This window comes from Patiria miniata, unplaced genomic scaffold (genome assembly GCF_015706575.1).
Source record: "Patiria miniata isolate m_02_andy unplaced genomic scaffold, ASM1570657v1 HiC_scaffold_7, whole genome shotgun sequence".
Classification (NCBI taxonomy): domain Eukaryota; kingdom Metazoa; phylum Echinodermata; class Asteroidea; order Valvatida; family Asterinidae; genus Patiria; species Patiria miniata.
This window is the reverse complement of record NW_024037074.1, coordinates 40,818,141-41,394,856: the sequence shown is the minus strand read 5'-3', so window position 1 is coordinate 41,394,856 and position 576,716 is coordinate 40,818,141. Positions and strand designations below refer to the sequence as shown.

General features: G+C 40.4%; 31 protein-coding genes and 1 long non-coding RNA gene across 46 annotated transcripts; 13 read left to right on the top strand and 19 right to left on the bottom strand.

Moving 5' to 3' along the window:
- The first annotated feature begins 12,040 nt into the window (after positions 1–12,040).
- On the top strand, positions 12,041–15,976 carry LOC119744660 (transmembrane protein 26-like). Its single transcript, XM_038220720.1, has 3 exons — positions 12,041–12,343; positions 13,917–14,112; positions 15,041–15,976. The coding sequence occupies exons 1-3, from the start codon at positions 12,150–12,152 to the stop codon at positions 15,974–15,976; spliced, it is 1,326 nt and encodes a 441-aa protein (XP_038076648.1). The 5' UTR covers positions 12,041–12,149.
- Positions 15,977–19,912: 3,936 nt separating this feature from the next.
- Positions 19,913–35,346, top strand: LOC119745971 (3-hydroxyanthranilate 3,4-dioxygenase-like). Of its 2 annotated transcripts, none has more exons than XM_038222696.1 (9): positions 19,913–20,150; positions 24,047–24,128; positions 27,762–27,845; positions 29,072–29,178; positions 29,933–30,066; positions 31,608–31,756; positions 33,161–33,229; positions 33,885–33,976; positions 34,487–35,346. In XM_038222696.1, exons 1-9 carry the CDS (start codon positions 20,059–20,061, stop codon positions 34,569–34,571), a joined length of 894 nt encoding a protein of 297 aa, XP_038078624.1. In that variant the 5' UTR covers positions 19,913–20,058; the 3' UTR covers positions 34,572–35,346. The 2 variants fall into 2 exon arrangements, with proteins under 2 accessions (XP_038078624.1, XP_038078626.1); XM_038222698.1 differs by lacking the exon at positions 19,913–20,150 and adding an exon at positions 21,297–21,307.
- Positions 35,347–37,895: 2,549 nt separating this feature from the next.
- LOC119745403 (thyroid adenoma-associated protein homolog) lies at positions 37,896–80,482 on the top strand. The gene is given in 37 exon segments (XM_038221725.1): positions 37,896–38,156; positions 38,886–38,992; positions 40,751–40,881; positions 41,448–41,596; positions 41,599–41,637; positions 42,842–42,890; positions 43,947–44,125; positions 45,491–45,588; positions 45,763–45,983; positions 47,797–47,977; positions 48,160–48,232; positions 49,319–49,515; positions 50,650–50,817; positions 51,415–51,693; positions 52,327–52,482; positions 53,056–53,172; positions 53,663–53,789; positions 55,604–55,755; positions 56,639–56,940; positions 57,950–58,086; positions 58,561–58,772; positions 60,216–60,325; positions 60,823–60,949; positions 61,292–61,408; positions 62,848–62,970; positions 63,772–63,863; positions 64,497–64,586; positions 65,840–65,968; positions 67,087–67,255; positions 68,421–68,530; positions 70,010–70,637; positions 71,397–71,521; positions 72,662–72,740; positions 73,387–73,546; positions 75,600–75,722; positions 76,350–76,516; positions 79,449–80,482. Coding segments are annotated over 37 exon segments (6,255 nt in total). The 5' UTR covers positions 37,896–38,125; the 3' UTR covers positions 80,250–80,482.
- A 2,693-nt stretch (positions 80,483–83,175) lies between these two features.
- LOC119745184 lies at positions 83,176–84,413 on the bottom strand. Its single transcript, XM_038221408.1, has 2 exons — positions 83,892–84,413; positions 83,176–83,348 (listed from the first exon to the last, which is right to left on the bottom strand). The coding sequence occupies exons 1-2, from the start codon at positions 84,325–84,327 to the stop codon at positions 83,176–83,178; spliced, it is 609 nt and encodes a 202-aa protein (XP_038077336.1). The 5' UTR covers positions 84,328–84,413.
- Positions 84,414–86,712: 2,299 nt separating this feature from the next.
- Positions 86,713–99,010, bottom strand: LOC119746415 (selenoprotein W-like). The gene is made up of 6 exons (XM_038223338.1): positions 98,718–99,010; positions 93,425–93,449; positions 90,751–90,807; positions 90,099–90,173; positions 89,331–89,427; positions 86,713–87,577 (listed from the first exon to the last, which is right to left on the bottom strand). The coding sequence occupies exons 1-5, from the start codon at positions 98,897–98,899 to the stop codon at positions 89,353–89,355; spliced, it is 414 nt and encodes a 137-aa protein (XP_038079266.1). The 5' UTR covers positions 98,900–99,010; the 3' UTR covers positions 86,713–87,577; positions 89,331–89,352.
- Positions 99,011–107,794: 8,784 nt separating this feature from the next.
- On the bottom strand, positions 107,795–121,196 carry LOC119746416. The gene is made up of 6 exons (XR_005273740.1): positions 120,936–121,196; positions 114,229–114,253; positions 113,503–113,559; positions 112,352–112,426; positions 111,070–111,169; positions 107,795–109,397 (listed from the first exon to the last, which is right to left on the bottom strand). It is a non-coding gene; the product is annotated as an uncharacterized LOC119746416 (long non-coding RNA).
- Positions 121,197–123,062: 1,866 nt separating this feature from the next.
- On the top strand, positions 123,063–130,454 carry LOC119746414. 2 transcript variants are annotated; one of them, XM_038223336.1, is made up of 2 exons: positions 123,063–124,503; positions 128,781–130,454. In XM_038223336.1, exon 1 carries the CDS (start codon positions 123,141–123,143, stop codon positions 124,479–124,481), a length of 1,341 nt encoding a protein of 446 aa, XP_038079264.1. In that variant the 5' UTR covers positions 123,063–123,140; the 3' UTR covers positions 124,482–124,503; positions 128,781–130,454. The 2 variants fall into 2 exon arrangements, with proteins under 2 accessions (XP_038079264.1, XP_038079265.1); XM_038223337.1 differs by having other exon boundaries at positions 123,063–124,507.
- Positions 130,455–132,417: 1,963 nt separating this feature from the next.
- On the top strand, positions 132,418–153,859 carry LOC119746413 (rab9 effector protein with kelch motifs-like). Of its 3 annotated transcripts, none has more exons than XM_038223335.1 (14): positions 132,418–132,617; positions 136,815–136,924; positions 138,037–138,204; positions 139,178–139,329; positions 140,008–140,255; positions 140,919–141,111; positions 142,391–142,510; positions 143,682–143,872; positions 145,787–145,925; positions 146,359–146,416; positions 147,740–147,834; positions 148,434–148,488; positions 150,217–150,314; positions 152,688–153,858. In XM_038223335.1, the coding sequence occupies exons 2-14, from the start codon at positions 136,824–136,826 to the stop codon at positions 152,918–152,920; spliced, it is 1,851 nt and encodes a 616-aa protein (XP_038079263.1). In that variant the 5' UTR covers positions 132,418–132,617; positions 136,815–136,823; the 3' UTR covers positions 152,921–153,858. The 3 variants fall into 3 exon arrangements, with proteins under 3 accessions (XP_038079263.1, XP_038079262.1, XP_038079261.1); XM_038223334.1 differs by having other exon boundaries at positions 132,418–132,627; XM_038223333.1 differs by lacking the exon at positions 132,418–132,617 and having other exon boundaries at positions 140,008–140,243; positions 152,688–153,859.
- A 4,388-nt stretch (positions 153,860–158,247) lies between these two features.
- On the top strand, positions 158,248–186,718 carry LOC119746005 (menin-like). Its single transcript, XM_038222756.1, has 6 exons — positions 158,248–159,002; positions 173,127–173,321; positions 176,234–176,376; positions 183,086–183,126; positions 183,401–183,625; positions 184,029–186,718. The coding sequence occupies exons 1-6, from the start codon at positions 158,510–158,512 to the stop codon at positions 185,050–185,052; spliced, it is 2,121 nt and encodes a 706-aa protein (XP_038078684.1). The 5' UTR covers positions 158,248–158,509; the 3' UTR covers positions 185,053–186,718.
- Positions 186,719–201,796: 15,078 nt separating this feature from the next.
- Positions 201,797–210,355, bottom strand: LOC119745856 (ankyrin repeat and EF-hand domain-containing protein 1-like). Its single transcript, XM_038222490.1, has 8 exons — positions 210,224–210,355; positions 209,136–209,600; positions 208,376–208,575; positions 207,248–207,521; positions 205,968–206,787; positions 205,267–205,493; positions 204,181–204,389; positions 201,797–202,406 (listed from the first exon to the last, which is right to left on the bottom strand). The coding sequence occupies exons 2-8, from the start codon at positions 209,479–209,481 to the stop codon at positions 202,122–202,124; spliced, it is 2,361 nt and encodes a 786-aa protein (XP_038078418.1). The 5' UTR covers positions 209,482–209,600; positions 210,224–210,355; the 3' UTR covers positions 201,797–202,121.
- Positions 210,356–213,732: 3,377 nt separating this feature from the next.
- Positions 213,733–222,424, bottom strand: LOC119745309 (DNA repair protein XRCC3-like). The gene is made up of 6 exons (XM_038221587.1): positions 222,327–222,424; positions 221,486–221,623; positions 218,998–219,210; positions 217,331–217,476; positions 215,898–216,110; positions 213,733–214,185 (listed from the first exon to the last, which is right to left on the bottom strand). The coding sequence occupies exons 1-6, from the start codon at positions 222,406–222,408 to the stop codon at positions 213,892–213,894; spliced, it is 1,086 nt and encodes a 361-aa protein (XP_038077515.1). The 5' UTR covers positions 222,409–222,424; the 3' UTR covers positions 213,733–213,891.
- A 230-nt stretch (positions 222,425–222,654) lies between these two features.
- LOC119745306 (rab3 GTPase-activating protein non-catalytic subunit-like) lies at positions 222,655–279,523 on the top strand. Of its 2 annotated transcripts, none has more exons than XM_038221583.1 (30): positions 222,655–222,884; positions 225,398–225,444; positions 226,562–226,688; positions 240,849–240,930; positions 241,707–241,830; positions 243,333–243,534; positions 244,458–244,556; positions 245,488–245,636; positions 246,464–246,543; positions 247,133–247,234; positions 259,188–259,327; positions 260,986–261,208; positions 262,226–262,455; positions 263,835–263,899; positions 264,349–264,582; positions 265,830–266,142; positions 267,135–267,232; positions 268,164–268,406; positions 268,982–269,182; positions 269,963–270,089; positions 270,403–270,549; positions 271,004–271,110; positions 271,836–271,902; positions 272,180–272,286; positions 273,359–273,433; positions 273,811–273,970; positions 275,199–275,344; positions 275,882–276,157; positions 277,491–277,649; positions 278,548–279,523. In XM_038221583.1, exons 1-30 carry the CDS (start codon positions 222,785–222,787, stop codon positions 278,692–278,694), a joined length of 4,377 nt encoding a protein of 1,458 aa, XP_038077511.1. In that variant the 5' UTR covers positions 222,655–222,784; the 3' UTR covers positions 278,695–279,523. The 2 variants fall into 2 exon arrangements, with proteins under 2 accessions (XP_038077511.1, XP_038077510.1); XM_038221582.1 differs by having other exon boundaries at positions 240,846–240,930.
- LOC119745308 (inactive carboxypeptidase-like protein X2) lies at positions 229,980–233,829 on the bottom strand. The gene is made up of 3 exons (XM_038221586.1): positions 233,697–233,829; positions 231,457–231,650; positions 229,980–230,244 (listed from the first exon to the last, which is right to left on the bottom strand). Exons 1-3 carry the CDS (start codon positions 233,791–233,793, stop codon positions 230,086–230,088), a joined length of 450 nt encoding a protein of 149 aa, XP_038077514.1. The 5' UTR covers positions 233,794–233,829; the 3' UTR covers positions 229,980–230,085.
- On the bottom strand, positions 251,966–257,089 carry LOC119745307 (tripartite motif-containing protein 2-like). Its single transcript, XM_038221584.1, has 2 exons — positions 256,442–257,089; positions 251,966–254,057 (listed from the first exon to the last, which is right to left on the bottom strand). The coding sequence occupies exon 2, from the start codon at positions 254,036–254,038 to the stop codon at positions 252,077–252,079; it is 1,962 nt and encodes a 653-aa protein (XP_038077512.1). The 5' UTR covers positions 254,039–254,057; positions 256,442–257,089; the 3' UTR covers positions 251,966–252,076.
- Positions 279,524–285,637: 6,114 nt separating the features above from the next.
- On the bottom strand, positions 285,638–304,294 carry LOC119746185 (integral membrane protein GPR137B-like). The gene is made up of 6 exons (XM_038222997.1): positions 303,732–304,294; positions 296,453–296,728; positions 295,581–295,718; positions 293,875–294,003; positions 292,275–292,402; positions 285,638–287,337 (listed from the first exon to the last, which is right to left on the bottom strand). Exons 1-6 carry the CDS (start codon positions 304,107–304,109, stop codon positions 287,139–287,141), a joined length of 1,248 nt encoding a protein of 415 aa, XP_038078925.1. The 5' UTR covers positions 304,110–304,294; the 3' UTR covers positions 285,638–287,138.
- Positions 304,295–311,665: 7,371 nt separating this feature from the next.
- LOC119744457 (monocarboxylate transporter 3-like) lies at positions 311,666–315,878 on the bottom strand. Its single transcript, XM_038220389.1, has 4 exons — positions 315,475–315,878; positions 314,952–315,095; positions 313,362–314,237; positions 311,666–312,132 (listed from the first exon to the last, which is right to left on the bottom strand). Exons 1-4 carry the CDS (start codon positions 315,683–315,685, stop codon positions 312,008–312,010), a joined length of 1,356 nt encoding a protein of 451 aa, XP_038076317.1. The 5' UTR covers positions 315,686–315,878; the 3' UTR covers positions 311,666–312,007.
- Positions 315,879–321,049: 5,171 nt separating this feature from the next.
- Positions 321,050–381,096, top strand: LOC119744456 (tight junction-associated protein 1-like). The gene is made up of 7 exons (XM_038220388.1): positions 321,050–321,288; positions 331,499–331,565; positions 363,241–363,410; positions 372,133–372,199; positions 374,468–374,575; positions 378,317–378,403; positions 379,343–381,096. Exons 2-7 carry the CDS (start codon positions 331,524–331,526, stop codon positions 380,822–380,824), a joined length of 1,956 nt encoding a protein of 651 aa, XP_038076316.1. The 5' UTR covers positions 321,050–321,288; positions 331,499–331,523; the 3' UTR covers positions 380,825–381,096.
- A 6,394-nt stretch (positions 381,097–387,490) lies between these two features.
- LOC119745848 (WD repeat-containing protein 25-like) lies at positions 387,491–402,167 on the bottom strand. Of its 4 annotated transcripts, none has more exons than XM_038222479.1 (7): positions 401,093–402,167; positions 399,131–399,152; positions 395,129–396,042; positions 393,808–393,938; positions 392,360–392,530; positions 390,093–390,233; positions 387,491–389,480 (listed from the first exon to the last, which is right to left on the bottom strand). In XM_038222479.1, coding segments are annotated over exons 1-7 (1,602 nt in total). In that variant the 5' UTR covers positions 401,094–402,167; the 3' UTR covers positions 387,491–389,258. The 4 variants fall into 4 exon arrangements, with proteins under 4 accessions (XP_038078407.1, XP_038078408.1, XP_038078409.1 ...); XM_038222480.1 differs by lacking the exons at positions 399,131–399,152; positions 401,093–402,167 and adding exons at positions 396,977–397,031; positions 398,941–399,123 and having other exon boundaries at positions 395,129–396,040; XM_038222481.1 differs by lacking the exons at positions 399,131–399,152; positions 401,093–402,167 and adding exons at positions 396,977–397,017; positions 398,956–399,123 and having other exon boundaries at positions 395,129–396,040.
- Positions 402,168–403,009: 842 nt separating this feature from the next.
- LOC119745879 (methyltransferase-like protein 27) lies at positions 403,010–410,081 on the bottom strand. 2 transcript variants are annotated; one of them, XM_038222534.1, is made up of 6 exons: positions 409,471–410,081; positions 408,314–408,448; positions 405,834–405,956; positions 405,387–405,525; positions 404,813–404,905; positions 403,010–404,530 (listed from the first exon to the last, which is right to left on the bottom strand). In XM_038222534.1, exons 2-6 carry the CDS (start codon positions 408,437–408,439, stop codon positions 404,331–404,333), a joined length of 681 nt encoding a protein of 226 aa, XP_038078462.1. In that variant the 5' UTR covers positions 408,440–408,448; positions 409,471–410,081; the 3' UTR covers positions 403,010–404,330. The 2 variants fall into 2 exon arrangements, with proteins under 2 accessions (XP_038078462.1, XP_038078461.1); XM_038222533.1 differs by lacking the exon at positions 409,471–410,081 and adding an exon at positions 408,844–409,027 and having other exon boundaries at positions 408,314–408,469.
- A 3,814-nt stretch (positions 410,082–413,895) lies between these two features.
- On the bottom strand, positions 413,896–420,811 carry LOC119745881 (methyltransferase-like protein 27). Its single transcript, XM_038222535.1, has 5 exons — positions 420,518–420,811; positions 417,154–417,276; positions 415,674–415,812; positions 415,205–415,297; positions 413,896–414,934 (listed from the first exon to the last, which is right to left on the bottom strand). The coding sequence occupies exons 1-5, from the start codon at positions 420,641–420,643 to the stop codon at positions 414,735–414,737; spliced, it is 681 nt and encodes a 226-aa protein (XP_038078463.1). The 5' UTR covers positions 420,644–420,811; the 3' UTR covers positions 413,896–414,734.
- Positions 420,812–422,426: 1,615 nt separating this feature from the next.
- LOC119745878 (methyltransferase-like protein 27) lies at positions 422,427–426,168 on the bottom strand. 2 transcript variants are annotated; one of them, XM_038222531.1, is made up of 5 exons: positions 425,905–426,166; positions 424,981–425,103; positions 424,576–424,714; positions 423,847–423,939; positions 422,427–422,835 (listed from the first exon to the last, which is right to left on the bottom strand). In XM_038222531.1, exons 1-5 carry the CDS (start codon positions 426,001–426,003, stop codon positions 422,636–422,638), a joined length of 654 nt encoding a protein of 217 aa, XP_038078459.1. In that variant the 5' UTR covers positions 426,004–426,166; the 3' UTR covers positions 422,427–422,635. The 2 variants fall into 2 exon arrangements, with proteins under 2 accessions (XP_038078459.1, XP_038078460.1); XM_038222532.1 differs by lacking the exon at positions 424,981–425,103 and having other exon boundaries at positions 425,905–426,168.
- A 1,295-nt stretch (positions 426,169–427,463) lies between these two features.
- LOC119745183 (methyltransferase-like protein 27) lies at positions 427,464–431,452 on the bottom strand. Its single transcript, XM_038221407.1, has 5 exons — positions 431,420–431,452; positions 430,062–430,238; positions 429,662–429,800; positions 428,930–429,022; positions 427,464–427,990 (listed from the first exon to the last, which is right to left on the bottom strand). Exons 1-5 carry the CDS (start codon positions 431,450–431,452, stop codon positions 427,791–427,793), a joined length of 642 nt encoding a protein of 213 aa, XP_038077335.1. The 3' UTR covers positions 427,464–427,790.
- A 6,713-nt stretch (positions 431,453–438,165) lies between these two features.
- On the bottom strand, positions 438,166–440,966 carry LOC119745182. The gene is made up of 2 exons (XM_038221406.1): positions 440,463–440,966; positions 438,166–440,307 (listed from the first exon to the last, which is right to left on the bottom strand). The coding sequence occupies exons 1-2, from the start codon at positions 440,964–440,966 to the stop codon at positions 438,166–438,168; spliced, it is 2,646 nt and encodes an 881-aa protein (XP_038077334.1).
- A 4,500-nt stretch (positions 440,967–445,466) lies between these two features.
- Positions 445,467–451,290, bottom strand: LOC119746022 (methyltransferase-like protein 27). Its single transcript, XM_038222778.1, has 5 exons — positions 451,065–451,290; positions 450,232–450,354; positions 449,827–449,965; positions 447,679–447,771; positions 445,467–447,040 (listed from the first exon to the last, which is right to left on the bottom strand). Exons 1-5 carry the CDS (start codon positions 451,161–451,163, stop codon positions 446,829–446,831), a joined length of 666 nt encoding a protein of 221 aa, XP_038078706.1. The 5' UTR covers positions 451,164–451,290; the 3' UTR covers positions 445,467–446,828.
- A 5,429-nt stretch (positions 451,291–456,719) lies between these two features.
- Positions 456,720–458,183, top strand: LOC119745181. The gene has a single exon (XM_038221404.1). The coding sequence runs from the start codon at positions 456,720–456,722 to the stop codon at positions 458,181–458,183; it is 1,464 nt and encodes a 487-aa protein (XP_038077332.1).
- Positions 458,184–464,282: 6,099 nt separating this feature from the next.
- On the top strand, positions 464,283–471,552 carry LOC119745624 (zinc finger protein 595-like). 2 transcript variants are annotated; one of them, XM_038222121.1, is made up of 2 exons: positions 464,283–465,159; positions 468,016–471,552. In XM_038222121.1, the coding sequence occupies exon 2, from the start codon at positions 468,404–468,406 to the stop codon at positions 469,706–469,708; it is 1,305 nt and encodes a 434-aa protein (XP_038078049.1). In that variant the 5' UTR covers positions 464,283–465,159; positions 468,016–468,403; the 3' UTR covers positions 469,709–471,552. The 2 variants fall into 2 exon arrangements, with proteins under 2 accessions (XP_038078049.1, XP_038078050.1); XM_038222122.1 differs by lacking the exon at positions 464,283–465,159 and adding an exon at positions 467,346–467,610.
- A 5,114-nt stretch (positions 471,553–476,666) lies between these two features.
- Positions 476,667–483,159, top strand: LOC119745623 (gastrula zinc finger protein XlCGF26.1-like). Its single transcript, XM_038222119.1, has 3 exons — positions 476,667–476,708; positions 480,687–480,780; positions 481,449–483,159. The coding sequence occupies exons 2-3, from the start codon at positions 480,738–480,740 to the stop codon at positions 483,050–483,052; spliced, it is 1,647 nt and encodes a 548-aa protein (XP_038078047.1). The 5' UTR covers positions 476,667–476,708; positions 480,687–480,737; the 3' UTR covers positions 483,053–483,159.
- Positions 483,160–486,284: 3,125 nt separating this feature from the next.
- On the bottom strand, positions 486,285–510,870 carry LOC119745180. The gene is made up of 16 exons (XM_038221403.1): positions 510,690–510,870; positions 508,572–508,658; positions 507,056–507,134; positions 505,113–506,490; positions 503,228–503,385; positions 501,744–501,823; positions 501,007–501,140; positions 500,118–500,211; positions 498,117–498,253; positions 496,373–496,569; positions 493,486–495,593; positions 492,529–492,596; positions 491,745–491,881; positions 490,771–490,949; positions 489,404–489,488; positions 486,285–488,021 (listed from the first exon to the last, which is right to left on the bottom strand). The coding sequence occupies exons 2-16, from the start codon at positions 508,613–508,615 to the stop codon at positions 487,866–487,868; spliced, it is 5,034 nt and encodes a 1,677-aa protein (XP_038077331.1). The 5' UTR covers positions 508,616–508,658; positions 510,690–510,870; the 3' UTR covers positions 486,285–487,865.
- Positions 510,871–511,151: 281 nt separating this feature from the next.
- Positions 511,152–517,582, top strand: LOC119744408 (lactoylglutathione lyase-like). The gene is made up of 6 exons (XM_038220331.1): positions 511,152–511,358; positions 512,535–512,617; positions 513,091–513,231; positions 513,981–514,051; positions 514,791–514,880; positions 515,992–517,582. The coding sequence occupies exons 1-6, from the start codon at positions 511,293–511,295 to the stop codon at positions 516,081–516,083; spliced, it is 543 nt and encodes a 180-aa protein (XP_038076259.1). The 5' UTR covers positions 511,152–511,292; the 3' UTR covers positions 516,084–517,582.
- Positions 517,583–518,753: 1,171 nt separating this feature from the next.
- LOC119745179 (monocarboxylate transporter 12-like) lies at positions 518,754–525,925 on the top strand. Its single transcript, XM_038221402.1, has 4 exons — positions 518,754–519,232; positions 520,929–521,072; positions 523,146–523,955; positions 524,408–525,925. The coding sequence occupies exons 1-4, from the start codon at positions 519,034–519,036 to the stop codon at positions 524,521–524,523; spliced, it is 1,269 nt and encodes a 422-aa protein (XP_038077330.1). The 5' UTR covers positions 518,754–519,033; the 3' UTR covers positions 524,524–525,925.
- A 4,780-nt stretch (positions 525,926–530,705) lies between these two features.
- LOC119744872 lies at positions 530,706–554,660 on the bottom strand. Of its 2 annotated transcripts, XM_038221057.1 has the most exons (12): positions 554,139–554,659; positions 545,685–545,832; positions 545,397–545,533; positions 544,751–544,886; positions 543,582–543,677; positions 542,998–543,131; positions 541,697–541,806; positions 540,302–540,455; positions 539,525–539,629; positions 538,510–538,668; positions 538,130–538,225; positions 530,706–534,094 (listed from the first exon to the last, which is right to left on the bottom strand). In XM_038221057.1, the coding sequence occupies exons 1-12, from the start codon at positions 554,370–554,372 to the stop codon at positions 534,023–534,025; spliced, it is 1,581 nt and encodes a 526-aa protein (XP_038076985.1). In that variant the 5' UTR covers positions 554,373–554,659; the 3' UTR covers positions 530,706–534,022. The 2 variants fall into 2 exon arrangements, with proteins under 2 accessions (XP_038076985.1, XP_038076986.1); XM_038221058.1 differs by lacking the exons at positions 542,998–543,131; positions 543,582–543,677; positions 544,751–544,886 and having other exon boundaries at positions 554,139–554,660.
- Positions 554,661–560,280: 5,620 nt separating this feature from the next.
- LOC119744869 (uncharacterized protein YqhO-like) lies at positions 560,281–576,498 on the bottom strand. 3 transcript variants are annotated; one of them, XM_038221052.1, is made up of 12 exons: positions 576,122–576,498; positions 568,540–568,687; positions 568,222–568,358; positions 567,652–567,787; positions 566,598–566,693; positions 566,005–566,135; positions 565,466–565,572; positions 564,234–564,390; positions 563,705–563,809; positions 562,681–562,839; positions 562,334–562,429; positions 560,281–561,739 (listed from the first exon to the last, which is right to left on the bottom strand). In XM_038221052.1, exons 1-12 carry the CDS (start codon positions 576,350–576,352, stop codon positions 561,668–561,670), a joined length of 1,575 nt encoding a protein of 524 aa, XP_038076980.1. In that variant the 5' UTR covers positions 576,353–576,498; the 3' UTR covers positions 560,281–561,667. The 3 variants fall into 3 exon arrangements, with proteins under 3 accessions (XP_038076980.1, XP_038076981.1, XP_038076979.1); XM_038221053.1 differs by lacking the exon at positions 576,122–576,498 and adding an exon at positions 572,069–572,113; XM_038221051.1 differs by lacking the exon at positions 576,122–576,498 and adding an exon at positions 571,663–572,062.
- Positions 576,499–576,716: the final 218 nt, after the last annotated feature.

The following is a 576,716-nucleotide window of genomic DNA, read 5'->3' as shown; positions in this document are numbered from 1 at the left end:
ATATAACTGGTCGTCATTGTGATCAGAAATTTGTCTATCCACAAATCCTTTACAGTATAAATGTTCATTCCTAATCCTTGTAATAGTTCCAAACTTTAGAAGCGACTGACATGTATATATTGTTTGATCATTTCTGGCTTTCAATAAGCCTATTTTACTAGTCTAACACTAGTACATGTACATGTACTTTCTGCTTCCTCACTTTCAGATACGGGATTCACTAATTAGCTGATTCCTACTCATACTCATAGCAATCGACAAACATGTCGGGCTATTCTGATAGCCATGGCTAGCCCGACATGTTTTTTGGTGGCCCATGGATAACCAGTTAAATGTGGAGAAACTGTTGCACTTACAAGAGCATGATATGAGTCAGCTCATGATTGATACGTTTTACATGTTTGGTACAACAGTTTTCAGGGCAAAGAATGTTTTGACCCACACAAATCACCCACATAAGTGGTGGGGCAGCACAGGGAGGGCAAACAGCTTACAGCAAACAGCTTTTTCGTTCGAACGCAGATTTTTTTCGTTCGAACGCAGATTTTTTGTGTTCGCACGCAGATTTTTTGCGTTCGCACGCAGATTTTTTTGCGTTCGCACGCAGATTTTTTGCGTTCGCACGCAGATTTTTTGCGTTCGCACGCAGATTTTTTGCGTTCGCACGCAGATTTTTTGCGTTCGCACGCAGATTTTTTGCGTTCGCACGCAGATTTTTTGCGTTCGAACGCAGATTTTTTGCGTTCGAACGCAGATTTGTTTTCATTCTTACAATGGATTTTTTCAATTTTTTTTTCACCTATGTCCCTTTAAAAGCTCCGTACCTTTCCCCAAAATACGGACAGAACCTGCTGGGTTAGGGGGTATTTGTACATCCCGTAACATTATTGTTAATAATCGTCGGATTTGAACAGCGACCGCTTTGAAAGTATGGTACGAGCCCCCCCCCCCCATTGATTTTAAGGAGCCAAGTATCCGGACAAAAAAAACCTGTCTACATTTCAGCATTGATTTGCTGATGAACCCCCCCTACACAAAAAGTCCTCGTTCCGCCCCCGATTGTTGTTGCGCATATACGGCAATTATTATCGTCTACAAGGTGATTCAAAATGCAATCAAATTTGATACACAAATTTGATACAATGAAGTATGTCTCATAAGAGCATGTCTTCTACTCATCTAAAAAAAACAGTTACTGATATTGATCTATGCCAACAGAAGTTATGCATGTTTTACTTAAAGAAACCATTTTTATAGCTGTCCTTGTAGTGCCATTGAGCGTAGTGATAATACACACAAGCATTCATTAAAATGGGATATTAATAATTGAAATCAAGACCATTATTTTACTGTCAGTTGTAATGGTTTGCATATGAGGAACAAGTCAACTCTTTTTCTTCTGAAATGTTGTTAGCGATATAAAAATCCTTTGCAAGTTCTCGTTCATTCATTGAGGTGGGAAAACGTCCATGTTTCATAATACTCAATGTGTATTAACCAGTTCGTAGAATTATCAGAGGTGGACAGCCGAGCTTTTGTCATCTTTGTATTCAAATAGACATAACGTAAGATTTGAAGGTTTGCATGGTGGAAAGATACTAAGACAAGAAAAGTTTGCGGTAGCACCATGTATATAACATTCTCCTGACGACGGGCAGAGCATACTGTTCGAAACGTTGAGTCCCTCGGTTCTTTTCAGAACCACACATACTCACAAAAGAGATTTATTCACATGGTGCTACCGCAAACTTATCTTGTTTTAGACATAACGCGGGAATAGAGTATGCAAATGACGTGAATTTTCACCGTTAAAAGTCAGTAAGATGTACTTTATCATTTTTTTCATAATGAAATTGAGCAAGCCGAATATTTTTAAATATTTTCAAATTCAGTCATTTTCTTTTTTGACTCCCCTGCAAGGAGAAGCCGGTAGAAAGCCTTGCGAATCGGTATCGGCTGAGCACCGCACGTATGGTTGTATACACGGTAGCCTCATCAGTAACCTGTACTCTGAAACCGACCACTCGCATGGCGGTTTGCATCATGTCCTATTAGCCAATATATTCGGCTTTTCCAAAAAGAGAGACTGACAACAACATTCCAAAGGGAAAAAATTCCTTTCGCGCAACTCACAGGCAGATGTGATAAAAGTATAATATTGTCGAATTAGCCGGTTATGCTGTAAAATATGGCCGGCATTTGCATGGTGATAAAGGACATACTGGTACTATCAGTGGCGTAACTGGGCTGTCCCCCCCCCCCCCCACACAACGAATGCCCGTGCCATACCCCCCCCCCCCCCCGTCCGGCGCTCCCCGTTTGAAATCTTGAAATGAACAAAACTTTGTCATTTGCCTTCAGTGCCCCATTACAAATTGTGTGCACCCATGTGCCCCCCCCCCACCCACCCACCGGAATTAAACCTCACGCCACTGACTGTTAATACCTATGAACAAAAAAGTTCTCTCTTTTAACGTCTTCCACCTGGTGTCTTTCGTCGAGGAGGAAAGTATCATTAACTTATTAATAGGGAAATTGTTTAGGTTCTTGGGAATTTGAATAACATGTTTAACAAAATGTCATTCTTCCCGAGGGATTTTCTCAGCCTTAACGATTTAGGTCGATTTGTGATCTAAAATCGCTTGTAATTTCATACTTCATGACATCAGAATAACGTCACAGCAATATTGAGGCCGATGTCTCATTCAAAAGTGAACAACTTCTTTATTGCTAGGAACGGAACTTCATCATAATTTGATGATCACAGTGTGATTTTAGTGTGCTAAGGCTAATCATAAGCGAATGTCCTTTATAAAACATTGATTTAGTGTTGACAATAAGAGTTTTTATAGTGATATCTTTATCAAATCATTTCTCGTAATATATCAGACAAGAGTTTTGCTAAATTTCCGATATTCCAATTTAAGCCATGAGAGTCGTTTTATCTTAAATATGATCTCAATATGATTAAAAACAAATCTTGAATTTGTTAGTGTCATTTAAGAAAGCAACAAGTTTTATGCAACCTGTCAATAAAGACATTTTTGGGAATTTATGATTGTTAATGTTTAACGTGAAGTGAATTACTTTTCAACGGGATAAATAGGGGAAAATAAGGCAGAGGTGTGATTTCCTACGAAGCTTGGGGGAGTAATTTAAAACAAAATGAAAATTTAAAAAACACACAAATTAACTTCGACCCAGATCAAATCAATACCCTACAGTTTATCTCTTGTTCCTCTGCCAGTTTATTGTTCATATAAAAACGGGTGGGAAAAACCTCAAATGCACCGACGAACAAGAAAGAATCCACGACAGTGCTTCAAAAACGGGATATCCATGCAGAACGAGATTTTTGCATGTCATCATCTCCACATCGTAAGTCGACTTGGCGAGATAATTTATCTCGACAAGTTGTCATCTCGACTTCAGAAAGTCGACTTAGCGAGATATTTCCTCTGGACAAGTCGTCATCCTGACTTCGAGAAGTCAACTTGGCGAGATAATACATCTGGACAAGTCGTCATCTCAACTTCGGAAAGTCGACTTGACGAGATAATACATCTGGACAAGTCGTCATGTCGACTTATGGAAGACGAGTTGGAGAGATAATGCATCTGGACAAGTCACCAAGTCGACTTCGGTAAGTCGACTGGGCGATACAATTATGTGATTAAGTCGCCTTACTCTCGGCGATATGTCAACATGACGTGATAAATTATCGGAGTAAATAAAGAAGTGGATGGCACTCATGGAGCGCCGTACGAATCATACGCTTACGAAACTACTAACCGGAGAAAAACGAACAATTTCAAATGTCCCGCGCTGCGAATTTGTCGACCATCTCCCACAATGCACTGGAAAAAATGAACTCTCCGTGGCAAACTCTTGGTGGCGCACTGCATTGTGAACATTGATCTCCATATACACAGACTGGATAGGACATCGCGTACGAACGTGCGTCCGCGCGCGCGTTTTTTGAAAAGGGTAAAGAACACAATTTCGCATTCGAGATGTGTACACTTTCGAACGGAGGATTAAAAAATGAAGTTGGGTTTTCTTCGGTTTCTTTGTCATTTTTGAAAGAATAAAAGAAAAAGAGATCAAATTGATCAAAATCGATGAGGAGTATAGTCAAGGTGTGCGCAGCATTAGATTGCTGGAGTCGGGAAGTAAGGAGCGTTGAAGAATAGGACAATTATTCGCAAGTAAGTTGTTTTTTAACGAGGCCTAGGATATACAACATGGCATGGAGGAATATGAACATAGCAAATTATAATATCGTTAGTGTTGTCGCTCTAAATTTGAGGGGATGGAGGCCTGTGTGGTAGCTAGCGAGATATTCTGTTCAAATTCCATGCGATCTAGACCTGTCATGCTGGTCGCCGTCCATGTTTTTTTAAGACATAGGCCTAAACGTGCATGACTGACCCGGCAATGGCAATGAACAAAAGTTGACTTGTTTAAAATAGTTTATTCGAATAACCTTTATAACTTTTATATGCAAAATCTGATTGAATTATATCTGCCTTGGCTTTAGCTCTACTCAGTGGAGCGCTGGAACTTCGGTACCCTCCTAGCCCTGGTGGACTCCCTTTCCTCCCTACGTTACGGAGTCGTATTGCAATGAAGACGTCGTCCAACCTGGGCTAGGTACCCTCCGTACAAGCTTACGGAGGGTACCGAAGTTCCAGCGCTCCACTCAGTAGAGCTACCTTGGCTTAACGCCTACCGAAATGTTTCTATTATTTTTCTTTATAAAGAGAAACCGAGGAGATGGTTAATGCTAACTTACTGCACAACTGGCCGATTGACCTTCATATCAAACAAAGAACTTCAACAAAGCCATATAGCAAAAACCACCAGCTGCAGGACCGAGCCGGACGAAAATGGAGAACTTCACGGAGGGATGGAATCGACTGTATCATCCACTGAATGGAACATGCGATGTGATAGGCATCTGAGCGTTTGACCTAATCAATTTTTACGATGTGGAACTGTTAACATTGATTGATTTTGGTTTTGGAAAGAAGTTGTGGAGTTAAACGCAAGTATTTTTATGAGCTCCCAAGATGACTGTCACATTATTGACAGTTTGTATGGTGAAGAAAGCAATGAGTACTTTTGCGGTTTGAAATTATGTTGTGTACGCCGTTATATAAGATTACTAGCTATAGCCATATACACCGTCATATTCGCTCACAAAAACGATTCCCATTACACTTACAAGTAATTATATTTATTTTCAGAAGTATAGCTAAACATTTAATTATAAACATGACCGTGCGTAGCTTGAATTATTCTTTGACAAAATTAGTATAGTACTATTTTGGTTTGTGATTCATTTCCTTTCACACAATATCACAAGAGGTGAACGATGTCATTCCCTGATCAATCTAGGGACGGGAAGAAGTTTTTACTGATTACTTTGTAACATTAAGGTTTGTTTACCTTTTAGATTGTAATTGGTGTATGTTCAGGTTTTTTAAATAAATATATCAATCATTTGAATGAATCTCCATACAATTTCTCGTGTGAGTGTTCAGTTAAAAAAATATGATGTCATTTCAGCATATTATTAATACAATTATTCATTTCGTTGATGGAGTAATTCAGTGTGCTCTAATGACCAATGTGCCAAAAATGAAATAGCAATTTACTTACAATCATTTTTGGGAGGAGGAGGGATTAAAAAAAATAATAAGGGAAAAGGAAAGGGGGGGTTCTTGAATTTCGAAAATGCATAATAAGAAAGTGTATATCAAGAAAGTGTGGAAAAGCTGTTTGGAGGGATTGAGAGTAACTCTTCATCATTCAGTTGATTTTTTTTTAAAGATTTTTTTGGAGGAGCGCTTGAACTCCCTCCTGTAAGAAAAATTTCACTCAATAATCCATTTTCCAAAGTAAACAAAGTGAAAGCACAATGCGCGTTTACCCGTCTGACAGTAAACGCGCCGCCATTGTTCGGCCGCGCATTCGTGCACAAACACGGCGCGATGTCCTATCCAGTCTGTGTATATGGAGATCAATGATTGTGAATCGCCCGAATTAAACACTTTGGACAGTAACTGTGTGAGTATTGTTCCTGATTTATAGAAGTGGGAGATTTATCTCAGTAGTCTATGGCAGTTTATTTACTGGTCTGCACCTCAATCCCTGGCAAGCAAGATCAGGCAGCCCCAGCGGTGGAGGGCGTTATCAACCACATGAATCAACCCCAGTCTTGGGAACTTTGGCACACGGACCCGCGTATGGTGGCTTTGAAGGGACATCGCACAATTCACGATTCACTATAGGGCCTACATGTACCTTGGAAATTTGCGGTTTTCGTGTGATTATCGCGGGAAGTGATTTCAGACTACAAATTTAATTTGGTCATCGAAAATATAACCGTTGTGCGCAGACCGCGCGCAATTTTTTTTTTTATGCAACCAAGTATAGGCATTACCATAATGGGCATGCGTGATACATACCACGTAAACTAATAAATATGTCACCTGATTCGGAATAAGCTCTTATAGCTTCTATATCACGACGTTCAGCGTGGTTTCGCTGTGGCGTGTGAGTTAAATCGCTGATCTGAATGCTGCTGGAGGTTCCAGGTTCAATTAATTAAGAGAAATTTATATTTTTTCCCAAAGGCGTATTTTGTTCCCTAAAGTGTGTTTAATCAACTCCTGATGATCGTGAAAATGAAATTCAGCGTCATTGACTATGCTTGGTTGCATAAAAAAATAATTACAGACCGCACATGTTTCTGTTTAAAATGTCTCTTTAAACACATGCACTTCCATAATCTTATGTAACATGTAATTGCCACTTTCCACATTAATATAGCTTAAATGCGGCGCTAGTCTGAGCTCATAACTTAATTTTAGGCAAAATAAAAAAAAAACATGTTTAGCGTCTTTGACAAAAAGGAAGGAGGAGGCCCTTTTTTTTTTTTTTTTCTTTTCAAAATGGCCGCCCGACACATTTTTCAAGACAACGCGGCCGGGCTATTTTTCAAGATGGTTACCAGCTTTTTTCAAAATGGCCGCCACTTGGACTCATTGACTATTTCCACAGCTTTATACATGGTATAAAAGTATATAAATACGAGTTCTTTCGTCAGAGATCGTTAAAATTTATCAATTTTTGTCTGTTAAAAAAAAAAAAAAAAAAAAAAAAAAAAGGAGGCGGCCTCTAAAAAGGAAGCGGGCGGGGACGCTAAACATGTGTTTTTTTTTTACTTCGCCTTATACGTTGATGGCTTTAGGCCTAATCGCAGCTATGATATGGCAGATGTTAACAAACAGGGTTTTCAACGTTTTCTCCATATAAGTTTAGGACAATGTAGATTTCTTATGACGCAGGCATTGACTTTTGCTTGTAAACAAAAGCACTAAGTGTTGCGATCTCACGAGGAAATGTTTTGCTTTAACGAAGAGGCACCGATCACCACTTGGCCGATATTGTTCACATAGCTCATTTTAAAATTGCAAATATCTCATTTTGTTGAAGGTTTGTACATGGATTATAAATTAGCCTATACATTTCACCATCTGTCAATGGAATATGAGAGCATTCAACCATAACTAGAGAACCGTTGTGCGTCCTTTGGATGACGATCAGACTTAATTACCCAAACTCGTCAATTCTTTAGCAGCGCAGCAAAATGCGCGGGGTATAATTTATGCGAGACGGCTCATCATTACAATTAAATTCTTTGAGTCTCCTAAAGACAGTGGCATCAGAACGACATGAAAGGGGGGGGGGGGGCGGAGAGCGTCTGTTTCCATCCCTGTCTGTGTTCCGGGGACGGGCATGATTGCCCCTCTTTATAAAGGAGATTTCCCGCTTTCGCCATGACAACCGTTTTGTTTTGTTACCGGAATGCAGAGAATTTAATTTGATAACTTAATAATTCAACGCGTTATAGCGTTTGTGTTTATCACTCAACATGAAAAAGGACATTAATTGAGGCACGTTGATGTTAAATTCATTATGAGTGAAACAGAATTTTCAATACTTTTAATAAATAGCTGCCATCTTAAAACGCGCTCTTAGACCAATCTCTGGTGTATACCCATTGTAAAAGAGCACACGTCAGGTTTCAGAGGACATCGGAGGCAAATTTGATAACGTGTTTGAGGAGGGTTCGTTTGTATAAACAGTAATAAAGGTGTGCCACCATGTACTTTACAACTGAGCATTCAAATTGTAGAAGGCCCAATATAGTACGGCAGATATGTGATTGCATGGCATTTGGCACAAAGTCAGAGTATATCTTAAGAAAGATATTCGGCTGTAGGGCCATCGCAGATTTGTCCTTTGAAAAAATATAGGTAGAATAACAAGTAATGGCAGCCATTTTGAAAGTTGCTTGTTATTTTACCTATGATATATTTAAAGGAGAAATCTGCGTTGGCCCTATAGCCGAATATCTTTCTTAAGACATACTCCGACTGTGTGCCAAATGCCATGCTTGTATCATCAAAGGCACAATTCCCCCAAATATTTCCCCTATCTGCCCCACTAATTGTAATGGAACTACGCCATTTCGGCCCAACGCTCTGCAAGGCTGTTGTTAGTATATAGCGTATCCAGGTTTTGGTTCGGGAATGGGTAATCTTCGAAAAAAAATGGACCATGTTTACGTTCAGTGAAAATGGTAAAGAGCGGGGGCTGATATGACAACCAAGGTGGCACTTTCTCAATAGTCACATGTTTAAAGGGAATTTCCAAATAATTACCAAGTTTCTGAAAATCCTCAACTTTGTTTGCTCTCCCCAATTAGTGTGTTCGCTTTATCAGCTGAAGAGATTCACATCGACGGGAATTTAAAGACGCTCCTCATAGTGTCTTTAATTTCACTGTTTTTGCTGCTAATGGATGTTATATCTTTGAATTAGAAACTAAATATTTCTTCATTTTGGTGAGATTAGAGGCGTTGGGTGCACTTCAGGAATACATACATTAGATATTGACTTTCTCTTAAAAAAAATCAAAGTGTGCTATTTAGGCCACTGTATTGATGGCAATCATGTACTCCTAAATCCGTATCTATATTTTAATTTTTAAAAGGGACTTAAAGCGTATATTTGATAGAGTTCTTGGTTTTTAGGAGTTCCAATTAAATGTCAAATTTCCCCAACTGACCAACCACAGCCAGACATTACAAAATTCTACTAACAACATCGCAATCGAGTATGTTTTCCTAAAAATAAACACACTTTCCCCACACATTATTAGTTTCTTCCTTTTGTTGGGGGGGGGGGGGGGAAGTTACGTTAAGTGGTCTATATGAAGCAAATGGCTTGTTTTGTAATGGCCGCTTCCCGAATCCTTGAGAGGTGGCCGTGCATGTCATTTTACCGAAGGTGCGAAAGGTCTGGGGCGTAGCGTAGCGCCCATCCTCGGCCGTGATTCACGGCGTTTGTTCAGCTGCAGCCCGGCGCCAACGCCCATGACGACTTATATTTCCCGTAAGATAATGAGCGGCAACCGAAACGCACGTACTGTTGCTTGCAAACTAACCATACAGATGCCAGACTTACCTTTTGCAATGGAACCTGAAAGTTCACCCTTGGTGGCGCGCTTCCAGAACCCTTGTATAGGACAATTAACGTAATATAATAAAGTTTGCACTTTGCACTTATTTTGGCTACACTGATTTCTTAAGAAAATCACCCTCAAAAGAAAGCCTTTGTAAAATTATTTATGGAAACTGCAAATCGCCTGACGTGAAAGAGAAATATCGCGTCAAGACTCTCTTCCGAAAATCAAAAATATAGGGCCTATGTGGACTAGTGGAACTCGGTGTACTCGTACAAAGATGAACATTTATGAAATAACTTTGTGGCGGTTATCGGGTAAAAACTGAAAATTAAATAGGAGACTGTCTTTTATGATATAGGCCTACATTTTTTTGGAATAACTTGAAGAACTCATTATAGCATTTGCATTTTTTTAATGACCGCTGATGAAGGCTGTATTCAAGCCAGCACGACTAAATCTAGAACCCATCAGCTGTAGGTAGGTAAGTCTCCGCGTCGTTATACCGTTATACGCTGTGAAAACAAACGTGAACAAACAAGGAGACCTGGGAACGAAAATGCCGGATGTGAATGGTCGTTAGAAAAAAAATGGCTTTTGCTCATCTCTATGTGATTTCTCATCATTTTTCTCATCATCAATCCCAACATGAATGTTTCTTGGGGTGATTGCGTTTAGAAATCATTCTGTCAATAATAAGAGCAAGAAAAGGGAATCCCAGTGTAAAATGCCCATAGAAGGGTTGCGGACGGATCCGGAAGCTCAAAGACAAAATGGCGTACTCCAATGTTTATATTTCAATTGAAAAAAAAAAACAACCCAAATCTATTTTTCTAGGTTTAACTCGAAAATAGCAATGGGGATGAGTCTTTAAAATAGTTATGTAGGCCTACTTACGATTTCCATTCATCAATCCATAATCTATAATAATTGGCATGAAATGTATTAACCAGGATGATCTACTTATCCATTGGAATTTATGTTACAAGGGTTAGCCAAATAATGTGGTGTCCCCAATTCGAAATTAATTCACTCAGCACAAAACTCACCTCCCCCCACACCCCCCGGAAAACGGTAGCCGTTTAATAACTTTTTATTTTAATAGTTCCCTCATGCTCCGCATAATATACGAAACAGAAATCACGTGGGTGGATGCTAACGGAAGGCAACTACAAACGCCTATGTATTTTATATAAAAAAAATGTATGCCATCACAAGATAATCTAAACATCTCATAATGAATTTCACACCTCTTTCTATCGATCACCGGGGCGGTTATTGCTAGTTGCGCTGGCCGTGATGAGGCGTCAGATTCCCCGCCGGTCTCTTCCGAGTAAAGACGACTTGTTGCTGTGCACGGCAGGCGCCGAAGTCACTTACAATGCAGAACGCCGAGAAGTAAACATGACCAGTATCTTCCGTCTAACCATCGACGGTAAGTAGAATAGTTTATAAATTTATTCCTAAATAATGTTTTGTCTTTAACGCGAGGGAAGTACTTAAAGAAAGGTCAGGATGGGTTTTGTTTCTCCTATGAGATCATTGTCTTTGAATATTTCAAAACTCGGACAAATGATAAAGGAAAAATGATTTGTTTACTATGTCAGAATGGCGCTGCAAAACGGATGGTTCTGATACTAAATTTAACATTAAATCATGCGAGCTCACTCGAGCACCACTCAACATTTATTTTTAAAGTGAAAATGGAAACTTTGGAATACCAGTGCAGCAAATTCCAATTTTCATGGTTTTTGTTGTATATTTTTTTTAGGGGGAGGGTAGTTTTCTATTGGAGATGCTGATCAGTGCAGTGAATGTATTTTTGTGATACATTTTTGCTTAACAGGGAATAAAATTGCTCCCTGACTGACTGACAAATTGAATTTCACGAAGACTAAGCTAAAACTGCACAGAGGAATTGTGATCGAATAGAAAAATGTCTTCTAAAACTTTAGCGCAATGATGTTATCTTCGGCAAAATGTTTAGGAATGCTAATATCGGTACATTTTTTTACGCAATCGTGCAAATGCTGCATCGCAGCGTATTACGCGAAGGAAAACTCAATTCAACGAGAAAATGTTAATGACTATAAACGTTTTTTCTCTCTCATATGTTTATCATAGTCAGCAGTAAATCAACTTAGCCCGCGGGGACAGCTCCGTGAATCGACGAGATTGAGAATACAGGCTGGATGGTATAATGAAATTGACATAAGACTGGTGAGGCACTCAACGCAAGGACGCTGAAAAAAACATACCCAAGGCAAGGCAGAAAAACAGATACAATGCTCCATGTTGTGATCTCCAAGAGAAGATACGAAGAGACGTGATACTGGAAAATCCCTTTTGACCGAGCAGTGAATTTAGATTTTTTTAAAAACAGTCCCCACTTTTCCGAGCCATTATATGCTCTTGAGATATCAACTCGCTGCTCTACGACAGAAAGATTGCTCTACCGCTAAACCGCGAGAACAATTCGCCTTCTTGTTTTAATTAAAAAGTGACGGGCTGGGATGACGCAGCCTTGACCTACGCCTGATTGCTGGGACAACAATCTTCGAGGAATCATCACCAATTCACCTCAGTTGAAAGGCAAACCTAGCTTTACCAAGATGATGAATCGACGCAAGGCCTTTAAGGCCTCTATGGTCCGTCTGGCGTTCCTTTTCCACGGCCTGATCAGCATCTTTGCCGCCATCTACTCCACACAGGTCTCCGAGTATTGGTTCATTGCGGTGGCCGCTGTGCTATCTATGCTGGAGATGATACTTACCTACAAACTCAACGAAAACGGCGAGTGGAAATGGTATACAGTTTTCCAAAATCTATTTCTAATATAAATGTCTTTGTTAGTTTGTCGTGTTTTATTTCCAGTCGGGCTATTGGGTTTTTACTGAGGTATTTTTGTGAACACTGTATACTCAGTGTTGTCCCGAGTGATTGTGAGAAATAATCACAAAATACTCGGGTGGGACACAAACCCACGACCTCCTGCTTACTAGTGCAGACGTCTTACCGCTCGACCACCGAGCTGGCCGGGGTCGGCTGGCTGGATAATGAATGTAACCTACACAGACGCAAACTACATCTAATGAATAATGTGTTTTCTTTTCTTTCATTTTCATTTTGACAGTACAAAGTTTTGCACTATATTGATATCCACTTTATGTTAAAATAATAAATGCGAAAACTAAAAAGTGGCACTCGACGTGTAACAAAATGGAGGTTTAAACCCTTCCCGTAAAAACCTCTCTGGGAAACAACAGCATTATTAGAAAATCCCCCAAGTTGTTCGTTTCCTCTAAACCATTCGGCTTGAGATACTGAATTATGGCTACCGTCATTTTGACTATTTTGAGTATCTAGACGAATCAATTAACCATTTAGGGTCACCAGCGCCCTTGGAGGGCGGTGGGGACAAGCGAAGTCACCCTTCCCTTCCGAACACAAAAACATGTGAAGGAAACACTGGGACCGCAAAGCATTTTGGGTAGGTCGATTGCCATTATCAACGCAATGGGAGACTTTTCAAATGCTTGGTGGCAGCAAACACACCAGTCATTTTCCATCGTTGTCATCAAGTTTGAACATGCACACATTAGCCTAAACATGACGCAAACAATTATTAAAAAGGACCGGGGGTATTTGCTGCTACAAAGCGTCTCAAAAATCTCCCATTACATTCCTGCGTACTACACGTGCGCACGGCCCCGGGGACGTTCAGTCAGGGTGACCGTTTTTAGAAAATGTTCTGCTAGAACTGACAGAATATCTATAGGGCCTAGTATAGCAGAATGAAAATTGTAGCAAATTTCTAGAAAAATTCTGTATAATTGGTGATCATAATTTTTTTTTTTCAACAAGCTTCAATTATTAGGTCCACAAACAAACCCTGGAACTCAAATTGCTTAGATATACGCCCGTAGGGAATGTGGTGTAACATGAAAAAAAAATTATATATCGCAACCAGGCTAGACACGCGCTTATTTGCTTTTATTTATGTTTTTTTTTTGAAATGTTATTAAAAAAATTGTTATTGGGAAATTTTGTATTATTTTCATGTAATTATAAGTTTTTATATTGTATCTAGACGAATTTTGCGGTTTTCATCTTGTTACCCTGGGCTCAGCTAGAACTCAATGAAGTCAAATCAAGTTATATTATATCCTTGAGTAGGGCGGTAACGCCCGAACTACATAGTGGGGACAGTCTAAGCTATTGTTGAGACGATGGTGGACCTATAGTTTGGGCGTAACAGACACAAGCGATTGCTGGAATGTTCATAAAATTATTGGTAACCCGTAAACTTTTAAAAAGCTGTTGAGTCATTATAAAGCAATAATGTAGCCGTATATTTGTATCGTTTTCCCCGTCTGCAGGTTTGTACCATCGGCTTTCATCTATCTGATCATGGTCATACCAGTTGTCTGGATCCTGGAGATTGCCATGCTGGATTTCAGGCTGAAATTACGTAACCAGCTGGGGACGGTGCGGTGTGTTACCAGACTTGAAGACTACGCCTGCTTCGATGAAGCCAATACTACTACAGCCGTGGTACTCAATCAAAACGACGTGGTAGGTATTCACATCATGCGGGAAAATATCAACCAACTTTTAAATGGGCTAGAAAACGTGGCTCAATATCGTTGAGATAATTTTCCCCAACAGTTGCCGAACGTGAACTTCAAGTTCAGAAATTGACAATTTGGTAACTAGTAAGAACATAAGCGTCTAGCGTCTTGTAATGTTGATTCTGAAGGTTTTTCCATCCTTCAAACAACGAAAACAAGAACAGAAATTGAAATATGCGACCAAACTTTTCATGAGCCAATGCATTACATTGCACTGCCTTTCGCTCAGTGTATGGCAGAGTTGTAATGACTCGAGTTACAATTTTTGGTGACTCGACTCGACTCCCTAAGGGTAAATGACTCGACTCGACTCGAGTCACTGCGAGCAAATGACTCGCCTCGAGTCCCTCACCAGAAGACTCGACTCGACTCGAGGGAAGGCCCTCCTTTTAAAAATTCAATAGATAGGCCTACATGCCCATTTTACAATAATCTGTTTTGTATAGGCCTAATGCAATTTGGTTTTGATGTTGTCGGCGATCAGCGAAAACAATCTAGACCCAAAGCCAAACCAGATAGTTTATATAAGATCGAAGTTTCGCTTCTTGTTAACTGTTATAGACACAAATAACTTTTGCTCTTGTCTTTATTTATTTAATGTTCAAAATTATATTCGTGACTCGAATTGACTCGAGCTAAATATTTGACTCGACTCGACTCGACCTTCTTGACCTAGTGACTCGACTCGACTCGAGTCACTTCTTTAAAATGACTCGACTCAACTAAAGTCACAAAAATCATTGACTCGTTACAACTCTGGTGTGCGGTATGCGCATGCGTGCATAAATTATGGTGTAAAATATGCGTATGGACGTTAGTGTGAATCGAAAGGGATAATGATGACAATTTCATCTTTTCCTTATTCTTTACAGGACATTTACAACCAGCGATCCAATTTCTCGACGACCATACAACAAACATTGATGCTTGTCTTAATCCTAGGCCGTTGGCTGCTTCCTAAAGGTCAGCTGACGCGAGACCAGCTATCCCAACTCCTGCTGGTCTACATTGGCATGGCGGCCGACATGCTGGAATTCTCCTCGGAGACGCTCCGGCTTGAGAAGATCGCCTGCAGTCTCGACATCTTCTACGCCATCTTGGCCGTGTGGACCTGGAGCCTGATGCAGTTCACCCTGGGTCTGACGGCCACCAAGGCCCGTAAGCGACGGGTGGCAGCCAAAGTCTACAAATCCGAGGAGGAAGAGTTGAACAAACGGCGGTACAAACACTCCAAGAGGGTCTCGGTGTTTCTGTGTGGTACGGAGCTGTGGGCATTAATGACCTCCGTAGTCATCCAGGACGGACCTTATCTCGTCGTTCGCCTCTATCTTATCTTTGGTCTCGGCATCTTCGATCAGTCGACGATTTTCTTCACCTGTAAGAATGGATTGTTGCTCTTCCTGCAGTTTTATCGTCTGTACGTGGTCATATCGGAATCCAACAAGACGCATGAGAAGAGCTTGCGGATCCGACGTCGGCGTGAGTCCCTGGCCGTCGACGGGGACGAGAAGGCCGCGGAAGGTGGCGAGTTGCACTCTGTCGGTGACGTGGCAATGGCAGTCATATCCGGTAACATCGTGCCCAATGGCACAGTGCTGTCCAATCACGGCAGCGGTGATGACGTCACACCACTTCCACCCAATGGCGTAGTGACAACGCAGGCAGAGTTGACCGATCCGGGAGAAGAAACTGGCTCCCCCGTAGGAACGATGAGGAATCGTAGGATGAACGGGGGACCCAGACTGGACGCAAACGGCGGGGATACGCATGCGCATCACACGGTGACCTTTGCCCTTGATGATGACTGATACGCGTTGATGTTCACCAGTGATTGTTTACTAAAATCTTCAATGCACTCAGTCGCCTTGTACGATGACATTTTACAACTGGACATATTAAAAAAAATTGTAAAATATAGTCTACTGTCTCCCTGAATTGCGTACAGAACAGTGGTTGGATTCACCGATTGTGTCCTTTGATTTGGATGAATACCGCGAGTTTATGGAATTCAGCCGTGTGCCTCTCTGATTAAAGATTTGGAAAGTATATAAAGCCATTATGGTTGCGAGGGTGAAGCTTGGCCGGTTGTCAAGTAAAGCTAATCCGATGACGTACTTAGACGCTATAACAGAGCAGTGAAATTCGTGAACCCCCCAAAAACATGACCTTTTGAACGTTGTGTTTCTCAGAAAATATGCTCAGTATGATTGAAATGTTAAATGATAACGGAAGAAGGAATTCTAAACTTCATGTCAGTGAAAAAAATCGCTGTCATCGATGCCGAAACCTCAATACTGGTTACTGGTAAAGCAGACCTTCAAGTCTGGAAGAAATCGGTCGAAAACGTCCCCAAATCTATGTGCTTATATTAATTTCTAGGAATTTACGAAAGTTGTTATTGCACGAGCAGTTGAACACTTATATCATCTAAGTATATTCCGAATTTCAGCTTAATCCGTTGGTGCTAACGCTTGTGTTACAGCTCAAAATATCTCTAAGGAAAATGTGGATGAGGTTTTTTTTCGACCCAACCCACTTGCATGGTTTTCATAGCGCCGTAGGCGCTACGGTTGACCATTTCTGCCTGGCACAGCACAATAACGGCGGGTATATTAGCATATTCATTAGCGTCACCTTGCGTGACTTGGAGTGGGTCTCGGTATCGACCAATGGAAGCCGGCAAAAAGGGTGATATTTGTTAATTAATAACTCGTGTAGGAGGCTTTTATGCAAATTTTTACTGCACCCCATAATGGGTAGAAACTTTATTAATATTCTTGAGACTTGGAAAGATTAAAAGACATTGCTAACGCCAGTGTTACAGCTTTCAAATATGCACGTAGCCAGGCCTATTTTTCCAATTTCAACGAAAAGTAAAGAACATGCTCACGGGGAAGAAATGGATGGGAAGAAATGCTCACGTGATTTTTTTTTTAGATAAAGCCTGCTGGCAGAGCTTACTATTGTCTTCATGCTTTCTTAAATTTAAAAAACCGTTTTAAAATTCAAACTTCTGGCGTTGTCGATGTCGGCCATAAGTAAAACCCTGCTTCACACATTTTGAAGATACGTGTTGGAAAATAGGAATGCAGAAATATTGTATTACTCTTTAGAAGTGTTTTAGTATTTTCTCATGAAGGGTACATACCAAATCTAATTACAGTACTTCTGTTTACAAGTAACTTTATTATAGTAGGAAAGACTCTCAAAAAGGGCGATAATATGGTATATATATAAATTATAATCAATGCACGTAATAGCTTCGAGTAGGAAAACAGTGGACAAGTGTACAAAAACTAGCTGCCTAGTGCAAATTTGGGCGCAATGGGTGCTAAAATATTCAGAGGAAATTGATAACTAGGGCACGATAAGGATGGCTTCGTACATTTGCTGAGATAACATTTTTGTAAACATTATAAATAGTGTATAGACAAAAATATATAATTCCTAAGACAGTGAATTATACACCTGCGGTATTTCACACTGAGTGGACCTCAGTGAAGTTAAAAACCATTAGGCCTACTTGCATTATTTAGCATGAATATTAATTTGGGTTTATAATTAATCGTTTTGAGGAAGTAAAAGGTAGCAAAATTAAGCACAATAACAAAGGAACACTTTCGACCGCAATGCGCACTTTGGGCTCTATAAATGTTTTTTTTTTCGAGATGACAATACGTGTAGTTGGCAAGGTAGCAAAAGAAGAAAACTGAAACCTGCACACAAAAATTAGCAACTAAGGTGCACAATTTCGGTCCTCGAAAATCCTGTCATTTAGTGCCAGTCTTGCTTCAAGTCACACGTATAACTTCGAAGATTTTGCTTCAAACACACAAGCTGCCATTGTTTTTGAGAACCTGCTGGTGTTGACATCTTTTGCTCATAAATACGTATAATGTAGGCCAACAATACGCATTAATTAAAAAAAAATGCTGCTGCGCCAGATGCAATAAAGGACATTCTTTTTTTCATTATTATATGGATTTTTCGTAACTCACTCAGACATTTCGAAATATGGCTAACGAAAGCCACGTATAGGAACATTTGCAATTACCCGGAAACTACTGAACGAGAAAATCCTTGCTCGAAATGGAAATAGGACTGCAAAATACCCTGCAAAATCAATCCGATATCGTTCCATAGAAAAACAATCATAGAGGGTAGTTTGATCATTTTTTTTGGAAAATCTGGACAGATGTTGACAGCTTTTGCTCCTAATTCGATGGCTTAAGCTGACGGAAATACGTATCAGATTTGATTTAACATTTGTTTTACCCGCGTTAGTAACGGAAACCGGTTATGAGAGTCAAAATATTGTGCATACGTTTTCTGTTTTCTCAAAATGTACAGTATCCACTGAGTTGTCAGTTGCTGTTGTGCATCCTCCTTAAGATTTTGAGCTTCAAACGAAAAATAAAAATAATAATATAAAAATAAAAATAATATGAACGATATTACCGTGTTCCTCAAAAGACCCCAAAGGCCTGTACCATACTTTAAAGGTTTTTAGATCAATTGCAAAGTACTTGTAGTACCCGGTAATACGTAGACAATAGATAGGCTAGTAGATTAACATTCTAGAGCTAATTATATACATTTTCTCACCATTCCGCCTATACACTGTAAAAAAGTTGGGCAAAATGGGATGATAATTCGACCAGTGCTGGTCGAATTATCAACTGCCTACACTCTTGGACAAATTCTTTCCCAATAGTTTGATAATTTTTACCCAATTCAACCCAATATGAGGTCATTTCATACCAATGCTGGGTAAATTACTTTGCCCAACAATGTTTTTATCTAACCTTTTTACAGTGTACTGTGGGCTAAATTTCCCAAGAGACTTGGCTGTATATAACATCGATATCCTCATTTCAAATTATTTTGCACTTACACAATGTCATGAATTTTCCTATGTGTATTAATGCATGCTTATTGTCAGGCCTTAGCCACTGTACATAACAACAGCAAGCTCGGACAATAACATTTATTTTATAATGGGAAAATGACTATTCGCTGTGTGCTCCGTTTTCATTTATTCATTCCCAGTGGCGTCATTGTGGTCCATTACAGAGGGGCACTTAGAGGGCTTGTTTTCGGGAGGCAGGGTTGGCGAATTGTTTTGATTAAAAAACAAATAAAAATCAATTTGTTAAACAATTGAAATCGGTGTTTTAAAATTTAAATCGGATTAAAATTTTGTTTTTTTCCCAACGCGCTGTGACGTCCCGGGTTCGAATCTCGCCTGTGCCAGGTGGATTGGGTTTTCAGTCCATATCCCTGCCTGATTCCGTGGGTTTCCCCCTAGAATATCATTCTTGGCTTTTCCTCTCACCACTAAAACTGTAATTTCCTTCCACATCTTCTACCAAGGGATCCCACTGGTAAAAAGTCGAAAGACTTTCGGGGGTCACAAACAAATAACAAACTCGACATTTTTCTGAGCATTCAGTCAACATTACTAACACATTGTCGTAAAAGTAGGTAGGCCCCTATCTGAAAATGTCTATGCAAAATCCCCTACACCGGGGGTTTGTGTAGAACATATCAGACGGTTATTTTTTTACTACCCATCTCGTTCAATTAACTTCGGCAGCGACCGCAAGCCCCTTTAAAAAAAAAAAGTTACGACAGGATCAAGGTACCAACTTTTACGACAACGGAAAAAAGTGTACGTGCGCCCTCTACAGTTATCACAAAAACGGCGGCACGGAAATTTGCGACACCGGCCAGGCCATGCGCCAGGGACTGCTAACCAGTCTAAATAAACTCAGGCACCGATTGTTTTGGTGAAGTATAGCGCGCTTTTCGTGTCTAAAAACAGGCAAATCCGATGCCAATTGCTTGATGTTCAACAACCAATAACTCGAGTAACCCCGTGAGACACATCATGCCCGCCCCAGAGGTACAGGTCGATCATGTGGATGAGTGGTTGGAGGAAAACAAGAAGTGGTTTCTCCCCCCTGTGTGCAACAAAATGATGTGAGTCGTTAGAGATCCAGTTGATCATGTTGATGTTGTTACGCATGGGTGAATCTTCGCTCGTACCCCCCCCCCCCCCCCCGCCCTGAACAGGGCGCTGGGAATACGCTGATGAGCTTCACAGAATCTTGTGAAGGAAGTGGCCTATGACCTGTGTATAATAAAGCATCTGACTGCATCAAAATAGTCTGAAAACTCACCGCTCAACATGCTCAATGTGTTTGCCGTGTTGCTCAGTCCCCTGCACCGAGTTGACGAATGAGGGTGCTAAATGCTTGATGTGACGTGACCGTCGTCGCTCGATCGAAGAAAAACAAGTCGCGCTTTATCAACGATTGTTTCGTGTAATGATACGTGCTATATTCAAACGCCGTATTCAAAGCACATACCATAGTACGGCACGGATCGGAGCCACGTATTATTACACGAAACAGTCGTTAATAAAGCGTGACTTGTTTTTCTTCGATCGAGCGACGACGACAGTACCACGTCACGTCAAGCGCCCTCATTCGTCAACTCAGTGCAAGGGACTGAGCAACATGGCAAACACATAGAGCGGTGAGTTTTCAGACTATTTTGCTGTTTTTTTCAAAATTGTCGCTGTTTGGGAACAATTATTTATAAGGGGCTGGAATGTCATGAATGTGTATATCTATCCAGGGTAGCCGTCTCTCTCTTTTGTATTCTCTTTACCGTTTTTTTGGGGGTCTTTTGTCCTCGCGTGGCTATGTACAATTCGCTACCGTGAATCCGTCACCAAAGTATGGCAAATCGGTGGAGCGTTAGTACGGAGGGTGACCGTAGTTCAACGCTCCACTCAGTAGAGCTAGGGTGAATCCAGACTGGGCCCTAAAGGCTTGAGTGCAGAAAACATGCAAAAATTCACACCAACTTTACTCTCTCTTCAGCCAACAAAATTCTCTAAAGCGTTCATGATTGACGTAAAGACATGGTCCTCATATTTCGTAATTCAATTTAGTTTTTAAATTATAGGAGACTTTGGAAAAAATATGGCAGTGACGCCACTGTCTTATCATCATTTTTGCAATGACTGACCTTCAATTCATTGAGATGATATATGAAGAAAAAAGTGGCGTCAGGTTGCAACATTTTTTTCTCAGACTTTTCTTCAAGTTCTGAGTGTGCAACAAAATGATGTGAGTTGTTACTGGTTGATCATGTTGATGTTGTTACGCATCAAGACTGGGACCTAAAGGCTTGAGTGCAGAAAACATGCAAAATTCACACCAACTTTACTCGCTCTTTAGAAGAAGAAGAAGTGACATTATTTTGCACCTGAAACTTAGGCCAAATAAAAAAACATGTTAAGCATCCCCCCCCCTGCCTTTTTGGAGGCCGCCTCCTTTTTCTTTTTTTTAGCCATAAAATATGCCATACACAAGGGCTCACTGACGATATGCAGACCTGGAAAATGGCAAACGGGGATTTACTCAGAGAGGATATAAGAAATATCCTTGAAATCTAATAACTTTTAACCCTAACCGCCCTGAATCCTCCAAAATCCTTTTTGCAAATTGGAGGAATTTGCAGGATTGAGGTTACATGGCAAAAGTGGGTTGCTGATTTCGGAGTACGCACTGTGTCAAGGTCTTGGGCCGGACCTTGTGTTGTTTATGCTCAGCTGTGCATAAATTTAGTCCTTGATTATACTTGACATCCTCCGCACTGCTCCAGGATGTCATTGCCTCTGCCTCAGCCTATTGACAGACATAGCCAGAGGATTTTGCAGGGTTCAGGCAGTGGTCATACCTCCATGGACCATATTCAAGAAATAACGGAGCAATTTGCAGGATTGAGGCTATATGCTATTTTTCCATGAGGCCAATTGGAGGATTTTGCAGGATTGAGGCTACATCCTAGCAAAAAGGCCTAGGGAGTTAGGGTTAAAGTAATTTCAGTAGGTGATTTTGCACAAGCCCAATGTCCTGATTATCAGAGCAATTTCATTATTGGTGTCGGGGCTACATCTGGACATAAGATTAGAAACTTTGCGGGTTTTTGCGGTAAAGAATGGAATGTGGAAGAATTTCTTTTGAGAAGGTGTGTGGTTCTGAAAAGAACCGGTTGCTTGTGAAACTCGACGTTCCAATCATGCTTTGGTTGTCTCCAGGAGAATACCTGTAGGGAACCTATGTTTCAGTTCAATGAGATTGATCTGATGCCAGTTTAATATCAAAATTCTGTAAACGCTCTCAATTCTGTATGCCAATAACTTTACCGGCTTACTTTCAATTGGCGCTGGTCATGCATGATTTTTTACTTCAATGTGGAGGCCTTAAAATAGCCAGATAGCCTGGGGGCAATCGGTGCAGGTTTGCTGGTGTAATTGATGGAGCTGAACAAATATAGGTCATTTATTATGTACTGGTACAATGAGTAAAAGGAAGTAATGGAAATGCTTCAGTTTTGATATTTGTTTCTGGCAGAACTTTTGCATGACCCTAGATTTTCAGGGGCCATTCTTCGGACATGTGTGTGACATAAAATTGGGCTCGTCTGATTTTTGAAGCTTTACCCCTTGTTAACTACATCTGACATTACTTTCACAGATTCATCAGGGTAGTACCACCTTTTACTCCCTACCTCGGGGTGTAGTTTCTACTTTCACAAATTCTGTCAAAATATTAGGTGTGGTCATCAAAGTTTGATGACGTGTGTGACATCAGACGTAAATATGTTGTCAGGCCCATATCAGAAATTCAAAGTTTTAGCTAAGGACACAAAACACCCATACTAAATTTGGATTAAGACAAGTCTTTTGTGATTTACAGTAATGCATATATGAAATATGTACACTTTGTACAGTGTACACCGTTTGCTTTGAAATAGGAATTGTTCTGTGGTCACGTGTGTGACATTTTGTAATTAAATTTATGCTAATTTTGCATGGAAAGACCAACTTACGAATCATAATGTGGTCTTTGCCTTCTCGCAACACTGTATTGAGCCATACTCATTTGTATTACGTACGTCACATAAAAAAGCTTATTTTTTTTCCAAAAAAATAATTTAATTTCAATTTCTGAAGAATCTTCCTCAAATTTTTTGGTTAACAGCTTGCAAAACATCTTTATAAAGAGTCCATTGTCCCTAGATGTGAACTTCCTAAAAGCATCTTACCCAACATAGCTGTGTTGGACCCGGGTCTAACGCTAAGATTTTGGGGAACCCCTTTCACAAGTTTTTAGCAAGAATCCAAACCAGCTTCTGTATGCGTCAAGTGCTTCATATCAATCCTGGTCAGTACCACGGGTGAAAGTCCCTACCTGGGTAGAAATCTTGTTGGGTGGTGCCAACGGGTACCCGGATCTACCCGGTTCCAGCATGGGAACCGGAACAGTGAGACCAATCCTTTCGCTCGGATCCGGCTCTAAAAGAATCGGTCCCAGAACGAATTACCCTTTCTCTGTGCACAAACCCCAGAGCCGAGAACTGGCTCCATGAATGAGAATTCAATCGTGTGAATTGTTGAATACGATCTCTATAGTTTCACTGGAAATGGACACCCATTTGAAAGCGGCTTTTGTAGTGGAATAACATGTACCGGCATTGCACATCGACAATACCACATGATTGAGGAGCAATTGAGCATGAACTTCAAAAGGTGACACCGTTTACGTTTAACATGCAATTATAAACGCGCACATTTTTCAATTAATTTTCCAACAGCTGGTTCTGGCTCGGATTTTTTTAATGGATAGGTGAGATGATAGTGCCGTGCTAGGGAAACAGGCAGATTTTTTTGTCATAAGCTATACATGGCTTACTTTTCGCTGCAATCAAAGATAGAATGTTTCAAATGTATACAAAAAATATTATATCGGTATTGTCTTCTTTTGCCAGGTGTCACTGATGGTATATTTTTTCTATTGTAGGCATAATGCAGGCCAGATGAAGTCATTCTTTGTCGGGGGACCAAACCAACGTAAGGATTACCATATTGAAGAAGGGGAGGAGGTAAATATTTATATTGATTGAAAATTTCTCAATTATGCATTCTCTTCTAACCGACTGTGAAGCACAAAATTTGATTAATTTTTGTGGGTAAGAAGTGTACACATGGTAATCCTTTTCAATCATCAGTGTTTATTTTATTTTCGTACACCGCCACATAATAAAATATGCAGTATGAAATTGAAATCATGAGTTGCAGCTGTTGAAACGCACAGTACTGTAAAGGTGAGTGAAGATACATGTAGCACTATAGTGCGCAGAATGGTTTGTGTAATTAATCCCATTTTGTACCAGAGGCACATGTACATGTAGCTTGGTTAAAAAGTAGCTTCAAAACCCTTCAGTGCACAGTGCACAGTACAGAGTTGTAATGACTCGAGTCAATGACTCGACTCGAGTCCGACTCGAGTCACATTTTTTGGTGACTCGACTCGACTCGAGTCCCGACGGGTAAATGACTCGACTCGACTCGAGTCACTGCGAGCAAATGACTCGACTCGACTCGAGTCCCTCATCAGAATGACTCGACTCGACTCGAGGAAGGCTAATAAGACTCGAGTCCCAAAAATAAAAGTAAAACTTACTTGCGAAAAATATTTGCAATGACTTACGCCGCGCCGTTTGCGTTGCCAGTTTTTGTTCACGTCACGTTATGTTCGCGAATAATGTACGTTCATATACAGCGGCCGTCTGTTTTCCTTCCTCCATAATAATACAACAAACATACACCGTGTCTCGGACTCCCACCTTGTGGTTCTATAGCATTTAATGCTAAACCCGGAACCAGACTTAAAACGCATTTCTCAATCCGTGGTTTCATCATTGGTTTCGGGCGATTTCTTATAAAGCTCTTGGTGGAACGTTGGCTAAATTTATGTCCCGATTTCACACAAAAAAATGGATACGGACGGGACCACCTTTAAATAATCAGAAACACTTTTGTATAATGTAATTAGGTTTTGACGTTGTCAGCGATCAGCAACATCTATACCCAAAGCCAAACCAGTTATAAGACCGAAGTTTCACATCTTCTTATCTGTGACGTGAGCTAGCAATGGAAACTTATGTCTAATTTGGATTTTCGTAATAGACTGGTGCCTTGTATTCTTCAGGGGTTTTCCTTAACTTTTTCCTTTACTGGCCGGCCTGGCCAGTAAACCAGAGTTTTCACTGGCCCGCAACCTTTTTCACTAGCCCACATGTCTTAATAGTAACTTTCAATCAAATCACCATAAGCTTTTTTGATAACATTTTTGATAATAAATTTTGCAATATGAATACAATCGGCAATTATCTTAATCATGTACATAATATTGCATGTAGTTCCTTTTTAAGTGATGTCAATGTTTCTTTAATCGTCCATGCTTTAACATAGAGCAAGGCTTTAATTAAGAGGAATCAAAAAGGGGGAGAAGTTATAATCAAAATTTATGCAGTGTGCTTCGTTCCGAACTTAAGGCTTTAGGTGTTCTATTTCCGACATGTTTTGATAAAACACAAACTAAAAAAGCGTTATCTTGAGGAACAAGAAAACATTGCACACATTCGTGGTATTAATAGGAGTTTACCAAGTTAGTAACTGAACTGTTTTAACTTGTTTGAAAATGAGTGAGAAGGCCAGTATTTTCAAAAAAAATCTCTCGCGCGCGCCATGCATTTCTAGCGAAGAATGGTGCAATCAGCGTGCCTAGCCAAGAAGCGCTGCGGGCGGGCGACCCACGAACTTACGCTGGTCACGTCAATCCATAACGTTTTCCGGAGCACGGTCCACTTTACATTCACTAGTCTTTACATTCAAAATAGGCCCCTCGAATCTCATATTGTCCTCATCTTTTCGGTACATTTGTTTGATAGTGTTCAAGAAATCATCCCAAGAATCCGTTCGGGCACAAGTTTTGGCAGTGAAACCATGGAGTTATAGCTCCATGGTGAAACTGTCATGAAAGTTTTCTCCTCACCACGTTGTATGATACGAATACGATGTTAACGTATATCCGTACCGTGTGGAATGCAGACAAGTAAATCACGTGCGCTGCATGTGTGCACAATGTGTAATGGCAAATACACGTTGATTCGCCTCATGTTCGTCGTTGGGATTTCAATGCACAGCGCACTGCGAATATACATGGAGTGATACGAATTCGAACTACCGATGTTTTTATTTCGGTCGGCGTGGCAAAAGTATTCATGTGTTGTATCACCCTTAACTTTTTATTTTGATTGATTGAAAAATACTGTAGGGAAAACTTCGTTATTTTTATTTTTTTTAACAGTTTTTTGACTCGCCCGTCGGACTTCTGAGAGGAGGGTTTTGACTCGCCCGCCGCTGTTTTCACTCGCATTTGGCGAGCGGGCGACCGCTAAGGAAAACCCCTGAATTCTTTCTCTCTTGTGTTTGTTGCTTTTCATTGTGATTTATTATATGGTGTTCAAATATTTGTGACTCGAATTGACTCGAGCTAAATACTTGACTCGACTCGACTCGACTCGACCACACACTGTGACTCGACTCGACTCGACTCGACCTTGTTGACCTAATGACTCGACTCGACTCGAGTCATTTCTTTAAAATGACTCGACTCGACTCGAGTCACAAAAAACAGTGACTCGTTACAACTCTGGCACAGTACAGTACTCTCATCGTGGGCACTTACACGGTCTATGACATGAATTGTGTGCAAATATTCATTCTTCTGAAATGTACTAAGACTATGAGACATCCAAGATATTTGTAAAGTGCACTCTTTGAAAAATAGAAAATGTTTCATGCTCGTCCTGACAACAGTTGTACTTTACATAATTCTCAAGGACAAGGCATTGTCGTTCCCTTTGTCCCTATAATGTAACACTCTCCCATAGACTAAGCACACAAGCTCATGATCAAGGACCGCTTTCAACAAAAGATGAACTTTCAAGGACAACAATGAATCAGGAAAGAAATTCTGCATTGAATGACAGTGTTGCTCATGAATATGGAAATTGGCATTAGCATAAAAAACCCAAAAGGCAACAAAAACCCCTTTGAAAACGAATATGAAAAATAAAGTAAAATGGGACACGGAAGTATTTCAAGGATTGCATTAAAAAAAACCACTATGACATGGGCCCTTTAAGCAGCTTTAAGCTACTGCACACTTATGATTCAGAATTACCTCAAAAATAACTCATGCTTTGAAGTGTTGCGATAATATTTTCTGTGATCTACACAAACCTGATGAGTTTTGAGTGGGTTTTCATGTAAAATAACATTTAATTGAAAGATGGCTTAATTTAAAAACAGGACTTTGTTTGGCTTTGCAATGAAATTGGATATCTATATCTGCAATTCTTCATCATTCTCATGATTATGTATTGGACAGCAATGATGTATGCTCCATACGTGTAGTTTGAGATCTCCAATCAATTCCATTGAACTGAGTGAGCAATTGTGAGACAAACCTAACAAATGTGTGTTTATCAAGATATTTGATGACATTTTAAAGGAATGTTTTTGTAAACAAATGTGATCATTTATTGGTGTTATCAATGAGGTTATTGTTAATGTCTAAAGCATTTTCATATGTTTTTAAAGTAAAACAAATATTTGCATGAGAATTTAAATGGCCTTTACATTATTTTTTACATTTTCATTTACAGTTTTTCTACATGGAGAAGGGAGACATGTGCCTAAAGATTGTAGAAAAAGGAAAACACAAAGACATTCACATCAAGGAAGGAGAGGTGAGTGTACTATTTTACAAGGGCACTCTCAATTTTTTGCGTTATGAGTGGTAAGAATGACTTTATTTCCTTTACGCATCATTTGTGTTGTTCAGGATTTCCCCTGGGTTTTGGGGAGTATGTGGTGGCACCCCAATCAGTGGCAGACCTGAAAGTGCGCCCTCACTTTCACATTATAGCTTACTTATACATGCTTGCAAGATATACGTTCACATGAACACTGGATGAATTCGTATCAAAAATATCCGATGAAGTTATTTTTTTCCGAAGTTGAAAAACTGGTGACTTTGTTAAAGAAACGAGTACAAAATGACAAAAATCCATGCTTTACACACAATACAATGATTTTTTTGGTATTTATTACCTTTTATTGCAATCATCTTTCGGACGTATGTACGGCGAAAACAGCCCAGGGTCGCAGCTAAAACCAGAGGGGTGGGCCACCTCGCAATTAAATGGGAAGGGGAAACTCTGGTGCTGTTTCTGATGATGAGTTGTTGAGGTTTTGCTCACCATAATTGACGACGTTGGTGTATTTTTGTACCTTTTTGCTGAGTTACCTACTCTCGTTCGTCACAAGTCAAGTCATAAGTAAGGCAACAGGATAAACAATGATGAAGTAATGTCTTTGTCTAGATTCATTAGAGTAGCTTATTTATAATGTTTCCCACTTGAGTTTCCCACTTTAAAATTGGCATAAACTCTAACTCCCTAGGCCTTTTTGCTAGGATGCAACCTCCATCCTGCAAAATCCTCCAACTGCCTCCATGTAAAAATTGCATACAGTCTCAATCCTGCAAAATGCTCTGTTATTTCTTGAATATTGTCCTTGAGGGGTGAACACTGCCTCAATCCTGCAAAATCTTCTAGCAATCAGTGTCAATACATGTATGTTTAGGCAGAGCCAGTGACATCCTGAAGCAGTGCGGAGGATTTAAGTGTAAAATAGGCCTAAATTTATGCACGGCTGAGCATAAACAACACAAGGTCCGACCCAAGACCTTGACACAGTGCATTCTCCAAAATCAGCCACACATTTTTGCCATATAGCCTCAATCCTGCAAAATCCTCAATTTGGCAAAGAGGATTTTGGAGGATTTGGGAAGGCTATGATTCAAAAAAGAAAGGAAAAGAAGAAGATATTTCAAAAAGATTTGCACAGAGATTTACAAAATAAAGCAAGAAAATAAAAAAGCTGTTATTTCACTGTTTCTTGCTTACTGCAGTGTTTCCTGTTGCCGGCCCGCATTCCACACTCCCCTCAGAGGCAAGAAAACACCATTGGTCTGGTGCTGGAACGAGAACGCAGCGAAGACGAAAAGGACGGCCTGAGGTAACATTAATTTTTTGTTGACACTGTATCTGCGCACTTGGTATCTTGTCAACCCCTATAATCCATAGTGCCTCATATATCACAGGGAAGCCAGTTTTCTGGTTATAGCTGGAACAGCGTTTTTTTCATAATTTGGGGAAAAACACCAGCATTCCATTCAAGGCCATAAGGCTTGAGAATTCTGCACCCACTTACGATCTCGACCGACACGAACATTCTTCGGGAAATTTGGATAGTCAAGACAAAAATCACAAAAAACGGTAACGTCAGCTTTCACACACACGTCTGGCTTCCACACACACAATCTTAAAAATACAACACCATCTGCAAATGGTGCCCGACTATTCTGTGCAAAATATATGGTAGCCCAGAAAGGCCACATAAAGCTTATACTCGATCGTAACCCCATCTGAAAACACATTAAAATTGTGCAGCAGCAGGATTCCAGTTGAACCAGTGAGTTTGGCGGTTTTGAGACATCATCTTACATTGAAAAAAAAACCTTTTTGATTTTGCCGATGCGCATGGCTATGGCGACGCACGTGCACACTGGAAACCGGAGCCTTTTTTTTTTTTGGCCTAATGAACATGTATGTGTATTTATAAATGATGAACTGTGCGCATGAAATGATGAACTGTGCGCATGAACCAGTGAGGTATAAAAGAATACTTTAGATAGTGGAATAGCTTACCTGGGTTCCATCTCTTGACAGTTTGACCAATGAAATCAGCCCTATTTTTGTGTGTGTGTCAGGTATTACATTGACGGCACCACGGAGTCCCTGTTTGAAGTCTGGTTTCAGTGTGTGGACCTTGGCACTCAGCTTGGCCCAATTATCAAGGAGTTCTTTGCCTCAGAGCAGTACAAAACAGGAAAACCTATCCCAGGTGCGTGGACCTGGCTAGCTCAATATTTAGGAGAGACAGTGAGCATTGATCTTGGCCTGTTATTGTGTTAGGAATTTGGGCAATTCACAATGCAGTGCGCCACCAAGAGTTTGCCATGGAGAGTCAACTTTTCAAGTTTACGGTCGACAAAAAATGGCCATTTGAATGAGTGTCAGTAGACAACTTGAGCTAGTATGTTAATATAGATAGGGGCATAGCGTTCTGCCGTCTTACAAAAAATCACCATATTGATACAAAGAAAAGAAAAGGGCAAACATATACTCGAATCATATGCTTACAAAACTACTGACCGGAAAAAATGAACAATTTCAAATGTCCCGCACTGCGAATTTGTCGACCATCTCCCACAATCCACTGGGAAAAATGAACTCTCCGTGGCAAACTATTGGTGGCGCTCTGCTTTGTGAATCGCCCGAATTGTCAAACACACTTGATTCTGTACAAAGTATAAGGTATAAGGTTGACTCAAAAGTCATTGAAAAGTTCATGAATTAATCTTGCTGATATCTGATCAGGAATGCTAACAAGTCAATCACAAGTAAATCACAAGTCCAGTCACAAGTATCAGTGGATGAACAATAACAAAGGAATGCCTTTGCCAAAGCTGATTTGAATAGCTTGTGAGTTGAATTGGGACTGGAGGACTTGTGACGGACTTGACTAAATCCCTTGATGTGATCAATATTAAGGCACTTATAATACTTTGTGAAATTGTTTACCAGCATCCTTGATTCTGTGTTAAAGGAAGAGCAGATGATTTGCAGCTATCCAAAAAGAAACTGACAAAATTATGGTGAAAAAAGCTTTCTTGGTTTAAAGATAGTAATGGCACTAATTTGAAAATCCCTGTGTCTGCATGCTGTCATTTTGAAGAAAACAATAAAAAAAAAAAGGTCATTTCCAAAGATTAGTCAAGTGACTCATTTTTGGAAAGTTCCGTTAGTAGTTAGTTTATAATTCACGCAAGTGTTGACACGACACACACGAGCATGCGCGGTTGCTATTATTCATCGGTTCAGTGCGTGACATTGCGTAGCCAGTACAATTAGCTGAATGAGAATGTGTTCCGGATGCTGATTTTGGACTCAATCTAAAATATGACTCGGCAATTTTTGAATAAAAATCGGGATCCTAGAATATTGTTTGCTCAAAATATACACAATTCACCGAGCTAAAACTTCATCAGGTTAGTTGTAAAGCACTCGTCTTTCGATTTTGAGCACTCTTGCTGCTTCAAACGAAACAAATGACAAATGACTACTCTACCTTTAAATAAAACTTAAAGGCAGATTGCGTATTAAAATACAATTCAAAAACTTTGCTTAAAATTTGGGAAAATTTGTAATCCCTGAATGTTTGAACATGTACACCACATCACATTGATGTACATTTATACTGCCAAGTCAACAAGGGTGTTTTACATGTAAGCTGATCAGTGAACTTCCCATCACAATATGAAGTTTTTGTCCGTGGATAAGTCCAAAGGGTCTGATCCGGTTTTTTTGGTGTGTGTTGACCAGGAACCATCCCTGAAAACCCGCCAGTGATCATAGACACTGAGACAGAGGTGGAAGCACCGTTCAGTCTCCTTAGTTGGATGGACAAACACCAGGAAGAGATCCAGGAGAAAGGCTTCAAGAAGCTCTTTGGAGACAAGTATCAGTTTGAGGTGTGGTGCTTTTCACGTGACGATTGTATTTGGTGACCTGTTCTGCAACGCTGAATCCATTACAACTTCAGTATTTCTATGAAAACTGCACAAGTACCCCCTCAGTGGTTGGTTCAAATGCGTGTGTGCTAGGATCGCCATGTGTGTAAAGCCGGCCTCGGGCTGACATGCGTTTTTCTTGCACCATGACGGAACCATCGGCATCAAGCAGAAAAGTAATGCTCAAGTCACAAAACTGCGAAATTGTATGATTGTCGTGGAACACGTGGCATCTCGACACAAAATAATCGCAACCGTGCTTATGTCACCCATGGCGCAACGAAGATTCCACGGCATAGACAGTCATGTGACTTTTTAAAAGCGCGTTGTTAACAATAAAACGACCTTCCATGGCCACACACGTTCATTCTACCATTTTTGCCGCATGCTTTTTGCCTACATGACTGCGATTGATTCCTGCCTGTCAGGAACACGTTGTAGAAGTTGAAATTGTTCTACTCTTGCGACTGTTGATTTATTTTTAGAACTGACTGATGCCGATCGTCTCAATATCGTCGCAGTTGCACTCAGTTCGCAACAAATCGACATCTAATTTGTAACCGACGGTCAAAGCCCAGGCGCAGCTTGATCATAAAAGTCAGTCGCCGACTGTTCTGTCTTGCCACAAGGTCGACCTGAGGGCGGCTTAAGGCCACATCCAACATACTTGGCTTAAGCTGATATTATACACAGGTCTATGGGAAGTGGCTGCGGCTGCCTCCATAGGCCCGTGTGTAATTTCAAGCCGTAGGCAAGTAATTCGGACGAAGCCTAAGTCTAAAACTAACATGGGACCTGATATCACTCAGTGAATTGTCACTGATGCGATATTCATTGAATGTGACGCCAGTCTTGTTTTGACACTTTGGCTCAATATTTGACACTTTGGCTCAATATTTGATGGCTTTATTCACTGTTGGAAATATGTAAAGGCAAGGCAAGTTTTCCTTGTAGAATATATTAAATATTAAAATATTTTGTGCATTTAGTGTGGCCTAGACCGTTGAAATATGGATTGTAAATGTTCTGGAACAAAAATTCTCAGGACAAAAGTGCAACTGGGAGATTAATTCCCAACAAATATGCTGGGGGGGGGGGGGGGGGGAGAGAGAGGGGGAGGAACCGGTGGAACCAGAGTGAGGAGGGGGTGGGGGGCAAGGGGAACCGGGGAGAGGGGAAAGAGGAACCGGGCAAATCAGGAAGGGGGATGGGGAGGGGATTTGACCGGAAATACTGACTGCACTCCAATATAATGCATACCATATCTTTGCTTCCCCGTTAACAATACACATGAATGTATGTTTTGTTTTGAATTTCAAAGTGTGATACAAGAAGGGTTCATTTTGCTGTTGTTTTATTTGCTAGGTTGCTGTGTATGGCCCTGGGGATCATGTCGGAGGCAGTGAAGCGGCTGAGACCTGGACCTGGCAATTGGTTAGTGTCTGCTAAACATGTGGCTTTTTTAGCTTTGGACCCAATTCTATGCCTTGGCTATAACCACACAATTCTTCACACAGTGGCACAGTTATGTGCTAACCTTGTAACTACAGAATCCTCACTTATGGGATGTAAGCATAGAATCCTCAGTTATGGGATGTACATTCCTAGCTCACCTGTGAAATGCGCTACACGATACGATGTTGTAGTACATGTACTTGAACTCGCACTTGTACTTGTACTTGTACTCGAGTACATTTTTTTGTACTTGCACTCGTACTCATGAGAATGTACTCGTACTCATACTCGCAAGAAAAAAAGTTGCCTGTACTCATACTCATGAAAAGGTACTTGTAGTCGTTCTCCTGCATATGTTCTCCCACAAGAATTTAAGAAAAAATTAAGGGGTACCTCCAGGAAAAGAACCAACTTTTGACTGCTTGGGAGGCTTCTGCATATATGCCTATTGAAATTTGCTCCGACTTGTGGAAAGTACTTGTACTTGTACTCGTGGAACAAAATTGCCTTGTACTCGTACTCATTGTTCTTGTAGCTGCACATAGTTCTTGCTGTTTCAGGCTATCAATTTCTTAACATCATTAGCTGTGCAGTGGTTACCATGTAACCGGTTTTCAACGCCTTATTACTGCAGAAAGGGACGTCTGAGATCACTGTTGGAGAAGAGAAGGTCAAAAAGATTGAGCTGACTGAGCGACAGTGCATGCTGATTCCCCAGGACACCAAGTGAGTAAAGAAGGCAAAAATATTGAATTTTAGGCCGTGTCCCAATCTTGTGTCTAGAGCTAGGCCTAGGTCTTCGCCAGTTCCAAATAAGTGGGAACATGCTGATAATAGACACAGCCGTACCTCTGGAAGTCCGTTGCGGACACGGCGGCCTTAACAAAATTTCTGTATTGAGAACTTTCAAATAAACCTCAGGTTTACTTTTGAAGATTTGAATAAGACCAGTAATGCGAACTCTTCCTGCAGTTTTAGGATTTCCTGCCCGTTTAAATTGCGGATAACACATCAAGCTGTTTGACCGACCCGGGCTCCATTGAAGAAAAAAAACCTATTCTACTTTGTTTAGAGTCAACTTGATTTATTCCAAAAGAATATAAAACAAGTCACAAAGCGGTTATTCTATGCTTCCGCACTTCAGACACGCCAACTATTAAACTGGGGTCAATGGCGTCTGACTATGAAGAAGTTAAAAAATTTCTTCCCCGTTTAACTTTGTGTCTTTCTTGGAAGGTACACTGCCAAGCAAGGAAAGGACTCCCTGCGTCTGTCGTGCTTCCAAGACCCACGGAAGAAGACACCAGCCAAAAAAGACTGAAGAATCGGTCATCTTTTCAATGAACATTGCTGCATCTAAAAATGACTCAACCCTACCAGTAGTTAAGTAGTCAAAGCTAGAATTTGCAAGTCACTTGATATGAGAAGTCTGCTTTTAAAAAAGTTGTTTTTTTTTATTGTCAGATGAATGACAAGGGGAAACTGATAAGGTGCTCTGTTAAATTTTTAGCAACCAAAGCAGCCAGAAATGTCCATATTACCAAAATGTCCGGCACGGCCATTGACGGCCGGCATTTCGTTTCAACTAATTTTGACAACACTTGAAAATGGTGAAGGTTTTTAAAATCTGATCAATGAGTTGAGGTGTAGAGCTTAAAAAGAGAAAAGATACCAGGTTATTGTTGTTTCTGAATTATATTTTTTTAGTTTAAAAAAGGCATATAATTTGCCTTATTTTTTAAAATGATCTGGTTGTACAGCATCTTATATTCAGAAAGAATGTCACTGTATGGTCAATCAACTGGAAAAAAAGCAAAAAGAAAGGAGCAAAAAAGAAAGGTTAAAAAAAATTTCACTGAGAACAGAGTAGCAGATTGGTTGTATTGTTCTGAATAGGAAAAACAAGTTACTACTGCATCTAGACTGAAATAAAGATTTGCATACTTTTGTTTCTTATTTTTTTGTTTTAAAGAATTTGCTTTTGGAGCTTGACATTTTAAGTTACGTTTTTCGATTTTCAGCTGAATTATATAATACTGAAATGCGTTTGCTTTGCTAAAATATTGCTTGTTATTAAAAGTCAAAGCTTTTAAAAATCATGGTTTCTATTTTTGTATTGGATGTCATGTGTAGATGCGCTGATCAGGTATGCAACTTTTCCTCGGATCAGCTGAATTCCTTGTGTTTTTGTTATGCTTTTCTAAAATAAAAAAAACACCGTATAAAGTCTTTTACTTCCGAGGTGCATGCCTGGTGGATGCATTTGCATGGGATAGGATCCTGCAATTGCTTATTTTTAATACTAGCATACTGCATTCATACTATGTTCATGCTAGCTTTAAATGTTATTGGTATATGTGCTAGACTACAATCATGAATTGTAGATAAAAGTTGAAGGTTTGCACGATGAGCAATAAGTGAAAATTTGCTGTGACGTGTTGGGATTGCAAATCTCTGGTGTGAGCTTGTGTGGTTCTAAGATGAATTTGAGGAAACTCAACATCTTGGACAGTAGGCTTTGCTTGTCCTCAGGAGACTAAGCAACAAAACGATTTATACAATATCTCAATAAATCCCAGTCGTCTGATTGGTGGGTCGTTTATCACATGTCATTGAATTATTCCTCCCAATGCAGGGCGTGGCCTTGCCACAAAAATAGCGTTGGGAGTAAAAGTATGCATTTCAGGCAGAAACCTCAATTTTACAGCTATTTCAGCGCCAAAAGTTGCCAGAATATTGAGATTTTGCCGTCATAAATTCTCTTTTATTTGGTGATTTGTTGTGTCAGTACATTGCATGCAGTAAGCCAGTGAACAAACTTTTTCCGCAAATGTTTTCAATGAGCATATTTCGGGGTTCACAATTTGAACAGAAAACCCTCAACTTGAATTATGTCTTCCTGAAACGACATCACAGCAACTGCGCCCTCTTTTGTCCACAAAATCATGGAAAATTTTAATTGTTTAAAGAAGTGCACTTTTGAATAAAATTAACCCAAAAGGGATGCCAAATAGTTTTCATACATTTTAAGAAGAGTAGAAAGTTGCACAAACTTTGCTCCTAAGAAACATTTATGCCATGGACCCTCTCATATGAATTGGTCTATTTGCTCAGCATGCTACAATGTGAATCCCTCAGTCTCCCAAAGGCAGGCAGAACATACATTGAGTTTCGACTGTTTCTTTTCAAAACCACACAAACTCATGAAAGAGATGTACTCTCCTAATGTCACCACAAATTTAACACTTACTCGTTGTTAGTATGGCAGATAGGTGATGGGATTGTGCCTTTGATGATACAAGCATGGCATTTAGCACACAGTCGGAGTATGTCATGAGAAAGATATTTGGCTATAGAGCCATCACAGATTTGTCCTTTGAAAAAAAATATTGGTAGAATAACAAGCAATGGCAGCCATTTTGAAAATTAAAAAAATTGCTTGTTATTCTACCTATATTTTTCCAAAGGACAAATCTGCGATGGCCCTATAGCCAATTATTGTTTTTACACTATTTTATGTGCTTTATATGTTATTTCATGTGCTAACTGTTGCTCAGTTAAAAACAATCTTTATATCAAATTCCTGGCTTAATAGCAGCAGTATAAAAACAATTGCAACAAAACCGGAAATAGAAAGTAGTTGATAAGCGAAAATTATTGGTGGTAAAAGCTGGTGAGAAGCTTGTAGGAAAAAAAGGAAAGTTGCCATTGGAAGAAGCCAAAGTTTAAGTGCTGAGGCTGTCAAAAGTGCCACTTGAGTGTTTTCTTTTAAACAATGACAAAGATGGAAGTGTTTTTGCCAGAAAATTGGCACGAGTCCTCACATTATTTGTACTTTGAAAGTATTTTCATTAGTAGGGTAGGCAAAGGTAACATGTAATTGTAAATGATAAAAAAATGAATCTAAAAGTGTGTTAAAGTTTACTAGTTTTCAGGGTAAAAACGAGGTAGTAGTGTAATGTAATATATACAAATGCACGTCAATACTATCATGTTATGATCTTTTATATATCCTTGAATTCATAATCGTTTTCAAAATAAAGTACAGATCATTTTTGCATTTGAATCACCCGTTTTCAGTTTATATACCAGCCCCTTGAACGTCTTAATCCTAAGGGGGGGGGGGGGGTGCAATCACAGATTTTATTCAAACTTTGTATATGTGTGTTGCACCATCATATATCCATCCAACCAGTTCTTTGCTGGGTTTTGACATCGGTGCTGCTAAGTTTTGATTTGGTTTTCTTCAAATACCAATCAATTCAGATTTGACAGGCAATTATGTATAATAGTGACAGTATATTCCTGCAAACACCATTTTAATTCAAATCATTTATAGCAACCACTTGATTGCATATTCAGTATAGAGGCATTTCCACAAGGGTTTACACAAGGGTTTCATCCCCCCCCCCCAAAGGAAACAAACATTTTTTTGTTATCCAATATTCTTGCCAAATTATACTTCACATTTCCTTTCCCCAACAAATAAATGGATGGTTATTAATATTTATTATCAATTCAAGCAAATTGACTTTGGCTTTTTGTTTAATTTGAATTGTACAAAACTTCTATGGCATTTTCTTAAACTCCGGCTTAACTTCAGCGGCGGCCTCGGGTACGAAACCGGCGTTTAGGAAACGGCCATGTTTTTTCTTCATCCGACGGCTGTTGTAAGCTAGGATTCGTATCAAGACTCCATCTTATCCATAGAGTTATACATCCGGCCGGTCCGGTAGATGCAAACACTAAATAGCGCACTATAAGATTAAAAGCGTACATTCTCATTCACACGTGAAATACTTAGACGTTATGATTAGAAATGTAACGTTGTATTCTTAAGATTACTGGTAAAACTTTCACACCTGGAGACAGAGGATGAATAAAGCATATGAAAAGACGATTGACGGTAAAGTTTTGTCTTGAAATTATCATGTTTCTGATGTTTTTGTAGCGTGCAGTGATGCTTGCCCAAATTTCGGACAATACATAATATTACATTTGTACACGTTCAGTTACTGACTGCGCAAATCGGACCACGGAGAATGTCTTTAATTGGCGCACTAGATTGACACTGACATGTAACTGGTGCAACCAATTAATAGATGCATAGGCACAGCTAGTTAACGAACTTTAAAAAGGCGATCGTGTAGTGTAGGGCCCCTGTAAATTCGATGAAATTAGAATCAAGAATGTTTTTTTATTCCTAAAAAATGACATTGCCAACCTAAAGGCTAAAGCAGACTTCTCCCAAATTACTCAGTGTTCTCCAACCTGTAAATATAACCTGGTGCCCTGCCAAGCTTTCTGAGGCACCCGCCAAGCTTCAAAAGTTGCCGCCAAGCTTAATAAAAAGTTGTCTGCCATGCTTAAAAAAAGGAAAATATCAAATCACATTGTTTTGCTAAAATTATTCTGTTCAAAATCACAAAAATAAAGTCATTATTATTAATATTAAATTAAAACTTAAGCAGACTGCTTAAGGTTGCAGAAGTCAACTGATAAAAGATTGATGAAACAATGTAACTTAGGACTAAAATGTACTAAAATACAGAGGGTCCCGTAGCTTTGCAATTGCCTGGGTTTTTATATTCATTTCATTTCTTGCAAAATGACCTCTTAATAACTTAATTTACAGGTTTTCTGAGCAGTGGTCAAATCTCCTGCCTACCTTGGGATCAACTGAAAGAATGTCTGCGTGGAACTGGAACCAAAAACCTGCAACAAGTAACATCTCTGAAAAAGGTGCTACAAATCAACACGAGTCATGAGTAAATGATCACATGCAGCGGGCATGATTGTGTCTCATGAGATGGAAAGAATGTGATATTCAAACTCTATGAGGAGTCCTAAAATTTAATTTTTTTTTAACTGTTTCTGAATCCAAAGTTTGTGCTTATTTCTTAAATTATGCGGGACCAGGAATCTATTTTGTGGGCCCTACTAACACTCAGTGGGTCCCACTAAATTCCTCGTTTAGAACCCTAAGGCCAAAAAAAAAAAAAAGTTCTGCTTCCGGTTTCCCTACCTACCCTATTCTGACAGGCCCTTCCCTAATTTTTTATGGGAAAAATGAGAAAAAACACCTAAAACCATCAATTTCTACCTTTTACCCTTGACAACACGCAGACGCCTCCATATGATCGTACACAAAAAAAATTGGCAAAAACAAATTATTTCCCTACCTACCCTATTTTCAAATGCCATGTAATCGGAAGCAGAACTATTTTTTTTTTTGGGCCTAACCCCCTAGTAGTTTACCAGGACTACCCTGCTAAATCCAACAGAGTCCGACTGTTGTTCATATGAGTTTGCGGCTCAATCCAACACAGTCAAACACAACCCAATTTGTCAAGTTGTTGGGTACCTGAAAATATCACATGACTGACATGCTCAATCCAACAGAATCCAACTGCGCCTGCCTTATTTTTCTGTTTGTTGCTGGATCCAACAGAGTCCAACTTGGCATTACTTACCACTACCCAACAGAATCCGACTCTGAATATTTCCAGTTGCCTTCTGAATCCAACAGATTTCAACAGGTCTAGATACAAGGGGTTTACTGCTCAATCCAACAGGACCAGCGGGTATGTCAAATAGTTGGATCCTGTTGGATTGAGCAGGGTTAGGGCTAATTAGAAAGCGAATCAAATCATGTACCCAATGGTACATCATGGGAATAAATGGATGAAAGCGTTAGGTACCAGACTATTACACTGGTCTCTCAAATTTGCTCACCGAGCACTCGGACCAGACTTGAATTTTGTAGGACTCAAATACGAGTCTGGCATCAGGTACTTGTGTTTTATATATTTGTGTTGAGTAAGGGAATAAATGTGTGCTCCGGAGGTTTTTATCACTCTGTTTAAGACCACTTAGAGTCTGGGTGCTGATAATTACCCGAGCCGGAGGCGAGGGTAATTATCAGCACCCAGACTCTAAGTGGTCTTAAACAGAGTGATAAATACCGACGGAGCACATATTTATTCCCATTCATAAATAACTTTTCGGTAAAAAAAAATCATATAATTCGTTCAAAACATCCCGATTTTGTTCAACAAATTCACTTTATGCTTTTTGAAACATCCCTCTTGCAAAATAATGGAGTGTTCAGCTGGCGAGTCAGATGTAAACAACCCTTTTATGGAGATTGACGCGCGCGTATCATGTTCTGCGCGATGTCGCGCAGAACGCACCTGGGGCGTTGCATTTTGAATTTAGAACTACAAAATTCTGACTCCCTGGTAGTGTTGCGCATGCCTGCGTGAGGATTGTGAACGTTCAACTAATGAAACGATAAGAGGCACTGGATTTTTAGGAGTCCACATTTTATTGTGACACTGGAAAAGGGTTTAAGACCAGCTAGCCATGTCTAGCCATATCATCCGTTTAAGACCGGCCACGTGACGGGCTCTCGACCAATAGGAATAGCTAAACTGTCTGAGGTATTTATGAATTTGTGTTTAATCTTTTTATGCTTTTTATTATTTTGTGTGTGAAAAGTTTGGAGCAGTTTTGAAGAAGCAAACCGTTGGATCCATCTCGGACACAGAAAAGGAGCTGTGCTGTGATATACTGACGCAGTTATGCGTAACAGTGGATCCCAAGGGGGCATTGCATCGAGGTATCGTGAGGTAAGTAGATACGTTAGTTGTGTAAAATGCATTCTCCTGACATATATTTAATGTGAATACCGAGGTATGATTTTTAAACTGTTAATGGACTCTGTGCACAAGTTCTTTCTGAACAGTTACATTTGAATGCACTGCCGATGATGCCTGGCGCTCACACGAAGACGCTTCGGATTTGCTACACCCTTGCTCAGAATTAGTGGGATAAAAAGTGCTTTTCGGAGTTATTTTACCAGAGATTATTATTATTATTATTATTATTATTAACCATTTCTGGTAATGAAACCAAGGATTCCTCAAAAGCGCCCTAGGCACTGTAGCTCGCAAGCCTGAAGAAACCCGTGGAGAATAGACAATGAGAAGAAGCTACAGTTTTAGAGGTGGGAGGAAAAGCCCAGAAGAATATTCTGGGGGAAATCCACGGAATCAGGCAGGGACTGAAAACCCAATCCACATATTGGCCCAGGAGGGATTCGAACCCGGGTCACAGTGGTGGAAGGCGAGGAAAGTACCGCTACGCAAACCTGATAGATGTTCTATTTCTTTTTTTTTTTCATACAATGTTACAGCATCCTTCAAGGTTTTCCCACTGGCGACCATGAGTTGGTTTCCAGGAAGCTTAGTAATGCCATCAGTAATCAAGTAGCGTCATGCTCCTTGACGGATACCAGCGAGTGTCGGAAGTGTGTGGATGGGGTGTGCGGACTGCTTGACAACTTCCCCTGGGAGAACGCAGCTTGGCAGCAGTGTTTGGTCAAGGTAAAACAAAATCCTTATATCAAAGATAATAGGTACCAGGTAGCGTTTAAAGGGAATATACATCATTGGATTTTGCTGTATTTTTTTGAAATGAACTATTTGAGGGGTTAGTGTAATAGATCAAGTACTGTTACGCTGACATGTTTGAAGTTTTGTGTTCAAAAATGCTGGAAAAAAACAAGAAAAACAAAAATGTTCAAGTAGTCTGGTTCCCTGACTCCACTAACTATAAAATGGATCAATTTACAGATGCCGGAAAATTGTAAGGTAAGGGAACCCAGTCTAGCTGGCCTGCACCCGTTCGTGAACGTGTAACCAATAGCAAACAAAATTTGGACTGAACAAAATGGTAAATTTGGAGCAGTAGTTGAAAAATAGTTAGGTTTTTCCAACGGTGGTCGGCCGATCACCGTTGGAAATTTTTACAAAAATACAATTTTCTTGAAAATGACTTCACACCAGGTGCCATAATTTTACAGGATGCTTTAGACTGTCATTTACCAACATCCTAGTAAGGTATTTCGTAAAAACTTGGTAGTTCCCTGCCTACATTATTGACTGGCTGTGAGTGTCTATGTATCTTGATACAGCTTTGCCTTGACTGTAGGAGATTGATAAGCCAGCTGTACCTACCAGTTACCTGCTTTTGTCTGTTGATGGAGTTTGACTAGTCACGGTGCTTACTAGAAATGTGATCTGACTGTTGGTGACTAGCTTGTGTATAAAGCTTGGCAGGGGAACAGGATGTATTTTTGTTTTGACTGCCTGTGACTGTTCAGACAGCAGGAGGGATTTTAAGTAGTGCAAACTACCTTTATTATAAAATAGACTTCAGTCACTCACCTATAGGAGAAATGAAGTAAAACTCTCTTACACTTACCTTTTTAAAGTTATAGCAGCAGTTGGCTCCTTACACCTGCGAGATCCTGCCCACCAGTAGAGTAGTAGACGTGACTTTCGTCTGCTGCATATAATTATCCCCTAATTGTTCCTAGATCTCAAACACTGATTACCGCTTACTTCGAAAATCTTCAAAAGCCAACATTTAGTTTGCTTTTATTTTGATGCACTGGTAGTGATGGAAATTGGATGATTCAGGATTTTGCCGTGCAAAAATTGCCCGTTGGGTTAGGGTTGATTATCAGGAAACAAGCTGGTAAATGTTTTTTGTGGTAATTTTGACTGGATGTTTTCATCACTGCAGTTGTCACATTTCTGAGTGAGGTCCTGCATATCTTCATGGGATCTACAAGGTAAGGTGTATGCTCAAAATCAGGCATTCTGCATGTTAGGTTGGAAACTGCGGTTTTTTAAAAGTACGTAGGAACATTGGTAATTACTCAAGAAAGTACCTCCCAATTCAACAAGAAAAAAACTTTCTCAAAGTGAAGACAGGTCTTGTCCCAAATACCATGTGAGATTTTTCCGCCAGAAATGGTTTCAGTCAAAAAAAAATCCATTGAAGGTGATTTTTAAAAAGTGTGTCCGCAGACACACTTTTTTTTAGTGTGATTCAAAAACGGAATCCAGTAACGAGACCCAAACAATAGCTCTAAGACATAATGATGCCACGCTTTGTTTACCTGATCTACCAAGCTTCCATAGGGAAGTGAACATGTAAACAAAGCGTGACGTCATTAAATTTCTTAGGTCTATTGTGCATATGTTTTATCTGTTCTCTCAAAATATATTGTAGCCACTGTCCACTGAGCTAAAACTCCAACAGGTTAGTTATGCACCCTTCTTTGAATTTTGCACAATTTTATCGCTTCAAACAAAGAAGTACACTAAAGCAAATGATCCTATGTACCTTTAATCGCAATTATTTCAGGGCATGGCTTATAGAGGTATATACATGAGTGCTGTGTTACACCTGAATAAAAAGGAGTTACATATATTTAGAGCCCTGATCTTAGTTTGTGTAAAACAGGATTATTATTTCTAATGACGACGCCTGTTGGATGTAAATCTATCTAAATACGTGTCACCTTTGTATAACCCATTAGTCCATACGCTGCTCAAACTACTCTGCCTGTAACTCTTGATACCGCCTCAGTGCACTATGATATCATAGATTTATGAAAGAGTTCATACAGTGTAGTTCAATGCTAAACTTTGACAGAACTACATATTATTGCTTTGTTAACCAAATGTCCATCAAACTTTGTGCTAGAATTCTTTCTGAACCCTCCATAATCCTCCATCTCACGGCTCCCAATCCTACAAAATCCTCTAAAAAAATGGAAAAAAAACTTCTGATGTATTTTGAAGTGTCTGGAAAGGTAAGAGGTTTGCATATTTTTTTTCAGGTGTTTTATGGACACAGTCGGTCAAAACGAAGCCATGTACAACTGTATGGCAGCCATCAAGGCTATCATTGCAGTGGTTCAGAGATGTTACTCGCTGGAGAGTCATGCTTGTGATGTGAGGATTGTACAGAGAACAATGGAAACAATGGTGCAGACAATGTGGGACATTTTATCGGACGGTAAGTCATTTCAAAGGAATACATGAATGTGTTCATGTGGATGGACCTGTTATTCAGGATGTAGCCTCAATCCCGCAATATCTTCCAATTGGCCTCATGGAAAAATAGCATATAGCCTCAATTCTGCAAATTCCTCCATTATTTCTTGAATATGGTCCGTGGAGGGGTGACCACTGCCTGAATCCTGCAAAATCCTGTGGCAGTGACTGTCAATATGTTGAGGCTTGGCCAGTGACATCCTGGAGCAGTACGGAGGATTTCAAGCATAATCCAGGCCTATATTTATGCATGGCTGAGCAAAAACAACACAAGGTCAGGCCCAAGACCTTGACAAAGTGCATCCTACGAAATCAGTAACGCACTTTTGCCATGTAACCTCAATTCTCCAAATTCCTCCACTTTGGCAAAGAGAATTTTGAAGGATTCAGGGTGGTTAGGGTTAAAGGAATTTGACAATTGGAACAGTTGGAGGTACAACTCATTTATCACATATTGATACATTGTATGGAGTGCTGTGGCCTTGTGGTCTGGAGCATTGAATTCGTGGTCTGCAGGTTAATTCTGCAGGTTGTGGGTTCGAGTCCAGCCTGGGTTATGGTGCGTGTGCCCTTGGGCAAGGTACTTTGTCACTCATTGGTTCTCTCCATCCAGGAGTAAATGGGTACCTGTGAGGGCAGAGATGGTTATTGTGGTTGATTTTAGCTGCTTTGCGTCAAAATGGCAGCATCAAGCTGCATACTCTTGAGGCAGCTGAGATTGACTTGGAATGTTTCATTGGCCCAATGAGCAGGATAATAATGATGTAGTGCCTTGAGCACCAATGCTGGTGGATATGTGCACTTTATAAATACACATTACATTACATTACATTACATTACATTACATTACGACATTTGTTAATTGTAACAAAGAAATGTTCCATCAATTCGGAATTTTTTATTGCTGTGAGAGAGTCACAAATGTGTTAAAGGTAGAGTATATCATTTGCAGCTATCTAAAAAGTAACTGACAAAATTAATGTTGAAAAACTTACTTGGTTTGAAGATAGTAATGGCAATAAACTCCCTGTGCAATTATTCTTTCTGGCATGGTGTCATTTTGAAGAAAACAACAAAAAAAGGTTAATTCCAAAGTTGCGTCTAAAGACGCATTTTTGGAAATTTCAGTTAGTAGTTCGCTTTGAACCGGCCTTTAGGCTTTAGAGAAAGTCACTGTGACATCAACTGTCAAGGATAGTCAACTTTCCATAATAAAAATTTTCCAATTTTTTTTCTTGAGCTTTCATTCAGTGATACTCAATGTTAACAGAAGGTGGCTGGAAAAAACAAATCTTATAATGCAGGAAGTTTTTTGTTGTTTTTGCAGCCTCATATCTTGCTGATTGTCGGAGCGCTGCTGGCATGGCATTGGTGCTCCTCCAGCGTTCACTGGTTACCAGTGACGAGAACCAGCTCTGTCGTGTGGTAAGTGAACAGATTAATTGTACAACAGCCCGGTGGTTGATTGGTAAGACGTCTGCACTAGTAAGCAAGGGGTTGTAGGTTCGAGTCCCACCCAAGTAAGCTTGTACATTTTTTCTCAGGATCCCTAGGACGACACCGAGTGTTTATAATCACCTTGTTATATCTCCCTTTCAGATATATTCATCTCTTTTTGGTCATCTGTCTGCATCTACCTGCTTGTGTGCACCGTCGCGGTTTGACACCACAATTCTCCCAGCTCAGTCCTACCTGTTTGTCTGCCACGGAGTCCTGGCCATGCTAGACCCCAGGGATCTCATGGCCAAGGGCCTTCCTCTTGAAGGACAGTGCCTGCTGCTCAACGTGCTCTTTCCTGAGATACTGGGGCTGACGGAAAGGTAGTCCTAACTGTACCTCAAAGGGTGAATTTGATTAGCTCACCTGGGTCGACTTGGGTTAGCCCATTGCTGTTTGATAAGGTCTGATGTCATACTTGGGTCAACCTCCACAGACCCTGCTCACGGGATCTGTTGTGGAATTACGTTGCACGCATGCGTTGTTCGTTCCAAGAAGCTGACAGTTATGGTGGCTGTAGAAATTGGGAAAGATCAAGTGGACCCACAAATCAACATGATTATTTATTAACCCTAACTCCCCAGGCCTTTTTGCTAGGATTTAGCCTCAATCCTGCAAAATCCTCCAATTGGCCTCATGGAAAAATAGCACATAGCCTCAATTCTGCAAATTTCTCCATTATTTTTTGAATGTGGTCCGTGGAGGGGTGACCACTACCTGAATCCTGCGGCAGTGACTGTCTATATGTTGAGGCTTGGCCAGCGACGACATCCTGGAGCAGTACGGAGGATTTCAAGCATAATCCAGGCCTATATTTATGCATGGCTGAGCAAAAGCAACACAAAGTCCGGCCCAAGACCTTGACAAAGTGCATCCTACAAAATCAGTAACGCACTTTTGCCATGTAACCTCAATTCTCCAAATTTCTCCACTTTGGAAAGAGGATTTTTAAGGATTCAGGACGGTTAGGGTTTATCTCATTGCAACTTTAGAGACTATTATTCCAGTCCAACATTGTCACTTTTAAAGTAGAAAGAGTGGTTCTGAAAAGCACCAGTTGGTTGAGGACGGACAGAGCACACTGTCCGAAACCTCGAGTTCTACACTCAACCAACCGGTTCTTTTCAGAACCACACTTCTTCCAAGAAGAGATTACTTTCCACATGGTGTTACCCGCAATCTTTCTACTTTATTTCATCCGCCGTGCAAAGCTTAAAGTCATATATGTTGTCACTTTTTGCGATTGACGTGAAGTAGTAGATCTCAAAGTAAGAAAAGGGCGTTTTGTCAATGGCTACTGCCACGGCTACGGACCTCGCGTGAGGATCATGATGGTCCGCAATTTCAGGGTTCAATAAGCACGGCTCTTGTGGCTAACCCGACTGCTTTTACCTTAGTCAACCCAGGTGAGCTAATCTAATGCACCAATATGTCACTCAGATATAGACTCCGTGCACAAGTACCCCCTCAACGGTTACAAAGGGAGAGTTGGGGGAGACCACAGGGAGGGACATTCAAAGGCATTGTCACTGGCGTGGTGGTCAAGTGATAAGACATGTGCACTAGGAAGCAGGAAGTCGTGGGTTCGAGTCCCACCCAAGTAAGCTTGCGAATTTTCCTCACAAGCCCTCGGATAGAACTGGACAAGCATTACATTCACTGTGTGGACTTCCGAACAAAAGATGTCCACATAAACCAGTTTTCAGATACGTTGTGTGGACTTGCACACGTCCACACAAGGTTTCGCCCTCTCTGGAAAACAGGTTTAGAGGCATTTTTGGGTTAGGATAATTTGTCACAAAATGAAGAGAAACATTTAAGAGAATCATAGAAAAAAGGTTGGTTGAAAGAGTTTTCACAGTTTGAGTAAAATGAGTTTTTCTCACAGGTTTTTCTTAACTACACGAAAACGAAGGAATGTCCACACTAGGTATGTAACGTAAACATGTCTGAGTTTACAGTGTTAATAAGAACAATACGTCTGTGAAGGGTAAAACCAAATATTGAAATGCATATATTCAAGGTAAAAACCGCCACCTTACCAAAAACAAGCAATGGGCTTTTTACTCACAAAACATGTGGACCCAACTAGGACTCAACTTCAACATTAAAATGGACCAAGTTTGCTCTTGACAGACTGACAGAGCCTGGTTCGGCCCTGATAGCTGCCAGAACGCTCACACTCTGGACCACTACAGCTGTGGTTGCCATGACGTCAGGTTGCCATGACTACAGCGAGGCCAACTTTGTGGGGTCGGCCGAGATGTCCCAGAAACTGATTCATTATGTGTGGACCAACTGGGACCATCCAATAGACGTAAGGAAAATTAGCTTGTTTTGGGCATTCATTGTTGAGATTACTTCAAAAATTATTTGCGTTTTGAAAAAGGAAGATTAGTATGAATCATTTAGCGTTTAAAAAAAAATTGTGTGCAGTAAAACTGATGTTAAATGCACAAATGTGAGCAATCATTCAAGCGTACAATTTTATTTTTCCAGGGTATCCGATACCAGACTAAAAGTATTTTTGAGAATGTTCTGCAGCTTCATGTGATCACTAAACAGAAAGCAGGTAAATTTGTGCACAAGCTTTATGTTGATTTAAACAGAATCCAACCGTTCGATTCGGCGAACAAAATTAAAAGCCATGTTTTGGTGGAACCACGATTGTGGTCAGGCATACGCACACACTCCGGGCTCCTTCAACCAATAGGGTTAACAAAATCGTCTTTAAGAAAATATGGTTCTTTAAGCAAAATACATGTAGCTGCTAATTTTGTTCGCAGAATTGATCGGTTGGATTCTGATTGGATTCAGTAGGTTGTTGGCTCTACTGTGTTTGGAGGCCTTTGGATTTTGTTAAGTGCCAAGAAAAACCTTAGCGGCAATTCCATGGTAACTCACATTACATTTAGAAGGGGTTTTCCGTCAACTTTGTACTGTTATTCTATAAAGTCCAAGTGGATTTTTTTTCTAAGAATATTCCTTGAAGTTAAGCAACTAAAGGGAAAAAAGGTCAAAAAAAATCTTTTGGTTTGGCAATAAGTTTTTTATCGGTAACTCACGTTCAAGAAAAGGACATGGCAAAAATGTCAACATCCTGCATTTGAAAGTTCCTCATACTGTGCACTGATGGCAAATCCCTTTAATGCCCTTACATCATTATGGTGTCAGCCATATGGTACCATTTCAATTATTAAAATATAATCAATCATAAACTCTCTAGAGGGGTATATTTTGATAACTCACGTTACGGTAACACATGTTATAGTTTGTCTACCCATCTTTGGTACAAGTTTAAACATTTAAGAAACTGACAATAAAAACAAAATCTGTTCACATAAAATATGAACCTTTCTCTCTGCCTCAAAAACAAAACTCGCAATTTTCTTGCATTTTGCATGTAAAAACAAGATTCCAAAATGACTACGTAAAATCCCAATTTTTAGCCAAAAAACAGTTTTCTTGACAAAAAATACACTTAACAATATTCAATCTAACTGCCTCATCACTCAAATGAAAGGTTTTGTTGTCCCCTTTAATTTGACACCACATTTGAGGTTGTGATGCTTGCAGTTTTTAAGATTTCATAAATTCGCCATTTTTCTCCATCACACTTATAATCCCCTTATTTATATATTATTCATCCTTTCCTCAGATTACAAGCCATATGAGGATCCCTTCTTACTCGACCTTCTAGACTCGCTGGTCGCTGTGAACTGGCATGTGAGGGGCAAGTACATGCCACTCGGTTGCCTAGTAACACACGTCGGAGCCGAGCAGATTCTCGCATCCTATCCCACAATGCCCCTGGAACTTCTCCGCGTCTTTGGGGACCAAACGCTGGCACCCTATGTGAGTAGAAATGTCTAGATCCATGTGGAATGGAACATGTAAAACCTGATGAGCACAAATTCTAAAAAAAAGAATGATTTGGTTGATGCGAACTTCCTCAATGGTTACAAAGGGAGAGTTGGTGGCGACCACTGGGAGGGACATTGGAATGCATTGTTTATGACGCCTGATGCTCAGTCAAAGATGTGTGCGCGTTCAGAAGAGAATAAGGCCTGCGTACTTTGTGCGCCATATGCGCCTGATGCAGTCTGCGCGCGCGGTGTGTCCTTCATTCTTGGGCCTTTCAAAAGTGGCCTCAAAGCACCATCCATGGAGTCCATTGTAGGAGTAGCTTTGCCTTTCTTATACAGGGTGAGTAAAAAAAAACGAAACCCAAATGTCGGGACCATTGTTTTAGTGAAGTTCTGCATGTAGCACTTTCATAATCTAGGATATGAAAGCCCAATTCATAAGCTTTCTTTTAGCACAAGAATCATTCAAATCACTCATGTACTTTTCAAGTTTTTTGATAAACACAACCGCCGTTTTAAAGTTCTTTCCACGAATCACAAAAAAGGTGTGTGTTCTTTCAGCGAAGCGAAAACAATTCACACACATCCTTATGTGATTTGTTTTTATCGGAATTGTTTGTGATCCATGGACAGAACCTTAAAACGGTGGTTGTGTTTAAAATTCCGTAACTGAAGGTACACGAGTGATTTGAATGATTCTTGTACTAAAAGAAAGCTTATAAATTGGGCTTTCATATCCTAGATTTTGAAAGTGCTACATGCAGCACTTCACTAAAACAATGGTCCCAACATTTGGGTTTCGTTTTTTTTTACTCACCCTGTAGAATGTGTCTGCTCACCCATCTAGCAATTTTTGTAATATTTAGGCATTTTAGAAAGGTGTAGTAGAGCATGAGTTTAAAGCTTGGTGGTGTGCAAGAGCTTTCATATCCAGGTTGCATTATTACTCAGTAGTAGTGAACTTTCGGTTTACTTACTTCATGTGCAAATTGATTAAAGAATGTTGCTTTCATTTTATTCAGAGCCAGTTGAAGAGGTTGTTTACTTTTGCAGAGTGGGCCCACTGTCAGCCAGTCTGAATTATATTCCTTTTTGAATCATTTTGAACTGTCATTGCTTGCAGGCCTGTGATCTTCTGGAGAGATTATTCACCGATCACAAGTCTTCCCTGACGCAGGACGGCCAGGAAACCGATGGCGTAGGCCGATGGCAGGAGACTTGGATTGTGCCCTTTCTGGAGTTCCTCTGCAGTCCAGCCACATCCAAGGATCAGAAAACCTACCTGATAGAGGTCAGTATCCAAAAACATGTGGACAACTATTGAATTTTCATTACAAGTAGAGTTGTATACAAATCCATCACTTCCCAGATCTAGTACCGTTTCCCAATTTTGGGTACAGAGGGGGTAAAATCACGGGCGTCGCCAGACCAATTTGAATGTGGGATGTGAGAACACATTTTCCTTACCATATCACTCATAAACATTATTATTTGTATATTAACCAACATCAAATAATCCACCAATAAAAAAAGACTAAATAATGGAGAATGTATGGAGGAATAATTTATGGTAAACTAGTGATAATTTGCGGTAACACCATGTGCAAATTTCTTTTGAAAAAATGTGTGGTTTTGAAAAGAACTGGTTGGTTGTGAAACGGAAGACTCATTTTAGGCCATGATTTTACTCAGTCGGTAACGCAGTCGGTCAGTCAGTGACTCAGTCAGTTGGAGGGCAATACGCTGGCCTTTTGAGTCTAGCAAAAAAATACAAAAGGAGTTATAAAAAATTTGACTTAGATAGCAGTAACTTAAATATTATCAACAGATTCAAAAAGATTCTACTATGAAGTCATTATTTTTAAATTTCTCTTCTTTTTTCTTACAGTATTGTGTTCCCAGGCTGCTGAAATGCAGCCCAGAAAGTCTAGGATTCATCGTCACTCACCTACACAGAGCCAATGGCAGCTCATCTCCGTCCATGGCCAAATCTGGACTACTGGGGGCGCTAGTCACGTGCCTCAAGACCGCCCGGTCCATGGGCCTCATCAGAGAGCCGGACGGGAAAGGTGAAGCCGATCGCGATGGCCAATCAGAGGCCAGCCTGTGGAAGGGTCTGGTACCCTATGGCAAACTGAAGGAAGCTTTGTGTCACAAGGAGAGTCAGGTACCCAACTAGTCACCTTCTCAGTAAGGCTGTTGTCTGGAGCTACTGTCAAGGTTTTTGACAATTGCTAATACATGGGATGGGATCATGATGACAATAGACAAAGCCCAAGCTCTGGACACCATTTTAGGTTGATATAATATATTTAACCCTAACATACCTGAATCCATCAAAATCCATACCCAATTTGGAGGATTTCGGCAGAATCAGGATACCTCCATATTGAAAAAGTTGGGGGATTTTGATGGATTCAGGACAGTAAGCCTAGCGGTTCTGCAGGATTCTGATGGATTCAGGATACCTCCATATTGAGCAGTTGGGGGACTTTGATGGATTCAGGATCTCAGCAGATTCACTCCCGGCTAACTGGTGGATTCAGATGGACTCACTGCCAACCAACATTTTATTGCATGGTCAAATTGATGGATTTTGGCGGATTCAGGATACTTTCTAGTAAAAATACCCAAGGGGTTAGGGTCAATATAAATATTTACATAATTGAAAAAAACTAAAAATTTGGTCTCTTTATATGCTGACTGCAACACCCTAGCCACCCCCCCCCTTTTAGAAAGCCCTTGACCCACCTCTGGTATAAACACTGATAATATTACCAGCTGATGGCTTTCTTGGCAGGTCAGAATCGACGGCCTAGGTCTTCTCTGCGACTGCAACAAAACCACGGAGGCTGTCTCATCCAAGGAACTGGCTCTACTACAGTTCTTCCTGATGTTGAACATTTGTAGTACCTCACCATCATTCAGACAGACAATGGGTGCTCATCTTAAAAAGGTAAAGGCTTTAAGGGGGAAACAATGGAGCTTGATTGGGAGCATGGCCTAGTAGTAATAGGTTTTCAACTCTTGATCAGAGCGTCAGGGGTTCGAATCCAGCTGCTGGCCATTTGTTGTGTCCTTGGGCAAGCCACTTCACTCCCACTTGCCTCTTTCTACCTAGGAGTTTAAATTTTGTAGCGCTGCTAATAGGATCCCAGTCTATTTCATTGAGACCGTAAGCAGTAAGTGCAGCAAAAACACACTTAACCCCGGAGGAAAAAGCTGCTGAACAATTGAAATCTCCATGCATGCGCAACCGCTAGCACGTCCACGCCATGAAATAGTGCTTAATGGTTTTCTGCTTTATAGTAAGCAAACTTAGCCTATTTGAGATATGGCGAACACAATAGGAGGGCATTTTTTGGGTTGGGTAAATACAAAAGACTTGACCCAACTTAAACAGCGCCCTCTATTGTGTCTGCCATATGTCAAATGGGCTGGTGAAATTGGGCCCTGACTATAAGATGTTTTAGGGGACAAGGCACATGACAAGCACAATCATGAAAGTCTGTGTTTTTCTTATTGTTAGCTCTTCATTAGAATTCGAGAAAATGGCCGAGTGTGTCTGAAACAGTTGACCAAGCAACGAAAGCAGGACAACTTGGATAGCAGTTCCTCTGCTGAAGTCCAGATCAAGATATACAAGGTAGGATTCACGAGTCTGACCTTTTTTGCACATGCAACTTTATTCCATCTGGCTTGTCGTCATTTAGAAGAAATCAAGAAATGTAGGTGATTTCCAACGATCGCTCAATTGATTGATTTTTGGAAATAAACAGTGCTATTGACAAAATTATGTTTCACGATCAAAAGGTTGTACATGGTTTTTCACTGTTTTCTTAAATAGTGTAATATCCACCGAGCTGAAACTTGAACAGGTTAGGTTCTGAACATTCTTCTTTGGATTTTAAGTGGTGTTTTTATTGGAAATGAACAAAAGGCATGAATAGCAAATATCCGATGTGCTATTAATATTGGGTTTTGCCCTTAACTGATGTATGTCATAAGCATACAGTGCTGTCGAAGAGCTTGTGAGAAGAAACTTCATAATTGTTTCCCCCGACACTTAAAACACATTGGGGTTGTTTAATTTTTAAGCTGATCATACTTTCTGCATATCTTTGCTTTGTTTACAGGATTTCATGTCTTGGTTGATAGGCTTTCTGTTTGAAGCGCTTAAACCGGGCAGCTCTTATCCAAAGAGGGCAGTAGCGCTACACACTCTCAAGACAGTAGCTCAGATTTATGACTGCAAATCCAAAGGTAGGTTGAGAATTGTTGCCTTGTCACTAACCCTAACTCTCTAGTGATTCTTTTTTTTTTCCCTTCTCAAATGGTTCCAGCAGGATCAAAAGAGAGCCCTCTCTGCGAGAATGCATATTCATAGATGTCCAACGCTTTTGAGAATTAGCAACATAATGAAAAATAAAGGTGTATAAATCAAGGTGTATACACGTAAAGGTTTCGCGGTATTCGGAACGGATGACGGATAAACATGCAGCGAGAGACCAGAAATATCTGTCTGCGACCTGCTCGCAGCGAGCAAGGCCGGAAATATCAGGGTGTGTTACCCGCAGATGACGGCCTGAACCTGTGTGGCATTGAGGTTTCGTGAAAAAAAAAATCCCGTGCCTGGGTCCGGTCAATGTCAAAATATTCCCGGCGCGAACGGGTTAAATGACAAAAGCGAGGAAGGAACTTTTCGTACAACACTTAAAGCTTATGCTGGGTTTGTATTGGCGAAAACAAGGCATAAGACATGGGTGTTACGGACCAATCAGAAGATGGGAAACCCAATCCGTTTGGGAACATAAAATTTGCAAACCTCTAGGGTAGTTGGGCTAGATACCCTGCTGAAAGCACCAACATAACAGTTGGCAAAGTAAGAAGCTTGCTCAGTCTAATAAAATCTGACGGGTCAGCTATACCAAGGCCATACAGCCTCATTGCCTGGGGCTGTCGGCCACCACGAGATGCAACAGTGACTAGCTCCTATTGGTAGTTTATGTTGTTGACTGCCTAATGCAACAAGCTGCCACTGAACTTAACACTTGAAACTCTTGGTTGCGTCTGGCAGGTTTACACTTACACTTATACTTACGGTTTTATGGGTAATTTGTTTAAGCACGAGCCTTTGTGACCCCATATCCTATTTTTTTTCTCTTCTAAAGTGAGTCAATCTCTTTCTTAAATGCTGGCACAGTTCTGCCTCAGATTTGTAAAAGTGTGAACGGTATGCCTTGCCTATGGTTGCAGGCCAGTAAATAGGCCAGGGGTGTGAAATCTCACCTTTAAAGCTGATTTCACCTTTTTTTTGTTTTGGATTTCAGCTTTTTTCCCTCACTTGCTGTATACTAAAGTATAGGAGATTTCCAAAGTTCAGCTTTTGATCCACCTTTTTCAGCTGTTTTCAGCTATTTTTATCAGTGGTCACTTACACCCCTGTAAAAAGGCCTGAATTGCCTACTCCAAATCTCGATTTGCATCCCCTCAATTTCTATGCTATTAGAGCATTTTGTGGGTCTTGAACTTGAGGGTTCGTAAAATGAAGGGTGGAAGCCGTGCACAGGACTGCAAGCTCGTATTTCTGTGAAATTCGGATGAAATTCGGTCCTACAATTGCTCTATTTTGCAATGGAGCACAGACATCATTATTCAAAACGGCGATGGGCTACATGACTTCTTTTATGGGTGATCATCTTTAGATGGAATTTTCTCCCAAAAGCCATTGGTTAACTCCAACAAAATTTGAACAGAAATTGAAATATGATGATTTAATTTGATGTGTGTCTCAAACACCTTGGAGAGTTGTGAGTATTTTTCCTGAATTTTGGAAGGAGATGTCTTAATGACTAGGGTGGTATGCAGCCTACCTGGTTTCGTTGGAAAATAGTTCTGCCCACAGTAGGCCTGTGTCGATTTCAACATTGTATAGGTGAGATGATAGTGTAAAAAGGCCTATAGAGGGCTCACTTTCTTGAAAAATATTCTCCTTTCTAAGGATTTGCATCCTACATAGGATATTTCATCTGGTTTTTTTTTAAATTGAAACCATTTATGTTACTGTGCTTTTACAGGTAGTAAGTCTGCATTTTTTGACTTGAAAGAAGTCTGGACTCCAGACCACATCCAGCTACTATTGCACAGGCTGACCGACCCCTATGAGAGTAACAAGGTCATGGCTTTTGACCTCTTGAGTGACCTTTCACAAGAGACATTAGAATTAATAGTAAGTTTGTCCTTTTTCTGGCCTTGCCTTTCTAAATAGTTTAATGTCTCTCTGTGCTTGAAGGGATAAATATTAACTCACTGCCTTTTGAAGATGGTGTTTGTAGTTGTTTTTTGCATGTTGGGTGTCTTTGTGGCAATAATACATTTGGAGAAATAGTTTTAAAGGGTTCCTGAGATGACTTTGTCTTTGGAACACATTTTGTGCAACATTCTGCTCCTCTTAAATGTATGAAAACTATTTGACATCCCTTTTTGGCTAATTTTATTGAAAAGTGCACTTCTTTAAACTTTAAAAATTGTCCATGCTTTTCCCGACAACTGAGGGCGCTGTCGCTGTGATGTCATTTCAGAAAGACATTGTTCAGTTTTTCTATTAAAGTTGTCAACCCAAAAATTTGCTCAATTTAAAACATTTGTTAGAAAAGTTTGCTCATTGGCTTACTGTCATGCAATGACACAACAAATAACACAAAGAAAAAAATTCACGTCAGCAAAATATCCTAAATTCTGGCAACTTTTGGTGCTGAAATATCTGTAACATTGAGGTTTCTGCCTGAAATGACATCACACTTACTCATGAATATGGAAATTTTTGCATCAGCATAAAAACCAAAAGAGCACCAAATATTCTTGAAAATGGCTATAAACGAAAATTGAAAAAAAGATAAAATTTATAGGACACAAAGGTCCATTTTCAAGGATTGCATTAAAATATTACAAAGCATGGCCCTTCGAGTGTTTTTGAGTCTTTGTTTTATTTGCTTAGTTTTGCAGGCCAAGAACTTGTGAATTTTCAGTGCATAATGAGCACTACTTTCTTAGTTAGTAGATGGTAACTGGTTACTGGAAGGCCCTGAAATTTTTTTTTTTTCCCTTCATAGGACCAGAAGTATCGCCAACAGCTGTACACAGATGCTATGCAGCTTGCATCTAGTAACAAACCCCACAACTGCGAGACGGCTTCGTATGTGCTTCGTTTCTCGGCCCACGGGCCAGCCCAATCTCCGAGAGGGACTGGTATCGACCTGTCCCAGAGCATCATGGGAATTCTCACCGATCTGTGCAGGAATTTGACGGAGGAGGTGGGCGTGGCTAAGGGCAGTTTATTGGAGGCGGCTGTTCAGGGTCCCATGTATGGAACGCTGCACTGTATCAGGGAGTTGCTAGCCGATGTTGACCTTAGGTACATGTTCATCTTATTCTCAGTTCAATCATTGTCTTGTTTTTTCTTTCCTTGCTGTAGATCAAGGGCGATTTTGGTAAAGGTTTTAAAAACTAATGGAAAATGTGTAAAGGGTCTAATTTAAAGGTAGAAAATGGACCATTTCTCAAATGTGCATTTTTTCGTTTGAAGCAACAAAAGTGCTCAAAATCTACAGACGGGTACCTTACAACTAACCCGATGAAGTTTTAGCTCTGTGAATGCTGTATATTTCGAGAAAACACAATATTCTGGATCTTGATTTCAGTTCAAAAGTTGCCATATGTCATATTTTGAATTGCGCCCTCTCGTGACACAATCCCAAAATCAGCATTCGGGACATGATTTCTCATTCAGCCTTTATAGCTAAGTGATATCACACACTGAACCGACGAATAATAGCAGCCGCACGCGTGTGTGCGTCGTGTCAACACTTGCACCCAATCATGGATTCGCCCAATTACAAACTAACTACAATCGGAAATTTCCAAAAATGTGTCACTTGACACATCTTTCAAAATGACAGCATGGCAGCAGGAATAATTTCACAGGAAGTTTAGTGTCATTACTATCTTTAAACCAAGTAAGTTTTGAACAATAATTGGTCAGTTACTTTCTGGATAGCTGCCAATGGTCCACTGTACACATCGTGTAGCTGCAATCGGCTTAAAATGAGAACGTGTTCCAGATGCTGTTTTCGGGCACAATTCAAAATATGACTCTGCAACTTTTGAATTGAAATCGAGATCCTAGAAATTTGTTGTCTCGGAATATACAGCAATCACAGAGCTAAAATTAACCAGGTTAGTTGTTAAGCACTCGTCTTTAGATTTTGAGCTTCAAACGAAACAAATGCACAAATGACAAATGGTCTAATCTACCTTTAATTACAAAATAATGCTCCATTGACAAGCAATGACAGCACTTGTGACTCTCTGATGGAGGCCTCTAATGACCGCAGTTACTCGTGACTCTTAATGTCTTTCTACAGGACCGTATCCCATTCTGAAGGCTGGCTGTCTATGATACCCAAGCTGATCAAGCTGTGCCTGCAAGTTGCTGAGGCAGCCTCCGTAGTCGTGTGTAACTCCTCCCCAGAAGGATACATACCAGAGGAATCTAATGCTGGTAAGCTTTACTCTGTCCGGTAGCATCCAGATGCGAGCATGATTCGCTGTCCAAATATTTTTGAAAATTATAATTTCAAGCCAGTATATTAGCTTGCCAAAAGCAAAGAGTTAATCCGAGAAGAACTACGATTTCATTCTCTATCTTAAAGGAAAGATGAGTTGCCCCTTTGAAGAGGCAAGAGTAGTGTAAGGTAGAGTCAGTGTAAGTATTCAGACACCACAATTCACTACAGCTGAGGCGTTTTGGGATGACACACAGGTCTAGTCCAAAACCATCTCTAGTATTAAATTTGAAGGATGAAATGAGCAGCTTTATTTCTTATCGAATGAGTTGATCTGCAATAGGTAAATCAAAAAAAGAATTGATGATCTGACGTTTCAATCCCAGCAGGATTATTCTCAAAATATCCTGCCAGAAGCAACTAAGTTTTCAAAGGTTTCTTATAACCAGAACACAACCTTTTGCTTTTAGCGCTTGAAAATCCAGACCCAGGATCTGAAGACGAGAGCTCATCAATTCCCCCAGAAGTTGCTGCCAGCAAGGCCCATAAGGTCACTCCTCAGATGGTACTGGTGTGTTGCTGGCGTAGCATGAAGGAAGTCTCCCTGCTGATGGGTCACCTCGCCCTGTCAGCACCGCTGAGTTTGGATGACTCCTCCCCTGGTCTCATCTCGCAACACCAGGTAGAAACCAGGCGATAAATTCTTGATGGGTGGGGTGGCTGGTGAGCTTCTCTTTTAAGACCTGGGGCCAATTTCACGGCGCTGCTAAGCACACAAATTTGCTAAGCACAAAAAAGTCTGGCTTATAAAAGCAGGTTACCAGCCAAAACTCCACGTGATGTGTATTGCTCGTGATTAGTATTCAGCTGTTGTTTGCTTAGCATGAAAATCACATGGAGTTTTGGCTGATAACCTGCTTTTATAAGCCAGACTTTTTTTGTGCTAAGCTAATTTTTGTGCTTGGCAACGCCGTGATATTGGGCCCTGGACCCAATTGTAAGGCTCTGCTAACCACAGAATTCCCTGCTTATGATCTCATTCTGTGCTAACAGCATTAGCAATAAATATTTGTGCTAACCCTAAGCGCAGAATACTTAGTCACTGGATGTGTACATAGGCATAAGCCAAAATTCCTCGCTTTGCTGTGAAATATGCTAACTGTAAGCACAGACTTTTTCTGCTACATGAACCATTGACGTGAAAATGGGCCCTTATATTGTTGAAAACTTCATGAACATTTGAACAAGTTTTGTGAAAAGTTTCAAGAAAGTTATTTTTCTTTTGTCAGGGAGAGGAAAGCAATACAGAATTTGTTTTATTCCCTGAGTCTAGTGAAGAAAAAAATAAGATCTAGAAAAACAGGTTCATATTTAAAGGGAGTCTATCTTTTTTCCCTTTTATTGTACACCAACCTGATGAAAATACATTACATTTGTAATTGTTCCTGAGAAGTGGTGGGATTCAATAGATATTTTATCATTCGGTTTGAATTCCACTTTTTAGTTTGGATTTTGGAAACTAGATATTCAAAACCAATCTTAAACAAAATTAAGCCTTCTGTTTTTTGTGTGACACAAGCAAAAGAAAACAATTGGAACAGCCCCCAAATTTGCTCCATGGTCTCTGATTGTGACTGCATTCACTCGCTAGTGGTCTTCTTGGTTAATAGCCTGCCCATTCGACTGATCAGAGAGTTCCCACCCATTTTTTTCAACATCAAGTTTGATTATAAAGGCCCAGTGGTTATTGAATCATGCAAATTACACCCACTTATCGTGGAGGGCATTGCATATGGCACCTCACTCGTCACATTTTGTTAGCATTGCTGAGCTTAATGGGAGATTCCAGTGAAAATGGATAACTGTTGTTCGGTTTGAAAAAAATTAGGTTAACTGGATTCGTAAATCTCCAATTTCTCCCTCCATTATTCTTTAGTTTCACTGTCAAAGAATCGTTCATCCCTTTTCTTACTTGTCATGTTTTACTGATGAAATTTGTAAATTCATGTCACCTAAGTATTTGATTAATTTGCCATTTTCAACTCCATATGTTATTAAAAAAATAACTATCACTGGAATGAAATGAGAACAGATTGTGTATTTTTCTTGTTATGCCTGTCATCAGCTGGAAGAGATCGGCCATTTCTTCCTGCGGTTGTTGAGGGAATCCAAGCACAGAGGAGCCTTTGAACTGGCCTATGAAGGATTCATCATGCTGACAACACGGCTTTGGAAGTAAGCATTCTCTTGACCAAATGAGCACAGTCAGGGGCGTCGCCAGACAAATTTGAATGGTGGAGGGGGGCCTGACAATAAAGTTGCTGACAGACTATCTGTACTGGAGGGTAACTGGGAAATTGTTTTCTTTTGGGGGGGGGGGAGGGGTGGGGATGGACACCATCTGATTGTTGGGGGTGAGGTATAAAACAGACAATCTTGGACACTATTGGACAAGTGTGTAATCAAATGCCATTCCAAGTGGTCTCTTCCAAGTCCCCTTTCCTTACCATTGAGAGTGTACTTTTGCACAGAGAGGATACCATCAGTTTTACATTGAATTTACATAATGTTTACAATATTGGAATTAATATCGGGAGGCAACACACTGAGTATACAGTGTATATACGTTGATGAAGGGCAAAACCTAAGTTGATTTATATCACCCCAACGCAAAAATTCCATCTTATGAATATTGGAATTGTTTTCCCTTTTCTTTATTCCTTCTCCTACAGGAGTGAGTTGGCCTCGTTACACCAGCTTCCCAAGCAATGGTTACAGGACCTTCTATCTGACATCACTGCTAGCCAGTCAATGCTGTGTGCTACACGACGCAGTGCTGGTATACCTTTTGCCATACAGGTACATGTCAAATGATATCCTGCCTTTGTTTAAAGTATGGCAAGCCAAGTTTACAATGTATATAAACAGCTTTTTTGTTCTTTGGGTTTTACCCTTTACTGCATAAACCATTCCAAGCATGCTACCACGGTACATTCATGTACACCCCCTTTAATGGCGAAAACATTGTGCAGGCTATTGTACAAAGTAAATGCCCCCGTTACGAATTATCTGGACAATAGCTAGCACAATGCTTTCGCCATTGATGGGGGCCCCGTGAGTGTACTGTGATAGGGTACTCTGATTGGTCTATAAGTTAATTTTTGTTTGCTGTTGTTTTTTTGTATTGGATCTTTCTTCTAGGCCCTAGTTGGCTCGGAGCCCAGCACTCAAGGGAAGGCTTGCTTCAAGCATGCTATGGAGACTCTGCTCAATCTTGCCCTACCTGACTCTGTAGAAACCGATGCCATCACTTCACAGGTAATGGGCAATGTCTTGAGTTCAAGAAAGGTCCGACTCCATCGTTTAGGCTTACATGATTTAGAACCTGATGAATTCTAATTTGTGAGGTGTTCTGGCAAAATGAGACGGAACTCGGCACAGGCCATAGTGGAGAAATTTGAAGAAGAAAAAAAACCGACAAAATATAACGAGTTGGAGTTATTTTTTCTTTTGATTTTCAGATTTATTGATGTTTGTTATCTTTGATATGTCTGATACATATTTTAAAGAAATAGTATAATAATCATGGAATAAAAGTGTTTATAAGGAAAAACAATTGGCATCTTTCATTTTCACGAATACAGAACTCGAAAGTTTATAGGCCTTTTTCTCAGTATTTTACTTTTTTTACATACATGTCAAAAAGTAAAATACTGATAAATGTTGATAAATACGAACTTGAAAAGAGCCATCACTTGTCAACGGAATATCTGATTGAAGTGCGACAAACAGTGCTAAAAGGAGAATTTATATATTATAATACTCAAAACACTGTCTCATTTTGCAAGAACTGCTCACAAATATCAATGTAGAACCAAAGAAAGATTCTGTGGCAGGAACCATTATGAGGTGGTAACCATGCTTACTTGCGCCACTTTTCATGGTGAAATCTCTTTTTTCTCCCACCTGCCTTGATTGGCAACCATAGCCTTTCACTCTGTGACAATTGACACAACAAAAACCACAATTGAAGAGTGGCATGATTCTCTAAACAGACCCTTTCATAAATTGGTCACTGCTCAGTCAACCGTGCATGTAATGACATGACCAGGGTGTCATTTCACATGTGCCCTATACTTCTGTTCCCATTAGCAAAATATTTGGGTTTCGTTTTTTTTTTATTACCCTGTATAATAGAGCTCCATAGCCCCTCCCGTTCTGGAGATATGACGTATTTGCATATTAATTACTTCCTTGGAGTTCGAATTACACAACTGAGAAAACAGGCCAAAAACGAAATAATGGACCTGTCCGTTTCAGGGCCATATACTGTGCACACAGTGCAAGTGACAGGCCGTGTATGTTAAACTCATTATATACTACGACACTGGTCCCCCTAGAGTAGAGACCTCGTGGCTATGTTTTATGCCCTTAATTGTAAACAGTGACCCTATGGAAACGGCTTAATTCTGCTACATGCACTTGATAATTCAACAAGTGAACAATACATATTCATACAGAGTGTTTCTGCTCTTTGATTTCAGAACATGATTGATCAATCTAAAAGTTCCTCGTGTTGGATGTACTGACAATATGGCGTGGAATTGTTTAGCCTTGGCGGAGGTTGCGCTCTCCGAGTGCTTTCTAGTTGTTTCTTGAATCAGCAAAAACACAATTTTTGCAGATGGTGTCCACTACCTTTAATTATGGTCACTGGATAGGTCTTTATGTTGCTTGTCTTTATTCCCCACTCGCAGATTCATGCCTTGAACATTCTACGAGTCCTCTTCAAGGATGCCCGTCTCGGTGAGGATGTGATACCGTACATAGCTGATGGAGTCAAGGCAGCCATTCTTGGCTTCGCTGCTCAACTCTGGGCTGTAAGTTTCTCTCTGATCTTTTCAAGTGTAGGTTGACTTGACTTGCAGCAGTTCAGTAAGATGTAAATTCACACTTTGTGAGATATTAAATAGATGTCTCTCCAGTTCTCCTAAGGTAGTATTGTCTGTCTTCTGTGAGGTGACCAAGAGACCAAAGACAAGTTCTTTTAGAACTTAAAGCAGGACTGATCTTATCAGACCTAAAACTACTTAGCGAAAGTTGATAATAAGCAGGACAAGTTCTTAATATCTACTAAATATCTACTGAGCGACAGTAGTTATTACCACATGGTGTTACCGCAAACCGAAACGATTCTGTGAGGTGGTCGTTCACCTGAGTGAGACATGGTGATGCAGTGCCCAGTTTGATATGGGATTCTCTGCAAGCTACTTATTGTTTATTGGTTATTTTTTATTTAACTTAGGGAAACCTTTCAGTTTCGGATCCGAGTAAAAGTAAACCACGCACATACTATCACAAACAGTTAAACAAACACAACTTTACATCAATACATTGAAATTAATTTTTTTTGAAACATTCATGTCTTAAAACACACACCCAGAATCATTAACTAAATTAAACATGAATAACCATTTTTAAAAATTTGAAAATTGCACAAATTGACAGTATGAACAGCACCATAATGAAATCAGTAAAAATCAAATGAAACAGAATATAAAAAATACAAGAGTATAAAAATAAACACAAACTCTAAGGAATGAGTCTTTTGTGAAGTAGCTTAAAAAGAAGCCAAGATGTCTGCAGACAGCTGTCAATTTTTTTTTAACATGTAACTCCAGGTGAGGAATTCATCCACTCTCTTGTTCAGTGCTCTGGTGACAAGGATCTTTGGCGTTCAGCGGGCTAAACAGGACCATGACCGCAGGAACTGGTGAGTTATTATTATTATTAATCATTTCTGGTAATTAAACCAAGGATTCCTCAAAAGCGCCCTAGGCACTGTAGCTCGCAAGCCTGAAGAAACCAGTGGAGAGAAGACAATGAGAAGAAGTTACAGTTTTAGAGGTGGGAGGAAAAGCCCAGAAGAATATTCTGGGGAAAACCCACGGAATCAGGCAGGGGCTGAAAACCCAATCCACATATTGGCCCAGGTGGGATTCGAACCCGGGTCACAGCGGTGGAAGGCGAGGAAAGTACCGCTACACCAACCTGACTCCCCATGTATGGAATGAAACTGAATGGTGGGTGGCTCTTTATGGGTGCTTTCGAGAACCCTAGTGCAAGGAAGCACTGCATGCACTGGTTCGGGTGCATGTGGCGCAAAGTACGCATGACTAGTTTTATGCGTAATCAATCTGTATTTGGCCATGGAAACATTACTGCAGCACATCTTGTGCATGCTGCGTATCGAATGCTGTGTACTCCACGCACAGTTTTCAGGAAACTTGGTTAACGCAGAATTTTACAAGAATGGTGAATGGTTTTGGTTGGAATCAGTTACTTTCTAAATATTTGCCCTGACAGATTATTTTTAGAAAATTCTATCATGTTTTTTTTTTGGCAGCATGACTGGGAAGGAGTTCTTTGCCCGGTTCCCTTCCCTCCACCCATTCTTATTACAGCAGTTACAGGAGGCAACCAGTGTGAACACAAGGTCGGCGGCATTGGATGCTCTTTAAATTTTGAAATCTGTTGGTTTTAATGAGAATCATACAAATTGTGAGATTCACCTTGACATTATTTGTGACTGACTTATTATTTGACCGGTGATGGCCTGAACTACACATATAACGCTGAGGTTATTTGTAGCATTATCGGGTTGGGTACAGACTTTGCAGAATAGCCTTATTTACTGTCTGGATTGGACTTGAAACTTTGCACATATAAAGACAATGGAAGAGAGGTTTCTCCCAATGATGACATAATGGGGAATTCATCGTGTGATTTTGTTTGCAACTTTTTAATATATCTCCAAAGTTCGGTAGATAATGTATGTACTGGCAGCCATTGTGCTCGCAAAGCAAATCTGTTTGAGTCGAAAACTAAAACTGTTTTTCAGGGGGTTGCAAACATCTCTCCCCCCCTAAAAAAAAAGTCATGTTGAAAATTTATTATGCGAAAACTTTGTTGAAGAGCACAAGGAATTCAACTTTAAGGCATAATTACTTTGACAATTGAAAAGGCGGAAAAGCCCTGTTTTCGGTTGATGAACTGACATAGCTCTAGTTGAACTTAATCCCTGTGGAACTTGTACCCATGTTTGGTTTAGCTGCCAACAAGCACACATATTTGCTGGCTACAGAATATATTCGCTTCGCAAAAATTAATTATCAGCCAAAACCTTGGGTGATTGATATGCTCACATATGGTTGCTTTGAGTATGTCAAGTTTCACTTAAAGGTACAGTCCATCATTTGTAATTTGTGCATTTTGTTCGTTTGAAGCATCGAACGTGCTCAAAATCTAAAGAAGGATGCTGAACAACTAACTTGATAAAGTTTCAGCTCAGCTTCAGCTGTATATTCCGAGAAAAACAGCATTCCAGGATCTCCATTTCAAATCAAAAGTCTTTAGATGCAAGTCTTTGGAAAGGCCTTCTTTCGTTGATTTCTTCAAAATGACAGCTTGCCAGAGATAATAATTTCACAGGGAGTTTAGTCCCCTCGCTATCTTTCAACCAAGTATGTTTTTCAACAATAATTACGCTTTTTATTTTTTCGATAGCTGCAAATGATGGACTGTAGCTTTAAACTAAAAACATGAGTATTTTGAAATCAAGTTCATGATGTGAATCACTTGAAGTAAAAAATTTAATGAATTTTCATCCTGATGAAATCAAGCGAAGTTGAATCATGTAGAATATTTTAATTTTTTCAGTAAATCTCTGTGCCTATTTCTGTACTCTAGGTCTGGAACTGCCCGTCTGCACCCAAGTCTGTTCCCAGTCTTACTGCTCCTCTCTAGGCTGTACCCATCGCCTATGGATGGCTCTCACACCAGACTCAGTATGGACCATTTTGTACCCCACGTTCTCAGGTAACATTGACCTCAAGCTCATGGAGTGTGTGGTCCTGGGACTTGTCTTGTGCTGCTGAAATATTTTGGCCTTGAAGGCATTTTTGTGTCCTCTAAACAAATGTTTTGGGGGACACTTACCAGTCCTCAATTCTGTATGACCATATCCCCATATCCCCATATGTATGTTAAAGTTTAGGTTCAGTGTTTGAAAAAAAAAAAGTATAACTTCTACATGCTTACATGGATTTAGGGCTGCTGATGTGTTGATTTGACGATGTAATGTCAAAGGTCATCCAGGGGTCAATTGAGGTCATAACTCATGATGGAAAAAATGTAAAAATGCTATTGTTTCATAGAAACAAATACATTCCAGGAGCCAATCATTTCTTCAACTGAAAATGATCAGCTTCTACATGAATATGAACACAAAACATGTAGGGATCGACCCCCCATGAAAGGCAACATGTGTGATCCATGGATCACATTGTCTATTAAAATGAACATGACAGACACTTTCCCACTCTAGGTCTGTTGGTACCCCCAACAGACTAGCTCCACTAGTCTATCCAACCTGGTTCCTCCAATCAGAGTGTTTGAGTGAGAAACCCGACTTTCCGCCTGTTCTCATCCATAAACTGTTGCAATACCTAGATGTAGAACAAAAGGATATTTCAATAGCTTTTTTGCCACGTGCTGCATCTCTGTGGAATTACTTGCCTGGTGCTTGTTTCCCTCCAACCTATGATCTGTCCTGTTTCAAGAGCAATGCCAACTCCTACCTTCAGTTTTCCTGAGTACATGTCTGTCTATATCTCTTGTAGCTCTGTACTTTGAGTGGCTTTTAGCCCTGTTACGGCTGAATATGCATAACAAACAAACAAAGCATTTGGGGAAAATGTTGCAACCCGACACCACTTTTTTCTTGTATCATCTCAATAAAGGTCAGTCATTGCAAAAGTGATAAGACATGAATCTGGGACTGAGAAACATTTCCAATTTTGTGAGGAAAATTTTCTTGACTCTCCATAGACTTTGTACGGAAGTGGCGTCAGGTTGCAACAGTTTTCAGCATTTGTTTCACATAATAGATATATAAACTCATCTTCATTTTCCTCTTTTGACTTCTCATTTCTTAGCTGTGCAAGAAGTGCTGTCTACAAGACCCGAGCCATTGCGGCCAGGGCCCTTGTACCGCTAGTCCCTGCCCATCACCAGCTGGATATGCTGAAATATCTCCTGGGTCTACTGCCCAAGACTTTAGACCAACCAACTCATCACAACCACATCCATGGAGTGCTTCTACAGGTTAGTCAAGCACTCTTTGGATCACTTAGATCTCTCTAAACGCCGATTCATACCGGTTCATACCGGTTCATACCGGTATGGTGATAAGAAGTCAGGTTGGCGTAGTGGTACTTTCCTCGCCTTCCACCGCTGTGACCCGGGTTCGAATCCTGCCTGGGCCAATATGTGGATTGGGTTTTCAGTCCCTACCTGATTCCGTGGGTTTTCCCCGGAATATTCTTCTGGGGTTTTCCTCCCACCTCTAAAACTAATTTCTTCTCATTGTCTTCTCTCCACAGGTTTTTTTTTCAGGCTTGCGAGCTACAGTGCCTAGGGCGCTTTTGAGGAATCCTTGGTTTCATTACCAGAAATGATTAATAATAATAATAATAATAACAATAATACCTGTGCGAAAGCGAACATGAATTTGGGAAGTCACAGCAAGTGCTGCTAATTCCCAAAACTTTAATACATCTCAACTCCGGCAGAATTTGCAGCAAAAGTTTCATGACATCAAATTCGCTTCGCAATCACAGGCAGCTCCACAGTGTCGGATGTACATTACGAACAATTCAACAGTGTGCTAAAGTGGATTTTACTCTGATAAAATGTATCAGTTAGTTACTACATTGATTTTAAAAGAAATTATTCCATCAACTGTTTGCTGCTATAGAAATGAGCTTGAAACACCATGGTGTCGGACGTACTCAGACAAATAGAATTTTTTGTGTGCTTATTAACCCTAACAGAACTCAACCCATCAAACCCCAAAGGCATGTTTTGTTGGAATCTGTCAGGATGGGTACAGTACCCCTAAACTGACAGTCTTTTACATTGGGTTGGCACACCTCCAAAATCAAAGTAAGAAATGTGTGAGTGCAGTTTCCCATATGGTGTTGGAATTTGCCAGGATGGGTATGGTTCCTAGTAAATCATGCTAGGGAGTTAGGATTAAAGAATTTTCAGTTAAAAGTAACAGCTGAAGTGTTAAACATTGTTGATGATAAGCTATATTTCAATAAAATGTAGATGTTTCATCTTGAGTTTAGATATTTTAAAGTTTAATCATTGAGGTTTATATAGTTCCATGGAATTGCCCATACATGAAGTATGCACTGGCCTTAATGATGTCAATTCTGTGCCTTTGCTTATAAGACTCCAACTCTTCTCTTTTTGTTTTTTTAAGATTCGTGAGGTTCTTGAATGCTCAATTCAAGTGTCAAGCAGTCAGGAGACTTGCTCGTCTCTGCTAGATGTCATGTCATCAAGTGCTGATTATGTCTGGCTAGCCTCCGAGTAAGTACAAAGGTCAATGGGCTCCGTGCACGAACAAGAGAGGGCGCTTTTGACCACTTGCGAGAGCCCCCCGAGGGACACACTGTGTGCGCGTACTGGTTCACGCGCGTATTGCGCGAAGTTCGCACAACTAATGTCATTCTAAATGCGCACAAAGCCAAAGCATCTTCGCATGAGCATCAGGCGTCGTTGGTAATACGTTCAAATGTTTCTCCCAGTGGTCTCCCCCAACTCTCCCTTTCTTACCGTTGAGGGGGTACTTGTGCACGTAGCCCATAGAGAATCCAGACTCAGCGTGGATGTGAACCGTATACCACTGGTGTAGCATTCCAAGGCTCGGTCCAGGCTTGTAATATTCACTTGACCGATGATCATGCTTTATGTGACTAACCTAGGACTAATTAACCCATTATCACACTGTACTATAATTAAAACTTGTTGACTTCTGTGATGTGGGATAGGACGTTTTGAACACCGAAGGTGCGCCCCGAGTGTGTTAAAAATGTCATATCCCACATCACACCAACAAATGTTTTGTTATACCTCTGTCTTGTATTCTTTGGATTTTGATGTAAACATCACGAAAACAAACTGCAGTAAACACAACAATCATGACAATCGAACGTCAACTCACATGCATGTCGCGTGCTCGAAACGGCTGATCGTCTGCTAGTTCGCTGCTCCCACTCATGTGTGAAATCATGGTGAAAATAGCCTGGGTACCAACGATACAAGCGTTTCACACCATTTGTGCCGTACGTACTGTACGTACAAAGTCATAGCACACTCCCTGTGGGATATCACGTACGTGATATCCCACAGGGAGTGTGCCATGACTTTTTTATAAACTGAATGTGATCGTTCTAGGCCAATGAAAATACAGTATTCAAGAAAGAGGTATAACAATACTCCTTGATAAATCCTGATGATAATAATACAGTGCTGGGGCAGTTTTTGGCAGTATAAGGTGTAATTGTTTTTCTGCAATTTTTAAATTGGGCTTTTTGGGCGGTACAGGAACTTATGGTGAATCTGGTACACAGAATCCTCTAAAGACATTACCTCAGTAAAAGAGTTCAGAATTCTGTGCTAATTAGCACGCTAAATAACGTTAAAACAGGGATGCCAGTTTTCTGGCTACCGCCTGAATTCAGGCTTTGTCATGTTTTGGAAAAACAAACTCAGGCATTCCATCCCTTCACAGGCCGGAAAAAATAAATCCTTGTGTAGCATGCACAGGGAAATAAAATTGTGCATGCATGCCCCATAGCAATTGCCATGCTAGCTCGATACACGAATGCATATATTGTAGTTCAAAGTAGACATGTACAGGTACACGTGTGTGATATGGCAACATGTTTATGGTGTATTGCAATTGTTTGTGCATTTTGCCAATTTTCGCATATCAAATTTTTCAGGGCCTGGGGCAAAAACCCACTTGCATCCCTGGTTAAAACAAGTTGTTTTATTTACGTACAGTGACAACAAGTGTTGTGTGACCCGGGCTGCGTTCCTGGACATCCTAGAAACTTTCCTTTTCAAGGCCTCTTCTTTATCAAGTGCCGTCATCCCCAAAGAGAAGTCCCTAGAGCAACTTAAAACAGCGACAGCTTCGATCGCTTCGGGGTTGATCCGAAATCACGCCATCCAGACCGGATCCTTGCACCAGCCAGGGTGGGTCACTCTGCAGAAGACGTGTGCCTCCATCTGCCTGAGTCAGAGATACGTTCAAGAATCTTCTCAAGATGCTTCTTCCTCTCCGGAGGTTCCTGATGCTGGCATGAGACCTGACAATCCACTGAACACTGATGGAACAGACATGCTCTTTCAATCTCCCAATAATTCACTGGAACTTGACCCAGATTCAGCAGTTGGATACAAGCAGGCTGAATTCAGTGACGGGTACCAGTCAGAGCAGCCGCCTGGCGCCATTCTGATCAGTCTTCTCTGTTCGTCGTTGTACGAGGTCAGGCATCTGACCTTGAGTCACATGATCGAGAGCAGCAGCGGCCACCCCTCGGAGTCGATCATAACATCATCGGGTAAACTGTTTCAGAAGCTGGTTGCTATGGTAACAGAGGAGGAGCACGAAGATTGCCTCAGTAAGGTGAGCCATAGAACACATATTAGAACACAACAGTGAAATCTTACAGTTAGCTTGCAAAAGACTTTTGTTGAAGTCGCTTTTTTTGTTGCTGTCACAATTAATGTGCAACCATACCAGAGTATTGCATGCAAAACGTACACAGATATATAGATTTGAATTATGCAAGGGCATCATGGAATTATATTCTAAATAAATGTTCTCCATGGAATGATATTCTTAAAAGAACATCTAGTTGTTTCTAGAAGGTGATACAAAAATCAATACAAAAATATACAATTTGAGAACTGCAAATGTATGATTCACACTTCAAACATTTGAGTACATAATGCATGTCTGGCCTCCTGTTAAAACTCCCCTATTTAGGAGAAGAACCAACAAAGTACCAAGTACATATTGGGCAAGCCAAAGTATTTTTGCGTTTATGCTAATAAGTAGGTATCTGAGTATTCGCCTTTTTCTGTGTCTGCCTGTGTTTTTTTTCTCTCTCTCTTTCAATCCGATGGTGCAATTTGCGCTGCGGTGGTCATCACTAGTCCCGGCCAACAATCTCGATGCGCTGCTGAACTTGATGCAGCTGCAAGTCCCTGTCCGGTCCACTGTGTTTTTTTCATTGGAACTTAAAATTGTCAATGTCGCATGTCTCCTATCCTTGTCTGTAATACTATGAGATCATTTTGGAAAATAGAAATATTATGTAATTTTGTGATAGTCAGTTCAAGTTGTTAATGGTATGTGTCGTGCCCTGCATTTTCCACACAGGTTTATGAGCTTCTAAGCTACCACCCCATGACTTCCCAGTTTCCATGGCAACAACCTGAACGTCACATGACCTGCACGGAGTGTTTCCAAGCAGCGATGGATGTGGCCACTTTGCCCCAGCAGAGGTATTAACGTGGTGTTTGATGATGAGTTCTCTCTATTTGAAGCTTTTCCTTGTTGTCATAGAGTTGCTCAAACCAGAAGTGTCTAAAAAAATAATTATCGACTCTAAAAGTTTCCAGTCAAAAGATGTTCATTGCCATGAGCAATTTTTAGTTTGTTACAAAAATATGAATGAAATCCTTTGGGCAAGCTTTTCTAAAAAGTTTTTCATGTCAGATTTAGTTGTTGAAAAAAAAACATTCAGTATTACAAAATTGTGTACCCGGACCAAGCAACTGAGTGAATGTGGACAATTAATGTTATGTGCTCACTAACAGATTTGAGATTTTCTAATTACATAATGTAAATAAATCAGTAAAAATAAAATTGGGAAAAAAACAACAAAAGGTCTTCTAAAAGGCTAATGCTACCTGTATGAATGAGTGTTGAGACTCTTGCATTCATGGTATCTAGACAAAAATGAAAAGTTGAGCTAGACATGTAACCAATACTTTTTGCTTTCTAGTCATCTAGCAGGGCCTTTGAAATTCTGCCAATGTCGCCTGTTTGCAGTTTCCCCATCAGAACATGGCTAACTTTAGTTTGATGATGTAATAGTCCGCCCAGAAGTGATCTTGAAATAGGTAATACCACATTATTATGATGATATACCATGGAGTCTCAAAATTCAATACCGCGCAAGCCTTCAACTTAGAGAGGGAAGGTGAAGATATTTCATCGAGTCCATGCAACAAGGTTGTATCTCCTAAAATGGGCTGTACGTGAAACGCGAGTCTCAGAATGTCAAAGGTCGTATCTCACTTAAAATAACCCGGATGTACACACAAAGTCAATGAATGTCAATATACGGCCTTGTTGCATGAAGCGTATTCGCGCGAGATACGAATTTGTTGCCGAATGGAGTTATGACCTTGTTGCATTGACGAACGATTTTCAGTATTAGAGGTTGGCAGAAAATTCTATGGAAAACCTACCAAATCAGGAAGGGACCAAAAACCCAATCTACTCTTTGGCGTGGTTAAGATTCGAACCCCGTTCGGCAAAGTGGAGAGCAAAGGAAAGTACTCTGTCAACCCAACTACCTGAAGATGTTTTCATGCCAAGGACGTTTCAAGTTTTGTTCTTTTTCTTTGTTTTGGCAGAGGAGACGTGATGAGCTCTGTTATACAATTCATGACCTGCTTGGTGCCAACAATCCACTCCGAATTACATTCAGCAGAGGTACGCTAAGGATCATGTAATGACCTCACAATGATAAATCTCTTGTGAATATCTCAGGGATGTAGTCAAGTCCATCACAAGTCCCTGCAAGTCCATCACAAGTCCTCCAGTCCCAATTCAACTCACAAGCTATTCAAATGAGCTTTGACAAAAGGCATTCCTTTTGTTATTGTTCATCCATTGTTTCTTGCAACTGGACTTGTGAATAGACTCGCGAATTACTTGTGTCTGGACTTGTGATGGACTTGACAACATCCCTGAAATATCTTATTATAGTTTGCATTGATATAAACATTTAATGTTGTTTTTTTTATTCAGTGTTCTTGTAAATATGTTTTGCCACTTTGTGAACTCAGAAATAAGTATTATCTTGTTAATTTTATACAAGTTCTTCGATCAAGAGTTATTACCATCCGGCTCGTTAGTAAAAACGTCATACACGCGCACGCACCACTGATTACTAGCGCCCATTGGCTGCAAACTCTCGAACTGCGTTAACTTCCAGTTCCAATCGTGCAGAGAGTGCTGGAGGTGACGTCACACTAACGAACCGGATAGAAAGAATTGAATGTAAAGCCGGATGGATTAAATGACAGAAATGATCTCTATAAGTGACTGATATACATTTTTTTTTTTTTCAATTTAGCCTGGCAATGTGGAGTTGGAATACAAACTGCTCTGTGATTGGTCACTTCTTCTGGATCAGTGTAGTCAGGCTGATCAAACTGTCCAATCACGTCTCACTGTAGTGAAAGCCATTGGCACGCTGGCCACGGTAACTCTGGTAGACTCCTCTGCATGTTTAGGTAGGTTTTGTTCAGAAAAAAATAAAGTTTTTGCCTCAGTTTGTCTCTAATTAAACAAATTAAACACCTTTAATTAAGGTACTGTTTTCTTTTACTGGTGTCCCCCTTCAGATTGGAGCGCTTATGTTTGTGCATTTGTAGCTGGATAACATGGAGAAATGTTTCATTCAAAAAAAAGTATTTGCAAATGGCTTGAAGTATAGACAGATTTTGCCAAAACTTGCATATTAACACCCTCATAGTGTAAGGAACAGGCGTTTTTATTTTGTCATTAGTAGCATTTTGTTTTTTCTTTTATTTTCAACAATCTAGTGATATGTTTGGAAACATTAATAACTGTTATTGTATTTTGCAACATTGGCCCACCATAGTTTGCCAGCCACGGGTTGCCTAAGAAAGGTCCTAGACCTTTATCATGCTGCCACCATTTCAGTCATGTTCCCTATATCCAATAAAAGTACTGAATGATAATGTGTTTTTTGTGCCAAAAGGAACCAGACTATTTTTCCTTCCAATTTAGCTTTTGTTTTGTTGATTTGAATGGGAAAAATCCAATTGGCTGCAACATGATAATTGTCTATATAGGAACTCCATTTTAACGCAACTCTATCAAATGTTGGTTATGTTATATTTTTAATCTCATATTTAAAAAAACCCACTTTACACGATGGTTCAAAATAGAGGAAATCCACTTTTGACAGCAATTTTTATCTACTTTGTTTACTTATTTCACTTGTTCCTTCGCGTAGTAAAGTAATAGGCCTTTAACCATGCATGGTGAAAAAAACGTAGTAAAAGTCGCAAGAATAGTGATATTATGCTAATTTGAATACAAGTCACCTAAATCAGTCTTGTCCAAGTATTATTCGATTGGACACTTTTGTAGTTCACAAATAATAGAAACCTTGCCAACAAAATGTTTTGACCTGGTAACTTTTATTGAGGCTGTCCGATTATCATGTCAGTGTTAAGATCATCTACCCAAGGAGCTGTAGGCTTAAGTTCATTGTTGCATAACATTACATAACAATCAAATGTAACGGTGGTTACCCTTTCAAATGTTAAAATGGGTTTCATTGTTAGCACGTTCTTTTCAAATGGTAATGTTCAAACATTCATTGGTGCATTTCGTGTTGAGAGTATATCTCTGAGTCCATGGACAAACATGTTTTTCACATGAAATGTTGAAACTACCATAGCTCAGAAACAACAAGCGGCAATTTTTTCGTCACTCATGCATTAAAGAGGTTGTGGAATGCTTGAAGACATTTCCGTCATTTTTCGGGTATGTCTAGCCTAAGGTGTGATGAATAAAAACGACTATTGAGTCTGTCATGAAATGAGTACAAAAGGTACTTTTGAGAGCTGTTTTTCAGGTCCTGTTTCGACCCGAATGTGCAATTTGTGTAAAAGTCGTCGTTGGGGGCAGCAAACAAAACATAGTAAATCGTGACGTAATAAACAGGACTCCCGATGCAGCGTAGTATAAACGAGTCCTGTTTATTACGTCACAATTTTTCTCATTTTACGAAGAACCCGACGACTGTTGATTTCAATTATGCGCTCGCCGACCAACAAATTACTTGATGAATTTCAGTTTATAAACATTTTGATATATATGGGTCTACTCTACAATAAAAAAAGTATAAAAAACAAAACGACTTTCAGCATTCCACAACCTCTTTAAAGGCCAGTACTTTAATAGCTCTACTAATCAAAAGTTTAGGTAAAAATAGGTGAAATAGGTGAAAACTGCTGTCAAAAGTGGATTTCCTTTATTTTGAAGCACCCTGTATTATTTGATGTTATTGATGACCAAGTATAATGCTTTCAGTTGGAAAGTTACAGTGCTGCATGTTTCTAATCCCTATTGTTATATATCCATCAAGTAAAAAGTTCATATCTGTAAAAAAAATTACGTTTTTGCAATGTGTAATATTTTTGAAGAAGTTATTAAATTGCTTCACTCATTGTGATATATTACTATGTCCCAGAAATATTGGGTCTTTATAGCACCCCAGTTCACTACTTGATTGATTTTATTTTGTTTTAGGGAGTATTCCATTTACGCTTTGGGGGGTTGTGATGAGACTGATACAGGATGATGATCTTCAGGTTCAGCAAGGAGCGATGTCTTGCATTAAAAAAGTGGCAGCTATCGTCAACCAGTCCAGTGGTAAGGGCTCATAAATAAGCCACAATGTTGTCTTCAAGACATATCCGATCATTTACATTTATCCCCAAAATGACCTCCTGAATTATAATTAAAAAAACTTGGATTAAAGAACGTACTGAACGTATTTCTATTCTGGTGGAATGGAGCTGTCTAATAGAAGTTCAAGTTATTATGTTTGTCTGGCCATCTGTTCTCGTCGTGGTCTGCGGGTAATTCTGCAGGTGGTGGGTTCGAGTCCAGCCTGGGGTTATGGTGTGTGTGCCCTTGGGCAAGGCACTTTGTCACTCATTGCTTCTCCCCACCCAGGAGTAAATGGGTACCTGTGAGGGCAGAGATGGTTATTGTGTTGATTTTAGCTGCTTTGTGCCGAAATGGCAACATCGAGCTGTATACTCCCCAGGGAGCTGAGATGGTATTTGGAATGTTTCATTGGCCCAATGAGCAGGGTAATATTGATGTAGCGGCTTGAGCACCAATGCTGGTGGATACATGCACTTTATAAGTACTTATTATTATGATTATTATTATTGAAATCTCTTAAACATAAATTGATAAATAAGTAAAGAATATAACAAACCAAACCAAATTACATTAGTTCTCATCTGTTCTTGTTTTCTTTGACATCAGACCTGTATTACATGGACGCCCAGCCATCCCTAGGCCTATATCTGGGTGTACAGCTCCTCACATCCGTATTCGTTGACAGATGCCCAACAAAGTGCCTACAGACTCTCATGGAGTGGGGCGTCGGTGGTCTGGAAGAAACTAGCTCTGATCTCAACGAGGAGGCACTGGTAAGCTATAGGATCTCTGCAAGAACTATAGATAGCTTTATAACACCTCACCCACAGATTCTGTGTCTTGATTGGCCGAGAGCGAGTCACATGTTACTTTCTAATTTTGCTATCTTTCTGTGCACGGCCAAAAGTACTATACCCGTAGCAACCAAAGTACTATACCATTAGCAACCAAAGTACTATTTCCACGGCGTGGTATTTGTGTGCAAATGGATGCTGGTGTGCACGTTGTGCGTAGCGCGTATTGTTCCAAAGAGAGCGCGCCGCAGACTTGGGTTCAAACATTTCGTGAAGGGGTAGTTTGGAAGAGAGAAATACATTTTCCACCAATTTTGTATTGAAATTGAAGTTTTTTTCAACAGTGTTCAGATTTAAATAATTTAAAATGTTAAAATCAAGCAGAATCTGTGGGTGAAGTGTTATAAAACAAATATTGAATGCTTTATCTCGTGGTGAAGTAAAACTAGCCTCCCTCGGTGATCCATGGAGCATTCTATTTTCCCTCGGCTTCGCCTCGGGAAAATAGAATGTCCATGGATCACCTCGGGAGGCTAGTTTTACTACACCACTCGAAGCATTCAATATTTGTATACTATGCAGATGATGTCCAATTATGCATGCTAATATGGCACGGTGTATAGTGGTGTCCCGTAACGTTGTGCACGTCAACGTTTCCCCCCAACTTTCCTCACGCAGTGTTGCCAAACTTCTTTGCTGTCAAGCTTCAAATTCATTCAGTTTATAAATACTGGTACTATTACCAATAAGAATGCTTGCTGTTGAACCCTCATGAACAATTTTATTGTCATGAAATTTAGTCCAAAATTAACAAACTATAGCATCCAGAAATTGGGCACAAAATTGGTTGAGTGTTCCCTAACGTGGCGCACTTGAACAAATCTCAGAAATTCCCAAGCGAACATCTACAAATTTCTTTAAAGTTGACAAATTCTGATAAACATTATTTAAAACATTATTTAGAAAGATTATTTTCTTATTTTTGAGCACATTTTAAAAGGGTTTACTGCACACTTCAAACTTAAATGGGAAATGCGTGCATTGGTACAATTTCTCTCTGAACTGTGTAACACATAGATAAATTAAAAGGTTTACGAACAGGAATGTTTCCAGCTTGCTGAAATTTCCCTTAATGTGAAATTTGAGGTAAATTTTCTACGCTAGCAAGGCACTAGAGGCAAAAATCAAACTGCGCCATGTTAGGGGTGCGCCACATTAGGGGACATCAATAATATGCAGGACCAATTTATATCTCCGTGCGGACAAATCTGTTGTGCCTTTGAAGTGATATGCACTTGAGCATGCCACATGCCGGCAGTGGCACTCAGCTGTACATGGGCAATTTCCAGCATTATGAAGGGAAGTGTAATGTCCATGAACGGAGCCAGTGAACAATGATATTTAATTAATGATTCAGAGAAATGATCCAAACACCTTATCTATAATCACCTGGGCATTTACTAGATGATGGATGTACATGAATAAGATTATAAAATACATTTTTAGATTATTCACTGTGCTCTGAAAAGCTGTCACAGACATTACATAGCACTGGAATTGCCCGCTTCTATCTTTTTTTAGGATGCTATACATAGTTGTCTTTGTAGGGTACGGTAGATCATTTGTCAATTTGTGATTTTTTTTGTTTGATGCAAAAAAGGGCTCAAAATCTAAAGACGAGTGCTTAATAAATAATCTGAGGAAGTTTTGGCTCTGTGAATGCTGTATATTCTGAGAAAACAATATTCTAGGATCTCGGTTTTAATTCAAAAGTCGCAAAGTCATGTTTGGAATTGCGCCCCAAATCAGCGTCCAGAAAACGTTCTCATTTAGCCGATTGCAGCTACAGGATGTCACACACTGAACTGACAAATAATAGCAACTGCACGCGCGTGTGCGTCGTGTCAACGTTTTTGCACACCCATTCACGGATTTGACAAATTACAAACCAACTACTAGCGGAAATTTCCAAAAAATGCGTCACTTGACACATCTTTGAAAATTGTATTCTTTTATTATTTTCTTCAAAATGATAGCATGCCAGAAAGAATAATTTCACAGGGAGTTTAGTCCCCTTACTATCTTTAAACCTAGTAAACTTTTTAACAATAATTTGGTCAGTTACTTTTTGGATAGCTGCAAATTATCTACTCTAGCTTTAAAGCCCGAGTCCATCATTTGCAGCTATCCAAAAAAGTAACTGGCGTAATTATTGTTGAAAAACATACTGGTTGAAAGATAGTAAGGGGACTAAACTCCCTGTGAAATTATCCTTTCTGGCAAGCTCTCATTTTGAAGAAATCAACGAAAGAAGGCATTTCCAACGGTGCTTCTTAAGAAGCACTGTAGGAAAATTTAAATTAGTTGTTCGTTTTGTTATTCGGCGCAGCGCGCACAAGGATTGGAACGACGCACAGGCGCGCGCGGTTGCTATAATTCGTCGGATCAGTGCGCGACATCGCGTAAAGCTGCAATTCAAAACAATTCGAAACATGATTTAGCAACTTTTGATTTTAAATTGAGATCCTAGAATGCTGTTTTTCTCGGAATATGAAGCTGAAGCTGAGCTGAAACTTCATCAAGTAAGTTGTTCAGTATCCTTCATTAGATTTTGAACACTTTTGTTGCTTCAAACGAACAAAATGCACTAATTACAAATGATGGACTATAGCTTTAAGTATCAGCGGCACATTTTTGAAAAGTTCGCATATATGCATCTGTACATAACTGTATGTACAAAGCTATGTATAATTGATAATGTTGAGAAATTTGGCGAATCAGTGCTAAGAACTTACTTGCATTCTTTTGGTGTTACTTTATAAAGTTACAGTTTGAGGTTCACCAATGCTTACACTTGACCAATTTCTCTTGTAAAAGTCGCTCAAAAAATCCTGCCACTCTTTTTCCTCAGGACGAGAGACTGTTTGACCAAGGAGAGGCCAACACAACCTTTGAGGGCGTTCACCTGGCCAAGATCATCAGGAATCAACTCGATGCTGTAGCGCAGGTAGTCAACAAACCACAGCCCTGTTCTGGAGACACTTCCAATCAGAGCATCGCAATGAAACAGTCAGGGAAAGATTCTTGCTCTGAGATCTCAAAAACAGAGCAGGAACATTCTCTACAAGGAGAGGCTGGTTGGTCTGAGACCAACCCAGCACATGTTGGAGTTTGTGACGAAAAGAAGACCTCTGGTTTAGGAGACGGATCTCAGCTGCATGCAATTCAAGATGGCGGGCAGGGCAGGGGCGGGGTCCCCACTTCAGATTGGAACCAGGATGCTAGCCAGGGAACCAGTTTAAACGAACCCACTCTTCTCATAGGAGAGGATTTCCTTTCCCCATCCATCCCACTGAGACTGTCTCCTAGCACTGTGCATCAGCTCCGGCAATCTGCGCAGGACGGGATACTAGACCTAGCATCAAGACTAGAGGAACGCCTTCAGGTCTGTTTGCCAGCCTCCCCGTACCTGAGTGCAGGGGAGTGGGAGGCACAGTGCACAGACTGCTGCAGGATTCTGCTCTTCGCAGAAGCCCTAACGAGTCTCGTGCCCAAAACTGTGGAAGCCAGTCTGGTAAAGAGATGGGCGGAGTTACTGGAGGCAGTCCGGAGGAGGTTCCTTACAGATGGATGGGGTTCCTCTTGTTCGTTGGTGTCCGAACCTTTAGAGAAGCTTAAACTATGGTGTTACTCAATTGAAGAAAATAACTGATGCAAGAAGTGCACTTCATTGAGTGTGAGTTTTTAATTTTTTAAATTGTCCCGTGTAGGTTCTGTGTTCTTCTTGATGTTTGGACTTCCAGTTCTCAGGAAAATTGAAGTGAAGAGCACTGTATATATTTTTGCCTTTCCTGCTCTTAAAACCTTGTCATATTTTTCCCACGGCCATGTGAAACAACTGTGAGCTTGAGCTGCTTAGGTTGGTTGGTGGGTGGGTGGGTGGGTGGGTGGGTGGGTTGGTGGACACTTTACTTGGCCATATATTGTATTCATACAACTCAAGTATTACAGCTTTGCATTCGAAGACCGGTTTTCAAAACCCTGATGCGCATGTGTCTAATTTGCATATTTTGGCATATTAGATCACGCTCCATTCGGGTGCACGGACGGTGCCATATTAAAGTCGTCTTCACACGTTACCCGGCCGCCGTAGGTTGTGCCGCTTGGTACTTGTTAACTTGAAAGTAGACATACAGGTAGAAACTCCATGGCATCAATAAGAGGGTGCAAACTTGAAATTGAACCGAAAAATTGCAACATGTCAGAGTCAACATGTAGTAATTACAATAAAAAAAGGTGTTGCAAAGTACCCACTGGAAAGACACTGGTATTGACCGACTGTGCAATAATGGCTATTTTTAATCAAGAAATTGTTTAGTATTTTAATAGCATCTCTGTATTAAATGTATTTAGTCAAGCTCAGCATAAGTTTTAAATTTGTATCCACTCACAGAAACATTTTGTGTATGTAGCAATCAGAAAGGGCCACGGCCAAATTTGACGGTGTGTTGTGCAGAATTTTAGTTTTTGTTTACAAATTTACACACTACACAGAAAATTGGCTAAATTAAATCAATCCAAGCTGTATTATGGTTCTTCTTGCCAGATGTAGTTTGTGTGAGGAGCAGATATCTTTCACAAGCAGCTTTGTAATTTAGGCACTTCACAAAATGTAACGAGTAAATCTTCTGTCACCGTGGCAGGAGATAAAGTAGCGTTTTATTTAAACACGAATGGCACTGCTGTACAATTTGGGGACAACCATGATGGTGAGAAAAAGTAAAACAGGAGGTAAAGTACAAGGAAAGGGAAAACCAGTATTAAAAAGAAAAACAAATCTACAACTCTTATAGCATCAAGAATGGAACAACTTTTATTATACAACAGCTGAATAAATTCCCAATCGTCTGATTGGTGGGTCGTTGATCACATGTCATTGAATTATTCGTCCCAACGCATGGCGCGGCTTCACAGCAAAAAGAAAAGTTCCATTCCACAGTAAATAGAACTTCCACTGCACGGTTACACTATAGTTTGCACTGTCACCCGGCTCGGATAACTCCGATTACCTTGATGAATTCATGGTATCAGTTTACAGAGTAACCGATCAGAATATGATAACTTATTCAGGCGTTGTAAAAAAAAACAGAGAATGTTTCACATTCGTGCAATGCAAAGAATATTTTCATGCGGTGACACATGGAATGTTCCATTCCACTCGGCTTCGCCTCATGGAATGGAACATTCCATCTGCCACCTCATGAAATTATTCTTACCATTGCACTCATAAACCATTCATTATTTACATATTAATTAAAACCTCGATCTGTTTATGTTCCAAATGGAAATCTTTGGAGTTGATTGGGCCTGGCTCTAGAATTTCAGTCTAAAATGGGTGTCACATTTTATTTTAATTTGTAAATACCATAGCAATAATTTATTTTTATATAACCTTTTTTCCCCTCAGAAATCCCATATTTTGTTTTCGAATCATGAAATTGAACCCTTGTATTAATGATTTGTATTACGAAATTATTAATATCAGTATGCTGTTACTGAAAATGTGCTTCTCAGGATCTTGTTTTTTGTTTAAAAGAAGCAAAAACAAATTCATTTTGATATAAAATCTGAATTAGAATCACCAATAAACATTTTTTAATTGTCTTTGTCTTTGTTGTGTTCAGAAAGAATTGAAAATTGAACTCATTTTGACATTGTTAGTTTTCAAAACTGAACAGACCAATAAGAACACAGAGTATTTACATACATATCTTGCACCGGTAAACAAGACAATGTCCATTGTTAAAAATAAAGATGGTGATAGCAATTTTTTTCCATTTTCCTTTCATTCATATCATGGCATCAATGATTATAGTGTTGTCAGTGTCGTTTTAGTCATTATTAATGGAAGTGCAAGTTATCAAGCTATAATTTTTGTTTAGTAGTCAGTACTGAGACACATTACCAAAATTGTTAAGTAGTCAATCGCAAGCTTAACTCAAGTCAATCACAAGTTGAAGTAAGGTTATGAGAAATACCTTTGTTACAATTCATTTGACTAGTTTGTCACTCGATCAACTTGTGATTGACTCGACTGTGATATTTTGTGATTGACTTGTGATTGACTTGTGATTGACTTGTGATTGACTTGGAATTGACTTGGAATTGACTTGTGATTGACTGGTGATTGACTGGTGATTGACCGGTGATGGATTGACTTGTGATTGACTTGGGATTTACTTGTGATTGACTTGTGATTGACTTGGGATTTACTTGTGATTGACTTGTGATTGACTTGGGATTGACTTGTGATTGACTTGTGCTTGACTTGGGATTGACTTGGGATTCACGTGTGATTGACTTGTGATTGACTTGGGATTGACTTGGAATTGACTTGTAATTGACTGGTAACGGACGTGTGATTGACTTGTGATTGACTTGTGATTGTGATTGATTTGTGATGAAACTTTGACTGACCTGATGGAAATCTGATTGACTTTGTGATGTTATCTGATGACTTGTGATTGACTTGTGGCGACTTGACTACAACTCTTCCTAATTTCTCGGAGCTCCAAATTACCCTTGATCGAAACAGACAGGAAAGCTGCCTCCGTGCTTTTACCCCCAACAGCATCCCCTTACCATCTTTGGAGGTGGCAACCATGAACCCGAAACCGTGATCTGCGCGGTTTCCTGACGGGTGTCTTCTTCTTTGGTCTGTGGCTGTCGATCAAGAGCTTTGGAAGGTCTGTCTTTGCTTGGGTTCGGTGGCAAGTTGCAGCCTGTGGCCGAAGGTGACCGTCTACAGCATCTGTTTGGAAGCAATGTTGGTATAGTTGTTACACCCCAATCATGGCATCATCCCAGCTATATTTGGGACGATGCAAACTACAGTTAGCATCACTTACAGTAACAGGGATCACTTACACCATAGCAACATATACAGAGTGCAGGTTTTGTTAATATTGAAGACGAAAACCTTTTACCGAAACCTTTTACCAAAAGCAGTGATTTGGTTTTAACCTTAATTTCCTTTCAAAAAGATAGGCCTATTCAGAGCCTTTTTGTCTGAATTCGCTGCATAATACAGTTCTAAGTTTTAAACCTCTGAAACATTTGAGAAAAGAGAAAACAGATGTACAGATTGTTAATGATTTATTTTGAATTAAACAGATATTCTATGCCTAGAAGTAGCCCAGGTTGGACGCCTTCTTCATTGGATTGCAAATAGGGCCTAATTGCATTACGACTTTTTTTTTAGTGCGTTTAGCGAGTTCACAGGGGCTAGGCTAGGAGTATTATTGTCTTTGATTTGGAGGTGAAGAAAACACCTTTACGACATGTCTTTAGCTACCTTTCCCACGTTCCAGTCCATCCTGCCCATCCTGCACCCTCACAGCCAAACATCCACCGTACAGGTACTCGCTGTGTGTCACAGCCGGTAGACAGGCCCACACTTTCCGTCCTTTTGCCTCATTCAACTCATGGAGATGCCGGGCCGCTTTCCTTTCCTCCCTTTCGCACTGCGCTAGATGCCATCGCCTGCCCCTCTCGATACGGTGCTCTAGCTGCTGTAGACGGCGTTCCTCAGCCAAGACGGCCGCTGGTACCGCCCCGTACTGGTCGATCCGCTTCGTGTAGCCGCCAACGGGGTACAAATGCTTGGGCAGCTTTTGGGTCTTATTTCTGCGATGGTTCATCATCATTGACTTAGTTATTTGGCATCCATCACGGTTTTTTCCCGAACGATCAAGGTTTTTTTTTTTATCGCGCTCTGAAATTAAGAACATGAGTTCGAACAGACGCGCGCAAAGGGTGCGCACACTGGTGCCGCCCTCTAGACTGCAACTCCTAAAGTTGCTCTACCGAGAGTTTCACCTCGAAAACTATATGAAATTGTGTTGATATTGCTAGTTTATGTGGCAACGGAAAAAAAATACTCACCTTTGAATGACACATCTACTGAGAAATATCGACCCACGTATTCAACTATTCGTGTGGATGTTTTGGTAAGTTAGAGGCGCGAATGTTGCCCAAAATATTTTTTTTTCGAAGGGTTGCAGGCGTAACTCGTAACCACGGGGAGGGGGAGGGGGAGGGGGGGGGGCAAGGGGGGCTCGTGCCCCCCCCCCCCCCAGCGGAGGTCTGTTCCTCTCCCCCACGTGAAATCTCGAATTGCATACAAACAATATAGATGCATGTCCTCAGTGCCCCCCCCCGAAAAATTGGTGCACCCACAGAGCCCCCCCCCCCCCCCCCCCCAGCAGCTTAACTCCAGTTACACCGCTGTCCCAAAATAGAAAAAAAGTAGGTTATTAAATATTAAACATTCGGAGAGAGAAAAATACCCGTCGAATTTATAGAAAGGGCATGGTGAGATCACAGACCTATACTGTGGGGACAGTGAGACAGAAAATCTCACAGATAAGCCCAACAAAAGTGGTAGGGGCCGAGTCTGATTGAAATGACGGTTTCGTCATCACAGTCAAAATCAAGCGGGAAAAAAAACTGTTTAATTCAAGGCCAACAACGTTTATTTTCCCCGTTTCTTTGTAGGAAACCCACATAATGACGTCACTATTACAGCTGATTGCATTCTAATATCAATGCCGATTCAATACAAACAATGGGCGCAGTTCATTTGACGTTTTCCCTGGTGGTTGTGATGTCACGAACTGTGATTGGCGGAGAGTTCAGAACAACAAGGCAAAAGTGAACTGAAAAAAAAACCCCACCAAGTTTCTGACGTCTTCTCTTGCCGCTTTAGAAAACGGATGCGTCATTGACAAAAATCATTTTGTTCAAAGGAAAGTGAAGATCTAAGTAAAAATATCTACGAGCCCGTAATTTCTCATAATCCCCACCCGTACCCACAAACTCAGGCACGTTTTTTATATGTCACTGACAAAAGCGTTAATAACTTGTATTGTGGTTAAATACAATGTAATTGTTTCACCTTTAAAATTGCGCTCTCCTTGCTCTTCAGCTATTTTTTTACTTTTTTTTGACGTCTGCAATCCTTTGAAAAAAAGAAGAAGTTTGTTTTGGGGCACGAACACATCCGCTTTGCGAACACACTGGTCCGAGGCGGGAATCAGCCTACCTCACGAGAACGCATTGTCTGCCAGCAAATAGTTCGAAACTGTAAAGTAAAAGGAACATTTTTTTCGGTCGATGTCGCGTTCAAAACTAAATAACTCTTACATTGCTAGAAAGATAGCAAAATTTGAGAAAAGTAATGTATTTTCGGGATGAAACTCTAAAATAGCACGTGCAGCTTTGATAATTATACCATTGTAATAAACTTGTAACTAAGTGGACCGTTCTTTTCACCACACCCATTTATTTTATTGATCAGATAAGAAACAAAATCGAATGCATTATTTTTTCATACAATTCATCTGTGAATCTTCTCAAGTGCCGATTTCCACCTGTAAAATAAGTTCACATTTTAAAGGCAAACATCTGAACTCGGAGTCACAGCTGAACATTTTCAAATTGTTAGCTGATGGATGTTTTAGCAACATGGATCACCATATCACAACAAAATTGCCATAACCGGGTATAACCCACTGATCTCTATTATACTGACTGGACTGGATAGCGCTTCGACCTATGCGTGTACAGAAGACCGTGACGCCCTCGCACACACGCGGCGGCCATTTTGAAACTCCCTCAGGGTGCACGCCTGTAAATAGGCCAAAAATCCGTCCGCCGAGCCCATGAATAAAAGTTATACCCTCAAAATATTCTATATATAGAGAGAGTTTTGAGAGCCATTAAATTAGGGAATTGAAGAGATAATGAACCTCTGGCCCGCCGGACTTGGGGCTTCCAATTCTGAGCATTTTGCTATAAAGTGGCGCTGTTCCGTGTGGAGGGATCGTTTTTCAAGATGGCTACTTTCCCGCTTTGGGGAAAATAGGGGGCGTCTTCTTTGGATGAGAATATCTCGAAAAGTCAATGGTCAACCCACCAAAACATGAAAAGAAAATGAAAGATGACACATTGATCATCAATTTTCTGTGAGGTTGAATACCTGTGAGAGTTCTGAGTATTTTTAAAAGAATTTTGTAGTATGTGCATTTAGCACTAGTGTCTATGGGATTTTTTTTGCACCCCTCAAAACCCCACAACGCACGGATCCGTGTATAAAAAGCACAGAATTATAACAGTTTAAGCAATTTTGGATCATCAAACACGTATTATTTATTCATTTTGCCCACAGTGTCATTTTACTCATGTTAATATTTGTTCAAAAATATAATTTTATTTCGTGACTTTGAATGTATTTTTACGTGGTCAAAGGGAGTGTCAAAATGGCGTCCAGTGACTTCACCCCCATGGCCCGAAGCGCTATCCAGTCTGTATAATGGTATTACCCTGTAATCTTGGTTTAAATGCTGCTAGACTCTTAAAGTCCTTTTTAAGTTCATTTCCCGGATGATACGATATGAGATCACAACAGAGGAAGTTGTATCCGACTTTTACCCAACTGTGACTAGTCTTTCACATTAATATTCTTGGAAGCAATGATAACTTTAAGACGCTATACGAGAAATTAAGCTTGGAATGAAATCTGAACTAGGCAACAATCGCTACTTTTTATGATTCAATGAATGGAAAAAGAAAAACTTCCAATTTGATACAAAGGCTCGTGATGACATTCAAAACTTTAACCAAACATTAGTATCAAGGAATATCTCAATATATTTACTTTTTTGCCTTACAAAAATGATGAAATAGATTGTTCTAGACTGTCAATTCTTAAGATGGGAGACTTTGGGGTACATTAAGACACCTAGTTGGGAGTAATAACGAAGAGAAATCCTGGTGCACATTACAAAACTTTAAATGCTTTGAACTTTCTAAACTACTCAAAGTAAAATCAAAACTTAATTCCGGAACCAAACTCTAGTCCACATGTCCCAGCGGATGTTCCTAGTACAGCATCAAGAACGAGCCTTGTGAGGGTAGTCACGTTTAAGCTTGTCCCGTCATAAACAGGCCCATCCACTTTGAAATGTCGAGTCCATTTGACTGAGAACAACAAACAAGATGGAGAAAACAAAGAAATGAATGAAATTAAACTCAATAGTAAAATACAGGGTGGTTCAAAATAAAGGAAATCCACTCTTGACGGCAATTTTCACCTGCTTAGCTAATTTCAATTGTTCTTCACGTTGTAGTAAAGTTTAGGCCTTTTACCATGCATGGTGAAAAAAAGCTTAGTAAAAGTCGCAAGAAGAGTGATATTACGCTAATTTGAATACAAGTCACCAAAATCAGTCTTGTCCACTTTTATTCTATGCAAATTGGATCTTTTTGTGTAGTTCACAAAAGTAGCAACCTTGCCAACAAAACTTTTTGACCTGGTATAACCTTTTATTGAGGCTGTCCGGTTGTTCATGTCAGTATTCAGATCATCTACCCAAGGAGCTGTAGGCTTAAGTTCATTGTTGCATACCATTACATAACAATCAAATGTCACGATTGTTACCCTTTCAAATGTTACAATGGGCTTCATTGTTAGCGCGGTCTTTTCAAATGGTAATCGGTAGGTGCATTTTGTGTTGAGAGTATACCTCTGTGGACAACAGGTTTCGCATTATGAAAATGTTCGAATTACCATATCTCAGGGTCAAAATGTGCCATTGCAACGATTTATTTGTTCACCACTTGTGCTTAAAGGCAAGTACTTAAATAGCTACTAATAAAAAGTTTCAAAGAATTTAAGAAAGAAGGTGAACATTGCTGTGAACAGTGGATTTCCTTTGGTTTGAACCCAGGCACACTCTTTTGCCAAGGCAACATTTCAGTAGGGAAATGAAGGCCCATGGAAAGTAGTAGGATGTAGTACAGTCCCGACAACAAAAACTGGGTGTTGGATATGGAACATTTAGGTACCGGGTACAAGCATTACATTCACTGTGTGGACTTCCGAACAAAAGAGGTCCACACAAATCAGGTAGCAGCGACGTTGTGTGGACTTGCCAGCGTCCTCTCTGGAAAACAGGTTTAGAGGCAATTTTGGGTTAGGTTTATCTGTGGCAAAATGACGAGAAACACTAAAAGAATCGTAGAAAACAAAATTGGGTTTGAAAAAGTTTTCATAGTGTGAGTAAAATATTTTTTTTCACAGATTCTTTTATTAACTACACGAAAACAAAGGAATGTCCACACTATACGTATATAACGTAAACGTGCGTGGGTATACCGGTGTGTACAGGCATTACATTCACTGTGTGGACTTCCAAGCAAACGTGGTCCACATAAACCAAGTAGCAGCGACGTTGTGTGGACTTGCCCACGTCCACACAGTGTTTCCCCCTTTCTGGAAAACGGGTTTAGAAGCGTTTTGGGGTAAGGTTAATCCGTAGCATGAAGAGAAACACGAAAGGGAATTATAGAAAAAAATAGGTTTGCAAGAGTTTTCACAGTGTGAGTAAAATGAGGTTTTTTTCGCAGGTTTTATTAACTACACGAAAACGAAGGAATGTCCACACTAACGTACTTACCGGGGTGTGGGTACCGGGGTGTGGGTACCGGGGTGTGGGTACCAGGGTGTGGGTACCGGGGAGTAGGTACCGGGGTGTCCGTACGGGGGTTGGGGTATACTGGGGTGTACGGCACCAGGGTGTCTGTACGGGGGTGTGGGAAAACCGGGGTGTACAGTACGGGCCCGGGTGTGGTTACCGGGGTGAAGGTACCGGGGTGTAGGTACCAGGGGTAGGTACCGGAGTGTAGGTACCGGGGTGTAGCAACGGGGTGTACCGGGGATGAGTTTACTTACTTCTGGCGTAGCATCTGCCATCTTAACCCATGGACGCACGCACAGCATCAAATATCTTCTTTTTCTTGGCGTCACTGTCAACGAAGGCATCTCCACCCTACAACAGCAAATATGAAAACTGCTGTGATTTTCTCTGAGGGGTGGTTTTATATTAATTCAAATTATTTCATTCTTGTTCACAAATTGTGTTTCTTGGTTGGGGTGAGGGCATGGGCTAACGATTTGATTGGGCGCCACTGAAAAAAGGCACTTCGCCCGGGAGTGTAAAAACTCCGAGGGAGGATGGCAGTGGCACTCCGAAACGACAGTCGGCCCCGCGTACGTTGAGCCCCCCCCCCCCCCCCCCAAAAAAAGAGGTTGCCATTTAAAAACAAAATTGGGGGGGTAAATTTTTTTTTTAGTCCCACGATTTGACTGTAGTGATGTGGCCTATGTTCGAGTAGTATAATAGGGGTGTAAATGGCCCAACCAACGTCAAAATAGTCCGCCCCCCCCCCCCCCCACCCAAAACAATATTTTTCTGCGGCCAAAAATGTTGGCCAACAGTTTTTGAAAAACTTCTAAAAAAATTCAGGGAAACAAAAATTGTGATCCCCCAAGCCAAATCATGGGTGCGCAACTGGGAGAAGACGGATGCCAATGCGGGGACAACAGTGGGAGTGATCTCCCAGGTTGAGGCCAGTTCAATTCATGATGAGTTGGACGTGGTGACAAATACATAATGTGGAACGACTCTTAAGTCTGACTATCAAAATGACCGCTACTGACCTTCTTGGAGTGGATAAGGTTACCATTGACAGATACCTCAAAATAACCAGTTATACCAGGAGTGGACTCGCCAACCTATTGACAAAACAGACAAAAGTTACTGAAGTTTATGATGAACCGTTACATTTTCAACTTTTCATCCGGTAAGCTGATACATGTACATGTCACTGAAAACAGTGAGCCAATATTTCAACTCAAATGTCATACTTAACCATTTAGTCTGAACCCTGTAATAAGCCACAATGCAGATGGGGTCACGCCCAAAGACACAATGCAGACCTGGGAAATAGCAAAGTCAAGCGACGTGACGTACGCGTGCATTAATTTTGATGGCACGAAGCACTGACCATGCATGCAGTCGCCCGTACGGATTGGTCAAATCGCGGCCACATTCCAATGATGAAGAGCGGCTGATTTGATGATTTGTTTTTAATTTCCACTGCCCAGTTTCTGTGTTGCAAAATTGATGGCTTCGTCCACGCGGTCCGACATTTTTTTTGTTATCCAACGGCACTTACAGGCTTATATAAAGCTGTACACGACTGGCTCGGAAAACTGCAATATATAGAAACTAGAAATAACCTTTTTTTTGGAGAGTAGAAAATTGTAAAGTTCGATAGAATTATTTGGTTGTCTTTTACTTTCTACTTACAATGGCTATCTCGTCATCCCCAAACTCATCACTTAGCTCCGTCTCCAACCTACGATACTGATCACAGAAAATGAAAAACATGATATTGGCACGGGTACTGCAATCTTTTCAGTGTCAATATTATAGTGTAAAGCGGCCAACTCAATAAACCAAAGAAAACAAGTTAACAACTGTCCATGCAAAAAAATTATAAATCTAAACTTGGGGTGGGGGGAGGGGAGTGAAACGGAATGACAATCCCTTTGTTCAAGTTGACTCGAAGATGACATCTGCAAAGGAGTACTGCACCCAAATAATCTGCATATTGCTTCTTCGTAAAATTTGTTAATCAAGAATTATGGGGAAAAAATTAACAAAAACTGCACGCTAAAGGAATGTGGTTAATCTGTGTTCAATGTAAAACCTATCTAGCAGTAATTGGTTGTGGAATACAAACCACATGCATAATTGAAATATAAGATAGAAACTGACTCTATGGGTGTAGACCTGTAAATAGGCCCAGAATTCCCTAAGCGGGCAAAATCACTATATGCCCTCAAATTCTTCACTATAGGTTTTCCCGGCTATTTTAACACTTGTATCTCACGAATTCCCTATATCGATACTTTAATTTCGTCCTCGAACATCGCCAAGCTCAGTTCTCAATTTGAATTTCAAAAAAGCCACCACTAGATTTCATTTAAGGTTCAGTATAATTCAAACTGTAAGCATTCCGATTCGCCCAAAACTTTTGAAATTCGTCTCGTGAAGCAATCGGCGTTGGATTGAAAAAGCAAATTCGTTTTTTGTCATTCGTTTTAATGTTCTTGTCGTTACATTTCGTCTCTGGTGACTTAAAACGTTACGATTAAAAATGTGCCCAATCTTTAGACTTATTTGAAGAATTATGCGTATTAAAACAACGACATTTCACAATATGCACTTATGACGTGGGCCATGAACTTGAATGTTTTAAAAAAAAAGATGGGTGGAAGCAAAAGGAGAAAACAATGAAAATAAAAGAAAGAAAAAGAAGCGCAAAGTTGTACTGCTGTTAATTTAATGGGTGGGGGGGGGGGGGGGGGGCAATGTCCCTGTCCACCCTCGAAAAATGATAAATCGAGAATATGCTGGAAAAAGAGCAGGGATTTCGGAAGAAGGTGCTTTGCCCCCCCTGGCGATGGATGGAAGGCGTGCACAGGAGTGTGAGCTCATTTCTGAGCAATTGGCATGAAATTGGGCCCCTGAAATTTCAAACATCTGTGACTTGTGGTTTCCAATTCGGGGTGCTTCGTTCACAAAAAAAACCCGTCAGCTTTTGTTTGCGGGCCTATTTCGCATAATGGTGTGGGGCTATATTTAGATCTGGGCCCATATAGATTGGCAACCATTTTAGGGGTGGTTTGAGGGGAGGGGAATATACCAAAAAATTGACTTGGCCATCTCTGGTAACACTGAAAGGAAAATTTAGCGGTCGCAACAAAAACATCGCCACCTTTCTCCTGAGCGTCACCAGGCGGCGCTTTTCTGTCCGATTTTGTGTTGTTTTCTATTGCATGATTGTACAGATATGATCTGGAGCAGTAAAGAAACTTTGGATATATACATGACTTTGAATGATGCAGACTCGCGCTTACATCAAAACGGCGCATTTTAAAAGCTTTTGTACTTTGTTTCTCCACTTTTCAGTGCTTTTGAGTACGTTTTGGTGGTTGGGATGTTCGAAAAATACCTCGAAATCCACATATTTTTTTTTCTCATCACAAAAAATTGGGGGATGATTCAATATACACCATCAACCCCCCCCCCCCCCCCCCCCCCCCAGATTTACGCCCCTGTCTTCTGTGCATCTGCAAACATTTGAAATTGAGGTCAGAAACAATACGGGAGCTCAGAGCTGACAAAAACAACTATACTTCCAAATCGTCTGCTCTAAAACAATGGCGGCAGCCATATTCTCAGCATTTATGCATTGAGGTCAGCTGACGGCTATCTACCAAACAATCCCTCGTGTCATTTCTCAAGAAGACTGTCACGTAGTCTGGTTCCCAGACCAAAGGATTCTGACTCTTCCTGATGAAAATTAGGTGAGGCCGTGTCCGAAACGGTCTTCCAGAGCTACGGCTACGTCTATTGTCAGCGCATCCCCGCGTGGTCTCCAAATTTGGCTTCGCCAGCTAAGTGCTATTTGGGTCCGTACCTTTTAAGATTTCAGGTCACAATTAGTCAAGGTTTTCCTACAGAAATATTAAACTGTATATTATGTTATGGAGCAAGTGATTGTTTAAAATTAAAATAAAATTTGATCGGAACATAATGAAGCCAAATCGGAAACGAAGCCGAGCTTTGAAAAAGGACTGTCAATGTCGTCATGTTTATTTTTAGCCACGGTTACTGCCTGACCTACAATTTAGACGTGAGCGTCGGGAATAATTATCAGGTCTGGGAACCAGACTAACTGTCACGCATTAACACAAAAATGTGCAAGCTGGTAAACAGACGTTTATAAGGAGTTAGCCCGTCACCAATTCCATCGTGGCTTAACTTGCCCGCATTAGACAAAGCGGCTAATAAGGAGTGGGCTCTGCGTGTGTATTAACGTCACTGCATGTGTATTATGCTCTTTGGACAGTAAATCAAAGCCACCGGACTATTTCATGTTCAGTTCTCTGTCGTAACAAGACAGATTTCTTACCCTGGAGCCGTACCCACATCCACCACTGAAAAATAAAAGAGAGAGACAGAGAAAAAAAATTGCATCAATTTTACAAAAAATAGAGATTCCAAGAACAATAAAATGGTCACGATTAATCATGCGTTAAAAAAAAATGCAGATTTAACATTTTTTTGAACATCATGTACACCAAAGCATTTTCATTTTAAAAACAAATTTGTCAAGTACTGGTAAATGAAAAAAAAGATGTATTGTGAATTTAAGATTATAAAACTCTCGGAAATATTCATCCCGACTGTCTTGCAAATTGAAAATAAATTACATTGTGAGTGGTGTATAAATATGATTAATACACTTGTATCATCAAATAATTCCAACTATGCCATTTTTTTTTCTTAAAAATCAAAACCATGTTTGCAGAATTTTGCTGGATACAGGATTTTACAGACTGTTTATTTGTTTTGGCCTAAATTTCGTCCAAGAGACACAACATGTGTGTCATAGGTAATAATGCATTTTGCTAGATATTTTGAGAATTCAGGAAGATGCCGGACGTTAACACACAGGGTTGAGGATAAGTCACACCGAAGTTTACTTTCCCTTTTCTTTGTAAAACATCTGAAAATCCTCCCATCTTTTTATTAAACTGCTCACTTTTGTTTTTGTTTTACTGTTAAAGACATAAATAACAGTGGAAATATGCTGCCTTTTAATTTAAACATGTTTAAGAGTTGTGTTGCGTCCTAACTACGCAACCTTACGGTTGACAAGGCTTTGCCTCGTGCGTTGATAAGCGAAATTAATCCGATATACATACATAATAACGCTACAGACAGAGCACTGAACTGATTGCGCCCCCCCCCCCCCAAAAAAAAACATCGCTTTTGAACGTTCTGTTTTTTTTTCAAGAAATATGCTCAGTATGATTGAAAAGTTAAATTGAAATAGGATAGAAGAAATCTTAAACTTCATGTCAGTGAAAAAAAACCCGCCGTTATTGATGCAGAAACGTCAATACTGGTCACTGGTAAAGCTGACCTAAAAGTCGTAAACAAATTGTTCGAAATAGTCCCCAAATATATAATCTCAATTTCTAGGAATCCTTACAAGGTTTTATTTCACGAGTATAGTTGTCAATTGAACACTAATATCATATATTTGAAGTGTATTCCGAATTTCAGTTTAATCAGTCTGTTGTAGCAAACGCTTGTATTACACCTTGTATATCACCAAGGTAAATTTCGACTCGGTTTTCCTGCCGAGCAAAACAACACGTGGCCTTTAGCTATACCACGACCGAATTTGGACGCAACGGTGATTGGCGCGTTATTAGCTATTCGCGTGGGTCTCGGTATCGACCAATGAGGCCCGCCAAAAAGGTTGACATTTAGGGGCATTACGGCCTGAAATCCCCGAACATTTCATGTTTTTGATCAAAAATAATTGTAGGGCCTAACTCTCGAAATTCGTTCTCGCATGGTTCCCGCAGAAATAAAACAAAAACGCCAAGTTTTTAAAGGATTGTTGTGTGGACGTTTATATTCTACTTTTAAATGCTCTTTCCATTTAATATCATTTCGTTCAAAACGCGTTTTGTTAGCCAATTGGGCGTGTTCCAGGCCGTAATATACCTTTAATTAATAACACGTGTAGGAGGGAGTCGTACAATTTTCTTTTACTGCACACCATAAGGATAGGAACCTTATTAATATAACAATATTCGTGGGGTTTGAAAAGATAGACAGATATTGCAAACACCATTTGTTACAGCTTTGAAAAATTGACGTTCCAAAGCCCATTTTTCCAATTTGAATAAAAAATACTGAACATATCGAAACGAGTTTTAGCTCATTATAGTTGGATCATTTTAAGTGAAACAAACTTCGAAAATGTCATGGAGATTACATGTCAGCTATCCAAAAAGTAACTGGCGTAATTATTGTTGAAAAACATACTTGGTTGAAAGATAGTAAGTGGACTAAACTACCTGTGGAATTATTCTTTTTGGCAAGCTGTCATTTTGAAGAAATCAACGAAAGAAGGCCTTTCCAACGCCGGTGCGTCTTAAGGCTATAGTCCATCATTTGTAATTAGTGCATTTTTTTCGTTTGAAGCAACAAAAGTGTTCAAAATCTAATGAAGGATACTGAGCAACTAACCTGATGAAGTTTCAGCTAAGCTTCAGCTGTACATTCCGAGAAAAGCAGCATTCTAAGATCTCAATTTCAAATCAAAAGTTACTGAATCATGTTTTGAATTGTTTTGAATTGCAGCTATACGCGGCGTCGCGCACTGATCCGACGAATTATAACAACCGCGCGCGCGTGTGCGTCGTCCCAATACTTGTGCGCGCTGCGCTGAATAACAAAACGAGCTACTAATTTAAATTTTCCTACGGTGCTTCTTAAGAATCACCGTTGGAAATGCCTTCTTTCGTTGATTTCTTCAAAATGACAGCTTCCCAGAAAGAATAATTTCACAGGGAGTTTAGTCCCCTTACTATCTTTCAACCAAGTTTGTTTTTCAACAGTAATTACGCCAGTTACTTTTCGGATGGCTGCAAATGATGGACTATAGCTTTAAGAAGCACCCTTGGAAATTTCCGTTAGTAGTTCGTTTTTTTATTCGGCGAAGCGCGCGCAAGCGTTGACACGACGCACACGCGCGCGCAGTTGCTATAATTCGTTGGATCGGTGCGCGACATCGCGTGGCTGCAATCGGCTCACTTGAGAACGTGTCTCGGACCGTGAGTTCAGGCCCAATTCAAAACATGATTCAGCAACTTTTGATTTAAAATCGAGATCCTAGAATGCTGTTTTTTTCTCGCAATATACAGCTGAAGCCGAGCTGAAGCTTCATCAGGTTATAGTTGTTCAGCACCCCTCTTCAGATTTTGAGCACTCTTGTTGCTTGAAACGAACAAAATGCACAAATTACAAATGATGGACTATACCTTTAATACACCATTCTGTAGTTTGATACATTTCTAATTCATTAAAAACGACTGCACCTCTAAGTTGCTCTAGTGGCTTTTCCCCCAGATCATTGACAATGCGCGCGCGCGCGCGTACACAGACTTGAGATTTTTGTTCACCCCCCCCCCCCAATTATTTCCTTTCCCCAATTGCCCCTAGTCTGAGTATCACCCGTTCTATACGGAGCGAGCCGTGTGCTCCGTACGAACGTCTGATACATGCGTGCATGCAAATATTATGCAACGCAGCACATCAGCCAATCACAGCCGTTTACCGTCATTTTCCGTCCAGATTGTGACGGAGGATGTTGATTAGTCAACAGCTGTCAGCTGACTCAGCAGACATGGCGGCCTCCATGAAACCAACTTTTGTCAACAGAGACATGCTTGTACGATATAGTAGACGCCTGTTGATTGGTCAAAACTTGGTGGTCAGTACGCGGCCGTCTTGCATAATTAATCGTGGAATCTGCACGCATGTGATAGACGCTCGTCTTCAACGAGCGTCTATTACATAGACTAAATTGCCCCCCCCCCCAAAAAAATTGAGGCTGGCGCCGCCACTGATGTCAACACAACAATTTTAGGAGTCGCTCTTTTATTCAGTATTCAACTTCTGCATTCCACGGGTATGCATAAATTTGCCCATCCCTATACCATTCTCACTGCATATACCATGCATGATCTACACTATTATAGGACACATGTAAAAAAAAAAATTAACTGTCATGGGACCATAATTATACCACCGTGGCTTAACTTGCCGGCATTAGACAAAGCGGCGAAAAAGCGAAGCGATTGGAGCGGGAGACCACGCGCGCGAGTGGCGAAGCCACGAGGGCCTTTTCCAACTTGTCAAGAATTTCTTATGTTTTTCGTTATAATCTCGATTTTTGCTACCCCAAAAGGGTAGCCAAATTCCAACCAATCATCAGCCTTTTAGTGCGCGCATGGCTGCTACCCGGACGCGTCGACGCGCCCGGATGCTTGCACAAAATTAAAAAAAAAAAAAAAAATCATCTGAACGTACAGTTATTTGCTCTTACGTTTTCCTTACTCACCCTTCTTTCGCAAATGGAAGCCACTAGGCAAAGTCCGCGTTGTGATTGGTTAACCTTTCAGCACTCTTCTTATTTGCATAAAAACTATGAATAATTCAACAAAATCAAGTTGGACAAGGCCTCGAGGCTTCGCCACTCGTTCGTGCTGATTTAATCTTTGCTCCAGCTCCGCCGCTCTAAGCCACGATGGCCTTGGCGAAAGGCTATAGAGACTGTTGTGCCGTACCAATCCGCTGCATTTTGCCATGGCCTCGGTGCCTCAGGTGACTACTGTTACGGTGTCTGGATCACAATATGACCACTGCTCAGGCTCATTAGCATATAAAGGAGATCGGGTATAAAAAAAATAAAACATATAGGCCCCTATATACAGATTATTGTTAGGGTCTATGTCGCAAGAAAACAACAAGAGAGTCAGCGTTTCTACTGTGGATCTGATAGGAAAATAAAAACACTTCATGCAACAGTGAGTCAATGCGTACCAAATACAAGACACAGGGGAACAGTTGTGTTTTTTCAAACACTTTCTCCGGATTTTTTCCCCCACTTCATGGAAGATACTTAAATGGTTAATGGTACAGTCTATACAATCCCAGAGATTTTTATGTTTTGGATTGTTGACTTATCCTATTTCAAACTATGAAACCATGAATTTCAAACCATAAATTTCATGATCCTTTTTCTGTTCTGCATGGGCAGCTACATCAGTGTTAGTTGGTGAAATCGAAAAAAATTCTGATCAGAGAGAGAGAGAGGCTAAAACTTTTTAGGACCGAGTTGTGGGGACTTTCTGCATCTGCTGTTCTATTCCATACCACGGCTTGTTCATGGGTGTGTGTGTGTGTTTTATGGCACATGCACTGTGGTATTTTCGTAGGCCCTCAATTTTTTCGTAGGCCCCCATTTTCTTCGTAGGCCCCCATTTTCTTCGTGGGCCATAATCTGGGCCTGACTATATGGGGCTCCACGAACAAAGTAGTTCCAGGGAAAGAATGTTGCATCCTGCCGCCACTTTTTCATAACATATTATCTCAGTGAAGAGCAGTCATTGCAAATATGTTGAAAAGACATGAATTCGGGACTGAGAAACATTTCCAATTTTGTTAGAAAATAGTTTGAAAATAAACTCAACTCTCTACAGACTGCACACAGAAGTGGCGTCAGGATACTATAGTACATTCTTACCAAAACAAGTTTGGGGAGAAAGGGCTAAACAACTGCTGCTGGCAACGGCGTTATTTTGGAATTGAAACATTAGCTCGCCCTGAAAAGTACTCACCAATAAACAACCTTGATTGTAACTTCCGGCCCACTCCTGGCGACTGGTCCTAAAATGTCGTCCAACAATCGCTGGATTTCTTTGCTCTTGTCAAAACTCGAATCCACTTCCACCATCAACACAAGGGCGATAGCAAGATAGAGAGAAGCAGCTCGCGCCGCGCCCTGCATGATGCGCACCATTATTTTCGGACGGCGGCCGATTCGTTGTGACGAACGTGCTATAATAATGCTGCACTAGCTTCAGCTCGGGCTCGGTGCGTCCACACCGAACAATTTCGATTATATAATATCGAGAATGGCCAGGTGACGACTTTAATAAGCCTCTGCACTAATGACGTCACACTTTGCTCACGTGTGTGCTTTCCTATGGTGCTTAGTGGACCATGGGCCCCCATGCTCCATAGGGAAGTGCATAGATTATGGGATTATGGGATTATCAGTTTATCCTTTCCTAAGCCCGGTATGAAATATGTTTCCGCAAAAAAATACAAAAATATCAAACTTTATGCTCACGAAATGTGCATAAAGTTTAAACGCGCGCTGACAAAAGGTCATTATTAATCTTCTGTAAGGCAGGCATATAATTATCATGTAGAAATATGCAGATAAGCTGTAATAATTAGTTTAAATGCAGTGTTTACTATATATCTTGATCTAGAAGACACACAATTAGCCTGCACTACAAATTAGACATTTTATTTACACGTATACACAGAGTTCGAAAGTTTACAAACAAAAATATCAAAAAAAAATTAAACATAATTAGAGTTTCGCGTTTGTTGAGTTACAAACGCAGAGTAGTGAGCGGACAGCCTTTTCATAATTATACACTGCCCAGTTAAGTTAAGAGTATATGTTTATGTAGAAAAAAAGGATCACGAAATTAAATCCCTTCAAGCACAATCAATGTTTCAGAAAGATATCTTTAACGGTGTGATAAATTTCAGTAAACATTCTATGTGCACAAAAAGTTATTTCTGGTTTGATGACGTCATCAGTCAAAAATGGTGAGTGAATACTGATGAAGTTCGGAGAGGATAATTTCTCATTGTAAAGTTAAAATAACGTATGAAAATATGGGAAATATAATTGTTTGTATTAATAACACCTAACTTCCGGTTTGATGACGTATTGATAACACCTAACTTCCGGTTTGATGACGTCACAGCATTAGAGATCCAAAGGTGAACATTGGAATGGATATCATTATTTGGACTTCGAAGACATGACAGGGATCAAATGATAGAATTAAATTAAAACTATGATCTTTTTCAAATTCTCCTTAAGGCAACTTCCGGTTCGATGACGTCATGAATTTGAAACCTTGCCAAGTTATCTGTGGTTAATCAGAGAATGTCAAGGGGCGATTTGGTAAAATTTGGACGGATGGTTTTAAAATTAAAGAAGGGAAACTCTATTTTATGTGCCGATAGGGGGCGCCGTTTCGGATGATGACGTCATCACACTGTTTTTTGCATCTTGCATTCCTCACTAAACACTTTCATAATATATATGTCTGTAGTAAAATGCTTCCGATTTTGAGTTATATTCAGTTTTTATTGCACTTCCGGTAACACCGGAAGTAAAGGTCAAGCGGTTTTGCGTCCGGGAACACGAAATGTTTCTCACGGCATAGTCTACAACCTCACGAAAAAACAAACACGATACTCTATTTAGTTCAAAAGATATAAAGCAAACTATTTTGTCAAAATTTGCCCTTAAATCGCTTGTAATTTGATACCTGATGACGTCATGATGACGTAACAAAATTTATAACATCTTCGTAACACGGTACAAGTTCACCCAAGGTTTTGTGATCATACCGTGAACCGTTCGGAAGAAATTCTACTTTGTTTTGATGTCAGGCTAACGTCTTCATTTTGAATTCACCTAACTTTGACCTTCCAGTAGACCCGGAAGTAAAGGTCAAGCGAGTTCACGTACGCGACAAGAAAATGTTTATCAATTCATGGTCTATCTGATTACGGAATACAAACATCATTGATTATTTTGTTCAAGAGTTATAGGTGAAAGTAATTGATCACTGTTTCAGCTGAAATCGCTTGTAATTTGATACCCAATGACGTCATCATGACGTCAGAGTAATATGCACCACTAGGGATGAGGGTCGATATATATTGAACGTTACAAGTTCATAACATTTACCGTTTAGTATGGTGTTCTATATCTGCCATCTTGCGTCGCGGATCTCGCCTCGCGGATCTCGCCTCGCGGATCTCGCCTCGCGGATCTCGCCTCGCGGATCTCGCCTCGCGGATCTCGCCTCGCGGATCTCGCCTCGCGGATCTCGCCTCGCGCCTCGCGGATCTCGCCTCGCGCCTCGCGGATCTCGCGTCGCGCCTCCCGGATCTCGCCTCGCGCCTCGCGGATCTCGCCTCGCGCCTCGCGGATCTCGCCTCGCGCCTCGCGGATCTCGCCTCTCGCCTCGCGGATCTCGCCTCGCGGATCTCGCCTCGCGGATCTCGCCTCGCGGATCTCGCCTCGCGGATCTCGCCTCGCGGATCTCGCCTCGCGGATCTCGCCTCGCGGATCTCGCCTCGCGGATCTCGCCTCGCGGATCTCGCCTCGCGGATCTCGCCTCGCGGATCTCGCCTCGCGGATCTCGCCTCGCGGATCTCGCCTCTTGTTTTTTTTTTCTGGGTGTTTTTTTTCGAGGCGAGATCCGCGAGGCGAGATCCGCGAGGCGAGATCCGCGAGGCGAGATCCGCGAGGCGAGATCCGCGAGGCGAGATCCGCGAGGCGAGATCCGCGAGGCGAGATCCGCGAGGCGAGATCCGCGAGGCGAGATCCGCGAGGCGAGATCCGCGAGGCGAGATCCGCGAGGCGAGATCCGCGAGGCGAGATCCGCGAGGCGAGATCCGCGAGGCGAGATCCGCGAGGCGAGATCCGCGAGGCGAGATCCGCGAGGCGAGATCCGCGAGGCGAGATCCGCGAGGCGAGATCCGCGAGGCGAGATCCGCGAGGCGAGATCCGCGAGGCGAGATCCGCGAGGCGAGATCCGCGAGGCGAGATCCGCGAGGCGAGATCCGCGAGGCGAGATCCGCGAGGCGAGATCCGCGAGGCGAGATCCGCGAGGCGAGATCCGCGAGGCGAGATCCGCGAGGCGAGATCCGCGAGGCGAGATCCGCGAGGCGAGATCCGCGAGGCGAGATCCGCGAGGCGAGATCCGCGAGGCGAGATCCGCGAGGCGAGATCCGCGAGGCGAGATCCGCGAGGCGAGATCCGCGAGGCGAGATCCGCGAGGCGAGATCCGCGAGGCGAGATCCGCGAGGCGAGATCCGCGAGGCGAGATCCGCGAGGCGAGATCCGCGAGGCGAGATCCGCGAGGCGAGATCCGCGAGGCGAGATCCGCGAGGCGAGATCCGCGAGGCGAGATCCGCGAGGCGAGATCCGCGAGGCGAGATCCGCGAGGCGAGATCCGCGAGGCGAGATCCGCGAGGCGAGATCCGCGAGGCGAGATCCGCGAGGCGAGATCCGCGAGGCGAGATCCGCGAGGCGAGATCCGCGAGGCGAGATCCGCGAGGCGAGATCCGCGAGGCGAGATCCGCGAGGCGAGATCCGCGAGGCGAGATCCGCGAGGCGAGATCCGCGAGGCGAGATCCGCGAGGCGAGATCCGCGAGGCGAGATCCGCGAGGCGAGATGGCAGATATAGAACACCATAGTTTAGGAGAAAACCTGCGGAGAAGTATTGACCGGAAAAAAACCTAGAGGTTCACGTTTGTTGTTACAAACGCAGAGTGGACGGGTAGACAACCATTTTATTAGAGATTGTCCAATTAAGTTATGATATGTTTATGTCAGAAGGACCAAGAACTTCAACATTTCCAGTACCAGTTATTTTGTACAAAAATAATGCACCTTTTAAGGTATGATAAATTTCAGTAAACAGTTAGGTACACGTACAAGTTATTTCCGGTTTGATGGCGTCATCAGTCAAAAAAGAGAAGGTAGGACACTTGTTTATTATTTAGTAAAAATAACGCGTGGAAATATGGCAATTTAGTGTATGTAATAATAACAGATAACTTCCAGTTTGATGACGTCACAGTATTTGGAAGCAAAAGGTCAATATTAAGTGTAACAGATGTCATTTTCTTTTTGGGGTGCAAAAAACAAAGTCATGAGACAGGGATCAAATGATGGATTTAAATTCAAAATAAAATGATCATTGTTGAATTCTCCCTACTGTAATTTCTGAAACCTTGCAAATTCATTTGTAGTTGCATAAGGGGATATATAGGGGCAATTAATATATCATAAAAATTTGATTTAGGGCTGTAACATTTTAAAAGATTAAACGGATTTCGATGTGCCGCTAGAGGGCGCCTTTAGTGGACAATACAGAATCTGTCAGTCACTCCCCCATTCTTAGTTCTGAAACCAACGCTGATGAGGGATTAAACTGTGTCAGTTAATTCGATAAGACGCGCCATGGGCGTCAATCGGTGGGGCACGGGGGACCAAGCCAAGTCTCCTCCCCCACTTTTTAAAGTGTGTGGGGATATCATATCGTTTGCCCCCCCCCCCCCCCCCACTTTTATATCCCCGAATAAAAATGATTAATCATAATGATTATATAGCTCAGAATAGCTGATGCACTGACTTCCAACTCGAAAGTGACGTTTAAAGGATGATCTTTTGCTAAAAAAAGTGGCAATAAGTGGTCAGAAATTGCCTCAGATCACACCAAAGAGCGTCTAGAATCCATATTTTTTTCGGGGTGCGCCCTTATAATTACAGCGGGCCCCGCACCCCACACCGTTAGGGCTTCGCGTTCATATGCCTTGATCCCCCCCCCCCCACACACACACACTTTTGAGAATCGATTGACGCTCTGCTAAACGTATCAGTCCACCAAACGGGATGAACATTGAACATCCCAGATCAAAGCAATGACATATTGAGTAGCTTAACTGAATAGACCAATGAAGTTGCTAACAATTTGAGAGATACACTTTTGAGCTTTTTGTTATTAGAGCCAAACTTCTGGGGTGCATGGGGTGCATCATTTTTTTTAAGGGCCAAGGCAAATAAAATGTACCGTTTGATCATGCATTTTCAAGGCGGATGGAGGGCTAGGGACGGATATCCGCTGGGGTTACCACTGAGTGTATCAACTGGAAGAGGACACATTGAATTCCTTGGGATGGAAAAGTGAAACTGCAGTTCCCTCAGTTTTCTGCAGATCTGTGGACATGTAACCTTGTTGTCGCCACTGGCTAATAAGGATAGCCTCGATAGCTTGCAATTATTATCGCTCGACCGATTTAAAGTCGATAGACTGTTAAATGTCTGAACTATAAAATGATATATACTATTCTCCACTGATCCTGTCTTAGATACAAACCCTAACATCCGAACTGGCAAGTTTTCCTAAGCCGAGGTCAACACATCCATGAAACTAATGAAGCTTGGCAAGGCTACTGGTCTGGACAATACCTATTGAAGTTTGGAGGCTTCCTAAACTAAAGAAACATCTCACAAGGTTGTGTAATGCAACCCTTGAAGGTAACCGCCCTCCAGAATGGGGCTTCTCCGGCATTGTCCCCGAGTTCCAAAAAAGGGGACTTCACCATCCCAGACAACTTCCGGGAAACAGCCTCTCTCAAACAGCTACCAAGATCTACAATCTTAAAATTAATGTGGCCTGACGTTGCGAACTTAGCAAGTTCTTCTTCCTAGGCTAAAACAGAAATGACAGAGGTACATACATTAACATGGGGGTGCACCCCCATGTTAATGTATCTACCTCTGTAATGTATCTACCTCTGTCATTTCTGTTTTAGCCTAGGAAGTAGAACTTGCTAAGTTCGCAACGTCAGGCCACATTAATTTTAAGATTTATATATTTCAGGTCCATCCAGTCAGTAAGCAGTTTGCAGCAGTTTTACTTTTTTTTCAAGATCTACAATCGGCTACTTCTAAATCGCATTCGTCCAGAAGTTTAGAAGTTACTCCGTCCCAATCAAAGTGTCTTTCGGCCTCTATGTTTAACCTCTTCTCAAATCCTTGCCCTCAGACGCCTTATTAAGGAAATTCGTAACCACCAGATGGAAGCCGCCATCATTTTCATCGATTCCGTAAAGCATTTGACTCTGTTGACAGACCAACAATGTTTAAGATCCTGCATGCTTACGGTATCCTGGAGGAGACCATTCATGCCATCAAAATTATGTATAAAGATACAAGTGCTGTTGTTCTCACTCCCGAAGGTGAATCTGATTCGTTCTCCGTCAACACTGGAGTTCTTCAGGGTGATCCTCTTGCCCCCTACCTATTCATCATAGTTCTGGATTATGCCTTGCGGAGAGCATTAAATGTCACAGGGGCGGATCCAGGAATTTTCGCAGGGGGGGGGGGGGGGTCATCAGCCAAAAAATCTGAAAATGTACACACGTTTTTTTCTCCGGACACTTGGCCTCTGTAAAATCAAAATCAAAAACTGCTTTCGCAGCTCCGCTTCTTTAAGCCACGATGGCCTTGGCGAAAGGCTATAGAGACTGTTGTGCGGTACCAATCCGCTGCATTATGCCATGGCCTCGGTGCCTCAGGTGAAAGTTACGGTGTCTGGATCACAATAATGACCACTGCCCAGGCTCATTAGCATATAAAGGAGATCGGGTATAAAAAAAATAAAACATATATATATACATATACAGATTATTGTTAGGGCCTATGTCACAAGAAAACAACAAGAGAGTCAGCGTTTCTACTGTGGATCTGATAGGAAAATAAAAACACTTCATGCAACAGTGAGTCAATGCGCACCAAATACAAGACACAGAGGAAAAGTTGTGTTTTTTAAACACTTTCTCCGCATTGTGAGCCACGCGGGCAAATGCTATGTGTGGGGAAAAGGTGATTATTGAGGAAATTAAAATCGGATTTTTTTCCCACTTCATGGAATATACTTAAATGGTTAATGGTACAGTCTAAAATCCCCCAGATTTTTATGTTTTGGATTATTTACTTATCATATATTTCAAACCATGAAACCATGAATTTCCAGGGGCGGATCCAGCAATTTTCGCCCAATTTTTTTGGGGGTGTCACAGCAGGGGGGGGGGGGGGGGTTCGACTTATTATTTAGGAATTTGTATGAGTATTTTGTGGGGGGGACAGAGCTGGTTTTTTTTTTTACCCCCCCCCCTCCCTCTGGATCCGCGCCTGTTACAGTCACTGATGGCTTCACTCTCTCAAACTGTAGGAGTACTAGACACCCTGCCCAATACCCGACCTAGATTATGCAGATGACATTAGTCTGCTTGCTGACACCCTCCTTGCTGACGAATCTCTCCTCCATAAAGTACAAGTTTGCTGCAAGTCCGTTGGTCTCTCTCTTAATGCAAAGAAGACGAAGTACATGGTCATCAACCTATCTACCTTGCTGCTTCTAAAGCATTAGCATAACTTCGTCAACCCCACAATCATGGGCGTCGCCAGGATGGGGCAAGTGGGGGGGGGGGGGGGCGGGGCGCTTTCCCCAACCCCTTGGAAAGCCACCAGAAAAGGACTAGAAAAAAAAAGAATAAAAAAAAGAGATGTGAGGTCATATTTGCTATTAATTCAACACACATTGAACAAATGAGCGTCTGCATGGGTGGCAATGGAGGTGGGGTGGGCAAATTTACCCCGCCCACCCTAACAAAAAAGAAAAGAAAAAAAAAGATAAACTGAGAATATGCAAGAGAAAGTACAAGGATTATGTGAGAAATGTGTTTTGCCCAACCCCCCCCCCCCTGAAAAATTCTGGCGACGCCCAAACCCACAGGGGAGTTAAAGGGAATATACAACATTTGCAAACATCAAAAAATAAAATTACCACGTTTTTACGAAATACCCTACTAGGATGTTGGTAAATGACAGTCTAAAGCATCCTGTAACATTATGGCACCTGGTGTCAAGTCATTTTCAAGAAAATTGTATTTTTGTATACATTTCCAACGGTGGTCGGCCGACCACCGTTGGAAAAACCTAACTATTTTCAACTACTGCTCCAAATTTACAATTTTTTTCCGTCCAAATTTTGTTTGCTATTGGTTACATGTTCATGAATGGGTGCAGGCCAGCTAGGCTGGTTCCCTTACCTTACAATTTTCCGACATCTATAAATTGATCCATTTTATCTTTAGTGGAGTCAGGGAACCAGACTACTTAAAAATTTTAGTTTTTCTTGGTTTTTCAAGCAATTTTTAAACACAAAACTTCAAACATGTCACTTAAACAATATTTGATCTATTATATCTATTATACTAACCCCTCAAATAGTTCATTTCTGAAAATTACAGCAAAAGCCAATGATGTACATTCCCTTTAAGTTGGTCAATACCCCAACTCAAAAGGGACGGCAACGCTTTCGAGATGTTTGATGGCGGATGACACCTCACGCAATATTCAGGTTGATGGCAGTGCAGGTGTCCAAATTGTCAACCAAGTTACACAAACGAGTTTCGCATAATCACTGACAAAACTCACAGTCGGCAAATCGAACAACACAGGAAATTTCTCTATAAAATTCAGGCAACTCTCTGAAAAAAGGGCTTTTGTTTTTTGGAACAACCAGAGCCGCATTGCGAGCAGACTGCTCCCGGCCCGTACATTATCGATGTAGGGCAGGAACCAGCACAGCCTACCCAGCAAAAATAGAATTGTTCGGCAGGCAATAATTCGAAACTGCAAATCAATAATTCAGTAACATAACATGGGCCGATTGTTCTTCGGTCAATATCTCATTCAAAAGTGAATAACTTTTGTATTGCTAGAAAAAAAAAGCAATTTAGAAAAGGAATCTATTTTTCAGGAAAATAGCATTGGGAACGCAAATTTAATTAAAAAAGACAATCATTTTGCCCGTCCCCAGATATTGATGAGCGGAAGGGCGTGCCCCCATGTTCCCCCCCCCCCCTTAAGCCACTGCACTTTCGAGGGTACGCCATGTTTGTTTCATGTCTTTGCAGGATGCCCCAGGCCCCAGCTGGTGCCTTACTTCTTCTCCTTTAATCGTTATAATGCCACTACAATACACATGTAAATAAGTGGACCAATCACCATGCTTTTCACCACACCGAGTCCTTTTTATTGGTCAACGAAAGTAAGAAATAGATTGCATAATTTCTCATAGTACAGCTGCTTCAATTGCGGTTTGAATAATAAATTGCAAATATAATTTATCTGTGAATCTTCTAAAAGTGATGATTTCCTCCTGTAACATAAGTTCAAATTTTACTAGGCAAACATCTCAACTTGGAAGCACAACTGAACAGTTGCAAATTGATAGACCGTTGATATTTTAGCAACATGAAAAGTCACATTTTTAGTCTCATTTTTTTAGTCGCACATTTTAAGATCAGAACGTTTCATTTCTCATATGATATGAGAGCAAGATAGAAGAAGTCATATCTGAGTTCCCCAACTGGAAATTTTGCATTAATGTTCTTTGAAGAAAGGGTAACTTCAAGACGCTTGACAAGAAAATTATGCTTGGAATGAGATTTGAATAACTAGGGGAAAAACTACTTTTTTATGATTCAAAGAAAGGAAAAAGAAAACCTTCCAATTTGCTACAAAGGCTTGTGATAACATTGATAAACTTGACCAAACATTAGCATCAAGAAATATCTAAAATACGTTTATTTGTTCTTACAAAAATGATGTCAATATATATTAAATATATCCAATACTGGATATGTTTAAAAACTGCAGTTCGCCCGAGTGGTAAAGCTTATATGGCACTCGGCTGAAGCCGAATACCTTGAACAAAAAAATAGTTGGTGTAGTTGCCTAAATAAAATGTACCAAACCATTTACAGTTGAATCTCGTTAGTACAAACTCTGTTAATACAAAATTCTGGTTATAGCAAACATAAAGTCTTAGTCCCGACTGTGCATTTATGTGCACAATGAATGGGACTGATGTTCCTCTTGATACAAAATTCTGATATAACAAACAATTTGGCTAGGTCCGAACGAGTTTGTATTAACGAGACTCGACTGTAAATGAAAAGTGTAATAACCAAGCTAAACACCTGCACAAAAAATTAAAATAAACCATGTTCCCACTGGACTTTTAATACCTTGACTTCCCTGAAGAGTGACAATGGGGACGAATGGTAAACTAACCTCCCTGTCAACTTACCGCGACAGCGATGTAAAACTACCAGGCCGAAAGTGGTCATAGAAGATTACCCCTGCAGCCACGGTAAGTTATCAGGGGCATTCTGCCAGATTGAGTAAACGTTCCATCGGCTTTAAAAAATAAAAAGTCTGAGTCGGAACACACGGTAGACTTACGCAAAGAAATGCCGCGTTAAGTCTCCGCATGGCCGTGGAAAAAAAGTCCAATGGGAATGTGGCTTTGGTGAAAAATATCACTTTTCACGGTTTATCATTTAGATGGTGGTCCCTGGTACAGAGGACACCATGTTGGAAGTAGGCAGTTAAACTGAAGAAATAATTTGTGCATATTACAAAAGTGTCTTAGTGCTGAACATCTTATAGTAAATTCATTTGTTTTGGTACCAGAACCAAACTCTAGTCCACATGTCCCAGCGGATGCTCCTAGTACAGCATCAAGAACAAGCCTTGTGAGGGTAGTCACGTTTAAGCTTGTCCCGTCATAAACAGGCCCATCCACTTTGAAATGTCGAGTCCATTTGACTGAGAACAACAAACAAGATGGAGAAAACAAAGAAATGAACGAGGAGAGTTTCTATGAAATGAAATGAAGCATGGGCTCTGGACAAAACTACTTGCATTCGCTGTATCAATTTCAAATAATCCTAAATTTACTTTAAAAAACAAAACTACTTGCATTTACTGGACAAAACTACTTGCATTCGCTGTATCAATTTCAAATAATCCTAAATTTACTTTAACCTAAGGCCAAAAAAAAAAAGTCTCCGGTTTCTGGTATGCGCGCGCGTCGCCGTAGCCATGCGCGTCGGCAAAATGAAAAAGTTTTTTTTTCAATAAAAGATGCTGTCTCAAAACCGCCAAACTCACTGGTTTGACTGGAATTCTGCTGCTGCACAATTTTAACGTGTTTTTAGATGGGATTATGATCGAGAATAAGCTTTATGTGGCGTCGCCGCACCACTTTTGGGGCAAGCTCCATACCAGAAACCGGAGACTTTTTTTTTTTGGCCTAAACTGCCCTGAATCTTTGCCAAAGTGGAGGAATTTGGAGGATCGAGGTTACATGTCAAAAGTGTGTTGCTGATTTTGTAGGATGCACTTTGTCAAGGACTGGCAAGCAAAAGCTGTTTCATAATGAAAATGATGATGATGATAATCGGCATTTAAGAACGTTCTTATTAGTAAACTAAATCACAGCACTTACAGTATTATTATTACCCCTGATCATTGGGCCAATTAAATATTGCAAATACCATCTCAGCTCCCTGGGGAGTATACAGCAGCTCAATGCTGCCTGTTAGGCGCAAGCAAGCTAATTCAATCACAATAACCATCACTGCCTTTACAGGTACCCATTTACTCCTGGGTGGGGAGAAGCAATGAGTGACAAAGTGCCTTGCCCAAGGACACAGGCACCATAACCCCAGGCTGGACTCGAACCCACAACCTGCAGAATTACCCGCAGACCACAAATTCAATGTGTGGATGTCATCTGAAAGTGGCTTTACACAGCACATGTTTCTGTCAAACAATTCTGCTGTGGTTTAGGCTTCAACCCTGTTACACGATTTACATCTGACATATATGATTTTATAATTCTGAGTGCACTCCTTAATCAGTTTGCGCTGGATGACTTGTTTACAAGCAAATGTTTTGCAGTATTCAAAACGGATGACCGATAAAAATGCTGCGAGCGAGGCCGGAAATACGAGTGTGCTGCCCGAGGGTGATTGCTTCAACCCGCCAGGCTTGAGGTCGAGTGAAAAGTAATCCTGTGCCTTGTTCCGTTCTTGTCAAAATATTCCCAGCATGAACAGGTTAATGCAATTGTCCTCCAAGAGTGCAGCCCTGTGGTCCAGTGTTCGACTCACGTGCCGTGGTACATGGGTTCGAACTCCGACAGGGAACACGGTGCTTGTGTTCTTGGGCAAGACACGTTACCACAATTGCCTTTCTCCACCCAGGAGCATAAATGGGTACCTGTGAGGGTAGAGACCAGACTGTGCTGATCTCGAGCTACTGCAGGAAAGTGGACTCGTGGCCTGATGAACAGGGGTAATAATTGTGAAGCGCTTTGCAAGACTTTGGTGCAAAGTGCCAAATAAGCCCCAGACCATTATCCATAAGTAATCCCAAGGACGAACCTAGTGCATGTTCTATCGACCCATGTCGGCATGGGGATGAAATAACTTACTTCTGGCGTAGCTGTGGCCATCTTATGCCTTCATGGCAGCACCCACAGCATCAAATATCTTCTTCATCTTGGCGTCACTGCCAATGTAGCCATCTCCATTCTACAACAGCAAATAGGAAAACTGCTATATTTTTTTCTAAGTGGTGTTTTTATATTCATCCAAAATCATGGGTGTCGCGAGGGGGGCGCTTGCGCCCCCCCCCCAGAAAAGAAGGAAAAAAAGAAAGAAAAAAAACAGGAAGAAAAAAAGAAAAAGAGGCGCGAAGTCATAGTGGTGTAAATTTAATGAGTGGGAGGGGAGGCCAAAATGTCCCTGCCCCCCTCTAAAACTGAGAAATTGAGAATATGTTGAGAAATACAGGAATTTATTTGGAAAAAAAAATGTTTTGCCCCCCTCTAGAAAAAATCCTGGCGACGCCCATGTCCAAAATATTTAAGTCCTGGTAACCAGTACATTTAGGGGGGGGGGGGGGGGGGGGAGGGTAAGGGCTGACGATGTAAAAGGAAGTTCTAGGGTTTTATTTTTAAATCTCTTTTGCACTGCCCAAATAAACTCAAAATTGGTGGTCAACTGAAAAAAAAAATCAATGTATGACTTGAAATTGGATGAACTGTGTACTGCTTGTAAACATTGACCTAATTATTGTATGCACTTTTTTTCTTCTTTCAATTCATTAACAAGCCACCTCCTGGAAAGGAAATGAACAAGGTTAGTTCCTTTTTCCTAAACAGGCGCACGGTCATTATGTGAAGTACTGCCATGGCCAGCGTCTATGAACAGGAAATATAGTACAAAGACATACTTTGTCCTGATCTCTCTTAAAACAATCCAGTCCCAAGTACATCAAGTGTTTCTTTTACATGTATCCCATCAAGGCCAATACGCCAATATGCACCAATTTGTAAGTTGCCACTGGCTTTGTGTTAACATGTCACATATTGTTTCATGTGAAGATTATTTGGGGTCAAAGGTTACACACACAAAAAGGGGAGGGGTGAAACAAGTTATCAAAATCTGACACAGCATGTCAAAATTTTGGTTGATTTTTTTTCTATATTCAAATGCAAATGTGAAGCGATTTTGATGTCCTTAAACTCTCTCAGTAACATGTACAGGTGCAGAGATGTGTTCAACTTTTGCAAATTCTCAGCGTGAATACTTGCAGTGAAGTAACAAATTCAAAGGTTTGATTGAGTTTGAGTATGAATCAGCCGGTCCTGGTCTTTCTGAAATAAATGCGGAACGACCCCTCGACTGACCATCAAAATGACCGATACTGACCTTCTTGGAGTGGACCAGCTGACCATTGACAGAGACCTCCAGGTAACCACTTATATTAGGAGTGGACTCGCCAACCTACGTGTTAAAAAAAAACGACAAAAGTTACTACAGTTTGTGATGATCTGTGAAAATCTTCAACTTTTCATCCGGTAACTGATAGTGATATATCGGCACAAAAGGTGATTGCTTGAGACAGCAAACCAATCTATCACCTGGAATGTCATAAATACCACACTGTTTTAGTCTTAATTCCATATAATTTGGGCAATTAATTCCATACTCTCTCAGTTTATCCATAAGGCCAAAACAAAAAAAGTCTCCAGTCTATGGCATGTGCGCGCGTCGCCGTAGCCATGCGCGTCGGCAAAATGAAAAAGTTTTTTTTTCAATGAAAGATGATGTCTCAAAACCGCCAAACTCACTGGTTTGACTGGAATCCTGCTGCTGCACAATTTTAACGTGTTTTTGGATGGGTTACGATAAAAAATAAGCTTTATGTGGCCTCTCTGGACTCCCATATATTTGCACTTAGTTTAGCCGGTCACCATTTGCAGTCATCAGCCAACATTTGAAGAAAAAAAATATGGTTAAAAAAAAAAAAAAAAAACGCCTCGCCGGACCACTTTTTGGGCAAGCTCCATACCAGAAACCTGAGACTTTTTTTGGGCCTAAGATATTGAAGTACAATGTTTGTGCTCCACAGTTTGTTTGTAAAAAAAAAGTGCAACAATTCAGGGTTTGAGTTTGGAGGAAAAAACCCTTCACATTATGGCCTTAGAAGTGAAGCCTTTTCTTTACGTGAATCCTTTTTTTTCAAATGAGATGAAATTATACTAGCTGATTTTCTGCTGAAAAATGACAAGCATTGCTAGAGCAAGGCACATACACACACGAATGGCCTAGAATGGACATCTTTCTGACTAACTTTATGGTCGAGCAGAAAAAGAACCAGTTTATGCATGCTTAGAAGTTGTTGGAACATTTGTATAAATCCACGGGGCAGTGAATACATTTGATATGATCATTTTGTGGGCAGACAAGAATTGAAAACATAAAATTTCTATAAGAAACTTTGATCTAATTTGAGAAATGAGAATTTTACAGGTAAGTTCAATAGACTAAATTGGTTCTCTTTGACTGTTGCAACTTACAATGTCCATCTGGTCCGCCTCAAACTCGTCGTTTAATGCCATCTTCAGGTTAATAAACTGATAAAAGAAAATGAAAAACATGGGTATTGCAATCTGTTCAGTGTCAATGTACAGAAGTCAAACAAAAAACCAAACAAAAACAGAAGAAGTACTGTAAATGCAAATATAATTTTTTTTGTGGAAAATTGAAACAGAGTGACAATGTGTAAATTGTTTAAGTTGATTCGATGTTGACATTAGGGTTGTCTATTCTCAGTTGTTTGCGTACCTTCCACTTTTTTTCTTCACGGAATATTCAAACTGGGAAAAAGCTCCTCGAATATTCGGTTGATGATCCATATTCGAGTATTTGGTATATTTGAGACAGCCCTACGTGTAGTTGACATCAGCAAAGGCACAATGTACTGACATGTATAAGTAATATGCATACTGTTTACATAAATCACTCAACAATGGCGGCAGCCATTTTCTCAGCATTCATGCATTGAGGTCATCTGACGGCCATCGACCAATCAACAGCCCTCATGCCATTTCTCAAGAAGACTGTCATATGTAAAATTTGCATGCTTGCATGAATTATATCAGACCTTGTTAGAAGTGGACTCTGCAGTGTACGAAATGACACTTGTAATAAAATTCAAAGTCACTGCATGTCTTTGGACAGCAAACATAACATCCGGACTATTTTATTTTCAGTTCTCTGTTGCAAAAAGGTAGACGTCTTACCTTGGAGCGGTACCCTCATCCACCGCTGCAAAATAAAAGAGACACAATTTGCATCAAAAATTACTGTATAATAAACATTCCAATACCAAGATGGTTAAGATTATGCATGCTTAAAAAAAATGCAGGTTTAATTTGTTTTTGAACAGCATGTTCACAATGTACATGTACATTACAGCATTTAGGGGTGTAACAAGGTTTTTTGTTTGTGTTCCAAATTCCATAACTGGAAAAGTACATGAGCGATTAGAATGCTTCTTTCACTAAAAGAAAGCTCGTTAATTGGACTTTCATATCCTATATTTGGAAAAAGCTACATGCAGAAATTCTTTACAAAATAGGAGGCACCATTTGGGTTTCTTTTTTTTTTGGCTTGCCCTGTATTTTGCTACATGTAGGATTAGGCAAAACAAAAATAGTTGGTCTCTGGTCAGCGTGCGCGTCGATTTTAATCATGCGCGTCAATCTTTTTTTCCCCCAAAATGTTCCGCGGTAGCTCCAACAGCGCCCTCCATTGCTGCACCTCCTCAAATTGTTGTACCAAATAGCACCAAGGAATGGGAAATTGCACCAAGGCAAATTATGGAGGACACCAATGTACATGAGGACACAAAAAAAAGCAAAAGAGTACCCAACCTTGTCTGAACAATCCAAGCTTGAAAAAAAAAAAAAAAAAAAAAAAAAAAGGGCGTCGCCACATCAATTCCAGAACTTTGGTCTGACCAGAGACATTTTTTTGTTTTTGCCTTATACAAACTCTTTATTTGTACAGGCCTAAATTCACGTTTGAGAATACGAAATGTGTCATTTTTTGTTTTACTCAATTGGGTTGGAACTAGGACTGTTCTTTAAAATAAAAGAGGGCATATGCTTTTTTTAAGAGTTGTGTTGCATCCAAGCTACAGCTTTGTCTAACTTTATAGTTCAGCTATGGTCTTACATGCCAACACAAGATACTTCAACGAAAATTATTGATTTTGGGGGTCAGGGTGGCAGAACATACATTCAGTACCCTCTCACTTTGAGTTCAAACCCTAGCCAAGGCCGCGTCCCAATTACTTGGCTACGGCTTGAAATTACACACGGGTCTATGAGAAGTGGCTGCAGCCGTTGCCATAGGCCTGTGTGTAAATCAAGCCGTAGTCAAGTTAATCGGACACGGCCTAACATATGGATAGATTTTCCCATACCCACTTATTCCTATTCCCAGCTTACCTAAGGGGCCATTCAGAATTTTCAATGTTTTAAAATTTCGACTTTTTTTCCAAACTATTTTGACCCACCCACCCACCCCTATAATTTCGATTAATAAAAAACTGAACATGTACATGTACATGCACTTACATGTACATGTACTTGAACACCATGTACATGTGTGTCTAGTTCAGTGACGGCGTGAAGTTGTCGGTCTTCCTCTTTTATGTGATAAAATTATGTGATACCTCACCAACAAGTATCTTTTAACGAAATTCAATCAGAATATTTATCTTTTTTTAAAAAAATGTTTAGTTGTTGGTGTCCCTGCCACACTGTACGACGGTGTAGCCGTGCGTTATGCACGTGGATTGATTACTTTCGTTTTGACGGGGACTTTACTGAATAGAGTCTGGTGACTGTACATAGAAATTTCTTTGAATAAAAGTCGAATCGTTCATTCATGTGCACTTGTTATGCAAAGCAGGGGCAGTGGTTCAAGGATATCTATGTCGACTTGCAAAAAGTGTGCAAGAACGCGACTTGAATGCTTTTATGTGTTCACATAATTATTCATTATTCAACCTTACAAATATAAAGATTTGAAGTCTCTGAATTTTTTTTTCTGTACCCACCAGAGTAACTGCTGGTCGTTTGGCCGGTTCCCCAAACGCATTCATACTGCCTATACAATACACTGGCCATGGTGTGCACTGTATTAACCGGTGCTGCTATTGACAAGTATTGTTGATGACGGCCCCCTAGCGCGGCGCACTTTATTTATTTTGGCATGAATCTTTTTTTTTTTTTTACAACTTACAAAGAAATTGAGAATTTCTATTAATCCTTGTTTAAAAATGTCGAATTTGATGATCATTTCTGGGTGTTCAGTGCAAAATTGAAAACAAAATTGAAACAAAATGATTTTGCTTCTGTCCAGCTTCCGGACAGCACTGTAGGTTTTGGATAAAAACAATTCGGACTTCAAAATTTAAAATACAAAAATCTTTCTTAGTGAGCAAATTTCCCACTAAACGTTTTTCCTTTGCTCAAAACAAATTCACCCCATACTTGTTGTTGAAGCGGTTGTGCCTCAGGGGTTTGGATTCATTTTAGAGTTACAACTCTCCACATCCAGGGTGCATGAGTCAGCCCAGGCTAGGAGGTGAGCTTTGTGGGGAACAATTAAAAATAGTGCATAATAATATGGAAAATAAAACGCAGGTGTGTTTCTAACCCAAAGGACATTTCCAGTAATTTAGTAAATTTAAAATTATCCTTTTTCGGTGGGTTCTAACCTTACTCTTTACCCTTTTAAACAAAAAGAAAAATAGGTCCCCTAATATTTCATAATGAAGACCAGTCTCTCGTCAGTACAGAGACACAAAGTTTGATTGTTTTCTTGGAGCACAACATTTGTCAAATACTATAAACCATTTCTCATATTTGTCTCAACTTGGTCATAAACTAAAAGATGTATGTAAAATTTCTGTTTCATACAGACAATGCCAAAGACAAAGAAGAAGATTACGCCAGCCTCCTGATAGGCCATAAGAGGCCATCAGCACATCTTTTTTCAGTTTTACCTGTGAAGGTCAAGAAGAAGTTGAATATTATAGTGAAAGTACATGTAGCTGTGTGTCTTCATCACCATTCCTTTGAATTAATTTATTTATGTGACAAGTTCTTTTTTTTTGTATAGTGCTACATGTAGCTTCTGGAGTGCTTAAATTATTTGTGTATAACAATTAAACAGACATGCAGGTGTAATAAAGGCAAGAAATTTAAAGGCGTTACATACATTTTTATTAACCAGTACATGTGAAAGAGAAGTAAGGTGTTTGAAAAACTATGCTACTTTGCATGAAAAAACCCACAGAACATGTCTATTTCTGTGATTCATCACCATTTATTTATATGACAGGTATATTTTTGGATTTAAAAGGGGTAGCTTCTTGAGTGCTTTAGTTTTGTATTACATTTACATTTTACACATGCAGGTACCACATGTCAATATATTGAAAGGGTTATCGGGATGTACATGATGAATGTGTTGACATTTTCTTTTATGTTGCCCAAGCATGATACACGTACAGAGTTAATATGTGCAACAACGTATGAGGAGTAACTGAACCCTCTCTTTAACTTTCCAACGACATTATAATTAGAAATTGCCATTGCTATGAAACAGCCATAGGATTTATGACATTTTTAACAATTTGTTTTAATTTATTTGTGAAATTTAATTTGAATGTGAAACAATATGTATGTGGTCTGTATGTTTCTGGCCTGCTGAGGCCTGTTCCCCTCCCCTCCCGGCCCCCAGGTTCCCCCTACTGGATGTTGGTGCACACAAAATTAAGCATATTGTGTTTTTACCCTGAACATATTGAAACACTCCCCCCCCCCCCACAAAAAAAAAGTAAAATGAAAAAAAGGGGGAGGGAATAAACAAAAGTAAATAAATAATAATAATTAAATAAACAAATAATATTAATAAACAGTGCTTCCCTACAGACAATGATTCAGTTCCAATTCATCCAGCCATGCAGTCACTTCCTTAAGTGTCATAGGAATTAAAAATGATCCTGGAGAAAATATTAATTCAAATTCATAAATAACTGGTCTGTGCATATGTGAGGAAAAAAAACAACCAACTGGAGCAATTCGGTACAAGGTTTGCGTCTGGTTTTATCCAAAGTCAGAGTGTGTCTAAATACAAATGAAATAAGAATAAGACAACAACAAAAAAGAAAAATATTAGTGATTGCAACTTGCAAGATGATTGACAGAATGCACAAAAAGCAAGAAAGTCATTTAATTGAATTAAAGCAAGTCAAATAATTATAACGTAAAAAAAGATCCAACGAACCATAACAACTTTATGGAGTTACATTTTGTAAATTTGGACGCATATTAATGTGCAGACCTTGGCTCATGCACTAGTCCGAGTAACTTGGACCCAACTTATCGCCTTTTTTAACATTTGGACATGGTCTGGCGATAGGACCCAACTTATCGCCTTTTTTAACATTTGGACATGGTCTGGCAATAGTGGGGTCCAAGCTAATACCGCGACCTGGACAACATCATCCTGTCACTGTCCCAAAAACCAACATTTTCCAACAAAAAACATCAGATTTCACCTTCAAAACGGCCTCCAAATGACTAGATATGCCACCTGAGGTACAAGTAGACATCGATAATTAAGATGGTTGTACTGAAGTTTACTTACGATCCGGAAAAAAAGTGAAATTTTTCGTTCATTTCGGAGAGCTCCCCTCGCGATCTTGAACACGTTAAATTTCCGATCGTGTTTAATGTTTGAACGACGCGATTTCTTCTACATGCCCAGCGTACATTCGATGGTCCCCGTATCCCGAGTGCGATTCCGTTACCGAGCGCGCGCGATGCATCGATTATGATAATGAGTAGACTGGACCACGTTTGTAAACACATGTGCATTTCAAACTATAATAGGGAGTCGGGAACTAGCGCAGCTTTTATGGCGGATACCAGTTCAAGCTGGTTCCCGATTCCCTTTTACAGTTCGAAATGCACATGTATGTGTTTACAAACGTGATCTTTATCATAATCGATGCATCGCGCGCGCTTGGTAACGGAATCGCACTCGGGATACGGGGACCATCGAATGTACGCTGGGCATGTACAAGAAATCGCGTCGTTCAAACATTAAACACGATCGGAAATTTAACGTGTTCAAGATCGCGAGGGGAGCTCTCCGAAATGAACGAAAAATTTCACTTTTTTTCCGGATCGTAAGTAAACTTCAGTACAACCATCTTAATTATCGATGTCTACTTGTACCTCAGGTGGCATATCTAGTCATTTGGAGGCCGTTTTGAAGGTGAAATCTGATGTTTTTTGTTGGAAAATGTTGGTTTTTGGGACAGTGACAGGATGATGTTGTCCAGGTCGCGGTATTAGCTTGGACCCCACTATCGCCAGACCATGTCCAAATGTTAAAAGAGGCGATAAGTTGGGTCCAAGTTACTCGGACTACTCTAGCCCCATAAATGTGGCCTATTTACTGGACTGCCTCCGTAAACATAGGCCACACATCCACATGTACAAAAATCGTGTCGACGGAGCCAAATTTTGATTTTCACATTTAGGCTTAGTTTGTAGGGTTTTTTTGCTTTAGAAGCATACTCACCCTCTTTATAGGCTAATCAGAAAGTGCTGCCTTTTTCAGATGTCTAATTTTTGTGAAATTTCATGTTGAAATTTTGATACGCAAACGTGTAAAAATGAATCTGGAAATTTCACGAAAAATATACATCTGAAAAAGGCAGCACTTTCTGATTAGCCTATATAGAGGGTGAGAATGCTTCTAAAGCAAAAAAAACCTACAAACTAAGCCTAAATGTGAAAATCAAAATTTGGCTCCGTCGACACGATTTTTGTACATGTGGATGTGTGGCCTATGTTTACGGAGGCAGTCCAGTAAATAGGCCAAATTTATGGGGCTAGGACTACTCATGCACAGGGAAATATAATCCACATCTTTTCTTGGCTGGTTTGGGGACAAAAACGATCTAGATTTGGCCAGTAAACAAGGAATATTTTCAGTCCAGTCTCGCAGAGGGCGCTGTTTGCGAAACTGGAAAACGTTTGCGGAACCGGTCAAAGCACTAGCACTGACCTCTACAAAATGTCCTGGCAAATTTCTCTTTCAAACGATCGCAGAAAACTATTCATATCATGAAGTAGGTGAGTAATTTGCGCATATTTATAGATAGCCCCATAAATGTGGCCTATTTACTGGACTGCCTCCGTAAACATATGCCACACATCCACATGTACAAAAATCGTGTCGACGGAGCCAAATTTTGATTTTCACATTTAGGCTTAGTTTGTAGGGTTTTTTTGCTTTAGAAGCATACTCACCCTCTTTATAGGCTAATCAGAAAGTGCTGCCTTTTTCAGATGTATATTTTTCGTGAAATTTCCAGATTCATTTTTACACGTTTGCGTATCAAAATTTCAACATGAAATTTCACAAAAATTAGACATCTGAAAAAGGCAGCACTTTCTGATTAGCCTGTAAAGAGGGTGAGTATGCTTCTAAAGCAAAAAAAACCTACAAACTAAGCCTAAATGTGAAAATCAAAATTTGGCTCCGTCGACACGATTTTTGTACATGTGGATGTGTGGCCTATGTTTACGGAGGCAGTCCAGTAAATAGGCCACATTTATGGGGCTAATTTATAGATAGGTAGCTTCCTGTGAAAGCACGTTTTTTCGCCACAAGACGCTTCAGACGATTTGCGATTGCGGAACCGGTCAAACGACTGTACTTTAAAAAAAAAATTTTTTCTTGACTTTCCATAGACTTTGTACACAATCGCGGAAGTGGCGTCAGGTGTTGCGCGTCAGGTCGTGCAGGTTGCAACATTTTTTTCCAAAATGACCTTGCAACGCCCTGTACTGTAGAGCATGAAGAGTGCGTTCTTTTGGAATTGAAACAACAACTTGCCCTGAAAAGCACTCACCAATACAAAACGCTGATTTTAACTTTCGGCATGCTGACAAATGGTTCTGAATCGTCGACAAGAAATCGCAGGTCCCTTTCGCTCCACTATAAACTCAACTCAAAGTCAGTCAAACTTTACCGGCGCGGCACTGCACATCGGGTAGACCGTAAGGTCATGGCCAAATTCTGCTAAATGCACTTTAAAAATCTGTCAGATTTATCCAAAAATCTGCAAAATTCCCCAAAATTCGAATAACACTATAAACACCTAAAATCACATGCAGATGTTGCAGTTTTGCCTTAATTAAGGTTCAAATCACATTATAAACAATCTATAGTCATAAAAATATTATGGAATTGGGTAAATTTCAGGCGAAACGCGGTTGCATCACGACGAAGTCCGGTACTCAGCAACCTCGTCCCCAGGGTGTCGAGCAGTACGCGCCCATCACTACCTGCTCTCTCACCCTGGTATTGGATCATTTGCAGGGTAGCATAAAATGGCACGACAGTAGAGCGCGTAATGAATATGCATGACTATGACGTCACTGGAAGCTCATGAGTAATATATCACGCACGATACTGATATACATGTAGATGCACACTGTATGTGCTGCATCCCACTTACCGATGATATCACATATTTAACAAGTCCTCTTTCTCTACTGTCGCGCCGCCACCCTCTAGTGTCGTCCCACTTACCGATGATATCACATTTAACAAGTCCTCTTTCTACTGTCGCGCCGCCACCCTCTAGTGTCTAGTAAACCCTGGATAGGAAACTTTCTTCCTGTATCCTGATTGGATACCGCAATTGGCTAGTAATGGATTTTTATCGTGTACTTGGTGCTATTATTCACAACGTGCAGTACGTGTTTTCGCGATCATTCGTCCACGCCTTCTCGAAAATACTAAATTCCTTTCCAATTTGCTCATATTAATTTGAAATATGATACTGCATGTTGTCTCGATAAGATCGTAACAGTTTGATTTCAAAAATCGTGTTTTCGTAACTCACGCCGTGCTCGCGCTGCTACGAATTGACTCTGTTTTTACCCCAGACACCGCATAAAAAAACAAACGCTAATGTGTAACGCATATCCAGGCACCAGACTGTTCCTCATTTGCATACGTGTGCAAAAATCTTTGCACCTGCATAAAATGGCACGACAGTAGAGCGCGTAATGAATATGCATGACTATGACGTCACTAGAAGCTCATGAGTAATATATCACGCACGGTACTGATAGATATACATGTACATGTAGATGCACACTGTATATGCTGCCTCCCACTTACCGATGATATCACATTTAACAAGTCCTCTTTCTACTGTCGCGCCGCCACCCTCTAGTGTCGTCCCACTTACGTACCGATGATATCACATTTAACAAGTCCTCTTTCTACTGTCGCGCCGCTACCCTCTAGTGTCGTCCCACTTACCGATGATATCACATTTAACAAGTCCTCTTTCTACTGTCGCGCCGCCCCCCTCTAGTGTCGTCCCACTTGATGATCATCGGTAAGTGGGACGACACTAGAGGGTTGCGGCGCGACAGTAGAAAGAGGACTTGTTAAATGTGATGATCATCGGTAAGTGGGACGACACTAGAGGGTAGCGGCGCGACAGTAGAAAGAGGACTTGTTAAAATGTGATGATCATCGGTAAGTGGGACGACACTAGAGGGTAGCGGCGCGACAGTAGAAAGAGGACTTGTTAAATGTGATGATCATCGGTAAGTGGGACGACACTAGAGGGTAGCGGCGCGACAGTAGAAAGAGGACTTGTTAAATGTGATATCATCGGTACGTAAGTGGGACGACACTAGAGGGTGGCGGCGCGACAGTAGAAAGAGGACTTGTTAAATGTGATGATCATCGGTAAGTGGGACGATACTAGAGGGTGGCGGCGCGACAGTAGAAAGAGGACATGTTAAATGTGATATCATCGGTAAGTGGGAGGCAGCATATACAGTGTGCTTCTACCTCACCATTACCTCCATTCCGACTCACGTGAGATTGTATTGTTTAGTAGCTAAAGGTATGCCACAATTGAAAGAAAAGAATGCAATTCCTGCCTGCGTGCCCCTATAAAAGGCCCAACCACAGGCATGCTCACCAGTGTATTTTTAGTGGCTACCGCGTGTACATCGGTGCGTTTTCACGCAGCGCTCTAGCCAGTCACATTGAAAGTTGGACCACGAGCGTGGCCAGTAGTGTAGCAATGGCAGATGAAGCCATATTGCATATTAACCCCTCGGAAGACGAGGGCCTAATGGGTCAACTGGATGACGAGTTGTCATTTCTCACGCAGCTACCAATAGCGGAGACTGCATGCTCATCTTTAAGCAAACCAACGCCACCGGCGCCAGCAGCTAAAGCCAAGAAGCGAACTGCTAAACGTAAGAATATAGATCAAGCAAATTCATGTACGCTGAACGAGCCGCCTAGTGCCGCGAAAACTAGCAGCGACAATTCGGACTTGCACAAAGCAGTTTCTAGCTTGCAGCAAACAGTTGCTACTTTGACAAATGCGTTTTTGCACCGCAGCGATTCCGGTTCTAGCCATTACGCTAACCGCTTTCCAACTGAGGAAATATTAAGCGAGGGTGAAATTCCTGATGATAATTTAGTGGCATTAAACCTTGCACCGGAAACGGGCAATGACAACGCAATTGTTGGCAATAGTTATGTACATGTACCTGAAAAGGGCATAGACACTTTCACTGAAGGTGATTTAGATAACCTGTTGTGCGATACTGGCAACCAGGATGACTTGCTGACCGAAATGGCGGCCTTAATTGAGAGTGACGAAAAAGAAAGTTCAGCCCTAAATGACCAATTGGCTAAAACAGTAAATGCACTTGCTCAAGGCAAGATAAAGCCAGAAAAACTAGAAGAAAAATTGGGCAAATACAACAAACCAAGCAACTGCGGTAATCTTTGCCTAACTAGAGTGAACCCTGAGATATGGTCAATCCTAAAACCCACAACACGTGCAAGGGATGTTAAATTCCAAAAGGTGCAAAGCTCTTTTGTACGGGCATCAATAGCCATCGCAATGGCCACTGATCAAATGCTAAAAGCCAGAAATAACAATGAGACTATTGATACAGCTCAGCTTATTAGAATGCTGGTTGACGCAATTGCCATACTTGGCTCGGGCAACGCCCAACTCAACTTGCGCAGAAGAGACAGTATCCGACCTGATCTCAACCAAAAATATGCGGCCTTGTGCTCATCGCAAGTCCCGTGCACTAGTCTCCTTTTCGGGGATGACTTAGTTCAGTCATGCAAAACTATAGTGGAGACAAACAAAATAAGTTCACAGATGTTTGTAAATGACCCCAAACGTCGTAATACTAGACAGTTTTCAGGCCGTGGATCATCCCACCGTGCGGGGCACCTTATTACCCGAGAGGCCGAGGCTACTATCGTCGAGCACAGAGTCAGGGCCAGGGTTATTACCGTTCCGGCGGCAGCAGCGGTCATGGCAGTGGCAATTACCACCAAACCCCAAGCCAATCCACCAGCACCGGGGCCTCGACAGCCAAGAAAACGGTGACCTAGCGGCACCATTACAGTTGGTAAGTGAGTATACATCACCTATTGCTGGAAGATTGCAACAGTTTATCCCTGCTTGGGAAAACATAACCTCTGATGAATGGGTGCTAGATACAGTTGCACATTGCCATATCGAATTTAATCGCACTCCGGTCCAGGCACATGAACCTAAGCTTATTCAATACTCTGACCCGGAGGCGCAACTGATTGACGAAGAAATTCAAAAATTACAAGAAAAAGGAGCGATTATCAGGGTCAACCCCTGTCACGGACAATTTGTGTCCAACATTTTTCTTCGACCAAAGAAAGACGGCTCAATGAGACTCATTATCAATCTAAAAGCTCTAAACAAATTTGTCAAATATCACCATTTTAAAATGGAGACCTTTGAATTTGCACTGACATTGATTCGGACAAATTGCTATTTAGCATCAATAGATTTGAAGGATGCATATTTTACGATACCCATGGCCCAGGAACATCAGAAGTTCTTACGGTTTCAATGGCGAGATAAACTGTGGCAATTTAAATGCTTATGCTTTGGGCTTGCTAGTGCACCTCGTATCTTTACAAAGGTCATGAAACTACTCACATCAACATTACGTAATGCTGGCCAAATTTCGGCAAATTATATTGATGATTCATTACTTATTGGTGACACATTACAGGAATGCACCAGTAACATTGCAGCTCGTTGTGCACTGACAAATGAACTTGGGTTTGTGATTAATCAATCAAAGTCACACTTTACCCCAGTCCAAGAATTGGAGTTTTTGGGATTCACCATTAATTCAGTAGAAATGACAGTGCGTTTACCGCCTTGCAAATTATCAACCGCGGTTGAGGCATGCCATGAACTCATAGGACAGTCGAACCCGACGATTCATCGGGTGTCACAGGTCATAGGAAAACTTGTGTCATGTTTTCCAGCGGTCCCACTTGGGCCTTTATATTACCGAAGTTTGGAAGTGAGCAAAAACATCGCTCTGAAAAAATGTCATGGAAATTACAAGGCCAAAATGGCTCTCACTGCAAGCAGTAAGTCCGATTTGCAATGGTGGATACAAAATTTACCATATAATTTTCGACCAATATTACCCCGTGTAACAGACATCGAAGTGTTTACTGATGCTTCCCTCATGGGTTGGGGAGCCTCTTGTCCAAAGGCTAACATTCAAACTAATGGCCGTTGGAATTTGCATGAAGTAAGGTTTCATATTAACTATCTAGAACTCCTTGCGGTTTTTTATGCTCTAAAGTCATTTCAAACTGACATTCAGAACAGAACTGTGTCCATTGCAATGGACAATGTCACAGGAGTTTCATATATAAACCACATGGGAGGTTGTCATTCAGCTGAACTGAATGACTTGGCCAGACAAATTTGGTTTTGGTGCATCCAACATGACATTTGGTTGATTGCACGCCATATACCTGGTGTACAAAACACTTGTGCAGACACCTTGTCACGATCCTTTAAGGATAATCTGGAATGGAAACTAGATGCCAATATTTTTAACAAAATCATATCAACATTGGGTGTCACACCAAGTATTGATTTATTTGCGTCCAAAGCCAATTATCAATTTAAGCCATTTGTGTCATGGCTGCCTGACCCAGAGGCTACGGTGGCCCACAACTGTCACGGCAAAAGCAAAAGCGCCACGGCAAGCGCAAAAGCGCCGCGGCAAGCGCAAAAGCGCCGCGGCAAGCGCAAAAGCGCCGCGGCAAGCGCAACAGCGCCACGGCAAGCGCAAAAGCGCCACGGCAAAAGAAAAAGCGCCACGGCAAAACAAAAAGCGCCGCGGCAAAAGAAAAAGCGCCACGGCAAAACAAAAAGCGCCGCGGCAAAAGAAAAAGGGCCACGGCAAAACAAAAAGCGCCGCGGCAAGCGCAAAAGCGCCACGGCGAGCGCAAAAGCGCCACGGCAAGCGCAAAAGCGCCACGGCGAAAGCAAAAGCGCCACGGCGAAAGCAAACGCGCCACGGGTTTATTGGGAAGGGGCGTAATCATACATGCCGCTACTACATCAAAATATAAAATGGGAAGGAGAATGGCCGCCACCAGGAATTCTTATTAAGCACAGAATTTAATTCTTTGAGAAGTGATTTTATGGCTGAGAAAATAGCAAGGACTGATAAATCGTCGATATTAATTTGTTGTAGGATGATTCCAAGATTATTCCAAGAGAGTTCCTGCCGTGAATCAGAGTTTATAAAGGAGAGGGAAAGTGGGACTCGCTATATCAGCACCATCAGGGCCGTTCCTCATTTCTTTACATTTCGTGGGATGCAAACAATTACGAGGACGGGAGGCTCTGTGAGCTGATGCATTTTTGAAGACATTTTTCCCCCTTCCGACTAGCATGCAGAGAAGAGTTCCGTTAATTTGAGCCTTTTTTCACAGGTGTGTATACCAGTGTAGGCACGCTAGTGAGCTGCCCAGAGTGTATGAGTTAATTTTTTTTTCCCCAGAGAGCGGGAATTTCAAAACTCTTCGCTGAACGTTGCTTGCACTGACCGGTTTTCCTTGCTATTTTCTCGGCCATAAAATCACTTCTCAATTCATGGTGGCGGCCATACTCCTTTCCATTTAATTTTAGATGTAGTGGCGGCATGTATGATTACGCCCCTTCCCAATAAACACGACTGAGTTGAAGATAACTCACAAATCGAGAAAGGGATCGTTCTATTAGACAGTTGCAACGCTTTCGACAGAGGAGGTTAGGTCGTGGATTTCATGTAAGGAACGTAACACAGGCGAAGACTTTGGATATAGAATAAGAAATAAATAAATTAACTTTAAAAAATGGGGGGGGGGTAAGGGAGAGACACTAAACAAAGGAGAAGTGTTATCGTTGAGATACACAGTTCTAAGCTCTTCTATGAAAATTTGGTGGCTCTGAAAAGAGCCGTTTGCTTTGTTTCGAGTGAATACGGAACTCTTTGATGCCGGAAACAAGCCCTCTTTCTGCCCTGCAGGCTGATTCTGCGAGGATGTGAAAGACTGTCCACAGGGCAACTCATCATCGCTATCGCTAAGCATCATGAGGTCTTGTTCGGCTTCTTGGTTTCTTGAGCCGGGGTGGGTGGGCCAGTGAGTTCTAGGTTCTGAGTTAATTTCTTTCTTTCTTATTCTATATCCAAACTCTGGGCAGCTCAATTGTGTGCCTACACTGGTATACACACCGGTGAACTCATGGGCGTCGCCAGGATTTTTTTCTAGAGGGGGCAAAACATATTTTTCCCAAAAAAATCTTGTATTTCTGAACACATTCTCGATTTCTCAGTTTTAGACGGGGGCAGGGACATTTTGCCCCCCCCCCCCAACTCATTCAATTTACACCACTATGACTTCGCGCCTCTTTTTCTTTTCTTTTTTTTCTCTTTTTTCCCCTTCCTTTTTTGTGTTTTATTCCGGGGGGGAGCGCCCCCTTGCCCCCCTCGCGACGCCCATGGGTGAACTAAGTCTCAAATTAACGGAACTCTTCTCTGCATGCTAGTCGGAAGGAAAAAAACTCTTCAAAAAAATGCATCAGCTCACAGAGCCTCCCGTCCTCGTCATTGTTTGCATCCCACGAAATGTAAAGAAATGAACGGCCCTGATGGTGCTGATAGTGAGTCCCACTCCTTTATAAACTCTGATTCACGGCAGCAACTCTCTTGGAATAATAATTATCCTACAACAAATTAATATCGACGATTTATTTCCTGACCGGTTTTCCTTGGCCTTGCTATTTTCTCAGCCATAAAATAACTTCTCAAAGAATTAAATTCTGTGCTTAATAAGAATTCCTGGTGGCGGCCATTCTCCTTCCCATTTTATTGTTGATGTAGTAGCGGCATGTATGATTACGCCCCTTCCCAATAAACCCGTGGCGCTTTTGCTTTCGCCGTGGCGCTTTTGCTTTCGCCGTGGCGCTTTTGCGCTCGCCGTGGCGCTTTTGCGCTCGCCGTGGCGCTTTTGCGCTCGCCGTGGCGCTTTTGCGCTCGCCGTGGCGCTTTTGCGCTTGCCGCGGCGCTTTTTGTTTTGCCGTGGCGCTTTTTCTTTTGCCGCGGCGCTTTTTGTTTTGCCGTGGCGCTTTTTCTTTTGCCGTGGCTCTTTTGCGCTTGCCGTGGCGCTGTTGCGCTTGCCGCGGCGCTTTTGCGCTTGCCGCGGCGCTTTTGCGCTTGCCGTGGCGCTTTTGCTTTTGCCGTGACAGTTGTGGGCCACCGTAAGAGGCAGTTGCATGTGATGCGTTTACAATGTCTTGGGCGAACGAAATATTTTACGCATTTCCTCCTTTTGCTGTCATTGACAGGGTATTGCAGAAAATCGAGGTAGACGGAGCCATGGGAATACTTATATTCCCATTATGGCAAACCCAACATTGGTTTCCCAGAATGCTGCGCCTGTTGATAGCTATGCCAGTAACACTACCAAAGACATACGGGTTGTTGAGACTACCACACGATCCACACAGTCGCCATCCACTAGAGGGCCGAATGACAATGTGTGCTTCACTCTTATCCAGCAGTCGCTCCGATCAAGAGGATTTTCGAAGGAAACTATTGACATTATCCTCCAATCATGGAGACCGAGTACCAAGAAGCAATATGCATCATCCATCGAAAAATGGCTACGTTTCTGCACTAAACGGGCTGTCGATCCAGTTCGTGCGACTGTAACCGTGGCAATGGAGTTTCTCACCAAGTTAGTTCACTCTGGGGCAAAATACAGCACTGTTAATACAGCACGGTGTGCATTGTCATCACTGCTTTGGTCAACGTCTGACAATAAAACAAAGTTTGGTAGCCATCCTTTGGTTATTCGTTTTATGCGAGGACTATTTAATTTAAAACCTCAGTACCCTCGTTATTCACATACATGGGATGTTGGTATTTTACTTCGATATGTTAGTAAGATGGAACCATTACAGTCTATTGCATTGAAACAATTGACTTACAAACTGATTTGCTTATGTGCACTTACCACTGCACAGCGGGCTCAGACATTGAGCCTATTCGACATATCTAACATGAAGGTTAGAAACAAACAAGTTTGTATTAAAATAACTGATTTGATTAAAACATCTAAACCGGGCAAACCTCAACCACAAGTTATATTGTCAGCATACCCGCATGATAAAAGTGTATGTGTTATGCGAACCCTCTTAGAGTATCTGAAAAGGACAAGAAGTTTTAGGGGCTCCAAGTCAAAATTATTTTTAAGTTATACAGTGCCGCATAAGGAGATAGGCACTGCCACTGTTTCCCGTTGGTTAAAACAGTCATTAACTGAGGCGGGCGTAGATGTGTCCGAGTTCAAAGCACATAGTTTTAGAACTGCCTCAACCTCGGCAGCCGCCAATAAAGGTGTACCAATTAACTTAATTTTGCAGACGGCAGGTTGGGCAAGTTCAACAACCTTCGCCAAGTTTTATAACAGAAGTGACAGTATTTTATGCTCAGAAGGAGCACAAAGTCAGTTTTCTCAGGCAATCTTAAGTCAAAAATGATTAGCCGAGCATATGTTGTGTAATAAAAATGAAATGGGTCAAGGAAAGTTTTATTCCATTAAATAGCACGGTAAAGTGCTGATTCGACTCATGAAACAAGTGCCAGTTTAAATATGGATTTATACTGAACATCGTCAAGAGACAAAGATAGTCTTGATTTGTTTATAATGAAGTGAATACTACTTTTTGTCAAAAGACAAATTAGTCTTGATTTTGTTTAAAATGAGAATTATACTGTGTTCGGTTGTCAGAGGACAGACTAAAATTTAACTTTGTTTATTATACCGTGTATTGCCAAGAGACAATTTAGTCTTGGCGTAAAAGTGTGTATAATGAGATTTATACTGTATGCAAAGTCATGTACTTTTGTCAAGAGACAAATTGTTTCGAAGTTATTAATAATGATGAGCTAGAATTAGCTCTAGAAGTAGAATGCAAAAATAAAATCTAATATATCCGATAAGGAGTACTGCAAAATTTCTCTGTGCAGTTTCTTGTTTTAAGGGACTTGATTAACATTACACTGTCCCGCTTTAAAGTCTCACGTGAGTCGGAATGGAGGTAATGGTGAGGTAGAATCTCCCAATTAAACGAGTAAAGTGATGTTTAATTAGGATTCTACCGATACATTACCGTAATGAGGAGTCACGTGACTCCCACCCAATGTGCCCAAGCACAAGTTTTGACTCCGTCTCTTTGCTCAACCCGCCCTAGTATACGGGACCAGTGTAATTTGTTATAATTACTTTAAATCACTGGTGAGCATGCCTGTGGTTGGGCCTTTTATAGGGGCACGCAGGCAGGAATTGCATTCTTTTCTTTCAATTGTGGCATACCTTTAGCTACTAAACAATACAATCTCACGTGACTCCTCATTACGGTAATGTATCGGTAGAATCCTAATTAAACATCACTTTACTCGTTTAATTGGGAGAATCTACATGTACATGTATATCTATCAGTACCGTGCGTGATATATTACTCATGAGCTTCTAGTGACGTCATAGTCATGCATATTCATTACGCGCTCTACTGTCGTGCCATTTTATGCAGGTGCAAAGATTTTTGCACACGTATGCAAATGAGGAACAGTCTGGTGCCTGGATATGCGTTACACATTAGCGTTTGTTTTTGTATGCGGTGTCTGGGGTAAAAACAGAGTCAATTCGTAGCAGCGCGAGCACGGCGTGAGTTACGAAAACACGATTTTTGAAATCAAACTGTTACGATCTTATCGAGACAACATGCAGTATCATATTTCAAATTAATATGAGCAAATTGGAAAGGAATTTAGTATTTTCGAGAAGGCGTGGACGAATGATCGCGAAAACACGTACTGCACGTTGTGAATAATAGCACCAAGTACACGATAAAAATCCATTACTAGCCAATTGCGGTATCCAATCAGGATACAGGAAGAAAGTTTCCTATCCAGGGTTTACTATTGGAAACGCGGTTGGAAATAAAGTAAGCACTGGGGACGAGGTTGGGTACTCAGTGAACCTCAGCACCTAGACTAGCCAACCTGTCCCATTTATGCAAGGGTTTGTTTCAAGCTTTTTCACACAAATGTACCATTTTGTTCAAATTTGCTATGTTTTTCTGTCAAATTTTGCATAATTCTGCCAGAAATCTGCCAAAAAAAATCCATTCTGTCAAATTTTCTGTCAAACTCGTTCTTTTAATCCAAAATCTGTCAAAGTTAGCCGAAAATCGGCTAAAACGGTCACCGTGCTGCACATGTACACTCTCCGCGGTGCGGCGCGTCAACACCGATTCATTCGATTATTTCGAGAATGATTTGGTGGTGTCGACCCCATAGTATGGGGGGGGGGGGGGGGGGGGTAGATTTTCAGCACTTCTGGGGCCGGCGAATTTAGGACCTTTTGTCTAATAAAAGTAATTTTGAAACAATCGATTAAGTTCCTACGGGCGTACTAGTCCAGCGAAGCATATTTGTTCAAATATTTTGTTTTATATTTGATGCTTTGAAAAAAAACCTTAAAAATGATTCTTATACCCAAGAAATGCACGGCTTACAAAAGAAGATTTGTATTAATTTACCTATATTTTGTTTACCATTTTTTACCATTAAGGTGATATATAAAAAAATTTACATTTAAATTTTCTATATTAAAACAATACAAACAATTTATTGCCTGTCAGTGTGATCTGAGATTATCATGAATGAACTCAAAATACTAGTCCAGGTGGCCCCCAAATTACTAATGTTTAGCTTTGCAAAAGTACTTATTTTGAAATTGATTATAAAGTGTTTGGGTAAATTTATAAAACGACAGTTCGCGCAAAACGCATTACTCGATTCTCAAAAATCGACAAGTTATCAAGTTTAACAACCGTATCGATTCCAACGCGTCCCTAAGCGCCTTTCTATTCTGCATGGTACCTGATCTTGTATCACCTAAGAATTAGTTATTTAAAAATAGGGCACCAGTAAGCATAACTTTTGCGCGCGCCAGACTTGATTTTAGCATGGACTGTACTGATCAGCTGATGGAGGAATAAGAACACAATTTGCATGTTTTTGTTTGCCTCGTACATTATACATGTTTTGTCGTACAAACTGCGATTGATAGGCCTAGCTACGAATTAAATCAGGATCATGTTCATTGGCAAAAGGTAAATTAAGGTATGTCACTGGCCAATCATTTCTGCCGACACATACGAAGGTTGGAAAAATTAGGCCTAGTACTAGTAGTAGTGTCGAGCGCAATTTTGAGTCCCCCACGCAAGTTTAAACTTGCGCGCGCAAGTTTAAACTTGCGCGAGGGACTCCTGAAGCACGCAAATTACACCGCGCCATTTTAATTTGCGCGCGCAAGTTTAAACTTGCGCAAAGGCGATCGCAACCTTCTTTTGCGGGCGGGATTTTCATTGATGAAGAAAAAATTTTTCAAAACACGAGTAGGCCTACATGGAGAAATTATGGAATATATGAATGAATTAGCTGGAGTTACCAACATGACCAAGCCCTGAGTTTATCATTGGGTTGTCTAGCTGGAGTTACCTACTCCTAGAACTATGAGGCTCCACGTAGTGGAGCTGAGCCTCATAGGTTCAGAACCCCGCAAAATTGTTGTCGGCACAAAACACTAATTAAGTACAAAAACGTCCATCCCAACCAAGCTGTTTCCCACAGAACCGCTGCACAGTTTGCCCCTTAACTCCGTACAATACCTCATGACATACTCACGTTATGTGCACCCAACAAACATCGGTGGATTCTGTCGGTTTTTCGGCAAAATGATGAAAAATATGCCTTTTCTGCACTGAGCCAACCTGACACTTGAAATTTGCACGCGCGCAAAATGATCGCAGTCATTTTCGGGTTCGATAGCTCGGAGCGCGCCGCGGGGGGTACGTACTCGCACTTGTACGGATGCGCATACTATCGTTCCGCTCCTGCACCATACCCCCCGCGGCGCGCTCCGAGCGATCGGACCGAAAATGAGGGCGATCATTCTGCGCGCGTGCAAATTTCAAGTGTCAGGTTGGCTCAGTGCGGAAAGGGCATATTTTCCATCATTTTTGCAAAAAAAACGACAGAATCCACCGATGTTTGTTGGGTGCACATAGCGTGAGTATGTCATGAGGTATTGTACGGAGTTTAGGGGCAAACTGTGCAGCGGTTCTGTGGGAAACGGCTTGGTTGGGATGGACGTTTTTGTACTTAATTAGTGTTTTGTGCTGACAACAATTTTGTGGGGTTCTGAACCTATGAGGCTCCACTACGTGGAGCCTCATAGTTCTAGGAGTAGGAGTTACCCAGCCCTGAGTTTTATCATTGGGTTGTCATCTAGGGCTGCAGCGAGTTTTTCTCGTAAACGATAGTATAGGCAAAAATATTTTGAATGAATAAAGAAATAAATAAAAAGGGGAATTCAATTAGCGTCAATGAAAAGAAACATTGAGATTTAGCAGTGCTTATCAGAGAAGTAGTTTAACTGGTTACGTGGGGGCGGGCGGAGCCGGGGAGGGGACCGGGCAAGCAATAAACTTAAGCACACTAGCGGCGATTGCTTGGAAAGTGTACTGAAGTTGTTCAATAATGGAGACCAGCTTCAAGTTTTTTGCTTTGTAAACCTAATTGGCATTTTATTTATATTCTTGAATGTAAATAAATCATAATTTCCTAGGTGTAACCCGCTGTTAACGTAAAAAGAATGATTATGATCCCTTCAATTGTTCAAGTTTTGACATTATAGTAATCATTTACATTATTTTTAAAATGCTTATGTATTCTACAATTAAAAAAGTACTTATTCTTAAAAAAAATACTAATTAATTTAACAATTAATAAATTGGACGGTACAATAATTCATATTGTTTTTAGAAATACTTGCATAACATTTCGCCGGAGCGCTGTCACACTTCAAAAATGCATAATTTGAAAAAAATTCATGAATGCATTACTTATTTAATTAATTAATTAAATTTATTACTTTAACAAATATTTTTTTATTGCAGGCTCAATCATTCATATTAAAAAATGTTTACAACTTAAAAACGCTATGCATATAAAATGATAATTATTTTAAAGGGAAAATACAACATTTGCAAACATCAAAAAATAAAAATACCAAATCATTTTGAAATACCTTGCTGGACTGTTAGTGAATGACAGTGTAAAGCATCTTGTAAAATCATGGCACCTGGTATACTGTCATTTTCAAGAAAAGTGGTATATTTGTGTCAATTTCCAACGCTGATCGGCCGATCAGCGTTGGAAAAAACTGGCTTTTTTTCAAATACTGGCCCCAATTGACCATCGCACTTGTATGCAATCAATTACAAACCTATGAACGGGTACGAGCCAGCTAGACTGGTTCCCTGACCTTACAATTCCCCAATGTATGTAAACTGCTCTGTTTCTTCTTATATGGAGTCAGGGAACCAGACTACAGGAAAATGATTGTTTTTCTTGGTTTTTATAGCTTTTTCGAACCCAAAACCTCAAAAAAGTCAGTGTAACTACATTTGCTATATATTTCCAACCCCGCAATTCCATCCATTTCTGAAAATTACAGCAAAAGCAAATGATGTATATTCCCTTTAAAATAAATAAATTTGCAAATGATTTAATTAATGAATTTAATAAAATGTTTCAAAAAAAGGCATTAAGGCATTGTCTCCCGAAGCTCAGTGATGCTATTAAATCGGAGAAAAAAAATCTGCTTTAAAAATAATGTTACATATCTGCATGACTATTGAGTATACCCGGGGGAAAAAATAGTTTAGCGGCTCTGTATGCGTGGCCGGGAAAATCTATGCAGTGCGCAAGTTTAAACTTGCGTGCGCAATTTGTAGCAAGGAAATGAATGAGCGCGCAAGTTTAAACTTGCGTGCACGCAGGTTTAAACTTGCGCGGGGGACTCACTTTGCACTCGACAGTAGTAGTAGTATAAGCTATGGTCTGGATATCGGCAACCGCACATTCTGAAAATAGGCCTAGGATTCCTCCATACATGGAGGAATCCTAGGCCTATTTTCAGAAGAAATTCAGCGCCGGTGTCATATGAAAATCGGACTCGTATGAAAATCGGACTCTTTTCCCGTTTTATTGGTTAAACCCTCCCATGAAGAGTACGCCACTTCTTTGCTTGTGTACAAAGTCTATCATGTCTATGGAGAGTCAAGTATATTTTCTAACAAAATTGGAAAGGTTTCTCAGTCCCAGATCATTCATATCGTTTCAACATTTTTGCAATAACTGGCCTTTTACTGAGAAAATATGTTACGAAAAAAGTGGCGTCAGACACGTTACGTCACGTCAGGATAATGGGACGCAACATTCTAGGAAAGAATGTTGCATAGAATGTTGCATCCTGACACCATTATTTAAAACACATATCTCAATGAAGGTCAGTCATTGCAAAAATGTTGAAAAGACATGAATCTGGGACTGAGAAACTGAGAAATTTCCAATTTGTTAGAAAATACTTTTAAAATACACTAAACTCTCCACCATAAACTTTGTAAATGTACACTGGCATCAGGATACTGCATTCTTTCCGTTTTCATCAGCTGACGTAATCCTGCCTACAGTCTATTTCTTCCTCCATGCCCATAATCACTTTGTCCTGTTCCTTATTCGTATTGGCTGCGTCGGCTTTCCTTTGGTAACAATTAGTTTGTCGGATCGAGTCTTCTTTGATTTCTCTGGCAAATTTGTGGGAAAAAATGTTGCAACCTTACGCCACTTTTTTCTTCATACAATGTATATCACCTCAATAAAGGTAATTCATTGGAAACATGATGATAAGACATGAATCTGGGACTGAGAAACATTTCCAATTTTGTTAGGAAATACTTAGAAGAATTTCTCGACTCTCAATAGACTTTGTACACAATCGCAGAAGTGGCGTCAGGTCGCAACATTTTTTCCAATTTGTGTTTACTAAAACTAAGATGGCCGGCGCAGCCAATATGATGTAATTTATATGAGCCAATCCGAGAAAGTTTCTGTGAAAATTACGTTTACTAACAGGAAACTGGCTCTGGCCAAACGCCCACTGCCTTTAGGGAATATTAGCCTTATCGCAAATGCTGCTTGAGTGAATTTGCACAAAGGATGACAATTGTACATGTATTGTTGGAAGAGAACAGCACGGACATTGCCCCTTTTGCCTTCCTACAGTGCTTAAGTTGTAGCTGTTGTATGTTCAAAATCAACTGATTGCAGCAGGGTCTATCTGTGGGGAAATTTTGATTTGTTTTGTTTTGTATGTATGTTCTATGAATCATGTGTGAATGTATAACAAGGTTTTCTTTCTCAAAATTGTTTCTGCATTGGTAATTTTCAATCACAATGTACAGATTGCAAAGATGGAGAATCTGAAATTCTATGTGCTGTTGTCAACAGTTGACAAACCGCAAGAAATCCCACTTGCAAGCGACACTGAGGCTGGTGAGCCCATAAACAGCAGGTAAAAGCTGACTTTTCAACAACAAAAAATTGTTGCTGCTGTTTGGAAATCTAGGCCAAGTAAAAAGTTTCCTCTTTTAAAAAAAAAAAGGATTGAGGAGGCCTTTTTCCGCCAAGATGGCAGACCGATTCTTCCATTTTCTTGACGCTTTTGCTGATGATTTGGTGTCCAAAGGAGCCGTCACCCTTTCTACAAGATTGTGAACTTTTTTTCAAATAAACCTCAAATAAACAAGCCATATCCTCTCTGAATGATCCTCGTTCGCCATTTCCCAGGTTTGCAGCATTGCTAATCTTGCTAGCATTGTGACTTTGGGCGTGATCCCTGGCTGCATGACATATATGGGTTCATGGCTTCTGACTAGCGCCCCTTGAACAAAGACATTGGCAAAATGGGGAACCACCAACATAGGGCTGGATAGCTCAGTTTGTAGAGCACCGAAATGGTAATCCGGAGGTCACAAAACCCGCACCAATCAATTTCTTTGTTCAACTTTGAAAATTAAAGATTGTGAACTTAAATACATAGCTACAATTTTGCAGGAAACAAATAAAAAATGTTGATATATATTGCAAATGTTTGATTAAAAAAAAAAAAAGAAAAAAAGGAGGCAAAAAAAAGAAAGCGGTGGATGGGGACGATAAACTGGTTTAGTTTTTTGTTTTGCCTAATAGGATTCCGATGGTAGGCACTCTTCATTTTAATTTTTTTCGTGTTTTTTTATTTTAATTTTTTTTTTATTAATCTTCTGATGCCACATGAAAGGTTTTTTTTTTGGGGGGGGCAAATTTTGGAAAGAATGTTGCAACCTGATGCTGCTTTTTTCTTCATATATCATCTCAATGAAGGTCAGTAGTTGCAAAAATGATTATAAGACATGAATCTTGGACTGAGAAACATTTCCAATTTTATTAGGAAACACTTAGAAAATCTTCTTGACTCTCCATCTAGACTTCGTACACAACCGCTGAAGTAGCATCGGGTTGCAACATTCTTTCCCAAATTTCTGAATGATGTTGCATTGATTTCTATTTTACCTTATGAATAAATTTACTATTATGAATAAATTTACCCGATCCTGAGAAAAGACGTTTATGTTTTTCTGTTGACAGAGGACAGCAAGATTTTGAAGGCATTCTGCCTCTCCCCCTGCCCAACTTTCTTATGATCTTTGCTCTTGGAGAATGGCCAGACGATCGCTTTCAGCAAATGTCTGCTGAAGTTCACCTGGGCAAAGACCTAGATCCATTTCAGATTGGGACACTATCTAAAGACAACAGGTAATGTAACACTATAGACCATCATCATGTTGCGGCCATCTTGATTTTTTCCCATTCAAATCAACGTAACCAAAGCGAGGCTGGAAGGAAAAATAGTCTGGTTCCTTTTTGCTGTTGTTGCACTTGGAAACAGAATCATTCAACAATTCTGATACATGCACAACCAAGCTATTTCTTCAAAGAATTCACTCTCAAATTCACAATCAACGTCTATCCTGCAAGTTAGTCATTTGCCCTTAAAGATTTATCTGCATTTCTACACCAACACTTGTGGATTGGAGGCCTTGTACACTGTACATAAAAACCAATTTATTTGCAGAAACAAATTCCATCCTAAAAGCTAATTTCACTTTGTGTAAAATGTGTACAATTTGGCAACAATCGGTATTCATGAATGCCATGAGGTAATCTGGCCCAATGAGACAGAACTGGGCAGAGGTCCAAATGAGGCTTTGCAGGTATTAGGAAAGAGAATAAAATTCTCCTTGAAATACTGTTTGTTGCACTTTAATCAGATATTCCGTTGACAAATAATGGCTGTTTGCATTTTTTGACATGTCAAAAAAGTAAAATACCGAGAAAAAGGCCTTTAAAGTTTCAACTGTTTTGTAGTCCTGAAAATGAAAGATGCCAATTGTTTTTCCTTAAAAACTTTTATTCCACAATTTCTTTAAAATATGTGGTTCAAGAAAAAAAAGCCCATGCGTTTTTGTTTCTTTTTCCCCCATTTTTCTTCACCACGACCTGTGCCCAATTTCTTCTCATTTTGCCAGAACGCCTTACATGTAAAATGAGTGACTACCATTTGTGCAAAATGAATACGGTTCGGAACATCTGCAGACGTTCTTTTCCATATGATGCACAGCAAGAATGGCATCTCCATAGTTTCATTTATCTTTCCTGATAATAAAAATCAGGAGGCTGAATGGAACACAGACAGTTTGTATTTTATGGGTGTTTGTTTTGATCTTAGATCTGTGTGTTGGCAAGGTACTTGGAGGGACGATCTTTATGTCCGAGGGACCCTAATGTCTGATGAAGGACAGCCTGGCCTTCTAGTTATTACTCCATCGAGCTCTGATCAAAATGCCGCCGCTCAGAGTCACAGTAAAAACAATAGTCAAGGTAAATAGAACTTGGAAAAAACAAAACAAGAGCATTGGAGATGCTCTTGGAGAAAGCTTGTGTGTCTGCTTTTAAAGTAAGGATGGGACTTTACATTTAATTTTGTAGGCGTTTAACAAAATAGTTAAGCACCGTTTAAACGTTAAACCACTTTACAAAGGCTGACGCCTGCTGCAGTATTTAAAAAGAAATCAGGGCATGTTTAAAAAAAATTCAAAAATTTATTCATAACAGCACAGTGAGCGTTGATGTTGAGCCAGCGGCATGTTTAAAACATGAAATAATACATTGTATACATTGTATATAACTGACACAATAGACAGCCAGGAGTCATTGAAGACATGTAAGCTTAACTTACTGCCCGGAATGTGATTAAGTTCTGCAGTGCTTCAATGCTTTGTAAATCAAATTGGTTTAAATGGAATCTTTGAGTCTTTTTGAAGTGCAAGTGAAACTTCGAGGGCAGTTCGAGTAAACATAATGTCAATCTTGCATAATGCAGGTTTCGCTTGAACATTTCTGCTGCTGTTTTTTCCTGCATGAAAGACTTTTGTATTTCAAAGCACTTTACATCCAACTGTGCCGAGTTGTTTTCTTTGAAATCTAACAATTTAGCAAACACGATTCTAAGAATTATCCCTTAGAATGAAGTGACTCCATATTTTTCCTTTCCGATAGAGCTGAAGACTTCTCCAATAAAAAGCACAGCTATGCGCACCGGCGATTCATCCAATGACATGGAGATTCTGGAGAGCTCACAGACAGAGTCCCAGTTGGCGAACTCTGTCATGGAGCCTGGGTTTGACCAGGAGAACGTTGCACCTGAAGACGAGAACACGAGACCAAGTGGTTACGGTGCGGTGACGAACAAAGAGACACCGTCTAAAATCGCTGCCGTGAGACTAAAGACTGAGGTGACTCCTGAGGTAGAGTTTCTCCGAACGAAATAATTCCAAAGATTTGAATGAAAGGCATATAGGATCATTTGCATTTTTATCCCAAAAGTAACCAACGGAATTATTATCAAAAAGCTTACTTGGACTAAAGATTGTACTGGTACTAAACACCCTGTGAAATTATTTGGTCTGGCTTGCTGTCATTTAGAAGAAATCAAGAAATGTAGGTGATTTCCAACGATGTGCTGGGATATGTCGTTTGTAACTGCGTCGGAGGGCATAGCACCCCAGGCTTCGCCTGAGGTGCTATGTGCACTTCATGTGTTAAAAATGCCATATCCCACACCATAGCAGTCAACACTTGTTAAATATTACCCAACCAGTGACACCTTTAAGCAGGGTTTGACCTTAGCGGAAGTCCCTTCGCCAAATGCGAGTGAAACAGCGGCGGAATAGTCCAAACCATTCCCTTAGTAGTCCGCCTGGCGAGTCAAACTCATTGTAAATAACATTGTTGTTTATGACATTCTCGTACAAAAACTAAAAAAATTCTATTGCTGACTAGTGAAAAAGCCCGTGGACTAGATAAGAGTCTGTTTCGATCACTAGTCAGGCTGGCTAGTGAAAAAAAAGTTAAGGACAAACCCTGCTATAAGTATTCCCCTTTACCACATGTCTTTGTTGTAAAACCAGGTGGCATTGGAGCGTTCTGAACCCCCTTCGTTGACAACCTCCAGCAGGAAGAGGCGCAAGTCGGCCGCAGAGGAATCCTCAACACCAGGGAGGCAGATCCGGGTGAAACGATTACAGATGCAGCAGAACTCGCGGAGTGTCGGGAAGGGAAGCACCGCCGGGCGCGGGACAAATAGCACAGCTGATGGTGCAGGTGAGGATAGGAAGGAATTATTTGGATCATATCTGTCTCATGAACAGTAGATGACTTTTTTTTTTACCACTGTTGAGAGATTCGTGGGTCGAAGGGACACATTTGTTGCGCGTACTGGTCTGTGTGTGTTTAGGGTGAAGTATGCGTGACTCATTTTGTTGTGAATCTGCACAAACCTGCATCTTCTCAATAGCGCCAGGCGTGGTGTTCAGTGCATTCAAATGTCCTTCCAGTGGTCTACCCCTACTCTTTTTATGTAACTGGGGTCACTTGTTCACGGAGTCCATATGATTATGTAGTCCTGGAATTGCCTGATTTCAGGCTTTTTTTTTTTAATTTTAATTAATTTTTTTTTTTATTTTATGGAAAATCGCCCCAAGCAAGGCTATAAAAGCCTCTTGGCAAAGGGCTACAGAAAAAAGAAAAATATGATGAAAAGAGAGAAGAAATGAATCAGGAAAGCTGAAGGTAGGAGTTGATATTCCTCTTAAAAGAGGTTAGATCATAGAATGGAGGGAAACACGCACTAGGCAAGGAGTTCCAATGAGATACAGAACGTGGGAGAAAAGCTGGTAGAGTAGCCCTTTGTTCTACATCTCGGCACAGCTAGAGTGTATGGGTGAGAGGAAGCAGAGAGCCTGGTTGCACGCTCAAACACCCTGACAGGAGGAACCATATTGGCATCAGACGTGTATACTTTTCCTTTATACCTTAACATTTCAGGCAAAAATGTTAAAGTCCACTAACATCCCTGCGTAATGCAGGCTCTCAAGTTTTCCTACTTTTTCCTATTTTTTTTGTCAATTGTTCCTACCTTTTCTTCTTTTAGTTGTTAAAATTTCTGTTTTTCCCCTACTTTTTAGCCCCACAACTTCGAAAAATGAAATCTCATTGAATATTTTTCATAACAGTGTTGCACACTGTCGTATGTAAATCACACAAGTGTTTGGGCACAGGAAGGGTTTTGGGCGCAGGAGTACTGCAGCTGCACTTCCAAGAGCTTAGTTGAGGATGGAGCACAAGTGTTGTGAGTGCAGAATATGCCAAATGAGGCTTATGATGGTGTGGACATGGCTGAGTATCAACAAAAACTACTCCTGAAAGCCTGCAAAAGTCCTACTTTTATCCTGATTTTGTCCTCTAAAGTCCCGCTTTTGTCCTTTTATTTTTAAAATTTTGATCCTACTGTTTAACTTTTTACCTGGGTCTGCTTGAAAGCCTATAACAGCTTTTTTATGTATTTTCTGAGACTTTCTGTATTTATTTATTGCGTACCCAGAGCCCAGTGCCAGATGGGGGCATACCATGTGTGCCATCAGCAAGAAGCAAGCTGTCCTCATCGGTGGTCAGGGAGAACATCAGCATCTCAGTAAAGATAGCGTCTGGCTGCTTGATATTGGTAAGCAACCCCTGTAAACAGTGGATTCTACTGTACGTGTATTATATTTTGCCATCTCTTATCATTGTTTCTCTGGCAGTATAGTCGTGGCCCATTGCTTAAAGAGAAAAAAAATCTTCCTTTAGGTTATTGGACTCACCCAAGTCCCAAGTAGTTAGCGATGTTTAAAACCAACAGGATTGTCTTAGGTAGGGCAGGGTTTTAACATGTTGGGGTTAAATTGACAACAGAGACGACAATTATAGATGGCAGTCGCCACGATGCACTGTGAATGCGCATAACCGCGTTGATTCACATAACTCAACTGCAAAATGCATCAACATTTTATTTCTACGTTTCCAAATGAGGCTTATGATCCCGCGACCATGGGTGAGCATCAACGAAAACTACTGATGAAAGCCTGCAAAAGTCCCACTTTTATCCCGATTTTGTCCTCTAAACTCCTACGTTTGTCCTTTTTTGTGGTGAAAATTTTGATCCTACTGTTCTCCTACTTTTTCACCTGGGTCTGCTTGAAAGCCAGTTGTTGATTGTGCTAACATGATGTACACCTCTGGTAAAACCCAAGTCACACATTTACGGTTGGAGCTATGAATATTCACGGTTTACCAAGAACCAATCAATCCCGACGAACCGTTCTAAGAATACACTACAATTTCAGGATGGATAGCCACAACTGTCCTACGGTTTCTCCACGAATACACCACGGTTTGTCAAGAATATGGACGGATTGGTGAAGAATATCGACAGTATTACTAAGAGTAATGACGTTAACGCCATGGTTGTCTGCGATTTGGCCACGGATGACCAAGATTCTCCTACAAATAAAGCATCGATATTCGTAGTACAACCTTAGCAGAACCCTTGCACATCGGGGCATATCCGTAGGACATTCGTAACGAATTCGCAAATATTTCTACCACGAATGAGCTACAAATCTCCAAGAGTATGTTTCACCATGGATGTTTTGAACAGTTTAAAACGTCTGTAGCCCCTCCACGAATACCCAAGGAAGATGACGGATAACCACGGAGGTACTAAGGATGAATACGGTACTCCCACGGTTTATCACAAATTTCAAACCGTGGAGATCCGTAGCTCCACACCGTAAACGTATGAGTGGGGCTTAACAGTTTTCAGCAAACTGTAGTTCATTTTGTTAACTTGGCAGACACAAAGAGTTGGTGCGTACCAGGAATCAGCCACGCAGAGTCCACCAAGCCACAGTACAGGATGGGCCACACGGCAGTCTATGATCCAAACGTCAAATGTGTGTATGTGTACGGAGGCTCCAAGAACATACGCTGGTACAACGACGTCCACGTGTTGGACATAGAGTCCTGGAGATGGTCTCTAGTTAAGGTGAGTTGTTTTTTTGGAGAAGGAGGTTGGGTGAGGTGTTGGACTTTGACCGTCTCGCAAGCTCTCAAAAGTCAGTCACAAGTTGTCTGATTGTGAATCAATTGACTAACTACAGAGTGAGTTAAAAAAAACGAAACCCAAATGTTGGGACCATTGTTTTAGAGAAGTTCTGCATGTAGCATTTTCAAAATCTAGGATATGAAACCCCAATTCATAAGCTTTTTTTTAGTACAAGATTCATTCAAATCACTCATGTACTTTGCAAGTTATGGAATTTTTAACACATTCACCGTTTTAAGGTTCTGTCCACAGATCGTAAAATAGTTCAGTGTTCCTTCAGCAAAACGAAAACAAATCACATAGGGATGTGTGTGAATTGTTTTCGTTTTGCTGAAAGAACGCACACCTTTTTGGTGATCCGTGGACTGAACCTTAAAACGGTGGTTGTGTTTAATATTCGGTAACTTGAAAAGTACATAAGTGATTTGAATGATTCTTCTACTAAAACAAAGCTTATGAATTGGGCTTTCATATCCTACATTTTGAAAGTGCTACATGCAGAACTTCAATAATACAATAGTCCTGACATTTGGGTTTCGTTTTTTTTTTTACTCACCCTGTATAGACCTTATGCGTTAAGGCAGAGCCAGAGGGCAGTGGCTTTGTGTTGCTTGGATGGGCATGAGTGAACCTTATGTGTATTCATTGTGAATAAATTAAAATAACAAAGAACAGCCTCTGAGGTATCTGCAATGCATAAGGTCTATACAAATGAAAAAGAATTATTGTTCATCACCTGTCTTAATTCAGGCAGTTCACAATGTAGTGCGCCACCAAGAGTTTGTCGTGGAGAGTCCATATTTCAAATTTATATACGTTTGACAGAAAATGGCCCATTTGAACGAGTGTAGAAGACAACTTGAGCTAATTTGTTATAGATTGGGCACAGTGTTCTGCCGCCTTACAAAAAACACCATATTGATAAAAGAAAAAGGGCAAACAGATACTCGAATCATATGCTTACGAAACTACTGACCGGAAAAACTAACAATTTCAAATGTCTCGTGCTGCAAATTTAAAGACCAACTCCCACAATGCACTGGGGAAATGAACTCTCCGTGGCAAACTCTTGGTGGCGCATTCATTGTGAATCGCCCGAATTGATTCATGACTTGATTTATGATTCGATTTGTGACTTGCGTGACTTCAGCTGTGATAGTGACCAGTTACACTTTCCATAGCCAAGAAGTATGCCATTTGTCGGGCTCTTGACTGCTTCCCTCACCCCCACAGGTCACATTTTTAAACCACTTTTTGAGCCTTTTTCTTTATTAATAACTGCGTCTTAGCTGGTCCGACATTTGTAAAAAGAAACTTCATCATTACTGATCCCTATTTAATCTGATGCCACCATCGAAATGCCATCTGTACGAATGCGTCCACCCATGCGAACGTGTATATGTTTGTTAGCTATTCCCTGCAAACGTGCTAACCTCAAACGGAACGATGTTGTCATAAAGAAAACTGTTGTCAAAATGGCAACACCCTTTTGCCATTCCAACAAATGTCAATGTGTTGAAAATGGCTTCAGAAATCCTCGACAGAACTTAATTTTGACTTGAAGTGAAATGTTACCTGTAATATAAAATCTTACTGTGAATGTAGAAAACTCAAAACTTTGACTGGATCGTTACGTTCAAAGTGTGTGGGTCAGCCATTTTGGAAAACATAGCAAATAATTTGCTTAAACTATTGGACCAATTGTTGCTAATGTTCGCCAACATTGGTGGCAAACAGTCCGAGTCAGCCCCACTAGCGCAAGTGCTGCCAACTTTGGCAGACGTTAGCATTGTTGGCATCAGTATTCAAAGGCATCCTGGTAACCACCCTGTTCCTCCTATTGAATCTGTACAGGCCAATGGCAGGGCACCAACCAGAGCCTACCACACAAGCACCCTGTTTAATAAGGAGATGTATGTCTTTGGGGGAGTTTACCCCAACCCTGACCCTGAACCTGACGGTTGCAGCGCCCAACTACATGTCTTCACCCCAGGTAAGAATAACGGAGAGCAACAAGCCACTGCAAAACGATTCATATTGTTATACCACGTGGTAATAGATCGTGAAATTTCATTGGTTGATACCATGTGGTATTATTTTGTGAAATTTCATTGGTTGAGAACCATTCTTGTGTAGTACTGAAAAAGTTCACGTATGAAGAACGGATGGACTTTGCGGAGTGCATCACCTTTTACAACTTCAACGTTACTGTAGAAGATACCGACGGCGGCGGAAGTGCTACAAATAATTTGGTCACAAACATCACACGGCGGGTGATAACTTGGTGACCAAATTATTTGTAGCACAGCCGCCGCTGTCGGTATCTTCTACAGTTACAGTCATGAATTTAGAAGACCTGATAGTTGATTATTATTCTGTTTCTGAAATTACGATTGAAACCTCATACTAGGGTTTTCTATTTTCAGAAACTGAGAGTTGGTATGAGCCTCTTGTAATGGGAACGAAGCCTCAAGCACGATCAGGGTATGTACAAAATAAAAGCCAATGCGATGTTATACAACCATCCTCAATGCTACAAAATCCTCCAATTGCTACTGTAACCTGCACAAATGACACACTTGGGCAAACTCGCAAAAACTTAAGACTCAGTGGGGATTTACTAACAAAACTAAACTAAACTCAGGATCTTTGAAGGGAAAATCGTGAGGAAATTGAATTAATAGAGACACGGACACAAATTCTAGATTTCAAACCAAACAGGACAAAAATAATTAATTTACGAGAATTTCAAAAGAAAACCAAAATGACAAAATAATTATCCACTAAAATTAAGACTAAAAGTAAAGACTAAAATCGACCTAAAAAAAAACAAGTTAAAACCTAAAATCAAAAGCTTAGACTTAAATCAAAACCAACAACTTAAAAGACTAAAACCTGAAACCAACACAGTGAGAATTAATGGACCTTAAAAGTGCACTTTGACTGAAATCAATGACTCGACAACAGACTTGAACCCAAGCAGGACAGGCACTCCAGTTAGGAGGAAAACATGTATATGTATGACTATGTCTCTGCTGGTCTGCTGGCTGAACTGCTGGCTTCACCATATGGCACCTTATATAGGGGGAACATGTGGGCTAAAGTAAACAAACAGGGGGACACACTACCTACAAAGAGGGGGGGGGGGGGGGCATCTAATAAACTTCAACTAAAATGATTTTCTTTTTGCTAAGGGGCAGCTATTCCTATTCAATACACTATAAATACATTAACATTCACAAGATGAACTTGGCCCTGCCACACTACCATGGAAAAAATTGATTCAGCCTCAATCCTACCAAAATCATATTATTTTTAAAATTTGTTCAGTGGAGGGGTAACCCGTGTCTCAATCCTTCAAACTCCTAGCTCCAACAATCACTGTTAACGGGTTGAGGCAGTGTCGGTGATATTCAGAAGCAGTGCGGATGACATCTAGCAGGGCTCAATCATGCATGAATGATCATAAACAATGCAGAGTACAGCCTACGAAAATCATCACAATGTGCCTCCAAAACCAACTGACACTTTTTTTGCCATTCAGCCTTGCAATCCTCCAAATTGGAGTCCTTCAAAACCCCAAAGAGGATTTTGGAGGGTTGAGGAGGGTACAGGTTAAAGATGTTGCTATGAAGAGAAACACCTCAAATAATATGTTGAAATCTTGATTTTCCCGACAGAAAATGAAGTTAGCATGTACCACATTTTCAAAGTGTTCCTTTCATCATAACCTCAACAAGATGGCTTTTCTGTCAAGTTTGCATCCTAAAGGAATTCTTGTATTTTTATCCCTCGTTTCTATCTTAGGCATTCAGCCACACTTCTTGAGAACAAACTGATCATTTTCGGGGGCTGGGATGCTCCAAAATGCTTCAATGATGTCTATTGCCTTGACCTCGGTGGTATGTACCTTTAAACTCGGGGTTTTTTGTCTCCAAGAATTTCCTAAAATTTTCCCAAATTCTCCAAGGTGTCTGAAACCTACAACATGTTATTTTTTAAGGCATATAGGATCATTTGCATTCATCCACAAAGTAACCTACCAAATTATTATCAAAAAGCTTACTTAGATGAAAGATCACACTGGTACTGATTATCCCGTGAAATTATTCCGTCTGGCTTGCTGTCATATTAAAGAAATCAAAAAAATTCGGTGATTTCCAACGATCAGTTTAATAGACTGATTTTTTGGGAATAAAGGGTGCAATTGAGGAAATCGTTTCATGATAAAAAAGGTTGGGTTTTTCACTGTTTTCTCGAAAGGTGTAGTATCCAATGAGCTAAACCTTCAACAGGTTAAATTTAAACATTCTTCTTTGGATTTTTGATTGGTGTTATTATTGGAAATGAACAAAATGCATAATTTTTTTTATCCCATATGCCTTTTAAACGGTATCTTTCCCCATGTAAAGTGATAGTATGTGGGCTCTACCTTCCTCTATCTTGCAAAAGTACTTGTGAATTAACCCCAAACCTCATTTTGTTTTTGTTTTTCCCCCAGGCCTGATGGAATACACCAGCATTGATGTAAGAGGAACTCCACCTTCGCCACGGAGGTAGGCCAAGTTATGACATAATGTGAAATAGCTGTAAAACGTTTGAATGTCTTGGATCCATATATGTGACATTTCAGTGGGGAATTGCCCTTTTCATCAAATTGTAATTTTGTATAAGATGAACTTTGCGTCAGAGTGATGTAAAGTCAGTTTTGGCTTTTGCCCTTCACCGACAAGTTTTCATGTTACAGGGTGAGTAAAACAAAAGCGGAACCCAAACCCCTCAAATTATTTTTCATATTTTAAAAAAATATGTAGCTCCAAAAATACTAATGACTGGAAAGCCAATTTCATAAGCTACTTTTAGATGAAATAAATACTGAAATTGCTCAATCCATTCAAAGAATATCACCATTTAAACAAAATGACCCTTTGAACAATTGTCTTCAAACATCACCAGCGATAAAAACCTCAGTTTAAAAGTTAAAAATATTCAACAAAGTCCTTTTGAAGGCCCGTCTTTCAAAAAAGTGGACTTTATCAGTCATGTTGTTTGCCTAACCAGGGTTGTTGATAAAGATATTGTGCACTACAGTTGTTGACAGTTGTTGAAACAAGTATTCTGTGTCATTTTCGTTGTTGTTCCAAACAGTCAGAATACACATTAAATTGCTTTTATATTTGGACGAAACAGTGTTAGTGTCAATGCATTTCAATGGTGATTTTTTTAAAACGGGTTGAGTAATTTCAGTAATTTTTCATTTTTCAGCTTGTGAAATTGGCTTTTCAGTCATTATTATGTTTGGTGCTACATATTTTTCTAAATATGAAATACATTTTTGGGGCTTGGGTTCCGCTTTTTTTGACTCGCCCTGTATGAATAGTTTGGTTGCGGTAACCTCCTCCCCTCCACTACATCAGACTCCAACCAGCCAGCCAACTCCAGCACTACTACAGGACAATTGTCCTAACAAGACCCATTTCTTGTGTGGCACTTCAAAACAGTGGCGGGTGATACAATTTATTCTTCCACTATTTTAAGACAATTTTAGATACAATTGAACAAACCTTTAAGGCAGGGTAGATCAATTGTCATTTGTGCATTTTTGTTGTTGAAGCAGTAAAAGTGCTCAAAATCTAAAGACGGGTGCTTAACAACTAACCTGATGAAGTTTGAGCTCCGTGAATGCTGTATATTCCGAGAAAACAATATTGTAGCATCTGGATTTCAATTCAAAAGTTGCCAAATCTTGTTTTAAATTGCACCTAAATTCAGTGTCTGGGACACGTTCTCATTCAGCTGATGGCAGCTACCCGATATCATGCACTGAACTGACGAATAACAGAAACCACGCGGATTCACGGATTTGCCAAATTACAAACCAACTACTAACGTAAATTTCCAAATAATGCGTCAGTTGACGCTTCTTTGGCAATGACTTTTTTTTTTTATTGTTTTCTTCAAAATGACAGCATGCCAGAAAGAATAATTTTTACAGGGAGCTTATTGCCCTTACTATCTTTTAGCAAGTAAGCTTTTCAACAATAATTTGGTCCGTTACTTTTTGGTTAGCTGCAACTGATCTACTCTACCTTTAACGCATACATGTAGTTCCCATACCACCCCAAACCGCCTTGCCCATTACTCCTCATACCGCCCCAAATTGCCCGAGCACTCAATGGTTTTCTGGATTCGTCAAAGAGTAAATGCAATGTTATACAGTGTAATACAATCAGTTAATAGTGAAGGTTAGCTACAATTCCTTTGTTTCTTTTCCATGACAACAGTTGGCATGCCTCGGCAGCGTTGCCTGGCAACAGGATCCTTATCCAGGGAGGCTTTGACGGAGAGAATGCCATGACAGATGCCTTTGTCTTTAGACTTGGTGAGTAAAAGAACTTATAAGAAAAGTTTTACTGACAACAAATGGTGCATTTATGTAAAAGACAAACCAAATTGAACAATGTTTTCCTCCAACTACAGGGTGATAGTAAAAAACCCTGAAACCCAAATGTCGGGACTATTGTTTTAGTGAAGTTCTGCATGTAGTACTTTCAAAATCCAGAATATGAAAGCCCAATTAATGAGATTTCTTTTAGTACAAGAATCATTCAAATCACTCATGTACTTTTCAAGCTACGGAATTTTAAACACAACCACCGTTTTAAAGTTCTGTCCACAGATCACAAAAAAGGTGTGCGTTCTTTTAGCCAAACAAAAACAATTCACACTTCCTTATGTGATTTGTTTTCACTTTGCTGAAAGAACACTTATCCTAGATTTTGAAAGTGCTACATGAAGAAGTTCACTTAAACAATGGTCCTGACATTTAGGTTTTGTTTTTTTGACTCGCCCTGTACAGAACACAGTATTTTTAAATCCCTCTCCCTAAAATTCACACTTAAAATATAATCTTTCAACCTTTAGTGACAAAGAAAGATTAGAAGAATTTCAAACTCTTACTACCATGTCTCAAAAATGCTGCTCTTGTTTTTAGAGCTCCTGAAGAGGCTTGTCATTTCGCCTTTTGACATGGGAATACAAAAAGTCACACAATTTCTTACTCATTGGATACATAAACAAGTCACACCAATGTCGAGCGCCATGGTCGATTGTGCCGCGGAACAGGGAACAGTGCTTGTATTCATGGGCACGACACTTTACTACACTTGCCTCTCTCCACCCAGAAGTATAGACAAGAATGCGCTGATCTCGAGCTGTTGCACAAAAAATGGTCTCATGGCCTGATGAACAGGGGTAATAATTGTGCAGCGCTTTTAAAGGGAATATACATCATTTGCTTTTGCTGTAATTTTCAGAAATGGATGGAATTGGGGGGTTGGAAATATATAGCAAATATAGTTACACTGACTTTTTGAGGTTTTGGGTTCAAAAATGCTATAAAAACCAAGAAAAACAATCATTTTCCTGTAGTCTGGCTCCCTGACTCCATTTAAGAAGAAATAGAGCAGTTTACATACATTGGGGAATTGTGAGGTCAGGGAACCAGTCTAGCTGGCTTGTACCCGTTCATAGGTGTGTAATCGATTGCAAACAAGTGCGATGGTCAATTGGGGCCAGTATTTGAAAAAAAGCCAGTTTTTTCCAACGCTGATCGGCTGATCAGCGTTGGAAATTGATACAAAAATACCACTTTTCTTGAAAATGACAGTATACCAGGTGCCATGATTTTACAGGATGCTTTACTCTGTCATTCACTGACAGTCCAGCAAGGTATTTCAAAATGATTTGGTAGTTTTATTTTTTGATGTTTGCAAATGTTGTATTTTCCCTTTAACCTTTGGTATAAAATGCTATATCAGCACCAAATTGTTATAATTATTATTATAAACATCTTCCTGAAATTATTATACATTTTTGAAAACTTTTGTTGGTTGTGTTAATGTTGCCAAGTCAGCATCAATCTCTCGATAAGTTGTAGAGTTCAAATTAGCCCAGGTTGGACTCCTCCCCGTTATGTACATGCGTCAGTCACAATGCAGTATGAAGACATTGTCCAACCTGGGCTAAGTTTAAATGTGACCAACTCTTTTAACAGAGTTTACAAATTTGGTCTGGTTCCAGAGGGCCAGGGCCAGCCTAACTGACTGACTCCCCCACTCACACACACATTGTCACTTGTGAATTAAACTTGCACAAGTCTCAGCTTCCTCTTTGCCCTTATCTCACTGACTGAATCACCGACTGTATCACTGACTTTCACTTGTGAGTTAGACTTGCTTAAGTCTGACCTGGCCAAACAAAATTGACACGGATGACGACCTGGACCCCGGCCGTAGACGAAATAAGCCATTTGCGGATGACCTATGTCCTATGGGATTTAAATTTGAAACACATCTGGTACACTGACTTGCTCATAATGCTTGGCACATTATAACTTTGAATTCTCCAGACCAAATTTGTTGCTACCGGTATATCACATGATTTGGGGCAAGCTCTTGCATAGTTACGTAAGAGACGCTCAGCATCAATACATTGCTCAAAATGGTTGAGAATGGCACAAAGACACCAGACCATGCCGGAGCTGGAGGTTGCTAGCGTAAGGCTTGCCCCGAATCACGTGATATAGTAACAGTCTCTTTGGTCGGGAGAATGCAAAGTAAACACGTGCAAAGCATTGGATTAAGTCAGCGTTCCAGATTTTATTCCAAATTAACTCGCAAATGGCTTAATATATTGCGACTGGCTTTATAAGACTTGCCTCGTGCTGTGTGTAATTTCCCTTCTTTCACCACAGACTCCGAGTGTTGGACACAGTTAGTCTGGCCAATCCCAACCACCCCTACGGCTGGCCACACTATCCTGACCATCAACCCACGACACAGCCTGTTCGGCGACGACAATGAGGACAAAGAAAACGACGACGCTAACGGCCAACAGAAGCTATTCATATTCGGCGGGGGAAATAATGAGGGAGCGTTCTCCAGCAAGCTGATTGACATGAAGCTCCAAATGCCTTCAGACTCATGAACATGGATGCTGATTGTAGGGAGGTGTATGCCCTATCTGTCCAGTCGCTACACGCTGGGCCAGGGATGTAGTCGAGTCAGTGTTGTAGACAATTTCCAGGACGCTGCAAAAAATGAAAGTATTGCTCAGAAAACTTATCTGTTTAGCAAAAAGCAGTGGGGACCAGTCAATTGTAGTATGTGTCACATTACGTTTTGACTGGTATCCCTTAATGAAACTGGTAACTGCTCAATGAAATTCGACCCAACATCCTTTTAAGCAGTGTTCCCTACTCTATGAATGCAAACTTATGTAAGCGAAACAGAACTTTTGTTTTGTCCATGTCTTAACTTTTGTACGACTAGTCTGTCTAATCATGGCCAAAGGTAATGGCCAATTGAGTAATCAAAACTGCCACTCTGCGATGATTGGACACATTTTGATGGACCTGCACTTTTTCATGCCTAATTCATTTCGTTATACAACAAACAGTTGAGGGTGTGAACACATGTTCTTATACATACATAAAAAAGGGAAAAAAAAGGCTATTGTTTTCCCTTGAAACTCAGAGTGTACAAATACATTAATTTTATTTAGCACGGAAAAAGAAATCAGTAAAGTTTCTCATCTAAAGTTTTCCAACCAAAGTCTTCCAACCATTATGATTTCGAAAAATAGCACTGTAACAAGATATGCATGGATTGAATTGTTTCATGCAAAATTGTGAGGCGTGCTGGCAAAAGGGACGGAACATGGGCCCATGCTGCAGAGCAGAAAAAAGTCAAAAACCGAATGGGGGTGATTTTTTTTTCAATTTTCAGATTCAGTGATAGTTGTATTCTTTGATATATGTCTACTACACATATTTTAAAGAAAGGGTATAAAAATCGTGGAATAAAAGTGTTTATAAGGTAAAACAATAGGCATCTTTCATTTTCAATTACAAAATTTGGTAGTTTGAAGGCCTTTTTCTCAGTATTTTATTTTTTTGTCATGTTGATGAATGCAAACTTTAAACAGCCATAACTTGTCAATGGCTTTTCTGATTGAATTGCAACAAACAGTATTGTAAGGAGAATTTTATTCTCTTTCCTAATGCCCGCAAACCCTCATTTCGACCTCTGCCCAGTTCTGTCTCATTTTTGCCAAAACGCCTCACTATTATGTAACCAGTTTTGTAGAACATGTACATGTAGAATTAGGAAGGTGATGTATATATTTCTTTTCAAGATAAAAATTTCAGGTGTATATGATTTTTAATGATTTATGTATAGATTCTATTCGTTTAAAGTCTTTTTCTATAATATTTGTTTTCCAAAAACACGTTGATGAGAAGTATGTAAAACTCGTTTTCAAAACAGTAAACCCCCCCCCAAGTTAAAAAAACACTTTAATTTGATCAGAAAACTTTAAATTAATCCAAAAAGGAAAACTGAACGGATTTTTCTTCCAATTTTCAAAAAAAAAGAAAATTAACTAACCTTTTGGTGCACAGATTAACAAGGTTATAATTTTTGGTGCACAGAGTATATCGTTTCTCGAGCAGTCGCTAGTGACAACCTTGTACACCAAATGGTTAACTACGAGAATAGCACTGGAGCCTGAACCCTCTAAAACACTCAATACCAGTCAATTTGTTTTTTTTATTTGGCCCCCCCCCCCAACAAAAAACCCAAAACAAAACAGAACAAAAATGTTCACCAAGTTCAGGTGATACAGAATATTTTTTTGTAATGCCAAATAGCATTCCTTGTTTTAAAATGACGTTAGGACATTGTTTTCCCAACTTAAAAACTTAAAATCAAATGATATCATGGATACTAATTAATTGCTTTATTATACAACACCTGGATAAATCCCTGTCATCTGATTGTTGGGTCGTTGATCACATGTTATTGAATTATTCGTCCCAACCCATGGCGCGGCCGCACCACAAAAATAGAAGTTCTATTTTCCAGTAAATAGAAGTTCCATTGCACGGTTACACAATTGGTGGCTCGTCTGACCAATCAGATGACGAGGATTTATTCAGGTGTTGTATAACACAAATCATGAATGTTTCACATTCACACAATGGAAAGAATAATTTCATTCGGTGACAGAAGGAATATTCCATTTTTTGCCTCTTGGAATGGAACATTCCATCTGTCACCTCATGAAATTATTCTTACCATTGCACTCGTAAACATTCATTATTTGTATACTAACAGCCAGCTGGTAAATCATGTCCAACTTCTGGCCCCTATTCCCTTTGATACTGCGTTCCCTTACCCAATATATCCTATTGTTTAACAGTAGGTGTGAATTGACCTATCGCCGTTTGCGAGTTAGCCACGCCCCTTAGACAACCCTATGGAGTTTTTGTACACTAAGTTTTGTTTGTCTCAGATTTTGCGCGTTCCGCGTCCATTTGTATATATGTAAATGGACAATATTTCACAAGCTGCGTTGACGCGATTCTAACGTGATTCTACTGCGATAGGTCGATTGTTATTCACAAAACTACTTTTGTATTTCCAATTTGAATTGATAATGAACAAAATCTGAGAATGTTCCCTTGGAAGTAGGTATTAGTATGAATAATCATGGAACCTGGCAAAAAAAGTTTAGTCAACATCATGTGTATGTGAACATATGTGACTGCCATCACAAAATGAGCTTAAAGTCTGACATTTTAAGAACTAGGATATTTTAAATATCTGGATATTTAATTAAATAATCATCTATCACAATCCACAGTGTTTGATACATCTCTGGATATTCATATATCTGGATTATGCAGAACAAGAGCTTTCCAATGGTATACAACATTAAGTGGTGCTTAATGCTTTCTTGAGAAAAAACTTTAATCTTGCAGTTGTGTTACAGTGAAATTAGTGAATGCAGAGTCAACTCATGGAAACCGGATGAAATAGGTTTTTAAAGATGTTTGACAGAATGAACTCAATAGGAGAGATTACAGATTAAGCTTCACCTGAAAACCAGAAATGGACCATCCCTTCAAAATTTTGGCTTTGCACCACGTACTGCAAAATGACAATTTCCAACTTTTAGCTCATTTCGTGATGACTAGGTTACATATGAAGTCTCTTCTTCTCGGTTGGTTCTTCTCCTAAGGACTCCACAGTGGAGTAATAACAGGAGGCCAGAAACACCGGGGCAAAGCCCTTCTCTTAGCAACAAGTGTTACTGGGTTCTTTAACGTGCATTGCATTTAACACACAGGACATACGGCTTTAGGTCCCATCCAAAGGATGAAGCAATAATGGTTAAGTGCCTTGCTTAAGGACACAAGTGTCCACCGACGGGCTCAAACCCACGTCACTGTTGCCTCTGAAACACCACAGCAGGAGTTCGGTGCTCTTAACCGCTAGGCCATGACACTCTTATATGAACAATAACTGCCCACTTTCAAAAGCTCTAGTGGGAAGGACATACCGCATATGCGCACTAGTACATGGTGTGAAGTACGCACAACTAATTTTATTATCATGTACACTAATCCGTGGTTTCTTCAAATGAACTTCAGGCGCCATCAGCAATGTGTTTGAAAGTCCCTCCCAGTGGTCCCCAAACTCTCCCTTTTGTAACCGTTGAGGGGGTACTTGTGCAAGGAGTCCATACTGAACTTATGATAGATCTTCTATGCTTTTTGATACCTCAGTAAAAACAAAAATCTCAGAGAAGCCCTTTTATTTATGAATCAAGCAGTGTTTTCATTTTGGTGATTTCCCTTGTAAAGGAATTTTTATAAAGAAATAAGTTGTATATTTGGCTTGATCGGTTGTGGTTTTGTATCATTTTCTCTTTTAATAAAAAAGTAAGTTTATTACAATCCATACTTTCAGTTATAAACAACTGACTTTTTTGGGTGACTCTGTTTTTTGGATATCAACGACTGACCAAGAAATGAAGTTATGAAATGAGGATGTTGAAGTGGGAGGGAAAGTTTGTGAAAATATTTACTTTTGTGAGCAAGAACAATGGTGAAGATTGTAGATGACAGATGTGGCGACGTTGGAGCCAGACTTTAGTTGTTATGATCAGTGTGGTGACGGTGATTGTGGTGATGCTGATGATGCAGTACTACATTTTAGTTTATTTGCCTGAATATTCAAAACAAAAGCTTAGGTGTCTTCACTCTCCAAACAAAAGATGTATTTTGAGCATCACCCCCCATGCCCCCTCTCTGTTAATGCCCCCCCCCCCCCCCCCCCCGGTCCACCAATGCACTGATGCTTATCATGATGGAGGTTGTGGTGGTGATACTGCTGATGGTTGCAATGCTGGTGCAACAGTGAAGGTTGACCATTGTGGTGACTGGTGGTACTGGCGATGGTGGTGGTGGTGAGAGTGGTGTTAATGGAAGTGCGCTGCTGGAGGTTGTGGTGGTGATCTGCTCACCTGAGGTTACAGTGGTGGTAATGGTCATATACTACTGTGGAGGTTATGTGGCACTGAGGTGGTGGGTGTGCTAGTGTTGATAGACTGAGGTTAATGTGGTGATGATGGTGACGACAGAGGCTACATAATGGTGCTTATGCTATTGCTAGAGGTTATGGTGGTGAAACTGATGGCGCCTAAGGTAGGTGGTGGGAATGAGTGGTGCTGATTGATGTTATTTTGGTGATGCATTGGCGGAAAGAGGTTACAGTGGTGGTCTTATGGTTCTATAAATGCCGATGATGTGAGCGATGCTGGAGGTTACAGTGGTGATACTAATGTTAGTTCGTTATTGTGGTGATGCTGGTGAAAGATCTTTGAGAGTTGATAATAAATGCTGGTGATGGTCACGGTGTTGGTGGGGGGTGGTGTAGCATATGATGAAAATTACTGAGATAGTCCAACAGGGCGTTGCGTACAGTATTGAAGCAGAAGCAGAATGTGACTGAATGTGATTGAATGTGTTGGGTTGGGTAAGATACGAGTGTGCTCATCTAATGAGAGTGGCAATGCATGATGTGGTGGGCTAATTATGAAGTTATGGTAATTATGATAATTGGGATATTGATGCCAATAATTGTGACAAAAGAAATGAAAGCGATGTAGTAAAAAAAAACCCTGATAATTATTTTGTTAAGCGAGTGACTAAATTAATGAAGTGAACTTTATGGTTAGAAGTTACTTGTTTGATGAATATGAGGTGTTGGGTGATTAACTTTTTAGATTTACAGATATGGAATTGTGATGACTCATGATAATTGTGCCACGGGACCGTGCATCGAAATCCCCTAGCAGTAAAAAAAACCCGACATAAAACCATCATCTGTAGACGAGCGAACTGATGACAAATGAATCACTGTGCCAAGAATTGCATGATGAGCAATTGTTACTCGTCCACAACACGTGCGCGCATGCTCCTTGGAGGTGTTTTTCCATGACGGCTAGTCTGTACACCCAAACAACAATTAGCTTCCACTTGCAAACAACACTGCAATGAGACCAGGTACCGCGCAACACCAGCACGATGACATCTTTTCCACATCGAAAACGTACGTGGAGCACATGTGCACACACGTAATGCACGTAATGTAGGCCTAAACCAATTTTCAAGAAATTCAACCTGTCGTTAATAAGTGCCGCGAAAACCCACGTTGTGCTGTTGACACGATGGCGGGCATTCGCGACTCCTCCAAACAATGTTTCCCGCTGCAGGACATCAAATCGGTGGTGTCACTCTTCCGGACAGAACTGACCGAGACCACGGAGCCCAACCTGGCCATGCTGTCCATCGCAACTGGCATCATCGAGAACGTATTCACCAGTAACCGCGGTGGCGGGCCCGGGTCGTCCTCCTCAGATCCCGAGGCAATCGTAGGCCGTGCTGCTGTCAACAACAGCGGTATAGTTGCGGCAGTGGCCGTGGCCGCGGCCCCGGTGGGTATCGAACCCATCTTTCCCGTGGTGGAGTTGCCCAGCGTGGAGGCTCTGTATTGCAAGTTCGAGACGCAGATCAAAGGCTCCGTCGATCTCAGCGACTACAAACCTGGTTACGCCACAAGAGGGTTGATCAAGAAGGTCTCAGACATCATCTGGAGTTCACTTACAAGGTCGTATTACAAGGAGAAGGCACATCTACAGTCACTCTTCAGTTATCTTACAGGTGAGTCATCACCATGTTCATGTCGAAAAGAATGATGAAGAAGATGATGCATCGTCTTCTTCGTGATGAAGCCTTGTTGTATCAGTTCTAGAACTACTTTATCATCATCTTCAGCATCCTCATCATCCTCATCATCCTCATCGTCGCATCTATATCTCTCCCATGTGTTTGGCATTTGAAATGTTAAATCAGGTGATGATTCATTGTTCCCTGGACCCTGTTTTCATTTTTTTTTTTAGAGTTGGCTGCCAGTAGCCTATGTACACTTGCAGGATGTTGTTTCTAATTGGATTATCTAACGTACTATCGTTACGACATTTACGAAAGCCGTAATACTGTGATTTTCAACTGCTATAATAATAATAAGTTTCATTTTGGCATTGCAAAAATGCCTGATTGTGATCTGTCCTTTCCAGAATGCTTTGGTACCGGTAGCTTGAGTGGTATCTAAATGCTCAACCACCATACCGAAAGTCCTGGGATTTTTTTTCTAGCTTTTCTAGTTTCATTTACTTTTATGTTTTTAATCAAACCCTACTTTTTATTGAAGGGGCGGGGGGGGGGGGGGGGGGTGCACACTACAACACCCCACATCTAGCGACACCCTTCCCGGATCATTTGCAGATTGAAACTCTAAATAGTACGCCACTGCGTATAGGAAGTTATTTTACGGGAAATTATTTTAGAGGACTACCAAACTCACAAGTAGTTGTGGGGGTTTAGTGTTTTGCTTTCAGTTTCAGTATGGGCTCCTTGCACAAGTATTCCCCATCAACGGCCAGAATAGGAGAATTGGGGCAGACAGGGCTCTGGAGTGCTCTGAAACGTGCAAAACTAAATCAGGCCCACTTTACTCACAGTTTAGCCAGCAAAATTCTCAAAAAATTCCACTGGAGCAAAAAAAATGTCCTCAGTATTTCACCAACCAAGTTTGCAGACTGAATTCAATTTTTAAAGGAGACTTTTCTTCAATATTTTGCACATGAGAGGGAAGTCAAGTGATTTCAAAATGGGGCTAAATACTACACTGGTACAAGTCCAACCATGGTCCAACTATTGGAAAAGACTGACCTCTTCATTCAGTGTCAATAGTCTGGTGGCTTGACTATGGAGAAATGTGTAGTAAATTGAGAAGAGTGCCCGCTTCATGCCACATGTTTCTTAAATTCTTTTGGCATGGTTGATTGATGCAGTACTGAAGCTGTGTTGGACTGGTTGTTTTAGGTGCCAGTCTATTTTCTTGTTTTGCATGTTTTCAATACCTTAAGTTGTGGGACTCTCATACACAGTATTGAGAGTCCCAAATTTTCGGACTAGAATTGGGGGTGACCTAGACTGGTTCCCGATCCATCCACTGCTTATTTCGAAAGTATCCAAGGTTATTGGAGGTGGGGATTAGTCTCGGAGACCATCGCAAGTTGCATTTGCGCGCTGACGACGCCTGACGCTCGCGCAAAGACGTGGACACGCGGTGGCTATAGCTTTTGCACATTCAGGAAGTCGTGCGTACTTCGCGCTTGAACCAGTACAGTACAGTACACACACGCTGTGTGTCCCGTCTACGTAGCTCTCAAATGAGGTAAAAACACGCCGTCGTTTGATGGCACATGGAGCCCATGTACATGTAGATGTCCTGAATCGATTTTTGATAGGAAAAATGGAACTGTCTTGTAGCGAGGATGGGGAGGTAATTGTTCTCATATTTTAATTGTTATAAATTCAATGATGATTGACAGTGAGCAAATTGTTTCCATAAAATTTACGTATGATAATCAGGAGGGGGGATTTTCTTGGATTCAGCAGGCATCTACATGAATTCACCCACGACTCTAACATGGATTCCACTGGATCTGTTGTCACGTATTGGAACAAGATCAAGATCTGTTGTTGGCTCCTGTTGGGTCTAGTTGGGTTTTGTGAGAAAACTTGTATGGAAATCAAAAGTGGAAGTGGACATTCCGATTTGTCGACGTATTAATTCTTGTCTGGAATGAATACAATCAGTGCGACTGAATAAAAGGGAAAGAGAGAAAAAAAGTGATGTAAAGCGGGACACAGTTTGTGGTTTTTCTCAAAAATTATAACCATTATTATGTGATTATACCGGTAGGCCTATGTCCAGTGGTGCTACTTGGTGAAATTCTGCAATAGGATGTAGTGCACAATGAAATTCCTGGAAAATTTTTCCATTTAAACACATCGTTCAATATCAATGCCTTTTTGGGGGGTTTCTTTCTTAACTCAAAACAATTTCAAAACAATTTGTACAGTATAGACATAGCATTCATGTTTAAGAAGGTAACAGGTCAGCCTCTACTAGTAGCATTCAAGTGTTTGTGGATGACTTGATTTCGGTATCTGTTTTTCTTTTAATTCAGAAACTTTTGTACATCCATGGTTTTTTTTTTTAAGTATCATACTGTAATTTGTCAAGGGATACCTGTTACAAAATATCCAGCTTTTTAAAGGTACAGTCCATCATTTGTAATTTGTGCATTTTGTTTGTTTGAAGCAACAAACGTGCTCAAAATCCAAAGAAGGGTGCTGAACAACTAACCTGATGAAGTTTCAGAGCTCTCAGCTTTAGCTGTATATTTTGAGAAAAACAGCATTCTAGGATCTCGATTTCAAAACCAAAAGTTGCTGAATCATGTTTTGAATTGGGCCTGAGTTCAGCATCCGAGACATGTTCTCACTGAGCTGATTGCAGCTATGTCGCGCACCGATCCGACGAATTATAGCAACCGCGAACTATCGTACTAAAGGAAAATTCCAACGGTACGTCTTTAGACGCACCGTTAGAAAGGCTTCTTTCGTTGATTTCTTCCAAATGACAGCATGCCAGAAAGAATAATTTCACAGGGAGTTTAGTCCCCTTACTATCTTTCAACCAAGTATGTTTTTCAACAATAATTATGTCAGTTACTTTTTGGATAGCTGCAAATGGTGGACTGTAGCTTTAAAGATTTGTTTAGACACTGGTCAGTGGTCGTTCAATGCCTTACTATGAGATTAGTCACAGTGATTTTTTTTTTGTCGGGTAGGTGGGCGGTGAAATTGTGTGGGAGGAGAAAACATCACGGGCAGATCAACTGATTTCAGCAACATAATGGTCAAAAAAATTTATGATTAGTAAATTTGCAAATTTGATTAGTCAAAAATGGAAAAGGGAGACTGCACTGGTGTGTGTGCTGGTAGTAATTTCATGTTTTTGCCAACATTTTTAAATCGTTGAGAATTTTGTTTCTCAATTTCGTCCCAGGTTGCCGTCTGGCTGTGATGAGCATAAAAATATCCAAACTTAAAAAGTGGTTCCTAAAAAAAATGATTCGTAGGGATAAGTAAGAAATAGGCCTACATGTACTCTTTAAAGGTTTATGAAACTTACTCAAAGCAACTCAAACTTTGTATAAAAATTCTGTTCTTTTGGAGTCCTCAACTGACAAGAGGGGAGAAGCCATTTGCCTTTCATTGACAAATGTTCCCATGGCCCTCCCATTGACAAATGTTCCCATGGCCCTCCCATTGAAAAATATTCCCATGGCATTCCCATTGAAAAATGTTCTTCTGGCCCTCCCATTGACAAATGTTCCCATGGCCCTCCCATTGACAAATGTTCCCATGGCCCTCCCATTGACAAATGTTCCCATGGCCCTCCCCTTGACAAATGTTCCCATGTCCCTCCCATTGATAAATGTTCCCACGACCCTCACATTGACAAATGTTCCCATGGCCCTCCCATTGTCAAATGTTCCCACGGCCCTCCCATTGTCAAATGTTCCCACGGCCCACCCATTGACAAATGTTCCCACGGCCCACCCATTGACAAATGTTCCCACGGCCTTTCCATTGACAAATGTTCCCACAGCCCTCCCATTGACAAATGTTCCCATGTCCCTCCCATTGACAAATGTTCCCATGGCCCTCCCCTTGACAAATGTTCCCATGTCCCTCCCATTGATAAATGTTCCCATGACCCTCACATTGATAAATGTTCCCATGGCCCTCCCATTGTCAAATGTTCCCACGGCCCACCCATTGTCAAATGTTCCCATGGCCCACCCATTGACAAATGTTCCCATGGCCCACCCATTGACAAATGTTCCCACGGCCCTTCCATTAGCCTTGACCAAGGCATTGGGCTTATCGATTCGCCGATAAAAAAAAATCGCCTATAAGAAAATCCATAATCAACTTGGCAAGGCATAATTGCGTGGTCAGATCGATGTCCGTACGCTGCTAGTGAGAAAGTAACTTTTACAGCGAGAGGCTATGCTTGTACGTACGCACGTACACACACGTACTCGTACAACAGCCATTCACACACAGTACATGTACATGCATGAGCTAGTCCGCGTAACCCAACGCCTTGATGGTTTTGAGTTGACCCAGCAAAACCTATTACGGTAATGAGGTACCACCCCCGCGTATATACTGAATTCTCATTGGTCAGCCCGCGATAGGCTAACAAACACGTCGCATCCGTGAAGAAACGCTGCAATGGCGGCCCGTTGCTGTGGGTGAAAGTCGTTCAGTCCCAGTCTGTCCGAAGCAGTATTGAAGGCACCAACGAATTCTGCAGGTAATGCTGTCATTAGACGATCGTTGCCCACTCAAATGGATTCATTACACGAGCCGAAAAACTCGAATCAATGTCAAATTGTTGAAAAAGTGACGAACATTTCGCTCTCGCTAAAAAGACATGGAAGACGCCATGATGGCTAATGCATTATGCATGCCGCGCGACATCACATGATTTTTGTGAAGCTTACGATTGGTCAGCTTAAAAATGAATTAATCATACTATTGGGAAGGTTGTTTCATGTGATTGGTCCAAGACGAACCTACATAATAATCACGGCATATCCGCATATCCTGAAGCCCGCCCATTTTTTTCCAAAACTGGACGAAAAGGTAAAGAAAGACATTAAACCCGGAAGTTGCAGACCCAACAAGGCGGTCGTTCGACAGGCCACGCGGCGCGTACCTCACACGTACGTACGTACATGTACACCCACACGCAGAACACAGTAGGCCTACATTTACTGCCTTACACCATGCGTACAGTCCGTACTCACGTGTGTGTGCTTGCTGGTTGTGTTAGTACTGAACCGTTCGTACGGACAAGGGTCGGCGGTACACGTACACGCAAGTAGCCGCGTTGATTGTGGGTGCAGGGCCCGATTATCTCCCTTCGACAAAAAGCCGAGAGACCGCATTGAACAAGGCTACCCTTCCATTGACAAATGTTCCCACGGCCCTCCCATTGACAAATGTTCCCATGTCCCTCCCATTGACAAATGTTCCCATGGCCCTCCCCTTGACAAATGTTCCCATGTCCCTCCCATTGATAAATGTTCCCATGGCCCTCACATTGACAAATGTCCCCATGGCCCTCCCATTGTCAAATGTTCCCACGGCCCTCCCATTGTCAAATGTTCCCACGGCCCACCCATTGACAAATGTTCCCACGGCCCTTCCATTGACAAATGTTCCCACGGCCCTCCCATTGACAAATGTTCCCATGTCCCTCCCATTGACAAATGTTCCCATGGCCCTCCCATTGACAAATGTTCCCATGGCCCTCCCATTGACAAATGTTCCCATGTCCCTCCCATTGACAAATGTTCCCATGGCCCTCCCATTGACAAATGTTCCCAAGGCCCTCCCATTGACAAAATGTTCCCATGGCCCTCCCATTGACAAATGTTCCCACGCCCTCCCATTGACAAATGTTCCCACGGCCCTCCCATTGACAAAATGTTCCCATGTCCCTCCCATTGACAAATGTTCCCACGGCCCTCCCATTGACAAATGTTCCCACGGCCCTCCCATTGACAAAATGTTCCCATGGCCCTCCCATTGTCAAATGTTCCCACGGCCCTCCCATTGACAAATGTTCCCATGGCCCTCCCATTGACAAATGTTCCAATGGCCCTCCCATTGTCTAATGTTCCCACGGCCCTCCCATTGACAAATGTTCCCACGGCCCTCCCTTTGACAAAATGTTCCCATGGCCCACCCATTGACAAATGTTCCCACGGCCCTCCCATTGACAAAAGTTTCCATGGCCCTCCCATAGTCAAATGCTCCCATGTCCCTCCCATTGACAAAATGTTCCTGTTGCCCTCCCGTTGTCAAATGTTCCCATGGCCCACCCATTGACAAATATTTCCACGGCCCTCCCATTGACAAATGTTCCCATGGCCCTCCCATTAACAAATGTTACCACGGCCCTCCCATTGACAAATGTTCCCATGGCCCTCCCATTGACAAATTTATGTTCCCATGTCCCTCCCGTTGACAAATGTACCCACAGACCTCTCATTGACAAATGTTCCCACTAAGCTTAGTTCCCACGGCCCACCCATTGACAAATGTTCCCACGGCCCTCCCACTGACAAATGTTCCCATGTCCCTCCCATTGAAAAATGTTCCCATGGCCCTCCCCTTGACAAATGTTCCCATGGCCCTCCCATTGACAAATCTGCCCACGACCCTCCCATTGACAAAAGTTCCCATGGCCTTTCCAGCGACAAATATTCCCACAGTAACTTTAACATTAATCAAATAGCAGTTTCATTCATATGAGAAACGAGAAAACCAAATCAATTTGTCTGACAGAACATGAATTAAATACATTTTATTTTACATAGGCCCCTATCTCGGTACCCAGAAAGATCTGCTAAAACAGAAAGGGCATTGAAATAAAGACGTTTTTAATAAGCTGGTAGGTCATTCGCCAAAAGAACAGTAACTGTTTGTTGGAATCTTGGAATCTGTCAGGATGGGTGCAGTACCCCTAAACTGACAACATTGGGTTGGCACACCTCCAGAAACAAAGTCAGAAATATGTGTGTGCAGTTTCCCATATGGTGTCGGAATTTGCCAGGATGGTTCCTAGTAAATCATTCTAGGGAGTTTTAATGTGATCTATAGTTTTTAGGCATGCACACTGCTTCAAAACATGTACCACACAACATGAGGATGCACTTTTAAGACTCATAAAACCATCAACATCCTTTACTACATGATGTAAGGACCATCATTCATGCCCCCAAATGAGGTCAATCCTTCACCCCAATTGAACTGAAAACCACAAAACCACAGGGTAATCCCCTTAGCTGTACAAGTGTTATGTGATTAGTGTAACTGACCACAGTTATGCTGTGTACACACTTGGCTAAAGAATGGGCCCAATTTCTTGGCTCTGCTAATAATGTTAGTGAAAAATCCCTGCTTACTGTAGCGGAAAATTCTGTGCTTACAGTAAGCGTATTTCACGGGTTAGCGAGGAATTTTGGGTTCTGCGCATGCGTGCGTACATACAGGGTAAGCGCCAATTTTTCTCAGCTAGCGCTGTTAGCGCAAATTGGTGAGCATAAGAGCGGAATTCTGTGGTTAGCAGTGTCATGAAATAAGCCATTTGCGAGTAACCTATACCCTTTGGGATTTACATTTGAAAAACGTCTGGTACAATGACTTGCTCAGAATGCTTGGTACATTTTAACTTTGAATTCTCCAGACCAAATACACTGTTGCTAATCACAAGATTCGGGGCAAGCTCTTGCATAGTTACGTAAGAGACGCTCAGCACCAATACATCGTTCACAATGGGTGAGAATGGCACAAAGACACCAGACCATGCCGGAGCTGGGGGTTGCTAGCATAAGGCTTGCCCCGAATCACGTGATATAGTAACAGTCTCTTTGTTCGGGAGAATGCTAGGTTAAAACGTGCAAAGCATTGTATTAAGTCAGCGTTCCAGATTTTATTCAAATTTAACTCGCAAATGGCTTATTGGGCCCAGACCACCAGTTTTTAGGACAAGAAAAACAAGACAAGCTCAAAACCATTGCACCTTAGTTTTCTTTCTTTCTTATAAATGTAAATTTGTCAGATTCCATTAATGATCAATTGAACACCTACCAGCAATTTTATTTAAAATTGATAAACAATGTAGACAAATGAAACTTTAAATTTAAATTTCTCATCACCTGATAGGCACCGGCTTATATTTGTATAGTGTGATTAAATGTGTTTGGTGTAATGGGGTACTTTTCACCATTTATGAATAATCATCTGCCATGTTTGCTACATGATGTGCTACAAAATGAGTTGCCATTCAGGCATTGTTTATTGACTTGCTGTATAGTTTCCAACAACAATTTTAGAGCCCCTATTTCGGCTTGGGAGAAACCAGTGTTAACAAACAGCCTCTCCCTTCCCCAAAGCCCCCAGAAAGTCATAATAGCATACCCTTCCCCAGGCCCCCAAAAATCGATGCAAAACAAAATAACAAAAAGTAATACCCGAACTACATTGTAAGAAACCCCATGCTAATTGAACAAAATGCTATTATCTAAACATTTGGGGCGCTGTGGTCCAATGGTTACAGTGTTAGACTCGTGTGCCGTGGTGCATGGGTTCGAATCCTGGGAACATGGTGCTTGTGCTCTTGAGCAAGGCACTTTACCATTATTGCTTCGTCCTTCGGATGGGACGTAAAGCTGTAGGTCCTGTGTGTTGTGTAATGCACGCTAAAGAACCCAGTAACACTTATCGCTAAGAGAAGGGGTTTGCCCCGGTGTTTCTGGCATGGCTGCAATGTGCGCCGCAGCACCTTGTAAACCATTATAAGGTGCTACATAATGGGTCTCATATTTCTCATAAACTTTATTTACCTTTCTTTAATAATTGACATAATTTCCAGCGCCTTGAGTACCTAATTGTTGGTAGATACGTGCGCTATATACGTGTAAGACTCCGTTATTATTATTATGTATTGCCTCATTATGTGGGTCCATTTTTATTTAGCTCTGTTAACCATTTAAGTAAAGATTCCGTGCATATTATCAATCATGTTTCAATAGCAGAAAAATTCCCGTTAACCATGTTTATAGTGCTTGGCATTTTGGCTTCTACGCATGCGTGCATGAATGTATGGACCGGTACATACACTTGTACATCCCATTTTTATTAACCGGTACAGGTATATGATGTACGTGTATGTAATACTGTAAGCACAGAGTGGGTGGCCATTAAGAAGTACATGTACCCATGGTTACTGGAACGGCAACCATCCTTCTGATTCAATATAGGGTGATTCCATGGTAACTCTTGTTACAGTTAGAAGGGGTCTTCGATCAACTTTGTGCTGTTATTCTATAAAGTCAAATTTATAAAAATGTAGAGTGGGTTTTTCTCACAGAAGCTCCCTTGAAAGTAAGTGACTAAATCACCCCCAAGAAGGCAAATAAAATAAGCTTCTGTTGGTTTGTCAGTAACTAGTTTCTTCATACTGTGAACCTTTGGAAAAATCTTCTTAACTTCATAAAAAAAACCTGTTATGGCATAAAATATGAACCTTTCTTTCTGCCTCAAAACCAAAAACTCACATTAGCACTCAAAACAAAGTGCCAAGATGACTACCTAAAATCCATAATTTTAGCCCCAAAATTTTTTTGGGACAAAAAAACTTAACCACCTCTCACTGGCACACAACTCAAATGAAAGTTCTTGTTGTTACCCTTAATTTGATACCACATTTGAAGTTGTGATGTTTTTCAGCCATGTCCAATTTCTCAGGAAATTACCCTTAGGGTTTGCCTTTCCAACTTATTTATTTATTTATTTTACTTACTACATTTATTTACCCAGGGTATGCCCAAACAGTTTAAAACTGGTTTCCATTGGGGCCCTGCATACAATAAATGATGAAACATTGACTACAAACATGTATAATACATTACAAATACAATACAACTCAATACAATGGGATAAAACATTATTTGATTAATGCATAGTTGTTAAGCAAATATTGTAAATACAATATATTTTAAAACTATTATAACTACGTGAACAGTGTGAAGGATAAGGTGGATTCATTGAACACGAAAAATGTGGATCTATCTTGTAACATCAAGAATAAGATATGGCTGTAGGCCTACATGTAATTATATTCGCTGACTAGGGGAGAGGTGAAAACCCCGCGAAAAACCCCTTTTGGGAGAAAACACGGGGAAATTCCCATCCGGCTCCAGGGTCCATGCAATGAATTTCTCTTAGGAACATATTTTGTGAAAGTTTCTACTCCTCTTACATGTGAAAACTATTTGACATCCCTTCTTGGTTGATTTTATTGAAAATTGCACGTCTTTTGACATTTAAAATTTGCCATGCTTTTCCGGACAACTGAGGGTGCTGTTGCTGTGATGGAAGACACTGTTCAGTTTATGTGTTTTCTGTTAAAATTGTGAATCCAGAAATCTGCTCCCAACGGGGCCATGCTCCCCCCCCCCCAAAAAATAAAGAACCCCCCCCTTTTTTTTTAAGCGACGTCGCAATGTAGGGAGGTACTGCGTACACCACCATCTTTCCTAAAAAAGATTTGGTCCAGGTTACAACATTTTTTTCTAATGCATATGAATGTCCTTACATTTTGATAGTATTCCCATCTATTTTTATTTGGAAAAGTAAATTTTCTGTTTTATTTTCTGCAGTCTTTGATACTTTGTTCATAGTTATATTTCACAGGACGTACTGTAATTGGCTATATAATATGTACGTAGATGATGATACATGTATCTTTTAAAAGCAAACTAAAGAATGATTATTTAGTTTTATCCAAAATATAAAACAGATCTCATCTTTACCCAAGATAATTAGAATTATGATTTTGAAATGACAACTAGTCCAAAAAGCCCATCGTTTTGTCAGTTTTATACATGTACCCTCCAAAATTTCCCTCTAAACCTCCCTCCATTGTATCAACTCACGTCGGAGATCTTCAAATTCATGTTATTTGGAATGTGGTATCCCAATCCCTGACGTGTAATGTATACTAGCGCACATGTGGTGACATTCACTCATATGTTCCGTCTTGCAGTGTAGTAAAACCTATACACTTTTTCACATAAGAATGTACTACAGCGTACCAGAAAAGCAACACAGTATATCCTATGGCGGTGTCATTAAGCAATGTGGTGTATGCTTGGAGGTGTTTTGAAATCGTGTGAATTCAATTAGGCTTCAAACTGTTTACGCGTGGACCCTGTGCATTGTTTGTGATTACGACACTTGTAGAAACGCACATGGGAACTTCCCTATTAGAGTCCATGCAATGCATCATTATGCTCAATATGCTTAAGGGGAGATTAGGGCTTTTTATTGATATGGTTCTCATATTTTTTTTATATTCTCATAAAAAATATTGCAGTTGCACATATGTAGATGGTAAGTTACATTGTAAATGATACCAAGTACATGTACATACTGTTTCTAAGTTTGTTTGTGCAATGAAATTATTATTAGTTGATACCACTGAATAAAATAATAAAACCATATTTGGCAAGATGTAGTTGAATACATTATATCTGCACATACATGTACATCTCTCTAATTTTTGCTGTATTGGCAGCCATGACATACCAGTAATAGACATGAGCGGCAACATCCTCTCATCTTCTGGGATTCCACTGGTTGCTATACACCGTACTTCGCGTATAAATCTGGTATTCATTTTCAATAGCTTTTCAAATAACACAGAGCCTGATTGACTGAATTTTGTTTGTTTTGTTTTGTTTTGTTTGTATTTTTGTTAATTAATTAATGGGGTTCCAGACAGGGTTGGCGGTGATGAAAAAAAAAGTTTTTTCTTGGGTCAGGAGCCCAAAATACCGGTAGGGTTGGTCGGTAATGAGAATAACCAAAAAAATAGAAAGGGATGCCATTTAACCCTCCTATGCAAAACATACATTCTGTGCCAAGTTGTCCTTTGAGTCAAAATCAATCAAGTGACTGTTTTCAAAAATTCAGAATTCCCAGCCTACACCAAGCAGAATTGAGTGGCTGGGGCTGTTTAAGTACCGGTAACTTGGAGCAGCTATGCTTTGACTCCGGGTGAGTGACAAAACAGCTGTGACCACAACTTGCCTGCTTTGTCTGTTCATGGTCTGTTGACTGAGTTTGACTAGTCACAGTGCTTGCTTGACATATGATCTGACTGCTGGTGACTAGCCTGTGTAAAAAGTACAGCAGGGGAAGTGGATTGAAATTTTGACTGTCTGTGACTGTTTAAATAGCAGGAGGGTTGAGCGAATTGAACAGTCAGAAGGTCTTCAATTGTTGTACGTACTGTACCAAAAGTCATAGATGAATAAACAAGTACGGTGTATTTTCCCGGGAGCACATGTCCCTGAATTGTACAAATAAATGTTTGAAACGCCTTTTGCAGTGCATGGTGTATTTTGGAATATGTTGAAACTTTGAGGTTGGTGACATCAGTGTCAAGAACATGCTGAGGTTCCTCAACCGCTCTCGTTGGAACCTCAACCCGGCAACCAAATAGACAGGTTTAAGTTTGACCTTCCCTTGAGCACTTCTTTGGAGTTTTTTCTCCGTCTGCTAATACCGTCTGTAAATACAATTTACACATAGTACATGGCAAGAATGCCGTTGAAAGAGTACCGTGGGAAAATCCCTTTTTGCAGTATCCTGTAAATTGTTAATGGGTTTAAGGATAGTACAGTTGAATAAAGTGGCTTTTCTGAGAAACTATTGCAAAATACCTAAATGTTGACATAAAACTGTTCTACACGTATAGTACCGGGTATACATGTACATGTGCACGTACCCGGTACATGTACATGTACATGTATGCATTACCTATTCACAATTGGAGACCTTTATGCACCTGCTGAATGGTACACCTGATTGATACATTTAGTAAACATAATGACAAATTTGTGATCATTGCATGAATGCATTCAGCACACAATCAACTGCGATTCTGCTGGGAGAATTTGCTACATGATGATTTCTCATTTATCAACTTGGCTCTTTGTAACCTATCGGGCATCGGCCCTTTTTGGAAAAGTAGGAACATTTTCAAGAGTTCAATGCTATGAAAGACAAGACAGACCAAAAACCAGTTCCTTTTGCCCTCTGTTGGTTTCATAAGTTCTGCTCCTGAAAATAAAGCTACAATGTACATCTACTGGTACATGGATTGAAAAAGCTGTACTTTGAGGGAGGACTGATGCAAGGGACCTTGTAAAATTGTTCTGGCTGGCATGACGTCATTTATTAAAGACAAAGCTAAACTTTAACCTTCCAAATGTTCTGCACTTCACAATACTTCGATTTTTTTTTTCAAAACCGCTTTGCTTATTTTTTAAAGGGAACTTTAAGCCCACACCTTTCCAATTTTACTGGATCACCACATCACATGCCTGATTCAGTTCTATAATCGGTCACATGACGATCGGTCACATGATGACCAAACACACGATGAGAAAATGGCAGCTGTCAATTTTGAATCATGTGACTGCCTTCTTGAATCTGATTGGTTAACATAAATATCGTGTCCGATGAAATCGTTGTGCTGCCCGCACACCTTTCGGGTGACATCAGATCTGGTGAAAATGGATGCCAAAAAATCAGACATGTTTGATTTCATCCGGTCACCCGGTGTACGGTCAGATCGGTCAGAATGTTCAGCGCACACCTCTGTATGATGGCCAGATGATCCAGTAAACCAGTAAAATCGGAAAGGTGTGCGGCGGGCTTTACCCCCCACACTTCAATTTCCTTTGAGGTAATCTTGTGTGAATTATGGATAGCACTTTAAATCCCTTTTTTTGTAGTTAAGCTCGGGGCAAGCAGGCAGATTCAGCCACACTTCACTGCTCTCCACAGTACTGTATTTGTGTGCAGTGACTCTCTATATGACACAGTTACTTTAACACTTCATATCCCTTCACCTGAAACTGACCTGAAGGGTTTTAAAGGGTTTTATATGTTGCTCTGAATATTGACTTCCCACTAGGAGGGATAATATACTGTTTTTAAAACCAAACTGTTATGTTGCTCTCTTTGCAAAATTTGTTCCCCCAATATTGTAGGGAAACATTTACGACAATATGCATACATGCGACTGTTATTACTGAAAATGGTTATTTTAAAGATTGAAAATTCTGAATTTTGTTTGTAGCATTTGTGTCGTGATCATTATTTCGAGCCATTGTGGATAATGTACAACGATGTACCGTATCTTCTTGATATTTTCCAGATGTTTGATAAAATACCATTCCGTCTTTCTCCATGTGTCTTCCCCATTGCCAGGAAACAAGTTGGACTGTTTCGGTGTAGCTGTTGCCGTGGTAGCAGCATGTCAGATTCTTGGCTACGAGGATGTTCATCTGGCGCTGTCGGAGGACCACGCGTGGGTGGTGTTCGGAGAGGATGGCACGGACACGGCTGAGGTCACATGGCACGGCAAGGGAAATGAGGACAAGAGGGGACAGTCAATAAAGCTGGGTATGACAATCATGGGGACTTTTTTTTAATGGGTTTGACATCAAATGTCAAATAATAAAGGGATGATAATAATGCGTATTTATAAACTGCATGTATCTACCAGTATTGGTGCTCAAGGCACTACATCATTATTACCCTGCTTATTGGCCAATGAAACATTCCAAATACCATCTCAGCTCCCTGGGGAGTATACAGCTCGATGCTGCCATTTCGGCTTAATTAAAGCAGATAAAAATATGCCGTTATAGATGTAATTTAAAACCGGTCAGGGGTTAGCTGCCAATTATGGCCCGAGCCGAAGGCAAGGATAACTATCGGCAACCAGGTCCCTACGGGTTTGAAACATCACATTTAAACATCACTTCCAACGATTTTGTTGTACCATTGTAACTAATGTATTTTTACCGCTGTTCATGGATACATGAACGGGCATTTCTAGTCTGTGGTGCACGCAGCACATGTGGTGTACTTAACACTAATCTTCTTATAACGGAGTTTATACTAGTGGTTCTCAACCACTGGGTTGTAGGCAGTGACAGTGTGGTGGGACTCAAGTCCACTGAGTCCACCGGACTCGAGTCTAAGTCACAATTTTGATCACTCAGACTCGACTCAAGTCTCATCAGCAAAAGACTCGGACTGGGTCTTGGGCTCCTCCATTGTTACTCAGACTTGACGCTAGTGACTTGGGAGTCATGTATATTCCCCCCCCCCCCCCCAAAAAAAAACCCACCTCCTTTAAAAACGTTCTGATTGTGCAAACAGGAACGTTTAAGCAACCATTATTGTACTGCACCACGCTCAAAGTGGTGTTGCAAATAATGTTTCTTACTAAATGCGCCCCTCCCTATTTCCCACGACTGTGCATCAAATATCGCCTACATGCGTGGGCGTGTTCATCTATTCAAACCGTGGACGAAAAATTCCAGAGTCCACGATTCCCAGCATACATCTGCGACTGGGGTCGTGTACAAAACCTATGGGAGTCTTCCTAAAAAGTTAGAGTACAAACAAAAGAGGGACAATAGGTGTGTGTGTGCTTGTCCATGCACTCGTGACTGGGACTCAGACTTGACCCAACTGACTCGACTAAAAAATCAAGTGACTCTCAAGACTCGGACTGGGTCTCAACCCAAGTGACTGGAGACTCGAACTAGGACTCGACTGAAGTGACCGGACTACAACAGTGGCCAGCGCCATCTTCCTCAATTCTGCAAAATCCACCAAAACCACTTGGAAAGAAGGACAAAAGCAAATAATGTGCCATTGGATTAGTGCAGTGTTGGGTTTTGGTAGGTCCAGGTACCGGTATGTTCCTAGCAATATGATGACAGGGTTTAGAGTTTACTTTATCATACATGTCAGAAAACACAAGGTTTTTTTTCCCATACCACTGCTCTTATGTCACTGGGTACTAGTAGCAGTAGTTCAACTTCCTTGGACCTTCAGGCCATACCTGGGGTGCGTTCCACTCGCGCAAACAAATTAGCCAACTTGGAAATGTGTACGCAAGTGGACCGACAGTTTGCCACCAACATTGGCCATAACAAAGGCGAACGGTCTTTCTAAGTTTTTTGCTATGTTTCCAAAAATGGCCAACACACAATGACTGTATAATGATCCCATCGGGCTGACATTTTCCGTTTTTCTACATCTGCAGTAAGTTCATAAATTACAGGCAGCATTTCACATCCAGTCGCGACTGATTTTAATTAAGAGGATTTTATAGTTTCCTTCCAAACAGTAACCATTTTAACAACATTTTTTGATGACCTTTCTGTTCCATTTAGGGTTTGGCACGTTCAGAGGGCCTAGCTAGTGAATGTAAACATGTTTGTGTGACTGCATTATATTTCCTCAAGGATTTTGGACTGTTGCATTCTTGACAACGCATACTGTGTTTCCTAGTCCTCAGCTGCATACGTACCGGTACATGCATCGTGAGCCATAACAACATGAACAGTACATGTATAATTGCTCGTCTGTCAGAGAAAATGTTTCATATTACAGGCACATCGTGTCTGAATTGATATGTACACATGGGCCGCATATAATTTAAGTCATGGATACTGACATGAGTTGTCAGGCGTTAACCCTAACCCTCCACAATCCTCCGAAATCCTCCAGGCGGTTTTGGAGGTTTGAGGCTCAATGGCAAAAAAATTTGTGGGTTGATTTTGGAGGAACCATTGTGTCGAGTTCGTAGGGGTGCAACCCTGAATTAAAATTCCCATAGACACTAGTGCTAAATGCCCATACTTCAAAATTCTTTAAAAATACTCAGAACTCTCACAGGTATTTTTAAGCTGCACAGAAAAATGATGATCAACATGTCATCTTTCATTTTCTTTTCATTTTTTGGTGGGTTGACTATTGACTTTTCGAGATATATATTCTCACCCAAAGAAGACGATCCCTATTTTCCCCAAAGCGGAAAAGTAGCCATCGTGAAAAATGATCCCTCCACAACATGGCAAAATAGCGCCACTTTCGAGAAATCCCTGCTTACTGTAGCAGAAATTTCCATGCTTACTGTAAGCGTATTTCACTGCTTAGCGAGGAATTTTGGCTTCTGCGCATACGTACATCCCGCAACTAAGGACTCTGTACTTACAGGGTTAGCATCGAATTTTTCTGCAAGCGCTGTTTGCAAAAAATCATAAGCGCGGAATTCTGTGGTTAGCAGGGCCATGAAATTGGGCCCTGAACCAGTGCCTGCACGTGGTGCGTCCCTCCAATTAGGGCTCTGCAGAGCGCCCTCTGCTGTTCATTTACGGAGTCAGTTCTTGATTGAAGTCAGTGAACTTGGTCCATGAATGCATATTACATACCAGTACATATATGTTTGAAAGTCGGGCAATCAGGCTAATGGCTTTCGGGTGACAAGTGTCCAATGTGGTTGGTTCCTACAGGTGTAGCAGAAGGAAGTTGGTTGTATCTCAATGATCACCCGGTAGTCTGCGATAGAAGGATGGAGGTGGCTGCTCTAGTCTCTGCTGTCAACCCCTCTGTGAGCTCTTCACTGGACAGCATAGAGCTTGCGTCGCTTCAGCAGGTAATAAAAGGGGACATGTCCAAATAATATGCACTGTGCAGTAAGTATCAGTGAGAGTTTACAGATACAGATTGTTAAAGGGAAAATACAACATTTGCAAACATCAAAAAATAAAACTACCATATCATTTTGAAATACCTTGCTGGACTGTTAGTGAATGACAGTGTAAAGCATCCTGTAAAATCATGGCACCTGGTATGCTGTCATTTTCAAGAAAAGTGGTATTTTTGTATCAATTTCCAATTTTTTCAAATACTGGCCCCAATTGACCATCACACTTGTTTGCAATCGATTACACACCTATGAACGGGTACAAGCCAGCTAGACTGGTTCCCTGGCCTTACAATTCCCCAATGTATGTAAACTGCTCTGTTTCTTCTTAAATGGAGTCAGGGAACCAGACTACAGGAAAATGATTGTTTTTCTTGGTTTTTATAGCATTTTTGAACCCAAAACCTCAAAAAAGTCAGTGTAACTATATTTGCTATATATTTCCAACCCCCCAATTCCATCCATTTCTGAAAATTACAGCAAAAGCAAATGATGTACATGTATATTCCCTTTAATGCGTGCTATTAGTGGACGGCAAGCTGGGCCCAATTTCATAGCTCTGCTAACATGTGCCTGTAGCAAAAAAAAATCCCCTGTTACTTTTAGCAGAAGATTTCTGTGCTTACAGTAAGCACATTTCTCAAGCTAGCTAGCATTTTTGGCTAATGTGCATGCGTACACCCTATAACTAAGGATTCTGTGCTTACCGGTAGGCCAAAAAAAAAATAAGTCGGTCTCTGGTCAGCGCGCACGTCGATTTTAATCATGCGTGTCAACCTTTTTTTTTCTTCAAATTGTCCGCGGTAGCTACAGCAGTGCCCTCTATTGCCGCACCTCCTCAAATTTTTGTACCAAGGAATGGGGAAATTGCACCAAGGCAAATGATGGAGGGCACCAAGGCAAATTATGGAGGTTCCCAATGTAATGTATATGAGGACACAACAAAAGCAAATTAGTACCCACCTTGTCTGGACAATCCTTTAAAAAAAGAAAAAGAAAAAAAGAAGCCGCGTCGCCGCATCAATTCCGGAACTTTGGTCTGACCAGAGACCGAATATTTTTTTTTTGGCCTTAGCGCAGAGGTTTTTTTTGGCTAGTGTTGTTAGTACAGCATGGTTATAGTAAGCACGGAATTCTGTGGTCAGCAGAGCCATAGAATTGGGCACCGGTCTATCTTGATGCTTGCTTCACTGCACACAGAAAAACTTGACCTCAATTTAACAAATTAATTTTTGGGAAGGTGAAAAAAGCGGAGTAATTGGCGGTTCCGGAATGTCTGTTTCCTCGCAGTACAGAGAATGCATTGTGACCAGTGTATCTGACCAATTCTGGGAATGACAATTATTTCACATCATTTAATACTATGGCAACCACAGAAATGGTTGAGGGCTGATACATGTAAAGTGACAATGTGCAGTATGCTATGCATTTTTCGATTAAAGGAAATTCACCAGAACTTAACTAAACTGGCACAGGTCTGTTATTGTGGATCAGAAACAGAAGATAGAATTTAAAAGTAATATACCGGTACCGGTACAACAGTTGCTTGTGCTGCAATTTTCAGAAATTGATGGATTTGGGGAGTAGTATTTTATAGCAAATATTGTAACACTGACCTGTTTAAAGTTTTGTGTTCACACCACGGATGCTGGAAACACCAAACAATGCTGCTTGTAGTCTGGTGCCCTGTCCCTACTTCAAACAAAACGGAGCAATTTATAGACTGTCAGGTCAGGGAACCAGGGTAGCTGGCTTGCACCCGTTCATGGATGTGTTACGGATTGCAAACAAACGTGGACTAACTAAATTTGATGAATTGGAGGCACTATTTGAAGAAAAGTCAGTTTTTTCCAAAAATGGTTAGCCAACCATCGTTGGAAATTGATACAAAAAAATCCACTTCTCTTGAAAATGACAGCGCACCAGGTGCCATGATTTCACAGGATGCTTGAGACTTTTATTTACTTACAGTCAAGTAAGGTATTTCACAATAATTTTGGTACACGTAGTTTTGTTTTTTGATGTTTGCAAATGTTGGACATTACCTTTATAAAGCATCCCATGAATTGTGTCTTATGGAAGAATGAGGGTAAGGATTGATAAGAAATTATGTATTTATGCAGTGGCATGCAACGTGTGTGTCATACACATATGGACCTTAATCTGATTGCACATACATGTTGAACATTATCAACTGTTTGTTAATGTCATCACTAAAATATATGACTAAGGAAGTGAAAGTGATGTCAGCCGAACAGCTCGGGATGTAGTCTTCTAAACAGCTTCTGAGCAATTCCACGGTAACTCACGTAACGTTACTCTATAAAGTCCAAGAATTTCGGGTAGATTTTCTCATCAAAGATCCCTTGAAATTAAGTGATTAAACTACAGAAAAAAAGGGCAACAAAATGAACTTCAGTGTGGGTTAGGCAATAACGTTTTAATCGGTAACTTTCTTTACAAAAAAAGAACATCAATCCATAATTTTAACCAAATACATGTATCCCTCTCCCTCCCTCTTTTTTTTGACAAAAAAATACACTTAACCATATTCCATCTCACTGCCACATCACTCAAATGAAAGGTTTTACAATCCCCTTTAATTTGATACTACATTTGAGGTAGTGATGCTTGCAGTTCTGAAGATTTCATAAATTTCCCACTCCTCAGCCACGTCCACTTTCTCATGGAATTGCCCGCCTAGTTCTACTCTGGAATGTACCGTAGGATCTCATTATTGTCATTACCTCTGCCAAGGAGGTTATGTTTTCATCGGATTTGGTTAGTTTATTGGTTGGTTAACAAGATAGCTCAAAGAGTTGTGGACGGATTTGCATGAAATTTTTTTGAGGGGTGGTCCTTGGTACAAGTACAAATCGATTAGATTTTGGATGTGATATGGATCTGGTTCTGGATCCGGGATTTTTTTTTTGTTGATTCTTCACCATTTATGCGAGTATTTCTTATGGGTGTACTGACAATATGGCGGGGAATTGTTTAGCCTTGGCGGAGGTTGCGTTCTCTGAGTGCTTTCTAGTTTTTCTTGCATTCGGCAAGGGTAGTTCAGAACAAAAACATTGCAATCACCAGAAGGTGAAAGTGCTAAATAAAAAGTGCTCCAAAAAAGAAAAGAAAAAAAAAAGGAACTAGTACAATCAATTTTGAGCTGTCATTAACAAAGATAAAGAACAGTTGTACAAAATTTGACAGAGAGCATCTGTGTTTGCTCAGACTAATACCGGTATGGTACATTGTAAATCATCAGACCATACTTGTAATTTTATCCTCTGAGGATACCACAGCATAGCTGAAAACCCAGAACTTGGCAGGAAAACAGGAAAAGTATTACTGCGCGAGTTCCCTCCCCTTGTAATTTTTTCCTAATATGGCTGCAAGTCCTATTAGTTTGTAGACTGATATCTTGCAGATGTTTTACACCAGTGTCATTGTTTCTACAAAACATACAAATATACAATTTTTCCTTGTGGGTTCCTTACAAATCTTCTCTTTTGTCATCAACGTGTGTACGGGAAACCACAAGCATTTTCTGAGGGAAGTGTGGAATATTAATCCTAACCACCCCAACCCTTCAAACTCCAACTGCATGTTTATTTTGTTGGAATATGTTGGAGTGAGTACTGCACTAGTAAACTGATTATGCGTTACATGGTGTCAGGCATACCACATTAATTAGAGTCCAACAGTTTGGGTGTAAGTTTACTATATGGTGTTGGATTTTGCAAGATTGGGTTGAAATCACTCAAAGGGGTGATTAAATTAATGAAAAATTAGGGTTAATTAATGAAATACAATGTACATGTAGACCTGTACATGTTTTGTTTGATTTAGTAAGAACAAGAGCTAACACTTTTTACATACCGGTACATTCTAATCATAAATGTCTTCACTAATTTTAAATGTTGAAACATTGATCCTCACATTTTAAAGCTCCAAACTCTTCCCCCTCCCCCTTCCCAGTTGTAAGATGCAGAAAAAAACAAACTAAAAATCAACAAAAAAACCTATTTTGTATTGTAATGGTTGCCATGGTGAGATTTAAAGAACCAGATGTGCCAAGTGTGAACATCCTGGAAGTTACCACTCAGACAATCCGAACATTAATTTGTGTTTACACTTAAGATAAATGGGAGTTTCTATTTTATTGTATTCAAATGCACAATCAGCCTACAGTTCACGGGCCGTCCCAATGTGTTGTGAACTAACACCCACCTCGGCTCTGGAATAGGAATCAAATGCGGAAAGGTCACAAACATGTACATGTACAGTGCTGACCACCGTCATTGTCACTGGAGAATAGAAACTGAATCGATTCTTGGTGTAAGATCTGACTCATGTTGCAGAATAAGTAACGAGTAAGTGCAGATGATGTGGGGGCGGCGCTGCCTCATTTGTCGGCCAATATTTGGAATTGAAAGGAAGAAAACTGCTCGACAAAAATGTACCCTAGCTGTGGACAAATTGAAAGACCGTTTCGTAATGAGTCAGAGAGCCCAGTGGATTAATTAGCTAGCAATAGTCTGTGCGGCCCTGTGTACATGGTTCCCCATATATTAACCTTTGCCAACACAATGCCAACCGAAGCCCGCTCGGCAGTATTTGTCATTCCTGTTACTGAGTCAAGCTGAGTCATGATTCTGTTTAAAAATTGATGGAGAATTTGGACGGAAAAGGAAATGTTTGGCACAACGAGTGTATTTTTGTTTAACTAGAAACTTTGTCTGATAATTTGTGTTATATGGGTGCATTTATTGTGATAGTAACTGATATACTGAGTCATATTTTTTTCACTCTACTTTTTAATTTTTGTTTATTTATTTTAAGATATTACCAGACATTTAAAAAGTCTATTAAAAATTATCTATTTGCTATGATGTAAGTGATTCCCTACACAACACCGAAAAATACTGATGGTCTGTTGATGGATTGTGGATAAAGTGGAGACATTATTGTGGACAATACTGATCAAAAAGCAGGTGTCCTGCTTCAGTTTCAATTAAACCTAAAGGGTAAGAGTGGGATGGGTTTGGGTGGAGGCGGGATTGGGTCATCTGAGGCAGGATTGGGTGGCATTCAGTTACATTCAGGATAGAGAAGGGGTGGGGTGGAGGTGGGGTAAGGGTGGGATGGGTCTGGGTGGAGGCGGGTTGGGTCATCTGAGGCAGGATTGGGTGGAATTCAGTTACATTCAGGATAGGGGAGGGGTGGGGTGGAGGTGGGATAAGGGTGGGATGGGTTTGGGTGGAGGCGGGTTGGGTCATTTGAGGCAGGATTGGGTGGAATTCAGTTACATTCAGGATAGGGGAGGGGTGGGGTGGAGGTGGGGTAAGAGTGGGATGGGTTTGGGTGGAGGCGGGTTGGGTCATCTGAGGCAGGATTGGGTGGAATTCAGTTACATTCAGGATAGGGGAGGGGTGGGGTGGAGGTGGGGTAAGGGTGGGATGGGTTTGGGTGGAGGCGGGTTGGGTCATTTGAGGCAGGATTGGGTGGAATTTTATTACATGTAGAATAGGGTGGGGTGGAGGTGGGGTAAGGTTGGGATGAAAGTGGTATGAGATCTGAGGTGCGGTGGGATGGGTTTGGGTGGAGTGGGGTATAGGTGGAGTTAGAATCAAGGTGGGGCTAGGTGGAGGTGGGGTAGGGTAGGGATGGCGTGGGGTAATTGGTGTTTGAGTTGTGGGGATGGGCTTGGGTAAAGTGGGGCAAAGGTGGGTGGGGATGAGATCTGGTGGGATTGGTTGGGATAAGATTCAAAGTATGTGGATGGATGAGTTGTGATAGGAATGGATTTGGGTGGTGTGGGGTGATGTAGCCGGGAACTGGATGGGGAGGGGGTTGGGAAAAGCTGGATGTTGATGGGATTTGGTGGGATGGGATGGGGTGGGGAAGGGTTCACAGTAGAGCAGGGATGGGATGGGTGAAGGTGTAGTGGGTATGGTTTTGAGTGGTGTTTAAGGGAGGGTGGGGATGGGATTGGTTAAGGGCATGGGGAGATGGAGTGGGTTAAAATGGGGCAAAATGGGTTGGGGATGGGGTTGATGGTAGGGTAGGGTGAAGTCAGGGTGGAGATTGTATAAGTTGGAGTGGGGAGCTGGGTCGGATTGGGTTGAAATAGGGTAAGGTGGGATGAGATGGGATGTGAATTGTGAGGGGATGGGTGGAGGTGGTTAAGGACGGGCACGTCAGGGTTTGTGTGTACCTCGAGGAAGGTGCAGCGCACAGATTACTGTACATAATGTACATGTACTGTACAAAAACTGTACTATGTACATGTACAATGTACAGTGCGAGTAAAAAAAAACTATACACTTTTAAGATTGGCCATAGTTTTATTCTGTAGCAATATACACGTAGATAAGATATTTTCATATGTACTCTTGCTGCTTCTTTTGGTGACATTTTCACTGGATTAGTTTTCATGCATGACTGCACAGAAAAACTAATCCAGTGAAAATGTCCTCAAAAGAAGCAGCAAGAGTTACTCTAAAAGTACATTTATTGCTACAGAATAAAACTGTGGCAAATGTTAAAAGTGTATAGTTGTTTGGACTCACACTGTATACCTGATCAAGTGAACCAATGTGTCTAAAGTGATTTTGATTGGAATCAGAATTGAGTCTGGATTTGTTCTCTTTTTTAGGACCTGATGTGGTTACTTTATGACCTTGGCCATCTCAAAAAGTGAGTTGTAAACATTTCTTCTAGATGGCATTTATTGTCTTATAAATATATGTAAGTTGAAAATTTTCCTCATTCCCCAAAAGACTGGTAAATGGCCAATTACTTTGAAGAACATTTTGAGGAGATGCAGAGCATGCATGGTTAGGGCCATCTTACCATTTCGTTTGGTCACCTTGAATTCCAGTCAAAACCTGACTCATTACAAAATCTTTTAATATTTTTTTCTGATCAAGATCCCTCTATGTGACTGAGTTTTCGTATTGGTCACTTTCAGGTATCCGATGGCCCTCGGTAACCTTGGCGATTTGGAGAGTATAGACCCAACTCCTGGTCGGCCGTCAACTATCGAGTTGTTCGAAGAAGCGATAGCGGTAGCCGAGAATGATTACGATAACCACCACGTGTACCCCTACACGTACCTAGGAGGTCACCTATACCGCAACTATGAGTATAAGAAGGCTATGGAGCAGTGGGCTGAAGCCTCAGGAGTCATCAGTCGGTAAGTGCCACAGTTTGTATTGTTAGTCCTTTCTCCACCAAATGCAAATGCCTTGGGGAAAAAAGTCAAGAAAAGGTTTTGACAGCAAAAAAATACTAAATCAAGATGTGTTCAGCTACTGTACATGACTGCAATTTTGTTTTTCTGTGCGGTGAAGGTAACTTAGGGGATTTATATTTTTTGATTCAGAATCTGCTCAAAGAGAGATGAGAAGGTTTTGAGATGGTTGTGTCTTGAAAATGTGTAATTTCAGCAGAAAAGTACCAGTAGGAGACTGGCTAGAGCAGGAGAGGCTAGGTGTCGAGAAAAAGCACGAAGACCCCATTGTGAAGTCACCAACAGTTCTTGTGTTTGTAAGTTCATTCTGTATTGAAAATGCACCATGTTCCCTTTTCTTTCCTAGGTATAACTACAACAGGGAGGATGAGGAAGTCTACAAAGAGTTCATGGAGATTGCCAATGATTTGATTCCTTACATCGTCAAGACTGGCTCTGCTGGCGGTGCCGAGGCACCTATGAAAGTCATCAATGATCCCGAATGCTACGGCGACTTTCTGCGTTTCTACGATGGCATCTGTCTGTGGGAGGAGGGAAGCACCACTCCGGTCCTACACATCACCTGGGCCAAGCGCTTCATTGCCTCATTGACCCGATTCTCAGCCGACATCCGGGAATTGGTTGAAGTGGAATCAGGTAGGTCTTGTAGGTTTCACTTGGAGGAGGAAGGGCAGGGGGAAAACGGAAACGATGAGGATGGGAGGGAGGCCAAGAATGAAGTCAAGGAGGAAGAGACGGAAGTCAAGAAAGAGGCCAAAGAAGAAGAAGCTGGTGTTAAGAAAAGGGAGGACTTCAACCAGAATATCGTCGTCAAAGGCAGCAGACAAAAGAAGACTGGACTGTCCTTGGGCACAGATGGCCAGGGAAGAACTGACGCCAAGGGCGTAGACACGGCGAGTGCTGCCACACCGTTTGTGGATGCGTCTTGCAGCGACACCATGCTGAACTCGGAGACGGACTTCAACGACTTCTTGAGCACGAGGAGCAACGGCAGCGCTTTCCCCGGCATGACCATGGAGTCGGTCATGAAGGCTGAGAGTCCCGCAGAGATGGCCTTCAGCCGGCGGTGGAAATCGCAGATGTCGGAAGACGAGGAAGGCAAGGAATTGGAAGACGATCCGGACAGTCTGAACTCTAGCAGCGACAGTTTGGGTTTGCCGGTCTGCCGGCCACCTGTGGCTCACATTATGCTGTACAGTGCCAAGATGTTGGCGCTGAGGGAGATCCTGACCAGCTCGGGGAAACTCAACATGGCCGCCATCCAACTACAGCTGACTGCTCAGTCGCAGGTACACGTCAGTAAGCGGCCACGCTCTATCAGCGAGTATGAGGACTATGGCAGTCTAAGGAGGCGGCCAAGACGAGAGTAATGCAGGATTACTGTCAAGATACAAAAAGAAAAAAAAAATGATGAAAATGAAAAACGGGTTTGTATTGATACTGAAATGTTGCATTTGTGACCAGATCTGAACAAAGCAAGCATACACGTACGCTCTGATTGTTACACGCTTGCCCTTACTTGCGGCTTGCACAAAAGTTCAAATTTTTTCAAAGCCTGACGCTGAGATAATGGATTTCAGTTTTAAAATATTTAGATATTCTTTTTTGAAGTTGTAAACAAAAAAAAAGGTGTTTTGTAAGATTTGGTCACATCTGGTCACGTTTTGAGATGTACAGGCGTCAATCCATAGTATGCTTGTGTATGACTTGATCAGCGCACTGCAATAGTGTGTTTTATTTTTTCGCCCTGTTATTGCCATCCTCACGAGATATGTTTACCAAAGAGTCGATTTATTTGGCCAAGTTGAAAGCGACCGAAATGTTGAGTCATTCAGATAAAAAAAAAGTGCAGGGGTGTACATGTATGTAGTATTTTCCTTACTGATGTAAAATAATGCTTTCAAAAAATTTGAATTTTTAAGATGAATTTTTTTGTCTGTGCATTTATGCAGTGTGCTCCTGCCTGGCTTAAATTAATTTTTTTGTCAAAATCTGATATATAAAAAGGTATTATAAAAATGTCCCCCTTTTTTTTCCTGCTTAGACATTTAATGTAACTTTCAGGAAAAATATCCTGAAATGAATTTTCTAGTTGTACATCTGTGGATATTACTATGTCGTAAACATTCCATTTTAAAATGGCTGTTTATAGCTAATAATTTGCTGAGTTTTTCGATGCTACCAAAAACGTTTCATAAAAATTCATTATGATACATGTATATTTTGTAAGTTGAATTTTAATGGTTCAATAGAATTGTGCGTAGGATGGCCATTAGTAAAACATGAAATTGCACCTTCTGTGGGAAGGCCTGGCAAATTTTAATTTTAGTTCCCTGTATTTTCTCTTTTTAAAATTTTTCCCACCGTTTTTAATTATTGATAAATTCTGAGAAGGAAAAAGCAGTCATTTTTTTAAAAGCATGAAATGCATTTCAATCAAATCAGAGAAATTAAATACAATTTTTTTTTTTTATCTCTTGTTTTTGTATTGACCAATCTAACGTGAGACATAAACCCAAAAAGGGGTTTGAATTCTGTCAGAATGTTTGACCTTTCAAATGAATATTTTCCATGTGAACTACACCCAAAAAAATGATGTCATTCTTGTGAAGACTTGCTGGTATTGGATAAATTCTTGGTGAACTCATCGTGTTACTTATTTTTTTTTTTTTTAGATGTTTACAGAAATATGCAGTAGTAGGCAGCTGATACATTTTAGTCAATAGTTTTCTGCATGCAGCTGAAGAGTGTATAAACGTTTTTCCTTTTTTAAAGAGATTAGCCTGTTCTTTTTTAAGTGGAACCTTCTAACATTTTTCTGTCTGTTTCGGGTTTTCGGCCTGATATTCTGCCAAAGACAAGCAACGGGTTGAGAAAAATCAATTAACAAATTTTGATAGCAGTTAAAATGCTTAATACAAATCTCCATCAAAGTTCCAGTGCTTTTTGACAAACTTCAGGCTTTCAACTATTCCTACTTTTCCTACTTTTTTCTTGAAATTCATACTTTTTCCTACTTTTTGTCCCACAACTCCGAAAAATGAAATCTCATTGAATATTTTTCATGACAGTGTTACACACTCGTATGTAAATCACACAATGAAGGGCTTGGGCACAGGAAGGGTTTTGGGTGCAGGAGTACTGCAACTGTACTTCCAAGAGCTTAGTTGAGGATGGAGCACAAATGTTGTGAGTACAGAGCATGCCAAATGAGACTTATGATGCTGTGGACGTGGGTGAGTATCAATGAAAACTACTCCTGAAAACCCACAAAAGTCCTACGTCTTTCCTGATTTTGTCATCCACAGTCCTAGTTTTGTCCTGTTTTTGTTGTTGTTGAAAATGTTGATCCTACTGTTCTACATTTTGATCTGGGTCTGCTTGAAATCCTGCAGAGTTTCAATTTGTACATAACATTAAAACAGAAAAGGCTAATCTCTGAAAGGAGCTTTTATTTTTTGGATGCGTTTGCGACCATAACATACCAAAAGAGGCACCTGAATTAATTTCGAAATTTGTGAATTAACTATTTCATTAAAAAAGTTGATGGATTTTTTTGTTGGATGTCTCATTCAAAAGTGAATAATGTCTATTGCTAGAAAAATGGCAGTCTAAAAATATTACATGAGAGCAACTTCAAGTAAGAAAAAACTTTATAAATATCTTGAAAATATTTTTTTGAGAAGCAACGTAACTTAAAGTTAGTGATAGTCATTAATGAAGATGTCCATTACTTTAAAATGGAACAATGTAAGCAGCTTTAACAATGTTTGACCTTGCCATACTTATACTTTTCATTGGCCGTCATTTTTCTTATGATTTGAATACCAGGGTTTTTAGGTGCAGTAATTCTTTGTACAAGATTAACTTGACTTCCCACAATGAAGCAAGTAAATATTTCAGGAATTTTCTTTTGGAAGGTTGGAAAAGTTATTTTACTTAAAACATCTGCGAGTGTGTAGTCAATCTGACAAATCGTTAAGCAAACAGAAGATTGTCATTTTCATTAAGAGCCACAAATCCCAAATTTGTCATGGAGACACATCATTTTAAGTCTTTGATTTGGCACATCAAGATTGTGTAGCGAAAAAGGTTATAAAATAATAAATAAAGGTTTTCATAAATTAATGTAAACAATGCTAAAGGCAGACATTTCAGGTCTAAAATATGGTTTATACATGTATTTTAATTTTAATTTAAAAAAAAAAGAAGGAATTGGGTTCGATCAGCCACCAAATACAGTGATGCGAAGATAAAAATGACAGACAAAAGCAGACCAGATGACTAATAAACTGTCTATATTTAGCTGCTTTGACCGGAAAGCCAACGACATTTTATTGTCCAAGCATCCCACTCTGAGTCAGTTACTTCTGAAATAAAAAAGTTGACCTTTCCAAAACACTAAAAAAAAAGGGAATTTTTTTAAAGGTTTGGAACAATGAATATTCTATGTACATGCAGGTGTACACAGCAATACAAGTCACGCTTTTCAAAACCCAGCCAAAGATTGCATGTACTGTACAAGTAGACTAACATGGCTTAAAAGTAAACTCTTTTTTATGTCATTGAAATGTAATTAACAGGCATGCAACTTTTTCTCAGATCAGCTGATTTCCTCTTTTTTTTACTTCCCATGTGAGCCATTCAAAATAGAAAAACACTGTACAAAGTCTTGGAAAGACTTCAATTTCCTCTTTTTTGTGTGACTTCCCAGTTGCATGCCTGAATTAAGACAATCTTGATTGAGAAAAAAATGACAGTGGAGGAACTCGTAAACTGAATGTACTTCCTAAATTCAGGAATGTTGAATTGTATCTTCAGTTTTCTTGAGTACCTACTCTTTTCATTTGTCTTGTAGCCCTGTACCTAGTGGCATTTAGCCTCATTCAGGGCAAATATGCGTTAAAAAAAGAAGAGGAGAAATGCAATAATAAGTTTGTTGAAAGGTCTGCTCATTCTTAATGTATCTTGATGCATGAATTCAGACTGCAATGGTCTTTGATTTATCCTACCTTGAAAGTTAAAGGTAGATCATTTGCAGCTGTCCAAAAGTAACTGACCAGAATTTTGTTAAAAAGCTTACTTGGTTTAAAGATAGTAATGGCACTAAACTCCCTGTGAAATTATTCCTTCTGGCATGCTGTCATTTTGAAGAAAACAATAAAAGAAGGTCATTTCCAAAGATGTGTCAAGTGACACATTTTTGGAAATTCCTGTTAGTAATTGGTTTGTAAATCCGTGAATGGGTGCGCGCAAGCGTTGACATGATGCACACATGCGCGCGGTTGCAATTGGCTAAATGAGAACGTGTCCTGGATGCTGGTTTCAGGCGCAATTCAAAATACGACTCGGCAACTTTTGAATTGAAATCGAGATCCAAGAATACTTTTTCTCGGAATAAACAGCCTTCACAGAGCTAAAATTTCAAAGATCTACTCTACCTTTGAAGGAACATTGCTGTAGTGTAGTGAATTGAACAGTCTTACTTACTGGCTTTTGTGTGCTAATCGCAAAGCTGTAGAGAATATGTTCATTTGATGAACTAGCCTTACCCAAGACCTTGAACCGGTCCATTTAAAGTACATGTACATTGTAGGTCTGGTTGTTTCCTATTCGTTAGAACTGAATGAATATCCCAGCCACAGTCGTTATAAACAACAAACAGGCTAATCTAGGAAATGAAAGAATAGCTTCATAGAATGTTTAACTCATTTGAAAATATTTGTGTTGTGCAATCTTGTCTTTTGAGCCTTGCAAGAAGTATGTTTAGACTGCAAGCTTTTGGGCTAAAAAACGTCTATTTTTTTAAGCAACTGACCACTCCAGATGTGTTGTATATCAGAGGTGAAAATACAGAATTTTTGTGGGAGTTATAATGAATCCAATATTAAATTGAAAACTAAAATTCTGAGTGTTTTAAACACGTGGATTTTAAAGCATCAATTGTGAGAGAAACTATAGATTTAAAATCCTCCCTCTTCCTTTAAAATTTCAAAGTTGTCTCTAAAACTCATGAGTTAAAATTCACAGCTTATTGTATCCAATAAGAGTATCAAATGTCATGTAATTTATTTCGTGTACAGAAATTTCTCTTTTCTGAGCCTAAATTGTATTACTAAATCTAAATTTGAGTTTACTTGATAATGTTGTTTAATTCTGAGTCAGTATATATATACAGAAATTGTATTATTCATGTCCTCAAAATCAGTGAATATTTAATGCTATGTGAAGTAGTGATGTTCTATCAACATCTCGTTAACTTCTAAGTTCAGAACTTTTACCTCTGTGGAACTTTGACTTAGAAAAGAAACTGTACCAAATGTTTCTGATTTTTACGTGAACTGTTAGTGAATGTCAACATTCAGAAGAATAGATATCTGTTGCTCTGTCATTGTCGTAGTTTGGAACAAGAAATGGCGATTTATACAATATTTACTGTGGGAGTGTCCCCTGGAAAGTTGAAGATGTTCAAGATAGTTCTTGAAAGTTTGTAAAAATGGTTTGGAAAAGTCCAAGGTAAAATGATGCGCTTCTTATGATTCTGGGAGGAATCAAGAAAAAAATTTAAGAAAAGTCCTTGAAAATACTTTGGGAAAGGTGTAGGAAAACTGTGAGATTGTGTAGGAATCGTGCATGTACCATGTGTGGTACGTTGTAAAGAATAATGCAAATAATTAGTAATAAAACACATAAATGTGTGTTTAGTGATTGCGCGAAGAGGGCTTCCGAAGCATTGCGGCCACATTTTGTGAAACTTCACAACATTGCGCAAGACTTGAATCGCACGCAGTTCTTTCGTCGTGTTTGTCAGAATTTGTTTTGTGTGTTCGGAAGTTTCACCAAATTGGCCACAGGAATGAGATTGTAAAAAAACCACAATAAAAGTGTTCAAATTGTGCCTGACGTTGAGGATTGAAAGATGTTTACAAAAAAAAAAAAAGGTTGTATATCGGTAAATATATTACAGAATGTTTTATTTTAGATACGTGAATTTTTTATGAGAGCGTTGGCGGATGATTTTTGTAAAGCAACGTTTTTTCTGTCTTGAAACGATGTATTATAAATTCAGTAGAAAGCTTCCTTTATTAACGATTGAAAAGCAGAATTGGACAGATTTGTGTGCAGGTTTTGAAGCGCCGAGTGTATTCTTGTTTGTGACAATTAGCCGATATTTTGTGTCTGTCATTTTTTATAAGATCAATGTGTTCGTTAAGGTCGTGTGATTTTTAAAGCGGTCACGGTTGTAATTTTAATCATGTCTGGGGTCACGCTATTCACTTTACATGTAGGTTGTAATGTGGCCGGTCGTTTAGCATCAAGTGTTGGACTGATGCAACATTCAGTAGTCATACAGGAACAGTTTACAATCTGAACAACCAGTCATGTAAATTTATGCTTTCAAACGCCAATTCGTTGAATTTGAATCCAGTTGCATAGAAGCCCCCGTAGAGTGTTCGGGTGGTTTTGGGCAGAACAGTTACTAAATTGTTCATTAAGTGTTGTTGTTCATACCTCTCTTGAACTTTAAGTGATTACTGGTGAATATGTGCATCATACATGTACATGTACCTTTTCCCACTACAAATTCTCTGGGGTATCTTAGTGGAGTTTCAATACCGCAATGTTCTGGGTACCCTAAAGCTAAGAACATAGTGCTATTCCTTCCTCTTAATATATTTGGGGGGGGGGGGGGGGGGCTGGGGGTTCAAGGTTAAGGTTTATTGGGATTACCAAAAAATGCCTGCTTTACCAGCAAATGTTATGCAGCCTTTTGTATTTGTGTTTAAAAAAAATAAAATAAAAAACAATAAAAAACAACAACTAGGCTGTTATAGAGGACAATAGACCATTTGCCTGGCAGCCATCTTGGATGTGTGCTTTTGTTCAACAGGGGCACGCATGAGTATACACGTACCTTGTGCATTCATTGTTTTAAATTTACATAACAGAACTCACCTCTAAAATAACTGCTGAAAGCAATCAATCTCAAGGAAAAATGCCCCCAAAATCCAAAAAGACACACAATCTAACCCACCAGATATACCACAACGTTAATATTACATCTATGTACATGTAGTGGGAAAAAGGTACATACATGCACACCTGTACTGTACGTGCATGTTTTCTGTCGTTAGAAGTAATACATCATCGTGAGCTTTAATTTCTGTCCGTGCATACGGCCGTGCAAAAACTTGTTTGTGACCAGTTAACCTGATCAAGGAGGATGTTTTCTTTTGATAATGCCCAAACTAATAAAATAAGTACACCTTCAAGTGGTTTTTATGGTCAACTCTAGTTGAATAATTGTTTGAAAAGGAAAATTAAGGTGGTTTCGGATGTTTTTTGAAGTGGAATGATTTAGGACTTTTAGAACTTACTTGTATGACTGCATCGTGTACAAAAATGAAAAAATTTAGTACCTTTAAAAAAATGTGACCCCAATCAAATCTTATTTAATTGACTTCCCGGATGTTTTTTTTTAACGGCCTAATTAAGCTTTCATCTGTGCCTAGAACATTTCTGCAGCTGCCACTAAGTACAGATATATGATGTAAATTTACAGGAGAAAATAATGAGCATTTAAAAAGAAAAAAAAAATTTGTGTGTTGTATTACTTGTGTCATCATGCTCAAAGCGTGTTTCTTTTTTCTTTTTTTTCCCCCTCGTTTTTCGGGGGTTTCTTCAAGTTTGGTTTGTATTGTCAAGTTCCTCCTAGAGGAAGTAGTTATAAAAATGTATAAATAAGAAAGTGTATAAATGAGAGCTGTCTTCTTTTGGGGGGGGGGGGGGGGCCGTGGTTTTACCGTTGGAGCTTTGAGAGTTTGTACAGTGACAAGCATGTGCCAACAGTTTGTGTTCAAAGGAATATTGTTGGCGTTGGAGTTTTGTGCGATGGGGGCTGTTATGACGTAGATTTTCACTTTTTTGCTTGACAATGGAGGGCTGACTTAATCAGCAACTTTGCCATTCCGTGAAAATCGGGGGCGTCTTAAATTTGGCCAAAGCGCCCTCTACTGAACCTGAGGCGATAACATCAAGCGACATATGGCAGTGTGTACTTCACTGAAAAAAAAATACCCAAAATAAGAATGTGATTCCCTTTTTTTTATTTCATGTGTGATTTGACACACTTATTCTGGTTCAGACATCACAGTTACTTAACAGAATAAAAACAAAATAAGAGATAAAAATTGAAGGCATGTATTTCGAAGGGTGTGCTAGGGTAAAACGAGCTGATTTTGTGAGCTTTCTATTTGTCAGTTACATAGCCTACTACATTAACATCCCCTACCCCCAGATACAAATTGACAAAAATGTCATTGCAACTTCTGTATGGTCAATGCAGCTTACGTATGCTGTAACCTTCCACTCCCCCCCCCCACCTTATGAAACGTGCTTAAATAATCAACTTGTCCCAAATTGAGAAAGGTTGCCTTCAGTCACAGAACACATTAAGAAAAGCTTTTACATTACATGTTGCTAAAAAAAAAGACAAAAAAATTGCAAACTTGCCCCAGCTTTGCGAATATCATCTCAATTATAGAATGCTTGAGAAAAGCTGCCCTAACCTAAGCTTACAAAACTGCTGAAATTGCGAACTTATCCTGGCTAAAGACAAGTGATTTTTGATCGTGGAAAATGTACAAAAATGTACACGAAAAGGGATACGCATTTGAAGCAACATATAATTCTAATTTAAACAGTGTATTGAACTCTTAGACACACAAATTGTGCATAGCGCCCTCATTATGAAAGTGGAATAATGTGCATCCTTCACATCCCAACTGCTGAAAAAAAGTGGAAATGTAGTTTTTTTGCCCAAAATTTTTAAGAGAAACGAATGAAAAATGAATATTGTCTCAATAACACCAGGAACATTATATACTTGATATTTATCTTACATGTTTATCCATGTTGCCCAAAACTGTTGTATGCACATGCCTACTTTGAGTTCTAGTATTGAAAGCAGCGGCATTCAGGTTGTGGTTTATGGCTTGTGAAAAAAAACTGTTGTGTAATAGCCAAAAAAGAGTATTAACAGTATTTTCTTTTTTAACATATTTCATCATTTCTCAGAACAGTTGCCAAGCAGTTGCCTCAGACTTAAACTTGTTTTCTTCTTTCTGCGTGTGTTTGCATAATTAGTTAAAATAAAGATCATCAGGCCTTAGAGCCTGTTATATTGTGAAAAAGATAAATAAGTTTTAAAACACTGTATTACATGTAAAATTGGATGTCAAAGTAATTTTTTTTGGTCGTTGTCCGTATAGATTTCTAATCCGGGTGAATTTAACTCGATTACAAATATAACGTCAAAATCAAATTCGTTTTTTTTCTTCAGCCGTTCATTTCAGTCCAGAAGAGTTAATTGTAAATTTCCCACAAATGCTCTTTAGTAGTATTCTTTAAATACCCCCAAACATTGTGTCAGTAAATGTTTAGGTTGGGCAAGCATAAAATGTTTGCTTGTTTGAAAACATGTACCCTTTGTCCTCATAGCACCTTTGTCCTGCTAAGTTGCAAATACAGCCTTCAATAGATTTGTATTAACAATTTTCTTTTCTCTATATTGTCATTTCAGAGACTTTTAATATGTAAAGATAATTTCTGGTTTTAAGCAACCAACATTATTATCTGGTCTTTATGTGACATAAGGTACTTCTGTGTTGTGAGACTTGATCAGGCAGTTGAGCTCTTTAGCCACGAAAACAATTACTAAAAAAGTTCCAAAATGAAATAGTTACAATTAGGCCTACTGACATAAAAAAATAAATATTTATAACAAAAATTGCTGTAATGAAATTCAAAGTAATAAAAAAATCCATCTAGTAGGGGATATTGCAACATATATGTACTGTAGCAAAATTAATTAATAATAAAAAGAACTGCCTTTTCGAAAAGTTGTTATCCATTAGTAGAATGAATTGGTTGTTTATTGAGGATTAAGCATAATTGTAATTCATATAAATGGTGCGCTCGTAAGTTAACCTTTGATATGCCCATTTGTGTTGTGGGGGTATTTTTTTTTCACTTCAAGTTGCTGTTGTTATTAAGAGAAATCTTATCCAGGTTTGAAAGCATTTGCTTGTAGCTGTCCGTGCAATTCAGAGAAAACACAAACTTAATTTGTAATTTACATTGTGTATTGTGCGACAGAGCTTTGAAGAATAAAACAGTATCTACAATTCCAAAAGTGGAACTATCTTGCACTTTTTTCCAATTTCTTTCTGCAGGCTCAGTAGACTTCCGTTTAAAGGCATATAGAATCGTTTGCTTTTCATGCATGTTGTTTGTTTAAAAAAAATAATTACACTCAAAATCCAAAGAATGTTCAGAACCAAACCTGTTGAAATTTCAGCTCAGTTGAGACAACAGTGAAAACTATGCACAACCTCTTGATTACAAAATATGATTTCGTCAGTACAGTAGCACCCTTCGTCACATGACTGATCGTTGGAAATCCCCTTGATGTCTTCTTCAGAGCGTCCTGAAAAAATGGTGCATGTAAACCCCTCCATTTTTGCTAATTTACAACCAAAATTTTACACCATCTTCAAGGTAATAGATTTAGCTTGAGAATACCGTTTGTTTCATTGAGATTGCTTTTGTAAATCCAAAGATATGTTTGAATAACGGCAAAGCCAAGAAACCCATTTTGGGCCACTTTCTGTGAAGCAGTTAAAATCAGTATAGTCCTAGTCTAAAACCAAATCACTTTACTGTCAGTGATTTTAACATTTTAAGCAGAGTGTGCAATATTTATTTAATATATTTAATTGAACTCTTTCATTGAAGTTTTAAAGAAGTGAACCTGTCTGTACTATTAAAGTGTTTCAACATAAGAACAAAACCCTATATTGTCGTGTGAATGAAATATTTGTTTTACACTTAAGGGATAATCTTATCAAAAGAGACATACTGGCATTGTCTGATCTTTGAAGCACTCGCTTCCTAAAAGTGGCACAAAATGGTTTTTTTGGCTTTGCGGTTATTCGAAAATATCTCTGGATTAACAAAAGCAATCTTAAAACATGAAAAAAAGTAAAACTGCTGCAAACTGCTTACTGACTGGGTGGACCTGAAATATATAAATCTTAAAATTAATGTGGCCTGACGTTGCGAACTTAGCAAGTTCTTCAGAGGCTAAAACAGAAATGACAGAGGTACATACATTAACATGGGGGTGCACACAAACATGCAGGGCTGAAAGAAGAAACACAAAAGGAGGATTAGGTGTGAAAGGTGTGGAAAGATGCAGGGGAGGGTGGATGAGAGAACAAAGAAACAAAGGGAGATGGCAAACCACAAGGGGTCTTGTGTAAACAGGGGAGGGACCAGAAAAGGGAAGGATCAAAGGTCACAGGGAGTGGGAACGGACAATAGAGTGTGAGAGTGAAGGGATGATGTGGGGGGGGGGGGACAGTATTGAGGTGGAAAGGGATGAAAGATGGGGGAAGATGGGTAAACACAAACAAGGAAGACCAGGTGGATTATCTGTAACAGAAGACAATGGAGGAAGAAAAGGATTAATCATTTCCAAGTTGGATGTTGAGACCATGTGGTTGAATAGTTCGAAGACGATTCATCCACACTTTCTCTCTGCTGAGGCGAACTGAGTCCTTGCGATGGCCAAGAGATTCAATGCCCTGCAAAATCATATCAGAAATGGAGTGGTTAGGCAGGTTGAAGTGATGACCAACAGGGGTGTCTAGTTTCTTGGTGTTGACCGTTGACCGGTGGGCATAGAAACGCTTCTTGAGCGTATTCTTAGTCTCACCTACATACTGCACTCCACAGACCCTGCAAGAAATGAGATATATGACATTAGAGGTGTTACAAGTGATGTTACCAATGGTTCTGTGGGTAGTGACAGAAGAGTGGCCAGAAAAGGAGTCAGACTCCTGGATATGAATCTGGCAGACAACACATCTGGAACTGCACTTGAAAGTACCATGCTGGGTGGGAGGGGATGCATCTAAGGAAGGGACTTCAGCTCGAACAATCAAGTCCTGTAGATTTCGAGGACGCCTGTAAGCCAATGTGGGGCCGTTGGGGATGGCGCGGGCAAGGCGATCTGAAGTATGGAGGATATGATGATTGTCATTAGTGATTTTGCGAAGGGGAGGGAGATTGGGGTGAAACGTGGTAACCAAGGGAATCATGGGTTTGGCCATGGCATCAGGGGCCTTTCCCGTGAGAGCTAGATTTCTGGGGATAGCTTTAGCTCTGGCAATGGCACGATGAACTTGGCGAGAGCTGTGACCCCTGGCCACCAAGTTGTTCCTCAGTATCTGTGTATGGCGGGAGAAATCGGAATCATTAGAACAAATTCTTCTGAGTCTGAGTGCCTGGCTAAATGCTATGCCAGTTTTGCAGTGCCTGGGGTGACAGCTGGAGGAGTGGAGGTACTGGTGGGTGTCTGTGGGTTTGGAATACAGGTCAGTGGTTAGTGAGTTGCCTTGCTTGCGGACGGTGACATCCAGAAAGTGGGTTTGGTGAGCCGAGAACTCCGATGTGAATTTGATGGTTCTGTGGAAGGAATTGATGTGGTTAGTGAAGGTCAAGAGACTGTCCTCATCACTGGTCCAGATGAAAAAACATCATCAATATATCTCCACCAGATCCAAGGGCGACATGGGGCCGAGGCAAGAATGCGTTCTTCGAGGTCGCCCATGAAGAGGCAAGCCATCGACGGGGCCATGCGAGTGCCCATTGCAGTGCCGTGTACCTGTAGATAGTGTTCACCAAGGAAGGAAAAATGTTCTTCGTTAGTATAAGTCTCATGAGGGTGCCAACATCACTGTGGGAGGAGTCGTGTGTCCTGCCTTGGCCAGAGCCAAGGAGCAAGCACGAACACCCTCCTCATGTGGGATGTTGGTGTACAGAGATGAGACGTCGAAAGTCCCAATGATGGCTGTGCTGGGAATCTGGTCCTTGATTCCTTCAAGCTTGCGTAGGAAGTCTGGGGTGTCGTGAATGTATGACGAAATCTGTGGGAAAGCAATCTTAATTAAACAAACAGTATTCTCAAGCTAAATCTGTAACCTTGAAGATCGTGTAGACATTTGCTGTAAATTCCGGTTGTAAATTGGCGAAAATGGCGGGGTTTACATGCACCGTTATTTTCAGGACACCCTGTACATGTTAAATGACAGCAAGCCAGAGGCAATAATTTCACGGGGTACTTAGTGCAGCAATTCTCCTATTCTCTCACATGATAAGTTTCTTGGATTGTTTTATCGTGAAGTTGTTGGGCACAATCAGTGGGTCTGTGCTATTGCCGACCATAATTCATACCCCCCACACACACACAGAAAAAGGAATAGAAAAAAATCTATTGTCAGGAAGTTTTGAACCCAAATTAATGTCAAGTACAAGGTTTAAAGTAGTAGTATTGTTATTAATTGGTCTTGTTATTATATACTTTGGATATATAAATGATGATTTTTTTGGGGGGGGGGGATCTAGAAAGATACATGTATTGATGAGAAAAACGAAGCATTCAAAGGCTTTCACTTTATTTTATTTTTCACATTTTGGATCAGTTAAAATGTACAAACTCAATTTTGGATATTCAAACATGATTCATAAATGTACAATGCAAAAATACTGCATAATTTCCAGATCCTTTTACACTCTGTACCCATGATAAAGAAGCAATGCAATAAATAAATATGTACACGAAGTGACAAAACTAATAAAAAGTGCAAAGATCATTGCCTGTGATAACATAGACTAGTACATGGCTAATTCATGTACATGTACATGTATTAAGTACACGTAGTCAGAAGTTGGGAGCATTATACATGATTCACTGCAGATTGCTTTCCCTTTCAGCCACACTTGCCCTAGACTTATATAAACTACAGTGTTTTCTATAATAACAAGAAATGACCACAGCCTGCAGTTTTCAATATAAAATGTCTTAAGTTTCCATATGCCATGATCCTGAATTGCATTACAAAGTTAAAGAGTGTATGAACAAAAATCACTTGGTCTGCACCGTGTGTACCATTTCTTTGCTGTGTCCACAAAGGGACAAATGTGATGCGATCAAGCTAAATGAGTCGTTTGCTGACCCTGGTCAATTTAAAAATTTTTTTTTTACAGTTTTGAAAAGAGCACAATCTCAGCATTACTGATGTGAAAACTGCATGCTGATACCATCTTTAGTTCAAAAATTATGGAATTCGGAACACCAAGAGATGTGATGAAGTGATGTGATGAAGTGGCCCTATTTTGGCCTGAATCTCCAAATGAAAGTTCCCGACAACAAACAACTCATTTAGCTTGATCGCATCACAAATTTAGAATGAGGTGTGGACATGGGCGTCGCCAGGATTTTTCCTAAAGGGGGGCAAAACATATTTTTCCCAAAAAATTCTTGTATTTCTGAACAAATTCTCGATTTCTCAATTTTAGACGGGGGCAGGGACATTTTGCCCCCCCCCCAACTCATTAAATTTACACCACTATGACTTCGCGCGTCTTTTTCTTTTCTTTTTTTTTTCCTTTTTTTTGTGGCTTTTCCGGGGGGGGGGGGGGGGGGCAAGCGCCCCCCCCCCCCCCCCCTTGCGACGCCCATGGGTGAGGAATGTATTTATCTTTTTTGTGAAATTTTTAAAGTTTTGTGAACTACATGTAGGGCATTACAGGAATTTGAGAGTGAGTGAAAACATTATACTTGACCAAATTGAATGTAGTTTGATTTGCAGCATCAAATTTAGGCTATTCAAATTGCTCAAGATACTCATACACACAGCTACATCTAAAAATGAAAGCATATATTCTACTTGCAGAAAGATCACTGTAACTGTTTAAATATTTTATATCAACACTTCCTGATGATTTCAACTTGAGATACATTGTGATTCCAAGAACTGTCAATGTTTTCTTCGCAAGTTCCAGAAACACCCCCTCCCTCCCCCCCTCCCCAAAAAAATATAATGGTGTCATTAATTCAGTTTTTTGTTAATCTGGCTAAAGAGTAGACTTGTAACATAATGACGTCACGCTTTGTTTACATGTGCGCTTTCTTTGGGGAGTTTGGTGGATCTCGTCCACACCTGGCTCCCATAGGAAAGCGCACATGTAAACAAAGTGTGACATCATTACGATTCAGGGCTATTCATCAATTTACTTGTTTACTTAACGCATGGACGTCTTACTTGACAAAATGAAAACTTCTTAGATTCAGTAACTATTTTGTGGTAAAGAAAGTTTTGTGGTAATAGCATGCATAGTTGTACGGTAGTCAAATCCTCTCAAGTCATCCGGTCTTAAGTCACAAGCTAATCCCCCCCCCCCCCCCCCACAAAGTCTATATCCATCTGGGCAATTCCACGGTTACATTTTCGTAACGTGAGTAACCGATTTTGTGCGTCTTGTTTATCATACACAACACATTTTTCTGGATGTCATCTTTGGTGCTTAGGTAGGTCTAGGTCTAATCTATCTACCATGGGGATAACAGTTACACATGTATTAAACCTTTTCAGTAAGGTAATTACAGCCCAAGGAAACTCAAAAGTACATCAAAAATGTAACATGAGTAACTGTGGAATTGCCCATCTGATGAATAGTTTAATTGCGGTACACGGTGCTCTTAAACCAGCCAGCCGACTCCGGCAAGCCCGGTGGTTGAATGGTAAGATTGCTGCGCTAGTAAGCAGGAGGTCGTGGGTTCGAGTCCCACCCGAGTGATTTTTCTCACAGTCACTCGGGGGGCACTGAGTATACAGTGTTTATAAAATACGTCGGTGATGGCCAAAACTGCCAATATTGAATTTACATCACCCTGACGCAAAAAAAAATAAAAAAAAATCCATGTATGAGCACTGTAGTTTCATTGTGGTACCCGCTGGTATATCTGCTATATTTGAACCAGCCAGCCGACTCCGGCAAGCTCGGTGGTCGAGTGGTAAGTCATCTGAGTATACATGTACAGTGTTTATAAAATACATCGGTGAAGGGCAACACCCAATATTGAATTGTATTTTAATGAACTTTGACTATGACAAGTATAGTCTTCTGTGTGTAACATGATTTACTTGAAAAACCCAACACCTTTTCCTTTGTTCTGTTCTAGTTCATATGTACAATATAAGGACAAAACATTGGTTATTATTGCCTTTTTTAACACACACACATCTGTTGAGATTGTTTTTAACCATGATAGTCGTCTTTTACTACCATGGTTAGCTCTGGTCATGTGATTGTTCATGTACATGTACTGATGTGCATATACATTGTGTAGACATTTTTATCTCATCAGTTCACCCTACGAAACAATTTGTCAGGTGCACCATGAAGTGACGTAACATCTATGGACTTTGTGCACATGATACCTCACTCCGTGGTGCGACAGACAAATTCTACCTACCATAATACAATGTAGTACTTTCCTGCACACTGAAGTTCTCATGTGTACATAACCACAGGACTGTCATGATCACAGATCATTGTCAACTATTCCAGTAGATTGGAATTTCGATCAACAGTGATACTTCTGCCCATACATGAGCTTTTAAAGTTGACGCCTCTATAGAGCCTGAAAGTTGACCCCTGGTGGCACGCTTGCGGACCCCGCAAATAGGAAAGTTAGCGTGTAAAAGTTAGAGTTTTTAAAATTATTTTTGGTACATTGATTTCTTAGGAGAATCACCCTTAAATAAGGTATTGTAAAATTGTTACTTGCATCTCAATTTATGGAAATTTAAAAATCGCATGACGTGAAAGAGAAATATCGTGCCAAAAATTGACCTCTCACTTCGAAAATCTAAAATACGTGTGGACTAGTGGAACTCGGAGCACTGGGACAAAGATGACAATTTATGAAATGATTTTGTGGCTGTCAGTGGGTGAAAACTGAATCTTAAATAGGAGACTAAAATGTCTTTTGGGACATACCATTTTTTTGAATAAACTTAAAGGAATCATTATCATTTACAAACAAATCTAAAATGACCGTTGATAAGAACTGTATTCAAGCAAGTCCGACTAAATCTAGAATCCATCAGATGTAGGTAGGTAACTCTTCGCGTCGTTATAATTTTCGTTCTCACGCAAGTACGCAATGTGAAAACAAACGTGATCGAACAAGGAGACCTAGGTACGAAAATGCCGGATGTAAAAGGTCGTAAGTAAAATTTGTTTTTATCAATCTCCAACTGATTTCTCATAATTCTTTCCTGTGGAATGCCAAGATAAAATGCCAACATGAATGTTTCTCAGGGTTGATTAACGATTAGAAATCATTCTGTCAAAAATTAGAGCAAGAAAGTGCATCTCAGTGTAAAATGCTCCTAGAAGGGTCACGGAGGGGTCCGGAAGCTCAAAGACAAAATGGCGTACTTGATCAGTCTCTATTATTGGCACATTAGTGGCTCCTAACAAAAATCAGTCACTGCCACTGGTTGTCCTCACCCTAGTGTGTCGTTCAATCATCGTCGTCGGAATCAACTCCACCCAGCGCCTCAGACTTCTTCATGAAGTTATCCTTGAAGGGCATCTTGAAGTCTGGAAAGTCGATGCCGTCGCCGAATCGCATTCTCCTCTGTTCCTTCTTGACGATGAGCTCCCTGGTGTTGGGCATGTTGCTCCAGGCAACGAATGGTATGTAGGTGATGTCTTCATGATGCTCGATGCCGCCGGCCATAGCTGATGCCGCCCGGAGGACTGAACCCTTTCTCTCCCGTGGGCTGATGGTGGGCGAGTCAGTTATCTGCAGGTAACAACGACAATCTATCGGTCAAATGTTTGTAGGATAATTTGCTTGTTGTACATTTTTCTGTTTGTTTGGACTTTGGAGCATCGAAATTGCTGAAGACCTTATTGCATAACAACGAACCTGTGAAAGTTTTGACTCAGTGGATACTATACAATTTGAGAATACAGACAAAACCATATGCACAATTTGTTCGGAGTCTCATAACATGTACATGTATAGCTTCGGTTTGTGGTAACACCATGTGGTTCTGCGTACTTACGCTCAATAGAATAGTTCTGATAAGAACTGTCCTGCTAGTTCAAAAAGGAACTTGTCCTGCTTATTATCTACTTTCACTAAAGTCTCCTGATGATGAGTAGAGCACGCTAGTCGAAACATTGAGACCAAACTCATCTCACTCGGCCTCAGTGAAGAAAATTGTGAAAAGTCCCACCGCCTTCCAATGTACTTAGCGAAAGGAGATAATAAGCAGCACAAGTTCCTTTTTTGAACTAGCAGGACAGTTCTTATTGGAACTAAATCTACTGAGCAAAAGTAAACACAACCACATGGTGTTACTGCAAACCAAAGCTATATCGATACTCCACCATGAAAAGCCTAAAATCTTATACATGCTGCATTCATATATAGACCGAATGCTTGTTTTGAATCGTCATCTCTCTTCATAAGCTGACACAGTTTAGGTGACTGATTGACTCAACTTCAAAAATCTTTTACCTGAACTTTTTCACAAAAAAGTTACCCAAGTTTTTAAAAAAGTAAGAAGACTTCTCTGATAAAAACGGTTTTAAACTGCTGAAAGTGCTGTATTCCCTGAGGCATTCGTTTAGATGCTTAGAATAATGTAAACAACAGAAAAGAAGAATATCCTGCCTTCATCGACTGATGCTAAAAAAGTCCCCATTTTACACTTACAGCTTGCTTTGTAGCTAATTGTGCTACAGCTGATTTCACGAAAAAGTGCGTAGCTTACGCCATGCGTAAGACTTACGCAGCAAATTTGTTGCACAGCTGCGCAATAAACTTACAATCGATTTCACAAATTTTGGCGTAGCTGCGCAACGTTTCAAACAATCTAAACATTTTGGACGAGAATAATAACAGCATTTACGACAGCTGCATGTTTGTGTATGAATTTGTTCGTTCACAAAATGTACAGTCGCTGAATCACCTCAGCCCGCCATTTGAAAACTATTTTGTCCAACTTTCTCCGGAATCGTGTGGCAACTCTAAAAATTCTGTGACTAGTAAAATAGCAATTCATTTACTTCAAACAAGAAGCTGTGGTTGTCTTGTATCAACCTTGTTAAGTTGTGCAATAGCAGGCTTTACAAAGATCACAATTTGCTGGTAAAATGTGTCATTTTCAGTCGCTATGCCACAACGTACGCCACCTAAAATGATTGCGCAAGTTATGCCATAATTTATTGAGTAAGTCGCGGTCTTGCGCACTATGAGACTTTTGTGAAATATGTCATTTTTATAAGTGAAATGTTGCACAGCGTGAAATGATGCGCAGGTAACGCAATAAATTGTGACTCAAGCGGAGTTGTGCCACTGCAAAAAAATTCGTGAAATCGGCTACTGTGTATGTACTGTGACTGTTAGACCAAAGGAACTATGATGTTGGCCCCACAAACATGTTTTCTGTTTTCTTCACCCTGCATATGGGGCCCAGCAGAGCAATGTTAACTTTCTTAAAATATTTTGAAATCTCATTTTGTTTTGGGGTATAACAATAACTATGGTTACAGTGCATGGTACCTACCGCCTGTGTTGTCATACCACCCTGGGGTATTGGCGGTACGGAGTGTGACCTTGGAGGAGCCTTCTTCTGCCCACCGCTCTTTCCTCGTCCCTTCTTGCCTTTGCCCTTCTTTCCCTCCTTGGGCTGAGGAATGGTCTCGAATTTGGCCTGGACAATCTCCAGTACCCTGGGGTCGGCCCACCACTTGGCAACATCTAGAGCATTGTCGCCTAAAAAAAGAAAAAGAAAATCATGGCTTATTTCGGGTATTTTTCTTTAAAATTTACACCTTGGTTCTTCAACTATGAACTCTGTGCACAAACATGAGGCATTCTGGCATATTGAGACAGAACTGGGGACACAGGCCATAGTGGACAAAAATGAGACAAAACTGAATGGGGGTGATTTTTTTGGTTTTCAGATTGATCAATATATTTACAACCTTTGAAATGTCTACTACACATGTTTTAAAGAAATAGAATAAAATCATGGAATAAAAGTCTTTATAAAACTGTTTGCAAGGTTCCCAAATGACATTAGATTGACACTGTGCTTTTATCGTTTTGAACAGGACTTAGGGAGACGTGACATTCTCACAAGTTTTGGCACAAACCTGCGAACTACGTTCGCTGCTTGTCAGCCCAAGGTTTTGGCTGTTCTCTCTAGTAACCCTACACCCCCATCATTCTCAAGCAATCAGAGATCATGTTACAAAAAACACCAGCCAATGGGCGACGTGCTTTTAAACTTGTTCGGCACTGTCGCCATTTTTGTTTTTGAGTCTTGTATTTTGTCATCGTTGTTGTGTTTTACCCTCATAAATCAAATTTGATATTCACCATGTTGTCCAGATGAGTCCGACAACATAAGCGTGGCATTTAGCCAGCTTTTCAGGTGAGTTCGAAACATTAGAATAGGTTTTCGTTCTCTCATACAGGTACAAGAAGTAACTATTACCGTTCAATAGGATAGCTTTTTACCTGACTTGAGGCCGGAAGACTTATGATTGACTTGTGAGAACTTGACTAAGACTTTGAAAAATATCTCAAACAGAGCGGGGCTTGTGTCATCACAAAGGACCTACAGGAGATTCCCATTCACACTGACCTTTTCTATTCTCCAGGGTGACGTCGCAGCCCTTCTCGATGAGATACTTCACGATATCTGGGGAGGAGGTCTGGATGGCTCTCATTAACGGCGTGCCACCGTTCATGGCCTGGGCGTTGAGGTTGGCTTGGTGAGCCACCAAGTGTTCAACCACGTCCAGCTGGCCTGACAGGCAAGCGTGGTGCAGCGGCGTCCACTTGAAATTATCTTGGCAGTTGACGTCAGATCTGCAAAGGTTACGACAAAAAGAAGAAGCATGGATGCTTATTCTATCATTGTTTGAAGCACAACTCCGAGCACGATTTAACACTCTCAATCAGAAGCATGATCAAGCCAAACGAGTTGACATATATTTCCTTCCAAACAGAAATTTGTTTTGTGTTGCAATTTAATAGAATACTACTTATTTGTAGATAAGCTGGAAATCTCTATAAAAAGTTCACAAATTTGTGTCGCTGTAACAAAACAGAAAACGTCATTTTTGTTATCATTCGTGACAAGCAATTTCACTTAAAAAAAAAAGTTAACAACAGTTAGGTTGACCTAACGGCATTGTTTGCCATGATACAAAAACTTTAGAAATAAAAAAGAGTGGAAGAAACTTGAAACAACCATTAATGATGGAACAATAATTGCTATCATTTTTTTAAACTGAAGAAAATGAGTTATCCTTTAAAAAGACTCTGAGAAGTCCAACTTACCCATTTTCCAAAAGGAATTTTGTCATCTCCAAGTTGCCATGTGCGCATGCGACCATCAGCGCTGTCTTGTAGTATTTGTCCTGCGTGTTTACCGATCGGCCACGTGAGTAAGCCTGACGCATCGAGTCCAAGTCTGTCATCTTGGCAGCATCGGTGACATTGATATATGTCTTCTCTGGGAAGTGGAGGTACCACGCTGAGTCGTCTTGAATCGGGTGGTCGGGGGGATGGTCGCGGTCAAAGCGTCCGGTGTCTGTAAATGGCACATGTCTGTGAATAAGATGTTCAGGTGGCTCACCGTATTCAGTTCTAGCCCCCTCAACGCCGACACAAATCGGCATGGGAACCTTCGTCTTGCCTTTCTTCTTCTTGCCCTTCTTGCCCTTTTTCTTTTTCTCCTTCTTCTCAAAAGCTGACATGAGGTAGGTCTTGTGGACGAATTTCTTCCCCGCCAAGAACTCATGGTAGTTTATGACCCCTTCTTTGGTCTTGTCATGGAGTAAAAACAGGGCCTTGAAACTGTCCTCATCGATTGGTGCCTCGAGGGTGACCAAGACATCATAGAAGTCGTCTCTTGATATCACCTCGTTACCGTCAGGGTCCAAGCCCTGGAACCTCTCCAAGAGTTTGGTCTGGTTCTCGTGGGCCCAGTCGTACATTTTCACGGCCCAGGCCTCGGTTGGGGCTTTCCCGCCACCTTGGAGCTTCTTGGACAGACGCTCGGCTTTCCGACACTCCTTCATGACATCTTTGAAACCCTTGTTCTTGGCAATCACTTTCGGAAGCAGCCCGTCGTCATTCTTAGTGTGTGCTTTGCATCCTTAAAAAAAAAATAAAAAATTTATAACATGATGTTAGTGCTGACATTGGTTAGGTTTCAATTGACTGATTTCAACCAAAATACAAAACACAAAACCTGACGTTTAAGAAAAGGGAAAGCAAGATCTTGAAGTAAATCTTTACTTAGGGCCGTCTCAATTCATATCCAGGATGAGTTCCCAACAAGTTCCGGGTAGAATCGTTCACTTTGTCCGGAAGAAGCTCTGCCTTTGTCCCGGACGTGTTCCGGGGAAATTTTCATTAGCAACTGCTTGACTCACCAATACTGATTACTTTGCGGGCCAATTGCGGGGAAGTTATTGAGAATCCTGCAACTTATACCCGATACAATGTTCGCAACTTGTCCAGAAGTCGTCCCTGATATGAATTGAGAAGGGCCCTAAGAAAGGGTAAAGCACAATTTGTTGATTCACTCTTCATTAAGTCACTGACAAACTAACCTCTTTGAGACAGATACTTCAAGCAGTTTGCAAAGCCTCCCTCACATGTGTAGTGGATCATGGTGTTCCCGATGGTGTCTACTAAGCTCAGGTCGGCGCTGTAGCTGCACAGTAGACGCAGCACGTCAAAGTGGCCGTTCTTGGCCGCCATGTGGGCCGCGGTTCTCTTGTTCTTGTCCATGGCGTTGACCGCTCCGCCTTTGGCCAGGATTGCTCGGCAAACTGCCACGCTGCCGCTGCGGGCTGCTTCAATCAAGGGGGTCTTATTGGTGGACTGGGGGAAAGGAAATGGAGAAAAGAAATCAATAAATAAACCAGAAGTCAGTAAAACCTAGTTTCCATATCGACGTTAAGCTTATGCAGACTGCGCAGACAGTGCTCAGAACAGTCGGCAAAGTTGAACCGGGTTCAACTTTTCCAATTATCTGCGAGGTAGTTTGCATTTGTCTGGGTTGTCGTTAAAATTGCGGATGAAACTTTTCTGTCTGCGTTGCAGATTGGGTCTTGTTTGCGTTGCTCTGTGTGATTCTTACCTCGATATGGAAACTACGCTTAAGTAATAAGGTTAGTTCTGTCACCCTTTTCAATAATTACTTAGTTCACTGACGACTCCTTCATTCTCAGAATTGTTTTGGAATCCATCAAGGAGTCAACGTTCTTGTTGAAATTGACTCTAACTTTACCAAGGAACGAGCGTTTTAAAGACCCCTGTTAAATTAATAAATGAGCTACATATTAACATATAAATTAGAGGAACACCAAGTCCACCTTATAAGGGGTAATCCCTCTCTGAAATTTACACTTCAATGCAAAATTTGTTTTGAACTGCCTGAAATCCAATCTTGGAGGAAACTTGAATCAGCTACAACACGGACTCGGTTCCGGAGCAGATTCAAATTTTGAGATCATGGTATTTGATTCAAGCAAAGAGTACCTCAAGCGTAAAATACCGAAAAATTTAGTGAAGACAGAGGTATGTTCCTCTTCCCTTTTTTAAAATGAAAGCATTTAAAAATTTCAAATTGCCATCCAATTTAAACTCTTTTGAGACAACTCCATCAGTTGGTGACAGCTCCCCCTCCCTCCCCCTCCCCAAGAACCCAGTTCCCATCTCTGTAATTCACTTACAGGCTGGGCACTGTTTGCATCGGCAGCATTGTCAAGAAACTGGATGCAGATTTTCTCGTTCTCTACAGAGTCCATGCAAGCCAGGACCAGCAGCGGCATGCCATCGTTGGCGATGTTGTTACACTCAGCTCCGCACTCTAGGACGATCTGGGTGCACTTTGCATGGCGACTCGTTGGCAGAATGCAGTAGAATAGAATACCTGGGAAGGACAGAAAATTGCAGGATGAAAAATTAAGTTGTAAGATGACAATTGAAATTTCATGAAAATGTAAGGACTGACAGATATTATTTTTATTTAATAAAACAGCTTCTTTTTTTTGTTCTTCAAAAAAAGTTTTCTTATTTCAATTTGACAATAGTGGTAGAAAGTCTTATTCAATATTATTTTACACTTTTATTACAAAAATAATAAGTTCAACAAAAAACTTAAAATGTTCATTTAGATATCTGCAAGATACTGTTTACATAAATATTTCACATCAGTGACTTAATACATGCATTTTATATAAATTTCAGTAAAACATGGTCCAAACTAAATGCAAATTATAATGAATGTTTAACACAAATTTATTTACAAACATAAAATGAGATCATTAATTTCATTGTCAAGAAAATGGTTCTGAAAAAAAGTGAAGCACCAATTTAGTTGTAATGAAGAAAAGTTTTGAACAATCAAATTCAGAAAACAAACAAACAAACAAACACCCCAGCAAACAAAGAAAGAAACAAACAAACACTGATTTAATTCATTAAGCCCACCTTTCCCCTCTGCATCCTTGATCTTCATATCTGAGCCAGCGTTAGCAAGCACCTCCAGCGTCTGTACGTGACCGTACTCGGCCGCTCTCATGGCCGCCGTCCGGCCCTTCAAGTCCACCACGTTGGGATGAGCCCCCAACTCCAGCAAGAACTTGACCATGTCATCGTCGTTGACTCGGGCGGCAAGGTGCAGCCCCGTCTCCCCCTCGTTGGGCTCACTGTAGTTGATGAGGTGAGGCACGCCATGGGAGCAGAGTTTCTCAATCTGTGGCTTGTCCTGGTTGCGAACACACTGCAGGAACTTGTGGACCTGCAGGATCTCCAAACGCGTCTGAGCAATCGGCATCTTTTGTCGGATTTGTTCAAGTTTCGCCGCTCAAATGAAGACTTTATCACCAATGTCGGTCCTCAGAGAAGCACATTGTTTGCACCAATACTCAATAGTTCCTCCATGTTTGGACATACCTGTTGTCATGTACACAAATTAATGCTGATTGAATTATCTTAATTGGCTGTGGAAAAAAAATCTAAACCTAAAGTAATTTTCTTGTCAAACCTCGTATTCGTAGCCAGAGAATTTAGGGGTGTATTTCCGACTGGCGGGGTATTCTGCAATTACTCCTTTATCTCGGCTTTGGAATAAACTTCTGACGTTGTAAACTAAAGGATTATTATTTACGACCAGTTGTGCATGTGAACTGATATGGGGCACTGTGATTGTGTGTGTGTCGTATCGCAGCAACACGCCGCCCACCGTGACGATGTCGATGAGCGAAGTTCATGCAACCAGGAACTAACATAAATTTCGCCCTTTTAATAATTCCAATGTTCGCTGTTTTTGCTATCCAAACAATGTCTAAACATTCGATGGGGGATATCGGAATGTTCAGTGACAGTCAAGCCGAAAACTTATCGACAAAACAAAGCAAAGGTCGAACTTCTCTGTTCACTTCAATGATGGCCTGCCTATGCCGTGTAAACAACGCGAGTAGCATACAACTTCAACACCTGTCTCCTAATTGATTACGACACAAAAATTGGGGCAAATCATCAGTGGGCAATATGTGGCAAAGTCTTTCAAAATTTACCTTTGGAAGACTCACCACTGAATCCAAAAATACAGAAAACATCCCTCCAAGAATGACGGTATTTTCAATCCATGCCATGCGCTGTCGTCGAATGTGCATAGTCGACCGGCGTATGGTCTGTTGCTATGGTTGCAGTCCCGCCGAGTTATTTCCATATCAATGGCAGGCAGACTGCGGTCAGATAAGAACCGTCAACCGCAGATATGAATAATTCATTACCAAATCGGAAAAGGGTTAACTTTCAGGGGGGGGGGGGGGGGGGGGGGGGGACTGAACACAAATGAAAGGGGGAATTTGTTGATTTGTAAATATTTATCAGAGGCTTGCCCTTAATTTTCAACTGAAACAGATCAAAACAAGTTTAGGCCTATCCTCCTGGTTTTCCTTTTAACTTTAGGGAATACGGAAGGTATTGTGTTATAGGATTGGCAGTTGTACAATCATTCATTGTCTGTTAAATCAAGCTACTTCCAAACTTGATTTAAAAAAAAATACATGTACTAAAATGAAAATGGCATATGACACATGCAATAGACTGCAGATTACAAAAAAAGAGCTACATATGGACCTTTTAAAATTGATTTCTCAATTGATCTGTTATATGACGCGTGTGTGAAATGTCATTTAGGTGAACATTTGTTGAAAATGTTCACTGTATATGCTCAACAAATTCGATTTTGTTTTTGTTTTTTTGTCCTTACTGAATTTTCAACTTGTATTATTTTTGAATGAGAAATACTATTTATAATAATAATTATTATTATAATTTTTTTTTTTTGGTGGGGGCATCTGCAACCAATGAAAAGTTTTTATTTTGTGTTGCCTATTGCTTTTGCTTCACAAGCAGATCAGCCCTGGAGCAGACTGGTTCCTGATTCCTAATTTATCTATTTTGATAGGAGGTGGTAACTAGTCTACACACATTTGTAAAGAAGTTTCATAACTTAAGTTTGGCCAATTTTCTTGTTCGATGTCTCATTCGAGTCAATTTTGTGTTGCTTGGAAAGTAGCAATGTAAAAATAATGTATATTTTCGGGGTAATATTCGAAAATTTCATGGACAGTATATACATCTTTAATAACAACCATCTTAGCCTGTAGGGTGGGTGGGTAGGGAGGGTCAAATCGCACTATAATCAATTACAATTGGCACACACATGTCATTGTTGTTACATTTGTATAAATTATTATTATTGCAACAACCACTGGAGCACACACACTTGGTGCCTTTTTCCAAATTGCGGAAGTTGACATTGAGAAAAAAATCTTTATCTCAAAAGATTGTTCTAAATGGGCTTAGGATTGAACACAGATGGTCACACGTTTCTTTTAAGGCCAATTGAGGATAGTGATAAGAGTTTCAATAAGTCTTCCAGCAGATTTCCATAACACCAGAGAAACAACGTAAACTTTTTGGACTTATTGTATTCAACTTTTTATTGGCCCAAATAATATACAAATGTACACCTCCTAGAAAATCAGGAAATATTTAAACAGGCAAGAAAAAGCAATTCCTCAGGTTTAATTTTTAAGCTGTTCAACAAGGTATTAAATATTTAATGCATAAATATACAAATTCTGGTTGAACAAAAACAATTGGTATAGGTGGGATATACATTTGTCACCTTAATTAGAAAACAGCATAAAGCAAACATTTACATACATAGAAGAGTAATTTCAAACCTTCAAAAAGATTCAGTCAGTATGGCATATTTTACAGTTCAATCATTTCTCAAGAGCACTGGTTTACTTACATATAAATGAAAACTACAGCTGAACTGAACTGAAAAAAATTCTGTCTGAAAGTGTCCTTTAAGATTTGTTAACAGTTTGTGTGATTCAGAATGATTGTATTTCCAAATCAATAATCTTAGAAACAAAAGACAACATAAATTGTACAAGTAAGAGGAAGATGCCCTTTATTCATCCCCAAAATAATAAATAAATAAATAAAAATTGTACGATATTGAAAATTTGAAACAAACATTGATTCATTTCCTCTCCGATGGAGGGGCATTTAAAATTTTGCCACTAACATTTAAATGAAAGTTGTCAATGAACTTGAAGCAGATGAAATAGAAAACAATTATTTTTGTTTTATTTATTTTGACAACATCCAACACTGCAAGCACCAGAACAGAATGGATAAGACTCAATAGAAGATGTGGAAGGAAATTACACTTTTAGTCATGTTAGTGGTGCGAAGAAAACCCCAGAATGATATTCTAAGGGACAACCCACAGACTCGGGCAGGGGCTGAAAACCCAATCCACATATTGGCCCAGGCGGGATTCAAACCCGGGTCACAGCGGTGGAAGGCGAAGGCGAGGAAAGTACCGCTACGCCAACCCGATCCCCTGTGATTTAAAAAATGTTGAAAGTGGTAATTTGGAGGAAACTTGACCCAATCACAGTTGTGAAAATGCATTGCTTGTGTGCTATAATTTATCTAGTAATAGTTGATAACTGGGAGACTTTTCTGGAGACTAATTTTTCGGAAGGTGGGTCAAATGTACAAATTATCCAGGCGATCAAACAGGGAACTACATATCCAACCATGATGGGATTGGATGTGGGGAAATTATAGACTTTGTGCATAAGTACCCCTTCAATGGGGAGAGTTGGAGGAGACCATTGAGAGGGGCATTTGAAAACGTTGCCGATGACGCCTGAGGCGCACGCGAAGACGTCACAGGGTCGTGCACATGCAGATTAAAAGCTTTTTGTTCATTTCCAATAATAGCACCACTCAAAATCCAAAGGAGAACTTTCAATACCTAACCTGTTGAAGTTTCAGCTCAGTGGATAGTACACTTTTTGTGAGTGAAAAACCATGCACGATCTTTTGATCACGAAATATGATTTCGTTACAGTAACTCTTTATTTCCAATGATCAGTCAATTGACTGATCATTGGAAACCACTACATTTTTAAATTTCGCCTAAATGAGAGCAATAATGAATAATGAATAATTTCACAGTGGTATAGTAACAGTAGCACCTTTAATCCAAATATGTTTTTGTTAAAAATTCTTTAGGTTACTTTTGGGATACATGCAAATGATCCTATGTGCCTTTAAAGGTTATGTACAACATTTGCTTTTGCTGCAATTTTCAGAAATGGACGGATATAGAGTATTTTATAGCAAATATTGTTACACTGACCTGTTTAAAGTTTTGTGTTCATAGACGCTGGAAAAACCAAGAAGACAAATGCTGCTTTTGTAGTATGGTTCCCTAACCCTACTTCAGACGAAATGGAGCAGTTTATAGATTGTCAGGTCAGGGAATTAGCTGGCTTACACCCATTCATGGATGTTTAACCGATTGCAAACAAAATGTGGACTAACTAAATTTGGTAAATTGGGGGCAATAAATAAAAAAAAAGTAAATTTGTTTCCAACAATGATTGGCCGACCATCGTTGGAAATTCATACAAAAATTCCACCTTTCTTGAAAATGACAGCACACCAGGTGCCATGATTTCACAGGATGCTTGAGACTATTATTCTCTTACAGTCAAGTAAGGTAGTTTATAAAAATTTGGTATTTTTTTTTATGTTTGCAAATGTTGTCTGCTACCTTTAAGTAAGTCGAGTGTAGCAAACAAGTACGTGTACGCAAAGTGATTACAACGCGCCATCTACTGTTCATGGACGGCATGCCTTGTCACCTCAAGCCTCGGACACCAGCTGCCTCCACCACAAAATAACAGGTGTCGTTTGGCAGGTGTGGAGCAAAGACCACCTCCATGGACCTGACTGGTACTTCATCCGTCCCTGCCTGGGTCTGCGTTGCGTCTTCTGGCCGAGGCGGGCACACTGCATCACCGGAAGAGAGTTTGTAAGCAGTCCGGCCGAGCATGAGACGGGTTTGGATCAGGTTGGACCAGGCCAGGCCCAGAGCCGGGATGAGTTGTCGCTGGTTGGGGTTGAGGCTGCCGCTACTCATGTTAGCAGTGACCTGCATCAAGCAAGTAAGAATCATTGTATTTTAAGAATCATTGAATTTTACAAGCTGTAGTGGTAACGTGATGAAAATGAAAAATCAGTTTCACCGTTCGCGTGGAGACTTGACTTGTTGCCTACACACATATCATGGAAGTACTTGAAACAAGCAGCGCCAGACTAATGCACATGTGACAGCGAGTCGGTTAGTCAGTCAGTCAGGTATAAAGATGACTATCCGCTCTGTTCACAAGTACCCCCTCACCGGCAAAGAAAGTACAGTTGGGGGTGACCGACCGATGCCATCTTGCCTGACTACAATTCGTTTGCCGCGAAGTGCGGCCACTGCGTGTACATAGTACAAATCCCCTGGTGTACGTGCATCACACACAAGGAACGGTGTGCGTCAACCAGCGAAATGTCCCGCCCATGGGACGTTGTTGCTAGGTAAAAGGGCGCCCTCTTTCGTTGGCGCACGGAGCCCATGGGCTGGCCCCTCTGGAACCAGAGTCTCTCACGAGCCAGTGCTCAAACCGGCATTTATTGCTTGTTTCCTATCCCTCAATACGAAACAACTGGGAACATGTTTTTTCCATCTTGGGTGGGATACAACCGAATGCTGGTCCCCATTTGTACTCCCGGCAGGAGAGAGGCAAGTGGGGTTAGAGTGGCTTGCCCAAGGACACAACACATTGCCAGATGTGTCACTTCATTCGTGCACCCAAAATGCCAGATGAGTCAGATTGCGGTGCGACCAACGATATGCAATGGCTGTTTTGCCACGAGTTGTTTTTGTCAACTGATGTGACTTGTCAACATGAACTTACTGAGACTCCGTAAGTGGTTTGCTCCAGTTGCAGAGGTTATTAAATACAATGGTTGTGGAATTATGAAGCAGACTGATGTATAATGTCTAGTTTAACTGACAAGAATACGCGGATGTAGGCTATATTAAGCCGTTAATCAAGTAATGGTTGATTTGTGACTGACTTGTGCCTGCATGCTAATATCACAATACAAACAATACAAAATTGAGCTTAGGTAGAACGTCATAAAAAAAACTCACGGTGCTAGCTTCCTACAGTACACTGCAATACAGGGTGAGTAAAAAAAAATGAACCCCAAATGTTGGGACCATTGTTTCAATGAAGTTCTGCATGTTACACTTTCAAAATCTAGGATATTAAAGCCCAATTCATAAGCCTTCTTTAAGTACAAGAATCATTCAAATCACTCATGTACTTAAGTTACGGAATTTTAAACACAACTACCGTTTTAAGGTTCTGTCCACGGATCACAAAAAAGTTCAGTGTTCTTTCGCAAAACGAAAACAAATCAAATAGGGCTGTGTGTGAATTGTTTTCGTTTTGCTGAAGGAACGCACACCATTTTTGTGATCCATGGGCAGAACTTTAAAACGATGGTTGTCTTTAAAATTCCGTAACTTGAAAAGTACATGAGTGATTTGAATGATTCTTGTACTAAAAGAAAGCTTATGAATTGGGCTTTCATGTCCTAGATTGTGAAAGTGCTACATGTAGAACTTCAATACAATAATAGTCCTGACATTTGGGTTTCGTTTTTTTTACTCACCATGTATGCTCGGCAGTCGATAACTGGCGATGCGACCAACCTTGAAAGGACAGTCCCAAACAGTTGACTAATCCAACCATTGTCAGGAAGCATCCGCTAATCATAGTCTTGAACCAACATTGCTGTCAGCCTTACCTGATTGACACAGATCACTGGCACATGATGGAGCCTGCTCAGTCGGTGCAGCTGGGCACCCAGACTCTGCAGGCGCTTGGCTCTCTTGGCAGCCTCCCCTGGGCTGAACTCACAGCGGAAGAGGGCAGCTACGGAGTCCACGACGATCAGTTTGACTTGACTCTGCTTCAGGAGGAGGGGGATGCGGTACTGGATACAGTGAACAAGCTGATCCTGTCAAAGTAGGAAAGCAAAACAATGTGAGAGGATTTTCACTCACCCTAGGCAGTTAGGATGAACAGGAACAATCCACCTCAAAGTTTCATACGAGTGTTCCAAGAGACTCAGCTTTTGGAATCTACATGCTATCTACATGTACATCGATTTTTTGCTTGTTATATATTGTCTTCTGATCAAGTCAGCCTTGCCCCTCAGTTACATGTACTTTACGGGTGAATGCACAAATAGACAGGGGGTAGCTCAAGGTTCACCTAAATGTTTTACAGGTTTTTTCGGGCACCTCGGGCTTACTGCTTGTTTAATTTTGCATTCTTCCTTCATGCAATATTTAATCAGGTCAGGATGGGACACATTAGGTCAGGACAGGTCAGGTTGGGTCAAGTCAGCTCAGGTTATGTCAGCTCGGGGCAGGTCAGGTCAGGTCAAATGGATTGGGTTGGGTTAGATCAGATTATATTGGTACAGGTCAGGTCAGTTCAGGCCAGGCCAGATCAGATTGGTACAGGTCAGGCCAGGTCAGGTCAGGTTGGTCAGGGCAGGTCAGATCAGGTCAGGTCGGATTGGTACAGGTCAGGTCAGGTCAGTTCAGGTGAGTTCAGGTTGGTCAGGGCAGGTCAGATCAGCTCAGGTCAGGTCATGTCGGATTGGTACAGGTCAGGTCAGGTCAGGTCAGGTCAGGTGAGTTCAGGTTGGTCAGGGCAGGTCAGATCAGCTCAGGTCAGGTCATGTCGGATTGGTACAGGTCAGGTCAGTTCAGGTGAGTTCAGGTTGGTCAGGGCAGGTCAGATCAGCTCAGGTCGGATTGGTACAGGTCAGGTCAGGTCAGTTCAGGTGAGTTCAGGTTGGTCAGGGCAGGTCAGATCAGCTCAGGTCAGGTCATGTCGGATTGGTACAGGTCAGGTGAGTTCAGGTGAGTTCAGGTTGGTCAGGGCAGGTCAGATCAGCTCAGGTCAGGTCATGTCGGATTGGTACAGGTCAGGTCAGGTCAGGTGAGTTCAGGTGAATTCAGGTTGGTCAGGGCAGGTCAGATCAGCTCAGGTCAGGTCATGTCGGATTGGTACAGGTCAGGTCAGTTCAGGTGAGTTCAGGTTTGTCAGGGCAGGGCAGATCAGATCAGCTCAGGTCAGGTTAGGTCAGATTGGTACAGGTCAGGTCAAGTCAGATTGGCCATGGTTGGTCAGGTAAGTGAAAAGCGCCTGAAATTCCTGGCTTACTATTTCTGAAAGGTGCTCAATGAAGATGTTGTCGCCAAGTTTCAGTTGTCGACATTCTGTGGCGTCTAATTTTTTCTGGAAGTTCTGAATGAGCTGATGCAATCTCTTACTTGGGAAAACATCCTCGGTACAAATATACACAGCCCCTGAAAAAAAGAAAAAGACATATGTCATATGTGAGATTTGGTACATAATATTTTTTATTGCATTAAAATTTTACAATATGACTCTCTGGCTCCATCAAATTCATATTTCTGAAGGATTGACCAACCTGACCTTATCAAACCCCGCTCCAGTCAATTTCATTGTTCAACTTTTCAAAAAGTGTTATAATTCACCTAGTCAGTTTCCTTTTGTGGTTCATTGGAGAATTTGTAATAAAAAGCAGTATCCTCTCTGAGTGATCCCCATTTGTCATTTCCCAGCTCTGCATCGTGACTTTGTGAAGAAGCGTCCGGGATAGGACGTGAAACCGTCACAAGTTTAAATAGTAAGTCCAGTTGACTAGATTATATTATTTCAGTGTAATATTCAACTACCTGGATGATTGAAAACATTCATCAATATATCGTGACTTTGGGTGTGTTCCCTGGCTGCATGGCATATACGGGTTTATGGCTTCTGACTAGCACAGCTCTAACAAAAATAGTGACAAATTGGGGAACCGCCAACATAGGGCTGGATAGCTCAGTTGGTAGAACACCGGAACGGTAATCCGGAGGTTGCAGGTTCAAACCCCGCTCCAGTCAATTTCTTTGTTCAACTTTTCAAAAATTGTTATAATTCACCTAGTCAGTTTCCCATTGCAGTTGAGGGTTGAGAAAGTGAGAGCCCAGGCTTTACATAGGCTTGAAGAATGTTTCTTGAAAATAATGTACTAGATCTGAGTCATTGGCTTCCTGCAAAGTGGTGATTCTAGAAGACTAAGGAAGATCTCCAGAAAAAATACCCGTTGATGTAGGGTTAATCAATGTTTAATTCAGCAAATTCTGTTTCAGGAAAAGCACCCACGTGTGGCAGTAAACTACAGGCATGCAACTGGAAAGTCACAAAAAAGAGGAAGTTCAAAGCTTTCCAATACTTTGTACAGTGTTTTTCTATTTCAATGGCACACATTGGAAGTGAAAAAAGAGGAAATCAGCTGATCTGAGGAAAAGTTGCATGCCTGAAACTAGCCTCAGGTCGACCTGCGATTTACTTGTGCCGTGAAAGAACCGTCGGCATCAAGCACAAAAGAAAAGCTCAGGTCACAAAACTGAGAAATCGTGTGTTTGTGGAACAAGCGGCATCTCGACAAAAGAATAATTGCAAACATGCTCACGTCACCCACGACGATTCACAATAACATTAGATGATCCGAACACGTGCACGATGTCGTAACTTTACACCAGTTGACTGCGTTTGATTCCTGCCCATTGGGAACACGTTCCATCATGGCGCAGAAGTTGAAATTTTTCTACTCTTGCAACATGATTATTTTGGGGGTGCTAACTGATGTCGATCGTCTTAATATTGTCGCAGTTACACTCAGGTGGCAAAAAAATTGGCGGCTGAAATGTTCACAATGGTTGAAGCTCAGGCGCAGCTTGATGCTGAAAAGGCAGTTGCCGAATGTTCTGCGTTATCACAAGGTTGACCTGAGGGTGACTAAAGGATGCTTTACTGACCTCCAGCTAGGCCTCCATTTTCGGTTGATCTCTGTACGCTCAGACACAGCTGCATGCATAGTTGGGTCTTTCCAGCGGCACTCTCGCCAGCAATCTCCGTGATGCCAGGCGTCAGGATCCCTCCTCTCAGGAAGCCATCCAGTACCTCACAGCCTGTACGAAGGCACGACACTCGCAGGGATTGGTGGCAGGTGCCATGGTACAACTCAAGAGCTGCAGAGGGTGAGAAACATGATTAAGGAATGGGACATATTATGGACATATTACGTATTTATGAAAACAAAAATGATATTATAATAGTTTATGCGGTACCCGCTGCTATATACATCAGATTCGAACCAGCCAACCAATCCCGTTAGCTCGGTGGTCGAGTGGTAAGACATCTGCACTAGAAAGCAGGAGGTCGTGGGTTCGAGTCCCACCCAAGTGATTTTTTCCAACTTTCACTCAGGAGGTAACACACCGAGTACACAGTGTTTAAACGTCGGTGAAGGGCAAAACCTAATTTGATTTACATCACGCCGGCGTAAAATTTCATCTTGTAACTGATATTTTTCATGTCAAATGTCATACTGAAAGTGCTTGCTAAGTTAGTGACTTAGTTTGGCAATGTGCATGTGACAGTTTAAAATTGTGCTAATTCTTTTGTCTGAGCAGATTTTTGTCATGTTTTCACCCTTTTGTAAAGTGTTCCATACAATTCAACTATATGGGCCCCAGTTTTCACTGAGCTAGTGAAAGTGAATTCATTGAATCAGAAAGAAAGTATTCATTTGCAGGTATCACTTCAACAAAACACACTGGGGAGTGTGGCCTAGTGGTTAGGGTTTGTGACTCGTGATCAGAGGGTCAGGGATTCGAATCCAGCCGCTGGCCATATGTTGTGTCCTTGGGCAAGCCACTTCACCACCACTTGCCTCTCTCCACCCAGGAGTATAAATGGGTGCCAGCATTAGGTGGGGAGTAACCTGAGATGGACTGGCATCCCATCCAGGGGGAGTAGAAATATTCTCAGTCGTTTCATGATACTGAAGATAAACAGGAGATAAACACCGGCCTGATGGGCCACATTGGCTCGTGACAGACTGTATTATTTCTTTTACTTATTTCTACAAAAAGATTCCTTTGGCAGTAAAAAAAAACTTTACCAAGGAGTACCCATGGGGTACTTTATTGGTTAAAGGGAATGTACATCATTGGCTTTTGCTGTAATTTTCAGAAATGAACCATTTGAGGGGTAAGTATAATAGATCAAATATTTTTACACTGACAAGTTTGAAGTTTTGTGTTCGAAAATGCTGGAAAGACCAAGAAAAACAAAACTGTTCAAGTAGTCTGGTTCCCTGACTCCACTAAAGATAAAATGGATCCATTTATAGATGCCAGAAAATTGTAAGGTAAGGAAACCAGTCTAGCTGGCCTGCACCCGTTCATGAACATGTAACCAACAGCAAACAAAATTTGGACTGAACAAAATGGTAAATTTGGTGCAGTAGTTGAAAAATAGTTTTTCCAACGGTGGTCGGCCGACCACCGTTGGAAATGTAGACAAAAATACCATTTTCTTGGAAAATGACCTCACACCAGGTGCCATAATTTTACAGGATGCTTTAGACTGTCATTTACCAACATCCTAGTAAGGTATTTTGTAAAAACTTGGTAGTTTTATTTTTAGATTTTTGCAAATGTTGTATATTGTAACTTTTCTAAAGTTGTTTTATCCAAGACAACTTAGGAAAAATACAGGATTTTTGAAAGAAAGAAGTTTACTTCAAACCCCACAGCACTATAAGACACTAATGCATCACTACTATTTCACGGAGGTCCCAAGTGTTCAAGTAACAAAGAATGTATAACTACTGTGGGGTTTTTTTGGTAAGCACCAGTTTTTTTGTAACTAAATTGTGAGACAACCTGTAATGTGATATTTGGGATCAGACAGAGATCTGGAGTGCTCTGAAACGTGCAAAACTAAATCAGGCCCACTTTACTCACAGTTTAGTCAGCAAATTTCTCAAAAAATGCCACTGGGGCAAAGAAAATGTCCTCAGTATTTTACCAACCAAGTTTGCAGACTCAATTCAATTTTTAAAGGAGACTTTTCTTCAATATTTTGCACATGAGAGGGAAGTCAAGTGATTTCAAAATGGGGCTAAATACTACACTGGTACATGTCCAACCATGGTCCAAATGTTTTAAAGACTGACCTCTTCATTCAGTGTCAATAGTCTGGTGGCTTGACTATAAAGAAATGTGTAGTAAATTGAGATTAGTTCCCGCTTCATGCCACATGTTTCTTAAATTCTTTTGGCATGGTTGATTGATGCAGTACTGAAGCTGTGTTGGACTGGTTGTTTTAGGTGCCAGTCTATTTTCTTGTATTACATGTTTTCAATACCTTAAGTTTTGGGACTCTCATACACAGTATTGAGAGTCCCAAATTTTTGGACTAATATCACAATATCCAGGACAACAGCAGGAAGTATACCAGTGGCAGATGGGTTGGTGTAGACTTTCTCAGAGACAGTGTGCAGCAGTGTTCTGACGTCGTTAGCAGGCAGCTTCGTACGTCGTCCCAGGTCAGCTGAAGACAAGCTCAGAATGGTAGAGAAGGATGCAAAGTTGACTGGGATAGTCAAGAAAAAACAAAGTATTAATGGTTTCCAAATTTCAAAAACAAAAAGCTTCTTACATGTCTTGCAAGTACTTTGTTAAATTTGATTACTTAATCTTCGTTAAAACATAATTGTCGTATCATAACTAATTTTTAAATTAGGTATAAATTTCACACTTTATATATTTTAAGTTTTAAAAGGGAAGTATGAACAATGATGCTTTTTAATGAATTGGAAATGTAACGTTAGGCCTATTTTATTTATAAAGTGTGAGATGATGCAAAAAAATCCCCCAAAACTGTTTCCTTAATATCCTACCTAGCCCCATTGCCAAGTTGGTAGAGCACTGGCACGGTGTTCCGGAGGTCGCAGGTTCAAACCCTGTTAATTCTTTGTTCGGAAAGAATGTTGCAACCTGACGCTGCTTTTTTCTTCATATATTATATCAATGAAGGTCAGTAAGTGCAAAATGAATCTGGGACTGAGAAATATTTCCAATTTTGTTAGGAAATTATCTTGACTCTCCATAGACTTTGTACACAACCGCTGAAGTAGCGTCAGATTGCAACATTCTTTCCCTTTGTTCAATTAATATTATAATTAAGTTGTACCGGGATCCTAAGCTAACTAAGGCAAGGCTTAATTAATAATGCAAATTAGTTCCTAAAATGAATTTATCAACAATTCCGGCCCCCACTTCCACTATTTACAAACCTTTTTTACAAGCTGCTAAAATTCTTGGATTCAATTCTAGATCGTCCATTTCTGCGTCATAATTTCTCCTGTCTGTAATCATGAACAAATTTATGGCTAATTAACTGATTAAGTTAGCAGCTGCAGCTAACTTTTATAGAACTTAGTTCTGTCACTAAATTCACCAGTGTTCACTGTTCATGTTTGCCTCCCTCCGAAACGAATGATCAATATAGCGCCCTCTATAAATCTCCGGGACTACATTAAGTTAGATGTGTTTCAAGTCGTATTCGTCGAAGTGCTTCTCAGATTTCATATATACGTGGCGGTGTACTAAAAGATTCAGAATGGAACAAAGGTTAGCATAACTGCAGCTCATGAAGTCAAGATGGCCGCCTCCATGACAGCTGGCAAAAAGACAGATCCTTAATTGTTGAGAAAACGAATAAACGATAGACCGCATACTTTCTGGAAACATCATGTCGTGTGTGCTAAGTAATATCGGTTGCTTTGAGGATATTTCTACAGTGCGTAAATTTCTTTTCCCCAATAATAAGCCAGCGGACACAGCTGATCTAGGTGAGTATTTCGTGTGAAGAAACTGTGCGCCCAATTTCCGGACGATAGGGCTTCTGGACATCGTTTTTTTTTCGTGGCATGCAATATGATACATACAGGGACTTGTAACTTGTCTAGCCTAAACAAAACACTTCCCAGACTAGTTCCCAGTCCTCCGTTATTACAAAACTTCCCATAGTGGGCAAAAAAAAGCAATAATAACAGGTTTAATTTGATTCAAATTATCGTAGTTATACGAGTACAGAAGCATAGAACATTTTCTTTCCTCTTTATATGAATTGTTTCCCTTTTAACCGCTATACATTTCATTTAACATAATTCATGTAATTATGTCGTGCAATGTTTGTTAAGATTGCGCAAAATTCATAAATTGTGCACGTGATATTCCCACGCAATCTTAAGAATGAGCGCTCATTCTTAAGAACGCGCGCTCATTCTTAAGAATGCGCGCTCATTCTTAAGAATGCGCGCGCATTCTTAAGATTGCGTGATTTTCAAGAATGGGCACAACATCACCACTTACCTGCCGCCAAACATCCAAATTTTCACCTCACCTTGTGATTTCAACCAAGAGGAATCCAGGAAACAGCGGACATGCGAAATTTTTTTAGTAAAAATATGTTTTTAGAGCACATGTTGCATGCACATGTAGTGCAGATCTGAGTTGAAGCAGCCGGTCAAAACTGATTGAAGAAGTGTCTGGAACAGAGGTACGTAATACGCATGACATCGATAACCATGACGTCGCATGAGCCGGCCAATGATAGTGCAATACGTCATTATGAATATTTATTTTCTCATGAATATTTAGTTTATTTCAATGGACACTTCAAATACGTCCAAAGATTGATCATTGCAACAGCGATCGTGCGCGGCCTAGCAGTTAAGAGTCTCGTGTATCAAGCAAGCGTCCGAGGTTCGAATCTCGATGAAGTAAGTGACTGATTGATAAATAGAAATTAAGGAAAGGAGAGGGTGAGAGTAGAGGAGGGAAAGTGGAGGGAATAACCACAAAAGATGTAACTTTTGGCGCTAGAAAATTAATTGAAAAAAGTGGTGAACGGGTAGCCGAATTTTTCCGGCTTTTTTTTCATTTTTCATTATTTTAGTGATAAATCGATCTCTTATTTGAAACATCTTCTAAAATGTGGCGGTAGTGGATGCCGCCGCGCGCAGCGCCACGAGTCTAAAACATGACAGCGGGTCAGACACGACAACGGCATGGATAGCATGCAGACCACTTCGAATCCAATTCAGTTGTTGAAAAATCGGACACATATCGGCTCAACTCATCCATTTCGTCGTAAACAAAAACAAACATGCTAAGAAATGTTCTTGAAAAATGTTGCAACCTGACGCCACTTCCGTGATTGTGTACAAAGTCTATGGAGAGTAAAGAAAACTTTCTGAGTATTTCCTAACAAAATTGGAAATGTTTCTTAGTCCCAGATTCATGTCTTATCATTATTTTTACAATGAATGACCTTCATTGACATGATATATGAAGAAAAAAGTGGCGGCAGGTTGCAACATTTTTTCCAATGTTCTTATTGTGATCCATCCAACAGTTTCAGGCAAATCAGTAACAGATGAAGTGAGAATATCAATTGGAAATACTCAACTCGATCATGAAAAAAAGCATGCAGAAATGCTTGCAGAAATGCATACTTAACTTGAGATAAAGTTTCCATTGGTTGACTCAGTGAGTGCCACAATCAAGGGACCAATCAGATTAAGCGATATAAGCAGTGCTTGGTAAATGCCGAATGAAATGGGGGCCGGGGAAACCCGAGGAAAAAACATCGCCGCGTACACAGAATGTATGCACAGGTTGTGTACTGCGCTATGCAGACGGAATATACGATCGCGAAGTTGCGGTTTGGCCTGGGCTAGGTCTCTAGAGTGGTGTCAAATATGCACACCATACACCATGTGGAAATGTGCCTTAGTATTTTATTTTCATGCAACTAAATTAATTTTTTGTGTGTCATTTGTTATTGAGAATAGTATTTTTTGAAATAATGAAAGTCTTGCAAAATAATGAAATTTTCGTGCGGCTGCCTCGGGGAGGTGCGGGCGGTGGACGCAAATCTAAAACTTTCATTCTCATGGCCTGGGACTGAGATTGAGAAACATTTCCAATTCATAGTTGACCGACGTAGCAGAAAAAGTGGAAAAGGGGGTGCAAGAATATTTTTCAGGTGTCATATCTCACCAACAACTTGGATTTGGCGTCTAAAATTTCACGTGTGTTCGTAAGAACCACATTCCACAGAGGTATTTTTTTAAAAGTTCCATCCGAATCTGAGGCGGTCCTCTGACAACTTCTCAAAATTTAAGACAGTTGGCGTGGAGTGACCCGACTGTAAGATGGGGCCCTTTATTCCCCCTTCCCCACCCCCGGAGTTGTGCATGATGGATCAGTCACATCCGTCATGGCTGTGATGCTAGGGGTTTGGGTGGGAGGGGGCTACAATTGATCGTTGCATTAAACTGAGAGTTGTGTCTTGCAGATGGATGGGATGATGCCGACTGGAGCTGGAACCAAGATGATGAAGAGGTCAGTAACTTGCAAAGATGTTACACCCCAACTATAACATCATCCCAACTACAGTTGGGACTGTCCCAACTATGGTCTGGACTGGCTTTGAATGTCCTAACTACAGGTTGGACTGTCCCAACTATAGTTGGCGCCATTGTTGTAATTGGGGCGTGACAAGGACATCACTTCATCATTGCCTGCTTTAATACATTGTGATGCGCATTTGAATTTGCGCAATATAAATGTATAAAAAATGTCCCGAGGACGGACAGAGCACACTGTCCGAAACGTCGAGTTCTACACTCAACCAACCGGTTCTTTTCCGAACCACACTTCTTCCAAGGAGAGATTACTTTCCACATGGTGTTACCCGCAATCTTTAAATTTATTATTATTAATTTAAAATACAAGTTTTGCAGGCTAGGCCAATATCTGCCCTTCCCATCCTAGTAACATAAATGTTAAATATAGATGAACACATTTAATAATATCGCCCCCCCCCCAAAAAAGTTCTGCTTCCGATTACATATCATTTGAAAATAGGGTAGGTAGGTAGGGAAGTTTTTTTGGGGCAATTGTTTGTGTGCACGATCATATGGAGGCGTCTGCATGTAGTCAAGGGTAAAAGGTAGTAATTGATGATTTTCCTCACTTTTCCTTAAAAATAATTAGTGTAGGGGCTGTCAAAATAGGGTATGTAGGGTAACCTGAAGCAGCACTATTATTTTTTTTGGCCTAATCACTTTTATTTGCAACACCACCTGGAGCGTGGTGCGGTACGATCATGTGCCTAATGTTCTCTTGCACTGCTTTAACATTACTTTCGGAAAATAAATATCGGAATTATGTTTTTAAAAAGTAATTTTTGGTAAACAAAATACGTGACTTAAGTCCAAGTCATGATGGTCCAGTCCAAGCCGAGTCTGAGTCTTTTGCCGATGCGACTCAAGTCGAGACAGAAATTGTTACTCCAGACGGAATCGAGTCCGAGTCCTGGACTGGAGTCCTACAACACTGCTGAACATTGACAATGCCTCTCTTTGTCCCCTTATTTTTCTGACTTTAATTTTACTCGAAGTAGCATTAAGGAGTTCCTCTCAGACTCTTGACACATTTTTGATCCCTTTTTTGGCAGGAGGGAGAGACGTCAGAAGGCAAGAAGGACGAACAGGAAGCATGGTTGCAGGAATGTAGCATGTCGTTGTCTCCCACCGGCGATCTGATGGTCTTGGCTTTTGAGGAGAAAGTGGTGTTCTTACAACGTAAGCACATTTCCTCACATTAACCCTAACTCCCTACTGTCTTTCACTAAGTTCTGGACCAAGTCCGCCAAAATCCATCAATCTGACTGCTTCCAATGCATGCTTTGCTTTAGGCCTCCAGGCCCAAGTCCATCATACTCCATCAATATTTAGTCAAACCAAGCTTGTAGGACCAATTCCCCAAAATCCACCAAAATTGGAGGATGGATTTTGATGGAGTTGGGGAGGTAAGGGTTAAGCACACCTTGGCAAGCATTACTAGAAAGTGTGCCTGCCATAGTGCCTGGTGGAGACTTGATAGGTATGGGCTTGAGATAGCGCTATTTATTCAGTTCTTACTTGTGAGTTTGTGTGGTTCTGAAAGAACCGTTTCTGAATGCACTGGTTCTTTTCAGACGCACAAATTCTCAAAAGATATTCATATACACAAGTGCTACCGCAAACTCTATACCTATTTTACACCAGAGCAGAATATAAAGTGTAACCTACAATCTCATTTGAATTCTTGGTTTTGCCCTTTGCCAGTTTGTAATGACCACCGTATATTCAGTGCTGTTTAAAGCTTGTGAGGAAAAATTCACTTTCAGTGTGTGAATCGGAACTGGGTACCTGAGTACCCGAGTACCCGACAACTGATGTCAGGAACCGGTTCCAGATTATGGGATTGGGTACCAGTAACCAACTTTTACAAATTGAGTAGTAAATTCACAGACAATGAAAATACAGGTTTTGAATGCCATTTGAGGGGAATTTCTAAACTGAAAACCAGGCTACATGAAAAAAACAAAACATAACATTGATGTGCATTTTGAGGCACGACAGATGACGCTCGCTAAAGTTGCAGTTTACAGCCTTCACCTATAGAGCCCGGAAGACAACTTCTGTGATTTGGGGTTGGGTTCCTTTTAAGGGTGTTGTACTTCGTTAGGGTACCCAGTGCCTGTACTGCCTGTACATGCACACCGCTACTTCACTTGAACATTGACCGTCACTTGTGCAGATGTCTCGCCACTCGATCACTGAGCCAGCTGGCTGATTTTGACTGAAATATGGCAGAGGGTTCTGTAATCAATACTTACATGTAGATGCATCCTCCTTTCCCTCAACCCCCCCCCCCCCCCCAAAAAAAAGCAGTGCGCAATTATAAAATCAAATGCCCATTTTGCTCAGTTCTTGTGCTACCGTACACATGAGGTCAACACAAGTTGCAATCAATGTGTTTCATATAAAAAAAAAACCCTGGATTTTGCTCACAACCCCGTATATTTCTATCTCTATTTATTGTAAGACACATTTAGCGTGCAAAAGCATTGACTCAAAATGTAAAGTAATTCGGTGTACTTTGTGTTTAAAGATGTCCCTTTATTCTTGGTCACATATTCAACCTTGCTTTTCTCATGAATTACATGTAGTCTGCATATTGTACGTAATTTAACAATGCATAAGATGGAATTTTGCATTGGGGCGATGTAAATCAAGTTAGGTTTTGCCCATCACCGACGTATAAACACTGTGTACTCAGTGTGTTAGTTAATGCGGTACCCGCAGCTATGTACATCAGATTCGAACCAGCCAACCGATCCGTTAGCTCGATGGTCGAGTGGTAAGACATCTGCACTAGAAAGCAGGAGGTCGTGGGTTCAAGTCCCACCCGAGTGATTTTTCCAACTTTCACTCAGGAGGTACCGGTAACACACTGAGTATACAGTGTTTGTACGTCGGTGAAGGGCAAAACCTAACTTAATTCAACAATGTTTGTGTGAAAAAAATCAATGAAAACCTGGTTATAAACAAACTCTGTACGCCAGTGTTGTAGGTCTCGAGACCAGTCTCGGTCTCGGTCTCGGTCTCGGTCTCGGTTTATATGCATTTATATGTCTGTGGTTGTGACAGGCTATAAACGCCCCCATTGTTCAAATTGGCATCAACTTCCGGCTGTAAACATTATTTTAAAAATATCAGAGGTAACGGGGTCAGTCAAGCTTAGTAGTCGCCTCAGGTCTGCTTCGATTCCACCACCAGTTTCCATGACATCGAGGAAAATAAATATCTTTCGGAGGTGAGTGGGCGACCTTTCACTGTTTTCATATCAAGTCTGTTAGATTGCCACTCGTAATATTCGGTATCTTCAGTTCATCTTTAAAAACAAAAATGATATTGTTTTTTTTCTTAACCCACACTTTGTACCACACGATTTAATACAACTAATAATGCAAATTTAAATTGAAGGTGCAATACTTAATATTTTCTGATAATTTTACCATGCTATGAAACTACCAACAGTGTAAAAAGTATCCTTCCTAACTTCAAAGATACACACTGTTTTTCTACTACATCAGAAAGAAAAATTAAATCTTGTTTTTGTTCAGACTTCAGAAGCTTAACTGATTCTATTACTCTGATTCTATTACTCTGATTCTAGAAGTTTAACATGAAATGAGTTTGAGGATAAAAAGATCCCACACTTAAACCAAAACAAATCAGCGACATGCAAATTTTGCTGTGCAGCTGAAGCCATGTGGGTTGAATTACATTTTTTTTATAAACCTTGATCGTTTAGAGAAAACTGATTTCTAATATACATGTTTACTTGGACACAATATGAATGTTTAATTAAAAAGTCACATGTTTAAACTTCTTTCTTTGACGATGATAAATTATTCATAAATACCTAAGACAGTTTACGCATTCCTATTGGTCGAGAGCCCGTCACGTGGCTGGTCTTAAACGGATGATAAAGACATGGCTAGCTGGTCTTAAACACTTTTCCAGTGTCACAATAAAATGTGGACTCCTAAAAATCCAGTGCCTCTTATCGTTTCATTGGTTGAACGTTCACAATCCTCACGTAGGCATGCGCAACACTACCAGGGAGTCAGAATTTTAAAGTTCTAAATTCAAAACGCAACGCGCCAGGTGCGTTCTGCGCGACATCGCGCAGAACATGATACGCGCGCGTTAATCTCCATAAAAGAGTTGTTTACATCTTACTTGCCAGCTGAACACTCCATTATTTTGCAAGAGGGATGTTTCAAAAAGCATAAAGTGAATTTGTTGAACAAAATCGGGATGTTTTGAACGAATTATATGATTTTTTCTTACCGAAAAGGTATTTATGAATGGCAATAAATATGTGCTCCGTCGTTATTTATCACTCTGTTTAAGACCACTTAGAGTCTGGGTGCTGATAATTACCCTCGCCTCCGGCTCGGGTAATTATCAGCACCCAGACTCTAAGTGGTCTTAAACAGAGTGATAAAAACCTCCGAAGCACACATTTATTCCCTTATTAACAACCATAGAGCTATATTAAATTTAATTTAATATAGATGTAGCTTTGTGTTTGCAACATTGTTGCCAGACGATACTGTGTCGTTTCCATCGCTTGGGGGCGCATTTAGCGGCAACCAAGCAGCTCAAATCGCAAGCAAAAAGGGTTGCCGTTCTTGTATTCAACATTCCAATCCCACGTAGGGGGTTTCAGCCTGATGTATCTTGCGTAAACAGCCGTCGGGAATCTCGCAGTTACCACAACATCTCGGGTGGTCCCATCGAACTGTAGAAAAAAAAAATACTTTCAAATGCTAATTACATGTACCGTATAATACCAAAACAAAGTTACAAAATGCATGTATTGTGTCGCGGGATCGGTGTTATCAAGGCTACCTGAATACGCGATAAAATGAACTGGGCAAAATTATTCAAACCATTATTTTCAACGGTTACAAAGGGAGAGTTTGGAGACATTCGAACGTTTGCATTGCTGAGTGCTGAAGATGCCGACAATTACGCGAAGACATCTTTTTCTTGTGCACGGAGCCCATATGCTTTATTTACGAGTTGGCCATATTAAATTGGAAGCGAGGTCAAATCTTCATTTTTGGAGCTTGCGAATATAGAAATATAAGTAATGAAATAAAGTTAATTACAAATTAATACCAGTCTGCTCTGATGAATAATTAAAAATTGGTGAATAAACATATATACATGTACCCTAATTTTTTAAGCCACATTTAAAAAACACAACGAAATTGCGGCTTGGAACGCATAGTCTGGCACAATCCTACTCAACAGCTACAATTTATAAAATACATGTACATTCAGGGAACACTACCGAAATGGTTTCGTCGTGAGTAAGGTCCATTGTGTCCAACATAATCCCGAAAATGCTACTTTATTTGGCACTGCAAGCGACACCACTTCAAAATAGACCGGGAGCTAGGTGGAGTTTAATAACAATTTGAGCACAAAAAGTGTGATGGTACCAAGCCGTTGTCCATCAGGGGGTAGAAGATTTTTAGGTAGACTTTTTTTCCGATCTTAAGTAGCATTTTTGGCATCATGGGGTCAATCTCAATGTTGTAATCCAAAAACGGCACTTGTGTGCGACATGTTAATTAAACTTGAAATTTTGGACATTACCTAAGTCCCCTGACCCCCATCGGACCTAGGGCAACTTAAGAATGACCATTTCTGAACACCCCCCCCCCGACGGACAATGGCCTGGTACCATCAAACCTTTTGTGCTCAAATTGTTGATTAAACTCCACCTAGCAGGCATGCAACTTTTCCTCGGATCAGTTGATTTCCTCTTTTTTTTCACTTCCCATGTGTGCCATTGAAAATAGAAAAACACTGTACAAAGTCTGGGAAAAATTTGAATTTCCTCTTTTTTGTGATTTCTCAGTGATTTCACCTAGCTCCCGGTCTAACAAGCTAACTGGCTCTTTCAGAAGCAGACATGTCGTTTTTTTACCGGGCGACTTACCACAGCGTCACCAGTTTGCTCCTCGTTCTTGACATTCTGCAGTTGGTCGATAGTATTAGCGCTGTACATCACAATGAACCTGTCTGGTGTTCCATCATCAGGCCCACCGGCGTATTGTATGCCAGTCACATTGCATGCCTGCTCCAAGTCGGCCTGTACCCACGGGTTTCCAGTCTTGCGGCGAGCACACCAACCTGCCATCAAAATAATTGAGCCAAATTTGGGTTCAGTCTGTCGATTATTGATGAATTTAGTAAAACACCATACTTTTGATGTTTTTGGGGGAGGAAATGGCGGCCATATTGGATTTTGACCTAAAAATGCGTTTTCGCCGGGTCTAATTTTAATCCACCGTCCAGATTCTGAATCAGCAGGTCTTACTGCATACAAAATTGTAAAAATATTGTGGGGAGGAAATTGTGTAGGGTTAACTCATTTTGGGGGGTCTGGAGCCCGTACTAAATAATGTCAAATCAATATAATTAGTCCTTCAATCAAGTGCCCTCTCAACTTAAAAAAAAAAAAATCCTGAGAGTTAAATGACTTTATCATAGGCATCCTTGCCGCCACATACACTACACGCGAATATACCTTTATCAGGGTACGCATTTTGAAAATCAAAGCAAGGCAAATAACAAACATGGCAGCGTAAATAGTGTGCGGGTGAACGAGTGACTCTCGCAAAGTTACAGCGGATTGACAATCTTATAAATGGATGGAGAGCTCAAATTCCCCGAAATATCAACGTGTATTCCAGGTAGGTCTTGTCTCATTGCATGTTGAGGAAGGATCTTAGAATATAAAGCCTAAAACAGTCACCGAACTGAAGTTTCCGAGTAGGCCTAGTACTCACTAGTAATTAACGTCGCAGCACCGCCATCATATCAACGCCAGACTTTTTTTTTTTTTTTTGTCCATCCGTGGCATTTTCTTAGCTGAAATTGCATTTATTTGGTAGGAACTATCTACATTATAAGGCTATCCGGCCGTGAATTGTCATTCGCACAGGACCTGTCATCTCCCAGAAATAAGAGGAACCAGAGCCCGATACGAACATGAAAAATGTCTCTTTATACCTGAAGAAATTCCTCAACAGTCGTGCACTGTACCTCGACTCATTTACGTGCAAAACAATATATTCCAACTTAAGTTGACCCTTTTTACCATGATGGCATTGAAATGGAAAGCAGATAACGATCGATCGTTTTCTTTAATAACGTCGAATTTAAATCACAAAAAATGGTGAATAAAATAAAAATATAGGTATTTGTTTCATCCGATGGCAGGTATTTAACTTAAAAAATGTAGAAAATGTAGAAAAATTGGTGAGTCTTTCCTCTCCCAGGCGCTACCATCCCACTGGAATTAGCGAGATTTTGGCGTATGCGCACAAACTACACGGTGAGTAAAAAAAAGTGGAACCCAAACCCAAAAAATTATATTTCATATTTAAAACAATATTAGCACAAAAAACAATAATGACTGGAGATCCAATTTCCTAAGCTTCTTTTAGGTGGAAAAAAGCTACAGAAATTGCTCAATCTGTTCAAAGAATATCACCATTTAAACGCAATGACCCTAAAACATATTTCGTCCAAATAAAACAGTTTATTGCAATATAAAACTGTTTTATTTGGATGAAACATATTGTATATTCTGATTGTTTGGAACAACAAAGAAAATGACACAGAATACTTGTTTCAAGTACTTTCAACAATTGTAGTGCACAATATCTTTATTAACAACCCTGGTTAGGCACACAATATGATTTATAAAATCCACTTTTTTTTAAAAGACGGGCCTTCAACAGGTCTTTGTTTAATATTTTAAACTTTAAAACTGAGGTTATATCGCTGGTGATGTTTGTAGTCAATTGTGACGACGATTCTTGAAATCACATTTTTGGACAAAAGAGGTTTTAGGGTCATTGCGTTTAAATGGTGATATTCTTTGAGCAATTTCAGTATATTTTTCATCTAAAAGTAGTTTATGAAATTGTCTTTCCAGTCATTATTAGGTTTGGTGCAACATAGTTTTTAAATATGAAATATAATTTTGGGGGTTTGGGTTCCGCTTTTTTTACTCACCCTGTAGTTAACGTGCGCCTGCCATATCCCGAGCGGCTCAGAAGCTGGCCTCACGCTACATTTTGTAAACACCTTTCATTGCGGGGGCTGAAAACGCCTTTCATACATCATCTTGTTTTACCGATCTCCTTTTCGACTTAAGCGAATACATACCTCCGCCAGTTATTCGAATATCAGCCTTGCTGATACTATCACCATATGCCGAGGCTGACAGTCTACTGTCTGGTATTAAACCACTGGCCATGCCCATAGGACCATCGTTGGCAGAACTACAGCCTGCATTGAAAACGATAGTAACCAAAATACAGTGTTTAAATGAACAGTTTAGTTATTCCTTTGAAGGATGATGGGTGTTAAAGATATAGTCCATCATTTGTAATTTGTGCATTTTGTTTGTTTGAAGCAACAAAAGTGTTCAAAATCTAATGAAGGATACTGAACAACTAACCTGATGAAGTTTCAGCTAAGCTTCAGCTGTATATTCCGAGAAAAACAGCATTCTAGGATCTCAATTTCAAATCAAAAGTTACTGAATCATGTTTTGAATTGTTTTGAATTGCAGCTGTACGCGACGTCGTGCACTGATCCGATGAATTATAGCAACCGCGCGTGCGTGTGTGTCGTGCCAATGCTTGCGCGCGCTTCGCCCAATTACAAAACGAACTACTTATTTAAATTTTCCTACGGTGCGTCTTTAGACACACCGTTGGAAAGGCCTTCTTTCGTTGATTACTTCAAAATGACAGCTTCCCAGAAAGAATAATTTCACAGGGAGTTTAGTTCACTTACTATCTTTCAACCAAGTTTGTTTCCATTGAGCAGCTATGTGTTAGGTACAACGTTATTAATGTACAGGTATTTTCATGCTTATCCCTCAAAGACTGCTGCACGCAAAAGTATACAGGTCTTACCATGCACAGGCGCATGCGTCGTAGCTCCGAGCCGTTGCGGTTCATGCTGAAAATGAAAGGTTTTTGGATTTAAGACTTCTTAACAGTGTTTAGGAAAATTGGCGATAAAGCTCAAGAAAACGTGAATTAATTATGATCCTCAACTTGTTTCGAATTTCGATCGTTTCAGGCGTGGACGTAGAGTTCTGAAACGTTCACCGGGAGAGAGTAAATTTTGATGTTGGTCAAATGATAGTCGGCCACAAAATTCCCAATTTAACGGCCGGAAAAATATTACCTGAAAATATCTCCTTTTTTTGGTACTGTTTTATTTTGTGGAGAAAGCAACCTATAGCTTCCTAAAAATTATAATTAAAGTCAGTCGGTGCTGAATCGAGTATCATCGAGAGAAAACTCAATGGTTTTTGCTGAAGGAATTCATTGGCGGTTGTTTTGCCTGGTGCATTTTCACTTAATAATACCAAATTATTCCCCTAACCATGTCGTGATGACTCTTTCAATGCAGCTGCTAATGCAGTCATAAAGCGACAGTTGAGCTCATTACCATACAGTGAATGGCAGCCTAAATTGTAATAACAATTTCGTTAATGGGGCTAAGGCACTGTTCAAGGTTGCATTGAATCCAAGGGTTAATTTAGTGGGATTGAAACACATTGGGTTGTATTACACAGTGACAACATAACAAGGTATCTCTTCTATTTCACTTCGAAGTTGAAGTTGATTAACAACTGATTTGTTCACAAATTCTGTTCCAAGGTAAAAAAAAATATACTCTAATAAACCTTGAAATGGCACCCATTATAAGAGTACACTCATTCTCTTTTTGCAAAAGCATTTTTCAAAGGTATAGTCCATCATTTGTAATTTGTGCATTTTGTTCGTTTGAAGCAACAAAAGTGCTCAAGATCTAAAGACAGGTGCTGAAGAACTAACCTGATGAAGTTTCAGCTCAGCTTCAGCTGTATATTACAAGAAAAACAACATTCTAGGATCTCGACTTCAAATCAAAAGTTGCATAGATCATGTTTTGAATTGGGCCTGAATTCAGCGTCCGAGACATGTTCTCATTAGCCGATTGCAGCTACGTGATGTCACGCACCGATCTGACGAATTATAGCAACCACGTGCGCGTGTGCGTCGTGTCAACGCTTGCGCAAGCTTCGCCGAATGAAAAAAAAAAATTCCAACGGTGCTTCTTAAGACGCACTGTTGGAAAGGCCTTCTTTCATTGATTACTTCAAAATGACAGCTTGCCAGAAAGAATAATGTAACAGGGAGTTTAGTCCCCTTACTGTCTTTCAACCAAGTATGTTTTTCAACAATAATTACGCCAGTTACTTTTTGGATGGCTGCAAATGATGGACTCTGGCTTTAAGGGACAGAATTTTATGTGGGTGACAAATAGACACTAAATCCTTTCTTCTCCTGGGTCAAACTCTGTGGTAATCATGAATTCATTCAATTATTTGCATTCTGTTTAAAGTGCAAAACGATGTATCTATAGTTTTCCTATTTTGACAAGTCCTTATAATATGACTGTAATGACTCAACAAATAATCCATAAATATTTATATAATGACCTCCACATGGTAATTATTTAATCCCAGTTATTTAAAATGAAAACGGGTCTGTCCACACTAACGGTTACAACTTATAACTTTATGAGTGAGACATGGGAGGTGGATTTCAAAGCAGGTTTTTTGCTAATTTTTGTTTTTTAAACATTCCTGTATTATCCATGCTTGCACTGATAAATAATTAGGCTGATTCACTGGATATGTAGGAAATTGCTCGGCCATCTTTAAGATGAAATGAAGGATAATGTTCATAACATGGACGGACACTCTTGATTCATACTACATTGTATAGGTTCTTGTTATAATATATCCTGGCCATGTTCCATTTATATTACATATTCAATGAAAAATTAGTATCATTCAACATTAATTGATTTTATCTCTGAAAGATAAAATGCTTTATACTTGGTGCACTTTAAGTTTTTATGTCGTTTTGGAGTTGCGCAACAAACAACGTTCAGCCTTTGTCTCGAGTTGGTTGCGAAATCTGAAGAAGTTGCGTTGACCAATTGCGCAAGAAACTGAAGGAAACAAATTCCTTACCAAATATGGTCTTGTTTTGCTGATATGCAGATTGTGAGGTTTAGATTGACCAATTGGATTCATGATATCCTACCCTGACCAATCAGATGAAAGCTCTGTCCAATGGCCTGGGTATTTAGCCAAGACCACGAGGCTTGGCGGCCGTCATTGCGTTGCAGCTTTTCAGCAAGAAACTTGACCAAAACTTCTATTTTTCGTCATTAAAGCAATCTGTTAAGTATAATGAAATTATGATGCGACTTGATACATGTTCATAACATGGAAAGAAATCTGTGACACAATTTCTGTCCCTGTTATGAACATGAAGTCTTGCAGATGTGCCCACCCTGTAGTTAAAAGTACCTACAGGTTTAACTTGAGATTGGCCAGTGGCAATCTCTTAATGGGTAGCTTTACATTTAGGAACAAATTTGGGATAATTCATGTATTTTATTTACTGCTTCCTACCACTTAAAAATGAAATGTCTGTCCATGTTATGAATGTTGAATCTTGAAGATAATCCTCTGTAATTTCTGGAAACCTGAGAAATTGATCAAACTTGTTGGTGGGCAATGTTCTTACCTAGATATTGAATGAAGAATGACGGAAAACTTAACATATTACTTCATGTATCGACTCCTGTCCGTGGTTCCCTCTAAATGTTACACTTTTGTAACTGTTAGTGTGGACAGACCCAAACGTAAAATAGGTTAGACAACCCATGGAGAGAAATCTGTCAGAGTGAACTAAAAATATCCTAGGGCGAACAAAGATGGAAGAAGTGGTTATCTTAAAATGTGGTTGTTAAATTGGTGGCCGCAAAGCTAAAGATAATCCCGCCTTGCTTGTTAGTGATGGGATTTGTAAGAATCGAAGACAATAAAGCTTGTGCGCCAGGTTTTTAAAAAATTAACATCTTAAGAGTGAAAGTTTCGGATGTTTACCTGATGGCACCGATCGTCTTGCCCGATCGCGAAGTAGGAGAAGTTATGACTGCCATGAAAGTCGCCCATGAATTCCTCCTTACTGGCGTCGTTTATCTGACACACGCGGTTGATGTGATCGTAGTTGATGGAGCCGCACTGGCCGCGGTAACTCAGACACAGAGCCAGGCACATGGCGGCACTTGTGCCTTGCACCTCCTGAAGGGTGTGGCCAAAAAGGGCGTGGTCAGCCGCCGCCCTGTACGCAATGGCAGCCAATGCACGAGGGCAGCACATACCAGCCATGGCTGCTGATAACTTAACCAGCAACCAGAAGAGAAAGGCGATCAAACGTTGACTTGACATTGTAAAAAGCAGAAAAACATCTAGTACTGCCGCTTACGGTCGATAACTTGTAATGAAAAGATAACTGCAAGGTTATGGTGTGACGTTCGACATCAGGCGCACGATTAAATGAAACCTGTTGCAGTTCAGAATCATAGAGCAAATTTAATATAGCTCTATGTTCAGAATGCAAACCCAACAATAGCACAGTATTATTGCAGCGATTAGTTGTCGTCGCTAACTTGGCACTTATAACAATACAGTGATGTACATGTATTTCGCATGACGTATCTTGACGTCACAGGTATTTGCTGAGCCAAAGAAGTCTTACTGAATAATGTATTGATTTGCCACCCGCCCGACGGTTCTACCCGAAGTCTGATTGGACAAGTTGTGCTCCCTGTTCTCTGACTGTTTTCACCTGCGATAATGAAGCATTTAGTGTATGTAACGACGTATTGTTTGTCAGAACATGTCCTTGGCCAATGTGTCGGACGAGACCTTGCCTCACTCTGATGGTACATTCAACTGAGACATCTCATTTGCCTATACATTTTTCGAACGAGTCTGTACCGTTTTTATATTGGTAGTCGACTACCTTACTTTGCCCGTTCATTTTGCAATAATCCTGTCTATCAAAGGTGGTTGTCTAGTCCGCGTTAGTAAAAACAAACAAACAAACAAGGAATTACTTGCCTGATGAAGGCACTGGGGTTATTAAAAAGTAAGATGTTCCCTCGGTTAGAACCCAAATAATGTTATTTCATTGAACAATTTCATCACACAATTACCGTATAATTTGAATTTACAACGTCTAGTTTTACACATACGAGTAATAAAACGTAGTATGACTACAAGCAAATACTTACAAAAGAAACAAAACGGAAATAACTCCAAATTTCTCAAATGTGGTGTAGGAAACGATTTCCACCAAGGTTACTCGCACGAGTAAATGAAAAAAGACAATCGAATTTGGCAACGTCATTGGAAATTACGATAGAATAATTGAAATGTGTTGGTTTCTATAGGTAATTGTATACTTTTTGGTTCGTGGCGTTTTTTGCAAATGGAGTAAATAATGTGATGCATGATATTGGCAAACTGCCAAAGTGGCGACTAGCGAATATCCCCGTGCACAGCAAGGGTCTATGATATGTGTGCAGATTGGGCGGTTAATTATTCGAACCAAGACGACGTCTTGACCTGGAGATTCTGACCATTCAGCGGGCGCCTTCTATTAGGTCTTCCGTCACTCGTTGTTGTATTACAAAAACATCCAAATGGACCAATCCACAGCTTAGTCCACATTTCTGATCGAATTGACGTCACAGTCGCTAAAGACCATCCGATTGGCTGGTGTGCAGCGTCACATAAACTCTACATGGTATGATATATCAGACGCTCAACCATGGCTTTTGCCAACGTGAATGTCTGATCCTCAGACTAACTGGCGCCGTGGAATCTACGACTGAGTGTCATCCTACATGTCTGTATAATTATGAACACGCGTGAGCGTCTAGAAAAAAACAACGTACGTGATATTGTTCTGCAAACAATCGTTGCTTTGCCAAAGTATGACATTGCGATGATACTTTATGGCCATTATCGTGCAGTGGAGACAATGTCTCTGGCTATGTCTGTAAATTGAACTGACTTTCAAAGCGGTTGCCTTTTGGTAATTACTGCATCTAGGTACTTAAGTCGCTGATGTATGCATGCTAGGAAACATACATGTAAGTTACTAAAGTATTGATACGTGACGGTAAGGCACTTGGTAATTGGTGCCACGGACGCTATAAAAACACAAAACAGTAAATAATTTATACAGTAAATGTTAAGTAATTATTAACGGGTAAAAGAACTCGATACGAAAACTGGCAAATATAAGTGCCTCGTCTATTTTTTACTACAATCCTGATGAAGTACCTTCGACTTGCACCTTTATTTGCAAAATTCTCACAATATTCTCAAGAAACTTGATCACTGTTGCACATCCTAGTTGTTTTTGCAAATGAAACTATTGAATGTAGCCATTGTGGGAAAATATCCTACGTTTTACTAAAAAATAATATATTTTTTGTGTGACTCGGTCTTTGCTATTATGTGCGTGTGGTTGCCGTCTGCCAAATTTGGGTATCTCTATGCACATAAGAGCCGCATGAGGGCGCTCTTCAGTTGCGATAGCCGTACAGTTCGAATTTCATGCAGTTGTCATTTTTAGGATTGTTTACGTCATTGTTGACAATCTGCAAACGAATAAACCTTCCGTAAACAGCTGCCGGGAGGGTTGCCATCGCCCAACTCCTTGCGTTGCTTGGCCCGTCAAACTGTGAACAAAGATGTCAATAATAAATATTGTCGCTTACTAATAAGTGCTGCTATGTGACTATAGCCTACCGGTACAGGTATTAAACAGTGTTGTAGGTCTCGAGACCGGTCTCGGTCTCGGCAATATGTAGCATTTACAGCTCGATCGATTACTTTGTGTTCACTTCGTTCAGTACCGTTGATGGTTAAAACATTTGCTACCCATAGATCATGTTGTCAACTTTGTTAGTGAATCTTTATAATATCGTGATTGGTTCAGACGGCCTGTGTATTACTTCTTGCTCAAGCGAGATGTCATCAATTTGTGAACTTTGCCACTGGCCAAAATTTTGTCCGTAATCTTCGTGAACAAAAAAGTTTACAACTTACAACTGTAATTATGTGTTTTGTTTTGTATTTAGATTATTGTTGTCTATTTTCTAAGGTCTCGGTCTCGGTCTTGGACCATATCGGTCTCGGTCTCGGTCCGCCAGGGAGGGGCTGGTCTCGGTCTCAATACTTTAGGTCTCCGTCTTGGTCTCGGTCTCGGACTATCCGGTCTCGACTACAACACTGCTGTACGCCCAGTAGAGAGAAAGTGACTAGCTGGGTTGAAAACAGTACGGTCAAAATGCTAATGAAGAGCCCAATAATAACGCATATGTTGAGTTATTGTTGCAAAAAATTGAGGGTTTTTTTGGTTTTGTTTGGCCAAGCAGAGAAGTGGGATCCTCGTGATGAGGATGGGATTGACTATCGCTACCACGTCATATACAAGGGCGCTCTCAACCAAGACGATGGGTAAGGAATTCACGGACAGTCCATGACAAATTCAGAAGCTCACCAAATTTGATCAGAAAAATGGAACTTCTTTATAGCTGGTATACCTGTGCAGAGCAATTCAATTGAATGGGTTTCATCTTGTTATTAGACCCTGGAAGAAAGCTCCATGTTTGAATTGAAAAAAGTGCTTGTTTCACTTTGCATTTGATTTTGTCTTCTAAAGACTGATATTTATTAGCACTTTTGGAATTAGCACCGGGAACACTCCTAATCCAAAATAAGTTTGGAGGCCTTTTTCCTCTTTTAATTTCTCATTAGAAAGCTCATAACTTAGGTAATGCAACCAAATATGTAAATACAATTTGATTTTTTTTTTGGGGGGGGGAAGCACACTAATTGTGACTCATGATCAGATGGTCAGGGGTTTGAATCCAGCTGCTGGCCATACGTGTGTCCTTGGGCAAGCCACTTCACCTCCACTTGCCTCTCTTTGCCCAGGAATATAAATGGTACCGGCATTACCGGTAGCTGGGGCGTAACCTGTGATGGACTGGCATCCCATTCAAGGGATAGAAATATCCCGGGTCGTTTCATGCCTTTGAAACCTGAGATAAACACCGGCCTGATGAGCGATATTGGCTTGCGACAGACTTTACTTTTACTTTTACTCGTAATAAGTATGGAAGGTGGGGGGAGGGGCTAATTGGGGAGAATCTTTATTTTCCTAATGAATATCCATGTTTTATATTGAGGGTTTTTAAATGTGCCGACTATTTCTTGACTGCTTCCTGCAGAGAGTGTGTTACCAGTGTTCTCTGCATCCCCTTGGCGTCTCAAAAGCGTAGTTCACAGGGGGCGCCAGACTGGACGTGCGTGGTGGTGGGCTTTACGACAGGCTACGTGCGTATGTACACAGAGGTGAGTGCCTGCCAAACGACTTCCCTACAATTCAGGAAAAAGGGGCAAACTCATGGGCTGGTATTGCCTTGTGCAGCAAATAGTTGTGTTCAGGTTTTTAGTAAATTGCGCAGTGGTAATGTGTTGCTGTGATAGTAGACCATTTTGTTTGAGTTCAGAAATTGCTTTCGTACGAGTTTTCATTGCATTTTATTGAGTTAGGGCCTGGCTACTGTTACTTAGTAAGGGCCTGATGGCCATTGAAACTTCCAAGCGCAAAGAACATTCCTTCACAGGACTGAAGGATTGATGAAAGTTTCTATGATTTTCCCTTAAAGGTACAGTCCATCATTTTCAGCTATCCAAAAAGTAACTGACGTAATTATTTTTGAAAAGCATACTTGGTTTAAAGATAGTAATGGGACTAAACTCCCTGTGAAATTCTTTCTGGCAAGCTGTCATTTTGAAGAAATCAGTGATAGAAGGCCATTACCAACGATGCGTTTAAAGACGCATCGTTGGAAATTTCCGTTAGTTGTTCTTTTTTTTTTCGGCGAAGCGCGCACAAGCATTGACATGACGCACACGCCCGTACAGTTACTATAATTCGTCAGTTCAGTGTGCGACATCGCGTAGCTGCAAACGGCTCAGTCAGAACGTGTCTCGGACGCTGAATTCAGGTCAATTCAATACAGGACTCAGCAACTTTTGATTTGAAATTGAGATCCTAGAATACTCAAAATATACAGCAGTCATAGAGCTAATTCATCAGGTTAGTTGTTCAGCACCCTTCTTTAGATTTTAAGCACTTTTATTGCTTCAAACGAACATAATGCACAAATTACGAATGATGGATGCTACCTTTAACAGTTAGGCTTAGCCATTCAACTCAAACCTCACATCTTCCCCAAATATCCAGTGTTCTTTTACTTTTTGTTATCCAGTACACAAAATCGCTGAGAAATCTTCAAATGTGTCCTAAGAAAGAGAGAATCATCTCTAAGTCCTCCAGTGGTGTGTGAAGTAACTAGGCTGGCGTTTACCTTCCTCAATCGTACATAATCCTTTAAAGGCATATAGGATCATTTGCTTTTCATGCATTTTGTTCGTTTCCTATATTATAGTAACACCACTCAAAATACACAGAAAAAGGTTCAAACCGAATCTGTTGAATTTTCAGCTAAGTGGATAGTACATTTCACAACTTTTTGATCACGAAATATGATTTTGTCAATAGCACTCTTTATTCCAAAAATCAGGCAATTGCCCAACTGTTATATGTCACGTACATTTCTTGATTTCTTGTAAATGACAGCAAACCAGAAGGAGTAATTTTCGTGGGGTATTTAGTACAATATGATCTGTAATCCAAGTAAGCTTTTTGATAATAATTCAGTAGTTTCTTTTTGGGATAAATTGCAAATGATCCTATATGCCTTTAAAACCTTCCAGCAAAATTGGAAGGATCTTGAAAGGTTGAGCTTAAGGCTTGAATTTTGTATTGAATTTGTGTTTGTTTCTAGACTGGTGCCCTGCTCCTGTCGCAGCTTCTCCACGAGGATCCCATACTGAAACTGAAGTGTCGCACGTACGAGATTCCCCGGTACCCCGGCATAGCCGAGCAGCAGGAAGAGCTAACAATCCTGTATCCCAATTCTTTGGTTACCATTGATGGGTTCAGCTTGTTCCAGTCGCTCAGGGCGTGCCGAAATCAACTTGCGAGAGGTAAATCAGGGTTGGCTTTGTTTTGTTTGATCATGGTTGCATTAGTCAGACTTGCTCGGTGGTGCTGTGTCTTATGGTCTCCGTGCGCAAGTACCCCCCTCAACGGTTACAAATGGAGAGTTGGGGTAGACCACTAGGAGGGACATTCGAGTGCATTATCCATTGCGCCTGATGCTGATGCGAAGACGTACAGGTTTGTGCAGTTTCAGAATGATTGTGCGTTCTTCGCACCATACGCGCCTGAACCAATACGCGCACGCAGCTTGTCCCTCCCACTGGGGCTGTCGTAAGTGACCACAAAGCGCAATCTAATGTTCGTGAACAGAGTCCATAGAATAGATGGCCCAGATTCAGATCCCAGTAAGGCTACTCATCGGACATTCAGTCGTGAATACATCACGCCATTCGTAAGCGCAGTAGCCACTCACGCAGTGTGTCCCTTCCACTGAGGTTTTTGAATGTGGTCTCAAAGTACCATCTACTGTTTGTGCACGGAGTCCTTATGCTGGCCTTTCTGTGCACAGTGAAAACAAGTCATTGGTATCATTAACCATTCAGTTACTTGACTGTTACACAAGAATCCATTCAGCCTTTCTTTCTGCATCTGTTGAACACTGTTCAAAACTTCTGACTAGGATATCCCATACACGGCACAACCAAACCACACAGATGGCCCATATTGGTTGTATTGGTTTTTGCTCTTCTGGGGTGGGAGGGGGGGGGGAGGGGAAGAGGGGTGGAGGGGGACAGCCAAGTACCCTTCTTGGACCTGACAGGCTGACTGGTACTCACCTCTTCACTGTCACTTGTGATTTGGAGTGGTTACCTTAAAATTAAAGAATGGTTTCCTATCTCACTTGCTGTCTTATGCGGCATGCACATTTGTGTATGTGACGGACTTTGTTTCTTTGTTTATTTTGCAGCTGCAGCCAGTGGGACTGACCAGATCCAGCCCCCTCCTCTAGCTTACAAGAAGTGGGGACTCGTCCGGCAAGATGCTACCACTGATCACGTCAGCTGTGGTACGATCTACAAATCTCAAATAACAAATTTCTGTTCAAGTGACGTTTTTTATCATGTCCTGTTGTCACATTTCCTCCAATTTTCTCAGAACAAAGATGTCATAAATTTCTTGCTGCCACCAAGTATTGGCAAATTTCGATGACATACATTTTTTGTTTATAAACACTGTACACTCAGAGTTGTTTCAACCATCGACCTTGCCGGGGTTAGCTGGCCGGTTCGAGTCTGATGTAGCAGCGGGCAGTGCAACCAAACGTTTTATAAGATAGAATCGTGTGAACTTTTTTCTCGCAAGCCCTTGGAAAACACGGAATATACAGTTATATTGAGTTATAAACCCAATATTTAATTTACATCTTCCCCGGCGCAAAATCCATATTACAAAAAGGCAAGTTGATTATTTAGAAGAGCAATTATTTCTCATTCATAAATACCTAGACAATTTACCCATTCCAATTGGTCGAGAGCCAGTCACATGGCCGATATTAAACGGATGATAAAGACCGGCTGGCTGGTCTTAAACACTTTTCCAGTGTCATACGCACAACGCGCGCGCCAATCTCCATATAAGGAGTTGTTTATGACTACTCGTGAGAGGGCCATACCATAACATAGCTAGTGGGGTGTTTCTCAAAACGTGTAATTCAATTGTTAGAAATCGTTAGAAATGTGTAATTTTGACTTGTTTCGACTTTTGGACCCAAAAGTTTTGAATTTTTTTTTACCGAAAAGGTATTTATGAATGGGAATAAATGTGTGCTTGGCCGATATAAAACACTATGTTTAAGACCGGTTGGAGTCTGGATGCTGATAATGACCCAAGCCGAATACAGTATCCCTAATAATTTTGTGTGAAACTTTCAGACTAGTGTAGCACCTTGAACAATAGACATGTGTACTTTATAAATACAATCCTGTTTTTTTTTTTAGGAATGGTGACACCTTGTGCCTTTGACCAGCTGAACGCAGACTCAGTCGTCAATGGTTACACAGCCAGCATCAAGGCCACGCCCCCTGCTGCCTCGCGTTACGTAACCACAGGAGTTGGCCCATACGTGGGTTTCTTCTATGCACTAGAGGTGAGAGGAGACCATGCTCATTTGTAATTATTCTACATTTGGATTTAGATTTTGTACATAGAATTTAATTTACTCCTATTGTTTGATCAGTCACAGACAGTCAAAAAGTTCTTCCACTTCCCCTGCCATGCATTAATATACAGACTAGTGGTAAAAACAGATCACATTCGAGCAAACACCATGACTAGTCAAATTCCATCAACAGACAAAAGAGGTAACTGGTAGGTACAGCTGGCATATCAATCACCTCCAGTCAAACATGGCTATATCAAATTAACAAGGGAATTCTTAACTGTTAAAAACAGTGACTTGATTGATTTTGACTGCTGTGTTGGCATAGCTTAATTTGCCAGCCAGAGAGGGGGGGGGGGATAATTTAATCAAAGTGAAGAATTTGACAAATATTACAACCCAAACTTCATGAAAAAAAGGCAAAAGGTCGTAAATTTTGCTCAGTTTTGATAAATTTGATTTGAAAGAGGATAAGTGTAATTGAGAAGTTGAGTTAGAAAGTAAGCACGCGCTATTTGTGCCAAAGCATACTAGATGTTTACCTTAAAATTGCTCTCTCTCTACTATTTCCGAGTTTCACCCTGAAAAATAGATTATTATTTTTTTTTAAATTGCTACATTTCCAGCAATACAAAAGTTATTCACTTTTGAATGAGACATCAAACAAAAATGTCTGCTCACGTTTAGTTATTGAATAATTACTTTACAAATTTGATTTTTTTTTTGCAGCCTAACGATAATGCAGGCGTATCCATTTGTGCATTATGGGCACAAAAGAAACCTAAAATAATAATAAATTTTTGTTAATATCGCAGGGAAGCAGTCAGCCATTGCTATCAGATGTTGCCATGGCAATGGCTAGTAAGCTGAAGTCGGCATTTTTGTCAGCAGCAAGGTACTTAGGTTTCCTTCTTAACATCAGGGTTTTCACATCAGGTTTTATGTTGGCATTTAATAATACTGACCCCCTACGCCTTGGCACATCATCCTGAATCCTGATCCCCTTCCATCATGCCCATCCCCAACCCTACCTTCAGCCTCCCTTCCTGCCTTGGACAGCGAGCCATGGCGGCTTCGCCGTTCTAGTTTGGTTGAATGTTAGTGTTATCAAGTACAAATAACCTATATGGCAGCCCACTTGTAAATTTTGTAAAGAAAAATTCAATGGTGTCCAGTGCCAAGTAGCATAGCACATTGTGTGAAAGTACCAGTTAGTATCGTCGGCCTTGACTCCAACTCATTTTTTTTGACTTGTGACTTTGACTCAAACTAAAAAAAAAATTACACATGTTTAAAGGACATGAGAAGAATGCAGCCAGGGCCGTGTCTGAATCTGGTATTTAATGGCTGTGGCTTTCATTTTTTCCCATTGACGCCCTAGGGTGAATAGCCGCAGCCAAGTCAACAATCTCCGTTTCGGCCACAGCCAAAGTCTTAATTTCTTCTCTGTTAATCACTCATCTTTTTCATATTGACTGTTACAGTGGTTGGTTTGGCATCGGCAGTGGTAGGCAGAGTACCGATGAACAACCGGGTGTAAGCAGACACAGGCCCAAAGTGGAACCAGCTACGTCCCTGCCAATCAGGTAAGTGAAGTGGGTGCTAGGCTAACTCCGATCCGTGGCAGCGCAATTTGTTGAAAGTTTTTGTTTTTTTTGTGGAATGCATCTCTGTTTTAGTTTTTGGATTGAACTTAATGCTGACTAGTCTGAGTGTCATCCACTGTTCTACGGAGTCGGCAAGCTTTGCAACAATGTCTGATATATATGTGTGCATTGTAGATTTTATGCGACCCCGTGCCCTAGCAGGTCAGAGAAATTGTGATGTATTTCAAGCAGAAATTTGGCGCAAGCTGTTGATTGGCCAATTGGCTTGCATGTTTGTTTTATACAACAACGGGTTACCAAAGATTCCATATAGAAGGCGCCCGCTGAATGGTCAGATTCTGGAGTTTAAGACGCAGTCTTGTGTTGCATAATTCATCTCCAAATCTGCACACATATGATAGACGCATACTCTTCAATCAGCTATTCAATTCGCTCTTTTCACACTCCGCCATTGGGCATGCAGAGCCTCGATCTGGCAACTTTACACAATAAAAATAGCCGGTCCAGTGATCTGAACCCCGACACGGGAATCACTGAACCGGCTATATTTATTGTTTAAATTTGCCAGATCGAGGCTCTGCATGCCCATGGCGGAAGTACCCCCTCAACGGTTACAAAGAGAGAGTTGAGAGGGACCATAGACACCACATTGGGAGAAACACTTGTACGCATTGGCGTTGTATGCCTAGCGCTCACGCGCCGTCACTGCACTTTCAGTTAAGAAATTATTCGTGTGCACTTCACTTCTTCGCGCACGAACCAGTGGTCTTGAGTACACACACACAAACGTGTGTTCACCGTCGATCGTGGACGTCCTATTGTCCCTCTTTTGTTTGTACTTGAACTTTTTAGGAAGACTCCCATAGGTTTTGTACACGACCCCAATCGCGGACGTATGCTGGGAATCGTGGACGATATTGTTCTCTTTTGTTCTCTGGTATTTTTCGTCCACGGTTTGAAAAGATGAACACGTACACCTGGTTTGTTCCCACCACTGGGGCTCTCAAAAGTGGTCAAAAAATTCCCATCAATCGTTTGTGCACAAAGTCAATAAGAAGTGATGTGAAGTTTTTGGAAAATAATTCCAAGTGTGGTTTGTTGCAAAAATACCAACTGAAAATATGACCCATTTACCACAAAGCTTGAGAGTCACAATTGTTCGTAATTTTTGGGTGGCATCGGTGGCTAGTGCGTAAGGTGCTCGCCTCTCACCACTGTGGCCCTAGTTCGATTCCCAGCTCGGACCATATCTGAGTAGAGTTGCGCATTGGTTCTCTCCTGTGCCACGAGGGTTTTTCTCCGGGCTCTCCAGTTTTCCTCCCTCCGCATAAATCAAACACTACCGATCTCTGGCTGAGCTCCGTGGTCAGACATGGGTCGTATGGCGGCAGCCTAAGGCGCCTTTACATGCCTTCGCCTCGACCACGTTGTAGCCGCGTCCTTCGCAATTCAGCTTCTCAGCTGCGAGTAAGGATGATTAGCCCCCCAAATGATTATTTCAATGGCACCTGTATCATTAAGTTAATCTAGAGATCCTTAAACAATACCTGCAAGATATTCACATTTATTCTGAATTCTATTCAAAACTTACAAGCTCGTTACAATCCATAAACAGTTATGAAAGTATCAGAAACTGACATCTCGAATATTTCTATGCATTGTTGCTTTTGCAAGCAAACATTTTGTGACCATCGCAGCGTATCTCCCTTTGGTGTTTTTCAGTACCCATTGATAATCATGTGGTGCGTCGAACTATTGCGTCCATGCTATTATCTGACTCATTTCAGTTGATACGCTACATCTAATTTATTATCTAATCTAGTATTAAAGATTTCAAATCTATTATTAAAGATTTACTACAATGATACACATAATTTGATACATTGGGTTTCTAATACTCAACTAAATATCTACAGAAAATTGGATAAATAAACAACAACAACAGCAGGATATTAGTATAATATTAAATTCGTCACAGCATGTATGTTATTTCCGAACATTTTTTTGAATCCTTCTTTACCCCTATCCTTAAAAATTCTATTTCTGATTTTGATGTTTTTCTCATATCATTACATAGGCCTACTTCCCAAAGCACTGTGTCATATGAGTAATGACATTAAATATGGACCAGACCCATAAACATGGTGGTATACCGGCATGTTTACAGGTCTACATATAGACAGATTGTTCTGACAATTCAATAAAAGACTTCTCACAGCTACGATACACAGCATCCAAACTACAGAAATTACAACAGATTTTTAGAAGCCGTCACAAAAGTGCTTTACCGGTAGTTATACAGTGTAATTCAAAGTGAATGATTTAACAAATATTAAATCCGATTTTCTTTTCATGGTACTTCCGTGGACTTTGTCATCCTAAAAGCAGTAACTGTAATATACACGTAATGAAATTTTTTATTAGCCAAGGTCAAACAAATAAACTTGATTTCAGCAGACATGCAAAAGCTTGGCGGTTACTCGCAGTTATTCGTTACTCAACATTACTCTGTACAACTTTTTATTATTATGCATACGTGTGTAACTTGTTCGTTGATTCTCTTAAAGGTTCCACAAATGAATACCAACTTCATACACCTCTTTTCTGTATTTATAACTTATATTCATATGCACAGCAGAAAGGTCTGATATATCATAATATAACATATTTTTTATTGATGAATGTGATTATATGAAAAATATAATATGTGTTTGGCCAGTTTTAAACTAGTAAATGTACGTTTAAAACCGGCTAAGGGCCTCGTTGCGGATAATGGCTCGAGCCGAATCCCATTTATAAATACCTTTTCAGTCAAAAAGTCACAATTAGTCAAAAATTGACAAAATTCCAACAATTTTGTTCAACAATTTTACTTCATGTTTTGTATAACACCCCTCTGGCCATGTCTATAGTATGTGCTTTGTGCATGTAGTGCTAAAAATCTCATATATGGAGATTGTGTGCTCGCAACGCGTACTGCTCGATGTGACGCAGAATGCAGCGGTGTTTTACTCACGTTTTAAAATTAAATACGAGACGGGCTCTCATCCAATAGGAATGGGTAAACTGTCTCAGCTATTTATGAATGCTGATTGAATATGTGATCTTTAATGTTAAAAACAAAGAGTCATCTATTATAGTGTGAGTCAAATAGAAAGTACCGGTAAGCGAGTGATAAAAAATATTAAATAGATATTTGGCCCGCTCCATTTTATAAAAATAACAGTCAAATAGAAAGTACCGGTAAGCGAGTGATAAAAAATATTAAATAGATATTTGGCCCGCTCCATTTTATAAAAATAACAAATAGGAAAACGTGTACAAATGCTATGGGCAAAATGACTGAAAAAGAAAAAGAAAAAAAAGGAAAAAAAGAAAGAAAAAAAGTCTTAACGATAACAAAGGCTGTTTCGGCTGGATGTCGAAACAGCCAATGAAGTACATGGGTCAGTCCATAAATTGGGGTCTAATATTTTTCGCGTCCCACGTATGATTTTTTTAATTCAGGACACATTCTTTCTATCTCCAAGAGTGATTATGTCAAGCAAAGTACCTGCCAAACAAATACAAAATAGTTTGAAGTCAATATTTATGGTATATTGCATGGCAAATTACACAGGTCAGGATGTAACAAGGACCCAAAAATATGACACCTTTGGACCTCTTATTTATGGACTGACCCACGTGCTATTGACTGCCCACCGCTGATCAGTTACTGATAGGCTACCTATTAATGAATATCCTTTAAATACAATGAATGAAATTTGCAAAGGAAAACAGACAAAATATACCATTCTCATTTAAGACACTGACTTGATTTGTTCCTCATATACAAACCACAAAATCTGACAGTATAACCCTCCTATGCAAACATACATTCTGTTCCAAGTTGTCCTTTCAGTCAAAATCAATCAAGTGACTGTTTTCAACAGTTAAGAATTCCCAGCCTACATAAAACAGGATTGACTGGCTGTGACTGTTTATGTTACTTGATACAGCTATTTTCTTGACTCTGGGTGAGCGATGAAACAGCTGTGACCACAACTTGCCTGCTTTGTCTGTTCATGGTCTGTTGACTGACTTTGACTAGTCACAGTGCTTGCTAGATATGATCTGACTGCTGGTGACTAGCCTGTGTTAAAACAAAAAGTAGGCCTATAGCAGTGGAAGTGGATGGAAATTGTGACTGTCTGTGACTGTAAATAGCAGGAGGGATAATAATGTTTCAGTCTTAACTCAAATGAAATGTCATTTGTGTCTGAATGCCTGTGTGTAATCTCTGGTTCTTACTCAGCTGGATAGCTTCACAGCATGTAGCATTCCATGGACAGCTGTAAAATTGGGTAGTAAAACATGCATAACTTCTGATAGCAAGATCAGATTCAGTAGTTCTGTTTTTTTCAGATGAGTGGTAGAACATGCTCATATAATACGTGCTTCAATGGTGTATCAAGTTAAACTTTTTTAAGAGGGAAAAATAATTGCAGGTCACTTTCTTTTGGACTCGCACTGTATTGCCTATGTCTCAGCGAGTATATATCTATATGAAAACCTGTCTTTTAAAATGTTTAGTTTTTTTAAGGGGAAAAATCATTAATCCCGGGCACTTTCTTTTTGACTCACACTGTATTGTCTATATGTCTCAGCAAGTATATCTACCAGTATATGCAAACCTATCTTTTAAAATCAGTGTTTATACTAAGATGTACATTGTAAACGCATTCATTTACATTTATGTATTATGAGAAATTTAACATGACTAACACAACTTGTCCTGTACACTTACATTAACATGTGCTGTACTTGATGCAGCAATGCATTTTACACACGCTGGTAAATCTTGACATTGTGTACGTCAGCCACTGCCAGGTCTCCTTCGGGAGTGAACGTGATGCCATAAGGGGAGTTCAAGCCTCTTGCTACACAAGCAATGTGCTCCCCCTTGGGACTAAAGTGGTGAATCTCACCCTTCTGACCCTTGACAGTGGCCTGGATGGCCACGTAGATATCCCCCGAATTGTCGCAGCAGACCCCCGTTGGTTCATAGGCCGGGTTCTCCGGGGTCAGAGTATGGAAGGAAAAGATCTCCTGGCCCTTGAAGTCGGATGCCATCAGCAGACGTGTCTGGAGGTTGGTGTAGATGATCCTCTCCATGCTTCCGATGGCCAGGTGTTTGCCAATCAGCTCTGCTGGGATGGTCTTGATCAGAGAGCCATCCACCTGATGAAGAGAGACAATCTTCTTCCCCTTGTCTCCGATGGCTATCTGGTTCTTGTAGTCCACGGCAATGCATCTGAGGTCGCTCTCTGGTTCCTCCTCTGTGTTGTCCTTGATGGGTGAGGTCGTGACCTTCCCGGGGACGAACTGGAGCGTTAACTTCCTTTGCTTGTTGAAGACCTTCACAGCGGGTGTGTCTATCACCATCAGTTGGTTGTCTGTGCTGATGGCGATGTCAGAGGGTTTCTGGAGCTGTCCATCGGGGTTGTTCTCTGTGGGGCCACTGATGCTGCTCTTGTATGTTCCATCAGAGCTGAAGATAGTGACCCTCCCATTTGCTGGATCTGCTACAGCAAGGTCATTGTTGGAGAAGGCTGCGATGCCTCTTGCTTCCATGAACTGTCCATCTCCTATACCTCGCTTGCCAAACTCGTCCTTCATCTCCCATTTTTCTTCCAGCAGGAGTTTTCCAAAGGTGCCATCTTGGGCAACAACACTGTCTTTGAAGTCAACAAAGGACAGGCCATGCTGGAGGAGAGGAACTTGCTTCTTTTTGACATCCTTCACAATGAACTTGATCTTCGGCTTCAGCTCGAGGACTTCAAATGGACTTCCCTGGGTCAAGAAATCTTCTGCAATGTCCAAAGTGTGCTTGGACCACTTGAGGGTGACAATTAAGCCAGCTTGGAAGGCTTCAATCTCAGATGACCTGTCTTGTTCGATCTTTTTCACCTGCTGCTTCAGGTCTAGCTCTCTTTGCCTGATCTTGGCAACCTCCTCCTCTGCCTTCCTGGAAATCTTGTTGGTGGCATTTGCCACCATGGCTGCCAGCCGCTTGCGGGCATGATCGGTGGAAATCTTGGCAGCTTCAAACTCATCCTTGTGATCTTTTGCCTGGGTCAGGTGCTCTCCGAGGTCTTGTTGGCAGGTCACCATGGCAGCATGAGCATCAATGAGCTCATGGTCGGGGGCCCTGTGGTCCCCAGCAGCACAGGCAGAGCAGACCAGCTTCTGGCAGGTGATGCAGAAGTCACAGATGTCTTGGTTGGGGTGCTTCTCACACTTTGGTATAGTGTCCCTGACCTTGCTCCTGAAGGAGACACCCCCTGTGCGGAGGTCAGCCAGCGTGGCAATCTTGTGATTCTTCATCTTGGACAGCCGCTTGTGGGCCCACTGACAGTCCTTGCAGAGGTAATCGTCACAGTCCATGCATCGAGATATGGCCTCCTGCTCCTCCTCACAGGCCTCACACTTGATCTTGGACAGCTGAGTGGCCACGAGCTGCTCCTGAAGACCAGCCTCCTCTACCAGTGAGGTCAGGGTCAGGTTATCCCGGAGGCCCTCGATCCCCGTCTCCGTCAGAGATGTCTCCCGCTTGCACAGCGAGCAGATGATTCTCAGGCCGTTGATCTGCTGGACCTGCCTCTGCTCCTCCAGGCATTTGCGGCAGAAGCTGTGCAAGCAGTCCAGGAGCTTGGGTTCGGTGAAGCGCTTGCAGCAGATGGTACACTTGAGATGACCCAAACTGATCCTCTCAAGAGTTGTCTTTCCTGAAATTCCAGCCATTTCGACAAAATCTGTGTCCCTAAGAGAGAAAAAAGAGAGAGAGAGAGAAAAAAATTGAGAAAAAAATTAAGATTTTTCAAGCATTGCAATATTTCAGATTTTAAGAAGAATTTGTAAGTGAAATAACAGTGCACATTAGTAAAGGTTATTGGTCTGTCCAGTGCAGTAATGCTGGCAAGATTATATGGGAGTGAAATCATGGGTGGACTGGAGACAATGCCTCAGCCCGTGTAAGAATTTTCCTATCAGAGTGAAATGGGAGGAATATTATCGCAAGGTAAAATCTGGACTTTTCGCCAAGTGAACCGGAAAAGTCCAGATTTTACCACCCCTTGGCGAAAATGTTCGAACCCAACTCTGTAGCATTGGCTTTTTGGAACAATACGCGCTACGCGCAACGCTGAACGCGCACACCAGCATGCATTTGCACACATATACCGCGTCATGGAACAAGCATCGATCCTTACTGTTCAATAGTATTTCTCATTCCCCATGGGCGAATGGGACTTTTTGAGCCCCGGCGTGAATGGGAGTAATAATGAATGTCAGGTGATGTGAGTTCCACCAATCAAATGACAAGGATCTGTATGTCGTTTATATAATGCTAGATATTACTTATTGCACTTGCACTCAGCTTGCACAGATTTATTGAAATTTCTACTGTCTTTAACTTCCTTAATCTCCTGTTGAGTGTGTCTTGCTTGTATGGAAATTGAATGAAGGAGTTGAAAAACTCGTATTAAACATGCACTATCCATGCTCTTAAACCTTGACAATTTTTCTCAACTTGTATGTTTTATTTCAATAAAAAAAACCTACTGTTTTTTTTTCTATTTCAGGAGACCACAATCACGATCACCTGAAAAAAATCTTTAATTTTAGGTTGCTTTTGCGCACAAATCTAGACTGGTTCCGGGTCCCTACATTATCAATTCTGATACATGTAGGGGGCCAGAACCAGTTTACCTAGAACCATTTTTTGCCTGATGTTCATTCAAAAGTGAACAACTTTCATATTGTTATTTCTAGGGTTGAAACTTAGCGATAGGATTTGTTTGAATCGAGTACAATGAATATTCATAGCTGTAGACAACAGTACAATGCTAACAGATACAGTTACCACCAATTATTCAAATAAATAATAATAATAATGAATTAATAATAATTATGTTATCCAAATTCATACAAGTAAGTAAAAAATAGCAAAAAGATAAAGGTTTATGTGTGAAATCTTCAGAAACAAACTGCCATCTAGCCGAAACCTATGACAATTTTAAACCTTTTGGCTATTAAGAGCAACCTAAATCTGAAAAACAAAATTACACATTTCAACACAAAAATCATGACTTGTTTCTGTTTATGAATGAACATGGTTGGCAATATGCAGACACAATACTGCAGTGGTTTAATAGTTTATCCTTTACAGGCATATGGGATCATTTGCATTTATCCCAAAACTAACCTACTAGATAATTATCAAAAAGCTTTCTTGGATTAAAGATCATAATGGTACTAAACACCCTGTGAAATTATTCTGTCTTACTTGCTTTCATTTAGAACATAACAAGAAATGTTAGTGATTAACGTGATTTCCAACGATCAGTCAGTAGATTGATTTTTTAAATAAATACTGAGTGCTATGGACAAAATCAAGTTTCTTGATCAAAGGCTGTGAATGGTTTTTCACTGTTTTCTAGAAAAGTGCAATATCCACTGAGCTGAAAATTCAACAGGTTTGGTTTTGAACATTCTTCTTTGGATTTTGAGTGGTGTTATTATTGGAAACAAACAAAATGCATGAAAAGCAAATGATCCTACATGCCTTTAAAGTAAAACAATATAATTGTGCAATACATGTATTTGTACATGTATTTCCTCCTGTGTGCCACATGTCATAGTGTCGTGCTGGGAAGTTGAAAGTCGGGGAATTGAGGCTGAAAAACTGTGAATGTATATGTTTCTCCGTGGTAAAACAATATATCGAACTGCAGACCTGGGACCAATTTCATAGAGCTGTTTAAGCACACAATTTGCTTTAGCACCAAAAAAAAAAACTTGCTTAGTAAAATCAGGATACCGGCCAAAACTTCATGTGATTGTTATGCCAAGTAAACAACAGCTAAATACCAGTCACAAGCAATGTACATGTACATCGCATGGAGTTTTCGCCGGTAACCTGATTAAATTGAGCAAGATTTTTTGTGCTTAAGCAAATTTTGTGCTTAAGCAGCTCTATGAAATTGGCCCTGTACCTTTGTGTAAAAAAAAAGAACATGAAACTTAAACCTTTGCAAGTACCGCAATGGTGAAAGAGAAATTACAGTATGTACACTGTGCCATAGCTTCGGTCACAGAGCCTTTACTCGCTACCTCATGGTAAGGTAAAAGTGAAAATAACCTTACCTGGTGTGACAAGATCTCCTGATTGGCAATTTCAACCAGCTGGTTAAAAGGAGCTTTTTTGTGTTTGAAGAGCTCCACAAATTTCTTTTACAAGCAGAATTCACTACAAGAGTTGGTCCTTGACAGTATTAAATCCAATATGTGTGTAGTGTAGTCAAATAGCGCCACGTAACCACGCGTGTCAATTCACGCCCAGAATTTCAAGCCCACTGTTAACCGGTGGTCGATGTAAAAGTGGCCCAGGCATAAAAGTGCATGCCACAAAGTCCGGTCATAGGGCCTTGTGAGGTGACAATCAAAAATATGCCATAATACCCGTGCCCACATTGTGATCAGCCCACCCGGTACCCGCTCACTCAGCCAGTGATTATACCTGACCTGCATTCCACATCCACCACAAACTGAACTTTTATTATCCAGTGAATAAAAAAAATAATAAAGTGGGGAAACGAAATGATTGATGTCTGGAATTTGTATAATAATACCTCCCTAGATGGTTTATTACTCCCTGTAATGTCCCCATGACAATGCTGGCTGGAGGCTTAGCAGTCTGGCAAACACAACATTTCAATGCGGGTTCCTGCTTTGGAAAGTTTAGGTGGTAAATTTGTATAAAAGATGACAAGTTCAGCAGTGCGTGTACCAGGGCTGTCTATGCGTAGTACATGTACTTAGCAGACTGGGTTGTAATACCTGTGTGACCTCTGAGTGACTTTACTTTATCATGCTGTGCATAATGGAATTGTGTCTTTTGCCTACCAGCATTTTTCAAGCCGCCACTAAATTGAATATGTTTTTGTTACGCGCATTTTAATGCAATATCAATTTGCATTTTTCTCTCTAGTTTGTATTGGCATATGATCACTTAAAGTATTATAAATAAACTGTAGGTCTGGAAATAGTGGTGATTGGCAGTGCTAAACTTACATTTTTGCACTAGCAGTATTCATCTGTATGCCCACATATGTAGTACGGCAGATAGGTGATGGGATTGTGTCTTTGATGATTACAAGCATGGAATATGGCACGCAGTCAGAGTATGTCATGAGAAAGATATTTGGCTACAGGGCCATCGCAGATTTGTCCTTGAAAAAATAAAGGTAGAATAACAAGCAATTCGCTCTTTTCACACTTCCGCCATGGGTATGCACAGCCTCGATCTGGCAACTTTACACAATGAGAAAAGCCGGTTCAGTGATTCCCGTGTCGGGGTTCAGATCACTGAACCGGCTATTTTTATTGAGTAAAGTTGCCAGATCGAGGCTCTGCATGCCCAATGGCGGAGCGTGAAAGGAGCGAATGGCAGCCATTTTAAAATGTTTGAAACTTGCTTGTTATTCTACCTATATTTTTTCAAAGGACAAATCTGTGATGGCCCTATAGCCACATATCTTTCTCATGACATACTCTGACTGTGTGCCAAATGCCATGCTTGTAATCATCAAAGTCACAATTCCCCGGCCCGAATATTTCCCCTATCTGCCCAAAGTAATGAAATATCAAACAATATTGAAAAAGTCAACTATTAAAAGAAAAACAACAAAACAAAATTTAGGCACATAAATCTCAGTAGAATACAATTGCGAAAAAATCCTTACAGCAAATATAATAACACTTGTCTAGCTCGGAAGTAAACAGTAGTACATTTCATATACAGTGTATCATGAAGACTGGAAATTGTAAAATGAAACCAAAACAGACTGCATGACTGTATGCCGAAGTGTTTCATATGAAATAGTTAACACATCTGCTTTGTTGTACTTGTTTTATTTATCACTGTATTTGAAAAAAAAATAAGGAAGTTGTACAATTAATCCACTTGAAATTGTTGAGGGACTGGCAGGGTTTTTTTTGGGGGGGGGGAGGGGAAGGGGCACAGAATATGCTCAACTGTATCCAATTGTTATGCTAGAGATGCTTATTCAGTGCCCCAAACTGTTGTGCAGTAACAAAAAATATTTTCTGTAAGCAGAAACTTGTTAGGTTCAAGGTTGAAAAAATAAGGCATTGTATCTTTTACAAATTGCTTCATTTATGTGCAGTTCAGGTTAACAACATTCCTTTACCTCACAACCTTAAAAAAAAGTTAAGAACAATTTTCTACCTTCTGTTTTCAGCTGCTTTTCACAACTACAGCCACATTTTCATTTAACTTACACACATAAATGTATGTCGCCAATATTGCACGCCTTTCAAAAGGTTAACAATAATTTTTGCTGAACTTATCAAAATCCATCTAACCAACTTTTGTTGCAGTAGATTGTCAGGTTTGCTGTAGCACCATGTAGTCAAATCCCTTTGTGACATCATGTGGTCCCGAAAAGGATGCTTGACTGCGTGTACATGGTGCTACTGCAAATCTAACATCTTTGACTTTCAGCCATGCAAACATTCAAGTTCTACCTACTTTTGTGACCACCACATGTTTAAAATAGGCTTATTTAAAAAAAAAAACCAAAACACTTGTTTGAACCTTGAGTGGAATTCTAATTGTCTGGGTGCAATCATTGGGAAGATCCTGTACGTTTATCCAAGCAAATTAGTAGTTGTACTCAACTCTAAAAATTAAGGTTGTTTAAATGTAACTTTTGAGCTGTGACAATGTGTAAACTGACATCAAAAACCATGTATTCCCGTCTGATTTAAAGTACCCAAAGTGAGGACACTTTATAATCTAAAATAATGGCCTATTATTTTCGACCACATGTGACCTCTTTTGACCTCGTTTTTTTTTTCCGCTTCATAGGTTTGGTTTGCCTGATCTGAGACGTAGCGGAGATTCCTTACTTCTCTCTCCGGGCACACACCTTGCTGTCAGCACCGACAGCTTTGGTCGGGTCGTTCTGATCGACCTGGCACGAGGCATTGCTGTCAGGATGTGGAAAGGTATGTACGGTAGTCTGCGTCCTCAGGCAACAGAGCTGTTGCAGTTCCTAATATATGGAGTTGCCTGGCTCAGAAATTTGATAAGTACAGAATTACTTACTCCAAAAAAGTGTGACGTCACCTCCTCCCCACGTCAGGCTCACTTCCTAGACAATGGTTCACGTGCATTCCATAACGACAAATTGCGTTTAATGCACACAATCACAGACAGCAATTTCCATCCTTCTTTTATAGAACATGTTCACAAATTAGTACCTGGAAATGGTTCACTGCCTTTCAGCAGATTATCACCAAACCAGTTACAACCACAGCTGTGCTTATTTCTGCTTCAAAGAGGAGAATCAAGCCAATTATGAAATGGATTTATGACAGCCATAGCGAAACCACGGTGTTCACTGGGCCGTTGCAGTGCCCATGAACCATTAACCATGGTTGCACTGAGTTGACCTCTGAGTGACGTCACATTTATTCCAGCGAATAGCAGAAAGATGTAACCAAAATTTCATGCAGTGTACATGTGCTTGTAACTGGGTCTCGGCTGATTTAAAGGGAATATACATCATTTGCTTTTGCTGTAATTTTCAGAAATGGATGGAATTGGGGGGTTGGAAATATAAAGCAAATATAGTTACACTGACTTTTTGGAGGTTTTGGGTTCGAAAATGCTATAAAAACCAAGAAAAACGATCATTTTCCTGTAGTCTGGCTCCCTGACTCCATATAAGAAGAAACAGAGCAGTTTACATACATTGGGGAATTGTAAGGTCAGGGAACCAGTCTAGCTGGCTCGTACCCGTTCATAGGTTTGTAATCGATTGCAAACAAGTGCAATGGTCAATTGGGGCCAGTATTTGAAAAAAAGCCAGTTGTTTCCAACGCTGATCGGCCGATCAGCGTTGGAAATTGATACAAAATTACCACTTTTCTTGAAAATGACAGTATACCAGGTGCCATAATTTTACAGGATGCTTTAGACTGTCATTTACCAACATCCTATTAAGGTATTTCGCAAAAACTTGGTAGTTTTATTTTTCGATGTTTGCAAATGTTGTATATTCCCTTTAAGCTATTATTATACCTCATACATATGCATGAGCGAGAGCTGAATTCTTACTGGCCCATTTACCATAACGTGTCAACCACAAGTTTTGCTATTTACCAAGCATGCACGCAAGGATTCACGCACAGGGCATACATAGTTGATAGTCTACTAAATATGCCATTTACTAAGCAATAGGTCTCTCTCAAAAATGGTCATCTCTGTAGGAGAACTGCAACTGCATATGTTACGTAATCAGGCACGCATTGTGCAGTGTTGAAAATGTTCCAAATACGCACGCTTGTTGCTCGAAATGTGTTCGAAATACGACACAGCCGATGCGCGTTACGCAAGTCGACGCTCAAAATGTCGATGCATGTGGCTGGTCTGTAGGAAATGACGTCATTTGAGAGAGACCTATGTGGAACTATCACAAGGAGGTAGTGCGCTTTGCCTCGGGAAATAGTTTGTCAACTTCTAATACCTCGAGGAGCTAATATCGAATATCCACCCTCAAACCATGTTATATTTTTATATTCCCTGCTTTAGCATCTCAGTGAATTTATGTCATTTTTACCTGTTGAACCAATTGTTTCAGTCGAACATGTTAATTTTGTAGGTTATCGTGATGCGCAGTGCGGATGGGTATCGGTCACCGAGGATCTCCTACGCGACAAATCAGACCCGGCAGCGTCCAAAGCCCAACGGCAGCGGACGCGGCAGTTTGGTGCCAGGGTGGCACTATTTCTGGTCATCTACGCTCCGCGACGGGGGATCTTGGAGATATGGAACACGCAGCAAGGGCCCAGGGTAGCGGCATTCAATGTTCCTAAATCATGCCAGTAAGTATTTACTTTGTATATTTCCTGTGAAATTGAAAAATAATACTTTTACAGATAACGGCAAGGTTCCTTTGCAGTACTTCGTACTGTCAGTGTTTGTCTTGCATTTGTATATTTGTTCATATTTAAAGTTTTGTTAAGAGATTTTGCATTTGTAAATAAGGCACTTAGCTTATTTTCGTGTTCATTCTTATCTTATTTACTGTAATCACGTAATTTGTGCTGGTTTAAATTATTTCAGGTATAATATGAATGATTGTAAATGTTTCGAAGTATTTTTACTTAGTTTTAAAATTTGTAAACCGCAACTTGATTGATTGATTGATTGATTGATTTTAGTTATTGTCACACATATATAAAAACACAGTGAAATGCTCCGTGATTTTGCGAGCCTAAAAACAACTTATTTATCCTTGTGGTACCGGTAGTAAACAAACCAAAAACCAATATTGCAATTCATATGCAATGCAGTGTATATGAAGTCAATTATATGCAACGCAGTGTATATGAGGTGAACGGTTAAGTTCTGGACACGTGGCTGTTGAAGACAAATGAAATTACCATATTAATAACTCTCCTGTGGTTTGACCATTCAAAACACCTCAAAATCTGGGTTCTGGCAAATTGGAGGACAAAAAATGCAGGACCTTTTAAAATCCTCCAGAATTTATTGTTACTGCACTACCACACCTTTCAATTCCTTTCGAAAGGCACTGAAAGGCAACTTACTGAATTTGCCCACAGAGTTGCTTCACCTTCCGAAACCTTTCGAAAAGTTTCAAAGTTCCAGCACTATTTCACCTTTCAAAACCCTTTTAGTCAGGCAAATTTAAAATGTTTTGAAAGGTCTGATAATTCTCTGCCAACTGCACTGGGCATAGCAGGGTTAACAATTTACGATATATCCCACAAGGAAAGGTTTATGATGTGGATCTAAAAACAAAATGTAACCATGATTGTGGTCGTTATCTTTTCAGAGTCGTTTTAACATCTCAAATTTCAATTTCAATTTCCCAGGCTTCTGTGTCCAGGCTACAGCACCATGGGTCTCAACAGCCTCTCCCTCCAGGACTCCCGGGCCCGGCCCCACACCCTCCAATGTTGCCTGGTCCAATCAGATGGCTTGGTGAGGACCATCAGTGTCCCCTTCCACCTGGCGCTGAGCGACAGGAACAGCAAGAGGGCGCATGACCTACACCTGGTCAAGAAACTGTCTGGTCTGCTGCATCACAGGGCTACGCTCAAAGGTACGCTTGGAGTCTTCGGATTTTTGTGGTTATGGCCGCGTCGTTGAACTTGAAGGCCTATTAGTGAGACCATCACAGCTCTTTCAAACTGGTGTTCCAGGGTCACGTCAAGCCAAATAGTATGAGAAATGACTCTGGGTTAACATTTTGGATTCAGTCAGGCAAATTGGTCTTCATTTCTCATTTACTACACTGTTGAGTCATTCTGAATGCCTGCAACAGTTGATTTTCTACAAAGATGCTCCGAACTGTTTCAAACAACAAACTTTTCCCGTATTTAACAGGCTGATTCCCTTGTTTTTCACTTGAAAAACACTGTATTAAATCTTGTATATTGCTTGAGATTTCCTCTTTTTTGTGTGTGCTTACTTCCCAGTTGCATGCCTGACTCAATTCAAATCTTCAGAATAATTTGGAATGCCACACTGAAACGAGTGCTAGTCTTAAAAAAAAAACCACGTTTTAGTAAACCTGTAGTTGAATGCTGTCAATCTGTAGCTTTATTGATGGGATGTATTTGTCTAAAATTTCAATTATTGATTGAAAAGGAGGTCTCTAAAGGTCTTGATTATGTAGATATTGACTCAAACAGTGCAAATGTATTCTTCTTCAGTTGCTTTTATTTGTGGTCAGTTCAAATCCAGATTGTGAACCTGTTTTATATACGTGGCCCAAGCATTTTGTTTACTCTGAAGGCATTAAAAAGAGTGCCACAAACATTTTGCTGGGAAGCTGGAGTTTTCAGTAAGGAAAACCCAGATCTAGAGGAGTGATTCAAACAAGGAAGGGGATTGGGATATAAATCCCAAGTCAACCATCAGTATTTCACTTCAAACAATCTTGTTCTCTCTTTGCTGTCCTTCAATAGACCAGTCCTGTAAGCCCCGCCCCATGATGCATGGACCAATCACAGCCTTGATTTAATGTCCGACATGCGTGCACATGAGGGTATGACACCAATGGCTGGCACATTTAGCTTGACATTAAAGAGGTGCATGTGCTGTTGCCTATGTATGGTGGGCTGGACTCCATGGATTTATCTATTCAAGATGCATCTGTATCTGGGTCATTCCAAATATTTGAGGTCCTAAAGTGTGATTTTTGTGTGTCCTTGTTGCACCTGACCTGTGTAATTTCCCCTGCAAGAATCATTAAGATTGACGTCAAACTATTTTTTTGTGGCAGGTACTTTGCTTTACATAATCACTGTTGGAGATAGAAGGCATTAAGAAAGAATGTGTCCTGAATTTACAAAATCTGATATCAGATGTGACAGAGACACAAAAAAGTGGACCCCAAATTTATGGAATGACCCATTTGTCTATTGCACTGAGGACTTTAATCTCAGCTTATGGAATGTTTCTCTCCTTGCCTCTTAGAGCCCCTTGATGAGGCAATCACAGCCGTTCTAGTGGACATCAAGATATCATCCTACAAGCAACAGGTATGTCATATTCAATCCACGTGGTCACCACCTCTGGCAATGAAAAGCTTGGCAAAGTTGATGAAAGCTGGAAATTCACTTTTACTGGAGAAAGTTCTGCAGTTAAACTGCTCTGCAGTTAAAACAATACAGCAAAAATGCAAGATGTGAAGTATGATTTAGCCTCTGAATATCTCGGTATGACTACAAAAAATAGAACTGTCAAAGAATTGTAATTGAGTCTAGTACCAGTAAACTATAAGTCAATCAAAGTTGATTGGCTAGAAAGGTCACAATAACAATACCTTCATCTCATTTGAAGAGCTTGATACCTGACTTGAAACTGTTTTGATTTGTGACAGATCTGCAATTGACCTGTGATAACTTGTGATGTATTCAATTACAACTCTGCCAGTGTCCAACTTTGATTTTGAAAATTCCATTTTGTGTTGTTTTCACTTCCTGAACAGGCCCTCGAGAAAGTCCTCCTTGCGCGAGGCATGAGCCCTCTGGTTCTCCTTCGCATCGTCCGATCCCTCTCCACCCATCTCAGGGCTCACGGAGCAGACTGCTTGGACTATGAGGGGCAGTGCCTGCTGCGCTACTGCAGCCTACAGGAGGAGCTGTTACAGGTCTACACCAAGCTGCAAGGCATGCACAGCATACAGGAGAAATCTGGCCCGAGCGACGAAACATCTACCAAAGTAAGAGGGGAAGATGTTATGGGGTTTACAAAAACTTTGGATTTGTCGTCAAGAAATTTTAGGCCCCTGGTAATGGACGAATCCGTGCCGTGATTACTGTACATGCACAAGGTCCCCTACAATGGAGAAACCATTGTGTATGCTATTGTACAAAGCAAGTGTGCCGTTACAGATTATCTGAACAATAGCTAGCGCAGTGCTTTCGCCATTGAAGGGGGCCTTCGTGGTAGAATTGATAGCATGCCCGGATTGATCTATAGGTCCGTGTTATTATTCTGGGCATCCAATTCCATATTATGAGGACAAATTCCAGACTGAAAATGTGTTTCATTATTCTGAAGCCAGAGACAAATTCAAAGACAAAGCCACGATTTCAAAATGCTCATCATGTCCTGTCACTGCATCCTGTATGCAGTTTGTGCTTGCTTTAGAAAAGCTTGCCCCAAATATGATTTATGTCATATTAAAATATGAAAAAGCACAGGGGGTGTATAACCATTAAGATTGAACTAGTAATTTTGCGAATGCAGCTTTTATCTTAAGTTTGTTTCTTTATCAACAAGTCTTTGCATGTACAATTTATGAAGTTCAGACTCAGAATACTTCACACAGATTATATACATTTTCCTTTTGTCATGCATGCCGTTTGCCAACTTTTTAAAATTCAAATTGATGACCAGGATGGCTTAAAAGATATCCAATATTTGGAATATAGTACATCTCTTACTGCTAGTGGCGGATCCAGGGGGTACAAAGGGGGTGCCCGCCCCCCTACCCTCCAACCCCCCCCCCCCCCCTCCCTGGCAGTGACCGAATTTTTCTCAAATAAGGCCATTCGTCACTTGTGAGAGCCCTTCCCCCCCCCCCCCCCACCGGCACAGCCTCAGCCTCCCTCCCCCCCCCCCAGCAGTAGCCTCTCCAGATCCGCCCTTGACTGCTGCAAGTCAACCCTAAGATTAGGTTCAGGTTTTGTTAGGATTCGATACTTAATTTTTTTTGAACAATTGTTCGGTTTGGGTTAGGCAGCAAATTGGAACATTCAAGAGAGTTGCTATGATTGTGCGCTTGTAAATTGAGTAAATTGAGTTTGGTTCGGTTTGTAAACATGGTAAATGCCATTTTAGTTCAGTATGGCTGTAGATATTCACTGTACATGTCTGTATAATGGCAAAGGCTGTTGCCACAAACTACCCGATTTAAACATAGCATTGCCATTAACCCTATCCCAAAACTGTCGTCTCTTTTAGGAGTTAGCGACAGCATTAGACATCCCGTCCGAAGACATCAGCACATGGCATCGTCAGATCCTAACATACCTGGACGTGGCCCACCACACCAAGGTCCACTTTGCCTCAGACTACCAGATGGAAGCCTCGGCATTCGTGGGCTGCTTCCAGTCCTTCGTGGAGCACCAAGGGAGCAAGAGGGCGGGGCAAGATGGAGGAGGAGGCGGGGAAATTGAGGAAGGAGAGGAGGAGGACGGGGCATCGCGGGGAGATGAGCTCAGGATGAGGCTGAAGCTCAAGGCAAGCCTGACAGAGGAATACTCAGTCAAACTAGGTCTGTACTCCTTTTAGTTTCATCTTTGAAGGTTTACAACAAATTTTGGAACAATGATGAAACAATGATGAATACCTGAGAAAAATGTTTGGGAATTATGTGGTTTTTTTTGCTTAGTTATGGAGGCCAAGGATAGAAAAATTATTCTTCTTGCTTTCCCCCACCCCTTTCTGGGTATGACTTTTTAGACAGAATTCAAGATGCTATTTTCCAGTTTCAACCCAAAAAATAGATTCCTTTTCTAAATTGTTATTTTTTTAGCAACACAAAAGTTATTCACTTTTGAATGAGACATCGACCACAGAAATTAACCAATGTTTAGTTATTGAATAATTACTTTACAACTTTGAATTTTTGGCTGCCAGACGGCTATTCCGTACACGTGGGTTAGGCTGGTTCCCGCCCAACAATCAGTATTGATAATGTATGGACAGAGAGCCAGTCTGCTCAGACAGTGGATTTTTCAGAGGGTTGCAGATGTCCAAAAAAAGGAAAAAAAGAGGTGTTTTTTGGTTGGAATAAAACATTTAAGATGAAAAGTCATTAATATAAAAAAAGGGGCATGCAACTTTTAACATTGTTTGCAACACTTGTAATGTCTGTGGCAATGTGAAAAGCTCATCAATACATCTGCTTGAGACTTCCTTGCCATAAATCTTAACAGAATCTCTCGTGAATTCTTGGGTTTTTGGGGGTTGTTCTTGTTGCTTTTCACTAGAACATGACAACTTTTCAATAGGTATTGATGGCATTATTGGCACAGATGTGTACAGACAGGAAAAAGTCCAGTTGTTGTCATGGACGACATTTCATTGGTTGTCATTCAAATTACTCGTGCATGCATGTACAAACCTGTGCCCGCACGCAGTGTGACCCTCCCACCGGGGCTCTCAAAACTGGTCACAAAGCGTCATTTACTGTTCATGCACGGAGTCTATTCACCAATGCAAACTTCCAGGATCATTACTGTGTTGCCGTGTTCATCTCTGCAGGTTTGTTTCTGTATGGTGCTTGCCTCAGAGGGGACTGCCCTGCCGGTGACTTATGTGCAATCATCAAGAAGATGGAGATCCCGTCTGAAGAACTCACAGTGAGTACAATCAGATGTTGGGCCAGATACTTTTACTTGGTTGGCTCAAAAATGGACAAGGGTGATTGGGAACTGTCAGAAGGCATTGCACCTGAAATTGTGACTTCCTGTGAGTGTGAAACGGCCATTGACTGAATTGATCGAGCAAACCAAGTAGAATTAATACTTTGAGGACCACCTCTTTCAGTGTGGAGTGCTTTCTAATTTGAGCATTTCCTTAACGAGGCAAAGTCTGTGACTTATTTCAAGAAGAAATGTTAGACAAAATTGTTTGCATGAAATGATGTCTTTTTTATAAACCTCTGTACCTGGATTGTGTGGACAAATTTATCAAAGTTTCTTTTTTTTTCATGTAGTTCACTATTCTTAAAGGGAATATACAACAAATATCAAAAAACAAAATTACCAAATTATTATGAAATACCTTACTGGACTGTTAGTGAATGACAGTCTAAGCATCCTGTAAAATCGTGACACCTGGTGTGCTGTCATTTTCAAGAAAAGTGGTATTTTTGTATCGATTTCCAACGCTGGTCGGCTGACCAGCATTGGAAAAACTGGCCAAATACTGCCCTCAATTTACCATATTTAGTGAGTCTGCATTTAGTTTGCAATCGATTGCACACCTATGAATGGGTACAAGCCAGCTAGACTGGTTCCCTGACCTTACAATTCCCCTAAGTCCATAAATTGCTCTGTTTCATCTTAAGTGGGGTCAGGGAACCAGACGATATGAATATGATTGCTTTTCTTTGTTTTTCCAGCATCTACAGACACAAAACTTCAAACAAGTCTAATAATATTTGTTATAAAATACTGAACCCCCAAATCCATCCATTTCTGAAAATTATAGCATAAGTAAATGTATGTTCCCTTTAAACAGAAAAAAAGCACCCGGGTTTAAGGTTTGCCTGTCTCTCTTTCTTTGTAGATTTTACTGTTCAAAGTCTGGCTCCAGAATGAGCAAGATTTGCTCAGGCCCGTCTCCCATACGGTAAACTTACACCGGCTCCTGGTGGCGCTCTTTGAACACAACGGCCAGAATAGAGAGAGGACGTGCTGGAAGGAAGTACAGAGTCTCCTCAGCCAATCAGAGAGGGTTGGAGCCGGGCTGATGGCAGCTGTGGTTGCCAGGCAGGTTGCCATGGATACAAGCAGCCAATCAGAAAAGGAGGTGAATACACTTGTTAAATGTTGTACTTGAAGCTTAAGTTTTAGGTTGTGTTCATGATAGGATAGTTCATCTCATAGTTTTCCTAACAGTAAAAAGTATTTGTACATTTATATTGGCAAATTTCCGTACAGAGCATTTGAAAATTTGGCGTCCACTTATTATCGGTGAGCACTGTCATTTCTATATTTTTTTCTGTTAATGCATTCATATACACATATAAATCTGAATGATTTAAACCTGTGTTTGTAAATTTGCTGGCCAAACTTCCAGTTCAATTCAATTTTTAGCCGTATTTCTTAAATCACAAAGTCCTTTTTTTATAGTTAATGTTAAACATATTAAGGTTATTGTTTCATATGATTGCTTGTTTTGTTGGTTTTAATATTTTCAATATGTAGATATTTTAATGTTGTGAAGGTAATTGTATGCATGTCTGTCGATACCATGTTAATTTCCCAATGTGGGATAAGAAAGTTTTTATCTATCTATCTAAATCATATTTCTTTTAAAATTTGGATCCAAAATATGCATCCTCCTCATGCGTAATCCCTCAACATTTTTTTATCAATATCTAGAGCTTGGAAACCATGGAAACCAACAAGGCTGACCCTCAGGGGATGACAAGCCAAGACCCAGGGGACAGCCCCATGGATGTGGACACACCCAGCGCCGAATGGGTGGACGTTACCCTGGACAGACAGGTTTGGGATCAGCTAGCCCGACGCTTGGAAGACGTGGTGTCTCTCAGCTGTCTTGTGCATGCTAAACCAAGCAAGGTAAGGCTTGAAATTGATACCCATACGCACAAAGATTTCAAACAATAGAGAAACAACAGATCACTAAGGTGTAGGAAGGTACAATAATAACATCTTTAGCAAGTTTGGAGCGAAGACTGTGGTTAATTGTTGTTCGACTAACTCCACTCAAACGCAGGATGGTTGCATGATTCCATCGCTGGTTTATACCAATATCCTCACACATCATAATACACAGCAGAGAGCCAGGATCAAGAAGATTATGTTTTGACAAGCCTTTGACAGGAGCCATCCATGCGCAGATCTAGAGGGTTTTTTGGGGGTCAAACCCTCCCCCCACCCCCCTCCCCCCAGCTGTGACTCATTTTTTTTCATAGAAATATATTAAAAATATTGTTAACCCCCCCCCCCCCTGCTCTGACACCCCCCAAAAATTATGACAATTATACTGGTAATATTGTCCGCCTGTGCACAGCATTTGGACAGATCCAGCTGAGGTATAGGGGTATTTGTACACTATTCTGTAATATAGTGCTCATGATCGTGGGATTGGAACATCGCCCCCATTGAAAGCATGGTACATACTAATTGAAAATTTACTAAGGGAAGAAAAAAATTGAAGTTGTTGAAAAGCATGGGGAATGCATTTTTAAAGAACTTTTAAGGGGCATCAAGCCTCATGTTAAAGAAGCTTCCTCGATCCTGCAAAATCCTGCAAAACAATTGTTGGAGTTAGAAAGATTCAAGAGGGTTGGGGTTAAGTGGTTAAGTGAAGCCTGTATGTCACGTTCGATTCCGCAGGGATCTTTCACCAATTCCGAGAAGGCTCACAGCAAGGCCTGGTCTGCTACTCAGGACAGCGGGGTGATATTCAGTGATGCACAACCCACCCAGGTCTCCATCACCAAGATCCTAGAGGGAGGAAAAGGTCAGTCGTGGAGGTCATAGTTCGAAGGTCATCACTTGCTTCTGTGAAAACCATTACAACTTCCACGTAATATCAAATTTAACAGACATGTCTATTGCATGCTTTGATGTCAAATTGCTTCAAAACATAATGTGTCTACTTTAAAGTAGAAATTATAAAATGGGTATACATAACAAGAGTACAATGATTTTGTGATATTAGATATGAAAGATAATGCTTTATCTTATTTTTTTCAGTACCAATCTTTGAGTCGCTTATGAATCTCATTGAAGTTGTGTTTTACTCATCTTTTTGTCTGTGGATATATCTGTAGGTATCATTGCAGAATATGTAGCAAGATGGGTGGCCCAGAACGGTGTACCCCCTAGCTTCTTGTCAAACTGCTCAGGAAGCAACCATGCAATTGCGGGGGTGTCGTCTGAGGGGCTGTCTCTAGGCGACGACGCTCAACAAGTTCAAGGTATGAACAATTTTGTACTTCACTTTAGATTTCAAATACGGGAGTCAGGTAGGGGCAGTGGTTCTTTTCTCGCCTTCCACCTCTGCAGCCCGGGTTCAATTCCTGCCCGGACCACATGTGGATTGGGTTTTCAGTCCCTACCTGATTCCGTGGGTTCCCCCAGAATATTCTTCTGGGCTTTTCCTCCCACCTCTAAAACTGTTATTTCTTCACATTGTCTTCTCTTTACAGGTTTCTTCAGGCTTGCGAGCTACAGTGCCTTGGGCGCTTTTGAGGAATCCTTGGTTTTATTACCAGAAATAAACAGTAATAATATAATATCTTTAAAAATAAAAATGAGGAGTATGCAAGGAAGCAAGAAGATCTAATTATAAGAAAAATAATAGGAATCATAGAGCATGCATGCCAACGTCATCCATCAATTTACCGTTGCTTTTATTTCTTCTTGTCACAGAATTGCTTCAGGCGTTATGTCTACGGTTCCCTCGTAGTTTGGCCCATGATATCATGCAGGCTCATTGCACATGGGAGTACATAGTCCGCTGGAACAAGAATCCTGAGGTAAGGAAGCATAGGAACCTGGGCTTAAAAGATCTAAGCAGGAAACTGAGAAGTTGGGAAATAATAAAATAATAATAATACGGGTTCTTATATAGCGCTTTTAACTATGATCAAAGCGCTTTGCATTATTATTACCCCTGATTATTGGGCCAATTAAACATTCCAAATACCATCTCAGCTCCCTGGGGAGTATACAGCTCGATGCAGCCTGTTAGGCGCAAGGAAGCTAATTCAATCACAATAACCATCTCTGCCCTCACAGGTACCCATTTACTCCTGGGTGGAGAGAAGCAATGAGTGACAAAGTGCCTTGCCCAAGGGCACACACACCATAGCCGCAGTCTGGACTCGAACCCACAACCAGCAGAATTACCCACAGACCACGAATCCAATGCCTTTAACCACAAGGGTACAGCACTCCACAAAATGTTTTGTCGTGAACAGGATTCATATTTGAAGATTGTCAGTTTTTTTAGATGAAAGTTTGTGTCATTTGGTAGTTTTCAGATACTTATGCTATCATTGAAATAGTTTTACGATTACATGATCGGTTTTGAAATGTATATCAGTGCTTGTGTGACGTTAACACATGTGTTGAAAAATCATGAATACTGTAATGCAAATTTGGCATTTCTAAGTTAAAACATTTTAAGAATAAGGGGTGGGGTTGCTAATCACCATGGAATCATTGACGTAATGTGTACATCAAATTTGTTTGTTGCCAGGTAACAGACTTATTCAAATCAGCCCTGGGTCATTTGCAGACGATACGTAATCCTCTGCTGCAACATGGTGAGTATGCAGAGAATCAAAATCCAAATCCACTAGGATATGCCCGGCCCATTTACAAGTGATAAGCCCACAAGTCAAAAAAAATAATCGGTCACATGTAATAGAGTGATCCTTTTGTTCTAAGACATTTGAAAAGCTTGTGGCAAGATCTGAACAACTTGTGATTGGCTTGCGATTCGCTTATGAAACCCGAAAATGCTTCATATTACAGTAATTTGATACGCATGATAAGGCTGTATATGAGTCTTTTCTGTGTCTTCTTGCATCCACATTCTAGGCATAGCCAGCATGATGTGGCATACATTCTCCGTCAAGAAGGTGTCTGCGACAGCTTTTCTCATCGACAAAATCGGCAAGGCGCCAAAGGATAGGCTGTGTCGGAAGGTAGGGTGTTAATGTCTCTTTGTTCTTCCAACTTCTTTCTTTATATACTTCTGGATTTTTATATTGCCCTGGTATGGATTCTATACACAAACAGTTGCAACCGCTTTCGAAGAGCGCCCTAGGGAGGGGCACACAGTATGGGGTACTTGTTGGCGCGTGTATGGCCTAAAGTATGCCTAATTTTATTGTGAATGTGCACATAACCATAGCATCTGCTCGTGAGCGCCAGGCGCCGTTGGCAATGCATTCGAATGTCCCACCCAGTGGTCTCCCCCAACTCTCCCTTTCTTACCGTTGAGGGGGTACTTCTGCATGCAGGCCACAAGTAACCAATGAAGAAATCAATTATATGTGTTTACAAACCGGAACTGTCAACTGCTTCCTGCAACTTTGAGTTTTCAGCCTCCAGTATCAAAATGTTCATAAACAATTTGGACGATTCACAATGCAGTGCGCCACCAAGAGTTTGCTGTGGAGAGTCCATTTTTCAAGTTTACGGTCGACAAAACATGGCCCATTTGAATGAGTGTCAGTAAACAACTTGAGCTAATTTGTTATAGATTGGGGCATAGCGTTCTGCCGCCTTACAAAAAACACCATATTGATCAAAAGAAAAGAAAATGGCAAACATATACTCGAATCATACGCTTACGAAACTAGTGACTGGAAAAAACTTACAATTACAAATGTCCCGCGCTGCAAATTTGTCGACCATCTCCCACAATGCACTGGGAAAAATGAACTCTCCATTGCAAACTCTTGGTGGCGCAATGCATTGTGAATCGCCCAAATTCCTCATCTCTTTCCTGAACTTTCTTTACCGATAAGTAATTAGTGGTTTTTGTGACCCTTTACATCATCGCTATTCCTATTTTTTTATTGAGAAGAATGAAAAAAAAAGGAAGTTAAAATATCGATCAAGCAAAACAGACAAACAAATGCAATTTCAAAACAAGTCAAAATTTCTAATAGTGGTAGTGCAAACCTAATTAGAAACTGTTGCCATTGAACTACATTGTATTCAACAAGAAACATTACTTATCTATATTTTACTGGTTTTTTTTTGTCCCAGGATGTTGGCATGAGCGACGTATCATTAGAGTCTTTCATCGGACTGTGCTGCGAACTCCTGGACATGATTTATGTGGTAAGTGCCGGATTCATGTTTGTGCTAGCAGTAAGCAGAGTTCTGGAATTGGGCCACGGTTGTTGTCATGAGTCATGCCATGTATGGATTTGGGATCAGTTTGTAACTATTGGAATGTAGTGTTTGTGTCCTCGGGCAAGACAATTTGTATCAATTGCCTGTCTGAGCTGGGAGCAGATGGGTTCCTGAAATGGCAGCACCGTCTTAAATTGATCCGATGAACAGGAGTTACAAAGACATATCACCTAGAATGCCATTTGGATGGAATTGGAACCAGATCAAAAATCTCTTTTGATTTTTCCTCTGTGTAAGAGCCCATTTGAGAATCATTGCCCAAATAGGAATAATCCAATCCTCGACGTGGTTTCTCCCCGTAGGTGGAGACTGAGTCTTCCTTGGTACCTTCTCTTGAGATGGAGGAGCTTTGGCAAGACGTTCAGGGTCCAACACCGTTGGCTGAGCTAGCTATCAGCCAGCCACTACCAAACCACTACATGGTGGATCTACACAAGCAACTGACAACGTCATTACATGCAAGTGAGTATGGTCATGCTGCTTACCCTCCTGTACAGGGTGAGTAAAAACAGTTACAGAATTTTAAACACAACCACCGTTTTAAGGTTCTGTCTATGGATCACAAAAAAGGTGTACGTTCTTTTAGCAAAACGAAAACAATTCACACACATCCTTATGTGATTTGTTTACGTTTTGCTGAAAGAACACTGAACTTTTTTGTGATCCGTGGACAGAATGGTGGTTGTGTTTAAAATTCCGTAACTTGAAAAGTACATGAGTGATTTGAATGATTCTCATACTAAAAGCAAGCTTATGAATTGGGCTTTCCTATCCTAGATTTTGAAAATGCTACATGCAGAACTTCCCTAAAACAATGGTCTCAACATGTGGGTTTCGTTTTTTTTACTCTTACTGTATTAATAAAAAATAAGTACAACTTCACCCTCTTATCAGTGAAAATGCCATCTAAAGTTTGTTGACTGCTGTGATGTAGGATATGTCTATGGATCGTCGAAGATAAAAAAAAACACGTCCCATATTAAGTGTTATGTGAGTAACTCACTGTACAAGAAATAGATTCAATCACTGTAGCACAACCTTTTGATTACTGTGAGTTTTCCTGCCAGATATGAGACTGAGAGGTTGCAGTTCTCTGTTGGTAGGCGTGCAGGCTCTACACTTATATAATGTATATACGCAACAGTGTATATTGTGGAAATTTATATTCAATGCAGTGTGTATGATATATAACAGTCAGGATTATAGACTGGACACATGACCATTCTAGACTAATGAAATTACAGTATCCAAGACTCGATATAACCAAAATATTATATATTTAAAAAAAAAAATTTGTTATTGGTGTTTTACCCCCAAACTGTACTCAGCAGTTTTGTGCACACTAACTTGGAATTTTGTTGCTGCATGCATGCTACGTTGTTCACACCTAGGGCATGCATGATATCACCATCAGTGTCGAGAAATTTTTCCTTCATAACTTAAAGCACCTTCATCTGGGGCTAAACTCTCAGCTGAGCTCATAAATATACTAAGTACAGAAAATACATACTTAGCAGAAACATGTCACCAGCCAAATTGTCATGTGATTTATGTTGCTGAATTTATTTTTGCATGAAGGAAGTTAAGCCATTGTGCAACGTTTCATGAAATCGGCTACTGTTATGTTTCAACAATTTTCATTGTCTAAAATGCTCTGAGATGAATCAAGGTTTCTTATTTTTCTCGTCAGTTTTGGTATTCAACACCAAATCCATCAAACCACTCAAGGTCTTGTTTGACTACAAAGCGAGGAATGCCTTCTTCAGGGACCTGGATGCGCCAGTCATGCAACCCACGGGGGAGGTCGACCAGGGTCTGCAGAGGAACAGGGATCAGGTCAGCCTGGAGCATTTTATTGTCAAACACTTCTTAATAATCCATTTATTTTTGTCTCGCCTGAAATTTGTTCAGGAAAGAGACTATGCAATCACTATGTCTGTATGTATGTAGTATGTGTGTAGTATGTATGTATGTGGTATTTTGGTTAAAGTTTTGTAACATTAGTCTCATTTCAAAAGTTGAAGTCCAATTGGAACCAAACTTGGGTCATAGATGCAACATGGCAACCTTCATATGATAATGTAGTCAAAGGTCACATACCAAGGTCAAAGGTCATCTGAGTTCAAGTTGTAGAATAGGCTGAACATGTAAAATTGATCTCATTTGAAAAGTTGGAACCAAACTTGGGTCATAGATGCAATTTGGCAATCTTCATACTGATTAGTCACTCTTTAAAGATAATCACGAAAGCAGGCGAGACGCATGATTCGAGAACCATCTTGTTTATTCAGCCCCATTCTGTAAACTATGCGTCTCAAACTCCATTCTCCCACCATGTAATTCTTGAAGTTGTCTCCAACTCTCCATTTCCAGTTCATGATGAGGATCATCACGGATGCCGTGGAGAGTCTACCTCCGAATCACTCCATGGACCCCAAGCAAGCCGAGCCCATCTGCCACTCGCCACCGGTCATGCCCTCCAGCCCCGGCCCGCTGGACGTGCGCAGGATACGCAGGAGTCACCCAGCCCACACCTGGCCGGGAACCGTGGTCCAGCTAGCCATAGCCTTCGGTGGCGACGTTGACAGGCTGAAGAGACATCATGTCTGTGAGCTGTTCAAGAGTGGCTATGATGCCATTGCTCAAGAGGTACAGTTAGTAGCCGTAGGCCCTTGGCACCAGTATTCCGTAGGCTGTACTCCGCACTAAGCACCAGTACCAATTTCATGTTAATGCTAAGCTGTACTAAGCAAGCCAGGCCACACTGGTAGCTCTAAAAGCCTGTTGGCATACTGTGGTATTTTTCGTAGCCTCTCAAATTTGTGTAGGCCCCCGAATTTTTTGTAGGCACTTTGCCTGCTGTGTCTATTAGATAATCCGGGCCTGAATTGTAGGTTTGGATCAACTCCAGTGATTGACGCAGCTTGAGACCCGTTTCAGATTGTCACTCAAGAGTTATGTGGAACCAAATAGTATGACGATCGACTTTAGTCCACCAAAATAGATTTTCTTTTTTTTACATGAAACCTTTTTAAAAATTAATTTTCCATTGACTAGTCTTTTTCAGAAAAACACGGCTACCCACCAATTTTTTTAGTCTTTTTCAATCATTCTAAACACCTTAAACAGTCAATCTTTTGATGTAGTCAATCCTAGCTGTTTGAAACATCAAAGTTTTTTCTTTGGCATAGTCTGCAACTGTTACATCTTTACGTGGTTGATTAGCTCATGAACCTGATTGTTCTGTTTTGCATATTCAGCCTGTTATTTGGCAATAGACGGCACCTGGATGATGAATATTAATGTTGTGTTTTCCATATTCAATATGAATATGAACGTTTTGTTTTGCATATTCAACTGGTCATTGTGCCAACAGGCAACGCCCAGAGTGTTAAAGCCAGAGTCCATCATTTGCAGCTGTCCAAAAAGTAGCTGGCGTAATTATTGTTGGAAAACATGCTTGGTTGAAAGATAGTAAGGGGACTAAACTCCCTGTGAAATTATTCTTTCTGGCAAGCTGTCATTTTGAAGAAATCAACAAAAGAAGGCCTTTCCAACGGTGCTTCTTAAGAAGCACCGTAGGAAATTCAAATTAGTATTTGTTTTGTTATTCGGCGAAGCGCGCGCAAGCATTGGCACGACGCACACGCGCACGCGGTTGCTATAATTCGTCGGATCAGTGTGCGACATCGCGTAGCTGCAATCGCTCAGTGATAACGTGTCTCTGACGCTGAATTCAGGCCCAATTCAAAACATGATTCAGCAACTTTTGATTTGAAATTGAGATCCTAGAATGCTGTTTTTCTCGAAATATACAGCTAAAGCTGAGCTGAAACTTCATCAGGTTAGTTGTTCAGCATCCTTCGATAGATCTTAAGCACTTTTGTTGCTTCAAACGAACATAATGCACAAATTACAAAACATGGACTATACCTTCAAGTCAGCTGATGAATATTAACAACCCGTTTTTCATATTCATCAGGTTTTGGTGACTGTAACAGACCACACCCAGATGGCGGTTCAGCTGATCAACGTGATAGGTCTGCGCCTAGCTCAGGTGTTCATTGTAGATGCAAACGCAGCCAGCGTCGCCCGCCAGTCTTCCCTTCCTGCTTCGCTGATAACGTGGCTCAAAGTCTTAGTAAGAACTTTTAGTATTTGTCATCACTTAGAACAGCATGAGCTGCTGTTATAATTTGTGACCTGTCTGAGAAAATGACAAGTCAATTTGCCAAAACAAATTGTTTGATTTCAGAGATGTTAATGCTATCAACATAAACAGAACAAGAGTTGCAGAGGAGTCCAACAATTTTATAGATTTTGCCAGCATAATTGCTGGCAAACCCTCATAGGTTCTTCAAAATCCACCTGTTTTACAAAATTGAGTAAGGTAGAATCGAGCCGCTATTTCAAGACTGGCAAAATTATTTGTTGAGAGCAGACTCTATATGTGATGCGATCAAGCTACATGAGTCGTTTGTCAGGAATTTTTATTTGGAGATAAAGGCCAAAACAGGGCCACTTCATCACATCACTTCATCACATCTCGTGGTGTTCCGACTTCCATATTTTTTGAACTAAAGATGGTATCAGCATACAATCTTCACATGAGTAATGCTGAGATTGTGTTCTTTTCAAATCTGTAATATTTTTTTTTTTGATCGGGGTCGACAAACGACTCATTTAGCTTGATCACATCACATTTATGTTAAGCATGTGTAACAATACTAAGTTTCAGAGTCGCATATTGGGTAGGAAAATTTAGCTTAGGGTTCAAAATCAGTGGGCAACACTGAACACTTTACTTTTACAACGATCTGAATTTTTTCCTTTACCGAAAAGTCTGCAAAACATTAGAAGGTTATTGAGGACTGTGTTGAAAGTTTTCTTAGGAGTGAAAACGCAAGGCCGGCATTTACTTTCTTTGTTTGTCATCCAGATTGTTTGTAATAAATAGAGTTATTTTAGACATTGGCTGATCACTTTTTAAGAAACAAAGCCGAATCAGAGTTTAATCGATTTTTGTTCTTGAAACACAGGCTAAAGAGTCAAGTCTGCGATGTCCACATCCCCCGATTCCAGACACTGCCCATCTGGTCAGCAAAGCCGTCGGTCTACTCCCAGAGAGACACCCCCAGTATGCTCTGGGATTGCAGCTCGTAGAGGCTGTGGGATCCCTCACTTGAAGGGAACAAACACATTGAAGTTTCAAAACCAACTGAGCTAGTTCATCCAACTTTTTATGCATTATGAACAGGGGCAAGGCCAGACCAATTTGATTGGGACAGTATTACCACAAATTGCCGACAGATGCTCTGTGCTGGGGTGTAGCCAGGAATTTTTGTTATTGTCATACGCAAAATCGATAAGTGGGGGGAGGGTGGAGGGCTGGACACCATCAGACTATTGGAGGCGCTGTTCAAAGGCAATGATCTTCGAGACTATTGGACAATAGGTGGCGTCCTTCAACAGACTGGTACATAATTTTTCAGACAGGACAACAAGTTTGCTGTCAAAACTGAAACAATTTAAGTGGGGGGGGGGGGGGACAACTCCACACCCCTTGTCTAGCGAAGCTTATGGTGGTTCATTTGCGGACTTGGGGCTCTAAATGCTGTCTGAGAGAAGTTATGGGGACCCCCCCCCCCCCTTTCGCTACGTCCCTGTGATATAATAAAAAGTATTATCTGAAAAGTCTGAAGATCAAATTTAAATTTTAGCAGAGTCAGGCTTTCACGCCAATACCAACGGGAGTTTTGGTCTGTCACTCAAATCAAAATAAAAATCTGGAACTTTCATAAGTTGAGCTACAAGTTAGTGTACCAGATCAAGTAATTTCATATTTATTTGATTCTTATCCATGTTAGATGTGGGAATCTGTGGCAAACAGAGGGAATATTAATTTTGTATTGGCCCCATCCTCAATTATCTTCGGCACCACTCACGCTTTACATTTCGCATCCATGCTGAATTCAGTATCCGTAATAAGCCTTTTCGGAGTTCCAACTGCGCATTCATAACCTGTGACAACGCGCATTTTTTTGTCTCAAATGGCCTTTGACACCATCGCGCCACTGACTTTACAAAAAGGCTGTTTGTGCATTGTGGGTACTGTCAAAGGGCATTTGAGACAAACAATGTGCATTGTCACAGGTTACGAATGCGCGCAGTTGGAACTCCGAAAAGGCTTATTCAATGCTGTTGTCTAGCTCTCATTTTACGTTTGGAAAAAAAAGGTTCTAAAAAATAAATTGTGAATTTTCGTATGATAAACTGAATGTCACTAGGGCCATCAATCAGGGGAAGTCATTATCTGTGTTAGAACCTTGAATTCGGTTTGTTTTGAAAAAAATTTCTTTAATAAAACGTTTTCATTTCCATATTTGTTGCAAGAAAATTGTCAAGATGTTCTACAATGGGAAATCACAACATCAACATGTTGCTCTGACCTTAAATATCGTGACAATTTGTGGTTTATCAGCTATGATCCCCACTGATATGAAATCAACGACTATCAAAAAATAAATATGCTTCCACTATAGATATTCAAATTCAGCTTACTATACTATTCAAGTGAATATAAATGAACATATATTTAATTGATGTAAATATCAATTTCTTTTTAATATATTGGTCTTTGACCATAGATTTAGATTGAAAACAAAACTGCTTCAGGGAATTGTTTTCTTTTCTATTCCTTTGGTAAAGTGGCTTTTAAATACAAATATTTCTTTGGGCCGAAATTTTATTTTGTCTAAAAACGCGTCACTGTTGTGATTTATGTTAGTGCCTTTTATTTTGTTTAAATTATACTTGCCAAATGAAATGTAAAACAAGTGAACATATTAAGTTTTTCAATTTGATTTCAAACATTGAAAACCCAATCTTGTAGGATTGCGACATTATTCTTTAGTATTAAATATAAGTGCATCTCTTGCGCAATGCATCGTGAATAACTTCTGTACAGTTGTCATTTTGTCCATATTAACTTGGAGAAAAGGAACATTAAATATCAGCTAATAAAAGAAATTGTTTTGTCAACATCCTTTTGTCAAACAGAAGTCAGGTGTGATTTTTAATTGGTTTTATTTTTCATGCTTGCGATTATTTTTCCAGACTTTTGTCTGAAATCAGACCTTTTGAATCTGAGGGAAAGACATTATAGAAAGAAATACATCTTTCAGACCTTCCATTCAGTTTTCGAACCTTTTTTTATTGACAGTCTCATTCATTTTGTTTGAATTTCTCTTTTCGGTACAAAATCCACCAATTTCAGTCAATGAGATCAACAAATTGTTGACGTTTTTAGACAGAAATTCTTACCCCAAGATGTTCAATCTCCTGCAAAGCTTATCCGTCTGGAGCTTGCCTCTTTCAATCACATCGCACAAATCATGAATAATTCAAAGTTGTGAAAAACAAATATTTAAATAAAAATGGAAAAAATTTCGGTGTAACAATGCTGTCAATTCTTTGGGCTAAAACTTTCCCCTCCCTCCAAAACAAAACGAGACAAGGCAAGCAATAAAGCTGGTCTTACAACACACAATTGACCTATCGCATTTAGAATCACGTTAGAATCGCGTCAACACAACTTAGTGAAATATTATCCAATTACATGATATACAAATGGACGCGCAGCGCGCAACATCTGAGACAAAACTTAGCGTACAACAATTCCATAGGATTGTCTAAGGGGCGTGGCCAACTCGCAAACAGCTCGCTCGATGACGGCCATCTCTGTAGAACTGCAACTGCGTATTTTACGCAATCAAGCAGGCACTGCTCAGTGTTGACATGTGTTTGAAATACGACGCAGCCGATGCGCATTATGCATGCAAGTTGACGCTCAAAATGCTGATGCACGTGGATGGTCTGTAGGAAATGACGTCATTTGAACGAGACCTAGGCTGTGTCCAAACGTACTGCTTCCAGAGCTACGGCTACGTCTTTTGTCAGTGCGTCCCACGTATTTTCAATGGGCGTGGACCTAGACATAGCTCTACACAGCTAATTGGGATGTAGCCTGATGACTTTTCACTAGAGATCTTCTTAAATACAATTTAAAGCTACAGTCCATCACTATTTGCAGCTATCCAAAAAGTAACTGACGTAATTAGTGTTGAAAAACATACTTGGTTGAAAGATAGTAAAGGGGACTAAACTCCCTGTGAAATGATTCTTTCTGGCATGCTGTCATATTGAAGAAATCAACGAAAGAAGGCCTTTCCAATGGTGCGTCTTACGGTTAACCGTACCTTTAAACTGTACGGGTTAGCCACACAAGGGGTTTGTACAGAAGCAAACAGCTGCAGATTGGCCAGATTTAGCCCATTCATTGGCGCGGAAGTAGAGGTTATCCCATTTGAAACTTTGGGCCTGATGAGATTTTGGAAAGCCTAATTCACAGACAGTGAGTGATCAGTGGGGGGGGGGGGGGGGGGGCAACTAAAAGCTTAACCTCTGGTCCAAGTAAAATGTGTAGGACCTTATGCCCATAGAAACAATGCAATGCTACATTAGCTTTGTAATTGAAGTCAATTAATTTATTGCAGCAATCACTTTACATTTCTTAATGTTATGTCTTTACAATTCACAGGAGTTCAGGATTTATAGTCATTAATGCGTAATAACGACTTTATGCATTTACAACAATACCATCAAGCAGCCTGGCCACAAATTTCAAGTATAAATTAAACGAGGCCAATCAAGTATAACAGCCACAGTATAATTTTTTATCATATAGATAGATTCATTAAAATAAAGCTTTGAGTTATTAATATTTCAATTAATTCCACATTGAAAAGTATTCAGCTTACATTTAGTACAGAAATATACCATGTGTGTGTCTGTTATACAGCTATGTACAATCTGTTATGTTACAACATTGCGACAGTAGCATATACACTTAATACTGATCACAATTTTGAACAGATAATTTAGTTTTTTATCTTTTTTTAAAGCCACATAGGAACGACTGAAATCTTGCTCAAAATCAAGATAGGACTGGTGTCAAGTTAGTCATTTATTGTCTGGAAGAAAATAAACACTGAATGAGGTTTCAAAATAAGGAACCTGCACGCACACTCTTCAGTGTGTTAGCAATGAAATGGAGTTAGAGAACAAAAAAGAATTTCATGCATTTTCTCTGTTTTGTAAAAATGAATTGTATCCACTGAGATTAGGCTTTAGCAAGTTAGTTACTAATGCACCCTACTACAGATTGTGAGCATTTTTGTTGCTTCGAACGAAAAAGCAAATGATCAAACGTACCTTTAATGGTCCTATTGTTAAAGAGGTTCAGCCATATTCTCAATGAACTAACTTTCTTAAAATTTCACCATGCTCAGCTACATTGTAAACCCTAATTTTTCAATGACTTGAACAGAAATATTTTCTGTGACTTTTGACTCATTATTATGTTGTAACTGAGAAACCAAAAACAGTGGTCAAAATCAAAATCGTTTGAAAATCGTGCACAAAATGACGTCATGGGCTTAAAGCTGAAACGACACTTCGTAAAATATTCAGTGACTGTATGATTGAGTTTTTGTGGTACCCAATGCTATAGATGATTTAGACCAGCCATCTTTGACTAGCCAACAGCAAGAACAGTTGCTTGAGAGGTTGAAACAACAGGAAGCTACCGGTCGAGTTCCACCTAAGCAGTCCTATGAAATACGATTCCGTCGCCACTACCTATAGCTATTAAGCAAATTTCTAATGCTCCCAGATGCATGAATGTAGCATGCATTTCACATAGCCCATTATCCTTTTGGCAGCCAATAAATATCACTCTCTTTTTTTTTAGATTTTCAAATACTGGATGTCTGAGTAGTACTGACAAGTAATAAAGGTACTGCAGTTACACGTAAACAAGTTCGACATTGTACAAATATAGTGTCGTATCAGACAGTGAAAAATTGAAAGCTCCCGAAAAAGCCTTAGCTTCAAAGCTAAGAATTTTCAAATATCTTTTTGAGTGAAATAATACAGGTACATAAATGTAGGACAGAAAAAAACAAAAGGATACTGGTATTTATAATACTTTTTCTAAATACAAAATAAGGAAGGCAGGTGATATAAACTGATTAATGTGATTTCATTTGGTTATTATTTTTTTTTTCAATTAACCCTAAATCCCTAGCATCTTTTACTAGGAACTGGACCAAGTCCATCAAAATCCATCAATCACTGTGCGTCCAATACAAAACTGTACATGACATAATGGAATCCACCACTGATGCACTGGTTGACATTCATGGACTTGCTACACATGGCTTTTATCCCAATAGCAGTACAGGAAGCTAGGCAAAATGCAATCGGACACCCCTAGTAGTCAGGTGGCTTAGATCTAATTTTCATTAAGATCGTGACCGACTGGTCCAAAGCACCAAACTTGGCAGATAGATTCTTATAGACCTAGAGAAGATATTTAGAAGGGGTGACACCCGAAATTCTTTTGGGAAGGGTGCCTAATTTGCATAAATCGTTATTCCCTGCCGTGTAATATATTTATTCCCATATTTGGGTATATTTTTATTTTATTATTTTTTTGACAAGTGTATTTTGGGGATTCTACTTACATATCTTTACTTAAATAACATTTTCCAAAGCATATAAGTGACTGAATAATTATGAGGACATAGTAACGATCCAAAATGGCTACTATTATGCCCTAAATTGCGCGCATTTACCTTGTCCCAAAATATCATCAATTAGTCTTGCCAAACATCAGCATTGATGAACTTCAAATTCACCACGTAGCTTACTGGTACAGTTACCCTATTGAAACCTTATGCAAAATCATGGGAACAATGAGAACATTGTGATATTTAGCCCAGAAGACAACAACTGGGGAAAAAACGTGGTGTCCATAAATTGGGCTAACAAGTAAGGTGAAGGGTTGCCTAACATGGAAGACTGGAACAAGTTCAAGGAAATTCCCAAAATTATTGTTGAGAAAGCGTTTTGGCGTAGACAAAATTATTGTAAACAACAATAATCTCTTATTAGGGGGGATTTTCTTGAACTTGTTTAAGTCCCCACGTTACCCTTCCCGTAGTAGCCCAATTTACGGACACCACATTTTCTCCTCTTTTTTGGTCTTTTGGTCCAAACATCAAGATGATATCAATTTTCACATGATTTCCCACTTATTTTTGTTAGATTAACTATGTCAGTAAGTACCTTTGTGAATTTGAAGCTCATCAATACCCACGTTTGGCGAGACTTGTTGACGATATCTGAGGAAAAGGTAAATGCGCGTAACTTTAGGGTAAAATAGTAGCCATTTTGGTGATTTACTATGTCCTCGTAATTATTCAGTCACTTACATGCTTTAGAAAATGTTATTGAAGTAAGAATATGCAAGTAGAATCACCAAAATACACTTTTCAAAAAAAAAAAAAAAAAAAATATACCCAAATATGGGAAAAATATATTACACGGCAGGGATTAAAGATTTATGCAAATTAGGCACCCTTCCCAAAAGAATTTCAGGTGTCACCCCTTCTAAATATCTTCTCTAGGTCTATAAGAATCTATCTGCCAAGTTTGGTGCTTTGGACCAGTCGGTCACGATTCCGACCATATGCCACCTGACTATAGCACTGCTTCAGGCCATTAGGCCCAAGTCCATCATACTCCATCAATATTTAGTCACGCCAGGACTTCTGGACCAAGTCCTGTAAAATCCACAAAAATGGGGAATGGATTTTGATGGAGTTGGGGTGGCTAGGAGTAAAGTTTTCTAATTTCAGTTGGTTCATGACATGAATAGAATCGTGATGTTATGTACCACATTGTGATGTCTTTTATAATGATATACTACATGAAGTGTTCAGTAGAACGAGGTTCAAGATGACACCACAATATTTAGCTTCTTTCAAAGTTGGTTTCTTAAACAACTGGGGGGGCAGTACGTTGTCGACAGTTTGAGCAGTATACTGTGTCTGCACTCAGAGGAATATAGCATTTTCCATCGTGTAATTTGCAGAACAACATTATAAGCCATTTTTGCGGTGGTGCCACGCCCGCGCACACTTTCTTAAAGAAGAGGCGTGCACGCATTTTGGTAACACTATTGGTCAAAGGAGCCGGAGTGTGTGCGTACTACCTGAGCGCGACTCGCGCAAGCCTGGTGCCACCGCAGAAATGGTCGTCGCTGAATTAGTCTATAGGATCATGGATGGATGAAGAAAACTGTCCAAAATTAGAAAGAATCTTCATCATTCCTACAACACTTCGTTCAAAACCGAAAATTCTTCCTAAAAATAAATGTAAATCTGGAGGTGCCATCTACAAACATCATTCCAATATTCATTCTATGGAAAAGCCTCAAATCATTAGCTGCCTCAGTTTTTGATAAACAAATTCACGCCTCGGTTATTGTAGGCAGGGCTTCTGATTAAACTAAGCAAAATATTGGCATATCACTGTCCCAACTCCATCTGATGGATCTGTCTTGAAATTAAAATAATGTTAATTGTACTATTGCACGTGAGGGAAAAAATGGAAGGACTGAAATATAGCAGGTAAAGCTGTACTCTTATGTTACAGTATAAAGCAAGTGGGGTCACAATACTGCCACCCCCCCCCCCCAAAAAAAAAACCCCACACAGCGACATATTTTCCAGCGAATTTATTAATGTGACCGCAGGCCGGGGTCACAAGAGTATTTAGTTGGAAGGAAAGGATGGATATAGATAATCTTATTATACAAATGGAAACTTTAATAACTCTGGAAGAAGTTTTCTCCACTTTTTGTGACCTTTGACTTAGTTCTCTCAGTCCAAGTTAATATTTTTTATCAGTACATGTACGCACTGGAGACTAATCTAGGGCCCATTTTGGAGGTTGAAACCACAACCTGATCTGTTTGTCATAATTTCGGTTCTTGAGTAAGAGGAGAATGCGAATTTGAACAGGCGGTAACGCTCTGGGTTTTACAAGGTTTTGAGGGGGAATACACAGCACCTCAGGGTTCAGCCTGCATCTTCATAATCAAATTTGATTTCTTCACAACCAAAACGCCAAAATGCTTAATCGATGATATATCAACAACCAGTTTTTGTTTAGGACTGCAAAAACTACCCAAGATTACAATTCTAAACATTTACTTATGTGGTCACTTGCACACATTTTATGCGCAAATACAAACTGCCCAAAATGCTTGCATGCTTCAAACTCAATAATAGCTGTGACAAGCCTGAAAGTGTGTTAGCGTCTCACCAATGATATCTCATGAGTATGACCGGCAATAACACACAGGTCTATGAGAAGTGGCTGCAGCCACTAGCCAATGGCTTCCATAGGTGCGCATGTTATTTCTAGCCATAGCCAACAAACTGTGGCCATAGTCGGATAGGTCTGCAGACAGAACAATTCAGTGTTCTTATTCCAGGGGGACGCATAATCCTAAAAATGTCTGCCAGCTTCTCATTTTTTAACACCCCTACGTGGAGGTAATGGCGAGAATATCGACTAACAATACAAATGATTAAAGTCCTTCACAGGGAGACATGGAGACTTTTTGTACTATCATTCAAGTACCAAGCTCTGCTGTTCTGTAGACATTCTATTTCCAGAGGGGAATATACAATTAAATTTATTCAATACTGTGTACTTGTCATTCCGGCTGGTCGTTGTCTTGCTGGTAGCCGCCTATGGATGCGTTGCCTGGGATGCCAGCAAACAGCATGGGCGGGGTTGTTCCTGGTACCCCGTAGCCGGTAGGGTAGCTGCTACTGCGAATGATGGTTCCGTAGCCCACGTGGGGAGTACTGTTGACAGGTGTGCTGGGGATGGACATGTGTTCTCCTTGATAGCTTCAAATGTCAACAAACATGGGAAGAAGTTAGTCGTTTCATATACGCAAACCTTTCATTGTTCATTATTTATTATATACAGGGTCAAACTATACAAATCTTTCAACAGCTTGAAAAGGACAAGTGAACATTAAATTCAAAACGCATATTTCTAATTGAACAAGAAGTATTTTGGCGGGGTTTCTAACATGTACCATGACAGGCTACTCTCCAACTGTGGGTCTGCACAGTGCAATTTTAAGACTTTCACTTTGGGATTATAGATTGGTCATATGTTTGCCAAATCTCAGAGGGTACCAACACAAATCTGAGAAGCATTCTCTTATAGGTTTTCCCAGCCAATTTCCTGAAATGTTCATTCACTTCTGAAAATCGGTCATTCGTTTTCGTGTGAAGTTGAATGCACGTCTTGAATCCCATTTCAATTTAACGAAAGTTCAATCGTTTTCATTGTCCGTGCATTCGGATTTGAGAAACAGACGGCCAATTACGTTACCTGTGCATTCATTTACGCAAGCATACCTTTTCTAAATTGATTTCAGGTACAGCTAATTTGATTGACGGTTAATGAAAAAGAAACCCCTACTGTAATTTTCGGAATATAAGCCGCGGCTTATACGTTGAATTTGCCCATGAAAATGTTTACTGCGGCTTATACACAGGGCGGCTTATACGCCGAGACTTGAAGAATAAAAATGACATTTACATGTGTATTTAATGTACTGGTACAAGAAGAGATGTGTTGCTGAAATAATTATCAATTAAGAAAGTCATTAACAAACCGAAAGCATGTCCCACAAAAAGGTACCGAGCGGTAAAAAGTACGGCTAGTGAAAGCTGTCCCTTAGCCATCGACAACCGGCCGTACGTGATGCTGCCTATGCTGCATGCATGCTGCATGGATTCCTAATGGACCACACCATTTGTGGTAATAAAGGGGTGCACTTTCTTGGGAACAATAATTACCAATATTTCCCCAGTTTAAAAAAAAAGGAAAAAGACAACTAATACTTTTTATGGAGTTTGAAACATATCTTTATTTGATAATCAGTTGTTCAACGTCACAATATAATTTTTTTTCTTGAAATGTATTCAAGAAACGATGTGAAACTCAAAACAGGGGTGAAACCACCCCTACGAAATTAATGGATTCGTCCATAAAAATCTCGGCATCGTGTTGACTGTTTTCGAAGAAAGTTACGATCCAAACTTGAAGTTTTGACGTTACTACTCGTTAGTAATCACAACAATTCGATAAGTTTTGCTGTAAAAACGGACTTGTTTATCCTTTAAGACAAAACAACTCAGCGTCTGTTGCCACAAAGCAGGATTTGTAGCGCTCCAGTCAGACAACACATGGTGGGTTGCAGACTCTCTCAAGTGCTGGGGGAAAATAATGTCATTCGCCGGCACAGGCTCACTGACGAGCCAGCCGGCAGCAATTCCCGTTTTTTATTTCTCATCATCATTTCCATATTTGTTTGTAAGAGTAATCGACTGTAAATGATTTGACATAACAATTGTGGCCCTTTTATAGCTTTCGTAGTGCAAATGGAACTGGTTCAGAGCATTTTGACTATAGAATTTGGAGGCCTTACAAAATTGAACCGCTGCGGTTGGTGCAGCTTATACGCCGATGCGGCTTATACGCCGACTTCAAATCTTAATTTGCAGATTTTTGCGTTCTGCGGCTTATACGCCGCGCGGCTTATATTCCGAAAATTACGGTAATTGTATCTGGTGCCGAATGCATTAAACTAAAAGTGAAATAGAATGGTCAATGTTTGAAATCGCTCTCTAAAAGCAAAAAAGAAGTCTTGTATAATAAACGAATCTGAATGGACATCAACGACAGGTGCTGCTCAATCATTTAATTGATTGAACTGAAATGGAATCGAATGCTCTGGTAGGGAAAATGAAACGCGTGTTCAGAGCGATTCTCAAATTCAGACGAAAACGAATGACCGATTTTCAGAAGTGAATGAACATTTTAGGAAATTGGCCGGGAAAACCTATATTATGAAGTTAGTGTAAAAAAAATCTGAAAGCACTGGAGAGTGACATTTTGCCTTTGTTGTTATGCTCCAATGTATGTAGGCCATTTACACTTTACAATGAGTTTTTAAAAAAATGCAGATTTGGACAGGACTGCCCCAAAAGTAGTTGTGTACATTATATACCAGCTCCACTTATCCAAAGTGAAAATCATCAATTATTCTTGATGTACACATGAACAAGTTGCAATACTGACTCAACTTTATATTGCCCAAAAGCCTTAACACATTCACATAGCAACGTTACGGCATTGAGAAAAAAAACCGCTGCAGCAGTTTACAAAATAGAAACAATCGGACAATACTCCACAAAAGAGAAACAAAAACGTACAAAGTTTATTGGCCCTATTTATGTCGTCATTTTTTTATCACTTATCCAATATTTGTGTACCACAGACTAAGCCACTTCAGTATGTTTAAAGCCAGATTTTAGCATATCTTAATCTTTACACCATGGTTTCGTTTTAGTAAACAATTCAACTTAAAGGGCCCTGGTAATATTTTTAATCTTCATATTGCCATTTTAAGTGTATTTTGGTGCCTTTCTTGTTTTTTATGCTAACGCAAATTTGCATATTCATGAGTAAAACTGTGATGTCATTCACGGCAGACACTTCAATTTTACATCTTCTTCAGCATAAAAAGTCACCAACATTTTGGGGGAATAACTGTGGTTATTTTTCTGCTTTTAGTGATCCATTGTTGTTTCCATAAATGACAGCAATACAACGAGAACACTTTATGCACACATGTTTTCAATAAGCAGATTTTTTTAGTTAAAATTTGAAGAGAAAAACTCTAATCCGAAGAGTGTGTTCCTAAAGTGACACCACAGCAACAGGCAGCGCCCTCAATTGTCAGGAAAAGCATGAATCAGTTTTGGCAAGACTTTCCCCAAAAACTTGCAAAATGGGATGTCTCAGCTTTTATACATTTCAGACGAATGGATATTTTCCACAAATATGCTCCAGTGTAAAATTCATGTTATGGCCCCTTTAATATTTTCCTTGTTGAAGCATCAGCAGTGCTAGACTGCTAACTAAGGCTAACTACTTGAACCTTGCCTTTATAAATAATTCGAAATCACTAGTGTTATCAGCACAGACATTTATGCTTGGCTCTTTTTATAGTTTCATTTTCCCTTCTGTTTATTTGCTGTGATTTCACGAACACCCGTATTGTACAGGGTGAGTTTAAAAAATGAAACTCAAATGTCGGGACCATTGTTTTAGTGAAATTCTGCATACATGTAGCACTTTCAAAATCTAGGATATGAAAGCCCAATTCATAAGCTTTCTTTTAATACAAGAATCATTCAAATCACTTGTGTACTTTTCAAGTTACGGAGTTTATTCACACACATCCCTATGTGATTTGTTTTTGTTTTGCTGAAAGAACACTGAACTGTTTGTGATCGGTGGACAGAACCTAAAAACGGCGGTTGTGTTTAAAACTCCCTAACTTGATAAGTACATGAGTGATTTCAATGATTCTTGTACTAAAAGAAAGCTTATAAAATGTGCTTTCATATCCTAGATTTTGAAAGTGCTACATGCAGAACTTCACTAAAACAGAGGTCCCGACATTTGGGTTTCGTTTTTTTACTCACCCTGTAGTAATTACAGACAGGCAGAAATATCCAGGAACTTGGTAATTAGCCATGTCTAGTTTTTAGTTATATTTCCCTGAAATTGAATGATGCTTGAGTCTTGGGTACTAACTAATGAAACTTGCTTGCAAATGCATACGTATTTGCATGTTTTCTAGAACCCTGCTATTTTTTTTCTTCGGGCATTCTTCTGATACCAACGCAAAGTATGAAATCAACAAATATACAATTGCAAAGTATGAAATCAACTGAGAATCCAAAAGCTTGGAATAAAATTTGTTATTCTTCCTTCTCAACAAACTCAAAGGGGAATTCCCCTCCTGGCTGAATATTGTAATATTCAACATAGTAAAAATTAAACTAAACAAAAATTTTTTGGTTGGGGGTAACATTTTGAATTAAAAAAAAAGGAACAAAACTTTTCGGATAACATTTGAAAGTTCGCATTGTGAGGTTAGCAAAAAAGTGGGAGGTTGTGATGACGTCATTTCATCACCGACACCACGAAGTAACACTCCACATGTAATTTTTTCGGTTTTCAGGTTTTTTACATTTTTAAACATTATTCATGAAGGCCTACCGGGTACCACTGCACGAAGTTTCAAAGCTTCAAGAGCTTTACTTTAATAATTACGCTAATTATCCATGGCAACTTTTGCGCAAAAGTGAAAAATTTTGTTTTCACAAAGTAACACTCAAGTTCCATTTACCATTGTAATGCATAGCGTTGTAATGCACTCTGCTCAAATGGGAGCAAAAAGTTTTTCAAGAAGTAACACTCTCCTTGTTTGAGCACGCGCGTGCTGACCTCCGTTCCACGAAGTAACACTAACCTAGTATTGTAATACATTGAAGCATACTACTTCGTGAAAACAAAAATTTATAGTTTCACAGTTTTTTCAGTTTCACAAACTAGCAGTAGCACTCACTTTTTTCTCTTATTTCTTATTGACTTAATATACAAATGGGTGAAAACCAGCAAATTTAATAAATTCAATACACCAAGTTTTTACAACGAGAAACCCAACTGCAAAATACTATGCCATTTTGACGCAAAGTGTTGTTCTAGAAGGCGTTCAACTTTAGATGCCGTTTTCTCTGAACATGCTGAATGCTAGTATTTTACTGGTATGTACACGAGTGTTACTGCCCGGCGTCGGTGACGATTTGACAGTCAATCTCTTTGGTGAGTTACTTGTGTTTTCCTGGGGAGAACCCCTGTAAAATCAACGTTTGTCATCCGGAGAGCTTCGTTTGGTTTGCTTCAGACTTACTCTCTAGGTGTTGCATTTGTACTGCTGTGCGTCCGTGTCAGGTCATCATCGCTGTCGTATCGTCGCGGGTTGTCAAAGAAGTAGGCCCTCGAGGGAGTTTTAGGACAGTCTGTGTCCTTGGGCACGTGCTGTTGGGCGATGACAAAAAGCAACGAAACACAATCAACAAAATATTAAAGTGATCAAAAACACTGAAAAAAGTGTGAAGCTGTACGACCGTTGACCCAATGCTAACACAGATGCAAAGATGTACTCGTAATTTAATCTTTGAAAGTCTTCACAAGTCTAATACAAGTCTTCTTTTCTGCAGTCAATTGACAACTTACTCAAATGAACTACGACAAAAACATTCCTTTGTCTCTGTTAAAGGAACACTGCATCCTGGAAAGTGCCCAACTGGGCTACAAACGCGTTTAAACGAAATGATATTGCCTGGAAATAACACTTAAAGGGAAGTTACAACATTTGCAAACATCAAGAAACGAAATGATCAAATTATCACGGAATACATTACTGGATTGTAAGGGAATGACAGTCTAAAGCATCCTGTAAAATCGTGTCTCCTGGTGTGCTGACATTTTCAAGAAAATTTGTATTTTTCCAACGCTGGTCGGCTGACCAGCGTTGGAGAAAACTGGCTTTTTTCAAAAACTGTTGCGTTTTTCAAACAGTTGTTCCTCATTTTCTTTGCAATTGATTACGCACCTGTGAAGGGGTACAAGCCTGCCAGACTGATTTTCTGACCTTACAATTCCCCAAAGTCTATAAATTTTTTCTCTGTTTCATCTTAAGTGGTTCAGGAAACCAGACTACAAGAACATGATTGGTTTTCTTGGTTTTTCCAGCATTTACAAGCTCAAAATGTGAAACAAGTCAGTTTAACAATATCTGCTGTAACATGCTAATCCTCCAAATCCATTTATTTCTGACAACTGCAGCAAAAGCAAATGTTGTACATTCCCTTTAAAAATAGAATGTAAACATCCACACAACCATCCTAAATTGGCCACTTTTGTGTTATTCTTGCAAGAACAAACACCAAGGGTCAAAAGTAATCAAGCTGCTCGGGTGTTTGTTTGTGCTTGTAAAACCATATGTGTGCACACACACTTGACGTGACCTGTAAATTGAATCCTCCGACAGAAGCAGACTTATATTTAGGGTTGGAAATCCGATGTGTGTGCCACAACATGTCCGCCGCATCAGAAGTAAACAACCGTTTATTTTCCCCGTCTTTTCTCAGGAACAGTGCGACACTTGGTTAGTTTGCTTTCAACAAGACCTTTGAAATAGGATAAGCAAGCAATCTCGAACCAATTTTTTTTTGGCGATTTTAGAACGACGTGCCCCTTTAAACTCTCAATACTTGTGATCAGAAGTGCAATGCTATTTTCTCCAGTAAGAAGAGACATAAGTAAGATGTAACATATGCCGGGTTGTACAAAAAATAGAGCTTTTGAAAAATTAATAACTGCCGATGAGAATCTTGTATGGACCTCAAAAGGCATGACACTGGTAACAGAAACCTTCATGTTGGTGTCAAATATTCAATGTAAAAGGTTAGCCTAGCCAAGTCATAAACTTTCCAATCATGACTTACCACATTTGCAGCAAATTTTCGGACTCTGAAGAACATGACCACGATAAACGTTGGTAGGAACTCCCAAATAAAGAGAACAATACTGAACGACAGGTAACGAAGTCCCTTCAGAGTTTGTATCATATCAGCCTGAAATAAAACAATTGAAAAAAATTCAATTGAAAACAGCTAAACCGAAAAAGTGTTTGCATCAATAGTTATAAATACATTTTGTTTCGATTTTGTACTCTTGCTTTAAATGCAAGCAAGCACACCAGGTCAGTTGTTTGAAATAGTGGGCCTCAAGAACTACAAGCAATGTTGATATTTCATCAAACAAAACATTATTTTCCTTACAAACGATCGACCAACTTACACATGGTATAACATGCATGCATTAATTGCACTTCACAAGTACATAAGATTTTTTCCCAAAAACTTTTCATGCTATTTTAAGGGCTAAGTCCTTACAAAGCATGCTTCTCTACCATCATCTTTTTGTGCAAATGTAACATGACTTTGGAAACAAAATGCTTTATCATCAATACAGGGCGAGTGACGCGAGTCAAAAAAAAAACGATACCCAAATGTCGGGACTATTGTTTTATTGAAGTTCTGCATGTAGCACTTTCAAAATCTAGGACATGAAAGCCCAATTCATAAGCTTTCTTTTAGTACAAGAATCTTTCAAATCACTCATGTGCTTTTCAAGTTACGAAATTTTAAACACAACCACCGTTTTAAAGTTCTGTCCACGGATTACAAAAAAGGTGTGCGTTCGTTTATCAAAACGAAAACAATTTACACACATCCCTATGTGATTTGTTTTCGTTTTGCTGAAAGAATACTGAACTTTTATTGTGATCCGTGGACAGAACCTTAAAAGATTGATTGTGTTTAAAATTCTGTAGCTTGAAAAGTACGTAAGTGATTTGAATGATTTTTGTACTAAAAGAAAGCTTATGAATTGGGCTTTTATATCCTATATTTTGAAAGTGCTACATGCAGAACTTCACTAAAACAATGGTCCAAACATTTGGGTTTCGTTTTTTTTTTACTCACCCTGTACTGATACTGGAAAGCTGAATGCCATTTTTATCGGAAAAAAAAGAAAAACAACTTGCTTGGCAATCAAAATACAATACAGATTAGGAGGACAAATCACTGGTTCCCGTGCGAGTAGCACGAAATATGCACGACTAAATATTTTCTGAATGTACACAAAGCAACAGTGTCTTCACGTGAACAACTGGCATCATCAGCAGTGCGTTAAAATGTCTCTCCCAGTAAAGGTAGGTAAAGGTAAAGGGGGACGAACCTGTGTTCACAGGAATGGAGTGCCCATCTCTCTTTCGAAGGGATTGGGCCAGACTTGAGTCCATGAAATGCTGCTGTGGGGGGATTGCCAAACCTCCTCCACAGCGAGTCTGTTACCTTCCCAGCATTGAATAATGCCGGTACCCATTTAACACCTGGGTTGAGAGGAGTAATTGAGGTAAAGCGCCTTACTCAAGGGCACAACACGCATGGCTACGGCGGGGCTCGAACCCACAATCTCACAATCTCTCTCGCAGTTGTCTGCCCCAATTCTCCCTTTCTTACCGCTGAGGGGGTACTTGTGCACAGAACCCATGCAATAAAAATTGTTCCTTGGACCAAGACTACTTTGAAACAAACTTGTGCACAATGGTGGGCGGATATTGGAATAGTTAGGGATTTGGCTGTACCTGGTCAGACACGTTAATCCAGTTGTAACCAAATGACGGACACGCCCTCGTGATGGCTATGGCGTTGTAAACTGCCCGGGAGACGTACAGCAGAATAATAAACACACAAGCTGTAGACGTTTGACACATGGTGGCTCCCTACAAAGGAAGCAAAAAAAGCCACAAAATTTCCGTTTAGAAAGCTCCATTTGAAAGTCTACATATTGTTAGTAGAATTTCGCAGAATTCTACAGTTCCTGATGGCCGATTCATAATAGGCGCGAAAGTGGCAGTATTTTCACAGTCATTGTCTTTCACCTGCCCCTCAAGGTTGTGCCGAGTTTCATTTAAAGTAACTATTCTCACAATCATTATCAGTCGAAAGCCAATGAAAACTTATCATTTATCAATTTTTTGATGATTCTTGTAACTGAGTTAATTTTTTGCATTTTTTTTTCTTTTCGGGGGGGGGGGGGGGTCTCAAACTAACTGAGTAATTCACAATTCGCCTCCATAGTAAACTTAATCTGCTGTTACTATGCTCTACAACCAACTGTGTTTTTTTCTCCCAACATTTTTTTTAATATGTGTTTTGTTTTGACGAGTAATTTAAACCCCCTCCCCCCTTATTTTTAGCATCTGCAACCCCTCTGAAAAAAAAATTCATTTGGGTTCGTTTTGCCTCATCTAAACCACAAAAAAAGTCCCCTCCTGAAATATTGCATGCACATTAAATAATTTGCAATTTGCAACTAATTATTCCAGAAAACAAGTGGATTGTTTCCATTCGATATCTCATTCAAAACTGAATAACGTTCTAATATGTACAGCTGGATAAGTAGCTACTACAAAAGAAAAACATTGGGTAAAATTATATTTTTTTTCAAACGTACCCGGGCTTCCAGAAGCATACTGCCCACAAAATGCATCCGGGACAATCTCCAGATGAGATAGGCTAGGAATCCCCCGGCCACAATGAACAGCAAGCCGCTAATGATGACCCTGACTGGTACCAGCACCTCGGAGTCCGGGTAGATCCTCGTCAAGACTCCGCAGGTGACGTTCATGACAAGGAACAGCGAAACTGCGACAGTAAAGGTGATGCGTACGTGTCGTATGTGTTTCTTGTAATTCTCGGGCTTTGTCCTGGCTTTCAGCTTGAACATGACCTGAAATTTCAAAATTCAAAATTAACCTTCCATATGTACAAGTGTTCACTCAAAAGTGGCAAAGAGAGATATGACAGACAGGTTACATATCTTAAGCTCACCACAAACCTTTCCGATTTGACCGGTTCACAGGATCACCGGTATGTTTTTTCACGATCTTACGCATCACAGATCTTATGATGCATCATGGATCTTGTGATGCCTCAAGCATCTTATGATGCATCAATGCTCTTATGATGCATTACAGATCTTGTGGGGCATCACAGATCATACGCATCACAGATCTTATGATGCATTCATGGATCTTGTGATGCCTCTTGGATCTTATGTTGCATCAAGGCTCTTATGATGCATTACAGATCTTGTGAAGCATCACAGATCTTACCCATCACAGATCTTATGATGCATCATGGATCTTGTGATGCCTCTAGGATCTTATGTTGCATCAAGGCTCTTATGATGCATTACAGATCTTGTGAAGCATCACAGATCTTACCCATCACAGATCTTATGATGCATCATGGATCTTGTGATGCCTCTAGGATCTTATGTTGCATCAAGGCTCTTATGATGCATTACAGATCTTATGACGCATTACAGATCTTACGACGCATCACTGATCTTGTCATGGATCTTGTGATGCATCACAGATCTTATGATGCATTACAGATCTTGTGCATCATAAGATCTTGCGATGCATCAGAGATCTTGTGATGCATCAGGGATCTTGTGATGCATCACGGATCTTGTGATGCATCACAAGATCTGTGTATCCTGTTTTTTATTTTGAAATTTTCCCACAGACATTCGAAACATGTCTTTTTCATTGACAGAGAAGTTACAAAAAAAATGTAGTAAGTAATTTGCAATGTTGGTTACGGGTACTAGATTTCATAATCAGGAACTGGTTCCTGACATTAACTGTCAAGTACTTGGGTACCTGGTTCCAATGCACAGCCCTAATACAGTTTGACACAATACCACGGAGCACCACAAATGGTGATGATTGAACAATGGGGCATTGTACATGCAACTAGTAGCATACCGGTACATGTACATAGTAAACTGGAACACTGCCATAACCAAATATAAAATGCACATATACAGGTCCTCAAAAGTTGTTCTAATCAAAACAATTGCTGGTACCACTGGCAAAGAAAAGCAGTTAAGCTATCTAAACAAAACAAGCAAAACATATTTTTACTGATCACATTTGTTTTCCTGATCGCCGGAAAATACCTCACACTTCTAAAGGATGCGGTCGTCTGAATTTATTTTTAAATCACTGGAATTATGAACCCTTACAACAGAGGAACTTAGTAAGCCATGAACATTTCCGAGTTCCTGACCCTTTCTATAAATAGAAATCACGCCATACATCTAAGGTACATGTACATGTACACTGTGAGTGCCCAGCACTTTTGTGCCCCAGGGAATTCTGGAGTTCAAAACTTGTTAAACTTTCCCTTTTTATGAGGTGCTGAATGACAAAATGCATATATACTTGACAATGTTAAAGGTGTGATGAAAATCAGTAGTGATATATTGTTGATGTACCCTAACGTGGGTACTTTCAAGTTTCATCCCAAAATATAGATTCTTTTTCTCAATTGCAATTTTTAGCAATACAAAAGTTATTCACTTACGAATGATACGTCGACCGAAAAAGAATTGGCCCATGTTTAGTTAAATTGAATTATTACTTGACAATTTTGAATTATAAACTGCCAGACAATAAGCGCGCATAAGTCTTCACAGGATGGTGGTTTAGCGCATACATGTGTATTGCTGTATTGTGACAAGCTACATATTTGGCCAATCATGATGCTGGATCAATGCTGGTTCAGGGGCCATTTATTGGCTTGTTTTTGAAGTCGGTCTTTATATCGCATATCAATACACCACCACATGATCGAGTCTCGACCAATCAGAAGCTGTACATGTATCAACTCTCCAAGGTATTTATTAATGTACTGTAAACATGGTAAAGACTACAGTCCAGAATGGGTAATATTTTATATTCATGAGCAAAGTCTGTTGTGCCATGTATAAATAGAAAATGAAACTGGGAAGCCATGAAAAAAATAAGTGAATAAAAAAATATCCAAACGTTTATCAGTATTAAAAATCACCTGATCAGCTTTGATAAAAAATCATATTACGAATAGTAGATCTTCATATACAATGTAATTATGGCGTAAAGTGAAAAAAAAAAAAAAATGTTTTGGGACTTGCATTTTACACTATTTTCCCAAACGCCATGTTGCACTTTAAGACAAGGAAACTAGACACTGATCATTAACCGCCCACTAACCACATTTTGTACAAACAAAAACAAATCTGCCAAATTAATACAGTTAGGTGTTAAATGTACATGCACATATCATCTTTAAACTGATTGTGCTAGCTCACCTTTGTCAGCAATATGTGTGTTTAATTTAGCTCTGTACTTAAATCAAACATCGATGTACAGAAATGCTGTATCAATATAGTATGAGATACGGGTAACAAATTTGCTTATCCATGATCCTCTCATAGCCTTCATTATATCATCCGACTCCGAGTCATATTTTCATAGTGAGAATTTAGATTAGAAATCATTGTAAAGGACTGCTTGTAATACTGACAGCCACATTGGCAGCCATCTTGGATATCTCAATTTCCCCAAAAGATGCTGAGGTAGCGTCATGTGAATTTGGAATCAGTAGGTCAGTTAAAGGCCTATAAACCAGGAAAAACCAGGTCAAAATAGGTTTTGCCCTTCACCGATGTATAAACACTGTATACTCAGTGTGTTACCTCCCGAGTGAAAGTTGGAAAAAATCACTCGGAAGGGACTCGAACCCACGACCTCCTGTACATTAGTTTCGAACCAGCCAACCGATCCTGTTAGCTTGGTGGTCGAGTGGTAAGACATCTGCACTAGAAAGCAGGAGGTCGTGGGTTCGAGTCCCACCCAAATGATTTTTTTCCAACTTTCGCTCGGGAGGTAACACACTGAGTATACAGTGTTTATACGTCGGTGAAGGGCAAAACCTATTTTGATTTACATCACCCCGACGCAAAATTCCCATCTTATTAAAAACCAGGTCAAATCAGGTCGGGGTTATTTGGGGGGGGGGGGGGGGCAATTGGAAAAATAGGAAATTCAAGTTTATTATCAAAGATCTGTTTGTCAGCAGAGCAGTACACTTTGACCCTTCACAGACCCAATAAACAGCATATTCACAGGGCCAAGTTCGCATTTCAGTAATAATATCCCTTTTTTTTCCCCTCAATTTTGTATTATACTGTACACAAACCCAAGGACAATAAGGGGATAGGTTGCTAGCTTTACAACACACAACAAAGTCAAAGTAATGCGGCTGTACATTTCACGCAATCAATATTTTCATCAGGACCAGTGGTTGACAATATTTGTTACTTCTGCTGTATGTGCTTGTCAAAATAACAAATTTATGACTTCATTTAATCAAGAAACACTTCCTTCCCTATCTGATGAATAGCCTACTTCTCCACATGAAAGCAAATTTAGACTGGGGCTTGGCATGATGGATTCACGACTATTTTATGTCTGAATGTGCAAAAATGAGCTTGTTTGCATATGGGCGTATGGCAGCGATTGTGTTCAAGTACATGTATGTCATATATCTCTGTTGAGCGAACACTTGCGGACAGCGGCCATACATGTATGCAGGCTTACTCTAGACATTTGCTGTGTCACCAACTCCTCATCCTCTGAATTAAGATGACCCATTTCTGACTTTGTGTACACATACAGGTACTTCTAGCAGCAGAAGGCGCCACCCCCTTCCCTTGCACAACGGATGCCTTTTAAACTATGGGGTCCGTGCACAAGTACCCCATCAACGGCCAGAAAAGGAGAGTTGGGGGCGACCCAGATTGGTTCCCGGTCCATCCACTGCGTATTCCGAATGTATCCAAAGTTATTGGAGGCGGGGTTTAGTCTTTAGAACATCGCAAGTTGAATTCGAACATATTCGTGTGCCGAACCCTAACAATCACGCGTACGCCTACGGCACTATAGGATCTTACGTGCGTACTTCGCGCGCGAACCAGTCCAGTATAGTACGCGCACGCTGTGTGTCCCGTCCACAGAGCTCTCAAAAGAGGTAAAAACACGCCCTCTTTTGTTGGCGCACGGAGCCCACAGCAAAGCCAATGCCCAAAACATAGTTGGGACACTCCCACCTATAGTTGAGAAAGTCCAAACAATAGTTTAACATAGTTGTTAATTAACATAGTTGAGATACTTACACAGAATAAAGTCCATGCCTCATTTTTCACAACATTTAGAGTGGTAGAGGACATTAGTCTAAGGCTGTGCATCGGAAACCAGGTACCTGGGTTAACGAGTACCCGACCACTGATGTCAGGAACCGGTTCCAGATTATGGGATCGGGTACCCGTGACCATCTTAACAAAATACTTAGTTACTGCTCAGACAATGAAAAAGAAAATTTTGAATGCCATTTGTGGGAATTTCCAAAATGAAAACCAGGCTACATGAACATGAAAAATCAAAACAGATTTCACTTTAACTTGCAACAGAAGATGCTCACGAGATTTGCAGTTTACCTCGTAAAGCTATAAAACCCGTCAGACAACTTCCCGGACGGGAATTTGGGGGTTGGGTTCCTTTTACGGGTACTTGGGTGCCCATGTTTTACTTCAATATGGTACCTGGTTGCTGAACTACCAGTACAAATGTACAACACTACATTTGTCTCTTCATAAAAATGGCTAAATAGGCATATTACGCCCCAACTAAAGCACTGTTGGACGACAGGCACACAATGACACTGGTCCACCGAGTGTCAATAAGCATGACCTTGGACCAAGTTCAGCAATAATTCAACAACAAAAAATCCTAAGCAGAATGTCAGACAACTCGACCGATGACCAACACTACTTGGGCCAACTTGTCCGTTGAGTCAACTCTACGTTGCACACAACTCGATTGTTTGCCCTGTCCAAAGTAGGAGCCCGGAAGAGTTTCTAAGTAATTTCTACCCTGACCATAGTTGGAAAAGTTTTTTCAACATTATCAATGATCATCATTGCCCCATTTCTGTAGCCACATTCCTGGACTCCCTCTGTAAAGAAGACCACAACATTCAGTCTCACAAATCTTCGTAAAGTTCTAGTTGCCGAACTGGAATTTTTACTTGAGTTCTTTCACATATTGTTACTCCCTCCTACAGTTGTCTTACCTGTATGAATTCTTTAGCCGATTAGTCGGCTACTAAAGAGTGTTTCCTTTGCACGAAAAATGAGGAGATATATGTCCACTTTTTCTGACGGATAGAATCAACGTTTGGGCATGATGAGAGCATTCGCGCGTGTTTACTAGTCTGGTGCTCTCAATGTCTGACAGACGTACGTCGATTGTTAGTTAGTGGAACAAGACTGGTACAATGTATATTTGTACCAGATGGCTGTTCACAGTATTTTGAATATCTCAACACATCACTAGAACTTGTAATGTGTTGAGATATTCAAAGCACTGTAAACAGCAGTCTGGTACAAAGATGCACGCTTGTTCCCCGAACTACAACAGAAGCTGAACGTCCGTTAAACATAGAGGGCACCAGACTAGTAAACAACATGCTCCAATGCTCCGTCATGACATTCATCCACCTATTCTGTGTATCAGAAAAAGTGGATATACATTGTATTTCTCCTATTTTGTGTGCAAAGAAACCCCTTCTTAGTAGCCAACTAAATGGCTAAAGAATGCATACAGATAAAGCCTAGTTTCCATATTGACGCAAGAAACGCAGAGAGCAACGCAACCAGGACCCAAACTGCAACGTGGACATATGGAATCATTTCATCTGGAAATGTCACTGACAAACCAGACAGACGCAAACTATCTCGCAGACGATCAGCAAAGTTGAACCTGACTGTTCCGTGTATTGTCTGCATAATCTGCGTAAGCTGATTAGCTGAACGTCAATGTGGAAACCAGGCTTGAGACAACTGAAGGAGGGAGTTATATCATGTGAAACGGCCCCTAAGAAAAAAACTAAATTTCGGCAAAAATTTTGATAATTTGTGAGACTGACATGACTGAGTGGCCTTCTTTCAGAGGGAGTCCAGTAATGTGGCCACAGAATCAGGCTTTAATCATCCATGAAGATAACACATTAAAATTGCATTCTATCCAATGAAAACAAATGGGGGGGGGGGGCCTGTTGGATGTTTTACAGAAAAATCAAGTTCAGAGACTTTTGACATCGTTCGAGCAATATTTGCAATGAACTATTTCTATCGGGGAAGTTTGAAAGCAAATAATGTTTCAAAATTATATGAGCATCGAGTTGTCTCAACAGATGATTTGTCTCAATAGATGTGTTGTCTTTCAGATCAAACCATGGAGCTATTAAATTACTAGCGCACAAACTCATGTACAAAGTCATGCCTGCTGGGTGCATCAATGTTTGTACACAAACCTATGGAGATCTAGAAATTGTGTATGGCTTTTGTACGGATATTTGCATATCTGCGCTTGTATTCTATGCAGGTCCCTTATCGAAGCTGATATACCCAAAACCCAAATGCACAATCATTAAATGAGCATTTTATTTTGCTCTACGCAAACAGCGCAACGCGTGCGCGTATTCGCTGCAGATGATTACCGCAACGTTTTTTTTAAACCGTCGTGACGCATGTAAGTTGTTTGCGTACGTTCTACTTGCGCGTTGCATTTTAAGTACACTTTCTAAATTCAATCCATCTAAAATTTCATTATGTTCTATAAACACGCACATGAATTCAAAATGTCTGCGCCCAGGACGGCTTCAGAGCATCTCAGCATGCAAGAATAAGGAGTTAGTGCTCTGGTAATTTAATATATATAGCTCTATGGATCAAACACAAATCAGTCAAGTTAACAGAATGATCGAGTTGTCTAAATGGTCATGTTGGTTTGGGTCGTGTTGACTGACGGTTGAGTTGTCTGAGCGCCGCTGAGAATCACCTGTGCAAAGTACAGCACCAGTAAGCAGAGTGTGATGAACTGCAGGCAGACAGGAAAACAGAAGAAAAACCAGTAGGCAAAAATCTGCAAATTTTCCAATTGTACCGTGTTGTCTATGTAAAACGAGAACATAGTAATCCTTATGCCCGCCCAGACGAGGCACAGGAACAGAAACACCGTCTGGAAGCTGAAGCGCTTGTGTCCATAGTACAAGATGAGTATGAGCTGGATGTAGACGAAGCCGAAGAGAAATCCGTACAGGGTCAAGAAGGCGATGGTCAGGCCCAACTCGACCGTCATAGGAAGGGCCGTCCCGATTGGAGACGGCACCACGGCATTATCCAAACTCGTCCAACCGACAAGATCAAAATCCTGCATTTTTGCTCTTTGCCAAGTCACATCTATGGAACAGCAATCCGGACTAGTTCCTCACGATAAATGTGGACGTGTTAGAAATAGATTTAGGACTCATCTTAGCGAATTTTGGACGTCTTTTTTTACAAAGTTTCTGAGCTGTACAGGCACAACACCAGAACTGCATGTGTGATATGTTTATGTACGTACGTCGTGTATGCATGTCATGTATGTAGCTTCGACGTGCCGATGAACGATTCCAGTCTAAAAAAAGGGGGGTTTTAATACTTTATAATGGTAATAAATCGACGTATTTGTAATTTTCTATTTAATAACTGACTGATTACCATAAAATTACACAAATACATACTTTATTTTAATAAATAAACGAACTCAATGTATTTACCTTCAAATTGAAGATATTTTAGTATCGCCTCGAAAATAAAACACCCCTACTACTATAAATAGTATGAGCTAGTATATTTCACGTGATTCGCGATTTGTTTATGTGTTGCGTTTGATATGGGGTTATTGAAACCTTGAATCCGCTTTTGAATGAGGCTACAGATTTTTCAGACCTATACTATAGTGTGAGGTCTTCTGAGGAGTACAAACACCATACGAGTACGAGGCTTAGGTTTTAAGTTGTTTTCTTAAGGTCCGGAAATTAAACATTTAAAAGTTTCCAAAATTATTCCAGAGCTAGAATTTGTCAATTATTGGAGTGGAGATGACGCAGTGTTTTCACTTTCCAAATTTCAATCTCCCTTGATTGGAATCAGTATTTTTTCTCCCTGAGATATTCTGAAATTTCCTTCAATTTTTTACCTGATTTTTTGTCCTTACTGTAAGTTGAAGTCACCATTGTATTCCTAAAAGTTGATATTTTCTTACCTGTTTATTATAAAATTGTGCCCCTCTCGAAATGGAAAATTGGCTATCCAAAACAGTGCTCCTCTCGCGATAACTACTCGGGATCTAAAACTGCCCCTCGAAAGCACAATTAGTGCCCAGCTCGCAAAACATTATTTTGTGGCGCTCTCATGGATAATAGTGCTCCTCCTCGCCTCATAAATTGGTCACTGAGCTGGCCATCAAAAGCAACAGTGCCCCTCTTGCGATAAAAAAATGGTCTCAATAAATAACTAGTCAAATTCGTGGGCGGACCCAAAGAGGTTACTGCCGGGGCGGAGGTGGGGCGCACGTGCGGTAAAGGGCGGATCCCAAAAAAACCCAAATATTTTTTTAGTGACGTCACAACAAAGACAGCCACAACGTACACCACCATCTTTTCCTAAAAATAAAGATTGAAGTGGTCAGAAATTATCATGACCTCGCACCACAGAGCATCGAGAATCCATTTTTTCCGGGGCCTTAAGTTACTTATGCATGTGACGGATCAGAACCCCCGCCAAGGCATCCTACTAGGTTGAGTCTCGCAAAAGAAGCATTAATCCACGCCGTAACATTATCATTCAGACTGCTGCTGGATACAGGGAACATGACTGAAATGGTAGCAGCATGAAAAAGGTCTATACATGTAGTTAAGTTATGATTCAGGCCGGGGCGATAATCATGATGCCTGTTGCTGAACCCTAAAGGGCCGGGTTATTTTGAGCATCTCTCAGCCGGGGGGGGGGGGAGGATCCCCCTAAGATCTCAGCCATCGAGTGACGAAACATTTTGAAACTCGGTACATGCATAGAGCAACTCTTCATGAACATACCCAAGAAATTTCATGACTATAGGTCAAAGGATTTTGGAATTATGGCTAATTAATTATTCATATGTGCGAATGGCAAATCTGCTCTGTGTACACGACGTATATGGGACAATTCAGTTTTGACGGCGCGTAGCGCCAGAATTTTTTTTATTTTAGCTGCGCGGCAACCCTGGGTACGATTTTTATGTTTTTGGTATCAAAAGATGTGCAAGGCTCGAGGCTAAAAAGTCATAACAGCTCGGGTCGCGAAAAGTTTTTTTTTCAAGGCTATCGCGGAAAAAGTTGAGGGGGGGGGGGCAGATTCCGCCCCGGCCCTTTTAGGGTTAAAAACATTCACAAATCGTCTCCAGAGGGCGCTTTCGTGAGCTCTAGTCCCGATCTCTGACTAGCTGCTTCCTTTGCTTTTTTTCTGACACCCAGGCTTCGTCTTCGGCTTAAGGTGATATTATAGGCCCTGAACTTCGGGGGCTCCAGTTAGTTTCCTGTTCATGCTTCGGGAGTATTCAGTCGTATGATTATAAGGCCTGATGCTAGAATATTGGCCTTGGTTGTTATTTTTATAGCGATTCAGAATTTGGAGATGGAACTTGAATAAACAACGGGGGTTTTCGAAATATTTGGCATAGTCTTCGGCTTAGTGATCTTGAAATTCTGAATAGTTGCATGGAGGGAAGTAAACCAAATGGAATAAGGTTCCTATATCTAAAAGATACGTCTTGTATTTTGAACGGGATAAGGTGGCTCTATACGGCAGCTACACTCAACCAAAAAAGAAAGTTCCCCTTCCAATAGGCTACTGGTCTAACTCAAAAACTACTGAGCATCGCTCAAATAACGACTGATCAGTACGGACATTCCACATGTTCCATAGCAATCCATCCATACTCGTTATTTGGCCCAAAACAGTGATAATGTGTACGAATTTGAGCAATGTATGACAAATGACACAGAAAACAGTTGCACTTTTGTACACGTGCAGAAAGTTGCAGTTCAAAAGTGCAACTTTTTTCGGTACCATTTTGTCATAAATTGGATTATTGTGTACACATCATCACTGTTTTGGGTCAAACAAAGAGTATGGCTTGATTGCTAAGGAATTTTTGTATCGATCAGTCGTAATTTGAGCAAGATGAGCTCAGTACTTTTTGAGTTAGACAAAAATTATGGAGGGGGGAACTTTTTTTTTTTGGTTGAGTGTAGCTCAAGCTGCGCATGAACAACCCATTATTCACGAGAAAGTCATTTTTGAGCATGTTACTAGACTGCATCTTATAAATTGTAAACTGTTGAATTGGATGGTGCCAGACTATTTATGCGTTCAAAGCCTCACATTCATTTTTTTTAATGTGACTTTAATAACCATTTTAAAAAAATTATTCAACAGCGCAGACTGGTATCAAATTGGTAAGTAACTTTATCTCATTGCTTGCACTATTCGCAAGATTTTATCTCGCTTTCAATTCAATATGGCCGACAAAAGCCTCGGATCTTTAGTATGGACCTTATTCATGTGTCGGCCATATTTGTCGAGTTCCCTGAATGTATATTATTAATTGTTAACTGTTGAATGGGATGACACCAGACTATTTATGCAGGCACAATGCAGCCTTATTTTACTGTCATTATTAATTTTTTTTAAATATGGCTTTAAACATTAGGGAATGTTTAATTACAAATTTTAAATTATTCATTGAAGCTGACAGGAATTTATTATAAATTACTAATTTCTCTTCGCAAGTTCAAAAAATTAAGATTTTACCTAACTTTCCATTCAATTTGGCCGACTCGAGAATAAGGGCATGAGGTGGGTGGTGTGAATAGGGGGATTGCGGCCTCGGTCAGCCTGAGGAAGATCAAGGAGTTATAAAATGGAGACGAACAAAATGCATTGAAAAGTAAATGATCCTATATGGCTAAACTTGCCTTGCACGCAATGACGTCGACACTTTTACTACTTGGCATTGTTACCAAAAACATACTGGTATAGCGCATTAGGCCTATAATAACACACACCAAAAACAATTTTTGCGTTAAGGTTGCATTTGAGTCTCGTAAAGAAACGCAAAAGCTAGTTTGAATTTCGTTTATTACAATGGGTGTTGTAATGACCAGAACGAAGAAACGTGGTTTGTGGACAATTTGTTGTCACCCCCTCCCCCAATTAAATATTGGTCTGGCGATTGAGGCCCGTGCCCTTATCAGTTACTTCTGGTTATCTAGAAAAATACGCGTCGGATGGCGTTTGCTCTTCATCTATAGCATCCACAAATGGTAATAAACGTGCCGACGTCACTGTGCGCAAGTAGGCCCTATAGGAACATTTGCTTTTCATGCATTTTGTTCGTTTTCAATTTCGTTCGTTTTCAATTACTACACCACTCAAAGTCCAAAGAAGCCAGTTCCAAACCTAACCCGTTGACGTTTCAGCTCAGTTGATACTATCTACACTTTCTAGAAAACTTGAAAACCATGTTACCGTTTGATCACAAAACACGATTTCGTTGACAGCCGTTCCACAAATCACTTGAATTGCCTGACTGGTCGTTCCGGGGAATCACCCACATTTCTTTATTTCTTCTAGATTACAGCAAGCATAATAATTCGGTTAAGTAGAAAGATTGCGGGTAACACCATGTGGAAAGTAATCTCTTCTTGGAAGAAGTGTGGTTCTGAAAAGAAACCATGATTGAGTGTAGAACTCGACGCCCGGATACTGTCCGTCCGCAGGAGGACGGACAGAGCACATCCTAAACGTCGAGTTCTACACTCAACCAACCGGTTCTTTTTCGAACCACACTTCTTCCAAGAAGAGATTACATTTTATATGGTGTCAACCGCAATCTTTCTACTTTATCTCTTCCGCCATGCGAAGCTTCAAGTCATAAAAAAACAACTCGGTAGGGTATACTTTTGGGGATAAATGCAAATGCATGTAATCCTATAGAATGTGCCATCTGTTTACAAAATGGATGTTGTGGTCACGTGATGCTGACTTCCAGCAAACGCTTCTGCATAATATGCATATCTCTTGAAATAGAAATGGTTTGAAAGTGTTCACATACTGTTTAATGTGGGTCAAAATAGCATGCAAGGGGTTGCTTAAATGTTCAAGGTTGCCCGCCGGTTGCCTCAGTGTTGGCATGACGTCACAGCTTTTACAACACAGTTCTATTTACCTTGAAGGACATTCATTATCAAACTTGAGTATTGGTACAATTTTCTCCATGATTGAGATGATAACCCCAAACCAGTGGTCTTGAAAGGTTTACAAGCATGTTCGTTATTGGCCTAGAACGATCACGTGTTAAGTTTATAAAAAAAAAGAAGTCATGGCACATAATTCCCGGTGGGCTATCACGTACGTGATATCCCACAGGGAGTGTGCTATACGGTGCGCATGAAACGCTTATATCGTTGGTACCCACGCTATTTTCACCATGTTTTCACACATGACGATCAGCTGTTTCGAGCACGCGACATGCATGTGAGTTGGTGTTTGATTGTCACTTTGTTGAGTTTACTGCTGTTTGTTTTCGTGATTTTTACATCAAACATCAAAATCCAAAGAATCCAAGACAGAGGTTCACCTCGGGTTCTATGCGCCCTTCGGGTGTTCTAAACGTCATATCCCACATCACAGCGGTCAACAATTGTTGATAGCGGATCCAGAGGGGGCGCGCATGTATGTCTTGTCTGTTTTTCCTTGTTTCTTTTGCATGCTGTCAACTAGTTATTTAATCACTTCAAAGAAGTTTCAACCCAATACAGGGCGAGGCAAAAAAAAACAAAAAAAACAACAACAACAACAAAACAAAAAACACCGGAAACCCATTATGTCAGGAATTATGTCAGACGTTCTGCATGTAGCACTTTCAAAATCTAGGATATGAAAGCCCAATTCATAAGCTTTCTTGTAGTACAAGAATCATTCTTGTACTTTTCAAGTTACGGAATTTTAAACACAACCACCGTTTTAAATTTCTGTCCCATCACAAAAAAGGTGTGCGTTCTTTCAGCAAAACGAAAACAACTCACACACATCCGTCCCCTTTGTGATTGTTTTCGTTTTGCTGAAAGAACACTTACCTTTTTGTGATCCGTGGACAGACCTTTAAAACCTAGGTTGTGTTTAAAATTCCGTAGTTTAAAAATTACATGAGTGATATGAATGATTCCTGTACTAAAAGAAAGCTTTTGACTTGGTCTTTCAATTCAATTCAAAATACTTTATTTATCCTTAAAAAAGCAATTACATATCGTTGGACAGCTCGTTAAAAACACTTAGTAAATTACAAGTCGAGTAAATAAAAACCTTATCTCACTTAAAATTTGTGTAAAAACTCATCTTATTTAAAAACATACTATCTTTAGAAGATTAATGAACACATGATGAAAAAAATACATTAAAAAACAAATCAATGTAAAATGATGGACCTATAAAATGCAGATATTGTATGGTCTAATGGTCTCGAGTAATGACAGCTCGAATAATGATAATGATACTGATATTCTCCTGATTAATGGTTGCATTAAAAAAAAAGACAAATAAAATGATGAATATAAGAGAATACAATTTCCCAACCCAGATTTTAAAAGTGGTCCCGACATTTTTTTTTTTTTAACTCACCCTGTATAATATGCCTCTTTGTATGTTCGGGTTTCGCCTCCATTTTGGGCGTCCATCCCCGGCTTTCAGTAAATGCTGGATCCGCTACTGATGAGCCCGGCTGGATCCAGAAATCAGACATTTTAGGTGGGTCCTAGAGCTACAGCTTTAATGAAGACGCCATAATTTTTTGAAAATTCAGCAATGTGGAAGCTCAATTTTTCCTGGCATTGAGGGTACGGGGGAGTGAAATTATTGAGCAACACAAGCAATTTTTAGGGGGCTGCAGCTCCCTCACTGCAGTGACCCATCCTCGACTTCTGCAGCTGTCACATTGTGTGGACGAGGGGAGAAGCTGTCGTTGGCATCATATTTCATGGCGATTATTTTTTTAACGTCCAGTTATGTGTCATCATGCACCCTCGGAAATCAACTTCTAATCAACGTCTCTAGATAGAAAACGATTTGCTGTGTTAAAAAATTCAAAAAATGTCCCACGTATTGTTTTTATGCAAATTAGTGCTGCCATTACCGAAAAATCTATTTTTCACTATATCTTAGCAAATATTGCAGATAACTGAATAAATTAAGTGTCTAAACCCATTTTTTTTCAAGGTCAGAAATCACAATAAAACCATTCTTGAAGTGACCACATGTGTCTGTGGCGTAGGAATATGCAAATTAGTGCCGCTAATACCGCAAAATATGTAAATTCTAAAGACAGTGCAGATTATCAGAATTTGATTTTTAGCCAATATCTCGGCCAATATTGCACATAACTACACAGGTAAGGTGTCTAAACCCATGTTTTGAGGGTCAGGTATCATTAGAAGACCATTCACGAAGTAACTATGTGTGTCTTTGGCATGAAAATATGTAAATTCTAAAGTGCTGGTTTATCAAAAATCAGTGATTTTCAGCCAACATTTTATTCAATTTCAGCCAATATTACAGTTTATTTTGAATATGATGGCTTAAAATCAACTTTGATCATGCATTACTGCTTATCAAAAACCAATCTGTCAACATTAGCTGCAAAATTGGCTGAGATATTGGCTAAAAATCAATTTTCTGATAAATCGGCACTTTAAAATTTACATATTTACCTGCCAAGGACACACACAGTTACTTCGTGAATGGTCTTCTGATGATACTTGACCCTCAAAACATGGGTTTAGACACCTTACTTGTGTAGTTATGTGCTATATTGGTCGAGCTTTGCCAAAAACATGATTTTGCGGTATTAGCGGCACTAATTTGCATATTCCTACGCCACAGACACATGTGGTCACTTCAAGAATAGTTTTAGTGTGATTTCTGATCTTGAAAAAATGGGTTTAGACACCTAATTTACTCAGTTATCTGCAATAATAGTGAAAAATTGATTTTTCGGTAATGGCAGAACTAATTTGCACAATACCTGGGACATTAAAAAAAATTTTTTAACATAGCAAATCGTTTTCTACGCATTTTTTCTGATCTAAAGACGTCAATTAGAAGCTGATTTCCGAGGGTGCACGATAACCCCTTCTTCCCACTAAACTAATGGAACGGTTTAGCTTTCATTCCCGCCGGCCGCAGGCCGCGTCAATTTTATCGTTGCCTTTGTTTGGTGTAAATAACATCATCAATTACCAACAAGGGAATTGCTAGCAACGTCAGTCCACCATACATGCAGAACGATATGCTGAAGCTCCTTGACCATTCATATACCAATCCTGTTGGGCAGGGGGAAAAAGCAACCAAATCGTCATCAACGCATATCATTTAAACATATATTTCCATATTTTTTGTATCTGAGAAAAAACAACAATATGCAGAAATTAATCGCACAGTTCGTTATTGCCATAGAATGATGATTTTTGGACACTGATTAAAGAATACCATGCCATCCGTAACAGCTACAGGTTGTCCTACAAAAACCTAACAGTCGAAAACCAATTAATAAAGGTATATTGCATGTGAAATTTGGAATAATTTCAAATTACCTCTTAAAAGTCAGATAACCAATCTACCATACAAACTTCATTTCATTCAAATCGATGCATTGGAACAAACGTTATTCTTCATCAAACTCAAGGGCTGAAAGTCGTCTTGGGCCACTTTCTTTGAAAGTGAGAAAGCGCAGTTAGAGAAACACACGCATGGTTTATTTTCCTTTGTTCAAGAGACGTGTGACTTATTCTACGGCTTCGATAACTTGATAAATAAAAAAGTGGTCCAAGTGGTAGTTCAATTCAGGTCCCGTATTGTGATTGCTGTATCTTTGGAAGACATCATAATGAAACCAACAAAAAAGCATTTGGAAGACCAATTATTCTACTCAGCAGTACATCTGACACGATTGTGTATACTACCCCCACTTTTCTGAAAACATGCCCGAATCGACTGTTAGGGTTTTTTTGTGGAACAACCTGAAGACGTTTGGGTACTGAATGAAATAATGGCATTTTTGAACTTTCTGAAGTCGGCCTTTCTGAAATCGGAAGTCGGGGAATACTAACTTTTGCCCTGGATTCAAAACCTCACAAATATGTACCCTATACCAGCCCATCCCTCTTGTACATAGTGCACCACACCTACATTGATTGCAAAATACGATTTACCAATGTTTTTGTGCCGACCAATCTAACGATTCAAAGTTTTATTTATTTATTAATTTTACATCTTTTGACATTAAAAATATGAAAAAATGAACAGGGGATATCAAGGAAAAAAAATAAAAGTATAAAACTGTCATCTAAATGATGTGTTCATCCTGACCCCTGTTAAAAAAACATATATGTATGTATAATAAAAGGATAACTGCACAGTACATGTTTACCTTAAAAATTGCTGAAATTATATAAATAACACGATCGTTTAAAACAAGACAAAAAAAAAATCCAAGATGCAGTGAAAACCCATCTAAGCGTCTTTTTTTTTAATAAACATGAGTGCTACTTACCTGATGTGAGCCCACCAAATGCTGCAGCCACTCCAGTAAAGACTCCTTGCCAACCCAGTATACTAACTAATCGGTCGTCTGTCGAGAGGAACCGAGTCATGACTTCAACAGTTTGGTATATCAACGAATTAGCCGCCCCAACCACACCCACCACGGCCATTTGTCCAATGAACGGTCTGATAAAGGCGTGGCCGACCAGGGACACACACAGCAGACCACACCCGAAACACGCCAAAATCGTCATACGTGGTTTTAGGCTGAAACAGTGAAGCACGGGGGCTACAGCTTTACCAATAATGTTACCTATCCCGAACGCAGTGGGCAAGAAAGACGCCTGGGTTTCCGTTAGACCCTGGAATTGTCCGTGCGACACCATGTAGACCATCCAGCCACTGAACGCGAAGGCTACCGTACACCTGGCTGTAGTCAGCAAGACAAACCTGACATCAGTCAGGACTGCGCAATCGAGAGCAGCGATGAAGCGTCGGCAAAACTCTCTCGCCCTTTCACGCAGGTTTTGCTCTGGGAGATTCCGAGCTGCAGAGGTGCAAACAGAGGTGCCATTGGCTTCTTCCTCAGCGTGCATGCTGTCATCTTCTCGAAGCACTTGGTACTCTTCACCGTCCGTCGAGGAGGAAAACTGATCCCTTTGCGCTAACATACCACAGGCCACCAGATGAAACGAGACACCTCCCAGCACGAGCATGGTTCCTCTCCAGCCATAGGTGTCAACAAGGACCTGGGTGACGGGTCCTAGAGTCATAATACCTATTGGCATACCCATGGTTCCTATTCCAAAGGCGGTCACATAGTTGTCCTTGAAATACCAGGCCATTGCGGCAAAGTTGTTGAACCAAACAAACGAAGACCCTACACCTAAAAAAACAAATACATATAATTATTTTGAGATGACAACCAGCTCTGTTTATGTCTTACACGGATAGTTCGGTTCCTTCATGATTTAGTAAAACTCTTTCAGAAAGAACACATGAAGTGGGGCTTCATTTTTCCCCTGAAAAGCGCATTTCTTGGCCTTAGACCTATCGTCCTTATCTGGGGAGACATTGACGTGATAATACAATGTATTGAAATAATTCATTTTCTAAATATTTGAGGAGACAGTTCGGAAACATTATATTTTTAAAACAAATTTCGATTGTATTGAGCATGCAGCGTTGAATGTACATGTATATGAAACAGTCTGTGGGGGCTTTGGAATCACTGTATAGATGGCAAGTTGGATGGCCAAGGATGTTTTTTCTCAGACGCATGGTCCGGGTGATCGAATGGTTTAGACATATGTATTAGAGGTCGTGGGTTCGACTCCCAACCGAGCAAACTTTTGATGTTTTCTTTTACGCAAGCTCAATGGCAGCACTAGATAGAGTATACAATAATGTTTATGAAAACAAAATGGTACACATCAAGAATTATTTTCGGTCTGTCGTCTATTCAAATGGTATTTATAATGGTGCGTAATAGGAGACTCTACTAGCCTAATTCAAAACTTCACATTCATTTGCAAAATAAAAAAGAGAGAACGAGAAGTACAACAAAACTGAAACGCTCGCAGCAAATTATAAACTTTACCAGCCAATCCAATGATAAAGATGGCCACTTGAGAGACGGTTGTCGATATTGATGTCAACATGAAACCTGCGGTGCACAGAAGTCCACCAAAGATCATCATTGGACGGCTACCGAGAATACGAGAGAGGGCTCCTACGACAGGCCCTGGAAAGGAGGAAAACTCGGACTTATACTTCGTGCCAGGGCTGGATGAAGGTTCTTGGAGGCCCTGGGCCCAACATTAATGTGGTATAGGACCAATAAAACACAAAACACAAACATAGGAACAGAAATGCTAATGGCAACGACATGATTTATTTATAACCATCTGCAGTGTCAAACTAAAATTTCGACAACTGATGACAGTACCGTTGCATGTTTTGGCCCGGTACTTTCTAAGATGTTTGCAGAAAGTTGCGATAAATGTGGGAGTTCCTATACTATATAGGCCCGGGCCTGTGCGTCAAATTAGTCTACTGTTCCATGCTCCATGCATAATGGATGTTAAAGGTATCATTATGAAATAAAAATGAGATAAACTTACCCAGACAGTTCAACGTCACGTTGTACCAGACTGCAATCCACCCGATGATCCACAGGTCGCTATCGAAGTCATTGTTGATTGGAATGAGCAGGACGCCCAGCGCTTTGATGTTACCCATGGTCACAAAACAACAGACAAACAGCGATGCCACCATCACCCACCCCCATTTGTCATTGTCGTAGGTCACCGCTGTGCCAGGTGATCCTGCCATTTCGTGAGTTACTGAAAGCGATGCATGAAGAACCCGTGAAAGATATGAGATTGCACTTAAATAAGTTGTCGCAGTCACAGCCCCTAAACTGAACACGGATTAAGAGACGATCATTTGTCTTGTACATACATTCTACTTCTTTTCCATGGTGTTCATTTTAAACAAGGACCCTATAGTCTAGCAGCAGTAGACGATACCGCCTCTGAGGGGCCGCCCGAGTTAGTATTCGCTCTACTTGAGACTCGGCTCGAGTGAAGGCTGGCGCATGGTTCGAACAGAATACGTCCGACTCGTAACGAATCCAGGAATCGATAATAAAAAGTATATCAAACCATGTCGGATTATGAGGATGTAATATTATAACCTGTCAAACTTGAAGCACAAGCAAACCATAATGGCAGCTGAATTATCTTTTATTTGTCTCATTGTATATTTAGGCTAATTAAATGAAAAACCGATTCAGTCTGTCGTGTATGTCAAATGTGCGCTGTGCTGCGCTGGTAATGAGTGTTTGGGTTCTTTGTACATCCACAGTTTTACTAGCCTTGACCAAGGCGTTGGGCTTATCGATTCGCCGATAAAAAAAATCGCCGATAAGAAAATCCTAGTCAACTTGGCAAGGCATAATTGCGTGCACATATCGATGCCCGTACGCTGCTAGTGAGAAAGTAACTTGTACCACACAGCAAGGCTATGCTTGAACATATACGTACGCACGTACATCACACACGTACTCGTACAACAGCCATGCACACACAGTACATGTACTGTCATGTACATGTACATGCATGAGCTAGTCCGCGTAACCCAACGCCTTGATGGTTTTGAGTTGACCCAGCAAAACCTATTACGGTAATGAGGTACCACCTCCGCGTATATACTGAATTCTCATTGGTCAGCCCGCGATAGGCTAACAAACACGTCGCATCCGCGAAGAAACGCTGCAATGGCGGCCCGTTGCTGTGGGTGAAAGTCGTTCAGTCCCAGTCTGTCCGAAGCAGTATTGAAGGCTCCAACGAATTCTGCAGGTAATGCTGTCATTAGACGATCGTTGCCCACTCAAATGGATTCATTACACGAGCGGAAAAACTCGAATCAATGTCAAATTGTTGAAAAAGTGACGAACATTTCGCTCTCGCTAAAAAGACATGGAAGACGACATGATGACTAATGCATTATGCATGCCGCGCGACGTCACATGATTCTTGTGAAGCTTACGATTGGTCAGCTTAAAAATGAATTAATCATACTATTGGGAAGGTTGTTTCATGTGATTGGTCCAAGACGAACCTACATAATCATCACGGCATACCCGCATACCTGAAGCCCGCCCATTTTTTTCCAAAACTGGACGAAAAAGTAAAGAAAGACATTAAACCCGGAAGTTGCAGACCCAACAAGGCGGTCGTTCGACAGGCCACGCGGCGCGTATATCCCCCACACGTACGTACGTACACCCACACGCAGAACATAGTAGGCCTACATTTACTGCCTTATTCCATGATTACACCATGCGTACAGTCCGTACTCACGTGTTTGTGCTTGCTGGTTGTAGTAGTGTTCATTCGTTTTGAACGTACGCAAGACGGGCATTTACGTTTCAGCCAATGGAGAGCTTTGCTTGCCACGCTCCACCCACAGTTACCGCCCACCGTGACCGTCCACAGCCTTACTTTTATTATTCAAATTGTTTGCTGCATGCAAGAGGATTCCAACTCGTTGAGCGGTACAAAAATCTAAATAACAAAAGAGGATATCTTACAAAGAAAGCTGTCTGACACAATACCTGCTGAATCTCTCTATCGAAGCAATTTTGCAAGTACATGTACATTGTACATGATGTGTTTTGAACAAAATCTAGTCGGTAAAGCAAACAGAATTACGCACGTAATTAGTTTAGTGCAGGTATATGAATTCAAACTGCAGGGATTCCTCTCAGCATTTAGCCTACTGTACATACTGCCTTTAGTCATGGATCCCGTGGCCACAATCATGTTCCTTTCTGTTATTGATAAGTGTACCCCCTGTTGATTTTTTTCTCGACGAAGAGCTGGCTTTTCTTTGGAATTATTTCAACACTCTGTTTATGGGTTTTCTCTGCACGGGCATATTTTGTTTGCCTGCACCTTTTTACCAAGATTGCGCTACAATAGAAACTATTCTGAAGGCTTACGTAGGGGTACAGCATACAGTCAGTATTCAGATTAACAATACACTTGGAATGTAAGGAAAGAAAAAGGCTAAGGCAGAGTACGAGCGCTATACATGTAGACACCATTATAAAGGCTTACGTAGGGTACAGTCAGTATTCAGATTAACAATACACTTGAAACGCAAGGAAAGAATAAGGCTAAGGCAGGGTACGAGCGCTACAATAGACACTATTATAAGGGCTTACGTAGGGTACAGTCAGTATTCAGATTTACAATACACTTGGCACGTAAGGAAAGAATAAGGCTAAGGCAGGGTACGAGCGCTACAATGGAAACTATGTAGGATTAAAAAGGCTTATACGTAGGGAACAGTCAGTATTCAGATTAACAATACACTCGGAACGCAAGGAAATAATAAGGCTAAGGCAGGGTACGAGCGCTACTTAGAAAAACAATAAAAACGGTACATAGGATTATAAATGTTACGCAGGGTACAGTCAGTATTCAGATTAACAAGACATATACATTTGTATGCCTGTTAAAGCTAAAGTCCACGTACCGTTGGATACTGTCACTTTGAAAGAGGCACGAAATGGGGGGCGTTCGACAAATGTGCCCGTGTGAATATCAATGACGAGGAGAGGGCACCTGTTTTAAATGCATATCGCCATAAGTTTATAAACAAAGAAGAGGTTTATGGAGTAAATCATTAGTTTATAGAGTAAATCACAAATGTTTAACGACGCTGAAAAAAAAGTTTGGCTCATTACGTTTAAAATTAACCTTAACTGAATCTCCAATAAAAAGAAATATTTGTATGTACCGTATTTTTATCATATTCTTTTCATAACTAAAAACGAATAAAACTGCTGCAAACTGTTTAAAGAGTGCATTGACCTGAAACTACAATAAAAAAACTAAGCTGACCCATGTTTCGGCAAGTCCTTCAAATTTTTATTTATAATTATTTATTTATAATACATGTGATATAATCGATAACAAGTCTTTTATTTTGTTAATTTCAGTTTTTATTTATCGGAGATTATACGATAGAGCTTGAAAGAAACAGAGATTTGTTTGTGTTTACTTTTATTGACAGGAAAAAGGGTTGACAAACTTTGTCGAAAGATTTCAACATGAGTTTGAGTTGTACGTGCACTATAGTATCCTATACACGTATACACGTACATGTACAACATTTCCAGTGCTTTTCTTCATCACGTCATATGTCGCCTATAGGTACAGCACTATACAACTCCACTTTATGGTTCCCGATCCTGCCACTGTGTTGAAATTTGTACCGCTCAACGACTTGGAATCCTCTTGCATTGTTATCGTGATTAAAAGAAGCAGCGAACAATTTGAATAATAAAAGTAAGGCAGCGGACGGTCACGGTGGGCGGTAACTGTGGGTGGAGCGTGGCAAGCAAAGCTTTTCATTGGCTGAGACGTAAATGCCCGTCCTGAGTACGTTCAAAACGAATGAACACTAACAGTACCAAACCGTTCGTACGGACAAGGGTCGGTGGTACGGTACACGCACGGACAAGGGTCGGTGGTACACGCACGTAGCCCGGCGCGTTGATTGTGGGTGCAGGGCCCGATTATCTCCCTTCGACAAAAAGCCGAGAGACCGCATTGAACAAGGCTACAGTTTTACTTGGTTATTTCTCCAGCTGTCCACTGTCATAGAAATCATGCGAACAATAATCACCATTTACCCCAATATTGAATCTGCAGATCCGCAACACGTCAAGCTTATTGTTGGTCAATGACTCCCATTTAACAACTGTATACATGTAATATATATCCTTCCGGCATAATGCTCCAAAGAAACTCATTGCAATTGAAGCTATAGTAAATAAGCAAATATCGAACTTTACATCTATGACTGCTGAATTGAGACCGTCGGTCGTCCTAAAGGTCAAAGGGAGCTGTTGTCCTCTTATTTCTGTCAGTCGCTTTATCAATGGACACAATCTGTTAAGACCAGTGGCCCATAACATAATCTTCAATGAATTTGCATGATCATAAAGGTGAGTCGGTCAGCTACGTATACACAGTATATCAGGTAGGTTTTGGATGAGCGCATTTATTGAATTCAATTTAAGGCAGTACTGGCTGAGTAACGTACCACAAAAGAGAGAAAGAAAATCCTACTCTAGCCATGTATTTTTGTTAAACAAAATAGTCAGTTATTTTACATGTTCTCAAAGAAATCCACGGCCCTGTGTGATCACTGTAAACAAATTTAAAGGTCGCCAGTGAGGTCAAAGAATATGCATGCAAAATATTAAAAGCACATTTGGAAATAAAATTCAAGGAGAATTTTGTCAGATCTACTTTGGAAAGTTTGTCTTTCTTTCACAGAATCTTGTGAGCAGAGTAAGCGGACCTCAGCCAAGGGCGTAAATCGGGGGGGGGGGGGGGATATTCCGGCCACTTTTTGACAGGGGCAGGATGGGCCATTGGATCACCCGCCGCAGAATTTTGTGGTGAGAAAAAAATGCCGATTTTGAGGTTATCTTTCAAACGGTCCAAATGTACTAAAAACGGAGAAGGAACAGTACAAAAGCTTAAAATATACCGTTAGGATGTAAGGTTAAGCCCCCCCCCCCCCCGCTTTTCTAGTTTCCCTTTGCACAATTTAAGGATTTCGGGTCATCCCCTATTGTAGCCCAAGTTGTTTTGGCCGCCTCTTCATCATTCGCCGTACGTGGTGCGGTAAGGGAGTCCATGCACCTGGGCTGGTCATCCCCAAACCCCCCAGTCGCCGACACGGAATATGCCCGGACTGACCTCAGCTGTAGCTTTTGCTTATCATCGCAAAGAAATTCAGGAGCAATTTCTAAAACTTAAAAGGTACCAAGGCGCAGTGCCTTTATTTCTTTGAGACATGATACTTACTGTGGCTTTTTGATTACACTTTGTGATTCGTCCCAAGTAGCGTTACCGACGCTCGTTTGTTAATTTGAGATTGCCCTTCAACGTCACCGAAAACTCCCATTGAAATTATTTTGCACGTCAATGCCATAACGCGGCCTGCATACCACGCCTCGCCGGCCCAGCCTGTCGGCCCAGGCTGGCACCCCAACACTTGAAAGTATGGTCACGAAGTGCATCGGGTGGTTATGAGTCCATAGAGGGCGCCCTTTCGGGTGAAAACACGGAGCCTAAATCCTCGAAAACTCAAGAGGGCGGTATTGTATTCCGCCGTTAATTTGGCAACAACATCGACGACAGGTGTTTCACCGTGATATCTATCTTGAAACGGCATATGTACATCGTGTTGGACGACACCCAGGTGCAGGCATCAGCTGAGGAGAGTTGTCAGAAATTCTTATCCATGCCTGTCCACGAATGAGTTAATTTGTCTTGTGTAAGAAGGAATAATACTCAGCTTGTGTAGTAATTAACTGAAGGTGAAGCAGATCTGAAACGTCTAACGTGGTGAGTAAGACTGGATTTTAACTTGTTCAGGCGCGACCGGAGGGCAGGGTGTGCACGCTGCACGTTACCCGTGCTGCTTTCGGTGCGGTATAGCCCCATAAATGTGGCCAATTTACTGGACTAGGCCTACCTCCGTAAATAAAGGCCACACTTCCACCATGTACAAAAACATGTCGAACTTTGTCAAATTTGGATTTTCACATTTAGGCTTAGTTTACTACTACAGTACTAGTTTATTTTTGCTTAAGAAGCATACTCGCCCTCTAGGCTAATCAGAAAGTGCTGCCTTTTTCAGATGTCTAATTTTCGTGAAATTTCATGTTGAAAGTTTGATACGCAAACGTGTGCAAACGAATCTGGAAATTTCAAGAAAAATAGACATCTGAAAAAGACAACACTTTCTGATTAGCCTTTAAAGAGGGTGAGTATGCTTCTAAAGCAAAAATAAACTACAAACTAAGCCTAAATGTGAAAATCTGAATTTGACAAAGTTTGACATGTTTTTGTACATGGTGCCATGGTGGAGGTGTGGCCTTTATTTACGGAGGTAGTCCAGTAAACTGCCACATTTATGGGGCTAGGTACAGACTAGTCCGAGCATGGAGCCATCGTCCGAGTAACCAAAGAGCAACTTTTTTAACATTTGGACATGGTCAGATGGTTGGGCGATTAGTAGAGTCCGAGATTTTAATTTTTATGGGGATCCCTACTCGACAAGCATTTGCTTTTTCGGGACCCCCATAGGCCCACATACATTTTTGCGTAGGCACCAATTATAGCCGTATCGCGTTTACCAATAATTTTTTTTGACCATTTTCACTCGTACTCCCAATCAAAATCTTCACCCCCAAAACAGTCTTCAAACTGCCTTATGCGCCCCTGTAGGCTTCAGTGGGAATTGAAAATACAAATGGTGGTGGTTATAGGTTCACATACCTTAGGGAAGAAAAGAGAAATTTCACCTTCAATTCGGGAAACATCCTCGTCGAACTCGCCATGTTTGAGTTGTACCATTTTGAATTTAGGAAGATTGACTTGTACATGTACATGGCTCCTGGCTAGACATTTTTCAAACGGTTGTATTCTATGGATATGATGCCGCAACTTTTGCCCTCTAGATTGATTAGGTTACATGTATCTTATTCCAATTTTTCAAGAAATTTAGGCACCTTTCTGGAGCCCAAATGCACGGGCAATTCCATGCAAAAGTGGACACTGCTAGAAAGTGGAAAATGTATGAAATCTCCAAACTACAAGCATTATACAACATCAAATGTGGTGTCAAATTAAAGGGGACAACAAAATCTTTCATTTGAGTGGTGTGCCAATGAGATGGAATGTACAAGTGTCATGTAGTTAAGTGTCATTTTGGGTCACAAAACATGGTTTTTTTTTTTAAATCATGGATTTTTGGTAGTCATTTTGGCACCATGTTTTAAGTGTCATTTTGGGTCACAAAACATGTTTTTTTTTTTAAATCATGGATTTTTGGTAGTCATTTTGGCACCATGTTTTAACATGCAAAATGTGACTGTTATTGAGAGTCTTTGTGTTTAAAGCAGAGTTCATACATGTATATTATAAGAAAAGAGTTTCATTATGTTGCAGTTCACCAAACTCGGACTTTATGCCGTGTTAGAAACCATGAAGAGGAAGTAACGTGAGTGATATAACGTGAGTTACGGTACCTCCCTGTAATCTAATGTCCCTTGCATCTAAAATACACACTTATTTGATTCAAAACGGGTTTTTATATCTAGCTATGGGTTGAATGAAAGGTAAAATAATGTAACTTCTGCGTTGCAGACTACAGTTTGAGTAGACTGTGAATTGCAGGACAGTTTTCCATGTCCTTTTTTTGTAACGTGAGTGACGACCAACGAAACGCTTGTTTTCAACAAGTGAATGAATGGATTGAATTTTTCTCTCCATTTTTGAGTACCCCTTACCCCATGGTTGTTGTATGGCTGGTTTTGATTCAGCTTGGTCAAATACTTTTGAAGCACTAAGAGGTCAAAGTAGCCTCATGGCGTATAACGTGAGTGACGGTGGATTTGCCCATTGTACGTAAAACGTCTGTTGATGGCAGCCAATTTGAATGTAAGAGGCGATGACCCCAAAGCTGTGACGTCATGTTTATGCAAATCGATCTTGTCGCTCAGGTGTGCGAGTTGCAATGCGACGGTTGTAACAGTACATGGTGCATCTCCCTAGTCCGAAAAATTGAGACTTTTCAATACTGTCACATGCAATACAAGAAAATAGACTGGCACATGAAACAACCAGTCCAACACCGCTTAAGTACTGCATCAATCAACTGTGTCAAAAGAAACATCTGTTACCGGTCTCAATTTCTACACGTCTCTCCATAGTCTGCCACCAGACTACTGAAGAGGTCAGTCTTTTGAAAAAGTTGGACATGTACCAGTCTAGACGCTAGTCAAGGCTTCAAACTGTAATCACTTTGCTTCACTCTAAATCATGTCAATGGCAACATATTGAAGAAAAATCTCCTTTAAAAAATTGAAAATTTTGAGACTTCAAACTTGGCTGGTGAAATACTGAAGACCTTGTCTTTGCCTCATGACAATTTTGGAAAATGTTGTCCGCTAAAGAGTGAGTAAAGTTGGCCAGATTTTGTTTTGCATGTTTCTCTGCACTCGAGGTCCCAGTCTGATGCATCTCCCATCATTGAGGTGTCACATTTTTGTGCTTGAAAGCGAGGTTTTTCTGTTAATATTTGGTCCAAAATCTTGCATTTAATCAAATTAAATATTGAAGAGTTAAATTTGGAAAATGCAAAAAATTATGACATACATACCGGTACTATGTAATTAATAGTACTTCCAGTTCAAGAGTCAACTTGTACAAATCTGTTTGTTATTGCGTAACTATCCCCTTCCTTACACTTAATATTTTGCATTTTTGTTTTAGGATGGGAAGGTTGTTTTTATATTAAACATATTTTTCGGTTTATGTCATTTTCTAATTGATGTAGTTATTGTGAGATTTATTTTTATTGCGGCAGCGACACTATTCATTGATCTGTCAATGTGGCAATGTAAAATGTCTGTTGTCAAGGGTAAGGTACAAAGTTGGTTAGGACAATACAATATGCATCGAAAACATAGGTCAGGTCTCAATCCCTGAATTGGACCGATAACTCAGGCGACAAGAAATCTTTTCATCAGCTTTGATATTCTGGTGTTTTTGCGTAATTCTGAACTGCTTTTTTTGGGAGGGGGGGGGGGGGAAACTGCAGTATCCTGACTTGAGTTAACTTATTGTTATGAACGTGTACAGTGTGATAATCTTAATGATGGTCAGTCATTTGAAGAAAAAATAGGAAGAAAATGTGGGTAAAACTTTGTCTCCCCCTGCCCTGAATATGTTAAAGAACAAGGACCATTTTGACCAGTGTTAGACAAGAGGCGTTTGCACGTTAAATAACTGAACTTGCTCAATTTTACCCCCTTGATAGTTACACTAAACTGGCCTAAACTGGCATATGTAGTACGTGTATTCTTTTGACCGTTGGACCACACATACAGAAGACAACAGGTATCATGCGACTGTTATCATTGTCATACCAGAACGTCAAATCATTTTGGACTTTAGACTGTCTATCCCATTCTTTTGGAATAATCATTACACCATTTTTAACTCTTAAAATGTTGATACATGCAGGCCTATAGATGTAAGTACTGATGTAAAACAAAAGGACATGCACACATTACATTTATTGCTTCAAAGTTTTTGATCTGCATTGATTTGATAATTAACTTAATATTGCTATTAAGTAAAGTTCAAAATTGATTTCTCAAAACTTTTTAAACTGGTTGTTTTCAAAGCTGTAACATGAAAGTGGAAAACTGTAAGCTATGAGGAAAATTATGACTAATGTGACAGTCGTTTTTCTGTGGGTCACACAACCTTACTTTCCATATTCAGCTGTTCACCATGATTCAGTAGTCGTAGTCCAGTAAACTATGCAATGGCCTAAAATGTTGTATGGAAACCTCTATTCTTGCAATCCTTGGCCCGTTTGTTGTTCAGAAACCCACACAGGAAGTGTTCTGAAAACAGTCCTGCTGAACCACAATGGAGGCGGACAAAAGGAGGCCAACAAAGGGGGTTGATCAGGGCAAATGACATATGGCATGCAGTGTGGATTGTTTGTTGACATATAACCACACACAATGCATGGCATGTGTCACAGTTGAATAGTCACTGTATACTGTACAGTGTATATATGGGCCTCTACATTTTTCAAGTGGACAAATGTGAGTGCCTAAGCAGTGGTAACAATTTGCATACAATCACTGAAACATCACCAATGTGACTGAAACTTACTGTTCCTCTTTTTGGGAGTCAGGTTGGCGTAGTGGTTCTTTCCTTACTTTCCGCTTCTGTGACTTGGGTTCAAATCCCGCCTGGGCCAGTATGTGGATTGGGTTTTCAGTCCCTACCTGATTCTGTGGGTTTTCCCTGGAATATTCGTCTGGGGTTTTCCTCCCACCTCTATAACTGTTATTTCTTCTCATAGTCTTCTCTCTATGGGTTTCTTCAGGCTTGCGAGCTGCATGTGTCTAGGGCTTTTTTGAGGAATCCTTGGTTTCATTACCAGAATACAATGTTAGTAATAAATATAATAATAATAATTTATCATAAAAATTTGTTTTGTATAGTTTTGTTTCATGGAGGTCTACTGTACACATACAGTGCTTTTAATGACACTCAAACAGCTGGGTCTGACCAGGTCATTCCATAAATTTAGGGTCCAAAGCGTGACATTTTTCTCCGCCCCTCTTTAATAAATTGGTACATTTTCTAAAAGAAAAAAAAGGACATTTAACAAAATTTCCATTACCAGTGTCTCGTTTGCACAACAGTGTGAAGGTATGAATGGCATCTCGCTATAACTTTGTGGGGAAAAATAAAAACCGAGTGCCATATTTCCCATGTAAAAAACAAGTTTCAATTTTACGTGTGACAGGTCTGACAGATACAAGCAGTGACTTCACACTTTGACAAACCATCATGGTTCAACCGGTTTCAACTTTCATGGATTAGTCCCACCATTTAGTGAGAGTATAATTGGCCGTCACCTCATTACAGAAAGTGTTGCACGCTGATCGAAATATGACACTTTATGTGAAGAGACATCTGTTGCATTACATACATGCATGATATTGATACTGATCAGTCAAATAAAAACGCTGAACGTCCTAAAATTCATAATCAAGAGAAATGTTATGCTTCGCGAGAAAGTTTTTTTCAATTTGACGTAAATTTATACTCGGTCTTCAGTTTACTAGCGCAGACTGAAAACTTCTTAAGCCTAACAGAACTCAACCCATCTAACCCCAAAGGCATGTTTTGTTGGAATCTGTCAGGATGGGTACAGTACCCCTAAACTGACAGTCTTTTACATTGGGTTGGCACACCTCCAGAATGTAAGTCAGAAATATATATGTGCAGTTTTCTATATGGTGTTGGAATTTGCCAGGATGGGTATGGTTCCTAGTAAATCATGCTAGGGAGTTAGGGTTAGCCTTGGTAATGGTTTTCAAGTTTTCATCACACACTGAAACTTAATCAGTTTGACATTTACTTTCATTAAATATTTCTTTCACAAATGGCTTGTCTATATTTTATACATGTACATGTCCAATGAATACCCACTGCCCAGCATTAAAAGCTATACCCATTCAGCTTAACTGAAGCATTCACCGTGTTGTCTCATGGAAGCAACTGGTTGGGCATGCACGATGCAAATGCCACGGGGTATCGTGAGTTTGTGTGTGGGTTGAGAAATGTGATTATTCATGACAAGAAATGCATTCATGCTGGGGCTTTAGCTGAGATGCAATTCACGTGCAAGGTTTCGAGGCATTGTGCTTTTGTGCGCATTCAGTTTCTGTTTTAAACAAAACCCCATGATGGGAAATTCTAAAAAAATCTATCAATATTGTGATTAAGGCAAAAAAAATGTTCTGCTTCCAATTACATGGCATTTGAAAATAGGGTAGGTACAATGTACATATGTAGGTAGGGAAATATTTTTTGTTGGCCAATTTTGTGTGTGTACGATCACATGGAGGTGTCTGCGTGTAGTCAAGGGTAAAAGGTAGAAATTGATGGTTTGGGTGTTTTTTTTCTCATTTTTGCCATAAAAAATATTAGGGTAGGGGCTGTCAGAACAGGGTAGGTAGGGAAACCGGAAGCAGACTATTATTTTTTTTGGCCTAACCCTCCCATGCAAAGATACATTCTGTGCCAAGAACAAAATGTAGTCCTTTCAGTCAAAATCAAGCAAGTGACTGTTTTCAACAGTTAAGAATTCACAGCCTACAATGTACATAAAGCAGGATTGACTGGTTCTGGCTGTTAATGTAACTTGATTAATACATACATGTAGATATGCTTTGACTATCTTTTAGGGTGATTGACAAGCCAGCTCAGTGCCTACCACTTGCCTGCTTTTGTCTGTTGACTGAATTTGACTAGTCAGAGTGCTTGATTGAAAATATATGATCAGACTGTTGGTGACTAGTCTGGATGTAAAAGGCATGTCTGGGGAAGTGGATGGAATTTTTGACTGTCTCTGACTGTTCAAACAGAAGGTGGGTTAATGTTAATCATTTTCAGGGAAATTGTTCAAACATAGAATTACATGTATGTCAAAAAATTGCATTCCAACCTTGGAATTTGGAGAAAGTTTGTCCAAAATGACTGCAGGATTGTACAGGAAAAGTTGACGTCTGAAGGCAGGGAATTATATTTTTTCCTGCTTTATAACCAGTTCGGTACGTGTACTTCTATAGTGAACATCAAGTGGAACAACAGTCTAGATTTCAAATTCAGGGAGCACAACTTTTCAATCGCTGTGTTGCTCACAATACTGAGAAAGCCAGTATTTGAGCCGCATTGATTGGGTTAATGCGTGCATGTAATTCAATCATGATAACAAGCTCCCTGAGGAGCTAACAGCACGTTGGTGCCATTTTGGATTCAGATAGCTAATTAAAATCGGGCCAGCTCTCATGGTATATCATAAATCATGTTAACACCAGGGTATAGAGAAGCAATCGTAGGCATTACATCCATATTTTTGTACACAGACTCAAAGTCACAATATTACCTGAAATTCTGTAACCCTAACCTTCCCAAATCCTCCAAAATCATCTTTGCAAAATTTTGCAGGATTAAAGCTATGGCAAAAAGGTGCATAGACGCACTGCCGGACCTTGTGTTGTTTATCATGTTTATGCTCAGCGATGCACAAATTTAGGCCTAGATTATACTTTTAATCCTCCCCACTTCTCTAGGATGTCACTGGCTCTGCCTCAACATATTGACAGTGATTGCTGGAGGATTTTGCAGGATTGAGGCAGTGGTCACCCCTCCAAGGACCACATTCAAGAAATAATGGAGGATTTTTCAGGATTGAGGCTGTATGCAATTTTTACATGGAGGCAGTTGGAGGATTTTGCAGGATTGAGGTTGCATCCTAGCAAAAAGGCCTAGGGAGTTAGGGTTATTTTGACAGATAATGTACTTGGACTCTTCGCTTGGCTAGACCAAGGCATTGACACTTAGTCATGTTAGTGAAACCAAAGTACATGAACATGTAACACAAATATTGTGTCAACAACTTTTTTTAAAACGATTCATTCTTGAACGGTATGCATGTATGCATACATCCTTGACACTTACATAAAGTATCGATTGTAAGTTTGAAAAAAAAAATATCCAAAATATGAGTTAGTATTTGACCATGTACATCTACATGTTTGTTGCAATGTGCAAGTGACTCATTCAGCAGTTTTGTGCGGCAGGTGTTTGATTCCGTTTCCAAATCCAAACTAGTCAGACTTCGTCTTCAGAAGGATATTGCATCACTGCCCATCACTTTGATCTCAAACTCGTGACACATTGTTGCTCACAGTAATTGTACTTATTCATTCGAGAATCTCCGTGCTTCACAGTTGGGTCGCAGGAGCGACAGGCTCCTCACCTGTGCGTCAGGTCTTTTAACTTTAATGGGTGATTTTTCCCTTGAATCTTTATATTCGAATCATCCTGAAGTCTGCTTGTGATGAATTTCATGGCGTAAAACTCTGAATACGTTTGTGTGCAGGTTGGTATAATGATTGGATTGTACATGCATGTATACATGTACGTGTACGTGTTCTACATAACCCCTGAGGACCGACACACAAAGGGAGAATAACATTTCTTTCAGTCCTCGGGAGTTGGGTCTTTTGTTGGAAACGGTCCTCTGCAGTAAGTTTGTGTGCTTAGTCTATGGGAGAGTGTTATTTTACAGGGACAAAGGGAAAGACAAAGCATTGTCCTCGAGAGTGTAGTAAAACACGACTACTGGTACATGTGAAAGAATGGGTGTCTACACACATACATGTAGTGGGCAATTCCACGGTTACTCACGTTACATTTTTGATGTACTTTTGAGTTTCCTTGGGCTGTAATTACCTTACTGAAAAGGTTTAATAACTGTTATCCCCATGGTACAATGTAGATCTATAGAGTAGACCTAGACCTACCTAAGCACCAAAGATGACGTCTAGGTCTACTCTATCTACCATGGGGTTAACTTTATTAAACCTTTTCAGTAAGGTAATTACAGCCCAAGGAAAAAAAGTACATCAAAAATGTAACATGAGTAACCGTGCAATTGCCCTATTTGTCTTTTTCACACTGTCCAAAGTATCTGTGTTGCACCCAGGTCCAACATGGAGATTTCGGGAATCCCTTTCACACTAGAATCCAACACAGCTTCTACATGGGCCTGCTTGGGTAAAATCCAACCCTGGGTTGAGAGGCTCTACCCAGGTAGAAAATCCAGAATCTACAGCCGACCTGGGAACTCACTGGTGTACATGTGAGTGTGAACGGTACGCTTTACCTCACCCGTGTTCGGTGGGACCCACTTTCGCCTGCGTTGATTTCAACACGGAGACATGTACTGTCAAAACAACTTTTGTTAATGTTTTACAACTGTGCAAATTTGTACGGACATCGAGAACAGACATTGCAACTCTACTCAACTACGAGACAGCTAGAAATTGTGCTTTGCTCCATTTGGGAATAAGATGGCGACACATGGATCTATGTTTGCTGGGGACAAAGATCTGTAGTTTCATCTGCTGAAATCAATACGTGAAGAATGATGAGACTTGTAGATTATGTGGATCTGTTTGCTAGCCTGCATGGCCACCTGCTGACTGTGGGGGAGAGGGTTGGGGTAGTGGAGGCTCATGGTTTAGTTCACCTGAAACTGCAATGGACATTCTTCCGGCATTAACTACAAATGTACTACTCATTCCAAGTCTATGTATTAAATGACCAAATTCCTGGTTTTAAGTAACTCTGATTGATCAAAGGCTCAGGCCCGTCGCCGAGGAGGGGGGGGGGGCAGACCTGGTGGGGCCAGGCCCCCCTTGGCGAGCAATTGGCCCCCCAACAGCAAAAGCCATACCTGTATTTTTTGTATTTTTTTTATAGTAGTGGGCCCCCCAGTTGGTACTATGGCCCCCCCCCCCCCCCCTAGTTGGTACAATGCCCCCCCCCCCCAATTCTCAGGGCTGACAACGGCGCTGCATAGACTACGCCACTACCACCAGTGCATAACGTTCAATAGGCCCAATTAATACACAACTTTTTTTTGGGATGATTAATTGTTTACTTTTGCTTGACTGTCTTGATTATTTACTTGAATGGCTGATTCATTTTTTCCCCCTAATCCCAATAAATTTTAGCCCCGTCAATTCTTAATTTTTTTTTTCAGCCATGATGTCAATTGGTTAATACAAAAATGCTTTATTCAGAACACATTTGTTCTATGCGGAACCTAGAACTATCTATTTTCCGAATATTTTTCTATATTCTGAATATAACAAATTTGTTATTTTCAGAACATGGTTGTTATTCAGAAAGTAGATGGAAGAGTTTTGTACATATGGAATTTGTGAGTTCTCTGGGCTTGTGAAAAAGAAATACAAATAAGTCTTTTCTGAAAGAAATTAAAAGCCTTCAATTTGACAAAGTGGTTTTCAATTTTAAAAGTTACCAAAATAGCCATCACTGACTGGAATGTTTTGTAATTTGTAACAGAATTTTTATTTCAGTTTGGTAGTGCTAAGAAATTCATGAAAAAAGTCATGTTTCTTTTCTTATCCTTGTACAGGATTTGAAAGCAAGAAGCAAGCACCATGGGCGATAGCGACGGTAACGTGGACCATGACCACTGCACGGTAAGTTGGGCGTGGCCCAAGCTCAACTGTTTGTTATATTATGTGTTTAATGTAGCCTTTGACAGAGTAGGTGTTGCGTTTAATTGTGTGCATGATGTAGGTACATCATGTACTTGTACAATTATATTAGACCAACTCAAGTGAACGGTGTCTTGTAGAAACTGGTGGCATTTGAAATGATATTTCAAATATCAGACTGCTGCCTGACATGCGTGCTAGAGAACCTTGAAGGCAAATCTCCAACTGCTAACAAATCGCCAAACATTTTAACAAGTAAACAAAAATTTACATAAACATTTTCGAAGATTTAATATTAAAAAATCTGAAATTCCCCCAACTCATTGGTGAGTGTGATGTTAAGGAAATTTCTAGATATAACATTCTGCAATGAGTTACTATCCCAAACAAACTACGCTAAAGTCAGCTGTAAGAAATTTTTTTCTGCCTTAAACAATACAATGTTGCATTGTTTATAAGAGCAAAAACAACTTAAACCACTAAATAATTGAGAGTTGGTGGACACCGTGATGTTCTCATGTGTTGCATATGAACGAGGAACTGCGTGTACATGTAAATTTGAAGGTACACGTACAATGTAAGAAGTGCAATTTTTTTTCTTCAAAACAAGCATGGTAGGGATATCTCTTCTTACATCTTACACACGAAATACAATTCTGGTGGGAACCGATTCACAAACAGAATGGGCGCCAGTGATTCATCCAAGGAATATATGAATAAGACAAAATCATTGATCAACAAATCCTGTCGCCCAAGACATAGGAAACAAAACCACTGGAGCTTACTGTCCTCCGGCAGCCAACCAGAAAAGATTGTTTGGCCCAGAACAAAAATCATTGATACACATTAGATTCATTGGTTTGGACTGCATTGGCTTTTGTCTAAAGAGGGAACGAAAGGAAACGGGTGCTGTTTCTTCTGTCTTGAGGCAGTTTCAGAAAAGAAAAAAGACAGTGATTGCCTGCTCTGTTGTTTTTTGGACCTATTTTTGTCCCTTACGTAGACAAGGTTGTTGCACTTCTGATCACAGATGAAAATGTGTGATTTGAATTGGGCTTACAGTGTACAAAAACAAATTTAATGCCACAGTCCACATGTACATGTGTGAAATCTGGGCTGCATGGCTATTGAATATTATTCTTGGATTTTGAGGAGAGAACACAAAATTAAACGGGCGGTAACTTGAGGTTTACCTCAAGGCTTTGCGGTAACTTAAGATTTACCTCAAGGCTTTGCGGTAACTTGAGGTTTACCTCAAGGCTTCGTGGTAAGTTTAGGTTTACCTCAAGGCTTTGTCGTAACTTGAGGTTTACTTCAAGGTTTTGCGGTAACTTGAGGTTTACATGTAATCTGTGTCTTATTGATGAATCAAAAATACTGAGAGATAATGTGCATAATCTCTCAATAAATTGGCTTCAAAAGCCAATTTTTTTGGTACATATGTATCTTTTGTGTTTCATAGCCCATGTGTTTTTGGTTTCATTTATAAGTATTCCGTGATAGCTGATTATGCATTCACAAAAAGAGGAACAAAATAACAATTTCCTCTTTCCCATCAGTTGAAAGAAGAAAAGATTTATGCACATGTGAATGTACGTAGTCATGATTCTAATTCGTTTTCAAGTTCCCAGTCCCCTCATCTGAATGTCCCCACACCTGGAGTGAGATGTGCTTTTCAGCTTGATTGATTCTGCCGTGCACTGACGAGACACCTTGAATTACACAGTAACTCAAGTGTTAAGAGCAACATCGGAAAATTTATGCTCAAATCTTAGCTTGGCCATGACAAAGTACATGTGTACATGAAGGTTTATAGGGATTTACATTTAAGCCGGAGTGTACATGTTTTGTACATGTATGTACATTGTACATTGTAAGTGTACATGTACATGTAATAAATCAGGCATGTCGTAACTTTTCCTCGGTTCGCTGATTTCCGCGTTTTTTCTTACTTTTCACGAATGCCATTTACAAATTGAAAAATACTGTGCATTGAAGTCCTTTGTGGTTTGGAGTTTCCTCTTTTTAAATTTTTTTTTTGGAAATTCCCAGTTGCATGCCTTATAAATGTCTTGAAGAACAAGAAGATAATTTGATTAAATAATAATTAAATTTAAAGATGCTCTTTCTGTTTAAATGTAGGCTAAATTGATTAAAGTTCTATTCCCAAAGAAATACTAATTTCAAGGTTATTTGATAAAATACCAGTGTATACTTTCATGTATTTGTTTATTATCGTTTTGAATTTTCATTATGTGCACCAGTTCCATTAGTACTACTAAACAAGGGTCGGATGCTAGATTATGTTTATAACATGTCTTAAGCCTACAGGCTACAAGTAATGAATGTACGGAGAGTTCAGAGGAGGACAGTCTTGTGACTAATTATAGTGAGGCCCCTGCGGCCAGGACAGCCGACTGAATTCAGGGCACTGCGAGACGGTGAACATGGGGCCAGGCCTGTACGAGTTGTTTTCTTGAGGATATGGTTCGAGGGGAATTTAGGTAACACCTTATGTAAGCATGAGGAGCGACTAGCTCGGGATTCCAGCGGTCTGGGGCCCGATGTTATCAAAACGCCGGTGACAAGGGAAAGCCTTCCATCTTCAGGGACACGTGCCCGTGGTGCCGCTGTCCTCGTTTCCTTCCCTAATCCATCGCAGCCTTATGTAGATACCCAGCGGGAGTTGGCAATCTTGGGAAAATAAAGAACTCTGGCAGGAGAGTTTTGTTAGCCTAGCCCCGAAGAAATGGATCTGTTGGGAGGGAATCCAAACAGAGGTGTGATGCTTGCATACTTGCGACAACATGTTTAGACCTATTTGCGCTGATACCGTGGTGAGGTACATGTATACGATACACGTACAGTACCGGGTACGTACGCACACATTGAGAGGTGTTGAAGGGAAGTTTCAGAGCGCAATGGTGTGTATGTGGAAGGGGGAGGGGTGGGGGTCAGTTTGGAGAGGGAGTCAGTAGACAGGAATCATTAATCCATACATATCTTTTCTTTTTGGGGGGATTCTCTGTATTTTTCTCTTGCAGTTTGTCTAGAAGTAGTTTGTCTGGTACAGGTACAGAGCTGTGGCTGCATGCTGCCCTATAGCCGATAGCGTATCTATCTCAAATGTTGACTACAGGATCAGGCTTCCCGATATAAGATGATGCCTAAATACATACATAGCGCTTTATACCCAAGTCCAGGCATGGAACTTTTCCTCAGATCAGTTGATTTCCTTGTTTTTTCATTTCACAATTATGCAATTAATTAAAATTGAAAAACACTGTATAAAGTCTTACAAGTAAAGCTTGGAATTTCTTCGTTTTTGTTACTTCCCAGTTGCATACCTGAGAGTCTCAAAGCACATCACAGATTTATTCCCCCTATTCATCAGGTCACGAGACAAGACCAGTTAGTCATTTATACTCTCGGGTAGAGATATGCAACTGTAGTAAAGTGTCTTGCCTAAGAACACAAGCACCATGTTCCCCTGTCTAAGTCCTAACCCACGTACCAATACACAGGAGTCCAACGCTGTAGCCATATGAGGCTGCATCTGTATTATTGGCTGTGGCTTACATTTACACACATGGCTATGGAAGTGGTTGAAGCCACGCCCAAACTGAGTTACTGTTGATAGAAGCCAAGTGAGTTGGAGAAGGCTCCATGATCCTGATTTTGGACTAGAGTTTGGCTCAATACATGAATGGGTCCGTTTTCTGCTGCAGGATTATGCCGATCCAATTATACAAGTCCAATGTGTGATATCTTTCTATTTGGTTCCAGGCTAAAAGGCCTAGTTTACAACAAATAAGCAAATTGACGCTGCCGTTTCAAAAATGGCCTTCATGTACCTGATGTACACATACATAAGACACGTTTGTGTACTTAGATCTCACCTCGGTATACGTGTTTATTTGCCCATGGATTCCCATGAAATTGACCTTGTATTGGATTTTCATATTGGAGGGGAAAAAAGATGAGAGTCCTTGCTCGGAGAGTAGGCAAGAACACCCTGGCAACACCACGTCAAACCGGTCTGGATCACTGATGGATATTGACCCAGGCCGGCCAATCAATAAACCCCCCTGCTTTGCGCTTTTTCCAAACCCTGCTCAGTTTTAGAGCGCTGGCTGCCACTTAGAATTGATGCGCAGGGGCGCTGCGATGTGTCTGTCGAGATGTTATGCGTTGGGCAGCGTTAATATGCGTTCCCTCACGCCGTCAAGGAAACATTATTCTAAGCGAGGCAGAATGAACTGATCCTGGAGATAAGGATTATCGAGGGAAGGGGATAACGAAAAAAAGATGTGTGTGGTTGTGCATAGACATTGGATTTTCATGAGCAGTTTTTCTTGCCACGAAGTGGTTTTTTTGTACGTCAAGGTATTGAAAATCTTTAGGCAGACACTGTAGTCGAAAATGCCATTTGTGGGCAGTCCGTTTTGCCACGCTCTAGTGCATGTACGTGTACATGTATACTCACGCTTTCATGAAGGTCTTTCCTTCCCTACATACTGAGCATGCATGTGTAGATTGCACTCACAAAAATGTCTTTCAACATTTTAGGTTTAAAATTGCATTCCGGAGCTCTTGAACAAATTAGATTTTTTTTCTATTCATAATTTTCAACTTGTATGTTGTATTTAAACAATTTTTTTGGACGTCTGTATTTTTTTGTTCTGGGCGAAAACAAACCTACTTTGTGAGTAGAATGGCTCCTGGTACTTGTATGTACATTATTGATACTGATTGTTGGATGGGAACCAGCCGACCTCGCGAAGTATTGTCTAGCAGCCAATTATTCAAAATTGTAAATTAATAATACAATAAATAACCATGGGGTGATGTTTTTTTGTCGACGTCTCATTCAAAAGTGATCTATTTTTCGAGATGAAAATCTAAAAATTGCATGGGGAATACAACTTCAAAACAATTTGTTTTGACTATAGTTTAAATAAAGGTGCCTGGGACAATGTGTTTCCCTCAGGATATTGAAACAAATTAACAGCACTAATTGAAACGCCATGCATGCTTTCATGCTTCATAAATTGATATTCCCTGAACCAATACAGTTGGAGAACCAGTTCTCTGTGTGCACAGAATATTGTAAACTCCTGGACTTCTGCTTATCTTCAGTTTCAATGTGGTTTTGATGACATTGTATTTGGGTTTCTGTTTTAGCGTAACAGCTGTGGTTGTACAACCATCCTCAACAGCATAATCACATTTAGATGTAAAGCATGTTTGGCATGGCCACTGACCTGGGAAAGTTTGACCCAATTTACATGTAACTGTGCTACAAAGAAGGTGAATTTCTGCTATTCAAGGAAGAAACCTCCATCTTTTTCACAAATACCGTCCAAAGCATGCAATTTCAGAGCCAGAAGTTGCTAACTATTAAATAGAAATTTCAATGTGGATAAATGTTTCCACGTTTTGGAAGTGAGATTTGTACATGTACAAACTACTTCACTTCACAATTGTCAAGCTACTGTGTAGTTTGCACTTGTACATGTTAACAATAATAATAATAATCGGCATTTAAACTGAATCACAGTGCTTACAGTATTATTATTACCCCGATCATTGGGCCAATTAAACATTCCAAATACTATCTCAGCTCCCTGGGGAGTATACAGCTCGATGTTGTAACTGAAGAAGCTGATCAGGCCACAAAGTAGACCATATTATCATGTTGCGCCCATTTTGATTTTTTCCCATTCAAATCAACGTAACCAAAGCGAGGCTGGAAGAAAAAATAGTATGGTTCCTTTTTGCACAAAAAACATCATTCAGTTACTGTTATTGGATACAGGGAACATGACTAAAATGGTGGCAGCATGATTAAAGTATGGGCAGGGGTTTATAAATCGGTCTGAACCATACATGTGTACATTACTTTGTAACATTTATGTAATGGAGCATGTGACGACAGAGAAATTACCTGGAGTTCCCTGGGGCAGTGACTTGTAGTCTGTGAATGATGGACTTGACTCTTAGTCAATTTGACAGTGATGATAGATGGAGTGGACTCTCAAGCTAATACAATACGGCCAAAATTCCTTTTGGGCAACTCTAGGGTGTCGGACATAGAGTTTGGACAATTCAACAGTGTGCATAATAAAAGTTATATTTTTACTCTGATAAAACGTATCAGTTAATTACTACAGTGATTTAAACAGAAATTGTTCAGCCATCTTTTTATTCATCAAATCTTCAATTTTAAGTCGTATTTGAAAAACCAGATGTATAAATGGCAAAAGATTTGAACCTGTGACAATTTAATCTTTAGTCTTTAGCACTTTGTTTATTTAGTACAAATAGTCGTGATACAAATTAGTACAGTGTGTAAGTAAATTCCGCTAATCCAAAGTACCGGTACATGTAGATTAATTGTCTTTTTGGTCGTGTGTGTCTACCGCACACACTAGAGAGTTCTAGCCGTGATGCTGGCAATATCACAGCGATTTATTGATAAAATGACAATACCCCTATGGTACGCTCGGTACCTTTGGGATGTAATTTGGTCTCTCCAGGAAGAGATGGGCTACCCTCCTCCCCTATTGTCCGGACATCCCAACAGCAGGTGGCCGGAGGAAATTGAGAATCAAGGAAAGACGCGGCCGTGTGGGTGAATTCTATTTTTTGCCTCAGACTGCGGGCGTTTTCTCCAGATTGCCGTGATTATTTACGTGTCTCTGTAATTGGCCCTCCTGCTGGAGGCTAAAATTGAAGCAAGGAGCCTGGAATGGGACTTGTAAATTACACCTGAAGAAGAAGGTTCACGTCTTAAGAATTTCTCTCCTGTAATTTGAATTCATTTAACCCCTGGTACGAACTTGTATACGATATAGATCTACATGTACATGTATTTCTTTGTAATGTGTATGAGATACATACATTAATCCCAAAATGTGGTGTCTTTAAAGTTCATACCCGTGCTCTTCAAAACAATTTTTTTTTTCTCCTCATAAATTTTTGATTTGTATGTTTTGTTTTTAACGGAAAAAAACTACAGTATTCCGATTTCCAGCATTCTGCAACCCTCTGCAAAGGGCTTTCGGCTTTCATTTTGTGCACAATTCAAACCGCCCTGCGAGAGCTGTATTATTGTCTGGCATCCAATAATTCAAATTTTATGAAATAAAAATTCAATTTAGCTAAACGTTTGTGGATTTTATCGTTCGATGGCTCATTCAAAAGTGAATCACTTTTATATTGCTAGAAATACAGTTGTTGAAAAAAAACCAGTCTATTTTTCGAGGTGAAGCTCGGAAAAAGGGGGGGAATGCATTTTTAACCAATTTCTTATTTTTGTTTTATTGCGGATAGTGATTGGAGTGAAATGAAGGATCCATGGCCCAATTCATTGGTTTGTTTGTGTCACTGGAAATGCATTCCACATGATTTGTTATGTTTTTCACAATGCTGTGCGCATTTTTACACAAACATTTACAATGGCCATGGAGCAGGTGGAACATGTGAAATAATTAATCCTAACCGCAAACATTGTTAATTTGCAAGTCGATCAGAAGGTAATCCCCACTCACACAAAAGGGATTATAGATTTAGCCTGAGGTTTATTTTTAGATTTCCTGAATTTCCATTTTTTTACCTATGACTCACCTGACTATTTATTTTTAAAAAAAAGTTTGATTTTTAACTTACACTTTGATTTTTGGGGTGGATTGATCGACGCGTTAGGTGGTTACGGTTTTCCTAATTGTGACCTGTTCTGTCAAAAGCAGACGCTTCTGAGCAGAGGTTGTAATTGAGGTAGGGCCAAAAAAACGCTGTGGGGTGATTTTTTTTATTTTTTAATTTTTGCATATTTGTAATCTTGAACATGTCTTAAATATACTATAAAAGTTTGAAACCCTAATTTGAACTCTAAATATAGTATTTTTGATGATTTTTTAAAGGTATATCAGTTAAAGAAATGTCACTTGAAACAGGTCTTAAAATAGACCTCAAACTTAAAGTTTAACTGTCATTCATTTGTCATTTTCTCCGTTTTCTACTTTTCGATCGATGAACTTCAAAATAGCATAAGTTTGCCCAGGAATGACCGGTTTCAAAAATTAAACCACCTATTAACAGGAAAATGTACATATTTTAACAATCAGTGACAATATGCAAAAATCTCATTTTGACCTCATGCCCAGAAAAGTCTGATTTTGACAGAACAGGTAAAAAATAGGGATATGACCATTACATTTACAATATAATATTCATTGAAACCTGACTCTGTCGATGTTCCTTTGATAATGAAATTTGATGACAGTGTTTACTAGCACTTTAAATGAGATGGGAGAAAAGCAAAATAACATCAGTAAAACATAGAAAAAGGAATAATTATTGGAGACCTATTGAACCAAAGTGCATGTACATGTAATTCACCTCATTTGTCATTCAGAGTGCAAGTTCTTTCACATGGACACTTCCACCTGCACATATCGATATTAACCCTAACCCCTTGAGCGCTTTTACTAGAAAGTATCCTGAATCCACCAAAATCCACCAATTGTGTCATGCGAAAAAAGTTGGTGTCCTGAGTCCATCAGAATCCACCAATGAGTCCATCAGAATCCACCAGTGTAGTACATTTATCTCGCACACACCAAACATGTAGCCAAGAAGTTAAACTGTTGAGATCCTGAATCCATCAAAGTCTCCCAACTGTGCTCAATGTGGAGGTATCCTGAATCCATCAAAGTCTCTCAACTGCTCAATGTGGAGGTATCCTGAATCCATCAAAATCCTGCAGTCGCTATAGGCTTACTGTTCTGAATCCATCAAAGTCCCCCAACTTTTTCAAAATGGAGGTATCCTAAATCCGCCAAAATCCTCCCAAAACAGGGGTGTGGATTTTGATGGATTCAGGTATGTTCTAAAGGGTTAAGCAATCATCATCACCGAGACAAACAATCCTAATACACCTGTGTAGGGCTGTTTGTTAAAAGGCCTTTCTTTGAGTTGTTTGTATCTCTGAGGACATGGCAGATAGACTTGACGGTGTGCTAGTGCTGTTGGACCAGAGCCCTGTAACCCCTGCAGGATATAACGCAATTAGTCATTGTTACCAAAGGATTGACGCTAGGTGGAAATGTCAGAATTATGAGCTCTGCGGCAAGAAGGGACAAGACTAGAATAGTTTGATTAATTCCCTGAGGTGAGGGGAAAGAAAGTGAGGAGGATTCAGGCCTTTTAGAGTAGATAAAAAGCTTTCTGTGTAAATAACTCCTGGTAAGTTAACGAGAACGGTTATATTTACATGTAATGGTTATAGGTGATGGTGGAAAATATATTTTACTTGGACATGTACAGATACATGTACATGTTCAAGTACACTTAGTTTTAGTCATTTCGTATAATGATTTCGTTTGTGACCGATTTGTGTTATCAGTATTATTTTAACATTTACTTGTACATAACAAGTAATTCACAGAAGGCACATGTTTCACTACGTCTTATGTTAAAACAACATTTGCTTCATATATTTCTATGTTTGCGTAAAAAGGTTTTCACACATTGGTTTATCTATGTACAGTCAAAATCAGATTTTGTAGTAATATTTATGCATTCCACTTTTCCCCCTAAAACTTTTTTAAGTGAAATTTATTTTTCATTTTAAAAATGCAATTTTTAAATATCTACCCACAGATTACTGATGTACATGTACAAACTAGTACATGTTCATGATGTTGGGTACTGATCAATCCAGTTTGTTTTAAATCAAAGATGTTATTGCCAAATGAACATATTCTGTACATAAACAAAAATGTAATTTATCTGACATAAAACGTCTTAATGTGCTTGTGAAATACATGTACATGTACATGTACATTGTACTGAAGGAAATGTATACATTGTGCTACATGTATGTGTACTAAATGCACACGTACATACATGTACATGTATGTCCAGTATTCCGATCACACACCCGTACATCTTGGATCCCCCGTTGATTTAATTGTAGCCAGGTACGTGTAAGTGTGGGAAGGTTAATCAATTGCCACGTCCTTTACCTGTTAATTCTCACCCTCTTCAGAAACCTCTCAAGGAATTGTCAGATTGCTAGGCAGGTACTACATGTAAATTACGTCTTAATGTTCTACCGGTAGATGATGCTGCCTGTGCAGAAGCCCTTGGAATTCTGAGGGGTTGCAGCAGAATGCATTTAATTTGCATTTGCAGAGAATAAATTTATCAAAACAAAATTGAGAAGCCAGTGTTAAAACATCAGTGTGCTTTTATCTTAAAAAAAAAACCTAACAACTTCCTTGCATGTTTTTTTTGATACAATGTACATGTATGTTAATAAAATTATAGTGCTCTGTTTTTTAAATCAAGAATTTGGGCTACAAAAAGTCACTCTAAAACACTTGCCATGTAAATTGTACTTGTAGGAGTGCAGAAAATGAATTTTTTTTCTCCATATAAGATTTACACACAGAAGCACATTACATTCAAAATGGACATACCTGTAGTCAAAACTACAGTCGCACCTACAGGTACAATGTACGATCAATTTTGTGCCAACGTGGATTTGACAACTACATGTATCTGAATGCATCCAACCTCAGTATTTCAATATTAAAATCAGTAGCCCAGAACCCAAGGGATGTGCTGCCCTCATGGTAATGAGGCTGAAGCGTTAACCATTCACATAATGGTTTTCCATCCATTAACTAATACACTGTCCACTTAAATTAATCAAGCAATCTGTCACATGCTTGAGTGACCTGTCTGATATGCACCGCCATACGGTGGATGAGACAAACTGAACGTGTTCAGCGGTTTGCAGGGTGACTGTAAGGTCATGCCCAAATTCTGCTAAATGCGCTTCAAAAATCTGTCAGATTTATCAAAAATCTGCCAAATTCCCCAGAATCACTCAAAATACACTATAAACACTTAAAATCACATATGCAGATGTCGTAGTATTGCCTTAATTTTCTACTTTCCAAACATTTTTGTAACCACTACATGTAAATGTCAATTAATTACTATAGGCTACATGTACATTTGTATGTATTCATTTACCAGAATGCACCCATATATACATTACTGTATTCATAGTCTTGTTCAAAAATTCAGGAGCCACAAATTAAATATACTCTTTGCAACAGAAGTTGTCTACAGTTACTCTACAAGTAAATTAATGTTCCGTATACCAAGTATTACCGAGCGGTTAATATAGTTGCTACCAGTACGTATTCACTCTATTCGCTGTGCAAGCAAGGCATGAAAGAACAAACACATTGTAAAGTCTCATCATCTTAACAAATAGAACCGGCTCTCCATCGGGATTTTGCTCAAATATTCCCTGGTGGTTGAGGGATATAGAAAATGGATAATTGCTGAGAAAGATGAACTTGCGATTGAGTGACTCATCCAGGTGCCCGTACTGTACACTATCCCAAGGGCATTGATATTGACTAAAGCTTCTTTTCATCAAATGTATCTCTGAATTTGGCCTTGAATATCGTTTGTCGCTGTCATGGACTTTGCCAAGAAGAAGACCTTTTTTGCAGATTAGATTAGCTATGTATTTATTGATATTATTAGATTTAACTCTCAATATTCAATGCGATGATACAATAGCACGTTTTGAAATCATTGGAGTTTGGACCCCAAAGAAATGTTTTGTGTGATTTCATGTTTTGGTCAGTTTACAGATTAAAAGATTAATTTGAAAATACGATAATGTGTGCCCACAATACAGGTACGAGGCTGTGATGCATCACTCAGGTCGTAAAAAATAGAAGAAGCCATTCCCTTTGCTCAGAAGTCAACAATTATTTTGTTATATCGTGCGTGCCACGACAAAAGATTTTTAAACATCAATGATCAAGAGTTACTCTGCAAAAAACAAATTCCACCTTTGATTACTGTCAGAGTTCTTAGCAAACAGAGGTTATGGTAGGTTGCATTGGTTTCGTTGCTCTGCACGATGCACACGTGTGCCCAGTCCAAGCACCTGACATACACCTTACATAGTGTGTGATGGAATTTATATGCAGCACGGTGTATATGAGGTGATGAAGATGCAACGTGGTGTTTATAAGGTAATTTTTATGCAATGCAGTGTACATAATTAATATCAGTGTGCAGAGCCAGCACAGGACAAACGTCTGATATATCCTAGCATGCAAATTTTATGCGACACTGTGCGCCAGCCAATCCGAGTCAACTTTAGAAATTGTGACGTAATTTCCATCAATAATGTGCACGAAGCTGGTGATTGGTCAATTTGGCTACCATGTTTTTGTAATACAACACCGGATTGTGGAAGATTCGATAGAAGGTGTCCACTGAATGGTCAGACCCTAGCCGTTCAAGAGGATATTCCATAGGTCATTTTTATAGATGGACACGTGACTGGTTCAGACAATTGAAATTACAGTAAACAAGACACTCATTCTGCTATCATGGCTATAGACAAATTGCCGACAGCCATTTTCTGCGGTGGCACCAGGCTTGCGCGAGTCAAGCTCAAGTAGTAAGCACAAACTCCGGCTCCTCAACCATGAATGTAATCGCCAATAGGGTTACCAAAATGCGTGCCTCGTCTTCAAGAATGCGTGCGGCATGCGTGCGGACATGATGCCACGTATGTCGTACCGGTACCGGTACCTCCAAAATAGCTTCTATTTTTTTTGCCGAATTAGTCCATATACCAATCATACAGCTATGACATTACGGAAAATACCAATCCCGTCATTGATAATGTTTCATGGCATATCCAGCCAGCTTTGAACGTAAACCACTATTGTACGTTTTTTGGGGTTATGTACATGTACAAAATAGATCTGCCATTGTTGATGGAGTGGCATTCAACTTTACAGCCAACCTCCATGTATTATATTTTACTGGGCCTATTGTACATTGTACCAATGTATAAAAATTGACAAATTATATGCACATTTTCAAGTCCAGTAGACCATGTCAAACCAGCACACCATGTACTGTGCTCTTGAGAGTTGGGAGTCATGATCTCTGTCACAGCTGTTAATGTTGGAATTTAAGTTGTTCCAACTAACAAACTATATCCAACTCACAAACTTAGACACAACTCCCAAGGTGCTGTCAATATCAGGCTACGGTTCATTTATATGATATGGTTTACCAATCTTTGTAATGAGAATGCGTTGGACCATGTAACACTGTGAAATGATGTCTTGCATGAGCTATGTAGTGCATAGACCGGTTAATGTGCATGTGTTGGTCATGTAAGCCACTTTCAGCAAGCTGACGGCCATTTTTGGTCCCAAGGCAGTCACAAAGGTTTTACATTTACCGGTACATTACAAAAGTTGATATTGTACATAATTCTGACTGAGAAAACAATTTTGAGAAAAAAAAGCCTTGAAGATTTAAATTGCAGCTGTGGTAAGCACCAGTGTTACCCTGCCCATTCAAACATGAGGCGGCCCAACTCGCTACTTTCAGTGACCACCTCGCTCAATTTTTGCTATGTACTGTAGGGCTCAATTTTTGCCAATATCACCACCTCGCTGTGAAGATTTACAATAAAGGAAATATCAATTGAAAAAAGATCATTTTGTGTAATATATGAGTGTTTTCCTTTACCTACATGCATCAAGAACTCACAGTTTCGATGTGTTTTTGGAATCATCGCACATTTCTGTGAGTGCTGCATTCTTTTCAGTTTGCAGACTGCATAAATTTCGTTTCAATCATCTTGTTACCACCTCGCTCAGTTCATTAGCCAGGGGAAACACTGGTAAGCACCATCGATATATTGATATTAATTACTCAATTATTTGATATTATTTTGATATCGATATGCCGATGGCAATTTTTTAATCATATCGAAATATCAAAATTTTTGATATTGAGAAATGATATCGAACATATCAAAAATGCGTCAGATTATCATCAAAATAAATCTCCCGTTTGTGCATTTGATCATCAACATTTGCTGTATAATGAAATCAAACTTGTCGGCAACTTGTGCTCGTGACTCAAAATATAAACATCGCGAAATATCAAGCGGTGTTGCTTTGTGCACTGCATCCGCTAGAATCCTGCAGTCTCCCCCAATGTAATACCTCAAAAGAAACCGCCCGTTCTGGACAAACTCTCAGTGCTGAGATTTGTTTTAAAACATTTGAGCAATATGCTCCAGAGAAAGCCGTAGAAAATTGGGACTTGTTTTTTTTTTAATCAAAGCGTCATCTTTATGGGCTTTAACTTTTATATAGGATAATCGATACTTCAAATATTCACGATATTGGATTTCCGATATCGATTATTGACAATTCTGATATCGACGGTGCTTAAGCGGTGGTAGTAAATTAGATATTGAAGTGGACAATGTGATGATAACTCATACACTTTTCATTGACTTGATTTTATTGCCTTACACATGTACATGTACATGCATTAGGTACAATTTTAGTTGTCCACCAATTGTGTAAAAAGTCTGTATACATTGTATTTATTTTAAATCTTTAGACATTAAGCATGTTAAGAGTAAGAAAAAGACTTGTTTAGTGCAAAGCATAAATGGAGGCCCATGCCGGATTTAAAAAAAAAAAAATGTGTACATAATCAAATGCAAATTGCTTATGAACACGTAGGAGTTGTTATTTATGCGTGAATGTGTACTACAAGACATTGAATGCTGAGTGATCCAGTGGTCTCCATGGACCCCCTCTCCCTTGTTATTGTGCACTGATCCATTATTATTAGCCAAGGCTTTCAGGCAGTAGTCGTTAACGATTGGATGAGTCATGACTGCCATGTTCATGGCCAACTGTTGATTAAAATATATTATATGTTTTCCAGCCATTTTCCTGGCTCGGCCTCTTTGATTCACTTAGTGTAAATTGTATTGATGGTGGGGTGGGGGACGGGGGTGGGGGGGGGGAGATAAGGAGATGCTAGAGAAAATTCCTGAATCTTCCCAGAAATGGAGTTTCAGCTCATGATCTTCAGCTACTAAAATTGTCCTCTGCATTTTTCACATATATTTTTTCTTTTTTGTTAAACAACAGTCTGTCACATTTTGAAGAGATGAACACGTATAAATTCAGTGCACAGTGCACACAAATTATCTAACAACAACATGTTGCAAATAAGCCCAAACAAATTAAAACACGCATCCCCCCCCCCAAAAAAAAATATTCATGAGATGGAATTTGCGTCGGGGTGATGTAAATTGAATAATATTGGGTTTTGCCTTCACCAACGTATTTTATAAACACTGTATACTTGGTGTTCAGATATAGCACCGGTACCCGCTGCTTAAACAATGCATCTGATTCGAATTAGCCAGCCGACTCCGGCAAGCTTGGTGGTCGAGCGGTAAGACGTCTTTGCTAGTAAGCAGCAGGTCGTGGGTTCGAGTCCCACCCGAGTGTTTTTTTTGCACAATCTGTCGAAGCAACACGAAGTATACAGTGTTTATAAAAATACGTCGGTGAAGGGCAAAACCAATATTGAAGAAGGAAAAAAAAAATGTTGGTGAGTTTCTCCTCAGATGCACAAGTTTCCCATTCTGTTGTTTGTTTCATCCGTCATCATTGATCTGTCCCTGTGTATCTCTTCTGGCTATCCTGTCACTGTGACTAACAGTGAGTCACCCATGGCCAACTGTTGCTCATCCTTGCACTCGGTTTGTCTCCAGATTACCTTGGTGAAAGCACGTAGTACACGTACTGAAATGGCTCGTCTTCATCTACGAACATTGTGAAATGTTTGGCAGATGTTTATTTTCAAACTGTCCAGTATGTCCAGTATGTATACACATACGTACCATACGTAGTCTGTGTGTTTGTATTGTTTGCATCATTACTACTGTTTCAATCATCCCTTTTGATTTAGGGGGGAAAAGAAAAGTTGGTGGTCGAAATGTGTCTAATTATGTCAATTGTTCCGTCAAGGATTATGGTTCATGTGCATGCATGTTTTAATACACATCAGGTATTTTATACAAGCCTATACAAGAACATGTTGTGTGGCACTTCAAACAGGAAGCTTTTAGCCTGAATATTGGAAATCTCATTTGACTCGATCCTGGGGAATTCATGCAGTTTCATGTTTGATTTTTTTTTAACCTTACCGCCCTGAATCCTTTAATATCCTCTTTGCCAAAGTGGAGGAATTTGGAGGATTGAGGTTACATGGCAAAAGTGCGTTACTGATTTCGTAGAATGCACTTTGTCAAGGTCTTGGGCTGGACCTTGTGTTGTTTTTGCTCAGCCATGCATACATGTAAATATAGGCCTGGATTATGCTTGAAATCCTCCATACTGCTCCAGGATGTCACTGGCCAAGCCTCAACATATTGACAGTCACTGCCGCAGGATTTTGCAGGATTCAGGCAGAGTACACCCCTCCACGGACCATATTCAAGAAATACCGGAGGAATTTGCAGGATTGAGGCTATATGCTATTTTCCCATGAAGCAATTGGAGGATTTTGCAGGATTGAGGCTGCATCCTAGCAAAAAGGCTTAGAGAGTTAAGTTTAAGTAAGAATTTACAACGTACTATACATGTACCTATTTTTGATGTAAAAGCTTTTCTATTAAATATGGCTTCAGTGTTTGTAACATTATCATTATTGATGTGTTATCAATTCACAAATCTGGGTATGTACATGTAACTACCCGGTAGATGTCTCTTGTTTGACGTAGTCAAACCATTTCACAGTCAATCAGAGTTTAACAGCTTCCTTCTTGGCCCTCAATGCGAGTGAGTAAAATGCCAAATAAAAAGTCAACCTCACTGATTAGTCTTAGAAGTATTCCTTCACCTCCCGTCTGCGACCTATTTATCCTCCCCTTGCAACGACTTGAGAGTGCTCGTGTGCTTCCCTCCGCGCATCTTTTTTCCCCCCTCAATCCTCTCCTTTTCCCCTGTAGCCCTTTGCCTCCTCCCCTGTTGCCCAATCTCTTGGTTTTTTTTCCGACGGAGTAATTCGGCCAGGCACATGTCTCATCACAGCGTCACACAAGATGACTCATCCCGTGTGAGTGTCTACGCTGCGCAATTTCCATGGTGATTGCCCCCGGATACGATGGACCTTTCATATTCTGAATGTCTGATTGCTGCATTTTGTCCAAACTATAAACTATACATGTACATGTACATGTATTTTCAAGTAAAAACAGTCTTGTTTTTTCTTTGCTGTCAGATGAACACAATGTATTACTGCAGCTGTATAGTCATTTCAAAACTCACACACCAACTGTTGTTGCGCGTTTCATTCTGCTGTCTCTCTTGATGAATTTTCCCAATCTGTTGCATCTTCGTCATCCCAGCTTGTTCCACAAAAATCTAATTTAAGGGGAGAGCAGTGAACCAGTCAGCATCTTGTCAGTCTCAATCAGCCGAGCCAGCGCTGCGGCGGTGTTGGCATACCCTGCTGGTCTGCGTCTCGACTCTAATCAGGGGTATCACCTCGGAGCGTGCTCGGAATTAGAGAGTCGGTCTTTATGACTAATCATTAAAGACGCGCAGTCAGCAGGACGTCTTAAGATTGCACTCTAAGGAAAGAAGGGAAAGGGTTAGGTCCATATGACGTGAGATGAAATGGGTATGTGCGTGGAATCTTGGATGGATTTCAAGTATTAGCAGGCAGCTGCTAGAGAAGTATTTGCAGGTGATAACCATGGCATATTACAAGTCTCATAGACTTAACTTTTTCTTTTTTAAGATTCGCTAAAACTAAAACAGCTCCTTCAATCCCCCGTAAAGTCTTGTATATATTCTCCGTAAATTAGATCAAATGTTAAAAAGTGAAACTGAGGCGTCGAGCTCTATGTGCGTGGTATTTTGAATCCATTAAAACCTTTTTCTCTACAGACATGTGCACTGAAAAAAAAGAAGAGAATCTGCAAGACATACATGTACTGGTACATGTACATGTGTGTCAATCCTAGGAAAACAAACGTTCAACTGAGTCAAGGAAATCATGAGGATTCAATTTTGCTCCTAATGAAGAACGGAGTGAACAGACATTTACTAAAGTCATAACATAATTCACTGAAGTTCATTGCTGAATTCGCAAAACATAAGATTTTAAGGTTTGCATATATAGTGAAGTAAACAAAATGGTAGATAGTGAACAAAATATAGGCATAAAGTGAGGAAAACTAAAAGGTAGTAGACACAAAAAGCTTCTTTTCAAAACTTTAACAAACCTACAAAAGATATTTGTCAAATGGTGCAACCGTAAACTTACTCTTTTGGCAAAACATGTTGTGAAATCATTACATGTATTGAACTGAAACTGCAGCATCTGGCATGAAATTCGTACCTCAAAATGGGCTGAACACCGACATGTTACCATCATTAAATATTCAGGCATCAATTTGAGTAGGTGTCGGAATCAAGTAGTCTCAGGTGAGGTAGTGATTGGATGTGCCAGTAAGTGATATGAACTGGTACCGGTATGACTAAACTCGGATCATAGATTTATCATAGATGTACGATACATTTGAAGTTGTACCCTGTAAGATGTCAGTAGGACCTTTTACACCATCCAGAATCTCCATGTTGGACCCGGGTCCAAAATGGAGATTTTGAGAACTCATTTCACACTAGCAAGACTCTAACACACAGCTTCTGTAAGAATCCGGAGCTCCAATTGAGAGGACCTACCGGGGGGGGGGGGGGGGGGGGGGGGGAGGGAGGGGGGGGGGCAGGCACAGCTGGCATGGCCTGCCCTATTTTTCACTTTTTATTTTTTGTTATATTTTGCAGGAGGTATACATTTGTATGTCTTGTCTGTTTTCCCTGTTTCGTCTGCTGTCAATTTTCACCCACATAGGCAGATACATGTACCCTGCTTAATTGCACATTTGGGTTTTCCCTCCATTTTCGGTGCCCCCCCCCCCTCCTTTCCATACATGCTGGATTCGCCACTGTCGTGTTAGTGTGAACGGTATGCCTTGCCTACCTGAAGGGACCTGGTTCTGTTTATGGCAGACTCGTGTTGATTTCAACATGGGTACGTGAGATGATAGTGTGAAAAGGCCTAGTAAAAAGGCCGACTTGGTGGTCAAAAATTGAACTTCGCAACAAGTGATGATACAGACATTTAAAACAATACAATGTACACATACCACATTATAGACATTCCTTTTTTTTTGCATGGTACAATGCACATTTGGGTCAAGTTGCTTCAAAAGAGTACATGTACAAATGTATATGGTTTGTTACATGATTTAAAGGATGTACATGTACACACAATCAGCGGTTGAAGGTCGAGCTATAAAACAGTTGAAAATTGCAAACTATTTTTTTTTATACAAATGCCACCGTGCCTTACAGAACCATTTAAATGTTAATTTAATGCCATTTCCTTTGTAACCCAGGCTTTAAAAAAAATAAAATTGGTTTTTGACCCATTTTCAGAAGACAGCAAAAGCAACGACAGGCCTTGAAAACCTTAATGTCCATGTAGATTCACTAAACTGCTCTAATGGATGCATACTTTCATCTGAATTTACCTCTGAATTCTGAAGCACTGCAATTTGTTGCTATAGTTACATACCTTGCACGTACTTGTACCTTTCACCACAAATTCATCATGACTTGGATTTTTTTCTCACATTTGTAATTATAATAATTGTGAAGTACCGTACTCGTTGTGCTTTTGTTATTGTTCACTATAGAAAGGAGCTCTCATAATACACGTAAATGTATGACATGTTTTTGCAAGTGACACTCGCTGATGTTCTTTCATACATAGATATGATGATGATCGATAAGAATATTGAATAAAGATTGACTCAAAGAGTGCGTTTGATTAGCTGACCCGGGTCAACTCGGGTTAGCCCCTTGCCGTCCGATAGCTCTGACGTCATACTCATGGCTCACCCGGGTCAGTTATCACAGACCCTGCTCATGGAGTGGAGTCAGCAGTAAAAAATACGTCACATGGAAACGGACCCATATAGCCTATAGCAACTAAACAGCGGAAAAGATCAAACTTTGATCTCATTGCGAATTTCGAGGCTATAATCATGATAATGGAAGCCCAACATTGTTCCTAATTTTTGCGATTGACAGAAAAGCAGTACATCTCAAAGTAAGACTCAGTCCATAAAGGGTGTTTTTTCAATTGGTTGCCCGGCGTTTGAGCATTCGATTAGCAGGGCTCCTGTGGCCGACCCGGGTGAGCTAGTCGAACACACCTTTTACCATGACGTGATGCATGCTCACTGCATCTCCATTTAACCTGTTAAATAATCTTTTCGCTACATGTACATGTACGTACGTATTCGAATAACTTTTTGCCGGTTTGAATACATGTCAAGTACTTGAAAAGAAAAATCTATGTACGCGCGCGCACACCCGACTGGTGTTATTTCAGTCGTAAAGGTGCGTTTTTTATTGTCAGATGCCACTTTTTAGTTTAGGGTAACTTTTTGTTAACGCCTATTTACTGGTTTCATTCTTTTATCTTGGTATACATGTACGTAAAAATAATAGTCTTGACATTTTGTACTGCAAAATATGTGGCCAATAATATCCAATCGCTGCATGCACATTTTAACCAGCGCACTTTGCAGCTGCAGCTGGCATCTCGATTTTAGTGCACTTTCGAATAGTCAAATACTAAATTATTCGAAAATCCACAGCCCTATTTGTACATAAGAATTAGAACACCATCCACAATATCACCAGTCCCACCAAGGAGAAACCAAGTGTGGTTTGTCTTCCCTTTGCAGAACATGCACCGCGCATTCGTTAACCTTGACGAGTGTTGAACTGAACTTAATTCACCGGTTGAAGCCAATCGGTGTGCGGATGTAATAAAACGACGTGTTTGTCTGGCGCCACCATTGCGGATCGATTGTCGGAATGAAACTAACCAGGTGGCCGGTAAACAGTGTGCATTAATGAATTCGGTATTAAAAAGTAATTTATGACAACATTAGGTGTAGTGTTGAGGTTATGTTTTAGTCATTTTATTTTGGAAATCACGTGAATGAGGCCTACCGGTACATACAAACATGTGCATACATCTACAAACTTGTGTATCATTTGATTTCAATAAAAAATGAAAAATTAATGGCCATGAACAGTTTGCAGTTCAATTGGTCACATACAAACTCTATGGAATATCACACCACAGAGAAGATGACACCCCAACTGTCAAAACTTGCATGTAGGTTCAAAGATCATATTTATTGCACTTATCTAATTGCTAGATTGTGATTGTTGTGCCAAATGCCTAACTGACACAATTGTGTGTGCTAAAAAAAGAAACTGATGTAATTGTTGAACTTGTCCTTATGAGAGCTTCGCAGTGCTGCGTATGGACTCTGGATCGACATGAACAACACAAATTAAATGTGATGATATTGGTACCTCGTTCGTTTGATCAAAATGCTCTGGGCTGCCGGTCTAAATGCTGTACATGTACATGTATACTATACACATGTCAGTCTCTTTTTTATTACAGCTGAATGGACGATAAAGTACAATAACCAATTCTTTTATTGCAGAAACAGAAATTGTCAATGTTGTAACTTTTACAACCCACCTTAAAACCTTAAAAAATGTGAGAACCTCAAACACATTGTATCAATGGCAGCATTGTATTTAATGTGCACATTAAGTTGTACACGTTAATTGTTTTGATGCGTATTTCCACCTGTTCTGGTCATTAATCATATTAATACACCTGATTTTCCCAGTCATGTTAGTCCAGTCATGCCAGTTTGTATTCATGTCCTCGGTAATAAGGACAGACCTGGTTATATCCTTTACCTCTGAGGACTTGGAACAATGGGTTACCTTCAACAATAAACCTGAGGACCTGAGCACCTGAGCCCAAGTCCTCAGAAGGTCTTCGTGTATAAACCTTATGGGACATGTCGAGCTATGGAACAATTATGTCTGTATGTACTGTACCTTGTTCAACTTTACAATGTACGTCTGAGGACTTGTAACAATGGTTTACATGCGATAACAAACCTGAGGACCTGAGCCCAAGTCCTCACAAGGTCTTCGTGTACAAATGTTATGGGACATGTCAAGTAATGGTTTCAAGTCCAAACGATAGGAACAAAAGAAGGGAACAATAAGGGTCATTTGAAGTATTGTAACGCCAAATGTACCGGTATTTGTGGCTTGGGAAGGGGGGGGGGGGGATGGGGGAACTCATTTTGTTAACTGAAATCAAATCATTGCACCGTCTCTTGAGACCAAGATTTATTCCACATTAATTCCGTCTTTATGGCAGGCAGGTAATGTCATGCCTTGCTGCAGAGACTATCAGGGGACCAGATTTCATTCATCCTCATCCCATGGCCGCTTTATTCTTGTCCACGGTTTGCCTGTAGATGGTTAATATTGGCATAAATCAACTCCGGCCCAGGCCTCGCTCCGGCAGCTGTGTAGATTCCGTTTCAGGTTTCACATTGGAATTGGTTTTGCCTGAATAGAAGTGAAAATTGAATAAACCTTTACACTTTACAACTGATTATGGAAGGGAGTTCTTTACAATCATGTACAGGCACATGTTTATAAGTATGGGTAGGGCTTTTAAGTTATTATAATTTGGATAAAAATATGAGATTGTATTACGCTGCTCATGTGCAAAAAAAGTACATGAATACGTCTCCTTTCAATTGAAAGGCCAAAATAAAAAATATATACATTTATGATCAAAATTTGGCTTCCAGAAGACCAAAAGATTACTCCATCTGGCTTAAACAATTGCCTACATGTAGGATATCAGATATCCATAATTTATCCTTTTTTTCTCAGAACTTTGTCATTTGAGAATTTTGTTTTTATTACAGAGCAGCATTGTACAAGAAAATTTGTAATTTACAGGTGAAGAGTTGCGTGCAAATATAATTTTAAAGCCAACTTGTAATTTGAAGGTGTAAGATTACATGACATGTAATTTCCTTTTGTTTGATCAGTCACAGACAGTGAAAAATTCAATCCTGTTCCCCTGCCATGCCTTTTAGTTTTACACAGGCTAGTCAGGCTAGTCAGATCATATTTCTTGTTGGCACTGTACTAGCACTTGTGACAGTCCAATTTCAGAAACAGACAAAAGCTGAGGTGACTGGTAGGCACAGCTGGCTTATCAATCTCCAACTGTCGAGCATAGCTTTATCAGGTTTCATAACAATCACAGCCAGTCAATCCTGCTTTATAAAGGCAGGGAGCACTCAACTGTTAAAAACAGTCACTTGATTTTAGTTTGACTGCTGGGCTGGCCTTGTTGAAATTGCCAGCCAGAGAGGCAGGGTTAGCTAATTGTAAATGAAAACCTGTGTACATGTACGTGTATGTACGTGTAGCCTCTAATCTTATGTTATTCTTAACCCTAAAGCCCGGTTCATACTCCACGCGAATGCGAATTGAATTTGACGTAATGAAACATTCTCTGCGAATTTTGCCCGAGTTGAAATATGTTTAACTTTTACGAATTCGCAACGCAAATGCTTGCTATCACGTCACAAATTCGCATTCGCTTTTGCTTACGCGCCGAGTATGAACCGGGCTTAACCCACCTCCATCCTCCAAAATTGGAAACACAAGGATTTTGGAGGATTGATGATGAATGCTGCTTTGAAAAGGAGGAGGATTGAGGATGTATGCATTTTTTTGAGGCAGGACTGTCTGACGATTTTGAAGGATTGAGGCGCTGGGTATCCTTCATTTCAGGCATGCAACTTTTCCTTGGATCCGCTGATTTCCTCGTTTTTTTAGTTCTTATGAATGCCATTACAAATTGAAAAATACTGTACAAGGTCTTGTTGGGTTTGGAGTTTCCTCGTTTTTTAAAAAATTCCCAGTTGCATGCCTGTCATTTAAACATAAGTGCAAAATTTTGGAGGATTTTGGAGGATTGAGGATGGTTCCTAGCAAAAAGGGCCTAGGAGGTTAGATATAGGGCCTATTGGAAACACATACATGTACATGCTTTCTTCATCCGTGGTACACATATGTACACAGTATGTATTCATCATTTCTGTTTTCTTTTAAATTTAAATGACATTTTGGTGATATTAGGCATGTTAGGGTTTTTGGGGTGAGGGATGGGGGTTGCACATGTCCATGTACAACGTAAGACGTTTACTGAGGTGAGAAATCTAATTGCATACTTGGTTATCATTAACATACTGTTTGTAAGAGGCTTTTCTAGCGATTGTGCGATTCACTATTTCCCTCACACTCTGTAGTCCCCGGCACCTGCCAGATTCAATCGGAATTGAAGCATGCTTCATATCACTAATGGATCCCGCGCTGATCTGCTGGCATGCCAACGCAAAAGAAAAGCTGGGACCGGAGCAAATGCACATTTTGGCTCCCAGCTATTTGAGGAAATCTGCGCCTGATATTGAGCTGGGAAAGTGGATTGGAGCTAATGGTATGCAAACATTTCCAGAAAGACTACAGGAGGGGGGGGGGGGGGAACCCACAGTGTCTTAAAAATGTGGTGTTTCAGGTTATTTCCAGATCAGCTCAACAAGTGTTTATGTACGTACATTGTACATGCTGTAGGCAATATTTTTCAATGAATAACTTCACAATGAATGTACATTGCCAGCTTTTCAGTTGTAAAGCGAACGTGGGAATTTTGACTGTAGTTTTGAAATGCAGTTTTTCATTGTTTTCTTCTTGAACAAAATGCATTGTAAACTTACATGTTTGAGTCTTTCATAGAATCTTGTACATGTACATGACTCTGAACACAGTCATCATGCTGGTGCTGGTGTTATCCTAACTTGACCTAAAATAGAAAAACTGTTTACTGCATTATCGAGAAAAAGAAGAAAAAAACCCAAGAAACAAAATGAAAACCAATTTTTTTTAGTTGATTTGGCTTTGAGACTCTGGCACAACTTACATGTAGACTAGAGAAATCAAAGATGGAAAATGTTTACTGTACAATGTATGTGCACAAATTTCCAATATGGCAAACATAATGTGTAGCCAGGTTTAATAGCTACTGCATACATGTATACAGCATCACCAATTGCGTTGATAAATGATTTAAAATGAATTTAAAATTCCATCTTACATGTATGTAAAGTGAACATGTAAGCTTTCCTCTTTAAGTCTCCAATAAGTAATCTTGACCATCTTACGAAAATGCGCCTGCCTGTAGATCACGTCATTTCCGATTATGTCTACCCAGTTTTTAAAAGTCAAAGATCTGAAAGCTTCCACAGTCAATCCTTCTGGACTGCCATCAGGTTAATTTCCGAAGGCAGTTTGACTTGTCTTCAGTCTTCGAAAGGAAAAAACAAAACAAAAACAGTTGAAGTAAAATGGAATTGATCTGATTTAGAATCAGAGCCGTTATGCCTTGGATCGTAATTTGATTAGAGAGAAGAAGTGTTGAATGGAAGCGGCGGACCGAAAGAGGGATTTTTTTGTCGGGATGCGATGGAAGCATCTGATAACAGAGGCGCGAGGACAAAAACAAACCTGTGTTTAATAGCAGTACACCCACACGTAGTTTTCATAAGCAAAACTAGATAAGCTGTTGTGGTTCAAATGGAGGCGATGTCTTTGTGGAGGAAGAACGACGGAATTAATGAGGAAAAGGAAGGTGATGATTTCCAGACAGAAGTAATAATGCGAGTTCTCTAATTAACGAAGGTTTGTACCGTGGACCCATAGCATGACGGCTTGTCTCATATGGGAGGCATTTTGCAATTGTGTGTGTGTGAATGTTTTCCATCAATGTGATTCAGATTGTTCGCGATAGTTTGTTAAAATCAGATCCCAAGAGCAGGTTTGGCTTTGTGTGAAACACTCAGGAGTATAAATGAGACTTGAAGGTTTGCATGGTGGAAAGATCAATAAGTCAGAAGTTTGCGGTAACACCATGCAGAAATATCTCTTTTGTGAGTATGTGTGGTTCAGAAGAGAACCTGTGGTATCTGTGGTTCAGTTTCAAAGAGAACATGTTCTCTTCAGAACCACACATACTCACAAAAGAGACATTTCCACATGGTGTTACCGCAAACCTCTCACTTATTACTCAGGAGTGTGTTTTTAATTTTATGTACGTGATTTATGATAGTCTGAACACTTACAAGAAATCTGGGGGTTCACCAGACCAATTTGAATGGGGGGGGGGGGGGGAGGGGGGACAACATGCCGACAGTGCTGGAAGGTAGCCGGGACCTTTTTTTTGGCACCCAGCCGCCACAAAATCACAAGAGGAGAAGGGGATGACTAGACTTTATCCGACCAATGGGGGCGCTACTGAAAGTGGACTATCTTCAACACAATATAGGTGGCGCTATTCGTTGGTGCATATATGGCTGACAGACACAATGATTTTGCCGACAGAACAAACATTTGTACACATTTACTTTTATGTTTTTAACTGATATATAAGCATGTACATGCACATGTGTGTTCATCTCTGACAACAAATAAAGTGCTAGAATCTATCCACCCATTTTTTTAAAGTGCGTGCTCATGGCAATGTCACAATTATTTTGTTGAAGTATCATACAGGAATCTTGGTAAAAATACTAATTAATGCCAGATTCCATCGTTTGGTTTCATAAAATATTTAATATTACATCGTTACAAATTGTCGTCTTGTTCTTCAACTCTGTTTGGAAATAAACATTAAACACTCGCAGCCTTAAAAGGGATCCATCTCAGAATGATTCCATACAGCCAAGGCTGACGGTGCACACTTAAAACGCAGTCTCTAGAGAAAATTGTGGATGGAAACGGGGCATTTAAAAAAGCATCCCAAGGAGAGAATATGAGCAAGATGATGGGAGATAGTGGCTGAAGTACTATAAAGACAGGAAAAGAAATGAGAGAGAGAGAGTGGAGAAGGAGACTGTCTTTTATGCATGATTGCCTGTCCTGGGTATTTGAAGCTCTTTTGAAATGAAAAAATAGAGAAAGAGAAAAATGCTGAAAGAGTCCATCAATCTGTCAGTGTGGCTGTGTCTGAGTAGGGCTTTGTAGGTTGTAAATAACCAGACTGACTGTAAGTGGTGACACAGAGGAATTGCTACCATTGCTGTCAAGCTTGATTCTGACTCCAGAGATTCACCTCGTATCCTGAAAACAAAGAGGGAAGACCTCTTATCTACAAAGTGGTTATTTACAGTGAGCGTACATGAGCACATATGTTTTGCTTTTTCAAAGGACTGTAGTTACTTCACTTGTTTTACTGGCAAAATGTAATTTTCAGAAGCAGCAATATTAACTGCGCCCACATGTTATACATGTTTCGGGAGCTCTTCATGGAGACAAAAGTCCAAAAGTTTATTTGATCTACAAGTATTTGAGTGGTACTTTCAGATTTTTTAAAGAGAATTTTGGGGAAAATTGTTTCCACTGGCACTCATGTTAGATTTTCGACTATTACAGAACAATGTTTGTGTTCCTGTTGTCATTAAAAATCCAAATTCTAAACACCTCTTTAAAGCTACCGGTAGTAATGTTTTACTTAAAATCTGACCTGAGGAAGTTACAAATACAACTCCATTTCAGCCTTTGCGTCCTTTTGATACAACATGAATAAATTTGTTCCAGTAGGCCTATCTTTTTGGTGGAATTGTATGATGCCACAGTATTTTCTTTTGCGGGAAATCTGTTGGGAAATATCGGAAAAGTTGATCCGTCTAGACGAGCCTGCTTGAAATCCCCCAAGATGCAGCCCACGCAGATTCTTTTCTAACCCATCCCGTCCTACTCAAGATGATCAACTATTACAGAAATAGACGCAATCGGCTTATTCCAGAAAACAGGTTTCTATAAAAAGAATGGCGAGAGCTTAAACATGGCCTCTTGCCAATCTGCGGAATTAGAGAGTGCTCGGACAAACATTTTGTGGAGATTCCTTTGACAAAGATAGCAGAGTTTTTGAGTGAGCATCTTTAAAATTACAAAACCATTTTCAGAAAAGGGCAGTTTCACATGTTCAGGGTAGCATTATTTTTGGGTCACCCCACATGTCATCTAGAGGACCAAATGTACACAAGATGCGTTGCTGTCTTTTGCTTCACCAAGATGAAGTGAATAAAAAAACCATGTCCTAATCACAGCAGAATGACTCCTCAATAATGCCAATCAGATTTAAAATCCCCCTGGATGGCTAACAATAAAAAACCGAGTACAATGCACATGTAGTCAATTGCGCACAGGATAATTCATCATCAGCATGGGAATATTCATCTACCTCACCCGTCATTCTATTCCTGTCTCAAGTGGCGTACAAGGATGCGATGTTCAACCAATTGATGAAGTACGAAACCCAATATGCTTCACATATAGACAGTTTGGCACCGATTGGAGATTTTCATTTTTTGCTCTTTCTTTTCCAAATTATATTTTTCGTATTTTGAACTTCCATCTCCGGGGTGTATTTGAGTATGTATAAATCACCCAGTATTTAAGTGCATTGTTTTTGTCAGAGAATACTTGTACATGCCGCTATTCAAGTTTTTGATTAATTTGTATTTGGGGATTGAGAGTAAATTGAAATGATGGATGGGGTTGCTGTGGGTAATTTTTGACACATTGAGAGATGAAGTCTGCCCCAAAAATGGGGGGGGGGGGGGAAATAAAACTGGAAAAAAGAAAATATGTGCCTGTGCTCTTTCTTTTTTACCTTAAAGTCGAAGCATTCAGATGGTTTTTTTTTTGCATAAAGATTGTACAGCAAACTTTTTAGAAACATTCAAAACTGCTGAACACTAGGAATTATCGGAACAAATATTAAAAGTGACTATAATGGTCTGATATTCTGTAGATCCCTGCAGAATTTTCCACCGTGACTGGACTGATTGTTAAAGGGTCCTGAAGAGTGACTCTTACGGGTAACTTGAACATACAGGTATCCATTTGGGAAAATGGTCTGAAGGTAAATGTAAACGATTTAGTGTGAGATTACCACATAAATTAACACTTTCTACATATCCCTCCCCCCCAAAAAAATCCCCTGAACCAACCAATGAGAAGAACCTTCTTTGTTTGTTGTTTGATATTTGTGTTTGTTATTCCTCTAAATTTTCTTGCCTGAGTTGGATGTTTACTTGTATTTGAAAGGATTGATAAAAAAAGTCCACAAGTCGACTTTTTTTCTTTTTTTTCTTCAAAATCTGCGAATGCATAATGGTATTAAAAGTATAGACTCTGTGCACTAGTACCCCCTCACTTGTTCCAAAGAGAGAGGTGGAGACCCCTCAGAGATGAGATTTGAACGCACTGCGGACGACGCCTGACGCTTACACGAAAACACCACGGTTTGTACACCTTCAGAACAAAATAAGCCACGCATACTGGTGCTTAATACAATCATGAAGCGGTACACGCATTTGGCGTGTCACTCCCGGTGGGGCTTTCGAAAGTGGACACAAAGCACAGAGTCCGTAGGATGTTTTATTGATCCACTGAGTTGATGTCGCGCCATTACTGATGTCGCTGAAAGCAAGTTGATTAATACCATTAGTGTATTGGTCACATGACCAGTCTTAATCTGGACACAATTGTGCACAGTGACTGCCACGGTGCAGTAATCAAGATATCACCACCTGATCAAAAAGGAGCAGTCATTGACAGATGGCTTGTCCGAACCTTTCAATAATGTAATCTCATTACACTGTACAAAAATAGAATCTAAAAACACTTTTGTTGATACATTTGCATTTTTTTGTGCATGTTGACGTGGGAAAATCAAACATTTTTCAGCATGACTTCAATACACAATTAATACAAGCTAAAATAGTCTGTATAAATTTGTAAAGCATTTTCTACTTTTGTACACAACACTGTGTTACATGTAATACATGTACACTGTATAATAAACTAAGTTTAATTTACATGTAAACCAAGAAAACAAAATATGCATACTTATGTGCATTTAAATGTTTTAAAATTTGCAGCTGCTGTCATGTACAATGTATGTACACATCGTATAGAGAGGAAAAAGTAAGCATGAACACGAACATGTTCATGTATACACTGGTACTTAAGGTTTCAACTGGAGACATTCTTTGTAGTCATTAAGAAAAACAAATTACCAACTTCAGTTCCCATTTGACATCCAATTGACAACAATTTCATGTAAACTGAAATGCAATCATAAATGTAAATGTCACAGGCTTTTATTTCTAACAGTGGACGACGTGTAATCAAGGACCTGTATGGGCAGTGAATTGAGTTCTTATTCCCCAGTATTGAAAGATAAGCTCAAAATCAATTGGTTCTGAACGAAGTTGTCTTAGGTTTCTGGATTGGGGGGGGGGGGGGGGGGAGTAGAAATGTAGGTCTCGAGACATTGGAGAAATGGAACGTCTTGGATAGGTCAGCTGCAACATTTGCTGAACCAGTAACCCAGTACATGCCTTCATTACCTGATGAAATAACTTGATCTGCTTGAAGGTTTGCACTTTACAGGCTCCACGCAGTTTGTTTTTTATTGTGCTTTGTTGCGGATGTGTTTTTGTGCTATTTTTGTGATGATGTCAAGTGAAAAGGACCACTGTACAGTACCACGCCCATACGTTATTCTTTATGTTCCTCTATACTGAGATCTACACTAGTTAGAAAAAATGATTACATTTGAATTTTCAAATGTACATTACAATTCGCATATTTGTACAGGGCAGTTAAACAATGTCTTACTTTAATACAAGTATATGCCATACACAGTTCAATATGAGCGGAACATACATTTTGTACACAGTTCATATGAACGGTAATATACCACTGTGCGAGTAACTCGATTACTGGTACATGTACTTGAGAGTAGTTTATGCTACTCAATGTACTTTTTTTTTTTTTATCTACTCGAGTACTCGTCCTGGCGTGAGTAGAAGCAGGTACTCGCGAGTAGCAATTAAGGGTTTAGTTCTAGGGTTCATGGCTTAATACGTCCCCTGCAAACAGGGAATCACTCGCTCTACCTCTTTCTCTCTGGGATTCCATTCGTCCAAAAAAAGAGAAAAATTCAACTTAATGACCCAAAACATCGCACAGTAAGGATATCTCAGTGCTTAAGAATGTGGTGATTTGCAAGCTATTTGCTTGTAAGTTACTTCACGTCATACTGACGCATATATCATTTTTCTGCTTTGGGAATTTGGTTAACTACTCGTGAGTACCCGACTGCTCACAATTTTTTTGCGAGTACTTGAGTAGAAAAATCCACTACTCGCCCAGGCTTAATTCATATACTACATGTATAGAACTGTACACGATGGTAGATCTATGGGGAATGTTTATATAGTGGGTTTAATTGAACCCGTCTCTAGCACCGCAAAAATTGGAAAATAACAGGAAAAACAATACCAGATGCTTGTTAACCCCCCCCCCTCCCCTTTTTGACAGCTAAACTCCCATCTTGAGCCAAAACCTAGATCCGCCTCTGGTAGAGTTTGTGTGAACGAATCATAACTCTATGTTATGTTTTTACAATAAAGGCGAAACCATGATATTTTGTTCAAGTAAAATAACAAGTACATGAAGTACACAGTGTATAATATTAATAGTGTTCAACAAAGTTCTTGCAGGTTCAGGACTGCAGTCTCCTGAGGGCGCCCTCTCCTTATACCTGGTTGAATCCAGGGGTATCACCCTTCACATTGCCACAAGTTTGCTTTCCTTACATTCGCAAATATTTTAAATTTTCCTCCTTTTATTCTGTCTTTTAGGTGTGTGGGTGCAGCAAGGAGCAGTACCTCATGCTTCGGCAGCGTGTGGAAGAAAGCAAGCAACGCATTACGTTGATGGAGAGCGAGTTCCTACAGAGCACGCTGTACACCGAGAATGAGCTGGACGAATGCAGGGAGGAGCTCAGGCTGTCGCAGCAAAGATACAATGCGTAGGTTTCTGGTCTCTAGTTTTGATTTTTAAACCACATTTTCATACAGACATTTTACAGTCCTGCAGGTTAGGATAGACCTTGACGTGCATGAACACAAAATGGCCTGAAAATGGTCGGAGAACACATCTCGAAAGGCGACTCATCCCACTCAGATCCCTAAAGCTTCACCAGGTATGGGAGGTTTGGCATGCACACTGTGAAGGCCCCGTACATGATGGGCATGGGTCGATCATTCTACAGTGTGTCTCAGAACAAATGCAAACAAAATATAACAGAATGCCAGACGCCGAATGTTTAACCAACATAGGTAATATAGGTATGGTTTGAAAGATACACCTTTCCTCTTTAAAATGAGACATCAAACATCCAAATCTGATAATTGTTGACAGAGTTATTAGTTAATTTCCAAGAGAGGTCAAATTGACCATGGGACCAAGTTTTCAAGAAAAAAAAAACTGTGCTTAGCAAGTACTTTTTTCTTGCTATCAGTTTGTAAACATGTTTACCAGCTTAACAGACGTGTCCAATTCCTAAACATCGATTTTCAATGCCTAAACAGTACACTATCCGTCCTCATGCTAAAAAATGTTTAGCATGTAAACTGTTTTAAAACTGATAGCAAGATAGTGTTTAGAATCATGTTAACTCGCTAAACACATCTTTTGTCGGCCAGGCAGTTATCCACACAGAGGCACTTAGGCTTGCTTTATATAGTCCCAATGCCTAAAATTGAAAACTTGGTCCCATGGTAAATTTGACCTCTCTTGTAAATTTACTCATAACTCTGTCAAAAATTTATCAGTTTTGGATGTTTAATGTCTCATTTTAAAGTAGAAAGGCGTATCTTTCCAATCATACCTATATTGTCTATGTTGGCTACACATTGCACGTCTGGCATTCCGTTATATTTGTTTGCATTGTTTTTGGAGACGCACTGTATAGATTTCTGGATGCACACGCTAATGTGTGCTTCCTCTCAAAAAAATTTGAGTGAAGCAAATGTCTTATTTTCTCCACGTTTTGGGTCATTTTTAGCATGACCCAGAGGTAACAGGGACAGGAAAAAATTGTCACACTTGAGACCTTAAAGTTGTAGAATGACCCATATGTGAATCGGATCTTAGTAATTGCCGCTTGCTTCCCGGGTAGAACTCAGAGGATTCACAAAAAATGCCCAAAGAGTTTACTGTACTGATAAGGTAAGTGAATGGTGTTTGTTCGTACGTGACCTTCACATTCGCTAGCCATTCATGAACAAGTTACAACTTATACTTTTTCTATTAAGGCCAAAAAAAAAAAATTATTCTTCCGGTTACCCGACCGTCCCTATTTTTAGGCTGCGACCCAACAAATGTTATAGGCAAGTCAGAAAAATGAACATAACAATAAATGAATAAAACAAAAACAAAAACAAACTTTTGTCTTTTCTGTCTTCCCAAAACACCTCTCAACAACTCTTTTGCGTCAAAAATGCTGGTATTTATTTGTTTGCGGACAGTTTTGGCCAGTTTCCCGTCATGACTAGCGTTGTGCACGACCTGATTTGTCCATTATTGTTAGGAATTATCAACCGTAAATATTTTAAGTTTTAATCACTTTTTGTGATCATGTTTTTGCATAGCTTTCTTAGTGCATGGAAATAGTTCAGGCTGAAATTCGCATATAATTGAATACCCCATTCAATCAGCACAAAAAAAATTGGCAAAAAAAAAAAATATTCCGACCGACTGACCCTGTTTTTGAGAGGCATGTAACCAGAAGCAGAAATTTTTTTTTTGGCCTAAGGGATGATATTCGAGCTACATGTAGTGGGTTTATTTGCTTTGACTGTAAATTTGACAGCATGATTTCATTGATTTGGCTCTGATATTGTGAACATTTTTAATGCAAGCGTGTTCTACAGCTTCCTGTTTGTCGTAGATCAAAGCTAAGAAATGTGAGTTCGTTTTGGATGAAAAAGCACAGTTGTTTTTCAAAACGGGAAAAACAAAATTTAACATTATACTTTCTCAGGAATTTCAGAAGGGTATGACCATAATTCCTGCTGCAGGGGTACCAGGGAGGAAGGAGGGAGTATCGACAATTCCAAACGATTGATTCTTGCAATCTCATTAAGAACCCTTCATGTCCGGCCATTTCATAAAAAAAAACACCCCCTCCCCTCTACCTCCCGGGCCTCGGAGATACATTTGTTCAGGATTCCTCACGCCAGGCTGAGCACATTTCCCATTCCTGCGCTCCAATGTTCCTGCACCTGTCTCGGAGCCTCCCAGACATGTTCACCTCGCTCCGCCGCATCTATATTAGTTCGCCCCAGAGCTCATTTGACATGGAAAGGATGGTGTCTCCTTCTTTCCACGATCCCGCACACCCTACGCGAGAGGCGCAAAAGGACACCACCGGTTGCTCCAAGCGAAGAACAGAAGACCTGCGCGCCTATCCCCCAACATGATTTAGAGCTTTCCATGCATACACCGTGCCCTTTTTGTTAACACAGAAGTTAATGAGCATCTCTGTCGCGGATCATGAAGCATTCATGTTTGATGTGGAGGGGTTAGAATTGCCACTTCAAGAACGGAGGTGTAGAGTAACTTTGCCTCGCAGGAATTGGAAAAAACATCAATCTTATAGTGCATTGCCTTTCCTGGTGACATTTGCATTTCAGGGTGTACTGTCCACAATGCACATTCATGTAAGCATCTGCTTGCTCAGTTGTGCATACTCCCCATGGATGATGCTCACACCAACACGTCGTGCGCTTGTAGAAACTAAAATGAAATGTGCATAAAAGTACATAACTTTACTTGTGGAAATGCCTGTATTTTAGCAGACGATGACTCGTGTGATAAAGGATCATGCATCCCTCGGCTGTTAATTCAGAAATATCTCCCACATCGGAGAAGTCGTCGAATGTGTGTGCACTGTCATCTTTGGTTATAGTGAACGTTCTTGCCAAACATTGAAGTTTCATTTTCAGCATGAAATGTACATGTACTAGAACTTTGTGAGTGGTACATTTACATTTAATACATGAATGGCAGGATAAACCTGTCAATCTTTTAATGCTGTTTTGTGAAGACTTTTTTTGAAATATTTTTTTCAACAGTTATAAACTGCATACATGTACGTGCACCTTTTCTTGAGTTAGATGCCATACCAAATGGTAAACAGTGCAGGTTGCCTACAGTTGAAAAAACCAAAACACACACACGATTTTGGAGGAAATTGCCCCATTTCACCCTGGATACGTGTAAGAAGTATTGCATGATAATTGATTAATTGTTACCTACATGTACATGTAACTTACATGTACATGTATATGAAAAACAAAAAAGATCTCTGAAGGTTACATGTACTTAAGTACCTGTCATGTCTGTACATGTACATATACCGGTACATGTATGTGTGTATATATACATGTATGGGATAAACCTTAGAACAATTTTAACAGACTACATTTTGCATACATTTTTTGTTGTACATTTGTACGTGCTGCAGTAAGTGGTCACGTTCTGTTCTTTGTTCACAAATTAAAACCCTTCAAAGTTCAAATGCTATTCCCCTGGTGGAAATTAGATTTGATAAATTAGCTTTCGATGCTGCATTTCACAAATATCAGTGAGTTCTGTAAAAAAAAAAATCACCTCATACATGCACATACAGAGTACTCTTCATGAAAGCGTTTGCAAAGTAATGCTGAAATCATACTCTGAACTTAAAGGTATACATATAGTCCATCATTTGTAATTTGTGCATTTTGTTCGTTTGAAGCAACAAAAGTGCTAAATATCTGAAGAAGGGTGCTCAAAAACCAATCTGATTTTCGAGAAAAATAACATTCTAGGATCTCGATTTCAAATCAAAAGTTGCTGAATCATGTTTTGAATTGGGCCTGAATCCAGCGTCCGAGACACATTCTCACTAGCCGATTGCAGCTACGCTATGCCACGCACTGATCCGACGAATTATAGCAACTGCGTGTGCGTCGTGCCAATGCTTGTGCGCGCTTCGCCGAATAACAAAACGAACTTACTAATTTGAATTTCCTACGGTGCTTCTTAAGAAGCACCGTTGGAAATGCCTTCTTTTGTTGATTTCTTCAAAATGACAGCTTGCCAGAAAGAATAATTCACAGGGAGTTTAGTCCCCTTACTATCTTTCAACCAAGTATGTTTTTCAACTATAATTACGCCATTTACTTTTTGGATGGCTGCAAATGATGGACTCTGGCTTTAACATAAGGTGACACTTTGTACAAACATACAATGCCAAACAAGCATTTACAAATTCTCCAATAACTACCGGTACACGTAAATATAATACACAACGTAAATCTCTTTGCATCTTTTTTAGGTATAAGTGTATATTTCTTGCACACGGGGTGACCCCCCAAAATATGTAACCCTAAAACATTTGCCTTTAAAAAAAAGGGTTGGTGGATTTTTATGTTTTTGGTATCAGATTGAAGCTGAGAGCTTTTTCTTTCAAATACTGAAGAAAAAAAATCATGAAAATAGCACTTTGGGTTGCTGAGAAAATGCCAGGTATGTAAAAGTGGTCATTTTTCATCCTGTACATTTACACAAAACATTTCCACAGTAAGGGATTTTCACTGTACCTATTTGTGCATGTCCTAATCCTTACAAACAACATGGCACATTAATATGACAAGAGTACAAATGACTTTGATGGAAATACCTATTATTTTCAACCTGAACAGGTATCTCATCCTTTTTAGTCCTATTTTAAACCCTTTTAGCATCATAAACATGATAAATATGTAAAAATTCTAAAGAAATTGCACAAATGAAGGATAATTGCACAGAAGGCTTACAGAAAAATATTTCACTGTTTGAAGTACATGTACTTGTCAAGGATGAAAAATAACTACATTTACATAAGTGGCATTTTCTCAGCAACCCAAACTGCCATTTTCATGATTTTTTTCCAGTATGTGAAAGAAAAAGCTCTCAGCGTTAAACTGATACCCAAAACATAGAAATCCACCGATCCTTTGTTTTTTTTAAAAGGCAAATGTTTTAGGGTTGCATTTTTTTGTCACCCTGTACACGTACACCAAAATTTTAGTCCAAGCAGCAATTTGTAGATTATCCGCTTTGAATTTCTAGATTGATAGCCCTGTTTAATGAAGACTTTAACACTAATGGGACCACAAACAATGGCCAAATACGAATGGCCCACCTGCGTATTATGTCAACACATATTGAAAGTACAATATGGTTGCAAGGGTCAGGTGGTGTCATTACGAATGCGTTCACTGCCGTATAACTGACCAGTTGATAAGTAACTGACCAGTTCCGAGGTATTTTAAGTCCGAGGTATTTTTAATAAATGACATAAGTCGGCAAATGGTTTTTAATGACATGCACTTTATGACTATACTGATTGTTTTGACCATTTGTGGATGTATTTACATTGGACTTGTCCTTGCTGAATGCTTTCCCTAAATATTCGCATGTATGCGTATGCAAATATGTGCCTCGTCAGAAGTAAATATGCGATTCAAAAGCAGGAGAAAGAATGGGATTCAACCATCCTTTTGCCCATCTGCGAGTTATCAGCTTGTTGTTTGTTCATGTGCTCCTGAGGCTGCCTTGAAATAACACCGTTAAAAAAAGGGACAGATTGGAAAAGAAAGGAGAAGAAAGCGAGAGACAGCTGTTTGTTATTGAACATAGAGCCTCCGAGCCACTCCAGACAACATGTTTTTCTTTCAATTATTTGACAAGCTCAGCATTTACATGTAGTCGCCAAAACCGTGCGAGCAAAACGCACTTCAACATGAGCTTGTTTACAGGGAAGGGAGAACACCTCATTAGAAGGAAATACTGAGATTGTCAGGCGGCGAAATCCAAGCTTGCGTCAATATTTGATTTATTGTAATGTGGCGTGCAAAACTAGAAAATTAAGAGCGGGTGAGGAAACTACTTGATTCTGGTCATTTAATAATGCGAGAGGGAGATAGACTTCATAACGTGTTTGTTTAATCATTAACGGCAGCCGCAGCGAGCGCTTTGCCGTTTTGTCAAAATGTCAAACTGATACCATGAATTAGGCATGAAGTGTGAAAAAAATAAAGAAAGTGCTTGAAAATTATTATGTGTAGGTGTGTTTTTAAAAAATATTTTTCTTGGTTTCCGATGTTGATGAGTTAAGCCACAGATTTGGTTTGTGTTACTGTCTAACACTGGCATTTTCATTTCATGAGAAGATTAACCCTCCCACGCAAACATACATTCTGTGCCAAGTACAATGTAGTCCATTCAGTCAAAATCAAACAAGTGACTGTTTTCAACATTTAAGAATGTTCAGCCTACATGTACATAAAGCAAGATTGACTGACTGGGACTGTTTAAGTAACTTGATACAGCTATGCTTTGACTCTGGGCGAGTGATCAAACAGCTGTGACCACATCTTGCCTGCTTTGTCTGTTCATGGTCTGTTGACTGAGTTCGACTAGTCACAGTGCGCTTGACATATAATCTGACTAACCTTTGTTACAAGTATTGCAGGGGAAGTGGAAGTGAATTTTGACTGTCTGTGACTGTTTAAATCTCAGGAGGGTTAAGATACACATGTATGCATTAAGTGAAACGCTTGCTCCGGTCACTGACTTCTTTTGATATTTCATTGCATGTAATTATATAAATAAACATGTGTGCATGTATTACAATTGGCCATAATTTTGTTTCCAGTTGTCAACAATAAAAGTGCATGCATCCACTTCCGGACCCAATTTCTCGGAGGTAAAACGAAAAGCACATTGCTCTATTAGTTAATGCAGATAGCAAAAAAATATTTAAAAAATAGGAATACCTTTTAAAAGTCAACATCAATTGTTTTTTTTTTTAGCTGGAAAGGTGTTTTGCTGAGTAGATTGTTTCTATGCAAAGCAGATTGAAATCCCAGTATTTTGCAAAAATATACACACACAAAAAACCCTGCCGTTCAATTTAAAATTCTGCTTAACCTGCTTTGTGCATCGATGTATTCATTTCTCAACAAGAACTCAATTTCGTGGATACTAACAATGGTTCTTGTTTTGTTTGTGCAGTACGGCACATGAAGAACTGGACGGATGGATTTTTACATAAAATAACCCCCCCCCCCCTAAAAAACCCACAAACCATTAACAACAAAAACAATTAGAATTTCAGGCATGCAACTTTTCCTTGGATCCGCTGAATTCCTCGTTTTTTTTTACTTCTCATGAATGCCATTACAAATTGAAAAATACTGTACAAAGTCTTACATGGTATGGAGTTTCCTCGTTTTTTCTAAATTCCCAATTGCATGCCTGGAATTTAAATTGTGGCCTCTTCTTGTTGAAATCTTGTAGGCACATTCTCTTGGAAGTCTCTGGAATCAAAAGAAACCTCAACAGAATTTGTTACCAACTAAAAGTCAAGTATTTTTTTAAACAGTAGTCACATGTATAATGCACTGTGTTCAAGTGCTTCGAGTGGAGCACAGCATGCATTTATCGACAGAACTTGGAGAAAAAACATGGATGCTCACAAAACGTGCTTTGGAAACTGATGAGAATGATGCATCATTGAAATTGGATTCAAGTCGCACTCTGTTAAAGCATATACATGCATGTTAGGAATCCAACAGGACATCATGGTGACATGTGCATTGACCGGATATGCTTGTAGTGTGCGATGTACGTAATTGAATTTGTTCTGGAAACCAGTTCTGTGCGGAGGTATCTTTTGCGTCGTAAGTGATCCTACACGGCACGAATTCGTGAACGTCGTCGGAAAATCTGAATTGCATTGTGCCCACCATCAATTGTGGGAATCTTTTAGCCTGAATACATGCACTGTGATAATTGAGTTCTAGGTTACGCACATTACACACATTAAATGCTCTGCATGCGTTACACTGTACAACAATTGCTGGTGCTGTAGTTTTCAGAAATAGATGGATTTGGGAGTTAGAATTTTATAGGAAATATTGTTACACTGACCTGTTTAAAGTTTTGTGTTCTTAGATGCTAAAAAAAAACCAAGAAAAAAAATGTTTTTCTTGATGTCTGTTCCCTGACTCTACTTTAGACGAAACAGAGCAATTTATAGACGTCAGGAAATTTTCAGGTCAGGGAACCAGACTATCTGGCTTGCACCCGTTCACAAAACCGATTGCAAACAAAATCTGGGCTAAGTAAATTTGGTGATTAGGGACAATATTTGAAAAAAGTCAGTTTTGTCTGCAACGATGGTTGATTGACCATCGTTGGAAATTGATACAAAAATTATGCTTTTCTTGAAAATGACAGCACACCAGGTGCCATGATTTCACAGGATGCTTGAGACTATTATTTACAGTCAAATAAGGTATTTCATATTAGTTTGGTAGTTTTTTTATGTTTGCAAATGTTGTATACTAACTTTAACACATTGGGTATGTCATGATTTAAGTTACCTGTTTGGCCTCTGATAGGTATCATTTGGGGTTGATTATGCATAGTGGTCAGAGTTGACCATCCTGCAGTGTGGTTGTAATTGCCCCATCTGTGGTCCACAAACTTCTCATTTGCAATATGACCGTAACGGATGGAGCTCTGTGTAAAATCCCTAAAATTAATCTAAGCAATCCACAAATGATAATTCATGAAATCTTTGAATTCATCAACATTCACAAATGTTCAGAAAATAAGTTATGTTTTTATCTTCTCTGTTCTAATCATTGCAGATTGGAAAAAAGTCATCAGGAACTTCACGAGATAAACAGTGATCTGGAGGAGAGGATTCTCGATATTGTAAGTGATTTTGTTGGAAATAAATGAATGGGAATAATAAAGCAATTCAGATTAACTCATTTCAACTGATATTTTCACACTGATGCTAATTGTGTTTCCTTGTATCATTTTGCCATTAAAAGATGCCAAGGATTCAGTGAGAAGGAAAACAGTGAAAATTATAATGGCAAAATCCCAAAATGCATGTGCATGTACTAGGGTTGTGCATGAACAGCTACCTTATACCAGTTTATTGAAAATTATCATAGGTGGGTATCCAGATACCTGCCAGTTTGGCAAGACAGACTGACTGGGTTTAAACTTTACAGCTTCCGACTAGTACCCTTGAACAAAGATATTGCCAACATAAGTATGGAATAGCTCAGTTGGTTGAGCTCCGGAATGGCAATCTAGAGGTCGCAGGTTCAAACCACGCTCCAGTCAATTTCTGTGTTCAGCTTTATGCAGGCATGCAACTTTTTCTCGGATCCGCTGATTTCCTCGTTTTTTAACTTCTCGTGAATGCCATTACATATTAAAAAACACTGTACAAAGTCTTGTGTTGTTTGGAATTTCCTCGTTTTTTCTAAATTCACAGTTTCATGCCTGTTTATGGGCTCTGTGCGCCAACAAAAGAGGGCGCGTTTTTACCAATTGTGAGAGCCCCTTGGATGGGACACCGCGTGTGCGTACTGTACTGGTTCGCGTGCGAAGTACGCACAACTTATTTATCCTGAATATGCACAAAGCTAAGCCATAGCGTCTTCGCGCGTGAGTGTCAGGTGTCGTAGGCGCGCGATAACGTTCAAATTTAACTTGCAATGGTCTCCCAGACTAATCCCCGCCCCCAATAACTTTGGATACATTCAAAGTCCGCAGTGGATGGACTGGGAACCAGTCTAGCTTTCCCCCAACTCTCCTTTTCTGGCCGTTGAAGGGGTACTTCAACAAATTGATTTGGGATTGTTTTATTAAAGACATTTTGGTAATACCGGTAGAATCTGGACCTGATATCCATAGAGTACCTGATTCCAGTACTCAGGCCTGATGTAATTAATCAAGAAGATCACAGAAAACATTGTTTCCTGCTTTAAAAAAAACCACTTCATGGAAATGGACAAATTCTTCTGTTTATTTGTGGGTGCTGTAGTGTTCTTATATTCTGAAATATTTATCCAAATCAGACTGCAAATATACGTTCATGCATTGTGTGAGCTACTCTCCATTGTCGTTGAAGTGGCTAGCTGTGGCCTCGGATTTTCCTTAAGAGCCTCTTGCTGATGAAAAACGATAATCATCCTGGTCGCCTCATCCTGGCCTCCTCATCCGTAAATGTGAAAACCGTCCTTGGTGATTTCCTAGGATTTCAGATAAAACACATGAGTTCCAACAGCCAACTGATTTTTGTGTGTGGAACAGGCAGAATTTCCCAGTGGTTCGGAAACAAAGATGGCAACCTGAGTTTGGCTTGCGTTGTCAATCTTTATCCTGTCATAAACTACCTTTACAAATCTTTGAATTGTGTATGAAAATATCCAGTTGTAGAAGTAAAGTACAGACCTAGAAAACAAAATCTGCTTGAAAATGCTTACTGTCTGGACTGGCTTATAATATACAAAGTGTAAAAGTATGGCCTGACATTTTTATCTTAGCATAATCTGTTGTAAACCATACATGTAAGTACTTAAATTACATTGTGTTACATTTTATATTGTTCCTTGATGAATCTATCAGACCATAGAGTGTTGGGGTAGATTTGGGCGGTTTAAGGAGCGACAAGCTGTGTGGTTTTGGGCGGTGTGGGGACTAATAAGTTAAAGGCAAAAGTGAAGTGCATTGCAATGGATGTAAAATTCAACATCAAATCTTTCCATTCTTTAAAAACTGCCTGTTTTTGTTTGTTGATGTCCAAATTTTGGGAAAGTTTATTCTTTTAATTGAGTAAGGTATAAGCAGGAGTGAGATTTGTTGGTATTTTGGGGATTTCAGGATTCCTAATTTCAGGATTTTTCCTGAATTCAAGATTTTTTGGTATTCCCCCCCCCCCCCCCCCCCCCCCCTGTTTGCAAGTTTTTAAATCTCTTTTGAAACCTGGAATGCCTGAGGATTTCCAAAAAGGTGTTGTTACCTGTAACAGTTTGCTCTGGGGCCCCCGTCGGCCCTGAAACCCTCTGCCCATTTTTGTGGATTTTTCGTTTTTGCCCCAATTTTACCCCTGAATCACTTCAGCTGGACCAAGACTTTTCAAGTGGTGTGTTTTTTTTATGTTGTGCTTTGTTTGATTTACAGGCTGCTGCCTATGAGAAGGAGAAGCAGGCTCTCAACCGAGAGGTCCTGACACTCAGCCAGAGGCTCCTGGACACCAAGTTTGAAATCAACAAACAGGAGGAAAGAAATGTAAGAAAAAGAGTCGGACCAAATTCAGTTTGAAGTTGATTTCCCCGTGCTTTAGATACTTTTCTAAATTACTATTTTTTCTAGCTGTACAAAATGCTGTCCTGAATATACTGAATAGTCGACTATTCGATCATAAACCGAATATTCCAAAAGCTTTTTGCCGGTTTGAAAATTTGAAAAGAAAAACAAGAATCAAAAACAAAAATACGCGCACACATGACTGTGATGTTATTTTATTGTCAAGTTGAAGCGCTTTATTATAAGGTAGGCCCTACCACTTTTTTTTCGACGGCGGTTCATTGTTCACATCCTTGTAGCAGGTGAAAGCCCTTTAGACCAAAAAAAAATGTCTCCGGTTTCTGGTATGCGCGCGCGTCGCCGTAGCCATGCGCGTTGGCAAAATGAAAAAGTTTTTTTTTCAATGAAAGATGATGTCTCAAAACTGCCAAACTCACTGGTTTGACTGGAATCCGCTGCTGCTGCACAATTTTAACATGTTTTTAGATTGGGTTATGATCGAGAATAAGCTTTATGTGGCCTCTCTGGTCTCCCATAATATTTGCACTAAGTTTAGTCGGGCACCATTTGCAGTCATCAGCCGACATTTGAAGCAAACAAAACAGGTAAAAAAAAAAAAAAAAGCCGCATCGCCGCACCACTTTTTGGGCAAGCTCCATACCAGAAACCGGAGACTTTTTTTTTTTGGCCTTACAGTTACAAAATACTTCCTGCAAAACACTCCAGTGCCCCATATCGATCGCCGAACACAAATTGCAACTGGCACACTCTTTGTGCAACTTTTGACCGGCACAGAAGTCAGTTTCGAATATCCAAATATTCGGTCCAACACAGTTTCTAGTGATCAAAATTCTTAAAAACAGACAGCCCTAAGGCCAAAAAAATAGTCTCCGGTTTCTGGTATGGATCTTGCCCGAAAAGTGGTGCAGCGACGCGGCTTTTTTTTTTTTTCCCTTTTTTTTTTTCTTCAAATGTCGGCTGATGACTGCAAATGGTGCCCAACTAAATCTAGTGCAAAATATATGGGAATCCAGAGAGGCCACATAAAGCTTCTTCTTGATCGTAACCCCATCTAAAAACACGTTAAAATTGTGCAGCAGCAGGATTCCAGTCAAACCAGTGAGTTTGGCAGTTTTTTGACATCATCTTACATTGAAAAAAAAAAATTTTTCATTTTGCCGACGCGCATGGCTACGGCGACACGCGCGCATACCAGAAACCGGAGACGTTTTTTTTTGGCCTAGCGAAAATTTTTCTCTTTTGAATTAGACATCGACCGAAAAAAAGGGCCCATTCTAGTTATTGAATTATTTACTTGACAAATTTGAATGATTGAATGCCAAACAATAATTCTTTTCTCGTGAGATACATGTATGTGGTTTCCCGCCCCAAATTCAGTATCGATAATATACGGAACCAGGAGCCAGTCTGCTTAAAAAACATACCTGTTTGTGCTCAATACAAAAAAATATTTTCAGACGGTAACAAACATCCACAAAAAAAATTAGATTGTTTGGTGCAAGTTGAAATTTGTTTAATCAAAAAAAAAATTGAATGTCTTAAAGAGCAGGGGAACACACATTTAATCTAATCCAAACCAATTCACTTCAGTCCAAATTTCAATCCTATTCTCTGTTACTTATCCAAATCCCCATCCCAATAAGAATTTCAATCTAAGTCTTAATCGTATTCTCTTGTCTTCAAAATAATCTAGATCTTTATCCAAAATCGAAACAAAGTTCACTTCTTAAATTAATTTTTTAAAAACCCAAATCGAAATCCTAATACCCTAATACAGATACAGGGAGTGAGATATCCAATGCAATGAACGAAAAGCTCTGACCATTTTAGCATGTTTACAAACACGTAAATGCAAGATTCAATGTTCAGTTTGATTGGGTAAATTCTCAAAACAACTTCCACAATATTATTTTAAACAAAGTTCACAGCGAAATGGATGTCAAGATGGTCCAGGTGAACATGTTCTTGAAGAAGAGTGTGATGTTGCACACTGGTCAATATGTTGTCTGAAGTATACACCGAGCTGATGCAATTCTCCAGTCCCTACATCCTCCGCTGACATTTTCCTACTATCGATCTCCAACTGTTCTCCAGGCCCTGGGCAAATTTTGAAATATCAGCATGTTTTTACAAAAACAGACACGTTACAAAATCGTGTGCAGTTTGACAGGCCAATGTACTGTGTTGCATTTCCATGTTTCCTCAACTTAAATTTGACAGTGTTAGCAAGTTTCAGCCAAAAAAGAAGAAAAGATTTTCACTCAAGATCCTAAATTCTTTGTAAATATTTTTTGGCGACCCAGTGTGCTTTGTGCTGGGGCAGATTTACTCGTTATATTCATGGGTACGACAGATTTTGTGCATTGTCTAGGCCTAATAGTATGACTGCTCTTTCGTATTCCGAATGCAGTTTCATTATTCACATAGCTGATTAATTTTTTTCAAACTCTAATTTCCAACGTGTAAAGTTTCAGTGACCATTCCCTAACTGTCATATTTTTCAGGACATAGGCCATGAGGTTTTTTTCACCAAGTATATTCCGGTTCTTTTGGAAAAAAATTCCTACATGGAATTTCTGAGTTTTCGATTGGCTTGAGGATTATTTCAGAACAAGATTTTGGCCCTCTGTAAGGAAGCCTTCATTTTCACGAAGTGGTTTTTGATCAATTGAACTGAAAAAAATATAACCTAATATTCAGTCCCAGAATTGAATACCTGGTCAACTAGTGTGGGCAGTCTATAGTTTGTATGAAATAAAAATTGGTCTCAGACACTGCTTCAACAAAAATTATAACCTTCGAAGTCGGTTCTGACATGCTATAAACAAAAACAAATCTTTTCAAGCAAATGTATTCAGTGTACGCATGGTAAAAGTAATGGGCACACTTGAAGTTGTTGAGAAATTTGGCAGTTTTGAAGGGCTTAACACAGTTTTAAAGACTAGGTGAAGACTTCTTTGCAGATGATACTTGATGAATTCAGTCTCATGTTATAAAAGCAAAAACAAAATCTCTTTTCTATGTGTACATGTAGCTGTCATGTATTAAAATTAAAAAAATCATCTTGCATCCATGGTTTTCTCATCCCTAAAGTCCTCCCGAGAAGGAGTTAATTTACCATGATACATCTTTGATAGACTCTTAACCTGATGCATGCTGTCGCCATGGAAACACAGCGTTCTCCCGTGGGCATTCCTCAGTATTTGCAGTTGGTCCCTACTCTATCTTCAGATAGTGCCGCTTCTCTATTCCCCCCCCCCCCCCTAACGTGGTGGTTTGTGCATGTCTGCCTAAATGGGCCAGGTAGAAGACAAATTGATTGCGGTGGGTTTCTCCACATAATGCCGAGAACTGCAGACTGCTCCAGATGTTTCCCTTCCCATTCGGAGCCAAGTTCATTTGGCTACTATTGATGTGGCCAAACAAAATGAAGTTACCGTTCACGGTACCCATCCTTTTTGATTCTGCTTCTACGATAGCAAAAGAAATACATCAGTGGTGATGATGAAAATCGCGAAGGAAAAAAGAGTAATGTTTCAGGGACATGTTCATATAGAAAAAAAGCACTACTTAATATTTGGAGCCACTGATGGCTAAACTGCCCAATTTGTTTTTAAAAACATATAAGATGAATGTGTTGTCTTTCTAATACATCGTTTCCTTTTTAAAAATTATTTTTTTTTACAAATTTTGTTTACCCAGGCACGCTATAAGAAAGACTGCCAGCTGGCTGTTGAACTACTTCAATGTACGCCCTCTGGAGCCTATATGCAACACAAAGTCAGCCAGGTAAGCATGCGTGCCTGCTAGTTCTTGTAGGTGCATTTTGATGAGACTGGCAACTCTAAGTTAGCAGAGATGCCAACCATTACTCTTTTGGAGTAATTATTAGGATTTTGAAGCATGTTACTACTCTTGAAACTTCCAGCTGTCCTGTACACCAATATTGTGGTTACTGTGAAAAGTACTGTGGTTACTCTTAAACTTGACTGTTGTCCTATGTATTTACATTAGCATTACTCTTTGCAGGAAGAATCATTACTATTTTGTAGTCTGTAAAGTTGGCATCTCTGAGCTAGTCGGTGTGTGGCACTGAATTTACAGCTGTCACTTAAGACAGTCACTAGACTATAAAGTATAGAACAACTTTGCCATTATCCTACAGAAACATTTTCCCTTACATCTTTACGTACATAGAATGTTTATGAAGATTTTGACAGTTATCTACATTGCACCCTTACCAGAAAATGAGGTTTGTCAAAATGACTGTTACATTATTACCTCTGTGAACGCACTGTAGTTAGTCCTGTATCTCTTGGAAGCAATATCATACAAGACCAACCATAAAAAGTTACTACGGTACCTATCTGAGGTATTCAGGTTTTGTAGGTTCAGCTGTACAACTTGAGGTTAACTGTCTTGCCCAGGGACACAAGTTCATAAATACTCTGGTTGGTTTCAATTACCATTTGAGGATTTGTTGTAATACTAGAAGACTAAGTTGGCCCTGGACTGTTTACTACAAATAATTTTTTACTTGGCTGAATCATTGGCTAATATAGGCACATTGGAGGTTAATTCTAAGCACTAACTTTAGATGATGTACATGAGGGTGTGCTGATCAGATTTATATCTTTGTCAATTTCAAATTGTTGAGGGCTTGATCACATTTATGTCACAAGTCATGAGTACTTTTTAAAGAAAACTGTTACAACTGTTGCCTTTCAGCTTCCTCACGATCTGCAGTACTATGTGCACCAACTTATGGGCGAGATGAATACTGGCAGTCAGCATTCTGGCATCTCATCGCAGCGTCACAAGCCGAGTGACAACAGCCAGCCGCTGCTTGGCTCTGACAAGTCCAGGAATGGATACCTGGCATCTCGGGTCTACGACTCCGTCCCTGCCAACATCATCGCCAGGGCGATGCAGCTTAGGGACGAGGAAGACCGCAAGGAGATGGAGAAGCTGGTACCCACATTGCGCAGCAGCCGCAGTAAGCAAGAAGTTGCTGTGGTACTACACGATAAAGGGACGCAGACCACCGCAGTGGAGACATTGAACCAGCCGGAGCAGCTATGCGCCAGATGTGGGGCTGAGGTGACCCTAATACCCATTATTGAGCCAGAACCACCCAAACCACCCAAACCATCAGAGTCTGAACCCAAGTTCCTGAACCTATTGGATCTATCCGAACCTGCCCCAGCTAAGCCTGCCCCTAAGAAGACAAATGAGCATCTTTTGCTTGATCTGTTGGACACCGATGCACCCAGTGAAAATGCCGCTGAGCTCAATTTGAAGCGTTCCCTGGAGAATCTCTCACTGGCTGACTTGCTCCTTGATATTCCAGACTCTGAGCCGGGCATCAAGCCTTTGGGAATGACTCCCATCGAACGAGAAGAGACTCCGTCTACAGCCGATGTCCTATCTCTGATCTCCCCTCTAGATTCAGGTTCTCCTATGCAGGATGACATGTCCGATAGCAGCAGTGCTAGTAAGGAGAGTAACACAGGCACCCAAAGCAGCGTAGGATCTTCCCTGACTGAGGCAGATGCAGCCCTTGCTGCTCCTAAACCGCCAACCTCCAAGCCCACAGGTCCAGCTCGACGCCTCCAACCCGGCCCTACAACTATCCCCCAGCTCCAGCAGAATCAGAAGAACAACAGTGGCGGCGGTCACAGCATGCTGACAGAGAGCTCCCCACTCTCCTCACCTGTGGAGCCTGAATTCAAGAAGGTTGGCAAGGCGGCTGTCATCAAATCGCAGCAGAGGAGCCAAAGGTCAGCTGTCGTTAATGGCACAGCAAGAACGCCAAGCGATGACAGTAAAAATCTTCCAGCCTTGATCAAGGATCTCTCTGCTGCCACCAACCAAAAGGGCTCAGCTTTCCACAATCAGAATCAGTCCCTGCTTCCTGAAAACCCAAGCGTGGATGAGAAAACGGAGAGGGTATCCATGTACATCAATGACACCAACGCCGAGAACTTGAAGAAGGCTCAGCCAAAACCAAGACTTGTTGGGGGTGCTACAAAGCCCACGGGTCAAGTCATTGGTTCGCAGCACAACCGACCCTCCAACCCACGACCAAGCCCAAACCCTAGCTCTAATCTTAATTCCAATCCTAGTCCAGACGACAATGCCAATTCCAACCCCACCAAAGCTAACCCTAACTCGACTAAAAACCCCCACTTCTTGCAAACCAGTGTCTGATACTAATGGTCTTTTCAATCATTTCTACTTCCAGATGAGCTTTCAAATGTTTTTTTAAAGTAAACTTGGCCAAATGTTCCTAAAATTGTTGTAACACATTCTGTGTCACTGGTGTTTGAGAACAATTTGTACTTCAAACTGATGAAATAAAAAAATTCACCGAATAGTCATTTGTGTCTAGTCATGTAGAATCTCAATTTAGATCAGTGTAATGTGCTTTGTAGGTAAACCGTGATTGTCCAATGCATTGATTGAGACCGTTCAACCTGAAACATCAGCTGATCATCATGGGAACTTCTAAAAGAGTCAGCCACTAAATTCCAAAGCAACAAGTGTGGATTGGGAGAGTTATTATCCTATTTTGCAAGCCTTCTTTGATTCCAAAATGGCGTCATGAAGTGGTTCACAATTTGAGAACTTTTGAGCTTTTGAGAAATTTGCAGGACCTCCTGAAAGATTTAAAATCTCAACAAGGGGTAAAAAGGTTGTGTCATTTTAATAGCACATTGTTTATAATGCAAAAATCTGCTGATCCTGTTTCAAACTTTTTAATCAGTTTTTAACAAGCAGTTTACCTGCTTAATGTTGAGGGTAGTCACAATTTTAATGTTGAAGTAGCTACAGTAAGGCTTGATAGAATTATTCAAACATTTGTTGATAATTGAAATGTGTTATATGAATTGTGAAACTGATCAAAACTTTCAGACATTTGAATTGAATTGGCTGAACACTAATAACTACTTTGGCATTTACTGTATAGTTTTGTTTGTTATTTGGGGAGGAAAAAGTCTAGCACTTTAAACTCTAGATGTTCTTTTTTTTAAATGGAAAGAAAGTATTTAGAAAGAACAGGCATTTGTACCAAGAGGAGCTAAGAGTAATGAATTGTGAATGCAGAACCTATTTCATTTAATAGCAAAGTTTGACAGTAATTATAGAAACATGAGGATCACACTCACGACACGTCTGTCCATTTAGAATTCAAAATATCCTGTGCTTTCATCGTAAAAAAAGAGAATAAGTATGCAATCCGACTATTAACTTCAACTTTGGATTTGGTGTGTTGAACACGGATTTGTTATTATACCACAGTGTTAATTTTATTTATTTTGTTTTGCATTTTTTTTTTTATCTGATCAGTTCACCTGTGTAGGGCTTGGCTCGGTTTTTTTTTTTTTTTTGGGGGGGGGGGGAGTGTTTGTTTTGCTACCTTTCAATCATTTTGCATGATGCCCACTGTACAGTTAGTTTATGTGTATATCTTTTGACAGACAGTCGAGACGCTCCACCAATATTCCTTTCAATTCATTAGTGTCTTAATCAAAAACTATGCAAGTAAAAACAAAAATCAGTTGAGGACTTTCAGCACTGTAAGTATAATGTGTATTCTTATTTGAAGTTTTGTATTTTAGTACCGTATTCTAAGATTCATTATTCATCAGGAACACGTGTGGAGATGATTATTGCAAAATTTTAACAGTAGCATTTATGGCAGACAATTTATCGAAAATGCGTTATAGTTTATAATAGTTTAATTGTACAATCTTCACCACTGCAGCCATGTTTGTCGTTGTTTATGCCACAGTTGTTCATGGTTCAGCTATTTCCTTGTGGGGTTTTTGATACCTAAGCTTGCTTCATCTTCGCTCTGGGATTTGTCTTGGAATTTTGAATCTCTGGGCGGCAAAGGAAATAATCCAATCTTTGGCCTCGTAGCATACAAGTAAATGTTCCTGAAGCAGGTCATGCACCAAATTTTAGCCGAAGTCCCCGAAATCAGGGGTCTAAAATCTCCTTAAGCCGGAGATGATGCAGCCAGGGTTTTGAAAAGGCCCTTAGCATATATGACTGATATGTGGATCGTGTACAGCCAGTTGATTGCACTAAATCGATAACAATCAGAAGGAATCTAGGTTATCTGGCGAGAGTTTGCTGACAATCTTGGGAGCTTTATACACTGTGAAAGGATTTTTTTTATATTATTTATTCTAATTTTAATAATTACCTATGGGGGGAGGAGAAAGGAGGGGTATTTTTTTCAGAATGTATAAACAAATTTCACTCAAGCAGCCACGTTTTGTGATAAGCTCGTGACGACAAAAATTTCACGTGAAAGTGATGTCATGGTTGTAGTGGTGTAGGTCATGTAGTCTGTACATACATGTACATGTAGTGTCTACTAGAACAGTCTATTGCCAGCTGTATTGTAAAGAATAACCTTATACACCAAAATTGAGCAAAGTTTATGACATTAACTATAAACGCCACATGTAGTGCAACACATTACACAATGTAAATTAGCATTCCAAATGCATCATTTCAAGAATTGTACATTACTGTGCAGGTTATTTCAAGTTGGAGAATCGAAATGTATTAGTGACATTGCATTTTTGACGCACAAAATTGTAAATCTTATTGATTGTGTGCATGGAGTTAATCTGAAACTATAAAAAGACATTAAATGAATACATGTCACTGCATTGTGTCATTATCCCTGACAGAAAGCACTGAGATTTTGTCCCGTGATGGCTGCCCAAAGTATTTTTTCAAGAATTGGGCTTTAAGGACTTAAATTTCAATAAACAGGAACAGTGCCAAATTGTGTGTTTCACTCGGAGAAACGGTTGCATTCTCTAGAGTAGAAATATGAAAATGTAATATGTAGTATAGTCTTACATGTAAAGAGAGAATTGTTGTCAAAGAGTATTGTAAATTCTGGACATGGGTAAAATCATGGTCGAGTTACTTTTGTAGTGTGATCAAATCTCAGTTGAATATTCTTACTTAAAAATCACATGGGGTTTGGAATTCTAACTTGAAAGTTTCTTAAAACAAATGAAGGAAACCTCACCTAATGTTTGTAGACATGTAGTACTTACAGTTTATATACTATAGTAATGAGAAATATAGCAAGTAAAGCAACAAGATTGTCATATTTTATCCTGCCAAATTCTGAGCGTAGCTCTGTTCCAGTAGATTAGTGCTGAGTACTTGAAACAAAACTGTGAGTTATAAGAAGGCGAAGTGATTTTATTTATGGTTTGTGTCCTGTATACAAATGCTCATTTAATACAGTTATTGTTGTAGTTTTTGGACAGATCTCGAAAGACTGATTTTAGGATTCGTACTAAATTTTTGTAAGTGTTGTACATGTAAATGTATGTCTAACTAATGATACATCATCATTCACGTTTTCTTGGTTTGAACCGGTTTGATCAGAGCAATTTTTTGTTCAGTGTTATTCAGCTTTTAGTCAATTACATGTACATGTACCTGTTCAATTTTGTTTTCTCAGATGTTGAATCGAAAGATTTTTAATTGTTGATCCCAGATTGTGAGTGGAGAAATTGCATAGGCTTTTCACCACCAACTTTTATCTGTGAGCAGTGTGTGTGTGTTGACCAAAGTAATATTTTTTTTATTAGGATAGTGCTTAAACTTGTAACAAAAGTCAAGAAAATGCATCACATTTTTGTAACTCTCTAAATACATTACATGGTTAAAAGTGAAAGTACTAGGGGTGTGGAAATGAAACATTGGCAATTTTATTTGCTGGTTTAAAGGTATAAATTAAGCAGCATGCACTATTTTTTATAATTTGATGAAAATCAGCATTAATGTTATATTTTTAATTTTCTGCAAAAAAAATACTCGCAAATCATTTGTACATTTTGGTTGTGCTTATTCTACATATTATTTGTACATTTCGGCTGTGATTTTTAACTAAAGCATTTTAAACATGTGAATACTTAACCAATATTTTATGCAATTGTGTTACTTCACAAAATGTTTTTGAAAAATAACCGAAGAAGGGCCATATTGTGATGAATGCAAGGGGTTTAGGTAATTACACGAAATTCCATATTTCTGACCTTGTTCAACGGATTGCCAAGAAGTTCGGGAACAATTGTTCAAAACTCCTGCTATATCAACGGTGAGATAAAACTAATTTTTGTCAAGTTTCAGTTTGTGATTGGCTGTTCCCCTGATCATGTGACTCGCAGTATGTATTTTATTGGTCAAAAAAATATCACCAAGTTTCGGAACTGCTTCATTCATCCAGGGCTCACATGTATGTGCTTGAGTTGTACATATGAAATCCATATCACACGGGTTCGGCTTCAACTACTAGTCATACCACTTTTCTTGTCGAAACTTTTACAGATGCTTCATGACAAGCAAAGCTACAAGTTGTAAGAGAATATGATTCCGATTTGTCGCAAGTAAAATATCAATTCCTTGTTGCCACAATGACATCATGAATTCATTCCAGATGATTCAGTAACTTAATAGCCTGTTTTATGAACAAACTCTATAAATCTTTCTGTTTGTATCTTGTATATATTTGGAATTGTAAAGGTAGATATTTTTTTCAGTCAGTAATTTATATGCATCAATTAAGACCCATAGATCATGTAGATAGGAAATACTTTAATAATTACAAAAATAAGCTTTTATTTGCACATGCTGCAGTCATTATAATAACCCAAGCTATATCAAAACAGATTGTGTGTATAATGAGAAAAACATCAAGTTACTGTAACATATCAGCAAGACGATCTAAATTAGAACTTATTACAGACGAATCCAGGCGCCAGTTCATTGCACACTAACGGAGGCCCCCTTAAATGTCGTAAGTATTGTGCTAGCTACTGTAGAGAGCAACTGTTCCATGACAGTTATCCTGAACAATAGCTAGCAAAATGCTTTCGCCATTGATGGGGGCTCTGTGATAGCGTGCCCAAATTGGCCTATTAAAATGACAGTGTGTTGTGTAAAAAGCAGAATGCATTATTTTCATATTCCAACTTTAATAGAAAAACATTGAACATTTTTAATTTTAACATTCCAATGCAAAGTTAATTGTACTGTATTCATTCCTAAGTACTCTGTCCACTAATAAGTTTCTGTGTTTTCATCATTTTATGGCAAGTTCAGTGTCATATTGCATCTGAAATTTTAAATTTAGTGTTATGATTGTTCACTGTGGGACACAATATTTTTGGAAGTCACATTAATGTACTGTAAATTCGTGTCATTCAAGGTCCTCCAAATCATGTTGTGCAAACCAAATACATCAAAGTCGGAGTGCGCCATCTATTGACAGATTTTTGCCAACCTCTGTTTTGGTGAGGATGAGCTTGACAATGCAGTACACTACATGTATATGCAATTATGAATCTTTCAACATGTTCAATGCAGGTTTCACTACATATTTATTCAAATCCCTAGCAAGATTCATATATGTAATTTATTTGGCGGTAAAATTAGACACCAAAACTTCAGAAAGAAAATGTTAAAATCACACTAAAAGCTGGCTTGAATTTTGACATTACATATAGTTGAATGGAAATTGAAAGTGTATTTTGATTATGTGAAGTACTTAATTATCCGTACTGCGAAGACTGTTTTAATTGATGTACACATGAAACCGCTTTCATTTGTGAGTTTTAAAAAGTTGGCTTTTTAAATGAGCAGGTACCTGTAATGTTTTTTTTTTTATAAAGTGTTTTCTTAAACAAAATGCAGAGCTTTTACTAATGGATAATGTGTATGAAATCAAGGAACAGTGACGTTCTAGCATGTAACTCTCAATTCAAAGTCACCATCATGTAGTATTAAAGTCTCCATTGTATGGTTTTTATTGCACATGTAATAAATAAATAACAGTAAAAATAACACACATAACTGTTGTCTTAATGTGTTATTTTTGTGTCTTTAAAATTAAGGAACACAAAAGCCTCAGACGGTATGTTGACAATTAACAGATTTTCTGGATTTTATCATAAGCCCCCGTCCATTTTTAGTTTTTGGACATTTCCCATAGTACCTGTAACCACAACTACTGTGGCCACTTTTTAATACCAAAATTTGTGACATACATAATGGCCCCGAGACATAATCACGTCACACCTAGTTTACATGTGCACTTTCTTATGGGAGACAGCTTGGGATGAGAGCCACCAAGCTCTTGTAGGAAAGCGCTAACGTAAACAAAGCATGACGTCATTATGTCTCAGATTTATTGGTCAATCCGCACTGTTTGACAAGTTGGAAGAATCCACTGTTAAGTGGGGAGAGATTCACAATATAGGTGGGTGCAGACATCCGGGATTTGTTTACATTGGCTTATCTAGCTCCCAGACCTATGTTCTTGAAACTCAATGGTTCTTGAGTCTAGAATGGTAACGCATAGCAACCGATGAAAACTGACGTCACTCCGCCCCGATCTATAGTCCCCTGCTTAGGTATTTGCCTCGAAGGGACACTTTTCATTTGACTGTGCATTAAGAACTTTCCTTCATGTAAATAAACTCATTGTTCACATAAATATTGAACTAAGTCGCATGCACAGTGATTTTTTTGGGGACGATTTGTAGAGATGTTTTAAATAAATAACCCAATATTTTCATAGGGCAATTTCTCATTTGAGCCTTTCGACATAATGGGTTGCCATATCTTTTCAGCTAATGTTAGGATAATCTGTCATGGGGAAGTTGCTTTATAGATTAGGTCACACAATGTTCGCCATTAGAGGGAGCCTCCATGAATGCATACTCATAGCCTGCTCAAAATAGTCTACAATTTTGCCAGAGAGAGTCCATTTTCCACAATTTGACTGTCGTCGTAAAAGGGGAAGATCTACAAATTTTAAGTATATTTTAAAAACTACTGATAAATACCTGGGACAGTTTACCCATTCCTATTGGTCGAGAGCCTGTCACGGTGGTGGTTTTAAACGGTTGAAACACTTCCGGTGTCACATGAAATTTGGACTCTTAAGAAATCTGGCCCCTTTTACCCTTTTATTGGTTGAACGTTCACAATCTTCACTTACATGTAAGCATGTGCAATACCACCAATGAGTCCCTATTTCATAGTCCTAAATTCATACTTCAGCGCCATCGCCGCTCTTTGCGCGCCCCAATCTCCATATAAGGAGATTTGTAGTACATCTCCCGAGAGGCACATATACCATAAATATAGCTCGAGGGGTGTTAAAAAACATGGAAGTAAAATTTAAAAAAAAATTGTTGGAATTTTTTTATTTTTGACTTATTTTGACTGAAAGGTATTTATGAATGGGAATAAATATATGCTTGGCCGGTATTAAAAAAGTAGGACGGGACGCCCTATTATCGCAGAACTTATCACGTTTCTTGTTCGGAATACAGATTGCCCACTAAACCTTCCCGAATTGTCCTGTCTTTTGTGTTGTATAACTCTTCCTTTTCAAATTGATATAAAACAAATCCGACGGTGGTGTGATTCGTGTACGGTGCCTGTGAAAATAGACATGCTCGAAGTATGCGAACGGAGGTGGACTCCCTATTATCACGGTAGGCGGGAAGTGGTTTTTATAATGATCTCAACTTTTCTATTCATGGTTAATGCGTGACCAAAACATCCCCTGAATAAAGTCTGATATTTTCCCTGAAACGTTCAAGTTGATTAAAGACTATATGCCTGCAGAATGATTTTTTTAAGACCCTGCCCTTCCCCTGAAAGGAGAACAAAAATCACTGAGACAAGTCTACTGATTGGCGATTGGGGGCGACATTCACTTTACATGGTGTGCCGTTATTTTTTTTTAACACGCTGTCCTTATTTTGATCCAGTAAACGTTTTTACGATTTCGCGGTGGAAATATCGTCCTTTGACGTCATTTTACATTTGCAGCTGTAGAATGGGAACCATACAATGGAACTTTCATGGACAGAGCACCATTAAAGATTTATGTTAAAATATAGACAGTACCTATTAGCAGACACGGTGAGGGAAAATTTGCTGTTTTGGAAAACGTGAAAATTTATTGAAAATCATTAAAAGTAATTTTTTTAATTGTCTTTTTATACAACTTGGCAGAAAGTCCTTAATGACTGGTGAACTGGATACAAATCACCACTTGAAGGAGTTTTGGCAATGCAAAAAGAGAAATTTCCCATGCCGCGATAATAGAATTGATGCGATAATAGGGAGTCCGACTATACATTTACAACCAGCTTAGGGCCTGGTCGCTGATATTGTCCCTCACCTTCTGCTAGAGCCTTTATCAGCGTCCAGGCCCGAAGCCAGTTTTAAACATATGTTCTTGTTTAAAACGCAGAGGACTACCGCAGAGGATTTTCAAAGGCAACCAGCTTTGCCTTCTCTGCAATTTTCAAGAAAATTTGTCCTCAGTGGTGCACTTTACTGTAGCCTGTTAATCAACCATCCACACAGTCTCTTAACAAAACTGAAAAGCAGTACAACAGGCATCGATAGATCAGTAAGCAGAAGTTGAACTCTGGCATTGCTAGCATACAGTTCAAATCAGTAAGGTCCATGTTGACCAGACAAGTGTTTCATGGAGGAAGCCAAGTTTCTTCTCAAACTGACAGATTTGCAAAATTTTCCAAATGGCAAATAATGTGCAAGGTTCCAAGGCCTAGCTTCACTGCCATACATCCACAGTCCCGTCCCAACTACACGATGCCATGACACCAGGAAGCACGGGGTGCCAGGCCACTTCGGTGCACGGCCCGCTGTGACATTGTAGCGTCTTCAAGATTCTTGCAGTATGGTTATCGTAGATGTACACCTTGCCGTCTGAGCTGCCGCTAACGAGAAGGGCGCCATCTGGAGAGAAATCGCAGCCAATGTGGTAGCCTTCCAGCTGATGGAAAGCACAAACAAAATACGAAATTTAAAAAAAGCCCCCAAAAAAATCACAGAGAGGAAAAGTGGTTTAATATTCAAGTGCAGAAAAGAAAAGACTGCATGTCAACACCAGGTGCATTTTTGAAGGGTTCTCGAAATTGGTCAATCGTAAAATTTTCAGTAATAATTTTTTTGAAGTTGTCTTGATCTTTTTCACAAATTATGGAAATATTTAGAAAGAAAGGGGGGGGGGTGTGGCTAGGCTACACGAAGATGGTGCCCCCCTCCAACTGCCCAATTGGAAACATTTAACTGATTGGAATAACTGCAACAGTTTCAGTTCTTAAGTTAACAAAAATACCTTTTCTTGAAAGAATTGGTTAAAAATTCTAATCCTGCTCATCTCCAGTGCCCCAACAGATTTATTTTGCTCAGCTTCCACACAACATCTATTTATTTATTTATTCATGATTATTCGGCAATTGGACCAAAGTATAGTTTTCCAAATAAACACTTTAGTTTATGATGACCCTAAATTTTGTCGCATAATTCTTCTGCCATTTTCTTCCCCTCAACCCTAAACTTGTCAGACTGTGACAGTAACTTGCAAAGGAATGTTCTCGTTTACCTGATGGCCTTCGTAGCGTTTGAACTTGTTCAGCTTGTAGGGCCTGACTGTTGAGAACAGGGCAATGTAGTTGGCAGTAGACTGGGCCACAAACACGCGGTCACTGGGGTGGGCTCTCAAACACGGGCAGGTGTATTTCTCCTGGATGGTTTAAAAAAATGTGGAGATATTTGAATGGAACTTTGTGAGTTTGATTCACACATGCATGTATCATAAAACAGGTTTTTTTTCTTCAGTAACTTGTTTTTGGTAAAAGATATGTTGATGCATATTTACCAGGGACAAAGAGTAACAATAGGGACGATGGAACACCGTAAGTTGGTCTACAAAAATCTCAGTACCCCATAAGTGAAATGATGTGGAGTTTGAAACTTCAATGGACGCAAACAGAACAATAACAGGGACGTAAAGGTCCCGAAACACTAATTGGGGACCTAACTTAGAAGCCATTTTTGAGGCAGAACCAGGCTCGCGCTCAGGAAGTATGCTTGCACTCTGGGCTCCTTCAACCAATAGGGTTACCAAAATGTACGTGCGCCTTGTCTTTAAGGAAGCACACAACACGCGCGTTAACTTGGTTCCACCTCAAAATGACTTCTAATTTTGTTCGCTGAATTAGTCTATAGTGGCACATACCCCAACTACCCAGTGTATGGGCATTTGACAGGAATGGCGCTCAAATGAACAACAATGACTGTGTTTGTCCTTCAGGGCGAACTCATGAAGGATCCTTTGAGATTCCATGAGTTTTGGATGCATGGATAGCCTGCATGATGGAAACACAGGTATGGCCGGGGTTGGGGCTTCATCCCCAATCTCCATGCAACTCATATGGACTCCATGCGCACACAGTAGATGTTGATCTGTGACCATTTTCCACAGCCCAAGTGGGAGGGACACACTGTGTACACGCACTATGCAATTGTTATCTGCTGTGAGATGGTCCATGGTGTTTTGTACACCCGAGGGGGCAAATGGCACCCGAGGCGAAGCCGAGGGTACCATTTGCCCCCGAGGATGTACAAAACACCATGGACCCCATCACAACAGGCAACAATTGTTTTGTCATACCACGGTAATAGATTACAGCTGTCCAACTCTGTAACTGGTAACGTCTAAAACTGTGGGTCTCTTACTGTTGCGGTGCAGAATTGGCGAACTATTCGCACGTCTTTTTCTTATTGCTGATGCTGTCCGCCTCTAAAATCAAATTTCTGATCTCATCTCTGGAAAAAGAGAGAGGTGACCTGTTGTCATCTGCCGACATTGTTATGGTGATATTACGAGAAAATTGGCACTGTTAAAAAAAGGAGACGAACAGTGACGCATCATGTACACAACAATGGCGCTCATAGCAGAGACAGTGCTTCACTGTCCCCCATGGCACATCTCACAGGAACATACATCAATTTACGGAGTACCAGCATAGCTACAACTTCGTACCCGAGGTCTCATGTTATTATAATACAATGAGGTGGAAACGACACTTTCAACAGCGGGAAAGATCAAGGTAATGTACCCCGTGGGGTACATCACTCATGTACCAAGGCGTACATCGCTCATGCGTTTTTGTGGAGTGTCACGTGATCCAGTCTCGACCAATAAATACTCACAATCTATTACCGTGGTATAACAAACACTCTTGACATATGGGTAGTTATGGGATACCACTATTATCCACCTTTACTTCCCTATTGTTCTACTTTGTTTCTAATGAAATCTTAAACTCCATAGCGTTGATCGCTTCTGGGGTACTGAGATTTCTAACGACCGAGTTATGGGGTACCATTGTCCCTATTGTTACCCTTTGTTCCTGGTGCCCCATAAGTACACTGGTATGCACATGCATGCTTTCGTGTTTTAATTTACTCTCGAGGACAATGCTTTGTGTTTCCCTTTGTCCCTGTAATATAACACTCTCCAATAGACTAAGCACACAAACATACTACAGAGGACCGTTTCCAACAAAAGACCCAACTCTCGAGGACTGAAAGGATCTGTTGTTCTCCCTTTGTGTGTCGGTCCTCAGGGGTTATGTAGAACATGTACACGTATACACAAGTTAGTGGTCTCTTCGAGTGAGTATTGGGTGCCATCTGTAATGCATTCGAATGTCCCTCCCAACTGTCGCTCCAAACTCTCTCTTCTTGTTGACGGGGTACTTGTACACGGGGTCCGCAGTACCACATTTTCCAAGCAATGTGTTCTCACTTAAAATCAAATTCCAAAATTTGTTTTCTAATTTACTGAAATGTTAGCCTTCTTACATGATATAGTTGGTTGGACACCGCGGCTGTTGTTCGCAGGTCCCACACCATGATGGTCTTATTGGCAGAGTCTCGGCTCACCACGTCACACGATGAGGCAAACTCCTGACAGTCAGGCAGAAACTCCACATCTAGAATCTGGCCTAGCTTGCCCCTGTACTCATGTTCACGCTTCACAAAGAAAACAGACAAATTATCCAAAATAATCTCAAATATGAAAGGCAAAATTTATTGTCCCTCAATTGTTACAATTATCGTTCTTCAAGTTAACTATTCATAAGATGGAATTTTGCGTCGGGGTGATGTAAATCAAATTAGGTTTTGCCCTGCACCGACGTATGTTACCTCCCAAGTGAAAAATGGAGAAAAAAAATCACTCGGGTGGGACTCGAACCCACGACCTCCTGCTTTCTAGTGCAGACGTCTTACCACTCAACCACCGAGCTAACAGGATCGGTTGGCTGGTTCGCATCTGCACTAGAAAGCAAGAGGTCGTGGGTTCGAGTCCCACCCGAGTGATTTTTTTCCAACTTTCACTCGGGAGGTAACACACTGAGTATACAGTGTTTATACGTCGGTGCAGGGCAAAACCTAATTTGATTTACATCACCCCGACGCAAAATGCCATCTTTTGAATAATTATCGTTCTTGCCGTTTTTCTATCATAAACTAAATTCAAACAATGAAATTCTTCAAACCTAAATCTTTTATAAAGCAACAAATCTGGTGACTTCTGATGAGATTTTACAGACCACTGAGCAACTTTTCTTTTTAGCAGTAAAATTTTGTCACAAATAACTTTATTTTTGAAGTGTGCGACGGCTATTCCTACAAGCACTCACAGCAGGCACTGAATAAATATTAAAATAAAAAAAGCAAGTACTCTCAATTTAGGCAGGCAGAGTTGACACACTAGAGTCAAGTATACGTGAACATCATGAAGAGTAACATTGTGCACAATTAAAAGGTACATAGGATCATTTGCATTTGTGCAGCATTCTTCGTCTGAAGCAACAAAATTGCTAAAAATCTTTGAGTAGGGTGCAAAACAACTAACCTGTTGAAGTTTCAGCTCAGTGGATACTACAATGTACATATTCTTTTTGTGGATATTCTTTTTGTGGATAATATTCTTTTTGTGAAAACAGAGAAAACAGACGCACAAGTTTGTTGGGTCTTGTAACTGGATTCCATTGCTAACACACATAAAAAAGTGTGCCAACGAGTACGCTTTATTAACTCCACCTTCAATTACTGTTTTCTTCTTAACGATACCGGAATAATTTCACAGGGTGTTTGGTACCATCCCTATCTTTGCTTTTAGCAAGGTTTTTCTCGTTAAATCAATAGACACATTTCCAGGTTGTGTTTCCATATGCCTTTAAAATATGAAAGTTACTGATGTCATGAATACATGCAGCAAGTACAGCCAATGTTGCCAAACTCACATTCCCTGTTCGAATGTCCCAACAGAAGATGGAGGAGTTGTAAGTGCCTGTGATGAAGACGCTCGGATCATCCGGCTTCGTCTTGGCACAAGAGACGTAGGATGAATGATCAAATATCTGCAGCTCTTTCCCTGAAACACAACATGGACCTTTCTTTAATGATATTATGTCACAGGCCAAACATTCTGGTCTCCCGAAAATCCTGAAGACTCAAAATTTAAGGTAGTCTAAACATACATATTCAAAAAAAATATTCAAATTATATAACTTCAATAACTTATGCCAAATATTAAGGAAATCTTTCCCGTAAAAAAAAAATTGGATTGAGACCTCTACCTTGGTTGGTGGCAGACTTAAGATTTCATCTTTGCCTTGCAGAAATTTGGGAGATTTTTGTTTACAAAAGTTTGAGTAAAATTGGCCTGATTTTGCTTTTTTTTTTGGCAATCGGGGTCCCAGTTTATAATGGTAGTTAACTGAATAACTAGTCCCAACATTTTGTCGTTACTTTTCTCATTCTTCAACCAGTTGTGATCATGAAACATTATGATTCAAGCTGTATCCAATAATCCAACTCACGGTTGCAACCGATATCGAACAATTCATTCCAGGTAGGATACAGAAGAAGAAAAATTGGTTCCAAATGTGGACGTGTTTCCTGCTGTTTGACAATAACATCTCACAGCATGTGACTGGCTCTATAAAACAGGGTACTACGTGGTTGGAAAGCCCATAATGTAAGCTTTCATTTGGTATATAATAGGGCTCCATAGCCCCTCCCGTTCTGGAAAATATGACGTATTTGCATATTAATTACTTCTTTGGAGTTCAAATTACACAACTGAGAAAACAGGCTTTGAAATAGCTGGCTTTGTTGTAGAACAACAGAATGATACGCACAAAATGGTTGTTTTCCACTTTGTTCATCAAAATCAACATTTCTGTGAATGAAACCTGAAACTGTAGGTATTAAAGATGTCATCCATGTCAAACAATGAAAATCACATTTTGACAAAATTTTCACCCTCTCAATGTTTAGCAGGCCATTACACAATAATGCTCAGCACGACTTAATACCCTTCTTCGTGGAGCCGGTCACATATGTACTGTATGCATTCATTTGGATACTGCGATCTTCATAATATAGATGATTTACGTGGAGACTGAACACAGTTTTGACAATGAAAATGAATGGCTAGTCTACTTATGCAATATTACTGAGTAACATAAACCTGCCCTCAGTATTAAAAGCTGCACTTTAATGGTCTTTCAAAAACAGACATTCAATTAAGGAAAGGGACATCCTGACAAACAGACAGACCTGACTCTGCATCGCAAAGCCTCGCTGTCTTGTCAAAACCACAGCTCAGAACACAGCGACCTCCCTCCCCCCACTGGGCATCCTTCACAGCACCCCTGTGGCAATTCAATGTCTGCAGGCAACCTCCAACCTTGCTGATCCCATTCCAGATCCGTACGGTCTCGTCCATGGATGAGGACAGCAGAAGATGGCTGAACTGAGAGGCGCTACACCAGCGGACGTGGGTCACCGGGCCAGTGTGTGACAAGAGACGCAACGTTCTGTGTTTAGGAAGCTTGGATGTAGTGTGCCTCTCCAATTGATAAGCTATCATGGGTTGCGTCACGTACATGGTTTCTTTTAGTTTTTCCTGAGCTGCCTCTGTCTGCATACTGTGTAGATCCCTTGAGGACTTTGGCGAGGACTGGCGGAGTCTCTTCGGAATATAAGGCTGGGCCACTGATAATCTTTTGCTGCTGACGTCAGGATGACGTGCTATTTCAGACATGGCATGGTATGTTCTGTCTCTTGACTGAGGTAATAATGCTCCTGACGATGCTGTTGGCAGTGTCAAACATTTTGCTGAAGACAACGATTTTTCAAAAGATGTACGAGCAACCTCGTCACCATTAACAACCAAGGCTGGGTTTTGATGACATAACTGTCTGTGCACATGATGTGTCTTACTCCTTTTAGGAGGCCTGCTCCATGGCAACAGCGGATGTAAACGACTTTCCTTAGAGTTTTCTTTGTGTCTTTTGGAGGAATCAAAATCAAGATTTGGTAGAGGCAGTTTTGCACCCAAAGACGATGGCAAACTTTCATCAACTTTTTCCACTGCATTTTGGGACCGACTGGGCATTGGACATGGTGAATTCTCCTCTTCCGAGTCCGAGCTGTGATAAGCCTGGAGGGCATCCATCCTTATTTTATCTACATTGCAATCAAGAAAGTAAAACAAGTTTTAAAAATGATGCAAGAACTTGGTGTCAAATAGCCCCATAAATGTGGCCAATTTACTGGACTACCTCCGTAAATAAAGGCCACACTGCCACCATGTACAAAAACATGTCGAACTTTGTCGAATTTTGATTTTCACATTTAGGCTTAGGTTACTTTGTAGTTTATTTTTTGCTTTAGAAGCATACTCACCCTCTAGGCTAATCAGAAAGTGCTGCCTTTTTTTCGGGTGTCTATTTTTCGTGAAATTTCCAGATTTATTTGCACACGTTCGCGTATCAATATTTTAACATGAAATTTCACGAACAATAGCCTATAAAGACAAATGAAAGAGGGTGAGTATGCTTCTAAAGCAAAAATAAACTACAAACTAAGCCTAAATGTCATGAAATGTGACAGTGAAAATCAAACTTTGACAAAGTTCGACACGTCTTTGTACATGGTGGCAGTGTGGCCTTTATTTACGGAGGCAGTCCAGTAAATTGGCCACATTTTTGGGGCTAGGTGTCAAAGAGTAGAAAGACACACACACACACACACATTGAAAATGGAAATAGTTCTAGCAGAAATTTGTGGTACACACTAGCTAACACACGCCCCCTAGCTTTTCTTTGATCTGTCGTACTAGTGACTGACCAAATCCAAAATTTGAAGAAAAAAAAGAGTTCTAGCGCCCCAGTTAGTGGGTCTATGAAAAGACATAAATCCGGGACCGAGATCGCGAGAAACATTACCAATTTGGAAAGAATGTTGTAACCTGACGCCACTTTTTTCTTTATATATGATATCATCTCAATGAAGGCCAGTCATTGCAAACACGATGATAAGACATGAATCTGGGTCTGAGAAACATTTCCAATTAAGAACATTTTCTTGACTCTCCATATAGACATGCATTGATAGACTTACCGGTAGTAAAGTTTGTACACAACCGACAACCGCTGAAGTGGCGTCAGGTTGCATTCTTTCCCTTAGCTGGAGTTACCCAGCCCTGAGTTTTATCATTGGGTTGTCATCTAGGGCTGGAGCGAGTTTTTCTCGTAACTTGTAGTATAGGCAAAAAAATTTGGAAAATGTTCAATTTTGTCCCCGTTACACACTAATTGTAACTGCAACTCACCCCAAACTTGCCTGGAATAACCATTACACAGGTCCTTGAAGTAAAAAACGATCCACGATGAAGATTCAGCCTACAATTGCAGTGAAAACAGGAGGAATAACCGCTAACCTGACAACCTTTCAGGCATGGCCAGGACCGCAATTGGTTTGTGCACACAAAAAAATTGTGTACAATGAATGGCGGTCGATTAACAGGCACAGAGAGCGATCGCTGTCAACTACTCGGTTTTGCCGCCTGCGCTGGCTGTTGGCGCATGACGTCACGCGAAAGCGTAATACCCGATGACTGTTTCATGCACTAATATAAGGTTTACCACTCGCATCACAGCTTTGGTACTGGAACCGCAACCAATAGTGCATGAAACAGTCATCGGGTGTTACGCTTCCGCGTGACGTCATGCGCCAACAGCCAGCAAAACCGAGTAGTTGACAGCGATCGCTCTCTGTGCCTGTTAATCGACCGCCATTCATTGTACACAATTTTTTGTGTGCACAAACCAATTGCGGTCCTGGCCGTGCCTGAAAGGTTGTCAGGTTAGCGGTTATTCCTCCTGTTTTCACTGCAATTGTAGGCTGAATCTTCATCATGGATCGTTTTTTACTTCAAGGACCTGTGTAATGGTTATTCCAGGCAAGTTTGGGGTGAGTTGCAGTTGCAATTAGTGTGTAACGGGGACAAAATTGAACATTTTCCAAAATTTTTTGCCTATACTACAAGTTACGAGAAAAACTCGCTCCAGCCCTTATAGACAACCCAATGATAAAACTCAGGGCTGGGTAGCTGGAGTTACCCAGCCCTGAGTTTTATCATTGGGTTGTCTATAAGGGCTGGAGCGAATTTTTCTCGTAACTTGTAGTATAGGCAAAAATTTTTGGAAAATGTTCAATTTTGTCCCCATTACACACTAATTGCAACTGCAACTCACCCCAAACTTGCCTGGAATAACCATTACACAGGTCCTTGAAGTAAAAAACGATCCACGATGAAGATTCAGCCTACAATTGCAGTGAAAACAGGAGGAATAACCGCTAACTTGACAACCTTGCTGGATTGGCCAGGACCGCAATTGGTTTGTGCACAAAAAAAATTGTGTACAATGAATGGCGGTCGATTAACAGGCACAGAGAGCGATCGCTGTCAACTACTCGGTTTTGCCGGCTGCGCTGGCTGTTGGCGCATGACGTCAAGCGGAAGCGTAACATCCGATGACTGTTTCATGCACTAATATAAGGTTTACCACTCGTATCACAGCTTTGGTACTGGAACCGCAACCAATAGTGCATGAAACAGTCATCGGGTGTTACGCTTCCGCGTGACGTCATGCGCCAACAGCCAGCGCAGCCGGCAAAACCGAGTAGTTGACAGCGATCGCTCTCTGTGCCTGTTAATCGACCGCCATTCATTGTACACAATTTTTTTGTGCACAAACCAATTGCGGTCCTGGCCAATCCAGCAAGGTTGTCAAGTTAGCGGTTATTCCTCCTGTTTTCACTGCAATTGTAGGCTGAATCTTCATCGTGGATCGTTTTTTACTTCAAGGACCTGTGACGACTGTAATGGTTATTCCAGGCAAGTTTGGGGTGAGTTGCAGTTGCAATTAGTGTGTAACGGGGACAAAATTGAATATTTTCCAAAAATTTTTGCCAATACTACAAGTTACGAGAAAAATTCGCTCCAGCCCTAGTAATAGACAACCCAATGATAAAACTCAGGGCTGGGTAACTCCAGCTTAGGGCTGGGTAACTCCAGCTATCTTTCCCTCAATATTACTAGTAAATATTTTGAAAATGCACTCGACTCTCTATAGACTTTGTACACAACCAAAGAGGTGGCCTCTGGATATAGGGCCCTACATTCATTCCAGTCTTCGCTTAGTTATAGTATCATATTTAAGTCAGACTGAGACAGAATGATGCTTAGCATTTCTTCTTACCTTCAAGGCTTCAGGCTTCGTTTTTGTAAACACTAGTGCAGTGCCCGTCTAAAATGTGCATGTTCGGGAAACGCAAATTGTTTTGCCGCTGGTATAGGTTGCATACTTGCAGAGTTTTGGAGAACTGCTCGTGCAAACAACACACGCGATTCAATGGTGCTGTTTTCACAGGTTGAACGCACACTTACGTCAAAGTTTGTGCCAAGTTTGAAGTTCGACCACCTACAATGGTCGCTCAGTCGACTGCAAAAATAATGTGCCCGTGTACATACACAAAAATGGTATGCAGTGCTATTCACCCATACTGTATCGCCCTACAATGCACGTGCGCGTACCCGTCCTTTTTGCATTGTTTGCGTCATATTGAGCACGCGCGCTTTAGCTTAAACATGACGTAAACAATTGAAAAGAACTTCAGCGCGTGCGGGTGTTATGTTCTAAGCTATATACTGCCACGTTTGCCTCCGAAAATACTGCTTTTTTGCAGCTTTTTCGACAACCGCTGGTCCAAACTACTTCAAACTTTGCACTGCACATTCTGTGGTCCCGAAAAATACACCCGCCGATTTTCAACTTCATACGGTGCCCAGTTCTGGAGATAATCGACGGACAGACAGACAGACAGAGATTCCTGGAATTATAGTAAGACTAGTGCAGGGCCAGTCGAAAAAACAACGCACATTATTGTGAACGCACACTTGCAAGTTAAACGCACAAAATGTCGTCACCCCCTGGCACTGAAATTTACCCCCACTGGACAATATGGTATCGCCCTACAACTGTAGGTCGTAGTTGTAGGGCGATACCATATTGTATTAGAGTTGATCAGTCGACCGCCTACATGGGTGCAGACCAGTAAATCGGTCCGAAATTGCCTGCGCCGGCCAAATCACGATTTGCATGCCCTCAAAATCTTCGGTATTTGGGCATGCTTTGGGCCATGAACTTGAGGGTTTGTAAAAAATATGGGTGGAAGCCGTGCACAGGACTGGGAGCTTGCAGTTCTGTGTAATTTTGATGTAATTTGGACCCTAAAAGCGCTCTATTTTGCAATGGAGTGTAGGCATCGTTTTTCAAAATGGCGATGGGCTTCAGGACTATTTTCAGGGGTGATCATCTTCAGATGGAAATTTCTCCTAAAAGTCATCAGTTGACCCCCCGAAAATTGAAAAGAAAATGAAAGATGATGAAATAAGCTTGAATTTGATGTGCGTCTCGAACACCTTGGAGAGTTGTGAGTATTTTTCCCGAATTTTTGAAGTGGGAGCATTTACCATTGGGGTCTATGGAAGTTTATTTACTGGTCTGCTACCACATACAGTGCAGTGATGGCTGCTCAGTGGACTACAATTAAATGCATGTGCCCATGCCCTGTGCCCGTGCATGCCACTCACGTACATGTACGTACGGAGACATGGTGTGCAGTGCTATTCACCCATACCGCACAATGGTGTCGCCCTACAATGGTGTGCATGTTCGGAAACGCAAATTGCTTTGCCGCTGGTATAGGTTGCATACTTGCAGAGTTTTGGAAAACTGCTCGTGCAAACAACGCCCGCGATTTCAATGGTGTTGTTTTCACAGGTTGAACGCACACTTACGTCAAAGTTTGAGCACGCGCGATTGAGCTTTACATGACGTAAACAATTGAAAAGAACGGCAGTGCGTGGTATTGAGCACGCGCGCTTTAGCTTAAACATGACGTAAACAATTGAAAAGAACGGCAGTGCGTGGTGTTATGTTCTAAGCTGCCACGTTGAGGCTGGGCCGAGAATGCTGCTTTTTTGCAGCTTTTTCGAGAACCCCTCGTCCAAACCACTTCAAACTTGGCACTGCACATTCGGTTGTCCCGAGCAATACACCCGCCAAAATTCAATTTCATACGGTGCCCGGTTCTGGAGATAATCGGCGGACAGACAGACAGACGGACAGACAGACAGACAGACAGAGATTCCTTGAATTGTAGTATAGATGCCTCTTTGAGGCGCCCTCAAGTGTCCAACTAAAGAGCGCCCTCTTCTTCCTTGACGGGCACCATTATATATGGAGATCAATGCGGGGCACGTTCGAGTAGCTCACCCGGATCGACTTGGGTTAGCCCTGGGCCGTTCGATTAGCTCCGACGTCATTCATTCATTCATTCATTCTTTATTACTTTTACCACATCTCATTTCATTAAGTGACAAGGCATAAATACATACATTTAGTTTTGGGTATTATAAAGTTCGAGCTTGTTTTACAAAATATATATATTTATACACTTTAGTCATTCTTTTCGGGGTTCACCCGGATCAGCCACCACAGGCCCTGCAGAGCAACTCATGCATTTTGTCACTTCCAAACTCGACTTCTGCAACAGCCTGCTTACCGGTCTTACACACTGATACATCGTCTGCAACTTAATTGTACAGAACGCTGCTGTGCGTCTTCTAACAGGTTCCAAAAGATCAGATCACATCACTCCCATCCTCAACAAGCTACATAGGTTACCGGTTAAAACAGAATTCAATTCAAGATCCCCTCCTCACATTCATGACGCTTCATGGCTCTGCCCCTCTTTATTTAACGAACATGCTGCAACCCCGCTCTGTTCCTCGGACTCGACCAGCCAGTTACGGAGACGGAGCTTTTTCGAGCATTGCCCCTCGCCTATGGAACTCAATCCCAGCATATATCTCGGACAAGAACATGACATCATACACTTTCAACAGCATCTCATAACATACATTTTTCACTAGCTTTTTCATCCTAATCACAAAATTGAGTTTTCTGTTCTCATCTCTACCTAGACCGGCGCCTTTGAATGTTACACAGACAAAGTGCGCCTTATGCTGCTAATTATTATTACTACTATATAATTATGGGATAGAGCAGACATGTCATGTCAATGGTGGAAATACAGGGTGTGTCAAAAAATTGTAACCCAAACCCCCAAAATTATATTTCATATTTTAAAAAATGTAGCACCAAAAGTAATGACTGGAAAGCCAATTTCATAAGCTTCTTTTAGATGAAAAAAAAATACTGAAATTGCTCAATCCGTTCAAAGAATATCACCATTTAAACACAATGACCCTAAAACCTCTTTCGTTCAAAAACGCGATTTCAAGAATCGTCATTATTGTCTTCAAACATCATCAGCGATAAAACCTCGGTTTAAAAGTTAAAAACACTCAACAAAGACCATTTGAAGGCCCGTCTTTTAAAAAAAGGTGATTTTATAAATCATACTGTTTGCCTAAGCAGGGTTATTTATAAACATATTGTGTACTACAGTTGGTGACAGTTGTTGAAACAATTATTCTTTCATTTTCTTTGTTGTTCCAAACGGTAAGAATACACACTAAATTGTTTGTTTTTAGACGAAACAAGTTTTAGGGTTATTACGTTTAACCCTAACTCCCTGGGGTGTGCAAAATCGTATTGAAATTGGAGGATTCAGGACTGTTAGGCCCCCCCAAAAATATTCGGTCTCTGGTCAGACCAAAGTTCCGGAATTGATGCGGCGACGCGTTTTTTTTTTTTTTTGGCGTTTTTTTTTTTTCAAGCTTGGATTGTACAGACATGGTGGGTACTATTTTGCTTTTGTTGTGTCCTCATATACATTGGGGTCCTCCATAATTTGCCTTGGTGCCCTCCATCATGTGCAATTTCCCCATTCCTTGGTACAACAATTTGAGGAGGTGCGGCAATAGAGGGCGCTGCTGTAACTACCGCGGACAATTTGAAGAAAAAAAAAGGTTGACGCGCATAATTAAAATCGACGCGCGCGCTGACCAGAGACCGACTAATTTTTGTTTTTGGCCTTATAGAACAGAATCCACAAAAGCTTCCTTGTTGTATTGCCAGTGTCTTACAAAATGTGACGCATAAAGCTATTTTCAACGTTTCATTAGACAATCGATGAAATATATTATTTGATTTAATCTTAATTGTCAAACATGCGTCGAATCCAAGTCGTTTTAAGCACACTTGCAAGAGCTAAATTCTATTGTATGATCTACAAGGGCTTAAGTATGGGAAGGCAAATAAAATCATATAAAAATATAATTTGTTTTTAAAACCGAACCATTAAAAAAAGGTCCTTGATTGACTATGGTATTAAAATATATACTAGGTAAATCTGTCAAATTTGCTACGTTTCTGTGAGATGGCATACTGTCTCTCGCATGCCTTTTTTTTTTTAGAGGAATCTAGACCTTTATCATGCTGCCACCATTTCAGTCATGTTCCCTGTGTCCAATAACAGTACTGCATGAATGATAATGTTTTTTTGTGCAAAAAGGAACAGACTATTTTTCCTTCAAGCATCGCTTTGGTTACGTTGATTTGAATGGGGAAAAATCAAGATGGCCGCAACATGATAATGGTCTATACAGACAGAAGATAATGGCTTAAATTTAGACCTGATCGAATCTATCTGCTGCTCTATCTGCGATTGTAAGACGTATGGCAAGTTCTTCTCTTTGCTTCTAATGTACCAAATTTAACTGACAGAGTCCATCCCCGTTTTGCGTAAATTTGCTATTGGTTGTTTGAACTTGCTCCTTTCATCACGGTACGTAAATTATGCCGTTTTTTGATAGGGAACAGTCTGTCGATCAATTTTCCAGAAACCTGTTGGAATAACATAAAACCAACTTCCCGTTTCCATCTAAAAGTACAAGAAGTGTGAACTTGTAGCCAAGTGTTGTCTTCAAATCGCGAATTGCCATGACATCATAATACTAGGTAAAGGTAAAGGGGCGAACCTGTGTTAAGGAGTGCCCATCTCTCTGTCGTTAGCGATTGGGCCAGACTCATATGCTGCTGTGGGAGGATCGCCACACCTCCTCCACGGCGAGTCTGTTTCCCAGCATTGAATAATGCCGATACCCATTTAACACTTGGGTTGAGAGGGGTAATTGAGGTAAAGCGCCTTACTCAAGGGCACAACACGCATGTCCACGATGGGGCTCGAACCCACAACCCCACGATCATGAATCCTGTGCTCCACCGCTAGACCACACGTGTATAATATTACAGCCTGAAGACTTCTCTTTACTATTAGACAAGGAACACTTCTTAAAAGTTTTAGTTTGTAAATACTGAATTCCTGACAAGAGATTAGGACGGACTTCTTTCTGACTCTCCGTTGTCCATTTTTTCTAATTGTTGCCCCAACCGGAACTGTAAAAGGCTATACTAGACCGTTTATTTATAGGGTAGGCCTAAAGATCTGTTTTGTTTTTAAGGCGGATGGTGAACATATCGGCTAGGTATCCACTGTGGTAAGGTATAGCCGTCTTCTCGATCAATTCCCAAGTTCCTTTGTTGAGAAGTTCTTGGATGCCATTCCCAATGACCAGTCTGTGGTCAGGTACATCATCGTCATATTCCACTCTGCTCAGAGTAAACACCATGAAACCACCTGTCATCAAATCAAAATCAAGGTGAGAGTCTATACAGTCAACAGATATTATTTTTATCTTATTAATGCAAGGTATATACTCACATTATAAATAAAAAGTACGCTGGGATCTTCATTTGCAGTGATCGATGCGTCCTAATATAGGGCTTTCCGAATAATTGTAAAGTGCTTAAAGTTTCCGCTCAATTCGCCACTCCAAGTTGAAAATGTTCGAAGATATGCATGACCTCTCCGAAAGGCTATAATAAAACAAGTAGGCCTAAATGTCCAAAATTCGGATACCTTTTTGGACTATTCTGTTCCATTCAGGGAATGCCGACTGTGTGATGTGATTCATCCCTAGGGCGCCAACACAAATAAGACCGCTGTAAGAATCTGAAATAAGCAACACGTTATGAAGAATGAATCTTTCCAGTTAACGCAGAAAACATATAATCGGAATCCTAATCCCATGGAGAATTTAATACTTCGCTACTCACTTGCTGGTTACCAAAAATAGAATACTTTTGAGTTTAATAACGTTGGTAAAAAAAATCTACACTATGTGCACTGGAATACATTAGTCAGGTATATCGCCACAATATCGCAGGGCGGGGGTGGGGTGGGGGTGGGGGTGGGGGGTGTTACCCATCGCCTAGGATCGCTACCCACGTCGCGTGAACGGACTTCTTCCAAAAGGTTTAGTTCCTTATTTGTTTTCCACAATGATGTTTTTTTTTGAACATCATAACAAAGTAGGCCTACGAAGAATATAGTGCATGGCCAATAACATTTTGATTTTTTTTCGTTATTATCAGTTGGAAATTGAAAATACCAAATTTTAGGTGACACGTAAAACTTGTTATTTTATTCGTACCGTCTTTGATTTCTTCGATTTTGTTTTCATCGAATTTATTACATATGAGCCGTCTGTAGACTCCTTTCGAGGCGCTGATGTCCAAACTCTGCTGGGAATAGTCCACGGCATCGACATTCTTGAAACCAACTGTTCTCAACTTTTGTAAAAAGAATAAAAAAGTACGGATGGTTCTAAATCTTCTTATAATATAATATTTATTGATTTGGCCTTGTATTTGAGATCATCAAAAAAAATTCTAAGATAAGGGCAAAATTACTGTAAGAACAAGGGACTACATGTATGAGTATTGAACTTTCATTGGAAATGCTGGGTAACTTAATTTCTAGTGGCATTCAACGCTAACGCCTCTTTCCCGTCATGAATAATTCTCATTGTCCGTGGCCCCAACATGAACAGAAACGTTATGACCCTAAAATGAGATCAAAATGTCCCGTTACACAATACCTCTTCGCCAACGATACCGGTGCCGGCAGCACAGTCGACGATGGGGGCGCTCTTATCTGATAGCACTTTACCAAGAGCTTCTGCGCATATGCCAGGCGCCTCATAGTCTGAAGATTTCAAATCCTGCGAGGAAGACGTTGTAGAGTGTGCATGAGGTTTTTAGAGTATCTTAGAGTAATTCTTATTTCAAGTAAATCCTGTCTGACTAGTATATATTAGTACTGCCCCATGAGCAGTTCTAGTCATTATTCATAAGATGAAATTTGCGCGTCGGGGTGATATAAATTCAATACATGTACATGCATAATAGGTTTTGCCCTTCACCGACGTATAAACACTGTATACTCAGTGAGCAGTCCCCCCCCCCCCCCCCCCCCCATTGATAGTGAGAAAAAAACCACTCGGGCGGGACTGGAACCCACAGCGTCCTGCTTTCTAGTGCGGACGTCTTACCAGTCGACCACCGAGCTTGCGGGATCGGTTGGCTGGTTCGAATGTGATCTGGCAGCGGGTACCGTAATTAACTACATGTATTCATAAGAATGCAATTAGAGTCGGGTTGATGTAAATTCATCGTGGGTACGAGTCCCACCCGAGTGATTTTTTTGGGGTCCGCTCACGAGCCTCATAGCTCCACGCCTCATAAGTCCGAAACATCGTTTGTCCATTGTCGGACTTATGAGGCGTCGGACTTATGATGAGGCGTCGGACTTATGAGGCGTCGGACTTATGAGACGTCGGACCTATGAGGCGGAGTTTATGCCTCATAAGTCCAACGCCTGATATTTCGGACTTATGAGGCGTCGGACCTAGTATGAGGCGTCGGACTTATGATACGGCCCCGATTTTTTTTCTCACTTTCACTGGGGGTAACACACTACAGTGTATCCAGTGTTTCATACGTCGGTGAAGGGCAAAACCTAATATTGAATATATAGTAATAATTATAGGTCTTCCCAGCCAATTTCCTGAAATGTTCATTCACTTCAGGAAATCGGTCATTCTTTTTCGTCTGAATATGAATGCACGTCTTTAATCCCTTTTCAATTTAACGAAAGTTCAATCGTTTTCATTGTCCGTGCATTCTGTTTTGAGAAACAGACTGCCAATTTCACTACCCGTGCATTCATTTACGAATAATACAATTTCGTGAATGTGCAATCAAAAGCACGTTTCTCTCATTCAAAATAGCAGATTAGATCACATGACATTAAACTAAAAGTGAAATAGAATGGTCAATGTCTGAAATTGCCCTCTAAAAGCGAAAAAGAAGTCTTGTAAACGAATCTGAATGAACATGAACGATAGGTGCTGCTCAATCACTTAATTGATTGAACCGAAATGGATTCGAATGCTCTGTACAGTGTTAGCGAAAATGAACGGCGTGTTCAGAGCGATTCTCAAATTCAGACGAAAATGAATGATTGATTTTCAGAAGTGAATGAACATTTTAGGAAATTGGCCAGGAAAACCTATATATTATTTTCTTAAACCTTGTTCCAGTTCTTTTTTTCCTCAGTTAACACTGAATCAGAGCAGTAACTCAGTGCATATTTAAAATTGATGTGGATGATAAAATCGCGGTTAACCTGTACTCAACTATTAGAAGTTTGTTTATTGACAACCTATATTCCCCATACCCAGTCGAGCTGCGCTTTTGTGTATAAGCCCCCATCCGAATGGCGTGATGGATTATCTTATCATTTATCTCAACCGGCAAAGCGTATACACAAACGCAAAATGTATACGCTCTGCCGGTTGAGGAATGTTAAGTTTAGTATTCATTGCCATTCACATTGTATCAAAGGCATTCCATTCCATGCAAGATCACTTGTGTTAAGGTCACTTGAAAGGTCAAATAAACCATGCTTGCATGGCACCACAATCGAACACAGTTGTCTAGCTCGAATAGTCCTAGCCCCATAAATGGTGGCCTATTTACTGGACTGCCTCCGTAAACATAGGCCACACATCCACATGTACAAAAACGTGTCGACTTTGCCAAATTTTGATTTTCACATTTAGGCTTACTTTGTAGGTTTTTTTTGCTTTAGAAGCATTCTCACCCCCTATATAGGCTAATCAGAAAGTGCTGCCTTTTTCAGATGTCTAATTTTTGTGAAATTTCATGTTGAAATTTTGATACGCAAACGTGTGCAAATGTATCTGGAAATTTCACGAAAAATGAACATCTGAAAAAGGCAGCACTTTCTGATTAGCCTATATAGAGGGTGAGAATGCTTCTAAAGCAAAAATAACCTACAAAGTAAGTCTAAATGTGAAAATCAAAATTTGGCAAAGTCGACACGTTTTTGTACATGTGGATGTGTGGCCTATGTTTACGGAGGCAGTCCAGTAAATAGGCCACATTTATGGGGCTAGAATAGTCCTCTAAGTTCAATCATTGATCACACTAAGGTCAGCACGTGGCCAGCCATCGCGCCATATTTATACCGGTACTGTGTCATGTTCATACTGACCTTATCGTATGAATCTGCCCAATTCTCGTAATATTCCAGCATTTGTTCCGGAGTCAGGAGATGGATCTTGTGAATTAGCTGGCCGGTGGTCTCAGCGACTTGTTGGGGCACTTTACGGGCTTCCATATGGTAAATCTGCTTACAGAAAAACAAATTCCGCAGCAAAATTTGGTGTTGGTGTAATTTAAAGTCTGGTACACACGCTGCGCGGCCGGGGGGCGGCCCTAGTCCTCGGCTATCACGACCACACACACCACGTACATGTATGTACGTATGTACGTACATACATGTACGTGTTGGATGGTTCAGGGCGACCACGTTCCCAAGCCGCTAGACAATAGAAGACCCTGGGAGGGTAGTTTGCATATCGTACATCGGGTGCGTTCGTTTAGCTCACCCGGGTCGACACGGGTAATACGTAAAGGCGGACGGGTCAGCCACAAGAGCCTGGGCGTCACGTGAGGATCTTGATGCCCCGCTGTTGAGCGTTCGATTAGCCCGGCTGTCGTGGTTGACCCGTCTGCCTTCACCCGCAGCAAAATTTGGTGTTGGTGTAATTTAAAGTCTGGTACACACGCTGCGCGGCCGGGGGGCGGCCCTAGTCCTCGGCTATCACGACCACACACACCACGTACATGTATGTACGTATGTACGTACATACATGTACGTGTTGGATGGTTCAGGGCGACCACGTTCCCAAGCCGCTAGACAATAGAAGACCCTGGGAGGGTAGTTTGCATATCGTACATCGGGTGCGTTCGTTTAGCTCACCCGGGTCGACACGGACGGGTCAGCCACAAGAGCCTGGGCGTCACGTGAGGATCTTGATGCCCCGCTGTTGAGCGTTCGATTAGCCCGGCTGTCGTGGTTGACCCGTCTGCCTTCACCCGTGTCTACCCGGGTGAGCTTAACGGACGCACTCATTATGCTTGGTCGTTTTATTTCCAACGTACCAAAACGTGTCTACTTTCATGCTACTTCGCTGCGCTCATACGCATGAAAAACAGTTTAATTCTATGAGTGACCAGACAAAAGGAGGACACAATAAGACGATATAAGGTTAGTTGGATTAGTTTATTTACAGCATGGGTGTAGGTCTTGCAATATAAGACGCATTTTGAATAAAACAAAGTATTTTGATAGGGGATCAGCTATACCTGAGAGGGTCAGCAGGATTAGACGGAGGTTTGAAAACTCCATCTTGAGAGAGGTCGCGTCTCTTGCATTTGCGGCCTTCTATCTCTTTGAGGGCTTCTTCCTCCGCAGATTTGACCTTCTTCTGTTGCTCGGCTGTCAGGTGATCTGACGATTTCTTCTCCAAGTAAGAAACAGTCATCCAACGGGCCTTGCTGTCGTTCGCAATCCTGATCTTGTTCTTTCACTTCGATATCGGCTATTTCACGAAATATGGATTCGGTGTAGGCCTACGTCGTTCTTTGAAGTTATACTGCGAAATTTAATCTCGCAAAGTAAAAGTGAGCTTTGTTGCCGTGTTTAGTTAGTTCTTTAGCCTCTAGCTTGTTCCTTAGCTTTTCTAGTCAAGGAAGTGTCATCACTGTGGAGCTTAGTAATGTCTCTCGGAATTTCTCATCGAAATAACCTTTAAATTTCTGGAACAGAGATGCAGGAGCAAACGTGGTCTCATCTGATTTCGACATATCACAGAGGTAGGTACAGATAAAATTGACAAGGCATTATGGACAATCGTCAGTGACACTTAGCGTCTGTGCAGCAACCTGAAGTGGCGGGAGATACGTGGCATATGATATAGTATAGTGGTGTCACACCTGATTGATTAGGGATGTCATCTGAGAATCTTAGGAATGTCAGAAAGGTGTGTCGAACAAGGGGCTATATCGTATGCGGGGGGGGGGGGGGGGCTCTATCCCGTAAAGCTTAAAGTAGCAATTCTGGTTCCGCATAACAAAACTGTATGTTCACTGTTTGAAGAAATTGAAAACCATGGCCGGGTTTGTGGTACCAACCTGGCTTGATCTGCATCAACGTTTTTTTTTGCGACGTGCACAGCTTCGAGGTTGTACAAAATGATCAAGCCAAGGTTATATTATACATCCTGTTGTCCGATCTCTCAATCCGCTGCAACTGCCCCCGACTGGGGACGGGCTGTGGTGGGTTGAGCGGGCCAGGAACCTTCCCTCTCCAGAAGCAGCAACTGCCTTGACATAGTAATCGCTTCAGTCATCATCTTTGGAGTACTCCCTCTTATTATTTTTTAAACTGGGAACTGTTGGTACTGAGTGACGTACACCAGAGCTTGCCTGCTGGAACTATGATGTGCATTTTTCAATTGGAGTATTGTTCCTTAATTCATTTATGCCTGAATATGTCTGTTGTTGGCATTTCTTCCTGGTCTACTTCCACAGTGGGAACATAATGGTCTTGGAACTAGTTTCCAACTTCCAATTATGTTCAATCCTTCTCAACATTGTTTTAGTCAGTACGCTAGACACCACATCCAGTACCAGGGCAGTCTACGTCTTGGTGCAAGACTGGAGTCTGATTTTTTTCCTATATAATGCAGCCACTGATCTCTCTAGTGCAGCCTCCCACTGAAAAGCGCGGTAAATCGGCCGCGCGGCGGTAGATCGAGGTCGCCATCAACAATAATAATAAATCCAGCCTTTGGAACTTAGGCAGCGCTTCCTAGCATATTCCGAGCATACTGTCACGGACAGTTTGTATAGCGCTTTTGTTGTTGCTTTTGTTCCTAGCCGCCGCCGGAGGGCTCCGATGGCGCATTGTTGGCGGGTTGCGTAATTTTTTTTCCTAGGAGGGTTAGGGGCAATGTCATGAATAATTCAGTCTTTCCTTTGAATCATTGCACTACTTAGGTTCTCGTTCTATTTTCCCCTTAATTTAAAATTATCTCAGTGATAAATTTGGAGAAGAAAAATAGCTGATGAAAATGAGCAGCGACGACGTGGATTCGAACCAGGGATCTTTGTATCCAAAGCTCATCTCGCTATCCACTAGGCTACTGTGTGGTAGCTCGACGACAACCGTTCTTTAAAATGCTTTAATATATTGTAACTAGTTGAGTAACTAACAACAATGCTGTTGATGTCATTGTCCGTTCTCATGGATAAACATGAATTATTCATGACATTGCCCCTAACCCTCCTAGGAATAAAAATTACGCTGGCGGGTTGGGCCACAGGTACGTTCTGACCTGGTTTTGAGTCTGGCTAGCGCGTGCTCCGGAAATATAGGTTCCATAAATAGGTTGCTTAAGCGGGGTGTTACAACTGATAATGTAGTAACCAACCGATAACGTATCACTAACCGATAATGTATCACAAATTGACCGATATTGTATCACTAACCGATAATGTACCAAAAATTGACTGATAGTGTAGTAAAATTTGTATCCGATAATGTATCACGTGTCGACGGATAATGTAACTACAAAATAACTGTATCCGATAATGTATCACCACGGAACGGTTACTGTATCAACCAATAATGTATCAAAAATCAACCGATAATGTATCAGTATTGGGAAAAGGTGGAAATATTACAAATTAATTAAAGTCTAATAAATGCCTTTACTATGATAAGTCCCCACTCGAGAAAGTTTATCATTAAGAATATATTTTTTTGAATTCGGGAGGTAGGGAGTTGCTCTGGTTTGGAGACGCTCTACTTCCACGTGGGCCTAGGCTAGTGGCGTATCCAGCTTTTGATGTCAAGGGGGGGGGGGGGGGTAACCGCACTCGCACATCCGCACCGAAATGTGGACAAGTTCTTTTCTCCGGACACTTGGCCTCTATATGGGCTCCGTGCTGCGACACAAGAGGGCGCGTTTTACCACTACGGGACCATTGATCTCCGTATGGAGATCAATGGACGGGACACAGCATGTGCGTACTGTACTGGTTCGCGCGCAAAGTTCCACACCACTTCCAGAATGTGCCAGAATGTGGATATTAGCAACAGCGTCTTCGCATGGGAGCGTCAGGCAACTTCGGCGCGCGCATACGTTCAATTTAACTTGCGATGATCTCCCAGACTATTCCCTCCCCCAATAACTTTGCACATTCAAAATACGCGCTGTGCATGAACCGGGAACACATACGAGTGGCGAGGCATGTGTATAGCAAAACTACCATCTGAAATGATCATGAAACTTGAGCTGTCACAAAAGATACAATGTAACAAGTTTACCGGATTTAGGCGGCAATCGTCGAAGATAGTGTAGATGCGATCAAGCTTCATGGGTCCCTTGTCGTCCCCAGTCGATTTTTTTTCTTACAGATTTGAAAAGGGCACAATCACAGCATTACTGCTCATTTAGTGGGGGGATGAGGGGGGGGGGGGGGTGAGGGGGGATGAGGGGAGGGGGTCGATGAGGGGGGGGGGGGGTCGTGCCATATTTTCAACGGGGAGCGCTGATAAAATCCTACAATCATGTACACAATATTACTGTACCGTACAAAATAATGCCCCGGCTTTTTTTAGGGGGGGGGGGGCACCGTTCGCATGTGACGTCATTTGTTATTTACCCACTGACTTCAGTTTGTTCAACCCACACAGTTTGGAGTCCAAACGTCACGAGCCTGCCGCTTCCTTGAGGCCAACACAGGCGCGGATCCGGGGGGGGGGGCGGGTCCCCCAGCTGTGTCCCAAAACAAATTGCATACAAATTCCTAAAAAAAAAAATGCACCCCCCTCCCTCTGCTGTGACACCCCCCAAAAAATTACTGGTATAATGTTCGCCTTTTCAAAATACGGACGGAGGCAGCTTAGATAGGGGGTATTTTTGTGTACACCTTTTCCCCATACTGATACATTATCGGTTGATTTTTGATACATTATCGGTTGATACAGTATCCGTTCCGTGGTGATACATTATCGGATACAGTTATTTTGTAGTTACATTATCCGTCGACACGTGATACATTATCGGATACAAATTTTACTACACTATCAGTCAATTTTTGGTAAATTATCGGTTAGTGATACAATATCGGTCAATTTGTGATACATTATCGGTTGGTGATACGTTATCCGTTGGTTACTACATTATCAGTTGTAACACGGGGTTCTATTGTGAAATACGCGGGTAGGGCTTGGTTAGATTCCAGGGTTGGGTAAAGTTGTAACATTGTAATACCTAGTGTGAAGCTGTGCTTGTCTCACGTATGTTTATGAGCCTATTGCCTGTGTAGTGCCTCCACATGCGCAGTGGGAGACATCCACTTAGTCTTTGCATGTTGGCGACATTTTACCAACATTATGCTCAATAAATGTCAGAAATGTTCTACTATATGAGTTTTCCAAATGTTATACCTGTTACGATAAACACCCACCGGAAAAAAACTCTGCGGAGGCCAACATTTCAGTGCCATTGACCGTTCTCGTACGTCTTTAATGCAGCCGTATCTGAATCAACCATTTTGTAAACTGTGCATGTGCACATGCAATACGCTTAAGACTATCAAGATGCAGGCTGCAGACAAAATGCAGGCTTGTCTTTATCTCAAATTGACAAAGTTCCGCATAAATATTCTTTGTTGTAATAAATCCTAGATCTCACAACAAGTGACCCAGAAGCAATTTTCAACGTTTCATCCGATTATCGATTTGATGTTTTATTTTAATTTACTTTAATACTAATTATCAATTGCGACGAGTTTAAGTTGTTTTAAGCACACTTGCAATAGCTAAATTCTGTTGTATGATTAACAAGGTCTAAAGTATGGGAAAGCAAATTATATCATACAAAAATCTTTAAACTTTAAAAAAGCACTTAACTTAAAAAAAAACCAACCATCTACTTATAAAAAATAGTGTCCTTGAAAAAGTTGACAGTTATGGTATTCAAGTGTACGTGTGGGTAAACCAGTCAAATCTGCTATGTTTTTGGTGGATGGCATACTGTTTCCAGTACAGCAAACGATCTGATGGGTAAAATTTTGACCTTACCGAATCATATGCTGTTCTCTCTGCGACTGTAGAAAGGGTACCGCAAGTTCTTCACTTGTACCAAATTTAACTTGTACGAAATTGAACTGGGTCAAATTTGCCATTGGTTGGACAACAACAACATAACGTGCAAAATAGCCCCTTTTACTTATGCCTTATTTGGATCGATAGGGAACAGTCTATCTTTAGACAGAAACTTGTTGGAATAAAATAAAACTAAATTCCCATTTCCAAATCTACAAGAAGTAGCACATGCCAAATGTTGTCTTAACCTCGCGAATTGCCATGGCATTATAATAATACTGAAGACTTATCTCAATTATTAGACAAGGGACACTAAATTCTTGGCCTTTTTAAAGTTTTACTTTGTAAATACTTAACTTGTGACTCTCCATTCTTTTTTTCTTTTTTCATCAACCGTTACTTTGGTTACTGGTAATAAAACGGCTTAACTAGACGGCCTATGAGGCTAGGCCTAAAGATCTGTTTTGGTTTTAAGGCGGATGGTGAACATATCGGCTAGGTATCCACTGTAGTACGGTATAGCCGTCTTCTCGATCAATTCCCAAGTTCCTTTGTCGAGAAGTTCTTGGATGCCATTTCCAAGGACCACTCTTTGGTCGGGTAAACCATCGTCATATTCCACTCTGCTCAGAGTGAACACCATGAGACCACCTGTCATCAAAACAAATCAAGGTAAGTCCCAGCACAGTCAACACCTTGGTTTTGTTCATGCAAGGTACATAAAATTATATTCGTGGATCTTCATTCCAGCGATTGATGTGTCGTAACATTGCGCTTTCAGCCCAAATAGGCCAGTACTCATGCTTGAAGTTGACGCTCGATACGCAAGTCCATGGTTAACATGTCCTAATACATGTATTGCCTTCTCAAATAACTAAAAAGAAACGAGTACCTGAAATTCAATGTTCCTAATTCTGATACCTTTTTGGACTATTCTGTTCCATTCAGGGAATGCCGACGGTGTTATGTGATTCGTCCCAAGAGAGCCAACACAAGTAAGACCGCTGTAAGAATCTGAAGAAAAAAAACCCCACAAAACATCAGGCCTATGAAGAACTACGGTACCTCTCCAGACACCTCCGAAATAATTATTTATCCTCATCCCATGAAAACAATTTAATGCTTCACTTGCTCGTTACAAAAAAAAGAGAATACTTTTGAGTTTATTTTAGGTGACTTTGGTTAAAATATGCATTGGAATAGACCTACACTATTCATCTACATGTACATGTATATTCATCTTTCCTTTGATGTCTTTCCTTGAAAATGTTATAACATAGGTCGAGGAATATTGCACGGTAAATATCATTTCAACTTGTTTTTATTACCAGTTTGAAAAAGGAATACCCAATTTTTGAATGATACATAAAACTTGTTATTTTATTCTTACGGTCTTTGATTTCCTCGATTTTGTTTTCATCGAATTTATTACAAATGAGCTGCCTGTACACTCCTTTCGAGGCGCTGATGTCCAAACTCTGCTGGGAATAGTCCACGGCATCGATAGTCTTGAAACCAACTTTTGTCAACTGTGGTAAAAAAAGAAGTAAAAAATTGGTTGGTTCTTAAATCGAAATCTTTTTGGGTTTTTTTAGTAGTAGAAACATATATTTCAATGTTGCCATTTCCACACTATAAGATGTTACAATGCCGTGTAAACATATTATACAGAGCGAAATGCAATGAATTATGTAATGGTGTATAATAATGTACATGGATCAACACTAAAACAAATTAACGACAACATTTAGGTATAAGGTGAAGCGTCATGCTTTTGTACCTTAACCTATCGACAGACAAGTGGACATGACCGAGAAAAACACAGAGACAGTGACAAGGACAAAATTGATAACAGTCAGACACACAAAGACACAACCTAGAAAAACACAAACTGGTATGAGACGAGAGCATACATCTAGATTCATAAATTGTAACTAGTTATTCGAATAAGATTTAAGTAGATGTGATCTAAGGTTTTTAACAAAGACAGAGAAGGAGGGTGATGATTTTAAGAAGTCATCTAGGCTATTCCAATATGAAGTACCACGTTGAATAACGCTATTTTGAGACAATGTTGTTCTGTTTAATTGGACCTATAAATTTCTCCTACAAGTGCTTCGGGTATTATACAAATGAATATCAGATGTGAACATAAAGAAGGGGTTGAAACAAGTAAGAAATGTATTGTTTGTAATGTATTGTTTGTAAACCTATACGTAAATTTACCCAGGTTAAAGTAGTAGATCATTGAATTGTAAGAGTCTCAAATTCGCAAATAAAGGAAGGGTATATGATCACGATAACCAGCATGAGATATTAATCGGACCGCTCGCTTCTGTAACATGAGCAGTTTGTTGCATTTGGATGGTGAACCACCCCAAGTCAAAATTGAAAAATTAAGATATGGCAAAATAAAGGAATTGTACAAAGTTAGCAAGATTCTACTGGGGAGGTAATATTTGAAACGATTCATTATGCCAACATTTGTTGATATTTTTTCGCTACATCATTAATGTGTTTTTTCCAAGTGAGCTTCTCGTCAATAGTTCCAAGAATTTAGTGCTTTTTACTTGACTTATATTGGAATCGTTTAAAATTAAAATTATCTTCTAATACAAATAATGTTATTAATGAAAAGTTGGTCTTGCATTTGCGATCATTAAAATAAAACTTATAGGATTGAAGTTGGCCTATAGGCCTAAGGACTCTAAGTATTGAACTTTCATTTCAAATGCGGGGTAACTTTTTTGTAGTGGCATCAACGTTCACGCTTCTTTCCCCTCATGAATAATTCTCATTGTCCATGGCCCCAACATGAACAGAAACGTTATGTCCCTAAAATGAGATCAAAATGTCCCGTAACACAATACCTCTTCGCCAACGATACCGGTGCCGGCAGCACAGTCGACGATGGGGGCGCTCTTGTCTGATAGCACTTTACCAAGAGCTATTGCGGTTAGTCGAGGCGCCTCATAGCCAGAGGATTTGACATCCTGCGAGGAAAAAAAGTTGTAGAACCTGAGGTTTTATAGAAAACGTACAAGAGAAAACAAGAGTTTCGTTTATGGAACTTTTGTTTTGTTCACTGGCACTTTCAGAAGTCAGAACCAACCCTATATTAAGACAAGATAAGTTTGCGGTAGCACCATATGAATAAATCTCTTTTGTGAGTATGCGTGGTTCTGAAAAGAACCGGAGGGACTCAACGTTTCGAACAGTATGCTCTGCCCGTCGTCAGGAGAATGAGGGATTCCAACGATGATGCGATGTTATAAGGATGGGTGCGGTGAGGCGTGAGAAGGATGCAAACTGGTGAAGCTCGAAACCGGTGAAGCTGAGAAGGATGCAAGTTGACTGAGGGATGCAGGATGATCACTGGAGCATGTCAGTACACAGTGAGGGGGCAAGGGGGAAGGAGCTCAGGGTATAGGGGACCCATAGGCGACAACTGAACCTAAGTTTTTCTAGGGTATAGGGGACCCATCGGACTTGGACTTGAGGATGGGGCGCCAGATGTCGCTGATGTAGAAACCGATGTCTTGGGGAACAGTGTAATGCTTGATGATCTCGATGTTCTCTGATGCGTCGGGGGTATCAGCGGTCGATGCTAGTGAGTAGTTCTGCTTGGCAACCCTATATTATTTTGAAGATAATAATTTGGGGGAGCATCATCATGCGTCCCTGAGGCTTTAAAATGCGTTTCTCGCGAAATGATTGCAGGTTTGAAAGATCATGATCCTGAAATCGTTGAAAAACTTATCATATTTCAAAATGTTTGATTGAAAGAAATTTAATGTCTTACCGTTCCCCAGAAAAAAACCCGCGGCAGATATTAATGGCTTATACGGTTACGTATTTCTAGTCGTAAATAAGTCATGGAATTATGGGATCGCCGCGCGGTGTCGTCTGGGCCCAAGGCAAGGATTTGGATTGTGTTCGTCTACGTACTGTCGTGGCGCGGGCTATAGGGACTGACTGTATTGTATAGACGAACATAATCGATATAGCGCATATCACAGCACAACCCTCTGGGAATTCAGAAGGTCATTCAAATTTTTTACTCCCAATAATTGTTTCTTCCCACTTTCACTGACAAATACTTTTTCCTTTTAGCTGGGGACGTGGTCTTCCTATTCTTTGAAGGTTTTCCCCTAACGCGTCTAACGCGACGTTAAAATAAACAGCCAATCGCAAAAAAAATATTGTACATATTATGCGAAAACAGGCATTTGATGTGGTCTCGGGATTTTCACCGATTGCCAATTTGTTCCTTGCTCTATGGGTAGACCAGGGGGTTGGGGATCGAATCTAATTAGCTCTAGACGCCGAATCTAATTAGCTATAATAATAATAACTCCATTTATTGATTGCATTTAGCCATGTCACCTCGGGGATGATTTTCAATGGGCCTATAAGTTCCCACTTGCTCATTAGGTATAACTCCCAGGAAGACTGACGAAGCTGCAGTAATTAACTACATTTAAAATGATGGCGAATGGGTTTTGGAATATTAATTAGCCAATTTGTTCACTTGTGTGAACACACGTACGCGTTGAACGGCGTGCTTCCACTATACCTTGAGACTCAAACCACCTCTACCGATGGATGGAGAATCTTTTAAGAAGAAATATGATACCAAGATCTCCCGATTCGATCCAGTATTTTTTGTCTGCAGAGATATATTTTGTGAAGCATACAACTGATCATGTGGGTATTATTACATAACTAATACCTCTATCCAATGATTGAGTAGGCTAATTCGGGATAAATGACTCCCGACCTTGCTTCACTGACACAAACAGGCTGTAGAACAAAAATACTAGACCGAATCGGGCAATCTTGGTATCATGTTTTCTTTCAACAGAATTCCCCATGCATTGGTATAGGTTGTTTGAGTCTCAGGGTAGCGGAAGTACAAGTACGCCGTTCCGTTTTTTGGGGCCACCCTGTAAATATGGCGTGATGTCTGCTGATATGACCAGTTAGGCCTACACTGAGTGACCTTCGTGGCCTTTTGTGGACTAAAACATATATATGTCTATTTATCTAATTCTTCTATCTATATCTATCAGACAAAATCAACGTTCTATATCAATAAGACAAACATTCACGCAAATCCGGGCCGCCAAATCCGCGCTGGAAAATGCTGATTTTTTTTTTCAGTACACATGTAAAATGTAGTGCAAATAATAACATCAGTCTAGCATGTTGGAAGAAAAAGTCGATCACCACGTACCTAGTACAGCTGTTTGCTTAACTTGGATTGTTGCAATAATTGTCATGCACTTTTCGCTCGACTTTCTCAAGTAAGAATTTGATGAGGTGAACTTTCAGTTTGTTGACGAGTCCATTGCTTTAAACTTAATTCAGACTTTGTAATTTTATGGGAACACTTTAAGATTTTACGTAACATTTCGTTTACAAAACAACAGGAGATGGTGTCCAGAAATTGGGTGCGCAGATAATTGAGTAGGCTAGCCTACATGTAATGTGGCAAGGCCCGGACTTCACTCACTGATGATGACAATTTCTTCGGTCTTTTTCTTCCGATTTTCTCCCCTTATTTGGCCAATTTCATCTGTATTTTGTAATTCTTTTCAATTTGTTGATGGTATTGGGCTACAAAACACTCTTCAGTCACATATTTCAAACTTTAATAGGGGTTTTGTAGCAAATACATAATTTTTATTATCTTTCAACTACATTTTGTCCACAGATGGCACTTCCCATAACTATACACTCGGAAATATCTACGGAGACCTATATGGTTCATTATTATTTCCTGAGGTTCAAGTTCAGATTTTTTTTTTGGGGGGGGGGCTGCTTTTTATTTTTCTAACAAACCTCCTAAGGGACTTTTCCTTTTCGGGACTACAGTTTCTTGGGATTTCATTTTTAATCCCACACCAATTTCCCCAGAGATGACACTTCCAAACAAAACTTTCAATTTTTACTGTTACAGCATAATTTTAGGATTTCTTTGTCATTTAATTAAAACAAATGTTGGTCGTGTAGTCTGCTTCTTGACCCACACTCGTAGGATCCTAAACTAGAGCTGCTGCATGCAGTTAGCAAATAAATAAATGACTAACAGTAAAGAGAAAAGGAGAACCTAATTCAACGTGAACATTTATGCACATTACAGCAGAAATTGCCGCGAGGGCTGGACCACGGGACCTATAAACGCTATACTATTCTATATTACTTGCTACTTCAAGTTTCTTTTCTACTGACCTTATCGTATGAACCTGCCCAATTCTCGTAATATTCCAGCATTTGGTCGTGATTCAGGCGATGAATCTTGTGCATTATCTGGCTGGTGGTCGTAGCGGCCTGTTGGGGGACTTTACAGGCTGCCATGGTATCTTCTTATACAAAAAAACACAATCCGCAGCAACTAATTAAAAGTTCAGTGTTGGAGTGAAGTTTGGTGCGTTGAAGACGGGATTAGACACACGCCACAGGGGCAGTCCTCACAGAGGCGCTATCACGATCCATTCACGTGTTGGATGGTTATCTGAGTGACCTCGTTCCCAGCCGCCAGACAATCGATGACCCTGGGAGGGTAATGTGCATATCGTATATGCTTGGTCATTTTATTTCCATCCAACGTTTATAATACGTATTATCATACACGTTCAATACGTGAAGTAATTATCATGTACAATCCTTCTCTTAACATTTTCCCTTTTCCAGTTTGCTTAAAATTACCACATATGACAATAATACTCTGTTGGATGATAAACGCAAGGTCTTTGAAAAAAAATGCAGTACGTCGTGATGCATTGTTATTTATTATGATATTTTTGTCAGTAACAAAAAATGGAACAGTAATTCATCAAAGCTTAACACTCAGTTGTATTAGATAAAACATCTGTCAAAAAAGTTAACAAGTTTAAATTTGTGGGTGTTTTTATTGATGATGAATTGACTTGGAAGTTTCACATCTATGACATTGTGGGTAAAAGTCTCCAAAAGTGTGGGGGTGATCAGTAGACTTAAACATATTGTTCCTCTTGAAGTCCTTTACACTTCATTAGTGTAAGTCCTATACACTTCATAGGCCTATTTCCTTATTTTTTTATTGTAACCACGGTAATTGTTCTGCCATTTTTTTTTCCAAATAATAACAAATTCATAATTTAGGGCTCACAGTCAAACGATTTTACAGAAGTACTTAACTATTGTTAACATTAGCAGATACCAACAAGCTTTATTTGTGTATAAGTTTTTAAATAATTTACTGCCACACTCCTACAGCCAAATGTTTATAAGTAATTGCAACTTACATAATTATAATACTAGAGCATCTTCTAACGTATATTTCCGTATACCATGGAACATAGAACATCTGCCTTTCAAAATAATATTAAATTCTCTGGACCTAAAGTATGGAGTACTTTACCGCTTTCTCTCAAAGGATCAAGTTCAGACACTACTTTTAAACGTAAACTAAAGTTATACCTTCTGAAAATATTATACCTTCTAATTTATCTAATCCTGGTTAACTCATCTTCTGTCGATTTTCCATCCTCATTGCCCGAATTTCACATTGCATATTCCATTCCTGTATTTATAACTTGTACATACACTGAATAACTTATGTTTCTAAATGTTGACTTGTTTTTGTTTTTGTATTTTATTATGTGTTTCGTTATGCATGGCATTCCTTACACAAACTTTAGCTTTTTAGGTTTTGTCTCCTCTTCTTGACTTGAACTTCTTATCTGTATTCTTTTATATCGTTTGTGATTTGGAAAAAAATGTAACCAAATGAAATGAAAATGAAAATGAAATTAAAAAAAAAAAAAAATGGACACTCATTTCTTGGCTATTTAGGCCTAAAGCCAAAAAAAAAGTCTCCGGTTTCTGGTATGCGCGCGCGTCGCCGTAGCCATGCGCGTCGGCAAAATGAAAAAGTTTTTTTTTCAATGAAAGATGATGTCTCAAAACCGCCAAACTCACTGGTTTGACTGGAATCCTGCTGCTGCACAATTTTAACGTGTTTTTAGATTGGGTTATGGTCGAGAATAAGCTTTATGTGGCCTCTCTGGACTCCCCTATATTTGCACTAAGTTTAGTCGGGCACCATTTGCAGCCATCAGCCGACATTTGAAGCAAAAAAATCAGGTAAAAAAAAAAAAAAAGCCGCGTCGCCGCACCACTTTTTGGGCAAGCTCCATACCAGAAACCGGAGACTTTTTTTTTGGCCTAATAAGTGAAACGCTGAATTCCTGACAAGAGATTAAGACGGACCACTTTGTGACTTTCCATTTTCTATTCTTTCTATTCTTTGCTTGAACCGTTACTTTCCTGTAAAAGACAGAACTAGACCGTCTATTTAGGGTAGGTCTAAAGATCTGTTTTGTTTTTAAGGCGGATGGTGAACATATCGGCCAGGTATCCACTGTGGTAAGGTATAGCCGTCTGGTCGATCAATTCCCAAGTTCCTTTGTCGAGAAGTTCTTGGATGCCATTCCCAATGACCAGTCTGTGGTCGGGTAAACCATCGTCATATTCCACTCTGCTCAGAGTAAACACCATGAAACCACCTGTCATCAAAACAAAATCCAGCTGAGTCTACAGTCAACAAAAATGCAAGGTTTGTATTAATTATACCTGTATAGAAGGTGCTTGGATCTTCATTCGCGGCGATCGATGTGTCGTAACATGACGCTGTCTGAATAATTTGACCTTATGCGCTGCAGGTATCTCAGAGGTTCTTCTTTGTTAATCTAACCACACAGGCCAATGGACTAGACCATTTTATATAATGAGGGAGTGGAGAGGTTAATAGACCGACACAGGCATATACATGTAGATTGTAGACTACAAAATGTTTGAGTTTAAGGAATTTGTTTTATTGAATAAAATAACGATATAAGGCCCAAAAAAAAGTTCGGTCTCTGGTCAGACCAAAGTTCCGGAATTGATGCGGCGACGCGGTTTTTTTTTTTTTTTTTTGGGGGGGGGGGCTTTTTTCCAGCTTGGATTGTACAGACAAGTTGGGTACTATTTTGCTTTTGTTGTGTTCTCATATACATTGGGGTCCTCCATAATTTGCCTTGGTGCCCTCCATCATTTGCCTTGGTGCAATTTCCCCAATCCTTGGTACAAAAATTTGAGGAGGTGCGGCAATAGAGGGCGCTGCTGTAGCTGCCGCGGACAATTTGAAGAAAAAAAAGGTTGATGCGCATGATTAAAATCGACGCGCGCGCTGACCAGAGACTGACTTATTCTTTTTTTGGCCTAAAGCGGCAAACATTGCTATTTTCGATAAAATTCAGAATATGAGCAATCCTGTGGACATTCCAGTGGATATGAGAGTTTATGGCGGGAAATTGTTAAGCCTTGGCGGAGGTTTGCGCTCTCTGAGTGCTTTCTAATTTTAATTTAGTAACAATGAATGCACAATGGGTTTACCCATGCCCGTCCTTGCGCTACAAACCCATTGCCTTAGCACTCCCCCTTAACACATAAGGTCTATAGTGGCCGGTACAGCCGAAACTCATGTGTAAAGTCTCCGCTCAATACGCCACTCCTAGTTTAAAACGTTCGTATACCTTGTTTGACTATTCGGTTCCATTCGGGGAATGCCGTCTGTGTGATATGGTTCATCAATAGAGCGCCAACACAAATAAGAGCGCTGCAGGAATCTGAAAAAGAAGCACGTTATGAAGATGAATCTCGTTCGTTACAAAAAAAAACCAAACAAACAAACAGACGAAACAAAATACGAATATTTTTGAGTTCAAGGTAACTTTGGTAAAAACCTTTATTCACTGGAATAAATTATCTTATGGGCGTCGCCAGGATGGGGCTGGGGGGTGGGGGGCGCTTGCCACCCCCTGGAAAAGAGAAAAAAAAGAGAGAAAAAAAAAAAAGGGAATAAAGAAGAGGACGAGTTGCGAAACCGAATTGCTATTAATTTAATGCACATTTAACAACATGGCGGTCCGCAGTGGTGTCAATGGGGATGGGGTGCGCAAATGCTCCCCCCTGCCAACCCTCGAAAAATTATAAATTGAGAATATGATAGAGAAAGTACAAGGATTTTGGGCATTAATGTGATTTGCCCTCCTCTAGAAATATTCAGACATATCGCCATTGGCGTTTCCCGCTCATTTTTTTTTAAATGTTACATTTTCCCCCATAATAGGCCTAATAAATGTCTTTCGTTGAAAACTTTAAGATTAATTTGCCTATAGTGGTCAATAACACAACAAAGAAACTATTTGCCAGAGAGGACAAATACCAATTTTTTGAGTGATACATAAAACTTGTTTGTTTACCGTCTTTAATTTCCTCGATTTTGTTTTCGTCGAATTTATTACAAATGAGCCGCCTGTAGACTCCTTTCGAGGCGCTGATGTCCAAACTCTGCTGGGAATAGTCCACGGCATCGATAGTCTTGAAACCGATGTTTTTTAACTAGCCGGTGTGAAAAGAAAAAGATTAAAGGACGGTCTTCAAAGCAAATTCTCCTAATGACTTAATTTTCATAAATTTAAAGTTATACGAGATCATTAAAAAAAACCCGTGAAGAATCATGGAGCAGTGAAATTTCATTGGAAAGACAGGGAAGCTTAATTTTTTAACGCCTCTTTTCAGTCAAAAATTATATATTGTCATTTTTTCAGTAGCCCCAACATGAAAAGAACTAAAATGAGACCAAAATGTTCCGTGGCATATAATACCTCTTCGCCCACTATACCGGTGCCGGCAGCACAGTCGACGATGAGGGCGCTCTTATCTGACAGCACTTTACCAAGAGCTTCTGCGCATACGCGAGGCGCCTCATAGCCTGAAGATTTCACATCCTGCGAGAGAAGAAGTTACGTGAGGTTTAAAAGAATGGTGTTTAAAGATTTGTCGCACCTTGCCGCAAATCATTTTTAAAGGTCGGGGTACAGAGGCGAAACGCAACACTGCAACGCAACACGAAACGCGCAGACTAGTCTATATACTACTGCATGTTATTGTACGCGGACGGGATTGGTGCCAGACTTATGTAGTCTGGCACGCGGTAACAGTAATAATGCTTGCACATGTATGCATTCGTTTCACGGAACCCACTGCGGCAGAATCTCGAGGGTTTGATACGGTAAAAAAATTAAAATTAATTAAGAATAGAAAACACATCAAAATGGGCGGCCTCGAGCCGGCCTCGACCGATTCGCCGAGGCCGGAAGGCTCCGAGGCCGAGGCCAAGGCCGAGGCCTTGCACTCCGAGGCCAAGGCCGAGGCCGAGGCCATGAAAATCGGCTTCGAGACCGAGGCCGGCCTCGAGACCGAGGCCGGCCTCGAGACCTCCAACACTGACTATAGCTATAACCACAGTTTTCCAGAATTTCTTGTTATTGTGTCATCATCTGCTTCTTGACCCAAACCAGTGGCGTAGTGAAAGCTTGGAAAGGGTGACGTAGGAGGCTATCGGTGTTTAACTCCCGCACCGCCCTCCCCCTACCCCCCCCCCCCATGAATAAAAATAGAGAAAAGAGAGGACCGAATTCAATGTTTAAAGTTTTAACATGAATTAACAGTACAAATTGCCACGAGTGGACCCCGGGCCCTAATACACGCAACTAGCTGTAAGTCAATAATTGTAATTGCATACTGACCGTATCGTAGGAATCTGCCCAATCCGCGTAATAGTCCAGCATTTGGTCGTGATTCAGGAGATGAGTCTTGTGAATTATCTGGCTGGTGGTCGAAGCCATTGTATTTTTTTATGCAGAGAAACAACTCAGTCCGCAGCAAAAAAAAGTTCAGTGTTGGAGTAAAGTAGGTAAATCGGGGATTTGACAATTGACACACGTCGCGCCGCAAGGGTAGTCTGAGTATCACCCGTTATCCACGTGGCCAAGTCCTGTATAACCATGTAACGTCTGATATGTCTAGACATGCAGGTATTATGCAAGCCGCGCGCAAGCCAATCGGAGTCGACTTTACTAAAAGGGGGGGGGGGGGGGCACGCAAGTAGTGAAGCCCGTCTAACCAGGATATTTTGCCCAGTTTGGACGGGCTCTCGACCAATCAGAAGGCTGGATTTGGCCCCACGTGACCGTCAATATAGCATAAAATGAGGAACGTGGTTCAAATGTAAAAAAAAAAATTGTATAATTCTGTCTTCTATACTGTAAACTAGTATACATTATGCACGCATGTGAGCGAGTTCGAACTGTATTATTAGTACTAAAAACAATGTGCACAGTAGTGTAAAACAATACGATATACACTGGGGGGGGGGGGGGGATGCACAATGCATAACATGCAGTTACGTAGTACATGTACAGTAAAAGGCCTATACGTTTTATATAAAGGGATTTCCAAGCCGCACATTATACCCGTGCCTGTTTCCACTCTATCATTACGAGCTCCGTGCGCTAACAAAGAGGGCGCCCCTTTACCTAACAACGACGTCCCATCAGCACGACATTTAGCTGGTTGACGCGCACCGTTCCTTGTGTGTGACGCACATACACCAGGGGATTTGTACTTTGCACACGCACAGTGGCCACGCTTCGCAGCTAATGAATTGCAATCAGGCAAAATGGCGTCGGTCGGTCACCCCCAACTTCCTTTGCCGGTGAGGGGGTACTTGTGAACGGAGCGGTATAGCCTTTGTACTCGAATGGGTGCATCGAGTTACGTCATAGTTCCTCTAACCAACGGCAGCCGGCACAAACAACGATTGCATATACGCGGGGAGATTTTGGGACAATGCACTTGACCGGTTGTCATGGTTGTTTGTCATCGTTCGATGAGTCAGCACTATGACGTAACTGGATTCACCCATCCATGTATTGTTTGTACTAGTGCAGGGCCCGTCGAAAAAGTGCTGTTCGGGAGGGGCAGAGAACAGGCGCGGTTCAAGAACCAATATTTTTTTGGGGGGGGGGGGGGCTAGCAGGGTGGATCCAGAATTCTTTTCGGGGAGGCGTGCTGAAATGTAGACCGGTTATTTTCTCCAGACACTTAGGCCTCCGGAAATTAATAGGGGGGGGGGGCGGCTCATGCCATATTTTCAATAAAGTCCTAAATAAAATCCTAAAATCAGGCACACTATTTTAACTACATATGAACCCTTGTCACGACTATTTCTTTAGGGGGAGACCGTTCGCATGTACATCACAATCTTCCTTTTTGCTATTGCAATTTTTTATGTTGTGCATTTTGTTATGCATGGCATTCCTTACACAAACTTTTGCTTTTTAGGTTTTGTCTCCTCTTCTTGACTTGAACTTCTTATCTGTATTCTTTTATATCGTTTGTGATTTGGAAAAAAAATGTTACCAAATGAAATGAAAATGAAAATGAAAAAAAAAAAAAAAAAAAATGGACACTCATTTCTTGGCTATTTAGGCCTGATAAGTGGAACGCTGAATTCCTGACAAGAGATTAGGACGGACCACTTTGTGACTCTCCATTTTCTATTCTTTCTATTCTTTTCTTGAACCGTTACTTTCCTGTAAAAGGCAGAACTAGACCGTCTATTAGGGTAGGTCTAAAGATCTGATTTGTTTTTAAGGCGGATGGTGAACATATCGGCCAGGTATCCACTGTGGTAAGGTATAGCCGTCTTCTCGATCAATTCCCAAGTTCCTTTGTCGAGAAGTTCTTGGATGCCATTCCCAATGACCAGTCTGTGGTCGGGTAAACCATCGTCATATTCCACTCTGCTCAGAGTAAACACCATGAAACCACCTGTCATCAAAACAAAATCCAACTGAGTCTACAGTCAACACAAATGCAAGGTTTGTATTAATTATACCTGTATAGAAGGTGCTTGGATCTTCATTTGCGGCGATCGATGTGTCGTAACATGACGCTGTCTGAATAATTTGACCTTATGTGCTGCAGGTATCTCAGAGGTTCTTCTTTGTTAATCTAACCACACAGGCCAATGGACTAGACCATTTTATATAATGAGGGAGTGGAGAGGTTAATAGACCGACACAGGCATATACATGTAGATTGTAGACTACAAAATGTTTGAGTTTAAGGAATTTGTTTTATTGAATATATTGTTGTTTTTTTTTTTTTTGGGGGGGGGCCTTTTTTTCCAGCTTGGATTGTACAGACAAGTTGGGTACTATTTTGCTTTTGTTGTGTTCTCATATACATTGGGGTCCTCCATAATTTGCCTTGGTGCCCTCCATCATTTGCCTTGGTGCAATTTCCCCAATCCTTGGTACAAAAATTTGAGGAGGTGCGGCAATAGAGGGCGCTGCTGTAGCTGCCGCGGACAATTTGAAGAAAAAAAAGGTTGATGCGCATGATTAAAATCGACGCGCGCGCTGACCAGAGACTGACTTATTTGTTTTTTGGTCTAAAGCGGCCAACATTGCTATTTTCGATAAAATTCAGAATATGAGCAATCCTGTGGACATTCCAGTGGATATGCGTGTTTATGGCTGGAAATTGTTAAGCCTTGGCGGAGGTTTGCGCGCTCTGAGTGCTTTCTAATTTTAATTTAGTAACAATGAATGCACAATGGGTTTACCCATGCCCGTCCTTGCGCTACAAACCCATTGCCTTAGCACTCCCCCTTAACACATAAGGTCTATAGTGGCCGGTACAGCCGAAACTCATGTGTAAAGTCTCTGCTTAATACGCCACTCGTAGTTTAAAACGTTCGTATACCTTGTTTGACTATTCGGTTCCATTCGGGGAATGCCGTCTGTGTGAAATGGTTCATCAATAGAGCGCCAACACAAATAAGAGCGCTGCAGGAATCTGAAAAAGAAGCACGTTATGAAGATGAATCTCGTTCGTTACAAAAAAAACCCCAAACAAACAAACAGACGAAACAAAATACGAATATTTTTGAGTTCAAGGTAACTTTGGTAAAAACCTTTATTCACTGGTCAGAATAAATTATCTTATGGGCGTCGCCAGGATGGGGCTGGGGGTGGGGGGCGCTTGCCACCCCCTGGAAAAGAAAAAAAAGAGAGAAAAAAAGAAAAAGGGAATAAAGAAGAAGACGAGTTGCGAAAGCGAATTGCTATTAATTTAATGCACATTTAACAACATGGCGGTCCGCAGTGGTGTCAATGGGGATGGGGTGCGCAAATGCTCCCCCCTGCCAACCCTCGAAAAATTATAAATTGAGAATATGATAGAGAAAGTACAAGGATTTTGGGAATTAATGTGATTTGCCCTCCTCTAGAAATATTCAGACATATCGCCATTGGCGTTTCCCGCTCATATTTTTTTTTAAATGTTGCATTTTCCCCCATAATAGGCCTAATAAATGTCTTTCGTTGAAAACTTTTAGATGAATTTGCCTATAGTGGTCAATAACACACCAAAGAAACTATTGCCAGAGAGGACGAACACCAAATTTTTGAGTGATACATAAAACTTGTTTGTTACCGTCTTTAATTTCCTCGATTTTGTTTTCGTCGAATTTATTACAAATGAGCCGCCTGTAGACTCCTTTCGAGGCGCTGATGTCCAAACTCTGCTGGGAATAGTCCACGGCATCGATAGAATTGAAACCGATGTTTTTTAACTAGCCGGTGTGAAAAGAATAAGAATAGAGGACGGTCTTCAAAGCAAATTCTCCTAATGACTTAATTTTCATAAATTTAAAGTTATATGAGATCATTAAAAAAAAACACATCGTGAAGAATCATGGAGCAGTGAAATTTCATTGGAAAGACAGGGAAGCTTAATTTTTAACGCCTCTTTTAGTAAAAAAATTATATATTGTCATTTTTTCCCGTAGCCCCAACATGAAAAGACCTAAAATGAGACCAAAATGTTCCGTGGCATATAATAACTCTTCGCCCACTATACCGGTGCCGGCAGCACAGTCGACGATGAGGGCGCTCTTATCTGACAGCACTTTACCAAGAGCTTCTGCGCATACGCGAGGCGCCTCATAGCCTGAAGATTTCACATCCTGCGAGAAAGAAGTTACGTGAGGTTTAAAGAATGTGCAGGACGACTGACGTCGAAAACATGACAAGAGTAAGAGTTTACAAGAAACCTGAACCAATCGTTCTCTCGTTTTGTCTCGTATTTTTGTTGTTCCTCCCTTTCAGAACTCGACCCATTATTTTGACGATACCTTTACTTAGGTTGTATTAATGTGCCTTTTAGTATGCGTTTCCCGCGAAATGATTTAAAGGTTTGAAAGATCATGATCCTCAAATCGTCGAAAACGTTAAGTTTAAGATTAACTTACCACCGGTTTCAAATCTGTGATTGAAAGGAAATTACCCCAATGTCTTACCGTTCCCGAGAAAAGTTGAAAACCCAGTTGTTTACATTTGACATGGCAGACATTTTTGGCTTATGGTTACGTATGTCCAGCCGTAAATAAGTTATGGAATTGAATCGCGGCGCGGTGTCGACAATCGACTTGTGCCGTGGCAGGTAGTACAAAGTCCTACAGTGCATCACTCTGGCCACGTGTGAGCAGTTTTTGGAGGTAATGAGCTTTGATTTTTGCTGAACTTCAAAGTACATGTATCTCTGGCATATATCAATAAAGAGAGAATATTGCTGTTCAATATTTACAACATATGCAGTTGAAATGCTTGAAAGTTGCTTTCATGGAGACACTTTTATGGAGACAATTTGGAGGACTAAAAGTGGACAACCCATTTTCTCAAAAATCTACCAGAACAAAAAACAGAAGTATGATTGAAATGGAGTCCTCTTTCTGAATTTTCATTTTTCTATTATCAAAAATTTTGATTCCTTATTTTCTTGTACACAGGCGGTCCAAAAGTGGACAAACCAAATTTCCGAATTAACGCGCAGAAAATCAGAAAGAGCGTTCACAACCAAACCAAATATCCGAATTTCTGCTAGCAGAAAATCGGAAATTGCGTTTACGTCCAAACCAAATTTCCGAATTTCTACTAGCAGAAAATCGGAAATTGATTTTACGACCAAAGCAAATTTCCAAATTTCGACTAGCAGAGAATCGGAAATTGCGTTTATGACCAAAGCAAATTTCCAAATTTCTACTAGCAGAAAAAATGAACGTTTGATATCATAAACCAATCTCATTTGTTTTTACTAGTAGAAAATTGGAGATTTTTTTTGGGCTACTCCATAAGTCGTTTGGGGTAAGAAACCCTCATCTGAGTCGAGCAGGTCGATTGATTGTGTATGTACCAAAACGTAATTGTGTTTGATGATCTCAGTCATGTGGTTGCTAAGGCAAAGCGTCTGCCGTTGTTAGGCAAAGCTAATCCGATTACGTACTTAGACGCTATGGCAGAGCAGTGAAAGTCATGCACCACAAAAAAACATGGCCTTTTGAACGTTGTGTTTCTCAGACATATATGCACAGTATGATTGAAATGTTAATTTATAACGGAAGAAGAAATTATAAACTTCATGTCAGTGAACAAATCGCCGTCATTGATGCCGAAACGTCAATACTGGTTACTGGTATAGCTGACCTTCAAGTCTGGAAGAAATCGTTCGAAAACTTCCCCAACTCTCTGAATTTATATCGATTTCTAGGAATTTCTCAAAACTGTTATTTCACGAGTAGTTGAACACTTATATCATCTAAGTATATCCCGAATTTCAGCTTAATCTGTTGTTGCAAATGCTAGTGTTACAATTTGAACCATCTCCATGGAAAATTTCGACGATGATATCTGCCGACCCAGCCACATGCATTGTTCAGCAAAACGCCTTAGGCGCTACGGTTGACCGATTTCGGCCAAGCCACACAATAACATATTGTAGATCAGCATATTCATTAGCGTCACTCTGGGTGAGTTTGTGTTACATACCCTATGTGGACTTGTGAACAAAAGAGGTCCACATAATGCAGGTTGTGTTAACCTTATGTGGACTAAGCCGTGTCCACATAAGGTTTTGCCCTTTCTGGAAAACAGGTTTAGAGGCATTTTTGGGTTAGGTTTATCTGTAGCAGAATGAAGAGAAACACTATAGGGAATCATAGAAAAAAAATTGGGTTAAAAGAGTTTTCACAGTTTAAGTAAAGTTATTTTTTTGTACCGAGTTTTCTTAACTACACGAAAACAAAGCAATGTCCACACTAGGTATGTAATGTAAGTCTGGGTGTTTCGGCGTGGGTCTGGGTATCGACCGATGGAAGCCGGCAAAAAGGGTGATATTTATCAATTAATAACTCGTAGGGAGGCTTTTCTCAATTTTTTTTTACTGCACAACATAATGGATAGGAACCTTATCATTATTCGTGAGGCTTGAAAAGATCGACAGCTATTGCAAACGTCAGTGTTACAACTTTCAAAAATGCACGTAGCCAGGCCTATTTTTCCAATTCTAACGAAAAGTAATGAACATATCACAACGATTTTTAGCACATACTTGGATCATTATACGGGAAATAAATCCTGAAAGTTGCATGAAGATGCAGTCTTCCAAACTGGAGAAATTGATTTTCGAAGATTTCACCCGCCTATGTGAACATGTCTGTGTACATGTAGTTTCATTCAAAATAAAGTGTAACGTAACCTTTAGAAATCGCCATTTGCAACCACTGGAGTGCTCTAGCCAACAAAAGTCGGAATGACATAAAAGCTATTCTTATTTATAAGCCAACGCTAGGGGCGGATCCAGTACACCCTTTTTTGGGGAGGGGGCAAAGACAAATGTGGACCCCCAAAAGTGGGTCCCAATAAAAATTAATAAGGGCTTGGGGTTCGGGGCCCGCTTAACGACCCCGAATCATTTTTGGATTGTAGATGCTCTGTGGTGCGATCTGATCACTTTCACAAAATCTTTTTGAGGAAAAGATGTTGGTGTGCGCAATGACTGCCTGTATTGGCACGTCATTTAAAACAAAATTAAAATTGGGTCCTGGGGGGGGGGGGAGGGGGGCCATGACCCCCGTTAGCCCCCCCCCCCCTGGATCCGCCCTTGGCTGACGCCAACTTGTTCTTTTATTAGAATTGCAGCCTATATTTGGCGACTAACCAAACTTCAGCCGCGTTCGCTCTGGACTTTTTTTTAAGGAGACTGAAAACAACCCCCTAGTTTGCTCAGGGTTTAGAAAAAAATCATTAGTCAAGTCCTCCCCTATCGTTTTTAAATGTTAATTTTCTTTAAGGCCTAAGATTAAAAAAAAAGAAGGGTGAGCATTTATCATTGTTGAAAAAACACCAAAATTCTGCTGATGAGGGTTTCTTACCCCAAACGACTTATGGAGTAGCCCAAACAAATTTACACCTTGATTTTCTACTAGTACAAACAAATGAAATTTGGTTCATTTTTCTGCTAGTAGAAATTCGGAAATTCGGTTTGGTCGTAAACGCAATTACCGATTTTCTGCTAGCAGAAATTCGGAAATTTGGTTTAGTCGTAAATGCAATTTCCGATTTTCTGCTAGCAGAAATTCGACAAAAAGTCAAACGAATCTTTTTCAACAACAAAAAAGACTTTTTGTCAAGTTACATACATCTGAAAGATAATGGCACTCATCAAGAAATTGTGGAAGATATCGAACAAAAATTGAATATCGGCATGGACGTGAAGAGAGCTCTAAACAGAGTGATGCCTAAATATCGTTACACATTTGACGGACTGTTCCAACAAGACGAGGATGAAGAAAACACTGAAGACGGTGATGATTAAAGACCAGCAGTTTCAAAAAGATTATAGTCTTTTAAAAAATAATGTGGAGGTGTCCTATGGAAAACAAAATACTACATAAAATAGTCACCTCTTTAGTCACTCTTACAGTAATTCCTTATGGCTGTTTCATACCATGGACGAATAAGATCATACTATTATGTTACATTGGGGGACCTGACGATGATTCAATATAGCTTTAAATAGACAGTGTATTGTAAACAGGTATATGTCAGGTACAAAAGACAAACGTTTATAAGATAAGAATAAGAGTCAAAAAAAATAATACATATTTCCATACTTCTAATGTTTTTACTCTTCGCAGACAACTAAACACATGTGTATGGTTGATAATGATAAAAAAATTCTTAAATAATCCCCGAAAAAAATACAGTGTGAATAGACTTCCTTTTAATTCTCTTTAACATGTATAGTTTATAATTCACTTTACCTGTTGACTACCCTCGACCAAAACATACCTCAACACCCCCCCCCCGGCAATGCTCACAGAACGTGCAAAAAAATATTAAAAAAAAATGGCCAAGCAAGTCTAATAGACATGAACGCTAGTAACGTCTGAATCCATTCACGGCTGGGATACCATCGATATTAGCAGTGCAGGTCATTGAAGTGATTATATAACTTTTAACTTATCCCCCTTTTGAAAGAGTGCCATGCGCTGTTTGCCGTTTAAACGAACTGATCCAATGCATTCATTGCAAGTGATGGTCCCTGAGGCTTATACATGTACATCCCATGTACAATGAGCGAGCTATTCAGTGCTATGTCCCATATTCCAGTTCAAGTCTTCCTCTGTCCGATATTCCGGTTCAAGCCTTCCTCTGTCCGATATTCCATCTAGAGGGTGGCCCCCCCCCCTTTGTCCGATATTCCAGTTCAAGTCTCCCCCTTTGTCCAATATTCCAGTTCAAGTCTTCCTCTGTCCGATATTCCATCTAGGGGGTGGGTCCCCCTTTTGTCCAATACATTTTTTAGACCCATCCTTTGTCCGATAAAACTTACATACGCCAATGCTCTCTTTTATTATGCTAACATAATCCATTGATATGGTTATTAGTTTCATTGATAGGCAAATGAGTCTATTGTTTTTGTGCATTATGCATACAATTCTTTTGTCTTGTTTTCTCAAGACCCAACACACTTCTTCGATACAGTATTTTTTTCTGCAGATATATTTTGTGAAGCATACAACTGATCATGTGGGTATTATTACATAACAAATACCTCTATCCAATGATTTAGTAGGCTAATTCGGGATAAATGACTCCCAACCTTGCTTCACACAAACAGGTTGTAGAACAAAAAATACTAGACCGAATCGGGCAATCTTGGTATCATTTTTTCTTTTAACAGAATTCCCCATGCATTGGTATAGGTTGTTTGAGTCTCAGGGTAGCGGAAGTACAAGTACGCCGTTCCGTTTTTGGGCCACCCTGTGTATATGGCGTGATGTCTGCTGATGACCAGTTAGGCCTACATTGAGTGACCTTCGTGGCCTTTTGTGGACTTACACATATTTAATTCTTCTATCTATATCTATCAGACAAAATCAACGTTCTATATCAATAAGACAAACATTCACGCAAATCCGGGCCGCCAAATCTGCGCTGAAAAATGCGGGAAAATGTATCAGTACACATGTAAATGTAGTGCAAATAATAACATCAGTCTAGCATGTTGGAAGAAAAAGTCGATCACCACGTACCTAGTACAGCTGTTTGCTTAACTTGGATTGTGCAATAATTGTCATGCACTTTTCGCTCGACTTTCTCAAGTAAGAATTTGATGAGGTGAACTTTCAGTTTGTGGACGAGTCCATTGCTTTAAACTTAATTCAGACTTTGTAATTTTATGGGAACACTTTAAGATTTTCCCTAACATTTCGTTTACAAAGTAACAGGAGATGGTGTCCGGAAATTGGGCGCGCAGATAATTGAGTAGGCTAGCCTACATGTAATGTGGCGAGGCCCGGACTTCACTCACTGATGATGACAATTTCTTCGGTCTTTTTCTTCCGATTTTCTCCCCCTTATTTGGCCAATTTCATCTGTATTTTGTAATTCTTTTCAATTTGTTGATGGTATTGGGCTACAAAACACTCTTCAGTCACATATTTCAAACTTTAATAGTTCGAATTGTCGAAATGCACGATTTAGACTAGGGTCAACCCCATGCCGTGTCATCGATGATCTGGTGCAATAGCACCGCGCCGCCAAGGCAGAAATCGGTTCGTTTCGGCAATATCGCCATCTTTATTTTGTGTCGTGACTTTTTCTCTCACACATACAAATCAACCACAAAAAACTGCCCCCTCTATATCTGAAACAAAATATTTGCTAACTTGCAACACTGTCTTCGGTTGTTCAGCCAAGTGCAAAAAATGTTGGCCTAACTGGACATTTTATTGAAATTATTGTCCCAAACTATATACAATGGGCTTGGGCCTGTTTTATCGCCGGTTTTGTAGTTTTGAGCCGGTTTTCTAGTAAATACATAATTTTAATCTTTCAACTACATTGTTTCCACAGATGGCACTTCCTATAACTATACACTCGGAAATATGTACGGAGACCTATATGGTTCATAATTATTTCCTGAGGTTCAAGTTCAGATTTTTTTCAGGGGGGGGGGGCTGCTTTAACTTTCTAACAAACCTCCTAAGGGACTTTTCCTTTTCGGGACTACAGTTTCTTTGGATTTCATTTTTAATCCAGCACCAATTTCCCCAGAGATGACACTTCCAAACAAAACTTTCAATTTGACTGTTACAGCATAATTTTAGGATTTCTTTGTCATTTAATAAAAAATAAAATAAATGTTGGTCGTGTAGTCTGCTTCTTGACCCACACTCATAGGATCCTAAACTAGAGCTGCATGCATGCAGTTAGCAAATAAATAAATGACTAACAGTAAAGAGAAAAGGAGATCCTAATTTAACGTGAACATTTGATGCATATTACAGCAGAAATTGCCGCGAGGGGTAGACCACGGGACCTATAAACGCTATACTATTCTATATTAGGCCCCCCCCCCAAAAAAGTCTCCGGGTTCTGGTATGGAGCTTGCCCAAAAAGTGGTGCGGCGACGCGGCTTTTTTTTTTTTTTTTTACCTGATTTTTTTGCTTCAAATTTCGGCTGATGACTGCAAATGGTGCCCGACTAAACTTAGTGCAAATATATGGGAGTCCAGAGAGGCCACATAAAGCTTATTCTCGACCATAACCCAATCTAAAAACACGTTAAAATTGTGCAGCAGCAGGATTCCAGTCAAACCAGTGAGTTTGGCGGTTTTGAGACATCATCTTTCATTGAAAAAAAAAAATTTCATTTTGCCGACGCGCATGGCTACGGCGACGCGCGCGCATACCAGAAACCGGAGACTTTTTTTTTGGCCTTACTTGCTACTTTAAGTTTCTGAATCTGCCAAAGATTACTGACGAAAATATGCTGTGCGCAGATCCAGAAGATTTTATTGTCTTGTACAACTTCTGACAGTTTTGGTAGTCGTACACTTGTCAGGCTCAGGTATAGGCACAGATTGACTACAATAAATAAAATGGAAAATAAAATGTATGTGTTACAAGAAATTACATGTATCAAGAGTTTGTGTAACCTAATTAACAGAATCAGCTCAAATTACATATCACCTACATGTACATGCACTCTAAATACTTGCACACAAATGTCCAAACTAAAGGCTAAATACACGTACACATGTGTGTAGGCCCCTACAATGTACAAGGACAGATGAGTTTATCTAAATGCAAGAAGGGTTTATGTACACCCTGTATGATACTTGTACATGTGCTTAATAACAAGATCCAAAATAGCATGCGTTGAAATTAGCTGCCGTATTCCCGCAACAGCGCCCTCACTTGGCAAAACAAAAATAAGAAATCTATCTGAGTTTGGCCGCTACATACCGGCCCTCTAATTGGTTATTAATCAATAAGCAATTACATAATACCAATAAACAAGGTCAAACTTTACTATTATCTTTAAACTAACACTTGAAATCTTGGTGGATACAACGCATAACAATATGTCTGTAAATACTAACAACTACTCAACACTGCCTTCAACTAGAAGACATAGCTTTGTTACAGGGCGAACTAAAGTAGAAGTTTTCGTCTTCAACTTGACACTTCTAACAAATCCGTTCTTGTCCTTGACAACTTCAAGTACTCTACCAAGCGCCCATGAGTTTCTTGGCGAAGAGTCAACCACCAACACAATGTCTCCCGCAGTCACATTCCGCTTGGGGTGGGTCAATTTTGCCTTTCTTGAAGCAAAGGCAGGTACTCCTTCGACCATCTGTTCCAAAAGATGTCTGCGAAATACTGAACTTGTCGCCACTGCTTAACAGGATACTTATCATGCTCGTCAAACAAACCAGGAGGCAGACTCTCGCCCGACCGTTGAAGAAGCAGATGATTCGGAGTCAGGACATCTAGGTCGTTGGGACTGTTAGGGCATTCGGTAAGTGGTCGTCCATTCATGACAGCTTCTACCTCACACAACAAAGTTTGGAGAGCTTCATCGCTCAGATGAACATTCTGTTCTCGCATCAGAGAGTAGAGGATCTTCCTGACGCTTCTAATCAAACGCTCCCATATTCCTCCAAAATGTGATCCTGCTGGAGGATTGAATTGCCAGGATATGCCCTTCTGTAGCAAGTTGTCATGGATTTTCTGTTGGTTCCAGGTTCTCATCTGCTCACGCATCTCACGTTCTGCGCCAACCAAATTGGTTCCATTGTCAGAGAGAATGCTCTTTAGTGATCCACGACGGGCACTGAATCTGCGGATTGCATTGATGCATGAATCCGTGTCAAGTGAATGCGCTAACTCCAAGTGGACAGCTCGCGAAGTCAAACAAGTGAATATGACCCCGTACCTCTTCACCATACTTCTACCACGTTTCACCTCAAAGGGACCAAAATAATCCATTCCAACCTTGCTGAATGGAGGTTCATTCAACGCAAGTCGCTCTAGTGGCAGGCTGGCCATTTTCTGCTGCTCAGCCGGGGCTTGGTATCTCCTGCAAGTGACACACCTCGAGACGATACCCTTGATGATAGAAGGTGCTCCAATTATCCAGTAATGTCGTCGAAGCTCTGCTAAGATGGAATTTTTGCCCAAGTGTCCAACTGACTTATGTATATGCTGAAGAATAAGCCTGGATACAGGTGAGTCTCTTGGCATCAGTACCTGGTGCTTGGACTCAAAGTCGAGATCTGCTCTACCAATCCGACCACCAACACGTAGAAGTCCATCTACCAGCTTAGGATCAAGCTTTCTCAATGAAGAAGACTTCTTGACTACCGAGGATGGTTTTCCCTCCGTCTCGTTGAGCAATTTGATTTCGTCCTTCCAATGTTTCTGCTGGACATGGTAAACCAAAACCCTCTCAGCAGCCTCAAGGTCCTCTGTGGTAAGTCGAGTATGGTTAAGACTTTCTCTGGCACCTGATGAAAAAGTTTGCCTAACTCTTCTCTGCTCTGATTCGAGCTTCTGTGAACGGTGCAACGCATTGGGTTCTTGCTGTTCTAACTCTTGCTGTGCTGGCTCCTGTTTCAACCTCTTGCTTGCAGCTACTCTATCTTGGAGGTGCTTCATCACAACCAATATCCAAGCAACTGCCCGTTTCAGCCTGGTCCAATCTGAATAGTGCTCCAAAAGTCTGTCAACTGGACTGATAGGTGTCTCTGCTGTCATCAGCACGGTCTTCTTCACCTCAGCATCATTATCTGGTAGCTTGGTCAGATCGGCATCTTGCTGAGGCCATTCTGTTTCTGGCTGAGACAGGAAGACTGGACCCTCAAACCACATGGAGCACTGAAGAAACCTTTTTACTGACTGACCACGTGTTGCGCAATCAGCAGGGTTGAATTTGGTATTCACGTACTTCCACTGCTGCAAGCAAGAGGCATCTCTGATTATTGCAATGCGATTTGCAACAAAGGTCTGGAAGCGACTACTGTCGTTTGCGAGGTACCGCAATACCGTCATACTGTCTGTCCAGTAGTAGGTGCCGTGTATGTCGCAGTCCAGCTCTTGAGTAAGCACTTTGCCAAGTCTAACTGCGATGGTTGCTGCTGTCAACTCCATACGCGGGATAGTCATCTTCTTTAAAGGTGCAACCCTTGCTTTGCCTGTAACAAGCGAACAGCTGATGCGCCCAGATTCATCACAAAGCCGGAGATAGGCAGCCACACCATACCCTACGTCACTAGCATCTGCAAAGATGTGAAGCTGACAGCTTACAACCTGCCCAAACCCTGAAGGCTTGTAGCATCTCCTGGTCCTCAGCTGATCCAGGTCTTTCACCTCACTGAGCCACTGATTCCAGATTCTAAGATCTTCTCCCTGGATCTCTTCATCCCAACCTATGTCTCGTCGACAAAGACTCTGAAGGAGAATTTTGGCTTTCAACACGAAAGGAGCTGCGATGCCCAGAGGATCATAAACTGAACTCGTGATAGAAAGTATTCCTCGTCGTGTTGCAGGTTGCTTTGGCAAATTGACTTTGAACCCCAAGCTGTCTGATTCCACAACCAATAAACCCCCAGAGCTCGCTCATTGGGAAGGTTCTGATTCTCCATCGACAACTCTCTGATGTCTTTTGCCCGTTCCTCTATTGGCACCGTCTGCAGAACCTGATGGCTATTTGACACCCATTTTGTCAGATGAAAGCCGCCTTGTTTGCACAGGGCTGTGGTACTCTGGATCAAATGAGCAGCTTCTTGTTCTGTACCAACCGAGACAAGACAGTCGTCTACATAGAAACTTCTCTTCACTATGTCACATGAAGCCTCTCCGTAGTCACCAACATTATCCTCAACAGTTTGCTTAAGAGCAAAGCTTGAGCAACTCGGTGACGACACTGCTCCGAATGGGTGGACTTTCAGACGATAGGCAACCGGCTGCTCTTTGAGATTGGCATTTGGCCACCAGAAGAATCGGAGGCAGTCACGGTCTTCACCGGGAACTCTTACTTGGAAAAACATTGTGGCTATGTCTCCCATTATAGCTATCTCCTCTTGACGGAATCTCAGGAGTACACCCATCAGACCGTTTGTGAGATCTGGTCCTTGGAGTAAGACGTTGTTCAAAGATGAACCCAGGTACGAAGCCGCACAATCGAAGACTACTCTAATCTTATCGGGCTTGCGGGATGATAAACTGCATGATGCGGAATATACCACACCCTGCCATCTGCCCGATGTACGTCTTCTTGTGGGACCTTTTCGGCGTAGCCTTCACTCATAATCTTGAACATGAACTCTTTGTAGTCACTGCCGAATTCACTGTTTCTCTGTAGTTTGTGTTTCAGGCTATCAAGGCGCTTCAATGCCATTGACTTGTTGTCAGGTAGCTTTACATCTTCTGCTTTGAAAGGCAAACCAATACAGTAATGACCATCTCTGTGAGTGATAGACTTGTTCACCGACGCCAAGAATCTGATGTCTTCTTGAGAATGCTCTTTCTTGTCGTCAATAAGCCTCTCGGGGAAATCCATGTTGATGGTCTCTCGAACTAATCTATCCAGATGCTTGAGCTGATCTACCTCTGCTATTGCTGTGACCTCAGCCTTGTTTACAGAGAAACTACAACTTATGTCACTCTGTACTTGTTCAGCGTCTCTCATCACATTCCAAACCACCCAACCGAGCATCGTTCTTGCAGCATGAGGGCTACCCACTGGACCAGTTTTCAGATCCAACGGGGTGTAGGCATCTGCCACATTGTTACCAATTAGGAGTCCAATGTCTGCATCTATTTCAGGCAAGCTGATGTCTTTAAGATGGTCCCACCTGGAGATGTCATCAGTCTTTGGAATATGGTGCTGGGAACCTGGTATTGTGTCTTTGGTATACATGACTGGAAGATCAATCTCGTTCGTCATGTCTAAGTCGCTGACCTTCAGCCCGTCAATGAGATACGTCTTCATGGAGTAGGGCTTACCCATGGTGTCCAATGTAATGGACTTACATGGACCACTTGCTCCCAACTGCCGGGCTAGACTCTCACTACAGAAGGAAACCGTGCTTCCAGGATCCATGAATGCGTACGTTGGTACAGCCTTGATACCATCTCTCAGCCGGACTTTAACCGGTACAATTGCCATGGTGCATTGACCCTGCTGACCGGCCCTCGTATTACCACCTGCATGCTTTGCAAAGTTTGCACACTGCCCACTGCTGCCATCTGGACTAGGCTTTGACTCGGGCTTGGGAACTCTATTCTCATCGTGGAGGCAGGTTGGATGTCGACGTTTGCAAATGTCACAAGTGGATCTATGGCGACACTCCTTACTCTGGTGACCACGCTTGAGACATCCGTAACATAGACCTTTGGATTTTGCAAACTCTGTTCTTTCAGACAGAGGCAAACTGGACAGACGCTTGCACTTGTCAGTATGATGGCCTGTGTCAGTGCAATATATGCACACGTTCTTCACTTCATTGCCAGACTTTACTGCTGTCGACCTGTTGTCTCCTTCTCTGTTACGCCATGTCTGCTCAGATTGGCCACTTGAAACCTCGGTTGCAAAGCTGCCCCTTCAACGATTGGTGTGCTTGGTGACGACCTTTGCCCCTGTGCCTTTTACATCTTGGCTCAGGGCCTCTCTGCCGTACATGGGATCCATCACCTTCTTTGCCTCCATCTTTACAAATCGAACCAGTTGGCTAAATTGGACAGTCTCGCCTTTGTCTGAGGTCTGCCGAACAACATTTCTCCACCTGTCATGAAGATAGAATGGTAGTTTACCCACCAACTTCCTCATGTTGTCGGGGTACTCGAGGACCTTCACTGCTTGAATGCATTTTACAGCATTTTCACACTCAACCAGCAGAATTGAGAAGTCATCAAGTGCCTTCGGGTTGTCCGGACGAACACATGGCCAATCGAGTGCTTTCTTGATGAAGGAGTGGGCCATGACATGCACGTCTCCATATCTAGATGCCAATGCTTTTAGAGCTGCAGGGTATCCTTGCTCAGCAGGAAGATGGCTGAAACCTGAGACAACTTTATATGCCTCTCCAATAGTGAACTGCTCCAAGTAGCTCATTCGCTCATCGTCATTATCAGTATGTACTGCCACTTTAGTGTTGAACTGCCGGATGAATTTCCGGTAGTCGATTGGTTCCCCACTAAACCGCTTGATCTCAGGAGTAGGCCTTTTTAGTTGTCTGACAACTGCAAGAAGAGCGTTGTCACCTGACATGCCAGTTTCACTTCGGTTGCTGTCACAGTGCTTGTCACCTTGAGCTGAAACAGAATGGTCATTATTGACATGCAATGGCACTGGTACACTATGGCATGATGAACTATTACAACTTTGTTTACCATGTACTTGTACACTACTACTTTGGTTATGACTTTCTGGTGTAAAACTATGAGCATTCACATTTAGTGCAGATTGACCACTATTTGTCTGGTCTACCAAGTGTGACTGGTCATTGGGTTGTGCTACAATGGACACAGTTTCATTATTCAACTGCTTAACTGAATTTGAATCTCTAATTGAAACAGCATTTGATTGTAATTCAAAACTGTCCAAAACTCTTTCCTTGGCCTGAACAATGTCCAGTTCTGTGGTCAAATTCAGCTCCTCTTCTTCCAACCTCAATTTCAACTTGGCCATCTCTATCTCTCGTCTCCTCTTGAGTGCCTTCATTCTTGCCTCCAAAGCCGCTTTCTCCTGCTCCGCCTTGAGTCGTGCCAATGATACAGCGCTGGCAATGGAAGCTCTTGAGCCCCTTCCACTGATGCGTGATATGATTGTCAGGTTTTCGCTGTCAGTGGTGCCATGGCGTTGGCGTGGAACTCCGACATCTTGCTCCTTCTGTGACCGGACCGTTTCCCAGTTGGAGTAATACACCTTGAAGTTCTTCAGGTAGGTATCTCTACTGTCCCAACTGTTGTCCAGATACTCCTGTAATTCTTCCTTGGACAGCAAAGTACAGTACTCGCTGTTCTCTTTGAGCAAGTCCTCGTAAGTTGACATCCATTCCTTATATTCAGCGCGTACTTCACCTTGGTCATGCTTTTCATTCATGAGAAGTTCAAGCCTTTCAGTTTTCGACTTTATTTGCCTGAACAGCTGTGACACGCGCTTTGCTTTCATGTCCTTTTGGTAGGCAAGTCCCTTTTCTGTGTGCATTCTTGCCCTCGATGATTCATGTAAAGCAGTATCTTCACTGTCCATGTCAACTTTCTCATGGTCATGACATGTAGCTCCTTGCGTGGTAAGGTCTTCTGCCCCTTTATCCATCCTGGTAGTAAACGTCAATGATGAATCTGCCAAAGATTACTGACGAAAATATGCTGTGCGCAGATCCAGAAGATTTTATTGTCTTGTACAACTTCTGACAGTTTTGGTAGTCGTACACTTGTCAGGCTCAGGTATAGGCACAGATTGACTACAATAAATAAAATGGAAAATAAAATGTATGTGTTACAAGAAATTACATGTATCAAGAGTTTGTGTAACCTAATTAACAGAATCAGCTCAAATTACATATCACCTACATGTACATGTACTCTAAATACTTGCACACAAATGTCCAAACTAAAGGCTAAATACACGTACACATGTGTGTAGGCCCCTACAATGTACAAGGACAGATGAGTTTATCTAAATGCAAGAAGGGTTTATGTACACCCTGTATGATACTTGTACATGTGCTTAATAACAAGATCCAAAATAGCATGCGTTGAAAATACATGTACATTTGTACAACTGTTAGGCTTACAAAATATCCCTAAATATCACATTAATCACTGAATCATTGATATAAATTATTTAAGAGTAACCAACCGTTTAATAAACCTTGGCCAGTTAATGCTTTGGGCGAAGAATTACACAAGTTGCAAAGTCTATCGTAATTGACTGCGCGATAGTCGTAGCCTTGTTGCCATTTTGTGATTGGACAATTAACGACGTTGATGCACATGTACGCAAGTACGACGTACGGTACCATGTACACTACGGGCGCCGCATGTACATGTTCATCGTACAAGATGAACGTTTGAGGCTACACAACACTGTATCCACGTGAACACAATCTTTCCATGTCTGTAGACTAAGGAGGTGTATTTGTATACATAGTCTGTGGTCAAGCCGTGCACTGTCTACTCGCAAGTGACCTTGTTTGTGCACGTGTATATGGTGGGTCCCCGGATGGGCAGAAATTGCATCGGTCCTTAGCCCAGGTTGTCATGCTCAGATATGCCTGACCCGGGGTCACACACTAAAGGTGACTGCATATATCCGTAGAGGGTGTCTCTTGCTAGGATTAGATGGAAGATCACCAGAATTGGTTTGAATTTTTTTTTTTAATTAAGGTAATTAACCAAATTGGGTCCCCAAAAGGGCTAGATTCTGCGCCGGAGGGTTAAAAGTTCTGTGATGGAGTGAAGTCTGGCGCGTTGAAGACGGGATTAGACACACGCCACATGGGCGGTCCTCAGAGAGGCGCTATCACGATCCATTCACGTGTTGGATGGTTATCTGAGTGACCTCGTTCCCAGCCGCCAGACATTACAAGACCCTGGGAGGGTAATGTGCATATCGTATATGCTTGGTCATTTTATTTCCATCCAATGTTTATCATACGTGTTTTGACGTTCAATATGTGAAGTAATTATCATGTACAATCCTTCTCAAAACAATTTTCCCTTTTCCAGTTTGCTTAAAATGTCCACATAGGACAATAATACTCTGTTGGATGCTAGCCGCAGAAGAAAGTATTACGTCGTGATGCATTGCTATTATATATATATATTATGATATTTTTGTCAGTAACAAAACAAATGTACAGTAATTCATCAAAGTTTAACACTCAGTTGTATTAGATAAAACATCTGTCAAAAAAGTTAACAAGTTTAAATTTTTGGGTGTTTTTATTGATGATGAATTGACTTGGAAGCTTCACATTGATGACATATTGTGAGTAAAAGTCTCCAGAAGTGTGGGAGTGATCAGTAGACTGAAACATATTGTTCCTCTTGAATTCCTTTAGACTTCATTAGTGTAGGTCCTTTACACTTCATAGGCCTATTTCCTTATTTTTCTTATTGCAACTTGTAATTGTTCTGCCATTTTTTTTTCAAATAATAACAAATTCATAATTTAAGGGTCACAGTCAACCGATTTTACAAAAGTACTTAAATATTGTTAACATTAACAGATACCAACAAGTTTTATTTGTATATAGGTTTTTAAATAATTTACTGCCACACTCCTACAGCCAAATGTTTATAATTGGAATTTACATAATTATAATACTGGAGCATATCTAACTTATGTTTCCGTATACAATGGAACATAGAACATCTGCCTTTCAAAATAATATTAAATTCTTTGGACCTAAAATATGGAATACTTTACCGCTTTCTCTCAAAGGATCAAGTTCAGACACTACTTTTAAACGTAAACTAAAGTTATACCTTCTGAAAATATTATACCTTCTATTTGATCTAATCCTAGTTAACTCATCTTCTGTCGATTTTCCATCCTCATTGCCCGAATTTCACATTGCATATTCCATTCCCGTATTTATAACTTGTACATACACTGAATAACTTGTGTTTCTAAATGTTGACTTGTTTTTGTTTTTGTATTTTATTATGTGTTTAGGTTTTGTCTCCTCTTCTTGACTTGAACTTCTTATCTGTATTCTTTTTTATCGTTTGTGATTTACCATTGAGAGGAAAAAATTATTACCAAATGAAAAGAAAATGAAATTGAAAACAAAATGTACAAAAAAATGACATTCATTTCTTGGTTATTTAGGCTTACTAAGTGAAACGCTGAATTCCTGACAAGAGATTAGGACGGACCACTTTGTGACTCTCCATTTTCTATTCTTTCTATTTTTTTTTGAACCGTTACTTTCCCGTAAAAGAACTAGACCATCTATTTAGGGTAGGCCTAAAGATCTTTTTTGGTTTTTAAGGCGGATGGTGAACATATCGGCCAGGTATCCACTGTGATAAGGTATAGCCGTCTTGTCGATCAATTCCCAAGTTCCTTTGTCGAGAAGTTCTTGGATGCCATTCCCAATGACCAGTCTGTGGTCGGGTAAACCATCGTCATATTCCACTCTGCTCAGAGTGAACACCATGAAACCACCTGTCATCAAAACAAAATCCAGCTGAGTCTACAGTCAATACAAATGCAAGGTTTGTATTAATTATACCTGTATAGAAAATGTGCTTGGATCTTCATTTGCGGCGATCGATGTGTCGTAACATGACGCTTTCTGAATAATTCAACAGACCTTATGCGCTGCAGGTATCTCAAAGGTTCTTCTTTGTTAATCTAACCACACAGGTCAATGGACTAGACCATTTCATACAATGAGGGAGTGGAGAGGTTAATAGACCGACACAGGCATATACATGTAGATTGTAGACTACAAAATGTTTGAGTTTAAGGAATTTGTTTTATTGAATAAAATAACGATATAAGGCCAAAAAAAAAAGTTCGGTCTCTGGTCAGACCAAAGTTCCGGAATTGATGCGGCGACGCGGTTTTTTTTTTTTTGGGGGGGGGCCTTTTTTTCCAGCTTGGATTGTACAGACAAGACTAATTTGTATCTAGTAACAATGAATGCACAATAGGTTTACCCATGCCCGTCCTTGCGCTACAAACCCATTGCCTCCTGACTCCTCCTTAACACATTAAGGTCTATAGTGACCGGTACAGCCGAAACTCATGTGTAAAGTCTCTGCTCAATACGCCACTGCAAGTTTAAAACGTTCGTATACCTTGTTTGACTATTCGGTTCCATTCAGGAAATGCCGTCTGTGTGATATGGTTCATCGATAGAGCGCCAACACAAATAAGAGCGCTGCAGGAATCTGAAAAAGAAGCACGTTATGAAGATGAATCTCGTTCGTTACAAAAACAAACAAACACCCCAACAGACAAAAACAAAATACGAATATTTTCGAGTTCAAGGTAACTTTGGTAAAAACCTTTATTCACTGGAATACATTATCTTATAGGCGTCGCCAGGATGGGGTATAGGGGAGGGGCGCTTGCCACCCCCTGGAAAAGAAAAAAAAAGAGAGAGAAAAAGAAGAAGGGAATAAAGAAGAAGACGAGTTGCGAAATCGAATTGCTATTAATTTAAATCTTAAAATTAATGTGGCCTGACGTTGCGAACTTAGCAAGTTCTTCTTCAGAGGCTAAAACAGAAATGACAGAGGTACATACATTAACATGGGGGTGCACACAAACATGCAGGGCTGAAAGATAACACAAAAGGAGGATTAGGTGTGAACGGGTTCTGGCGGTGGCGTGGTAAATGGGGACCTAGGACGTCTGAAACGTCTGTGTTTGCGTTGCTGTTGCTTGGCAAGCAGGCCACCAATCTTCTTGTTTCTCCTGTTGAGTAGGACAGAGTCAAGGTTAGACAAACCCCTTTCAATCTCATCATGGAAATTCCTGTACGTGGAGTCAGAACAACTGGATTTGAGTTGGGAGTCAAGGTGGGAAATATTCTGATGGAGGTCCTCACGTGTAAATTGACACTGCTGAGAGAGAATATTGATGAGTTTAATAGAGGCACCATGTATAACTTGATCCCATCTCCTTTGAAGGTGTGGTGGGAGGTTTCCTAAGCAGGGAGTGTGAGACAGTTGCAAACCTTTGGGGGTAAATCGAGAGCGGGAGTAAAAAACTGTAGTTATCCTGATGGTAGGAAAAGCGTAAGGCCTTTTCCTTTGCCTTTCTAAGCTGTTGGAAAGTGCAAATGGTGTCACTCATATCTGTAGAAAGGGAGAGAATAAATGGTTAATACAATAAATCAGTGGAGGAAAGCTAAGATGAAAAGTACAAGTCAAATGGAGTTGCTCATGCCTTTTGGAGGGATAGAGCAAAACAAAATTGTAGGTACCTGTAGTGTGGAGAGAACAGTTTGATTAGTACATGGTATAAAACGATCAAAAGAAGGAACAAAACAAAAACACAATGAAACTTACATGTCAGCAGGGAGGATCACCACGAAGGGATACTGCAACAGAGAAGTTGAACATGAAAAAAAGTAAAACTGCTGCAAACTGCTTACTGACTGGATGGACCTGAAATATATAAATCTTAAAATTAATGTGGCCTGACGTTGCGAACTTAGCAAGTTCTTCTTCAGAGGCTAAAACAGAAATGACAGAGGTACATACATTAACATGGGGGTGCACACAAACATGCAGGGCTGAAAGAAGAAACACAAAAGGAGGATTAGGTGTGAAAGGTGTGGAAAGATGCAGGGGAGGGTGGATGAGAGAACAAAGAAACAAAGGGAGATGGCAAACCACAAGGGGTCTTGTGTAAACAGGGGAGGGACCAGAAAGGGGAAGGATCAAAGGTCACAGGGAGTGGGAACGGACAAAAGAGTGTGAGAGTGAAGGGATGATGTGGGGGGGGGGGAACAGTATTGAGATGGAAAGGGATGAAAGATGGGGGAAGATGGGTAAACACAAACAAGGAAGACCAGACAATGGAGGAAGAAAAGGATTAATCATTTCCAAGTTGGATGTTGAGACCATGTGGTTGAATAGTTCGAAGACGATTCATCCACACTATTAATTTAATGCACATTTAACAACATGGCGGTCCGCAGTGGTGTCAATGGGGATGGGGTGCGCAAATGCTCCCCCCCCCCCTGCCAACCCTCGAAACATTTTGGGAAATAATGTGATTTGCCTCCTCTAGAACTATTCAGACATATCGCCATTGGCGTTTCCCGCTCATATTTTTTTTTTAAATGTTGCATTTCCCCCCCAAAATAATAAATGTCTTTCGTTGAAAACTTTAAGATTAATTTGCCTATAGTGGTCAATAACACAACAAAGAAACTATTGCTAGAGAGGACGAATACCAAATTTTTGAGTGATACATAAAACTTGTTTGTTTACCGTCTTTAATTTCCTCGATTTTGTTTTCGTCAAATTTATTACAAATGAGCCGCTTGTAGACTCCTTTCGAGGCGCTGATGTCCAAACTCTGCTGGGAATAGTCCACGGCATCGATAGTCTTGAAACCGATGTTTTTTAACTAGCCGGTGTGAAAAGAATAAGAATAGAGGACGGTCTTCAAAGCAAATTCTCCTTATGACTTAATTTTCATAAATTTAAAGTTATACGAGATCATTAAAAAAAAACCGTGAAGAATCATGGAGCAGTGAAATTTCATTGGAAAGACAGGGAAGCTTAATTTTTTAACGCCTCTTTTCAGTCAAAAATTATATATTGTCATTTTTTCCGTAGCCCCAACATGAAAAGAACTAAAATGAGACCAAAATGTTCCGTGGCATATAATACCTCTTCGCCCACTATACCGGTGCCGGCAGCACAGTCGACGATGAGGGCGCTCTTATCTGACAGCACTTTACCAAGAGCTTCTGCGCATACGCGAGGCGCCTCATAGCCTGAAGATTTCACATCCTGCGAGAGAAGAAGTTACGTGAGGTTTAAAAGAATGGTGTTTAAAAGATTTGTCGCACCTTGCCGCAAATCATTTTTAAAGGTCGGGGTACAGAGGCGAAACGCAACACTGCAACGCAACACAACGCAGACTAGTCTATATACTACCGCATGTTATTGTACGCGGATGGGATTGGTGCCAGACTTATGTAGTCTGGCACGCGGTAACAGTAATAATGCTTGCACATGTATGCATTCGTTTCACGGAACCCACTGCGGCAGAATCTCGAGGGTTTGATACGGTAAAAAAATTAAAATTAATTAGAATAGAAAACACATCAAAATGGGCGGCCTCGAGCCGGCCTCGACCGATTCGCCGAGGCCGAGGCCATGAAAATCGGCCTCGAGGCCGAAGCCGGTATCGGTGTTTAACTCCCGCACCGCCCTCCCTCGAGCCGGCCTCGACCGATTCGCCGAGGCCGAGGCCGAGGCCATGAAAATCGGCCTCGAGGCCGAAGCCGGTATCGGTGTTTAACTCCCGCACCGCCCTCCCCCCCCCCCCCCCCCCCCGAAAAAAACCCATCACTCATAAATAAAAATAGAGAAAAAAGAGGACCGAATTTAATGTTTAAAGTTTTAACATGAATTAACAGTACAAATTGCCACGAGTGGACCCCGGGGCCTAATACACGCGACTAGCTGTAAGTCAATAATTGTAATTTCATACTGACCGCATCGTAGGAATCTGCCCAATCCGCGTAATAGTCCAGCATTTGGTCGTGATTCAGCATATGAGTCTTGTGAATTATCTGGCTGGTGGTCGAAGCCATTGTATTTTTTTATGCATAGAAACAAACTCAGTCTTTCAGTGTTGGAGTAAAGTCAGGTAAACGGGGATTTGACGTACACGTCGCGCCGCAAGGGAAGTCCGAGTGTACCCGTTATCCACGTAGCAAAGTCCTGTATAACGATTATAACTGTATAGAGCGGCCGAGTTGCGAAAGCCCAAAAGCGACTGGAGCAAAGATCAAGTCAGCAGCACGAGTGGCCTTTTCGAACTTGATTTTGTTGAATTATTATTACATTGTTGTTATGCAAATAAGAAGAGTGCTGAAAGGTTAACTAATCACAACGCGGATTTTGCCTAGTCGCTTCCATTTGTGAAAGAAGGGTGAGTAAGGAAAACGTAAGAGCAAATAACTGTAAGTTCAGATGAAAAATAAGTTCATACACTCAAATAATTTCTTGAAATACTTTTATAAGTAAAATCAAAATAAGATAATGTAAGAACAATTACGCGGTCACGCGCGATCTCGTGGAAAACTAGACTCGCATTTTTTGTTTTAAAATTTTGTGCAAGCATACGGGAGCGTCGACGCGTCCAGGTAGTAGCCACGCACGCACTAAAAGGCTGATGATTGGTTGGAATTTTGCTACAATTTTGGGGTAGCAAAAATCGGGATTATAAAGAAAAACATAAGAAACTAGACATATGTTTGTGGACAAACATAGGGCTGTTTCGGTAGCTTTTTGTGACATGTGACATGTGTTCCATCAACGAAGGATGTGTAGTTCTGTTTATAATAAATGGTGGCATATAAATGTAATATGTGATTCCATTCGAATAGGGCTTTGAATTATGACGTCACATGTCAAGTGATGACGTCATGATGACGTCACATAAAGTTTCATCTATTACTATAATATTGTGGTAAAGAACAACTTAGCCAGAGCAAACATCGTTGAAAGCAAGTTCGGGTCTTTCACCAATTTTAAATTACAAAGCACTTCCGGTTTCAACCAGAAGAAAGGGTCACGTGATTTATTTGCACATATTTAAAAAATGAAGACCCTCGATAATACTTTCAATTCCCGCAAAAATCATGTTCAGGTCTCGACCACCTAATTTTTTTTCTACCTATAACACATCCCGGTCTAGCCACATACCAAGTTTCAACCCAATCAGACTTACAGTTCTGTAGATATAGGACTTTATAATATGCACGTAAATTTTCAAAAATCAATAAAAAAAATTAGGTGATGACGTCATCATGACATCATGACGTCATGACGGCATAATTTTTGTATGAGGCTGTAACATTGATGACGATTCTAGATCGCCAAGTTATAGAAATGGTGGCTTGAAATCGTGTACAAAGTCAATGGGCTAACACGTGTACAAAGTGAACGGGCTAAAAAATTTCCCACTGCAGAAAAATTGCACCTTTAAATTTGTACCTTGCCTTTGAACTGAACCATTTTCATGAAATATTACTTGATATTCTGACCCTTAGGAATATGTTCAATCAAATGACAGCGCGAAAAAAAAAATGATTTCTCTTTCCTTCTCATAGTAATTCTCGGCTGAAGTTCAGAACTACTCAGTAAGATATCAGTGTTGTATAGGAAAAGACTTGTGGAAAATCCCACTGCAGAAAAACTGCACCTTTAAATAAGTAACATAGGGCTTTTCGGCATCATAATTTTTTATTATACGTCCCTGACTATGCGCATGCACGAACATAAAATCTGTCAAAGTTAGCCGAAAATCGGCTAAAACGGTCACTGTGATATGATGTGGACAGGATTTGACCTCGGCAACACGTGCTCTGCAAGCTGACTGACGTTACATGTACGATGTACATGTACAGTATGTGCGTAACGTACGTGTATGTACATATAGACGTTCTGTGCATGTTTTAGAGCAGATGTATTGTCAACCTGAAGTTTTAAGCGTGCGCAGGGCATGTCCGAGTTCGCTTATTGCCTTGAAGCTTTAAAATGTTTTAGACCTACCCTTAAATCGACAATTAAAGTAAAAACTAACATAAAAACTGCCATGGTTGATTTTTCAGGAATTTTCAAATGAAAAAGGGTCGTTTTATTATAACTTCCGGTCTGATGACGTCATTCGCCTAAAACTTTGCACACGTCTTAAGTGGGTCAAGGTCATCATGTACACCAATATTTAGGCGATTCCGACAAACTTCGCCACAGACATCTATTCAAAATACATTTTTGCAAATGTTCAACCTGTCGCTAGAGGGCGCTCGAAGATTGCATGACGTCATTGATAAATGATTTGAAGAATACTTTTAGCCAAGAGACTAACACCGTTAAAAGCAAGTTCATATCTATTACCATTTTTTAAAAATAAGCCACTTCCGGTTTTGGCCTTTTTCGACCGGAAGCAAGGGTCACGTGATTTCACGCACACTGAATGAAATAAAGACCTCAATCTACTCTACCACTTGCCGGTAACAGAATGCTGCGGACGCAAACGGTAGATTTCTTATGCATTTTTAAATATTAAAAGTGTCACAATTTAATTGCCTATAAATACACACCGGATGACGTCATCATGACGTCATCATTACACAATGTTGTTTGAATTAGGGTCTTTGCTTGGACAAAGATTGGTGCTAATGAATTAATTGAACAATTGTTCACTCATATAGCAGCATATTTCATTTGTTTGTAATAAAACTGGAAAAATGGTTTAAAATGGGATTGAAATACCTGGACATACATGTACGTGGTGTATACAGTAATTTGCGGGATCATGAATATGTATGTCGCGGTTCAAAGTTTACGGGCTTTGATTGGATATCGTGTAATATATGCGCATCAGAAATTCTCGGCCGATTTCGGTCGAAACTATAAAGAAACACATAAGGAATTCGCCATGGTTGCGTCAAGGCTATCTTACGCCTCGACTTACTGTACGGCTGTTTGCGGAAGTGTGTGTGGGCGTACGTTCATGCACACAAAGCACACGCAAGGGTCGTTGAGGCTAACGGTATAGTACAACTAGTGATTGTGTCGCGGCGCGCGCGGTGTGCGGTAGCGGGAACAAGCGCAAGCTCGTATGGGAACCAGCTGATAGCCTTGGTCAAGGCTAATACGTTAGTGAAAGGATTTCCCAAGCCGCACATTATACCCGTGCCTGTCTGCACTCTATCATTATAGCCTTTTGCAGTCGAATGGGTGAATCGAGCTACGTCATAGTTCCTCTATTGTTGGTGTACCCTAACGTGGCGCGCCCCCTAACGTGGCGCACTTTGATTTTTCTCCTCTCTTGACGAAATGAACAATCCATTTTTCTTACAATTAACACTTAATAAAGGTCACACAATCCTTCGCAAATATACATACTAGATTCAAATTTCTGACGTCACGATTGGGCGTAGAAGGTCAAAGGTTACACAGAAAGCCAGACGATCCCATAGCAAAAAGTATCAAGATGCCGTCGACGTCCAGAAACAATGGCCAAAAAAAGGTAACAAGCAGACGTTTCCTTTTAATTCAAGATTCAAAAACAATTAAACTAATTAAAAAGTAATATTATTCGTCAACGTTATCAGTATTAATGAAAAGTGAGCAGAATAATCCGAAGTTTACTGGAAATTTACCGGAACGTAAAAATAGTGTCGTCTGCTCTAGGTTGGCATGACGTCATGTACGGTAGCCTGTAATAGACATATAAAGTGAATACAATTAGGCCTAGTTTTTATGTGGCTTGGCATCACTGGTACCGTGCGGGTGCACTTTTGATTAGATATTATAATCGAGTAAAATGTAGCGGATATGCAAAACGTAGAGGTAATTGACATTATATGAATATTGTTGAAATTGTTAGTATTGTGACGTCACGCCCTTAGCGTGGAGCGGTGCTCGAAAGAGGGCGCCCTCTCCACAGGCGTGGCGCGGACGGCACGTACCGGAAAGTCCCTGAGCGGCTGGAGACGAGTCCGTTGGGATGGAAATATACCGTCCCGGTCGGAAAGCTAGTTGTTTTTATGTGACTGGGCAGCGCGCTTTAATCTGATTGGCCTAATCCTTAACGACGTAACTGAGAGGGAGAACCAATGAACAGCCTTGTGACACCAGTTTCATTTACCAAGAAATAATAACCACTGTTTTATTCACTTTCCTCTTGGAATCACAAAAAGGCCCACTCCGATCCAAGAATTGAACAGTAAGAGATCAACAGAGGGCGCTGTGAAATGCAACACTTATATACAGGGGGGTGCAATGAACTACGGGGTAAAAGCAGTGTACGATAATCCAGTGAGGGGGGAGTTCCAAGTTCCTTCGCAAGCGCAATATGCGTGAGACTAATGCAAGTCTAGGGCCAAATATTACGCAAGTCCCTATAAGGGACGACTCGAACCGCACCACAATCAGGCCCCTTAACTTACCCGCTCACATCCACAGCGCGCAGTATTAGCAATGTACCTATTGTTTCCTATTAGCCTAGCGCACGCAGGTCCGTATAGGCAGACCGTGCCGGAGTCAGTTATCTCGATCGAACGCACCACCAGCCCCTACTCGCGGAGCCAAGATCACAACGAAACCACGCCCCCAAGAAGGGACAATTGATCCCGCAGCAACCCAGCACCAGCTCGAGGAACCGTAACCGACTCGTCACAATACCGCCCAACAGCCCTACCACCTAAGTACAGGAGGTATAATGCCTTACCACACGCCCGCAAGTGCCGGCGTTTCGAACCAGAAATCAGGTCCCCCGATTTCGCTTTTCTGCGCGCCTTATATAGCCTACCGAGCCGGCCGCTGGCCCATATGCGCCTGCGCGCGCGTGCTGCACGTCACTGAGCGGTGACCCCACTGCCCAATGGCGAACGCGCGAGGCGGAGCCTAAGCGCTGCGCGCGCCTAGTCCACTGCTATGCACTAAAAGTATATGCGCTAATTTTAGCTACAGCGCTCCACGCAAAAGCGCCCTCTGTCACGTTACAGTATTTAAAACGTCTAGGATGCCTTTTAAATATCGTGTCAGAAATAAATTTATTATTGAAACATAACTGCTGATTTTTCTATTCTCTTAACTTTCTATTCTCTCTTGAGCTAGAGTTGTATATTTAATCATGTATTAAATCTTAAAATAAAAAAACTTGTAGTATATCGGGTTTTTTTTATTTATTCATTTTTGTAGAGAGATCTTCGGCAGAATTCCATGCTTGCTGCCGTTCATTCTTTGGAAGTCGAGCGAAAAGATTCCTATCGACTGACGGCCAAAAAATTCAATTTGCCTGAGTCCACGCTGAGACGATGGGCAACAAATGGAGTACCTGCCGGGAAACCACAAGGTGGACGTACAACGTTCTTCAAAGAATATGAAGAAAAGAAGCTGGCAGAACACATTTCATATGTGGGGCAAATGGGGTACTCCTATCTTGGAAGTCAAATCCGTGAGATCGCCGGCGAAATGGCCCGGATCTTGTGCAGCGAGGATCAAGAGCGCAAGTGCCGATTCACCGACTTCGTACCAGGACGGAACTGGTACTACGGCTTCCTCAGCTCACAAGATGGAAGAATATCATAAGACCGAGGAGGCCGAGCAGACTGGATCACTTGAGGGCAGAAATGTCCAGGAGATCAATTTTAGAGGCGTACTTTGGGAAACTTCTAGAGGTTCTCGAGAAGTACAACCTGCGTGATTGTCCTGCCCAGATATACAACGTCGATGAAACAGGAATCACGAGAGATCGATATCACAAGCCACCGAAATCTCTGGGGCCGAGCCAAGGAGCATTCAATGCTGTCTCGTGTGGACGGGGTCCAATACACACCATCATAGCCTGTGGGAATGCCATGGGAAATCGGCTCACGCCATACATCATCTTCAAGGGGGCAAGGGTTCGACAAGAGTGGACGGAGGGGACTTTGTCAGGGACAGGTTATAATGCCACAAAGACCGGCTGGAGCAACAGTGCTACCTTTCTCCAATGGTTCAAGGGTCACTTCCTACCACAAGTTGGGTCAGTTAGGCCGCTGCTACTGCTGTATGATGGCCATTCTACCCACATCAGCGTGCAGATAATTGAAGAGGCCCGGTTGGAAGGAGTGCACTTATTCGTCATACCTCCACACACGTCCCACATCCTACAACCCCTTGACGTGGGCTGCTTTGCTCCTTTTAAGGCCACCTACAACAGAGCAGTTCACAATTGGCTCCACAAGTACAAGAACACAGGTCGCATTCTGGTCGAAGAAGACATCGCCTCGCTGGCATGCAAAGCTTACATGATGGGAATTAGCAGTGACAGTTTAGTATCATCCTTCAGATGCACTGGAATTTGCCCATTCAACCCTGACGTCGTGCTAAGCAAGCTCCCTGAGCAACCGGAGAGGGGCAGTTCTTCCATCGATGGTCTATTCGCCCCTATCGAGAAGTTCCCATCAACTCCAGAAGTGTTCGCCAGGCGACCAAAAGCAATCAGAAGTGCCCGAATGCTGACGGAGGAAGACGAATACCTCAAGGTTAAAAGTAAACAAGGAGGCCGCAAATCGAAGGAGCCGACTCCGCAAGCAGCAGACCTAGCACTAGCAGCAGACCTCTTGGCACCAGCAGCAGACCACTTGGCACCAGCAGCAGACCACTTGGCAGCATCGTACGACGAGTCACCACCGATGTCCCCCATGCCTCCGCCATTGTCGCCGCTAATCACACCGTCAATGCCCATACCGACTATAGCGTCATCCGCCACGGAAGCACCCAAGTCCCCGCCGCTGCGGGCCACGTGCACGGTGTCACTGCTGCAGTCGCAAGAGCCATCTACCAGCAGATGCTGCCGGAAGGCTTCTTCTCCCGACCCATCATCAGATGATGTGAGCGATGAGGACGACAACTGTGTTGTTTGCAACAGAAGATGGCCGAAAAATGTCAAGAAAACTGGAGGTCCAAAGATAATACTTTGGGCCCGATGCGACAAGTGCTACAGCTGGGTTCACCTGAAGTACTGTTGCAACAGAGTGACGGAACCAACGATCGAAGAAGAATTTCTGTGTCCAATTTGCAGCGTTGGAACGAGGAAAAGGGAACTATAAATAACATGCACACGGTCACAAATATACGAACATTATGTTTTAATAACTGCAGCGTACGTGGGGATATGTATTATTTTTTTTTTACTTTCCAGTATCGGTGGCAGAGTTAACCTGTTAACTTTCATAGGCCTAACTGTTTGTTAACCTGTCAACTTTTGTAACTGTTTTTCTTTATTCGATTTTGGTAGCTGGCAAAAGTGTTTTGTTTGTCTGTATTGTCATTTGTTGGTATTGTAGGCCCTACTTCTTAAAAAAAAAAAAACCATTTATTCAAGTTACTGGATATTTTTATTTTTATTTTTCTTACAATATTGGACGAGCGTACGTTTTTGTAACTGTTTATTTTTTTCTAAAAATCAATGTGGCCTGACGTTGCAAGTTCTTTTACAGAGGCTGAAACAGAAATGACCATGTTTATTTTTTTATTTAGGGGTCATGTCTTTTTGCATTGCCATATTTTCTGATTTCGAGGTTCAAGAGATTTGCTTTACTTTTCAACTGTTTTTAATGTTGTAGCCGTTAGTAAACTTGTAAACACCTAAAGATCCATATTGTTTCCTGCATAACATAAAATGCAATAAAATGAAACTTTTTTTTCACGGCAAATTGTCGTCAGGGCAAATGATCGTCATAGGCCACCGTAGCATGGTACCAAACCATTTCAGCCAATCAGCGGCGTGCACCACGTTAGGGGACAGTTCGACAGTTTTGCGTAAGTAACTTCTTGACAATTCTGTCGTACTCTCTGAATTTTTTTGTCATTTGTACTAAACCAAAATGAATGACAGATAGTTTTTGTGGAGGGTGTTCAATCCGGCACAAACGTGTGTAAGTCTGAACAGAATCGGCTCTTGGATTTTGAAGCAATTTGAACGGATGTCCAGTGAGTTGTCGAAGTGCGCCACGTTAGAGTACACCACCATATACGGATACCGGATACCACGTACGTGTGCTCGTACCCGTATCCGGTATCCGTATATGGTGGTGTACTCTAACGTGGCGCACTTCGACAACTCACTGGACATCCGTTCAAATTGCTTCAAAATCCAAGAGCCGATTCTGTTCAGACTTACACACGTTTGTGCCGGATTGAACACCCAATGCGGCCACAAACAACGCGACGATTGTATAGCGGGGAAATTTTAAAAACACCGCGGACAATTCGTCGTCGTTTATACGAACCGGCAATATAGGCAAATTGCATGATTTTTTCGATTTTCTAATTTTTACATATTACTAACTTACTTATTAAAATCTACCTTCACGTGAAATTTCAACCCTGAAAACGCGCTAGATTCTAAGATCCAAACAATCTTGAAAATATCTTGTGACCGAAATATAGTCAAAGCGTTAAAACTCGGTGTGTACGAAGCGACACAACAATACGCGGTCAGTTCGTAAAACCCGCCCATACAATGATTCCTGTCGGGAGCGCGCTGAACGCGCTTGCCCCGAACTGACGCAGTTCAATGCTATGTAACGAAGCTGTATAAGGGACGTATAGTGAAAAAAACAAACATTATCTCTCCCATGGCCGTAGGCAGGATTTTTTTCGAGAGAGGGCAAAGCAAATTTGCTCAGGCTCCCTATAACCCTGTACTTTTTCAACATATTCTTTTCGAAGGAGGCAGCGGCAATATATTTGCCACCCCCCCCCCCTTAAATAAACAGCAATATAACTTCGCGCCTCTTTTTTTTTTCCTTTATAAAATTGTTTCTCTTTTTTTTTTGGCTTTTCGGGGGGGGGGGGGTGGTTGCCATTCACTCTCCCTTCAGCTAACTCATACGTACGACTTGAAAGCCGTACAACTTATATCTCATACGTACGACTTATAATTATGTCATACAGTGTCATACGTACAACTTGTATGTCGTACGTACGACTAACTTGTACATACGCCTAACAAGTCGTACCATGGAACTTAAATATCGTCTGTATGCCTTGGAAATCATGCGTACGACATATAAGTCGTACGTACGACATATGAATTGTAACGCGTACGACTTATATCTCGTCGCACGACATATACTCGTAGGCACGACATATTAGTCATACGTACGACTTATGAATTGTAATTCGTACGTACGACTTATCTCATAGGTACGACTTATAATGGAGGGTACGCATCATTCGGTAATTGGTCGAGAGTCCGTCCAAAATGGGCAAAATATCCTGGTTAGACGGGCTTTACTACTTACGCACCCACCCCTAAATAATCCGCGCCCCCGCAGTCGCACCTCCCTTCACCCCACTGGAAATTTGGCAACCGGAGAAAAACACAGTCGAATGAGTTACCATGATTAGTGGGTTCTATAAAGTGCCTTTTCCCACCATTTTTGTGTATTTTTCAGCAAAACCCTGTTTTTATTGAGTGGCTGCTTATTTATACGTCCTATGGAAAGCGAATAGCCCAAGGTATTGTCTGACTTTTGACCATGACATATCGGTTTTGAAAAGCGCCCCATGGAAAGATGGTGTCCAGCGGGCCCCTAACCCCACGTCGTATAAGAGCTTTGCGCTACTCGCTCGCATTAGTTCTCGGCAAGGAATGTCCCCGGCCCCACATTTTTTAAACGTTACACGCTGTTCACATTACAACGTCAATTTTCCCGCGAACACTACAAACTGTTTTTGTTTTGTTTTGTTTTGTTTGTTGTTGTTGCTTTAGTCGCAGAAACAACTGACAAGCGCAATGAATGAGTGCACCACTATGAGGCCTGCTAGGAGGGCAGGCTTCCCGAAGTCAGACTCTTCCAAGTCTACTACGCGGGGCGCGAATTTTTTTTCCGTAGGCGGGATGCTCCAAAGTCATGCATGATAATTCAGTTTCCGTTGCAAGACACTTAGGTTCTCGTTCTCGTTCTCTTGTTGTCCTTAAAATAAAATTATCTCAATGATAAATTCAGAGAAGAAAAACCAGTCGATGAAAATAGCAGCGACGACGTGGATTCGAACCACGGATCTTTGTATCCATAGCTCATCACGCTATCCACTAGGCTACTGTGCTGTGTGGTAGTTCGACGACGTCCGTTCTTTAAAATGCGTTAAAGGTAATTGGTTGACTTAATAACAACAATTAATGTTCTTGATGTCATTGTTCTGTTTCATGAATAAACATACTGGCCCGATCGAAACTATTGAATTATCGATGACTGTGGAGCATCCCGCCTTTGGAAAAGAAATTTGCACGCGGGGCTTCAGCTCGGATATCGTTCACATTGGCTGGCCATGGTCATGGAGGCGGCCCTCAAGCCTAAGCCTCGACCCTGGGATATTGGTATTTGTTTTTGCTGTAAATGTTTGTCCGGTCATCTGTTTATTGCTTTTAAAAACTAACCCAAAGTTGAAGAGATAATGTAAAATGCTATGCTAGTTATTATATGTGATGAAGATAGTACGTATGCATACGTGTAAACTGCCCTTTAGCCTATAGCTGGCTTGTTGGTAATTGGTAACTGGTAGAGTTGTTATCTCAATCACACGTCCAGTCACAAGAAAAAGGCCTTTACCACAATAGCTTGACAACCGAGACTGGACGACTTGTGACTGACTTGTGTTTGATTTGTGACTAAGTTGTGACTGGCTTGTGTCTGACTTGTGATGACATGTGACTGACTAGTGACTGACTAGTGACTGACTTGTGATTGACTTGTGACCGACTTGTGTCTGGCTTGTGTCTGACTTGTGATTACGTGTGAATGACTAGTGACTGCCTTGTGACTGCCTTGTGACTGACTTGTGACTGACTTGTGTCTGACTTGTGACTGACTTGTGACTGACTTGTGACTGACTTGATTGTAGCTCTGGGCAAAGAGATCGCTACAATTAGAAAAACATGCAAATCTTAAAAATCAAGCCAATTTTTTTTTTTTTAAACCCAAGTGACCCGGGAAAAAAAACCCAAGACAGGTTAAAGAGTAATGCGCCTATTGTTTTCCCCACCCCTCACATCCCGGGCTGCCCCATGCACCCAAGACGTAGGGATTGTCACTTTTGAAGTGACAAAATCCCCACCCCTGGGGCAAAATTTAAGTGACAATCCCCGACCATGTCCCGACAAACGTGGGGCGCACTTGTGATTGCCTTTCCATACGCCAATGTTAACAATGTAATTTGAGTGACCAAAATCCCCACCCTGGGGAATGAAAAACGTGACCAAATCCTGACATCGGACCTGGGGCAGCGCCGGGGGGGGGGGGGCATTTGATAGGCGCATAATTGTCTAACAATTTTTTTTCAATTACACGGAGCAGAATATTTGCCACTGACAAAACAAAGATAATAAAATATTACGACACTGTAACGATTCCTGGGGAATAAATTCATGTACAAATATTTAAAAAGTTTCATGTTATCTGAAAAGAAGCAATCAGTACATAACATGCAGTGCTTATATTGGTGTTGGCGCTCTATCTATGAACCATTTCACACAGTCGGCATTTCCTGAATGGAACCGAATTTTCAAACAAGGTATCCGAATGTTTTAAACTTGGAGTGGCGTATTGAGTAGAAACTTAACACATGAGTTTCGGCTGAGTATACGGGTCATTATAGACCTTATGCGTTAAGGAGGAGTCAGAAGGCAATGCGTTTGTATCGCAAGGATGGGCATGTGTAAACCTATTGTACATTCATTGTAACATGGATCAAAACTAGAAAGCACTCAGAGAGCGCAAACCTCCGCAAAGGCCGAACAATATTATCCGCCGTACGTATTGTCAGTACACCCATACGCGCATATCCACTAGACTTCCATGTTTTACATTGTATATTGCACATTTCAAAATTTCAACATGCAAGATTGCTCATATCCTGAATTTATCGAAAAATAACAATGCTAGCCGCTTTATACCGCGCCGTTATTCAATATCGTGTTATTCAATGTAACACATTTCTTAAACTCAAACATTTAGTCTACATGTATATGCCTGTGTCTGCTATTAACCCTCCACCCCTATTGTATAAAATGATCTCGTCCATTGATCTGAGTGGTTAGAGTGCAAAAGGTCTGTTAAATTTGTCAGAAAACGCAATGTTACGACAAATCGATCTCCGTTAATGAAAATTCATATATACATAAGATGAATTTGTTTGTGTACATCAGATTGGAACCAGCCAACCGATCCCGTTAGCTCGGTGGTCGAGTGGTATAAAACATCTGCACTAGAAAGCAGAAGGTCGTGGGTTCGAGTCCCACCCGAGTGATTTTTTCCAACTTTCACATAATGGGTCTCGCGTTTCTCAAAAACTTAATTTACTTGTCTTTAAAATTAGACATAATTACCACGGCCTTGAGTGCCTAATTGTTGGTAGATGCGCTATATTAGACTCCGGTATTATTATTATCACCTTGCATTTTTGTTAACTGCAGACTTAGCCGGATTTTGTCTATAAAGACAGGTGGTCTCCGTTGTTTTTCACTCTGAGCAGAGTAGAATATATAGTTCCAACCAAAGAATGGTCCTTGGAAATGGCATCCAAGAACTTCTCGACAAAGGAAAATTCATCGACAAGACGGCTAGGCTTACCACAGTGGATACCTGGCCGATATGTTCACCATCCGCCTTAAAAACAAAACAGATCTTTAGGCCTACCCTAATAGACGGTCTAGTTCAGCCTTTTACCGAAAAGTTATGGCTGAGGCAACAATTAGAAAGAATGGAAACTTCACTTGAATGAACATAAAGTTGAACACCTTTATAACAACGGTCTTGGGACTTTACAAATAACCTAGTTACAGCAGGCACCATGTAATATCAGTAATGGAAAACAACATTTGTTTGGCATGTTTGGACGTGCAGCGGCTCAGCTTTTCTCTCAACCAAGTCATGTGAGGACAAATAAACAGGTCCACATGGCTGATGATAAAACATTGGTTGTCTAAAAAAATAAATATAATACTACCTATATAAAAATATAATAAACATTTAGAAAAAATTAAAGGAATTGCCAGGATGCTTTATAGAATGTTTTAATACTGTTTTGTCACTTATATCTAGTGAAAGTAGAAAAATGTTATATCATGGGTGACTATAATATCAACCTACTAGAGTGTGATATTGACAACAGTGTGCAGACCTTTTCGAAAACTATTTTATCTCAATCATTTTATTCAACTATTGACAAACCAACAAGGATCACTACTGATAGTGCAACTCTAATTCATAACATTCTAACCAATGATTACAATTATACAATCCAAGTATTACAATTTGTAGCTAAAATGCAAGATAATAAATCAGTGTAAAAGCGTTACTGCTCGTTTGGTGACAATAGTAAGGCAAGTATCAGCAAAATAGTCAAGAAAATGAAAGAATGCATCTTTGAAAATCCGCCATCTTGAGAAAAAAAACCGGACAAAAAAGTATTGTCTTACTTTTAGTGTGGCAAGAAACCATTTGTTTGCGACCCTTTTGGATGCAAAAGTAGCAGAAGATTGTTATTGTACTTTAGCTTTCTCATTTGTGTTTCCAAAAGATGAAGAATAACTCTGAGTTTCTTTCAATGAGTGACGCTTTTTATAAGTTTGAAAGTTAAGACTGTTGTCAATGTTTGAAATTTGTACATTTGCCATCGATTGAAATGGCGTGAGACTGTTTTCTTAGTAAATTGTTTTTGGTGGGGGTGTTATAGGTTTATTTTTTAAATGGATTAAAGTAGCTGGATAAAAGTACTTAATCTAATTTAAAATGCTTTTAAAACGAATTTTGTGATTGTCCCAGTTATTTCAATACAATTTACATTTATGTTTTCTGTTTAAATGCAAAGAAGGAACGGAGTGCAAAAATAATACGGAGGTACAGTAGGCCTTCCGAAATGATAGAGGGCGCACTTCATGTACGTCAACGTACGATCCCGGAAGTCGGCGCCTCCTAGCCTGTTGACTTGTGTGGAGCGGCTGTATAAATGGAAGTTCTTTTTAATCCGGGACAGGAAAGAATGTTGCATACTGACCTACATTTTTCATTATTGAAGGTGAGTCATTACAGAAATGTTGGAAAAAATACATGAGTCTGGGACTGAAAAACAAAGTGCACTCGCGTCTCTAGTCCGAGTATAGGCCTATAGTAGCAATGTTAGAGGTACCGCGATATTGACATTTCCTATTCTGGTGACACGCAAAACTGAAGTTTTTCAAATGAGTGTTACTGTGTCCCATCAAGCTATTTCAGCTTCAAATCACTCCTACATGTCGACAAATATGTCTTCTTTTACACAATGGCAATAGATCGGGAAAAACATACCTCAATTTGTCCAAAACCAGAAGTTTCAGAGCGTGATTTTCAGGACGGCCGTCATGAGCGCGGCCATTTTGACACCAAGTTTGGCATTTTCATGCCTCGAAAATGGGTTACCGTTTTTGATTAATACCGCCCTCTCTTGACTTCCAAATTAATAAATACTGCCATCTATTGAACAGATAGGATAGGACAATCTGCCGATGCTTTTTGTTTCGTTTCAAACGGTCAAGAAATAAGGTTTTAAGGTAATTTTTGCCAATTTTTGCCAAATTTTGATCAAATTTGCCACTGTTTTTCACAATTTAGATACAGAACATGGGGGGATTCCTGTAAAGCTATATCACTAAATTCCTTGGTCCTTTCTGAGTAAGAATATCTTGATTTTGTTCCTGCGTTTGATTGCGGTCTGTAGAAATGTATTTGTTTAAAAGTCTAATGACAATCTCCGCGCTGATGTTTGGCCAGCCCTTGACGCAGTTGATGATGATGATGCGCTGTCATGTTTGTAGGCCAGTAACTCATTGTTTTTTACGAATGAAACTCGTACAAACGTCCATTCATGACCAACAAATGTATTTCAGTTGATTTCAAAATTATTGTTTTAATTTAATAATAATAATAAAAAAATGATCATGTTTTAACTTGATTAAAGGATTAATTTAATTACATCAGCAATAATAATGCATTTCCATTTGCTGCCAAAACTTGACTTGTAACCTTCGATGGGGAAGGGGTGGTAAGTGCATGCAGTCAGACATAATTCTGGTGGAGTCAGATTTTTTTCCAAAGCCCTTTAGATTGTAGCCAGGGCAGGGAATATCAACAATTTTTCAATTATTGGAGGAAAGGAAAATGTCTTAAAAGGTGTGTCAATATTCCCTGTTTATTTTACACATAAATTAGTCTTTCTGGATTCATGCTTCATCACAAAAGGTCATGAGTGGATCTCCACAAGCTGCAGGAAGATCTTTCAAAAGGAGACCTAATCATTGAAGATCAATAAGGTTACATTAATATATATTACTCTTCCATCTTATGCAGAAAAAGTGGGGGGGGGGCATAGGAATTGGGATGCTGATATAAGGGAATATCTGGAGGCATCACTTTCTCCTCAGTAGGTGATGCTCCGCCCTGGTTACAGAAATAAAAACACACACACAATCAGAATAGTTTCACGAGTAATAATGGTGTGTTTCGGGAGACATAACTTCTGAACGAAAGCAGCTATGACAATGACGTGTGCACCATTGAATTTCTCTCATCAGGCGCTTTAATTTGATGTATAGTTTGACTATATTTGAACCAAAACTGAATAGTATGGTTGGTTTTTAGTTAACAAATACATTTACTCGAATGACGACCAGAAGAGTTCCAGGAGTATGGTGTCTTTGGGAGGACATAACTTCTGAACGGAAGCACCTATGACAATGTTGTTTGCACCATTGAATTTCTCCCATCGAGAGCTTTAATTTAATGTATAGTTTGGCCATATTTAACAAAAAATTAAAATTCATGTAATAATGCTACCTATAGGTTATAGCCCTAGCTTGAGTAACTCCAGCTGACATGCTCCATATTCATTCACATGTAACGCTGGAGGCATAACCTGTTCGTTAGAATGTGGTAGCAAGAGACCCTAAAAAAATGGCCTCTCAAAAATTGTTCATTTTCACCTCTAATATCCCACCCCAGATTTCATTTACATACCTCATACATTCAGCAGTCATTTACGAAGCCTCATGATCGACTTGAAACAGACCACAAAAAAAAAAATGTGAAAAATCTTGACGATTTCGGTGGCTTGTCCGTAAAAAAACGCCAGTTCCAACGGCTGTCGTCCATTTTGTTTTGCTAATTATGTAAATATATGCATCACGTGATGACATCGAAAAAAATCTGCGCGCGCGATGTATGTGGGTACCACACCGCTTTCAGGCGCCGCAAGTGAGTTCAATTTTCGTCTGGTGCATGCGTGGAGAGCATTCTCGTTGCCTTGCTTTCTGCGACAACGCACCAGACGAAAATTGAACTCACTTGCGGCGCCAGTGGTTTATATGGTGATATGGTGAAATGATGATGATGATGATGATTATTACGATATGGGTTGTGTACAACTGATTTAATTATGCTGGTATTGGCCAATTACAAAACTTAAAAAATTTAATTTGCACAGCTGATTTCACAGGTAAATGTAATTGTGAATTATTTTAAATATTACAAAGATCATCATAAGATTGGTTCCTTGTTCATAGAGCAAACGCATGTACTTTATGACGATAGTTATGAAGGTATCAAATGTAGCACTAAAGTTTTTTGAAAAGAAATTGTTCATTTTTTCGGAAAGTTTAATTAAGTGCGCTCAGTTTATGTAGAGTAGAAAATTTTTTTCTGAACAATAGACATCCATTAGACATGTTAGAAGTTGATTTCCGCGGCTGCATCTAACTTCCCACCCAAAAAACATGTCCAGGGCAGATTGGACATTTGATATTTAAAAAAAATATTCTCTTTGCTATCCTGTACTAAATCCTTCAAAATCCCAAGTGTTGCGTTTTAAAATGTTGGTACATTTTTTCCCCCCAACACTCAGATGTAGCCAGTGGGATTCTGGTGGACCAGTACTCCAGACAGGTAGCCAGCAACCTCAGCCATGATTGGTTGCAACAGAGTGAGGAACCTTTCGTTTGTTCAACCTGTGGTCAAGCTTTTACTTCACTAAGTGATCTTTGCGCCCATGAAAGTGTGCACACAGATGAGAAACCATTCATTTGTGAGACCTGTCGAAAGCCTTTCCTGAATGAAGTCACCTCCAACGACACAACAGGATTCAAACTGGTGAGAAACAATTTGTTTGTGAGACCTGTGGGAAAGCCTTTACCCAGCAATGTTCTCTAGACAAGCATGAGAGGGTTCACACTGGTGAGAAACCATTCGTTTGTGATACCTGTGGGAAAGCTTTTATTAAACGACGACACAACATGATTCACACTGGTGAGAAACCATTCGTTTGTGAGACCTGCGGTAAAGCCTTTACTTATCGAAGTCACCTCCAGCGACACAACACGATTCACACTGGTGAGAAACCATTCGTTTGTGAGACCTGTGGGAAAGCCTTTACTCAGCAAGCCCATCGAAATACACATAGCACGATTCACACTGGTGAGAAACCATTTGTTTGTGAGACCTGTGGGAAAGCCTTTACTCAGCAAGGTAGTCTAACTCTGCATAGCAGGGTTCACTCTGGTGAGAAACCGTTTGTTTGTGAGACCTGTGGGAAAGCCTTTACTCAACAAGGTAGTCTAGATCTGCATAGCAGGGTTCACACTGGTGAAAAACCATTCATTTGTGACACCTGTGGGAAAGCCTTTACTCGGCAAGTTAGTCTAGATCTGCATGGCAGGGTTCACACTGGTGAGAAACCATTCATTTGTGAGACCTGTGGGAAAGCATTTATTAGGCAAACACATCTAAACAGACATAAAAGGGTACACACTGGCGAGAAACCATTTGTTTGTGAGACCTGTGGTAAAGCCTTTACTCATCAATGTTCTCTAAACAGACACGAGAAGGTTCACACTGGTGAGAAACCTTTCATTTGTGAGACTTGTGGTAAAGCCTTTACTCAGCAAGGTAATCTGCGTAAGCATAGCAGGGTTCACACTGGTGAGAAACCATTCGTTTGTGAGACCTGTGGTAAAGCCTTTACTCAGCAAGCCCATCGAAACACACATAGCAGGGTTCACAATTGCGAGAAGCTATTCGTTTGTGAGACCTGTGGTAAAGCCTTTACTCTGCAAACTGAACTTGACAGACATGGCAGGGTTCACACTGGTGAGAAACCATTTGTTTGTGACACCTGTGGTAAAGCCTTTACTCAGCGTACCCGTCTAAACAATCATAAAAGCGTTCACACTGGTGAGAAACCATTTGTTTGTGAGACCTGTGGTAAAGCTTTTACTCGGCAAGGTAATCTAGGTCTGCATACTAGGGTTCACACTGGTGAGAAACCATTTCTTTGTGAGACCTGTGGTAAAGCCTTTACTCAGCGTACCCATCTAAACAGCCATAAAAGCGTTCACACTGGTGAGAAACCATTCGTTTGTGAGACATGTGGTAAAGCCTTTGCTCGGCAAGGTAAGCTAAATGATCATGTAAGGGTTCACACTGGTGAGAAACCCTTCAAATTTGAGATCTGTGGTAAAGCCTTAACTCATCAAAGTAATCTTCATATCCATAAAAGGGTTAACACTAGTGAGAAACTATTCGCTTATGCGACCTGTTAAACTTTTACTCATCGAAATTCTTTAAAGAGACATGGCCGGGTACACAATATTGAGAACCCTTTCATTTGTGAGACCTGTGGTAAAGCCTTTTCTTACCAAAGTTCTTTACACAGACATGAGAGGGTTCACAGAAGTACACGGGTGCAGCGTTGTCCTCAACCAAGTCAGATGAAGACACATAAACAGGTCTAGATGGCTGATGATAAGCCATTATTGTAGAAATAATAATAAGAAATACAGTCCTGAATCCTCCAATTTCCATGTGATTTTTTCACACACCCTAGGGAGTTAAGGCCAAGTGAATAAACAAACAGTGTCTTGTCCCCGCCTGCTTCCTTTTTTCCCAGCCGCCTCTCTTTTATTGTCTTTTTTTATCAACCTTTTGCCATCTGATTAAATCTATTTTTTATGTTCCTCCACTAAATTTGTAGCTGTGTACACGCATTTAACTTAACAATCTGTTAAAAAGCGTCGCGGCTTATTTAGCCACAAAAGTACATGTATCAGCTAAAGAGTCAAGAAAATGGAAGAACCCATCTTGGAAAATCTGACATCTTGAGAAAAAATGCAGTCATCTGCCTTGAAAAAAATCCGGATGAGAAACTATTTGATTTGTTTTTACTTGGCCTAATGATTTCAACTCGGTTTAATGATGATGAATGTTTGTCCATTGTCTTTTAACAAATACTACAGTTGTATGGAATGTAAATAGAAAAAAATATATGAGTAGAACTTCAGGCCCTTGAAATATTGTCTAATATTCATATGAATTCTGATACATGTCTTACTGTAGCTCCCTTAGACATTCTTGACCAAATTCTTCACTGTGCACATGCAGTGGCGTAACTACTAGGGTCAATTATTCCTGGGGGGGGGGGGGGGGGCTTGGGTGCATTTATTTTGCAAGGGGGCGCTAAAGGCAAATGACATGTGTCATTCCAACAGCGCTGTGTAATTTTGGTTTAACTTACGATTTCAGATGATGTCATGGGCTCCGTACTTACACATATGATCATGCACAACATCATTGTTAATGTTACCTATGGTTTACTGTAACTCGCTCACATTATTTGGACGAATGAGTTTTAGGATCATTGTGTTCAATGGTGATATGTTTTGAATGGATTGCGCTATTTCAGTATTTTTTTCCGTTTAACAGTAGTTTATGAAATTGATTTTCCAGTCATCTTTATGTTCGGTGCTTCATATTTTTTGAAATATGAAATATATTGTTTGAGGTTTGGGTTCCGCTTTTTACTTGCCCTATATTATTACGATGTGGGTTGTGTACAACTGATTTAATTATGCTGGTATTGGCCATTTACAAAACTTACAAAATTTAATTTGCACAGCTGATTTCACAGGTAAATGTAATTGTGAATTATTTTAAATATTACGGAGATCATCATAAGATTGGTTCCTTGTTCATAGAGCAAATGCATGTACTTTATGACGATAGTTATGAAGGTGTCAAGTGTAGCACCAAAATGTTTTGAAAAGAAATTGTTCATATTTTAGGAAAGTTTAATTAAGTGTGTTCAGTTTATGCAGTGTAGACATATTGAATAAATGTACCATTATAACATACATGTAAGGGAGTAGTTTTATTATATCAATCAATCCTTCTCCATTTGTGGATCTGATGCAAGATTGTGCAGTTTCCAACCTTTCATCGTCAGTACTTTCTCATTTAAATGTTTCCAAATTAAGATATAGAACAACCAGAATACGCATCTCTGAGTTTCTTTCAATGAGTGATGCTTTTTACAATGAATTTTACTTTCTGGTGGCAGAAAAGATAATAAAAAGATTTTCAGTGACTTGTCAGAATGTTGTCAATGTTTGAAATGTGTATATTTGCCATCGATTGATTTTGTTTAGCAGGACTCTGCTCTGTTAAAAGTTTTTTTTTAGGGGGGGGGGGTTTCGTTTTTTGGCCCTAGCTTGAAGTACTTTGATGATAATTTGAAACGACTTTTGTGATTGTAGCCGGTAATTTGTAATTATTACAATTCAATTCATCTTCAATTTGTTCCCCTTAAATGCAAGTCGGAAGGGAAGGGGGGGGGGGGGTTTGCAAAATTAACACCAATAATAATGGTTGGCCGTCCGAGTGATAGAGCGCGCACTTGCAGTGTGCATCAACATCCATGCTTCATACGCGTACAGAATAGAAAAAAATTCCCCAGTTATGTAAAGTACTTACCTGCAATATCATTGGAATTATATAAGACAATGGAGGAGAGACTCGCTCTGTATAATTGTACCTTCTAACTAACCACCCTTTGAAGCTAATGGAATAGTCATTAGGTATACAAAGATCGAAGAATACAGTAGTGCTCTATTCAAAGTTGAAGAATAGCTTTCTATGTGCACGTGTACCCCTCGCTCGAGTGCTGGATCGTCTTTTTGAAGCTTGAGAAGCAATGATGACTGGCGGAGGCGACCTGTGACCTGATTTAGTTCTCGGGCGGGAGTCAAAGTGCCTGTAAAAATGCTGAGACTGAGTCTCTCCTCCATTGTCTTATATAATTCCAATCAGATTGCAGGTAAGTGCTTTAATTGGGGAATTATATTACGCCAATTCCGGAGAGACTCACCCTGTATACTTCAAAGCCGGTCATCAAGGTGCCGATGCCAGAACAGCTTGACCAAACTCCGTCAGAGATGATCTTCTGTTGTAGAAGTTGGCAAAAGTAGTCACGGATGACCGGTCTGCCGTTTTCAGGATGTCTTGAGTTGTTACCCCTGCACTTGCAGCTGCTGAGGTAGATGCACCCCTGGTTGAATGGGCCTTGAAATATGAAGTATCAACGCCAGCTTCTTTGAGTACATCTTTTAACCATCTGGAGACTGTGGATGGTACTACATGTATACCGGATGGTAAGGTTTGGAGTGTGACAGCAGCTATAGAGCTGAGTCATGCTAGAGTTCCCATTTTTTCTAATATGAGAAGTCCCGTTGCGGTATTCCTGCAAAGTGCTTACTACGCAAAGGTTTCTGTTAGCTTGAAAACGAGCAATTTCAGTATCGTGGAAGGGTTTGTTATTAAACTGACACACGTTCGGAAGGTTTTACCAACCAAAAATGAAAACTGCCATCTGAAGACCTTGACATATTATGATTGATATCGATAGCTGTGAGTGACGAACAGCGACTAGCTGTAACTGGTGCAGTTAGCATACTGAGTCAATTTATGAGTTAACTGTCTGATAGATAATCTACGATTGTCAGGTAAAGACTTGAAATAAGTCAACACAGTTGCCACATTCCATGTAGCATTGTGTCGTGGCTGTGGAGGACGCAAATCAAGAACACCCTTGAAGAACCGTTGAACTAAGTGATGTTGTCCAACTGGTGCTCCGTCTACAAAGACGTGGGCTGAGGAAATTGCCGATCTGTATACATTGATAGTTCTGTATAGCAATCCTGAATCTAACAAATCTTGAAGAAATGATAAACATACCGCTATAGGTGCTCGAACAGAATCCGCTTGCCTCTGAAAACACCAGCTGGCACATCGATTCCAAGCTGATTCATACTGCTTCTTGGACTTGTCCCTCCATGGTGACATGACTGTGAAGGACACAGACTGAGAAATTCCCTCTGAGCGAAGGTTTTCCCTGACAACTTCCACGCGGCTAACAACATTAGGTCTGCCAGTGAATGGATAAGTGTTCGGCTGTGAGGCAATTGGAAAGATCTCTTCCCCTGGGTAGAATGACGAGATTTTGAACGGCCATCTCCAGAAGCATGGGGGAACCAGATCTGTGTGCGCCAGACGGGAGCGATGAGCACAATCGTGGCCTGTTCCTCGCTGATCTTGCTCAAATACCTGGGCAGAAGAGCAAAGGGAGGAAAGGCATAACCCTTAATCTTCCTCCAGTTCAGAAGTAGAGCGTCTACTCTCCATGCCATGGGGTTTGGTTGCCATGACACGAACATCTGGAGTTGAGTGTTGGGTCGAGTTGCAAACAGATCCACGTCTGGGGAGAAACCTAGTCTGTTCATAATCCTGCGAAATAACCAAACGTTTAGTTGCCATTCCGATCGATCGTTGAACACACGGAATAGGTTAATTGTCCGCTGTGACATTCATCGAGCCTGGCAGGTGTTCTGTCGTCAAGATGAGACTTTTTTGGAGACACCATAACCAAATCTTGAGTGCAAGTTGAACAAGACTTACTGAGCGAGTTCCACCCTGACGGGACGGAGATATCCGTTTTTCTTGGGTACCATGAAAAGTGAAGACAGAAACTGACCTTTAAGTGGCTGTGCAACAGTTATCGCTCCTTTCTCCAGCATCTTCTTCACCTCTACATCAAAAATACTCGCGTGACGACGAGATTGGGCTCGTGTAATGGGGACTTTACTCTGAAAAGGCTCTGACAAAAATTCCAAGCGGTAGCCTAAAATGGAATCAATGACCCATGGGCCATGTGTAACAAGTTAACCAATGGTGCTGGAAGTGTTGAAGACGACCTGCGAGAAATATATTTGAAGAAGATGCTGGGGAACTGGCTGGGGAACTGACTGGAAAACCACACACAGTTAGTTTTTTGAGGATGCGTTGTCTGAAGCATTACGCTGCCTACCCGCTCTTCCTCGGTTTGAGGACGACTTGTAAGATTGTCGAACAGCAAACCCCTTGTATGTCGGCTTGTAGGGTGTCGAAAACTGGCGGTTTCTTGACGCTCTCAGCTATACACAGCTTGGTAAGGCGAGAACCGCTTCTCTTTGGAGGAATTTGTAGAATGGCTCTTACCACTGGTAACTTTCGCTGCTAGCTTTTTGGCTTTCTCCGTCTCCTCGATATCTTTCATCATTGAAGAACTGAAGAGTTCCCCCATGGAAGGTTGGTTCCGCTTAAGCTGCATCGAATTTCTTATCAACGATGTCATCAAAGGCACGTTGGCGGGTTGTTGCGAGGCCTCAGTTGGCAGAACCTAACAGAATTAGGCCTGAAGAAATTACGTCCATAACCATATATCCTTGTTGATTTCACTGGGACCTTCGGGATTGGCAGTTGCCTCAATTGAGCAGTTTTTAGTCTGTCATCTTGAGTAACAATGGACGGATTTACCTGTTTGAAAACTTTCTTGATACCGGCTGGCAACTCCGGAGCAGAGAAATATTTATCCTGCTCTTCGGGAACCGCAAAGGATGACAACTCTTCTTTCACGGTGGTCTTCCGGTGAAAGTTTATGAGTTCTAAGTTCCTCCCACCATTTAATCACCTCATCCGAAATGGGATTTCCTTTGTTCTTTTTGTGGGGGTTACGGAGGATCCCCTTCGAAGCAGGAAGGGAACTCGTCGAAGTTCCTGTGTTAGACATTTCCGAGCTCTCCTCGTCGCTGATGTCACTGACGACCTTAATAACGGCGTCGGTGTGAGACGGCACGCTACCAACAGATTTTGACTGCTCGCCGTGAACCAGTAGTAGGTGCAGTAAGGGCAGCGCCTGACGATTGCAGATATGCCGATCGGGAGGCATCGGTGGAAACCACTGGGAAGGAAAACCCCAGGAGTAGTAGCATGGTGGCATATGTGCCGAGTTTGCAGTCGTGGGAAACCGAGGATTACCCCAGGGGCCCGGGTTCCAGGGCGTGGCCGGACCAATGTCTGCGGCTGCAACCAGGCTGATGAAGCATACCCAGCCGGGTTTCCTGTAAGCCCGAACGACGGGCCATGGGCGGTGTCGGTACCGTATGGCGGTGCCGATGGAGTAGGCTCTGCTCTAGTTGGAGTAGGATCGGCAGCTCGTTGAGATGGCACTGGTTGAGGAATGTCGCTGGACGGAGTCGACTTCGGAGCTGGACCGGAGCCTGCATTGGGTTTTGGGTTTTGGGTTGCATTGGGTTTTGGGTATGGGGGCCTCGAGACGGTGGCTGGAGCCGTGTAAAACCGAGGGCGACGGGGTGACATTTCCTTCATCACGGTAAAAATCCAACGAAAAACAATATACGGGCGTGTATACGTACGATGTGATCAGATTGCGACACAACAAACAAAATAGGCCATCAGCCTGGGGGTTTGGCCAGTATCAAATCAGGGCATAAATGATTATAGTGCACATGCGCAAGGTATACCGCCCCTAGAGTGGTAACAAGCATGTTGATGTACATTTTAATACAAAGGGTGATAACACCCAAAAAGCTGCCACCGCTGCAATGCTATCACATATTTTCCAACTCTGGAGGTGTATACCTTGCCAAAAATCGCTATGACGATTATTCCCCTCATTTGATACCGGTGACCAAAATTTTGGACCGTGAGGCTGACGGCCTAAAAGACGATCCAGCACTCGAGCGGGGGGTAAACGTGCACATAGAAAGCTATTCTTCAACTTTGTGAACGGACCCCCCTAGATATTTACCCAAGTGCAGCTCTCTTGCGGAATTTGCCCCTCGAGCATTTTGTGCTCACGCGTGATGAATGTCGGATCTTCTTCTTCTTCTTCTTCTTCTTAAAAGCTCTGCGCCAACTTCATAATATGTTGAAGACTGGGGCACATTGTAGGGTTCGCAACTTGCGGATGGAATGCATAGATAGCCTAAGTAATAACCTAGTTTCAAAGAGTGTTTTCAGTAACCATTTCCCAAAATGGTATAGAGAGTTCTGATATGAACGAGGAATATGAAAACCAAGCCCCAAAAACTTTATAAATGCGCCTTGAAAATGGGAACACTTATTATGCGTGGTTTGCACATTAATTAAAGCTCATGCATCTATGCGCCCCCCTCCCTGGCCTAAAGACGAGGGGGGGGGGGGGGGGGGGACGCAAAAATAATACGGAGTTAACGGTAGGCTTTCCGAGGTGAAAGAGGGCGCACTACATGTACGTCAGTAACTTTTTGTATTAATTGTCGATGTCCTTGTTGACTTGTGTGCTCCACACAAGTCACAAGGCTGTAAAATGGAAGTTCTTTTTATTTTAATCTGGGACAGGAAAGAATGTTGCGTCCTGACCTACATTTTTCACCAATTATCTCATTGAAGGTGAGTCATTACAGAAATGTTGGAAACAAATACATGAGTCTAGGTAGCCCCATAAATGTGGCCAATTTACTGGACTAGTGTAGTCGGACTCCCTATTATCGCGGCATCCCTATAGTATTATCGCGGCATGGGAAATTTCTCTTTTTACAGTGTCAAAACTCCTTCAAGTGGCAATTTTTATCCAGTTCACCAGTCATCAAGGGTTTTCTACAGAGTTGTATAAAAAGGACGATTAAAAAATGTTGTGTCTTTCGGGACTTTTAACGATTTTAATAAATATTAACGTTTTCCAAAACTTGCAAAATTTTCCCTCACCGTGTCTGCTAAAAGGTACCGTTTATATTTTAACATAAATAAATCTTTAATTGCGCTCTGTCCATGAAAGTTCCATTGTCTGGTTCCCATTCTTCAGCTGCAAATGTAAAATGAAGTCGAACGACGATATTTGCAGCGCGAAATCGTAACAACTTTTACGGGATCAAAATAAGCACCGCGCGTTAGCGAAAATAAAACGGCACACCGTGTAAAGTGAATGGCGCCCTCAATCGCCGATCAGTAGACTTGCCTCAGGGATTTGTGTTCTCCTTTCGGGGGAAGGGCAGGGTCTTAAGAAATCATCCTGCAGACATTTTGTCTTTAATCAACTTGAACGTTACAGGGAAAATATCAGACTTTATTCAGGGGGTGTTTTGGTCAAACATAAACTACGAACAAAAAAGGTGGGATCATTATAAAAACCACTTCCCGCATACCGCGATAATAGGGAGTCCACCTCCGTTCGCACACGCCGCGCATGTCTATTTTCACAGGCATCGTACACGGAATAAACCACACCACCCGTCAGATTTTTTTATATTAATTTAAAAAGGAAGAGTTATACTACACATAAGACAGGACAATTCTGGAAGGTTAGTGGGCAATCTCTATTCCGAACGAGAAACGTGATAAGTACCGCGATAATACGGCGTTCCATCCTACCTCCGTAATTCCCGTAAACATAGCAGGCCACACTTCCACCACCATGTAGGCCTACCACTAGAAAAACATGTCGAACTTTGTCAAATTTTGATTTTCACATTTAGGCTTAGTTTGTAGTTATTTTGCTTGAGAAGTATACTCACCCTCTTTATAGGCTAATCAGAAAGTGCTGCCTTTTCCGGATGTCTAATTTTCATGAAATTTCATGTTGAAATTTTGATACGCAAACGTCATGAACGTGTGCAAACGAATCTGGAAATTTCACCAAAAAATTTGACAATGTTACTTCGACATGTTTTTGACTTTTGTAAATGGTGGATGTGTGTTTACAGAGGTTGGCCTAGTCCAGTAAATTGGCAACATGTATGGGGCTAGAGTCTACTCCTAGAACCATGAATTTCTCCATGCTAGAACTAGTATGAGGCTCCACGTAGTGGAGCATCATAGTTCTAGGAGTAGAGGATGCAATCGATGATCGAATATAAACATTGTAATATAAGGCCTTATAAAAAAAAAACATGTTTCTCGTCCCAGTTTTTGAAAAAAAAGGAGGAAGCGGGGCTTTTTATTTTATTTTTTAAATTGTTTTCAAGATGGTCGCCATTTTAAAATTTCCTGCAACCTTTGGTGTTTTCTTTGTTCAAAGACACTTTTAAAATGAAAGACAAGTTGGACAAGAAAACTGAACATATTTACACTGCCATTTAGAGTTGTATTGGTCACTTATTTCGCAAGTATTTATTTTCCGATGGATTTGTGGACTTTTACAGTGTTTTTTAGCCTATTGCATTTTTCAAAAATAAAAAATAATAAAAAATCCAGGCGGCCTCCAAAAAGGAAGCGGGCGGGGACGAGAAACATGTTTTTTTTTTACTTCGCCTAATATGATGTGTGGAACACCTCAGACTAGAGTTTGTATTTTTTCTGAGTTTCTGAAGGGCTCGGGCGAAGTGGGGATGATATGTCGTCCTAGACCTGTGAACGTGGCTATATGCACATGTATCCTAGACCTGTGAACGTGGCTTGTTGTATACAACGCCACGTTCACGGGTCTGTAGCCATGCTTCAATCTATAGAAAAACGGGTGTCGGATGCTTCGCCCCATTTCCACTTCGCCCCATGTCACTTCGCCCCTAACCACTTTGCCCCATCTCCTCTTCGCCCCACCCCCACTTCGCCCCATTCCCTCTTCCCCGCTTTGCCCCATCCCCACTGCGCCCGAGCCCTTCACTCCCCTCAGAAAAATACAAACTCTCTGTTCGAGATAGTCCCATAAATGTGACTGAAATACTGGACTACCTCCGTATATATCAGTCACAGAGCCACGTACGGCCTGTGTGTGGAAGGTCCCGTTGCTAGGGGAGCCGAAAATTAATTTAAGATCGAAATTATATTGTCAGCAGAAAATCAACCCAGCTATAGTATGACTGTTAAATAGCACAAAATCGTTAAATTCGGTATCTTCAGAGGTCTAGTTAGGCCTATCCAAAAATCATGGAAATTTGTCATGGTTTTGAAAAAGCATGGCGTCTCTGATATTTACCAGACTGTTTCCCACTGATGGCCAGATATGGGAATCTTTCCCGGGATGAAAGCACAATCACGACAGAGTAATTGCAAAATAAATTTGGCTTCAGTGTGTTCAGTGCAGGCTGCAATGCAATGCATAGCTGCCAACTAGTACGATTTTTTCGTAATTATTACGAATTGTTTGTTAAATTACGAAAATACGATTTGCCACTAAAACATTACGAATTTCCCATTTTCTACCTAACGAAAAAAAAAATACTTGTAAAGTATCGTTTTTGACCAAAAACTTCTGGCGAAATGTCGCGATAATGGATGGACTGGTGACAAGTCTATTAAGAATGCAGTCAAGCACCTGATAGACATCAATGCAGTGTGCGCAGTGGAGTACTTGAGGACCAGACTAAAAATATTTTTCAATGGTGTGTCATTTGTGTGCATCTCGTGGATGTGTGGTTGTGTGTACTGTATGTGAGTACTTTTCAGTGACGATCGTGAGCACATTTGGTCGCTTATTGCCGGGATGAGACCCATCAGTGCGAGATTTTAATCATGGAATTTAATAAGAGTATGGTTGGAATAATTGCTAATAGAGTTTGAGTTTGTCACAACGTCCAGAAAAGATAAATCAGCATGCGTTTGCAAGGTATGTTGGCGGGATATTTCTATTGCATACGGTGGCCCTAAATCATTGTGTGTAAAAACATGATACGAACTCGAAACTCCACATCGATAGCATGCATCTTAAAAAAAAATATGCGCACATGTTATTGTTGTTATTGTTTATTTGACTTCAACAAACAAATACAGACATTAAAACAACATTAATTTTAATTTTTTTTTTTTTTTTTTTTTAAATTATCTTTTGGCCTACAGTACATTATTATTCACAACAAGAAGGGTATGCACATGTATGTGTACATGTTAACCATGTACCTGTACTCGATGTTGGTAAAGCTTTTGATAAAACGAGAAGTTGAAAATGACCGCGCGGGTTGATTACTAATTGGGATTTTGAAAAGTTGGCAGCTATGGCAATGTGACGTCGCTGGACTGTGATGATGTTAATATCAGAGCTTAAAGAAGAATACTTGAGGTTAAAAAAGTCATTTTGGAACGATTAAAACACTTTAAGAACATAACAGAAAAATGTGTCCTAAACTACACAAACCATGTTATCATTTTATCCCATAATTGTCCTCATAGATAAAAATCCATCTTCCTAAAAATTAAGCCAGCTGATATTCAATGTGGTATTGAAATAGTAAAATAGCGAACAAAAAAATACGTACAATGTAGGTGGTTGGCTACCTATTTTTTATTAGGTACAAATTTGTAAGTACGCCCCAAAACATAAAATGGTCTTTTCATTCTTATTATATGGAATGGAGTCATAAACTACACAATAAGTATGGTTAATACCCACTTCTTGATTGAGAAATATAGCATTAATTATCTTTGTTTATCATGCAGGAATGACATCAGTTTTTCTACCCAGGCCTATGTTGGTTGACTCAGTGAATCATGGACAGTAAAGACACTTCTCCACCACCAGAACCAGAAACTAGTAAGTACACATTCCATAGAGGTTTTGCTTGTAAATTGATGAGCATGAACATAGAGTGGCACAACAATGTGTACATTGTAAAGTAATAGAAAAATAGATCAAAGCCTGAATGGCTGATCCAGCCTTCCCCCTCCCCCCGCACTGCAGTTACAAAAACGTTATCAAATGAGACTATTTTTACTTGAGAGAGCCCCCCCCCCCCGCATATACTTCCCTCCTCCCTCCCCTGCAGTGACCAAAACTTTATCACATTCGATTTTTTTTCTTTTTCTTTCAGAGAGCCCTTTGCCCTCCCCCCCCCCCCCCCCGATCAATCCTTGGGGATAGGCCCCCCCCCCCCCCGTACTTCCCTCCCCCCTCCCCGCAGTGACCCAAACTTTATCGAATTAGAATTTGTTTTACTCGAGAGAGCCCTTTTCTCCCTCCTCCCCATCCCCATCTCTCTCTCTTGACCCATCCTTGAGCCCAGCCGTATTTTGTAAATTCAAAAGATGTGAAGAGCCAAAAGTAACAGAAAATCATGTCCAGGACAGAATGGACATTTTATGTTTCAACAAATATTCTCTTGGCCATCCTGCAGCCTGAACTAAATCTTTCAAAATCCCAAAGTGTTGCATTTTGAAGTATCGTTTAAAAAATGTTTGTTTCCCCCCCCCCAACACCAACAGATGTAGCCAGTGGGATTCTGGTGGACCAGTACTCCAGACAGGTAGCCAGCAACCTCAGCCATGAATGGTTGCAACAGAGTGAGGAACCTTTCGTTTGTTCAACCTGTGGTCAAGCTTTTACTTCACTAAGTGATCTTTGCACCCATGAAAGTGTGCACACAGATGAGAAACCATTTATTTGCGAGACCTGTGGTAAAGCCTTTACTGAACGAAGTCATCTTCAACGACACAGCAGGATACACACTGGCGAGAAACCCTTCGTTTGTGAGACCTGTGGTAGAGCTTGTACTCACCAAATCTATCTCGACATACATAAAAGGGTTCACACTGGTGAGAGACCATTCGTTTGCGAGACCTGTGGTAAAGCCTTTACTCAACAAGGTAGTCTGCGTCAGCATAGCAGGGTTCACACTGGTGAGAAACCATTCGCTTGTGAAACCTGTGGTAAAGCCTTTAATCGGCAAACGCATCTTAACATACATAAAAGGGTTCACACTGGCGAAAAACCATTCATTTGTGAAACCTGCGGTAAAGCCTTTGCTCAGCCAACTGATCTAAAGAAACATGACAGGGTTCACACTGGTGGCAAACCATTCGTCTGTGAAACCTGTGGTAAATCTTTCACTCAACAAAGTAGTCTGTGTCAGCATTTCAGGCTACACAGTCTTGAGAAACTGTTTATTTGTGAGACATGTGGGAAAGTCTTTACTCGGCAAAATGAACTTGACAGACATAGCAGGGTTCACACTGGTGAGAAACCATTTATTTGTGCAACCTGTGGTAAAAGCTTTACTCAGCAAAGTGGTTTGCTTCGGCATGGCATGGTGCACACAGGTGAGAAACCATTCGCTTGCGAGACCTGTGGTAAAGCCTTTACTAAGCAAACTGATCTAAACAAACATGGCAGGGTTCACACTGGTGAGAAACCATTTGTTTGTGGCACCTGTGGTGTAGCCTTTGCTCAGCTAGGTAATCTGCGTCAGCACGACCGGCTTCACACTGGTGAGAAACCATTCATTTGTGAGACCTGTGGTAAAACCTTTACTCAGCAAACCCATCTAAACATCCATAAAAGCGTTCACACTGGTCAGAAACCATTCGTTTGTGAGACCTGTGGTAAAGCCTTTGCTCGGCAAGGTAACCTCAGTGGACATGTAAGGGTTCACACTGGTGAGAAACCCTTCAAATGTGAGACCTGTGGTAAAGCTTTTACTCATCAAAGTAATCTCCATATCCATAAAAGGGTTCACACTTGCGAGAAGCTATTCGCTTGTGCGACCTGTGGTAAAACCTTTACTCATCGAAATTCTCTAAACAGACATGGTCGGGTACACACTAGTGAGAAACCTTTCATTTGTGAGACCTGTGGGAAAGCCTTTGCACATCAAAGTAATCTTAACATCCATAAAAGGGTTCACGCTAGTGAGTCTGAGAAGCCATTTGTTTGTGAGACCTGTGGTAAAGCCTTTATCCGGCAAAGTAACTTAAATGGACATAAAATGATTCACACTGGTAAGAAACCTTTCATTTGTGAGACCTGTGGTAAAGCCTTTTCTTACCAAAGTTCGTTACACAGACATGAAATGGTTCACACTGGTGAGTAAGGCTTCGTTCAACCAAGTCAGATGAAGACACATAAACAGGTCTAGATGGCCGACGATAAACCATTAGTTGTAAAAACTAATAATAATAAATAGATATTCAGGATGCTTTAACCCTAACCCCCTAGGCCCTTGTTGCTTACAACCATCCTCAATCCTCCAAAATTTTGCAACTCCGCCTAAATTTTTCAAAATTGTCAGACAGTCCTGCCTCAAAATGCATGCATCCTCAATCCTCCAAAATCCTCCTCATCCCAAAACTTTGCACTCGTGTTTAAATGAAGGATAACCAACGCCAAATCCTTCAAAATCATCAGACAGTCCTGCCTCAAAGTGCATTCATCCTCAATCCTCCAAAATCCTCTTGTGCTTCAATCACCATTCATCCTCTATCCTCCAAAATCCTCATGTGCTTCAATCACCATTCATCCTCAATCCTCCAGAATCCTCATTTGATTCAATCACCATTCATCCTCAATCCTCTAGAATCCTCCAAAACCGCCAGGAGGATTTTGGAGGAGTGAGGTGGGTTAGGGTTAATCTTTATTAACCCTTACAGTCCTAAATCCTCCAATTTTCATATGATTTTTCTCACACCGTATGGAATTAAGGCCAGGTAAAAAAACAAAAACAACAGTGTCTCCCCCCCCCCACGCTAACAATATGTTAAAAAGCGTCACAGCTCATTTAGCCACAAAAGTATCAGCAAAAACTCAAGAAAATGGATGAATCCATCTTGAAAAATCCGCCATCTTGACAGAAAAAAAGCCGTCATCTGCCTTTAAAAAAAACAAAAATCTGGATGAGAAACTATTTATTTTGTTTTTACTTGTCCTAATGATTTTAACTCGGTTGAATGATGATAAACGTTTGTCTGTGAAGTGTCTTTGAACAAATACTTGTCTTACAGAATTTGAATAGTATTGACTGCTTCAGTGGTGTAGTAAAACTTGCCTCCTGAGGTGACCCATGCACATTCTATTTTCCCGAGCCAAGGGAAAATAGAATGCTCCATGAATCACCGAGGGAGGCTAGTTTTACTACACCACGAGATAAAGAAGTCAATATTTGTTTTTATAACACTTCACCCACAGATTCTGCTTGGTTTTTAAATTATTTTAAATTATATTTTAAATTACTCAAATCTGAACAGTTAAAATACATGTTTTCAATACTAAATTGGTGGGAAACTTAGTTCTCTCTTCCAAACCACCCCTTTACGCAGTGTTTGAACCTGACCCTGTGGCGTGCTCTTTTGGGAACAATACGCGTTACGCGCAATTCTCAACGCGCACAATAGCATGTGTTTGCACACAAATACCGTGCCACAATATAGTACTTTGGTTGCTAATGGTTACAGTTTGGTTGCTACGGGTATAGTACTGTTGGCCGTGCACTGAAAGATAACAAAAATAGAAAGTACCATGTGACTCGCTCTCAGCCTATCAAGACACAGAATCTGTGGGTGAAGATGTCATAAAAAAATATGAGTAGAATTTCAGTTCCTTGAGATATTGTCTTTGTATTCATATTAATTCTTATAGATGTGTCACTCTACATGAAGCTCCCCCTGACATTCTTCACCTGTGCACATAGTGGTGTAACTATACTAGGATCAATTATTCTTGGGTGGGGGGGGGGGACCTGGGGTGCATCCATTTTGTAAGGGGGCACTAAAGGCAAATGACATCATTTCAACAGTGCTGTGTAATTTTGGTTCCATTTGCATTTCAGATGATGTCATGGGCACCGCACTTACACCTGTACACAGCTTATTGTGAACGACATCATTGTTACCTATCATGCCTATGGTTTACTGTATATGCTATAACTTGCTCGCATTTTTTGGATGAAAGAGGTTTTAGGGTCATTGTGTTTAAATAGTGAGGTATTTTGAATAGATTGCGCTATTTCAGTAAATTGTTTTCATCTAACAGTAGTTTATGAAATTGACTTTCCAGCCATCTTTATTTTTGGTGCTACATGTGCATATTTTTTGAAATATGAAATACATTGTATATTTTTTTAGGTTTGGGTTCCGCCTTTTACTTGCCCTATATTATGATGTGTATAACTGATTTAAATATGCTGGAATTGGCCATTTACAAGACTTACAAAATTTGATTTGCACAGCTGATTTCCAAGGAATATGTAATTGGGAATTATTTTAAATATTACAGAGATCATCATAAGATTGGTTCCTTGTTCATAGAGCAAATGCATGTATTTATAACGATAGTTATGAAGGTGTCAAATGTAGAACTAAAATGTTTTAATTTTTTTTGTTATTTTTCAGAAAATTTTACTGAGCACATTGACAATCAGTTTATGTAGTGTAGAAATATTTAATAAATGTACCATTATAACCGTAAGGCAGCGGTTTTTATTATATCATTCAATCATTCTCACCTTGTGGATCTGATGCAAGATTTTGCAGTTTCCATTGTTTGAAACATTTCATTGTACCATCTCATTTATATGTGTTTCCAAATTAAGATGTAGAACAACCAAAACATGCTTCTCTGAGTTTCTTTCAATGAGTGACAATTTTTTTTTAAAGTTTGAATTTGACTTTCTGGTGGCAGAAAAGTTCAATAAAAAGATTTTCAGTGACTTGTCAGAGTGTCGTCAATGTTTAAGATTTGTACATTTGCCATCAATTGATATGGCGCGGGACTTTGCTCTATGTAAGTTTTTTGGGGGGTTGCGGGGGGAGGGGGCTTAATGGTTGAAAAAGTAAATGGATTAAAGTAGCTGTAGCTCAGCTGTTAAGTACATGTACAGTAAACTCTGGCTAAGTCTGTACTCTCGGGACCCGAGAATTTGTGACGACTTACGCGTATGCAAACATCTGCTGTAAGTCGTCATTTTGCCGACTGACATGAATGTCATTCACAAGTCGGACACGAGTCAATCACAAGTCAGTCACAAGTCAATCACAAGTTAGTCACAAGTCAGTCACAAGTCAGTCACGAGTCAATCACAAGTCAGTCACGAGTCAATCACAAGTTAGTCACAAGTCAGACACAAGTCAATCACAAGTTAGTCACAAGTCAGACACAAGTCAATCACAAGTCAGTCACGAGTCAGTCACAAGTCAGACACAAGTCAAGCACAAGTCGTCACATGTCATCACAACTCAATCACATGTCAGACCTCAGATATAACGTCCGAGGTTAATTTGTTATTACATACATACTTGAAAACAATTATTTTCTCATTTTATGAAACACTGTCAGATTCTTCATCTAATATGACATTTATTTGAGCAAAACGGTCAAATTTCCAATGGAGAATAACTGCTTAGTCCTGGAATATCATTGGATATCTCCCATTTGTCAACCTAGCTCCCGAAAAGAAGTCAAAATTTTCAAGAACGATTTAGTCCAAATTCCTTCTCATTTCCTTTTCATTATGATCTGTCAAAGGGCAATCAAAATCTCTCAATGTCCCATCATCTGTTTATTGCTTGTTACATTAAAAACTTATCAAAACTTGAAGAAGTAATGTCAAATGCTATGCTAGTTTATTGCAAGTGATGTGAATACATGTACATGTACCTGTATAAACTGCTATTTTAAACTGCCCTAATCGGCTTGTTTTTGTAAAAATGGGTAACCGGCAGAGTCGTTATCGAGTCAATCACAAATCCGGTCACAAATAAAACAGGCATGCAACTGGGAATTTTGAGAAAACGAGGAAACTCCAAACCACACAAGACTTTGTACATGTACAGAGTTTTCAATGTTTAATGGCATTCAGGAGAAGTAAAAAACGAGGAAATCATCGAATCCGAGGAAAAGTTGCATGCCTGATAAAAGGCTTTTTTTTATCACAATTCCTTCAACAGCTGGTCACCCTGAGACTGGACGACTTTTGGCTGACGTGTGACTGACTAAGCGTGACTGATTTGTGACCAACCTGTGACTGATTTGTGACTGACTTGTGACTGGCATGTGACTGAATTGTTGCCGACATGTGACCGACTTGAGTCATTGAAAGTCAGTCACATATCAGACATGAGTCAGTTACAAGTACTTGTGACTGACTTGTGATGACACGTGCCTGACTTTTGACCGACTTGTGTCCGACTTATGACTGACTTTTGACCGACTTGTGTCTGACTTGTGGCTGACTTGTGACTGACTTCAATGGAAGTCTCAACTAAAACAAATAGATCGCTACAATTAGAAAAACAAACCATAAAATCTAACCATTTTTGTTTTTTCTTTAAACCCAAGTGACCCAGGGGAAAAAAAATAGGAATAAGACAGGTTAAAGAGTAAGTGTATAACTTTTTTTTTTCATTTACATGGAGCAGAATATTTGCCACTGACAAAACAAAGACAGTAAAATATTACAACACTAATGATTCCTAGGGATTAAATTCATGTACAATTATTAAAAATGTTTCATGTTATCCAAAAAAAAAGCAACTAACATGACTAATATAATTTCGGGAGGCCAAACAGCCTGAACAAACATGACAACTGAAAATAACGAAGAAACATAACCAAAAACACCAGGGCTAACTTATTGCTTATTGCTAGTTACAAAGGAAATTAAAGTGTGACTGGATATGCTTGGGTCAAACAGATTTTGTGTCACCTCCAAAAGTTCTCACAATTTAAAAATGCTATAACAGAAAGGCTACATACTTAAATTTTCCTGAAATACACATTTCAAATTTGTTTAAGCATTCGTTCAACATAATTACCCTTAAATGTTAAAAATAATGGAAGTTCCAGTTGTAGCTATCTGCATAGACTATATTTTGGTACACGGCAACCAAACGACAAACTCAACACAGCAGATGTCAGTGGTCCTCATCTGACCAGTAATAATCACGATCTTCATCCGGGTCTGAGTCCGATACTGGGGTGACGTCGAACATATCTGCAGCCTTGTCCCCCATGGCTTGGGTTAGTGATGCACTGCCAGATTTGGCTGTACCCCTTCCAACGGTGGTGGGCTACAGAGTTGAAGAAACATAGTCAAGGTAGTTAAAAGTAGAGTGCAATGTATATCATTTGTCATTGTTTCGCTTGAAGCAAGGAAAGTGCTCAGAATCTAAAGACGGGTGTTGATTTCGGGCATAATTCAAACCATGACTCGCAACTTTTGAATTAAAATCAAGATCTTGGAATATTGTTTTTTCGGAACATACAGCATTCACCGAGCTTAAACTTCATCAGGTTAGTTGTTAAGCACACTTTTTTTTTTGGGTTATAGCCACTGGTCAACATTTGTATGCGCCAGTAGTAGTATCACAATAATCATGTGAATATTGACATATTTCTAAAGTGCTGGTGTATTAAAAAAAAATTGGCATCTGACATAAAAGCGCCATAACTTTACGATTAAAATATTCATAGCTGTATAGGCGTAGTTTTGTTCTTTGAATATTCAAACTAGCAAAAGGCAATGTGAATATTTGGTTGATGATCAAATATTTGAATATTTGATTTATTTGGGACAGCCCTAGTGGTTGAAAATGTTGGCTGTGCGTGCATGTTCACGTTGATTTCCATTGTGCAAGCTTTAAGCCCAATTGACCTATCGCAGTAGAATCGCATTAGAATCGCGTCAACGCAGCTTGTGAAATATTGTCCAAATACATGATATACAAATGGACGTGGAAAGTGCAAAATCTTAAGTGTACAAAAACTCCACAGGGTTGTCTAATAGGCGTGGTAAACTTGCAAACATCAATAGGTCAATAGCATAGCTGGGGTCCCATTTGCAGGGGAGGGCCTCACTTCCTGGAGGGGACACTTAGGCCGTGTCCGAAATGGGCTTCCAGACCTACGTCTACGTCTATTGTCAGAGCGTCCCCGCGTATTTTCAATGGGCGCAGACCTAGACCTAGCTCTAGACAACTGATTCGGATGCAGCCTTAATTGAGGTCATAGTTTCAAATAACACAAAGCTGATTTTGCCTTCTCCTAATTCCAGGGGGGGGGGGCCATAAGGGAAGACAGGCCACCTTGAGGAGCAAGAAGGCATGCTCTGAGGACCAGTGACTCATTGGGGAGGGGGGGGGGGGGGGTTGAGGTTGCATATCTTTCGTAGGTGCTGTTTGGTTGTCTGTCATCGCCATGAGTTGGGCTTGGCTATAACTGTATTTCAAAAGTTGTCATACCATATTTAAGAAAATATGTCAATGGTAGGATGTTTAGCAGGAAAAGATAAGTGTTGAGGTGGTCTCTGAATAAACTACATGGTTTTAAAACAAACACGATTCGTTAACTGGAAAATGATACTACAACATCATGATTAACACTGCCAAAATGATGGATTTATTTGAGCTTTGGCAAGAGAAATTCTGTTTTGTAAGAATTTACTGCGACCTACCTGTTTGGCTGTGTAAGGTCTTTGCGTTAGGCCACGACCTTTCTTCTTCTTCTGAAGGCCATGTATGTACTGATCAATGTGTTTCCTGCAGGTGATAAGATTCCATTCAAACAAAGTGCTGGATCAAAGGATACTATCTTGAGATGAACGAAGCATGCGTGAAACGTTCAACAGCTTCAAGAAATGATATTGTTACGCCAGAGGAAGAAATGAAACACAAAATGTGCTAAGACAAAAAAAAAAGCTCCCACATGCACAAAGAACAGAATTAAGCCCGGTTCATACTTCACGCGAAAGCATGTGCGAAGCGAAATTCATGTCGTCAACAATGGTGGACGCGCTTCGAATGTATTGTTGATGTCACAAATTTCGCTTCGCTTTCGCGTGAAGTATGAACCGGGCTTTACTGGACAAGATTTGTACTTTAAACAGTGGGTAAATTTTCAAAATTTGACCACAATTTCACATTTTTACAATCTGAACAAGATGTGGTTGCAGAAATGAAGTCTGTTAAAACACATCAGGCCTTGTCTCCCCCCCCCAAAAAAGTTGTTCATTGTTTATTCCCACACTATTTACGTTTCTCTGTATTTGTATCAATGCCAACATGAAGTTTTCCCATCCCCTTTGGATATATCTATACTACCATGATTATTTTATTTGTGAGGAATCAGAGTTTCAGGCAGGCTGCTATCTAGGGATTTGGCTCCAGAAGATTTTGTTGGCCCAGAATTGGGATACTTAGTTTGATAGGCTTACAACACGCATGCAACTGGGAAGTTACAAAAAAGAGGAACTTATAATCTTTCCCAGACTTTGTACAGTGTTTTTTCTATTTTTAATGGCAAGCATGGGAAGTTAAAAAGAGGAAATCAGCTGACCCGAGGAAAAGTTACATGCCTGTTACGATCTGTGAAATGAACATCAAGTCATAATGAGATCAATAACTGGAGTATACGCATTATTTACGCGTCGGCCACATTATATTGAAAGCAAGGTAAGTTCTTCATTTTTGGAACTTGAGAGTAGAAATGAAAGCAATGTAATAAAGTTCATTACAAAGTAATTCCAGTCTGCTCTGATGAATTATTTTAAATTTATGATTAAACATACCCTCGTGTTTTAAGCCACATTTAAAAAAACAAAATTGTAAGTGAGGCTTGGAATGCCGAACAGTCTGGCACCATCCCATTCAACAGTTTACAATTTATACAAAAGATTCAGGGAACATGATCCAAAATGGCTTCCTCGTGACTAAGGTCTATTTCCTTTTGTTAAGGACGTAAATTCAGCTTTTTTCTTGAGCCAGGGGTTTGCTTAAGCCAGGGATGAAGCCAAGAGATTAGTAACTGGAACCTGTCTCTTACCTGTCCACAGAGGGCAGCAGACCAGGGCTGATGAGGTTGGAGTAAGGGGTCTTCTTATCCGACAGGGGCAGCACCCCTTGATAGCGGACACTAGGTGTCTTGAATCGCGCCGAGCCGGGTGTCTTGCCTGGTTGGCCCTCCTGGCTTTCTTCCTCTGTGTCCCACTCACCGAGTGGAATCTGAAAGAAATGATTTCGAGACGGTCAGGGGTGGTGGGAGGAGAGGGGAGTTGTCTGGACTTGCAGGGATGTAGTCAAGTCCATCGTCACAAAGTTAACCAAAATGTAAGGTCACAAGCTTCAGGGAATGAACAATGAAGTAGGACTGCCTTTGAGACAATTCATTTGAATAGCTCGTGACTTCACTTAAGACCGCAGGACTTGTGATTTACTTCAAGGGGCCATGTAATGTAATTTTTTTGAATGCAATCCTTGGAAATGCACCTTTGTGTCCCAGTTAACTTTATTTTCAATTTATCATTTTGCCATTTTTAAGGGCATTTTGGTGCCTTAGGGTTTTTGTGCTAAAGCAAATTTGCATATTGATGAGTAAAAAGTGTGATGACATTTCAGACAGAAACCTCAATGTTACAGCTATTTCAGCATCAAAATTTGCCACAATTGCGCATATTTTGCTGTCATAAATCTTCTTTTCTTTGATTTGTTGTTTCAGTACATGACATTTAAGCCAATGAGCAGTTTTCCCACAACTGTTTTCAATGAGCAACTTTTGGGTTCACAATTTGAACAGAAAACCTTTAAACTGACCAGTGTCTTCCTGAAATGACATCACAGCAACAGCGCCCTCATTTGTCAAGAAAAGCATTGAAAAATTAATTGTTTAAAAAAGTGCAGTTTTCAATAAAATTAAGCAAAAAAGGATGTCAAATAAAATTCATCCCAAGTAAAATTCATGTCAAAGTACCAAATTACAAGAAGTGATTTAAACCATCATCAATTCTACACATAGATCACCTTGAGTTTCTTCTGCTTCTTGAAGGGAGTGGAGTCAAAGATGTCATCTTCGTAGCCCCGGCTGTGCTGCTCTACAAGCTCCCGCAGTTGTCGTTTGCGCTTCATTGTACCAACCTTGGCTGTCAGTGCAACGGCGGCTGCGAAACGGGGAAGGATTGGGGAGGACAAAATCAGGCCGAGGAGGGACTAGAGTGAAATACTGCAAATTTCAGAAAAGTTTACGCATCACATTAGGCTGAATAAAAAAAAAGAAAAGTTTCTCGTCCGGGTTTTTGAAAAAAAGGAGGAAGAGGGGCTTTTTGTATTTTTCAAGATGGCCGCCATTTTAAAATTTCCTGCAACCGTTGGCGTTTCCACTGTTCAAAGACACTTTTAAAATGAAAGACAAGTTGGACAAGAGAACTGAACATATTAACAGTTCAGTCATTTAGAGTTGTATTGGTCTACAATGAACAGTGTTTTATTTTCCGATTAATTTGTGGACTTTTTCGGTGTTTTTTTACTGCATATTTCAAAAATAAAAAATAATAAAAAATCCAGGTGGCCTCCGAAAAGGAAGTTGGCGGAGATGAGAAACATGTTTTTTTTTTTACTTCACCTTACTTGGTGTTTTCAATTGGGCCGTTTTTCTGTTTTATTTTCCCAACATGGTCTCCATGGTAACCCCGGGTGGCGCCTGCATTGTGAAGAGATTCTTATTGAGGCATTCATGCTTGTTGTACACTATGAAGCAGTTTTGGAGTAAACTGCGTTCCTGTGGAAACCAAATGTTTGAATGTCTTACTCTGTGCCTGGTTCTCCTGTTGCTTGGACTGCTGTTTGGAGGGCTTGGTTGCACTCGACTTTGTGGCACTGGAAAATGAAGAAAAGCAAACCCAGCAATATATACTTCAGTCTTGAATTAGTAAAACTAAAGTACAGTAAAACTTTGCTAGCCAGATCTCTAGATCTATACAACTCTGCCATCTACACTGTGCATCAGTGGTAAAACGTGGTTTTATAAGGTAGAGTATATCTTTTGTCATTTGTGCAATTTTTTTTCGTTTGAAGCAACAAAAGTGCTTAAAATCTAAAAAAGGGTGCTTAACAATAAAAGCCTGATGAAGTTTTAGCTCAGTGAATGCTGTATATTCCCGAGAAAAACAATATTCTAGGCTCTTGATTTCAATTTAAATGTTGGCGAGTCATGTTTTGAATTGGATCTGAATTTAGCGTCCAAAAACATTCTCAATCAGCCGACTGCAGCTACGCGATGTAACGCACTGATCTGACGAATAACAGTGACCGCGCACCCATGTGTGTCATGTCAACCCTCATCCATTCATGGCTTTGCCGACTTAAAAATGCACTAGTAACGGAAATTTCCAAAAATGCGTCTATGGAAATGACCTTCATTTATTGCTTTCTTCAGTTACTGTTTGGAAAGCTGCAAATGATCTACTCTACCTTTAACAAAGAGTGAACATTTCCCCAGCTGAACAGTTTGCAGTCAGGTCTTTACAAGTCAATCACAAGCCATCCAGTACCAAGACAAATCACGATCAGAAGTGCGACAGAGACACGCCGCTGTCATTGTTCATACCTCCTTACTTATAATGTGCTTGTGATTTGACATCCGACTGACTTGTCTTGATAATCTTGTGATTGACTTGTGAATGACTTGTGACGGAGCTGTCACGGAGCTGTGATTGGAGTTGCTTTTATAGATCAACTGTGCTTCTGAAAGAATGACAGAACTCACCACTGAGGAGGAACTCGTTCCTGAGTCAGACGCATGTCTCTCTCCGCATCCCTGAACTCTGACTTCCCATTCACCTCCCTTCTGGGTGTCTCTCTAATTTGTTTCTCCTCTACTTCATACGTCTTAGAATTTGAAGCTCGCACACCTTGAGAAGCTTTTGGTGTTATGTCAGAATCGCCTTTCCATTTTCTGTTGTCGTCTTGATTCCTTTTTATGCTGCGTTTAGATGTTATGCTCTGGATTTGCTTTGGGATGTCCTTCCTTGGGAGAGGTACCAGTACTGGTTCAGGTCTTCTGTGGTTCCCTGTGTTTTCTACCTCTTGGAGAGGATTATTTGTATCTGATTCGCTTCCACTCTTCTTACAGTTCCTCTTGGGCTGATGCCTCTGGATGACGATGGCTTTCTTGCTTCGTCCCCTCCGGGAGGTTTCCTCCCCGGCTTTAATCGTCTCGTCTGTGTCTCCAGATGAGGCCTGCAACCTCAAGGAAACTGCTTTGTCTGGGGCTCTGGGTGTGTTGTCTGTGTCTTCAGATGAGGCCTCCTGAGGTGCCTGTCTGTACGTTGTTCTCTTCGAGCTCCGACCAGAGACAGGTTTCTGGGATTGTATGACTTGTTCATCATCTGATGTCTGGTCAAGGACTGGTTTGTGGCCCTGCCTGGTTCTTTTACTTTTCAAACGAGTACTGAGTGACTTTTTCTGCCTTCTTGTGGGTAAATTTGAGACATCCTCGTCGTCAGAAGTCTCTGTGAGGGTCGTTTCTCTGTCAGAGCTTACAGGATTGACTATGTTGTCAGTTTCTCCAGTGGTGGTGGTGGTGGTTGTTTCTGTGGTGGTGGTTTCATCGGTAAGATATTGGGGATCTTCAAGGGTTCCGTGGATCCTCCGGTAGGGTTTGGTTCTGGTCACCCACGTCATGTTGACACTCTTATCTCCTTCTTCGCTCCAGTTGCTGACAGACTCTCCTGTGGTGGTGTTGGTGGACGCTCCTTTGGGAACATAAGGAATCCTCTTTGGAATAGGTTCCCCCTCATCATCGCTTAGCTCATAGACGTCAGATGTGCTCGGCAACCTCCCAGCGTTGGACCGTTCCCTGTCAGATGATGCCGAGAGTCTCAAGGTCCGCTCTCTCATTCGGGCCATCCTGCCTTGCTTGTGCTTCTCAACGACTGCCAGGATCTCCTTCTGAAGGTTCAATGTTTCAACAGCCCCCCTTGACCAACCCCTCTCAGATGACATCTTTCCTTCTGGCTCCACATTCATGACGTCTGTTCCTGGGCTCTCACTGTTTTGCTGAGGGTCCGAGGAGGAGGGGCCCAAAGTGCTGCTGCTGGCCTCACCAGTACTATTTCGATTACTAGAGGGAGTTTTTCCGACGGCAGGTTGGCCCCCTGGCAGGGAACCTTCGTCTTCTGACTGGGGGCTGAATTGATAATAAAGAGGTGAAACTGATGCATTTCTCTGAGGTCGAGAGGATGCCCTCTCTATTTCCCTTCTAGCTCTGTCTTTTTTCGGAGTGGGTGGCTGCTTACTGCCTCGATGGTGACGTGAAGGGCGTACCACCTCCCTCTCATGGTTTACATTGCCCTCTGGACACTCAACAGGCTTTGTAGAGCTTGTGGAGGCTGTGTCGTCAGTTGCTGCACCAGGATAATCGGAGCTACAGGTGTCCACAGAACCTTCCATCCTTGGTTCTTCTCGTCCATTTCTTCTGCTCCTCTGTTGATACCTGGACTTTCCCCTCAGTGGAAAGACTGAAGGCTTGTTATCAGTGCCAATCTTGGAGGCTAAGACCTTTCCTCCAGTGACATCTACGTTCTCAGAGGAGTCTGTGGTTGTTGCCTTCGGCCTGAATCTTCCCTTCCCGTCCTGTCTCACTGTCACAGCCTCTTGGGAACGTTTGGCCTTTGTCTTCGATGCTGACCACTTGATACCACGGCCATTTTGACTTTCCCCCCTGTCTGTCTGGCTTTCTGGCTCAGGGCATGATGAGCTTTCCTCGTCAACATCACTGTCGTCCTTTCGCTGCTGCAGTCTGTGCTTCTTTACCGCAGATGCCACTTGGAGCTTACTGGTGTTTGAAGTACGTTTGATCGCCCTCTTGTCTCTCTGACAAGGAAAGATTTAAAAAAAAATAATAAATAAATAAATGAGAAAAAATTAAACCGCATTGATGGTCAATGTGTAATCAAGCCTTTGACCACAGAATTCATAGCCACAATAATACAGAATAAAAACAATATACAATATGTATCAAATTGTAATGTAATGATTGTAATGTGACAGCGCATTGTAATCATGATGCTTATTAATTGAGTCAGAAATATGTAGGGCTGCCCATTTTCAAAAAATGTATTATTCAATTACTCGAAACTGCGCTTGACCGAATATTCGGATATTGCCAGATGCAAGTACGTGCTGCGCCGCTAAAGAATTGCACGAAAAGCGCGCCAGTTAAAATCTGCATGTGTCAATTGATATGGGTTGCATGAGTCTTTTGCAGTAACTATTTTAACACTATAAAGGGCTTAACCTCCTAAAAAGATGTGAATGATGAAATGCCTCTGACAAAAAGTTACCATCAACCAAAAAAATGGCACCCGACAATACGGTGCTACAACTTTACGATAAAATAACATCACAATGCGTAGTTTTTCCCCCCATTTTTCAAACCAGCAAAAAGCTATTTGAATATTTGGTTGATGATCGAATATTGAAGTATTCGGTACAGACCTAGAAAAGATGCACACATGACATTTTAAAGCATACAATAGAGAAAGAAGAATGCAAGACTGTAGAAAAAGTGTTGACAAAAATTTACTCGTTGGCATTTTTCTTCCCACCAGAAACAATGAACACGATAATTTACAGGCATAAGTATTGCTTACAGGTCTGAGTTCTAGGGAGTCCTGCAGGCTGATCTGGTTAACGGATGAAGAGGTGCAATCCTCCGTGCCGAGCAGAATCTCCACAAAGTCCAGGGAGGTGTTATGACGGATGCGCTGCCCTGTCCAGTAGGCCAAGGGGGGCTTGATCAAGCGGCCACTGCTGGAACGCTGTAGGTCCTTCACTCGCAGATTCTGAGCTGGAGTTAGAAAAATAGGAACAAAATGTGAGGTTTTTTTAAACCGTAAATCCATGATTTCTTTTGTGAGATACTTTTCTGAATCTTCCAAAATGCATACTGTGCAGGAGACCAATACTCTTGGCTCTGACACTTTCAATGGTAATTAAGTCTCATGTAAAATAAAAGTTGCTTGGCTCTACCTTCCTGAAAATCTCCTGCTTGATTTTGAAGGATCTAGGGGGATAGTGTCAATCTGAGTCTTGAATTCACCTTTGACGACTACGTAGGAGGGAGGGGGAGGGGAAGAGGTGGGATGTGCATGCTGTAGACTTCAAGTTGGTAAGGCCAAGTAAAAAATCAAAACATATTTAGCGTCCCCGCCCGCTACCTTTTTGGAGGCAGCCTCCATTTTTATATTTATTGAAAAAAGAAAACCCTGAAAAAGTGATAAATTTTAAACATGTTAAACAATGACATCATTTTGGCCTCTTTGTCTGTTGCATCTAGCCCATATAAAGCTGGTATGTCATTTCCTGAGTCCAAGTGGCAGCCATTCAAAAAAAAAAAGGTGGTGGCCATCTTGAAAAATAGCCCGGCCGGTCGTTTCGGAAAATGGGTCGGGCGGCCATTTTGGAAAAATAAAATTTAAAAAAAGGGCCTCCTCCTTCCTTTTTTTCAAAAAGGCAGGACGCTTAACATGTTTTTTGTTTACATGGCCTAATTCGAAAGGTTTTATTTGCCCGCCACGCCATATTGCCCCGGGAGGAGACATACTGCATACCGTTCCAGTGTGCGGGAACGTTGTGTACATACTTGACCTCAAGATGCGTGTGCTTTAATAATCTGTTCTCAGCTTTGTGCACAACATATAGGAATTGCTGCCAAAATTGGACGGAGCACTCTGATTGGCTAAAAGAATCAGTAGGATATAAATATTTGCACCTGGCGGTTACGCGATGCACGTCTCGTTCTCAGCGCGCGTCTCGGTGTGGTGCACGTGTCTGTACATGTGACATGTGTGGTGAATATATGCAACATAATAGCCTGGAGCGAATCAATTGCTCGAGGGGTCGAAAGCTCATTCCTGGTTTGGTATCCATGCATTAACATATTCTCAATCGAAAAACAAGATTTTGATATCAAATTTTCTAATTTACAATTGAGTGTAACATTGTAATGAAAATCGTTTAAAATTGGAAAAAGAAAAGAAAGAAGCATATATTGATCTAGCAAGCGAAAGATATCCCCTATGTTATGATGGATACTTCCCCAGCAATACAGGTTGGCTATCGATTGGCGCTGGGCGCATAAATGAATAACTGTCCGAATTAATATAAGTCCAGTTGTTAGACATGTCGAGGCTAGGATTAATGTAAACACGATACACAGCGGGCTCCTTGCTGGCGCTAGTAAATATTGGGTGCCCCGAAAGACAACACGACTGTCTAGCGACTTGTCATCAATTCTAGGTGTTCACCTAACTTAAAACCCGCTAGCAGGTTGCTGGCAAATTGCTGTTAAAAATGGAACCCTATTGAGGCAACATGCAATATTTTTCAACTCACGAGTAAGTTCGACTTGATTCTTTTTCTTTGCCTTCCGCATGGAGTCGGGGACAGTAGGTTCCGCATGGCTGGGTACTGGGGTCACTTTGAGGCGCTCCTTCGTCCGTGGAGATTTGCTCGATTTCATCTCGGCTTTTCTATTAAAAGTTGAATAGATACAAACATTCTAATTAAACCTAACAACCACGAAAATTGCTATTAACCAGGTTGGCAGCATGTTACTTTGGGCGTGATCCCTGGCTACATGCATGGCATATATACAGTCATATGGCTTCTGACTAGCGACCATTGAACAAAGATATTGACAAAACGGGGAACCGCCAACATAGGGCTGGATAGCTCAGTTGGTAGAGTGCTGGAAACGTCAATCCGGAGATCGCAGGTTCAAACGCTGCTCCAGTCAATTTCTTTGTTAAACTTTTAAAAGCCAAGACAAGATAAGTTTGCGGTAGCACCATGTGAATAAATCTCTTTTGTGAGTATGTGTGGTTCTGAAAAGAACCGGAGGGACTTTTAAAAGCCAGGCAATTTCGGAAGATTTCAACCCGAACAACGTTTTTCTGTGCTTCTGACAAAATTTAGGACATCCCTTCCCGCATACATATAAAAGTGACTGAGCTCCTCAGAATCAGTCAATGAAATCATAGAAATTTTTTTAACAATAGTCCGTGAAAGTACAATAAGTGCTAACTTCATATTTCTACTTTTTGTGATTTAGAGTTAACACAGTGTTTCTGTCAGGTTCAAAATAAGTCATCGACGTCCATCACAAGTCAATCCAGGGGCGCAAATCCCTGGGGGGGGGGGGATATATATCCTCCCCCACTTTTTGACATTAGAAATGGGTTATTGGATCATCCCCCCCCCTCTTTTTTCATGGTGAGAAACAAGAGGTATTTTTGAAACTTCCCAACAACCAAAATGTATTCAATAGTACTGAAAAAGGGAGAAAAAGTACAAAAGCTTTAAATGCGCCATTTTGATGTAAGACTAAGTGGATGTACATAAGATGTACATCTGTATCATGAACAGCGCCCCCTAGTGTCATGTGGTGTCCAGCAACCCCCCCCCCCCTTGCTTTTCGAATGTCCACGGCCGGGCAATTTTTTTGATCTTAGTCATCTCCCATCCCCCCCCCCAGCACAGATTTACGCCACCGAGTCAATCGCGAGTTCATCACGTGTCCATCACATGTCAATCCCAAGTCCATTATAAGTCCATCACAAGTCTATCACATGTCCATCACAACTCCATCACAAGTCAGACCCAAGTCCATTACAAGTCCATCACAAGTCAATCCCAAGTCAATCACATGTCACTCCCAAGTCAATCACATGTCAATTCCAAGTCAATCACATGTCAATCCCAAGTCCATCACAAAATCATCACAAGTCAATCACAAGTCAATCACAAGTCAATCACAAGTCAATCACAAGTCAATCACAAGTCAATCACAAGTCCATCATTAGTCAATCACAAGTCCATCACAAGTCAATCACAAGTCAATCACATGTCAATCACAAGTCCATCATTAGTCAATCACAAGTCCATCACAATCACTCACAAGTCAATCACAAGTCCATCACAAGTCAATCACAAGTCCATCACAAGTCAATCACAAGTCCATCACATGTCAATCACAAGTCAATCACAATTCAATCACAAGTCCATCACAAGTCATCAGGTCATCCAGTCTCAAGTCATGTCATAAGCCATTCCAATGAAGTACGACGAGGAATTCCTTTGTTGTTGGTCATCTCCTACTTGTTAATGGACCAGTGACTGAACTTGTGATGGCATTTTTTATGGACCCATCTACTACATGGGAATCAAAATTCAAGTATTGCAGAGTCAATTATTTTGTACACCATGAGAATATCCACTTTTGATTCTGATAAATGTCCTCATTTGGAAAATATCTCAATGTCACTCTGTTCATTAACTTGTTCTTGGTACAATTTGTTTAAAATATGGTACAATGAGTCCAATTTCTGTACATACTTCTTTTCTTCGTTAGTGTAATGATCAAACAGCAAATCTCTCCAGTTATCAGGAAAGCCTTTTTGGAAACTTCGTATCAACGATTCTGAAAAGCCTACAATGAAAACAGAAAATGACAACAAATTAATAATAAAAAAACAACAATGAAAAATCTTATCAAGATGAATCACACAGTGGTGATCTGAAAACTCATACATATATTTGACCATAAATTCTGAAAACTCTGAAAGGAATATTTTTTTGAATTGAAGTCAATCAAAACTTCATTTTACGAAATGGCTGGACCCAAATGTGACCAAATCACTGACTTTTTTGACGTTTTGGGATCATAGATGCTATAAAAACAAAGAAAAACAATAATTTCCCTGTAGTCTGGTTCCCTGACTCCATTTAAGATGAAACGGAGCAATTTATGGACATTGGGGAATTGTAAGTTCAGGGAACCAGTCTAGCTGGCTTGTACCCGTTCATAGGTGTGTAATCGAATGCAAACAAATGCAGACTAACTAAATATGGTCAATTGGGGCCAGTATTTAAAAAAAAAAGGCCAGTTTTTCCAATGCTGGTCAGCCGACCAGCATTGGAAATTGATACAAAAATACCACTTTTCTTGAAAATGACAGTATACCAGGTGCCATGATTTTACAAGATGCTTTACACTGTCATTCACTAACATTCCAGCAAAGTATTTCAAAATAATGTGGTAGTTTTATTTTTTTGAAGTTTGCAAATGTTGTATTTTCCCTTTAAACATTGTTAAATCGGTATACTTTTCCAAGTACATGTGTAAATTGCAAATGATCGTACGTGGCTTTAAAAAAGTTTCAGAGATTTAGTGAAACTGCCCTCTATGAACAGGTCACTTCTCACATGACAGATGTCAGCTCACCTTGCTCCATGGTAAGTGCCCGATCCATTTTGCCGGCCAATCGATAGAGGGCACCAGACTTGGTTGCCAGGAGACGTGGGTTGATGCGCACCATGATGGCGGTGCTGTGCCAAAACTGGTCCTCTTTATCACCACTGTGATAAAAGAAATAGTTTAATGGGGCCTTACATTAGGATGAATTTAGTTAATTCAATTTTCGCTTTGAATTTCACACTCTTGAAAGCTAGTTCAAAAATACCTAAGACAGTTTACCCATTCCTATTGGTTGAGAGCCTGTCACGTGGCTGGTCTTAAATGGATGATAAAGACATGGCTGGCTGGTCTTAAACACTTTTTCAGTCTCGCATAAAGTTTTCACTCCTATGAAATGCAGTGCCTCATGTAGGCATGCGCAATACTAACAGTGAGTCACTATTTCATAGTCCTAAATTCACAATGCACTCACCACAGCTACATCTGCGCGTCATCGCGAAGTACACGCAACGAGCGCGCCAATCTCCATATCAATTTTTTTCAAAAGGCCCGCATAAGAAACTATTTTTGTTTTTTACTCGGCCTAAGTTTGTTTCCCAATTTTAATTTTTCTGCTTTATAACAGCTCACAGAACTTGGGCCTTGATCAGTTTGGGACTCACCCAATTGCTCTGTTAAAATGATTCTTTGGTCACCCCTGATGAAGTTCAATATGTAGCATATTTACAGAGTCAGTGATAGTTGCTAAGAAAATCTGTACTCACACCCTGTGACCCTCCACACACACTCCTTTACAGAACGGAACAGGCTTGATTATCCATCTGTTGATGATTGTGTCCTGTTTCTGAAAGAACAGACAAAAAAATCACAAAGTTCAAAACTGATGACACGCATATTTCAGCACAGATGACGAGCCATTTTCAAAGACGGTGATTGCAGGGAATGCGAAACAGATACAATAAAATATCTATGGACTTTCCCCATGAATGATCGACATTTTCATTTGTGTAAACTACTACAATGCTCATTTTGATCTGCGTAAGTTCATCTCTGTATTGAAAATATGAAATAAAGGTCGAGGGTTATAAGTCTTTTTTCTCTTCCTTCTTTTGTGATCAAGGTATGGTTTTGTCTCCCGTTCGTTCGTGCGTGTGGTCGCCAACTTGTTCGAGATTGGTGCTTCAAACGGGCAGACTGGAAGAAAGCCATTCTGCCGTATCATCGTCTAGATGGATGATGCCTTCGAAACCATGTGGAGCCTGATAGATTTTGCAGTTGGAGACAATATGTTTGATGGTTTGTGCTTCGCCGCATTCACCTGTGTCGGATGGCTCAGCTCCTGTTTTGTACAGGAAATGTTTGTTCTGGCCGACACCTGAGCGTATTCTGTTGAGATTAACCCGTGACTTGCCATGGAGGTCACAACCAGGTTGCTGACGCATAACAGTTGTCCCCCGTTGTGCTTTTTAATGGGTTTATTGTTAATTATCTAAAGCCATGGTCTTTGAAACATCAACAAATTAGAAATGCTGATGATAGCAATGGTTCAGCTAAAGGTTTCATTCGGGGTTGGGGCTGCAATATAGAAGCTTCAATGGAAGGCTTTTGGCAAAAGACGTTTCTTGACTTCAGCCCCTCTATTCCTTACCTACATGTATGTAACAGTCTGCAACTGTTCACCAGAACACAGCCTGCCGCTCCTCCAAGTCAATTGTAAACACAAATTTATTTTCAGTCAAGCTTAATACCAATAGTGTTCTCAGGTCCATGCTCGGTAATTAGTTTTCCATATACCAATGCTGAATAAGTTTTGACGGTTGTTTGTTGCTGAAGTTGTTAACAGGTTTAACAGAAATTGGGTGCCCCCCTCCCCCCGCAACATCCAGCATCCCCCTCCCCCCTATGTATCATATGGGATCCGTGCGCCATCAAAAGAGGGCGAATTTTTACCTCTTTGAGAGCTCAGTGGACGGGACACAAGGCGTTCGCGTACTGTACTGGTTTGCGCGCGAAGTACGCACGACTTCCTGAATGTGCAAAATACGTTCAAATTCAACTTGCGATGGTCTTAGAGACTAATCCCAGCCTCCAATAACTTTAGATACATTTGAAATACGCAGTGGATGGACCGGGAACCAGTCTAGGTCACCCCCAACTCTCCTTTTCTGGCCGTTGATGGGGTACTTGTGCACGGAGCCCATAAACTTAACAATAAAGTTCAGTGACAACTATCATCACTTTGACTCACCTTGGCAACTTCTGAGGGTTCATGACGAATCGGCTCTTCCTCTTTAAGTTTGTCCTCCTGCTCTTTCTGCACTGCCAGCTTGTTGGTCAGTTTCTCTGCCTGTCTACGGGTTAACCTCCTACTTTCTTGCTCTGTTACAGTAGAGTCTCTGTGTGCCACTGCATAGTCAACATGTAAGTTTGTTAGCTACAATCCTTTACACATTTCAAATTCCTGTTTTGTAAGAGTAAGTCTTTGTGAACAAGTTGATATATCGACTTGAAGTGGCATCTGCCAGATGTTGGGACGACTATGATATCTCTTTGGCATTGAGCATAGTGACGCCCACCCTCTACACCCATTAAAACGCCAAAAGTGCATCGTAAAGGACCCCAATGTTTTAAAATTATCAAAAGCTATTCGTAAATACCAGGGACAGTTTGCTTATTCCTTTTGGTCGGGAAGCCCATCACGTGGGTGCTTTTCAACTGTTGTTCAAACACCTTTAAGTGTTTCAACGGCCATGTTTAAACCGATCGAAAGACCCCTATATGATCTCCACATAAGATGTTGAGAACACCACGTGCAACGTTTGCACCAATGAACATGGAGTAAAATGGTAGAGCAAAATCACAACTTACGACATTTTTATGGTTTTTGACCAAAAGGGAATTTAGGAATTGAGATAATAGAGTGATTGAACACTTATGTTATGTTTAAAACCGGTTAGGGGCCTGGAATTTGCAAATCACCCTTTTATCTTCTTTGGAATCAGCTTACACCTATACCCTTCTTTCGGACTGTTCATAAATTCAAAAGATATTTAAAAAACCTACTAATTTCCGGTATTATATAAGACGTGCACCCATAATTCGCATTTGAACAAGTCACACTCCATTATAATCAAATGTTATATTGTAAATAAATACATGCATATTTCAATTTCCATCAGTTTTTCGACTATTAATTATGCCAAGTAAATAATTAATTAATTAATTTATTGACCACAGTTTTAAATTATATCTATAATTGTTGTTTATTTCATAAGTTATTCACTAACGGGACCAGGCTCTGTATAAGCTTAGGCTTTTTTCCTGGTTCCCCCATCTGTCACCACTTATGTTACATTGATCAAAGTGTTGTACATGTATTATTATTCTAGTAAGTTAAGTTATTGTTGTAGTAAATAATCTGTTGCATTTGCATTATATTAATTTGTGACAAATGGAAATAAAAACAATACAATACAATACAATACAATAACTGCTCCATCACACTATTATCAACCGAATCCAACAGAAACATTTTGTTTTGGATCTTTTTGGACTCAGCTGTGGACTCAGTGTTTCCCCTGGCTAATGAACTGAGCGAGGTGGTAACAATTCAAGTTGATGATTGAAACGAAATTTACGCAGTCTGCAAACTGAAAAGAATGCAGCGGTCACAAAAATGCGCGATGATTCCAAAAACACATCAAAATTGTGTGTTCTTGATACATGGAGTTAAAGGAAAAAGCTCATATATTACACAAAATGAAAATTTTCAATTGATATTTCCTTTTTTGCCAATCTTCACAGCGAGGTGGTGATATTGGCAAAAATTGAGCGAGGTGGTCACTGAAAGTAGCGAGGTGGGCCACCTCATGTTTGAATGGGCAGGGGAAACACTGAGCTGTGTGAAGGCATTAGGGAAAACTCTGAACTATTGATTACGAGTCTGAGCAGTTAGAAATAATCAGAGTAATGCTCTTGAATGATATTTGTGGTTGATTTCACTGAAGAAGCTGCTTAACAGATAAATTTATGCAGTTCTGTACAAAAAAATTGAGAAGTAAATGTTTCTGCTATTAGCAGATCTACAAAATACAGATATCCCCATGTCCATTCCAGATTTTAGTTCCGCTTACCACCGTCTGCTGGGTCATTTTCCATGGCTTTGATTTCGTTGATGTCTTTCTCTAGGATCAGTTCTTTTTTCTCTGCCTCCCTCACTTCTTCTTTATCACCTCCGTTCTCCACATCGACTGATTCTACCGCAGCCATTGGTGATGATGGCTCCTCACGATGCTCAGTTTTGTTGTTCTTGAGGATATTACTGTCCACTGTACCCTTGTAAGATATTGCTGACCTAGGGGTATCTTCGCCAGTCTTCTCCTGCCCTGCCTGTAAGCTCCTGATTAATTTCCCGACATCAAGCTTGCTCCCCTTGGACCTGGTCTTCCTCCGGCCTGATCCCTGATTGACTGGAGTCTCTTCAGACAACGCGACCTCTCTGTCTGATGGACGGACCTGAAATTCTGAGCTACTTTTGGGAGTGACCTCTAGCTCTTGGCAGCTGGTATCAGAGTTTACAGGTTTCTCATTACTAGGGCGGATGTCGGCACGTCGCATTCGGTACGGCATATTCCGCTCCGATGCCCTTGGGGAGTGATGGCCACGATCCTGGTTGTTGGCCAGACGGAGCTCTTGCAGAAGTCGCCGTTGTGGCACGCACTTCCTCTTATTGCCCGAGATACCAGGAATCGGTGTTTCTTTTAACGATGGAAGGGACATCCCTTCTGTGTCAGGCTCATAGCTTGACCTCCTACTAGTCCTGCTTGAAAGTCCAGAGCCAGCTGTCAACTCCAGATTGGTTCTATCCACATCACAGGGGTCCTGCCCTTCGTCATTTATCTCCTTGATTCGTGGGGTGATATCTGAGAGACTCACTCCGTTTCCATCCGTCTCCTCCAGATCTGTGACTCTGGTTGCTTTAGTACTACAACTCCTAGTAGGCATTTTGGATTCGGAGGGGGCTGAGGCGCCAGCCTTGTCAGGGGATTTAAGCCTCTTGATCAGGTTGTGCAGGTTTGGTGTGGGCTTCCTCTTCCTCAATCTGTCCTCGTCTTGTCCTGAAGGGCTCAGCAGCCTGGGCTGAGGGGAAAGCTGAGGCATCTTGCCAACTTGGTCTTCCACCTGGTTGAGAGAAGAATCAGAGGCAGTACCGTCACCAATAGTTACATTAGATTCAGACATCCCAGAGGTGTTACGACTCTCATCGCTTGTCCTACTCAGAACACACTCTCCGAATCCATTCCACGATTCAGTTCCAGCTTGTACTTTGAGTTCCATCCCTTCTTCGCCTTTCGGACGAGAATCTAAGACCTCATGAGTGACAGTAGGTCTTTCCTTGGTAGAGATGGTGGGTAGCTTGAAGCCTTTAGCCTTCGCAGAGTGTTTGCTCCGACCTTCCTGAGGGATGTGCCCCTTTGGTGTCGGTGGCTGTGTTAATTCCTGCCGGAACAGCTGCAGAGGGTAAAACAACAAAGTGATTATTCTAGACAGGAATCTCAATGGAGTCTCTACATGTACAAACCTCAGTCTCCGGTCGTCACACATACACATATGATATGCTGTCATGTTTCCAGTGCATTACTTCTGAGGGACTTGAGATGGTATTTACAAGAATGACATATTAAGGTGACCGGGGGTAACAGACAATAAGTTTCCATTTCTGGGTCAAAGTTTAAAGGAGCTGTTAAGCACAGGTATTTTTCTAAGCACAGGAAATATATGCTGAGCACAAACAGGTATACCAGCCAAAATGCCATGCAGTGTATTCAGTTTGCGACTGGTTCCCACCAAGTTGTTTACTTAGCACATCAATTGCAAAGTACCATTATTTTGGCTTAACAGCTCAATGAATTGGGCCCTGTAACATATGTTATGCCCAAGTTGACCCCAACTTTACAAATGTAGCAATGGCTCCAACTACAGTTGGGACAGTCTTAACTATAGTTAGGGAAGTCTTCACTATAACTAGGACAATCCCAACTGTAGGTGGGACGTAACAAATGCATTATCCACTTGCCTTGGCCATTGGGCTCTGCTGATACAACCTCTCAAACTGGTCTACATAATAGTACAGCGGAACTGGCTTTACAACAGAGCTGCAAAAAGCAATATAAGAATTCAATCCAACATGTTTTTTGTTTTTTTTAAAGATTTATGCGGTAGAAATATTGTTTGATCAAAGGTGTGTTTACAGTGTACATGCACCGGTAAGTGATTATAAACTCTTCCAGATAATCTGTCAATGTCCTTCTCAAACACGTACTACATGTATGTAATATATGAACAAACTGTATGAGTGAAACGTATGAAGAAATCTAACTGGTGGCAGGTTCCAAACCCTTTACAACCGCCGCCAAACTTCTCAAACATGTATACTTGAGCTTAACCCTAACAGAACTCAACCCATCAAACCCAAACAGCATGTATTGTTGGAATCTGTCAGGATGGGTACAGTACCCCTAAACTAACAGTCTTTTACATTGGGTTGGCACACCTCCAGAATCAAAGTCAGAAATATGTGTGTGCAGTTTCCCATATGGTGTTGGAATTTGCCAGGATGGGTATGGTTCCTAGTAAATCATGCGAGGGAGTTAGGGTTAATGCAATGTAACTTTTTAACATGTTTAATGCAACCCTTGAAAACGCACTTTTGTGTCCCATTAAACCTTATTTTAAATTTACTTTTGCCATTTCAAGGGTATTTCGGGGCCTTTTTTGTTTTTATGCTAATGCCAAGTTCCATATTTATGATCAAAACTGTGGTGTCATTCCGAGCAGAAAACTCAATGTTACAGCCATTTCAGCACAAAAAGTTGCTAGACTTTCGGATATTTTGCTCTTTTATCTCTTCTTTGGTGATTATTTGTTGTGTCAGTACACGGCAGTAAGTCAATGAGCAAACCTTTCTCACAAATATTGGATTTGAATGAACTCACTGTCCCCAGCTAACTTGGTGGGACCAGTTGGTACATGTAAGACGTCTGCACTAGTTAGCAGGTCGTGGGTTGGAATCCCACCCAGGCCAGCACAGGAGTTTTTTCTCATGGGCACTCAAAGGCATTGAGTAAACAGTGCTAATACATGTCGGTGAAGGGCAAACCCTTATTTATATTACTATCACCCCGACAGAAAATCATAACAATCATCTTGCTTTGGTTTTGAATGAACTATACCGAGTATACATGGTACACAACTTTAAAAAACCATGCAATTGTTCATCAATTTTGAACATCTGTATGCTCCAAATCTTTCTAACGAAGTGGGTATGGTCTTTAGATGAGGAGAGGGGGACATGGCCCCTTTGCCCTATCCTAGATGACCCTTTGCCCTATCCTAGATGACCCTTTGAGTGATTTAACATCCATTTCAATAATTATTCAATCGTTTGATACTCAAACTGTAGTGGTTAATAAATATATTGTTGGACAATTCTCAATCAAATCAAAATAGAACAGGCTCAAGACAGAGACTACATATGTAAACTTACTAAAATTCCAGATAAAAGGAGACGATCACTCATCTAAGTTACATACCTTGATTCAGCAGATGTTGGCTGGTTGTGAGAATGTCCCTCCATTGTTATTCTTAGCTTATCACTTCACTAGCTCACATCTTTCTACCTGAAGAAAAAGTTGGGATTGTATTAAATCATTATATAACCGACATACAGATCCTTGTCATTCAGGCATGCAACTGGGAAATCACAAAAAAAGAGGAAATTCAAATTTTTCCCAGACTTTGTACAGTGTTTTTCTATTTTCAATGGCACACATGGGAAGTAAAAAAAGAGGAAATCAGCTGATCCGAGGAAAAGTTGCATGCCTGGTCATTTGATTGGTGGAACTCATATCACGTGACATTCGTTATTGCTCCCATTCACGCCGGGGCTCAAAAAGTCCCATTCGCCCATGGGGAATGGGAAATACTATTGAATAGTCAGGATCATTCTTGTTCCATGACGCAGTATTTGTGTGCAAATGCATGCTGGTGTGCGCGTTCAGCGTTGCGCGTAGCTGTCACTGTCCGCGTCCCAGTCATGCCATGGCCAGTGAGCATGGTGACTTTTGTACAAAACTGGCTCGAGTTACTCCAGCTAACATGCTCATCAGGAAGAGCATGTTAGCTGGAGGCGGAGCTACTCAACTTGAGTCTCAAGCTATATGACATGCAATGGCATAGACCCGTGAACGTGGCTTGTAAACTTTGAACCAAGTGAAATCGTCCTTCCGTGACAAAAACTGAACATTGCATTACCGTGTGATAAGTACTCACATATCAAGATTTCTTGAACATGTTGAAATCTGCTTTTACGCCAAATCTGGCATTTAAACGAAATTCGAGGTCAAATCTGGCAAAATCTCGACGTCCTGCAACCTCCTTCAACTTTGAACCAAGTGAAATCGTCCTTCCGTGACAAAAACTGAACATTGCATTACCGTGTGATAAGTACTCACATATCAAGATTTCTTGAACATGTTGAAATCTGCTTTTACGCCAAATCTGGCATTTAAACGAAATTCGAGGTCAAATCTGGCAAAATCTCGACGTCCTGCAACCTCCTTCTGATGTATGTGATTTACCACGTGATGAATGCTGTGGATATTTGGTATCACACTGACGCTCCGGGCATTCCTTATGTCCGGATCATAAGTGCGACTCCAAATTATTAGCTGCGTTTATCACGTGGTCTCGTGATTGGCAAATCTGCCGCCGCCTATCATATGCGCCACATGAAGCAGACGGGTAGCTCGGAGGGCTCCAATAATTTGGCACGCAAGTGACCCTGGGTACTTGTCCAGTTAACGTTCTAATTTCTACACGTTCATATGGGTCTTCATTGATGGCAAATTTCGTCGAAATGGCACATCTTGAACACGCGGGAAGGCAAATTTAAATTTCTAGGTGAGTACTCAACATACATACAAAATTATATGTATGGCGGATCGATTTCGCCAGGTTCAAAATGACACAACAGCGTGGCGTTGTATACAACACCACATTCACGGGTCTAGCAATGGCAATCCATGATGTAAGTTAATATTAGCCAGAGACAGCAAACCTGTAGTGAACGTTAGCTTGCCGGATATGCACTGAACATGCGCGCGCAGTAACTGTTTTTTTGGTAGTGTCTTAGACATTTTCCGGTGACAAATTTTAGTGTGGCTCCATCCATGCCAACATTATCGTTGTAGGCCTAAATTCGTATTCACAAGATGGGAATCAGTCCATTTTACAATTTCGGACTTCATTTCCCTTTAAAAAAAAATCCTACCGAAAAAAAAATCCTACTAATAGGCCTAGGCTAATGCTAATTAAAAAAATAAAAGAAGAATATTCTTATTTTTTGGGGATGGGGAAAAACCCTTAAAAACTTTGTCAGCGGGGATCGAACCCAGATCTTCCTACTCATGAGATCCTTCCTCCATGCTTATCCACAAGGCCACAGGTGATACACAACCGTTGGAGGTAGTTTAATATTTTATAGGCCCTACATACATATAATTAATTCAGCCCTATCTTAGAGAGTACAGCGCCCTCTGTTGATAGAGATTGCCGCCGGCAATAATCGGCACTATCTTAAATAAACATGATAAAAGAACAGCAAAACAGCTTCATTCTCTCCGATACGCTTTATCTTACTATAATCTTACCGATACCGATCACTTCATAATGTTATGCTAATTCCTGTACTACTGCGAGCACGGTGAAAGTGCAAAAGCCTGTGTAAAAAAAGTTCGTTAAAATGCAAACATTTTCCGCGCCGCTAGTGATTGCATTGTGTCCGTTAGATTTGCACGATAAAGCAACGTGAAGAACGCGCGGATCCTGACTAATTTGACTAACGCGACTCAACCCAACAAACTGAGTCTTAAGTTGCCTGAGTTACTATAATTACTAAACGCCAACCTTTGTACAAATTTCGTAGAATTAAAGTTATTAGGAATAGCCAACATCTTTAGTCACAAAGAATCTGTATATTAAGATGTCTAAGTCAGCGTAATGGCAAAATACAGAGCGAAGGATTTCTTTTCTATTATAAAAGAAGTGGAGAAGAAAATGTCCTAAGGACTCAATTCGTTGGCTCTAGTCTTTGATTTCAACTTAGTGAGTCTGTGACCACTTGAGGGCGGTAGATCGAGCTGCAGCTGGCTGTTCAACGCCGCCGCCTCTTTAGTCAACAACATAGAAGTAGAACAAGGCACAAGCCTCACAAAGTCACATGTTCAGAAACACCAAAAAGTTAGAGCTACATCATGGCGAATACCGTCACCCAGAAGGATATTGATGCGAGCTGCTCTCAACCTGAACCTTGTACAAAGGTGACGGTTTGTTTTTGTGTATCGATAATTATAAGCGGTTTTTTTTTGTATCAATATATGCGCCTATTGAGTATCAAATGTTTCCCTAACACCCTAGTCCCATAAATGTGACTGAAATACTGGACTACCTCCGTATTATAAGTCACAAAGCCACGTACGGCCTGTGCGCGGAGCGTCCCGTTGCTAAGCATGCTAAGGGGAGCCGAAAATTAATTAAAGATCGAAATTATTTTGTGAGCAGAAAATCAACCCAGCTATAGTATGACTGCTAAATAGCACAAAATCGTTAAATTCGGTACCTTCAGAGGTACGTCTAGTTATCCAAAAATCATGGTAATTCATCAAAGAATGCAGACGGTTTTTGACAAGCATGATGACTCCAGACTGTTTCCCGGCCACCCTAATAATAGTCGAGAGGCTAAAGGGGTCAGGGAACCAGATGAAAGCTTTAGCAAAGCGCACCGCGGCTGTTACCTGTTATTCCAAAATCTTTGGCGCTCTGTAAAGTGCCTGGATGCAATACGCGACCGCGGATGAAGAGCGTACACAAGAGGGTGCGCTTCACTGCAGGCAAAATTACGTACTACTAGTAGCTAGGCCTAGTTTTGGTCAAGTTACCAGTTACAGTCAACAAGACTGTTATATTTATCATTTCAAAATTACTTCTGCAACCGATTCCTGAACATGCTGAAATAGACTTCTCTTAATGCTTATGACACTTTCGAACATGAACAGAAATTATTTAATCGTCTTTATCTTTTGGTCATGTTTTTAGAGTCTAGAAGGTTTAACATTGCAAGAGTATTTAACCCGACATTAAAATATCTTTTTGTTCACACCGAAGAACCTTAGTTACATGGGAAAGATTTCCATATAAGAAGTTCACTCAACACCCTGTGTACAAACCCTATGAGAGTGGACTGAAAAATTCTAAGTGTTTTCTAAGAATTTGCTTGTATTTTCTCACTGCTCAAATTGACTTTGATGACATGAAATTGCTATCTGGGGGCTTGTTAGTGAATACAGAGGAAATTTAGTGAACTTCATATATGGAAATCTTTCCGTTACATGTTCTTTCCCTCCACCCACCCACCATCCACCCAAGATCATTTCACACGTGTACTGAGGTCATCTTCTGAATGGTTAGATTGATAGTTATTTTCTTCTGTTATTCAGGATTTCATTATGCAGCAGACAATGATCAGAATAAAAGACCCAAGAAAGTCGCTGGACTTCTACACTCGTGTGCTTGGTATGAGGTGAGTGCAGTAGTTTTGCCAAGTTAACTGATGTTACCATCCCAAAACACAGTTTAATTTGGGTAATAAGTATCTGTGTTTCCCAGCATACAGATATTCTGCATCAAAAAATTAATGAAGTGTGTACTCTCTACAAGTTTCAAGTAAAAAAATGGTATGTGTGATATGTTTAGTGTGATATGTTCGGTGTGAACAGAGTCTTCCCCAAAATTGTCGTTTTGAAAAATAAAAAAAAATTAAACGTGCATCTTTTCCTTTAAAGTGACATTTAAATTTTTGGAAACAAACCTCCTGGACAAATTATGCACAATAAGAAATAAATAAATAAATTAATAAAATAAAAACTTTGCAATCTCCATTGACAGTGTACTTTTAATAGACAATTAACAAATACATCGATGGGACAAATTAACAATGGCATTCTTTGCCGAAATAATAAAGACAAAGTTTTTCCTCTGTTAATCCTTGGACAGACTTCTGAGGCATTTTGACTTCCCATCCATGAAGTTCTCTCTCTTCTTCATGGGCTACTGCAAGGAGGAAGACATGCCGAAAGACGAGAAGGAGAGGACGCGATGGACCTTCCAGCAACCTGCCACTGTGGAACTTACCTAGTATGTGGCCAATGTGGTGATCGAGATCTTTTCCTAGTCTTTCTGAAGTTTCCGTCGGTGCATTTATATTTAGGGGAATTTTAACCCTCCTATGCAAACATACAATTCTGTGCCTTTCATTCAAAACCAAACAAGAGCTTGTTTTTAACAGTTAAGAATTCCCAGCCTACATAAAGCAGGATTGACCGGCTGGGACTGTTTAAGTACCTTGATACAGTTATGCTGTGACTGTAGGTGATTAACAAGCCGGCTGTGCCATTCACTTGCCTGCTTTTGTCTGTTTTACTAAATTTGACTAGTCACAGTGCTTGCTTGACATATTATCTGACTGCTGGTGACTAGCCTTTTGTTAAAGGTAAAGCAGGGGAACTGGGAGTGAATTTTGACTGTTTGTGACTGTTTAAATAGCAGGAGGGTTACAGACATTTAATCTCACTTCATGCAAAATTTTCATCATGATTTATTCCCATTTTGGAAGTATGTGAAAATACAATACCAACAATTCAAAAGATTAACTTCTGTTCTTCATTCTATGATCTGCTCACCGTCAAGACGTATATCCCTCTTTTCCTCTGAATTGACGAATGTCTTCTCTTTTTTTCATTTGGCTCTGTCCCCCTACGTATTTCTGTTTAACCCTTAACCTCGAGTGGCTGTCAGCCTTTGGAGACATCTGTTACAAAAAAAAGTATGTCTGTACTCTTCATTTTAATAATAGAATATTTTAACATTTTGTTCCTGTCTTCTAGTAACTATGGAACAGATGTTGATGATAGTTTCCAAGGATACCACAATGGCAACAAAGATCCCAGAGGCTTTGGTATGTACCTGGTTCTCTCTTCAAAACATTCTGTTGTAAGAATGCAAAAACTACAGTGCCACAATGGGGAACATTTTTTTTTTTTTTACTTATATCAGTTAATTTGTCAGCAAAACTTCACATCCCTTTAAACTGTTTATTCTTCTTCCACGGGCACTGACGGTAACATTTTAACTCTTTTTTCGTATACATACCAATTGCTTTGCACGCTTGAAACTTCCAGGTCTCATCGCAGAACGAACTGTTTTTGTTTTTGCCCTGCTCTCCAATGTCTGCAACTGTTCCCTGGGGTGAACCATAATACACTCCAAGAACTGCTTATAGCTTGGTTATGCTGTGAGTAGACTAAACATTACACTGACATATACAAGTCTACACCAAAATCCACTGCATTGGCTTTGAAGGGGAATATATTATGTGGTAAATGGAGGAATTTGAAGTGAAGTTACTCATTTTGAAGCATTGTTTGAAGCTATTACAAGTAAATTAGAAAAACAGAACTACTTTCTTGTGTCTCTTAAAAATTAGTGTCTTTTTGCCTTCACTTTTATTTTGCAAGCACATTACGCTCGGTGTTGGTTAACAGCTTGTGAGATGAAGTACATGTACACAAGTCTGCTTGGGTGGGACTCGAACCCACAACATTTTGCTTAAGTGCAGATGTCTTTACTAATTACAGTGGAACACCTTTATAACAAGGTCCTTGTGCCCCATGTTTGCCTTTCTTGTCACATTTCAGGCCATCTTGGGATCTCGGTGCCCGATGTTGAAGTTGCTTGCAAGAGATTTGAGGAACTTGGTGTCAATTTTATCAAGAAGCCCAGTGATGGTATGTATGTCTTTGCTGTATATCCTGAATTGTTTTGATGATGATCAATGATGATGAGAATGAATTGGAAAATCATAATAACGTGGTTCGGGGTCCTTACAAATTCTGTGATTATGCTCATGATTTTGATAAAAATGATAAGGGTGGCGATGGTTGTTATGATGTCATAAATGAAAATGGGGATGATGGAATTCTTACAGCTTTATACATGTTTTTGTTAGTGTTTGGTAATGAAACCAAAGTTTATCTCCAAAAGTTCCCTTGGCATTGTAGCTTGAGAGCCAGAAGTTTCCTGTGGATTGAAAGAAGTTAAAAAGTAGTCAGTGTTTGAGTTTACGGGAAAACTCCAGGCATATTCTTTGGAACCTAACGAATTGGTCATAGATTGAAAACTTATTCCATCTGTCAGTGTTAGGGTGGGGATATTGGAAACCAGATTTACAGGGGTGGAAGGCGAGGAAAGTACCGCTGATCATGGGCGTCGCGAGGGGGGGGGGTGCCCACCCCCCACCCCCCCACCCCCCCACCCCCCCACCCCCCCACCCCCCCCCTGCCGGAAAAAAGAAAAGAGAAAAAAAGAAAAGAAAGAGAAGCGCGAAGTCATAGTGGTGTAAATTTAATGAGTTGGGGGGGGGGGGGGGGGAAACTGAGGAATCGAGAATATGTTGAGAAATACAGGATTTTTTTGGGAAAAATATGTTTTGCCCCCTCTAGAAAAAATCCTGGCGACGCCCATGCCACTGATCCAACTCTCTCCCATTCGTGTTACAAAAATCGAGATAATAAATGGTATGGAATGGAATGCGTGTCAAAACCGAAGAAAACCAATTGAAGATTAGAATATGTTGTGTGTTTACTGTGAGAAGAAATCATTCTAATCCCAGTCACTTTAAAAACCATTTACTGTTTTGAAAATGTATCAAGAATTGATGGATTCACCTGTATGTTAAAATAAGGGAAGAATGCAAAGGGGTTAGTCGAGGTTTTACACTGATGTACCCCATGTTAAACCTCGAAGTCAACCTGAAATTAAAGCCTGTTTAATTTTGCATTCACCTCTAATGTAAATTTGAAAATTTTATTTGATTCTTTCCCCACCTGGTTTCTGCAGGAAAAATGAAGAATATCGCATTCATCTCTGACCCAGATGGCTACTGGATCGAGATTCTCTCGCCTAATGACATGGGGAAGTTGCTTAACTAGGGCCATATTTCACGGCACTGCTAGGACATTTCACAGCGTAGTACTACATGAATGCTCGAGGGTGCTTGGGTATTGTTGCATCTCTCCAAATTCTGCCTGTGATGATGATTACATGTTTTCTACTGTGCTTACTGATAACAGAGATTTTTGCTCTAAGCAGCACCTGGATTTAAAGCCCGTTGTTGACTCACAGAACTCATCAATACCAAAGGACGATCAGCAATACAAGTGGATTGAATGAATGCAATAGAACATGCAAGGCTTGCGACTTTGCAGTAAAGTTATATAGTGGGGTCCCGTAACGTGGCGCACTTTGACGTTTCCCTCGACTTTCCTCATGCAGTGTTGCCAAACCTCTTTGTTGATAAACTTCAAATTCACTCAGTTAATTACTGATACTTTAACCTTAATGATGCTTGCTGTTGCATTTTTGTGAACAATTTCATTGTTATGAAATTCAGTCCGAAATTAAACAACGGTCGTCCGGAAATCGGGCCAAAAAAAAACCCAGCCGATTTTTTCTTATGTGGCGCACTTGAAGTAACCTCTGAAAATCCCAAGTTAACATTGCAGAATTTTTCGAAAGTTGATTTATTCTTATTAACCATTATTATCTCAACTCTAAAACTTAACTGAAAGTTTGTCAGAAAATTATTTTCTTACTTTTCGGCGTATTTTAAAAGGGTTTACTTACAAGTAAGATCAGAAAATCACGTCAAAATAAATTTCTCTGTTAACTTTGTAACGGGTAGGTGAACTCAAGATTTATGAATGGGAATGTTAACAGCTTGATGAAATTTCACTTTTTGTCAAATTTGAGATAAAACTGCACATGATGTAGCTAGGCACTAGAGGCGAAAATCAAAATGCGCCACGTAACGTTAGGGGCCGCATCACGTCATCAGTGGACATCAACAATATACACTGACTAGTCTAGCCACGGACTCCTTAATTTGTTTGCCTTTTCTAATGGTAATGTGTGCGTTCATGATTAATTAGAAGTGAAGGGCAAATTTTATTGGTCATCTACTGCGCATCCTTTACCTTGGGAGATGGTTTTTGTTTTGGTGGCCTTAGATTTGGTTCAAGCATTAGTTACAAGAAGCTCGTAAATGTGCTTTTATATAGTAAATTGGCCACCAGTTATGTGCTATAACCATGGATTTGTGTATTCATTGATTCCTTCACATGGCAATTGATATAACTTTTATCTGAAAAGGTAATATATTGAAAGGGACTCCAAAATAAGAATTATAAATCGCAGTGTATTAAAATGATCATGTTGTAAACCTTAATACAACTCATTCAAAAAGAAATGTATATTTAATGCTTCCATTTCAAGGGTCAAAGCCATGTAGAATATGATACACAAAAAGAATGCAAACTGCATTTCATTCAAAAAATGAATATGAGTTTATAAGTTTATTATGAGCAAGTCGAGTTTCGATTTTTAAAGGTAACTATTTTCGATAAAATAAATACAACACTTTTACATATTTCGTCCCTGTGTCGACGTGTGACTATCACCTAACAATACCTGTTGCATTTTAACGTTGCGCCGAACAAAATACATGTAGCATTGATTACGTGAAGAACGTCCTATTAAGGGCTCTTCGGGAGTCAAGGACAAAAAAACTACAGAATACTACATGTGTTGTGCACACTTGTGTGGAAAGAAATGCATACTACAGGTTACTATATAAAGTGTATTAGCTTTAGGTGTGGTTAGGGTTCAATGCAACGGGACCAAAACCGAGACGGTTGAAATGGGTAACGGGGCGAAGTTTATTTGTACAACGCAATATTTTCTAATGATTGCCCTTTTTTTCACGAATGTCATTTCGCGATCCCCTCCCCCTAATTAGTGCACGTGTCGTCCCGCGAAAATTTGTAATTGTGCCGCCTTGAAGAGCGCCAACTATTGTCAGAAAGTTTCTGGTTTCTACATTTCGCTTGTACCCACCGCCCTGCATGCAAACGGGGCGCTGGGATGAGACGGGCTGATGAGCTTCACAGAATCTTCATTTTTTGGCATAGTCGATAATTTATCAAGACCTATGTATAAAGACATCTGGCTGCAGCTGTTTAAGGCCACAGTTAGCTAATGCGCACAAATGCTATCCGAAAACTTTCTCATATAAATGCACACATTCCATACCGGATGTGATTTCTTTTTCATTGCGGACCATGTAGACAAATATTGAGCGTTGCATAGTAATATGCAATTTGACCCTTCGTGTATTCGAAACGGAGCCTGAGCAGGTGACGGGAATTGAAAATTTACAAAACAGAAAAGTTTTGTAGATTTTCCAACTTTACGGTTAAAAAAAAAAAAAAAGCATTTATGAAATGGAATAAAAGAGTGATGACATTTATTTTTATCCCTACCCTTTATTCTTCCTAATATTAGCATTTAAACAACCTGTAAGTTGTTAGTAGTTTGCTAGATTGTGAAAGAGTTAATGTATTGAACTTGTAATGTTATATTCTCGGCACTGACTGAAAAGGCCGAGCGTCCTTGAACGACTCTGCAAAACTCTTGTCAAGATGCGTGATACCGGCCCGTACAGCTGGGAATACAATGAATACTAATTGTGTATAATGCACAATAATTATACAGAATCATGTAGAGACATCTTAATTGCTTCACTGCGTGTGGTGGCTATCAAATTCGCACGGCCCGTGTATTTTCAAGGATTGCATTACCCGGGCCCCCTATCACGTACGAACGGATCATTTTGAACCTGAGAAAGGTCTATTACCTTGTCTATAGGCCCTATATCCGTTCAATGCATTTTGTATAATAGAGTTCACAACAGTCGTATGATCCGTGTGTGTAGGATCCGTGGTCAGTCAGTCAAACTGCTGGTACCTCAGATCCAGTTCAGCAAAAAGTTGCACCAGACACTTCTGCCACTATCATAATCCTGAAAGTCAATGCAAAAGAACCATGTGCTCATCTAGTGAATGTTATGCCGGCCGGACAGGTTGGTTCGTTGTGCTCGCTCTGTGGACCAGACTCTTCATTTTGGTGGGAATATACAAAGCCATCGGTATGATGATTCCGTTATTGCAAGTTCAGTTTGACACCACCACCTGGATACTCGGCTGGATAACGTCTATCATTGGAGCTCCCGCGGGATTAGCTGGTAAGCTTGACGTTACAAAATTAACTTAAAGTCTGATCCGAGACAATATGGCTGATCAGGCTGGCATTAATGTAACGAATCGAGAAACGACGAAAAGGTGGAGATTATTTGATTCCAATGGTTGAGGGCAAATGTAAAACTGAAACTGAAATGAATTTCTGCTCTGAAGGACGAATTTTTGCTCTAAATGACTGGCATTTTACCATCCAAATGCAATAAACTGCTCAATTTACAGAAACGAGCGGTCCGATTAATATCTCATGCTGGTTATCGTAAGCATTCTGGTCCTATTATCGACAATCAAATATTACCTCCCCAGTGCAATCTGATTAACTTTATGCAACTGTTCTGTTTTTCCATGTTTATGATTCAGTTTTGACTTGGGGTGTTTCAGCATCATATGGATTTTTTTTTTATAATGCTTATACATTGTATATCAACAATCTCAAAGCTCTTTACAATAAATATTATTCACTCGTTCATCAGGCCACAAGACCACGCGGCAGCCGTTATCAGTGCACATTCAGTCCTCTACCCTCACAACCCATACAGGGTGAGTAAAAAGAAAAACGAAACCCAAATGTTGGGACCATTGTTTTAGTGAAGTTCTGCATTTAGCACATTCAAAATCATATAAAAGCCCAATTCATAAGCTTTCTTTTAGTACAAAAATCATTCAAATTACTCAATTACGGAGTTTTAAACACAACTACCGTTTTAAAGTTCTGTCCACGGATCACAAAAAAGTGTGCGTTCTTTCAGCAAAACGAAAACAATTCACACACATCCTTATGTGATTTGTTTTCGTTTTGCTGAAACACTGAACTTGTTGTGATCCGTGGACAGAACCTTGAAAACGGCGGTTGTGTTTAAAATTCCATAACTTGACAGGTACATGAGTGATTTGAATTATTGTTCAGTTGTACTAAAAGAAAGCTTATGAATTAGGCTTTTATATCCTAGATTTTGAAAGTGCTACGTGCAGAACTTCACTAAAACATTGGTCCCGACATTTGGGTTTCGTTTTTATTTTACTCATCCTGTATTCTCCTGGATTGAGAGAGGCAATTGTAGTTAAGTGTCTTGCCCATGGCCACAAACACCATGTTCCAGGCAGGGTTTAAACCAATACCATCGCACGTGAGTCGAACACCGTAACCATTGGACCATGGCATTCTACCGTCCTCATGCAACAAACAGCTCAATTTGCAAAAACGAGCGGTCCGATTAATATTTAATGCTGGTTTACGTGATAGCTTCTTTATAATTATGCAAATCTGAGTCTTTTACAATTCAGTGACCTGTGCTATTTCGATCTGGGTAAATTTATGTGTAGATTTATAAATAATACATTGAATTTCGATGTCCAATTGAACAGAACGACGTCCAAATAAAGTGTTATTTCAACTTGGCACTTTATAATACAGGATGGTGCAAAAAAATTCAACACTTTTGGCGGGAATTTTCGTCTACTTACTGAACTTATTTGAACTGTTTTTTTTTTTTAAATATAACGTAGTGAAATATAGTTCTTCAACCACACGTGGTGAAAAAAATCTGTAACAAAAATGTTTTTGTTTATAAAAGATTGTAACACTCTATGAAAAAATTGCAACTTTGAAAGAAATGGGAGGTTTCTAAAATATACGACCACCAATTTCCACTCCTTTTTGTTTTTGTTTTTTAACTTCTACAGGAATATTTGCCAAACCTATCGGTAGATATTTGGGACCCGGTAACGCCGTCATGCTATGTGGAGCAATGATTAGTGTATCAGTCATTATTGCATCGTTTGCCACGTCTCCTGTTCAGCTGGCTTGCGTGTTTGTTCTGCTTCTCGGTAAGCGATGTTTTTGATGAAATCACATTTTAACATCAGGCTCTCTAGTTTGGTGGGAAGAAGGCACTTTAGAATTTACATATTTTCATGCCAAAGACACACATAGTTACTTCGTGAATGGTCTCTAATGATACCTGACCCTCAAAACATGGGTTTAGACACCTTACCTGTGTAGTTATGTGCAATATTGGCCGAGATATCGGCTAAAAACTCAAATTTCTGATAAATCGGCACTTTAGAATTTACATATTTACCTGCCTAGGACACACATAGTTACTTTGTGAATGGTCTTCTAATGATACCTGACCCTCAAAACATGGGTTTAGACACCTTAGGCCTACTTGTGTAATTATGTGCTATATTGGCCGAGATATGCCAAAAACATGATTTTCCGGTATTAGCGGCACTAATTTGCATATTCCTATGCCACAGACACATATGTGGTCACTTCCAGAATAGTTTGATTGTGATCTCTGACTTTCAAAACATGGGTTTAGACACCTGATTCGTTCAGTTATCTGCAATATTGGCTGAGATATAGTGAATAATATATTTTTCGGTAATGGCGGCACTAAGTTGCATAAAAACAATACGTGGGACCTTTTTTCAATTTTTTAACATAGCAAATCGTTTTCTACGCATTTTTCTGATCTAAAGAGGTCAATTAGAAGTTGATTTCAGAGGGTGAACGATAACCCCTTCTTCCCACTAAGCTCGACACAAGTTCTCATGCAGCAAGGGAGGTTGCCTCAGAAGGTTTGCTTGTGTCGTAGCCCGCATCTTCCAATGTGTTTTGTCTAGAAATCCTACCCAATGTAACGACATGTTACACTTTTCAGAGTGAGAAGCATGCGTGGTCTTACGTCCACACAGGTCAGACGTCCAAAGACAAACAGCATCAGAGTCTGTGGTTTAATTGAATTCAAATAGACATACATTTCCATACCAAGCAAAATACGCAATAGTGAATAAATAATTATGATAATTATACAGAGATGTATTCAGAGGGAGAATTAACAAGATAGACCTTCAAAAAAAAGGAGGCTGATATGTAAGCATGTTCAAAAGACCAAGAGGCTTATGTGGAAATTCCATTTTCTTTTTACAAAGACAAACAAAACGATATAAAGACAATCAAACATAACAAGACATCAAAAGAGCAGATTGTACACAGTAGTATATGCTGAATGCACTGAATAAAGAGGAACAAATGAAAGAGAAATGTATTATAAAGAGAAGGAGCTATTTAAGATAACAGGAAACAAGATGGTTTCTCATGGATTTTTTGAAACAGCCCACAGAGGACTGTGATTTAATTTTCTTATCCAGAGGCGTATATAGTGTATTGAATGATTATAAGATGTGCGAGTGAAAGGAAGATAGAGATTATGATGTGATCTGGTGTATATAACTGTGAATGACAACTGCAACAGGATGAAACATTAACAGTGACATGTCTCATTGGAACTGGCAGTTTATGCACTGGTGTTGATGGGCCAATCTAGGTCTCACAGACTTTTACACCTGTTACATTTTGTTGTAATTGGTTAATGCAACAGGTGAGTAAAAAAACCCGAAACCCACATGTCGGGACTATTGTTTTAGTGGAGTTCTCCATGTAGCACTTTCAAAATCAAGGATATAAAAGCCTAATTCATAAGCTTTCTTTTAATACAAGAATAATTCAAATCACTCATATACTTTTCAAGTTACGGCGTTTTAAACACAACCGCCGTTTTAAGGTTCTGTCCGTCGTCCACGGATCACAAAAAGTTGAGTGTTTCAGCAAAACGAAAACATATCAATAGAATTGTTTTCGTTTTGCTAAAAGAACGCACACCTTTTTCTTGATCCGTGGACAGAACTTTAAAACGGTGGTTGTGTTTAAAATTAAAACTTGAAAAGTATATGAGTGATTTGAATGATTCTTGTACTAAAAGAAAGCTCATGAATATGGCTGTCATATCCTAGATTTTGAAAGTGCTGCATGGAGAACTTCACCCAAACAATAGTCCCGACATGTGGGTTTCGTTTTTTTGTGTGACTCTTCCTGTTTCTTTTTTCTTTCTACAGGAACTGGATTTGGAATTTCTGGCGTGTTGATTAAAGAGGCTATTGGTCGGTGCTTCAACAAGAACTATGCGACGGCCACGGGTATTGCACGGACCGGAGATTCCATCGGTCTGTTCGTGTGTGCACCAGCCGCTCAGATTTTCCTCGATGTGTATGGTTGGCGGGGAGCCACGCTTCTAATAGGCGCTATCTCTATGCATTTTGTCGCGTGTGGTGCACTTTTAGTTCGAGCTGGAATATCTTCCAAAAGCAAGTACCAAGAGCTTCCAGGAAACGACATCATCTCTAAACCTAATCGACTTCCGTCTTGCTGTTTCACATTCTCCAAGACTGTTTCCGAGAACTTTGACACGCGACTTTTCACTGATTACCGTTACTGGTCGGTGGCGATCGTCGCGTGCAGTACCAAGTTCACTTTCAACATGTGGATCATTTATTTCGTTTCGCAAGCGCTGTCTAACGGGTTTTCTTTGGAGGAAGCGGCGACGTTTATCGCCATCGGCGGCATTGGAGGTTTGCTCGGAAAACTCGTCCAGGGTATTTTAGTTGACCGTGGGGTGGTATCAATTGTCCTTCTGATGGGAATAACTTTAATTATCAGCTCTGCGGCGTTTTGCGTAACTCCGTGGCTCACTTCGTATTGGCCAATGATGACGTCGACAGTGGTGATTTTGACATGTTCTGGCGCCCTCTGCTGCTTACTCGACGTCCTTAGTAAGCAGGTTCTTGGAGTAGAGCTACCGGCTGGTGCTTTTGGCTGGACGGCTTTCACTAGCGCCATTGTAGATGTCGCAATTGGCTTTATTCCTGGTAAGATATGCTGGCTGTATTGTGTACATTTCTCTTTCTCCAAATCTGTCCACTAGATCAACACCCCCTTCTATTTAAATCCCTTAAACACCGTATTCTTTAGTAAACCTTAAAAAACACTTGTTTTTTTTTTTTTTTTTTGGGGGGGCCCTGAACCTGAGGAGCCAGCACTTAGTGATTTACAGAGTATAAAATATATTAGACTGAGACTTTCAGGTCTAGTTGGTCTTGATTGGTTGTACATGTACTAAAAACGCAGACTCACCCTAACCCTAACCCCTAACCCTAACCCTAACCCTAACCCTAACCCTAACCCTAACCCTAACCCTAACCCTAACCCTAACCCTAACCCTAACCCTAACCCTAATGCAGTCGTCATTTGTCACATATTTCAATCTTAATCTATTTCCCTCTCTAAATGTTTCCTTTCTTTTCCCCTCTGCACATTTCAGGTTGGATCTACGATTCGACAGGCAGTTACACCACAGCGTTTATTTTCATAGGCTCCGTTCAGTTCCTTCCAATCTTTCCCCTTCTCATTCTGCGATACAAACAATGTGTCGAATGAACGTGTTTTACACGCAAATAAAATTTACGCGCAAAATCAATGTAAGTGAAGCCCCTTGATTTACAATTAAAAAAGAAAGTATAATCAGGACATAATCTTGAATAAGGTTCGTTAATATGTTTGGCAACGATATCCCATCCATTTTCAATCAAGAAGTCGTTTGTGTGCTGAGGTGATGATCTGAAGTTGTTTCGACGATCCGGGTGCCTGATCATGCTCGACTCCTTAAGGAGGATATGGACAGACTCTCTGCATGGTCCTCCAGATGGAAGTTAACATTGAACCCTATTAAATGTTTCGCACGGTCCGGGTGCCTGATGGTGAAAATCATCTTCATTATCCTTTGTTCACCCTACATCTAACAAGGACTGCTACAGATACTCTTTCCAAGAACAACAGCTCAGTGGAACTTACTTCCTACAGAAGTCAGGGAAGCTACTTCAGTGGAGTCATGTAAGTCAAGGCTCCATGAGATGTCCTCAACACTAAGGGGGCCTACTAACAAAATTGTATAGGGATGCTGCTAGCCACCACGCGCCTGCAACCGTATATCCCATAGTGGAGTTTGCTTGCAGTATGCTACAGATACAGAATGTAAAGTCCTTACTTTGTCTTTTTAGAAACAGCCTGTTTAGATCGATTACATACTCTCTCATTCCCGTCTGGAAAGAGTCACCGACTATAAGGATTTGGGTATTTTAATCGACTCTAAATTAACATTCATGTTGACTACACTGTTGGCAAAGCAAATCGTATGTTGGGAATTTTCTGGTGTCATTGCAAAAATCGAGATCCCAACACAAAACAGGTGCTTTAGTGTTCTGTTGTAAGACCCAGTCTTGAATTTTCATCACTGTGTTTCTATATCTGCATCGCAAGTGGAGCCTATCGAGCGTGTCCAAAGAAAATTCTACCGTTTCCTTGGCAACAATGCGGACGACACAGGAGCAGGTCAACCTCAACATAAATCGTTGGATTCAGTAAAGCAACGTAGGCAAACTCTGGACCTGACTTTTGTCTACAAATGTGTCAACTCGTATTTTACTTGCAATATGATTTCTTGTTTCTCTTTGAAGATATCTCTTTCCAATCTCCGATATCCCGATGTGTTCCATGTTCAGTGTAACAGGGTTTGTGCTACAAAAACAAAAATGGGTTTATTCGGGTGCGTACCTATGCTCCCCAATCCCTATGTTCCCCAGTCCCTATATTCCCCGTCCCTATATATGTTCCCCAGTTCCTATGTTCCCCAGTCCCTTTATTCCCCGTCGCTCTATATGTTCCCCAGTCCCTATGTTCCCCAGTCCCTATATTCCCCGTCCCTATATATGTTCCCCAATCCCTATGTTCCCCAGTTCCTATATTCCCCGTCCCTATATATGTTCCCCAGTCCCTATGTTCCCCAGTTTCTATGTTCCCCAGTCCCTATATTCCTCTTCCCTATGTTCCCCAGTCCCTATGTTCCCCAGTCCCTATATTCCCCGTCCCTATATATGTTCCCCAATCCCTATGTTCCCCAGTCCCTATATTCCCCGTCCCTATATATGTTCCCCAATCCCTATGTTCCCCAGTCCCTATATTCCCCGTCCCTATATATGTTCCCCAATCCCTATGTTCCCCAGTCCCTAAGTTCCCCACAGAGTGACCCTTTTCCTATAATGCTTCGGGGAACACAGGGACTGGGGAACATACACGTAGGGACGAGTGCGTAAGTTCCCCGGTCCCTATGTTCTCTAGTCCCTATTTTCCCCGTCCCTATATATATATGTTTCCCAATCCCTATGTTCCCCAGTCCCTAAGTTCCCACAGAGTGATCCCATTCACATCATGCTTCGGGGAACACAGGGACTGGGGAACATACATGTATGTGCGAGTGCGTACCTATGAACGTTGCCCAGTTCCCATGTTCCCCAACCCTAACCCTAACCCTAACCCTAAGGACTGGGGAACATAGGGACAGGGGAACATCGGGTAGACCCCGTTTATTCACCGGTTGTCTGCATTGTACAATTCCATTTCGAACACCAATCGTAGCCTCGATATTTTTAGTCAGTCCCTTTTAATTTCAAATCTTCTATTGGACAAACTTTACAGAGCCCACGTCTTCCCTTTCAGTGGGACACCATCGTGCATTGAAAAGTCAGGCCCAGAGTGAGCATATTTCATCCTATTGTGCATTTAATGTTTTGATGTTTGTTGTTAATTGTGGGACTTCTTTTTTATCATGGTATATTTACATTAATTATTGATGTGGGACTTTCATCATGGATCGATAAGTCAGGCCCAGAGTGAGCCTGTCTCATCGTATTGTTCATCTTACTGAGCATTTAATGTTTTAAAGGCTTGATTTTAATTGTTGCATTACCATTATGAATTGTACATTAATTTTTAATATGGGACTTCCTTCACGAATTGCTAGTCGGGCCCAGAGAGAGCCTGTTTCATCTTGTGCATTTTATGTTCTTTTATTGAATGCTATTTTTTAAATTGTATTTTAAATTAATCAATATATCCTTCCATCTCTGGCGCTTGCACCTTTGGATGTTGTATGAAATAAATAAATAGATAGATAAATAAATAAAAGGAGTGTATAATGAAAACATAGAAAAATAATATATTAAAGTGACAATAAAAAGCATGACGCAGATGAAAAAATGTATATGCCTAATATTAGGTGGCTTCCTAATCTTCGAAAAAAAGTGTCTCCAGAAATTGCAAGACCTGATATAGACTCGATGGAGGCCCCCTTTAATGGCGCAGCATTGCGCAAGCTCACGTGAGGACAAATTGACCAATCATGCACTACCAGTGCTACTTCTCTTGATAATCAGTGAAAATTAGCATTCGTATTTTGTGAATCATTGAAGTAAATTTAAAACCAACTAAAGTCAAATCTACTGCAGTGAGATCCAAACATTGGGTCCTTGTGCCCATTTTGTGGCCAACAAAGAAAGACCACTGTTCCCCCTTAAGGGGTTTTTGGAGGGCACGTGCCTTTGTCGCTCTGCGATCGTATAAAAATCCAATTATAGAACTCAATAGTTTTTGTTTGCATTTGCAGATATATTTCTTTATAAAAATAGTACTGTACAATGAACAATGAACAAAACTTGGGCGAAACCCGACCAAAGGCTGTGTCACTGGCCCTTTTCCGTCCCACAAACATGAATATGTCTAATTTTAGAACTGAGGATGTTTGTTGCGTTGCTCGATAGTTTAGAACAATGCCACCTTTCTTTCAAAAACTCCCTCAACAACGAACTATACTTTAGTTCATCGACCTGTACATGTATACCCCCAAACGAGTCTAAATTCCTCTGTTAGGAAAGTAGATCACCACGACTGGAAAGGCAACCTACCGCTACATAATCTGGTGAAGGCATTCTGACCAACCTGGTCCCCAGGGCTTAACTTTATTTTCAACCTCGTTTCGAACAGTAAGCCCTGGATAGGAAACTTTCTTCAGTGTTCGAAATATATTAGCGGTAGCCCGCTAGCCAAATGCTGGTCGAAACAGCGGCGGGCTAGTCAAACTATTCCTTAATTAAAGTAGCCCGGAAAAAATATTGGGATCCGGCAAAGATGAACGTACAGGAAGAAATGAATCTTAAATTCATAAATAAAACCCATCAATTATCAACTGTTTTAAAAGGTTAAATTATTAGATCTGTTAATTAAACATACTGACACAATTTCCTCAGAATTGAGCCTGAAAATATGTCATTTTGTATTTGAGATAAGAACAAAATGCGGGCTAGTGGAAATTCCCGCGGGGCAAGAGTCCGTTTTAGTAGCCCGGCTGGCTAGTGAACACAAAAGTTAAGGTCGAACCCTGCTTTCTTCCTGTATCCTGATTCGATACCTCAATTGGCAAGTAATGGGTTTATATCGTGTACTTGATGTTGTTATTTCCATCAGCCGTTACTGTTTTCACATTCATTTTAGTTACATCAACAATTTGCTCATTTTAATATGTAATACTGCATATTGGCTGGAGAAGATTAACACTTTGGAAACAAAATCGTGTTCAAGTAACTCACGCCGCCACGAATTGATTCTGTTTTTACCCCGACACATCATACAAAAACAAATGCTAACGTAAAAAAACCCAGACAGGCACCAGACTTTTCCTAATTTGCATATAATGTCCAATAATTTTGGGCATGCAAATGATCCAAAACCCGGGTGAGAGAGCAGGTAGTGGTGGTCACATACTGCTCGACACGTTGGTTAGTTGTCGGAAGAGAGCTTGAATTTTATATAGGATTCCAATCAAGTTAACATGTCCTCCAACACGAAAATTTCACTTGTGCGTAAGTCATAACAATACAAACATCATAATATCAACATCTAGCATCAATATATTATTTCAAGCCGGTGAAATCATAAAATGTTTTCAAGTCTTAGGATATTAATTTTGTATTAGATGATGTGTAAACAATATTGTATGGTAATTTTTTTTTCTACGAAATTTGGCTGGGTTTTGTGAGTGAGATTTTGTTTTAACGCACGCTGTGCATGCAGTAAAAGTACCAACTTCAACCGAGAACTGATCCACGGTCGGCGTTTGTAAAAATATAGCAACAGGTTTTTTTTTTTTTTTTTTTTTTTTTTTTTTTTTTAAATCTTTTGCATTAAATCATGTTTAGCACAATTGGTGAATTGGCAAGTTGGGTGATTGCACATGTCGCTAGCTCATGATCTACACTGCTGTAAATATCAGTCAATCACACAAGTTTCAGCTGCATACAGGGTGAGTAAAAAACAACGAAACCCAAATGTCGGGACTGTTGTTTTAGTAAAGTTCTGCATGTAGCATTTTAAAAATCTAGGATATGAAAGCCCAATTCATAAACTTTGTTGTAGTACAAGAATCATTCAAATCACATATGTACTTTTCAAGTTACGTAATTTTAAACACAACCACCGTTTTAAGGTTCTGTCCACGGATCACGAAAAAGTTCAGCGTTATTCCAGCAAAACGATAACAAATCACATGTTTTCGTTTTGCTGAAAGAACGCACACTTTTTTTGTGATCCGTGGACAGGACTTTAAAACGGTGGTTGTGTTTAAAATTCCGTAACTTAAAAAGTACAAGAGTGATTTGAATTATTCTTGTACTAAAACAAAGCTTATGAATTGGGCTTTCATATTCTAGATTTTAAAAGTGCTACATGAAGGAGACATTTGGGTTTCTTTTTTTTTGACTCGCCCTGTATGTAGCGTAGAATTTTCACCATCAACTGATTGCACAGAGTGGCATCAACGGGGAACTTAGACTGAAGCCAAGAACATGCAGATAGGACCCTGCTACACCATACTGAACATAATTGACTTTTTTCGTGATTCTCAAAAAAATTCTCATTTTAAACTGAATGTTATAAAATAGATATTTAGGGGAAATTGAAATAGAGCAGTCCTGAAGATCATGCTTTGTTGATTTCCATATTAATTTGTATTTATTATGTACAATGACATCTGAAGAAATTGCGAAATATTTGAAAGTTTTTGTAATTTGAAATTGTGCAGGCAGACGTGTTTGTAACATGGTGTGTTCATTAATCAATGCGAATGTCAAATCCTGTCAACTTAAAATAACTTAATGTTATAAGTGGTCATGAAACTGAAATTAAAGGTTTTTTTCATTGGTGCAACACAGACCAGACTTTTGATTTATTTTGGTGTACATGTATATGCAATTATATTTGATATTTTAATTGTTACGTTAACTTCACTGTTAAGTACATTCTTCAGCGATGTGCAAGCAGTAGTTGGGCATGCAGCGGAGATATTTGGGGGAATTGTGCCTTTGATGATACAAGCATGAAATTTGGCACACACTCAGAGTATGTCATAAGAAAGATATTTGGCTATATGGCAATCACATATAGGGCCATCACAGATTTGTCCTTTGAACAAATATAGGTAAGATAACAAGCAATGTTGAAACTGTTCAATATGGCTGCCATTGCTTATTATTCTACCAATATTTCTTCAAAGGACAAATCTGCGATTGCTATATAGCCACATATCTTTCTCATGACATACTCTGACTGTGTGCCAAATGCCATGCTTGTATTGTAGCGTGCCGAGGGGGAGGGTGGCGACTATAATCCTCTTAACGATTCCAGAAAACTTACAAACTTAAGCAAAGAAAATACAAGTTGAAAAATCTTTGATGGAAGCTCCCTTTTTATTATTTTGTATTAATTAGTTTCTAAATACGCATTGGGTCACAAAAATAAATTCATTTCTTCAGTTTAGCAACTCGCTTTCATAATAAAAAAATAATGTGTTTCAATCAGTTAAATTATATGAGATCCCAAATTAAAAGAGTGAAACTCCTTGTTTCTTAATTTTTAGAGAAACTTACACACTTAATGAAGGTGTGCGACCACCCAGACCAGAAAATACTAGTTACAGAAACAAAATAATGCAACATTTGACTCGTCTACACATGTCAACACCCAGCTGCTGGCAAGAACCAATTAGAATGGGATTAATCCCCATTTAACAAAAGATCTGAGCGAAATTCCAAGCCACGCCCAAATTTGCATAAACCAAAAATGTTGGCTTATGCGGAATGCACAAACAAAATGACAAATTCCACAATAGCCAAAAAAGAAATATTTAGGAAAAACTCTTAAAATTAATAGCCAGGTAGGCTATGTTCATGTACCGTGATGTACATGCAATGACATGTACATGCACTCACAATATAATTGTCAAAAATTAACCGGACTAGTTCTCGCCAGCAAAACCTGTGAAAATATCAGCCATCCATTTTCAATCCCCCTAAATCCCATGTCAAGGAGTTGCAAAACATCCTTAAGCTACTTCAGAACTGCCTTTTGACCCAAACTTAGTCAAGATTCAAAAAAATAAGACTGGGCTAAAATGGCCACCATGTCACGCCGACACACCCAGGCCCTACCACACAGCCCAAAAGAATATCCGTCCAAAATACAACAAAATCTTCAAAAATATACCTCAAAACTGTCTACAAAATACACTATTGCAACTCCTTAGTTCATGGAAATAAAGAGGAAAATTTAAAGACGAGGCAACTCACCATAAACAAAAGCGAAATTTTAACCCAACAAAAAGTAGGGGGGGGGGCCTACAACATGCTTGACTCGAGGCAGGGCAGCAACTGCTGAATTCCAAACAACAATAGCTACATGTCAAAATACATAGCCAAGCGAGGGCAGCACCACATTGCTTACAAAGGCACATTACAAAGGCACAATCCCATCACCTATCTGCCGTACTATAACAATGTAATTCTTCCAGTTGGCCATGTGAAACTTAATTACCGCCAAAAAGCGTAAAACTTACAATCAACGGTTGACAGTTGACATTTTTGGGAGGTTTACCAGCTGCTGCATGCAATGGACTTAATGTTAGGTTGACATTAGTCTCCGAAGTTTACAAAAAATTCAGGCGCGGATCCAGGGGGGGGGGGGGTGTTTGGAGGTCAACCCCCCCAAGTTCTGTCAAAAAATTGTCCATAGAAGTTCTTAAAATTAATGCTACACCCCCTGCTCTGACACCCAAAAACAATTATACTGGCATATTAATATACCCCTGTGCCTTAATTACGAAAAAAACCTCAAAAATTCCTGGATCCGCCCCTGAAATGTCCAATGTAAACACAGCTTAAGCCAACGAAAAGTTAACACATTCTGTAGAAAAAAATATTGTCTTCTAGTTTCTAGTTGGTAAAATAACGTTTTGTGAAAAGCCACTCTATACAGATTACATAAAATGGTATTCCTGCCTCTTGGAATAGTTTTTATTCATACGTTTAAACAATATACTTCTAAAGTTGTTAAACTTCACTATTTTTAAAAGAAAAAGTGAAACGTTATGAAATGTTGGTATTAGAATAGTATCAAAACAGTACAGAAATGCTACCTGGCAGTACTACTTGAATACTTCATCAAAAATTCAATGGTATGATATTAAAAGCGGAGATTTCACAGGATTTAAAATGCTGTGCTTTTCATACACAGTATGTGTCGTGATTCTGTTGTTCGTTTGGGCTAAGATTGATTGTCAGGCATGATATAGGAAAAATCGTCCCGCTGACCAGCAAAAGTGTAAGGTCTACATAACAGAATGCTGAATGTTGACGAAATAATAGGAAATAAAAGGAGAACAAAAGCAACTCCTATTAAAATAAGAAAACCATCATGCCTGGTTTTTGAAACTACGACAAGAGAACTAGAAAATAAACCCATCAAGTAAAATGACATCTGTTACCATACAAGTAAATTTATACAAAACAACCAAAACGTAATTAGAAAATACTCCGCCCTTTATCCTGCCCAGTTTACGGACACAAATGGTTCGCTATAGGGATTTGGATGGTAAACATCTTCCTAAGTGATTGTAAAACAAAAATAACAACTTTAAGGTGTTAACATATAAAAGACGTCTGCAAAGAGGAAAACACCAAATTTGGTAATATTATTCGTGTAATTTAAAAGAAACCCTCAAAAGCATAATTATATTGATATAATTTTAATATGATTAATACCAGAAATCCAACTACCCGCCCCCGAATAAGCTCGGTACACAGTATTCAATTTAACTTTATATCTTACTGTGAATATTTCTTGTAAAACGTCTGTAAACGAGACAAGTTTCATCAGAGGTGAAAGTCCAATGTAAACACAGCTTAAGCCAACGAAAGACTTAACACATTCTGTAGAAAAAAATATTGTCATCTAGTTTCTAGTTGGTAAAATAACGTTTTGTTAAAAGCCACTGTATACAGATTACATAAAATGGTATTCCTGCCTCTTGGAATAGTTTTTATTCATACGTTTAAACAATATACTTCTAAAGTTGTTAAACTTCATTATTTTTAAAAGAAAAAGTGAAACGTTATGAAATGTTAATAGTATATCAAAACAGTACAGAAATGCTACCTGGCAGTACTACACGCCCCGAATAAGTCGATACACAGTATTCAATTTACCTTTATATCTTACTCTGAATATTTCTTGTAAAACGTCCGTAAACAAGACAAGTTTCATCAGAGGAGAAATTAATATTACATTTCAAGATGTATAAAAAATTATAAAGAAAGAAAAAAAATCCAAGAATCCCAACATTGTTGATCCCTAAGTGCTTTAGAAAACACATTTTACTGTCAATAAATCGTGACCGTAATACGAATTATTTTACTTGAACACTCTAGGGTTGAATTAAGGCAGAATATATAACTTTGAAAAGAATTACATGGTAAACTGTACCTGAATGTAAAAGAAATCACACTTTTGAGTCCTTAAAAACCAAGATATTTTCCGTAAAATTGAAGTTTTGATTGGGTCTTTATAAAGGAGCACCTGTACAAGATCAAATTCACCCGCGTTTCATAGACTCAATGATAAGTGTCATCGCCCTTGCTTCATAAGATAGCTCCCTAAAGTCAAACTTGTACTGTAATAATCTCTCATTCCAATTCACCATGGTTTTCTGCCGTGCTGTTCATGTCCTGCGCACCCACGTTGGCTTAGCAATGCGTCCACGGAGGAAAGCTATGCAGCCAAGCTTCCCTTGCTGAGAAGGGGAAAGATGGAACAAAACATTAAAATACTAGATGTCTGAGCCAATTTAAAAAAGAGGCATAACTTGGGTACTATACAACACAATATCGACGACCCAATCAACACTAAATATACCGACAGAAATGTTCTGTACAGGGTGAGTAAAAAAAACACGAAACCTAAATGTCGGGACCATTGGTTTAGTGAAGTTCTGCATATAGCACTTTAAAAATTTAGGATATGAAAGCCAAATTCATAAGCTTTTTTTTAGTACAAAAATCATTCAAATCACCTATGTACTTTTCAAGTTACGGAATTTTTAACACAACCACCATTTTAAAGTTTTGTCCACGGATAACAAGAAAGTAAGTGTTCTTTTAGAAAAACGAAAACAAATCACAGAGGGATATGTGTGAATTGTTCTTGTTTTGCTGAAAGAACGCACACCTTTTTCGTGATCCGTGGACAGAACTTTAAAACGGTGGCTGTGTTTAAAATTCCGTAACTTGAAAAGTACGTGAGTGATTTGAATTATTCTTGTACCAAAAGAAAGCTTATGAATTGGGCTTTCTTATCCTAGATTTTGACAGTGCTACATGTAGAACTTCACCAAAACCATAGTCCCGACATTTGGGTTTCGCTTTTTTTGACTCCGTGTATTGTACTAATATTAACCTGCTTCGAGTGGTATAGTAAACCTAGCCCGAGGTGATAAATGGAGTTATAAGGAGCATTCTTTTTTTCCTTGGCGAAGCCGAGGGAAAATGGAATGTTCCACGTATCAACCGGGGGGCCAAGTTCGGGCAAGGACCATTAGTCGACTAGTGGTTGATTTGTGACGCACCTTACGCCTGCGCACTGATAGCAACGTGCGAACGTCTCTAGTCAAACGCTGGTCAAAATGTCATCGCAAAACTTCTGGATCCTGGCTCTCTGCTAGCGTTATGAATGCGCGCGGCTGTTGGTTACTAGCGATGCAACCAACCCCAGTAGGCTGGTTCCAAATAGTCGACTAGCGTAGTCAACCACCGTCGACTAGACAGAGTTCGGGCAAGCGTTAGTTAACCATTGGTCAACTATAGTCCTTGCGCGAACTTGGCCCGAGGAGGCCAGTTTGACTACACCACTCGAAGCATTGTTCTCCAGCACGTGACCTAGCTCAACGCACGCGAAGCTATAAATGCGTATGGCAAGTATGTGCGCGCTGCGCACACATGTTGGTGTACCGCTTTCCGTTTCGGTTAATACAATCATTGTAGTCCTGCAAAATTATATACCTGTAAACCTTTACATTGTGCAGGCCAATGGAAGAGCATTTGGTTTTCAGTAAATGCGTTTGCTTATTTTTCAACAGATGCGAGTAAATGCTTTAAAATCTGGTAGTAACAGCAAAGGTCATTTTTTATTCATGTGAACTATGGTATTATACTTTATGAACTTAATATATTAGTTTTTCGCGATTAAAATTAGTAAAAACAATAATTTTTGCGCAGAATTATTCGCTTTTATATTTTCAAGGTAGCTCCAAAAAGCCTTGATATAATTATGACAGGTAAACTTTTTAAATCTGAAGCATTTTCTCCTTTTTATTCATATGAAACGAAGTAAACGCTTATAGTGTAAGCTAAGGTTTAGCAAGTGGTTTTCAGTAAAAGCGTTTGCTTAATTTTTATTAATACAGATGCGAGTAAATGCTTAAAAATTTGCAGTACAAGCAAATTCCATCTTTAATTCATACGAAGTATGGTATTATTTGTACTTTGATATTAATTTTTCGCGATTAACATTAATAAATGCAGTATTCTGTTGCACAGAATTAGGATTTGCTTCATAATTTCAAGGTTGGCCCAACCAGCCTCGAAAAATGACCAGTAAATATTTAAAATCTGAAGCATTTACTCCTTTTTATTTGTACGAAACGAAGAAAACGATTAATATATTTAAATTTATTTCTGGTAATGAAACCAAGGATTCAGGCACTGTAGCTCGCAAGCCTGGAGAAACCTGTAGAGAAAAGACGATGAGAAGAAATTACAGTTTTAGAGGCGGGAGGAAAACCCCAGAAGAATATTTTGGGGAAAACCCACGGAATCAGGTATAGGGACTGAAAACCCAATCCACATGTAGACCACAACCAGGGTACCGATGCACAGCGCATTTTGCGCGTAAACGGCATTGCGTTCGAAGTCCGAGGGAAATAGGATCCTCTTCTGGTCACTCACAGGCCTGAGGGGGCATAGACGTGCATTAGGGACCGAATTATGCCACTCCATATGTGTTTTAAAACTCACCTCTGTCCAAAATATAAAACAAGAAAAAAAAAACTTGGAGGATTTTATTATTGAACTGTTTTAATTCAACAATTAACTCATAAGCAATTCAACTGTAAGCAATTCAACAATTAATGGAACGCTTTAAGTTTCCCTAGATTAAATTTTTGAGTTTGAGTTTTGTCAGAGGGCGCTGTTACCAGTCACAAATTTTGAGTATAGTGCCGGATCAGGCACTATAATCTGGAAATTACGTGCGCGCGATGTCTCGACGCGCGTCTGTAGTTCACGCTGACGCAAGTTTCTACACTAGCCTATATTAGTGAATCACACGTGACCGCGTTTCAGCCAACCAGGATAAAGAACAAGCAAGAGGTGTGTTATAACTATGATTATAGCACCTCACCCACAGATTCTGTATCTTGATTGGCCGAGAGCAAGTCACAAGGCATTCGTTATTTTTGGCTATCTCGCTGTGCACGGCAAGAAATAGCAAGTAGGGCCTACATATATTATACCCGTGGCAACCAAAGCACTATGCGATGAGAACCGGTATTGTGTGCAAATGATAAATACGGGCGTGTGCGTTGCACGTATTGGTCCTAATATAAGCGCTATCTGGGTGCAAACATTTCGTGCACGGTTAGTTTGGAAAAGTGCAAGTAAACTTTCACCTATTTTCGTATTCAAATTGAAGTACATATTAATTATATTTAGATTAAATTGATCAGTTATCGCTTCAAATCAAGCAGAATCTTTGGGGGAGGTGCTATAAAACAAATATTGACTGCTTTATCTCGTGGTGTAGTAAAACTAGCCTCCCTCGGTGATCCATGGAGCATTATATTTTCCCTCTGCTTCGCCTCGGGAAAAATAGAATGCTTCATGTATCACCGAAGGAGGCTATAGTTTTACTATACCACGAGATAAAGCAGTCAATATTTGTGTACTAGTACGCATTGGCTAAACACGACACTGTACTACTCCCGGTTCCAACGGTTCCAATGCTACAGCCTCGAGTCCATGGGCGCGTGCGCATTCCTTCACTGACCCCTGGCCGTGAGGAATACATAAACGACGCTGACCGGTTATATTTAGCGCGTACTTAAACATTCTGTAATTAAACATTCCCTAATGTTTAAAGCCAGATTTAAAGAAAATGACAGTAAAATATGGCTGCATAAATAGACTGGCGCCATCCCATTCAACAGTTGATAATTTATGAAATACATCCAGGGAACTCGACAAAAATGGCCAACTCTTGCATAAGGCCCTAGTAACGAGAAGATGCTGCGTAGCTCTGGTTGGTCAGAAAATGTAAACTTTGGTTGCTTTGCGTATATATAGTTGCTAACAGAATCTGTGGGTGAGGGGGTTATACTTCAGTGCCATCCACACTTCTATTTTACATGTATTCGCCCTTAACAAGGCCTTAAAAGCCACTCAAGGGACAGGGCCACAAGAGAAATTAAAAAAAGAGTACTCGGGAAAACTGAAGGTAGGAATACACATTCCTCTTGAAACAGAGCGGATCAGATGGGTCAGCCTGCAGCACGTGGAAAAAAACTACTGGAACTTTCTTAAATGTAAATTTTGAAAGAAATTCAATAGGCCAAACGATTCAGCCTGACTCGTTCAGCCAGTTGATACCCAAAAGCAATGAAATATAAATGAAAATCATCACTTTATATTGTGATGCGTGAAGTTCCATGTACATAACACAAACAACATTTCTTTCCAAAGATTCAAAGAAATATTTAAATTAACAATAACATTACCTGAACCATGTAATTATGGTCCTTGCCCTCCATCTTGAAGTCCAGAGTATCCAGGTAACCGGTGTTAATGCCGATCGTACGATACACGTCAGAGCCCTGTACAGGCAACGAGATGGCTTTCGTTAACTAGCTTATCGTAGATCGCATTGAAAATGCAATGTTGCCCAAGAAGAAAAACACCACATGAAACCAAGTCACCAAAGTAGAGACCAGTGTTCGTACTAATTTCTGACGGTAGTGCTACATTTAAACCTAGCAAATATACCACTACACAAAAAACAGAGAATATGAACGCAGCGGAAAGACTTTAAAAAAAATAATCTTCTAGAATTTCATTTATTATAACTGTAGATCATGTTCCTTATGGAATCAAGGATTACCTGAACGAAGACTCTCTTCATATTAAGCAGCAAGCTGTCCAAAATGGTGCTGAAGTAGCTCGATAGACCGGTGATTTTCTGCCGGCTGAAACCCCGGAAAAGTTCCATAATCTCCAAGCCTTTACTTTCTCCGAACGCCATCAGCTCTCGTAAAGTTAACTTCGAAAGAAAACAAATTTGAAGCTAAATATAACTTTTACATTAAAGGCAAACAGGATCATTTGCTTTTCATGCATTTTGTTCATTTGCAATAAAAACACTACTCGAAATCCATAGACGAATTCTGAACCGAAGTTTTAGCTCAGTGGCTATGACACTTCTCGAGAAAACAGTGACAAAAAAACCCCCAAAACAAAACAAAAAAACATGCGCAGACTTTTGATCACGAAACACGATTTCGTTCATAGCACGCATTATTTCAAAAATTCAGCCAAGACGTGTCGTTCGAAATCACCTTCATTTCTCTTAAATGATAGCTAATATTTTCACGGGGTGTTTAGTGCATGCAGAACGATCTTTAGTCCGAGTCATGGGCGTCGCCAGGATTGTTTTCTAGAGTGGCAAAGCACATTCCCCCACAATTCATCATTTTTCGAGGGTGGGCAGTGATATTCCCCCACCCCATTAAATTAACAGAAATACAACTTCGCTCCTCTTTTCAATTTTCTTTCTTTTGTTTATTATTTTTTTCTCCCATTTTGGCCTTTGCTTTTCCGGGGGGGGGGGGGGGGCGGGGAGGGGGGCAAGCACCCCTTTGCTCCCCATCCCCTCGCGACGCCCATGGTTCGATTAAGCATTTTAAATAATAATTCGGCAGGTTACTTTTGGGATCAATAAAGATGATATATTTGTCTTCAATTAAGTAGACACTTTCACTTAAAATAATGTCCGTAAACCGGACCACGATCGGCCATCCAACCTATGTGGTTATCATCATTTGTGTATAGTTTCCGATAGAAAAAAATTACCTTTGCACGCGTAATAAGTGAACTTTGAAAAGGGGTCATATTCTTACTTCGCCATCTCCGTTGGTGTCCAGCTGTTTGAAAAATGCCTTGGCGTCACTGAAGTCATCTCCAAATAGCTGCTTCTTGTCTTCAGTTGTAAACTCCGAGTTTGGCTGTGAAGGAGAGCAGTGAACAATAATGTTCTCGTTAAAAAAAATAACATGCGTTTAGAAACTATTATATTGGACTGATCACCACATGACATCGATACGAACTCATTTTTTTATTCCGGAGAGGGCAAGAAGAAATCCTCCAAATATCTGCGGCCGAATTCCTTCATTACAATTTCATTTCCTTCCAACTGTTTGAAAATCACTTCCGAGTCCGCTTACCAGAACACCATTTTCCCCAAACTTGGACTCATTACACTTATTTGTACCCATTGGTGCAGCTCTATTTCCCGATAATAGTCGACAGCTGCGCAATAATAGTCCGAACATACTTCATTTTAAGTGTCGAAAACTTTCGACTTTTCTCTGAATTTAATTTTCTGGGGTACATTTTAACCTCTTGGTGAATGAAACTAAACAATGCCTTGGATAATAAAACTCTCAAATGTTTTGGGGCGAGTGCGAGATTTTTGGGGAATGAAAAATCAATCTAGATTAAAGATTCTTTCCCTGAATATGCAATCAAATATGCTATCAGAAGTTATGCATGCTATATTCCTATGCTATTTTTTATGCAGTATGTAGTGTTGATAAGGAGGGACAAACGGCTGACAATACCCACCCAAATCCCAAATAAATAAATAAATACATTCTCTTTCGTGTTGAATGCCATACCTTGTTTATGGCCATCTCGAATTCCTGCTGACTGATAGGCTTGCTGTGGTCGATATCACTCTCATTAAGCACCTTGAGAAACTTGGAAAACGATGTCAAAAGCGCTGTATGCTTTTCCTCTGTTTTCTGCGCCAACTCTCTAGCTCTCCGCTTTCTGTATACCGTACGATAATAAGTGTTATACTTTTATTTGTCCATTTGAAAAATGATTATCTGTTTATCTTGGAATGAGAAAATTTGAAAACACAAAGCACTAACTTCTTTTGGTGAAGTTTGTTTATGAGACTACGTATACGGTTTCTCAAGAATTGTGTTTAATTCAACAGATTAATTCGAGTTTAAAGATTTTATATTTAAATATCTACGCTGTCTGTCCGACTGATGTCTATCTGTTTGATGTCTGTCCGTCCGTCTTAAAGCGTGTAAGCAAGCACAAAATGTGATGTTTTAGTTATTACAGGTCTTTAAATGATATAGAATATGCTCCGATGTCATTGTGCTCTGAAGTCACGGTTGGCACGTGAAAAAAGATTTATTTTTTGTTTTGCTTTTTTGCACATTTGCTTCTTTCAGACTTTCAGAATAGTTGAAAATTACGTTATCTGTATGAAAACACTCCAAGAGGTATCTCTATCACGCAAAACATAACGTTGATTATGAAAATTATGGCAAAATTGCTTCACCAACGCTAATTACTACTCCCATTTAGGGTCAACATGCAAATTGAGGTCAAAGTAAACATTTAGCATATGGGTCCACCAAACTAGCAGGTGCCGCGCAAAGCGCGGCATCCCGCCAGTAATAATACTATTGTGTAATTGGCCACAAAACACACGTTACAGCGAAAGTATGCCTTCATGACGCAGGAATTGGGTGAAAAAAATTGAATCAGAAATCAAATTATATCCGAATTCCAAGGAATAGTATGATTGATGCCAGGGAAATGTTTGGTTTAGGCTATTGGGCTTTTTGAAACCTCGGATTTTTGGTATAATGGTGTTGATTCATAAGAAAGCTGCGGGAACTATGAACTATGAATTCATACATTCAAATGAAAGACTCTAAAAACTCAACCACCTTGAGACCGTGATCTGATGGGAAACCAAACATTGATCCCAGATGAAGGTAGATTTTCGCCACACCGATTCTAAGTCACGACAATTTGAGGTACACGAAGTAAACCTGAAGTTAGAATAACACTTTGGAAACTAGGCATTCTACAAAGATCAACTACAATTGCTCATATTTTATGTGCATTTCTTTTTCCATCGCGTAAGGGCAATTACAGAAGCTATTTTAGAATATGTATTTATGTTTCTTCTACGACGAGACAGAGTTTAGTTATGATGCTATGATATCGTTACTTTACAAAACTGAAACGGGACTTTATTATACTTGGCCAGTTTGGTGTTTGAAGGGACGTCCAGCTTTTCAGTCGATTTGATATGCTCCTCAAAACGGTGCTCCAGTTCGTCTTTCATAATCTCCCTCGCATCACCGCCATACTAGAGATCAAACAAACATGGAAGTAAATCGAGTAATAATAGTCAAGGTGGCCATAAAAATATATTGTGACTTGATACCGTTAGTTAACTTCTACATTGCTACTTCATTAACAATGAAATGGCATGATTCCGAAACCCGCTGCTATATCAGATTCGAACCAGCGTGTCAACCCCGACAAGATCGGTAGTTGAGTGGTACGACGTCGGCACCAGTAAGCAAGAGATCGTGGGTTCGAGCCCCACCCGAGTTGTTTTTAATTTTTTTTCTCACCATCACTCGGGAAAACACTGAGTAGGCCTATACATTATTAAGCAAAAAGGTCAGTGAGCGATCGTGGACCCAAATGCACCGAAGGGACTTAAGCCCCTGTCATACATCCAAGACCAAAGACCAAGACCCCGCCAAGACCATGAGATTTAAAAATCGTACCATAAACGTAGGAAATGTGGCGACAAATTCAAATTTCGTCTTCTGAGCTCTAGTCTGCAGACCATGATCAGAATGTGCTGCGATGTCATCCCGAATACTTCGACTCCGAAACGACCTCAAACCGAATATTACGACTTCGCTACGAATTGGATCCCTTCAATTGATTTTTTTTTCACGATTGAGTATCGATCTCGTTATGATATAACCGACGAAGTACCGACAGAGTACCGACAAAACCGATTGAATACCGACACACAGACCGAGAACCGATGCTGAAACGACGGAGTGACGTCATCTTCGAAATTTCACGTCGAACTGGTCGCTACAAAGCCGGCTAAAAAATGTGGCCGACCATGTACGACCACAGCCGATCTCGCAAATACTATTGCGAAGTCGTTACGGCTTCGTTACGACTTCGTTGCGACACAACCGTTTGAGTACAGACAGAGAACAGACTCTGATCCTTTTTGGATATTTTTGCCGAAAATCACGATATGTTTCAACTGTTGAAACTAATCGTTGCTCCACTGCCGACCACACACGACCTGTATGTAGGATGCCGAAACGGCGCTCAAGAAGACGCTTCGATAAAGTTCAGATGTCGTTCCGAGTTTCACGATGTTGTCGAGTCTTGCGTCTCAGCACTGTCTTATCGTGATCGGGAGGCTACATCGTGACAGTGTGACAGGGGCTTAAAGTAACATGCAATGAATAAATGGCGATTATGTTTTTTATTTTTTTAATGGCGAAAATTTGCTTACAAGTAGGACCCCCAATGTTTTCTCGTTCTTTGGATAGAAGCGTTTGTTGGGATCCCACAGTTTTGAAAGCTCATCCACGTGTAGGCCAAGACGTTGAATAAAGGAATCTTCATTTTTCATGGACAAAAACCAGCCTGAAACAGAACAATGAAACACGTGAAAATGCAACAGTATATGTTTCTATGATTATGAATAGGTGTTATGCCCTAAATTGATAATGCAAGTCCTAGTGGCACATTTCCTCGCCACACAATTAATGATGATTAACCACGCCATTTTCCAACTACTGAAAATGTAACAGTAAGGCTTTCCGACAACCATACCGAAGTCCTGTTAACGTTCCTTGGGTCAAAATTCAGGCTACAATTCCTTTAAAATAGACCTTCGTTGCATTTCACTACTTGCAATGTTTTAGTCAGTTACGAAATGTCTAGACCATTTTAATGACTTTAGTGAATGAAATAATGAGTACACAATGTAATATTTATAAGTTTTAGGCGAGAATAGCACATGGGGTTTGAGGTTTCGTGAATTTTTGGATGCGGACGCCTCGTGTATTAAACGAGTAAAGAAGTGAGCATTACCGTCATAGCAATGTATTGGATAGTTGCAGAGGACTCCTCCATCTACGTAGTAGTCGTGTTTATCACCGTTTACCACTTTCACGGGACAAAATACACCTGTTGAGAAAGACAAGCATATATTAAACTGTTTGCTCCACGCCCAAAGCGCACATCTTGAAGGTATGGTTTGAACGCAAATGAAGTGGTGTTTTAGAATTCCTTGCGGGGTAACATTAACTCTCGTCAAATGAAAAATGCGACCTTAGATGTTTCTCCAGTTACAAAAACCATTAAATGGAAAATGAAAGTCAAAGAAAATTGACGAAGTCTTCCAGGGGCAATCTCGATCATGATCCGGATATAGGCCTATGCCACTGAGGTAATGCCTCATTAATGATAAAAATAATTATGCATACCCTTTGATGAAGATAAGAACAAAGATAAGAACAAAGATGACAGTCGCGGTGATTTGTATATCCTTTTGTTTTAATATCAAATTTTGTGTATTTATTGTAAATGTGTGTATATAGGCCTATGTCAATTTGCCGAATAAAATATTGTTATTTTTATTATTATTAAAAGGGAAGGCTAGACGTATATAAGGACAGGTCATATTCCATTTATCGATATCGAAATGTTTCGCAATTCCGTTTTTGTTTATTGCCGAACTTATGTAATGAAAAATGGACCTGCAGGAATTCTACAGAAATATCAAAGTTTTGAAAAAAAACTTTGTCAATTCTAAGGATGGGACTTTACGATTAATTGTGTAAACGTTTAACAAATCTATATCGAGCACCGTTTAAACGCTTAAACGTTTAGCCACTTCACAAAGGCTGCTGCCTGCCCCAGTGGTGAACGGGTTTAGTATATTTATCGTTTAAACGTTTAAACGTGTAAACGCTACATCCTTCATTTGAACACGAGAAGTCGAAAAGAATATATATTGTTTTATCACTGACCGTAAACATTGACAATGCTCATGCACGAACCTTTGCGTAAATATACTTTGACATACTTTATTTCAAAGACTGAACCACACTGTTATAGTGTTCTTTATTGCATGCAGGCATCGTGTAGGCCTACAAAACAACACTATTTTAACTTGATATTAAAGAATTACAATGTACATGTATAGTTGGACTATACTTAAGCCAAGACAACTGAGTACAGGCCTGCCTTCTCTATACCTGGAATACAGCCGGACATCCGAACTGCTTGTCTGATAGGCATATCGGGAGTGGTTTTGACATGGCAATACGTGCTGTCCATATTGTTTAGGTTGGTCACGGTAATACAAAGCTCCCTCTTCGTTTGCTGGTACAACTGGTTGGGTGACAAAAAAAGATCTGTTACCTCGAGATCTGTTCAGAATTCATTGAGGTACATTTGATATACAGTATACTCCCAGGGTATTATTCACATTAAAGTTGTTCAAGTTCCTCCTCAAATTTCCTGCTCCATACTTTGAGATGGCTTTTCTTATTGTCATCATATAGCCTAAATGCAATTCTAAAGCAATAATAGTGTTTTCCGTTTTAAAAACGCAATTGCAGGATTTTTTTGGAAACTTCGGGGGAAACGATTTCGCCAAATTGTGGGAAATAACAAGACAAATATAGGGATAATCTCCATCCATTGAATTCTACTTACTCCCCAATTAACATACCCTAATAGCCCACTGCATTGTTTATCTCAAACACCTGTCAACCAGTGGTGTAACTTATCTAAGGGCGTCCAATTATGGCCCTTTGCTGCTTAACAGTGAAGACGTCTGGTTACTCAGCCAACGAGTTTGACAGGGTCTCCCCTTTCTCATTACTGTGTTGCACTCACCTGCTTAAAAGTGAGGTCTGGATTGCCCATCTTCTCTTTGACTCGCTCACCGAACCAATCAGCGATCTTCTCGCCCGGATACATGCCGTATTTCGTCAGCATGTTAGGAAGAAGGCTGAGTTTGCCAAATCTGGCATCTGGAATCAAAACACAGACTACCATTCTTTAGCCCACATTTGCACGTATCCACTGCCCTCTCAAAGATGACCACAAATATCCCCCCCCCCTTCTACTCCAATTCCATCTCCTCGCCCCCCCCCCCCCGCCCAATACGTTCCGCCTACTCACCGAGGAAGACTTTCTGAATATCTCCTCTCAGGAATGTCTCGATATCATGCGAGTTATATCCCACAGACGCCAGTGAAGCAATCATTGAGCCGGCACTAGCCCCAGCAAAACGTTTGATGTTTCCCCATATGCCAAGCTCCTCAAGGACCTGTGATTTAAGAAGAAAATTTATTTTTTGAACAACTGTATTATATCCGTATGCTATAAAAATCCCAGAATCTATAACTTTTCCATTGAACACTGGGGACACATTTTCAACTAAAATCTGTCAGAGGATTATTATTTGCATAATATGCTACACATAACCGAGTACAAACTTTTACTTCAGCAGGCCTTGCAGAGACTGGAGTGCCCTCAATGCGGACTGCAGGTTTTTGTTATTTAAATACTAGTGTTCAAAATATTCAGGCAAACTAAATAGAATTTCGGAAAATTTATGACTTCAATCACAGGTTCGCATTTCGAACATGTAACGGAGTCCAAATCGTCAAGGTATTTAAGTTGATCCTTAAATCTAGCTGAAATAATGAAGACAATTGTCACCAGTTTCAGAATGAGTAAGTACTTTCATAAAACTTGAAAGGGCCACAGTGTCCTGCAGACAAAGTCACAGTTGCCTCAAAATACTTTTTCATCCAGCAACATATTTCAGCCGGTAAGATCATACCAAAAGTTAGCATACAAGGTTTTTGGTTTCAAAAATATCTTCAATATTGAGATTAAAAATCACCGGCTGAAAAGCTTTATTGCCAAATAAACCGGAAGATTATTTCATTTCGTTCAGTTCCCGGATAGTTGGATGTAAATTCCTCCTTAATCCTGTGCTGCATTGAAATTACACAGTAACACTTCCCAGATCTCTATAACACCAAATTATCGTTTCTTCTTGAAATGAATGCGATTGAAAATGAAGTGCATGGTCTCAATTGTACTTTACGAACACATTATCTATTTAACGCTAACATTTAACAACATTTCATAACAACAGCATGCAATGTTTGCGCAGATGGAGAAAGGTCAGACTGCGACTGAATGAAGTGACATACATGGGCCAAGTCTTGACTGCCAATGACATTCGTCCAGATCCACGAAAGGTAGAAGCAATACAAAACCTGAAGCGGCCAGACACGAAGAAGACAGTCCAGCGTCTGCTACGATGTGGCAACTACCTATCGACATACTTACCAAGACTTGCAGATGTGAGTGAGGCATTCCGAAAGCTGACTGAGCAAACTGCAGTCTTCACATAGTGGCCACAACAAGAAGAGTCGTTTCTGAACTCTCGTTCAGAATGGGCAACCAGTCGTATATTTGCATCCCGGTCCCTCACTTATGCAGAGAACTATGCATATAGAAAGAGTGCCGAGCCAAAGTATTCTTGTGCGAAATATTTGATCGGTATCTACATGGAACAGAGCTGATCACCGTGAACACCAACCAGTGACCACAAGCCATAGGTGCCGATATTCAGCACCTCAAAGGCTACAACGCAAGCTTCTTAGGATACAGAAATACAATTTGCATGTACAATACATGTCAGGAAGCAAGCAAGACATGCTGACAGAGCATCCCTGGAGGGCACCGACAAAAGTCAAGATGCTCAAGATGTTCAAGCTGAGGCAAGAAGAACGACTCTTTAATTTAAATGAGACTGAAGACATCAATCAGCCCAGATACATTTACATTAAGGATAGCACGCAGTTGCAGATCACGAAGGTCACACAAGCTTATCCAAAAGTGCTGTAGAATTTAGTGCTTAGCGGATGGCACCGATTCGAAACGCCAATTCGCATCCATGAATAGTTCGATTTCAGAGATGAAATCACTGTTCAAGATGGCACTGTCTACAAAGTCATGAAGGTCATCGTACCCAAATCGATGCACAACATAATGCTTGCCAGAATCCAGCCATGTTGGAGCAGAGGCTTGCCTACGAAGAGCCAGAGAAGTACTGCACTGGCCAGGGAAGCCAAATCAAGGACAGAGTTAGCCAGGGCCACGCCTGCAAAGAGTTCCTGAACAAACAACAAAAAGAGTCGATGATGTATTATGAAATACCCAGCCAGGCAAGCAGCATTGTCAGTCAAGATTTCTTTCACTACAGACGTATCAGAGAACGAAACAGAGAACCACTTAAGTGACAAGAACATTGAAATTGGAACCCCACTCGTCAAAAGTTGGCTGGACTTGGTTCCGGCAAAAAGTAGCAGTGCCTTCTGGGAGTTAAGGTATTATATGTTGCTGCCTCTATATCTCTCTTCCAAACTACTACTAAGAACCCTTCCTTGGACCCTGTCGTGTTTCTCCCAGAGGTAAGAGCAGTAGCACAGGCCCAAGGTACATCAAGTACGAGGCAGAGGAGATATTATGTATTGAGGCCAGTGACATACAAAGAGGAGAGGATTCTTTATGCTTGGTCGGGTGCACACCTATGTTCCTCAATACCTATGTGTCCTAACCCTAACCATCTAATCCTAACCCACCCTAACCCTAAGGATTTTGGGGAACATAGGTATTGGGAACATCGGGTAGATCTCCTCTTGGTCAAAGGATCATGATGTGATAGGAGACCAAGGTGAAGAGTTCTAAAATAATGTGGACCTTTTTTGGTCACAGGTGGCAACGATCACATCCACATCAAGAGAGAAGTACCCACATCTGTCAAAGGTAGCACGATGTACTTTTATATCGGCAACTCAGACTCCAAAAACAGTATCTTACCTTGCAATAACAAATGTTGACAAAGGAAGGAACATGTCTCTCTGATGAGCTGAGTCAACATGATTGTGAACGATTGCAAATAAAGCACTCTTATGGGTGAGAAGTGCACAAGATTCCATTGGATCGAGAAAAGGTTCGACTAGACACCTTGGAACTGACGAGTACTGATTTGCTCCGGAGCTTACCATGATTGTGTAGTTTGTATGGTGCACCATTCAGGCCACTAATTATCCTTAATTGGAGCGGTGTGTGTGTGTGTCTGGCGGCGTGATGTCCATCCTTAACCGGCGCGGTGTGTGTGTATCGCGGCGCGATGTCTGTCCATGACAAGCGCCATGTGTGTATCGCGGCGCGATGTCCGTCCATAACCGGTGCGATGTGTGTGTATCGCGGCGCGATGTCTGTCCATGACAAGCGCCATGTGTGTATCGCGGCGCGATGTCCGTCCATAACCGGTGCGATGTGTGTGTATCGCGGCGCGATGTCTGTCCATGACAAGCGCCATGTGTGTATCGCGGCGCGATGTCCGTCCATAACCGGTGCGATGTGTGTGTATCGCGGCGCGATGTCTGTCCATGACAAGCGCCATGTGTGTATCGCGGCGCGATGTCCGTCCATAACCGGTGCGATGTGTGTGTATCGCGGCGCGATGTCTGTCCATGACAAGCGCCATGTGTGTATCGCGGCGCGATGTCCGTCCATAACCGGTGCGATGTGTGTGTATCGCGGCGCGATGTCTGTCCATGACAAGCGCCATGTGTGTATCGCGGCGCGATGTCCGTCCATAACCGGCGCGGTGTGTGTGTATCGCGGTGCTGGAATTTACTACCTTACGGAGACATGAACACAATAGGGAACAAAAGATTGTATACGTCTCCAGAAGAACATTTCTAAAGATGAATACGTCTCCACAAGAATTTCACGAAATAGATATATGGATTTTACTCAAAAACTAGGAATTTCCAAGGTGGGTTGATGTGTCGCAAATGGAAGAGTTTTAGAAAAGGGATATTTAGTCCAAATTTCAGCCCAGGAAATTAATTCTGGTTAAAATAAGAGCATTTTGAAACTCCAATTTCACACTCGAAAACTTTACTACACGAGAACAAAGAAATGTCTCCACAAGGATACAAATTCCAGAATGCGTGTTCTGACCAGACCACCCTTGTGGGGTGATGTTCCTTTCAGGGCACATCACCCCACTTTTTTCACAATAGAAAAACATCACCCCAGAAGGGAATCCTTAGAAAAAGGGATAATGGGAACACAATGCTATCACTCCACAATTCCGTCTGGCTGGAACGGCCGCGCGATGTCCGTCCATGACCAGCGCGATGTGAGTGTATCGCGGTGTGATGTCCGTCTTAAGTAATGAGGCGCCATGCGAAGATAAATTATTAAGCAGAATTGTTTATATTCATTATATTTTCATTTTTTTGCTTATTTATTTACATATAACATAATTTGCATTTCTTTTCGGACAATTATATATAATTCATAAATACCTAAGACAGTTTACGCATTCCTATTGGTCGAGAGCCCGTCACGTGGCTGCTCTTAAACGGATGATAAAGACACAACCTCGTCCCCAGGGTGTCGAGCAGTACGCGCCCATCACTACCTGCTCTCTCACCCTGGTATTGGATCGTTTGCATGTGCAAGATTTTTGAATACGTATGCAAATGAGGAACAGTCTGGTGCCTGGATATGCGTTTTGTCAGCGTTTGTTTTTGTGTGCGGTGTCTGGGGTAAAAACAGAGTCAATTCGTCGCAGCTAGCGCGAGCACGGCGTGAGTTACGAAAACACGATTTTTTTAAAATTAAAATGTTACGATCTTCAATCGAGACAACATGCAATATCATATTTCATAATAATATGAACAAATTGGAAAGAAAATTAGTATTTTCGAGAAGGCGTGGAAGAATGATCGCGAAAACACGTACTACACATTGTGAATAATAACACCAAGTACACGATAAAAATTCATTAGTCAATTGCGGTATGGAATCAGGATACAGGAAGAAAGTTTCCTATCCAGGGCTTACTATTGGAAACGAGGTTGGAAATAAAGTAAGCACTGGGGACGAGGTTGATAAAGACATGGCTAGCTGGTCTTAAACACTTTTCCAGTGTCACATGAAATTTGGACTCCTATCCTAAAAATCCAGTGCCTCTTACCGTTTGATTGGTTGAACGTTCATAATACTCACATAGACATGCGCAATGCAACCAGTCAGTCAGTATTTTATAGTCCTAAATTCACAACGCAACGCCCAGGTGCATTCTGCGCGACGTCGGGCAGTACGCGCGACGCGCGCGTCAATCTCCTTAAAGGTAAGGAATTGTAGAGGGACATGCCATATTATAGTCAAAGGGGTGTTTGATACAACATGAAGTAAAATTGTTGAGCAAAATAGTTAGCAATGTCAAGTTTTTGACTTGTTTTGATTTTTTGACCGAAAAGGTGTTTATGCCGGAATGGTAATAAATGCGTGTTCGGTCGGTATTTCACATTCTCTTTAAGACCGGTTTGAGTCTGGATGGGCGATAATTACCCTCGGCTTCGTCTCGGGTAATTATGGCCCATCCAGACTCCCACCGGTCTTAAACAGAGTGTTATAATACCTCCCGAACACACAATTATTCCCTTAATAATTCGTCGCAGAGCTGACATACCGGCGAATCGACCATTTTGGCGATTTCGAGATTTTGTTATTTTTAGGGTTTATGAAGGTTGCTCTTTCAAGTATTTATGCCGAAATTCTGAATTTTTGTCTGGATTTTGAGATTCAGAGCCCCCCTTGTGGCGAATCACTCACAAAAACAAATCCATAATTTGACATAGTGACGAAAACGGAATTTCGCTGGTAACCAGCTTATGTAAGGTGTGCGCTCAAAGTACCATCGAATGTTATTCGCCAGTTTGTCGGATTGGCGCGCGCGTGCGCGCGCGATCCGACAAACTGACGAATAGCTACAAGCAATTCGCTGGTAACCAGCTAATGTAAGGTGTGCGTTCAAAGTACCAACAAAGGTTATTCGTCAGTTTGTTGGATTGCGCGCGCGTGCACGCGCGATCCGAGAAACCGACGAATAGCATACAAACAGTGTGAAGAACAACCGGCTATTGGAGATTAATGTAATTTGACAAACTGACGAATACGTTTACGATCAAATAAAATCATATCGTACAACTTCTCTGATTAAATAAGTGACCTGATAGATACTTAGTTTCCTATTTTATTCAGAATACACACTAAAAGGCTTTTTATCAAAACATTAAGGGTAAAATACGGCGCCCAGAAAAACGTCCAACTTCAAACGCGAATTACTCGAAACAAGGTTTTCGCTTATTCGTCGGTTTGTCAGCTCTGCGACGAATTGTTTGGCAGTTGGCGTTATACATAAATATATTTATTTCCCTGCATTATTTACAAATACGTTAATCGAATAATCTCATTATTTTCAAATATGTTTTTGCAACATAATTATTTATAAATAATTTGTTAACGTAATGTCATTATTTACAAACGTTTTATTTACAAATACAATTCTAACGTTATCTCATTATTTTCAAATATTTTTTTGCGGCATAATTACTTAGAAATAATTTGTCGACACTATGTCATTATTTACAAATAACTGTTTTTGCAACATAAATATTTATAAATTGTTTTGGCAAACTATAATTATTTAAATAGAATGAACATGCACTGTTTTTGTTAGCAAATATAGTAAATAAAGTCAGTAAATAAATGCTAGCAAACACGTTTTCATTTATAAATAGTCCAAGAACACGAGCAACGCATAGTGTGTAGCATGTACGTCCCGTTCGCAGCCGTCAGCCAATGGAACTTGTGATATGAATATTTAAAATACAGGCGTGTCCTATAGTGTGGGTAATTGCATACCAGTTTATCACTTCTTTCAGACAAAACATTATAATTATACATGTATAAGTCATAGCCTTCCTCGCTTCGCACCAAACTATTATTAGAAGTAACGCGTTAGGCGAAAGATTACTCAATAAATAATGAATTAATCGTTATCAAATATATAAATGATACTGTATTAGTATTTCAGTTTTGGCAGCACGCACACGAAAGGGCACTGAACAACTACTGACACGCGAAAACGACGAGTTATCTCAAATGAAGTCGAGAAATCCGGGTTGAACACATTGTAAACACAATAAATATCCTGGTTGATGGGCACAATATATACTGTGTTATATCATGGAGATATTCATGGTTATATGAAATTCTGCACTTTTTGGCAGAAATTCCAGAAACTGAAAGGGCACCAACGGACCAGAAAAGGTCGCAAAATCCGGGTTGAACAAAAACCAACGTAAATGAATATCCGGGTTGCTGGCCGTGATACTTTTATATGAAATCCCGCACCATTCAGCAGAAATTCCAGAAACTGAAAGAGCGCCAATGGACCAGAACTTCTTCGCACTGTGGTATTGAGTCCGATTGATTCGTCCGGGTTTTACAAAAAGAGGGAGGAACACAATGTACCTATTCACTGTATATTGTCCTGGGGGGGAAATGGGGGGGGGGGGGGGAAATGGGGGAACAAAATGCCGCTGGGAATTTTCCCCCTTAATTGCGTGAAAGACCACCAAGGGCACGTCAAGTAAACACAAATGAACGTACGGAAAGCGTGTTTACTATTTTATGTCATGGTGGTGGCGCAGAGAGTATACTAACCTGAAAATCCATCTTTTACTTTCACCACCATAACTGAGAGCATTGAACTTCAGTTTAAAGACGAACCCCAGCGAAAGAAGTTTGTCCATGCAACAGTTGATGCTTACTATTGTGTATTCATGTCACAAATGTTATTAAAAGTATGTTTCTAAGTTAAATATTGACAATTTTGTCATATATAATTTCCGGCTGGATGATCATTTCCATTTAGCAATAAAATAAATGGGTATACAGAGGACGAATAAGCTATTTGTTTTGTGGACGTATATATGTTTAGAAAATAGCATGTGAAATGGGCTGACTGGAATAATAATAATAATATATAATTCTAAATGAGTGATTGTAAACAACTGGTTAGAAACAAGGCAATTAGAAATGCCTAAAATAAGGCTACAGGGCTAAAATATGGACACTGCGTAAACCTGCTTTCGCTACTTGAGTCAATCTGTGTATACAATACAGGAAACAGCCGTCGAGTAAGTAATGAAATAGTCATGAAATAGTCGTATAACTCACGAAAGCCCGAGTGATAAAACACGAACTTTTCTCGTCCGCACGCCTATATACATCGTACGTATACGGGTTGTAATTTGCAAGGCGTACGTACGGGTCACAAGTCGTACGTACAAGTTATAAGTCTTACGTACGGTAAAAAAATAACCCAGTGAATTTACAAACATTCAGTTCAATTGAAATCGAAAGAGCACAACATTAAAAGAGCACGAAAAAAAAAGCCTATTATAATGTTTGATGATATAACAAGCCACGAGGTTTTGAGTGATAAGGTTATCACTGTTCACAATTTTCATTACAGAAATTTTAAGAATGTTATAGTTTCACCATGATTGTTGACGAGCTCAGGAGTTGTGCACAACACAGGTATTTGCAAAAACAAGCCATGAACGAGTTAAAATATGGTGAAAAATAATGGTGTGAGGATACTGAATTTTACTCGTTTTTTATGTATTTTTTAAAAACTATTTTGCATTTATAACACTAAAACTATACTGTACTGACCCGAATGGCCCCGATTGCCGCCAATCCCTTGTTGCCTCCGCCCTCGAACACGATGTTATCGAAGCAGAAGTCATGCCCGGCAAATTCCTCTTTCTGTTCCGCCGTGAGAATCTCCGATGGCGCGACATCGGAAGATGCCCCGGGAGACTGCAGCTGGCTCGTTGGCTTGCCGCTAAGGGTCGACTCGACACCAAGGCCCCCGTCGTCTCCTTGTTTTGCTTCGGACCTTATCATGATGGTGTAGTTTGTGCGTAAGAAAGGTGATCTCCGATTGTACTTAAGTGTTGGCAGCGCACGAAATAGTATCGAAAACACTGACAAACACTGACAAAATGACTATTTGTCTAAATTGAAGTCGCAAAATCCGGGTTGAACAAAAACCAACCTAAATGAATATCCGGGTTGCTGGCCGTGATACTTTTATATGAAATCCCGCACCATTCAGCAGAAATTCCAGAAACTGAAAGAGCGCCAATGGACCAGAACTTCTTCGCACTGTGGTATTGAGTCCGATTGATTCCGGCATCCGGGTTTTACAAAAAGAGGGAGGAACACAATGTACCGTTCACTGTACATTGTCCTGGGGGAAAAATAGGGGGGGGGGATACCTGGGAATTCTATTACATAAGAATCTATAGTAATTCAAATGAGGTAGTGTAGCATGGGTAAATAAACCCCGGCTGAAAGGAGCCAGCATATTTTCTTCGTATAGCGGACAGAGCTGAACTGTTCAGCCCTTTGTGCATTGCAATAATGAATACTGACTCGTCCGAAGACGACATTAAATCACTCCAACCAGGCCAAGGTAAGCCTAGTTCTCGCCGGGACATCGATGCTCGGTTACAGGCCAATGCCGACGGTATCCAGAAGTTATTGACTTCTGTTAATGCCATGCAACAAAAATGTTGGCATCAGCAGTTCATTCCCGTGACTTATCCGGCCGTGCGAAGCACGCCGGCCCCAGCAACTCCGCTGGTTGTCCACCCCAGTTTGAGGTCTCGGCTCAATACGACGAGGAGTTTGTAGACGAGCTACTAGCATCAGTCAGGAAGCTGTGGCATACGACCCAGCTCAATCTGAGTTTGATCTGACCAGTGTACTGGCGGATAACCAAGCCATTACAGCGCAAGCTGATTTTAACGTTTTTCCAAGTAAAGATATTTACAATGACAGTGAGGCTAAAGGCCCCGAGATATGTTTGGGATATTTTCTTTGGACAGTCTTAACAGCACAAAAGTATTTTCTAACCTTGGTTGGAAAGTTTAAATTTGACAGTTGCAATTGATTTTTGGCGAGCTGCGAAGCAGATGCGAGCCTATGTAATACCAATTTCCGTCCGTCTGTCCGGGCGCCCGTCCGGCCGTCCGTCCGTCCGTCCGTCCGTCTGGCCGTCCGGCCGGCCAGCCGCGTTCAGATAAAAATGTTGAAGTTTTTGGTTCTAGTTAACTTGGGGGAAAAAAATAAATGCAGTTGTCATGTATCATCTTTATAACTTCAGTTAGGTTCATATCATTGCAGTAAATGTTATGATTTTATTGAGGAATTTTAATTCAAGCCAGGCAATGTCAAAGTTTTTAATTGTTACATGTACATGTATACTGGTATAACATGTACGTGTGTGTATACCGGTATAACATGTACATGTACACTATGCATTTTGGGGATGTGCATGAGCTTCTGGTTTGATCTTTTAGTTTATGGGTTTGGAGTAGGGATGGGGTAGGGGAGGGTGGGGTGGGTTGGGGGATAGGGTTGGAGTTAGGGTTTGTGTGAGTAGGATGAGTAGGGGAGCTAGGATGGGTGGGGCGGGTTGGGTTGGGGTGGGGAGAGGGTTCGGAATACTGGGATTGGGTGGGGTGGGGATTTGTAGGGGTGGGGTGGCAACAGGTAGGGAGAGACAGGTAGGGGGAGACAGGTAGGGAGAGGATGGTCATGGATGTAGGGGTTGGGTTAGGAGGAGGTTGGGCAGGGGGCGGGATATAGGATCGGAGTAGGGGTTGGGTTGGGGATGTGTAGGGATGGGTAGGGATGGGTTGTTGTAAGGGTTGGATATGGGGAGGGGGCAGTATATAGGGATCAGAGTAGGGGTTGCATGGGGTCAGGTGGGGATGTATGGGTGGGGGAATGGGGTGGGCGGGATATTGGAATTCAAGTAAGGATTGGGATGGGGATGTGTAGGGTGGGTAAGGACAGATAAGGGAAGATAGGGTAGGTGGGTGTAGGGGGTTGGGGTAGGGGAGGGTACGGGTCAGTGGAGGGGGAAGGAGATAGGGATTGGAGTTTGGGTGGGGTTGGGATGTGTAGGTGATAGGGTGGGGATGGTTAGGGGAGGATGGAATGGGTGTGGGTAGGGGGTTGGGTGGGGAGGGGGAGGGGCGGGTTGGGGATGGGGTAAGGTTTTGGGATGGGGTAAGGTTTGGGGGAGGTGGTGATGGTGCTGTGTCTACATGTACATGTATACCCATTCTTGTTATGCATTTGTGGCGACTACACAAGAGTTTTCCCATGGTAATACAAGTATGCATGGGGACCAGAAGACACTGTTGGGGCTGCAAAAATCCACAACTGGGTCCTAATTACCCTAACAATGGAAAACTCCCCCATAATACAGTGACGGCTAACCTATATACATATGTATTTATTAGGTAATCTGTTAACTTTTTATGTTGACATTTAAAAACTGACCCCTACACCTAGGCACATCAACAAGAATCCTGATCCCCTTCCATCATGCCCATCCCCAACCCTACCTTCAGCCTCCCTTCCTGCCTTGGACAGCGAGCCATGGCGGCTTCGCCGTTCTAGTTTTTTAAGTGCTGTCATTCATTGTTCTATTTTGTAAAACATTTTTTTAAAGCTTTTTTGTTGCTGTTGTTTGCCTGAAAGGTACAAAAACGATCGATAAGACAAAACAAAACTGCATCATTTATTTTATTTCTAAAGACATTGCTCATGTGTTCCATTGGGACTAAACTTACATGCGGGGCTTGTAGACACTTTGCATAATATCATTTCCGTAATGAATATAATTATTCTAATTCAATAAAAAGTAAGACATAAAAAATAGATGAACATTTAGTAAATTTTCTGTTCTTTTGCGTGTACATGTATTTAAGGGACTGAAATATAAATGCGAGCATTTTGTACAAGAATATAGAAAATTGTTTCTTAAAATTCTCCGAAAATTAAATTCTCATTCCCTCACAGTTCCCTTAGTTTTCATAATAAATGTAGAGTTTTGTAGGCCCACTGAGTATGTACTACTATAGCAGTATATGTACTTCAGTGTGCAGGAGGCAGTGACCGTACACAATTTGTTACGTAACGGAATACCTAAGTCAGGCAGAATAAACAACTATCCGTTTCTTAACCATCCTACATGAACAGCCATGGGACACCTGTTACATTTTTGGTACCATGCCCTATGTTCCATGCACCTTATTACCATAACGGTTGGTAAAGCTGGCTCTCCCACAGGTTTGAACACACACTAAAAGTGTGTGTTCTTGAAACCATAGATAAAGCATGGAGAAAGCAAATACCCCAGTAGTATAATTTAGGCCAATCCGTTCCTATTACATTGTCCTTTGCCAAGTGATAGTTCATTGCCCTTTAATGATTGGCCGACCAACCCCACAGTTACATGTATGCACATTTTCACCCGTTATTCTGCCCCATTCCATGGACCATGCTTCATTTTAATAAGACCAATTAGTTTCCATACCGGCAGCAAGGAGTGTAGCTGTGCATTATGTTTCCCACAAGTTTGTGTATGATTTATCTGCCGACGCCATTGAACTTTTTCTTGACAATTTGCTACTTTAATTACTAATAAATAGTCCGCGTTTTGTCCTTCAGATTCTGGTTCCCTTGTTAATTTTTTTGCGAGTTCCCTCATTGGTTGTCCTTTTTAATTCAATATTTTTCAACTTTTTCTTTTAGATTTTATATTATTTGTGAGTGGTCCATTTTTCTTGGTTACAGTAACTTTTACTGCCTACTTCGAGTTCGAGCAACAAGCCGGTAGCAATAGCAAACTAATCTGATCGTACCACACAAGCTAAATATTTTTTTTTGGTTTTTCTGCTTCCATCCGGCATAAAGTTCAGACAGTAAAATTTCATGTGCATTAAGAAATCAGAGTACTATTCCATGCACATTATGGAACACCTTCAACCATCCTTGCTCTATGCATAGAGCAACTTGCTCTATGGTCTATGCCTCAACCATATTAAAAAATATGCATCTTGAAAATGGCAGTGCTCTGATAATCAAATTATCGCCCATGGTCCCAGCTTGGGTCAAAGCAGTTTGACATGGAATGTACAGAGAAGTACACTACTTGAGTCAATCTGTTTATACAATACAGGAAACAGCCGTCGAGTAAGTACATGAAATAGGCAACACTTATAAAATGCTGAGCCCATAGACCCACAGACCACAGATTAATGTCAACAATGCAACTGATCTCTTGTTATCTATCAGAAGTTGCAACGGATAGGCGGAAAGCGCTAATAACCCCAAAGTTGGTCTGGTAATGAACGTTCCCCCCCCCAGATTTTTGAACTCGTGTCTCATTTACAGGGCCCTATTATGTACTACAATGTATCTATTGCTTAAAAAATATTGGTTAAAGTGGTCAGAAATTGCCTCAGATCGCACCACAGAGCATTTAGAATCCAAGTGTTTTCAGGGCCCTTAAGCGGACCCCGAACCCTATGCCTTTAGCTGAGAAAACCTCGAAAATTATGTTTAAATTATTATCTTTTGTTAAGAAAATTATTGGTTAAAGTGGTCAGAAATTGCCTCAGATCGCACCACAGAGCATTTAGAATCCACATTTTTTAGGGGCCCTTAAGCGGGCCCCAAACCCTATGCCTTTAGCTGAGAAAACCTCTAAAATTATGTTTAAATTATTACCTTTTGCAAAAAAAAAAATAACGTTGGTTAAAGTGGTCAGAAATTGCCTCAGATTACACCACAGAGCATCTAGAATCCAATTTTTTTTTCGGGCCCCTTAAGCGGGCTCCGAACCCCACGCCGTAAGGGCTTCGCACTTCGCGCTCGCATCAGTTCTGATCAAGGTATGTCCCTCCCCCAACTTTTGAGAAGCGATTGACGCTCCTGGCCCTGACGTTGACCTTTTCGCATCTTGTGAAAATCGAAAATTGAATCAGTATGTTTCATGGAAAAAAGATCCATATGCTCGGCTGTAGATGCGTTTACAATTTCATGGGGGAATTTATCTCCTTATATTTTCCCTCCATTTAGTTTGCTACCCAGAATCCAGGACAAGATTTCCAGGGACAGGACAGACTTATGTCTTGTAATAGCCCCCTTGTGGTTAACCCAAGCCTGGTTCCCTCAGCTACTCTCAATGTGTGTAGCACAACCAATCCAACTGCCACAGACCGCTCTGAACCAACCTCAGCAAATTCAACCTCTGAATCTAAGACGAACAAAATACTGGAAATTCAAGGCGAAAGATAAATTTACGTCGAGCGAGATTACCTCTTGGCAAAAAGAAGCAGATTGTTACGTACGCCACTGTTAATAAATTCACCGCGAGTGATTGTCAAAGTTGCGTTTCTATTGATAAATTGTCAACTTTGTCGTTATTTGAGCGAGGGGTGCTCAGTAGTTTTTGAGTTAGACACAAAGTATCGGGGGACTTTTTTTTGGTTGAGTGAATATCGGGTCTTCGGAAGCCCGTTGTTGTGTAACAAAAACACACATGCATGGAATCAAAGTTGACCAATCAACAGCTTAGTCCAGATTTCTGATCGAAATGACGTTACAGTTTCTAAAGTCGACTCCGACTGGCTGGCGCGCGGGGTCGCATTACATTGCATGTTAGGATATATCAGACGTTCGACCGTGGTTCTGCACACGTGAATGTCTGATCAGACTAGATTTATGACTGCAGAACGTAAAACTTACAATCGACAGTTGACAAATTGGGAAATTTACCAGCTGTGTGCACTGGACTTAATATGGTCAAGTTGACAAAAGTCTCCGCAATTTTTACACCAAAGGCCCATGATGTAACAACGAAAAACGTAACACCGTATACATGCTATAGTTGGTAGAATCTCGTTTTGTTTCAACCACTCTATAAAAAGTACGTACACATACACTGGTATTCCCGTCTCCTTTGAACAGTTTTTATTTATACATTTTGATCTCCAGCAGTAGAAGTAAGAATTACAATGTTATATGAATGTAAAGGTTTGCAATGTAAACTTCTAAAGTTGTTAACATTAATTATTTTTGCCAAACAAATGAGAATGTTATGGAATTTGGGTATTCAAAATACATTCAAAATTCTGCAAAATGCTACCTGATGGTGCTTGAATACAAAATTCGTGTGTCAGATGTTAAATGCTGAGAGTTCACGTGATTTTAAATACTGTGTTTTTCATGTACAGTATAATGTGTCGTGCTTCTGTTGTTCGTTTTGGCTAAGATTGATTGCTAGGCATGATATTGGACAGTCAAGTACAATATGAAAAAGGCGTCCTGCTGAACCCCAAAGTGTGAGGTCTATACAGTACAGAATGCTGAAAAATGGAGGAAATAGTAGTAAAAGCAGGGAGAAAGAAAAATAGGTAATCCTATCAAAATAAGAAAACTATCATGCCTGATTGTTGAGACTAAAACAAGAGGACTAGAAAAATAAACCCATCAAGCACAATGACATATTGTAACCATAATTATACAAGTAGATGAAAACTATACAACCAACTAGTAAAAATCCATCATCAGATACCCTTCCCAGTTTTCGGACACAAATAGTTTGCTATAGACTTTGGATGGTAAACCGTCTTCCAAAGTGATTACAAAAAACCTCTTAAGCTGTTGACAAATCAAATAGTCTTGATAAACTTGATAATTATGACATTATGCCAGTTATAATAAAGAAACCCACAAAAGCAAAGTTAAATTGATATAATTATAATCTATTCAAGACATTAAATCCAAGTACCTGCCCCGAGTGAGCACGGCACACAATATTCAATTTTACTTCACAACTTACTCTGAATATTTCTTGTAAAACGTCTGTACTGTAAATAAGACAAGTTTCATAAGAGAAATTAAAATTACATCTCGGGTGTTACAAATCCATGAAACCCACTATTGTTAGTATACCAATTTGAAAGTGCTTTAAATTTTACTGTCGATAAATCGTGATGATACAAGTAACTTTACTGAAAAACATAAACTATTACTGAATTGAAGGAGAATGCTTTACTCTGAAGGAATATCACCATAAACTTTACCTAACTTTGAAGGAAATTGAGTCCTTAAAAAACTAAATCGTTTCCTTAAAATTACACTGCGTAGGTCTTTAGACACGGGTGCACTCTTGTCAAAACCTAACGTACAAGATCAAGTTCACCACGCGTTTCATAGCCTCAATGATAATTGTCATCGTCCTCGTTTATAAGATACGTCCTAAAAACTAAACTGGTTAGCGTTTAATAATCTTGCATACCAAATCCGTCATGATTTTTTTTTTACCGTGCAGTTCATGTCTTGCGGACCATCTTTTTCTCAGCAATGAGTTCACGTAGAAAAGCTATGCAGCCAAGCTTGCCTTGCTGAGAAGGAAAAAATGGAACAAAACATTAAAATACTAGATGTCTGAGCCAAACAACGAAGAATCTTAACTTGGGTACTATGGCACAATAGGACTCCGTAGACGCTAATAACTATGAACATTCTGACAAAGTTGTACTAAATAACGTACTTCATTGAGATCCACATTTCCGCTATGGTAAGACAGGGGATACTTTATGAATTATTCGCCCTCAACAAAAGCCACCCAAGGTACATGGCTAGAAGAAGAATTAAAAGACGTTTAAACCTAATACTAAACCTTACCCTAACCCTAAGGAAAACTGAAGGTAGGAATTAACATTCCCCTTGAAACAGGACAAACCATAGGTTGGAGGGGAAACAAGCACCAGCCAGGCAAGGAATTCCAAAGAGATGCAGCATGTGGCAAAAAGCTATGGAAGTTCTCTTCAATATCTTGTAAGGAATCCGAGAGGCCAAAATATTCAGACTGACTCGACCGGTCAGTTGATACTCAAAGATAGTTCTTTTATTAACTTATTGTGATGGGTTTCATGTACATTTGACAAAACAACATTTTGCTTTACAGCTTGAAAACAAGCGCAGACGAGATTTACCTGAACCATATAATTCTGGTCTTGTTCCTCCATCTTGAAGTCCAGAGTATCCAGGTAACCGGTGTTAATGCCGATCGTACGATGCACGTCCGAGCCCTGTACAGGCAACGAGATGGCTTTCGTTAACTAGCTTTATCGTGGTTCGAAGTGGAAATTTAATTATGTCCACGAAGAAAAACACCACATAAAACCAAGTTACGTAAGTGGAAAGAGGAGACAATGTTCAGTACAAGGGCTTATACATAGTGTTGAACCTCCGAAAATAGAGATTAAGAACGAAGTGGAAGAAATTTTTTTTTTGAATCCTCAAAATTTTCTTTATATATAAAACTGTAGATCAGTATTACCTGAACGAAGACTCTCTTCATATTGAGCAGCAAGGTCTCCAGAATACTGCCGAAGTAGCTGCCAAGACCAGTGATTTCCTGGCGGCTGTAGCCCCGGAAATGATCCATAATCTCCAAGCCTTTGCTCTCCCCAAACGCCATCAGTTCCTGTACAGTTAACTTCAAGAAAAAAATCCAAAATTTACATTAGATTCATGACCTTAAATGAAAACACTCCTTATTTTCAAACGTCAGCCAATTGTTGACTTTCATCCACTGAACATACAGGGTGAACCCCCCCCCCCCCAAAAAAAAAAACCAACAACAACATCAACATGTTTTGGGTATCAGATTAAAACTGAGAGATTTTTCATTTAAATACTGAAACAATCATGAACACAGCACTGTGGATTGCTGAGAAAATGTCAATTTTGTAAAAGTAGTCATTTTCCATCCTGTATAACAAAAACTACAACAGTAAGGGATCTTCACTGTACTGCAGGTTTGTGCATATCCTAATCCTTACAATCAACACGGCACATGATATGTCAAGAGTACAAATGAATTTGATGCAAACACCTTTTATTTTCCACCTGAACAGGTACCTCATCCTTTATAGTCCTATTTTGAACCTTTTCAGCGACATCAATACGTCAAAATATTAAAGACATTGCACAAATGAAGGATAGTTGCACAGTAGGCTTGCCGTAAAATGCTTCACTGTTTGAAGTATTTGTGTACAAGATTAAAAATGACTACTTTTACATAATTGGCAATTTCTCAGCAACCCAAATTGAATTTTCATGATTTGAAAGAAAGAGTTCTCAGCTTTAATCTGATACCCAAAACATAAAAATCTACTTATCCTTTTCTTTTAAAATGGCAAATGTTATAGGGCTGCATTTGTTGGGGTCACCCTCAATTGTCCTTAAACCGGACCGTCACACGCATGTGATTACAAGATTGCAAATTGTTTCCTACAAAACAAGAAGTGGCTTTCGCAGGCGTAAATAAAGCAACTTTGAAAAGGGTTCACAATTCTTACTTCGCCATCTTTTGACGTGTCCAGTCGTTTGAAAAATGCCTTTGCGTCACTGAAGTCTTGTCCAAATAGCTGCTTCTTGTCTTCGATTGTAAGCTCCGAGTTTGGCTGTGAAGGAGAGAAGTAAGCAAATGATGTTACACATCGTAACTGGGATTGCGACGTGTCGCAGTGCTTAGTAAAATCTGGTGCAGGTAATATTAAACAAATCATGCGATGAAACAAACAGTTTTTATTTGTCCCGTGACCCGACCTCGTTAAACATTTTCTTCTGAAAAGTGGTGTTATAATGAACGCAAATGTTACCATGGAATTACAATGACCTGTAAAAACTTCTTTACTGTCTGATTAAAATAAAGAAGTCGATCTTCTTAATTCCAAAAAAGTGATGAGGTGAATGAAGTCACGGACATGTTTGGGAAAGGAGAGAGAATCTAACCCCCAAAATGACCGTCTAGCGGGTCTCTTGTATTCAACGCCCACCCTTATAAGGTCATGCACTCAGACTGAATTCCGTGTTGAATAGCCATACCTTGTTCATGGCCATCTCGAATTCCTGCTCACTAATAGTCCCGCTGTGGTCGATGTCGCTGTCCCGAAGTACCTTGAGAAACTTGGAAAACGATGTCATCAGTGTTTGATGCTCGGTCCTCTTCTTCTGTATTCCCTCCATTGCCTCTTTCCGGGCTCTGTATACCATAAGATAATTAATTTTGCACATTGATCTGTCAATTGTGAAACTATTTATCTGTTTATCTTGGCTTGAAAAGAATTTGTCGATGAGACTATAGGCAGCATTATCTAGAATAGACTTTTTAATTCAACAGATTAATCCCAGTTTGCCCTGTAACAATTGAACAATGTTGGTCACAAAATATATTTATAGAGCAAGGATGGAATGAATCGTCTAGAACCTTGCTTTAAGGAGGCAGGAATCGGGTGCAGGTATTGGGTGAAAAAGAACTGAATCAAAAATTCAGAAATGGCATTGAAATACATGTAACTAATTTATTGTACATGTACAACCATTAGGACCATTTCGAGCGATTCACAATGCAGTGCGCCACCAAGAGTTTCAAGTTTACGGTCGACAAAGCATGATCCATTTGAATGAGTGTCAGTAGACAACTTGAGCTAATTTTTGTATAGAAAACACCCATATTGATAAAAAAAAAATGGCAAACATATACTCAAATCATACGCTTACGAAACTACTGACCGGAAAAACGAACAATTTCAAATTTCCCGCGCTGCGAATTTCGACCATCTCCCACAATAAACTGGGAAATATGAGCTCTCCATGTGGCAAACTCTTGGTGGCGCACTAGTTTGTGGATCGCCCGAATTTGCCCGGGAAATGTTTGTTTCGTATACTTGTAAACCTTTGAAAGTCTGATGTGTTGGCTCATAAGAATGCTGGTTCACAAGAAACGTGTTCACAAGAAAGACTCTAAAAACTAGAAGAAAACCATGCACAATGAAACTGTGATTTGCACCATTGACCCGAGCTGAAGGAAGCCATTCAAGTCACGACAATTTGAGGTACACAAAGTACACCTGACGTTAGAATAACACATTTGGACACTAGGAATTATACAAAGATCGACTACAATAAACACAAGTGCCCATAATATGCATCTTCATCACGTATGGGCCATTGCAAAAAGCCAAGTTATAATATGTATTTACGTTTCGTTTATGACGAGACAAGGATGAGTTATTATGTTATATTATCGTTATACAAAAAATGAAAAGGGACTTTACTTGGCCAGATGGGTGTTAGGGAAGTCCGGCTTTTCAGACGATGTGATATGCTTCTCAAAACGTTTCATCAGGTCGTCCTTCATAATCTCCCTCTCATCGTTGGCATACTGAATGAGATCACACAAACATGGAAGTAAGAACTAGTCAAAGTGCTAGTGGCCATACATGGACCCAATATGCTGATACTGCTTACTATTCTTCACAAACAATGGAACTACATGTACCAAACTCTAGGTGTACTTCAGAGAGTTCCTAGATTCAAGAACAACTTAAGAGAAACGTATTAGCGGCATGGAAATTGTATAAGCGGCATTATCACATAACTGGACTTTTTTTCTGAAGAGAATGATGTACTGATTTTAGATTGTATGTAAGAGAGAGAGGCGATAAGGGTGTTTAGGCCTACTAGTAGCACAAGTGGTATCTATTAGCTCGGATTTTAAAAGGCCGAAATTTTAAAGTCAATGAGGGCTATAAATACATGCCGCGGAATTGCTGTTCATAATAACCATTGTCATCAAGTGCTTTCTGTTACTTACAAGTAGTATCCCCAACGTGTTCTCGTTCTTAGGAGAGAAGCGTTTGTTGGGGTCCCAGAGTTTGGGAAGTTGCTCAAATGGCTGAAGACGTTTCAGAAAGGAAGCATCGGGTTTCATGGACAAATACCAGCCTGAAGCAGAAAATGAAACAATTGAAAATGTAACAATTTATGTTTCTGTGATTATGAATACGTAGTTTACCCTATATCGATAATGCAAGCCCTATGGCTGAAACACAATTTCATTTACATAAGTGCACGTTCATCATGGGCGTCGCCAGGATTTTTCTTTACAGAAGGAGGCAGAGCTCTCAAAATCCTTGTACTATCTCAAGCATATTCTCAATTTATCATAATTATTTTCGAGGATGGGCTGGGGGGGGGGGGGATTTGTCCACCCACCCAATTGAAATGTATATACCAAAAATAATGACTCTAATAAATAAGCTGCGCAGGATATAGAAGTTTTACAAATGCGATATTATAAATTGTATAGGTAATTACAGCACATTTTGGTTCGAGGTTTCGCGAGTGAATATTGGGGTGCGGACACCATCACCACAAAAATAAAAAAGAAAGTAGTGATAGCATTACCGTCGTAGCAATGTATTGGATAGTTGCAGAGTAGTCCTCCATCTACGTAGTAGTCCTTTGTTTTCCCGCTCTTTACTTCCACAGGGCAAAAAAAGCCTGCAAAGACAAAACAAGTGTAACCGTTTGCTGCATGTTACATGCAAAAGTCATTACTCTAAAGTGTCGCACGAGGATTCCATGCGGGGTATTACATTAAACCCTCGTAAAAAGGCAATACTGACTCTTGTTTGATAGTTAAGGTCAATCCACACAAAATATTTTATCAACATGAACAATTTCGACTTCCAGTTACCTCATAAATTTACCTCACGATAGCCTTAGATGTAAATTTGTTCAAGAACAAAGATATCCTGACAGAAGCTGTGGCCGAGTTCGGGCGGTCTGTTCTTGACACGGGTATAATTATTGTTCTCGCGCTCGAACACGCACTCGGAACAGGATCACACACCACCATCCGTCGGGTTTTGCACGAAACAATATACCCGCGTCAAGAACAGACCGCCCCAACTCGGCCAGTGAGTATATTTCACCTTTCCCATAAAGGGAAGGTGAGTCCTACAAGGAGAGGTCATTTTTCATTGATCGAGATCGAGATATTTTGCAATTTCTTGTATGAACTCACTTACAACCAGGATGTTCTCATATTCTGTAGTGGTTCATACCAGGGCAAGGGAGAGACATTTTACTGCCAAATTGACTTTCCATTTCCCCTGATCAACCTTGCCCTTTGCGTAGACAATACAAAATCGGACCTACACGAGTTCTAGAGAATATCAGAGTTTTGAACTCAAGACTTATTACAACATTATAACTTATTACAACTTATTACAAGACTTATTACTGACCGTATACACTGAAGATGCTCATGCACGAACCTTGTATATGGACTAGATGGAAACTCTATAGATAATAAACGTTGTTGTAAAAACAAATCCAAAAGTGATTTTTTTGTGTTTAATTGCAGAAATCGGTTAATACAAAAACAAACTTCAGCTTGATTTTAAAGAATTAAAGATGACCTAATTTAGCCAAGACAATAGGCCTGCTGTTATACCTGGAATACAACCGGACATCCGAACTGCTTTTCTGATAGGAAGATCGGGTGTGGTTTTGACATGGCAATACGTGCAGTCCATGGTGTTCATGTTGGTCACGGTAATACAAAGCTCCGTTTTATTTAGCTGATACAACTGGTTGGGTTAAAAAAAAGTTCTGTTACCTCAAGATCTGTTCATAGTCGGGTGGTTTATGTGTGGAACAGTGCCCGACTATGGGTCATACAAAGCATATTTCATTTAGAAGGGGTGACACCTGAAATTGGTTTTGAGAGGGTATTTACAAAAGTCCAAAATGGCCACCGCGATGCATAAGTTATGCACATACTTTGCTATATGCTATGTTTTTTTGTAAAAAAAGGGCACTTGCTCAGAAAAAAAGTGGCACTTGTTCAGAAAAAAGGCACTTTTCAGAAAAATGGGCACTTGTTGTTGGGGGGGGGGGGGAGTCGCTCACTTGTTAAAAAAGGGTACTTTTTACAAAGGGGGGGGGTTAAACGCTTGTGAAATAAAGGTATTTGAATGGAAAAGGGCAGACCTTTGCACTTTCTCATGACCTTTGCACCCACCTCTTTAAATGTCAGGTCTGGTTTGTCCGTCTTAGCTTTGAGTTGCTCACCGAACCAGTCAGAGATCTTCTTGCCGGGATGCAAACCGTAGCTCATCAGCATGTTAGGAAGAAAGCTGAGTTTGCCAAATCTGGCATCTGGAATCAAACCACAAACCATCATTCTGTACATTCGCTCGTATTAACCGCCCAAGTGTCAAAGATGACGACAAAAATTAGCCCCCTCCTCCCCCAATCGCCGTCACCCCTCACCAGCCACCCTCCCCCTCCCCCACCCCCGGCTCTCCCCCGACAATGAAACTGGGTCCCGCCTACTCACCAAGGAAGACTTTGGTGATATCACCTCTCAGGAATGTCTCGATATCATACGAGTTATATCCAACAGACGCAAGTGCAGCAACCATTGAACCGGCACTGGCCCCAGCAAAACGTTTGATGTTTCCCCAGTAGCCAAGCTCCTCAAGGACCTGTGATACAAGGAGAAAATCTATTTTTAATGAGCAACTGTATTATGTCCATACTGCATTTTTAATATAAATATCCCAGACTCTGTAAGTTTTCCATTGCATGCAGGGACACATTTTCAATTTAGTTTGTCAAAGGATGAACATTTTTATAATTAACACAAGTCATAACCGAGTACAAACTTTGACTTGAGCGGCCCTCATAAAGAGCTTGCAAAGAGCGCCCTCACTTTAGACAGGTTTTGTTATCAAACTCAGCGAAAATGACAGTATAAAGCGTCTACTCACGCGTATCACAGAGGAGCAATGACCAGAGGGCGCTCTGTACAAGCTGGCCTATACGTATTTCCAGCAGTAAATAAAGCCGTCGAGTTTTGTACATAACCGTCAATATAATACTGGTGCCGTGTTCACTGCGACATCAGGTCCGATCTTATTCAACTTTAAAACATTTTGAAAAGCAACGAGTGTAACTGATCAGTACCGACGATTTTTTGGCCAAAATTTGGTATGGGTCTACTCCGGAAATTCTTTCGCGCACTTACATGTAGGCCCATTATACGATAACCGGCAAAGTTTTCCAAGTTACTTTACAATGATTGCGTTAACATTCAAATTCTACTTTTTAACGATCTTTTTCACTACAGTATTATCATTTCGTGATAAGCACATTTCGAGCCCAAAGGGATCGTTCTCTCAAAACTCTCCTCTTAAAAGAATTGTTCAGTTGTTGAATCTCGGGTTGGGAAAGGGGGGGGGGGGGGTTGTCGGCATAAGGCTCATACTTATTATTCAGACGGAAGGGGACGGTATCGCAACCAAACTCCGAAGCCCGTAATTGCATAACTCCCGTAAGCTCCGATTCCGTTTGCCAAGTCATGAAACAGAATCAAGATGAGAACAAAACACAGACTCTCATAAATAAGATTCGAATCTGATTCAATGAGCCGTCAATAAGCTGGGGTAGTGCTCTGTCATCCGTGCCCAGATAAATTGTAAGTCCGAGACAGGATTTTGTTTTATAAGAGACTTTCTACTGTGAAATTTCACAGTAGAGAGTTAAGCCTTTACATAACAAGTCCTGTATTATTATTTTGTTTTCTCTTTTGCCCTTTCCAGGCCTCTTATTATTCGCATATTCCTCCAACATTAAATATTAACAAAAGCATTACATGTACTTAGTGACACATTGAAATAATACTTTACAAACTTAAATCACAGAAGACAGTTCTCCAAGCATTCAAGATTCTTTTTAACTTGGTAACCTTACTGTCCCAATACAGCTCTCTCAACTTCTCTTGGTTTCTGCCGAAATCACTTAATAGGGTCCACTGGCCATTTGATACCGGCAAGATCACAATTATTACATGTATTACCTTTGCCTAGCCATAGACCTTCTGTTTTATTGAGGTTAATCTCTAAACCGGCCACCTTTTCATAAACACCAACTTCATTTAGTACATCCATGACGGAGTTAATTCTCTAACAAAGATGGTCGTGTCATCGGCATTTTGGGCGGTTTTAATTTCCGTTAGGTTACCATTTTGATCTATCTGGATACCTTTGATGTTTTCGTTAGCTTTAATCCACAGAGCCAAAATTTCTGCAATTATAAACAATAATGCTGATGGAGGACAGCCTTGTCTGATGCCTCTAGAAACAATGAAATAGTTTGACAACCAGCCATTTTGTGTGACACAACTCTCTATGTTACTAAATAAATCACAATATTCCCCTCATTTGACACTGACCAAACCCCTAGGTTGATGGCCTAACACAGTTCTGTTTTGTCTGTCGGCTCCCCCAATATCTGAGAACGGCGCAGTGTACATGCATCATCATAATTATGCTGGGTTTTTTTCCAGGGACTTGACTAACGTGATCTAACCTAATTCCAAATGTTTATCAGTCTCACGTAAATGTTTTCGAACATAATTGCAATGACGAAGGGCGGGATTCTTATATGAAGCGGCCGGCCAGGATAGATTTGAATAAAAAAGGCCGGGTTATTTTGACCATCTCACAGCCGGGGGGGGGGGGATTACGCCCCCTTAAGATCTCGGCCATGAGTGACGAAAAATTATGAAACTCAATATGCATAGAACTAGCCCCATAAATGTGGCCAATTTACTGGACTACCTCCGTAAATAAAGGCCACACTTCCACCATGTACAAAAACATGTAGGCTACAACAACATGTACAACTTAGTCAAATTGTGATTATCACATTTAGGCTTAGTTTGTAGTTAATTTTTACTTTAGAAGCATGCTTAACCAAATTTATAGGCTAATCAGAAAGTGCTGCCTTTTTCAGATGTCTATTTTTCGTGAAATTTCCAGATTCGTTTGCACACGTTTGCGTATCGACATGTTTTTGTACATGGTGGAAGTGTGGCCTTTATTTACGGAGGTAGTCCAGTAAATTGGCCACATTTATGGGGCTAGCATAGAACAACTTATGAGGTACATACCATAACAATTTAATGACTATATGTCAAAGGGTTTTGGAATTATAACTAATTAATTATTCATGCACAAAAACGGTAATTCTGCTTTGTGTACACTACGTATGGGGAAATTCACGTAATTTTTCTCGCTGCGCGGCCCGGCAATCCGTGGTTCGAATTATATGTTTTTGTTATCAAAAATGAGGGGGGGGGGGGGGGGTGTTGGATTCCGCCCCGGCCCTTTTAGGGCTAAGGCACTAGTTTGAAATCTACGATGGCAATTTGAACTGCCTTAAGCAATTTAAGAATACATGTACATGTACATTTAGAAACTTTAGAATTCCATTTATTATTATTGACCCCATTTTACTAGTAGTGTTAACACAAGTCAGCGGCTGTAAAAGGGGGTGTCTAACCCGCCCGACCCGCTACTGCACTTTTAAGGTAAAATATGGTGACAAAAATACGGTGTGAGGATTCTGAATTCTACCTGTTTATTTGTGCATTTAGTGTATGTGGCACTGTACTGACCCGAATGGTCCCCGTTGCCGCCAATCCCTTGTTGCCTCCGCCCTCAAACACGATGGTGTCGAAGCAGAAGTCATATCCCACAAATTCATCTTTCTGCCTAACTGTGAGAAGCTCCGATGAAGCAGCAACGGAAGAGTAAGCCACGGGAGACTTCAGCCGAGTCGGCGACTTGACACCAAGGGTCGACATGTCCCCTTGTCTTTGAACGGACGAGTGCCGTTTTGCTCCAGCGCTGATCGCGACTGTGTAGTTTGCGTGTGTGAACCTCGACCTATCACTTAATGTTATTTTATTATGAGTATTTTGTTCTGTGTAGAAAACATGAAAGGTATTGGGGAACTGTGTGCATAAATTCTTGTACGCGTTGATAGAGAAAGTTTTATACATTCTGCAGCGTTAAGCATTCCTTGATTAACGTGTTAGCCGCACATATCATGACGATAGCATCACCGTGGCCACTGACAAACGAAATGGCTGTGTTCTAGTTGCCCATACAACCACAAATTGCAGGCGAGAATTCCGAGTTGAACAGTTATGTTAACGCAAGCCAAGACACAATGAACACCATGAGCAAATATTCCAGAAATCGAAAGAGCGCCAACTTTACTTAGGCCTAACCGGTACAGCTGCGAACGGTTATATCCAGTCACGGACTCATTCAGATTATTCGGGCTTTACAAAGAGGCCTACGAATGTACACAATATATATGTTTCACTGTTTACTGTCTTTCTTTTTAAAGACCTAGTCCATCATTTGTAATTTGTGCGTTTTGTTCGTTTGAAGCAACAAAAGTGCTCAAAATCTACAGAAGGGTACTGAACAACTAACCTGATGAAGTTTCAGCTCAGCTTCAGCTGTATATTCCGAGAAACACAGCATTCTAGGATCTCAATTTCAAATCAAAAGTTGCTGAATCATGTTTTGAATTGGGCCTGAATTCAGCGTCCGAGACGCGTTCTCACTGAGCCGACTGCAGTTACACGATGTCGCGCACTGATCCGACGAGTTATAGCAACCGCTTGCGCGCGCTTCGCCGAATAACAAAACGAACTACAAATTTAAATTTTCCTACGGTGCGTCTTAAGAAGCACCGTTGGAAAGGCCTTCTTTCGTTGATTAATTCAAAATGACAGCTTGCCAGAATGAATAATTTCACAGGGAGTTTAGTCCCCTTATTATCTTTCAACCAAGTATGTTTTTCAACAATAATTACACCAGTTACTTTTCGGATAGCTGCAAATGATGGACTATAGCTTTAAGACACGATGTGCTTTTTCAATTCAACGCCCATCTCCCCATGAGACGAATTTCCCAACATTTAGACGAATCAGAATGCTAAATTCGTGAATTACCCTGGAAAATTTCACCTAAAACGATATGAAAACCACCACGCGTGTAAAAGACAAGCTGTAAAACGTATGCTTAACCCCACTCGTCTCATGCAGCTGCCGCAACTGGAACCTACCCCCCTCCCTACCCTTTCAGCCAGCCCCGACGCCACCCACTTAGTTTTCCTACTTTACGGCTAATTACCGTTACATTTACGAGCCGTCATTTTAGGAAACCTGTAAACTAACCGTAATTTTACGGGTTTTTTTTGTTGGCAACCCGTTTAACAGTGCTTCCAAGTGGTGTTTTTACCGTTATATCACGGGCAATTGTTTATCGTGTACTCTCTCTACCCAATACGATAACTGAACCTGCTAGAATTATTGATGATTTTTTTAGATCGCTGTTCTGGGATCCTTATTACAAATGTACCGGTATCAATGATCGCTTCCCAGTATTTAATGATTATTTTGTAAATTTTGGTGAAAATGTCGCAAGCAAGATGCTAACGCCTAACGTTTCTTTTGATTATTTTCTTCCCCGTGAGATGCTGTGATTTTTATGCCATTGGACACTGAGGACCTTTACAATTTCCATGAATGATGAAAGTATACTTTATGTATTCTACAGCTGGCGAAACGTGTCCTAATTTTTGCTGGATTATGTACTACTACATGTACTGTATGCTTCACCTTGAATTGGACTACTCAGCCATATGGTTGTTAACCGCAAAGTGTCGCCGTTGTTAGGCAAAACTAATCCGATTACGTACTTAGACGCTATAACGCAGCAGTGAAATTCATGCAACCCCAAAACATGGCATTTTGAACGTTGTGTTTCTCAGAAAATATACTCGGTATTATTGAAATGTTACATTCTAACTGAAGAAGAAATTCTAAACTAAATGTCAGTGAAAAAAATCGCCGTCATTGATGCCGAAACCTCAATACAAAGCTGACCTTCAAGTCTGGAAGAAATCGTTCGAAAACTTCCCCAAATGTATGTATTTATCCAAATTTCTAGGAATTTATCCCACTTGTTATTTCACGAAAAAATGAACACTCATATTATCTAAGTATAGTCCGAATTTCAGCTTAATCTGTTTCTGCGGAGGCTAGTGATACAACGTGAACAATCTCCATGGAAAATTTCGAAGAAAAAAAAATATTTTTTTGCCAACCCACTCAACCCATGTGCATTGTTCAGCAAAGCGCCGTCTAGGCGCTACGGCTGACCGATTTTGGCCCCGCACACAAATGATGATGACGGGCATATTAGCATATTCATTAGCGTCACTCGGCGTGACAGGGCGTGGGTCTCGGTATTGACCAATGAAAGCCGGCAAAAAAGGGTGATATTTATTAATTAACAACTTTTGAAGGAGGCGTCTATCCCATTGTTTACTGCACACCGGAATATTCGTGAGGCTTGAAAAGATTGATAGATATTGCGCACGCCAGTGTTACAATTTTCAAAATTGCACGTAGCGAGGCCTATTTTTCAGATTTCAACGAAAAGTAATGAACATATCACAACAACTTTTAGCACATACTTGGATCATTATAGGGGAAATAAATCCTGAAAGTTGCATGAAGATACGGTCTTCCAAACTGGAGAAATTAAGTTTCAAAGATTTCACCCGTCAACGTGACCATGTCTGCGTACATGTAGTTTCCTTCAAAATAAAGTGTTACGTAACCTTTAGAAATCGCCCTTCGCAACCATATGGCTGTACTACCCTGCGTGTTATCAGTTCGTACACACGCAAGACACCCTATTGTTGACAATCATTCGTCCATGAAAACAATAAGAAGCAATTGCTACATGTTGTCTAGTAAATGCTGAACAGTAAAGGAATTTTTTTTATTCATACGGAATCAAGCATTTGCTTAAGCGCTTGTCCTTAATGCTTGTACTCCAAAGTAAATGCTTCTTCCTAGCATTTACTAGTATTTATACATACGACCCAACAATTATTGTCAATACACTTCCTATTGAGAAGGCCTCCGTGTAATGGGCTGGGATTGTATTGGTTCAGTTTAATACTTGATTTTTTTAAACCAAATCCATCGCTTCAGGTATCTTTCCATATTGGCTCAGGGTTGGCAAGGTTAAACCTTTTTTGTTAAAAGTTTGATTTTTTTCTAACATTTCCACAGATTGCAAATTCGGGTTTAGAAAAATAGATCGACTGAAATGACGGTACGTACTTCTTGTTGAAAATAATATACTTAACGCGACAGAACATAAGAAAATGTCTGTAGGGGTACTTTTGAGACATGTCTAAAGCTTATGATACGGTTAACCATAATACTCTTATTCAAAAATGACGTCGGTGTTGGGCCCCTTCCTATTTATCATGTTCATCTATGACAATTGTTGTTCTTCAAGTGTCATATGTTGTTGTTTATTTGCTGATGACACTAGTTTACTCTACGATCATGATATGTATGCTGGGACACATGGAAGACGAGTGGGTTCATCTGAATAGGCCACGCAGTTGAAATAATAAATAAATAAAAAAATATGGACCTGAGATGTAATGGCTTTGTTTACAAGTCGGGAGTGCTTTTTAGGGCGAAACATGCGCGAAGGCACCCGCGCAATGGCACAAAAAAAGGGAACGATTTTTTTTTACAAGGGCAGTTGTTCAGAAAAAGGTCACTTGCTAACAAAAGAATGGCACGCTTTGTGAATATGGGGGGGGGGGGGGGGGGGAGTAAGTGATGGTGAAAAAAAGGCAACATGGAAAAGGGCAGTCTTTTCAATTATTGGGGGGGGGGGGTTGTTAAATACCCCTTAACCGCCCGCCCCCCCCCCCGGCTACGTCAAAAATTCCATAACGGGGCCTCCACTCGGAGCTCTTGCACAAAGTCTATGGGCCATGACGGAACATTTCAGCTATTATCACAGAATTTTTGCTCTCCTTAAACAGTGATTCTTCATCAGATTTACAATTATGGTACTTTTCAGGTCATATTCTGGAATATGAGTGGTGGCCCAGTATGGATTTTTTTCCTTGCGGGAACAAGGAATCACACTTGGTTGCAATAGTTCCAATGTCTCATCAACTGGGGATTTATACAAATGTGATCAAAAACGTAGGCACAACGTAAAACTCATACTGACCCGAATCGCCCCCGTTGCTGATAGGCCCTTGTTCCCTCCGCCCTCCAACACGATACCATCATAGGGGAAGTCATATCCTCCGAGTTCCTCCTTCTGTTCAGCCGTGAGAATCAGTGAGCCGGCGGCCGAGGAAGAAGCTTGAGAGACTGCCGCACTCATCCCGTCGGCACCATCACCTGTCTCGCCATCAGGTTGTTGGGAAATTTCCGCGTACTTTGAATTTGAGTTCATTATTGACAGCTTTAAATCGAATGCGAGAACAGTAAAATGCAACTAAGTGTCGAGAACTCACACGCACAATGCACTTCCCTGCACGCGTCCAGCCCGGTTGAACCTTTTAGGTTGCGGGTCAGACCATGGTCAGACGATGGGCCGCACCATCAAAAGCCACAGTGCTACCCTAGGCCCGTATTGTGCATGCTCGCTGTTCCGGAACAAAGATCAACTGTATTGAAACTACCTGCCAAGGTTTTTTTTTTGGGATTTTGTTGGCCTTGGGTGATATGAATGTGGCCTGTTTTCGAGTAGTATAATTGGGGCGTAAGTGGCGCCACCAACGTCAAAATAGGCCGTCCCCAAAAAGAAACCCCAATGT

Excerpts from the sequence above, each read along its gene's own strand:
- LOC119745848 (XM_038222479.1), bottom strand. Across the intron at positions 393,939-395,128 it reads GCTTTGCGATGCAGAGTCAG|GGAAAGAGCTGCAGATATTT; the intron begins GTCTGTCTGTTT and ends GTTGTGTTTCAG. Across the intron at positions 389,481-390,092 it reads AACGCTACGAAGGCCATCAG|CTGGAAGGCTACCACATTGG; the intron begins GTAAACGAGAAC and ends GCTTTCCATCAG.
- LOC119745624 (XM_038222121.1), top strand. The coding sequence starts at position 468,404 with ATGATTCACACTGGTGAGAAACCATTCGTTTGTGAGACCTGCGGTAAA.
- LOC119745306 (XM_038221582.1), top strand. The coding sequence starts at position 222,785 with ATGTCGTGTGTGCTAAGTAATATCGGTTGCTTTGAGGATATTTCTACA. Across the intron at positions 241,831-243,332 it reads ACGTGCGTATGTACACAGAG|ACTGGTGCCCTGCTCCTGTC; the intron begins GTGAGTGCCTGC and ends GTTTGTTTCTAG. Across the intron at positions 259,328-260,985 it reads TGCTGTCAGGATGTGGAAAG|GTTATCGTGATGCGCAGTGC; the intron begins GTATGTACGGTA and ends TTAATTTTGTAG.
- LOC119744456 (XM_038220388.1), top strand. The coding sequence starts at position 331,524 with ATGGGCGATAGCGACGGTAACGTGGACCATGACCACTGCACG. Across the intron at positions 363,411-372,132 it reads TCGCAGCAAAGATACAATGC|ATTGGAAAAAAGTCATCAGG; the intron begins GTAGGTTTCTGG and ends TAATCATTGCAG. Across the intron at positions 374,576-378,316 it reads ACAAACAGGAGGAAAGAAAT|GCACGCTATAAGAAAGACTG; the intron begins GTAAGAAAAAGA and ends TTGTTTACCCAG.
- LOC119745180 (XM_038221403.1), bottom strand. The coding sequence starts at position 508,615 with ATGGAGGGACATTCTCACAACCAGCCAACATCTGCTGAATCAAG. Across the intron at positions 500,212-501,006 it reads GGCACTTACCATGGAGCAAG|GCTTTTCAGAATCGTTGATA; the intron begins GTGAGCTGACAT and ends TTTTCATTGTAG. Across the intron at positions 498,254-500,117 it reads TACACTAACGAAGAAAAGAA|AAAAGCCGAGATGAAATCGA; the intron begins GTATGTACAGAA and ends AACTTTTAATAG.
- LOC119745308 (XM_038221586.1), bottom strand. The coding sequence starts at position 233,793 with ATGGGCATGGCCAGTGGTTTAATACCAGACAGTAGACTGTCAGCCTCG. Across the intron at positions 231,651-233,696 it reads TATTCGAATAACTGGCGGAG|GTTGGTGTGCTCGCCGCAAG; the intron begins GTATGTATTCGC and ends TTTTGATGGCAG. Across the intron at positions 230,245-231,456 it reads AGCAAACTGGTGACGCTGTG|TTCGATGGGACCACCCGAGA; the intron begins GTAAGTCGCCCG and ends TTTTTTCTACAG.
- LOC119745856 (XM_038222490.1), bottom strand. The coding sequence starts at position 209,481 with ATGCCGATTGCTCAGACGCGTTTGGAGATCCTGCAGGTCCACAAGTTC. Across the intron at positions 205,494-205,967 it reads AAATTCCTTTTGGAAAATGG|ATCTGACGTCAACTGCCAAG; the intron begins GTAAGTTGGACT and ends TAACCTTTGCAG. Across the intron at positions 202,407-204,180 it reads GTGGTATGACAACACAGGCG|ATAACTGACTCGCCCACCAT; the intron begins GTAGGTACCATG and ends TGTTACCTGCAG.
- LOC119744869 (XM_038221051.1), bottom strand. The coding sequence starts at position 572,049 with ATGTATAAAACTTTCTCTATCAACGCGTACAAGAATTTATGCACACAG. Across the intron at positions 566,694-567,651 it reads GATGTCCGGTTGTATTCCAG|GCTTTTTTTGCCCTGTGGAA; the intron begins GTATAACAGCAG and ends TTGTCTTTGCAG. Across the intron at positions 561,740-562,333 it reads ACCAGAATTATATGGTTCAG|CAAGGCAAGCTTGGCTGCAT; the intron begins GTAAATCTCGTC and ends TTTCCTTCTCAG.
- LOC119744408 (XM_038220331.1), top strand. The coding sequence starts at position 511,293 with ATGGCGAATACCGTCACCCAGAAGGATATTGATGCGAGCTGCTCTCAA. Across the intron at positions 512,618-513,090 it reads ACTCGTGTGCTTGGTATGAG|ACTTCTGAGGCATTTTGACT; the intron begins GTGAGTGCAGTA and ends ATCCTTGGACAG. Across the intron at positions 513,232-513,980 it reads GCCACTGTGGAACTTACCTA|TAACTATGGAACAGATGTTG; the intron begins GTATGTGGCCAA and ends CCTGTCTTCTAG.
- LOC119745182 (XM_038221406.1), bottom strand. The coding sequence starts at position 440,966 with ATGGGTGTACTCCTGAGATTCCGTCAAGAGGAGATAGCTATAATGGGA. Across the intron at positions 440,308-440,462 it reads CCAATGAGCGAGCTCTGGGG|AGTCTTTGTCGACGAGACAT; the intron begins GTTTATTGGTTG and ends ATTCTCCTTCAG.
- LOC119746413 (XM_038223335.1), top strand. The coding sequence starts at position 136,824 with ATGGAGAATCTGAAATTCTATGTGCTGTTGTCAACAGTTGACAAACCG. Across the intron at positions 146,417-147,739 it reads AAGCCTCAAGCACGATCAGG|GCATTCAGCCACACTTCTTG; the intron begins GTATGTACAAAA and ends TTTCTATCTTAG. Across the intron at positions 150,315-152,687 it reads TGCCTTTGTCTTTAGACTTG|ACTCCGAGTGTTGGACACAG; the intron begins GTGAGTAAAAGA and ends CTTTCACCACAG.
- LOC119746414 (XM_038223336.1), top strand. The coding sequence starts at position 123,141 with ATGGCAGATGAAGCCATATTGCATATTAACCCCTCGGAAGACGAGGGC.
- LOC119745307 (XM_038221584.1), bottom strand. The coding sequence starts at position 254,038 with ATGGCTGGAATTTCAGGAAAGACAACTCTTGAGAGGATCAGTTTGGGT.
- LOC119745309 (XM_038221587.1), bottom strand. The coding sequence starts at position 222,408 with ATGATTACAGACAGGAGAAATTATGACGCAGAAATGGACGATCTAGAA. Across the intron at positions 217,477-218,997 it reads AAATGGAGGCCTAGCTGGAG|GGGCTGTGTATATTTGTACC; the intron begins GTCAGTAAAGCA and ends TCTTTTTTTCAG. Across the intron at positions 214,186-215,897 it reads CAGTGATCTGTGTCAATCAG|GTCACTGCTAACATGAGTAG; the intron begins GTAAGGCTGACA and ends TGCTTGATGCAG.
- LOC119745878 (XM_038222531.1), bottom strand. The coding sequence starts at position 426,003 with ATGGCTTCGACCACCAGCCAGATAATTCACAAGACTCATCTCCTGAAT. Across the intron at positions 425,104-425,904 it reads GGGCAGATTCCTACGATACG|GATGTGAAATCTTCAGGCTA; the intron begins GTCAGTATGCAA and ends CTTCTCTCGCAG. Across the intron at positions 424,715-424,980 it reads CCGGTATAGTGGGCGAAGAG|TTAAAAAACATCGGTTTCAA; the intron begins GTATTATATGCC and ends CACACCGGCTAG.
- LOC119745881 (XM_038222535.1), bottom strand. The coding sequence starts at position 420,643 with ATGGCAGCCTGTAAAGTCCCCCAACAGGCCGCTACGACCACCAGCCAG. Across the intron at positions 415,813-417,153 it reads CCGGTATCGTTGGCGAAGAG|TTGACAAAAGTTGGTTTCAA; the intron begins GTATTGTGTTAC and ends TTTTTACCACAG. Across the intron at positions 415,298-415,673 it reads AATCGAGGAAATCAAAGACC|ATTCTTACAGCGGTCTTACT; the intron begins GTAAGAATAAAA and ends TTTTTTCTTCAG.
- LOC119744872 (XM_038221057.1), bottom strand. The coding sequence starts at position 554,372 with ATGATAAGGTCCGAAGCAAAACAAGGAGACGACGGGGGCCTTGGTGTC. Across the intron at positions 545,833-554,138 it reads CGGCAATCGGGGCCATTCGG|GTCCTTGAGGAGCTTGGCAT; the intron begins GTCAGTACAGTA and ends CTTAAATCACAG. Across the intron at positions 538,226-538,509 it reads TGAAGAGAGTCTTCGTTCAG|GGCTCTGACGTGTATCGTAC; the intron begins GTAATCCTTGAT and ends TTGCCTGTACAG.
- LOC119746415 (XM_038223338.1), bottom strand. The coding sequence starts at position 98,899 with ATGGTGCGCATCATGCAGGGCGCGGCGCGAGCTGCTTCTCTCTATCTT. Across the intron at positions 93,450-98,717 it reads ACAATCAAGGTTGTTTATTG|TGGTGGATGTGGGTACGGCT; the intron begins GTGAGTACTTTT and ends TTTATTTTTCAG. Across the intron at positions 90,808-93,424 it reads GATGTGGGTACGGCTCCAGG|TATCGTAGGTTGGAGACGGA; the intron begins GTAAGAAATCTG and ends TTCTGTGATCAG.
- LOC119745623 (XM_038222119.1), top strand. The coding sequence starts at position 480,738 with ATGGACAGTAAAGACACTTCTCCACCACCAGAACCAGAAACTA. Across the intron at positions 480,781-481,448 it reads ACCACCAGAACCAGAAACTA|ATGTAGCCAGTGGGATTCTG; the intron begins GTAAGTACACAT and ends CAACACCAACAG.
- LOC119745184 (XM_038221408.1), bottom strand. The coding sequence starts at position 84,327 with ATGTTCTTAATTTCAGAGCGCGATAAAAAAAAAAACCTTGATCGTTCG. Across the intron at positions 83,349-83,891 it reads TGGACTGGAACGTGGGAAAG|ATGCTGTAGACGGTCACCTT; the intron begins GTAGCTAAAGAC and ends GCTTCCAAACAG.
- LOC119745971 (XM_038222696.1), top strand. The coding sequence starts at position 20,059 with ATGCCCGCCCCAGAGGTACAGGTCGATCATGTGGATGAGTGGTTGGAG. Across the intron at positions 24,129-27,761 it reads ATATTGAAGAAGGGGAGGAG|TTTTTCTACATGGAGAAGGG; the intron begins GTAAATATTTAT and ends TTTCATTTACAG. Across the intron at positions 33,230-33,884 it reads AGACCTGGACCTGGCAATTG|AAAGGGACGTCTGAGATCAC; the intron begins GTTAGTGTCTGC and ends TTATTACTGCAG.
- LOC119744660 (XM_038220720.1), top strand. The coding sequence starts at position 12,150 with ATGATGAATCGACGCAAGGCCTTTAAGGCCTCTATGGTCCGTCTGGCG. Across the intron at positions 12,344-13,916 it reads GAAAACGGCGAGTGGAAATG|GTTTGTACCATCGGCTTTCA; the intron begins GTATACAGTTTT and ends CCCCGTCTGCAG. Across the intron at positions 14,113-15,040 it reads TACTCAATCAAAACGACGTG|GACATTTACAACCAGCGATC; the intron begins GTAGGTATTCAC and ends TATTCTTTACAG.
- LOC119746022 (XM_038222778.1), bottom strand. The coding sequence starts at position 451,163 with ATGGCTTCGACCACCAGCCAGATAATTCACAAGACTCATATGCTGAAT. Across the intron at positions 447,772-449,826 it reads AATCGAGGAAATTAAAGACG|ATTCCTGCAGCGCTCTTATT; the intron begins GTAAACAAACAA and ends CTTCTTTTTCAG. Across the intron at positions 447,041-447,678 it reads GAACCGAATAGTCAAACAAG|GTGGTTTCATGGTGTTCACT; the intron begins GTATACGAACGT and ends TTTTGATGACAG.
- LOC119744457 (XM_038220389.1), bottom strand. The coding sequence starts at position 315,685 with ATGGCAGGATCACCTGGCACAGCGGTGACCTACGACAATGACAAATGG. Across the intron at positions 315,096-315,474 it reads CGTGACGTTGAACTGTCTGG|GGCCTGTCGTAGGAGCCCTC; the intron begins GTAAGTTTATCT and ends CCTCCTTTCCAG. Across the intron at positions 314,238-314,951 it reads CTTTATCATTGGATTGGCTG|GTGTAGGGTCTTCGTTTGTT; the intron begins GTAAAGTTTATA and ends TTGTTTTTTTAG.
- LOC119745179 (XM_038221402.1), top strand. The coding sequence starts at position 519,034 with ATGTGCTCATCTAGTGAATGTTATGCCGGCCGGACAGGTTGGTTCGTT. Across the intron at positions 519,233-520,928 it reads AGCTCCCGCGGGATTAGCTG|GAATATTTGCCAAACCTATC; the intron begins GTAAGCTTGACG and ends TAACTTCTACAG. Across the intron at positions 521,073-523,145 it reads CGTGTTTGTTCTGCTTCTCG|GAACTGGATTTGGAATTTCT; the intron begins GTAAGCGATGTT and ends TTCTTTCTACAG.
- LOC119746005 (XM_038222756.1), top strand. The coding sequence starts at position 158,510 with ATGGCGGGCATTCGCGACTCCTCCAAACAATGTTTCCCGCTGCAGGAC. Across the intron at positions 159,003-173,126 it reads ACTCTTCAGTTATCTTACAG|GAAACAAGTTGGACTGTTTC; the intron begins GTGAGTCATCAC and ends CCCCATTGCCAG. Across the intron at positions 183,626-184,028 it reads GCCTCAGGAGTCATCAGTCG|GTATAACTACAACAGGGAGG; the intron begins GTAAGTGCCACA and ends TTTCTTTCCTAG.
- LOC119745183 (XM_038221407.1), bottom strand. The coding sequence starts at position 431,452 with ATGACTGAGATCATCAAACACAATTACGTTTTG. Across the intron at positions 429,801-430,061 it reads TGGGCGAAGAGTTATTATAT|TTAAAAAACATCGGTTTCAA; the intron begins GCCACGGAACAT and ends CACACCGGCTAG. Across the intron at positions 429,023-429,661 it reads AATCGAGGAAATTAAAGACG|ATTCCTGCAGCGCTCTTATT; the intron begins GTAACAAACAAG and ends CTTCTTTTTCAG.
- LOC119745879 (XM_038222533.1), bottom strand. The coding sequence starts at position 408,972 with ATGTACGTACATACGTACATACATGTACGTGGTGTGTGTGGTCGTGAT. Across the intron at positions 405,957-408,313 it reads GGGCAGATTCATACGATAAG|GATTTGAAATCTTCAGACTA; the intron begins GTCAGTATGAAC and ends TCTTCCTCGCAG. Across the intron at positions 404,906-405,386 it reads AATCGAAGAAATCAAAGACG|ATTCTTACAGCGGTCTTATT; the intron begins GTACGAATAAAA and ends TGCTTATTTCAG.
- LOC119746185 (XM_038222997.1), bottom strand. The coding sequence starts at position 304,109 with ATGCAGGATTTTGATCTTGTCGGTTGGACGAGTTTGGATAATGCCGTG. Across the intron at positions 296,729-303,731 it reads TGGTGCTGTACTTTGCACAG|GTCATGTTCAAGCTGAAAGC; the intron begins GTGATTCTCAGC and ends TTGAAATTTCAG. Across the intron at positions 292,403-293,874 it reads GAAAATTTGCTGCAAATGTG|CACGTGCCCAAGGACACAGA; the intron begins GTAAGTCATGAT and ends ATCGCCCAACAG.
- LOC119745181 (XM_038221404.1), top strand. The coding sequence starts at position 456,720 with ATGTCCAGGAGATCAATTTTAGAGGCGTACTTTGGGAAACTTCTAGAG.